Source organism: Hermetia illucens, chromosome 3, assembly GCF_905115235.1.
Source record: "Hermetia illucens chromosome 3, iHerIll2.2.curated.20191125, whole genome shotgun sequence".
NCBI lineage: Eukaryota > Metazoa > Arthropoda > Insecta > Diptera > Stratiomyidae > Hermetia > Hermetia illucens.
Window position 1 is genome coordinate 166624399 of NC_051851.1, and position 512231 is coordinate 167136629.

Sequence of the window (512231 nt, forward strand, 5' to 3'; positions counted from 1 at the left end):
AAAACGCAAATCAACTACATTCTAATAAGGCGCCGACATTCTACCACCGTTCCTGATTGCACAGCCGTTCCCTATGAGACCATCGCACGTTAACATTGGCCGTTGATTGTTGTCTTGCAATTCAAGCCACCGATAAAACAGGTTGACGAACACACTGACCTGTCGCCCATTAAATGTTGGCTATTTCGTGAGAAGAAAGAAGAAATGATCTCACTTACGCGATTACGAACCATTACGAATGTAGAAGAATCGTGGAACCAAATTAAAGACACGATTCACAAAGTGGCCTATGCACCCCTTGGGGCTACCTAGCCAGGTAAGTGGTTCATCTTCCGAGATAGTTGGTTTCGAAATGACGATGTTGAAATGAAGGTCCGTGAAAAGAATCGCAGGATATCGAACATTTATGTTGGGTTAATGACAAGAAGGATACTTTGCTTACCGACTGTCGAGCCGTGACAGATAGATGGAATATTTCGAGCCAATTTCAACTGAGAAATTTATTCATCCTCCACTTCCACAATCATCTCGGTGAGGAAGACGGGGCAGCAACTCTATCGGCCGAACCAAAACCAAGTGGCCAAGGAGATCCTCAATGATGGTGGCATCGGGAGACGCTGTATCACATTAGGTTGCCGGCCGTGATGAAGTAGGCGAATGCTCCAAAAGCCTTATTAGGCTGATCAGACCCGAGTCTGCACGGGACTCACCTGAAGCGGCAATAGGTCACGAAGCCTTACCAGGGGTATACTGGTACCATGGGAACCGGGATAGCCGCTAAATTCGTATAGTTCAGGAGAATTCCAATTGTATGTGCGTTCAGCTCGGTCGTCGCGGTTGTCCCCCTAATGAGAGCTTCATGGGGGTTGTGGTTACGTTCAAGTGAACAGAGATCTTCGGGCCTCGCCGTGGTATTGCATTTCAACACGGGAGCCATACTCCTTAGTTCCGTAGAGATTTAGGTAGGTGTTGCACCCACCGGTATGGATGCTGAGCCATAAACTGGATATAGACTGGTAGCGTTGTAGCTTGTCACAGCGGGGCTCTGATTGTGGTTACAAAATCAATCCATGTTTTAAGACGACCATGGGATTAAGTCTCCGAGACAGGTACCCACATAAACCATGGAGACAAGACTGTCAGCGCTACTGAAGCCACGGAAAAAATATAACACATGAAATCGAGGAAACCCACAGGACCTGACGATTCTGTATATGAGCTCTGGAAAGTGAAGAGCTGGGACCCAAAACGGTGGCTTAGTGAATTCTTCAGTCGAGTTATTGAGAAAGGTAAAGCACATCTGACTGTCAAAAAAAGCCACAGTTCCAATATGGAGAAGGAAAGGTAATCCAGCAGAATGTTTATATTAGCGTCCGATTCGGTTGCTTTCCCATGTCATGAAAATTTTTGAACACATTCTTGACAACCGTATTCGCGACATCGTTCAAATGATCTTGAAGCAGATCGAGTTTGTCAAGAACTGCGGAACTGTTGACGCAATACACACTGCGCGGTTATTCATGAAGAAACACCATGAGAAACATCGCCCTCTTTAGATTTCATTTCTGGATCAGGAGAATGTAACATGAACTCATCTGATATGCTCTACGATAACATTTAGTGCCAGAAGAACTCGTGCACTCTTGCTCTCCCACGACCCAAAAAGTAAAGTTTGAAGAGTGGCGGGTGTATCAAAACCACCGGACAAAGGCTGAAGAAACAGAAGATGTCTTGGAACTCCTAAGGTACCTACCACAATCGAATGGTAGGACGAGCAACTAGCTAGGCAGAGGAGTAAGGGGAAATGCTTTAAGTAGTTCTGTTCGGACGTAACTGCCCCCCACGCAAATTAGAGCCTAGTAGGGAAGTCCCTGGCTGCGATTGCTGCTTCAACCTATCTACTTACACTTACAAAAGCAGAAGGTCTATTATGTCGATGAAGGTCCCAAGGAGCATGTTGTCTCCGCAGGTTTTCCACAGAACTCTGCACTGGGCGGGTTACTTTGGAACCGCGCCTATTTCTGGCAGGCACGCTACAACCCTTCGCAACCAGTTGAAACCAAGGGGTTTTAGCGAGAGAACTCGCTTTGAGGTTATTCCGCCGCAGCGGGAAACTGACCGACGTCAAATTAGATGCGATGCTCACACTTCGTTTCAGCGCCTTTAACTCTTTGGAAAAAGATTGTGGAAGATCTAAGGAGACTGTCTTAGGCTTGTCTCCAACATCCAGTGTGAAAGCGAGCTTCCCACACACGAGAACCTTATAGAGGCCCTCGTGTAATGGCTGCAGCAGCTTCTAGGTGGCATAGCATAATAGTTCTTTAAGGACGCGGTGCGACTTCCCCTTAAGAGAATAGTATATGGCATCGGTACTCACCAGAACACGAGTGCAGACTTCGCACTCTCTAAGGGTATTTCCCATTGGATGCACGTGACGAGATGGCGTTCATCTCTCTTATCGAGGACCATGTCGCCGGAGAGTCGTGGGTTATCCCCGTACACCAGATCAGCAGGGTTGGCAGGAAACTCTTTGCGAACGGCTCTTTGGAACAGGTTGTTTTCCAAGCTCCTCGAAGGGAACAGATTCGGATTACATTCCCTGGACTATTGTTATTGCGGCTGCAACATCAAAATGCGGAATCCACTCTCGAAAGCGAACCTCAGCACATAATTGTGATGTAATGTCCTTTACAGGTATTGTCTGGGTTCCTCGCAGCAGATAAAGGAAGGTGAGCTGAAGATAATGAAATTTGTATTTGGAGTCCAACCGCAGACTCTGAAGAACTGCGAGCTGGACCGATTGCCGAAAACCACAGCGTCAGCGACTAGGTTGTCCGAAGTAAACTGGCTAATAAAGGTTAAGCGCCGAAAGTGATGAGGAACGCTTTGTCCATAAGTCAAAAGTTAGTGGTTTATGGTCCGTGAACAAGGTGAATAGCCACCCCCTAAAGGAAAATCGGAAGCATTTGATGCTGGCGCTCTTATTCCATTGACCAGGATTCAACTGCTTCCAGAAGACACTCAACGGCTATCAGCTTTGATTTACAATCAGACCAAAAACAATGCCTACTGCGATATCTGAGGCAAAGACAGCTACGATTTTTGAGGACGTTGGAATGGAAAGAGTGTTGTTGATCGAGCAGGTTGAAATTTTCCCTGACGACCTAAGAGAGGTTGTTGGGTCTATCAGGGACAAACGTTGCATACCCGCCAACAGTCCATAGTAACGTAGGAAGGAGGCGGAAGGACCAAGACTCCCGCCGGTGCCTGGCAGAAGGTTGCGCATAATAAGGGGGCCGTATACTGTTAGGTGACGTATTGCTATACAACGGAGTTCGATGTAGACAGCGTTGGGTGGCTACCCGACCGCCCATTCCGTGAGATAGATGTCGAAACTGCCTGCCTGTCGTCACGAACGCATAGCTTCAACGCCCACGGTAAAAGTGGCTATATTGACCGTAAGAGCAGTCATTTCCGCATTTTGACGCCAACTGTTCCCTGCGATACTTGAGTGATCACGAGCTGCCGTCGGGGTACGCTGGTACAAAGGCTTCAGGAACTCCATGCCAGCCTTTTCCCCACCACGACCACACAACCAGCAATAGTCTAAATTTTAAGAATAAGCAGCAATACACCACGCTCACCGCTTCTGGCAGTTAAAGTGCGAGATCCCACTATAAATCTCCTTGCGCCAAACTACGACGGTCACCTACTGAAACAGTAGAAAGGCCCATTGTCCCAACGGTAAAAGCGCATGAAAGTGACAAACGGAGTGACACCGTAGAGGCTAAGAGTCCTGGCGACCAAAAAGGAGACACGTCATCAAATTTGCGTTTGGGAAATCGGCTACGAGAAACGATGGTAAATTCCAAGCTACATGACACCCCTTTTTCCGGAAAAAAATATGGCGACCTCTCCAGGCGGAAATGTAAGTCATCTCACCCGAGAGGATGGACTTCATCCGAAAGACAAGAGTAGAGGAAGAAAGGCTACTCGAGAAGTGGGGTGATCGGAGTGGTCCTACGGAAAATGAAGGTTATTACCATCGTCCGGCAAAACATCTCCATGGATGTCAAAAATGGCATAATGGAGATGGAAGAACTGCTGGAACTTATTGCGAAACTCCTGGATGACAGCCGAATAGGAGCTGAGGAGAAACCATATTGCTAGTGCGACCTCTAATTGCGCAAAACGCAGTGTCTCAGCCCGACAGAGGAGGGAACAAAAAATCGTCAAAAGGAGGCGAGTGGAAAACTGTGAGGAACTGCCAACGAGAGCGTCGAAAACAGGAGAAAATTCAGCAACAACAACCTAAGTTGAATAGCGAAAGCAGGGGCTCCACAGTAGCAAAGTCGAAGTCGACTACGATGTCAGCGCCAAAGAAAAAAAAGACGGGGCAAATCACGATGAGAGACCATTCTCCATTAAGCTGAACGAGTCAACCCGGTTGACCCTCGGGGCTCAAACGTAAAGTTGCGCTGTACAACTCGGGTGCCGTACCCCTTAGTTGCGGCAGAGGTGTTAAATAGGCCTTGCATCCACTGGTATGAATGCTGAGCCTGCACTCAGTATAAAACAGTACCGCTGTGCCGCCATGGCGGGGCTCTGATTGTGGTCTTAAAATCAATCCGCATCCGAATAGGACCGTGGGATTATGCCTACACGGCAGGTACTCATGTTAAACCCACAGGACTATCATTAAGCTGAACGAAGCGAGATCTTTTGGGGAAGTTCTTCGAGAGGCCTGCAACAACCAAAGACACTGGAGTCGATGTTAAATCTATCCGGCGGACTCGAACTGGCGATATACTTGTAGACCTTGGGTCGAAGACTGAAAAGAAGAGTACGTTCTGCGAGACAGTCCAGAGATTTCTGTGTCCAGCCTAAAACCCATTCGCACCCTTGAAATACACCCCCAAATTAGGCTCCATCTGCCATAAGCCGATAAGCATATTTATCCCTAAATGTGGAACCAAGAAGACTAAACACAGGAAATTCATGCTCCGGCACTTTGTTCGAAATTGATTGGAGAGAAAAAATCATGGCGCATGTTCGAACTTTATGTTTATGGCTTGCCACATGCGGTGAGGAAACACACAAAAGAAAACCATCTAGGCACCATTCGAATGGTACTAGTTTGTATTTTATAAGTTGTAAAAATCCATATCAGTGCTACATAATAACTCCGGAGATAGAGGACGCTATTTTTCAAATATTTTGAATCATTCGCTAATAAAAAAAACACCCTTTCTATTTTTCTACAAAACAATTTTCCCAGTGTACTTCCAATTTGTTTATCTTCAAACTTATAATTTTACTAAATACTCTTTTCTTTTTTGATAATTTCCTTTTCCTTTTCCTTCTCCTTGTCTTTTTCTTTTTCTTTCTCCTTATCTTTTTCCTTTTCTTTTTTCACATCACTTGATGTAGTCGCTGTCTCGCCCAAGAACCAAGGATCTTCTTCAATTCCATCGATTGTTATCCGCACTTTTAAGGGTGCAATAATTTTTGTAATGAGATGTTTGCACATTGAACTAACAGAAGGATCACGCGGGAAAACCACTTTGTTTTGTACTTGCTGGAAGGAAGAAGCAGAAAATATTGGAGAAGTTAGTTTACCATGAAAATGGATGTGATGCTCATTGGTAGTTACTTTGACGAGGTGAGCATAGGTGGAGCCATCGAAAGGAAGCCGCCCGAAAACCATTGCGAAGAGAACTACTCCAGATGCCCAAATATCTGAATATTGTGGTTGGTATGGTATTCCTTTGAGGACCTCAGGGCTTGCGTAGGCATAGCTGCCACAGTAAGTTTCCGACAAGGGAATATTGGTCCCATTGGGTTTCATATTGCCACGAGCGAAACCGAAGTCTATTAATTTGATGTTGTAATTCTTATCGAAAAGCAGATTTTCACACTTTATATCCCTGAAAGAAAAACAAATCATTCCAATTGGTCATAAACTGGCCCAAATTACACGCAGCAGGTGGTTTCATCCCTCCACCTTTGGGAGAAAATTTCCCCCTCCTCCCAAAATCGCAGACTCCACCAAGTGGATGTTTAATATATTTCACGGCATACATATACAATGGCTGGTCTTATATGATCAGTATTTAATCAGTCCATCAAAAATGGGCTGATAAAACATCAGCTGATCAGATTGACGTGTTTAGTATAAACAAGACGACAAAAAACCATTTTTGTTGCATTTATTTGAAGGTCTTAATGATTCGGAAGTCATGCTTCGATTAATAACGCAATGACAGCTGCACTCACTCAACTTGTCATCAGTCCAGTCAAACTGTCAGATTTTATTTAAAAATTTAAATTTCCATCAATCATTGCCATACTTTAGACGATCAGTTTCCCATAATTTTGTCATTTTGATTGACACCAGACTGATAAAATACTGATGGCGTAAGACCAGCCCTACACTGTCAACTTCGTACCGAGACTAAACTGCTTCTGGTGTAACCACGCCTCATGTTCAATGGTTAGATAATTATGGATTGTGGATAACCAGATTGTAGTCCGATTGTATTGTGGGTCATTGAAATTCATTTGACTCACCTATGAACAACCCCTTGATTGTGGCAATAATCCAGGACAGCTATCAGTTGTCTGAAATACTTCCTCGCCCTGTTCTCATCTAAATAACCCTCTTTTCGAATTAGGTCCAACAGTGATCCATTTTCTGCAAACTGCATAATAATATATACTCTACGCGAGGTTAGTTCTTCGCTCTAATAAGGACATTATGGACCTCACCTGTGGGTTGTTTCTATACTTTGATAGTAGCGAATTAGGTTCTCATGTCGCAATCCCTTAACCACGTCTATTTCACGGGGCATAAATTTCTTTAAATACTCCGCAGGTGCCTTTACTTTTGATATGATCTTCACAGCTACCGGGCACTTGTATTCCTCCGAGTACGCGACCTTAACCTTGGCATAGGTCCCGGTACCGATTTGCTTTCCAATTGTGTAGCCATGGTCCTCGAGCACAGTTTTCTTTATAACTGCGGATGTTGTTACGGGCTTGGGTTTGACAGTGTCCTCGGACGCGGCCTTTTGTTTCTCGTCGGTATGCTGAGTGGCAGCTAGAAGGCGGAGATAGATACCTTACTCCCCCACATATACTGAGGTGAACTTGAAAAATATGGTCCTTTGGTACTTACGATCTATGGCGGGCGCTGGAGGTTGAGCAGCTGCATCCATTAAATTTGTACTAATTTGGTGGCCAATATTGGCAATGGAATGTTTTATAAATACCAGCGTAGATTCATGCAATCATTTTGTGTAAAAAGTTTGCATATCGAGATAAATTTGGTGCTTCTAATTTTTCAGTAGATTTTGAGATCAAACTGGTGTTTCCATTTGCGGGTCGGAAATAAATTCAATTCAGAATGAGTGCAATAAATACAAAAAATTTTTATGGAGCTTATAAGCAAATGACATGTGATAAAATATGAGCTGAAAGTCAGGAAAGCGGAAATCCAAGGTAACTGAGAGAAGTACTTTAGGTTAATTTTCTTTATATGTCCAAGGGAGTAAGATGCAGACAGAACATTATGGACGATGGCATCAATGTGGAGAGTAAGTTGACACTTTGTTACCCCAAATGGAAAGGTGGTCCTAAGGTGTACCAGGACTTGGCATGTTATTTTCGAAGGGACCTAATATAATAACCTACTAATTTTCAGCAGGACCAGGGAGGCAGGGTGTGTCTCCTATGGTCCTAACGCTCATTTTGGTTAGGTTGAGATAATCCTGCGTAGGCTTCGGTTCATATGGACACATAAACATCCTGGACTACTCTATTCCTGGTAGGATAGTTCCCTAAACTGTTCTTTCTCCTTCTTAAGTGTCATGACCGTGAAATCCTCCATAGTTCCTCAAAGAGGTGCTGGTAATTTTTGCCCCCTTATTTGTTAGCTCATCTACTGCTCCATTGCCTTCTATCTAAATACGCCCAGAACTCAGAGTATGAAGACCTTATAACACAGGCTGAACGCGTTCAGTTTAGGAAGGCAATCCCATACCTGGTTCCTATAGTTCCTTTGGAGGTGGGAGTGGACATCCCTATGGTTTTTAAACAAAGAATCCTGATCACGGATGCAAAGTATTTATTCCTTGATCTAAAAATTTGTGTACCTGCTCCTTCTGCTGTAGGGAACCCATCAGTATACCAAGTTATCATTTACTGGTTCAAACAGTAAATCTTGAACATACTCTCCCAGCCCACCTTCTTGCTTATTCGCGCCTCAAAATTAATGTTCACAAAGATACCGCCTGGAAAGAATGTCGATCTTTTGTTTTGTTTGTGAGTAGTGTAGGTGAATGCGTTTACAAACAGAGTGTTGGACTCCCACAGCAGTACGCTGTCGGACTACCAACTTAACACCTCCCTGTCATCAGAGAACTAGCCTGGAACCGTTTGACACACTACTTCGGGCTACCCCTCCCACTCTCCCGGCTTTGGGAGCCTTCAAGTCAGGGAATCCCTTTCAGCAACTGGAGGGGAGGAATGGAGTTTTTAGTTCAGGGAACCCCTTGCCATCCGATCCCTCCTATCTTTCACAAGAGAAAAGGGTGTGTCCAACGTCGTCCGCCACTCCATTGCAGAACACGCAATCAAGAGATCGTGCCGTCCCAATCCTGCGCAGGTAAGACTGAAAACCTCCATGCCCGCTTAGAATTTGGGTAAGGAACTAATCAGTCTCACCGTGCGTTCAGTTCAGCCATGGATCTAGATTGTCGATGAGCCACGCAGTCCATCTGCTTCCTGGCTCATTTTGCTAAAAGAGTTGCCACTCGGTAAGGGTGCGTTGACGTCTTTCATGGGCAAGCACCTCTCTTAAGTTTTCGCTCTTATGGCGATAGATGGCTTTGTGCTCCTTAGCAAGGAGGGCAAAAAGAGTTACTCCCGCGATCATCATCATGGCCGGTTTGGAAATACTGCGATAAGCAGACTCCACTTGCAAAGCTCCCTGTCTCTGCACTTGAACAAGGTGCTTACCATGCACCTTCTTGTCAAGAGCATCAGCCCATACCTCCGTGCCATAGAGCAGAACCGACTGCGTTGCTCCTAAAAGGAGACGTCTCCTAGTAGATACAGGACCCCCAACATTCGCCATTAGTTGACTCAAGGCCGCGACTCCAGCTGCAGCCCTGTCCGCTGCTGCTTTGATTTGCTCGAAGAAGCTCACCTTCGAGTCGAGCATTAAACCAAGGTATTTAACCACTGGTTTTGACTCTATAGTCAACTCGCCGGTCGATAAGGGACGCAGGGTCGGGATTCTCTTTCCGGTCAAGATAACTACTTCGGTTTTTTCAGTGACCTCCATAACAGCATCGACTGTCGATCTCCTGTTCTGAACCCAAACTGCCCTGGGGATAAGTCCCCGACAGCGCGAATCACTTCAGGGAGTCTATTCTTTGAGCTTCTCGAGCACTTTTCTAGCGGTCGATATGCAGGCGGGAGCTCCGGGTCTCCTTTTTCCCTTGCTGATCAACGCAAGTCTGGCCCCCTCCTAGCGACAAGGAAAAATGCCCTCCTTCAAGCAAGCGTTGATGCTTGATCAAGTCTGGCCGTTGGCGGAACGCCAGTTTGTAAACTTGCGCCGGGACGACATCAGGACCTGGTGAGAACCGCTTCTTCGAGCTCTCTCATTGCGAAAGGGGGACAATCCTCGACGCTTTCTGCGCTATTGACATCAACCCGTATAGGATGTCTGGGGAACAATGTCCGTAGAATGCGTTCCATCTGGTCGGTACTTAGTATGCATGGCTTCCGCAGAGTCCCCATTTACCGGGTGACAAGCTTATAGCCAAGTCCCCACGGGTCCTCATTCACCTCGTTGACAAGGTTCCACCAGCCGCCAGCTTTGCTTTTATTTATCGCGCTGCGGAGCCTCCTTTTGCTGATCTATATTGTGCCTTTATGACGCATGCCAGCTCGTGGGCGTGTAAACGTTGTGCCAAACGGCCGAGCTTGTGACACTCTCTCCGTAAGTCGGCAATTTCTGCTATCCACCAGTACATAGAAGGCTTGTCGCGGCTGGGGCCCCTCCGGGACATGTACGCCATCGTTATAAGCAGGTTCGTCACTGAATTTACACACTGAATTTGAACATGAAGTCGAACGTTGTCCCGAACCCAGGTGGCAGCGGTACCCGATAAGTCGAGGTGCCATGAAGCATTTACCCCCGCAGCAAACTGCGCTAGCAGCTGGTGAGCGGTTGCAATCCAGTGCATGTCAATTTGACTCGCATGTTACTGCGGATCATGTCATAAGCGCTCTAGCTCTTTCCGATTCCGCTCTAAAGATTTGACACCGTCCCCGATCCCACAGCGTGTGTGACGCTCTCACCAGACGCGCCACGATCCCTGCAGAGAAAGCAATTTTCGCATTCATTGCAGGTCTTCGCTTGGGGACCTATCTGGCCGCAACTTCGGCATGCTGTCCTCCTGCCCGGTACCTTGCAAATTGTTGACGTGTGTCCATAGCCCAGATCCCTGTAGCACTTGGTGGGAACTATTCGCATTCGTAACCTGCGTACTACCCATCCAATTTTGATTTTCCCGCTACTAAGGAATTTCCTCGCATATTGCGCTCCTTGCATTGGTTACGTCTGGACATTCATGCTTCATCGCCTTCCCCACTTCGACTTTTTCTATGAGGCAGTCAAGATTTCCGGATTTTTAGAGAGTACATACCCCTTCACAGAACGTACTCTTGCTAGTCGTCTTCGGGCCCAGTTCGATGAGGGCTCCGCCACCCCTCGTTTTCCGTATGGAAGACACCTCTGCTCCGTTGCCTTCGGGTTTCATCCTGTAGCGGAATGTCTTGCATTCCGTCGGCTTAATGAACAGAGCCGACGGTGTTTGATAAAGTCTCCTTCAGGCACGTCGTCCTCTTTCCGCTTTTTCCCAAGATCACTTTGCAGTGGGCCATCTGCGGTCCGTTTGATGCAAGCAGCGTTCTGAGCGGGGAGTGTAGTTGTTTCTGTTTTCCAATCATCTTCCGCTGTTCTCCATGTTTGCCTGTGGAAAGAGCTGCAACCCAATATTTTCTCCAGTTCCATAAGCCCGTTTTCGACGCCTTTGTGTAGTTGTTTCTGTTTTCCAATCATCTTCCGCTGTTCTCCATGTTTGCCTGTGGAAAGAGCTGCAACCCAATATTCCTTGATAAGCCTTTCCTCTTCGGCTCTAACTAAGACAGTCAACTGCTCTTCTACTCGGTTCGTGTTGGAAGCCACCTGGCCAGGACTAGCGATCCTGACTAGGTTTTTTTTCTGAAAAGAGGCACTACAAACTATTGGAATTGCTGCCCCCGCGCCGCTTGGTAAGGCTTCCTCTTTATTTGAACGTCCTGGTGTCACATTGGGTATGTTAGGTATGTGCAAGGGAGCGGACTGCAATAGTCAGGAAAGGGTGTAACCTCGGGGACACAGCCCCTGTCCCAGTTACCTGAAGCCTGACCTACACTTAGCTGATTCCGGAATTTACGAACAAATCAGCGCTCGCTCGGGCAACGCGGCCTACTAATACCGGTTCAATGCACACTACCCGACCAAGGTCCTGAAGGGGCTGATAAAGATCACAACTATAACCACCTTGGCAGAGCTCGGCTTACATCACCACATCGACGGCTCCGGGGACTCCCAGTGTGTCCCGATGTATATCGGTCATTCGCGGTTCGCTCTTCACCGAGACGCTTTCTTAAGGCTACTACCTAGGACGCAGGTACACTACCAGCTAAGGTGTCAGAACTACTTACTCGGGCACCTCGGACACGGATGGTAAGCAACCCATTAAAGGTCGCTGACGACCAAGGAAGCGTCTCATTATCTGCAATTCAAGATACCGCCTGGAAAAAATGTCGATCTTTTTTCGGTTTAGGCAGTTCTCGGTTCACTGTTTGCCCCGGACATTCGGAAGATTGTCCCTTCCATGAGCCTCACGCGAGTGCTCGCACGAGAAAAAAGCAAACGTTTTCTAGAAAGTACAATTTATTGTAAATATCCATGTGTGTGATTTTTGGACATTGCCCAGCTCGGGCTACCAGAATGTAAGCGGAGCGTCCGCTAAGGACGAATGATGAAAAGAGAAGAAGAAAAGCAAAGGAAACTGCACGCGGCTACTACATTTGCTCGCGTGGGCGCCGTAAAATCGCTGCAAATATGCTGACAAAGCACACATGGTTCGGCAGGGGTGCTACAAGTCATCAAAACGCTGCTGTTTTTAGTCAATGGTCGACAAATACAGCATCCATCGCGCGGATAGCTTTTTCGTATCCATGTAATATCCTGTAAAATGTGCTCCACTAAACGATTTCCGCATTTGTGGCCTTTTTTGGCTCCCAGAGCAAAGTGCGTCTTCGGAGCTTGTACGACCCATTTTAAATTCACAAAACCACCTTCAGCTTCAGTTATATCATTCTAAATACTAGGCAGGTAATAAGCCTACAACGGCAGGATAACAGCAAGACGAACATCACAAACCATAAGAAACTAGTAATCGAACCTGCGGCAACAAGGACTAAAGGTTGCCATTCCCCAAAATTATCGTATCGTATTCTCTTCTCTTTTTAAGAAGAAAAATTTGATGATATTAAAAATATTGAATTAGGAGTATGATCTGCTATTTTTATGGGTATTTTTCGTCGATTGTTTTTCAGTTCATACTCCTAATTTTATTGTAAAATTTATTCGTTAAAAATAAATTTGTTTTTTTTTTTCTTAAAAAGAATCATTCATTTCAATTCTATCAAAAATTCGAATTTTGCACTGCATTATCAGATACACGCTGTGCTGTGCTTCTCAAACTTCCCTATTTACATTCAAAACAATCAAACGTCAACACGACATTTCGAACAATTCGAAGAATTTACTCAGAAGTTTATGAAAATGGCCGCCGTCTAATCATGTCGTCCGTTTAAGAGTCTGTTGTTTGTTTTTCAGTTTCTGTGTGTGAAATTCCGTGAAAAATATGATTAAAACAATGGACAGTAATACGTTTTCGTACGCTACTATCTCCTCGCACGGTAGTGATGCATTTGTGATGCCAGGTGAGTGTTAAAATCGTCGTGGAAATTGGGTGCGCGATAGTGGTTTATTGGTGTTTGCCTGTCAGATGACAGTCGACAGGTTGTTTGGGTGTTGTTTACTAAGCGATTTGTTGAGCCAATTTACACCCTCGCATCTGCGGGCAAAATGATTCGTGCAATTCGTTGACTTAGATTCGATGCAAATTGGACAGGAAGCTCATCGCGGAGCCTATTGTATGGAAATGGTGTGTCCGCCGTTCATTCCAAGTGAGTGAAAGTGTTGTTGGGTTGGAGCGCTTGCAGCAAGTCGGTTGCTCGCCTCCTCTCCCGACACAGACCTGATGCTGCTCACGAGATGCTCGTGGACCTGAAATGTGTGTCAATCGCCTGAAATGCGAGCTGCATTAGCATTCTAAAGTGGCCCCAAATAGCAGGAGGAGAAACGTTCTTGACGCGCCAAAGTCTAGTGCTGTGTGCCCAAAACCCAACCGAAAACGTACAAAGCGGTACAATTGAGCATTTCCGGCAGTCCCCCGTGCATGTCGTGAATTAGTAATTGCAATGACGGTCGTGTGGCACGCAATGCCTCCACTGCCCTAGCCCAATTGCTTTGTTTCGTAATTCGCGCTAGTCCGACTCCAATTGCTTTGCTGTGCAGAAATAAGATCTCCCAATCCATCCGCGCTTGAGTAGTTCACTAACGAAAGACTGTGTTTTCTTGGTTTTGTTACAGATCTTACGCCCGAGCAGCAGAAACTTCTCATCGAGCTGCGGAAAAGAAAGCAAGAACTGCTATTGGAAATACAGGTGAGTCAACGATTCCTACTGTAAATCGCTTACTATTACGCTAATGCGCGAGATAACATGCTAAGCGGACCGTTGCGGTGGTCCGGAGCGCCAATGCCCAGTGGCACTATCGTCCGAGGCCAGTCATGACTGCGGTCCACCGAAACCCGTTCTTTTACGTATCAATTCACGAAGAATTCCACATCGTGCTGAGCCGTTCGCTTCGCCTCGAATTCAGGGAATAGCTGCTGGGTTTGCGTCAATTTTAAATTAAAATCGTGTTGCTCATCCGATTTCCCATCGAAATTCCCCTCGAGCAACGCAACTGGTTCTGGCAGCGAAGGACACACGAAGCGCCTCCTTTTCACTTTTGGCCCGAACCGTGTGGACAAGCGGATTATCCATTCAAATTTATGCTTTACCGATAACTTCGCTATTAACTCAGCGTCCGCTCGCCAGTGCCTGGTCTGATTGAATTCATCTGAAAGCTCGAGGCGATCGCTGGAATGCGCCGGGCCCATCTCCAATTCAATAAGCTAATTAGAAACAGATGAAACCGCGTCGAATTGTTTAAAAACTTTCGAAAAAGACCTGAGCCATAAATTACCCATTCTTTTACAAATAAATGGCCTCCTGCCAAATATTTGTATGCTTTTTCCATTTCATTAAAAACGTGTAAAATACGCGATAGCGTGCGGTGATGGGGCATCGTGGGCAAGCGATATGAGGTCCGGGGTCCGTGAATAATTGAGGGAATTGCCGAGATTTTTCTATTTTTGATTTTTCGATGAAATGTTTATTTATCGCTTCGAGAAAAAATTTGCATTTTGCAATTTCCACGCGTGAGATGTGAAGTAAACAAACAAAGGTGGAAATAGAATGAAGTCGACCAGGACCAGCGCTTTGGAATCGGAGTTGTGTGTAGGTGGTTGGAATTTTCACAGAAAAACGCAAATTATTCTTAGGCAATTGGCAGCAAAGTCACGAGAAATTCCGGAGTTAGAATGCACGATCTCTGAGGGTTTATGCCAATTAAAGTGTTTATTGGAGAGGTGAACCAATTGGGAGCTATGATTGGGTCGGGAAATGTGTTTTGCTCATGGTCGAAAAGGGGGACAACCAGAATGATGTGGCTATGTTATGGCAGATCCATAGCTTTTCCTTCAGTTAGAGTAAACGCAAAGTGAGTGAGTAGCTGCTCATGATGCTAGCACTTTATACATTTTTTGAATGTTTTGTGTGAAAAAATCTCATTTAATTCGGTTTACTGTCTTTTCTTTTTAGGTTTTGTGTAAACACAAAACCTTATTAAAATCGGTTTACTGTCTGTCCGTCACACGCATTTTTCTCGGAGACGGTTGTAGCGATTGACACTAAATTTGGTAGAAAGGTGGGAACTGTGAACGCTCACGCATACAGTGAATTACATCCTTTTACGTTGAATTTAAGGGGGGGGGGGGGGGTCCCCATACATGCAAAAGGGGGGGTGTAAATTTTTTTTTTATCAAATATAGTCATGTGGGGTATCAAATGAAAGGTCTCGGTTAGTACTTTTCGAAGCCGGTCTTAGTTTTGACATTTGGTGGAAAGGTGGGGAGTGCGGGGGATTGAAAGTGATCATTCTTTTAAGGGGGCCATTCTCAGAAACTACCAAGCCGAAAAATCTGAAAAAAATCAGGAGGCTGCCACTATATGGTGCCTGGGCTCCGAAATACCTTCCACAGTGATATCTGTACAAATAAAGTTAATAATAGTATATTACTATAATTTTTAATAATTGACTGCGAAACCCCCCTTAAGTTCATACTAGCACGACGAACAATATAGAGTATAACATAGAGCATGATCTTACCAAGTTTGGTGGAAATCGCACCATTACTATCAAAGTTATAATACGTCAAAGTTGTGGCTTCTTCGCAAATTCAAGACTAGGAATGTCAATATCATCCGAAAGTGGATATTCTCACATAATATATGGATATATTACGTGCTACGTACTAAGCAATACACAAAACCTTTCATACCTGAAGCGTCCAGTTTCCGGTTTCCCGACTTGTTTTGTGAATGTAAAGGAAACATTGTCCCTGAATTTTTCCCACTAAAACCACCATCGACCCTAACCCCCTCCCCCCATTTCCCATGGAACTGTGGCGGCACATCGGAGGCAAGAACTATCGACTGCATTGCCGGCAGTGAGAACGTCGGGGGTGTGATTTCACTCCTTTCCTTTCTTCTTTCTTCGCTTCGATCGTCTGGTTGCGCTTCGTTCACTAGCGACACATGTCTCATAAAGACGAAACCGCGGGAGGCGCGATCTCCTCCTGTGACAGGGGTCGCAAACAGGGGGCACTCTTTTGGCGGCGCAATCCGGCGGCATGGTTGGAGACTTAATTTGCGCTCGTATTGGGCTAGTTACGGACGTGTTGGAGGACGGCACCTACGACCGATTAAAGTTGCCGCTCATATGCCGGTTGCCGGTGAGTAAGGAAGCGAAGTTTAATCACTTGCTGAACGAGCTCACGCTGGGTGACTGTATCCCCATCCAGCTGCTTCGATAAATGAGGCAGCTGGCTGGGGATAAGGTCGACTCGGAGCTATTGAAAAAGCATTGAAAAAGTGGACAAAGTCCACGAGATGTACGCACCCCCCGTGGCCGCGGAAGTGTCTAGAGATACATGTCGGGAGGTAGAAGATCTCAAATCGATACAACATTTTATCTGCGCATAATCGTTCACCTGCGATTTGCATATTTGCAAGCAAATATTTTATTGATTCTCGGTTGCATTTTGTTTTCTGAATATGGCGTCCTATTCAATTTATGATATCTTAAGCGCGCAGTGTAACGAGCCTGAATCTGCACGCTCTAAGTTACGTTACCTTACGGCATCAAATGTCTAGGTATTCGTGCAGTATATTTGGAGATTCCAGCAAAGTTTGCCGACAACATATCCTATCGCTGCAACACATGCCACGGCTCCTCGCTGTCAGATGCGATACAGCTGCTTAGTAAACAGTCTGCGAGCTTGGCAGCCATTCAGCGTGCCGTTAAGGCTTCTACTTTGGTACCACAGTCGAATGAAGTCGCTCTACCGTCGGTATCAACTATATTTTTAACTGTTTCAACTTCTCCTTCTGCCAATGATAACTTAACCAAACCCAGCGATTTAACACAATCACTGAATTCCCTCAAAAACGTGAATCGCAACACTGGAGCAGTGCCAAAACCGCCATGATCTATTAATTCGTCGCTATTTGCGTGCTTCCGGCGGGTTAGGAATTCGTTCGACGAGACTTTGACTTCTGAAAAATCGCTTCCTACTGTAAATAACAGTGTAGCCTCAATATCTTCTCTGTCTGTGCACCAGGCCTCTCAATCTGAGTTGATTTCATCTGCAATGCCTCCCTACATCAGGGTTGCTTCAACTGGCTTTCCATCCCTGATTCAGCGGCGCCTATGCGATCAGATACGGGCCACCGAGCCTCCAATCGTGTCTCGCTCCATCGCGCCTTCAACGGGACAATATCCGCAGCCTCTGCAGCAGGTAACGAATCGGAGGACAGCCGCTCCATTTTTTGACATCGTTCCCGCCGCTGCTATATACCCTGGCATTTTCCCCATCCATACCAGCGGCTCCGGGCTAAACTTAGCGTCCCCACATAAACAGCTCTTTATCTCCAGGCTAATGCAACTTCTACGGACGATGTACTTTAGTACATCGCAAAGAGCTACGTTGGTTAACTTTCCCCTCTGTCCTGTGTCAAACTGATAAAAGATAACAACATCGGCCGGGCAATTGCGTCTTTCAAGGTCACTTACCCTCACGAATTTGACGTCCTCACAACCCTTCTTTCTGACCTGAAGGTGTATTCATCAAGCCGTACATGCGCCCCAATTCGCACCCTCGCCGAGCAATGTAACTGGATCCAATTTACTGTCCGTCTGTTTTCTCAGAATGTCAGTGCCATCTGTATCTCCGAGAGCTGGCTGGACGATGCCATTTTAAACTCTGAGCTTCCCAAGAGTACTCTACTTTCCGCCATGACAAGGACCGGGATGTATCTCGTAAGTCCACCGACGGTCCTAATTGCAATAAAAGATACACTCCCCGCCGAATTCATCTTCTCCTCCTCTGGCTTTTCTTTTGACTGTGTTGCTCTTTGTGTCTCCCCGCCCAACTTCCTCCCGGTCATTGTATCTTGTGTATACGTCCCTTGTGCTTGCGCTTCTCACCTGTGTTCGTTGATGCTACGCTTCTGACGTTTTCTCGGCCAGGTGCACTCCTGGCGTATTCATCAATCCATCAGACTCAACGGTAAGCGCCGCTCTTCACCAACGGGTGAACCAAACCGTTGAGCTTCTTCTCGAACCACTCAACCCAGCTCAACGTAACTACAGTGCCTATGATGTGAGGTACTCGCCGCACACCTCTCCATTAAATATTTCCGCTTCTCCCTTGAAGGCAGATCGTTCATCATGTTCACAGACCACAATCGCCTTACTTTCGTGCTTAAACAAAAACCCGACAAAGCGTCTCCCCACCAACTTCGGCAACTGAGTTTCATCATTCAGTTTACTTCCGAAAGCCAACACGTGTCTGGAGTAGATTTGGTGATGAGGATTGCCTCTGTGTTTTCCTCCGTAAATGTCAGACTAGAACTCTCAAGCCAACCCTAAACAGCACTGATCGCTTCGCATGAATATAACTCAGAATCTTCGAGATGCTGTACGACCACGACCAGTGATATGTTGTCGGCGTAACCAACCACCGTTACCAAGGGACCAACCTCCGTTCTTGTAGATAGCTATCGACAATACGAGCGAGTCTGACGGGAATTCCAATGTTTGCTATAATTGGCAGAATCGAATGCATTTCGTGGCCATGCAATATTTGCTGGTACCACCCTTTCCATGAATTGCATTTTTGACAAAGCCAGTAACCAATTTAATGACATCAATGGCTGATCTGGCACTACGGAATTCATACTGTCTATCTAAAATGCTTTCTTGGCTCTCGATAAGCCCCTATAAATCTATTGTAGATAACCCGTTCTACCATTTTCCTCAGTCTCCAGAAGACATGTGGGTCCGTAGGAAGATGGCTCACCTGGAGGTTTACCTGCTTTCGACAGAAATAACATCTGTCGCTTCCTTGCCGCAGAAAATATCGTCTCGAACATACACACAACAACTCGGCGAACATATCCGGTCTGGATTCCACGGCAAGCTTAGGGATCTTATTCGGAACTCCGTCCAAGGCCGGGGCTTTACTCTGTCTATTTTACCTCACAACTTCAGCAACTCCTCTCTGGTGACTGCTGGAAACGGCGTCACATTCAGAGGTCATTGGAAGCTGTCGGTACCCCTCTTTTGCTTGTAGAATAACCCTTGCATGATTTTCAGTAAGAGGATAGAGCACCGTGATCAGCGATAATGAACGGCATGTGAATCGTCCGATAAAGATTCTAAAGGCGCTATCCCACGAATTTAGGTCCGCCTGCAAGCATGACTCCTTAAAGCATTTCCTCTTGCTCCTTTGGATGGCAAGCTATCCGGATGTGATTGATACAAATCTCCTTTCCGAAATGTGTTTACATCATCTTCGTTGACCAGAACTGTATCCAAGTGCCAAAAGTCTCTGATAGGCTACGCTCCCTTGAACTTGTTTCTCTGCTATCCTATTCAAGGGCCTAAGCGTCCAAGCCACCGACAACCTTTGGATTTTGTCCCCTTGTGTCGAAAACAAGACTTTCAGGCATTTCGAAATTGAAATCAGTCAGTATGGTGGCGCGTAGCGGCTGTAAATATATATATCGCCTATTTTCGTGCACACAAAGCCACTGGCTGCCTGATTCACAGTACATTCGATGGTTTGTCGATCGCGCGCTCATATCGACGCTCCGCCAGTCGAATCATAGAGTTGTTATGGACATTATACATAATTATTCTCGCGCCGAAAAGGAAGTGTACTTATAGTCGTTGTAATATTGGAAGACAAGCAGTTTTTATATGCCAAAGGTGGTGTTTTGCAGCGAATTAAAGCACCATTCATTAAAGAATACTTCCCCAATCTATTCATTTTGGTGACTTTGGGGCTCCAATTTAATTGATTCCCCCACCATGCTTGACAGTAACATGTATGTCGCAAGCTTTAAACTCCATATTGGTTTTGTTTAGGCCGGACGACTATAGAAGTTCATTGCTTATAATACTCTGCGCTAAAGTGAAACTATCCGCCCATGAATGTCATGACATCTTTATCCAAAGTCGTATCATGTGTATGATGAATTGGACTACATTCACCGAAACCGCTACTTTATTTTTACGATTTTATCGAAATTTTGACCTATTTCACCAAGTACGACTGGCAGCTTCAACTTTTCGATCATTTTGTCATTCATAAAACGTGATATTGCCAAATATTAACTTCTTAAGATATAGAAAATATAGTGAACGGTAAAGGACCTTTCATTCGATCTCTTAAACTACGTCCTTGATCACTTTTGCAACATGAGGTTTAGGGTCATTGTGAAGCAGTACGGTTTAACTTTGTCGCCCTGGTCTTTTCAGCTAAACTACTTCCTTTACGTAGTGGAGCTGGGCAATTTATAACAGCTTGATGAACACCCTTTTTTTTTTTGCCAATTACCTCCCAGTGCAATATACCCTTCAGGTACCCCAAGCGCAAACCTTTCTTCTTTGGGTGGAGGTCCTATATGACTGTGAGCGTTGGCGTTTCTCCTGGAGCCATGCATTCTTTCCTTTGTTCACATCACGATACAAGAAATAGTGCGTGTTGCTCGGTGGCGAGCAAGATGCTGGGAGGTGATTTGAAAACGTATTTTTTCCTTTTCTTTGCTGAGATCGTGAAGGACCCATGATCCCATCCATGTTTTTCGGGAAATTCGCTATCTGTTTTGCGAACGTCCTCTTGATTTAAAAGTTTGAAAAGGAACGTCAATTTTAATAATAATAATAATAATCGTTGCCGCAACAATACATATTAGATCAGGGCCTTGACGTGTGCTAGAGCACTTCATTCAAGACCGTAACGGTACACTACAGTAGTACAATGTAGGAGGCAATGTGGACAGTATTACGCTCGCTCGAGATTATTACCCTGATTTGACTCAGGTACTCATTCACAGCTGAATCGACTGGTATCCGACGTCAAATCACTACACAAATCCCACTGCCACCAGTGAGATTTGAACCACGACCTTCCGTACTACAGTCTTGTGCTCTAACCAATCAGCTATCTGGAAAAAAGTCGATTTTACCGTTTTTAATTATCCAGCCTGATCCAAAGTATAAGTTGGAGCAGACCAAATGTAAAAAGAATCTTTTTTAAAGATGCAAATGAAGATATTACTGCGAGTAATTGAACAAGATCATGTGTACCACGTAGTATTAAGCTAACGAGCGACAACGACAATTTAGAGCAATACCGGAGGTAGAACGGTTTTTCGATTTGTCAGACAACTTTGTGAGGAAACCCTGTTTTTTGGCCCTTTGGAGGTGACGTCCCATGTAAAGCGTTCGGGGCTAACTGAAGGGTATTAAACCTCTACAGCGAGATTCAGATTGACAAGTATTCCGCTGTAATCCGAGGAGGATCTCTGATCAGATACTCTCTGGTCTCTGATCCTGAAAAATCAATTTTCAGTTAGTAGGGTGATATGAAGGACCTCCTCCCAGTCACCAAAAATCTCCGAGTTGGGGAAATTTGGTGTACTGTCTCTTTTACATATCGATAGGTTTGTGTCAAAGAGAGGCACACTTTTGTCGTTGATTTACAAATACCCAAAGAGTGTGTGTCTCGCATTGGCATCGCAGCCTCTCAACAGGTAGACTTTCCTCAATGCGATGGTAGACTTTACTTGTTATATAGTAAGTCTTTCGGTGGTGCTGATGGATCGTTACCCAGGTGAATCGATAAGATATACACGTTTTCCGCTTCCGATTGCTCCAATTTGACCACGAATATGCCGCTGGAATTCAAATTCGGACACAGAAAAAGATGCAGTTTCTTCGTGTCGAGGACCCATGCTCTAGCTCATTACTTACACGTTTATTGCAATGGAGTAGGTTCTTCATAAACTTTACACAGCAATCGGCAGCTTTCAGCGGCTTTTCTCTTCCAATTAATACAAAAAAAGTACAGCTTCCCGCAAATTCCATTTTGTTGGCTCACAATTTGACATATTTGAAGCACAAAAAAGTAAACAAAATGGCATATACTGCGATCTGAAGTATGATGATGACGCTTCGTCATGAAGTTGTCTCCAGTACAGTTTGACGATTTAGTAAGATGAAGTGGAGTTTATCTCATTTCCTCTAATTTTGTAGAAGTTAGACTGCTAGTATGGCCACACCAGTTGCAGAGGTTTCCTCCCGTCTTTGACATTCCCAGGCCAGTATTTCAGAGGATGTCCCTAAAAAGGTTTTGTATGGTCAACGAGGAAGAGAGAGGGAGGGAACCTCAGGGGCTGCGACTCAATCACGATCTGAGGCAAAAGAAACCATGATCGAGATTGTGATCCGTCTCGATCGCGGCGTTCAGGTCCGGAGACTTAGGTCTCCACGCGCGGTCGAACTGTTTTTTTTTTATTTTTCAGTTTTAGCTCACGTTCTAGTATTTTTTTCGTTAGGTCGTTGCGAATTCCTGCTGTCTAGAATTCCTTGTGTTATCTCATAATTCGGTAACAGTGACGTGTCAGGTATCAGTTTTGTCGTCTCTTCCTTCCTTTGCAAAGAACCCTAATGGCTCGCAACATGTTTGGTGCTTGCCCTATATATACTCTGGTCGCTGAACTGTCCTCCCTTAAGCAGCATGAACAACGATATTTTCAGATCAGCACTCCATTCTTTAAGGGTTTTAAACGGATTGATCTCTTGTCTGTTCTCTCACCCTTGGTAATATTCTGCATCAGAGGGAATTTGAAGTTTACAGCAGGATGCGATAAGGCTGCATTACATCGTCGATACTATTCCTATCTGTAATCGGTGATGTTCTTGCAGCTGCCTTTTCCAGAGGTCGTAGACGGTTTCAATAGACTATGATGTCTTTCATCGAACATCTTGACTAGGCTGCTGATATCTGTTTCTTTTCACCTCGAGTCTTGGGCCGTGGCCAAATGCCTCTGGACCTACAAATAAAACCAAGGTTCTTGGTCTGATGGTTCATTGCACCCTTCCTATCTATATTAATGTGTAAAGCGTTAAAAGCATTGATGATGTTGGTGGCGTTGTTTTTGTTGATGGTGGTACAAAACACGATGTTACTCTCTCTACTTAGTTACAAAACAGCACTCCTTCCACCTCCTTGTCTTAAATCTGGAACTGCAAATAACCCAACACCAGCATTATGTTCATGTTCTCCGCCTAAGTTCTTTCTGTGCTTTATAAGAACAGCACGTGTAAAGTGACTCCTATTATTACTTAAAAGCTGTAAGTCGTCGACAGCATATAAATCAGGCCTAACACCTTGGTACTCGGGCTCGACACAATCTCGAATGACAAATTGCACCGTCGTATAAGTCAGGTGCCGTGACACGGATTGATTAGAAGACAAGGATGGCAGTGAATAGGTCACATTGTAAGAAAATGCAACAATTCGATTACTCGCTATGTCATGCATTGGAATCCCCTATCCCAGAGTCGCTGACGAGTGGGTCACCTTAAAAGCACGCCACGTACAACAGTAGAGGATGAGTGCAGACTTCTCCGGAAGACCTTGATGGAAGTTGAAGTACATACACGATGGTCCGCGAGTTTGGTTGGCTTGCTATGACCTATTTAGGGGATAATGGCAATCATATATTGATCATCCTTCGAGGTTGAAAAGACGCTTCCCAACCCTTTATTTTTTTATTTTTCGAGGCTGTTCGTATCGGGGGAGATCCTGATAATCGAAAAGCTTTTCTTAAATGAGCTCATCTCTTGATCTTAGAGTGTCTTTAGAGTTGTGACATATCTGAACTGGAAAATAGTCGTTTATCTCAAAAATTATAAATTTTTAAATTGAGATTTTAGGAGGATCAGCCAACAAGATCGCCTCACATTCATACCAAATCTGTTGACATCTGAATGTGTTCCCATTCTTTGTTCATTAATTCAGCGTCTCTCTTATATACAACAAAGACTGCTTTATAAAATCTTTATTTTGATGACTTTATAGAAGCTCCTATCTCCTCCTCCCTGTTTTCGTCTCCATAGTTTCTATTCCATTAAAAGAAAGACGCAACGAGATATCACGAGTTGCAAAATATTCCCAGAGCGTCTTTAAAATTATTGCATATCTCGCCCTGAAGGAAAACTTGACAAACAATATGATTGATAGGAAATGCTGCTGTTGAATCTCTCTTCTGCAATTCGGAACACGGTCATCGTCCAAACTTGAAATATTTATTTATAAAATGGCTTGGACAAAGTACAGCGTGCATACGAACTGACCGGGAAGCTGGATTCAAAATTTTCCTATGAGCACCAAATATTTCTGGTTTTCAAAAATAAAGATGGGACTATTTTGCTGGTTCGTTCAAGAATGATGATCTGGTTCGCTGAGTTTACGTCTTGCAATGGATGTTCCATTACATTCCAATAGTGAATCATCGCCATGCTGACTGAAAGTATCTTTAAATTCACCTCATTTCCCGCCCATATATACATAGTCCACTTGACACTAAAGGCAACTTGTTAATGAATGGCATCGCAACGTGCGAAGAAAATGTATTCTCAACCGTAAATAACACCTGCCGCAAGCAACCTTAATCGAATAACTACAAACAGATGGAGATAACCCCTATTAAAAAGCGTCTGCTCCGTTCTCTCCCTCAAAGCCATCCATGTCAGGTAGCTTGAGCTAATTAATGCCCCTTACGCGGCTTCAATTACAAAACGGATCAACTTCTTAAGCACATATGTCACGCAATCGTCATTCCTCCTCAATCATCTGGAAATAAAAATTCCTGCAATAAACGCACACACATTTCAGGTCGAAAGCTTTTTAACTCCTTTGGACGCCCATGTAATGGTTCCTCATAATATCTCATAGCCAAGATATGGCCCGCGTGATCATCGTCCAAAATCAGAACATGAAATCACTTAAGCTAGAAGCGCTGGTATGGATGTTTACAATCAAATTTCGGATCCGTGGAGAATCTTCAGCTTCTCCAAAAATTAATGTAATAAAGACAATCCACCATTTGTGTAATCGACTTTATTTTTAACACGCTCAACTCTTTTTTCCCGCAATGGCGAGTGGAGTGGATGGGATGTGGTTCTGCTTGACGGGTCAGTCGTGCATGGAGTCCGCTACATTGAGGAAGATAGATGTAAATCTACTTACGAGACGTTGAACTCACAGCTTAATGTCTACGGAAAAATAACACCCCCAAAGCCTATAAATGTTTTCTGTATTGCAGATGGTGCTTCCTCGTTCCGGAACTGTAGCCGGGTAGTCACTCAAAATGTCCTAGTTTCGCTCTGTGCATCCTTCTTTCGCTTATCTACAATTTCATGGCTATCAGTCCCGACCGACACTTATTAGCTCCCATATGCTTAGCGTATTTAACGGCTGCCAATTAGCTTTATCGATTGCCAGGATATAGTGCTCATCTCCATAGTACGCCCCACGCCTGAAAGCCTTTCGAGCACTCGACCCACTTTACCTCGAGCCCGATAAAATATGAAACAAGAAGCAATAATTTTATAGCAAAATCAACAGAGCCTTATAAATATCGCGTGGACTGTAGACGCGATTCTCGGCCCGAATGGAATTGATGAATCGAATTAAGTATATGATATGGAATGACATCATATCACCTAGTTAAACTTAGATGTAAGCATCCAGACTTGTGAAATTTCTCTATTTCCCGACATCAAATCAACTACGGACCCCGCTAGAAGCCCCAACGGCAACCATACTTCTTTGCACTTGATGTGATTCCTTCAAGTCAACTCGATTGCTCCAATAATGGTTTAATATACGAACTGCGAAGCTAAGTTCCGACTTCTTTCAATTTAGAGGCGACAGCAACTGGTTGGTACCATTTGTACGACAATAATTGACGACAAGGTAAAGAAAATGCGAGACAATTCACATGGCTCGCTATTAATCCGATATAAAACGTTGCACTCTTTGTTGTTCTCGCAATACATGTTTTGCTCGGGGTTAAAAGCAAGTTGACAAAGAATTCTACCAGCTTTGCTTCCATTTCAATGGCCACATTACATTGAGTTTAGCTTCCACCTGCCGTTGATTATGGGGAGTATTCACAAGTTGCGTCTGAGGAGAGAAATGTTGTATGGTAAGATGGTTGTGTACCGTTGAGAGGAATGGAATGTTTGTTTGCTGTATGTCTTTATTCAGAGCTGACTACACTGAGCGATGAAAATAGGGAAGGGGCATTGTTTCAAGGAAAAACTTTATAAAAAGAAATACTTGGAAGTCAGCCACCCACTACAGAACTGTAGTCAGTACGAGGAACAAAGCCAGAGCGAAGGGGGACGCATTAATGAATAATTAATTTTCAACTGATATCGCTGTTTCCAGTGAACCGGAGTTGAAAGTAATCGGGTATTACCCTTCAAATGCCTAAATGGGACTAACAATGGAGGATCAATTCAATGAACTTGTGGCAACATTCTATAATAAAGAATTTAAGAGGTGGAGCTTACACAATATGTGTTCTTTGTATCAACCTTCCATGGCTGAAAAGATCTCAAGTGAATTGAAGGAACCGCTGGCTCTCAAGGTTATTTTAGTTTGGGTTAGTGGGGGAACCCGCAATTTCAAGCCCTCAACCCTTTTGTTAAGCCCTTTGTACTATCATTGGAGAAAGCCTATTCAATTGCCTCCGGCTTGCAGTGTTCGCAGGTTCTTGCGATTCTGAAAACATTCTCCAGAAACAGAGAGTGCCCAAACTTTTCGTTGAAGAAAACTTTACCGAGGTATCTTTGCCTGAGATCTGGAGAGACTGGGCAGCTGCATATATAATGCAGGGCCATCTCCTCCTTCTCTTCACATTCGCTCCACAACCCCAATTGCTTCCATGTGTTTTCCAAGAACTAGTGACCCTTTGAAAGCCCTACTACGATTTTCTTGTCCCACTTCCTAAGGGACAAGAAAAATGTCGCTTTAATGGCTCCGGACTCTTTCACAAAGATTTGCGCTTACCGGCAAGAGTTCCCATTTCTTCATTTGGCTGCATGAGTCCTTGCAATTTCACCTTTCCGAGTAGACTTGGCAGTGGATGGCCGGATGACAAAAAAATGGCTCTGACACTACCATTGTGTATTCAGACCCTTGGCAAATTAGGCTGTCAGCTTCCTCATTACCAGCGATGTTCCAATGCCCTGAGATCCATATCTGAAATCGTCGACCAAGTTTCAGCAGCAACTGTTTCAGCTCCACACCAATTGGCTTGATACGTCATTGTTGGCTAGTGCTGAGAACGTTGCCTGATTGCCTAAACAGATTCGAATGGTGCGACTCTGCCATTTTTGTCACAAACATTATCCAGCTGTCAATCTTCTTCTTTTTCTTCAGCCTTTGTCCTGTTCGCAAGCGGGGTCAGCTCGTCGTGATCTATCAAAAGCCTGATCTGGATGCAATTGCGAGACTTTCAAATCCCCATCCAACATATCAAGGCACCATTGTTTCGGCCTGCCTTTTGGTCGCTTACCATCGACATCGATGTTCAGACCAATTTTGCCAAGTGAATTCTCGTAAGCGTGAATTACGTGACCATACCATCGAAGACGCCTCTCTAGCAGTTTTTCAACGATCGGTGCAACTCCATATCGATCGCGGATATCCTCATTTCGGATGTGATCAAAACGTGTGACGCCACTAGTCCAACGTAACATCTTCGTCTCCATTACGGTAAGACGCCGTTCATTGTCTTTTATAGTCGGCCAACATTCAGAACCATAGTGAGCCACAGGACGGACAACATTGCGGTAAATTTTAGATTTGCTCAGTACAAAGCTAGAGTAGTACTGATGAAGGGAGTAAGTTGCTCCCGAAATATATATATACATAATAAATTAAAATTGTAGTTTGGAGTAAGCTACTGGTCTATCAATTTTTGTGGCAGAGACATTTCTTTTCAAGGACCTTCATTTCAACACCGTCGTTCCAAAGCCAAGTATCTCGGTTATGTATCGTTTACCTGGTTTGGTGACCCCGAGGGTTGCAAAGGTCGCTTTGTGGATCGCCAAGTAACGATTCTGCGAATAAAATGATCGTCACGTGGATTTTATAGCAATTTTTGGCGGGTCTCGACACGTCGTTGAACTTGGATTTCAGCCAACTCGTGAGCAACTTTTCGGCAACGCCTATTGACTATTCCAAGAGCGTGACGATGCTCCACGATTGCAATTTGTGGAATATCGAGACCACGTTCTCACCTTAAACTTCGCATATCCTTTTTTGTTGCTGCAGCTACACTGAAGTTTTGCTTCCAGTAATGGCGAACAAAACGTAAAGTTCTCTATAAGCCATCGTCATTCGTGATCGTATTTCGGGATGAATATTCTCGTCCTGAGTGATCAAGAAAATATAATGTTCTCCTCCTGCTCGTGATGTCCTACTTAGAGGTAATTTTCCGAGTTTGGGCCATGAATTCAATTTTCAACTCATTGACCAAGACTCTTACTTGTTGTTCCGATAGGGAAAGAAGATGGAGCTTACAATTGAGTTTTTACTCTTGGCGAAGTCAGTTCGAGTTGGTTCGTTTCGTCATGTACTCGTAGACTGCGCCCTTTCGCTATGCTCCTCATCGGAGAACTATAGGCATTGTCTTTCCCTTTCGTGCGATCATGATTATTAAAAGATTCCTTCGTTGATGGCTCTAAAGCCAAATTCCTTAAATGTGTTCTTTGTGACAAATATGACATCCAGTTCTCTGGCTCCTCGCTTTTCATCCTCGGTAAAAATCGTGTTTATTACTGTGCCGTTTCGTTCTTTTGAATTCGAAGATCCGAAGTCTTGCTTAAGGCGGCACGTAATTTCTGAAGGGAAAGGAAGGATAGCATTGTAGAAAGGACCAAGTTGTTCCTGAAATATCGGTGTTTGCGTACCAAAATAAACAAAAAGAAACTTCGTCTGATTATTTACATTTACTTCTGGGTGGGTTTCCTCTCAAAAATTACCGTACATTTCCAGCTGTTTGATCCATCTAATCTGACACTGAATCCTGGCTTCCTGGACGATTACGTCCGGGTAGTTCAACGTGAGTTTCCACGGTTTGGGCCTAACCCCACGGTCTTCTTAGGACACGCATTGATTTTGTTACCAGCCCCGCTGTGACATGCAACAACGGTACCAGTCTATCCTGAGTGCATGGTTCAGCATTCATAACCAAGTCTCTACCGAACTAAGGTAGACGGTATCCCAATTTTAAGTGCAACTCCACGCTTAAGGCCAGAAGTTCTCTTATCCGCGATGTGGACGTAATCACAACCCCCATGAAACTTTCACTAGGCGGCCAACCGCAAATAGTCGGAATGGGAACGCATGTCCTAGGAATTCTATTGAGACATAGGAGCTCGGAAGGCTATTCCGATTTTTATGGTACCAGATAGACTCTAGTGATACCTCGTGGCCGAACCCCTTCAGATGGGTCCCCGTGCAGACTCGGGCCTTCGCAACCAATGACACACTGTCAGTCAAGGACTAGACAATATCAATGATTTAAACATGCTTTCAAGTGCCTTGATCAAGTCTCTCATATTGATTCAGTGGTTGATGCGCCGGATAGGTTTTGCCTTGATTTGTATTCTACTGGTATTAGCTTATCACTTTTCAAATGTTCTTTACATTCCCCAATCAATTTCAAAGAGTTAGTAGTTCTCATACAGTCTCCGTCGCTATTGTTTTTCGAATTCATTCCAAAGCTTTTCCTTTACTGAAGCGACCATTCCAAATTACCGTCTTCAACCGAATTGAAAATTTGACGGATGAAGTTTTTTTGAATGGAGTAAAATACAGCTTTGCTCTTCATTATCAAGTCCCATGACAATCGCGATGCATTCGTATCCAAGTTCTGTTGCCAGGCCCACGTGATGCAATTTAAGAAATGTGCATTTGTCACCGCCGGCTTTAACAAATCAAATGCCTCTCCAATTTGGAATGTTACATATCTCTCTCCCTAGGCCAGTCAAAGATGAAGCGATCTCCGAGTACTCAAATGAATTGGCAGAAGTATCTAGTTAAGCCTAACCAGCGCTGTCTTAGTATTTGCATGTTCCAAATACTCGATTCTCAGGCTCCAAAAATTACGACTCATCATCATCATCGAGCGAGTTATGGTAACGTGGTCGTTACCGGTGAAAAAAATAAAGAAAAATACAACTTAATTTGAACTAAACCGATTTATTCGAGCATAGCTTTCGCTGGCTGATTGATTATAACAAGTTGCTGTACTTATATTCGATCTACTATTTATATTAAAATTATGCTTATGCAATAGCACGTGTTAAGCTAGGTAATACAAAGTGCAAATTCCGGAAAATGTGTAGTAAGCAATTGTTAAGTTCAATGAAATAACATTAATTGTATTTATGCAAGTAAGTAGTTTGAATTTAGGATGAATGTGCCGACGATGGCTAAACGTTAGGGTAATGATCCCGTAACTAGCGCGCAACCTCAAGTGGCCGATCTAGCTAGCTCCAAACATCCCGGTTTCGTGCGGCGAAGTCTAAACCGATTGCGCCATAATCCCGGCACCATCAATTCGATATTCCTAGCAGTAGCCTGGCGTCCTAGTCTACGTCGTCGTCCCTCGATCTGAAACAGGAAATGGTGGCTTATCCTTGTATTTGTCGGGCTGGATCATCTCCACCCATATAGATTAGAGGATTTGTCCACCGGAGATGCCCTGAAACCAAAAAGTAATACAATTTTTGAAATAGGTCAACTGTCAAAAAACTATACCTGATTTTTCAAATTATAAATATAAAAAAAATAAAAATAAATAATAATATAAATAAAAATAAATATAAATTCACTAGCTGGGCATATGTTCAGAATAGGAATTATCCAAGATGATACGTGTCCATCCTGTAATGAGGAAGCGGAATCCACGGCACATTTTCTATGTGAGTGCCCCGCTTACGGGCGCATCAGACATCAGATTTTTGGTGCTGATGTGCTTCAACTGCAGCGGATAGCGATACATGAACGGATCCAGGATATTTCGGTAGTCGGGGGAATCGAGTACAGTGGACCACTAAGGTCTGAGTGCTCAGAGGCTTTGGCTCTCCCCCACCTCAAAGACACACACACACATTCATCATCATTCCTGAGCCTTTCTTTCAATTCGAGGATCCGAAGTCTCGCTGAAGTCGGTATTTTACGCGATTTCTGAAGGGAAAGGAAGGATAGCACTGAAGAAGGGACCAAGTTGTTCCTGAAATATCGGTGTCAAAAAGAAACTGCGTCTTGTTATTTACATTTACTCTTGGAATGGTTTCCGTAGTGTACCCTTTCAAAAAATGGACCGCACAGACAGAGTGGTCAAGTGTCCGTTGCTTAAGTCGTTGCCGTTTGATTCAACCAATCCGAGACTGTATCCTGACTTCCTAAAAAGTTATGTCCGTGTGGTTTAGCGTGAGTCCTCCTCCACGATCTTCTTGGGCTACAGATTGATTTTGTGACCACAATCGGAGGACTATTCTGACAAGCAACAACGATACTAGTGTATACTGAATGCATGCATACAGCATTGATACTCGTGAATGCAAGACACACCCAAATCTCTACCGAACTAAGGAGCACGAGACCCGAGTTGTAAGCGAAACTCCACGCTTGAGGCTCAAAGGTCTTCTACCCACGATGTGGATGTAACCATAACCCCCATGAAAATCCTACTAGCGACCGAATCGCAAATAACCGAGAACACATGCTCCAGGAATTCTCCAGAGAGATATATGCTCGGAAGGCTATCTTGGTTCAGATAACCTTTGGTGAGGTTTTGTGTCCTAAGTCTCTTCAGATGAGTCCCCGTTCAGACTCGGGTCCAAGGCCTTGGAGTATTCGCATACTTCATCACAATCAGCATGTCCATGTGAGTTGAAATTAATGTCCATGTTTTTTTTACAGTTGGTATATAAGTTGAAAAAAGAACTAGGTTTTTTTCCTTTTCCTATAAATATTTTTATTTTTTCCCGCATACAATCGTTTCGGAAACCATGTGGCTCCTAATCTACCCTTAGGTACTAGCACTCAGGAAGGAGGCACGTGGTGTCCGAAACGATGGGTAGATTAGGTACTAGCACTGAGGAAGGAGGCACGTGGTCTCCGAAACGATTGTATGCGGGAAAAAATAAAAATATCTAAAGGATAAGGAAAAAGACCTAGTTCTTTTTAAGGTTTTGTGTAAACACAAAAAAATCGGTTTACCGTCTGTCTATCCGTCACACGCATTTTTCTCGGAGACGATTGACACCAAATTTGGTAGGAAGGTGGGAACTGTGAACGCTCACACATACAGTGAATTACATCATTTTACGTTGAATTTAAGGGGGGTGGGGTCCTCATACATGCAAAATGGTGGTGTAAAATTTTTTTTCACCAAATATAGTAATGTGGGGTATCAAATTAAAGGTCTTGGTTAGTACTTTTCCAAGCCGGTCTTAGTTTTGACATTTGCTGGAAAGGTGGGGAGTGCGGGGGTTGAGAATGATCATTTCTTTAAGGGGGCCATTCTCAGAAACTGCCAAACCGAAAAATCTGAAAAAAAAAATTAGGAGGCTGGCAATATATGATACCTGTGCTCCGAAATAACTTCCATACCAAAATCTGTTCAAATAAAGTTAACAATAGTATAAGGCCTACAAATAAGTTCTGTCGGTTTTCACAATAGATGGCGTAGCTTGTTTTTTATTCCATTGATCCACATTTCCAAACATTCATCGGAAAGCTACTGTCAATAGGCACAAACGTCAGTATAAATTATTTAATTGAAGTGTAAACAACAATACTTTTTTCATCAACGAAAATGGCCAATTTTGTACCAAATAATGTGTTTTTGCGGGGAGTTCTACTTCATTATTTCAATATGAAGAAAAAAGCAACCGGAAGTCATCGCATTTTGGTGGAAGTTTATGGTGACCATGCTCTATCTGAGCGAACGTGTCAGAGGTGGTTTGGACGGTTTAAAAGTGGCAATTTTGACTTGGAAGACGAAGAGTGCGCCGGACGGCCAACCATTTTTGAAGATGAAGAACTAGAGGCATTGCTCGACCAAGATCCATCGCAAATGCAAGAAGAACTTGGAAAAATACTTGGAGTCACTCAGCAAGCCATTTCCCACCGTTTAAAAGCAATAGGAATGATCCGGAAGGTCGGAAATTGGGTTCCGTATGAACTGAAGCCAAGAGACGTCGAACGCCGTTTTTTCACGTGCGAACAACTGCTCCAACGACAAGAAAGGAAGGGTTTTCTGCATCGAATAGTTACTGACGATGAAAAGTGGATCCATTACGATAATCCCAAGCGTCGGGCAACGTGGGGACACCGCGGCCATGCCTCATCATCGACGGCCAAAGCGAATATTCATGGTGAGAAGATCATGCTGTGCATATGGTGGGACCAGCTGGATGTGGTATACTATGAGCTGCTAAAATCGAACGAAACGGTCACGAGCAAACTCTACCGACATCAAATGATGCGTTTGAGCCGCGAACTCAAGAAAAAACGGCCGCAATACCAGCAAAGGCATGATAAAGTTATTTTGCAACATGACAATGCTCGTCCACATGTTGCACAGCCCGTTAAACCGTATCTAGAAACGTTGAAATGAGAAGTCCTACCCCACCCGCCGTACTCTCCAGACATTGCTCCTTCTGATTACTATTTGTTCCGGTCGATGCAGACAGAACTTATTTGTAGGCCTTATATATTACTATAATTTTTTGTAATTAGCTGGAAACCCCCCTTAAATGCATCCTAGCATGATGTAGATGTAGGCTATAATGTGGAGCATAATCTTGCCAAGTTTGGTCGCAATCGCACTATTACTAACAAAGTTATAATACGTCAAAGTTGTTGCTTCTTTGAAAATTGAAGACTATGAATGTCAATATCACCCGAAAGTGCATGCTCTCACATAATATATGAGTGTATTGTATGCTACGTACTAAGAAATACACAAAACCTTTCGTACCTGAAGCGTCCAGCTTCCGGTTTCCCGACTTGTTTCAACTTATGTCCATGTGAATACAACATTTCCCGGTGCCACCACGTTGAGGTTCTCCTCGGTCACTTGGTTTTGATTGGGACGACAGGGTTGCTACCCGTCCGCACCAGGTTTCTCCTGGACAATATTTTTTGTCGGGTATGCGCAGGAGACTCTTTTTTAGCCTTCCCCGTTTGTTGTTTCAATAATCAAACCACCAATGGTCACCGGATCACTTTTCCAACGCTCTTAAGTTCTATTGAGACTACTTCATTTGTGGTCTATTACCAATGACATCTGGCAACCGACTGTCACTCAAGTTACCTCACTGCATTCAATCGATTGTGATACTGACTACCGGACTAGACAATTTTGATGACTGAAACACGCTATTAAGTGCCTTGATCAAGTATCTTATTTTCATTGGCACTTCATCGATTCAGATAGTCTTCAAAGTCATTGAAGGCATTTTTTCTGCTCTTTAGTGTATTTAATCGTACATTTTCTCATGTCGCTCTCCTTCATTGTTTGCGAATACGAATAAAACCCCAGAAATTTTCTAATGAGCTCAAGTATGATATTATAGGGGAGCTAATAATTACCCAAGTCTCGCATAAATCGGTTAACTTCCTCAGCTTGTCACCCGTCCCCGGAGGATATAATATCAGTTAGTTAAATAAAACTTAATTCGAGAGAGAAGTCGACGCTCTTTTGGGCAAAATAAAAGAAAGAAATATCTACTACGCGGAGTATCTTTCTCATATGTCGATTGCGTGTGAGATTCGCGCTCAAGTAACAATCCACACAATGTCGTCCGGCAACAGCCCCAACATTCAGCTGAATATAGACCCGAGACCTAGCTAGTATGTAACTAGCTGCTTCAAGCTAAAAGCTAGCTGGCTCGACCAGATAGATTATTCGTAGATTTTGCTATTCGCGCGCGTGTTTCACAAGCGTTTTTGTTATTTTCAGTACGATTTTTAGTACGTATCAGTCGGGAATTGTTGATTCTGCTGCTGCAATAGCATCATCGTTGCGCATCGCGCGGACATTGTCCACTTTAGTTTCAATTTTCGCGATAATTTAATACAGATTGAATTGCATTAAATTAAATTGGGCGAAAATCAGGGTGGATTTCAAGTTTCGGTTCTAACACTTCCGCATTAGTTAATTATCGTTTGCGGGCACGTTCTAATGGAGATATGCTGATACGTGAAATATTATTGGAGTAAAGTGAGTGATGATGCATTATTTTATATAATGCAAGAAAAAATGTGTGTTTAGTGTAAATGTACCCTTGGCCACAAAGTACAGTGCAATTATAGACAAGTGTATGCATTTTTGTCCTCTGACCGAAGGCAAAAGATACATTGCAATGTGTCAATGGGAAAATATTTCAATTCTTGCTAAATGTGCAATTAGTGGCTTTTCACAATAACACGTTATAAATGCATAAAAGTGCTAACTACGCGTATTTATGTGTTGAGCGTTATTACCTGTGCAACGAATCACTTTCAGCAATTAATGGAATTCATGAAAAAATAGTGAAATTGCTCCCACCCCCGGTGCGCGATATCGCGACAATGATTCATGCCTGTTCAAACAAAAATAATGATAATTAATGTGAAATCGGCTAACATGTTTCAGTCTACAGTGGAGTAAATTATTAGCTCATCTTCGTCTATTTACCTTACCTTCCTCCATTTGTTCAAATGATATCGATATGATTCCGTGTGGTATTTAACCGAAAACTGTACAAAGTGTGCCTACTGTGGAATGAATAATGAATTAGAGTAAAATTGAATTGAATCGAATGAATAATCAATCGCACATGCTTGTTTCTATCCCAAAGTTAACTATAAATCATGATCCTCCATTTGTTTCGCTAATAAATATTTAGTGAATTGAAATTTATGTCGACGAAAATGGTAAAAATATCCAAACCCCTTCTATCTGTATCTGAATTTAAAATAATTTCCATTGCTTCAAAGAGAATTGTGATTAACATCACTTGCTGGTGTGTTTTTTGTGCCTCAGGCAATTCTATTATTGGATTCGTAATATTTGAAATATTCAAGTATAAAAAATTTTTTCCTGCGAATATCACATCAATTATATTTGCGTAACTGAAGATTTTTGATTACTTTCAATTGCGTCAAGTAGCAAAATTATAATTATTTAAAAAAAAAAAAATATGTCAATCAACCAACTCAGCTTTGAGTTGTGATGTAATTGTTTCATGATATTGATACTGAATCTGTTCAAAAATAAGTATGACCAGAAACCAACAAAACCAGTCAGAGGCTCAAGCTGAGAAACTTTGATCTCCGAAATTAAGCGCAAATTTTGGAAAAAAATTAACACTCACCGCATCAGATTGACCCGTGTCGAATTGAAAAATAAGTTATGAGTCCTCCTGATTAGACGAAATTTGGTCAATTTGTAATTAAAATGAACCTGATAACATTTGATTCGCCCAATAGCAAAACTTAGTCATTCAAATTCCTTATCACGGTAGAGGGTTATTCGTACAGGATCAAATCCTACTAACTGAGTTAGGTTGATAGAAACCTTAAGATTTTTTAAAATATTATTATAGAAGGGTACATTAAATTGTATTCTCTTCTTATATGTAAACCTATGTTCACCTTTGTTCATTACAGTCTTTGGTCTCTCTTATCTAAATCGTCAGGGCTCATTTCGACACTTCGTCTAAAGAATAGCTCACTTTCGATAGTCCTGCACTTCATGTCGCTCCTTAAATTTCATAAATATCTGACTCATAAAAGCACCAGGGTGATGCAAAAAACTTCTCTCAAGAGTTAAATTCCTTGCTTTATTTGCGGGTGTATCCTACATAAATGACTTCTCTCGGATAGTCCAGAGTCCCCGCAGTAAACTCCACTATTAAAGTTAAACTCACTTAGTTTCTGGTTGACAATCAGGCGAAAAAAGTGATTGACGGTTTCGTCCAGGGCAGAAGCAACTCATCAGACGCTGCCCCACCTCTGCCCTGGAAGGAGCGTGACCAGTACGGATGGTAATGGGTCGTTTATCTAAAATTCCAAACATGACACGAATGCGAATTATATCCAAGTGAAATCCGCCTTTATATTCAGACCGAAATTAGGCCGAAACGAAATGTTTAAATGTTTAACGATTGAGGAGTCCTAAGGCAACGTCTAATGAGTTGTCTCTACCATGGACCACATCGTCAATCATTTTTTCAAAAATTTGGGTATTTAGCTTAAAAAGGAGGGGTTTGTGGACCACATATATAGAGGAAAGTTTCCTCACAATCGGTCCGGTCCGACAACAACGGGGTGTAGACTTAGGACTCCCTCAATCTTAAAAAAAATTAGTTCAGGCGAAGTTACTAGCTCGTTCAGCCAGTCTACAGTTTTAAATCCCGACGGGGTGGGACGTAATCTGGTAGAGGTTTAGAAAGATACATATTATTTGCATGATCACTGGAAAGTTCGGAATTTCCTATTCAGCACTTACTTATTATTGTATTGCTCACTATTGACAAGTTCAATGCAAAATAATTCCTCCTGGCAAATTATTTCGGGACCACAGGTGTATGATTTCCAAGATTAATATTTCGAACCAATAGCTCTGTTTTCATATTGTCATTTGCGTCGTTAGTTATAGTATTTGTCAATGATCAGGGACTAGGTTGGGACGAAATTACCTTATGAATGAAATCAACCTATAAGGATTCATGCAAGTACACTTTCCAACTTTGCGGAAAAGGGCAACGTGTCTACAGCGCCAATGCAACTGAAATAAGTCGGTATGGTTCTTCGTACGAATGCTTCCAATTATGAATATATTCAACAAAAACTTAGTATCACCAACTTGAAATGATGTACAATCATCAGCTTTGCCTATTTAAGGTACTCTAGACGAACTGTTCATCACAACTCTTGCCTCTGCAGAATTGCTTCTTCCACTCCTTCGTAAAAGCTGCATATCTGATATCTTTTCTAGCAAACGGAAGGAATGAATTTAAGTCAAGATTCCGAAAAAAAGCAACACCCTTGAGTGTGACAGAGGGGTAATTACCTGCTTCCTGCCCAAAAATCATAAATAAAATTATCCTCAAACACATCAAAGGATAATTCGAAAACTTGATTGACAGGCTGGTTTCTCTGGACGCTCCTGCACAGACCACATTAACACGTGCTTCAGATCATCTTGGGACAGTGTTTAGATCTTCGCTTCACCCAATCTTCATCGATTCCGAGAAGGCTTTCGACAGCATCAACAGGAGATGTGTATGGAATGTTCTACGCAGAAGCAGTTTCAAGTCTCCGCTATCACCTGTTTGCGCCGTGTCATTGATCTAATTTGATCCGACAAAATTTCGAACAAACAACTGGGTCTGCTCACGGGCCAGGGATCGGTAGACTAGGTATGCTAGAATGTAGCAGTAGATAGGTCACGCTTTAAAAAAGGGGCAACAATTCCATTACTGGCTATGCTATACAGATTCCACATTCTCATAGTGGCAGACGAGCAAGTAGTTCTTGAAAAACTCTGCCCAAAATGATAGAGGAGGAGTGTATACTCCTCGGAAAGATCTGAAGAGACCTGAGGAAATATGCTTCACAGGCAACGATAGGGCGTAGGCGTGGTAGACGAACTATATCCAAATCTTCCACGACCAGATTCGGCAGTTCTATCAACATTTCCCAGTTTTCTTCAAATTTGTCTTTCTACATACTCAGAGCAGCGGGCGAGTAGGTCGCCCTAGAAACACCTGGTACCAAACAGCAGAGAAGGAATGTAGGTTTCTCGGGAAGACCTGGAGAAACTTGCGCCTAGCGTTGTAGACGCACTACCCCTTTTATGTGCTTATCTGCTTAACTATATTCAAAACTTCAAATCTTCCACATCCACATTTGGTAGTTCTAACAATATTTTTTCATCCCCATTTTCTTCTAATTTGTCTCCTACATTTTCCTTGTGTAGTTTTGTGTGTTGATAATTTGGTCGTCAATACTCAATGCAAATACCTCAGTAGCAAGTCCAATCTTCTGCATTGTCAATTATGGCCTGGCACGTCGGAGCATAATTTCCACTAGTTTTTCTGCATATTCTACCGGAAAAGACCTCCAAATTTTCCGAATTTGTCGAGAAAGTTGATCTAAATTACATGGCTTGCGTCTGCGAAGTTGCATTTTCATCAGAGCCCACACATTTTCCATGGGATTTGCATCCGGTGACTGAGATGGCCAATCTAAAGTGACAACTCCGTTTTGCGCCTTCCAGTCGCTACACGCTCGACTCTGATGTTTCGGATCGTTGTCCTCTTGAAGGATCCAGCTTTCATTTTTCTTGATATACCATTGCTTAGCAGATGGTAACAAAGCCTTTTGATATATTTTATTCATTTTTTCGACATTTAAATTCTCGGTAAATAAGAACAAAGTACCGAAACCTTTGTTTGAGAAGCACCCCCAAACATGGACCTTGACGGGGTGTTTAACAGTCCGTTGAAGCATCCTACTGGTGGAGGTTGTCCAGGCGTGTTTGATGCTCGGAAATGCCCAGAAGGAGGATTCATCAGAAAAAATTACGTTGCTTCAATCGCGGTCCAAGTTTTCCTTCGCCCATTCCATTCGTTTTTCAACGTGTTTTGCACTCAATATTGGTGTTTCCAAAGTACTGCGATATTTCAGTTTATTGGCAAGCAAGTGCCTGCGAATCGTTCCGTAAGATATGTCAACACCTTTTGCTTTCAATTTCACAGCAGCTCCACGTAAAGTCAAAGTTGGATCTTTCGAGAACAATGCGAGAATCTCTTTTTCGTCTTTTTTTGAGATTTTGCTTGCACTTCCGCGATCAGGAAAATCATCAACGTTACCTACCTTTTTATAGCGATTTATTCACTTGCTAACGAACTGCTTCGACTTTCCCATATATTTCGCAGCAGCAGTTTGCGTTAATTTGGGTCCTTTTTCATGCAAACATATAAAAATTGCCTCAAAGCGAGAGGCGTAAACAGCACTCATTTCGAAAAACCACTCAATTGAAGGCTAGATTTGACAGAGAGCTGACTTTTTACAAAAAGCATGAAGGACTGAGGTACCCTCTATGTCATAGAAAAAGAAACAGGACGCTCTGATTTTTTATCTACGTGCAACAGTGACCACGCTCTTATGTAACAGACTGTACATCTACCGGTTATTAACGCTCTTAAAAGACCAAAATTTAGTCAAAATGGGTGAGCATAAATTTCAGGCTTGTATAAGTACAAATAGAAAACCAATTCAAGGGGTAAGGCACATAAGATCAGCAGTACACTCAAGACGTACGCTACTACCGTGCGAGATGTTGGTTCCAGCAACGTGAAATTTTCAAGCAGATCTTCCAAAGTTGTCCAGTCACCGCTCGTAAAGAGCTGATATCTAATCGTCTAGTCACCATCGATAAAGAAACGATGCGTCATAGACCTCAATTTCATCCAAAATCAAGCAATCTGGATGCGGGAAAGGCCCTTAAACATGCACATTCAAAAATAAATCAAATATAAACGGGATTTGATTTAAAAAGAAAATGTCTACCAAAATACAGAGAATTGAGAACGTGTTTTTCATTAATCTCCTGTTTTAGAAATATATTTATTTCCAGAGAATTGGGAGGCTTTTGATTGCGGTATCATAAAATGAAGAGGGTCGGACAAATAACCAGTTGCTCAAAAAAGTGCAAGTTTGAATTGCAGTATGGATCTGGGAGGCTTTGGAGGCGAAAGGCATTTCAAATATTTTGACAATGTCTTTCAGAACAATAATCAAGCGTTATCACATCCGAAAAGCTTAAAGGGATAAGATGTTATCATTTGAGGACGTGCATGAAATGAATGGACAAACTACAACGCCTGTTGAAAAAATCAGGTAAAGCTCACGGTCGAGCCTTCGCTTCTCCTCTTTACGTTGCTTCTCACAGTTCAATTTCGACTTAATCGTGTGTTGGTGGACTCAAGTTTTTTTGGATATCTCCGTTTCAACATAGTTTCTCTTCTACAAACCATGTTAATAGTGCCTGACAAACCTAAGAACTATCTCACCTTCTGTTTCTATAGTTTTGTCGGCTCAATTATTACAAACTATCAGTCTTGGGTCTTCTACAAGAAAAACAGGCATAGTTTCTTCTGGGTCGTTTCAGGAAAATAGCTGGCAAGTCACCTAAAAAACAAAGGTTCCTCATCTCGAGTTTTTTATGCACATTTTGGTATTCGTTAGGAATGTTGCTTTAGCCCCACTTCGAAGGCAAGCGCATAATCTATGCAAATATCTTTCTGAAGCAACTCTAGAGACTGGTAGAAGTGGTCCGAGAAAAGCTGCTTAAACATCTTGGAAGTCTTGCTTCCACACAACCATGTCAAATTAGGTACGGCAAGGTGATGTGCCAGTTCCTGGAGCAGATTTATTTTACGAGGGTTTCATATTCGTCATAATTTAGTACTATCTGACTTCCACTTGTTCCGATCATTAAAACAACATTTACCCAAGAAAGAATCCGAATCCGCGAAAATGACTATTTACTCTTCGTCTTACTTAACTTGGCCATCCAGACACTGTATTCAGCTCCTCAATGCGTAGGGCAAAAACTACAATGCAGAAATTGCCAATTTTGAGTGCAAAGAATGTTACGCAGGGGCCCTAGGATCAAAAATTTCGGAAGCAAGTCTATATAATTGACGGTGCGGTCTTCGATTTGGTTGAGTATCAGCCACGCGCCCTGCCGTGGGGTATAGAATGCCGTAATATAATATAGAACTTCCCACATTTTGTGCAGAAGATTTTTACCTGGTGTTTGCCATCATTCATACGCTTGAAGCGAATTGTTTAAAATTTATTTTGAGTTTATACCAAAGAGATCCTTACTGAAGAAAGACTGACCCAAGACTTTTTTAAGGGTCTCATTTAAAGTAAGATTTTATGGTTTCGAACATTTTGTGCAGACCGAAATAGGTATTGATCAGAAAATGCGAGATTTGAGAATATGGCAGGTGTGGCGGTACCTTTCATCCAAACTATAAAAACTTCTAACAAATCACCGAACTCATGTGAAGTTGGTGTTTTCTTCGTGGGAAATCGAATCTTTTATATTGATCAATTCTGTTTTTTTTTTTTGCTAACAGCACACTTGAGAATGCTTCTCATGTTTTTTCTCTATACTAATCCTTTTAGCAATTAATGCAATGACTGTTTAGGGGTCCTTCCATACTGTCCTTAGGTCGGCGATGTTGGTCGGAACGTATTAGAGGTTGACTTTTAACCAAATTTCCAGTTTAGCTTTTGCTGCCAATCCTCATGACCTTCCCAATGCAAGGTTAGTTTTGGTGGTCGTACTTTGACGTTAAAATGTCCACTAAAATCACAAAGTTATTTGCCTTAATGCTACACAGGATTTTATCTAGGACTCTATTCGAATTATCTTTCTCATCTACCTTATAATTTCCTTGGATGTTACATTTTACGCATATTGTAGGTGAAGAAAATAATTCCAGTACTGCTAACTAATTTTGTGCAAAAACAGCTGTGCAATACCACGTAGGCGCAAAAAAATGCACTGCATCACATACCCGACACTAACACCAGACTTTATGGCCGGAATTTCTCCGCCGCAATTACCGTCGGCGGTCGAAGATGCGCAACAGTTTTTCTCCATCATAAAATTTCGAACAATTTGCTGAGAGTTGAATGTCCTGTATACAGTGTTCTTAATGCGCGGCATAATTAGACAACAATATTTGGATTGGAAAAAATAGTTCCTCGCCATGATATTCTATTTATGTGTTGAATTCAACGCATTTATTTCATCTCAAAGGTGCAAAATTACGCATCAATACAAACTAAGCACGATATTAGCAAGTCGTTGTTGATTAATCAATATTGATTTGTGTGAAGCCCCGTCCCCACTTCCTGAACACTGAAGACTATTTTGATAACTATTGCGACTAATCGCTGCACTAATCACGGTTCATTCAATGCTAATCAATAGATACCATTGGCCTAGATATACATATTACAACGAAATGGCTGAAATTTTTGAATAATTATATCACCTATCAAATTTGTTGAGGACAAGCTCTTTCGCAATAGAAATTAATATTTGATCCAAAATCTTGAAAAATAAAAAAAAAACTAACGTGATAACATTGAAAAGAAAAGTCTGGAGTGTTCCCTACTTTATGGGGGAGCGAAATATGTGTATTATCAATTGTTTTGGAGAAATCTCATCAATATCGAAAATAATAACCCCCTCAAGGTAGTAGGCTTGAGTAACGTTGAGTCAGATACTAATGCATAGTTCAATACTAACAGATTTCCGCGCAACTATCTATTCTACATGTGTACATCAATCTTAGCATATTCTAGTTACCAAACATCAAATTTATTTAAAAAAAAGTACTCGCACTAAAAGTGCCAGAAGTTTTTTTTATTTTACTTCCGTAAAAACTACTATTTACATGCTTAATTCTAGCTAAAGATACTTAAGATAGATAAGACAAACCGGGAGAATGTCTTACTATTCGGCGTTCCGATGTTCTGCATTTAGTCATAGGATGATTGGAGCAAGTGCTCCGTAACAGATGATGGGTCTTATCAGGGTCTTGGTAAGACCTATTTTTTTGCGGAAAAGAAAATAGGTCCTATTAACCGCGCTGCGTGTCTTACTGATAGTGAGCTCTTAGAGAATCAGTTTACCTTTAGCGCTAAGATCTATCTTTTCTGCGAAGAAGAAGGTATATCCTAACAACCACGCCGCGTGCCTTGATGATAGTGATCTCCAGGTGGGGATTAAACTTGAAAATTCATGAAATTTAACCCCCAAGTATTTGATTGTTTGTGATTTGCTTACTGTTGTGTTTCAGTTTTTGATTTTCAAGCGTTTAGTTTTCCTATGGATACTTCTAGAACCCAAATCTAGACTTCCGCCTAAAGGTACATAATTGCATTTACGCCTCATTTATTTAAATGCCCTAATCATTGGTATCGACCTCAAGAGTAGGAATGTCAGAAAACGTATAAAATAGGTCCTGAAATGGATTCTTGCGGTATTCCTGATGTTACGGGCAAGAGGTCGGAAAATTAATTTCTCACATTGACACAGCCGAGCCTATCCTCAAAAAAGGTAGTCGCAATTCCGATAAGCAGAGTTGGGAAAGTTTTCAACGGTTTGTATATGAGTTCGTTTACCCATACGCGGAGTCAAAGGCCTTTTCTACATCTAATGCGCAGACTACAAGCGGTTTCTTTTTGACATGAAATCTAGAGACCAGTGTCGTGGAGATAGCTCAGTGCATATTGTATTTCGTGTTTATAACGAAGTCCGAACTGATAGTGGGACGGGAATACTATTTTTGAGATTGCAGTACTGGGTTAGTCCAGTTGTCCAAATTCACTGAAGAAGTTTTCACAAGTTGGAAAGGAGATGGGGCTGAAATTTTTTAGTTTGGCAGAGGTGTCCTTTTTTCGGATCACAACGATTTTTACTACTTTCCAGGTAGATGGAAAATAGTCACTATTTTGGTGGTTTTTAAAAACTGCTAAAAGAAATTTCAGGGAAGGGGGAAGGGGAAATTCTAATATAATCTCGTCAGGTCCATCTGTTTTTATATCGTCTAGGAAATGGGACAAGACGATGAATTTTTGGGAGGCTCAGAAAAGGTTGCGAATCCACTGGTTTGACAGTTAGAGCTGGATCTTTTGAGGCAAAGAGGTGTCGAGTTGAGCTTCAAATCATTTCACAAGGACTTATGTTTTTCTTGCGTCACTGCAAACAGGTTCCCGTTCCTTAGTAAGAACGAAGTTGCGAGGCTTGTGTTTACCCGTCGGCCTATTTGCATACTAAAGCATATTAGGCTGGAGCTCTATGTCGCCTATTTCCCGCGGTAGCACTTTCTTACTACGATTTGCCGGAAAATTGTACTTAGACAATTAATCCGAGAATGCAAAGTTTTGTTTTTTTGCAAATAATTTTCTGAAAAGTCTGTTTGAGGTTCCTGCGTCATATTTGCCTGACTTTGATGTGTAACAATATATCATGAGACAGCGAGTTATATTCGTACTTATTGACTTTTATCAGCTTGGTATATCTGCATGTAGCAGCGTTAATGACGTCGGTAGCCAAATTGATAGCCTCGATAATTTATTTGTCCGATAAGTTGCAGGTTATGGCGGTTCAGGCTCGCTTTTGCAGTCCAGAAGATGAGGGACGCTGCCAGTTCAATTGGAAAATAGTACCTGGTGATTTCGTCATACTGCAAAAAGCAGTCAAGAATGGACTTGTTGCTCAGCCTTATCAGTCTATCTGGGAAAGTCATCTCAAGATTGGTGAGCGAACTGCGGATCCATTTCAGCTTACAAAAGCTGTTTCGTTCGAAATTACTCATCATTGGGTCAAAGCTCTTACTGTACAAGGCAATAATCATCTTAGCAAGAAAAATGTTGAACTCTTTGCGTTTGGAAGAAGAATCCTCCGAGGAATTGTTGGGCCCCTACGTGAGAATGAACGATTCCGTAGCCTACATCACTTCCAAATTTCTGAGCGATACCGTGGCTGTTTGGTCCACCTCAATAAGTTGATGTGGGCGGACGACGAAGTGATGATGATTAAGCCTGAAAAGTCTATGAGGGTAATATCTATGGTAGGAAAAGAAGACATGGCAGATCCTGTCTCAGATGGCTTTTAGGGATATCTAATTATTGAACCTCGACGAAAAAGCTGAATCTCATTAGTTCCTTACTAAAGCACATCTAAACCATATACCGGTTGTTGCGGCCCTGATGGTGATGATGATACTTTTTGAGGGGGTTTGACTGCTTTGTCGCTTCAGAGACGGTTTCTCGAAGGGACGTCGCCACCGAGAAGGAGATACATAGATTTTAACTAGAGATTGACCAAGACTCCCTAAGTCATCGCAAAGTTGTTGATTTTTACTTGAGATTGTCTAAGACTCCCTAGGTCATGAAAAGTTGTTCAGTTTCAAAATTGCACTGGAACTAGATGGAGGCTACCAGGATCCGTTTACCATCCATAGCTTTAACTATTGCTGCCACAGCAGAAGAAGTTTTTAGGTTATTAATGGCGATCTTCTCAAAATGATTACGGACTATACGCTTTCTTTTAGATTTTCTTAATTTTTTCAATGTTCGAGTTGTCCATGAACAAACACAAGCTCCCAACATCCTTTTCTGAGAGACATCCCTAAACGTGGACTCTCACGGCATGTTTTATAGTCCATCATCGGCTTCTGCAAGGTATACGGAAATTTCAAGTTATTTGCGAGCAAATGTCCATGAAGTGCCTTGTGCGGATCTTCAAATCTTTTTGAACAATTTGAGAGCACCTTCACCCAGAGACATTGATGAATTTTTCGAAAATAGGGCTCAAATCATTTTCGAAGGTTTTCTGTAAAACAAAACCTTATTAAAATCGCCTTTCCGTTCATTCGTCTGTCTGTCCGACCGTCCGTCCGTGATTGCGTTTGTCGGGTCATAGAGGCGTCGACCCTCGTTCACCAGGATGTCGATGGGGATCATGCCTGTAATCCTACAATATCCGCAGTGTACATAATCGATATAAGCGTGCAATCTTTTTTCTATTTGCTTCATGTTACAGTGCCGATGCCCAAACAGGAGCTGTATAAAGCAAAATCGAACTAACAACTCTGGAGATTTGAAGCCGACGGCTTTGTCTTGGGCCGCTTATGTTCGATAACATTTTCGGAAAATAACATTGTACCTCTGGATGATTTTGTTGCTAAACTTTCAGGATATGGTTTGAGCGCTTGTTGCAAGTGCATAGTTTGTTCGCCAATCCTAATCTTTATCGGCATTTGCTTCCTTCGACATCAACATTCGCGTCCTGCGAGCGTCAGGCTAGTGCCTTCTAGGTAGGATCTGATTTCCTAAATTCCTCATTTGTCAAAGCCTCGTTCTCCTTGATATCTTCTGCTACGATGACGGTCACCCCTTTGGGGGGCTGTAACCTCAACATTCGAACGTAGATTATTATCCACAGAAGAGGATTGAGGATCGATCCTTGTAGAATCCCACAGGTTATCCGATCTGTCCCAATCTTAACACAATCCAATCGGTCCATCCGTCGGTCAGACCTATTTTCTCAGAAACAAATCGCAGTTTGGTGCAAACTTTGAATCACATTTTTTTCACCGAATGTGAGGTATCAAATGAAAGTACTTTTCAAAACCAATATTAATTATGACATTAGTTGCAAAGTGGAGGAGTCCGGAGGTCCGAAATAACAATACAGAAACTACCTCTATATTCCCTCAAAGATTCATCTCACCTGTCACTTGACCCCGACAAAGAAGCAAGTATATTAATTATTTTCCAATTTCAGAAACCTAGATCCAGAGACTTCTGGAAAGCGTTAAGTCTCTAGGTAAAACACAACAAACGACTAGTTCTGGTGGTATACTACCAAGGATAGAACAGGAAACTATAAGGTGGAAAAGGAAAATTGAGGCTTAGGAACACTTCTGGGAAAACAGGCGTAAAACCTAAAACTTGAAGGACATGACTTGAACATGTAATTCAGAAATGTTAGGCCTGAATCTAGGAAATTTGGACCTGACGTTGGGCACCATTTAAAATGACTAAAAGGCTTGATGATGGTCAAAAAGTCATCTTTAATGACCCGAGGCGACCAAGAGAGAAGAGGTATCACCCAAAATCTAAATATACTGGCTAAATTGACCATGAAGGTAACCCCGCTCTCATAACAAGGGACATCCTTCAAAATAACGTCCTGAGGACGTCAAGGAAGCAGGAGGAACAATGTCGACGGTTTTGGGAGTAGCTTTTCCCTCTTGGTCGTCTTCGGCCACTGAGGATGGTCTTTTGACAATCATCAAGCGTTTTAGTCGTTACACATGTTTCTTATTAGTGTATTTTGTAGAAATTGACTAGAAACCCTCCTTAAATTTATCCTAGATTCAACATTGCATGTCTGACACGCTTAGACTGATCAAACTCTATGACCGAAGATTCCTTGCTTGCCTTCCGGGTTTTGGCAGCTTCCCATCGCGCTACCATTTCCTTATAAGCTGGATACCCGCGATAGCTTGCCCAAATTGGCCGTCGCAGTTGCAGCAATGCGGACTTTCCGTCGTGGATCTTTAGAATTCCCAAGTTGATGGCTCTTTTTGCACTTAACTTGTATGTACACTATCCAGAAATTCTGGACGATGTGCCCGTGTGTCTTTAGTTCCACTTTTTCAAAACACACATGGGGGCTAATATTTGATGTAAAAATTGAACCCGTGGTGCGAAATTCACACACTGATGTTCATCTAAAACATATGTCGACAAGTAGTAACGTATCTAGGTATTCAAAAAATCTAGAGACGTCAACAATGAAATCTTTTCTTCTAAAATATTTAATGTTCTTTTAGAAATAAACACAACGTTTTCAGGACCTAAGATGAATCAAAACAATGAAATCCATTCAAATTCCATCAACATCAAATATAAAAAGATAAATCCACGTCATTACTACTTAAATAACAATAATTTGTAAATTTCATTGACGTCTTTAAATCAAACAACTGAAAAAAATTATCACTTTGATCACCTGCTCTTTAAATTTCAAACAGTTGCTAATAAATCCTGACTGAACGTCACACGAGCCTACCTAGCTAGCGAAGTATTTTTCAGATAAAAGCTTCAATATGATTGAATGATTAGTTTATTTGTGCTAAAATCTAAACTTCACTGAGTTGCTTCGTAAGTTACTTTCTTATCTTATTATGAATTTAGCACGTCTGAGTCTGCTTTGTTGCATTGTACAAATTTTTACCGATTATTTCCCACTTTATAGGTAAAATCCGCCAAAAAAAGAGGGAAAGAAAGGTGGATTTGAATCTAATTGCAGTTTTATAAATGCATATCGAGATGCTTTCAATTTTCATGGATTGATATGTATTTATGCATTTTGTTTCCGTAATTTTTCTGCAGATCATTTTAGATTTGTAGAAAAAAAGATGAAAGAAAGCAAGTCGTGAAGATGACGGAAAATTTTATCATGTTTACCCAAAAAAGATACAATTAAGATTGATTTGGACTCATGGATTTATGAATCATTACGTGGCGTGTTTGGGAATGTACTAATCTGTTTGCTTTGAAATTTCATAATTTTACATAGTTCAAGTTATTTGTAAGAGCAATGAAAAAGGAATTATTTTAATTCATTTATCTTTCAATTTCTATGAATGAAATGTAATTTTATCTCGTCAATATTCGAATCATGCAGTTTATCATTATTGCTCAATTTTATGTTTTCCTTTTTACATTCGTGACTCATTTTTTTCAATAGTAAATACCGGTTACTCATGCTGGTCAATGAACAACCTTCGGAAGGTGAATTTTTTACTTCGATGTATTCAAATTCCATTCATTTAGTCGTCAGAGGTAGAGAAAAACTTGCAGTAAAAAAGATTGTTTATTTTATTAGTTATTTAGTTTGTTTCCTAATGGAAAGTAGACTTTTTGTATTTATGCTAAAAATTCCTCCACATCTACATAAAATCAGTTCTATCTGTAATAAAAATTACTATATTTCCGAGTTGTCACTATCTCAGAAGATGCCGAATTTTACCAAATACTAGTACTAAGTACCAGGCATTTAGGATCGGACGATCCTATCTACTTAAAAAAAAAGGGGTGATGGTAGCCGGTGGTAGGTCAATGGTCCCGCAAAATCGAGGACGTATGCAGAATGGTATATTTCTGCATGGTTTGAACCAAACTGTGTGAGAGTCCCAGGACATCAGGGGAAGCCGTGAGGGATTTAGGTACAATACCTGTAGCTGACAACATTATGGGAACTACAACCACCCGTTCGAGACGCCAAATTTCTTCGATTTTCCGAGTTAGTGGCTCATAGTTCACCTTCTTCTTCACATATTTTCGTTCAATGTTGCTATTATGGGAGATAGCAACATCAATAATAATCACGCGGAGCGACCCGTCTTGTCAATACATGCTGTAAGCAGAAGTACTGCTTGCGGCTCATATCGGTAAACCGGACATGTTCCCGTGACCAGCCCATGCTTGTATGCAAGGTTTTGATGAATGACCTTACATACAGCATTATGCCCGTTTGTGGATTGCACCGGTGCCATAACAGGTGCAGCCAGAAATGGGGTGGTCCAACGTCTCTAACACCGAACCACACATTCTGCATTGGTCGTTCTCCACCCTGTCTTTCATGATGTTGGGTGGCGACCACGCCGTCCTGAATGGCACACAGGAATCCCTCTGTCTCAGCAAAGAGCTCCCCAGCACACAGCCATCTGTTCAACAAATGTAAATCGACAAATGGCTGTCAAAGGCAATTCACGCGTTTAGCGTGCATTGCCTTCAACTTCCATTCATCGATCCGTTCTTGATCCGACTTCACCCCACTCAGAGGATTGAAAAATCGATCTTTCAAATTAAGTGGAGTCAGCCCACAGTCAGTCTTACAAACAGCCTTATGCAAGGGACTCGCCTGCTTCTTGCTGGAAAAATAAGCGCGCAGCGAGTCGACTTGGCGTTGATGTTGTGCCACGCACGTCAATCACGCCCCTACCTCCGATGTCACTAGGTTGGTTCATCCGCCCCATGGCAGAGTTTGGATGATGTATTCGAAATTTGGACATAGTAGTCCATATCGATGTTTTCCAGATCGGTTTTCTTCCACGGCAATATTCGGAATGCATAAGCCAGTGAAGGGAAAGCGAATACATTCAATGCGCTTATTTTATTCTTACCCGAAAGATGCGATTTTAGTCTTTACACGTCGCAGGAAGTCGGACAGCAGAGCATTTTTCAGATCACCAACTCGAACATGGGTTCCTTGCAGAATTCCTAAGTATTTGCAGAAGTCGGTGTCGGTCATAGCTTGGATGTGAAGGTCAATAATGCTACGTCCGGCACGCTACCTGTAATAACCTTTACGGAAGGCTCGAATTCGACACTTGTCTAATCCAAATATTACGGGTGAACATGTCTACTATTCGCAACAAACTTCTAAGGTGGGCAAAAGTACCAGCATACAGCTTGATGTCATCTAAGTTCATCAAGTGTGTCAGCTCACACTTAGCACGTAGGCCATATTGGATTGCGAAACCATGCATTCTAGCATCATTCAGTAGCCGTGAAAAGGAGTTCAGTGCCATACAAAACCAAAGGGGACTTAACGAATCCCCCTGGAAGATGACTCCGTATATGTATGGGCTCTGATGTATTGGCACTCTCAGATGAACCCACTGATAAAGTGGTATGCCACCCTTCCATGACTGTCCCCAAGAACTTTATTAGTTTCAGATCAAGGCAATACAGATGTAGGACATCGATTAGCGAGGCATGCGGTACGCTGTCAAAAGCCTTGGTATAATCGATATAGCAACTAGAGAGGTTTCTTTGGTCTCTAGTGGCTTGTCCTACAACTACCGAGTTGAGAATGAGTTGGTCTCTGCAACGCGTTGACCCAACTCGGCAGCCCTTCTACTCCTCGGGACAGAATGTTGTTGGTCTCGAGGTGTGTATTGACCCTTCCACTAATAATGGACGTTAGCAATTTGTAGAGGGTTGGTAAGCAAGTAATCCGTCCGTGTCCGCGTGGTTCTGCATCGTATCCTTATTAGGGACAAGGTAGGTAATTTATTGTGCCAACCGACTGTGTACGCTGGTCAATTTTTTATACCCGAAATTCTGCACCCGATCCAGACCAAGGCCCCTCGAGTTCTTCAAGCTGTTTATGGCTCGTCGAACTTTCTCTACAGTATTATTCTGTTAAGGGAAAGTCGCACCGCGTCCTTAAAGAAGTATTGTGCCCCTTCTTTTCAGTAACATCCGCAAAATTCATATCAGGCCTAGTGGCATATCGGGTGCCTTCGGCGGCGATTCACCTACCATGCTGGACGGGTAATCCCCAAAGCCTACTCCAATATTCTTTCGCTTCCGTCACCGAAAACTATACGGTCTGGACGCTCTATTGGGATTCGTTGAGTGATCTGAAAAAACTCTGCTGGCTCTTCGCGTAAGTTACATTCTCGATACGTCTGGAGTGACTTTCGCCATATCGTCGTAACAGACTTCATATGACAGAAAGTTTCTGCTTTAGTGTGTCCAGAATTTCAACTACGGGTGTCTCACTTGGGATGGCATAGTTCCGCTAAACCCTCTGCACTTTATTTTTCAGCCGTCTGCTGGCATTGCCAGTGTTGATCTGAATCAGTCTAGCAATGTCCTGCCTTAATGAGTCCCACCGATGTTCCAGACGAATTTTCCATGGTGGATCTCTTCGGTCACTCAAACCAATAACGCGAAAATAGATCTTCTAAGCGTGCAATTTGACAGCTGTAACTGCACCACAATACACAATTGCAGCAGCGACATATCAGCCGAGATGCAACCTCATCATTGATTTGAGATAGAATTCTCGGAGTCGCTGGAGATGCATATCGCCTGGTCTATGCAAAGGATTCATTTCCGGGAATTCTATACATGCTCTTTGGAATTCGTCTCGAACCTCAACGGAGACTTCAGCTGGACGGAAAAGTGCTTCGGCGAGTAATGAAACTATTGCCTGCAGTGCGGCGTGGTGTTGTTGATGCCGCCGCCTCTGCCCCCATCGACTCTTGGTCACCAGTCTCCGCGATGACCTTCAGCCGAACACGCTCCCTGATAATAGCCGGGGTTGTGTCGCAGCGAGTAATACAACTGCCAGGTGTGCTGATAGCTTCCTTAGTGAGTAATCTGCGAGACTGCAAACTTCCTGCACTTTCCTCACCTATCTCCTTTATTATTGAATTATTATTTACGTTTTTTTATACATTTGAGCTACTTTTTGGTATGAAATGATTCAAAGCAAGGAACACAGAGACCCATATCACGGTTTGCATACTCTCCAGCACACAGTCTTTTTTTCTTTCCTTCATTGAACACTATTAAGTGTTCGATGCAGTCGAATCTTATCCGATCAAGTACTGTTGATGAGAGTGATGCCCTCGAACCCGATAAGGCCCCAGGAGACTTCGCCGGCATTCCATATTTCGTCAAATAAATTTGAACCAAGATTTCTCCAAATTTCAATAATTTTCCAGGCACCCAGGCCTCCCAACCTATATACCATTTTGCAGCTCAGACCTTCCCCCGATAGTGGTGATTACGAATTAACCTCCTTTTCTCGAAATTCTCAATATTAACGGAGATATAAGCGTTTAAAGTTTTTCCCAAAATTCCTCCAAATTTCAGCAATTTTCCAGGCACCCAGGTCTCCCAACCTATATACCATTTTGCAGTTCAGACCCTCTCCCGATAGTAGTGATTACGAATTAACCTAAATTTCTCGAAATTCTCAATGTTAACGGAGATATAAGTTTTTTTGTTTTGTGCGCGGCGTATTTCCCGGATTCCTAGATTATCAAAGAAAACAATCGAAAAAAAGTTCATGTCTCGAAATTTTTCGTAATTTAGGTTTTTAAAGGCCAAGTCTCCGTCAATCCAATCCCTGTTACGAAAACTCTCCAATAACTCACGTACAGGATCTTGGTATTCTGGTTTCAATGGTAGCTGTCGGCTGTCGTCCACATAAATTATCGGCTAAACCACCGGTGTCTTCGTCTGCACTGTCTTCATTAATGAGGGCATTTGGGTTAGGTGGTGCTATGTACATCGGTGTTGATTTTTCACTAAAGGGGCAATATATTATTATTAATTTTATCTGTGCAGATATTGGGACGGGATGTATTTTGACGCCTAGATTTCGCATAGATGCATCGTTGTGATTTTTTTCAAACTTTTCGGTTGTATAGATTCTGAGAACGAGACTTGTTTCACTTTTTGAGGCACACATTTTGAACCCTTACTCCCATATGTTTCATCTAATATCAAAAATAAGACCAGTTTGAGAAAGTACTAACCGGGCCCTTTTATTTGATACCCCACGCGACCATATTCAGAATAAAAATTTCTCACCAAATTTCGTAACAATCGGTTCAGCCGTTTCTGAATTTCCTAGAAGGGGTTTTCCGTTACTCTCAGGTAACGCCCATCTTTGCAGGGTTAATTGAGAGAGAGTGAGAAAAGTTCAGAGAAAAACTTGCTGTAAAAAAGATTGTTTATTTTATCAGTTATTTAGTTTGTTTCCTAATGGGAAATAAAACTCTTTATATTTATCCTAAAAATGCCTCCATCTACATTAAATCAGTTCTACATCTACAATAAGAAAATTATAAGCATAAACAAAGTACCATATTTCCTCCAATCCTCCACAGTTCCTAAGCGTGATGATCTCAGTTTGCAAATTTTCATCTAATAATTTCACACCAGATGTTTTGTCTCACGCCATTTTCAACGATAAAATATAGTTTTCCGTTGAAATTAATCAACAGCGCCAATACTCCTCCCATCTGAGTAATAATAATTACAATAACGGAAAAAATATGTCCAATGGAAGAAAGAATCTATTCCCTAACGGACATAAAAGCAATTTTTAATAATTAATTACTTTGGACGCTAGAGAATTTCTGTGTATCCTAATCGATTCAGTGCCGTCATTGTTAGAGTCATCATCAGAATCATCATCTTGGCTAATGGCTACTAGACTAGAAAGAATTTCTAGCGCAAAAACTACTTGCTGGGCTTTGATTCATACATATGTCTTTCAGTTGTGCATGACTTTCTTTTGAACTAATTTACTATAATTTAATTTCAAGGTGAACACAAAAAGAAAGATACTTCCCTAGAGATGTTTTGATTTCTTAATTCATTTTTCATTTTGGTTTTCTTTTAATGTTTTTCCGCATAATTTCGCACGTCATTTGAGAGACAATGATGATCTGACAATTCTTTCTTTTCAACAGAAAATAATTCTGCCGAATTTTTTGAAAAAGTTATTAATTGATGATATCATTTTATTTTGGTATATTTTAGTAAGAAAAAATGTGTGTCACCTTTTTATTTAAATATTTCCTACAAGATAAATATTTAATTTGCAATAATGACATTGATCTGAAATTTGCAAGGCCAAGAGGATTATTTTTGGGACTTGATTGCTTATCTCATAAGGTAACGGCACTCAGATTAACTTTTCCAATCCTTAAATGGGAAGCGTTTTGATTTTTAATCGATTCAACAAAGTCCATTCTTAAAACACAGGAAATTCCAGTTTCAACAAGAAAAAAAAACTACGCATAAAACACACCCACGTTAACATATTTTTCCGTAGTGGGCTTTAAATCTATAACCTGAGAGGGTCAAACGCCCTCAGATTCACTACTAATTCATTGTATCTTAGTAACAAATTCTCCTTTTCCCGCCAATAGAATTAAATTTTAGAAATACTTTACCGAGTCAAATTTAGAAGCAAATATTCAAATGTGGAAGCAAATATTACACAACCTATGGTCGTAAATTAATCAACAAATCATAAAAGAAAAATTGTATAATTGTTTAAATTAATTTTTTTACTCTCCGTAGTACATTTTTTACGACTGACCAGAGTTTAAATAAATGAAAACTATGAATGCCTGTCATACGCTTCGTAATCAAAATTAAATCATTTATAATTTGTGGGAGTTTAGTTTTCATGATAGCATTGTTCTAGCATTTGCTGTAAATGGCCTTGTAATTGGTGGTTTTAAACTTTAATTGGGGGAAATAATGATTTGCTTCCTTACATGATTTATAGTTAGCCTTAGTAGCCGGTAAAATTCAGACAGAGTGTGGTGGAGCGGTATTATCAACAGCAGAACTAAACTGCCAAATAACCAATAATTGAGCCAAAAAATAAATCAGTCAGCCAACACCTAAATGCAGCCCTACTGCATTTTCACTAGACGTTAAAATATCATTTTCACCTAAAAATCCCATTTTGGTCGCGCAACTCCCATCGCGGTCGAAGATATGCAATGATTTTCCGTCATCATAAAATTTTGAAGTATTAAGTAGTTGAATCTCCTGTATATAGTTCAGATTTCAGTTCATATATAGATATTAAAGAAAAAGAAATACATGTGCGGTACAAAAAAATATATATGTATATATTGAAAGCTCAAGCGTGGCTAATAAAATATTTAACGCTATCCTACGGAAATATCCGCGTAGTCGCTGACATGACTTACACTGAAAAAGCGGTGAATGTCAATACTCATTTGACATAGCATATGCTTAAACTTGAATAATTTAGAACTTATAACTAAATAAACAGATAACACAAAACAACACAAAATAGTACTCAGAATTTTTAGGCACCGGACAGGATTGAGCGATGGGTTTAGACTAAAGCGCAGTCCTTTCTCGTTAGTAATAGCAACCCGAGAAAGGGTTACCTTTTCATCGATGTGGGCCTGTCTAAGAACAGTAACCAAAGGCGAGGGCGATGAAGAAGATTGTCGGATTGAGGAAGCATTGATTGTATAGCCTAATTGGTCGAAGGAGGGATCTTAATTCAGGGGAGAAGTCAATGTTTACAGAGATCTTATATGGTTTAGGCTAATTTATGTTGAGTGGCTTAATTTAGACTGGGTAAAATATAATGAAATGAATCTTCACCTGCGCGAGGATTGACTGCCGGAACATTAGCTCGATGCGGTTGGCCTCTGCAAAAGTTCGGGGAGGAACTTTGATAAAAGGAGAGGATAAAAGAGGGAAGGGATACGTGATAGTCGAGAAGAGAATTACTATCCAAAAGGAGGGCCAGCCTTGACATGTAGTACCTCTGCTCGCCTAACGAGGCGTTAGGTGTAGCAAGATTTTTTATCGGTGGATTAGAGTGGAACAGCAGCGAAGCGTTAGGGGGCTTCTGTTACGTTAGGTGACATGGTAACCCATGCTGGAAAACCATATGTCAGGATTATTCGAATTAGGGTTTTGGCGACAGGGAACAGGGCCCGGGATGAGAGGAGGTTTTTTACAGTAGCTGAGCCCTTACAAGCTTTAGCAATAGTTTATCTGACGTGAGGGTTGGATTTTGGATCTTGAAAGAGATTCCCAGATATCTAATGTTTGGTTTTGTCTTGAGAGTGTGGTTGGCAATGTGTAGATGAAGGCTTGTATCTCTAAGAGAATTAACGGTGAGGGCTCACCGGTTGGCCGGTTGAAATACGCCTATTGGTTAGGAATTTGATAGAGAGAGAGGCTAGTGAGCGCCAGGATGGTGTCGTCAGTGAAGAGTATCCCTCCTGATGCGGGAGAACCATTGAGCTGCCGTTGGCGTAGGGGATAAGTTTACGAGGGACATTTATAAGGTTCCATCTCAATCGACGAGGCTCCGCGTGCAAGTCTTATTCCTATTCCATCTGGAAGCATACCTCAAGCTCATCATTTCTTCTGTTCATCTCGGGGTTTATACGCTTCTAAATGAGGAAAGGTGAATGATAAACATAGGCATTTTAGCCACAGCCCCTAATTGTTCAATTCAAGTGGCAAGCGTTACTGGCTGGCTGCATTTTTTTGCTCTCGGGTATAGTTTTCTTTCGTCACGCTTGTGGTGGTCTATTGAGTTTGACGCGCTGGCACACCACGCTAAATAATGCTGGTATGAGAACACGATGAAATATCTTATCGGTTGGATTGATCCTTGCGCAGGGGTGACGACAACGATTAGTGTGAACTAAATTGGGTTTTAATATTAAGAACACGAACCCAGTGCTTCAAACACCAAAACAGCTGCCTATCTCAATTCGTATTTTGCATTTGAATAACAGACATGACAATGAACGTAATACAACAACTTTCACGAACTTTATGATTTTGATGATGTGAATTAAACAACTTTTAAAGACTTGACGATGGATTCAGGCTTAAGTTACATGACGAACTGGACGATATTGAGGCGCCTATACTAGGCCCGATCGCTTAATTCCGTCTCCACGGATCGCATCTACACTATTGTTGCGTAATGAGAGCTGGATTTTGATGACACACAGACGTCCTTGTCTATCAATATGTTCTTTTTCCGGGTGGAAGCCGCCACAGTCTCAACCCTACCTGCAGGTGTGCCTACATGCCTACACACATTTCAGAGTTATCACATCGGATTGATATTTGGACTCCATTCTCCAGTCTCCAGTCTGCCCAACAAATCGTGTAGACATCTTTTTCGTGATGCTGTTCGCCAACAGTTCAAAGGCTGGGATAACTTTAAATCGAAGTTTTGCATTTTCTTGCAGATGAAAATTCCTTATCTTAACACAGTTTGGTAGAATTGTTACGTCGTGGTCTGAAGACCCGACGTAGTGAGGCAACAAGCGAAGATTCAGAAAAAGTCCTTCAAGCTCACATTCTGAACAATCACACGGTTTATCCTGCTGTATCTGTAAAGGAGCTGAGCATGCAGTGCATCTCAGGAAATCCTCTATTCGAAAATCCAGTTTTTGGTGTGAGTCTGCACATTCAAGCCCTAATGTCCAAAATTTCACGTTACGGAACCCATCCCATACATCCGGGCGTTCTTGTTTCTGACGCACGTGACTGCGGGAGCATTAGGACAATGTCTTGACAGTAACTCTAAAAGTTACTATCTTAATGCGAGCCGACACTTGAACTTTAGCAAGCATGACTTCGACCCTATTTCTAAGAGGCATTAGAAAATATTGCCACTGCTTTTATATTTATAACTGCCTGATTTTACAACATTACTATGAGGAGGATTTCAGAAAAATGAGTTAAACGGGTGATGACATTGCAATTCGATACTCCTGCTATTGCAGTTGTTTTTTAAGACTCGATATCCCTTAGTCTGTCGAAATTCCTGGCAGTGGTCGAAAACAAAGAGCTCAGTGCATGCCGAAAATTGAGATGATTGCCATAGTTTCTATTGTTCCCATCGGAATCACATCAAACACCAAGGACCAAAACCGGGCCTGAGGTGAAAATTAGTGGATCCAACTTTCATGCCTTCTCTCAATGAAATCTCTACTTCGGGCGCCCGATAAAACTTCTGGTCCATCGTCAAACCTGCCCGAAACTAACTACCTACGTACAGGTGTAGTTGCACCCTTTTAATCATGACACGATGACAATATGCTTCTTGACTGTTCCCGTGGTAGTATCAATATGAGTGTTATAGTTACATCTCGTCACTTGTGCACGCTGATACAAATCACAGCCTTCAGCATATTCACGATAGCTTTCTTCAATCAACGGCTGACCACTTTTAGTTATAACCTTGACCATCTCGTTGGCAATGAATAAGCAATCTGACGAAGTGAAATACTGAAGGCTGTTCTTCTGAATGTATCGTGGGAATTGGCACCCTTGGTTCCACCTCTGGTAAGAACTCGAAGTATTAAAAACGATAAGTTGGTAGTAACATTCTTCATCCAAATAAAAATAAAACTAGGTAGCTTGCTCCTACTACAATATATTTGAATAGTTAGTAAATACGTATTTCGAAAGCTACTTACTTTCTTCCTCAGTACTTAAGCTTAAGGTGTCCGGATAGCTGAGTGGTTAGAGCGCAAGGCTGTCGTACGGAAGGTCGCGGTTCAAATCTCACTGGTGGCAGTGGAATTTGTATCGTAATTTGACGTCGGATACCAGTCGACTCAGCTGTGAATGAGTACCTGAGTCAAATCAGGGTAATAATCTCGGGCGAGCGCAATGCTGGCCACATTGCCTCCTAGTGTACCGTTACGGTCTTGAATGAAGTGCTCTAACACACTTCAAGGCCCTGATCCAACATGGATTGTTGCGCCAACGATTATTATTATTATTGTAGTAGGAGCAAGCTACCTAGTTTTATTTTTATTTAGAAGAACTACAAGCATCGGAACGATAACTATTCTTCATCCTTTGACGAGTTTTAGCGATGAAAATTTGGCCTTTCTAGCTAAAGATCACAATTGTCATGCGAGGCACTTTGTTGACTCTTGTTGTGACTCTTTCTTAGCATATCATCTAGGTGTTCTAAACGCAATCTCTAATGATAGAACAATCACGCCACAGAGATGGAAAATCTAGATGGATTGATTAGAGGGCAAAATTGGCAATGCATCAGTTAAAAGGGTAACAATTCGTTCCGAACAGGGTCACCAATTAAGCAGGCCTACAAAATATGTGAAGAAAATAAAGTTTCCTCACACCCCACCTTACATCAAACCTATCTAGTATAGAATATAATAATAAATTAACAAAGGCTATCGGTGCATTACGGAATAAGCTTGGATGTTAGGTAGATTAAGTTAGGTTTAACCCCGTCATACCTAATGTGAATCATCAGATAAAGGAGAGTTATACGAGCAGAAATACAAAGAGAAACTACATTAAACAAGAAAAGGACTAAAAAAATCCCACTAGATTGCATGGTTCTGTTAAATGTCATCAGGGATAAATAGAGACTGGAGTGTCGGTATGCTGGGTCGACCAAATGGATATTCCAAGATGTATTCAGGCTCTTCTCTACAAATTTTAATTATTATATTAGAGATTCAGATTTTTTGATAGGAAAATTCCTAAAAATGTTACGTTATATGAGTTTTCGCCAATGACCCTAGCCATTTCTCAAAAATAATAATTGATATTTTGCGTTTGTGGTATAGTGATTCCGGGAGATCCGCCATAATCGTAGTCCAATCAGATTTTCTCTGATCCAGCTCGAAAAGTCTATAAGGGCAATATTTATGGTAGAAAAGGGAGACGAATCAGACGCTGCCTGAGATGGAGCGATGGCGTAGGTCAGATCTTAGACAGCTTTTAGGGATATGGAATTGGTGGAACTAGGGGCAAAACCGAGATGTCTGTAGTTCCTTATTAAGGCAGGCGTAGATCGAATACCGGTTGTTGCGCCTTTGATGATGACAATTTTGCTCCCCCTAAATTCCGTAAAATAAACAGACAGATAAGCTAACATATAATCAGGTAGACCTATTGGAAAGAGGCTTCTTGATTTGGCGTTCTCCTGTAAAGGAGAATGAGAAATGAAGAGATCTTCTGTCAAAGAGAATGAGAAATGGATCCTACAAAGGTGAGAGAATAGGAGAAAGTCATCGTCAATCGACCTTACCGCATACTCGTCCACGTATGGACAAATAAAAGAATGTGAAAAAATGTGTGACTTCCCTCCAGAAAATCTTTTTTGAATCTACCAAATTTACAGTGGTTTTTGGTAAATGGCGCTCTATGTCAGTTGAAATGAAGTGATCTTACTGCTTCGTCTACCTACCATTGCTACCGATTACTGGTCTCAACTACTCTAAGGCTTACGGGTAACATACGGTAACTTTGTGTCAGCCTTGCAGGAAAGTAGGCTCTAGTCCATTGCTGCCAAAAGCATTGCGCATTGCGCATTGCTCTTTGTTCGCAAAAATGTCATTGCCCTATCTTTTTTCACTTCTTATCTATAGTACCTTACCTACCAATTAACTGATTGGAATACTAACGCATTTCTTCATTCAGACCGTGTCGGTCCAGTGTTCCAAGTGGTTGAAGTATACTATTGCATGTCAGCAATATGCTTAAGTATAAATTAGGTTACGAAAGAGAGTCTTGCGAATGTTGTCATTATTGCAACACCTGGTTCAGGCTTATTCCTGGAAAGATTACCAAATCACGATAGTACAGTGCCTCATGAAGTGGAAAGCTATTTCTCAGATCTCGATTACCTTATCTTTGTTAGAAAAAGAAGTTCCAACAAATTTTCTTTCATTATGTGATTTCGTGAAGATTTCGCCCCATCCAGAAACATGTGATTATAGGCTCACCACCACCTTGCCATTTTGATTTTTTCAGTTTATTTCTCAAGTTGATGGGGTCACAATGATCCCCAAGATTTTCCTGAACACAAAGGGTTCCTATATTTACCTTTGAAACTTTGATCGATTTGTTGAATTACCCAGTATACCTCTACGCTGCATTCGGGCCGAAAAAAGAATGCGATGTAAAAATGTACTTGTCGCGTCCTTCAAACCAATCCTCCATTGTACCCAGAAGGCTTACATTACTCATTTTCTAAACACATTACAATTTTTTTCTGTTTCTTACACTTGCCACTTCCGCCCACATTCCAATTGAATGCATCCACATGCATTCACCCAGGAATGCATTTGTGCAGAAGAACTTTGATGGTTCAATTGAGCTCACCATGCCCAGTGCAGCCAATGAAATACCTTTGGCTTCCAATTTTAATTCATCATCTTACAAAGTGGCAACATCATTACAATCACTTTGAAAAGACTTAATTGAATTAACAACTGTAACATACTTGAAACATGATCTTGCCCATCTCAATTATTTGGAGCAGAAATGATGAATGATGCCGCTCGTGTAATTGTTCAGATTTACATTGTGTTCAGTGTGTGAATTGGATACAAAGTAAGTTTTGTATCATTTAAACAAAAAAATTAGTCGAGATTGTTCATTATCTTTTGAATGCATTGTAATTTTGACAGGAATTGATTGCTACCTTTAGTACGGGATGATTTAGAAAAGGCATTCTCATTTGCTTGCTTGATTTTAGTGGGTCGGTTCAGTAGCTCCCTTTAATCTATTTATCCTCTGTGGAGTACTCCCCGCAGCGAAATATCGTAAAAGCTATTCAAATATTGGGATTCATAGTCATCGTTTTTTTCCCATATTTTCAATTCGTCTTACTATTTTGCCTGCTCGTCCGCTCCGTAGCCCCGAAAGTATTCAAAGTATGGCCGTAGGTTCGTTAAAAATGTAGAGCATTTCCCCGGTATTGAATTAGATTTAAAGCCTTTGGAAGAGTTATCTAAATAATGGTCATCCAGAAGCGAGATAAGAGATGGTTGTATTTTGAAATCAGTCCTACTGAGCAGCTCAAGCAAGCTCAAATACAGGTATTCACTATTTTCAAAGTAAGGAAGAATCTGACGTTTCCACTCAAGTACCTGGAGAGGTTCCCTCTGATACCGGCCAATGCAGCATATGCGCTTGGCTCATATTCTCATTTTTTTCCTCACCGCTTCAGGAATAGGGGAAGCTTGCTCTAAAGCTTCCGGGCTCGCAACAGTCAGTGATCATTGCCGTGTGACCTTTTCTGTTGTCTTCGTTTGGTCGAGTCTGTTTGAACCTTCTCTTTGGGTTTCTCTATATCTTCTCAGCCAGTTTCACATATTCCAGCTTCCAAACTCGTCAATTTCGTTGCAAATTGAAATGTCAGCTTTTCATCTTAATGTACATAAAACTTTCAAACTTAGTTTAATGTTGTAGAATGTCCTTTGGATTGTTCAAATCGTGGCACAGCAACAAATTCCATTTGTATTTGCAGCCATGGAAGTTCTTCGTAACTATCACAAAAAGCAGTTATGGTGTTCTCCCTTCCTTATTCGTCTTCCTGGAAAATTCTCTGCCATGATTAAAGGTTTGGATTTTAAGTCAACCAAATTGACCTGCTTTTATCTTCTTGAAAGACAAGCCAGGAAAAACAGAAGCAATATATTGGACGAATTCATTTTCTTCATTCCTGACGAACTCGTTTTCTTCATTCATTTTTCATCATTCCTTCATTCTTAACTATCGGTTCGCTCACAATATTTGACGAGTTTTCTCTCGGAACTTCATATTTCAGCCACTTTGTCTGTGCTAAGTCTTTCTCACGAGTATCTGTGTCTTACAAACACAAAAATGATCAAACTCCCCCGTTGTATGAAATATACATTTTTAGGATCAATGCAAATGATCCAGTTACGCTCCTGATACTTTTATGTCCTTATATTGTAGTTCTCTCATTTCATTTTGTTAGGGAATGCATATCATACTCTATTTAGATATTTACATGATTACTGTTCACCCCTTGGTGGGATATAGCTCGTCAACTACACTTACGCGCCATCGAATGCGGCCCACTGAAATGCGCTTTAATTGACCTCAAGACGTCCGCATTGGTCCTCCACTGTTCTGCGCGAAGTAATCTTTGGCCAACTCACTTGTCGACCGTCTTGGATTTTTGTTGTAGGGGATAGCCAGCAATGGAGTTGCCCCCGAAAATTCGATCACGCTTCCTGTAATAGGATAATTTCGCTGGCATTCTCTTTATCATAACCTGAAATAATACTTCAGTAGCTTCATTAGCAGTACCAAATCTCTTGCCAAGTCATAAATGTTTGATGACCTAAACTCTTGGTGGACAAATCATCCCTTGGTATCTGAAGAAAATCCTTTAAATGCACAATCTGGCTACTGGGAATTGGGGCGGGTAGCACTATAGGGAGGATGGGGCAGCGTTGGCCCTTAGTGTTTGGCTATGAACTCGCGGAATGGTAGTGCATTGTGACAAGGCGCATCGTCGTGATGGAGTTTCCAGGTAGCGGTTATGTCTTTTCTCACTCTGATGCCTCTTTTTTGGACTTTTTTTTCAGCACATTCAAGTAGTAGGCTGCTCATTGAAATTAATAATCTTACCCTTGCTTATATCAAATCATCATATTTTTAGGCAGGGAAATAACGAGGACGAGTTCGGTGTGAACTCCATTACTCCTAAAACCGTAAAGGTAGGCAGGTTGATTAATTTTTCAACTGTGTCTTTTTTTTTGTGGTCTCGCACTCTATAGATCTGTGGCCCATTACAGAGTATGCCGCTATTTTGAAAACAAATTCGAACTCAGTATCTGCTTGTATCCCGAGAAGATGCTTAAGGCTGCCCAAATCCAACCCATTGCACCAATTTTTTTCTTTGGCCAACGAGTTGCCTCTCCGTTTTAGAAGGCCCCTCCTGGTAGCCAAAGAACTTCTTAAATGAAAGGAAAGAAACTCCAAACCCCATCATTTGGTGGTTCAGAACCCGGATGCTGAAAATGGCCTCCACTCGATCTATAAGCAGTTGTGGAGCTATTCCCGCAACCTCTAATAAGATTCAGATTATTCTGGGGTCCTGCAACCAATGCTGCATTCCTATGTGGTGGGTCTGCCTGTGCGGTGGTTACTCCAGATGGGACGCAAATGTCACGTATTTCCTTGGATGTCAGTTCAGTTTTGGCGGCTGAACTTTTTGCCGTGCTTCAGGCCATCAAGATGGCTTTCAGGATGGGTGAGGAGAAGTATGCTATCATTACAGAACCTCTCCACATTTGTAGATTACTCGCCATCACATCACCTAGTGGGCAAAATACCTGCCCTCGTTTCTGACTCCCTTTTTAAGCCTTTGAAATTTCTATGGTGCCCTGCGCACGCGGGACATCCATTAAATGAACTCGACCCCTAAGACTCTGGGCTCTAGTCCCACAAATTTGATCGAATCCTCTCTTCTGCAAGCAATTTTTGGCGATATCACGTGTCGAAGGATCATATTTCTCTAACACTCACGCTTGCGTCTACCATAATTCAACCGGAGGCTACTCGTGAATGGTATAATAAGCTTTTTAACCTACAACAAATCTTTTTGAGTGGAAATCCTTGCATGATAGATGACCTGTTATATCTGAATGTAATTGTGCGGTGTTTCCAGCGATTAATTATTTGAAAAAAACACCGATATTTCGGGAATCACTTGTTCCCTTCGTGGGTGCTAAGATTATAATACATATAGTAACAGTTTCTTCGCGGCACGGCATTTCCTAGCACCCTCGTTCTTTTTTTACATTGATCTATCATTACCCCTTGGCGAAATGGTTAGTAGAGTTGCGGAGAAGTACCTGATTTACATGGTGTCAGATACCTTTAAACTACCGAGCAGTTTCTATGTATTCGTAACTTAAATATTATCAACTTAATAACGACTAAACGTTCATAACCCTAAAACATAAATAATTAATGCCTGTTACTTGTCCATTCTGTTCAGGTAGGCTTTGACACACTACTTATGTGTTTTTATGTGTGTCAACTAATTAAAAAAAATCGGCCATAAACGATAGTGTGTTTCTGGCAACATACGTTAAGTCCTGCCCTCGGTCCTATTGGTGTACTTCGTGGGTATTATCAGGTCCTGTTTGGACTGTTAACCTGACGGGTCCCGGAGGACAAACAAAAAATAACAGCTGTAATTATATTTCAAAAATTCATCCCATTTTCGCGAAATTTGGCAGTAATATAGTTTTTGACGTGAAGTAGCATTTTGGAAAGTTTGGTTGAAATCCTACTATTATCAACAAAGGTATAGTAGGTGAGAATTTGCCTCTTTCGCGTCAAATTATTACTCCTTTAAAGATAAAATGACAGTAGCATTTTATTGGGTATATTCAACGTATAAACTCTACGATTTATATATAAATGAAATCATTGTGTACCCAAACATTCTTACACAGAAAATCAACAAAACCTCGCCGAGCTTGGACATGGAGGTTTTCTCTTACTAATCTGGTGGGAATTTTGGGTCACTAAAGACATTAACTCAACTTTATGATTAGTTATAATAGACTAAAGGTGCGTCCCTAACAAGCCGATTTTCAATTAAATTTTCTTTTTGTGTTTGGAAAAGCTCGTCTCCGAGTAGAACATAAAAAAAAATGGTTCATAGTTCTGCCATAAAAATATCAGTTCAAAGAAGCCACACCTTCCAAATAACTGAGATAAATTTTCAGGCAGTGCAATAAAATATTTTTCCTTTACCGTGAACCCTTCACGTTCCAATATAAGGTCATGATCACTGTCCCATTAGGCGAAGCCATGATAATCGTATCATAAACGTCACTCACGCAGGTATAAGATACGCAGGTACAAGATACGCTAGATAATCTATCAGTTTCGTAGAGCGACGGATTAACGATGTGGCCTTTTTGGAAGATTTTGAACTGATTGGGAATCTCCCAAAAATGAAGGTAATAACATGAAGGTTTTATGAAGGTTATGCTTTGTTTTTGGATTGGATTTGAATTGTTTTCAAGAAAGGCCTCCGGTAAATGTATTGTAAAAACAATCTTCTCAGCTAATTCTGAAAATGGTATAAATTTGACCGAGTAAATATCTTAAGATGAAAGGATAATGAATAGTTGAGTTGGGTTTTTCTAGATTATTCAGTGCGCAAAGTCTTTAAAGATTTGGTTAGTCAAGCTTTCTATGAAATAAACAAGTCGGTAAACCGAAATTTCAGCGCGTCGGGTATGAAAGGTTTTGTTTGTTTCTTCTGTGAGTATATTTGAGTGCAAAACTATCTCATTTGTACGTAGCCCGTTATGTATATACATACAAATCAACCTCAAACACTGTGAGGCAGCGCAAGACCTTCTCTCGCAGACTCTCTGAGAAAGGAATCGAAGCTGCCATAATCAGCGAGCCTTATCGCAACAATAAGAGCGGTGCCTGGACAGTAGATAAAACTCGCAAGACGGCAATATTGGTGTGTGGAAATGAAGTCATTCAAAAAGTAATGGAGTTTCCAGAAGTTGGATTCGTCAGGGCAAAAATAGCTGGTATCTATATATATAGTTGCTATGCTCCACCAAGCGCGACGATAGCAGAATTTGAAGGAATGTTAGGCATACTAGTCTCGGATGCAAGAAGTCGAAATCCTAAGATCATAGCGGGTGGTTCCAACGCGTGGGCCGTGGATTGGGGCAGTCGCACTACGAATACCAGGAGCCGTATCCTCCTCGTGGTTTTCGCAGAGATAGACCTGGTGCTTGCCAATACGGGAAATGTTTCCACTTTTCGTGGGACAGGGTCGGGCTCAATAGTCGATCTGACATCTGTGAGTACCACATTGGCAAGGAAAATCGCATGGTTTGTCAGTGAGCATTATACTCACAGCGCCATATGGGCCATGCGGCGATGTGCGTCCCCGCGGAGCTGGAGACCAGGGCTGGTCCGTAAACAAGTTTGAAGAGGATGCATTCATAGAGATGCTATTGGGAGACCGAAATCCTAGTGGTGCGGTTACAGAAAAGGTAGAGCAAATGATGGGACGCATAACGAGAGCATGCCCAAGATACAGTCACAGATTACTTGTGGCCGGAGTGGTTCGCTCCACACTATTATACGCGGCACCAGTTTGGGAGGAAGCACTAGCTTATGAGAGTAATCGGAGAAGGGTAAATATGACTTACCGCTTAGGGTGTGCAGCGCCTTCAGAACAATATCAGGCGACGCAGCGTGTGTTATTCCGGAAATGATTTCGATAGACATTCTGGCAATTGAGACACGCTGCCTGTACGATAAAAGGAAAATGAATCCTCCTGAAAATGATGCAGAATACCGAACATGACATGGTGTTTACAGGAAGTATCTGCACCAATTCAGGCTGGATGATTCTCCCTTTTGTTCTGAATGTGGTTGCACACCTGAGAACCCGGAGCATGTTATGTTCCACTGTCCACGATTTTTCTCAGAGAGGAGGATTTTGGAAGACTCACCCAATGGGTGAGGGAAGCATACGATGCTATCATGTCCAGAAGGCGACTAATTGTGAATAGATAAGCCAACTACTGGTGGAATAACGAAATCGCAAGTTTTCGAGCTGCACATGGAGGATTTACCAGAGGCTTAGGGGAAAACCCAATAGCGATAGTCTAGAGGCAGCTACGTGACCCCCCCCCCCCCCACCGGGAGCTACGTGGCCGCTTAAGTCATTCAAAGGACTTTCTACTCCTTCGAATGACTTAAGCGGCCACGTAGTTGCCGGTGTGTCTTGATTCCAATAATTATACGACCATGGGTTGGGATCTACAAAGTGGTAAAGAAAACAATGCCTCCTGAAAGAGTGGCACGGAAATACGGGGAGGCAATCGGTAATCCAGCTTTCCGAATACATATTACCTTCAGTAACTGCGGAGGAGCTGCGGGAACCATGTAGTAGGATCGGTAACAACAAGGCTCTAGGTTTGGATGGCATCCCTTCCAGAACTTTGAACTTTTTCTTTAAGGAACCTTCGAGGCGTGCCTAAAAGACGAAATATTCCTTGCTCAGGGGAAAAAGCAAAAGCTGGTGTTGTTCCTCAAACTCAACAATGCGGCTAAAGATTTACCATCATATCGCCGGATCAGTCTGTTCGATACAATGAGAAAGATGATGGAGATTGCTATCCATCGTCGAAAGCGCCAATGACTTGACGAATCACCAGTATGCTTTTTGGCGCGCCCATTCTACGCTGGATTCAATAAACATGGTAGTGAATATGGCAAAAGGTGCGCTGGTTTCCGGCGACTGCTGAGTCGTGTTGGTATTGGATGTCAAAAACGTTTTCAACTCCGCCAACAGGAACCAAGTTGAGTGGTTCCGGATTAAAAATCCGGGTCGAAAATTAGCTTTCATTGAGGACTCTCTAGTATGGAACAGAGGAGGGCCCAGCGAGGGTAGCCCAGGGCTCGGTACTTGATCTCCTGTTGTGCAATGTTATGTAAAATGGGGTGCTGACTCTTCCCCCCAGGAAAGACTACCACCTGACGGTAGTTGTTACAGCAAAGCATTCCGAGGATGTATAGGTCTATGTGACGGAAACAGTCAGAGCGGTAAATTACTGGCTAGAAAGAACCGGACTGATCTTGGAGGATGAGAAAATGGAAGCGGTCCTAATAACAAACCATTGCCACACAAAGCCAGCTATCAAATATTTAGGGGTTATAACTAATACCAAACTGAGCTTTAGGGAACGTCTAGAGTATGCATGCCAAAAGGCAGCCAGTGCCACCGCGGTACTTGCGAAAATGTTGCCGAATATTGGCGGGCCGAAACACTGTTGGAGGTTGCTTGTAACCAGAGTGGTGCGATCTATTTTTCTTTGCGCGTCCCCTGTGTGGGCAGAAGCGCTTCGAAACTCTTAGAGACGAGAGCAGGTCAATTTGATTTACCGGCTAGTGACGTTGAGGGCTACAGTGTTTTTAGAACCATCTAAGATGAGTCAGTACTAATGGTCACGGCATGATCCTAGTTGACACTCCGGCGAGAAGAAATGAGTATACTGTACCATGCAAGACGTATGCAAAGGCATATGGAACTTAAGAATGCGGCTAGGTCGGAATTGAATGATTTCTGGCAATGCAGATAGGACGAGTCGCTCGACGCACAAGCTCATTCTCAACAATAGGGTTCAACTTGAGCGGAAACATGGGGAGACCAACAACATATTACCCGGTTCCTCACGGGACACGGTAGGTATTACAGGCAGTATCTCCACGACTTTGGTTGGATCATTCACCGAATTGTCCTAGATACGGTGGCATACCGGAAGATGCTGAGCATATGATATTCACTGCCTAAAGTTCGCAATAGATAGGAGGAATCTAAACTAAGCGTTGAGCAGGATCGTGAGCCTGGAGGATATATTTACGGAGATGCTAACGTCGAAGAAGAAGTGGTTCACGGTTTGATCTGCACTTGTAAAATACAAGAGAGAGGAGTTGCTTAAGGAAGGAAGAAAGAGGAAAGCAGATAGGTGCAGGAGGAAGAGTGCCTAAAGACAAAATCACTCTGCAAATAATACCTAAATGGTGGTTCCGCGGGGTTGATCCTGAGGAGACCGAGGGCATTAAACTGCAAATAAAACCTTAAAAAAATAAAAAAAATTTCCTGTTAATAAGAAGAACCAAATCAAGATGCCCTTCCTAAAGTAAAAAGACGTATCTATAAGCAATGAAAAATCTGGGTTATTGTCTTTTTAATGTCTTCCAAAAGGAAAAAGCCGATGATGCCACCATGCAGCATTTTTTTGCTAGTTTGGAATTGCTTCGATTATTCTTTCCAAACACGGTATTGCATGGATCTGAATACAAATGACAGCTATTTACATTCATGGCCTGACAGATAGGTTTGACAGAATGTTTTCAAGTCATACCATTCCTATGGAAAAAACCCTTTATATTCTAGCCCATTTTCCGTCTCAATGTATCGATTCCAAACACCTTGAAAACACCCATACCCGTAGCTTATCTATATTGAAGCGATTACTCAACATTGTTATCATACCAAGCAACATTCCAGGTATTCCAGCAACTCATTTATCGGTAATTGCTAAAATTTCTGATAAGCAATATCGAAGTGTTTTTGCCTTTGATCTCGGCAGTTTATGGCTTTAAACTTTACAAATACACGAGCTGGGTTGCTACACGAAATTTATTTTTAAATTCATTTCCACTAGAATATGAGGCTCCACATGCTGGTATGTAAAAAATTGTCAGCACCCCCAATTAATAATATTCAAGTCATGGCGGAATAGTATTTGATTTTTAAATTTAGCCAATATATAGCTTGGCTCCCAACACTGAGGGCTTCTTTCGCTGGTAATGGTGGAGTCTTGTTAGTGTCTATCAGCCGTGACCTCTGGATTATTTTGTGATTTCTCCCGACTGGTTAATTCATGATAGTTTCCTTTATCAAATATTTACATTATCGGCCATAAATTGTATACAGAAAGTATTGGGGAAGTATAGAGGAATATTGGAGCAGGCATGCTTTTATGTTAACGAGTCATGCCGGAAATTGGAAGTATTTCTTGGCCTAGTAATTTTGCATGACGATTCGTCTTGTAAAGATACTTGTATGTTCATATCCTTACCAGTTTACACTAGGGAAATGGAAACCAATAGCATGACCTATTTTGGCAAATAGCCATTGATGCGTCAGTAGAGTTTGGGGCCCAGCAGAAATCGCGTCCCCATCAATGCAAAAATGAATCAATTGTCCTCGATGTCTACAAGGGCGAAATCATAATACTACGACCGTTCCCCAAAATGTCCCTGGTCTCCCCTAAATCCTTCATTGAAACTATTTGCGTATGGGCCGCCACATTCAATAATTCGAATAGGAAATATCATATAATTTCTGTGTTCAAGATTTTTCATCTTTCATGTGTAATATGCAGAACGTAAGGCCTTTTGCGTAATACGAGGAATCTCTAATGTTTCCCACTTGCAAATTAATTAATTCGTCGCGACCTTATGAACAAGATATGTCTGCTTAGAGCATTCCTATAAATAAAAGATGAATGAGTAGTGACTGTGCTAGCGCAAAACAATATTGCCATTTGATGAATATCAATTATTCGAGTCGTTGGCAAGGTTTCTTTGTAAGGGAGAATACAAATTGCACAAGCATAACGGCTAAAAACGGTCAAATTCCTTGATATTGCTCGTTGCTATTATTGATAATAAAATAACATACATTCTTGGGAGTATATAAATATTGTGGGTTTATTACATGAGTTACTCGCTTAACTGATAAGGGTTTCCTTCCTGTGCGGCCCAACTGCTGGTCGAATTATCGCTAACTTGTTATCATCCAACAGAGCCCAACAAAACCAAACTACTCTTGATGGGAAATATAGAAAACGGACTTTGATAAAGCGTAATTCCATATCTTCCGCAAACCGGTTGAAGTGCCTTAAAAAATTACCATATACACTCCGGTCTTTAATATTTCGTCGTTGACGTCACTGTATTCTCGCATACCACATTCGCTTGACCAGTTTTTCATCAAAAATGCTCGGGGAATCTTGAAAAAAAATACACATTTTTGGTGATGACGTTATTTTCGCTACGAAAATATTTTCTACAAATACAAACAGTGAATTTGCAGAAAAGATTTTTTTCCACATTTAGTTTGTAAGTAGACCATTTATCGGACGTACTTATTAGACATCAATAATGAAGTGATTTTATATCAGCTCCATTGTTGCTAATTGGGGTCCAGAAAAATCAATTTGACTCTGTTATCTAATTGATAGTTTGAATGGCGGAGTAATGGTATCAGGGACGATTTTTTTGGAGCTCAACCATTGTTATCTGGTTGCTAACTAACCAAATGAGAAAAATATACACGATCACATGTTTCAGTGGTGAATTGTATGGTAAAAAACCAATTTGCAAAAACACACTAAATGATTTCGGGACCCGATATGAAGTAAGCTTGGAGAAATGATTCTCAAATCTCTATTTTAGTTAGAAACACTGCGATTGGTGAAACTAATCTTTTTGAGATTTTAAAAATTAGACCAATTTGACGTCCATATGATATGAAGATGCTCCTCCCCCAGGGGGCGGATCGTAGACAAACATGGGGATCCACCATCCTGAGTACAAGTAATCTTCCAGTGCCGGAGGACAGACTCAAATTTTGCCTGAAACGTAGCCTTATTGACTAGATTGGCTTAGCAAGTAAGAAGCTGTAAGAGTGGCCAATACCAAATTTGACACCAATTCTGATCGCTTGGCATGAGTGCACCTCAGTATCTTCAAGATGACTCGTTGCTATACCACTTTTGATATCATCAATATGCATGATCCCACAACCAGTAAATTCAATCTAATAGAAAGTTTCACGGGCAGGTACTGTTTAGTTCCCTTGCCAGGGTCTTCCAAAATCGTCATCTGTCAAATAGCTACTTACAAGTGGAAGAGAAATGAGAATACCAATAGAAGTCAAATATTTTTTGAACAATAAATGGATTGCGTGTACAGTAGAATCCCGATAATTCATATGCTCTAGGGACTGACAATATGGTACGAAATGTCGGGATTACAAATTATCGGGAAAATTAACTCTGAGGATCATCGCTTTCTTAAACTCGAAAACTGGAGACGCTTTCAACTTGGCCGTTACAGAAATTTGGATGGCCCCAATTGTTGCATAATGGGTTCCCTTCATCTCCAATTTAAACCTTAGAATAGCAAAGTAGTCTGGGGGACTCAAATCCGGAGAAAATTGGGAATGGCTCAACTGAGTTACACTTTTTTTAGTCAGAAACTGCTAAGCAACAGTGGCCGCATGTGGCCGGGCAGTATCGTGGAAGAAAAAGTTATGGTCTTTGCCTAATTATGGCCTCACACGTGCAATACGTTCCCATAAATGGCCCAAAATTTGTTTGTAAAACTCGACATTGACAGTCCGATCTTTCGGAACAAATTTTTCGTGAATGTTTCCTTTGTCATCGAAAAAAACTTCAACTTTTGAACCCGACTTTTTTTTAAAGGAATCTGCCGATTGGTTTCCGGGTCACAGGTGAAGCACTAACTCTCGTCACCCAAATCGAATTAAAAAATGTGGATCATTTCGAGTAGATATTCGTCGTGAGCGAGGCGTTGTTCCTTTGGTTCGCATTGTTTGCGGCACGCGAAGAATTTTCTCTTCTGCAAATCTGCACGCAATATGCGTTAAATGGTGGTTTTTGGTATCCCAATTTTCTCCTCTATCAACTTGCACGAATATCAACGATCGGCTTTCAAATTATCGTGTTTTCGTGGTCACTGATCGGCCACTCCTCTCTTCGTCTTCTATGTTCTCTCTACCGTCGATAAACGCGGCATACCGACAAAATGTTGTTGCACGAGACACACTTCTCGTATCGGTTCGTAAGCAACCTTTCTAACAAATGTCAAAACCGGCTTCGGAGAGTACTAACCGAGACATTTCATCTGATACTCCACACTACTATATTTGGTAAAAAAAAATTTACACTCTCCTTTTGCTTGTATGGGGATCCCCCCTTAAATTCGATGGAGAACGATGTGACTCACTGTATGCGTGAGCGTTCACAGTTCTCTCCTTCCCACCAAACTTGGGGTCAATCGCTATAATCGTTTCCGACAAAAATGCGTGCGACAGACAGACAGACATGCATATAGACAGACCGACAGACAGATAGCAACCCGATTTTAATAAGGTTTTATTTTACACAAAACCCTAAAAAGTAGACATTCTCGAGATGCTTTCATGTTTTTTTTTTTCTTTCGTTCCCTCTATAACCACAATCACGTTCAAAATTGAAATGACACCTTTATCAAAAGTAAGACGGTTTATACTCTATTATCCAACACCACAACTGCCACTCGAGGGTGATTTGCGACACCAAGATTTGCAACCAATTTCAGGTTTTTGTGATCCGACATTTCATTTGCAAAAACCTAATACTTTTTTACCTTTGTGGCTTTCCATTTGCATCCATCCTTTCGGAAGTTTTATCACGATGTCCGCTTCCAATTTTCTTTTGAATTCTATATCATTCTCATTTCGTCTTCCTTCCTCTTTTTCTCTCTCTTCTGTTTCTCTTTCCTTCTCTTTCTTTTTCTCGTTCTATTTCTTTTCATTTCCTCTCTCCCTCTCTTCTTTTTCTTCTTTCTCTCTATCTTTCCTTCCTTTTTCCCTCCCTCTTCCGTTCCTCGTTTTGTCTCTTCTTCTTTCCTTTTTCTCTCATTGTTCTTCTTTTCCAATTCCAATTCTCTTTCCCGCTCTACCTGCCTCTTTTTTTCTCTCTCTTCCTGCCTCTTTTTTTCTCTCTCTTCCTGCCTCTTTTTTTCTCTCTCTTCCTGCTTCTTTTTTTCTCTCTCTTCCTGCCTCTTTTTTTCTCTCTCTTTCTTTTTCTCTCTATTTCTTTTTCTCTCTCTCTCTCTCTCTTTTTCTCTCTCTCTTTCTCTCTTCTTTTTTTTCTTTCTCTTTTTCTCCCTTCTTTTTTTTTCTCTTTTCTTACCTCTTTCTCACTGTTTGCTCTCGTTCTTTTACTCCAATTTCCTTCTCCCTCTCTAGATCTCCTTTTTCTCTCCCCTTTTTCCCGCCTATATCTCTCTCTCCATCTACCTCCCTCATTTTTTCTCCTTTATCTTTTCTTCTCTTTCCTCTCTCCTTCCCTTTCTTCCTCCTCCTCCCCCCTCTCCTTTTCCATCATCTCTACCTTTCTCTTTCTTCTCTCTCTTTTCCTCTTGACTTTCCCTTTCTTCCACTATCCTATCTTGCTCTCTTTTCTTTTTCTTCCTCTCTTGCTCTCTCTTTTCCTCCCTCTTTCTCCCTCTTCCTCCCTTTCATTTCTCTATCTTTCCACCACACTCTTTCGCTCTCCTTCCACCGCTCACTTTCCCCCCTACTCTCTTTTTTTCACTCCTATCTCATTTCTTTCTCTCTGCTGCTTCCTCCTCGCTTATTCTCTTCTCTCCTTCCCACCTATCTATCTCTCCGTCTAGTTCCCCTTCTCTTTCTCCCTCTTCCTTTTCTTTTCTTCTCCCTTTTCCTCTCTCCTTCCTCCATTTCTTCCTCAATCCTTTTTCTCCTCTTCGATCTTCTCTACTTTTCTCTTTCTTCTCTTCCTATCACTCTTGCCTTCCCCTCTCTTTCTTCATCCTACTTTGCTTCTTTTTCTCGTCCTTCTTGCCCCCATCTCTCTTTTCCTCCACCTTCCTCCCTCTTCTTCTCTCTTCCTCTCTCTCTCCGTCCCCCTTTCTTCTCTCTACCTTCCTCTCTCCCTTTTCCCTCTCTCTTCCTCCCTCTCTCTCTTCTTCCCTCCCTCTCTCTATTCTTCCCTTCCTCTCTCTTCTTCTTTCTCTTCCTCTCTCTTCCTCCCTACCTCTATCTCTTCCTCCCTCCCTCTCTCTCTCTTCCTCCCTTTCTTCCTTCCTCCCTCCCTCCCTCTCTTCCTCCCTCCCTCCCTCTCTTCCTCCCTCCCTCCCTCCCTCTCTTCCTCCCTCCCTCCCTCTCTTCCTCCCTCCCTCCCTCTCTTCCTCCCTCCCTCTCTTCCTCCCTCCCTTCCTCTCTCCCCCTCTCTCTTCCTCCCTTCCTCCCTGCCTATCTTTCTACCTTCCTCCCTCCCTCCCTCTCTTCCTCCCTCCCTCTCTCTTCCTCCCTGCCTATCTCTCTTCCTTCCTCCCTCCCTCTCTTCCTCCCTGCCTATCTCTCTTCCTTCCTCCCTCCCTCTCTTCCTCCCTCCCTCCCTCTCTTCCTCCCTCCCTCTCTCTCTTCCTCCCTCCTCTCTCTCTTCCTCCCTCCTCTCTCTCTTCCTCCCTCCTCTCTCTCTTCCTCCCTCCTCTCTCTCTTTCTCCCTCCTCTCTCTTTTGCTCCCCCTTTCTCTTCTTCGATTGCAAGCCTCCTCTGCATCAATTTTAATCAACTTGCTGACCATCTTGCTGTTTCTGTTCACATTTTGACGATTTATTTGATCCTGTTCCCATGTGATTCTATCAAAATCTCTTCAGATAAATCTTACTGAATAAGAGTGGAAGCCCATGAAAGATAAGTTCGAACCACTTGGCAACGGGGACAATGCCACAAACGAACGATTTATGAATTAGTCTAAAAAGAAGTTTCCAAGCTAATGAGCTACTCTACCTTACGAATCCAACATGAGATTTTGTCTGAGAGGAAGTAGGAGGGTCTATAGATATCTCTCTACATATGGAACATACTTATTAACTCAACACTGAACAGACTAAGATGCAGTTGAAAATTGCGAACCAATTTTACTGCATGGCTAGCTAAAATCACGTGTATATGTCCACATATCGTATAAAAGATAAAGAAAAAAGATCCAAGATGACCTTGTCCTTCAACCGTTAAGCTTACGCCTTCTCCCCTAAAAATTTTTTAAACACCAGATTGAGCGAGATAAGTTATACTCATAACAAGAAAGATTGATTTTTTGTTGGGTAAGGTTATGTTATATTTATCCTAAGGTCGAATTTCATTGGTCAACTACCTGAAAACCATGTCAAAGATAAGGAGTTGACCATCATCCTGGAGTAAGCGACTAGTTTCATCTGAAAATGGGCGATTTTAGGGTTTGGAAGAGCTTACCAGTTTTGCGGTGAGGCTTATATTTTGGAAACCTATGGTTACCGCTTGCCCTGGGTTAGGAATTTGGTAGGAATGTTAAGATTTTAGTGATACAAAAAATCTTCAAAATCAAATCAAAAGCTACAAGATTTCAAGATACATTTGTTATTTGTTGTACAATCTGATAGCACCAGATATTTGGCATGTTAATAAAAGTTACGCTAACCTTTCCTTGGACTCACCCTGAAGCTATTGTTCTGAGACATTCATTTTGCATTCAGTTTTCTTGAAAAAGTGCTAGAATTACACAGAAAAGAATGTGCATATGTGCTTTCAGTTTGACTAGCTTTAAAGCTATGTTCAGACTTTGCATTCAGCTATGCCTTCGGGCATACTTAGGCCTGGAGCCCCTAGATGAGGTAGTTATTTTTGTAATATGCGGAATAAGTCTCCATATGTGAACCGGTGTAAGGTGCCAATTGGCTTTCTCTAATCTAGCTTCTAGTGTGAACGCACAGTTAGAACTAGAACACAAACATCTTTGTCCATTTTTATTTCTTTCAACAATAACAAGCAAATTTCAATGCAAACTTTCTGCTCACTGATTTCCTACTGTAAGACTTTGAGCTCAATTACCTTGAATATAAGACACGGCATGGGAGGGGGGAGCTACATATATGAAAAAAACATGATGCGGTGAACAAGACTTGAAATTCCAAAATCGTGAAAGTCTCAAATGTCTTTTGAATCTCAAATGGAAATGAATATATACGGATGCCCATAGGAGTACCGGGAGTACCATTTTGATATGCGATACACATGTGAAGTAAAAGCTGCTCGTATGTAATGCAGTTTCTTCACCTCTTCACATTTCGGACTTACTGGAATTATTCAGGCATTGTTTTCACGTTCGTCGATAGACTTCACCTATTCAGGTATTGTATATCGACCAGGCGTGAATATGACAAATACAATGAGAAAGGTGCAATGTTTATTGGTAACAAGATTAATGCAAGCAACTTACCCAACTAAGTAGGGATCGAATATCACTTTCTTGATTCGTATTCAATTGGCTTGATCCGCCGAGAAATATGGTAAAAAGATACTTCCCAACCTAAGCCGATAAATGGATTTGTGACTATCTTGTTCCGGGTCATTTAATAGTTCCAAATGAAGACGAACTCCTCATCGTCAATATCATCATCAATTTGCGAATAATTACCAATGCCTCTGTCATAAATGTATAATAACCGGAAAAGGGTTAGCGTCGACCAAACCGGAAAATAGCGCTCAATAAAACACAATTCTTTCTCCTTCTGGATATGCGTCTGGAAGTCCACAAATAGCTGCCAACAAAAAATAAATTGGAAGTGAATTCTTTGCATACTGAATCGATTCAATTTATTTATTAAAAGGTCATTGAATCGATTGATGACTTCCCCCCTAATGTAATGGTTGTGTTCTCTACCTACGCCATTTTTCGTGACTTAGTTTATTTTTTTCTCATTTAAGAGGATGTAAATCTAAATAATAAATTGTATAGTGAGGATTACAAGTAGCAGATATTTAGTGTACGAAGTGAGAACCACTTTGTGAGATCAGGTGCTAATATTGTCTTAAGACGTATGAAGCAAGCCAAGTCCAAGGCTGTTTACTTTTCATTTACGATTTTAGCTGGGTAAACACACTGATGGGAGGCTAGGTGATGTCACGGTATATTTTCGAATTAATCCGAATAATTGATGTTTGCATCAGGAACGAAACCATTTATGTGACGTATATAATATTGAGGCGGCAATCCACAAAGGAATCACCCTATCGTACGCTTCCCTTTCAAGATTTTGAATTGGAGAAGCATCTTTGTCGTAGGTTGTTTACTGAATTTGAAGCTCCCGCTTATTTTTTCATTAAAAGATAAATATATGTTTAGATATTTTGTTTTTAATGTATCATGGAATGTCTCTCGATTGGGTTCTTTACAAAAACTCGCAATCCGTAAGAACTCATCTTGGCTGACAATCCAGTGAGATATCCATTTTCGCCACTTGGTGCAGACTAGAAACTTTGGTTTGGTAATCCGTGGACCATCGACCAAAACAAGTGGTAGTCTAATGGGGGAATGTCTGGTCAATACACCGAGTATTCGTAGTGGTTCCTGGATCGCTTTCGCAACATGCGGCCTTGCATTATCGTCCTGGAAAATTACCTTGTCGTGTCTGTCCTTCCATTCTGGCCGTTTTTCTTGCAGTGCTGTCGGTAAAGATCTGTCGTAACCGTTTGACCAGGCTTCAAGACCTCGTGGTGGATCACTCCTTTCTGGTTCCACAAGATGCACAACGATGTTTTCTTACCGTAGATGTTCCTATTTGGCTGGAATGTTGATAGTTCGCATCGTAAAACCCATGACTTTTTGCGCTTCGGATTGTCGTTCGTCTTTCATACCTTCCAAGAAGAATTTCGCAGACTTGCAGATGTCTCCCAATGGCTCTCTCAGAGAATTCATGTCACATCAATTTCCCTTCTTTCTGAATTTTTCCCATGGCTTTTAGGCGGTATACAAAAGACGATCGATCGACTCCCAATGCATCAGTATGTGTGTGTGTGTGTGTATGGTGGGGGAGAAGCTACAGCTTCTGAGCACTCAGGCCGTGTTGGCCCATTGTACTCGCCTCCCCCGTCTAACGGAATATTCCGGATTCGTTAACGTATCGCAGGATTTCCGTTAGTGGATGTGATGCTATCTGTCGCAATTGGAGGACATCGGCACCAAAGATCTGATGCCTGATGCGTCCATAGGCGGAAATGAACATAGGAAATGCTCCGTGGATTCCGCTTCCTCATTACAGGAGGGACACGTATCATCTTCGGTAATTCCTATTCTGAACATATGCCCAGCTAGTGAATTATGGCCTGTCAGAATGCCCACAATACACATGCAAGTCTTCCTGCTTTTCGACAGGATAAACTTTGCGGTACGTATGTTGGGTTCTGGCAGGAAAAGTTTGGTGTGTCGAGCAGCATTTAAGCTCTGCCACCTGTCGTTATGGGAAACTTGTTCCCAGTTTTTGAAAACAGATTTAGCCAATGCTACTGATACCCCAATTACTGGCTCCGGTCCCGGCATAGGGGAGATTGACTCCTCTTTCGCTAAAGCGTCCGAGATTTCAATTCCCTCTATGCCACAGTGACCAGGTACCCAGAGTAGTTCCACCGTATTGAATCTAGACATAGAGTTTAAACGGTTTCTGCATTCCTGAACGATTTTCGAGGTGATCAAAGGACTGCTCAATGCCCTCAGTGCAGCTTGACTGTCACTGCAGATTGCGATGCGCCTGCCCTTCAACCGCTCGTCAATCACCCAGTTTGCCACCCTTAGGATCGCATAAACTTCGGCTTGAAAAACCGTTGCATATTGTTCCAAAGGAAAAGCCCACTTCTCGTTTTTATTCGAGAGGTAGACTCCGGCTCCAGAACCCTCTTCTGTTTTTGAGCCATCGGTGTAGAAGACTTCCGTATATCCCGCCACGCATTCCTCTGGGTCTTCCCAGTCCTCTCTACGCTTCAGGGTAACTACATATCTTCTACCAAACAGATGTATGGGGACACGAGAATCGGAAGGCATTGTAAGAACTGCATTTAGTCCTCCCAGTAACTCTTCCAATGCTCTGTGCCCCACACATCCGTTGTTTTCCCGTAGATCTAATCGAATTAGCCTATGAACTGCTCTCATTGCAGTGCTTTGAATAAATATATCCAGGGGCTGCAAATTGAGTAGTGCATTCAGAGCTGCGCCGGATGTCGTGCTCATGGCACCAGTGATACCCAGACAAACAGTTCTTTGCAGTGCGTCTAGTTTACGGTGAAAACCTTTTTGTCTCACCTTAACCCACCACACTACGCATGCATAAACGAACATCGGCCTAATGATGGCAACATATATCCACATTACCACATGAGGCCTGAGTCCCCATGTCGAGGCAAAGGTCCGTCTGCACAGCCCATAAGCTGTGAGAGCTCGTTTCATCTTTACCTCTACATGTTTGTTCCAAAGAAGTTTTTTATCTAGAGTGGCCCCCAGATATTTCACTTCTTCGGAGAGTTGAAGGGTAGTACCCCTCATCTCAGGGAGACAAAGTCCATCCAGTTTTCTCCTTTTTGTGAATAAAACCATTGTGGTTTTATTTGGATTAACTGACAAACCATGTCTAAGGCACCAGCTGTCTATCAAATCAACGGCACGCTGTATATTCCTACACACCGTTCCAAGATCCCGATCAACAGCAAGCACAGCCACGTCATCAGCATAAGCTTGAGCGTGTATTGGCAAATTTTGCAATTCGAATAGCAGCGAGTCGATCAGCATACTCCACAGAAGCGGCGAAAGCACACCTCCTTGGGGGCAGCCCTTCGTCGCTTCTGTAGTCAGGTAGCGATCGACCCCTACCTCAGAGCATAACAATCTTTGCATTAGCATAGCATGGATCCACTTAATTAAAGCATCATCAACACCATGCGCTCTGGCGGCATCACAAAGTTTTTGAAAAGGCGCACAGTCAAAAGCCCCTTCAATGTCCACGAACACCCCCATTGCGTACTCACCATTCAAAGTTGCATCCTCTATCTTTGTGACCAAAGAATGAAGAGCAGACTCACAGGACTTCCCACGTTGGTAAGCATGTTGGTTTTCACTAAGTGGGTGTGACCTAAGTGCGTTTCCACGAATGTGACGCTCCACCAGTCTCTGCAAACATTTCAGCAAGAATGAAGTCAAGCTGATCTGTCTGAATTTCTTTGGATTAGAATAATCACCTTTCCCAGGTTTCGGTATGAAAACTACCTTAACCTGTTACCAAGAAGAAGGCACGTAGCCCAGAGCAAGACATCCTCGAAAAATATTTCTTACAGGTCGCTCTAAATGCTCCATACCCTCCTTTAGCATTGCCGGATAGATGCCATCCATGCCAGGTGCTTTGAAATGTTCAAAGGACAGTATGGTAGCTCTCACCTTTTCATGGGTAACAACCGCTTTCGCAGTGTTCCAGTTCCCCTTGCAACGCTTGCGTGTTGAAGGGGTTGCAAGAACCGCCAACTCTCCCCCTACCAGTTCTCTCACCCGTTCTCCCGGGTGGTGTACTTCCAGGAGGGTCTGTACTGAGTCCAGTCTGGAGCTCGTGAAAGTACCGTCGGGTTTTCTAAGAGAATCCAACTTGGCCGACTCATCCCTTTTGAGGACTCTGCACAGCCTTGAAGTCTCCCTTTCGCCTGCCAGTTCCTCACAGTACGCTCTAAAGGAGTCTCGTTTCGAGCACCTCACGACCCTCTTATATTCACGTTGTGAGTTCCTGAAATTTAACCAGTCTTCCTCCTTGTTACTTTTGCAAGCACGATTTAGAAGTCGCCTGGTTGATGTCCTGAGTTTTTGCAGTTCTCAGTTCCACCAAGGAACCGTTTTCCCGCTTTGGCCTCGGAAAATAGGACAAACCTCTTCATAGCACTCTAAAAGTGTGCAGTTCAGAGTTTCCAATTCACGTTCCAGAACCAAAGAAATCCTTAGTCGCGTAAGGAACTGCACTTTATTGCCAAGAAATTCACTGAACTTTGTCCAATCCGTTTTCCTACGGTTTCGTTTTGGACTACAAACTGTTCGCCCGCAATAGTTACATTTAATTCTAGGTATCGGTGATCTGACAGTGAGACCTCGTCTAGCACTCGCCAGTGTGTAATCAACTCTAACAATTTTGGGGTACAGATTGTTAGGTCAATTACTTGGCTTCTTCTCGGTCCCACGAACGTAGGGGCGCACCCTACGTTTGCAGTCATAAGACCAGCTGAAGTGATGAAATCAAATAGCTTCTCTCCTCTTGGATTGCATTTGCTACTGCCCCACCAAATATGCTGAGCATTCGCATCGCAACCTATTAAGAGTTCGAGACCACTTGATTCTGCATACGCCACCAGATCCCTAAGTTCTTGCGTCGGTGAAGGATACAAAGAATCATAGGGTAAATAAGCGGAGGCAACTATGATGTTTTTCCTGTCGCCATTTATCTGGTATTGTATGATGACCGTAGCTAAGTCCTGGGAACAATATTGTCTCAGCATAGTTGCCTCTAACCGTCTTGACATCAGGACGCAAGCTCTCGGTCTTATGGATCTTTCGCCGTAGAAGATCCTAGCCCCCTTTACTGGTCCAATGCCACAGATTCTGTTAAATCGAACCCACGGTTCTTGCACCAGATATAGGGGCTATAGGGGAAATCCTGCAGCTTTGTCATTCTCGCTGCCAACAGGTAGGAGGGAGCTTTGGCATGCTGCAGGTTGATTTGACCAATCTTTATGTTTTTCGACATAAACTTAGTCTATTGTCGCTGACAGAAGAGTCTGGTGCGTCCAGTGTGGATCTTACCGGGGTTTCCAGTTTATTCCCACCTTCCGCCGGAGATTCCGCTTCCTTGTGTCCGATTTCTCTGGGCGTTACCGCGCCTAGTGGTACAGCCACGTCCATGTCCTCATTCCCAAGGTGCTTCATCTTCCTTCGCAGTGCTCTCTTCTGCCGTCGGCTTCGGGCCTTTCCAGGTTCACGGTGTCTGGACCGCTTGGATCCATTTCCACACACCGGCGTTAAACCAGTAGCGTCCACGTCACCAGCTTTCCGTTCTTCCGCTCTTCTTGGTAAGGATGAAGGAGAAGGTTCTGACAGGCAGAATTCAGCCGTAGTTGGATTTCCAGTTTCTCCCAATTTGAAAGTTTCCGTACTTTCCTTTCTGGCTAACTTCGCCGTAGGTACCAAGTGCAAACTTTCCACTGAGTCGGAAAGCATGCCTTCTACAGATTGATCTGTAGGCCAGTATGAATGTGGCGAGGCCTCCAAAATCCGCGCCTCGGCCGCGACATGATTGCTCACGGTCGCGGGTGGATTCGAAGTCTGTGACTTCTTACCACTTGGAGAGTTTAAATCCATCGTTTCCATATTCATATTTTTGGACACCCTTAGTGTAGTAGTAAACTACTACAGGCTCCCCCACCACGACAAGGTGGTGTCCGATGGGGAGAATGCATCAGTAAGCTGCTATTGTGTTTGACAGAAGTCTGCATTCAATACCGCTTACAATTTTGCCTCTTCAGTCGTCCATGGTCTTTGTCTTCTACACTGAACTCACCATCTTCCAACCGCTGAACCAAGGGCGAGGTAGGTGAAATGCATTTACGCACAAAGTGTGGGATTCCTGTCTCATCCATCACGTCCTTGCAATAAATGCAGCCGAGCGACCCTAAGTACCCATGTCCGCTGGGCAGCTGGGTTAGGTAATAGTCAACCTCACCGTTGTTTCGATTGAACCTCGGCCGCATGTTTTTTATGAGATGCACAGTCCATCTACCTTTCGCTTCTCTTACCCAAGATTGGCCTTGAGAAGTGGATATTCGGTGATGAATACTAGTTTGCGTTCCCACTTCTTACGGATGGAAGAATCCAAAAGTGACGCACGATATAGTGGATAAGCGAATAGCCTCAGATCCCGATCTCTGGACCAAGAACTCTGAGCGCGATCTTCTTATACCCAGTTAATTGTTAACTTGACTTTAAATTTTGGAGATGCCCCTGAAGGAGTCGATCGAACTGAATAGAGATTAAGAAATGTGTGACACCTTAAGGATATTATCAGTGAATAGTATTTTCCCTTTTCAAATCATTCTTTTAATTTCCCATGAAATGCTCACTGTAAATAATCTATACAGCACATTCCAATAAATATACATGGGATGATTTTGAAAAACAATGAGCAACGTAGAAGGCAAGCTTATCGGCCGATAAAAAGGCATATGTGTGCAATCCTTATATGACTTGATAACCAAAAGAAATTTATTAAAGTATTTTTATGCTATTCGTAAAAGTCATGTGGGAAAGTTCCTTAATCATCGTCGACGCCAAGGATTCGTCATATCTTTCTAAAACAAGGGATTGAAAGGGCAAAGAATAGCGGAAGTAAAAAAAGCAGAGCGTATTTTCTGAAATTTCGGAATGAAAAAGCTGAAAATAATTATAATGTGAACCCTCCATAAAAATACCCTTCAACCAAATCTAATAACAGTATATTATGATGAGTGGAAACTCTCCTCATGCATACACGAAGGTGGAAAATCTTGGAAAGATACGTCCGGCCAGCTTCGCTGCACAAATACCGAAGCTACAGCGGGCGGACCCACTAAAAATCAACCCCGGTCTCTGCAGTCCCAGCCCCGCGAGACCACCATTTAGGTATGATTTGTTGGTATTCGTCTTTCTCCTGCTTTCGGCTTTCCTTCTTTGTTCCTTCGGCAACTCCGCCTGTATTTACACGATTGCGGAGCAAACCGTAAGCCGGTTCTCATCGGACCTCATCCTCTCCGCAACTAACTGGCCATTCCAAATCTTGGGCAGTGAAACATTACATGCTGTGGATCTTCCGATATGCCACCGCATCTAGAACAGTTCGGAGAATCATTCAATCCAAAACGGTGCAGATAGTGTCTGTAGCAACCACCATATCCCGTGAGTATCTGGGTAATGTGGTAGTTGGTCTCCCCATGTTTCCGCTCAAGCCACACCCTAATGTTGGGAATGAGCCTGTGTGTCAACCGACCCTTCGTAGACTCGCACCATCTGCGTGCCAGAGATCATGCGACTCTGTCCTTGCCGCATTTCTACGCTCTGTGTGTCGGTCCATACATCTTGCATGGTACAATACGTTCATTTCTTTCGCCAGAGTATCAACAGGGACCATGCCTGCCTCCACCAATTCCGTTTCATCTGATGTGGTTCTAAAAGCACAGCAAACCCTCAAAGCCATCAGCCATGACAAATTGATCAAATGTAAGATTGTCTATACTCGTATTATCTGAAACCATCAGTGCCACTTGGGAGTCATTTGAGTCACCAAAATCGCAATCAATTTCGTGTCATTGTGAAATCCGGCATTTCATCTGTAACAACCTAATACTTTTCTGCCTTTGTGGGTTTTCATTTCACTTCTTTTAGATGTTTAACAACGACGTCCGCTTCATTTTTTTTTAAGTCCAAACTATTCACTTTTTATCTTCCTCCTTTTTTTCTCACTCTTCCTTTTCTCTTTCTCTCTCTTCCTTTTCTCTTTCCCTCTTTTCTCTTTCCCTCTCTCTTCCCTTTCTCTTTTCCTCTTCGTTCCCTCTCTTCCCTTTCTCTTCCCTCTCCCTTCCTTTCTTCGTTCTTCTCTCTTCTTTTTCTTCTTTCTTCTCCTATCCTTTTCTTCTTTCCTTCTCTCTTCCCTTTCTCTTTGCCTGTCTCTTCCCTTCTTCGTCCTTTCTCTTTTTCTTCTATTTTCCGCCCATTTTACCTCTTTTTCCAATTTCAATTCTCTTTCTCTCTCTCTCTTTTTTTCTCTGTCCTACTTAGTTTAATTTAGTTTACTGGGGGAAGCCGCAGCTCTGAGCACTCAGAAGCAGAATGTGTGCTGTCTTACTTTCTTTCTCTTTGTTTTTCTTCTTTTACCCTCCTTTCCTCCTCCCTCTCTACTTTTATCTTCATTCTGCCCTCTTTTTCTTTTCTCGCTTCCCGTTTCTTCCTGCCTATCTTTCTTTCCTCCCCCTCTACCCCTCGTTTTTTCCTCCTTCCTTTTTCTTCTTTCTCTTTCTCCCTCCTCCTCCCTCCCTCTCTTTGCCTATCTTCTCTTCTTTTCTCTCTTTCGCTCTTGCACTCCCCTCTCTATTATTATACTCCCTTGCTTCTTTTTCTCTCTCTTTTCTTCCCTTTCTCTCTGTTCCTCTTCCTTTGTTTCTCCCTCTCTCCTCCTTCCCCTTTCTTCCTCTCTCTCTCTTTCTCCTTCTATTCTTTCTGACTTTCTTCTTCCCCTTTCTTTCTTTCTCTTCCTCTTCCTCCCTCTTTCTTTCCCTTCCTCATCCTTCTTTCTTTCTCTCTCATTTTTTGTCTCTTCCTCCCCCTTTTTCTCTTTTTTCTTCCCCTTTTCTCTTCGTTCCTCTTTCTTTCTCCCCCCCCCCCTCCGTCTTTCTTTCTCTCCATTCCTCCCTCTTGTTTCTTTCTCTCGTCCTCTTCCTTTCTTCCTCTCTCTCTCTCCCTTCTCCCTCTCTCCCTCCCTCCCTTCCCTCTCTCCCTCCCTCCCTTCCCTCTCGCCTTCCCTCCCTCCCTTCCCTCTCTCTCTCCCTTCCTTCCTTCTCTCTCTCCCTCCCTTCCCTCTCTCCCTCCCCCCCCCTCTCTCTCTTTACGAATTTAGCCTAAAAGGAAATTTCCGGGCTGATGACCTAGTCTACCTTACGAACCCAACAAGGGGTTTTGTTTGAAAAGAGGTAGGAGAGCCTACAGATCTCTCTCTACATATGAGGTCTACTTATATACTCAACAATGAACAGATTAAAATGGATCTGAAAATTTGGAATGAAATTGACGGCGTGCTTCGCAAAAATCACGTCGACAAAAAGAAAAAGATCCAACCTGGTCTCGTCAGGCAGGCTTACGCTTCCCCGCAACATTTTTCCAAGTCCTGCGATGGCACTGGCTGCCTTTTTGCATGGATATTCCAGGTGTTCCCTAAAACTCAATTTGGTGTCAATCATTACCCCCAGGTATTTGATAGCTGGCTTTGATACGACCGTATATCCATCGACTTCCACTTTCACAGTGTTATTTTTCCTGCGATTGATTATTAAGACCGCTTGCGTTTTCGCGTCCTCCAAGATCAGCCCGGCTCTTTCTGACCAGGACTTTATTGCTCTTACTGTTTCCGTCGTAGACCACCACATATTCTGGGTATTTGGCTTTAAGAACTGCAGCTAGATCATTAGCAAAGCTAACAATCGTAGTTCCCTCTGGGACGGGAAGAGCAACCACCCGATCCTTGTGGTACCCCGGGTGCAACAATGTACTCTTTGAGGCCCTATCCTTCCCGTACCAGATACTCTCTCTATAAGAGATACTTTTCCACCAAATTCGGTAAATACCCGGGGACACCTATGTCAGTCAACGCCCCTTTGATTCTGTTTCAGTTGGCCGAGTTGATTACATCTTAGAAATGACATGTTTGACTTACTTTTCTCAATAACAAAAAGTCAATGGTCTGTCTGGCGACAAATTGTCTGCTCCATTTTGCTTTCTTTCATATTTTCATTATTTTTAAGAGTCATGTATCCATAAACGAACTTGAAATGGTGTCTACGGTCATAACTCACTCCAAAGATGATTTTCTTAAAAATATATTTGTATACCATACGCCAACGCATCCAGACTGAGGAAAAAAGATCTCCAAATCGGTTCTCAATTAGGAAATACTTGCTTTCCCAAAAAAGGTTGATATAAAGAGGGGTTTGAATATTTTTCAACGAATAGCGCAATACAACCCATAAAGCGATTGTTCTCGATTCATTTCAATTTTAGTAAGAAACTTCAACGTTTGTTGGAAGAAGATACATTTAAACATTCAATTCTTTCCATGAATAATTACAGTGCATTCTTATAAATCATAAACAGTTCAATTAGAGAGCTTGCCTGGAACGGGCCTGCTCTAAACAGATTGATTCATTTCAAAACAATAAGTGCCATAAAATATCCAATGATTGTGTTTTTCAACAAAGTGCCTACTTATGAAACACCAAAACTGAACAGAAACACATAAACAACAATAAATTATGTCTTCCTTCAAACATCAGAGACGTCCAAGTGTTTCGGATTGGTTCTCATCCCTGCGTAGACAGCCCAAGAGCAAAAAACTAGGATCTGCACCCAGCAAAGGATTGCAACGAAGCTGTATTGATTTATCTGGCTCAAACAGCACGTTCTACAATGATGTTTACGAATACAGCGACGATAAAAGTTTAATAAACACAAAAAATGTTCGTGATTTCTGTTCCCAATGCTGTTGCAAGACTACTTCATCGTCCGGCTCATCATCGCCCTCAGCATCACTTTCATCTGCCACAAGAAAGATTGATGATACAATGAAACTAATCCATCGCGATGAAAAGAATGAATTCAAAATTAAAACGGATCTTACAACAGATATTCAAATTTCTCAACTGCCACAGAATGATAGTGCGTTAATGTTTAAGAAGAGATCGGAATTCAAGAAAACCACCACAATGACGGTGACACGAACTACAATCCTGAAAAGGACGAATCGTGTTGGTTTGGTGTTTAATGAGAATGGTGAGCTTATTACGGATCTGGATACATTGCGGGCGAACAGTTTGAATTCGTTATTGGATGAGGATTCGTTTAGGCCACATAAATCATTTGATGGTGATTTTTTGTTCATCGATGATAGTTCATCGTGTCCTAGTGATATTAATGAAGATAGTGGGGGAAATAATGGTGATAAAGTTAGCAATAGTTGTAATAATAATAGTAGTAAAAATATTTGTCCAAAATGCTTCGGCAATTTGCAAATTTCACATGTGGATACTATGAATGCAAAAAGGATAAAGGTAAGAATAAGAATGAGTTTATTTTCCATTCTTTCTACTTTCCAGAATTTCATTGTTAAAGTAATTTTCTGAGAATATGAATATAAACGAGAGACGACACACTGAGGCTTAGTTTTGTCAACACCTTATGATATGGATAGGATAGGCATAGATTGATCTATTTTCTGGCCTACCACTTTCGGCACAATCCTGGGTCCTGCGCGGTCGACTCGTGCAAACTTACAACAATCAGTGAATTTAAACTTCTTCTTTCTTCAGACTTTGTCCCGTTTACAAGCGAGGTCGGCTGGTCGTGATCGGTTTCGCCATTTGGTTCTATTAAATGCCTCATCTGGATGCAATCGCGAAGTTTTTAAATCCCACCGTTATTTCGACCGGCCTTTTGGTCGCTTACCATCGATCTTCAGATTAATCTTGGCAAATGATTTCTCGTTACCTCGAATTACGTGGCCATACCATCGAAGACGCCTCTCTCACAGTTTTTCCACGATTGGTGGAACCTCATATCTCGGATATCCTCATTTTGGATGTGTTCAAAACGTGTCACTCCATTGGTCCAACGCAACATCTTCGTCTCCATTACCGCAGGACGCCATTCATTGTCTTTTATAGTCGGCCCACACTCAGAACTATAGAGAGCGGCAGACGGACTACATTGCAGTAAATTTTAGATTTGAGACGTGCGCTGATACGTCGATCACAAAGAACACCAGTTGTGGAACGCCACTTCATCCAGGTTGCGTTAAGGCATGAAGCAATTTCATAATGCAGTTTTCCATTGGCTGATCTAAGAGCATACTTCTGGGTATCGCATATCCCAATTTTCAGTTCTCGAAGTTGCTCAATTCCATGAAATTATTTTTCTTGCAGAAAGATTTTAATATGCAAATACTTTGGTGGAAGTTATATTAACGTTATTTATTTTATAATATAAATGTGTTAACTATAAAAGTTAAAAGAGGAACGAAGGCGGCTTACGGTTTCATATCAGAGCAGAGGCAATTCATCAGACGCTGCTTCACCTCTGCCCTGGGAGCAGGGTGATCGAAGCGATTCGTAAGTGTTATACGCTCCTTTTTATAATTCGCAAAATACAACATGGGGTCGAATTATATCGAACATAAATCCGTCCACACTTCAGACCAAAGCTTGCCCGGAACTAGACACCAAATTTGTTTAGGTAATAAGGAGTTATCTGCCCTGGTACGAAACCGTAAGCCGTCTTCGTTGCTCTTTCAATTTTTGAACTTTGGGTGTTACGCCCAAAGAGAGGGGTCCATAGACCAAAAAGAGTGGAAGGTCCCCATTTGATGCGGTCCGACATCCAGTAGATAGGGGCTTATGACTTCCCAATCCTTAAACAAAAATTCTGTAGAGTATCTTTTAGGCTCTTCCATTTCATCATTGTTTTCGTATATTTTCTATGTTTTTTGTTCACTCATTTGTATAGGGACAGTCTCTTCTTTCTCGGTATTTTCCCTGCATTTTACTTTCAGTGAGATTGGTTTTCAATATAGTTATCATCACATCTAATGCTATGCAAGTGACAAGCCCACAGCGACTGAGCAAGCGCAAAGACGATTGTGTCTGCGGTGTAACCGGGATTCAAATTCGGGGCACGAAATTATCAGCTTGCCGTTAAAATTACCCCGCCTTTTGTACTTTCACTTAAAACTAAACTTTATGTCAGTAGATGTAAATTGTTCTCTTGTTTTGAAGGTGACTTAAAAAATACCCAATTGAATTACGCTCAAGAGAAAAAAAACAATTGAAGAGCCCTTTAGAGTTAATATATCTATTCTGTATTTCAACTTATCTTTCCATACACATGATAACTCGCAGGCATGGAACTCTGCGTGAACTTTGCACTTTTTAAAAGGTTACACATTCTTATACAATTTGCTACTGGCTGATGACTTCCATGTTAATAAGATGGCGTTTGATTTTCCCAACAGTTTTTATGTCCAAATAACCAACGTTTGACCGTATGGTTTATCTAATTAGATGTACGCTATCAATCAATTGAAACCTAAATGGCTTTATGACAGACTATGTACTCGAACAATTGAGCCAGTGGAAGTAGAGAAAGCCCCAAACATCTCACCACTGCTATAGGGGTCGCAAAAATGCTGTTTCCTCACCATATGTCCGAGAAAGGTGTTGTTAGAACTCACCTTGGTATTTAGATCACCCATCAGTCTCAATGTCACCTTGAGAAAATCTCTCTTGGCCTGCATTCAAATTTCCACAACAAACCTTCTTCTCCTCTGCATCGAATGTCTCCGTTGGTGCGTAACATCAGTAGTCGCCTAATTTCTTCTCAGGTGTCGGCTTTTTCTGCCTTTGATTCATGCTTCGATATCAAATACGATATCCTCTTTGAGGAAAGTGGAGTCGCTTATTGCAAAGTTCAAGCCTTTATTGACAAGTGAGCTGTTCCTGCGTAAAGTGCTCGTTGACTCTCTGTTTGTCTTTTTTTTTTGACTGGGGGAAATCCATCATGGATACGCATCTGGAATCTAGGACACGCATGCCAGACTCTTACCGACGAAAGCCTCCCATATTTTCTTCACACTCTCCCCGCGGGACCACCGTTCCGGTATTGCTTCGCAGGGCTATTCAGTTCTTAACTGTTCACATTTAGACCGAACCTATAGAGGTAATTCTTGTACCCACCGTGTCCGGTTAAGAACTGAGTCAGATCATAACTCGTCTCATCGTAGTTCCGCATAGTCCACATACTTATGTCTGGAATAAGCCTGTGTGCCCACCGGCCATTCTCTGCCTGGTCCCATGCTGTTTGCCAAGCAACAAATGACTGCATACCCTCACTTTGCTTGTTTACGCTCGCTTCCTAATTCTCGTACAGACGACTTGCCTCATCGGTTAGAATATCTACCGGGATCATCCCCGCAATCACGCATGCCGCCTCATAAGATGTTCGGTAGGCGCAACATGTTCAAAGAGCGCTTAATCGATATGCAGCTTGAAGCTGTCTGCGATTTTCTCCGATTTTTATCGCCGACGCCCACACTGGTGCCGCGTATAAAAGTACAGAGCTGACGACTCGCGTTAAGAGTAATCACCGACTGTGCTTCGGGCCGCCTACATTTGGAAGCATCCTTGCCAGTGTTGAGCTGATAGTCGCCGTTTTCTGCCCAGTAAGCTTTAAGTGGAGTTTCAACTATGGCTGAGAGCTAACAACATGCGCCCTGATGCAAATGTCAACAGTTTTCTTTTCACCCCGCTTTGTAAAAAGCAACTCCGTCTTGTGTTCCGCAAGCTCCAGCCCGTGGTCTTTAAGCCAAGACTTGAACGCCCGTATAGTCTCGTTCGCATATATCTGTACTTCGTCGGAGTGATTGGATGTTATGACCACTCCAACGTCATCTGCAAATCCGACGACAACGGCTTGTTTAGCTACTGTAAGCCGTAAACTGCAATTATACATTCTGTTACATAAGAGCGTGGGCACTGTTACACGAAGATAAAAAATCAGAGCGTCTTGTTTCTTTTTCTGTGACATAGAGGGCACCTCAGTCCTTCATGCTTTTTGTAAAAAGTCAGCTCTCTGTCAAATTTAGTCTTCAATTGAGTGGTTTTTCGAAATGAGTGCTGTTTACGCTTCTCGCTTTGAGGCAATTTTTCTATGTTTGCATGAAAAAGGACCCAAATTAACGCAAACTGCTGCTGCGAAATATATGGGAAAGTCGAAGCAGTTCGTTAGCAAGTGGATAAATCGCTATAAAAAGGTCGGTAAGGTTGATGATTTTCCTGATCGCGGAAGTGCAAGCAAAGTTTCAAAAAAAGACGAAAAAGAGATTCTCGCATTGTTCTCGAAAGATCCAACTTTGACTTTACGTGGAGCTGCTGTGAAATTGAAAGCAAAAGGTGTTGACATATCTTACGGAACGATTCGCAGGTACTTGCTTGCCAATAAACTGAAATATCGCAGTACTTTGGAAAAACCAATGTTGAGTGCAAAACACGTTCAAAAACGAGTGGAATAGGCGAAGGAAAACTTGGACCGCGATTGGAGCAACACAATTTTTTCTGATGAATCCTCCTTCTGGGCATTTCCGAACATCAAACACGCCTGGACAACCTCCATCAGTAGGATGCTTCAACGGACTTTTAAACACCCCGTCAAGATCCATGTTTGGGGGTGCTTCTCAAACAAAGGTTTCGGTACTTTGTTCTTATTTACCGAGAATTTAAATGCCGAAAAAATGAATAAAATATATCAAAAGGCTTTGTTACCATCTGCTAAGCAATGGTATATCAAGAAAAATGAAAGCTGGATCCTTCAAGAGGACAACAATCCGAAACATCGGAGTCGAGCGTGTAGCGAGTGAAAGGCGCAAAACGAAGTTGTCACTTTAGATTGGCCATCTCAGTCACCGGATGCAAATCCCATAGAAAATGTGTGGGCTTTGATGAAAATGCAGCTTCGCAGACGCAAGCCATGTAATTTAGATAAACTTTCTCGACAAATTCGGAAAATTTGGAGGTCTTTTCGGGTAGAATATGCAGAAAAACTAGTGGAAAGTATGCCCCGACGGTGCCAGGCCATAATTGACAATACAGGAGATTGGACTTGCTACTAAGGTATTTGCATTGAGTATTGACGACCAAATTATCAATAAATTTGCGAATTTTCGAAAAATTAATTGTTGTTATTATTTAACAGTGACCACGCTCTTATGTAACAGACTGTACATTAAGTTCCCAAGCAGAGGGCCCAAAACCGACCCCTGCGAAACTCCTGCCGTTATTACATACACCTTCGACCTTTCGTCGGTATCATAAAGTAGCTTCCGCTGTCGGAAGTAATCGAAGATTATATTTAATAAATATTTTGGTGTTTGTGTCAAGGACCTTGCTTATTGTATTCAGAAGACAGATACGTCTATAGAATATTGGTTCACCTATCGGCTTACCTGTGTTCAGTATCAATACAAGCTTTTGTATACTCTGCGGGGAAGGACCTTTCTTTTAGGCATTCTGTGAATATCCGTGCGAACATGCTTGGTGCGATTCTCATTGCCAGTTTCAACGCCTTGTTGGGGATTCGATCAATGCCGGGGGCTGTGGCATCCCGGACCTTTTCACTCCATCCAAGATTTGGTTACTGGAGGTATGTCTTTGGCGCTCATTGGTATCATTGGGAAGATTGTTTCCGGATGTTGGGGGAACAATGTCGAAACTATCTCCCACAATAATCTAGGGCACATAATAGGAGGGGACCTTTTGCGTTTTATTGCCGACATAACGAACTTGTACGCTCCTCCCCATGGTTTTGAATCTGCCTCATCACAGGGTCGCTTGAAGTAATAATTTTTACTTTTCGTGATGGCCCATTGCAACTTTTTTCGTGTCTGTTTATATACGAGGTACCGTTGTTCATACTCTGGCATGTTTCTTCGGCGTTGACTCTGCCTTCTGGCCTTCAAGCATTCCGTACGACATTTCGCTGTTTCAGTGCTCCACTAGTAGTTAGGGTTGCGCTTCCAAGAGGATGCACGTCTTGGCATGGAGCGTCACATGCTTGGTATATCTGTTGGGACAGCTGCGATGCTTTTTCAACGGTCGTTCCAGTAAAATCAGTGTTCCACCGCAATACCTCCAGAAATGTATCCTCATCAAGTGCTCTTGATAACCAGCCGGTTTCTGCTTTCTTCAGGTGAGGGTTTACGGTTCTGGGTCCCTTATCAATAGTAATATATATCGCCTGGTGGTCGCTATGCGTGTATTCTTCGCTAACATGCCAATGTAGATGCTTGCAAAAGTAAGATTACAACGGAGCCTAGGTCTCCATGCCTGAAGGTGTTTACGCTTCCGATGTTAACCAGGGTAACGTTTAGGCAGGAGAAAACCTCAAGTAGGATTCTTCAACTTCCATTTGTTTTCTGGTGTCGCCACTCCATTGTCCAAGCGTTGAAGTCACCAGCAATCATTTGCGGGGTTGCGATTTTTGGCGTCTCTCGCCAGTCTATCTGGCATGTTGCAATACTCTGGTATTGTCATACTTGGGGCGGCATAACAGCTGTATATGTAGATGTCATCGATCTTAACCCTTACAAAATCGTGCTCGCAGTGCTTTATTGCTTGCTGTAAGGCTCGATTACCGCAAGCCCACATCGCAGCCTTTCCACTTACGTCTGCTTCCCAGACGCCGTGATGGAGGCTTTTGTATTGCTCGTAGACAATAGCAAGATCGATTTCCTCTTCATACACTTTCTCTGCTAGCAGGTCCTTGGCGGCTTGGCGGTGATTACGCTTGATGACTCTCAATTACGTAGGGTACTTAAAATTATCCTTTAGGCTGGACACCTGATGCTATCCGTTTGTGGTTTCAATCGCGATTTTTGGTTTCCCTGCATAGAAGGCTGTGAGGGTTTTTACTGCAGTCCTTCGCGAAATGATTTTCCTCTCCACATCTTCGGCATAGTTTAGATCTATCAATGGTGCTAGTGCAGTTCTTCGCCATATGTCCGAATCCGAGGCATTTAAAACACTTTTTTTCGTCTGTCTGTCTGTCACGCGCATTTTTCTCGGAGACTGTTGCAGCGATCGACACCAAATTTGGTAGAAAAATGGAAACTGTGAAATCTCACGCATACAGTGAGTTACATCCTTCTACGTCGAATCCAATGGGAGGTCCCCTTACATGCAAAAGGGGGGTGTAAATTTTTCACCAAATATAGTCGTATGGGGTATCAAAAGAAAGGTCTTGGTTAGTACTTTCCGAATCCGGTCTTAGTTTTGACATTTGTTGGAAATGTGGGGAGTCCAGGGGGTCGAAATTGATAATTTCTTTAACGGACCCATTCTGAGAAACTACCCAACCCACTTAAGTTCATCCTAGTAGTGATGTAGGCTATCATATAGGGCATGATCCTATCAAGTTTAGTGGGAATCGCACCATTACTAACCTTCGTAGCTGAAGCGTCCAACTTCTTGTTTCCCGATTTATTTGCACTTGACTATAGTACTTGCATTCACGGTCTTGAATGAAGTGCTCTAACACACTTCAAGGTCCTGATCCAATATGGATTGTTGCGCCAACGATTATTATTATTACTTGCATTCAACATTGCAGGGTTGTCCCGATAGCCATACTCATTTCCATATAGATATCCTCATATCATTCGCAACTTCTTGAGACTTTATTACAAGGCATTGTGTCGTTAAGTTAAATATTATTTTGGCTCATAAATTTTCCGGAAATTTTATAAGGCAAACCACACTCAGCAATTTTCCCGCAAAACATTGATAACATTTTTATCGTACACAACAACTGCTTTTTGCAGTAACGTTCCAATATTGCTAAATATATTCTTAAAACTTATCTAAATACACCGAGAAGTTGCCTTATCTATGGAGCTCATAATTTCTTGGAAACTTTTTTGCTACCCCAGAATAATTCAGTTGATTGTGAAGAGTATCCACTTCCCGAATGTGTTTCCCCCAAAATTGCTGTGACTCCAAACGGCCCATATCTGTTTATCTAGAGAATCCTTATATGTTAAAAGTACTTCCCATTTTCAAGCATGGAATTGACAAAAGGTTCAACCGAATAAACACTTGAGAGAAAACCAAGTGTTGGCGGTTCTTCAGAACTAGACAAATCGCCTCTATGATAACATCACATGCGTGTGCAGGAGACACTTTGGAAATCGATTATGATATAATAGGGATTTTGGAAAGCATTGAATCATTCCACTGTTGACGATGATCAATGATGATATATTTTTGTAAATAGTCCGATATCGGATTTGGAGAGATAGTGGAAGAAAGTTTGAGGAAATTAAAATTTAGAAATTGCAATGGGTCTATAAAAAAAGAGCGATTTCATGGTTATTTAATTTGTTGTGTTTTGGATATTTATTTTTCTTTATTCAGCGGTCTGCGGGTTAAAAATGGGCTTTCTTTTCCCTCAATATTTCCTAAACGCAAGACTATTAATCGTCAAGTATGATTAGTTGCAAAGGCAAATTGCTATGCTACGAAAGTTACTGGATGAATTTAAAGCTGCTATTACCAAACTATTGAGTTTTTCTTTTCATGATGCAATATAAAGTGCTTTATCATCTCCACTATGAAAATAATTGTAAAGCCCAATAGTCGTTCATTCCCGCTCAGATACGCTTCCCTGCCAAACAGCAACTGTGAAAGCATCGTTAAAAACCATTTGTAGTTTGAAGTTCGTCCGGAATAGCTCATTATTCATTTGGTACTTCGATTTAACAATAAACAAAATTTAGAGAGAGTACAAAAATTGCATTCAAAGCGCTTCTGTTGAACCACACGGTAGAGATAGTAACATCAATCTTCATCTCCTAATGGGGTAAACACTCGTGTCCATAGACCTTTCATTCCACCTGCTAATTTTGCAGATATTTTAATCTATTTCTTTCTCTTTTCTCTTACAGCAAATAAAAGATGAATTGTGTGAAGTTGTAAATGAAATGGAAGCCCTCGATTCACAAGATGACTGCAAACATTCCAACAAGGATAAACAAATGTCGATAGGACGTAAGAAATTTAATATGGATCCAAAGAAAGGTAAATATAATTTCGTAAAGTATCTTGTCGTTAGTTGATATGATACAGATGGGCCTGTCGTAGGCGCAAAAATAGTCTGCGCTGCTTTATTTTTTATCTCTCATTAGTGAAGCAAATGTTTAATTACCCAATCGAGGTTAATATGTGTGGCTTTGAAACGGAGTGAGCATGCAAAGTAGCAATTTCCTCTCGAAAAGACTAAATAACTAATGATTGTTGTGTAAAAATTTAACGTAACTTGCCTCAATGCTATTTCATTCGCCTCCAGCTCCATTCAACTTTTAATGAAGCGTTACGGGTTGTTTAACAGTGATCTAGTTCCATTCAGTGCCGTACACCTATTATCGTTTCAATGGCATCGTAAAACTATAGGAAATAGCTCTCTGAGCAACAATTCGACATTTGGTTTAGTTTAGTTTACTGGGGAGAGTCACAACTCCGAGCACTCAGGCCATTGTTAGGCCCATTGTACTATCCCCGTAAATCGCCTATTCAATGGCTTCCCGCCTATGGTGTTCGAAGGCTTTAGCGAATCTGAGAGCATTCTCCAGAGACAGAGAGTGTGCAGATTCTTCATTGAAGAAAACCTTGCCAAGGTGTCTTCGTCTGAGATCTGATGATGCCGGGCAATTGCATAAAAAGTCAGGGCCATTCACCTCCTGCTCCTCACATTGGCTGCACATAGCCGAAACCACTACCCCAATCTTTTCCATATGGTAGTTTAAGGAGCAGTGTCCCGTCAAAAGCCCTACTAGCATTGTCATGTCCCACTTCTTAAGGGACAACAAAAATGCCGCTCTAGTGGCCCTAGGCTCTTTCACATGGATTTTCGCCTGCCGGCAAGAGTCCAAACTTCTCCACTCGGTTGCGTGAATCCTTGCAATTTCACCCTTCAGAGTATACTTGAGAATAGATGGACGGATTCGAAGAGCTTGGTCTGGATCGACGCTCGGCGAGCCACTCTGTCAGCCTCCCCATTACCAGCGATGTTAGATTGCCCCGACACCCACATCAGGAATGTGTCGTTCAGTCGGCCAAGTTTCAACAGCACCTGATGACAACTCCTCACCAACTGGTTTCATATGTCGTTGCTGATAATGCCACCTGATTGTCGGAACAGATTCGAAAGGTGCGACCCCTCCAGTTTTGTCGCAGACATTCTTCTGCTGCCAGTTAAATTGCATGTTTCTCCGCTTACTAAATAAGAGGCCTCCGACGTTGGACATCAGTCATTCTAGCCGCAGCTTTGTCTGCGGTGTTGCGAATCTACTCGAAGGAACTCATCTTTGTATCTACCATGATGTCGAGGTATTTCACCGCCGTTTTCGACAAAACCATGGCTTCAACAATTTTAATAGGAAGGACCATAGGAACCCTCGTCTTGGTCAGGACAACGACTTCGATTCGAGTCGCATTACCGTCCGTAATGTACACCAAACATAACCATAACCATGTATGCGGTAACCAGTATCGCAACATCATCCGCGTATTCGACCAGATACGATTCATTAGGCATCTCGGGTCGTAGAAGGCTATTGTTCGATAGGTCCGGACCAAAGATAGATCCCTGGCCCGCCCCCGACGTGATCTTTATTTTACGCTGTATTTCCCAGGTCTCTGCACGGCTCTTTAAATAGTCCCTCAATATCCGTAAAAAGGTAGCCTGGAGTATGGAAACGATTTTCCAGCGCGTCAATCACCGCCTCACAGAATTGAGGGCGTGTTTCACACGTCACAAAGAACACCTCTCGCCGACGACTGTTCGCCTCAGTTGGTTTCCGTTGAACCACTTTCTCAGTCGCATTAGTTGTGGATCGCCCCGCTCTAAAACCATACTATGTAGGTTAGTAGTCTCCCGCATCACATATTGCGTCAGTTAGTCTTGACTTGTTAGGACTTTCAAGTTTCCCCTCTGTTTCCGAAAATACTGAGAGGACGATACGCTGATGGTGCCTCGGGGTTGCCTTTTCCCTTGCTTACCAGCATGAGCCCTTCAATCTTCCAGTGGGAGGCGAGGCCATCCGCTGTTAAACATGCTTATACTTTCATAAAAGTTTCAGCACTTCGCTGGAAGTACCATCCGGTACGACCCACGTACGTTTTTGTCCTTCATGGACATGATCGCTCCTCTAGTTCTTTAGTCTAGTATTTATAATGAAGAGTGGGCATTCCTCAGTACTCAACCACTCGTCGACAGCATCAGCGCGGATGGGGTGAGCAGGAAAAAGAGCCTACACGATTTTCCCCATTTTCATTGCTTCTATGGAACAAGATGATTGATGTGCACCGAGTTTTTTAGTAACTGGCCGAGACCCCATGACTCCATGTTAACGTCCTTGATGAGCTCCTGCCAGAAGCGGGCTTTTTGTCCATTGATTTCGCGGCGAAGTTCCATTTTCCCCTATATTCTGCGGATCTAAGGGTTATCTCATTTTGAGGTCTTGCACGTTGAGAAGTTTGCCAAAGTCTGAGGCAGTAGACTTGCAATTTCAGCCGTCCATCAGTACGCGTGATGGAGTTTCCTTTGGAAGCCGAAGCATTACAAGCTGCGGTGATAAGGCTCATTCTTGAATATGCTAACGATTCAGTGGTACCTCCTTCGTGTACGCCTGGGTCTTGTCGCTCGTTTACCCCTCATGAGAGAACCGCTTGGGTATGTAGACAACTTCCAAAGCTCTTCTTCATAGCGATGGTGATAGGTAATAAGTCGCAGAAGATGCGAACCTTTTCAATCTATAATAAGTGGAGTTCCAGCGGCGTGGTTTTTGCAATTGTGAAGGCAACATCGAACTTAGCCTGAGTTTCCCTTATGCTTTTTACATTGAGTCTGATCGGAAGACCATTTATTTGTTTCGACTTAAGTATTTCTGGGACTAAAGTTTCAAGCGTGTTGCACCGATAAATGCCACGCTTATTTCTTCTTTCTCTCCGGTAAATCTCAAAAACAAAACAAGACATGTTCTGGGTCCAAACAAAACTCTGGTCACATCCTTTGCGATCTAAATATATTCATATATTCATCTTTCTGAAATATATACCACCTCCTTCGGTAGGTAGTCGCTCTAAACCGTTGATCTCATTCTCTCGTGTGGCCGCCTTTCCACGCCCCGATGGTATCGAGCCTATATCCGTCGTTGGCTGCTTTCCGTTTCACCTCCAAGTGAATGGAGGGTAAATTTAGGATAACTTCAAGTGCCGCAGTCGGCGTAGTACTCATTGCTCCAGTAATACTTAGGCAACCAATTCTGTGAATCTGCGTTAGCATCATCTGTGAATCTATCGCATTCCTACAGCACCAGAGCAATCTGCAGGATTTCTGATATTCTTCCTGGATATAGTGCTTCCACGTTAACTTGGAGTCGAAATGTACTCCTAAGTACTTGACTGTTTGTGCCAGGTGGATTTAAGCCCCTGCTAAGGTGGGTAGCGTATAGCTGCCCCATTTGACGTTCTTAGTGAATATAACTAGCCCAGCCTTCCTAGCATTCATCGTGAGTCCATTGCGGAGGCACCAGCTGTGGATTTCATGCAGAGTTGCTGTCAAGCGGTCACATACTGTGTCCACAAACTTGCCGATAATTATTACGGCTAGGTCGTCTGCAAATGTTTGCGCGAAGACTTTTATGTCCTCCAGGAGCCACAGCAAAGCACCCATTACCAAGAGCCATAACAGTGAAGAGAGAACCTCTCCCTGTGGGCAGCCCCTGAGACATTCTGCTTCAATAAACTTCTGGCCGTCCGATATGTGGATTCGTCTCCACTCTAGCATGTGAAGGATCCAACTGATTAGCAGCGGTTCGATTCCATGCTGTCTTGCCGCGAATGAGGCATAATTGAAGGCACCATCGATGTACATGAATGCGCCCAAGACGTATTCTTTTTCGAACATCGCCTTTTCAATTTTTGCCGTAAGTTCATGAAGTGCTGTTTCCGTGGATTTGCCTTTCTGGTAGGCGTGTTTCCTATGGTGAAGTGGGCACTTAGGAATGTGTGTATCCCTTATGAACCGATCTATTAGTCTTTCTAGTCCTTTTAGCAGAAAGGACGTTAGACTGATCGGTCAGATGCTTTTTGCGTCTGTGTAGGTGGGTTTTCCTAATTTGGGAATGAATAACACCTTCACATCACGCCATTTAATTGGAATATAAGCGTGAGCTAGGCATGTGCATCCGGACCTGCAGACTTGTATCTATGGCACGAGTTAAATGCCCATTTTACTCCAGTCTCTCGGTTGAGAGAGGTCGAGATTAGATTTTGGATGCTGCCTGGGAAGTGCACTTCAAGCGAATGGTTTGCCGTTTCTTAGACGCTTTCTGTGTATCTCCCGTTCTGTAAACGTAAATAACCCAGTAGAAGCTTTGACGTACGTTCTTCGATCAGAATCCGCTTCAGCTTTGAGGTTGCCTCAAGAGAGTTAGTCTCTTCGCAATAGCATCGCCATGATGATCGTTTAGCCGATCTTATGCTCTTCTTTAGAGCCTTCTCTGCCTCTTTATAGCGATTCCAGCTAGCGCCTGAATCACACTTCAGAGCACGATTGAGGAGCATCCTTCTCTGTTTTGCCAAATCCGAGTTCCACCATGGTGTTTTACCCTTCTTTGGTATCTTGAGTGGACAGCTTTCTTCGAAAGCTTCTCTCATGCTAGTTGTGATCATCTGGGTTGTCTTCTCAATTCCAGCAATGGATTTGATGCGCTTCGCAGGGATCGTGACTCGGGCGCTCAATTCTATTTTACACATCACCCAATCTGTGTTCCGCGGATTCCGAAATGGAGTGGGTGGAGGTGGATCCATGCCCATTACGAAATCAATGCATCTGTGATTCGAGAGTGTGATATCGTTTGATACTCTCCGATCAGAGCCCCGATCTCAGGAGATGCCACCGTGATGTCAATGACCTCTCGCCTGACCACGTTGAAGAAAGTGGGTTCGTTACCCAAATTAGGGATCTGCAAATTAGTTCCTGCTAGATACTCCAGTAGCTCGATTCTCTTGCATTGATGTTCAAACTTCCCTAGCATCTGTGGTGAGCGTTGATATCACATCTTGCTATTACCCCCATGCCTCTACTTTTGGAATATTGGATAGCTCTGATGAATGTTCCACTGGGAACGTCTTCTGCGTCATAGGGAAAATATGCAGGTCACGATAGTATCTCGTTATCTCCCTGTTGACTTGATGTGGTGTCGCCATCACATAGGTCGCTAATCAAATTAGCCTGGAAGTCTTTTGAGACTACCATGCAGGAGCGGGGTCGATCACTTCCATTGGCATACAACAGATCAGCATATTGGAAGTTCAGGCCCCTGACTACCCCACCAACAACCCACGGTTCTTGTATGAGGTATATAAATGTCTTGTAGCTATTGATCCGACGACTGATAAGTGCAGTCGCCGCTTTACAATGCTGCAAATTTATTTGGGAAATGTGGCACCTCATTTACATTTCAGATGAAGATGCCGAGGGCTGCACGTCCTCTTCAATGGTTTTACGACCCGACACTTGTAGCTTGACGGTCCCTAGCCCATAGTAGAACCGACAGCCCGATTTTTCCCGAACCTTCTTAACATCGGGCGATAGTGAGAAAAGTTCCCGCCCTATTTTGCTGCCTAGCAACACCCAGTTGGAAGTGCTGAGGTTGTTCTGCACACCAAGTTGTTCCAGAACCCCAGCACCATGCCACTCTTCTTCTAGAAGCCAGAGGAAGCACTTTTTGATCGATGGAAGCTTAGAGACCCTTTTCAAGGTTAGTCGCGCACCCTCCCATACATCGTTGAGGGAGGAGCAGTACTGCCTGAGCCACTCGTTCGTATCTTCGTCGGCAAAGTTCAACCGCAACATTTTACGGTATACACCTACCGGCTCAAAGCAAAGCTTAATGCCTTGCGCGGATGCAGTCCTTACAGCTAGGAGGAGTTTCCTCCTAAGCTGTTCGCACTGCTCAGTATCGTAGCCGGATGGATTATAGTCGTCATACCGGACCCATCCATCGGCTTCGATAGCCTTGGCTGCAAATGAAGGCTTAGCCGTTGCGGGCCGAGCCCTGTTTGCTACCTTTTGTGTCGAAGAGTTAGGATCGTCCGATGATCGCTGCCGCTTCGGTTTCCCTTTAGCCGCAGGTTCCCCGAACGCTCCTTTCCCCTCAACCTTGGCACTGCTCTTGGTTTGTGCGGTGCCCGCAGACGGTTTGACAGAAGGCTATTTGCTGTCCGTGGACAGGTGCTTATCCATGGGCAAGACTTTAGCCTCAGCAAGTGGCGCCGATTGTAGCCTGGAGTCAGGAGTGCTGACAGAAGGGGCCTGTTTCGGCTCGTCCGTTAAGGACTGGGTCCCAATTTAAATGGTTCCCACCTGAGTAAGTGTAGAATTTAAGTCTAGACTCAGGTTCTCCATCGATGAGCTTAGGGTTGCCCCTTCACTCGGGGTTGGATTGTCACGATCGAGGTTTAATTGTGTTCGCTTAACAGGTTTATGTTTTTTTTTTTTCATAATTGGCTGCCATGGCCTCAGTTTTATGGGGGAAAGTAGGTCGATCTCAGCAGAGCCCCTTTTTGCCGAGACAAGGCTAGTTAAACTATGGATCGCCTAGTACCCAGAGTTCACCATTTACGGCCACATCTTAACCCCTGTGACCATTCATTCCTCGGCACGATTGTCACACCTTGGCTTGGGGTTTTGATTATCGCTTGGCTTCAGGTGTCACCTTCCGTTTCTTGGAGGATCTTCCTCCTTCTGTCGAGGAAGAACAAAAAACAATTCGACATAGTATAAAAACTTTCAGTCCAAAATGCATAGCAGCGAGCATGTGCTACACACGCGCCCATCTTCATATTAACTATCTAATAAACCTTATCGTTCAACCAATTCCATCACGTAGCTTATCTCATTAGCAAAATAAAGCTTAATTACATTTTTTTTGTTCTGAAAATCAATTGCAGGCATTGAATATCTCGTGGATAATCACCTCCTACGTATGGTACCGCAAGACATAGCACATTTTTTATATAAAGGCGAAGGCTTAAACAAAACAGCTATTGGTAAGTCCAAATCTCATAAAAAATTCTCAAACGCAACTGGTATAATCTGTTTCTTTTTTTCTCTCTATCTATCTTTAAACACAGGTGATTATCTCGGCGAAAAAAATGACTTTAATGAACAAGTACTCAAAGCTTTTGTAGAACTCCATGATTTTACGAATCTAATTCTAGTTCAGGCATTAAGGTAAGTATACGGTAGGCAATCAAGCTACCTTATTCAGCATTTTCACACACATAAAGCGTGGATTTAAAATAAATAGGTTTTTGTGTTGGATATTTTGTAATCTTTTCTTTTTTGTTATACTCCTTATTAGGCAATTTTTATGGTCATTTCGTTTGCCCGGTGAAGCACAAAAAATCGATCGTATGATGGAGTGTTTTGCACAACGCTATTGTCAACTTAATCCCGATATATTCACCAATACAGATACATGCTATGTACTTAGCTTTGCCATTATTATGCTGAACACATCGTTACATAATCCGTCGGTAAGTAGTGACGAGTTGACCATTTCACCTCCCTGTGTGCAATACTTGCACGACTTGCCAGAGATATCTTGAATTCAATAGCGCCTCATATAAAATTCTAGGCATACATGACGCTCAATTATTTAGTATTTTACATAAATTTGATTTTTGTTATGTTATCCAATCTGAATCGTGGAAAAAAAGATCCATTGTCATGTTTGTCTGTTCTATTTTTAAATTCTTGATGAATTCATAGAGTATTCAGCCAAGTCTAGAGTTAATTGCATTGGACAGAAGTAATTGTAGCATGAAGAAGGTGATTATTGTTGGGACGGGGCAAGTTATGTTATTCCATAGCCTTAAAACTTGTCCAATGTCGAACATTCACCTCACATCTAACTTTCTTGTCAACACTCTAAATTCCGGTCACCAATGTCGCATCCAAAAGCCTTTAATAGAATAGCTCGTGTTATTTTCCATCACATCCAACTTTAACCTAACCATTCAAGTCACTCTTCATTCATTTATATTTTATGTATCTTTTCACCCCAGGTCAAGGAGAAACCAACCGTTGAGCAATTCATATCAATGAATCGTGGCATCAATAATGGTGGTGATCTCCCTAGAGGTTTACTCGAATCTTTATATGAATCGATACGAACTGAACCGTTTAAAATACCACAAGATGATGGTAATGATCTAATGCACACGTTCTTTAATCCGGATAAAGAAGGATGGCTGTGGAAACAGGGCGGAAGGTAAGACACAATTGACCGTACTTTGCGCATTAGAATCAAACTTGTAATCCAAAATTCTCTTTCCAAATTTCAGATATAAATCATGGAAAAGACGGTGGTTCATACTCAATGATAATTGTTTATATTATTTTGAATATACAACAGACAAAGAGCCAAGAGGGATTATTCCATTAGAAAACATTTCGGTGAGTGATCAGTTTTTTTTTTCCTTCCAAAATCGGCTAAGTTCCATTTATCTCACGTCTACACTTGAATACATTCAAAATATGTCCCCATTCATAATGTCTACAGAATTAACCTAATCGTCTTATTTCCATTTGTTGTTTGCCATTATTATTTCCATCTACAAGAGAATTTTCATGTCTTCGAAATGTTCACATGTCGCGTGAATGCTAACAAAACTATTTTTAGTCACATGAAGATATATTCCATTTAATTTCAGCTAATAGATATCGCTAATATCTGATTGTTTGCATTTGCCAATAATAGATTAAATGTCGTTGCCAGAATAGATTTTGTATTTGCGGAAGAAATTGTTTTCGTTGTTAAGCGTGTCATTAGTGTCGCGGGTATCTATTTGTAGAGTCACCTTAAGCTTCCATGTAGATATTCCGTGTGTAATTTGGTCGAATGTCCTGTTGTTAAAATTACACATGCGTACCCAGAATTTGATCGTTTTTTAATAAGATTAAAAATTAGTGACTATTATCTTCACAAAAAATATTTTTTAATCAACTACTGGCTGGAAAATCATCTGGATAGCTTAGGGTTAGAAGATTTCGAAACGAAAGATTGTGACGGATTTATATCACAGGTCGCAACTGCAATGAAGACCTGGATCAAAACAGGGCATAACAGTCATTGACAGGCCACATTACCGCTACCGTATCAAAATAAAATAGTCTAAAACTATTATTATCAACGATTGATGGAAATTTCAATAGAATATTGAATCAGAAATTGATTCAAATTTCTAACCCACAAACTTCTGCGACTTCTACCCCCCTGACTGTTTGTTCCATTGAGATAACAAAACTTTATAGAAAGCTAATCCGGATAAATGGCTTAAATAATTTCTGGCTCTCAAGCTACATATTTTTGATGACTCTTAAAATCTCCGAATTCAGGTCAAAATTAATCTCACTGAGGTAGCACTCAAGCTGAAGCGACTGCCGCAGATAATTTTTTTGTTGGGGTGGGGTAGCTGAATGTGTTTACGAACAGGGGGGAGTCCAACACTTCCGCAACGGTACGTCGTCGCACTACCAACCAAACACCATCAGCAGAGAGCTATCCTGGAACCGTTTGTCACATTACATCGGACTAGTCCCAGACCTCACCCGCCTTGCGGAGTCTTCAAATCAGGAAATTCCTTTCATCAACGGGAGGGGAGAGGAGGAAAGAAACTGTCAATTCAAGGAAACCCCTTCTTTCGAACTCTGTCTTCTTTGCAACGAAAAGGATCCGAACTTAAAGGACAACACGGCTATCAGCGCTCCTCAGTATTTCCTCGACAATGTTGTCTGGAGAGAGACGCCCTATGTTTAAGTAGAGCTACTGACGAATCCCATCCCACTTTCCACAAGAAAAAAAAGTGTAATGGGTGTCGTCCACAACTCCATTGCATAACACACAACCCGAAAATCGTGCCTTCCAATCTTGTGCAGGTAAAACTGAAAACCTCCATGCCCACTTAAGAACTGGGTAAGCAAATAGTCAATTTTACCATGCTTCGAATTCAGCCACGCACCTAAGTTGTCAATGAGCCGCGCAGTCCATCTGCCTCTAATTTCATTTTGCCAAGACAGTTACCACTCATGTAGGGTGCGTTGCTGTTCTTCACGAGCAACCACTCCCTTGCGGTTGTATATGGCTTTACGCTCCTTAGCAAAAAGAACAATGGGGATTACTCCCGCGATCGCCATCACGGCCGGTTCCAGCGCAGAACGCAAACGCCACCCGCAAAGCACCCCGTCTCTGTATTTGCACGCGTCAGCCCATACCTTTGAACCCTAGAGTAGGACAGACTGCTTTGAATTTATCAGGAGACGTCGCCTGCTAAACGTAGGACCCCCAATATTTGTCATTAGCCTATTTAACGCCTCGGCGAAATCGGCGGCTATGTGCCTTCGCTCGTCGAACGGCATCCACGACTTGCATGAGAACCTCAACTGTGGATCTCCCTGCTCTAAAATTGAACTGGCGTGAAAATAAGTCTCCGGCAGGGCGTATCGCTTCAGCAAGTCTACTTCTGATGAACATTTTTCCAGCAGTGTCAAGTAAACAAATTGGACGGTATGAAGAAGGCAACTTAGGGTCGGCTTTCCCTTTGCTAAACAGCGCAAGCCTCGCCATCTTCTAACAAGAAGGGAAAGTGCCCTTTTGCAGGAAAGCATTGGAGGCGAGCAGTAGGTCTGGCCAATGTTGGAATAACAGTTTGTATCAATAGTACCAACATATACCCTTCGGGCAAAGATTTTCGGAGCTGGGCTGTGTACCTGGACCGAGAACTTTGAAATTTCCGCCTGGATGAATTCACGGGGTGAATCTGCTGTTTAATTGCGCGTATCTTCGATCCCAGCACCGCAAGTTGGCTTAACAATTGCTGAACTAGCTGCATTTTACATATTTCTGCTGTTGAAGGCGATGGTCTTTACATAGCTGACGTTGCGAAGCATGGTGTCGAAAGAAGAGTAGCGTCGACTTTGTCAGTTACGGTTTGTAATGGCTGGTCATCAACCGTCGCCATAATCAGGTGACGAGTAGATGGTAGGGGTCTTACCCATAGACTACGCATTAGCGGCTCAAGAACGTTGGTGTGCACCATTGCAGGCGGCGGAGGAATTGGGATGGTTTCTCGTCACCCATGGAAGTGTTCTCCATGTGCTGCCTTGTTTCTGCTCCTCGCTGGCACTCAACCGCTTTATTAATTTTTCACGTAAACGGCTATATGCGTTATCTGTCATCGATTCTAAAATTATGACGCGCACTTCGGTAGCATATCGCGGTGGGGGCACTGCTATGAGTTGGAAATATAACTGTTGTGGGTTTGTCATGTTACACGTCAGAAAGCTTGCCTTCACTATTTCGAACCAAATTTCGGGCTTTTGGGGATTGAAGTCCGGAAATCTTGGAACACAGTTTACCGCGGTCGGAGTCGAACTCGTGCCTGCAAGTGTGTTGCGTACTCTCGGTATTCTACAGGGTGCGTACGGTATTTGAGGACAACTTGAGAGTAAAACTAATTAGCTTTTAGTTTGAACGTGAATGAATTAAACTTGACGAATTTTTACACAACATTAACTTATTATATATCGATAAACTCATTCAATAAAATTTCCTCCTCGATCCGGGTCCGGAAACGATTGCATGCTTGAATCAAATGCTCCTCGTTCATATTGACCATAATGCTATTAATTGCAGCCTTCAGAGAAGAAATAGTGTTATGAGGATAGTTGTTGGTTTGACGCTCAACTACGTAATAATCCAGAGGATTAAGGTCTGGGGAACTAGGCGGTCATAAGTTCCGCGTTATGTGGTCATGGAAATTTTCAGCCATCCAATCTTGTGTCGCCATCGCTTCGTATGAAGGAGCAGAGTCTTGTTGAAAGATGTATGGGCTATCACCGCAAACACTATCAATCCAGGGTTTCAATACTGTCTCTAGAACCTCAATGTATGCAGCAGAATTCACTCGAAATCCTTGAGTGAAGAAGTGAGGTGGCATGACATGTCCTTTGTTGCTCTCAACAGCCAAAACCATAACAGTAGCTGGAAACTTCGTGTGCATGACAACAGGAACATCTGTACGATCGTAACAGAGCCATCTGTCATTTCTGCGGTTGGCATTTTGGTCTTGGTCAAATTTTTTTTCTTCAGAAAAAAACCATAACATCTCGCCCGCTTCAGGGTGTTTAATTTTGTTTAGAAGGCGTTTTGATCGGATAACTCGCTGTTCCCGTGTTTGCTTCGACATAAACTGCGCAAAACGTAGGATTTATACCGGAGATCTTCTTGGACAAGTGGACGGATAAGACGAGCAGAAATATTAAGCTCCCTCGCAAGGGTCCTCATTGATCTTGAAGGGTTCTCGTCAATGATCATTTGGACTTTTTGAATAAATTCTGCAGATCGGACAGTCAGAACGTCGTACGTGTTTTTTGCGTTTTGCAACAGATGCTGTATCGCCGCCTGATGCTTCCAATTCGCGGCGAACCTTATGAATGAATGAACGGGCGCACTTAAGAAAATTAGAGATTTCTAAATCGGTGTGATTTGCACATATTGCGACAATAACCGCATGTTTCTTAATTTCTTGAGTTAAATTGTCTGTCTTATCTGAAAAAGAGCATAAAGAAAAATAATGGTTTCGGGAAATTATAGCGACATATATGCATGTCCTCAAATACCGCACGCACCCTGCTTACCTCAAACCCAGCAATTCTCCTTTCGAGGAGTGGGTCACCACTTTGGGAATTACCAAGTGAGGTTGATAGCGAAAGTTGAATGAAAGTTGTGTTTATATATTTGATTTATTTATTTAAATTCAATATCCAATCCAGTTGTGATGTTTACAAAGTTAAAGCTGTAAGTAGACTGTCCCTTCTACCTAGTGACTGCTAGCAATTAGCAAATTTTTAGGGAGTCGATCACTTCGGTAGAAAAGAAAGGCAATTAAAAGTTCTAATTTCAAGCAAATGTCGAAAGTAGTTAACACTGCCATATTTCTATACTTGCCGGAAGAGCTATGATCTTTATTACCGGCTCTTGTGAGGATTTTCACATGCTCAGTTTTCTTCGGTGAAAACATTTTTTCCGTACGATCTGCTGGCATTCCATTGGTCCCGTCTTCTTTTACCAACTTTCTCTTCTTTCCTATCTTGGGAAGATCTCACCTACATTTTCCGGGTTTGAACGTTTTAGTCCTTTTGTGCTTTAATATTCTGGTGGATTTACAGGCTTCAATTATCCGCTGTCCCTATTCGCTCCCAACTTCTAAAAGTATTAGGTTGTTGCACATGAAATGGCCGATTTGGTACTAAAATTTGAAACGACTGTAAAGCTTACAAAAATTTATTTAATTAAGCAAAATAGGTGCCAGTCGATTCAAAACACTTCTCCCAGCGACATACAAGAGCATGTATGCCAGTTTCGTAGAAGTCCAATTTTCGGGTGTTGATAAACTCGTCAAAGGCATTTTTGATGACCTCTTCATTCCCAAATTATTTCTCCGCCAAAAAATGATCCAAATGCTTAAAAAAGTGGTAGTGGTTTGGCGAAAGGTCCGGGGAATATGGTGGATGAGGTAGAGTCTCCTACTGAAATTCGTTCAACTTTTGATATACATGAGGTCGTGCATTGTCGTGAAAGAGTATCACACCATCTCTGTTGATTAATCTCGGCGTTCAATATTCAATTTTTGGTGCATTTCCTCGAGTTGGGCACAATATTTCTGTGCATTTATCGTTTCTCCAAGTGCCAAAAAAAAATAGTGGATAAATTTATCTGTAGACCACCAAACAGTCACCATTACCTTCTTCGGATGGAGGCTTGGTTTCGGCAGATGCTTTGGTGGCTCATCAGCATCTAGCCACTGTGCTGATCGGTGACGATTGTGGTATAATATCCACTTTTCATCACACGTCACTATTCTGTGCAAAAAGGGATCGCTTCTATTGCCGGATAGTAAATAACTGCAAACTTTCATTCGAAGCACCATGTTTTGCTCCGTAAGAACATGTGGAGCATGTCGAGCTTTTTCACCTTTCCAAGTTGTTTCAAGTGCCGGGAAACTGTCGAATAATGTACGCCCAGTTGCTCTGCAATGTCTCTCATAGACTGACGTGTGTCGGATGCGACTAGCAAACGCAGCTCGTCGTTGTAAATCGATGGTCCTGAATGTCCAAGTGGCTCACTTTGACCGGAATTTTTCGAATCACCGCCGTGTGGTTTGTTCGCTTACTGTATCAGCTCCAAATGCGCTGTTAATGTTCCTGGTCGCCGCCGGTGCTTTATGACCGAGTTGGAACTCATACAGAAAAAGTATACGTTCTTGGCTCTTCCATCGATTTTTCCTTTTTATTCACTGTTATCACAACGATGGTCAAAACTGAAATGACTCCTTGATTGAAGGTAGGAGTATTTATACTTCATTATCCGATAGCAACAGCGCCAACTGGTGGGGGTTTGATACAGCATCGGTGGTTTTGATCGGTGATGGCTTCATAGTTTTCTTGAATTTCTTAGATTTAAGCCAAAATAGAACAGCGTTGTTTAGGATAGGATGAAAAAACTATGCTTTCTTGAAGTTGCCTTGGAATATAATCGAATCTAATATCTCCTTAACATTGATCTACAGGTACGAGAAATACACGACCGCAGTAAACCACATTGCTTTGAACTATATGCTTCTGGCGGAGCAGATATCATTAAAGCCTGTAAGACTGATTCAGAAGGAAAGGTAAGTTATTGAACGCCTAGAAGCACCTCGTCCCCCCGTCATTGACTAATCCTCTCTCCAAATCTTTGATATTTCTAAAAAAACAGGTAGTTGAAGGCAAACATACTGTGTATCGCATGTCAGCGGCTACCGAGGAGGATAAACAGGAGTGGATCAAACGATTGACCCAATCAATCAGCCACAATCCCTTCTATGACATTTTAGTACAAAGAAAGAAAAAAGCTTTAGCAAAGAGTTAGTATTAACTAAACATAGAAGACTAGGAAGCCATGTGAAAGATCAGAAACACCATCAAAATGCATGGAGACGCTATACATCATCCATATCCTCATGTGAATGTTAACAACATTCTGTCTAGAGCATCAGGCAATGCGCCGAATTAAAAATGAACAAACAAACGTGAACCGATTGCAACAAATCAACAACAACAAAGCTACTTGTAATTATTTATTTAGCACCGAAAGTATGTAATTGTTTAATGTTATTCAATTCTATATTTTGTCTTATTGTGATAAACATTATTTTTCTTCAAGTACTATTGATATTTTTTGTAGTATGTACACCATCTATGAGAGGATCTATTTGTATTTAATGCCTTAAGTGTTGTAAACTAGGTTAGAAATTCAATTATTACAAAACACAAGAAAATAGCTAAGAAATTTACAAAAAAGATCCACCACATCCTCTGGCGACTTTTCTCGTTGTCAGAATAGAAAAATCGAGACTATATAAATTTAGTCAGCCAAGAAGAAGGGAAAGATAAGAATAGAATAAATAAATAGAAATCAAAAATTGAAAATTGATTCAAATCAATGTACATACATTTTAGGGTATTTATTTCTTTACTTTTCAATGCGCGATAGTTTTAATGGTTTTGTATATTTGATTGAATCGCCGCCAGTCGTTGGTTGTTTACACAAATGGAGTTGTTTCAATTCAAAGAGAAAATATAGGAATAGAACACTTAGTTGTTATGAATAGGAAAAAAAGAGAAGAGGCTGAATAATTTTACTGAGTTTATACACGTTATTTGTTGACTATGTGTAAACGATCTAATAATAAACTCTTGTGCTTCACTGCTTTCTGTGTAGATCATTGCTCAAAATTATCGTATAACCGTCTATTTATCTATTTTCGATAGAAATCTAAATACATTTACGCTTCCAGATGAAGTCTCCTTCAATTGAATATAATCCTAATCTAAACATATTCGAAAATGTCTTCGTAATTGTGAAACATTGTGTGATGAATGATATCCATCTAAACTCAGTAATATTCTTCCGTGAGTACCCTGCATTGATGATATTGACTCAGCTACTTTAGTTGGCTTTACAATGCTAAACTCAAAAGCATCACTTTCCAAGATAACTTCATCAGAATCAGTCTCCTTACGGCTGCAGGTTCTTTAAAATGTAGTTTTTGCAACAAACGAGCACATTTTCCCTGCTTTCGTTGCGTCTGCACTTCATTGTTGAATTTTCTCAATGAATTCCAATCGCATAGAAAACAATGGAAAATGCGCATAAATAACATTTCATCCATTGCTTCAGGGCGTAATCAACAAAGGAACGCCAAATCTAAGCCTTACTAGTATTATCCTCTAAGCATATTGCCAACCATACAACAAACCGAAATACTCTCTTGGTATTCGTTTGGATACAAACAAACAATGCACATCAGCACGATTTAGTCTATCTTGGTGGCGACAGACATCCCAGCACAGTGACGCAGTTAATGCACCGCAATGCGATTTATTGTCTCCATTCTTGTATGTTTACATAATTAAAACAGAAATCGTGTTGAATATTTAAATAAAAACTCGCCTGTAACTATGTCACTGTGCACATGATATCTTTATATTCTGTACACACAAAGATAAACAATAAATTTTGCTGAATGAGAAACAAAAAACTGATAAGATAAAATATCAATAAGGAAAAAGTTGACCCGAGCAAGATAAGAATGCAATAAGTTTTTTTTTTGTTTCCCCCTTTTTGGTATATGATAAAATATGTAATATCGTAATATTTATTGTAAGATGGTAAGCGCATGTAAGCTTTTTTTGTAAAAAAGATTGATGACATTTAAATCTGAAGAAATATAAATTATACAAAATAAATTGCTTTTTTATTATCCCTCCCTCCCCCTTTTCCCGATGCTGTATGGGAGCCGTTCACGGGCTTATCGAGTCTTATCTTTTTGCTGCTGAAGACCCTAGCACGCGTCCTGGACATTCACTTAAGGACGATTATGGGGAGAACGCCTTTCTCTAAGTCCCAGCATGCCTACCTCAAAGGAAAATCCACAGAAACCGCCCTCCACGAGGTAATTGGCACGATTGAGCGGTCGCTGCAGTACAAGCAGTATACCCTTGCTGCCTTCTTGGATATAGAGCGAGCTTTCAACAACGTCAGTACCAACGCCATCAAGGAAGCCTTGACCGGTATTGGATTGGAGGGGTATCTCACGCATTGGATTATATCCATGCTGAGTACCAGGATAATCCAGTCCGATCTGGGAGGCAACCACTTGACCAGAGCTGTGAACAGAGGCACGCCCCAGGGTGGTGCCATCTCACCGGTGCTCTGGTTAATAGTAATGGACAAAATTTTACGTACATTGGACAGCAGTGGGGTGAAGGTGGTGGCGTATGCCGACGACTTGGTGATATTAGTATCAGGGATGTTTCTGTCCATTATGAGCGACATCATGGAAGGAGCGTTGCGAAAAGTGTGCCTGCGGGCTGCAAGATGCGGACTCACCATAAACCCAACCAAAACGCAACTGATGCTATTCACCACCAAGACAAGGATACCTGAATTCCATCTACCACGGCTGAATGAACAAAGATTGGTTCTTTCCTCTAATGTAAAGTATCTGGGTGTAATCCTGGATCCTAAGCTAAATTGGAGGTTGAACATAGAACTGAGTGTTAAGAAGGCCTGTATAGCTTTCTATGCCTGTAAGAGAACCTTTGCAAAGAAATGGGGTCTCCGGGCGAGGATGGTTCTCTGGATGTACACCGCTGTAGTGCGTCCGATATTGGAAGTCTGTCGATGGCTGGAGCGTGATTCGAGCCCCAAGCGTAACATAGCCATTCTGACCGACAGCCAAGCGGCCATCAAGGCCTTGTACTCAACGACGACATCTTCCCGGCTGGTGGGGCAGTGCAGAGACGCGCTCAACCATCTGGGCGGCACACTCAAGGTCACTCTCTTCTGGGTTCCCGGGCATAGGAACATAGAGGGGAATGAGCGGGCTGACGGATTGGCCAGTCCCTCGGCGAATACAGTCGGTCTTCCGCTGGCGGCTGTCGGGGGCCGAGTCTACTCGCACTACCTAGCAGCCGCGGACCTGAGATGGCGAAGGCTTACAAGCTGTGCCAAGTCAAGGAGAATTTGGCCCGCTTATAACATAGCCCGATCACTAGAGCTCCTGTGCCAGACGCGTGCAAATGCATTCAAGATTAAGGCGGTCTGCACGGGGCACTGGCCCATAGGGGACCATGCCGCTAGGCTCGGCTTACCCTAAAACTCGCATTGCCGAAGCTGCGGAGAAGGAAGGGAAACCGTGATGCACTTTCTCTGCGATTGCCCAGCTCTGGCTGAGTCAGGCTGCGGACACTGGGTAAACTATTCTTTGGAGACCTCAGAAAGATTTCTAGCTGTATGGTCGCTGAGCTGCTTTCCTTCGTGAATGCTACGGGCTGGCTCTGAAGATCCGAGCCGCGTGGACTCTACTTCCCTGCTCCCATAACAACGGTCACGGTCTTAGGAGTTTGTGGTATCAAAACGGCGCACCAAAGCACTAATTGGGCTCCTCGGAGCGGCCACTGCCTTATCTTTTTGCATAAATACCTTCAAAACCCAAACACAATGATGGGCGATACCGTGGTAAGAGAAAAATTCACATTTCAGCTGCTTGCATCCTTCACAATAAGTTGCTTTCAGTAAAGTAGCCTTAGACCAGACACTGACTGCGCCTGCTCAGGGGATTCCTTTGCAAAATTGATTAAACATCGGCAAGACAGATCTAATTACCCTCGTAAAACAGAGGCCACGGCAGCCATAAAATTTCTAAAAAAACACCAAAAGAAACCCGGAACAAGGGTTTTAGCCCTGTGTGAACGGGTAACAATCAGCTCATCGAAGAAGAACCTCAAGACTCAAGCCACATAAAAATCCTTGCGTATCTCGCGTCCCCGATGTCGTAGCGCGAAAAATCTTGGATTTTCTGAATCTAGGCCGTCTTCCCTTTCAAACGAGGCATCAGCCGCCGAAATCCGACAACTTCGCATTTTTCATCGTTTTACGACCCGGGGGTCGTGGAAATTTTCAATTTTGTAAGATTTCCCGCAAGTCGCACGGGCGCCCATTTTTTGCGATATCTCGCGTCCCCAATGTCGTAGCGTGAAAAATCTTCAATTTTCTGAATCTAGGCCGTTTTCCCTTTCAAACGGGGCATCAGTCGTCGAAATCCGACGACTTCGCATTTTTCGTCATTTTTACGACCCGGTGGTCGTGGAAATTTTCAAAGATTTCCTGCAAGTCACACGGGCGCCGATTTTTCGCGATATCTCGCGTGCCCGATGTCGTAGCGTGGTCAAAGGGTAGTATAAGTCCCAAGGCGAAACGTGGATGGGTACCCACGATGGAGCATAAAACCTAGGAAACGCCTGCTGAACCAACACCAACAGCTCTACTACCAAACCCTATCTCCACCTCCACGTGGTGACCGCTGGGAGCTCTTTCTTAACGAAAAGCTGCAGACGGAGAAGGATGAAGGCGAGTCTCCTGCGCCTAAAAACGGGACAAATTGTACCAATTGGTCCTCCATGTTGCGGGTTGGGTAGGGCTGACAACCCTACATGGAAAACAAATTGTTACGAAGCCACATCAGGAGCCTCGGACTGGACGAATTATACAACGACGAACCCGGCAACGAAAACGGAATAACGATTTGCGCATTTTCTCATGGAACGTGCGCTCCCTGTACAGAGATTAAGCTGATAAGCAGCTAGCCGATACCCTGTCCCAATATAGGGCTGATGTAACAGCGTTACAGGAGATGCGTTGGACAGGGACCGGTTTCCTGGAGAAGAGCCGCGACACCATATATTATAGTGGCCATCGAGTAAACCCTGTGCTCGGAGTAGGTTTCTTAGTCAGCCAAAAAATGAAACCTACTGTTATCGGCTTTGAAAACATAAGCGAACGGCTATGCACTCTGCGCTTGCGAGGCAAATTTAGAAATATAAGCCTCATTAACGTTCACGCCCCATCAGAGGAGACTGCAGAATCGGAGAAGGATACCTTCTACGAGGCAGTAGAACGAACCCTCGAAGCCTGTCCCAGATATGATATCAAAATCATACTTGGGGATTTTAACAGCCAAGTAGGGAAGGAGCCCGTATTCAGGCGATACGTTGGCTCCCATAGCTTACACGAAAAAACAAATGATAACGGACTGCGGACTATTCAATTAGCAGGGTCACACGAAATGGTTGTTGGAAGTACCTGGTTTGCGCGGAAAGCGGTCCACAAACATACGTGGGCCTCTCCAGACGGGACCACTTTCAACCAAATTGACCACATGTTGATCGAACGCCGCCATTTCTCAGCCTTGATGAATGTCAGAACATATAGGGGGGCCAATATAGACTGGGATCACTATCTCGTTGGCATGGTGCTCCGAGCTCGAATAACAATACCACCTAGAATCCCCTCTGACAATCAGATGAGAGTTAACACTGAAGCCATCCACAACACAGCCCTCCGCGACACCTATAAGAAGCAAATGGATGCCGCAATAAACGCAGTCAACAGAGGACCTGGAGATGAAGCATCAACAAATGATCTTCACAATTACCTGAAGAACGTTATCATGGATACGGCCACAAACATACTTGGCCCCAGCCGCAAAAGGAGTCGGAAGGGCTGGTTTGACGATGAATGTAAGCTAGCAACGAAACGGAAGAATGCCGCATACCGAGTATTGTTGCATTCTCAAAGAACGCGGGCACGCGCAGAGACTTATCACGAACTCCGTCGGGCGGAGAAGCGACTTCACAGACGGAAAAAGGAAGTCTGTGAACTAGAAAAGTACAGGGGGCAACCGCACCAGGCGCGGAAGTTTTACCAACAAGTCAGCAGGATGAAACCTTGTACACCTCGATGCTCCTCCTGCCGAGACAAAGAGAGAAATCTGATTTCCAACAGAATGAGCATATTAGAGCGATGAGTTGAGTACTTTGATGAGTTACTGAACAACCAGAACATCGGCGAGTTGGAGGTCCCGCCAACTGAAGACGACGGACAAATACTGCCACCACCAAGTTTAGGAGAAACAGTCCGTGCAATTCATCGGCTAAAAAATCATAAGTCGCCAGGAGCCGATGGAATTACAACCGAATTGGTTAAATACGGAGGCGACCAGTTACACCAAGTGGTTCATCAACTTGTGTTCAAGGTATGGGACAGCGAATCAATGCCTGACGATTGGCAACGAGGCATTATCTGTCTCATACATAAAAAGGGAGATATCACACAGTGCAGCAATTATAGAGGTATCACGTTGCTGAGTACCATCTATAAGATATTCTACGCTATCTTGCTAGGCCGGATAGCCCCATACGCCCAGAACATCTTTGGCCCATACCAAAGAGGCTTCACTCCAGGCAAATCAGCAACAGATCAGATTTTCTCTCTGCGGCAAGCGATGGAAAAACTGTTGGAATATGAACAGTTGCACCATCTATTCATCGACTTTAAAGCCGCCTATGATAGCATAGCCAGGGTAAAACTGTACACAGCCAAGAGAGAATTCGGTATCCCGACGAAATTAATAAGACTGACTAGGCTGACCCTGACCAATGTGTGAGGCCAGATAAAAGCAGCCGGATCACTCTCAAGACCATTCGACATCAAGAACGGTCTACGACAATGGGATGCCTTATCATGCGTCCTCTTTAACCTGGCCCCCGAGAAAGTGATCTGTGATGCTGATGTAAATGCAAGAGGCACGATCCTCTTTAAGTCCACCCAACTACTGGCCTATGCTGACGACGTACAAACTGCCTTCATCCAGATCGAGCAGGCGGTGATTAGCGCGAGATCTTGGGCTGCACATCATTGAAGGCAAGACAAAATATATGGTGGCAATGTCAGCACCGAAGACGAACCCACCAACATCAAACCGCACTGGTCAAACAGGAAGAATAAGGATAGGAGAATACAACTTTGAGACCGTTGACAATTTCTCCTATCTAGGGTCGAAAATCACAACCGATAACAGCTACGATAATGAAATCCGCGCACGGTTGTTGTCAGCGAACAGAGCCTATTTCAGCTTACTGTTCCGCTCGAAACGTCTCACCATAAAAAAAAGCTATTACTGTACAAGACTGTGATCTTGCCAGTCCTCATGTATTCCTCGGAGACTTGGGTTCTTAGCAAGAAGAATTGCGAACCTTTGATCGCGTTCAAGTGAAGAATACTCCGAAGAATTTTTGGCTCCCTACATGAGGATGGACGATTCCGTAGCTTACATAATGGCGAAATCTATGAGCGATACCATGACCGTCAGGTGGTGGATAAAACCCGGCTCAATATGTTATGGTGTATGGATGAAGATGATCCCACCCGGAAAGTCTTGTAAGGGCAATATTTATGGTAGAAAAAGAAGACGAGGCAGACCCTGCCTAAGATGGAGCGATGGCGTAGGCCAGGACGCCAGACAGCTTTTAGGGATATCGAATTGGTGGACCCCGGCGCAAAACTGGGATGTCTGAAGTTCCTTATTAAGGTAAACCTAGACCGGATACCGGTTGTTGCGTCGTTGATGATGACGATGTCGTAGCGTCAAAAATCTTGGATTTTCTGAATCTAGGTCGTCTCCCCTTTCAAACGAGGCATCGGTCGCGCCCGCCTCGCATCTTCCTTCTTTACGACGACTTCGAAAGAGATTTTTGTTCATGTTTGTAAGAAGCCAATGGGTGGACAATGCTATATATGATTTTCTTAATGCAAGGATCAAACTGAACTATGAGGATGATGAGTACTGATCCCCTTGCCCCCTTAAGCAGAGCATTCGCTGTCCTTCAGACAACTGTTGGTTTTCGACACTTCACATTGTCCCCGAACTAAATGGCAACTGGGGATCTTGTGACGATTGCAGACATCTAAATGCTCAGACGATTCCAGACCGGTATCCCTCATTCGACTCAACTACTACAACTAAATCCCTGTAGCTCTCGAAGGTAATCCAAAATTAATATGTACACCTTTCAGACCCTCAGAGTTCGCTAGGACGGCATTTGGATGCAGCGCAAGCATTTCAGACTCATCCAATTTGTGCTGAGTTCACCGTTGGCGCTCGATTGCAGGGCTAGTCCGAGGGGTGCCAAAAGGCGTGTTAAATCGTATTTTCCTGGGTAACTTTCAGTCGACTCCAATGCTCAAGCTTATTTTAGACAGTGGGTCATCGTCGGAGACGCTTCTGCCGCAGATATCCTCATTTCGGACATGATTATAGCGTGTTGCGATACTGATCCCAAGGAACATTACCGCGAAGAAAGTCATTCTTTTCCCAAAGCTCCAATGTAACAACGCAAAACACAATTATTAAACTTTGTCAAGTTTTTTATTTAATATAAATCGCTCATCTTACATTCAACACCTCCCTTAACGCTCTACTTTTCCTCTGGCTTGGTGAAGACAAACGTAAGATTGCATTTTCCGCAGTAGTGACGATCCTCGTGAGCGGCCATGAAAACGCCAGCACCGCAGTTCTCGCCGGGACATTCACGTCTCAAACGGTGAATCTTTCCATTCTCGTCGACCTGCCGAAACGAAAATTAAAGAGATTTGTTCATAGCCAACAGTCACCTTTCAATGTCAATCATCACAAGATCAAACAAGACTCAAGAACTCGTCCTTTGACCTCTTTCAAATTATGTTTTCAATGTACCTTGTAATACTTGAGGACGGCCAATTTGACCTTCTTCCTCTTGTGCTTGATTTTCTTTGGGGTTGAGTAATTCTTCTTCTTGCGCTTCTTGGCACCGCCACGAAGACGCAACACCAAGTGCAGGGTGGACTCTTTCTGGATATTGTAATCGGACAGAGTGCGTCCATCTTCCAATTGTTTGCCGGCGAAGATCAAACGTTGCTGGTCTGGAGGAATTCCCTCTTTGTCTTGGATCTTGGCTTTGACATTTTCGATAGTGTCCGAAGGCTCGACCTCAAGAGTGATGGTCTTGCCCGTGAGGGTCTTTACGAAAATCTGCATCGCTGCAATCTGTTCAGTTCACACGGGTGTGGCTGGAATGAGAAAGAAAATTGCAAAGTTCAACGCAGAGTTCGGAGGATGTAAAAATCGTAAATGGTTGCGACACGGTTTTTAGTGAAACGACGAAGGTTCTATTCCGCAAAAATCTTATTTATTAAAGTCCTTAAAAGTACAACATACATCGAAGCCACAATCACCCCAACTTAGACTAAGAGCACGGCATTTATCACGCCGTCGTTCTCCGGATTGTTCGTCACCTGCGCGTATTTACCCCACACGACTTTGCCGGTTTGTGTGACGAGACCCAGTTCTGAGATGTTTACTTCAATGACGGTACCCTTGGTGATCACTCCCAGGGAAGTGAACATGGGCGAGCTGGGATTCTTCTTCACGCCAATGATGGGCAGGTGGAATGTGGCCTTCAGCTCTGGGTGTGTAACGTGGGCCTTGTTGAACCGCAGACCCATAGGACGAATGAAACGTTCAAACTTCGGCGGTTTACGGGTGAAGTTCTCACCGACAAATGTGACTTTGGTGACCATACGTTTCCATGCCTTGCGTTTCGACTTTCCAGTCTTAAGGACTTTGAATACTTCTGCATCCGACTGTTGTCGTACTTTCGGAAGCGGGACATCCCATTTGCCGGCCTTCTCCTTGCGTTTTTGCTTGATCATGTTGGTGAGGACCTTAGCGCTGGATTGGATTCCACGCTCCAGCAGGTAGTGGGGCAGAGCACCCTCCTCGGCCTGTTGTTCTTGCTTCTTGACCTTCTTTTCCTCATGGGCCATGATGTTCTTCTTCATTTGGATCTTCTCCAGGCGCCGTTGTTTGTTGAAAAGTTTCGCCTTGATACCACGGAGTTTCTGCGCCTTGCGGGCGCGCTCCTTGGGCATACGCGCCTCCTTCTTGCGCTTCCGTTCCTCATAGTCGAGCCGGCGACCGTACAACTTGCGGTGCCTCTCAATATATTCGTTCTGCGGCATGTTGGGTCAGTGGGTGAGTCTGGTGTAGCCTAAAAAGAGAAAAAGACCGGCGTAACTATTTTTTGGAAAGAACAGGTTGTGCTTGTCGACGGGAGGGACGCATCTACTTCTCGGCCATCACGGCAATCCCTAACACCCTAACTACACTCCCCGAGCAAAACAACAGCCTGTGAACGCACACTTTCACTTACCTAGTCAATCAATAAAACACTTGAAAACCACAAATATTGATAGATCAATATATCCACGTGTTTAATTACTCAAAACTTGGAAATTGCCTCGGAACGTCACCGAAACACAAATGCCGCGACAACCAAGTTCTACATGTGCTTCAAGTTTTCACAACACTGAGGCTTTTCCGAGGAAAAATCCAATAAATCATTTACGGCCAATTGTGCAAACTGTGAAATTCCATCGAATTTCAATATATTCAAGTATTTTTCCAACTTAATTACACTAAAAATTGAAAATTTCCACAGAGGAAAATCGCACTCACCTATCACTCACACGATTGACATGTAAAAAGGAATGGTTTCCCTTCGTCTACCGGAAACAACGATTCTCGCAGAGGTGGTGCCAGGTTCAATGGCGGCAGTTACCGAACGCAGCCAAATGTCATGTATAAATCCTGATTTTTTAAACCAAAATGATGAATTCAACTTGCTTTTAAATACTGTAAATGATAAACAATATGCAAGGAAATAGCCAGGAATAATTTTCCTTCAAATGCACTCCATAAATTGCTTTGCAAATGTAATATTCTCAATAATATTCAAACTCTAAGAAAGTCCCATTATTTTTCAACTTTTTCAAGTTTCCATCCCTGAAAATATGTTCCAGCTGTCAGTATTTGACGTTTTACCCTATCAAGTTGGTAATTAAAGTGGCACGAATTTGTGAAATCGCTCCACTTGTTTGTAATTCTATAAACTTATCCAGATAATTTAGTTCAAACGCCAGAAATAGTGAAAATAACACTCATCCGTTAAATATTCGCACTAAAAGTTTGATGAAGGAATGCCTTTTGATCCTTTCCGCGGATCCTACGGACACCGTTGCCGCCGAAATGCCGTGTTGGTATTATGAAAAGAAAGATCTAAAGGTCACCCCCTCGATTTTGGATGGAATTTCCTACGAGACGGAACGGCGCTATCGTAAGGAAGGGGCCCGATTTATTATACAATGCGGCACAGCTATGAGTCTGGGCCATAACACCGTGGCGACGGGTGTTGTGTATTTTCATCGATTCTACATGTTTCATTCGTTTAAAACGTTTCCGCGATATGTGACCGCTTGTTGCTGTTTGTTTTTGGCCGGGAAAGTGGAGGAGACACCGAAAAAAGCGAAGGATATTATCAAGACCGCCAGGAGCTTATTGTCCGATGAGAAGTTCTTCTCGTTCGGGGACGATCCCAAGGAGGAGGTTATGACGTTGGAGAGGATTTTGTTGCAGACGATTAAGTTTGATTTGCAGGTGAGTGATTTTAGTGTTTATTTCAATGGGCTTGGAACCCTGTTGTTTACGAAAGAACTAGGACCACGTTAATTTAACAATCGCTTAGCTTCGCTCACTAGACATAAGACGTGACCCTAGTAGTTCGCGTGCAGAACTAGTAGCCAATTAGACAGTCACTATGGACTCCAGGATAACTGGATTACTGGAACAAGTGTCGAGCAAGACATAAAGATCTTTCTACAGGGCGAACAGAAACCAAGCCATGCCTTCGCTCAGTGACAAGTTTCTTTCAAAAGTTCACAGACCTCGCTCAGGGATTCACTCAATTGTGTTGTGTTGACTGTCCTCCACCTCCCGAGAAGTTGGTACTCGTATTTCCATGCAGTCGAATATTTCTGGAAGTTTTGCCTTTCTCATCTGTGTAGTGAGCAACACGGCCCAGAATATAATTGCCTCCATTATTGATCAGTGCATTCTCTTCCTGTCTTTTCAGTTTTTGGTTTCAACTCGTCAAAGGCGTTAAACTTGCCTTTCTCGTCAGTGGTGTAATGCTGCTGAAGCTATCAATGAAAACAATTGGTAGTCAGAGGGGGGAGGTTAACGGAGGAGAACGGATGAGACAACATTTCCAAGCCCAATGTATTAGGGTGTTGTCTCCCTTGACGTCTCTAAACGCCTATTTCGGCTTAGGTTCAATGAACGCATGGCTTAAACTGACGAGTTCGATAGCAGGGATCCGGGTTTCATTAACTGCTGGTACACCACTCCCCGCTGGTATCAACAAATGCACAGCAGTGCTTAGTGGCAAAGCTACTGGGTATTAGTGCTGATGTGGACGGCTTGTCGAGTTTAACTCACGATTTCTTGCACTTTGGACTATTAAAGAGTATTCACTTCTCGCCCCCAGTTACGATTCTTTGACTTTCTCTCAAGATAAAGAAGCAGTAACTCACACACGATTCGCCGTCCCGCCCACGGGTGGCATGTCTTCTTGCCGACTAAGTTCTTCGTTTGAAATAGGATCAGACCAATGTAGAGGTAGGTAGGTATCAGTGGCCGCTCTAAGGAGCCCAAATAGCGCTGTTATGTGCTTTTTTGATGTCACAAACTCCTAAGATCGTGACTGCTATTATGAGAGGGAGGTGCGAGAATCCAGCCTACCCGGATACACTGTATGTATTCGAGGAAACTCCTACACCGCCTCCTGTGTCATAATCTTGCTCTTGGAGGAAAACATCCCGGACACTAATATCGCCGCCATACCCCACCACCTCCAACCCGGTGTTCTCCAAAATTCGCCCATCATAATTATTCAGAGCACCGGAGAGATGCCAGGTGACGACAGAGGCATGCCTCTGTTCACAGCTCTGGTCAAGTGGTTGTCTCGTAGATCCGACTGGATTATCCTGGTTCTTAGCATGGATATTATCGTACGCGTCTCCAAGAGATAATCTCCACAAGCCACGGCCAATCCTTTCCTGCTGTTTCTGTAACATGACTGCCATTATGCCATCTGGACCCGGAGATTTATATGCGGGGAAGTTGTTTATAGCCCAGCCAATCTTATCCTCGGTAATTAACGATTTGATAGTCTCGCACGGCTGCGATGGATGCATACCCTCCAAGCAGTTCTCCTCGCTGGCGGGAAAGTGCATCTGAACTAGCAGCAGGAATAGGACAAATGGGGCAACAGCTCACAGCCAACGTCGGAAATAGTATTTTTGATGAAGGTATTTGAGTGGTTAGGGGCGTTGTCCTACTTCAAAATTACCTTAACGTCTGTCCGCGTCCTTTTCTATTTGTGTTCACTGAACGCATGGTTCAAGCTGATAAGTTCAATAGTGCCTAACTGTGACTGTCTTACCGGGTTTCACCAACTCTTGGTATACCAATCCCAACTGGTCCTACCAGATGCACAGCATCGCCTAGGCACCAAAGCAATTGAATCTTTGCGCTGATGTGAACGGCTCGTCAAGTTAAACTCACAATTTCTTGCCCTTCGGATTCTTGAAGAGGATCCATTTCCCGTCCCTAGGTACGATTCGATTGCAAAAACAACTTTCTCTCGAAGCAGAAAATCAACAGCTCATATACCGTTCTACGTCTCTACATCTACCTTTATGTTGTCAGGGAGCACCCACTCTCCTGCCTTGTAGGTCTTCCCTATGGCATGTAAATGGCCAGGCACAAAGAAAGTCTTGAGCCAGAGTTTTCAATCGGACTTATAAATCCCTGGATAACATGAAAGTCGAGAGTGGAAGGCGTGCTGAGGGTTAGAAAAAGGCAATTTTACTTTTATCATCCTTAAATGGATGATTAGGATATCCTTTAGGGTTTTCAATACAGTTGAAGTTAGAAGAAATTGATCTAAAGTCCTTTGTGGACTCGTAACCATTTATGAGCGCCATTGGTATGAGAATTACACGTGCAAGTATCTGGGTATATGGTACCCACCACATCACCAGATTTGCTGTTGGAGCCAAAAGATTTTAGTCGTCCTTTCGTGATTATCGACTCGATGTTCTCTGGCGGCTAAGATTGCCTGGCTTCCTCGTTTGCGGGGAAAATACACTTTCTCGCAATAAGTAGTTCGAGAATTTCCTACAAGATTCCATTCAAGTACCGTCCGATTTTTTAGAAAGGACGAGGATAGGTTCTTATGTTTTCAGTATTCCAGGCAGAACAAACTCTTGGCAGGCCTAAAGTTTCCTGGCATACTTCTTAAGACAGACCTCATTCACCTGCCAGTGTCCATATTGTAGCAGTAACTGAAGGTAAATAGACTAGAGGAATTTAAATTTTACTGGGTACAAACCAGATAGGAGTTCTGTAAAGTTTAATTCTAAGAATCTGATCAAATTTCTGTTAGTCAATTCTCCTACAATCTCTGAATGTTTTAGGAACCTCTATCACGAAATTTAAATTGAAGAATAACCAGCAGATCAGGTCAGGGACCATCGCGCATCTTATCAGATAAATTTATGTTTATAATAAATTCAAAAAGAGGTTAACCTCATCCGGATTTACTCACATTAACATCCCACCCTATCTACAGGTTGACCTTCGATGTGATTATATATGTCAAAGGTTTAACGATGGTTATACCGCTAAGTGAGGATCCAAAAAAGCATGCTAACTCTTCCAAACAGGTATAAAAATTCTAGGTCTACCCCGAACGATGTCTTTTGGAATGTAAAATAAATTGTTCTCTTTGTCTTGAAGCTCTTTTAGCAAATGTTTATGTTTCGGGAGACGAAAGATTTTGGACCTTGCGTTCCTAACTTTAACCTTTTTTTATAATCCACCTTTTCCCAATGCCTCCAGGCAATTTATGAGAAGTAGAGAAGGCAAACTCCTTTGGGGCTCCTCTTTCTTTACATCTAGCGTCCATAGGGTTCACAAGATTATAAAGCGGCAGACATTGGTCGAATTTGCCCCTTCAATGTGTATCTTCCACAGTTAAATTCTAGCAACAGGTCTCCCAGGATTCTCGTCATATGTGATTTACGTTCTCGTTGATCTTAGCGATGGATGTGCTATAAAATTCTCAGAACAAATCAACTAGGCTAGGAAATTCTTGATAACCCTTTTCGAAGGCTTTGTCCTTCACCTACCTGTAATTAACGATTGGTCAACTCGCTGAAAGCAAATTGTTGGATTATTTTCCTCTGGGATTGCCCGGTTTCCACAAATACCAAATTTTGCTTTTAGCACCCGTGATCAATCTTCTCATGAGATCTGTTACGCTTGGCAGCAGCGCGTTGGGCCTTCTGCTACGTCTACAAACTTTCGATTCACTAATAATCGCCTGGTGCTTATCGTCCTCCTTTTCATCTGGCTTACCGATCGTATCAGCCTCTTATTCTTTGTTACTTTATTCAGTATAAGGTTGCCTTTCTGCTATTTCTGAGAAAGACCCGGTCCCAGCTAGTAGGTTCCTTTATTGTGTTTATTTCCAGATGAATCCCGGTCGTTGACTGTTACGGTTCAGATGGTCTCCGCTGCGCTGAATGTTTGTCAGCCAAATGAGCCTACTGTCAGTCTAGGCCAAAACAGTGTTAGCCTGTAAGAGCACAATTTCCAAAAGCCACATAAAGTTGAAATGAATTGTCGTTACGTAGTTCAAACCAACATATTTTAGCTCGACAACAAGTCCCCTTCACGTCTAAGGAAGGCGTTATGTCTTTTTACAATGACGTGCAATTCGCCTTAAATTTATATGTTATCACCTTGAGTGAATAAGCTGCTACTGGCTTCCTTGTGTTCACGGATCAATTCCTCAATTCCGACGTGAGCAACGTATCTTTCTTAGAAAAAAGTTTCCATTGCCGAGAGGAGAGAAATCAGGCAAGTAAAGGAGATGGCAGGAGCTAGATCTCTTCGAGGAATTTGAAACTTTTTTAATAACGTGAGAAGTGAAAGATTGACTTGAGTTAAAATGTCATTGAATTAATTATGTATTCGCTATGATGCTTCCAGAATGGTATCGAGGGAAAAATTTTAATGTCGTTTTAACCTGACTACAAAATGGTCGTTCTCAACCAATTGCCACGTAGACCACGAATAGGCTGGGCTGGTAGAGTAACGCCAATAATTGAAACGAAGCGTTCATAATTTTGCAACATATTTCGAAGTTAACTGATAATCCGTGTCACAAACATCGAGAAAATGATACGTAAAAACGTAACGTAAACATCCCAAGAAAACTTTGGAATCGATAACGCCCTGGACAATGCCAATATGTCCGGCTTTGGGTTTATCTAGACCATAATTATTAGAATGAGCTGAAACTGCCGAAACACACAGAAGTTAGTCAATTTTCACTACACAGAATTGAATCCCTATTAAATTTCAAAGTAGATGAATGAGCGATGAAAACATCCTTCATGCAAAAACGGATTAATATTTAACCAACAAGTACACGCCCAATTGATTGATGAATTTTGACTAATTTCTAAAAGCCTATCTTGGCAGTAGCACTCATTCTATTTAAGTGGTAAATCCACCTCTCCAGTATACGATTATTATCACAAAGTCTCAAACATCCCAAAACATGACTTATGGAAATATCTACGCAATATTAACGTTTCTTTCCAAATAACCAAATATACTCACTTCATAAACTTTACTATTTTCAGGTGGAACACCCTTACAGCTTCCTCGTAAAATATGCAAAATGCTTCAAAGGTGATCAGGGTAAACTTCAAAAAATGGTTCAAATGGCTTGGAACTTCGTCAACGACTCACTCAGCACAACAGTATGTCTGCAATGGGAGCCAGAAATCATAGCTGTAGCTCTAATTCACTTAGCTAGCAAACTAAGCAAATTCACAGTAGTTGACTGGATCGGAAAACAGCCTCACCATTTGAGATGGTGGGACATGTTTGTCGCTGATGTCACTATGGAGATCCTTGAAGATATCTGTCATCAAGTGCTCGACCTATATCAACAATCCAACAACAATCACAACGATCCAGTCAGTCCGCCGCAACAACCATCGAGCAAAGCTAGTCCGCCAGCTAAGCGTGCAAACACCTCGCCTCAAACTACAAAGCAATCTCCTGTCGCTCCGCAGAATCCTCCTCCGAAGCCTCCACCCGAGGAGAAGGTGGAAGGCAATCCGATACAAAAGCTAGTGCCACCAGATCTTCGCTTTGTCTATCCGCCAACTGGTTACGGACCACCACCTTATGCGGCCCATGCAGCACCACCACATTTCTCAGGAATGCCTGTTGCTGGAGGTCCTGGAGCACCACCGCCGCCGCAACCACCTCCAATTTACGGTGGACAATATCCACCACCGCCACAAGTACCTCCTCACTATCCGCCGGCTTCAATGACAATGGGACATCTACCGCCTCCCGCGCACCATCCTCCATATTATGCACCCCCACCGCCAGGAGGCAGTCGGCCGTACTATCCTTCATAATGACTAAAAAACATGAACACGGGTGCAAGTTTCATCATCGAATGCATGAGTTATCGATAAATTGTTATTCTTCTTTTTTATTAGAGTTTCAAGCGAGCGGATTTGTTTTAGGGAAGATTTTTTTTGGAAATAAAAGGCTGTCGACTTTTAACAATGTGTCGTTTCTTTTTTATCCGATGTTAGATAAAAATTTCTAGCATATTACAAGAGGATGACGGTACCAATAATAATAATAATAATGGAGGAAGGGTTGTACATTGTAATTTTGTGTGTTATTTGCAAAATTGAGACTTGGATGTGTCTGATATTGCCAACCACGAATACACACATGTGCAGTTTCAACAAATTGCCGGTTTTCATCTTTAACAAAAACTAAAATCCATCAGGTCAGGTGGAACAAAAAGCAGAAACTCTTCTTTCAATGGACTTTTTATTGATTTTGAGAAAACTCGCGAAAATATCAGCAAAAAGTCTCCAGTGCTTTGGAAAGAAGACTTATTCCAGAGAAACGTATAACTATTGTTAAAGCAACATACCACTATGCAAGTGCAGGTAAAAAGGTAGGTAAAATCCCAAAGGAATTTCAAATAAAAATTACAGTTGATCCAGGGTATATTCTTTCAGTGTCAGTCATTTTCCATCCCACCAAACAGCTCTCCATAAAGATGGAGGCTTTCAAGAGACAATGTTTGGTCATTCACATGATTCAAATGATTAATCCTGGCCAAATAAATTTCGAGCTTGAAAGCAAGCACACGAAGCCAGACATAGTAATAACAGCAAGGCCAAGACACTGATCTGATGGGCGATCAGACCCCATCTATTCGCATCGAACAAATTTTTGATCGAGACATTCTTTCTACTAGCGGGTGCACTCGGCGCGATACCGCTCAATGTATTTACAGTGCTGAGTCTGACTCCCGCATTTTGTGTAAAACCTGACAGAAGTTAAGATTTGTTCCGCACCAATATTCTCACTAGGCATCCTGCTTCGGAACCCCAATGAAAGGCAACTGCATCAGGAAGGAAAGTAAGTCCAATTTGTGGAATATAGGCCATCCATATTGTTATTCTCTTCTTCCCTATTTAATTTTCCATGAGATAGTGCCTCAGTTCCCTTGTCATCACACTCAAAGCCGTGCAAGTGATAAGCTTGCAGCGGCGAGGTAGCACTAAAGTGAAAACAAATATCCAGAGCGACTCGAAATTCGAAACAGAGTCAACTAGATCAGTAGGCTGACGCTCTGCTAATGATGCGGACGTATATAACGAAATCAAGTCTCTCAGCTCTCAATCCCTATTCTGCGCCTTCACTCAGTAGTGCTGATCAAAACGTGGCTAAAGCTTATAAGAGACTTAAGATGGAAGAGAAGGGAGTAAAATTAGAGCAGTTACCAACTAAATTTATAACACCACAACAGTAAGAAACACAGCAGAAGTCGCGGAGAGATTGAAGGAGTGCCGTATACACCTCCCTTTGGCATGTATGGGGACACCCCCCCCCCCCTTAATCCCTACGTATAAGGATACCACTCAATGCATGTCTGGGCACAGTTCACAGTTCCCACCTTACCAAATTTCGTGTCAATCGGTGTAACGGTTTCCGAGAAATGTGCGTGTGACAGACAGACAGACTGATATTGAAACGACTTTAATAAGGTTTTGTTTTGCAAACAAAACCTTAAAAACTGAATTTAACTCAGTAAATAAGTTAACCACATTTAAACGATTCTGTACTGGTGAGCTACCTCAACTAGCTTTGTACTAATGAAGGGGGTAAGTCGCTCCCGAAGTATACATTTAAAACTAAAAATTGTAGTTTGGAGGAAGCTACCCCTTTTCTATCAAAAATCGATTTGTTATGGTAGTTTATTTCTCTTTCCCCGCGCGCACACTTTTGTGTGTTAATTGTTCGTGCACTCGGAAAGTGTAACTGTGGAGGTGGTCACGTTAAAGGAGAGCTGTCTTGCTCTTATCTCCCTACTTGTAAAGACTCAGAGCAAGCTACTGAGGGGGACATGAAGGGTTCAAACTCAAAGCGGCGGAAGCATGAGTACTTGAAACCAAACCAACCCCACGAAACAATAACTAAATAATGGTTCTATGGACACTGACTGAAGAGAACGTGGCATTTTTTAAAAGTGAATTGCGCGTGAACGCAGGCGGACGTGTCTTTCTAAGATATCTATGGCTACAGGCCCGAAGTCTGAGGCCATGCATCGATCACTTCACGCACGGTATGAAGCGGCATTTCTCGAGCTACACGCACGATACTGGCCTTCAAACTCTCCAAATCGGTGTAAGTTCGATCGCAGGCAGTCTCCTCTAACTTAGCCCAAGGGTTGGAGTCCAGAGGATTAGGAATATGTGCCGCTAACCACTGCTGAATAATCTTGGCTTTGTGAGGGGGACCGAGTCCTGCCTTGCAGCGAATAGAGGTTCACTCAATGACTCGACTACATCCTCCAACATCTTTTCGTACACACTCGCATTTGTTTTGACGCTGGCCTCGCAGAAATGAATATCAGTTACTTCGTGATATGAGATGCCCCACCATACCATGACAGAAGTCGATCTTTTTGCCTAACATGAAGAAATGGGTCGGGGGAAAAATTGTTTGCTCAAACAGTTGTTGAAAAATAAAGAAAAACATTTTTGAAAAAATTGAATCTTTATTTCTAGCACGCAATCCGCATTCACCAGAGTCACACTTACTGACAAACTTATCAGAATACAGCAGAACAGTGGGGCAGAAGGGTGAGGAGTGCTCCGTAGAGACCGATTTTATTTTGCTTAACTCCAGAATGTCCTGTTGGTATCACTGAAATTCCTGCTGAAATTGGAGCGAGCTAGCATTGTGCGGATTCTGGATACCGTCGTAGAGAAGCATGCGCACATTCTAGAATCCAATCATAAACCATTGACAAATGCAGAAGTGCGTAGCAGTCAGCAGCAGGTCAGTCCGACTTATTCCCCCTGGGGTACTCCAATATAATACCAAGAGAACTCTCCTCCTCATCATCTTTTTTATGGCAATGACCTTCTCCATTATAGCATGGTAGATCCCGATAATGTTGGCCACAAGTCTGCCTTCTAAGTTCATGCTTTAACGGCAATCTCACGTATCCCTCAATTGAGAATTAACTGAGAATCGTGATGAACATTTTTACGGGTTGTGAGTTTGGAACTTAGTGTAAGATCAAATTTCTGATCTCTTTTACATCTCTTCACTCATAGCAAGGAAATCGTAGTCATGAAGTCTTCAGATGTAGAGACGCTGATGTTCTACTGGGGTATCTACTCCTCCTCCCAATAATACCTGGGGTCACGAGTCATACAGACAGTGTGAAGCAGCCCTTCTGAAAGCGGTCGGGCACCCGGAATCTTTAAAACGGGTCGCTTTTGTATCGTTACCACCCCAATTATCCCACATTGTACTTTATGTGGGGCAAAGCACATCAGCCGCATCTACGCACCATCGCTGTCAATATGGAGACAATGTGGTTGTCATTCACCACCTGATAGGGTATAGCGCGTCAACCACACTTACGCGCGATTGTTCATGGTTTCCTGAAATGCCCTTTTGCTCCCCCCATGATTTCCTAAAACGCCCGCACTATTACTCTGCTATTCTTCGCCAGATGCCCGACCCACTCGTTGGACTCGCGGAGCATTTTCTTTGGCTTCATCACAATTGTGTATACTCGATCATTTTGTCGGTTGAATTTTTGCTCGATGGTAAAATTTTTTTCATCAGAAAATAGAATTTTGCGATATTTTTTACCGAGAAATCGTTGCAGAAGAGCAGCACGCCGAGTTTCCTTCAGTTTTGGCGTTAACATATGACTAACGCACCGCCGGTACGTACCGAGATCTTCTCGTAAAATAAGACTCATACTTCGAGTTGAAACGCCCATTTCCGCCGACATTCATTTCTGGTTGCGGAGAGGATTGCGACAAATACGCTCACGCACAGCATGCACGACATTCGGGCGACGTACGGAACGCGGACGCCCCTCCCGCAGCCTGTCAACCACATCAGCACATTATACCCAAGTATGGTCTGTCAGCGAACGTTTGTTGTCTCCCATCCGCTTGGTTGCCAAGTGAGCTGTTATCAGCGCGAATTACATGACAACACTATCAAAGATGCCTCCCCCTGTTTTTATTCCTTATCGAGGCAAAACCACATCGATTGAATCTGTGCTCATTTCAGACGTGGTCATAACGTACTGCGCTATGAATCCAACACAACAATTTCATCTCTATTAGTGCGAGGCGGCGTTTACTGTCTTTTATAGTCAGCCAGCAATAAAAAAAAATAGAAAGCAACAGTGCGAATGACACTCCTGTAGATTTGAATTTCAAATATTTGTTGATATGATGATGATGAAACGTCATAGCTTAACTACTAGATTAAAGTTGAACTCACCCTAAATGCTAACCCAGCTAACTCCAGATTAAAAGTAAGCATTTTTACGCAACAGAATGGGCATATTAAAGCGATGGGTTGAGTCCTTCGATGAGCTACTGAACAACCAGATCATCGGCGAATTGGAGGTCCCGCCAACTGAAAACGACGGACAAATACTGCACCACCAAGTATAGAAGAAACAGTCGTGCAATTCATCGGCTTAAAAACCATAAGTCGCCAGGAGCCGATGGAATTACAGCTGAATTAGTTAAATATGGAGGCGACCAGTTACACCGAGCGGTTCATCAACTTGTGCTCAAAATATGGGGCAGCGAACCCTGACGATTGGCAACGAGGTATTATCTGTCTCATACATAAAAAGGGGGATATCACTACCATCTGTAAGATATTCTCCTCTATCTTGCTGGGCCGGATAGCCCCATAGCCCCCCCATAGCCCCAGAACATCATTGGCCCATACCAAAGAGGCTTCACTCCAGGCAAATCTACAACAGATCAGATTTTCCCTCTGCATGAAGCGATGGAAAAACTGTCGGAATATGGACATCAGTTGCAGCATCTATTCATCGACTTTAAGGCCGCCTATGATAGCATACGGGTACGATTCTTTTTGAATCCACCCAACTACTCGCCTATGCTGACGATATCGACATCATGGGAAGAACCACCCGAGACGTACAAACTGCCTTCATCCAGATCGAGCAGGCGGCAAGAGATCTTGGGCTGCACATCAGTGAAGGAAAGACAAAGTATAGGGGTGGCAACGTCAGCACCGAAAACTAACCAACCAACAACATCAAACCGCACTGGTCGAACGGAAAGAATAAAGATAGGAGACTACAACTTTGAGACCGTTGATAATTTCTCCTATCTAGGGTTGTAAATCACAACCGATAACAGCTACGATGATGAAATCCGCGCAAGGTTGTTAGCAACCAACAGAGCCTATTTCAGCTTACAAAAAGCTCTTACTGTACAAGACAATGATATTGCCAGTCCTCATGTATTCCTCGTAGACTTGGGTCCTTAGCAAGAAAAATTGCGAACTCTTGGCCGCGTTTGAGAAAAAAGTCCTCCGAAGAATTTTCAGCCCCCCTACATGAGGATGGACCATTCCGTAGCCTACATAACGATGAAATCTATGAGCGATACCATGACCGTCAGGTTGTGGATAAAATCCGGCTCAATAGGTTACAGTGGGCGGGTCACTAAATTCGTATGGGTGAGGATGATCCAGCCCGGAGAGTCTATAAGGGCAATATCTATGGTAGAAAAAGAAGACGGGGCAGACCCTGCCTGAAATGGAGCCATGGCGTAGGTCAGGACGCCAGACAGCTTTTAGGGATATCGAATTGGTAGACCTCGGCGCAAAACCGGGATATCTGGAGTTCCTTATTAAGGCAGGCCCAGACCGGATACCGGTTGTTGCGCCGTTGATGACGATGATGAGTAATTTAACGACCGAAGCCTTCCTAACTGCTTTTAAAAGATTTACGGCGAGGCGTTGGTTATGTGCTGAGATCTACAGCGATTATGGTAACAATTTTGTTGGAGCCGATAATCAAATGGATAAGGAAATACAGCAGGCGATAATATCCGCGTCAGAGAAAGCCGCGACAATATTAGCAAAGGACAGGGGTAACCTGGCGATTTATCCCAGTCGCTATGCCACATTTTGGTGGATTGTGGGAGGCAGCTGTGAAATTGGCAAAACGACAGCTAGAATGCGTTTTCGATGAAGCACGATTGATACCAGTCTTCGAAGAATTTACAACAGTGTTGTGCTAAGTGGAAGCACGTTTAAATTCAGCTTTGACAACTGGTCATTTTTTGGTTCAGCGTCCATTGAAAGCCATACCAGAGGTCGACAGAACCCAACGCGAACTGTATGAAGGATAGCAGCAGATCAAGGCGTTACATAAGCTGTTCTGGAAGAGATGGACTCGGGAGTACCTGCACCACTTACAAACCCGAGCTAAATGGGACCAAGAGGCTCCCAAATTGAAGCTCGATCAAGTAGTTCTCATTAAGGAAAAAGAAATGTCGCCGACGAAATGGCCTCTGGCTCGCATCAACGCCATTTACTCTGGGAGCGAGGGAAAAATAAGAGCCGTCACAGTCCGATACCATGGATCACTGGACAACTAGGTTGACATCGTGAATCTATGCCCGTTGCCACTCCGTTGCCCTCCATGTAAGAGTAACGACAGGACCTCAACTGGAAAGCAAGTAGCAGCCAAAAGACGAGCCATTGTGACGTGCTGATGAGGCATCTAAATTTTAAATGCAAGATCGATAAGTTGCTCGAGCTCGCAACCCCCAAAAGAAGAAGGAGAGGTCTACTAGGCAAAGTACTAGCCCCAGTCTTTGGAGTTAACGAGGAGGTTTACAATGACATCGAGGACCTCCACCAAGGACAACTTATCATGTTGCAGTCGATGACCCAGCAGAACGTTTTGATAAACACGCGGGTAGAAGCTTACAACACCGCAGCATCTCATAGATTGAAAGAATTCGACCATAAATAATCAAATCAGTAAACAAAATGAACAGCTGGTTTGCCAAAACGGATGCGGGCAATCTGAATGTGCAGATTGTATCCACGTACTTGACAGTCGTGGATTACATCGACGAGTTAGAGAAGAAATATAGTCGAATCGTGTCCGCGTTCTACGAACACGGTGATTTATTGGGCCTCGTAGACAGAGATGCACTGACAATGATCACGGATATCGTGACCAATGAATTCCACAAGAACGAATGCCGGTACAAAAGGACGAAGAACAAAAAATGTCAATCCGATCCATCCAGATACTATATATATTTTTAGGATGCTAATTTGATGAGTACCAAAAAAAGGTTTTATCTACTTACCTTCTCATGTTTTTCCCTTGCATAATCGACTGGTCACCTGACAATGCTAGACCCAAAAATCAATCGCAATTGATTCTATTAAAATAAAATATATTAAAAATCGAAATGTATACGTACAATTATTGCTTCGCTTTTCTCATACAATATGTTCATATCTAGATACACAATATTTCATGCTTAACATTCTCTACGTAATGAATGTATCGTAATTTGTATGTATAATAATGCATATATAAAACAATACAAATATGTCTAAGGAGCAATGATCAGCACCAGTTCGTTTCATTCACTTCTTTTAGGACGTTATACTTTCCACTATCTAAAAAAGAAATATTTCACACCTGCATTAATTCCTAAGCGATGATAATTCCAGCGAAATTTCCTATAGAAAAGTGTGGAGTGCTCTCCTATTTATTAATTGTATGCAAAGATAATTATCATTAATTTTAAGGCACATGATATTTGAAGTGTTTTTAAAATTTTAGCTGCCTGAAACACGTTCTTCCTTACGAATCGAATTGAAATTCCTCATCTAAACACTAATCAGTTAAAAGTGATTTTTTTTTACTTTGTAAATAAATCGAAATCGCATTGGGGATGTCAGCATCGAGTAAACATCCCTAATATGTTTTTTTTTTATATTTTAATGGAGGGATTACTGCGTTCAGTTTTCGTTATAATCAATTAGTTGCGTTATTTATAATTTTCTTTCATTAAATGTTAAAAATAATGTTCGGCTTCGTGTATACGCACACAAAAACATTTGTGTAACTTAAAACAAATGGATTTGGCGTTAAACAATGGATATATCTAAATAGACCAATGGAAGTTCTCTAACAGAGCGTATTACGGGTTATCTAATGAGAATTATACAACTTTTTCCATTACTTTTCTCTTAGCAAAGATACAAATTAATTTACACTTTGATGTCTTTTAGATAAGACGAGTTCGTTTCAAATATGTAATCAGTAAGGCGTATATGAATTTGTACTGTGCCAGCGATGGGATAATATTATCGCGTTGATGTCTTAGTTGTCCAGTTACCCGTGGTATATCCAAATCCTGTAATGGAATAGATCAATTTAAGAGTCTAGGGAACCACTCAACTTTTAGAAATTCACCTCGTTATGATCTAATGTATAAAGCAGTAAATCGGCGAGTAATGTTACGCCCGATCGTCCGCCACCTTCGCTGCAATGAACCAAAACCGGTGGGTTGGTATTATGCCCGGGCGGTACTTCATTAATTGACGCCAATCGTACGGAACTCAGCTCCTCCAGAAAATCAAGGAAATGTCCAACGTCTCGGGGACAGTTTTGTTCTTTCCACTCGGAGTAGCTAAGATGCCAGACGGAGCGATACCTTCGCGACTGTACATGGTACAGCCTCAACTTGCTAGTAACACATCGATCAGTTGTTTGTGAGAATTCCTGGTAGACTTGAAACTGAAAATTCAAAATGGATTTTCCCATAAAGCATGAACATGAACGAATCATTAGCCAATAACTCACTTGTCCAAACTCAAGACATCGATTCGTTGTCGGTGGAATATACGTTAATTCTTCTGATAGCTGAACTATAAGATAAACGTCGGCCTCCCACACGCATTGCCAGAAAATGTTTGTGGTTAAACTATCATGCGGACTTTGAGCAATTATATAAAAGCGTTGCGTTGTTCCTACTGTTGCCTGATGGGGAGCAGAAACATATTAACATTAAACGAGTTCCATGACTAATTGTTATATTTCTTACAGTTATATGCGATGCATTCACGTATCCCATTCGATTGTCCATGGTTGGTGTTAATCGTACACGATTGTCATCATACGGCAGGAAGTTGGGATCAGAATTCTTCGTTTTATTCTCCTCGAGTAATGCACAATCGTAACGTGCACTTTGTCTTCTTTTCGGTATTCGTTCGAATTCCATGAATAGTTGCGAATCATTTAATTTTGAATCGAGAATTTGACACTGAAATGATTTAAATTGAACGTAATATCAAAGAAATTGAAGGTAGTGGGGTTTTCTATTTACAAAATGTAGAGCAGTTTGTAGAGGAAATTGGGTTTTTTTTGATCATGATTAATGGAGACACTTTCCAAGCTTTCGTCGAAGAGATAAGATTACTTCATCATCATTAAGACCTTATAAATGTGGGACATCGAACTTTATAGAAATGGGAACGTTCCACAGCAACACCATTGATAGGTGACTAACGAAACGTTATCGACTAGAGACATTTTTATTTTCCCAAAATAAACAAAACGCTGCTTATGTTTGAACCAGGCGGACTTTAAACAAGATCCCACGCTAGATACTGAACTGCCTGATTATATATGTATAAGACTGCACAATGGCTGAAGCAATATAAATGTGGATAAAGGGATAAATCTTTGAAAGATTTGCGCCGCATTGCACAGTCCAAAAGTCATCTTAGTGAACACGAAGAGTCTAAAAGTGGTTTTCGGAAGCTACAGGGATTTGGTGATATGCCTTGACTAAGTCCAAGGTCGAGAAAATTGAACAGTCTGCGATAGAGTGCGTAAAGTCGTGGGTGAGTGAAATGAGGTATCGGTCTGAAAGTGTTTGGGAGATTTAGACGTCTTTAATTGCCGCAAGGTTTCCATTTGCCATTGGATTTAGGGACCATATAAAGTGCTAAAACCAACAATTGTCTAAACGTGTGCTGCCCGATTTAAGAAGTTCTTCAAACTCTTTCTGCACAACTGCGAACTTCTGCGGGCACTTTTTTGAAAAGATAGGGAAGCCAGTAGTGTTGATGTGATGCTGAACATCATTTAACTTGCTCAGAGAGACTAGTGATGTTACGATATTTTTCAAGAAGTGTGCGAATTCGGAAAGTCCATAAGGTCTTCAAAAACAATGGAAAGAATGTTTGGCATGCAGGTTAAGGCTTCTTGGAGCAAATCAAAGGAGCAGTAGACAAGGCTGCAACTGGAGTCTCGGCCTTGAGTCGCTGACCACACTTTTTTCTCTTGTGAGAAGTGGAATGGCTTTCGTCAGTAGTTTTATGAAGACACAGGGGAAGCAGCGAGATGCGGAAGAGCGCTGCCAAATGGAGACGTCCTGCGCATTACGTTCAGGCACTTCTTGTTGGGAAGAAGGTTGAGCTCGACCAGTGTAGGTACCGAATAGCAAGGGACCTGCACTAGCAACTCCCTTCCTCCTCTCCCCTCCCGTTGGTGAAATGAATTTCTGACTTGAAGGTTCCCTAAACCGGAAAAGCGGGAGGGCTAGCCCGAAGTAATGTGTCAAACGGTTCCAAGCTAGTTCATTGACAATGAGGCAGTGTTTAGTTGGTATTCCGCCGGCGTAAAATTATGGAATTCCAACACTGTGCGTAAACGCATCCACCTACCCTACTCCGAAAAAAAATCAATATCTTTCAATATGCTGATGTTTTGCTATGGAAAGTTTGTTGCTACGGAAGATTGATGTCTGGACCTTTCGTACTCAGTGATAGAATCGGCATTTATGGATTTTTGCTGATTCTAGCAAACACAAAATTCAATAAAAATCGAGTCAAAGATAGGGAAAGGGCCTGTCTTAGTTCCCACACTAAACAGGTTGGTTCCCAGCTGACTTCAAGCCGATTTTGACCCTCTTTAGGGATAGAGTTCTGCTGGATTCATGCCTACTCTATGTTAGGAAAGGCGTAGCAACTCCAGTTGGCCCTGAGCCGAAGGTAGCAGTTATCCTTTCGTTCGATGGACCTCTTGAGCTTATCAGTTGGGGGTTCAGGATCATCATCATCATCAACGGCGCAACAACCGGTATCCGGTCTAGGCCTGCCTTATTAAGGCAGGAACTCCAGACATCCCGATATTGCGCCGAGGTCCACCAATTCGATATCCCTAAAAGCTGTCTGGCGTCCTGCCCTACGCCATCGCTCCATCTCAACCAGGGTCTGCCTCGTCTTCTTTTTCTATCATAGATATTGCCTTATAGACTTTCCGGGTGGGATCATACTCATCCATACGGATTAAGTGACCCGCCCACCGTAACCTATTGAGCCGGATTTTATCCACAACCAGACGGTCATGGTATCGCTCATAGATTTCGTCATTGTGTAGGCTACGGAATCGTCCATCCTCATGTAGGGGGCCAAAAATTCTTCGGAGGATTCTTCTCTCGAACGCGGCCAAGAGTTCGCAATTTTTCTTGCTAAGAACCCAAGTTTCCGAGGAATACATGAGGACTGGCAAAATCATTGTCTTGTACAGTAAGAGCTTTGACCCTATGGTGAGACGTTTCGAGCGGAACAGTCTTTGTAAGCTGAAATAGGCTCTGTTGGCTGACAACAACCGTGCGCGTGTGCTAGGATATTAGTTAGATTTTGGCTCGAAACCACAAATTGTACAAAGTAAGTAACCTAGGATTTCAGTTTTACTGTATATAATATAAAAAATTTACAAAGCACTATCTTCTACCTTACGCTCTTATTTTAATTGGTCTAGTAGTAGCCACAACGTACGGCGTAAAACCCAGATGAGATTGAGGGCTACCTGTCCAATATATAAGCTAGAGCAGCTAGCAAATCTTAAATGTACTGCTGCAGTTTGGGAAAGAGGTCTCAAGGTTCATGGTGGCAGTACCAACGTAACACTCATAATCTGAGCTTTTGCACAGTTGGATATTGTTTTGATCAACGAGGTGCTGTAAACAACTTTCGAAAAAGACAGTTTGGATAGGTCGTAGACCTAACCTTTGTCAGCTCTGTATTGGTGTGTTGATTGTGCTGGCCAGTCAGTGAGGGCTGCACCCACAGCGATCACCAGGCAATCCCCTTTGAACTATCAGTAACTATTGGTTGAATTGTAGACTGGCCAGCCTTCGATTAGCTTACCGTTGAGCTAGGCAAACGGCTCAGAAAAAAGTACTTAGAATCGACTAGGAACAAGTATGGCATGCCCATCCGGAATTCCACAAAACCTTCAGACTTGCATCAGGATGTTTTAAGGAGCACTGTTCGGAGACAATTGTAAAACCCGTAATTTGGCGATTCAGAGACGGTTTATCTTCGCACATCGCGTACCCTACCCCCTTGTTGAAAATTATTCAGGGTTTGCTTCCACAGCAAAAGCGTGTCTCTAGTGTGTGAAACTAGGAGCGAGCTGTTATAAATCCATGGTAGAAAAGGCAACAATAAAATGTGCACGTCCGAGAGGATATTTCCTGCAGCATGAAATCTGATGGCTTTCAGATCAATAGTATGAGTTCCGTAAAGCAACATCAACAATTGATGCCATGAAATTTGGCTAAAGATGCAATTCACTGAAAAAGTGTCTCAGCACTCACAACCTAATGGTCCATAATATTCGAGGTATACAGGCTAGTACCAGCAAATATTGCGTCTTGGGGACCCTGTATGTGTGGAGTGCATTCACTTCTGCTAATTGAAACGAAGTACGGAAATCGTTGACAACAATGGGCATTCCCGACTATCTGACAGGCTAATCTCTGTCTTCAAAAAGTGGTTGGAGAGAAGACAAGGTGAAATTTATCACCCAGTTTCTCAGGGGACATGGAAGACATCCCCAGTATCTATCTAGATTAAAATTATACACCTCACCTATCCGTTCAAGATTCGAGTAAGAAAGGAGGAACCTGGAGGAAAGTGTAGGAGTCTGGTAAGGGGAATATTCGGATGCCAAGAAGATAGGGATTCTATCAATTCCATGATCCATGATCTATTCAGGGTTACAAATTGCGCAAGGCAGACGAGACAAGAGAAGGGCGGTTACGGACACCCTGTATAAAAGAAAGGAGAAATAATTACAACTAATACCTCATGGCGGTACCACGGGACAAAGGATGGGGGGTCTGGTGTGGTTTAAGTTAATAAAGATTACATACACCAACTGCAACTGCCAACTGAAACAATAAAATATGCAAGGTTGCGAGTGGCATGTTTTCAGGCAGGAAGGCCATTACTTTGCTTAGGAGGAAAACGCAGTAGTGACGTTCGATAGTAAACTCCTGGCAGAAATCGGGGAAAACCACAGGACCTGACGACATCGTAACTGAGCTCTGAAAAGCGAAGAGCTGGGACCCAACAATGTTGCGCTGTGAATTCTTTATTCGGGTTATTCACGAAGGTAGAACACCATCTGACTGGCAAGAAAGTGCCACTGTTCCAATATGGAAAAATAAAGGTTGTCCAGCAGAATGTTCCAATTACCGTCCGATCCGGTTACTTTCCCATACCATAAAGATTTTTGAACGCATTCTCGACAACCGTATCGAAATCGCTGAAATAACGGATTTGTCAAGAACTGCGGAACTTCTGACGCAAATGAGGATATCCGCGATCGACATCCCCTGCAACTTAGGCACCTAAAACCAAAAAAAAGTGTTCAAATATTACACCATTTATTCATCAAGTTTAGTTGAATCCTTCACATGCTAGAGTGGAGAAAAATCCACGTATTGGTCGGCCAGGAGTCCATTGAGGCAGGTTCTTTCTCCGCTGTTATGGCTTTTGGTAGTGGATAACTTGCTGTGGCATGACAAAGAAGTCTTCGCGCAAGCATTTGCGGACGATCTATAATAATAATTATCGGCAAGTTTGCGGACACAATATGTGGCCGCTTGAATGCAATTCTGCATGAAATCCACATTTGGTGCCTCCGCAATGGACTCACGATGAATGCTAGGAAGACTGGACTAGTTATGTTCACTAAGAACGTCAGGTGGGGCAGCTATACGCTACCCATCTTAGCAGAGGCGGAAATCTAACTAGCACAAATAGTCAAGTATTTAGGAGTACATTTCGATTCCAAGTTAACGTGGAAGTACAATAGCCAGGAACAAATCCTGCAAATTGCTCTGGTGCTGGAATGCGATAAGTATGGAGACTTTCACCAAAACGGATACATTGGATGTACTATATATATCCATAATAAAACCCATTTTGATGTATGCATGCAGCGTCTGGTGGCCGAGACTGAACTTTGCTAACAGCAGGATGCTGCTAACGCAGATTCAGAGGCTTGGTTGACTAAGTATTACTGGGACACTTGAAGCTATCCTAAATCTACCCCCCATTCACTTGGAGGTGAAACGGAAAGCAGCCAACGACGCATATCGACTCGATACCATTGGAGCGTGGAAAGGCGGCCAATCATACGGTCATCCGTTTATCTGGAATTTCCTTGACCAACATCCGGTAGCTCTGATGCCAGCCGATCATATGGTTTCCAGGTTCGTCTTTGAAAAGACATACACTGTCGTAATCACCAAAAGAGAAGAACGGTCGATAAATGGCCATTAGTCTTTTCAATCCAATCCAATCTGTTCCGACAGTCGGGCACCATTATTAGAACTAAACAACAACGATATATCAAGCCAGTTGGTGTGGAGTTGTCGTCACATGCTGTTGGAACTTGGCCGACTGAACGAAACATTCCTGATGTGGGCGCCTCGGCACGCAAACATCGCTGGTAATAAGGAGGCTGACAGACTGGCTCGCCGAGGCTCTGGATCCACAATGGTGGGGCCAGAACCAGCTTTTGGAATCCAGCCATCCACTGTCAAGTCTACTCTGAAGGGTGAAATTGCAGCCGAGTGGAAACATTTAAACTCTTGTCGGCAGGCGAAAATCCTTGTGAAAGAACCTGGGGTCGCCAGAGCGGCATTTTTGTTGTCCCTTAAGAAGCGGGACATGAAAACCTTAGTAGGGCTTTTAACGGGACACTGCTCCTTAAACTATCATATGGAAAAGATTGGGGTGGTGATTTCGGCTATGTGGAGCCAATGTGAGGAGAAGGAGACAGCCCTGCACTTTTAAGCAGCTGCCCGGCCTCCTCAGATCTCAGACGAAGACACCTTGGTAAGGTTTTCTTCAACGAAGAATCTGTCAACTCTCTGCCTCTGGAGAATGTTCTTAGATTCGCTAAAGTCTGCAAACGTCGTAGGCGAGATGCCATTGAATAGGCGATTTACGGGGATAGTACAATGGGCCTGAGTGCTCAGAGCTACGGCTGCCCCAGTAAACTAAACTAAACTAAAAGAATATATAAAATATAAAATTGTTCGAAGGGTTTGTAAAGTAAATAAAGCTTGTAGGGAAAAAACGCTTAAAGTTATTGCAGCAACCTAGAAAGAGTGTACTCAGTACAACACTCATCACTCTGATGATAATGTCCTTCAGCACCTTACGTAATGTGATTTGAATAAATATTGCCGTAGAATACACGAGAGGGGGTTCTATCTTCGTCTCTGAAAAATTCTTATAGAAACCACTTACCAATTTGTCCTTACTAAACGTAGCTGATAGGGGTTGCAGTCTCGAAACTCCCGTTGACCATCTATGCCTCAAATTGACATCCTGTTTCGTTAATTCAACTTTCTCCTTATTCTTCGATTTTTCACGTCCAAGCGTAGCACTTTTCTGCTTATCCGTATTTTTCTTTCTACCTAAAATTCCCCAACGATTTTTTCGTTTCTCCTTCGTTGCAGCCGAAACGTTCGAATCATTAATGGAGAATGTTGTGGTAGTTGTGGAATTATGCGACATTGGTGTTGATGAAGAATTGAAAAATGATGTCGATGAGATGTGTGATGAATTATGATGAATTGGCTCGGATTGAAGTCTTATCGGCGGCTGATGATGCTGATGTTGGGGTTGTGTATGGGTTTGTTGCTGTTGATGGAGGGATGATGAGGACGGGGTTGATACTGCACGATCAGGAGGTTCCATTTGATCGCGTGTTAGATACGAGGAGCTACTAAGATTTTGAGTAAGGGTTGGTGGCACTGTACTGTGGCGCATTTCTCTTGGAGGTGCACTGATTTGATGAGTATCTGGGGTTGATATTTCAATTCGGGGATTGTGTTGTTGTTCATCCACATGACCGGTTGTATGGAGAATATTTTCATGCCTCATCCCACCCGGAGCCGACTGAATGCTTGACGTTCGATTTCGCATTTCATTGGACGGTTCAGGTTGCCAAGGGAGAGGTACATTTTCATAGATCGGTTCAATTGAGCCATTTTTCGTGGATCTTTGTAGGACCCCATTTGAATCTTGTAGATGATGTTGCTGCCGATACGGCTGATGATTTTTCATGGGCTGTCTTAGAGGCAATACAATAGATGGTTGTTCCTCAATCATATTCAAATTCTCAAAAGTTCCATGGGGTAGGTATGGTTGCGACTGTCCTATTTGATATGGATAGTGACCATATTGCGTGTTTAGAAACTGACGTGTTGAAACTAAATCTGGACTAGAACCTGATACATAAGCTCCACGATATCCTAGGAGCGTTCTATGGCTAGCTACCGCCAAGTCTGGCGTTGAAGTTGAACTCAGTCTATTTGCAGGATATGGGGGCGGAGGTTTGATCTTCATCATTTGCAGGCGTTGCGCTAAATCCAAATTTGTGTACATGTTAATATTCAGTTGTCCTAAGAGTGAAGTATTCGCTGTTTGAGTAACGTCAGGGTACTTATGCTGTAAAATTTGATTTCGCAATGCGTCAATCCTTCCGTTATTTAAATGATTAACATCCGGTTGACTCCCGGAGAATATTGGCCGATCATTGAGTATTCCAGTTGAAGGTGCTCGACGCGGCAGCTGGGAAGAATTCAAATGAATATCTGTCGAATTTGAAAGGTATTTTTGTTGAATTGCTGTTTCATAATCAGGTGCCGGTCGGTACTGGGGAAGCAAAGCTTTAAGTCTTTCACGTTCTTGACTATAGTTATTGTTGTTGCTTAGATCTAAACAAGATAAGCTCTGAAGACGGCTTCCATCGGCCTGGTCTAACAAGTAAGGATGGTTACAGTTTTGTGAGCCATATTCTTGTGGCACGGTTGTCCAACTCTGCCCTGAAGTTCTTATAAGCTGTTGTGTGGCCAAGGACATATTACTCGCTGCAGCACTTTGCATTCCTGATACTGGAGTTTCCGGGCAATACACATTCCTTTCGTCGATTAAATCCTCGCGGCTGTCATTAACTTCCTCTGGAACATTTTGAAAAAGATTCGGTTCACACACATCCGTTTGATTTTTCTCAAATTTCATATAGAAGGTGTGTTGAAGCACGCACAGTTTCCAGAAGTATCTTCCGCTTTCCGCATCAGGAAATGTGAAACTTACTGTGTTGTTGTTACATTCAATGTTGAAGGTTCTTTTCAAATTCACCACATTGTTGATTTCGTGCCAGGAATAGAAGCGAGTCCTATCTGGATAGGAGACTGCAATTCCACTTATAGCGATTCCTAGTTGAACTTGGTAGCTGTCACTGTCCCTGACCAGGAACTTTTCTTTTCCATATCCATCCAATTGTTGACAAGCTGCAATATAAAGCTCCTCTGCTGCACTTTGGGTAAGATTTTGCAGTCCAGGGTTTTGTTGTATGACCTCCTCGATCAAACGATCATGAATGACACCTTCATCGATCATACGTTTCGGAAATGGTAAAAGTGTTTTCAGATATTCTATTGTGTTCTTATCTTTTTGATATCCATCATATTCAGCTTGACGACAGTACAGTGCCAGGATGATTGCTTGTTTTATATCACACGATATTTTGCCCTCCTCTACGTCACTTTTCAATTGCAGGTAGTAGTAGTAACGAGACACTTCGTCATCTAGGAGTGTTACACCAGACGTTACGTAGTACATGACACGTAAGTGAAGTTTTGTCCCAACTGCATGTTTTTCCAGTTGACGATGAAGTGGGCGTTCTAGATCTATCCATCGTGTTTCGCCCTTGGTTCCCTTTACAATGTAACGAAGTCCAAAAAATTCGGGTTGATTGATTGTAAGACGTTGACATACGTTCTCCAAGCATTCCTGTCCGGTACTCTCGGAGCTTAAGGTGCAATCGACGGTCGTTGATGTATCTGAAAGTGAATAAAAGATCAGCAAAAAATCACGAACTAGTCAATCAAATAACTACAAATTAGCCCAAGAAAGTAGGTTTTTTTGTGGGAGATAGAGAATTTTCAGTCCTCGTCAATGACCTATGGACAGTAAATAATCTAGTTCACGTACCACCAAGCACATCTATCGAATACGACACCTTAACTGATCGATTCTCGGTACACATAGCCGCAACTGAATCTAGGCTTAGCTCAACAAGATACTTGGAGCCAGTTCAATATTATCAAACGGTTATACACCCAGCGTGAACCATCTATATCACTCTGAATTGCGTTCAAAGAAACAATACTAATTGCTAAACGTACGGCCATTCACGCAATAAAAATGATAGCGAGCCTATATCTCCAATGATTAACATTTCTCGCTGGCTTTGGATCAAGTTCTCCACGCGATAAGACTTCATAGTTAATTAGATGAGTCACTTTAATACGTAAGTCGAATAAAACACAAAAACTGGAGAATATTTAATTAAAGATGTGTAATTTTAGATAACACATTTTCTTTCGAATATGGTACACGATTGAGGCTAAAGAGGTGCAAGTATAATAATTTTTTCATTGCCTTACAATTAAATTTGAATTTCATTTTGTTTACTATCTGTGTTTGCTTTTATTGTTGCATAAAGTGACGGTGGATTGGATTGGAACGTGCAATTTGAACAACGACGTGTACTCTAAAGAAAAATTGTGTAATTATTGGCGACCTATGAGGTGATGATATTTACAAAATCACTGTAATATCGTCGTTCTTATCTGGTTTTGAAAATGAAACCATAAACATCCATTGCAATGGAATTTTAAGAAAGGAAGAGGGCAATCTTCATTCGGATTTGTGCAAACAACTCCAGCCGCCAGGTATATGTTGTTTTCAGAAGAGAAATTACATAATGCGGGTGATGTGACTGCCCTCAAGTGAATGCGTTAAGAATTGCACTACTTCAGAAGTTAATAACTTCTATTAGCTCCGCTTTTAGGTGGCACTATTCCCATTGAGCTGCTGCCATAATAAAAACAAAAATCTAGCTCACAAGCCATTCGTGCCAATGAACGGGTTCGTACAGTTACCAGTACCAGTAGATGTGTACCAAGTTCAATTGTTTAGAATCAAGTAATCTACTCCAATCAATTTCATGATTACTTATTTCTTTCATTTATTAAGTACACACCTATATGTAAGGCTCACTGTGTTCCGGAGTTATGAATGACCAGCATTTGCCAGTAAATAATTAGAGAAAAATAGAGTCAATGGACGTTCTTTGCGTCGTATCTTTTTAATTACCTTTGGTGCTGTCCGATTGCCGTGGTTAGGCAAAAGGGGATAAGGTAGCTTCACTCTACTCGTTAGTTTTAGGTAATGGTAATAACTGATAAAACCTAGAAATCTATAGAAGGTATGCCCTCAACTCCAATGGGAAGCTTGCATTTTGTGCCTATGGCGCAGTCAGCCAGAAAGGGGAGTACGTCAACTCTCATAAAGATAGAAACCTAAAACCGCCCAATCCGCAGCATTATTGCTTAAATCGTTAAGAAATCGGAGATACAAAGCTAGACAGATGGAAACTTCAGCCAATAAGGAGGGAGACTCCAAGCTAAATCTTGCCTGTTAGAACCTCCTTTTTGTCCCCTACTAGGAATAACAGAAGAAAGGGAAGCTAGTGATGTACACACAACTAACATAAACCGGTATATAAGAAAAGATCTATGCGGAGCGAACACTGTGAACCTGAAAAAGATCCCAGCCAACGGCAGAGAAACGGAGTGTGAAAGAAAGTGAACCATCTTGGGAATGAATATGTACGCGTTGCTGTACCACCAAGTTAGCAATGGCCAGAGAAATTGCACGCAAGGAAGCAGAACGTTCAGAGGTAAATGGGAAAAATTTGATAACCCCGATGAAACCCACAATGGACACAGCAATGTCCTTGACCGGCGGTAATACACACAAAAAAAATGAGAGACCAACATAACTACCACACATCTGTGGCCTTTACGGCTTTACGGCCTCTTTTCACGTTTTCGGCGGGGGACTAGGATTGTTGTATTGAGAGATTATAAACTCAATGAAGCTGATCCTTTCCACAAGAACTCTTAACACGAAAACAGGGCGGCAGTCTTAACTTCACCATTATGAGCACCGACAAGCATGAATTTTAATCAATATACCCGCCCCTCGAAGGACGTCAGAGAACATCATTCACATGTTTGAGGAATTTATTTCGGTCACTGGAGGATAAAATTTATGAATTCCAAGAAAAATAAATCCACATATGTGGAGGCTTTTAGCTTGGTGTATGAAATGGGCCAATAGAGTGTGAAAATGCTCAGGACCAATCACTGTATAATCGTGGTGCTAGGGTGAACTTAAGGAGGGTTTGCAGTCAATTACTAAAAATTATAGTAATATACTATTATTAACTTTATTTGAACAGATATCGATATGGAAGGCATTTCGGAGCCCAGACACCATATAGTAGCAGGCTCTTGATTTTTTTCAGATTTTTCGGTTGGGCAGTTTCTGAGAATTGCCCCCTTAAAGAAATGATCACTTTCAACCTCCCGCACTCCGCACCTTTCTAGCAAATGTCAAAACTAAGACCGGCTTCGAAAAGTACTAACCGAATTTGATACCCCACATGACTATATTTGATGAAAAAAAATGTACACCCCCCTTTTGCATGTACGAGGACCCCCTTAAATTCGACGTAAAAGGATGTAACTCACTGCATGTGTGAGGGTTCACAGTTCCCACCTTTCTACCAAATTTGGTGTCAATCGCTATAACCATCTCCGAGAAAAATGCGTGTGACGGACAGACAGACAGTAAACCGATTTTAATAAGGTTTTGCTTTGCAAATAAAACCTTAAAAAAGGCTTTCATTGACTTTCTGCTACCAGCCATAAACCTCACCTGGAAATTTCCAAAGTGGAGACCTCAAGTTCAAAAGGAAATTGCCACATTGAAGGCCAGCAGAAAAGCAGTGGCAACGAAAATGCCGAGAGCACGCAACACGCCTGCAGATGCGAGCACGACTGCGACCGCGGTAAACTGCGTTTCCATATTTCCGGACTTCAATCCCCAGTAGCCCGAAAATTGGTTCGAAATAGTGGAGATAAGCTTTGTGAGGCGTAACATAACAGACACAGATGATAGATAACTCATATGGTCGCTTACGCGATCAATTAATAAAGCGGTGGAGTGTCAGCTAAGAAGAGAAAACAAGGCATTGCAAGGAGAGCTCTTCCATGGGTGACAAGAAACCTTCCCATTTCCTTCACCGCCTGTAACATAGTTCTAGAACAGCTAAGGTAGTCTATGGGTAGGACGCCTATCATCTACTCTTCAACCGATTTGGGTGACGGTTGATGTCCAGCCACTAGAAACCGCAGCCGACTTAGTTGATAAGGTCCACGCCGCACTTCATTCGATACCATGCCTCGCGGGAGCAACGTCAGCTATACATACACCATCGCCTCCAGTAGCAGAAACACGCTTAACGCAACTAGTTCAGCAACTGTTAAGTGAACTCGCGGAGCTGCGATAAGAGATGCACGCAGTTAAACAGCAGATTCACTCCTGGAATTCATCCAGACGGAAATATCAACGTTTTGGGTCCAGCTCACATGCACAGCGCAGCTCCAAAAATCTTCACCCCGAGGGTTTATGTTAGTACCACTGGATTTTCAATTCCGAATCGATTAAATGCACGAAACCAAGTAATTGGACTTCGAAGAATGCAAATGGCCCCGTTTGATCCCATTTACGATGCCTGTCTATGTCCGACCGAAACACAAAAATACGGTTGCCTATATGTACAGACGCCGATATACGCATTTACCTGCGCTCCAGAAACGCAGGACCATATAAAAAAAGACGTTCCAAGGCAAACATGCAAAGCGGCAACCGCAAACTCCACAAAGATTATGTAACCAAGGAGTATAAGCAATGGCGTTAATACCTCAGCAACCAATTCAGCAAAGCCCAAGACAAAATGAATCCACAAACAAAAAGAAAACTCGATCACGAACCAACACCAGGAAACCATCGTCAGAATATACGCTCCTAGGAGGGACATACCAAAAACCGATCTGGCTACGGTTCAACAACCTACAGTGATAAACCAAACGAAATCCAACAGACGAGTTAGACTTACTGATTGTTACCAAACAACAATAACAACACCACAAATCCTCAGCTGGCGTCACGGCACGACTAGCTGAATTATCGTAATTTCCTTGCACTGGAATCACTGGCAGGGGAGTGCTCTGACGGTGCAAATTACTTCCAGACACTTGCCTAGAATTAGAACTTTTAATTACCTTTCTTTTCTACCGAAGTAAAAGAGATAATCTACTCACAGCTCTCACTTTATGAACACCAGAATGAGATGCAGGTCAGATGTTACATTTAAATAATTGGGTTCGCAGCCAATTACCAAAAATTATAATATTATAGATGTTTCGGTTGAATAGTTTCTGAGAATGGACCCGTTAAGGAAATGAACACTTTCGCCCCCCTGCACCACCTTTCCAATAAATGTGAAAGTTTATTGCTCTCCATTTGGTCCAGTCTGGCAGCACGTGTATGCGGACCTTGGGCTTTCCAATTGCTAAAACAAAAGTCAAAATTAAGACCGGCTTCGGAAAGTACTAACCGAGACCTTTCATTTGATACCCCATTTGACTATATTTGGTAGAAAAAAATTTACACCCTCCTTTGCATGTATGGTGACCCCCCTCTTAAATTTAAGTTACCACATTTCCACCAAATTTGATGTCAATCGCTTGAACCGTCTCCGAGAAAAATGCGTGTGACAGATAGACAGACAGACAGTAAACCGATTTTACTAAGGTTTTGTTTTACACAAAACCTTAAAAAAGGCTTTCATTGAAATTCTGCTACCAACCATCAACCTCACCTGTTAATTCCTAAAGGTTAATTAATGAGGACTTTCACGATGAGCTCTTCCATTTAGAATGGATGGGTAAGGTAACCTTAAAGTGGTTCCAGCAAACAATCCCAACCAAAATTGCAGAACAGAGTATGTGAAATCAATGCATCCGGCCCCCGAAGAAAGGCAGCCGATATCGTCCGCATGCTTGGTAAATAGAATCCGCACACTTCTGATACTGGAGGATAAGTTTATGGATGCCACGAAGGATAAATCCAAAAATGTGGGGACCTCAACCGCATCTTCGAACTGGACTAAATAAGTCTAGTACTCCATTTTTTCTGGAAAGATTGAAATTCAATCATCAGAAAACCGATCCCCGTCTTCAACTATTATACAAAAAAGCTTCTAAACAATAAATCTGCGAGTGGAGAATAGAACATTCATTGACAGAGCCCCCGTATGGAGCTCCCCACTGGTGACGACACTACAGAGTTAATCCTACCGGTTATAGCTTGGTCAAAGGGTAGAATAGGTCCCAGGGCGAAACGTGGATTGGTAACCACGAAGGAGCATAAAACCTGGGAAACGCCTGCTGAACCAACACCAACAGCTCTACTATCAGACCAGAGTATCTCCACCTCCACGTGGGGACCGCTGGAAGTTCTTTCTTAACGAAAAGCTGCAGACAAAGAAGGATGAAGGCGAGTCTCCCGCGCCTAAAAACGGGACAAATTGTACCAACTGGTCCTCCAGGTTGGGTTGGGCTGACAACTCTACACGAAAAACCGAAGTTACGAAGCCACTACAGGAACCTCGGACTGGATGGATTTTTCAACGACAAACCCGGCAACGAAAAGGAATAACGATTTGCGCATTTTCTCATGGAACGTGCACTTTTGGTTCAGCTCCGGAGAAAACAAGTAAATGCGTTTTATAATTCTCTCAGAAAAGAGTAATGTAATGATTCATTAGAACGGGGCACCTGAACAAATTGGAGATTGAAAACGTGATAGATAAACTTTGGTAATATTTATTTAAACCACAATAGCAATTTAGCAATAAACACAAAAATTTAACTTTTCAATAAGATTTATGAATTTGTATTTCAAATTGGATCTTTGCACCGATGTGATGTTTACGCCGCCGCGGTTGGAAACAGAAGAGACCGGCTTATTTCCATGCGGTCCTTACTGTCCCAACCAACGGCATTTTTCCACCGCTAATTCTCCACTCTCCTGGTGCGTTCTGAAAATGAGCGAGTGGAGAGTTCCGCGCCATCTACCCGTCCGCATCCGCAACATTCGAAATAAATTTCGAATGCTGCCGATCCTGCCGCGCCACATCACTCCGCCCCCAGACGAAACCTAGGGGGTTTCGGCGACGGATCCCGGAACTTCGTTCGCCGTTAATCCACAAAGCGGACACGACGCTGCTTCGGGGCGCACACGGGTTTCAGCCTGGACAAAGAGACCGCCCTTTTGTGACCACCGATCTCGAGCTGGAAGAAATGTTCTCCCCTCTCGAGAACGCGGTATGGGCCCTCATATGGAGGCTGCAGCGGCTTCCGGACGGCATCCGTCTTGATCAGCACGTGCGTGCATGTGTCCAGTTCCTTGAGCGAACAAGCAGGTATGGACGCGTGTCGAGTGGGTGGTGGCGCTTTGATGCGTCGGAGATTGTCCCTCAGCAGACGCACCAACCCCGACTCCGTGAGACCCGATCTCTTGTCGAAGACCGGATCGCTTGGGAGTCTTGGGTTCTCCCCGTATACCAGCTCCGCGGGGCTGGCAGCAAATTCCTCTCGGCGGGTTGTACGAAGGCCGAGTAGGACGAGGGGCAAGACTTGAGTCCAGAACGGATCGTCGCGTGCCATAATGGCGGCTTTCAGCGTCCGGTGCCAACGTTCCAGCATCCCATTGGATTGCGGGTGGTATGCCGTAGTCCGCTGGCGTTTAAAACCCAGGAGTTTGTCTAACTCCGAGAAAAGGATGGATTCAAATTGCATTCCCTGGTCAGTGATGACCACTGCAGGGACGCCAAAGCGAGGTATCCACTCTCGGCAGAGGGCTTCGGCACAAGATTGCGCCGTAATATCTTTCAGAGGTATTGCCTCAGGCCACCGCGTGAACCTGTCGATGATTGTGAGGCAATACTTGTAGCCGTACGAGTCTCGCAAAGGCCCTATTATGTCGAGGTGTATCGTGTGGAAACGCTTGATAGTGCGGGGGAATGAGCCCACTTCTTTCCTTACATGCCTGGAAACTTTACACTTTTGGCATGCGATGCACTCTCTGGCCCAGGAATTGATATCCTTGTTCATGGAGGGCCAGAAATATTTTCCGGTGACTAACCGGTTTGCTGTCCTGATGCCGGGATGCGCCAAGTCGTGAACTGCGTGGAACACTTCCTTGCGAAATGTGGCCGGAATGTATGGCCGAGGTCCCTTTTCCGAGTCTTCGCAGCAGAGCGAGAGGTTTGAGCCGAAGATGGACAACTCCCGAAATCTGTATTTGGGGTTGGACTTGAGGCTCTGAAGTGCTGCGTCATCCTCCTGCGCCTTGGCAATAGCCGAGAAATCGAGTGAGGCGGGACGTTAACCTCGGAGACACGAGACAAAGCGTCAGCAACTATGTTGTCCTTGCCGGACACGTGCTGGATGTCTGACGTAAACTGGCTTATGAAGCTCAGGTGTCGAAGCTGACGAGGGGACGCTTTGTCGGGCTTTTGTTTCAAAGCATACGTGAGAGGCTTATGGTCCGTGAACACTGTGAACGGCCTGCCTTCTAGGGAGAAACGGAAGTATTTGATGGACAAGTACGCGGCGAGCAGTTCGCGATCGTAGGTACTGTAGTTCCGTTGAGCGGGATTCAACTGTTTCGAGAAGAAGCTCAACGGCTGCCAAACTTGATCCACCTTTTGGTGAAGGGCAGCACCTACTGCGATGTCAGAGGCATCAACAAAAACGGCTAGGGGTGCATCTTGCTGAGGGAATGTCAAAAGTGTAGCATCAGCCAGTTGCTGTCGGGATTTATTGAACGCGCGGACAGCCTCTTCAGACCACACAATCTCTCGTGTGTCTTTTGTTTTGGGGCCAGACAAGTACGCGTTCAAAACGGACTGGTGATGGGCGGCCTTGGGCAGGAAACGACGGTAAAAGTTTAGCATGCCCAAGAACCTCCTCAACTCCCTCACTGTTTTTGGACGCGGGAAGCTTGTGATTGCTTGCACCTTGTCTGGGTCGGGCTGTATTCCTTCAGAGGAAATGGAGTGGCCGAGGAATCTCACCTGTTGTTGAAGGAATTTGCATTTCTCAACGTTTAGGACTAAACCGGCCTCAAGGAGACGTTGAAAAATGCACTCGAGATGGGCTAAGTGCTCAGACTCAGTGGAAGAAGCGACCAAAACATCATCCAAATAGACGAAACAGAAATCGAGGTTTCGCAGGACTGAGTGAATGAACCTTTGAAAGGTTTGCGCCGCATTGCACAATCCGAAAGTCATTCGGATGAACTCGAAGAGTCCAAAGGGTGTGCATATTGCCGTCTTTGGAATGTCTTCAGGAGCTACTGGGATTTGGTGGTATGCCTTGGCTAAGTCCAAGGTCGAAAAGATGCAGCAATTCGCGAGGTGATGCGCAAAGTCGTGGATGAGTGGAATCGGATATCGGTCAGGAACAGTCTGTGCGTTTAGCCTTCTGTAATCCCCACAGGGACGCCATTCGCCATTTGGCTTAGGGACCATATGTAAAGGGGAAGACCAACAGCTGTTTGAGGGCCTGCAGATACCCTGTTGAACAAGTTGTTCAAATTCTTTCCACGCGATAGCCAGTTTCTGGGGTGGTAGAGGACGCACCTTCGAGAAAATCGGGGAACCAGTAGTATTTATGTGGTGCTGCACATTGTGCTTCACTGGTTTCGAGAGACTACACTCGGTAGTAATCTGGCTGAACTTTTGGAGGAGTGTCCGAACACGAGAGTCGGTGATGTCTTCCAAAAGAACGGAAAGGTTATTGTCAGCGTGAGATACCATTTGGCCCGACGAATTAAGGTTGGTTGTGGGGTCTATAACATTTTCAGAACGCACCAGGGGAGTGGAGAATTAGCGGTGGAAAAATGCCGTTGGTTAAAACAGAAGAGACCGGCTTATTTCCATGCGGTCCTTACTGTCCCAACCAACGGCATTTTTCTACCGCTAATTCTCCCCTGGTGCGTTCTGAAAATGAGCGAGTGGAGAGTTCCGCGCCATCTACCCGTCCGCATCCGCAACATTCGAAATAAATTTCGAATGCTGCCGATCCTGCCGCGCCACACACTCCCTGTACAGAGATGGAGCTACCAAGCAGTTAGCCGATACCCTGTTACAATATAGGGCTGATATAACAGCTTTGCAGGAGATGCGCTGGACAGCGACCGGTTTCCTGGAGAAGAGTCACTACATTATAGTGGCCATCCAGTAAACCATGTGCTCGGAGTAGGTTTCTTAGCCAGCTAAAATATGAAACCTGCTGTTATCGGCTTTGGAAACATAAGCAAACGGCTATGCAATCTGAGCTCGCGAGGCAAATTTAGAAATATAAGCCTCATTAACGTTCACGACCCTACAGAAGAGACTGCAGGGTCGGCGAAGGATACCTTTTACGAGGCAGTAGACAGAACTCTCGAAGCCTGTCCCAGATATGATAACAAAATCATTCGGAAGGCCAGAGCCCGTATTCTTCTACTGTCCGAGATTAATGGACGAGAGGAGAAATCTAGATGAAGCATTGATACCGAAAAAATGTTTAAGGAAAATGCTAGCATCGCAGGAGGATTGGGATGCGATCAACTCAATGATCGCATCAATCCAGGGCAAACTGCAAAAGGTGGAGATTAGTCGAATAACAAAGACTGAATACACTAACCATAAAATTCCATTTCATGTATTGCTCCATGGTGTACTGAAACATCATTAGTATTGCACCCTGCCCTCTCCCAACATTCCGATTCTACGTTATTTGAATGCAAAACTGCACAAATTGTGTGGTGTTGAAAAGTATCCCACATGACAAATAGAATCTTACTCCATAATAGGAATAACAATCTCCATTCTGGTACCCAATCTTGGTGACTCCAAGTCGAACTGCTTCAAAGGTATGATTCACTTTACTGGAATCGCAATCATTACCTTCAAAGACGTCTATTCGTAGCATTGCAGAGTCTGCTTAATCATACCCTCTTTGCCGTCTGCGATTGTTTCCGCTTCTTCCTTTTTTTACTGTACACAATAAATTCGACCTTAAAGGCTATTGTCATGAAAAAAAATCGTCTCCAGATTCATTTGCGATAAAATACAAGAACCAGAATACAACACAATCAAAGAGCACTAATTATGTTATTGTGGAGCTGAGTGGAGATGAAAACGATGTGATGGATGGTTACGTCTGAAAGTGAAGGTCACTCACTACTCCACTCGATGGAAATCTACAGAAAAAACAGACGAAACATACATGTAGCCACATATCGCGGGACGAAAACATGCTTACACAGATTCCATGGAGAGCGATCTCAAGCGTTTATGCTAACGAACTTGGAGAACCATGAAATTCTTCCAATTCATCCTGGGCTGCCCCAAGCCTCCAAGTCTTCCATTTCGACTATTCGTAGGAAATATGCTTCGTAATTTCTTAATCAGAATTAAATGATCAGATAGGACAATAACGTTGAATGATATACTCGTGTTTGGAGTGAGTCACTTGTAAACGGCAACAATATTTGTTCGTCATATTATCTTACACGTTTCATCTTCAAATAGTTTGATAAGACAAATGATCTGCAGGTGGATATCAGTTGTTTACCTAGAGAATAGGTGATGGGGTGATGCGGTGCCGATCGAAAGTATATCCGGAAGCCGATTCTTCAGCAAAGCTACGACACTTTTATATTCTCTTTGAAAGATTTCTACTTAGTTGATTGCTGGTTAAGTAATATTCGACCACCCTCTCCAGGTAACGAGTTCTCCCCCGATTATTTTCAGCTGAATATTGTTATCAGTTGGCCCCAGTCGAGTTGATTCACGCTACGCCAGCCACTTTTAAGAAAGCATATGACGCTTTCTACCTTGGACGATTACTTTATATTGCTCCCAGCTCTTCTAATTTGTGCCTCAGATAAAAAAATCAAGCAAGGTGGAGTGAATAGTATATGAAGGTTGTCGCATACCATGCAATTATTCTCCGCGCTTAGGCGAGGCTGGGCGAGGCGAGGAATGAGTTTTATTAATCAGAATTCCTATTTGCCTATCTTATATGCGCATGATAATTTCAAGCTGCTTCTAGATCATATTTGTGAGCCGGTCGTCGTCATAAGCGACAATCGTAGAGGGAAAGACATGAATACAAAATGATTATTAGCATTTTTTTTTTTGTTTCAATTTAAAAGCTTCTCCTGTATTATTTCTTGCCGGGGTATGGCTTTGGCTTTGGCTTCGGGGGCGACATACCTGACTCTTGTTTGGCATATGTGTAATTGAGCGGGCGCTGGGACGGTCATGTCTCATGTCGTAGTGTTTACAATCGAATAGCGCTACCGCACCAGCAATGCTTTACCACTCACCCAGAGAATGATTGGCTATCCAATGAAGCATGGAAGTTAATACAGTGATACGGAATCTACTGGTAGCGAACATTTTCAAGAGCTAAAATCGTCGCGAATATCCGTTCCCTTATACCTGGATAAGTTCTTATCAATAATAGCCGGTTTGCGGTTTCGTCCAAGATAGAGGAAACTCATTCGACCCTGCTTCATCTCTGCCTTGAGAGTAGCGTGATCAAAAAAAAAATTACAAAGCGTTATCCGCCCCCTTCTGTTAGCCCAAAACATGGGTCTGACAACTAAAGCAATCGCCCAGACCCATCAAATGGATGGCGGACGCAGAACTCCCTTAATTCCTGAACAGAACTATTGTTATCAACATGATTTTTTTTAGATTTTTCGGTTGGGCAATTTCTGAGAATGGGTCCGTGAAAGAAATGATTACTATCGACACCCTGTACTCCCCACCTTTCCAACAAATGTCAAAACTAAAAAAGGCTTCGGAAAGTACTAACCGAGACCTTTCATTTGATACCCCACATGACTATATTTGATGAAAAAAAAAGTGATCCTTCACATTGCATGTATGATGGCCTCCCTTCCTCCTCCCACCCCCCTTTTACATTCGACGTAGAAAGATATAACTCACTGTATGCGTCAGCGTTCACAGTTCCCACCTTTCCACCAAATTTGGTGTCAATCGCTATAAATGCGTGTGACAGACAAACAGACAGACAGTAAAGCGATTTTAATAAGGTTTGTTTTTACACAAAACCTTAAAAACAACACAACGGGACCCAACCCTTGTCCCAGAAGAACATTCGAACTACGTCGCTGTATGGTTATGAAAGAAGACAAATTCCAATTAGGTAAACCGAAGTTGAATATCAAAACCATTAGTCGAAGTACCCTGTTTTCTTAGAACAATTAATGTCCGCTGACGTTTTGTCCAGAAGGCCACCGCTTTAAGTATGCTTCAGTTTCGAACGTCAACTCTGCTACACCCAACTGATCGATCAGATCTTATTCTGACTACAGATGTCTGCAAAGACATCACAGATGCGGCGCTGGAGTAGCTAGTTGATAGACTACGCCAACCAATTCGTGAATTACAGCGCATATAACAGGGAGCTGTTGGTAATTTACAATGCCGTGAAATTCTATAGATCCATGATCAATCAAAAACTAGAAAAAGTATCGTTGAGACAGCAGGAGTGATCAATTTTGTCAGCCAATTCTCAACGAAAATCCTGGATACCGGCACAACTTACGACTTATCTCATGACAAATTCAGTAAAAACACGGAAAATTTTCTTCGACGAAGAAATGGCAACAGCTCAACCAGCGACTGTATAGGATAACGGTCTGGAATAGTCTGAGCATTCAAACGTCTGTAATCGCCACATAGTCTCCATTCGTCGTTGGGCTTTGGGATCATGTGTACTGGAGGAGACCAGCAGCTATTTGGTGGACTGCAAATACTGTTCTAAAATTGTATCGAATTCTTTCTTAGCAACAGTGAATTTCTGGGGTGGTAAGGGACGCACCTTCGAGAAGATATGGGAGCCAGTAGTGCGGATGTGGCTGTGCATCATGCTAAGTTAGCTGCAAGAAACTAATTTCGGTAGTAACCTTGCGGTAAGTTTGAAGTAGCGCGCGAATGCGAGGGTCGGCTACTTCTTCAAAAATGATTGAAAGACTGACAGTACAGCAGGTGGTGAGTTTTCTTGAAGACCTGAGCGAGTTTACGGCGTCTATAAGAAACCTATTCTTCAGATCCACTAGCAACCCATAGTGGTTTTCAAAGTCCGCGCCTAATATAGGACTGCTGATGTCCCCTACAACAAAACGCCATGAAAACGTTCATCGAAGTCCTAGACTTAAGTCTATCTGCGTGTAACCATACGTGCGAATCGACGAAGAATTTGTTGCCGCGAGTTTTAACGGTTACGATATTAAGTTACTATGCTGAGATACGGGAAGAACCGAAACTTCAGCACCTGTATCGACCAGGTAGTTGCGCCGGCTCGAGGGGTCGTAGATTGTGAGACGACTTAATGTTGCATTTCGGGTAGCAGTGGCCAGAACTCCCAGTAAGTCTGATTTGTTTGGTGAGAAATTTTTTGCCTTTTCAGCGAACCAGCTTGCCCGCGGTATATGCTGGAGGTCCCGACGGCCTACTAACCGATCGCCCATTTCGAGAGACGGATCTAGACCTTGATCTGATCCTACTCCCCGAATGTAGAGCACTGACGGCCTCTGCCAACTCAAAGACGATATCTGTTAATGCTGCCACCATCTGCTGTAATTGAGCCACCAGGCCTAAACTGTCGCGGGACAACTCACCAACCATGGGTCGCACGTGGACCTCATGAATTTTATCCGCGATGACGGCTAACGTATCCAGCGACTTCAATTCCGCACATACCAAAATGGCCTGCGTGCTCTCCGGAAGCCTCCGCAGCCACAAAGACTGTAGCAGCTCGGTGCTGACTTTGTCACCACCCAATTGCTTCATTTCACGGTCACCTAGCGTTAGCTCTGTCAGTAACTGGTTAAGTTTAGCCGTCTCACTTACTGACAGGCGTTTTAAGAGCTGCCCCTTTAGTCGAGTACAAGAAGAATTCTCTTGGACGTCGAAGATAACCTCAACCGCCTCTACGCCCAAGCCGAGCAGCGCGTCATTGAAACGAACGGCATCCGCTGAGACGCCGGCCAAAGCAGATTCAGCCTCGAGTTGGAGAAAACAATCTTGCCGGGCTCCTACGCCAAAATGGCGACACCCATACGGCTACGGTAATTACCGCGGGACTTACCTCTATTCCAGAGGGCATCGTTTAGCGGAAGCGAACAACCCAAGAGAAAGAACGCACAGGTGGATCGAGCGGAGTTCGAGGTAGAGAAAAGCGAAGGAGGGGAGGAGAAGAAAAAATCTCATCCTGCTCACCCAGCACTCTTTCCATCGTTTTTGAAGACGTTGCCCACGCACGTATTGCAACTTCACATTGTTTTTTTTCTTAAGATGACAATAAATTTAACCAATTGGATAATAATAATAAATATGAAATCTGCGACCTGACTGCAGCCTTCGCCGGAATGGGCGGGGCGGGTAGTTCAGAAGATCTTCTGACAAGTGACTACGGCCCAGAGACTCGTCTGTCCAAAGACAAGGAGGCTGCAAACCAAAAGCCAGGAGCAGAAAAAAAGAGGAAACGAAGAAGGACTAGACCGTCGGCTCTGCTTATTAAGCTGACGGAAGGCAAGGCATTTGCAGAAGTCTTTAGTGAAATCCGCTACAGGATGAAAGCAGAAGACAACGGAGCAGAGGTGTCTTCCATATGGAAAACGAGGAGTGGCGGAGTCGTCGTCGAACTGTGTCCGAAGACGGCTAGCAAGAGTAAGTTCTTCGAAGCGGTCAAGGGGTTATTGAGGGAGAAGGCTCTTCTTTCCACCCTAAAGCCTATGTGCTCTTTAGAAATCCGGGATGTCGACTGCCTCTCAGAAAAAGTCGAAGTGGAGGAGGCGATAAAGCATGAATGTCCAGAGGTAACCAATGCCCGGATAGGTATCACCCCTGTAAATGATCGAAGCCAAAAACTCACCGTGGTAGAAGTCCCCGAGCAATATGCGAGGAAACTCCTTAGCAGCAGGAGAATCAAAATTGGATAGATAGTGTGCAAGGTACAAATGCGGATAGTCCCGACCCACCAAGTGCTACAGGGGTCTCAACTATGGACACACGTCAGCAACTTGCAAGAGACCGGACAGGCGCAGGTGTGCAATCGTGCACCAGTTGCTAGCACAGTGCGGAAGTAAATGCTGATCTAGTGCTAATTAGCGAGCAATCCCGAAACAGGGACCCGGCCTCATGGCATCTCGACTCATCGGGCACCGCTGCCATCTGTGTTCTGGACGACGTTCGACTTTGTGTTTTTGCCGAAGGTCGAGAGAATGGGTTTAAAGTTCGCGGCTGGCAAAACCTTGCACACGAGGTGAATGAGGACCCGTGGGGACTTGGCTATAAGCTTATCACCCGGAAAATCGGGACTCTGAAGAAGCCCTGCATACTAAGTATCGACCAAATGGACCGCATTGTACGGGCATTGCTCCCCAAACATCTTGTACGAGTTGATGTCAATAGTGCGGAAAGCGTTGAGGATTGCCCCCTTTTCACAATGAAAGAGCTTGAAGAAGCGGTTCTCATTATGAAAAACAAGAAGGCACCACGTCCTGATAGCATCCCGGCAGAAGTTTACAAACTGGTGTTCCTCCAACGGCCAGACTTGCTCCTTGTCGCTGGAAAGTGGCCAGACTCGCGCTGTTGTGTATGTTTAATACGGCTCGAGAAGCTCATCAGGAGTAGACTCGCTGAAGCGATCCGCGCTGCCGGGGACTTATCCCCAAGGCAGTTCGGGTTCAGAACAGGGAGATCCACAGTGGATGTTATTATGGAGGTCATAAAGGCAGTTCATCGAGCCGAAGCACACAGCCGCCGATCTCGATGGATAGTGCTTCTCGTAACGCTTGATGTCAGAAATGCCTTCAATTCCGTAAGGTAGGCAGATATGCTAAGCACATTAGAAAACTCATTCCACATGCCAAGCTATCTCTTGCGGATATTGAGGGATTATCTGAAATACCACTCCCTGCTCTATGAGACCCTAGAGGGTCAAAGGAAGATGGAAATCACGTCGAGAATAGCAGCACAGAGATCCATCCTAGGGCCGGACCTCTGGAACGCTTCCTACGATAGTCTGCTGACACTTGATATGCCCGAAGAGTCGCGTCTGGTCAGTTATGCAGATGACGTTGCGGCACTTGTTGCCGGACGCACTGGTGAACAGACGCAAAGCAGACTTTGCATATTGATGTGACGGGTAAGCGGATGGATGATTACTGACTTTGCGCCCCATATCGATCGGCAAGTTTACTATAGAGTCAAAACCAGTGGTTAAATACCTTGGTTTAATGCTCGACTCGAAGATGAGCTTCTTCAAGCAAATCAAAGCAACAGCGAACAGGGCTTAGGCTGGAATCGCGGCCTTGAGTCGACTAATGGCGAATGTTGGGGCCCTATATCTACTAGGAGACGTCTCTTTATGGGAGCAGCGCAATAGGTTCTGCTCTATGGCGCGGAGGTATGGACTGATGCCCTTAACAAGGAAGTGCATCCTAAGCGCCTTGCTCAAGTGCAGAGGCGGGGAGCTTTCCAAGTGGCGTCTGCTTGTCGCACTGCCTCCAAACCAATCGTGATGATGATCGCGGGAGTGATCCCCGTTGCCCTCTTTGCGAAGGAGCGCAAAGCTATCTTCCGCCGTAAGGACGAGAACTTAAGAGAGGTAGTTTCCCGTGAAGAACATCAACGCACCCTTACCGAGTGACAACTCTCTTGGCAAAATGAGCCAAGGGACTGTGCGGCTCATTGACAATTTAGGCCCGTGGCTAAACCGAACGCACGGTGAGATTGATTACTTCCTTATTCAACTTCTAAGCGAGCTTGAAGGTTTTCACTCTTATCTGCACAGGATTGGGAAAGCACGATCTCCTAATTGTGTGCTGTGTAATGGAGTAGCGGACGACGTTGAACTTAACCTTTTCTCTTGAGAAAGTCCCACTTCTCTTTCGCTTTCGTCAGCAGCTTTATGCCGATACAAGGGAACTCTCTCCAGACATTTTCAGAGAGATGCTGCGCGGGCTATTCTTATTATGAAGAAGATTGAACTCGACCGGCGGAGGAACCGGACATTTTGTGCGTAAACGCATTCACCTACCCTACTCCCCTCAAAAAAACTCAAATCTAAACAGACCGGCAAGCAAACCAAACAAATTTTGGTAGAGAACTTTCGCAGCTCTAAATTTGATTGCTTGGTGGTTCCCCTTGGTCTGCTCTAGAGAAGGCAACATAGTTTTGCTATAGATCTGCAGTAGCTGGGTCACCCAGGGAAAATTGAACCTGTGGAATTCACACCTTCTATCAAGAGGCAAAACATAATGCAAAAAAGTCAAAGATTATCCAAGGTGTTTGCAGACTGATTGTCTTCCAATTGGGACACAATCTCTTTTTCTAATAAGCCATGAACAGAGAACACCGACAGTGTATGGTAGACGCACGTGGATAGTTATGCAAAAAAGATTGAAATCATGAATTCGCTACTTTTTGTAAAGAAGCTTTGAATGAATTATGCATATGAGCGTAGGTTGACAAGCACAGATTTAGAAGCCAAATCTGCAGCCACCTATGCGAGCCAATACAGCATAGCAAATCATTCTCGCCTTGGAACTGTTGCTGCGGCTCGTCGATTATGACTACGAGGGTATCGCCATGAGACATATAGGCACATAGTTTTCATGTACATGGACCAAATATGGATATCACCTGGTGGCCGTGGTGGCCGCAGCACCCAATGTAGTTTTTTTCACTGCGAACAGCTCACCGAGAATGGAATTTCATAGAATGGGTGAACAGCGATAAGTGAGCTTCCAAGTTCATTAGCTGCACGATTTTCGGTGATATCGTGCTGATATGGGAATTCAATGCGACACTTACCCAGAAGGTGATGAATCGAAATGACGAAGAGACGTTTTGACGTTACATTGTAGTGACGAGACTTCTTCAGGAAATTAAAAGGCATTCTTTCGTCGGGGCACTGTTGCGCTCGTCACGTAATCTACACGGCTGCGGGGCACGTCGCGGCTACAGGTTGCGTTGGGTCTAGTCGAGGAACGGTGTCCAGCGCTGCATAGTAGTGCACTTCCTGCTCCTATTGCCAGCTCCAAAACTGGAAACTGCACCTAATGCAGGTGTGTCGACTGTCAAGGTTCCGTTGGAAGCGTATTGCGCCAGACTCTGGAGCACCCAGCGAATACACAAGGAAATCACTTGGTTGATTATTTATCCACTTTAAGGCCACCAAAGGATCACAAAACTGAACGCAACGATACGTTTGATGTTCCGCGCACAGGACACCCCCAAACTTCGATTCTTGTTTACGTAACAGAAGTCAACAACAAACCAACCCGCACAGTTCGCATGGATCTCAGCATTTAGTCATCCACCTACCGAAATGCAAAGCACCACGAAAATACAAAAAATGCGAAAACGTTCGCCCCTATCGTCGTTTTTGAGCCCAGAGCACACACACCTCACACACTCGATTCGCGCAAATTAGAACCTTTTCAATTGCTCACACAATTTCTCGTTGTTTTCCCAATAAAATCATCCACGCCCGAGTTCGTAACTAATTAGGGAGAGCGCGGAAAACACCTGGCTGCATAGTGAAGTAAGGACTTGCGGCGGGAACAACAGAAAATAATTGGAAAAACTGAAAAGAAACGCCGAGACAGAAACCCCTTCTGGTTGACACGGGAAAGTTGAAACGCGACAAAAACTTTTTTTTTCGGAAAATATGACAGACGGCGATGTGAATGTGTGTGTGGGTATGTCGGTCGTGTATTTACATATAGCAACGACACGGGTGCGGAAGATGCAGGTGCATTGCATTGCGATCGTAGTGCTCCTAGTTGTGGATAGGTGGCGAAGAGGTGAGTTTTGATGAGGCGGGAAGTGATATAAATTTTATTTTGACCGTAGATGGGGAGAAGAGGAAGATTGAAATTTTAGTGATTATTTCCAATACAGTTCAGTCATTTCAAATGGTAATCCATGCGTCTGTTGGTAGTATACAATTTACACGGGGAAAGCTCCAACCTCGCTAAAGAACTCCGGCGACTATACCTGTGATAACGGTAATATTTAACTTTGAACCCCATCCCCTCTCACACAAGTTCGGTTAAAAAATCGCGGCGGTCACTGCCTGGTTAAAGAAGTGGCGCTAAGGAAGACGGGGCGGCAATCCAAGGAGGAGAACATCCATAGTGGTAGCACCGGGAGACAATGTATCACATTAGTTGACTGGCCTTGATGCAGTAGGTGAATGCCCCTAAGGCATAATTAGGGCGCTCACACTCGAGTCTGCATGAGGACTCTGAATCTAAAGTGGTAAAAGTTCACGAGACCTTACCAAGGGTATACTGGTACCATGGGAACCGGAATAGACCCTGAATTCCAATACGGCTTGAGAATTCCTGTTGTATAATATGTGCATTCAGCTCAGATGTTGCGGTTGGCCCCCTAGTGGGAGTTTCATGGGAGTTGTGGTTGCGTTCAAGCGAAGGGAGACCTGTGAACCTCAAGCAGCTTCAACACGCATGCCGTACTCCATAGTTCCGTAGATATTTAGGTAGGTCTTGCATTCATCAATATGAATGCTGAGCCATGCACTCTGTATAAACTGGTACCGTTGTAGCTTGTCACAGCGGGGCTCTGTTTGTGGTTACAAAATCAATCCACGTCTTAAGAAGGCCGTGGGATTAAGTCCCCGAGATAAGTACCCACGTTAATCCACAGGTACGTAACTGGCCGGTTAAAGAATATGACGCTTGAAAAGGGGGGTGTTTGGTATTACCGTTGTAAACTTTGATTTGCCAACCGCACCCATGGAGGAGCAGATGGTAAAAAGAGTATTTAAGAGAAAGAAAAAAGTCCCTCACTGCTATTCGCACTACAATGATGTACAAGCAGGGTAAAGAGGGACCCACCAATCCTCACCCGTGCGAGTGCACATCACTGTGATAATTATCCTACCAACAAGCTTTAAATGATACGAAAACAGCCCTTTTCTGGGGCGCTATAACCTTCCAACGGGTCGCTTCGATTCTTCTATTATATTGTAAAAGGGGAGCTTTCTTTTCTTCCTGCATACCCTCTCCTCCCCTCCCTCTCCAGAGGTGGGAAAGGCAAATCAAAATATACCAGCATAATATCAAAATACTTCTCATTTGAAGTGTCATATCTTTTTAAGAGGGGAGACTACCGCGATTTTTAACGGAATTTGAGGGAGAGTTCGTGTCGGAGGGGTAGGCGACGAAGAATGCAGTTATACAAAGAGTGTTGGACTCCATGTTCAGCACGTCATCGAACGACCAACTAAACACCTCCCCATCGTCAGAGAGCTAGCCTGGAACCGTGTGTCACATTACTTCGGACTAATCCCCGAACTCTTCCGCCTTGCGAAGCCTTCAAATCAGCGAATTCCTTTCACCAACGAGAGGGGAGAGAAGGAAGGGAACCGTCAATTCAAGGAACCCCCTGCCATCCGGTTCCTCCACCGATCGAGCTCTATCTTCTTAGTAATGAGAAGGACACGAACGTAATGGACAACAGCGCTCCACCTGTCAGCACTCCTCAGCATTTCCTCGACAATGTTGTCTGGAGAGAGATCCCCTGTGTTTAAATAGAGTTGCTGACGAATTCCACAAGAAAAAAGTGTGTGTTGTCTACAATTCCGGAGATCGTGCCTTTTCAATCTTATGCAGGTAAGACTGAAAACCTCCATGCCCACTTAAGAACTGGGTAAGGAAATAGTCAGTCTCACTATGCTGCCGGTGCAGCCACGGGAATGGAGACCTTGCGGCGACTGCAGATGCCTGAATGATCAGACCATTGCAGACTGCTACCCTATACCACTCATCCACGATTTTGCGTCCACTATCGCAAACTGCCGTATTTTTCGACCTTGGAGTCAAGGCATACCATCAGATCTCTGTAAGTCCCGAAGACATTCCGAAAACGCCAATATGCACTCCTTTCGGACTCTTCGAGTTCGCTAGGATGACTTTTAGAGTGTGCAACGCTATGCAGACCTTTCAAAGATTCATCCACTTTGTGCTGTGAGACTTCAACTTCTGTCTCGTATATTTGGATAATGTTCTGGTTGCGTCTTCCTCTGAGTCCGAGCATTTAGAGTACCTCGAGTACATTTTTCAATATCTACTTAGGGCCGGTCTAATACTCAACGTTAAGAAATGTAAATTTCTACAATCGCAGTTGAGATTCTTCGGCCTAAAACCAGACCCAGTCAAGTTGCAAGCGATTTCGAGCTTCCCGCTTGCGAAAACTATTAAGGATTTGAGAAGGTTTTTGGGCATGTTAAACTTCTATCGTCGTTTCTTGCCTAAAGCGGTCCATCATCGATAGTAGATCCTCAACGCCTCCTAGCTAGGGCCGAAAACCAAAGACTCCCGCCAGGTATTTGAGACCCCTTAGCAACAGCTGTGGATGATGCACTTCTGGCATCCCCTCAGCTAGATGCATTCCTAGCAGTATTCGTTGATGCCGCAGACATTGCCGTAGATGCTGTTCTTCACCAAAAAGTGAATCAAATCCGGCAGCCGTTGAGCTACTTCTCCAAACAGCTGAATCCCTCTTAACCGAACTACAGCACCTGTGATCGCAATTAACTACTTCCGGCACTCCTTTGAAGGCAGACCGTTCATACACTCATTTTTCCTTTGAAACAAAAGCCCGACAAAGGTGCCCATCGATCATCCTGTTCTATGGAAGCAGCAAAAATGGAAGAAATCGTGCAGGCACTTTTTCTTGTCCACCACATCCGAACAGACGCTGTTGATGAAAGAGGGAGCACTGAGGAATGTCCACTCTTCATTGTAAAGGAACTAGAAGATGGGGTCCTGTCCATGAAGGACAAAAGACACCAGGACTGCATTGTATTCCCAGCGAAGTGTTGAAACTCTTACGTAAATACAAGTCGAAATTGCTAGTCAACGCATTCAACGCATGTTTGATATTGGGTGATCTTCCCTCCCGCTGGAAGGTTGCGAGACTTGTTCTGATAAACAATGGCAAAGGCGAGCTCAAGGCGCCGTCAGCGTAACGTCCGCTTATTATGTTGAGCACAGCGGGGAAGCTGCTTAAGACGCTCATCAAGCCACGACTGACTGACGCAATATGTGTTGCGAAAGACTATTCACCAACACAATATGGTGTTAGAACGGGACGATCCGGGATTGATGTCATTGAGAAGGTGGCCCAAGTGGTAAGACTGGATGAGGCACACAGTCGCCACTGGCAGCGAGTAACGTCAGAAACGCCTTCAATTCTGCGAGGTGGTGCGACATGCCCGAGGCACTCCAGGCTACCTATTGCAGATGTTGAGGGATTATATAAAGGACCGACCCCTACTTACCGAGACCCGGGAAGGACAGCGTCGAATAAAGGTGACTTCGGCTCAGGGACTTATCCATTGCCCGGACCTGGAACGGAGCACTTAATACGATAGCCTTCTACGACTCGAAATGTCTGATAAATCGCATCTGGTCGGCTACACGGGTGATGTTGCGGCACTGTTGAGCAAGCTTAGTGCACTTTGGGAATGCGGGATGCGGCGAGTAAGCAAATGGATGGCTGAGCATGGATTCTCCCTAGCTCTGGAGAAAACTGAAGTTGTTGTGCTGACCAAGGAGAAGGTTCCCACAGTCCTCCCTATTAAGGTGGGTGAATGTTTACGATTTGCCGGCTGATATCTAATGTTGGAGGTCCTTGAGTGCAATTCAGTCCGTTCTCCTTTACGGTTCCGAAGTATGGGCCGACTGCCTCACTAAGGAAATGCAGCGTAAGTACAAAGACGAGTTTCTCTGCGAGTTGTGTCCGCTTATCGTACCGTCTCGGAACCAGCTGTAATGGTGATCGTGGAAGTTATTCCGATCGCTCTCCGTGCTGCCGAGTGGAGACTTATATACCTCACAAAAAGGCGAGCGAAATAAGGAAACTGTTGCTTGTGAAGAGAAAATTCGTACTCTCCACGCATGGCAGCTCTTTAACCTGATACAATTTCGATCGAAGAGCTTTGTCAGCGCACCGACCAGATACCCATAGACGTGTTGATGAGAAGCGGGCAGTGGGTAGGTCACACATGAAGAAAGGGCCTTTGCCATTACTGCCTACACTACCCCAAGATGACCGACAAATGAGTCCCCCCAAAAACGCATGGCGCAGAAGAGTCGAGGACTAGTTCAAGCTTCTCGGGAGTCCTGGAGAAAATTGAAACACATTTCAGTAAATCGTCAACGATAGCGGGTATGCATGGTTAACGCGATGCGCTCCTTCCACGTTAAAAGCTTTGTTTTTCAATCACATATAACAATTCGCCCACCCCCTGCAAGCGATATCTGTCTCCCAGGGGGGAAACAATGTACACCACACAATGTTTGATCAGTAAATTATACACAAATTTACAAAACAAATTCTCATGTATTTCACATTTTTCCAACATTCTCAAATTTACGTCTTCGTTTCTATAAAATAATACAAAGTCTTTAAATTAATACGTTTTTCCAAGAAAAATCATTCTAAAATAATCTTCGCCTCTTTGCCATCAATAAACAACTTTTGTCCATTTTTCAGACAAAATTCTCGTTTTACATGAGCAAAGAGGAGGTCGGTGACAAGGAATATCTGCGAAAGGAAAAAAAGGGTCATGATTAGTGAGACTAGCAAACCCTAAATCCATTAAATGGGACTTACTTGTCCTGTGCAGAACCCTAATGTAATTCCAAAGTAGAAATTAGCATTTGCCGAGCCGGCATAAATCCACAAATGCCACAGCGTCGGCATGACTAGAACTGTTACCAAAAAGAAGCAGAACACGATGAAATTTTGAGCCATGACTGAAAGGACATCGGAGAAAAGTAATTATTTGAAGAATTATGATAAAATGCAGCACGAAGGAGTCAAACTTACACTTCCAACACTTCTTCCAAAGTGGCAGGAATGCCAAATAAAATGCGATATCACCAACGCACGGATATGATCGGAAAATGGCTATCAAAGCCAGCAAAATTGTCGCCAGCATCATTGGATCCTTGCGCAATTTTATCGACAGAGGAACTAAATATAAAATTGTCGCGTTCATTTGGAATGTAACTAAGAACATGGTGCGGAAATGCTCAAACATTTCAGTGAAAAAGTACCAGAATACGCCGATGTTAGGCTGCAAGTCGCGATAGTGGAATCTGGAAAGGAATTATTATTGAGTTTTTGGTGTTGTGGAAGGAAGAAATCTTTTGTGTTACATGAATCCCAATGTGCTGTCAAAGAAGCTCCAATTTCCGATCATAGAGTAATGCAGGAAACTTAGTATTCCGCACAAGGCCAGGAATGCATTAACGACTTTAATTGCCTTGGCTAGAGAATTTTCGCTAAACTGAAGGACAGCCGGTGCCAGCAGGACCACGGGATACATGCTGCGCATTGTTTCGATGGCAAGGAAAAGCATGCAAGGTGTTATTTGTTTTTTGGCGAGGAAGAAAAAGTACAAGGACAGGAAAAAGTTGCTGAAGACAGTTGTCGTCTGGGCCACACAGCTCGCCACGGAGAAAGGGTTGAATAAATAGGCCATCATTACGTAATGTGAGAGAGGTTCCACATCGTCTGTTTTTAGTTGAATATCCTCCGTATCAGGAGCGTATTTCGCCTTTCGAGCCTGATCCAACTAGAAGCAAAAATGGTGCTGTGAAGAGATTGAGTGTTAGATTGAGCTACTCTTACCTGACTCCTTAGCACCATCTTCGTCATTTCGTACAGGAAAAATGCAGTAAGTAAATCTAAAGCGATGAACAGGAACGGTAGGAGACATTCGCAATTGTTAAGGACCCATGAAAGTCCCAAAAGGATGGTGGGAACTTCGTGAACCAAATCGCCGCTGTACGGATTGATTCCATGTTTGTAAAGATATGCTCCTTCTTGGACTAGTTTTGGGGGAAAAGAACGATCAAATAAAGATCAAAACAAACAAAACTCCCCATACCTCTTTTGAATGAATTTAAGGGCGTTGAAATCTCAACTCGGTTACGAATAATTCGTGAAAACTTTGATATTATCAGAAAATATCGCAACACGGCAGCGAGAAAAAGATATAGAACTAACTTTTTTCTCATTGCGCTACTCTAAACTATGGATTCAATGGTGCGGAAAAGTAATTTCATGCAGCATTTGCGGATATTTAATAAATAAACTCAATGATTACTAATATTTGGATAAAATTGAATGTTCTTTGGTTATGTTTATGACAATATATGTCAAGTCAATGTTTTTGTGCTCCATGGCAGCACCAGTGAATCGAATGTGAACTGTTTACAGCGGATCAGTTCGTTGCACGGTTTTAAGGAATTATTCCCAATTGGGTTTTGATCAATTTCCAATTCGATTTTCATAGGTGAAAGATGGAAATTTAAAAAATAATATCAAAGTTTGACCATTTCCAAGTAAAAACAATTTATTGAAATATGATTTTGTGTTTTAACGAAAAAAAATAATATTTATATTTTATGTTAGAGGGACCGGCGTGGACGTTGAATCTGTAAAAATATACAGGCAAGTCTCTTTGTTCTTTTCATATAATTAAAAGTCAAAACCCTTCCTGGGTATTTAGGCAATATAGTTTTTACATTGAAATTATTCCCTGTCGCTCTCTATGGTTCTGAGTGTAGGCCGACTATAAAAGATAATGAACGGCGTCTTGCGGTTATGAAGATGAAGATGTTACGCTGAACTAGTGGCGTCACACGTTTAGATCACATCCGAAATGAGGATATCCGCGATCGTTATGGGGTTGCACCGATCGTGGAGAAGTTGCGAGAGAGGCGTCTATGGTCACGCAATTCGTACTAACGAGAATTCATTTGCCAAGATTGGTCTGAACATCGAAGCCGATGGTAAACGACCAAAAGGCGGGCCTAAACAACGGTGGCTTGATACGCTGGATGGGGATTTAAAAGCCTCGAGATTGCACCCAGATCAGGCATTCGATAGAGCCAAATGGCGAAACCGATCACGACGAGCCGACCCCGCTTGTGAACGGGACAAAGGCTGAAGAAAAAGAAGAGATTGAAATTATTCCCTGTTTCTGGGGCCCGACATAAGTAAAGAGCAATAAAAAGGGATAAACTCAAAAAGGAAACCGTTGGCATCGGTATGCAATGGACAAATACAAATTGACGCTAGAAAATATCCAATTAATTTCACATATCGCAAAGATCTAAATAAAACAGGTAATGACCCCGTTGTCGTTGGTTATACACTATGCAAAATTTGTATTCATACACCATAGACACGTGATCTGCGGAGATGAGCGGCCTCTAAATTGTCCCATCACGATTCTGGGAAATGAGCATGGACGCGTTATACGCTTTGGCGATGCATTGGGCCACATGGACACATGGACACCTCTTTCTGTGAAGACGCCTGCTTTATTAGGTTGGTCTAACCTCACCTCTAAGCTCATCCAGAGCTTTAGCAGACCAGCCTGACATCTTTCTCGGTCACGGCCCCAAGCATTGACGTCACCAGCAATCACCAGTGGCGCAGCAGGATTAACATCATTCGAAATTTATTTTATTTATTTATTATTTAGCAGAAGGGAGATGCGGTCCCTCTGTTTCCAAACAATGAGACTCCCTTACCGATGGCTCTCCACTGTCATGGCGAGTTCTAGAAAAGCCGAAGAGAGCAGCGGCGTCGTCATCCATCCGCTCGTATCGTTAATACTGCTGCGCCAGATCATTCCGCCCCTAGATGAAACCTAGGGGGTTTCAGCGAAAGAACCCGGAACTGCGTTCTCCATCACACCGCAAAGCGAACACGACATCGTTTTGTAGCGCCTACTGGCTTCAGCCTGGATAGGGAGGTCGCCTTTTTGTGTCCTCCGATCTTGAGCTGAAAGAAATGCTCTCCCCGCTCAAGAACACGGTACGGACTTTTACATGGAGGCTGCAGCGGCTTCCGGACGGCATCCGCCCTGACCAGGACGTGCGTGCATGTGTCCAATTCCTTGGGCGCACAGACGAGTGTCGGGTGGGAGGTGCGGCTTTGATGCGTCGAAGATTGTCTCTCAGCAGACACAGCAATCCCGACTCTGTGAGACCCGATCTTTTGTCGAAGACCGGATCACTTGGGAGCCTTGCGTTCTCCCCGTATACCAGCTCCGCGGGGCTGGCAGCAAATTCCTCTCGGCGGGTTGTTCGTAGGCCGAGTAGGACGAGAGGTAAGATTTGAGTCCAGGACGGATCGTCGCGTGCCATAATGGCGGCTTTCAGTGTCCGGTGCCAACGTTCTAGTATCCCATTGGATTGTGGGTGGTATGCCGGAGCCGGTGGTGTTTGAAACCCAAGAGTTTGCCTAACTCCGAGAAAAGGGTGGACTCAAATTGCATACTCTGGTCAGTGATGACCTTTGTAGGGACGCCAAAGCGAGGGATCTATTCTCTTTGTCTCTGTGGATAATTGTAAGGCAATACTTGTAACCATGCGAGTCTCGCAAAGGTGCCACTATGTCGAGGTGTATGGTGTGGAACCGCTTGATAGTGCGGGGGAATGAACTCACCTCTTTCCTTACATGCCTGGTGACTTTACACTTCTGGCGTGCGATGCACTCTCTGACCCAGGAGTTGACATTCTTGTTCATGACGGGCCAGAAGTATTTTTCGGTGACTAGCCGATTTGTTGTCCTGATGCCTGGATGCGCTAAGTCGTGAACCACGTGGAACAGTTCCTTGCGAAAGCTGGCCGGAATATATGGCCGGGGTCCCTTTTCGGAGTCTTCGCAGCAGAGAAAGAGGTTCGAGCCGAAGATGGGCAACTCCCGAAATTTGTATTTGAGGTCGGATTTGAGGCTCTGAAGTACTGCGTGATCCTCCTGCCGAGAAGTCGAGGGCGGCGGGGATGTTAACCTCGGAGACACGTGACAAAGCGTCAGCAACTATGTTGTCCTTGCCGAACACGTGCTGGATGTCCGACGTAAACTGCCTTATAAAGCGCAGGTGTCAAAGCTGACGTGGGGACGCTTTGTCAGGCTCTTGTTTTAAAGCATATGTGAGAGGCTTATGATCCGTGACCAGTGTGAGCGGCCTGCCAAGGGAGAAGCGGAAGTACTTCATGCTCAAGTATGCGGCGAGCAGTTCTCGATCGTAAGTGCTGTAGTTCCGTTGAGCGGGGTTTAACTGTTTGGAGAAGAAGCTCAACGGCTGCCAGACGTGATTCACCTTTTGGTGAAGAGTAGCACCTACTGCGATGTCAGAGGCATCAACGAAAATGGCTAGAGGTGCATCTTGTCGAGGAAATGCCAAGAGTGTAGCATCAGCCAGTTGTTGTTGGGATTTATCGAACGCGTGGACAGCCTCTTCAGACCACACAATCTCTCGTTGCTCACTGCTTCATTCAAATTGACCTTGAAGACTCACATTCTTCCTCCCATTCGGTTCATAATTCAATCCTTTCTCCGCCCCTCCCTGAAAAATTCCCTCCCCATTTTTGTTGCCGCTTTTGCAAACGTTTTTTGATAAAGGTTGGAATTTCAAATGCATCCCTAGAGAAGGAGAAGTGGAAAATCTGTTCTTTCCAGCCTTGCTAAAAACTCGAAAAGTGATGGCACCTTTGGTGAAATTTGAATTTTAACCTTACCCTCTCAGGGAGAGGGGATGGGGAGGTTATGTAGGAGAAAATGGAAGTTCCCTTTTTTCTAGCTCCGGTGGGGAATTACAGTAATGTATATGGTCCCTCAAAGTGGTGACACTTAATTGTGAATTCTACTCTCAGGGGGTGGTAAAGGTATTTAGAGAGAAGCCGAGGTGCTCTTCAAACATTGAAAAATTGCGGCAGTTACTTCTCCTTAAAAAGCTATGGGGCTTAAAAAGGGGCGTAGTATGATACCACAATAATAAAATTTGATTGAATTTACCAGCCCCACGACGGAGAAAGACGATGGGCCTTTATCGCTTCAAATCAACCGGACTAGATTTTCTAAGCATCAACTGAAGATGAAAAAGTAATTCGATAGATATAGTGCAAAATTTTAAACCAAACAAACCGGTCTGTATCCAATTACACAATGGCAAATGAATTCCGAGATTAGTTAGTTGTTTTGCTGGCAAACTAATTCTTGTCATCGAAGTTGAAAGTCATTTGTACGCTAGAGCTCTATACGGCACTTCCTATGCAATAAATAGTTCTAAGTTTACAGCTTTTGTCCATTCAGACTTCTAAGAACAGACCAATTTGAGGTAAAAGCGTGTGTAATTTACGGAAATGTAATTCTCTGATTACACAGAACAAGTGCAGGTCCCATATCGATTAGCTGACATCGAAGTAGGTAGCACCTACAGAGTTGGTATTATTTTTATGCTAAACTTCCAACCTTATACTTTTTACAAAATAAATAAAAATGATAAAAAAAGCATTGGGTGCTGTTCCTTTAATTAATTTAATTAATCCTCAGGAGCCTGACTCATAGACGGGCGTAATTTTCTAAACGAAATTGTGTAGGACCAGAGTACCACCGTAGCGTGTCATAACAAGAGCTAAAACTCTTGAATGGCAAAAGGGGTCACTTCCAGAAATTATTTCTTCGAACCAATACAAAAAGAGCGCAATTACAGAATTTCTTCAGCTTGATCTGTGTTCAGATAATTTCTTCATTTCAGGGGCGGATTTGGTGCCGTTTATGGATCAAACAGGAGCTCGATTAGCATCAATAACGCTAGCCATTGGATACGAAACAGAATTGTGAATATATAAAGGATGATTTGTTTATTTTCGATATTAGTTATATTAGTAACGTGAAAATATATTGATATTCGCATTATGACACGTACATATAATATTGTATTTTAGTACAGCATAGTTCGCTGAATTGAATCACATTCACACTCGAGTTTAGCTCCTATTGTAGCGGTTGCCGTCTCCGCGGCGTACATTGTCCTTATACTCATCAAATGCCCGTCTACGAGCCAAATATGTTTCATCATCAGCCTCTTCCAACTCATCTTGTTCTGCTCGTTCTTGCTCCACTTCCTCTTCTGTTTTCTCCCCAGTTACAGGTTTCATGTGAGCCGCTTTCTCCGGATCAGGGAAGATTCCTTCAGCCACGCGTTGATCATAAAACTCGCTTACCGTCATAACGGGCAAGCTTGGATAGCCCATGCCATAAACGGCCTTTTGCATTTCGTTTCGCGTAATGATAATTGGCTTCAGAGGCTCTGGTCGGTAATGGTGATGATGTCTATGATTATGCGACGAGTCATGTGAGTGAGATGGTGGACCTCCATTAAAACTATCTGAATTTTCAAGTTCTTCTGCACCACTCGATTTTCGCATTTCGAGAATTTGGAGTTCCATTTTTATGCTGTCTAGTTCGTCCTTTGTTTCGATTATGCTACTTTGAATGAGTTTCATGTAGAAATCGCGTTTGATTTCATCATCGACATTGTCACGTTCAATAGCGATTTTTAGCATTTTTAGTTGCTCTTCTAGCTCTTTCTTTTGGCGATACTTCTCGATTTTTGTGTTACGTTTGATTGCCATTTGCACAAGTTCCGCTTTTTCATCGCGCGGAGTCGAATTGAGTTCGGCTATTTCAGATTCTCGTTTAACGATTTCGTAATCTTCGCAACGTTTGATAAAATCTCTGAAATCACAAAAAGAATAATTCATTCGTGTCTGCAAGTTTGAAGGAAATCTATAAGTTCGCTAACCTGTAATAGACCTCTGCTACTTTTAGGCATTCCAAGCGATCACGTTTTTGAATCTTAGAAGTTAATTGGCCTAGGAAGAACGGCAGAAGTAGATACTTCAAGTTATCTGTTGCTATTTCTTCCGCTTGTTCATTTGTGCTGAACATGCCGATGATGCTGACTAGACGAGTGGAGTCTTCGAATAGGTGTATACATTTTTTCACGTCTTCCTGTGGTGAAGCATTAATGAACATCATTAAATTTAAATATCTAAATGACAAAAAACTTAGCCACGAGAAAAGTATATGCAAACAAAAGGCCAACCATCTGCCAGGATTGTTTTCATCATGGGAGGACCCCGACTTTATAGACAATGTAGTCACCGGTGACGAGATGCGGATGTTTGAGTATGACTCAGAGCAAGCGGCAGGGATCAGAATGGAAAACCCCTCTTATCCCTACGCCCCTTGAAGCACGAATCAGCAAATCCACATGAAGTTATTCACAGGGTTTGTACCACCTGGACAAACAATTAATGTAGTTTTTTAGGTGGAAGTCTTCACAAGAATACGAAAAAGGACTGTTCGTGTCCGCCCAGCTATCGCAAACAATTGGCAGCTGCACTGTGGCGACGCGCCGAACCACACCGCGTTTCGCGTTGTGGAATATGTTGCCAAGTTCAAGATGGCAACGTTACCTTTGCCCGCGCAACCTCGACTTTGCCCCGCCAGATTTTCCCCATTCCTGAAAATAAAAGCGACGCTCAAGGGAAAGCACCTGTTCAACAGGCCGTGACGAGGGAGCTAAACACAATTCTAGTTCGGGCTTTCCTGGATGTGTACGAAAACCAGAAAACAGTGTACCGTTGAGTTGTACGTAGGTCTATATCTCGAGGTATATACTAAAAAAATACAGGCTTTTTGAACATAGTTTGAGCCACATTTTACCGGCTCTGCACGCTGAATATCCCTAACTGGTAGGACGGAGTGCTCTTGCAAACCGCTTTGAAAGAGATTGATATATGAACTCTGCAATGGTGGTAATTAGTAGATCATACAGGATAATTGGTAGCTCACACTGAGGATTTCCGTCACATCATTGAAGAACTTAAGCGATTTGATGGTCGGATGATGAGGCTTGTTATTACCTCAGCTAACTGCACGATTCATTTCTTCGTATATGGCCCTCAGACAAGTCAACCAGACTTCGAGAAAGACCAGGACAACGTAAGAGTTCTGTATCGACTTGTGAATAACCGACAGCATCGCACACAAGTTGTCTAACACCTAACGGTACCTAACGGTACTTTAATTGCTCACAGTCGAACCGCGATGGAAAGATGGAGGGTATACTTCGAACAGATTGGATTTATTTACCACTTATCCCAACATTGTTCACATTTGGAACAATTCCACCTACCAGTGCCACAGAAATTGAAGAGACAATTGAATGGAATCGGGGAAAGCAACTGGATCTGATGGCTTCGCAGCTAAACTCTGGAAAGCGTAGAGCTCACAGTCAACATTCTGACTCAGTGAATTCTTCAGTCGCGTTCTTGATGAGTGTAGAACAGCATTTGACTGGAAAGGAAGTGCGACCATTCCAGTACGGAAAAAGAAATGCAGTTCAGTAAAATGTTCAAATCACCGCCATGGACTTTGTGGAATGTATTTTTGACAACTGCATTTGCGAGCTTCACCAAATTACCGTGAAGCAAGTTATGTTTGTCAAGAACTACGGAGCTACTGACGCAAATACACGCTGCGCGATTACTAATGGAAAAACACTAGGCCGGACAATCGGCCTCTATACATTGCATTCTGGGATCTAGAATGACGTTTGACCGTGCGTTACACCAACTCCTCTGATATGCATTGCGAGAAAGATGGAGGGAGTTATATTGCTGCTGCTGGGATATATTGCTCTACGTCGATCCGAAAATACCTACTGAACACTGTCATCCAGAATATCACTGTCAGTGACAGTGACCTGAAAATCGTTGAAAATCGTCCCAGTTTGTCAGATTGAAGCGTCTGAATTTGTACGGACGGGGGAGGTAGGGGAGAATTTTCTGTAAATGAATAGAGAGACTGAGGGCATGATGGTCAGATTGATTTGCCAGTGAGGAGCAGCTAGTGACAGTCTGAGAGCCGTCTAGGAAGGAGGACCCTCAAGGAAAAGTTGGTATTCCCGTATTAATGATATCCGCGCTAAAGAATGAGCCTAACTGGAACCAGTAAAAGAGAACTTTGCCCTTTTCAATTGTTAACTGAGTCGCCCCAAGTTGCATTCCTGGCGTTGATGTCAGGAGGAAAGCGTCAAAACTGGCCGCGATTTCCCAGAGTTCGGATAGAATGCGAGTGAGGTGGCGACCTGTACCACCCGGGAAGTAGAGAGAGCCGATTAGGACTCAAACAGGAATTTTGATGCAAGTGAATCAGATTGGATGGTATTTGCTTTTAGTTTCGATTTGACTAGGATGGCTGCGCCTCTGCCCGCGTCATTGCGGAATGTGATGTATCCGGGAACGTGTAGTTTAACATTGGGAATTTCCCCAAGTCCTGTTTGAACTGTGATGAGCGAAATCTTTGTCGTTTGAAATGACTGAATTAGTTATTGAGTGTGAGCACCTTAATTTTGATGGTTTAGCAAGGAAGGGGAATCGTAAGTACGCTTCAGGTTTATGTTCAGGGGGGGGGGGGGGGGGATAGAAGTCGGAGATTGTGTTCTAGGACATATTGAAAAAGGACCTGGCTTCCATGAAGAAGTCCCTGGAAATGGAAGAATGTAGGGGCGATGAAGGAGGATCTTGGGTCTTATTTAACCACTGGCAACTGCGGCGTAAGAAGGGGTCAATGAGAGAGTGGTGGTCCAGCTGGAACGAGGCAGAAGGTTAAGCGGAAAGTCTGTCTATGGCAGGAAGAACGGAACAGGGAGAGAGTGCGGTTCACTTTTAGCTCTCTCTTTACGTTGGATTAATTCCAAACTACGATGATATTTGAAGAAATTGGCATGTTGACCCAGTTGGCTACAGTTTACGGAATTTGGGGGCCCGCCGACACTTGATCGGTGTTGCCTTGGACAGTCGATTGTGGGGATACCTAGAGGCGCGTGGGCCCGCGAATTTGACACATCTGGGATTGTAGCTGTTATTTTTAAGAAACGTGTTCAAATTGTTAGCAGTTAAAGCAGCGAGTGACATCCCCCTTCCTGGGGTTCTCCCAGCTGATCCGCTGATATATCAGGGTTTTTAGTTTAGGGACTGCCTCAGAATTGAGAGTCGCTCTCGTTCTCTAAGCGGGTGTTCCGATTGAACATCTGTTCACATCACTGTTTTGCTAATGTATGCGTGGGGTGGTTTGTCCAAAGTATAGTTGCTGCATGTCGCAGAGGATCCACTCGATCCCATCAGCTTCCCCGTTACTATCCATCCCTACAATGTGTTCTGGAGCAACGTTAAGTTTTTCACCAGCCTAATGTGCTTAATGCACAAAAGCTGATGGTAATATGCTGCTCCTATTTGCATATCGATTCGTCTCGATTCATTGCATCTTATGTTCGACAATTTGATGTTTTTGGCATATTCCACGAAGACACATCAAAGCTCCGCGACAGTTGTGCAGCTCTTGATCTGTGTGCATCACTGTCCTTGGTAATTTCTTCTTGACGTCCTCTGCCTTGGTACTTCTGGTATCGAGCGCTCCCAGCGACTGGATACCATTTTCTAGGAATTGTAGGAACTCTGCTAGCGATTACAACTGTTTTGGGTTTTGCCAGCGACTGCTCGTACATTTTGAGGGTAGTTTTGTCCGATTTCTTCAACACGATATGCAGGAGTAGTGGATCCCAAGTGTCCACAGAAACGCCCAGACTCTTAAGACGATGAAGACATTCTTGTGTGGTGTCATATATAATCGTTGGCACAACAATTCATATTAGATCAGGGCCTTCATTCAAGACCGTAACGGTACACTACAGTATATTGTAGGAGACTGATTTGGACTGATTTGACTCAGGCACTCATTTACAGCTGAGTCGACTGGTATCCGACTGCCATCAGCGAGATTTGAACCGCGACCTTCCGTACGACAGCCTTGTGCTCTAACCACTCAGCTATCTGGACACTGTGGTGTCTTGCAGTGAATTTAGCGTTGCAGCAGATGTTGTATCTGATGACTGCGATGGTTTGCCCGGAATTTTGCTAAGAAAGGCTGACACTAAAAGTCGAGGATTATTGTACCGGTCAAGTATTAATTTCCAAGCTGCCGTCTAGTTCGAATCCGACAAAGCTAAATGCTGTATTAGACGTTCCGCTTCATCCCAGATTCATTTTCAGATGCCACGGGCCGGTTTGTGGACAGTAAATCGATTGTCTCTGCTATCACGATGAGCGTATGTTGTGGGCTTGCTGCTCTAGTTGGAGATGAGCATCAAAGTTTTATTCAATTGCCTCTGGATCATATGATGTGTTTCAAATAGTGTTATGTCAACCTGATCCCAATAGCGCTGTTCCTTGCAACTCGTAGTATTGCCGGGATTGTTCCTGCAGGAGTGCATTTTGAAGCACTCGTTTCAATGCAACCACCACTGACTGCTGTTGTCCGAGCTGATTTTAAAGCCCAGCTTCCCCGGGAGAGATAACTGCCGGCTGGGGGATCAATCGTTTTGTCTTTCGGCTGACGCTGTAGCTTTTGAATGTTTTCTGCAAATTTCGCTAAGTACTTTCGAAAGGCCTCCTTCATGTGGTGATAATACTAGGGATGGGATTGATTCTCCCCGAACTGCTTCCGTATTTCGCTGCCGCCTTGTTCGACCATCTCCCAGAGCTCAACTTTTGCTGCTTCTCAAGAAAATAATTCGGTGTTTTTCCATCCTCCTTGTAGTTGAAAATGAGCGACTAGACATTGGCCTGCATAGATTGCAAGTACCAAAAATGATGTGCTCGCAGATTTACATGCAGGTATCGCCGGTCATTGATTTCTGTGTATCTTACGTTTGCCCAAGTGTGTAAAACATTGGAGATATGGAGATCAACAAAGGCTTAAGTTGGTATCTTTGGCCTGTGACCACGGGGTGGAGAGCCTTGAGATGCGAATCGGCGTAACCTGTGCTAATTCTTTGATTTCCGTTGCCATGTCTTCAGAAGTTTATTCGTGAGGGGAGATTCCTCCGAGAATGAGGGTTGATCTCCTTTCCTACTTAATGGTGAAGGAATGGCTTGCTAATTTGTAAGAGTCTCTTGTGTTTGTTAAGACAATTGGACCGGACTTTAGACTTGTCGGCAGGCAGATTGTTAATCTCGTATTTTGCGGTTTTGTATATGTTCTTAATAACTAGGCCTAATGCTCTGGCAGTCAAGCCGTCCAGAATGAAAATGAATTTTACTTCTATCCTTAACTACCCGCGAGCTGGCCGAAACGGCTGACTTTGAAGGTCCGGGGCGTGTTCCTTGTCTATGTGGAGATGGTAACGATTTTTGTTTGCTGGCGCCTTGGTGTTCGAGATGCCCGTGTAGACCGACTTTCCTGAGGCTAGTTTGAATTCGTCTTGAAATTCGTGAATATAATTGATCGAAGAATTTACTTCATCATTTGGAGCGTCCAATACTGGTCGTCGTCAATGATGACGGGTTGGCAGTCTTCATTAATCATGTCTTCGCCCGTAACGGCCTTGGTCGTCGGATGAAGGTGTTGTGTGGTGTTTTTAGAAATGATCCGTCCATGGACTGCGATAGTGTATGCTGGTTCCGCGTTCTTTACACGCAGGAGTTTAGCGTCCCTTAAGTGAGGGTGGATTTCGTATTCGCGGAGGGGCCGGTTCCGATTTGATCCTGCTTTCAAGCAAAATAAGTGATCTAAATCTTCGCTGGTTTACCGTTAAAGCAGCTAAACAACTGAATATTCAGAAACTTTACAGTGAAGCAAAAGCACAATCCAAGCGCAGGCGCGACAAGCTTGCAGAATGAATCTTTCGCTTTGGCAGACACAAGCGAACTTGGATGACCCTAGACATGACAATGAAGATTGTTATTTTTGAGAAAATATTGAGGAGCAAGATCGGCCTGAAGTTGTTGAGATCATTTTGAGATTTATCCTCCTTAAGGATCGGAACCCGCCAGTTGTCGGGTGGATTTTTGTTGAGCCATTCTTCATTTAAGGCTTCCAGGAAAAGGGACTTGTTGGCTAGACAGCAGCGATGACAATCACCATAATGATTGGTGACAGATCGAAAATATATAATATTACATATTTGCAACATTCCCTTAATATTGTAAAAGTTACCCTGATTGAATTACAATTCAAGGTACGGCCAAGGGACTATGGACGCACTCCTCTATAAAACCGGGTCTCTTTCCCAGTATAGCATGCATAGGATAAGAGACATGCGATGGTTATCCCGACTACAATGGATGTTTTACACTTCTGATGACTTAAAGTAGCTTCAGTCCAAAAAGTAGCTCTCATTATCATGAAACTAGAAGATTCTCGAATCCTTTTCTTACTACGTGACGCCGGCATCGTACAGAGAAACAGAAGTTCGAGCTCAAATAAATGTTCCACTTACCTGAAATTCCTCACTGTTGAATGGCTTCGGGGATGTCTCAATACTTTTATACAGATCATATCCTTCACTAAATATTTCACTTAATTTCCCGTCAACAGTCAGTCCTTCTTCTGCACTAGCCATGATATTTCCTCTTCTGTTTATGTTTCAAATGAAGATATGAATGTCAAACTAATAAGAGATTCACGTGATAGGGTTGTCCACTTGATTCTAATTGGAGTTTTACAGATATTGTTAGTGATTTTATTCTATTACTTGTGATAAGGAAATAAGATCGATTACTGCATAAGAAAAGCTAAGCAATGAAATATTTATCTAGAATTCTTTTGTTTTATTTATAACCGAAGAATATTCTGGCACAAAATTTCCCCCTATTCACTGCAACGAATACCACCAAGTAATAACTGTCACCAAATCCCTACCGTTCCAATAAGATGATGCGAATTGTCAGTCAGTGCAATATAAGGCGGCTGACCTGTTTCCGTAGATATTTTCAGTTTTCTCCCGATTTAAGTCCCAATTCAAGCCGGATACACATAAAATTACCAAATCTTCAAAACCCCTTCCTCACAGAATCTTCTATATTTTGTAAGTATTTATAGTTGACCCTTAAACTCACCACAAAACAAATTGAATCTCTGTCCGCTCAGCTACTAGGTCGGCAACAACGAGAAGCCTCAGTAATAGTTTGTCTACGATGGTGTCTGGAGCGAAGTTCGAGTATCCAGAAGCGCGTAAAGATGAGACGATATTCGATGATTACCATGGGACAAAGGTGTGTTATCAAATCAAGATAGACCATTGACGTGACAATGCATTTTGTGTGATGATGTGAATTTGGTTAGGTTCCAGATGTTTACCGATGGCTCGAGGATCCCGACGCGCCGGAAACTCAGGCATATGTGGAGGAACAGAATAAAATAAGTCGACCGTATTTGGATGGATGCGACGAGTGGCAGAAGATTAATAAGAAGCTGACAAAGCTTTGGAATTATCCGAAATACTATGTTCCGGCACGTCATGGCGATCGATATTTTTTCTATAAAAATACGGGATTGCAGAATCAAAAGTAAGGCGCCTTCTTTCTAATTTCCTTATTGAACAGTTAGCCCCAATTGCGGTGTTTGTAAGTTCTAGCCAATAAAATTTTATTGTGAGTTGATCTGACTAGCTCCGTTACGTGGGCGCTGTCTAAACAATTGTTTCCGTCACCGCGACCCCATAGCATTATCATTTATCACCACAGACAATAAACACACTAGCCTGCAACATAATAAACTTTTATCTCCTTAGCTTTGATTGGTTCTAATTTAATTATGTTTCTAGCGTTCTCTACGAGCAAACAACATTGGACGCCGAGCCCACTGTGTTTCTCGACCCGAACACTCTATCCGCAGACGGGACCATTGCCTTAACACAAGCGTCATTCTCGGATGATGGGAAGTATTTCGCGTATGGGTTAAGTGAGAGTGGCTCGGATTGGATAAAGATCCGAGTACGGAATGTAGAGACGAAGGAGGACTATCCGGAGACGCTTAACAAAGTGAAATTCTCGTCGATAGCGTGGACAAAAGACAATAAGGGCTTCTTCTATGGAGTAAGTATGGGAGAAGGAGAGGACAGAAGGGGATAGTGTGATAAACTGTCACGAATTATCTTATATTTCATTTTAAGCTACTTTTATGGAATTGCTAGTGTAATTAGAGACATGGTGAAGAAATGACGGGGAGGGAATTACAACCTTCGCTGTGATAAGAAGTTGTAAATTTCCTTTGTTATCATGTTACCACCACTCATGGGAAATGATGTAAAACAAATGTGCATTGCAAAATGCGGTTAAATATTTGTAATTTTCCGATTACAATTTACGCTTTTTTTTGGTTTTACACAAATCGCTCAAATTTGATTCAATGAAAACAGCTCGTGGTTCATGCCGCCACATCACCCCGCCTCCAGTTGAAACCGTGCGGGTTCAGCGGAGTAAATCGACACCGTGATCTCGCCAATAGGGTTATTGAGCGAACCTGATGCTTCGCAGGCGTTTTTTATAGCGTCCGCTGTCTCCTCGAACGGTTTCAAACTCGACAAGGAGACCCATGTGGGCCTGCCTCGAACGTTGAGCTTAAACGGGTGCTCACTTCGCTACAGAACTCTAAAGGGGCCCTAGTATGATGGTTGCAACGGCCTACGAATAGCGTCCATCTGAATGAGGACTTGTGAGCAGATCTCGAGGTTCCTGGGGGTGTCGACGTCCGTTGTCGTGAAGGTGAAGGCGGCGGTAACTTCGAAACCGCGTTTCTGAGGAGATGCAGCATGCTGGAGTCGCCTAACCCTGCTCTGATATTCACCACAGGGTCGGCGGAGAGGTGCAAATTCTCTCTGTACACCATCTTCGCGGGCCTGGCCATGAACATCTTTCGGTGGGCTGTTCGAAGACCGAGGAGGATGAAAGGCAAGGACCGCGACCACGTCGGATCGTCGTGGGCCATTAAGGCCAACCATCCGATTGGACCGTGCATGGTATGTAGCAGTCTTGAGCCGTTTAAACCATGAAGCTTGCCTAATTCCGACAAAAGAATAGACTCAAACTGCATTCCTTGGTCCGTGATAATTATGGCTGGTACACCAAAGCGCGGGATCCACTCTTGATACAGGGCTTCAGCAAATGATTGTGCCGTAATGGCATTCAGAGATATTGCTTCAGGCCACCGCGTAAATCTGTCCATGATTGTGAAGCAATACTTCGAGTCTCGCAAAGGGCAAATGATGTCGAGATGGATGGCGTAGAAGCGATCTAGGGAATACGCCTACTTCCTTTCTTACGTGCTTGTTGACTTAGCACTTTTGGAATGCGATGCATCGTCCGGCTCAAAAGTTGACGTCCTTTTTCATGGATGGTCAGAAGTATTTTCCAGTGACTAACCGGTTGGTTGTCCTGATGCCTGGGTACGCAAGATTGTGTGTTGCGTTAAATACTTTCCTGCAAAAATCGGCCGGAATTAATGGCCCAGGTCGCTTGTTTGAAGTCTCGCAGAGTAAATAGGAGTTTGAGTTTGCCTTCTGGCTTTGAAGCTCTGCGTCGTCTTCCTGTGCCTCGGCGATTGCCGTATAATCAACCGCGGTGAGGAGTGTGAACTCTGAGACTCGAAACAAAGTGTCTGCAACAACATTGTCTTTTACCAGACACGTGTTGGGTATCAGAAGCAAACTGTCTAATAAAACCCAAGTGCCGAAGTTGGCGAGGGGACGCTTTGTCGGGCTTTTGTTTAAGTGCAAAAGTAAGGGACTTGTGGCCTGTGAACAAGGTGTACAGAATGCCCTCAAGGGGAAAACGGAAGTTTTTGATGGAGAGGTACACGACGAGTAGTGCACGAAGGTAGGCGCTGTAGTTACGTTGAGTTGAGTTCACCCTGTCGATGTATCTGAGGCATCGCCGAAGAAAGCTAGGGATGCATCTGTTCGAGGAAATACCAGTAGTATTGCATGAACAATCTGTTGTTTGACCGTCTCGAACAGCCCCACAAGACCATGAAACTTCGCGGGAATCTTTGGTTTTGGGCCCATTCAAATCAGCGCTTGGTAACGAACAGCCTTAGGCGACGCGGAACGACGATAAAGTTTAACATGCCCAAGAACCTTTGCAGATCCTTCACCGTGGTTGGGAGAGGAAAGTTCTTTTTCGCTTCAACTTTGTCTGGGTCAGATTGGATACTGTCAGGGGCAATCATATGGCCGAGAAGTTTCACCTACTTCTGTACGAATCTGCAATTTTTAATGTTTAGAATGAGTCCGGCCTCAAGGAGACGTTGGAAAATGCACTTAAGATGGTCCAAGTGCTCAGATTCGGAAGAAAAAGCGACGAAACCATCATCTATATATAAGAAACATAGTCTAAGTTTCGCAGGACAGAGAAGATACTACTAACTATTTTACAGAGAAGATGGTTCTCTAGGAAGTCTGTGCAGCGTCCTGGTGAGCCCCGAAGAATCCGATAGGTGTGCAGATAGCCGAATATCATCGGGAACGACAGGGATTTGATGATATGCCTTGGCTGGATCCAAGGTCGTAAAAACACGGCAGTTCGTAAGTGAGTCTGCAAAATCATGGATGAGTGGAATCGGGTATCGGTGGGGAATAGTCTGGGCTCCGCATGAACTCCATTCACCAGCTTAGGGACCAAATGAAGTGGAGAGGACCGACAGCTATTGGAAGGTCTGCAAATCCCCTGTTTCATTAAATCGTTGAACTCTTTCTTTGCAACAGCTAGCTTCTGGGGTGATAGAGGACGGACTCTTGAGAAGATTGAGGAGCTGGTAGTGTTGATGTGGTGCTGCACATCCTGCTTAACCGACTGAGAGAAACTACTTTCAGTAGTTATGTTGCGGTATTTTCCGACACCATATCAGAAGGCTGTCTGTTCAGATCACGTCGGGGTCACCACTTTGGATATTTTTCATTAAATAATGAATATTTTTTTACTAAAAATATATCAAACTTAACACTTCACAAAACTTCAATTTGGTCCCACACGCTACTTTTAAACACCAAATTAAAAGTGTTTGTATGGTCACTACCGCGCCGGCGGTCTAGCCGAGGGTGAGACTTTTTCCAGTCACTTGTCATGTTTCCTTCCAGCCTCCTGGGAGCTGTGTCGGCGGCCTTTCAATGCATCGACATACGCGAATTGCTCATTGCGCATGACGTCAGCATCTTATTTTGATACAGTAAATTCATGTGTTTGAGCTATTATAACTTTGACGCTAATAGCCGGATTTCCATGAAACTTGGCATACGTATGCGCAATACTGTCCTCTATGTTGATATTAAGATCCCTTCATTATCATGATCATTAACAGCGCAACAACCGGTATCCGGTCTAGGCCTGCCGAGGTCCACCAATTCGATATCCCTAAAAGCTGTCTGACGCCATCGCTCCATCTAAGGCAGGGTCTGCCTCGTCTTCTTTTTCTACCATAGATATTGCCCTTATAGACTTTCCGGGCTGGATCATCTTTATCCATACGGATTAAGTGACCTGCCCACCGTAATCTACGGTGCCGGATTTTATCCACAACCGACGGTCATGGTATCGCTCATAGATTTCGTCGTTATGTAAGCTACGGAATCGTCCATCCTCATGTAGGAATCAAAAATTCTTCGGAGGATTCTTCTCTCGAACGCGGCCAAGAGTTCGCAATTTTTCTTGCTAAGAACCCAAGTTTCCGAGGAATACATGAGTCTTGTACAGTAAGAGCTTTGATCCTATGGTGAGACGTTTCGAGCGGAACAGCTTTTGTAAGCTGAAATAGGCTCTGTTGGCTGCGAACAACCATCATCGTAGCTGTTATTGGTTGTGGTTTTCGACCCTAGATAGGAGAAATTATCAACGGTCTCAAAGTTGTAGTTTCCTATCTTTATTCTTTCCGTTTGACCAGTGCGGTTTGATGTTGTTGGTTGGTTGGTTTTCGGTGCTGACGTTGCCACCATATATTATGTTTTGCCTTCATTGATGTGCAGCCCAAGATCTCGCGCCGCCTGCTCGATCTGGATGAAGGCAGCTTGTACGTCGTTGGGTGGACTTAAAGAGGATCGTACCTCTTGCATTTATCTCATGGCCGTGTACGTTTTTACCCTGGCCCACACCTTGAGCACAAGTTGATGAACCACTTGGTGTAATTGGTCGCTTCCATATTTAACCAATTCGGCTGTAATTCCATCGGCTCCTGGTGACTTATGACTTTTAAGCCGATGAATTGTCCATCGTCTTCAGTTGGCGGGACCTCCAACTCGCCGATGTTCTGGTTGTTCAGTAGTTCATCAAAGTACTCAACCCATCGCTCGAATATGCCCATTCTATCGGAAATCAGATTTTCCTCTTTGTCTCGGCAAGATGAGCATCGAGGTGTGTAAGGCTTCATCCTGCTGGCTTGTTGGTAAAACTTGTACGCCTGGTGCAGTTGCTTCCTGTACTTTTCGAGTTGGTTCTCCCAGACTTCCTTTCTCCGTTTGCGAATTCGCTTCTCCGCTCACCGGAGTTCGTGATAAGTCTCCGCGCGTGCCCGCGTCTTTCGAGAATGCAACATTACACGGTATGGGACATTCTTCCGTTCCGTTGCTAGCTCACATTCATCGTCAAACCAGCCGTTCCGACTCTTTTTGCGGCTGGGGCCAAGTATGTTTTTGGCCGTATTTATGATATAGTTTTTCGGGTGATAGTGAAGATTATTTGTTGATGCTTCATTTCCAGGATATCTGTTAGCTGTGATAATTGCGGCATCCTTTCCCCCCTTATAGGTATTACGGAGGATTGTGGATGGCTTCAGTGTTAACTCTCAACTGATTGTCAGAGGGGATTCTGAGTGGTGTTGTTATTCGAGCTTTGAGCATCATACCAACGAGCTAGTGATCCGAGTCCCCCTGGCCCCCTTTATATATTCTGATATTCATCAAGGCTGAGAGGTGGCGGCGTTCGATTAGCACGTGGTCAATTTGGTTGAAAATGGTCCCGTCTGGAGGGGCCTACGTATGTTTGTGGGCCGCTTTCCGCGCAAACCAGGTACTTCCACATACACTTCGTCCTGTTGATTACGCCGGAAGAGCCCACAGTGCAGCCGCCCTCCAGTTGAACTGAATGCATCATCCACGTAGCGCCAAGTTTAACTCTAGACGTAGAAGGCATCGAGACGAGAATTTGAGATATTTTATCAAAAATGTTCATTAGCGATAAAGATGCCTATAAAATTCTCGCACGCAGTGTAAAAAAACATGAAATCTTCGCTCATTGCCTAAAGGAACAAATGGCGACCGCTCTGGTTTCGGATGCAAGAGGACGTTGGCCGATAATTATATCATAGGCGATTTTAATGCGTAGACTCTTAAATGGGGCAGCCGGACAATGAATGTGGGAGGATGAGTTCTGCTCGAATCATTCGCGAATGTTGGGACCTTATCCACTTCCAAAGGCAGACGCCTGGAACCTATAGTGGACCTGGCATACGTGAGCGCCATTTTAGTCAAAAGAGTTACTTGGCAAGTTAGTGAAGATTACATTCACGCTGATCACCAGGCATCTGTATGGAGATCAAGGACGAATTGACCTCCAAAAAGAGCTCTCACAGGGAGCCGGGTGGATTGCGGGGTTGGAGGGAGAACGTTATCTGTGGCGCTCGAGTAGAATGGACATAGGTGTGATCTATGGAAATTTGCCAATTAGCAAGCGTTTGTGTGAGATATGTCGATAAGGAACCTTATTAAGCGTAAGATGCGCGCTGTCATAAGTTTTTCTTCGCTGAAGGTAAAAGTAAAACATTGACGGAATTTTTTCTCAAGCATCAAAACTATTTTTGGTGTTATTAACCGAATGAACTCGTTCAATGGTGCCGTGAATTTAATAAAGGCGGAACGAATATTCATGGCGATCAGAGGTGTGGAAGAGCTATTAGTTGGTGCAAAATTTTTATTTTTTTTCCGTGATATTCACACTACTGGGTGTGTGTGTGTGTTTTTGATTGGGGGGGAGAAGTTGCAGCTTCTGAGCACTCAGGCCGTGTTGGCCCATTGTACTCGCCACCCTCGCCTAACGGAATATTCCGGATTTGTTAACGTATCGCAGGATTTCCGTTAGTAGATGTGATGCTACCCGTCGCAATTGGAGAACATCGGCACCAAAGATCTGATGCCTGATGCGTCCATAGGCGGGGCATTCACATAGGAAATGCTCCGTGGATTCCGGTTCCTCATTACAGGAGGGGCACGTATCATCTTGAGTAATTCCTATTTTGAACATATACCCAGCTAGTGAAATATGGCCTGTCAGAATGCCCAAAATACACCTGCAAGTCCTCCTGCTTTTCGACAGGATAAACTTTGCGGTACGTATGTTCGGTTCTGGCAGGAAAAGTTTGGTGTGTCGAGCAGCATTTAGGCTCTGTCATCTGTCATTATGGGAAGCTTGTTCCCAGTTTTTGAAAACAGACTTAGCCAATGTTACTGATTCTTCAATTGCTGGCTCCGGTCCCGGCATAGGGGAGATTGACCTCTCTTTCGCTAAACCGTCCGAGATTTCATTTCCCTCTACGCCACAGTGACCAGGTACCCAGAGTAGTTCCATCGTATTGACTCTAGACATAGAGTTCAAACGGTTTCTGCATTCCTGAACGATTTTCGAGGTGATCAAAGGACTGCTCAATTCCCTCAATGCAGCTTGATTGTCACTGCATAAACTTCGGCTTCAAAAACCGTTGCATATTGTCCCAAAGGAAAAGCCCATTTCTCGTTTTTATTCGAGAGGTAGACTCCGGCTCCAGAACCCTCTTCTGTTTTTGAGCCAACGGTGTAGAAGACTTCCGTATAACCCGCCACGCATTCCTCTGGGTCTTCCCAGTCCTCTCTACGCTTTAGGGTTACTTCATATGGGGACACGAAAATCGGAAGGCATTGTAAGAACTGGATTCAGTCCTCCCAGTAACTCTCTACTGGGACTGGGATCCGGAAAGTTGTGTGGAACATGGGTCCCAAATAACTAATATAACAGCAGTGACTGAATTAGATAGCTAACGCTTACGAATTCCTTGAGCAATTCGTATTGGAAGGTTAGGAATTTCTAAGTTTGATTCTAACTGAGGTGGAATGGGGGTCGCTTAATACACGAGGAAGCAACAACCTCAAACAACAAACAGAAAAATCAAGCACCCTTTCTGGACATGCCTGTTTTATCTGGCTTCTTGAAACTCCTCCATAAAAACACATTTGCCTTTGTATACCCACGGAATTGGTGTTAAGAACGTTGACCGCTAATCCATAAATTTCTTTGCGATGGGAGCAGCTAATAATAAATATTTCTCAATTTTCAGATGTATCCCGACCAAACTGGCAAAACTGATGGTTCTGAAACTAAATCAAATGAAAACCAAAAACTATTTTATCACGTAGTCGGCGATCCACAAGAAAAAGATGTTTTGGTTGCCGAATTTCCAGAGGAGCCAAATTGGCGAATGTATGCATTTCTATGAAGTTGTTCTCTCTAACTCAATTTTCACTGATAAAGAATCAATCTTTTAGTATGGGCGAAGTATCAGATTGCGGAAAGTACATCATTCTAAGTGTGGTGAAAGACTGTCGTGACAATATTGTATTCTATGCAAATTTGGAAGATAGTAAAAACGGCATTACAGGAAAACTTGATATTCATCCAGTTGTTAAGAAATTCGAAGCCGATTACGAAGTAAGTGATGATCACTTTATCCGTATCTAGCGAATGGTTTCATGTCTAATGTCGTTTCGATCCCTTTTCGTTAGTTTATAGCAAATAACGGGACCAGAGCAGTATTTCGTACAAATAAAGATGCCCCCAACTACCGTCTTATAGTGATTGATTTGGCCTCCCCAGCGGAGGAGAATTGGCAGACACTCGTGAAAGTAAGAGTTTTGGATACTTTTGTCTCTGTTATCAATTTATTAAAAAAAAAATGTTGTGCTTATATAAAAAATAGGAACATGAGACAGATGTGTTGGACTGGACCACATGCGCTCACCAGGATAAACTGATTCTCGGCTACATTCATGATGTCAAGGTGATTATCAAATGCTACGCAAATAATCCTTTATAATAGCTGTATTGATCAAAACATCGTTTTCAGAGCGTCATGCAAATCCATTCCCTAGAAACTGGTGAATTTATTCGAAGTCTACCCTTAGATATCGGCGCAGTCGATCGTATCAGCGCCGATCGAAAGTACTCAGAAATATTTTACAATTTCGTATCATTCTTGATTCCTGGATCAATTCATAAATTCGACATGACTGATCTTGATTCAGAGCCGCAACTGATACGAGAAGTTAAATTGAATTTAGATGGTTTCGATAAAGACAAATACGTAGTTGATCAGGTGTTCTACGAGAGCACAGATAACACGAAGATCCCAATGTTTATAATCCGAAAGAAATTGGATGGTCCCCTGAAACCACGCCCGTGTCTTTTATATGGCTATGGTGGCTTCAATATTAGTCTGCAGCCCTGCTTTAGTCTAACTGGTTTGATGTTTATCGATACATTTGATGGGGTGCTTGCCTTTCCAAATATTCGAGGCGGGGGCGAGTACGGAGAGAAATGGCATAACGCTGGACGGTTGCTGAACAAACAGAATGTATTCGAAGATTTTCAATCGGCTGCAAAGTTTTTGATAGACAACAGTTACACTGCAAAAAATAAACTTGTTATTCAAGGGGGTTCGAATGGCGGTTTACTAGTCGGAGCCTGCATCAATCAACGTCCTGATTTGTTTGGAGCGGCTGTCGCTCAAGTGGGGTAGGTCTTATCAATATTAGCCCTTTTATACCAGAGGAAAAATTGAGGAGGAGATTCTTAACGGTATAAAATTCCAGGGTAATGGATATGTTACGATTCCACAAGTTCACCATTGGACATGCATGGTGTTCAGACTACGGTAATCCGAGTGAAGAGCAGCACTTCAAGAATTTGTACAAATATTCACCACTTCATAATGTCCACACACCGCAAAACGGTAATGCGTACATAAAACCGTTGCTTATTGTTGTAGAAACTTAAAAAGGATTCTGTTTTTTTTTTGTGTAGAGAAAGAAGAATATCCAGCTACACTAATTTTGACCGCTGACCACGATGATCGGGTGAGTCCATTGCATTCGCTGAAGTTCGTCGCCGCACTTCATGATGCTGTACGAAAATCCACGTATCAAAAGAATCCAATATTACTACGAGTGTATAGCAAAGCTGGTCATGGTGCTGGAAAACCAACAACAAAGAAGGTAGGTTGGGTTGTTTGCTCAAATTTACATTTGTAAGGACAGTCCTTCTCAAGAGGGTTATTTGGAGTTCAACTCATCTGCAATGAGCACGAAACTCACCATTGTATTTGCATTTCTTATACCAACCTTTATCTCTATCTTTCAGATTGAGGAAGCCACAGATATTTTAACATTTTGCTTTAAATCTCTCGACGTTGATGTTGTGAATCTCTAAGCCAAATAAAGAAAACAGTTTTTTTGTACCCGACTTCGGATTTTTCGCGTGCCAGTTACTACAAATTTTCATTTTAAACAAATTGTTTTTTTTTTATTGTTACACTACCCATAGATATTAAATGAAATGCAAGATGCTTACGATTTTATACAGATACCTTCTAGTTATTCTAAAATAGTCATTGATTCGATTGTATTGTATTGATATTCTGTATTTATACAAATTCAAATATTGTCATTGAGGGGAGTAAATAAAAATGCGATGGTAATATTGAATTTTTACTTTTACTTATTGTTGTTTCTATAAATGTCGATCGTAAGGGTGTGTATGTGTGTCTGAGCTGGGGGGGAGGCAAAGCTTCTGAGCACTCTTCGTCTAACGGAATATCCCGGATTCGTTTATGTATCGCAGGACTCCGTCGATAATTTTATTGCGCCTTGATTATCGCAATAAATCATCCCATCTGATAGTCCTCTCAAGTAGGTAGGTAGGTATCAATGGCCGCTCCCATGAGCCCAATTAGCGCTTTGGTGCGCCGTTTTGATGCCACAAACTCCTAAGACCGTGACTGTTGTTATGGGAGCAGGGAAGCAGAGTCCAGCCGGCTCGGATCTTCAGAGCCAGCCCGTAGCATTCACGAAGGAAAGCAGCTCTCCCACTTTGCAGCTAGAAATCTCTCTGAGGTCTCCAAAGAATGGTTTATCCAGTGTCCGCAGCCTGACTCTAGCCAAAGCTGGGCAATAGCAGAGAAAGTCCATGAGGGTTTCCCTTCCTTCTCCGCAGCTTCGGCAATGCGAGTTGTAGGGTATGCCGAGCCTAGCGGCATAGTTCCCTATGGGCCAGTGGTCCGTGCAGATCGTCGTAATCTTGAATGCATTTGCACGCGTCTGGCACAGGAGATCTCGGGCTACGTTATAAGCGGGCCAAATTCTCCTTGACTTGGCACAGCTCGTAAACCTTCGCCATCTCAGGCCCACGGCTGCTAGGTAGTGCGAGTAGACTCCGCCCCCGATAGCCGCCAGCGGAACACCGACTGTATTCACCGAGGGACTGCCAAGAGCAGAGCCTTGGCCAATCCGTCAGCCCGCTCATTCCCCTCTATGTTCCTATGCCCGGGAACCCAGAGGAGAGTGACCTTCAGCGTGCCGCCCAGATGGTTAAGCGCGTCTCTGCACTGCCCCACCAGCCGGGAAGATGTCGTCATTGAGTACAAGGCCTTAATGGCCGTTTGGCTGTCGGTCAGAATGGCTATGTTACGCTTGGGGCTCGAATCACGCTCCAGCTATCGACAGACTTCCAATATCGCCAGTACTTCCGCCTGGAATACACTGACGAAACCTGGGAGACCATACGACTGGAATACACCGCGTGTATTCGAGAAATCCCCCGCGCCGACTCCATAGGCCATCTTTGATCCGTCCGTAAAGAATACCGTGTCATAGTCTTGCAACACGCCGCCGGTCTTCCACTTTGCCCTGGTTGGAAAGCTTAGGATCCAAGATTACACCCAGATACTTTACATTAGAGGAAAGAACCAATCTTTGTTCATTCAGCCGTGGTAGATGGAATTCAGGTATCCTTGTCTTGGTGGTGAATAGCATCAGTTGCGTTTTGGTTGGGTTTATGCTGAGTTCCCATCTTGCGGCCCACAGGCACACCTTTCGCAACACTCCTTCCATGATGTCGCTCATAATAGACGCAACCATCCCTGATACTGATAACACCAAGTCGTCGACATATGCCACCACCTTCACCCCGCTGGTGTCCAATGTACGTAAAATTTTGTACATTACTATTAACCAGAGCATCGGTAAGATGGCGCCACCCTGGGGCGTGCCTCTGTTCACAGTTCTGGTCAAGTGGTTGCCTCCCAGATCGGACTGGATTATCCTGGTACTCAGCATGGATATAATCCAATGCGTGAGATACCCCTCCAAATCCAATACCGGTCAAGGCTTCCTTGATGGTGTTGGTACTGACGTTGTTGAAAGCTCCCTCTATATCCAAGAAGGCAGCAAGGGTACACTGCTTGTACTGCAGCGACCGCTCAACCGTGCTAATTACCTCGTGGAGGGTGGTTTCTGAGGATTTTCCTTTGAGGTAGGCATGCTGGGACTTAGAGAAAGGCGTTCTCTCCATAATCGTCCTTAATTGAATGTCCAGGACGCGTTCTAGGGTATTCAGCACGAAAGAGGTCAGGCTGATTGGTCGGGAGTCCTTCGCGGACTCATGACCGCGCCTGCCCGCTTTCGGTATGAAAACCACTCGTGCGCGCCTCCAGGACTGCGGTACGTATCCTAAAGTGATGCAGCTCCGGTAAATCTCAACAAGCCACGGCACAACCCTTTCCTGCTGCTTCTGTAGCATGACTGGCATTATGCCATCTGGGCCTTGTATGCGGATTTGTATGCGGAGAAGCTGTTTATAGCCCAGCCGATCCTATCCTCGGTAATTACCGATTTGATAGTCTTGCACAGCTGGGGTTGCCGCAAACCCTCCAAGCACGGTTCTGACTCACAGTCCTCCTCGCTGGCGGGAAAGTGCGTTTGAACTAGCAGTTCCAAGGTTTCGCTAGAAAATTCCGTCCAGGAGCCTTCCGACTTTTTAAGGAAGGATGGGCTCTTATGTTCCTTGGACAGAATCTTACTGAGCCTCGCGGATTCACTAGTGCTTTCGTTGTTCTGACAATAGTCCAGCCAAGACCGCCTCTTGGCGGTCCTGATGGCCGACTTGTACTTCTTCAGGCAGTCCTTGTATGGCTGCCAGTATTTTTGCCTGTAGCAGATATTGAAGATGAGCACTCAGACCTTAGTAGTCCATTGTACTCGATTCCCCCGTCTAACGGAATATCACGGATTCGTTTATGTATCGCAGGACTCCGTCGATAATGTTATTGCGCCTTGATTATTGTAATAAATCATCCCATCTGATAGTCCTCTCAAGTACATAGACTCCTTCGTCGCCTCAGTTAGCGCCTTGTATTCTGCCTCTGCCGTTGATAACGCCACAGTTCTTTGGACTTACATGATCGCGGCTCCTCCTAGTGTGAATGCGTATTCTGTGTACGACTTCTGTGGAATCATTTCCCCAGTCTGCGTCGGCTTTTCTTGGATCCTCGTTGAGCTGGCTCAGCACGTTTACACTGTCCGCGATATCCGGTCTCGTCGTTATCGCTAAATACATTAGTGATCCCACTAGCTCTCGGTAGTGTGAATTCTTCAACGGTTTCGTCGGGTCTGTGTTTGCTTTCAACCTTGATTTTGGACTTGCTGGTGTATTCTGCGGTGTGCATGTAGTCATGTCGAATCTTTTCAGATGTTCTTCGACATATTTTCTTTGATTCAAGCTCACACCTCCGTTTTCTTGCTTGATTTCAATCCCAAGGCAATAATTCGCCTCACCTAAGTCCTTTATTTGGAACTATCGTTTTAGTCCCTTCTTCAGATCCTCGATCAACTCTTCGTTGTTCGACGTTACTAATAATTCATCCACGTGGACTGCCAACAATAAAATTCCTCGTCCATGTCGTCGTTGGAATAAACACGGGTCCGATATTGTGGTTTTAATCCAAATTTTCTGAGTACTGCGCTTAGTCGCTCGTACCACTTTTTCCCGGATTGTTTTAATACGTAAATCGCCTTACGTAGCCTGCACGCTTGATTTCCTTCTGCAAGGCTCTTCTGCATTTCCGCTGCGTTCGGTAGAATCGGCGAGTCTTTTCGCTCGCTGCGTATTATATCCAGAGCTTCTTTCAGCGTCGCTGGAACTTCCATGTATAGCTCTTCGTCGACTTCTCCATGGGGATATGCTGTTTCCATATCCATTTGGTGCAGTTTCGCTCCCATTCGAATTGACAATGCCGCAGCAACCTAGTGGTTTCCAGTTTTGCCACTGGTGCCAATGTCTCATTGTAGTCGAATCCAGATCTTTGCGTAAAGTTCCTGGCCACTATTCGCGCTTGATTTTTCCCTCGACATCTGTCTTATTTTTGAGTATCAATTTGGAACTTATTTTCTTCTGCTATAGCACGCTTCCATTGCTGCGACTCAGGTCCTTGAATCGCTTCTTCGACGTCAATATCCGCCATTAGAGCCATCTGTTCGTCGTCGTGTTCATCCAGGTGATGTATTTGGTTCGCTCACGCGTGTATCTGCCCTTGGACGTTTTTCTATAATTGGCACAAACGACGTCTCGAGCGGTCGTTTTGCTCCTGGAATTTCTTCTCCACTTTCTTGGTCGAAAACATCATTGTCGACGTCGCCATCGTGCTCTGAATGATCATCATACTGCGACAAACCTCCCCGACTTGAAGCACGGCTCGAAGCAACACTGGACGCACTGACGTATCTGTATAATTTTTTTGGTCGTCCGGGTTTCCCAGTCTTTAGTTTCCTGGGTCTTCCTTCCGCCCTGTTTTAGCAATTTCAGGTGGCAATCTTTGGGAGGACCAGCCAGAGGCAAACGTTTATGTCCGAGAACGAGCGAGCCGGGTAACCAAACCGGTGGAAGTATCGAAGGACGGTCGAAGGCAGAGGATTCCAAAAGTTTTAGTTTGTCGAGCAGTTTTATTGCCAGCGAGCAGAGTCCAAATTTGGATTAATTAATCATCAGTGAGGAATATTTTCAACGTGAGGTGCACAAAAACCACAACGATGAGCTGTAATCAACGCGGGAACATCGGTGAATAGAAAACTTCCTTTTTATACTAAAGGAAGGAGAAGGAAAATAGTTTTGTGCTGCAGAAACAAATAAAAAAAAAGTGCAATTAAAATCTTCAAGTGGTTCCCTGAAGTCGAAACCAGGCTGCGAGGAATAATGGGCCGAATCCTGCCAGTCATGGATTCATCTCTGAGCAGACCCACCAAGGGAATCTTCCTCCCTGGGGTCGGGCGTACCGTCCTCGACCCAGTCCACCTATCTCAGAAATCCCTGCGTTTAATGGCGATATCAGCCAGTACGAACCATTCCAAAGTCTGTTCAATTCAGTTTATGATGGGTCTGACATCCACTACGCGCAGCGTCTCATGATATTCGAAAGCAAGCTGAGAGGCGACGCGAAGCGAGTAATCGTCCATTTGGGGGTATGTGCAGAAAATTATTTACAAGCTTCGCCCTAGTCGAAAAGAAGATCCAATCATGAATAGATCATCCGCAAATAACACAAAAGAACGCAAGAACTCTAGGCAAAGCTTTGGATACGATGCGCTCCGTGTTTCAGAACCTGCACCAAAATGGGTTTCGAGCGGAGGAAGGAGTTCCTTTCATTCCATTTATACTAACAAGGAAATTGGACGCCTCGACTCGGAGAGAATTTGACTTATCTTTGCAGAATCCGAAACAGCCTGTCACCATCAATGAGATTGATCGATTCTTGGAGAATAGATATGTGGTGATAGCTCCTGGTTGGGATGGGGTGATTGGTGGATCCAATGCCGAAGATTCTAGCCACAAAAAGAAAGTCCAAAAAGAGGAAACGCTACTCGCGAAAGTGGATGGAGAAAAGAAAAAATGGACAAAATGCTTTCTGTGCATGGGAAAGCATAGCACTATTCAGTGTTCCAAACTTGTTGAGAGCGAAAACCGGAAATCCGCCCGGATGTTAGCAAAACGTCTTGCGCCAAGTTATTTCCTGCAGCATAGTTAGTTAGCTCAGTTTAGTGGGAGGAGCCGCAGCTCCAAACATTCAGACGTTTGCTTCTCGATTTCCTTGTTCAATGCCTCGTTTGAAAGGGGAGGCGACCCAGGTTAAAAAAATCCAACATTTTTCACGCTGCGACATGGAAAACGCGAGATATCGCGGAAAATCGGGGGCTCCTGTGACTTGCGGGAGACCCAAGAAAATTGAAAATTTCCACGACCCACGGATCGTCAAAATGACGAAAAATGCGAAGTCGTCGGATTTTGGCGACTGATGCCTCGTTTGAAAGGGGAGACGACCTGGATTCAGAAAATCCAAGATTTTTCACGCTACGACATCGGGGATGCGAGATATCGCGAAAAATCGGCGCCCGTGCGACTTGTGGGAAATCCAAGAAAATTGAAAATTTACACGACCCCCGGGTCGTAAAAATGACGAAAAACGCGAAGTCGGCGGATTTCCTCAGCTGATGCCTCGTTTGAAAGGGGAGACCGCCTAGATTCAGAAAATGCAAGATTTTTCACGCTACGACATCGGCAACGCGAGATCTCGCGAAAAATTGGCGCCCGTGCGACTTGTGGGAAATCTTAGAAAATTAAAAATTTCCACGACCCCCTGGACCTTAAAAAGGACGAAAAATGCGAAGTCATCGGATTTCGGCGGCTGATGCCTCGTTTGAAAGGGGAGACGACCTAGATTCAGAAAATCCAAGATTTTTCACGCTACCACATCGGGAACGCGAGATATCGAGAAAAATCGGCGCTCGCGCGTCTTTCGGGAAATCTTATAAAATTGAAAATTTCCATGACCCACGGATCATCAAAATTATGAAAAATGCGAAGTCGTCGGATTTCGGCGGCTGATGCCTCGTTTGAAAGAGACGGCCTAGATTCAGAAAATCCAAGATTTTTTACGCTACGACATCGGGAACCTGAGGGTATCGCGAAAAATCGGCGTCCGTGCAACTTTCGGGAAATTCAGAAAAATTGGAAAAATGCGAAGTTTTTGGATTTTCTTCAACCCCCCCCTAACCATAATTACATCTAATTTTCTAAAAGTCTCCATTTCGGGCTTCTGACAAAAGTTGCAAGTTCGTCTGAATCACTCCTTCTATGTTACGCCTGGATGTGTGTAAGATAATAGATCTTCTTAGGATGGTCCCCTTGTTCTCGTCAAGGTTCCGAGAGCTGACTGACAATCATAGACAACGAACGCTGCTTTGTGGTAATAGAGATGAAAATGTCGTGCTGGATCAGTGACACATTATCGCATGCCCGGTGAGGATGGATTGCTAGGCTAGATGGTGACTTGAGAGCTTCTCGACTCCGCCCAGACCAAGCCTACGATCGAGAAAATCATAAGAAAACGCTGACATTTTGAATATCAAATATTTTATATTTTGTCAACAAAGGTAAATACTATTCACAATCACTCATTTTATGAATATACTCTACTTGCTTCGATATATACATTTATTTATATTTTAAGTATGGGTTGAACATTTACGCTTGATTTTCCCGTCACCACTCGCTAAAACCTCATCTTCAATGTACACGTATTTTATTATAAATAAAAGTTTCAACAATAATGCGAAAGATAAATTCTTCTTTCTTTTTCTTGACTGACAATAATTTTTTAATGTTTTTTAAATGTATCTATTTCTCTAAAAACTATTATTAACCAAAAAATGATTTCTCAAATATCCGTCCTGGACTTAATAAAAGGCACATTAAATGCTATTGTTATAAGTTTTAGATAATATATTTATTGTTGTATTTAAAAAAGATACAATAGGAAAGAAAAGCGACAAATGCTTCAAATAGCGAGGAAGATTCATTTCAAACAAATCGAAAACACGCCTTGAATCTTTGGGTCTTTAATATACAAAATAACGAATAGAGGGGGGGGGGCGAACGGAAAGTAGTGGGAAGGGTTGTTCTTAGCCTAGTGGACTTTTGATTATCAATTATGCGTAGTAAAAATAGGAGCAGACTTTTCAGTTGCATTTTCTTTTAAGTACACAATCATATACAAATATTTCGGATGGGAGTACAAAACAGCACCACTGGGATCTTGACCCGGAACTTTTGGACATCCAAGAACCCCAGGAAGGTGATCTTATTCAAACGTGAAATTTCCATGTCTTTTTATTTTGTACGTTGCCTCTCAAAAAATGCAGAAAACTAGGTTCACCATGAAAATGATATGAATACTGTCAAAATCTTTTCAGCCAATCAGTCCGGGATGAATTGAGCCTTTTTTGCATTTTAGCTTTAATCTACATTTTTCGCTTCGTCACGGAATTTATGGCGAATCGAGTGTATCCTTAATGGTGGCAACGAATCCCTAAGATTCTTTAGTCTTTTACTCCTCTCATAGCGCTTTTGAGGTTGCTGCTGAACATCATCCCTACTCGCGAAGCTATCAGTGCTCTGACTGAGGAGGGTGGATTTCCTGAAATATCTAGGCATGGAGTAATCATCCACTTTCATAGCCTTCGCCATGTTCGCGGTTTGAATAGAATACAAACTCGTCGACTCCCTGTACTTTTCAATTGTAGGAGTGTCTTCATAGTTCTTCGGTAGGGTAGAATAGGATATCGATGGAATTTCAGGAGTCATACTTATCCTGCTAGATGTTTCCGATATGATGAAGATATCATTCTCACTAGCGGGTCGTATTGGGAAGTAAGGAACACTTTTAACGTTGCGAAGGTTGTTTTTGCTGAACAAGTCCGGCGCTTTCAGATGGTTGTTGCTACCGTTGGGATCAGCTGAAATCTTTTGGGGACGTAGTATCACCTCATCCTTGTCGCTGACACTGCTTGCATCCTCCTCGATTATTGCATGGAACTTTTGATTGGATAGTGATCGTCGAAGTTCTGATGGTGGCGAGTCTGGGGATATGGTGAAGCTTATTGGTTTTTTGTCAGCGGTTTCAGCTTGGTGTGTTGATGTTATTTCGGTGTCCCCTAGAATGGTCAAGGATAGCGTTAATTTGATAAGGCATTGACATTGTGGATTAGATGAATTTTGTACAATATATCGTGTATGCATATTAGCCAAGCTATTGAGTGGTTATTCCTTTTTGGTTAAAAGCATTGCTGAAGCAATATTGATTATAATTATTTTTAAGGACAATGAGATTATATCTAGACGAGGACAAGTTCGTAGAATTTTCATGCCTTAGCTATATTTATATAATGTGTTTATATATATATAGGTATTCGTGTAGTGAGTCATTCGGAGTTAAAAGAATTATGTTTTTGTTCCTATCAGCAGATATACAGATAAACAACTAAAAAACAAAGTTACGTAGCACAGAAAGACACTAAATATTCACATAAAGAATATATTAAATAATATATACAATTTTATAATAATATTCGCAGGAAATAAACGTCAACCACACCTACGCGCCATCGTTCATGGTTACCTGAAGTGCACTTCAGCTCCTCCATGACTTCCTGAGACGCCTGCATTCCTTCTCTACTGTTCTGCGCCAAGTGCCTGCTGAAACACCCGTCGGCTACTCTGGGAGAACCGATTGCATGGCGTAGCCAACAATGCTATTGTCACCCCCCCCCCCCCCCCCCCCCTAATGTGCAACTTCCACCTTCTGATTATATTGCGTGTGAGTGCCATGCCTGAGCGTGGATCAAGTCCTTCATTTGTGATTGTATCAGGCCAGCGTACTCTGATGATATGACGTAGGCAGGTGGTGACGAAGGCGTGGACTCTTCCAATCACAGTTGGGGTCACTTTTCATGTGTTACTCCTATATAGCAACACGTAAAGAATAGTCTCACCTTGATCTTGGTGTTGAGATAACTGCTTTTACCGATTTTAGACCAGGCAGCGAAAGCCGCTTTTGCGAAGAGACCAACTCTCTTAAGGCAACATCAAGGCTAAAGCGGATCCGTTTATAGAGTGGGAGGTACACAGAAAGCGATGGAGAAACGGCAAACCATTTGCTTGAAATGCACTTCCCACAGACAGATACAGCTCTCAACCGAAAGATTGGACTCTGGCATGCAAAGTAGTTTCATTGGAACAAGTGAAATGGGTTCGGATGGCATTATTTCTGATCTTGTAATAGAGGGAATGGATAGCCTGGGTCTATACATTCGGAATATATACCATGCTTGCCTAGCACACACTTATATTCCAATCAGCTGGCGTGATGTGAAGGCAATATTTATTCCCAACCCACCTACATAAATGCAAAAGGCTTCTGATAGCTTTCGATGGCACCTGGAGGACACAAAGGTCTTCGCACAAGCATTTGCGGACGGTCTAGCCGTAATAATTATCGGCAAGTTTTGAGACCGTTGACAATTTCTCCTATCTAGGGTCGAAAATCACAACCGATAACAACTACGATGATGAAATCTGCGCACGGTTGTTGTCAGCCAACAGAGCCTATTTCAGCTTACAAAGACTGTTCCGCTCGAAACGTCTCACCATAGGGTCAACGCTCTTACTGTACAAGACTATGATCTTGCCAGTCCTCATGTATTCCTCGGAAACTTGGGTTCTTAGCAAGAAAAATTGCGAACTCTTGGCCGCGTTCGAGAGAAGAATCCTCCGAAGAATTTTTGGCCCCCTACATGAGGATGGACGATTCCGCAGCCTACACAATGACGAAATCTATGAGCGATACCATGACCGTCCGGTTGTGGATAAAATCCGGCTCAATAGGTTACGGTGGGCGAGTCACTTAATCCGTATGGATGAGGATGATCCCACCCGGAAAGTCTATAAGGGCAATATCTATGGTAGAAAAAGAAGACGAGGCAGACCCTGGTTGAGATGGAGCGATGGCGTAGGTCAGGACGGCAGACAGCTTTTAGGGATATCGAATTGGTGGGCCTCGGCGCAAAACCGGGATGTCTGGAGTTCCTTATTAAGGCAGGCCTAGACCGGATACCGGTTGTTGCGCCGTTGATGATGAAGTTTGCGGGAGTCATAGTCGACGAAGCAGATGCCAACCATCTGCAATTCAATAGAAAACAATGTCTGTAGTCCTTCCTGGAATAACATCCCATTAGATAAATCCCCGACCTTCCTGGAATAATATCCCATTAGATAAATAATTCCCCGACCTTCCAGGAACATTATCACCATGGGTAATAAAAGTCTGAACCCATATAGTAATTAAGATCACAGGTCATAGGGAAACATGTTTTGTATAGTTTCCCTGTGTTAAAGATAAGAACCATGGGTCACAAGGAAATATGTGTTGTATATTTCCCTGTCGACTCATTAGTAAATAAGACATAGTATTTAAGGAGGTGTAGAAAACGGAGATCAGCAGTTCTTCGAGTACTACCAGAGCGTAAGCACTCTGGCCCTCGTGAATGAATAAAAAAAGTATAAAACAAATATCGTTTCATTTGTTAACCCATTTGTTAACTGTTATTTGTTAACTCGGGCACAGTATGTGACTGCCTGAATGCAACACTGCATGTAATCCACAGTTGGTGCCTCCATAATGGGCTCACGGTGAACGCTACGAAGACTGGACTAGTTATGTTCACTAGGAACGTCATCTTTACGCTACCCACCATCGGCGGAAATCCAGCTGGTACAAACAATGAAACATTTAGGAGTACGTATTGACTCCAAGTTAAAGTGGAAGTACCATATCCAGGAACAATATGTTACCATCTAGTGATTGAGACTGAACTTTGCTAACAGCAGGAAGCTGTTGACGCAGATTCAGAGGTTCGGTTGCCTATGTATTACTGGAGCAATGAGTAGTACGCCGACCGTGGCACTCGAAGCTATTCTAAATTTACCTCCAATCCGTTTGTAGGTGGAATGGAAAGCAGCTAAGGACGCATACAGGCTTGATACTATTGGCGCGTGGAAAAGCGACCAATCATACGGTCACGCATCCATCTGTAAATTTCTTGGCAAACATCAGGTAATTCTGATGCTCGCCGATCATATAGTCTCCAGATTTGTTTTTAAAAAGACATACTCCATTGTAATTACCAAAAGAGAAGAATGGTTGGTAAATGGCCACGATTTTTTTTGGCATTACAGAAGCAGACGGGTCAGCCATGGAAAAAGGGCGCAGGGATGTTCTCGGGAAATCCGATTATAGAACTGACTCGACCTCTCGGAAAAATGAGGACCATATCCTACGCGAAGATATAGGCCATTTTATTGGTTGCAGAAGAATGTTTGCAGCAAAAATGGAGGGGTCGCAAAATTCGAATCTGTTCCGACAGTCAGGCAGCATTATCAGCATTAAACAGCAGCGATATATCGAGCCAGTTGGTGTGGACTGGACGAAACATTCCTGATGTGGGTGTCAGGGCACTCAAAAATCGCTGAACGAAGCATTCCTGATGTGGGTGCCTGGGCACTCAAACATTGCTGGTAATGAATAAGTAAACAGACTTCGCCAAGGTTCTGGATCCAAAATGGTGGGGCCAGAACCAGCTTTTGGCATGTGACCATCTACTAACTAAGGCAGTGAAAGCGGATATAGCGCTCCAGTTCGGTGCCACTCTCGGCACAAACTGCGCTTCCTAGGTATATAAATTGTTCAACGCTTTCGACGCCTTGCCCATTAATGCAGGTAGGGAGAGTGCGATGGCCCGTCAGACTAGGTACCTTAGTTTCGATGGCATTTATCTTCAGTCCAGCTCTACTTTCCTCTCTTTCCAAATCCAGAAACATTTGCCAAAGTCCATGACCCAGTGGGAGAGCAAACAAATGTCAGATGTCTTTAAAGATGAAGAAGGCAATAATATCGGTGGCAAGATGCAACTAAGGCGGACTCCGCTTTTGACCTCAATATTTCCTGAGATTTTAACTCGATGCAGCACGTGACATTATTCGTCATTGTATGTCGTTCTGGAAATGGCTATTAATTTCTCTTTGCTCTGGAATCATTTTAAAATTGTTCGACATTGTCGCATACAGAAATGGGATACCAATATGGAACTACAAATAGTTTTGAAACAATTGTCACCACAGATATCATGTTATCTGGTTATGTTGCGTGTACGCAACGCGGTAGTTGACTAGTGGAAAGAATTCATTGCGGCGTTCCGCACCGGGCTGGTTCCAATTGAGCCTTTACCGGATACCATCCCCACATCCTCGAAGAGAGCGATCAGACCCGAGGGGGACTCATCTGTATGCTCATGCCACGAAGTGTTACCATGTGAGCCGGCATGGCATATGCTCGAGGAGAATTCCTGGAGGATGCGCCCTCGGCCCAATTATTTGCAGTTGGCTCCTTTGTGGGAGTTTCACGGCGGTTGTGGTTGTACCCAAAGCGGGGGCAGAGCCCCTTGTGTACTCAAGCCTGAAGTTGCGCTGTTCAACTCGGGAGCTATACCCCTTGAATGCTTGAGAGGTTTTAGATAAGCCTCACATTCACTGGTATGAATGCTGAGCCTGCACTGAGTATAAACCAGCAGCGTGGTGCTAATTAGGGCGGTGCTCTGATTGGGGTCTCCAAATCAATTCATGTCCGAAGGGGACCGTGCGATCATGCCTACACAGTAGGTATTCAGTACTTCCATGGTCACATTGCGCGATTATTTTCTGCCAGAGTAAAGAAACGACATTAACCAGGATCCAGCAACACCCTATACATCAACAACAATTCCTTTCCGTATAAGTAATTTTTGTTTAGGTTGATCGCGAAAAATATGGATTCTTGGAGATCGTTAACTCATCATTTTCTTTTATCCAAAACTTTTGTAACAGACTCTATTAAATATTTTACTTGCCAACCGACTATCCTATGTACTCGAGGTTGGAGATCAGATTTGATTTCCAGGGGCCTTATTGGAGGTAGCTCAAACCAAGAAGCTTCACCGAAGGTTATCTGGCAACGTAGGTACCAGCATAGCTTTCTGATTTTTCATGCTTCGAGAGAAATCTTAGAGGATATGGCTTTGGCTTGATTACTGGCGATTGAGCTCCTGAGGGAAAATGGTGGATGTGATTATGCTCATATTGCGGACAGTACTTAGCGAGGAGAGCATGTCAAAGACCACTTGAACAAAAGAGTGTCCTCTTACCGAAAAACGTACCGGTTTGACCAATTCCTAACATGCCATTGAGAGTTCTTAACATAGGTTGGAGTGTAAATAGGCTCGGCTCTAAAAGTAATATTCTGGGACTTACACTTTTTAGATTGTTGCTTCAGCTTTTCTACGCTGAAGGAGAAAATGGCAACCACCCGGTGGGCGGTCTTGAAGACTATGTACCGGTTGTTGGAAGCAAAGCATCTAAATGGATTTCACCATTTTGACAAGTGTGTTGGGATGGCTTTTTGTACGATATTAATTAGCAAAAAAACCAGAACAAGTCCATGATTGAGAGAGCCTCGTTTCTCAGATGTAGCATGTTTTATACATTTTCTAAGCAGGGTAATGTGAGAAGGGTCACAGGGGGGAAAACCGACCCCGAGGCAAAAATCATACCTTATACCTAGTAACTGCAGCATTTTGCTTTTTACCAGTTGATGTATCTACTGAAATTCGATATTTGCTATACTGAGGACATACTTTCTGAAGTCGGAAATTTGTTTGTAAATGGAATCTAAAATATTGAGGTTCTATCATAACTTCTAATTGGACCGAGAACTAAAAGGTAGGTGGACATGCACTTCGATAACGTTGCTCTTCACCCTCAGAATGCTTGCTTTCTTCAGATGAAGACTTTGGGTTTAGGCCAGATGAAATGGGAGTGTTCTTCTTCCTTATGTGGCACACTAAGTGGTGTTCCAATTTGATAAGTTTTCTAGAAGCCCCTTGTGATAATGCGCTTAGGCGAAGACGGCTTTACGGTTTCTTACCAGGGCAGAGGCAAATCGTCAGTCCCTCGTCATACTTGGGACCAAAGCTTGGCCAGAGCTAAACCTATTTTTTTAAGGATTACGGGGTCCTATGTCCGCACCCACTTGATGTCGGACCGGACCAAATGGTGAGCAACTTACTCTCTCTTTTTTTGATCCACGGACCCCTCGTTTAGGGCTTAGCGTCCAAACTTGAAAAATATTAGGCGAAGGCGGCTCTGACGGAACTCCTCCTTCATAGTTGTCAGAAGGATCTAGAAGCATAAGAAGTTCATATTCTTCTAAATTCTACACTCTCCAAGAATACTGGTCCGCGGTTCTGCACTTTCCGAAAGGATATACTTTCATCTGACTTTGTTTATGTTATTTTTTCAAAAACATTTAGAATTAAAAAAAAGCTTGCGCAAATTTCATCACACTTTTTTTATAACAGCACATTATTAGTAAGGAATAAATGCAGCATAAAATAATTTGATATTAACAAAGCATTCTCCATGCACATTACTTTCGTTTACAAATAAAATTCGAACTTTTCATGGCTTTAGTCAAAACAGAATTGAAAGGATTTTAATGTTAAAGATTTTTATGCTTCACTCTCATTGATGTCATCCCATGTATTGATCTCTAGAAAATAAATTAACCTCTTTATTATTCAATTTTTTAAACACATCATAAGCTTTTCTTGTTGTTGTTTCAGCGTTCTTCTTTTCTAAGAACAGTTACTGAGCAAAAGGGGTTAGAATGAGAGTAATGAAGGAGGTTGGTTTCCCTACAAGGATGAACTCATTTTTCGAATGAAAGGATAAAGAAACTATATTTATAGTTTCCAAACCATATTTATAGTCCACTTGATCTCGGACCGGACTAAATGGGGAGCAATTTACTCCCTCTTTTTTTGATTCATGAACCCTTCGTTTGGGCTTAGGACCCAAGCTTCAAAAAATAAAAAGCTAAGACGGTTTCATGGTTTCGTACCAGGGCACTCATTTGGTCCGGTCCGACGTCAAGTGGATCCCTCAATCCTCAAACAAAATAATTCAATTATGGCCAAGCTTTGGCCCAAAGTTTTGACGGATTTACGTTTAATATAATTCGTAGCCATGTCATCTTCTACGCTTCGGCCAAGCTGCTCCAAGGGCAGAGGTGAGGCAGCGTCTGACGAGTTGCCTTTGCCCTGGTACGAAACCGTGAAGCTGTCTTCGCTTTTTATTTCTCGTATTTATATTAGTTAGGGTTAGTTTATCAAGGGTGAAATTTCAATGCAATTTGTAATAAGAAATTGAGAAAGAATTCCATTTTTGTCTAAAAAATAGGCATCCTGAAAAGAAAGCTGGGCAATGCCTGACTTCGTAACAAAACGACGTCAATGAGCGGACAAACAGGTCCCTGGTCGAAGTTTCCGTTGGATGCAATCATGATCACAAACTACGTTAGGAATCGAAGCGTGACTGAAAACCTGGAGAACGGAATTCTCTACGGAGCATAGGTCAGAATTTTTAAAACTCTGACTGCTGAAAATTTTCAACATCCCCAATCTGTAGTGGCGAAGGGCAATCCGACCTGAAGGCTCTGAAGTGTTTTCGTCAACTACTTGGAAAATGGTAAGGCATACCGAATCTTGCCCACTCGGAAGCAAATAGAATCTACATTTTTGCGAATGTATAGTTCTTGGAAAATTTCGAAAGTATTAGAGATGCCTTCGTAGACCTTGTTGTCAAGAGCACTCAAAACAGAAAAGATTCTCCTCCCAGCAACAACATTCGTACAGCATCCTCGCACAAGGATGACAACGAACGGATGATTACTTTTCAGTCGGATGAGTACTTTTCACAGACAGTTTTGCTTGATTCGGAGACATCGTTTCCCCAATGTGATTTAGGTCCTGAAGCTGATGAATGGAAGAAAGCAGAGATTTCGAAGGTTGCCTCTAATGGCCGTCGAGAAACGGCTGACGGCTCCGAGAACGCCAAAATCATTATTGCCGAACTGTCCGTCCCCATAGGGTTAATGTATTTCTGGCGATGTCGCTTGTGTGTTTCGCCATCCTAGCTCAGTAGAAAAACGGATGCATTTGAAAGATTGATCGTGGATGCATATACTTAGTAAACATAATGTTGCGCGTATTTGTTTCCATCAAGCTTCCTATTTAGGAATTTTGAAGGAACATTTTAAAGCTTGCAATCAAGTGAACGCACACGAATGCACCGCATCACATACACGACGTCAGCCCTTATGCGCGGAATTATAGTCGCGCAACCGCCATCGCAGTCGAAGATGTGCAATGATTTTCCGTCGCCATACAATTTCAAAGAGTGCGCTAGGAGTTAAATTTCTTGTATATAACATAGTCTTCTTGATTTTGAGATACTTACTGTGGACTGCATTTTTAGGTCTGAGGCTTTAAAGAACAGAGTAAGCAATTCACGAATACCAGGATACAGACGGGGTAAGGTTTCGCGATCAGTTTCCACTTCAGATGAGTTCCCGTGCAGAATCGGGTCTGATCGCCCTAATAGGCTTTTGGACCATTCCTCTACTGCATCACGGACAGCAATCCAAAGCGAATACAGCATTTCCCGGTGCCACCACTTTGGAGGTTCTCCTCGCCCATTTGATTTTGGTTGGGCCAGCAGGGTTGCTGCCCCGTCTGCCTCACCGCTAGCCCAGAGCACCGGGAAAAGTGGTGAATAAACTAGCCCGTCTATCTATCTATTTATTTGCTACAGTCAGTTTACTCGGAAATGGTCAAATCTATTGACATGAAATTTGGTGAGAATGTATGATCATCCCTTTACATGCAAGGAGTAGAATAATTCTGGGTTGGATGTAAAGGAGGGGGTACACTTGTTCTTTTTTCAGAACATGATCATGTGGGATATCAAATAAAAAGGGTCGATTAGAAGTTTTTAAAACTGGCCTAATTTTTAATATTTGCTTAAGGACAAGGAAGTTAGGATTCGACATGTACATACCATAAATTGTAGCAGACAGATTGCAAAGGTTGTAACGAAGCAGAGAATACAACTCCAATTCAGAAAATTGCCAAAGAACATATTGGTTCTTACCTGGGAGAGTTACTTTCACTCTTTTAGGTATTAAAATTTTTGAACTTTTTATACATAGCTAACAATGCCAAGTGCCCTGTGCAACAAAATAATTAAGAACATGGTGGTAACCATCAGGGGGTATGCAATGAATCGCAAGAACAAGACGAGGGAAAATAGATGGTTGCATAGGCAACACAGGTAACACCCAATCACAAGTTGTGATGAGGATGATATATATTTGGGCAGGAGCTTAAGAAACAAGAGGGCGTGTTGCCCTTAATCCAATATGGGGATCTAGACAAGGTAGTTTCAACTACACGACCTACTGGAGATGTCTACTTTCAACTTCAAGAAGACGCAACTGTCCCAGCAAAGGCTTAGTATCAGTTACTGGACTCTCTTTGAAGAGATGCCTCAAGTATCTGCATGGGCACCTTGAAAGAGAATGTAGAAGTACTAATGATCAATCTGAGCCTTACACTGATGGAGTTCGAAGACACAATAGATAATCTGGTCTTGAATGCAGGAGGGCGAAGATCAAAGGACATTGTCGGTGATTACAATCATTTCTTAGGATAGGATCTTTACTGTATTCGAAAGGACAGCACCGTTGCCTAAAGCTACTACATCATTGTGGAGTAGACGTTGTTCTTGCCTGCTTGCCTGTCAGAATCTTCTCCTCCGCTTCTATCAGGAAAAGCGGAAGAAAGGAAAGCTGGTGATGTGGACGCAACTGGTCTAATTCCGGTAGGTGGAAACATATCTATGCAGCCCGTGAACCTGGGAGGGTTCCCAGACAACGACAACCGAAGGCATTGCGCAAGAAGGCGAAGTTTTTTGGGAATGAGGACTTGGACGTAGTTACACCATCAAGTGTGGCGATGTCCAGAGAAATCGGACGCAAGAAAGCGGTTGTTACCAATGAAAAAGCGAGAGATTCTACACTATCATTTGAAAACTTCAAAGGACCTGGCATGGATAGCATCTATCCATCGATGCTAAAGAAAGGTATGGAACATTTAGAGCGACTTCTAACCAAAAAATATTTTTCGTGGATGGCTTGCTCTGGACTACGTGCCTTCCTTTTGGCAGAAGGTCAACGCGGTCTTCATACCCTAAGCCTAGGAAAGATGACTATCCAATTTAAAGAACTTCAGGTAAATCAGTTTAACATCATTTTCTTTGAAATATCTAGAGAGACTGGTTGAGCGTCACATTCGTGAGAGGGCGTTGAGGTCGCATCCACTAAAGAAAACCAACATGGTTACCAACGTGGAAAGTCTTGTGTGTCTGCTCTACATTCTTTGGTTTCAAAGATAGAGGATGCAACTCTGAAGGGTGAGTACGCGATGGGGGTGCTCGTAGACATTGAAGGGGCTTTTGACTGTGCGCCCTTCCAAAAGCTCTGTGATGACGACAGAGAGCATGGTGTTGACGAAACTCTAATAAAGTGGATCTACGCTATGCTAACGCAGAGATTGTTGTGTGCTGAAGTGAAAACGGAAGCGACAACAGTCTACCCTGAAGGAGGGGTGCTATCGCCACTTCTGTGGAGTAGGCTGATCGACTCACTACTATGCGAATGAATCTGACAATACACGTTTAACCTTGTGCAGATGACGTGGCTGTGCTAGCTGTTGGTCGCGATCTCGAAACGGTGCTATACACCGTTATACACAACGAGGCGTTGATTCTTTCAGTAAATCCAAATAAAACCACAATGGTGTTATTTAAAAAAAGGAGGAAACTGAATGGTCTTTACCTTCCAGAGATGAAGGGTACAACCCTTCAACTCTCCGAAGAAGTGAAATATCTGGGAGTTATGCTAGACAGGAACCTTCTTTGGAGCAAACATGTAGAGGTAAAGATGAAACTAGCTCTCACAGCTTCTGGGCTGTGTAGGCGAACCTTTGCCTAGACATGGGGACTTAGGTCTCAGGTAGTAATGTGGATATATGTTGCTATCATTAGGCCGATGTTCACTTATGCATCCGTAGTGTGGTGGATTAAGGTGAAACAATAAAGTTTTCGCTGTAAACTAACCACACACTGCAAAGAATTGTGTGTTTGGGTATCACCGGTGCCATGAGCACGACATCCAGCTCTGCTTTTAATGCATTACTTAATTCGCAGCCATTGAATTTGCTTATTCAGAGCACTGCAATGAGAGCAGCTCATAGACTAATTCGATTAGATCTACGAGGAAACAATGGGTGTAGGAGCACAGAGAACTGGAAGAGTTGTTGGGAGAACTGAATCCAGTTTTGGCAATGCCTTCTGATTTTGGAATCCCCAGATACCTGTTAGGTAGAAACGAAGAGAAAACTGGGACGAACCAGAAGGACAGGGTTCTGGAGCAGGAATCTACCTCTCGAATAAAAACTAGAAGTGGGCTTTTCCCTTGGAACAATATACCACGTTCTTTTAGGTATATTCGATCCTAAGGCCGGCAACCTAGATGAGTGACGAGCAGTTGAAGGGCAGGCGCATCGCAATCTGTAACGATAGTCAATCTGCATTGAGGGCGTTAGGTAGTACTTTGATCACTTCAAAAAGCCTTCAGGAATGTAGAAATCGATTGAACTCTGTTTCTAGACTCAATACGGTGGAATTATTTTGGGTACCTGGTTACTGTGGTGCAGAAGGAAATGAAATCTTGGATGTCTTAGCAAAAGAGGCTTCAACTTCCCCCATGCCCGGACCAGAATCAGCAATTGGGGTGTCAGTAGCGTTGACTGATTCTGCTATCAAAAACTGGGAACTGCTAGACACACCAAGTTCGGTGTACCAAATTACCTGTATTTATCGACTGCTGTCTGACAGAAAGAAGGATCTAGTACACGGAGGACGGACCTATGAAGTGTGCTGTCTCCGCAGGTGTTCCACGTGGGCTCACTGTACACGTATAATTATGTATAATACTTAATGGTTTGGTAGCTGAGGGAGTTACGATAACGGATGTGTGAAGGTGTACTTCGGCATGATAGTGTATGTGGTTGCAAAATATCACGTGAATGTTCAGTTATACTTATCAGAAATAATTATTGCAATTATGGAGGATTGAAAATTATTGGACCGACATTCGCGGAGGAGAAAACAGGATCAATCATCACAAAGCGTGGTAAGAAAATATCTGCACACACCAGAGCTAGGAACCGTATTATCACTTCAAAAGCAATATGGAATATTTTCGAATGGAATATGGATGTTTTCGCTCTTGTAACCAGGTCTAGCATGACTTTGGAAAGAATGGTGCCGCATATCGGAGTCTGGCAATGTACTCGTAGGCCATAGACAGTGAGTGACCTTCACGTTGCTCTAATAAGTAGTACCAGTTTGGCAAGCTATGCTGCATATTACATACCGGGTGTATGGAAGAGCGTGGTTGCGACAGACGGCTTAAACCAGCAACTAATTACTTGGTACACTGGCGGATCCCTCACAGCAGAGGGAGCGGGTGCCGGTGTCATTGGTCCAAGGAAAATGTACTTTGAGCCAATGGGCAGGTACACTAGCATATTCCAGGCGGAAATTTACGCCATAGACAAATGTGCCTCCTTTAATCTGCAAAGGAACTACAGAGGGCAGAACATAGCTATCCTCACCGATAGCCAAGCAACGATCAAGGCACTTAGGTCCAACCAGGTGAACTCTAAACTGGTATGGGAATGCCTTGAGAGACTGAATACACTTGGCTCGTCCAACAAGGTCTGGATACTTTGGGTTCCAGGCCATGCTGGGTTGGAAGGCAATGAGGCAGTGGATGAACTAGCCAAGAAGGGAGCAGGGATGCCTTTACACGGGCCAGAACCCTTCTGTGGAATCGGAAACGGTTTCATGGCTATGAATCTAAGAAACGAAGAGAAACGGTTGAGGGAACTATATTGGGCGGGCCTACCAGGGATGGAGCAGTCCAGGGTGCTTATTGGGGGATACGAACCCATGCGTACAAAGGATTGCTTAAACCTCACCAAAAAGAACCTCCAAATCATAGTGGGAATTCTCACTGGTCATTGTCGGCTGAACTATCACCTAGGGAAGCTAGGGATATCTACAGACACTGCCTGCAGGTTCTGTGAGGAGGAGGACGAAACCTCTATACACGTCCTGGGACAGTGTCCGGCACTTGTGCAAAGTAGGTCGATACATCTGGAAGAACACTTAATACCAGATGCAAAACTGAAACATCTGGAAGTGGGGAACATACTAAAGTTCCTAACGGTTGCAGGCCTGCTTGAGATACTATGATCAACAGGTACACTATAACCAGTAAAAGGGGCACAATAGTTCTTCAAGGACGCGGTGCGACTTTCCCTTAACAGAATAATAATACATGCCGTGTCCCCGAAATAAGTGCTGTTTACAGAAGGTCCGAAGAGTGTGTTATGTATTCAAGACCGTCTTAGACGATGTGGCATACTTCAATGAGATCACCCGCCTCTAAGGTAGGGAGCACCGTTTTTCAGAACCATACGAGAAGTGAGCTAAAAGGAGGTATTACAAAGTAGTTGGGGCTAGGTAGGGGTCAACTGAAATCTCATCCAATTGCTTATAGGGATACCGAATACCAATACTGATATGTTAGTTCACCTAATTGTCTCAGCTATGATGGGGTTCTGAAAACCTGGAACACAATTTCTTTCACATTGCATTGGGTAGGACGATTGCGCCGGAAAATTTCAAGAAAATTGAAATTCAATTAATCACATTGGAGGGATGAAAATGTCTACCAATTTCTAAAAACAGACGGCTCAGAAAATTAAAAAAAAAATTAAACGGTTTGAAATAATTATGACTTATTTTTGCAGTTCCGCTTGTGTTATTTATTATTATTTATTATGCAAATACCGATATTTCGGGAACCACTTGTTCCCTTCATCAGTGTTGCAAGTCCTGCTGGAAACAAGTTAAAAAGCAAAAACAAGTCTTAATTATTTCAAATAATTTAATCATCAGAAATACTGCTAAATTACACTTAAATATTAAATGAACTTTTAGAGCTCGAATTTGGATAATACAAAAAAAAAAAAAATTTAATCCAGAAAAGAGTCAATATTTAGATAAAAAATATTAAAAAAAAAATGTTTTTATGACTCCAAAATGTGGTGAGTGGTTTTGGAAAAATAAATCAAGCAAAAGCATATTAATAATCATTTTATTCTATTTATTTCCATATGATTAGGAAATTTTGGTAATATTTTGTGATTTATTTCTAATAAGTAAAACACGTAGAATGATTACGTACAAGGTGACTTAGTTGTTTATATATGGGGGTTGGGTTTGGAAGCTTTTTCTCCTAAAAAAATAAGTTACGTAATGGATATACATATATGCTTTGCACAAACTGGTTCAAATTTTCACTTTTGAATTATAGAATAAAAATTACAATTAATTAGAAAAAAACATTGTTTCATAAATGAAGTAAGTAAAAAAATCAAAAGCGTTTTCAATCAAGGATGTCAGAAAAAGTAAGTTCGTATAACAAGCAGAGTATTTCTAAGCAAGTTAGTACCATTGTTTATTCATGACTTTCAAGTTCGAATTTTATTTTGATATTTACCATTCTTGGTTTTTATAATTTCACCATTTGAACAATCATCACAGTTGTTATTTTGCATATAGGGTTATCGACTGCATCATAGTTAGGTGGATAATATATGTTTATATTGCAATTTACAATGAAGAGAATATACTATTGTTAAACTAGCAAAATAACGAAGATCTAATTGTACTTTATAAGTAACTTAAATCTTAAAAGGAAGGAATGAGTGTCAACTGGACGTTGAAGATTGACTAATCAGAATGATGGCAGTTTCAAAATTGACTAAATATTTACAAATTATTGTTAATTAAAGAAAAAAACGCAAGGATTTTTGTACTCATCCATTAAAAATAGAACTCTTTACTTTTGCTAGTTTACAAAGTTTGTAAATCCTTTTCATGTTTGTTGCTATATACAAGTCATCTAAATGTTCTAGTTGGTATCAACTCACCTATGTGACTAGAGGGAAGAAATGTGAACAACATTAAACTGATTGATTGTTTGATTGATTGTTTTTTTGGTAAAATTTGGATCTAATTAAAGCGATGATCAGCAACAAAGCTCACAACATATGGTTTTTAGCCCAAAATACAAATCCCTACAGCCGCCATGCAATACTGTTGTGGTAGTTTGTGTGCGATTGTTTCCTTTTTGGTTTTGTATCTGTTTTGGAAACAACCCCAATCGTGTGTGACTAGTTCTACTTTGTAAGCTAAAATACTATTTATTAATAATAATGCCAATTATTATTACTTTTTGGTATTACATTGCTTTTGGCTACACGGTATCATCTGACTCGGCTTGGGGTCTAGTTTTTAATTCTTTGGCTTAGTTTGGATTTTTTTTAATGAGGTCTAAGTAGTAGCGTACGAACGAGCGGAACGAACGATGAAGAACGGTTGGAGGTTCTTTTGGTATTTTTTTTTTGGTTTTTTTTTTGGTAGATTTGTTAATTTTTACCTTCTAAACGTTTTATCAATTTTTCTTCATCTGTTTCTTTATCTTTTCCATGAATACCAGGTAAATAATTTTTCGTTGCATTCCGCGTCAATTTTGGTTGGTGTTCGTTGAATATTTGTGAGTTTGCGAACACGGCGAGAATTTCAGGTGCTAAAATTGGTACTGTCGTTTGGATTTCACGACGATAGTCGTCCTCGTGAATTTTCGAGCTGAAAATGGAGTGAGGTGAAGTGAAATTTACTTATCACTAAAGCCTAGCCAGTTACCAGTAAACGTACCTTAATACAGAAGGATTCCTATTTATCGGTTGATTACATATTGGCATATTATTGTTGTCGCTCGACTGAACACCGTTGACTGTTCCATTTTGTTTCTCAAAATACTCGTCTTCATCGGGGTTGTAGTTGGCTGATTTTTGGGAAAAAAATCAATGAAGACAGGGAGCTGATGATTTTTCGGAACTTACCAATACTCTCGTCATAGCAAAACCTTTCCTCGATGCAGGTCCAGTAGAGATCCTCCCAGCAACTATAAATAAAGGAGTTCGTTTAGAACTGAAGATTATGTAATATTATATACAATAAAAACTTTAGATAAATTAAGTTTGGGGGTTTCAGATAAGAGAGAGTTTTTTTGAATTGAGTCTATAACTTAATTCGTGCCGTTTGCTAAGAGATGGCGTAACTTGATTATTCCGAATTGGAAAGCTGCTGTCATTGTCCATTTTTTTCAGTATATGTCATTCATTTGAAGTGTAAACAACAATAATTTTTTTTTCACTCAAATATGTCGAACTTTGTACCTGGAAAAGCGTTTTTGAGGGCAGTTCTTCTTCAATACTTTAATATGAAGAAAACTGCTGCGAAAGTCATCGTATTTTTGTGAAAGTTTATGGTGAACATGCTCTAGCTGAGCGAACGTGCCGAAAAGTGGTTTGCACGAGTTAAAAGTGGTGATTTTGACTTGGAAGACGAAGACCGTCTTGGGTAGCCAAAAAAATTTGAAGTTGAAGAATTGGAAGCATTACTCGATGAAGATTGTTGCCAAACACAAGAAGAGCTTGCAAGATCTTTGGGAGTCACTCAAACAGCCATTTCAAAGAGAATATCACTCGACTCAAAGAACGAAGCCTACAGACATTATATCGAACGTGCAACCAGAACCAAAAAATAAAAGTATGACGAGCTACGGCGAATTTCGAATAGAATAATTAGACGTAATAAAAACGGAACTATTTTAACGAGCAGTTTCTGAACACTAATGAAAACCTGGCCAATAAAAACACCAGATAAGCATATAGGCTAGTGAATACGATTAAGAACGGTTATCAACCCAAAGACTAGCCTTTGCAAGGACAAAAATGGAAACATCATCAGCGTTGCCGACAGCATCATCGGTGGGCGTCCTATTTTTAAGAGCTTCTGAATCTGACACCTGGCGCCCCCATAACAGTAGCCAAAATCGATGGTGATATTGGTGATCCTGGCGCCACTACATATCCTCAGACAACAGACAAAAGTTGATCTCCCTGTATGGTTACTGAAATCAAACAAAGTGCTGGTCTCGAACGAGATTCCAGCTGTGCTGTTAAATTCCGATGGAACGGGTCTACTAAATGCGATACACCAACTACCGCTGCGAATATGGGAGGATGAGGAAATCCCAGACGACTGGCGCCGGTGCATCATCTGCCCCATCCACAAAAAGGGAGATTACGTTATGAAAACTACAGAGGCATTTCACTAGCCTGCTCGTCTTATAAAACAAGGGTGAAAATTCTGGAGAATAGAACAAGACCATACGCCGAACGACTCATTGGCGAGTACCAAGGCGGTTTCAGGGCGACCAGCTTTTTACCGTTAAACTAATCCTGTAAAAGTGCTGGGAATATAATATTGACGTCTACCAAATCTTTGTTGACTTCAAGCAGGCATACGACAGTATACATCGTGGAGTACTATACAGCATAAGACTGCAATTTGGTATACCAGTCATATTAGTTTAGTATGATTAACGGAGATAACTATGACCAACTCTGTCTCTGAGGTCAGGATCCAGAACAGGTTGATTAATCCTTTTGAAACAGGTACTGATTTGAAGCAGGGCGACGGATTGGTGCCGAAACTCTTCAACCTAGCACTCAAATACGCTATCCGAGCAATGGATACCAACACCAGCGGGAAGCTACTCATTAAGTCGACAGAATTGTTAGCGTACCTTGATGACATCAGCATCATTTCTCGAAAACTGACCGAAGCAGAGGAACTTCTGCATACTCTTGACTTTGCTGCGAAAAAAGTTGGACAACGCATCAATGAGGACAAAGCGAAAATAATGGTGCAATGAAGAAGTAGGACGCCAGTTCATTCGAGCATCAACGTAGGGAACCTCAACATCGAAAATTTGCCAAACACGTTCGAAAGGAAAGTTCTTCGGGAATTTTCGAAGCAGTTCGCGACAGTGATGGATGGCGCATCCGGTACAACCATGAGTTGTATGTACTGTACGATGAACTAGAAGTCTCGAAATTTGTTAAACTACGTCTTCAGTGGGTATGGTGTGTCCAACGAATAAGCAACGATCGCACGCCTACAAAGGTTATGAAAGGACGCCGACTACGAGAAGACTCCGAGGAAGACCGAGAGCACAGTGGGAGAGCAAAATATACGTCGAACAACTCCTAGCTTTCCAAGAGGAACGTGGTCAAGTGACCCAGATAATTGGAGCGCAACGATCCAGGAGGCCAGGACTCGACGTCCGGCTGTAGTGCGAAGATGATGATAATGATGAATTTAGGCTTTGAAAATAATTCAAAAAGGTTAGGATATTTGTTCTTTACTGTTAGGGTGATATTGTAGAGGGAAATGAACTGAAATGAAATGAACTTGAAAAGGTGTATCGCCTTAAAGAGATTTTTGTTTTTGTGATCATAGTGAAGTTTGAGCTTTACAGGCCTTTCCTCTATGTGTGGGGAGTGTATGCAGGCGGAAGAGGAAGGTTCCTTCTCTCTAACTCCATTGGAGTATTATAAAGGTCACCCCTTCCCCTCCTTCTTAAAAAGTTATGGACCTATAAACGGGTCTTTTTTTATATCAAAACGGTAGGGTTTAATTTTAATCCTAATCCTTATCCCGGAGATTATGGAGGGAAAAACGAAAGGATTTTTCTCTCCAGCTCCGATAAAAAGTCATAGCGATTGCTCTTTTTAAAAAGATATGGCGCTTAGTAAGGGAGTGAATTTTGATTTGAAAGTGGGTTCGATAGAGGGCTACTATCTTGCCTCTTCTTGCACCCGCGCAGCGATAATTACCTTCCCTCTTCAAGTCGTCACGACTTTTTAAGAGCGTGGCTGCTGTGATTTTTTAAGACGCTTGGGGAGAAATGTTCTCCTGCCTCTCTCTTCATATCTTCCGCAACCCCGAAGGAAGTAGGGTTTAAAATTAAACCCTACTATTTTGACATCAAAATAGTTCCAATGTGATGCAATATCACATACTTGGCGGGCCAAGAATGCCGCATTTTTTTAACAGGGATTGAGAGAAGGTGCTTTCCTTTTCTCTCTGCATACCCTTCCCATTCCTTCGCCTTCTACAATAAACCATTGTGATAGAAAGAAAACACTTTGAGGTGCCATACTTTTAAGGCGGGAGGGGTGATTGCCACGAGTCTCCATTAAAGTCGTCAAGATGGGGTGCTTCTCCTTCTTTGTTCATGACGCCTTAATTCCTTCCAGAGATGGTGTTGAAAATTCATATGGATATTGATGAAACCAATTTTTGGAAAGCATTCGGATCAGGGTTAACACAACTATGCTTTAATAACTGAAAATCGTGATTTAAATATTGCTGTTGACGGAGACGTTTGTATCGAGGCTAGATGTCAGATATTAGTTGATGCAACTGTGAATGAGTAAAATCAGGATTACAATTCCGGGTGAACGAAATGCTGAGTACATTGCCTACTAGTTAGTCTAGTCTAGGTCTAAGTTCGCCTAGAATTTGGGTAAACGAGACCTCATTGTCATGGCGGATTTTGTCAGATAGCTGTGGAAACGTCACGGTAAAATGATCTGGATACTCGAAAATTGATGAGAGTTGAAATCATTCATAGGGTTGTAATATCAAAAGGATCATCATCATCATCATCAACGGCGCAACAACCGGTATCCGGTCTAGGCCTGCCTTAATAAGGAACTCCAGACATCCCGGTTTTGCGTCGAGGTCCACCAATTCGATATCCCTAAAAGCTGTCTGGCGTCCTGACCTACGCCATCGCTCCATCTTAGGTAGAGTCTGCCTCGTATTCTTTTTCTTCTACCATAGATATTGCCCTTATAGACTTTCCGGGTGGGATCATCCTCATCCATACGGATTAAATGACCCGCCCACCGTAACCTATTGAGCCGGATTTTATCCACAACCGGATCGCTCATAGATTTCGTCATTGTGTAGGCTACGGAATCGTCCACCCTTATGTAGGAGGCCAAAAATTCTTCGGAGGATTCTTTTCTCGAACGCGGCCAAGAGTTCGCAATTTTTCTTGCTAAGAACCCAAGTTTCCGAGGAATACATGAGGACTGGTAAGATCATAGTCTTATACAGTAAGAGCTTTGACCCTATGGTGAGACGTTTCGAGCGGAACAGTCTTTGTAAGCTGAAATAGGCTCTGTTGGCTGACAACAACCGTGCGCGGATTTCATCATCGTAGCTGTTATCGGTTGTGATTTTCGACCTTAGATAGGAGAGTTATATTCTCTTATCCTTATTCTTCCCGTTTGACCAGTGCGGTTTGATGTTGTTGGTTCATTGGTTTTCGGTGCTGACGTTGCCACCATATATTTCGTCTTGCTCTCATTGATGTGCAGCCCAAGATCTGGCGTCAATCGCATCCTGCTCGATCTGAATGAAGGCAGTTTGCACGTCTTGGGTGGTTCTTCCCATGATGTCGATATCGTCAACATAGGCCAATAGTTGGGTGGATTTAAAGAGGATCGTACCACTTAAATTTACCTCAGCATCACAGATCACTTTCTCCAGGGCCAGGTTAAAGAGGACGCATGATAGGGCATCTCCTTGACGTATACCATTGTTGATGTCGAATGGTCTTGAGAGTGATCCTGCTGCTTTTGTCTGGCCTCGCACATTGGTCAAGGTCAGCCTAGTCAGTCTTATCAATTTCGTCGGGATACCGAATTCTCTTTTGGTCGTATATAGTTTTACCCTGGCTATGCTATCATAGGCGACCTTAAAATCGATGAAAAGATTATGCAACTGATGGCCATATCTGATTTGTTGCTGATTTGGCTTGAGTAAACTCTCTTTGGTGGTTCTGGACGTATGGGGCCATCCGACCAGCAAGAGACGAAGAAGATAGCGGAGAATATCTTACAGACGATACTCAGCAACATGATACGTCTATAATTGCTGCACTATAGATAGATATACGCCAGGATACTATGGCCGAGTTTCAGTGACTCTTCGCTGATTATTGCGTTTACTGAAGTTATTTTTCAAGTCTCTTATGGTTCTCACGATTCCAGCCTTGCTCAGGAATCATCCCTGAATAACAACGGAATAAATTCATGGGATTTCTTGCTTCTCTTGTTAGTGACCCCATTAATTCCTTTAATAGAGTGTTTTCAGATGCTCCGTCCCTATATATATGGTTGCCATAAATCCTTATGTGGTATAGTGCGTCAATCAAACCTACACACCATTGCTGTTAGTGTTGGCCCACCTCATCTTCCCAACTTTTCGAGAAGTTTGCACTCCTTGCTCACACAACTTCACTTACTCGAGGGGGGCGATCGGATCAAAGTCTTCAAGGGATTCATCTGAAAGAGGTTATCTGTTACCATTTCTGATTCTCTACGAAGTTTTGGTTTCTCTGCGACAAAAAAACTGAGTACCGACCTGTCAAGAGCGGGGAAGGGGCAAGAGGGGAACTGGGGTTGTTGAGTAGAACCCAGACTAGAGGTCCTTTAGCAGCGGTTATCGACACAATTTTTATCTCGGGCCGGCTTTTTCCTCTGTAAAACCCTGTAGACGGTACCGGTATTTACGTCAATTTTCAGAGGATTTTTCAAGATGTGTTTTTTTGGGTACGTTCTTGGTGATTAAAGAATCTTTCCTGAAACAAAATGAAACGAAGTCTTTGTGTTGAAACCTCCAGTCGGTATGAACTTGTGCCCCAAAGCTATAATGAAGTAGTTTAAGTTCGTAGTCCTTCGAGATTTTGTTTGGAAGATAATTTGCTGCAGCTAATATCGGGTATTCATTACTTATTCCCGTGTTTAAAGTGGCTTGAATTGCAATGTTACTATGGTCTTGAGGTTCATGGTGCTTTGTGCTTTGCTCCACTCGTACTCCTACGACTCCTCAAAATTCATCACACTACACCAAAGAATTGGTTTCCCACAAAAATGCGCCCCCAACAACGTTATGTTAATTCCTTGCGGGTCAGGAGTATAGGGCTGACATCGATAGAGGACGGAGCATGGAGGTCACGAGTCTTTTGACTTCATGCGTGGCCAATCCGGTATTATTTTTTGTTTTTTTAGTTCCGCGTTAGTCAAGTTTGGATCATGTCCCGCGATATCCTTTGCTTGTATTAAAAGTTCAGGTGAGACCCCATTTGAGAGATTGATGGACTAGCTGATAAAACGCAAGGCGTTTTGAGGATAGTATATCGTTTTGGGTACGCGGAAAAGTTCAAAGTTTTGTTTAGTTATAGTGTTAGGTCTGAAAAAGTGAAAAATTAGAATGTTGATTTGGGCGGATCATTGTGGTCATCGGGCGTGCCTCGCACATTACTTTCCTAGCGTGGAATGTGAAGAATTTTCAGAGTCGCTTGAAAAGGTATGTCGCTTTCAAAGTGAGCTTTTCTTATCATCACGGTAAAGAGAAGAAAAGAAAGGTCACCACCACAAATGGACCTTGTTTATCTCAAAACCATAAACCACTCCTGGAGGCTCTAAAGGGAAAAGCGGAAGGTTTTTTCACTTTAACTCAGATAAAAAGTCGTAGCGGTTGCTCCTCTTAAGAAGTTATGGCACTTAGGGGTATTTTGGTATCACCATAGTGAATTTCCATTTGCAGGGTACCTGGATAAGGGGTTACAATCTTCCCCCTTCTTACACTCGGGCGACGATGGTTGCCTTGACGTAAAAATGACGCTTTTTTCGAGGATCATTGCTTTTTCAGGAGCGATAACTGCCGAGGGCATTGGTGAAAACCAGTGCTAGCGAGAGGGAACTTTGCTCTTGCCCTTCGGGGTAAGGGAAGTGGGGTAGATGATTCCAAATTTACTATGATAATATCAAAATTCTTCTCTTTGGGGCGTTACAACTGCCGTAATTTTCCAACAGGTTTGGAGAGAAACGAGCTCCTGCCTCCTCGTCCATATTCTTTGCTACCACGACGGGAATAGGGTTTAAAATTGAACCTTACCATTTTGACATCAAAATTGCTCTAATTTGAGACAACACCACATACGGGCCGGGTAATCGCCGCAATTTATTTTAACGAGAATTCAAAAAAGGTACCTTTCGTCTTCTTCTGCATGCCCTCCCCATTCTTTCCCATTCGAAATAAACCATTATGATAGGAAGAGAACGCTTTGAGGTGCCATACCTTTAAGGGAAAGGAGTGACCGCCACGAGTTTCCATTGAAGTCGTGCTCGTCGTTCTTCCTCCATGACAACCTAATCCCTTCCAGAGATGGTGTTGAAAACGCAACCTTTACCAAGTGGATATTGATGAAACCATTTCTGAACATCATACGGATAGATTAAGGTTTAGACGACTATGCTTTAACAGCTGAAAATTGTGGTTTAAATCTTGTCGGTGACAGAGGCGTCTGTATCGAGACTGGATATCGATGCAACTGTGAATGAGTAAAATCAGGATTACAATTCCGGGTGAGCGAAATGTTGAGTACATTGCCTACTAGTTAGTCTAACCTCGCGGCCCAGTACCTGAGGTACCATGGCTAGGTCCGCCTAAAATTTGAGCAAGCGAGACCTAGTTGTCATGGCAGATATTGATGGATAGTTGTGGAAACGTTACGGTTAAGCGATCCATGTACTCGAAAATTGATGAGAATTGAAATCATCTATAGAGTTGCAATATCAAAAAGATATTTGCATAAAATATGGTCCTGTGACACCATGGTAGGGTGGGCACCCAAAAAACTGCACCTCCTCTATACCTGAGCCAAACAAAATATCTGATGAGGACCATCCCTTCCTAACTTTCTTTCTCCGAGTACCGTCGAACCATTATATTTTGTTTTCAGTTTAACATTTCGATCGCTATTTTCCACGGTTTTCCCGACATTAAAGATTTTTTTGTATCTATCTTGGTTTAAAGTGAAGTGTCCAAAGAACTCGACCCATCTTAACGAGCCTGATTGGCATGGAGGAATGTGAGCACATGTCGAGGCGGAACGCAGTGAAGCGGACTTGCATGGTGACCTTTGCCGTTTTGAATAGGTGTTAAAAGAGACAAAAAAAAATAATTATAAAAGTTTGGATGTTTTGAAGAACAGCTTAACCTAGCTGTTCTGTGTGAATTCTAGTCTTATTCATAGAATATTAAAATTAGAAAAGTAATAATGGTTTCTTGTTGGTGCTTGTCGAAGTATCTTAGACTCAAATATTGAGAACACTTAAAATTCCATTAGCCCTGTGTGGAATTGCCAAATCTCCCATCAGGCGCGTCCCTTCGTGCGGATAAGGTGGGAAGTAAACGCCCACCCGTGGATAAAAATTGGCTATGGGAAGAATACCCAGAAATAAAACCAAACATGGAGGCGCAGAAGAAGAATGAAGTTACGGTGCAGGGCTTCGGAAACCCAGTGCCGGCGGTTTTTGGGAGTGAGCAAGCGGGCTCCCGGCCGTCGATATCCAACGACCGCAGTGCCTCAGTAATGGGAACCTTGGCTACTGTGGTATCTAATGTTACAAGCGTACGGGAGGAACTTGAACTGGCTCCAGTGATGGATCCGTTCAGAAGGAGCTCGATTTTTCGCAGATCCCCTCCCACACGGGCACAAGCCTCCACGATCGCTACCCCCAGTGGGAAGCGTATAGCGGGAGTCTTCGATGAGGAAGAATCACTGACGCCGATTCACCCGAGCGATGTTTTGGGCAATGATCAGTCTGGAGTTGCCTTTACTGCCCTCGGTAAAAAGATCATGGAGCTGTGTAAGTTTATAAAGGAGCGCAGGAACATTCACCAAAATATAAGGGCCATGATAAGAGGCATCCGTTTGACGTACGGCAAGGCCCAGGATGAACGAGTAGGGAAGTCGCCCATTGGAAAAGTGAACCAGGCAACTCAAGTAACGCCGGTTCAAAACACAAAAGGGGAGAAACCGGGAAAGAGGCTGCGCGAGAAGCTGAATGACTCAACAGGCCAGCAAACCCCGAAAAGAAAAAAGGACTCAACTCCCAAAAAGGCGGAGTTCATGAAAAGTACGTCTGAAGCTACCAGTGAAAATACTGCAGTGGCTACCTCGAGAAAAGGGATCGAACCTTCAAAGGCGGATGCGGAAGCTTGGAGGAAGGTAGAACCGCGGAAAAGAAATTATCGGAGGAAGATTAGACCGGAGGTGATTTTCATTTCCAAACGAGGCGAAGGGTCATACGCCGACATTCTCAGGAAAGTGAAGGCAGACCCCGAACTCACCAATTTGGGAGACAACGTCAGCCGTATTAGACGATCGCAGAAGGGAGATCTTATGTTGGAACTTAAGAAATCCAAGGATGTAACCGCGGACAAATTCTTAAGCCAAATCGGGAAGACTTTAGGGCAGGAAGCCGATATAAGAGCTAGCAGGCCGGAGATCACTATAATCTGCAAAGATATAGATGAAATCACGACGAAGGAGGAGGTTCGCGAAGTTTTGGAGAAACAGTTCGATCTTGCCGGAATACAAGAGTCAGTGGTGAAAACGCTAAGGAAAGCCTATGGGGGAACACAAACCGCCATCATCAGCCTACCAGTGGAGAACGCACTCAAACTGTTAGCAGCAGGGAGAGTGAGAATAGGCTGGGTTATGTGTCGCCTTAGGGAACAGGTGGCGTTAAAACGGTGCTTTAGATGCCTTGGCTTTGGTCACATTGCGAAGTCATGCACTAACCCAAACGACAGGTCAAAGCAATGCAGGAGATGCGGAGTGGAAGGCCACATCAGCAAGGACTGCGGAGCTGACTCAAATTGTCTACTGTGCAAAGGAAAGGAGGGTGTGGACCATCGGCACATTGCGGGCAGCAGCAGATGAGGTTGATACAAATCAACCTCAACCACTGCGAGGCGGCGCAGGATCTACTCGCGCAAACCATCCGCGAGAAAAACATCGATGTGGCCATACTAAGTGAACCATACCGAAACCGCGGTGGTAGCGTTTGGGTCAAAGACCAAACGGGCCAAGCAGCGCTGTGGATTTGTGGAGAACAAGCCTTCCAGGAAATAATGGAGAACCCAGAGGAGGGCTTCATCAGAGCGAAGGTGAAGGGCATTCACATCTACAGCTGCTATGCTCTACCCAGCGCTACACTCGCCGAGTATGAGCGGATGCTTGCTGCTCTTGTTTTGGATGCAAGAGGACGTTGGCCGATCATAATAGGAGGCGATTTCAATGCGTGGGCTCTTGAATGGGGCAGCCGGGTAACTAATGTCAGGGGACGTGTTCTCCTCGAAGCATTCGCGGAGCTGGACGTGGTACTGGCGAATGTTGAGTCTTCGTACACTTTCCGGGGAAGGGGCCTGGGGTCTATAGTGGACCTGACATACGTGAGTGCCACTTTAGCCAGTAGAATCGCTTGGCATGTCAGTGAGGACTATACTCACAGCGACCACCAGGCAATCTGCATAGAGATCAAGGGCGGATCGAGCTCGAAAAAGAGTTTTCGCAGAATGCCGGGTGGTATGTTTGGCTGAACAGTGAAAGCTTTCGAGGGGGACACGTTTTCCGCGCTGTTCAAATCCGACATATCCCTGAATGGTACGGCTGGAGAGAAAGCCACCCAGATCACTCGTTGGGTGACGGAAGCATGCGATGCTACTATGCCCAGAAGGCGATTGCTCCCCAGTAGGCAACCCAACTACTGGTGGAACAACGAAATCGCTAGTTTGCGAGCCGCATGTTTTCGGGCAAGGAGGCTTTGCCAGAGGCTCAGGGGAAAACCCGGTGGCGACGATCGAGAGGAGGCACACAAGCAAAAAGAACTGCTTCAAACAGCTGTGCGACCATGCCGACATAAACCCTTGGGGCGAGGCTTACAGAGTGGTGATGAAAAGGCTGCGGAAATCACCCCAGGTGACCTGTCCGCGCCTCCTGAAACATATTGTTACCACTCTGTTCCCTCACCACGAAAATAGGGGAAGGCAAATTTGTGTCCAGCTAAATGACGGCATAATACCGCCTGTAACTGTGGAGGAGCTGCGGGAAATATATGGTAGGTTCGGTGACAACAAGGCCCCAGGGTTGGATGATATCCCCAACCGAGCTTTGAAACTGGCAGTGAAGACTAGGCCCGACCTTTTCGCCAACACCTTCGAGGTGTGCCTAAAAGAAGGAATATTCCCTGCCCAGTGGAAAAAGCAAAAGTTGGTGTTGCTTCCGAAGCCGGGCAAGCCACCTGGAAACCCAGCGTCGTACCGTCCTATCTGCCTGTTGGATACAATGGGGAAGATGATGGAGAGAGTCATCTACAACAGACTCCTGCCCATCGTCGAAGCCAGCAATGGTTTGTCGGAACGCCAGTTTGGTTTCCGACGCGCCCACTCTACGGTGGACGCAATTGGCATGGTGGTAAACCTGGCAAAAGGTGCATTGATTTCTGGCGGCTGCTGTGCCGTGGTGGCGTTGGATGTCAAAAACGCATTCAACTCGGCCAACTGGAATAGAATTAAACGGGCGTTGGCTGACATAGGTGTCCCCGGATACTTAGCGAATTTGGTGCGAAAGGTCGGTGGACACACAGGCTCATTCCCAACATTAGGGTGTGGCTTGAGCGAAAACATGGGGAGACCAACTACCACATTACCCAGTTCCTCATGGGACACGGTGGTTGCTACAGGCAGTATCTGCACCGCTTTTGGTTGGATGATTTTCCGAACTGTCCCAGATGCGATGGCATACCGGAGGATCCAGAGCATGTGATGTTTCACTGCCCACGATTTGCGATGGAGAAAAGGTGCTGGGCAGGAGCGGGACCCTGGAGAGCTTGGTTACTGAGATGCTGGAGTCCGAGGAGAAGTGGCTTGCGGTTGGCTCCGCAATCATCCAAATGCAGGAGGAGTTGCTGAAGGAACAAAGAAGGAGGACAGCTGCAAATAGAAGAAGGATGAGTGCCTAAGAGCAAACCTACCCCGCGAAGTAATACCTCAATGGTGGTCCCGCGGGGCTGGGGCTGGAGCGGCAGGATCTGCAGCATTCGAAATTTATTTCGGATGTTGCGGATGCGGACGGGTAGATGGCGCTGAACGTGGAAACTCTCCACTCACGCGTTTTCAGAACGCACCGGGGAAGTGGAGAGCCAGCGGTAAAAAAGTGCCGTTGGTTGGGACAGTAAGGACCGCATGGAAATAAGTCGGTCTCTTCTGTTCCCAACCGCGAGACAGATCACTTCAGCGCGAGTAATAGAAAAGTATTGTAAGAATTAAATAAAGTAAATCAAGTCAAATCTTTACAAGTCCAATCTTTTGATTTCTTTCAATCCGATCTCGACTTTTCTATTACGAAAATTCCCCGGGCATCTCACAAGAGCGAGCTTATCGTGAGAACAGTAAAGTTTCGATTCCGCCTCGTGAAGATTAGTTAAAGTGGTGACCCCGAAGAACAGCATCCTTGGGAACTCCAGCATCAGCGATCCCAAATAAATCGTTCCCACCAGTTACTCCGCAACAAACAACAAAGAAAGGATCGCAGTGTTTTCCCAAAATCTCGATCTTCAGCCCGGTGCGCGTAGCACATTCAACGGATTGGCACTTTTCTCGCCCGAAAACGAGTCTTGCTTTCGCTGCGTTGCTACAACGTCGGGGATAGTACGAAAACATTTCGCTCAGTCATCGCATCGCGAGCTAATCACCCAGCGCGCCCAAGTAGAGCCGAGCGCGCCCACGGCTCGAGCTGTCTAAGTGCCACCGGCGGACATTTTCGTCGCCCTTTCCTCGTTGCTCGGCCGGTCAAGTCAATCAACTGTCGAATTGCGGAACTGGGAACTCACAGGAAGGAAACGGCAGGTAGAGTCACGTAGCAGGGACAGGAGTAGCCGCGGCAACGATCAGCAGTAGCGACTGCTTATCGCATTCACGCCAGCCCGAGCCGGGAATCAACAGATCGGAGAGCTGTCCGGCCGTCATCCGCCCAACTTAAGCAGCAGCAGCAGCGGAGCCAACGCATTCCGGAACTCTTGCTTCCTTGCAGCCGAGCGGAAAATCGATAAATTTTCAATTGAAGAAGTGTTTGCGTATTCTCATCAGCCTTTGTCAAAATAATTGTTTGAAATTGAAATATTATTTAAAGAAAAAGTGACAATAAAATTAAAGCCGCTGCAAGAGACGGCGTTGAGGTGTTTCAAATCGCAAGTTCTCTGTTTTCCCGGTGTTTTTGGTCTGCGCTGGAGAGCGTCCGCTTCGGTCGTCGTTTTCTTTTTCTCGTTTCGTGCGTGCATTTGTGGGTGCGGCCTGCCGTGTCGGTGTAAATTTCACCGCGTTTCAGTATAAACTCACCGCGTCTGCATCACAATATCGTACTTCTCGTTAGGAAAAATGTCGTTTGAAAATAAAGACGCGGCAGGCCCATCGGACCCACAAGTGACCGCCCTCGCCGTACGCGTTCCTCCGTTTTGGCGTCGGAACCCCGAGCTGTGGTTCGTGCATTTGGAAGCACAGTTCCAAATGTCCGGTATCACATCGGACGCGACCCGTTTCAACTACGCGGTGGTCGGCCTGGACGAAGAGTCCATACTTCTGGTGTCCGACGTAGTGAAGTCGGCATCGTATGCTCAGCTCAAGAGCGAGTTGATCAGGCGCCTGTCGGCAAGCGAGTCGGCAAAATTAGACCACTTGCTGGCGGGTTTAACGTTGGGTGATCGAACTCCCAGCCAATTGCTTCGTGAAATGAGGCAATTGGGTGGGAGCAAGATCGGCGACGACCTGATCAAGTCGCTCTGGCTGCGTCGGCTCCCGGAGGGCACCCAGGCGATCCTAGCATGCGTCTCCGGTTCCTTGGAGGAACTAGCAGCAACGGCCGATCAAGTACAGGAGGTGTACGTTCGCCCAACCATAGCGGCCGTTCAACCACCGTCGGATGAGGTCGGCGACTTACGGCGCGAGATCGCGGCCTTAACTGCCAGCGTGGCCGAGATGCGGGCGACGTTGGACGCTCAGCGTTCGAGTGCCAGGCCGCGAGCTCGCTCACGGTCTGCCACACGAAAAGGGCGTTCGGGTAGCAGGTCGTCAAGACAGCCTGCGGACCAGGGTATTTGCTGGTATCATCGTAACTTCGGAGATAAAGCGACAAGATGTACGCTACCTTGCAAATTCGCGCCTACCACAAAAAACTAGGTCCGCGGGGGGTCTTGGCGACGGCCACCCAGAGCGCAGCGCCACGTCGCCTAACTATTTTCGACCCCCTCAGCAGGCGCAACTACCTCGTCGACACGGGTGCGGAGGTTTCGGTTCTTCCCGTACCCCAGCATCATCGACTATATCCACAACCCCTCAAACTGGCGGCAGCAAATTCATCCCGCATCAATACATACGGGTACAGGCAAGTGGACGTGAGTCTTGGCTTGCGTAGGACGTTTCCGTGGCGTTTCATCCTGGCGGATGTCAGCTTCCCCATATTAGGCGCAGACTTCTTGTGTCACTATGGGTTGCTGGTGGACTTGCAAAATAAGTCCCTTATAGACCCCACAACCAAACTAAATTCGTCGGGCCAAATGGTATCTCACGCTGACAATAACCTTTCCGTTCTTTTGGAAGACATCTCCGACTCTCGTGTTCGGACACTCCTCCAAAAGTTCAGCCAGATAACTACCGAGTGTAGTCTCTCGAAACCAGTAAAGCACAATGTGCAGCACCACATAAATACTACTGGTTCCCCGATTTTCTCAAAGGTGCGTCCTCTACCACCCCAGAAACTGGCTATCGCGCGGAAAGAATTTGAACAACTTGTTCAACAGGGTATCTGCAGGCCCTCAAACAGCTGTTGGTCTTCCCCTTTACATATGGTCCCTAAGCCAAATGGCGAATGGCGTCCCTGTGGGGATTACAGAAGGCTAAACGCACAGACTGTTCCTGACCGATATCCAATTCCACTCATCCACGACTTTGCGCATCACCTCGCGAATTGCCGCATCTTTTCGACCTTGGACTTAGCCAAGGCATACCACCAAATCCCAGTAGCTCCTGAAGACATTCCAAAGACGGCAATATGCACACCCTTTGGACTCTTCGAGTTCACCCGAATGACTTTCGGATTGTGCAATGCGGCGCAAACCTTTCAAAGGTTCATTCACTCAGTCCTGCGAAACCTCGATTTCTGTTTCGTCTATTTGGATGATGTTTTGGTCGCTTCTTCTACTGAGTCTGAGCACTTAGCCCATCTCGAGTGCATTTTTCAACGTCTCCTTGAGGCCGGTTTAGTCTTAAACGTTGAGAAGTGCAAATTCCTTCAAAAACAGGTGAGATTCCTCGGCCACTCCATTTCCTCTGAAGGAATACAGCCCGACCCAGACAAGGTGCAAGCAATAACAAGCTTCCCGCGTCCAAAAACAGTGAGGGAGTTGAGGAGGTTCTTGGGCATGCTAAACTTTTACCGTCGTTTCCTGCCCAAGGCCGCCCATCACCAGTCCGTTTTGAACGCGTACTTGTCTGGCCCCAAAACAAAAGACACGCGAGAGATTGTGTGGTCTGAAGAGGCTGTCTGCGCGTTCAATAAATCCAGACAGCAACTGGCTGATGCTACACTTTTGGCATTTCCTCATCAAGATGCACCCCTAGCCGTTTTTGTTGATGCCTCTGACATCGCAGTAGGTGCTGCCCTTCACCAAAAGGTGGACCAAGTTTGGCAGCCGTTGAGCTTCTTCTCGAAGCAGTTGAATCCCGCTCAACGGAACTACAGCACCTACGATCGCGAACTGCTCGCCGCATACCTGTCCATTAAATACTTCCGTTTCTCCCTAGAAGGCAGGCCGTTCACATTGTTCACGGACCATAAGCCTCTCACGTTCGCTTTGAAACAGAAGCCCGACAAAGCGTCCCCTCGTCAGCTTCGACACCTGAGCTTCATAAGCCAGTTCACGTCAGACATCCAGCACGTGTCCGGGAAGGACAACATTGTTGCTGACGCTTTGACTCGTGTCTCCGAAGTTAACATCCCCGCCTCACTCGATTTCTCGGCTATTGCCAAGGCGCAAGTGGATGACGCAGCACTTCAGAGCCTCAAGTCCAACCCCAAATACAAATTTCGGGAGTTGCCCATCTTCGGCTCAAACCTCTCGCTCTGCTGCGAAGACTCGGAAAAGGGACCTCGGCCATACATTCCGGCCACATTTCGCAAGGAAGTGTTCCACGCAGTTCACGACTTGGCGCATCCCGGCATCAGGACAACAAACCGGTTAGTCACCGGAAAATACTTCTGGCCCTCCATGAACAAGGATATCAATTCCTGGGCCAGAGAGTGCATCGCATGCCAGAAGTGTAAAGTCTCCAGGCATGTAAGGAAAGAAGTGGGCTCATTCCCCCGCACTACCAAGCGTTTCCACACAATACACCTCGACATAATAGGGCCTTTGCGAGACTCGCACGGTTACAAGTATTGCCTCACAATCATCGACAGGTTCACGCGGTGGCCTGAGGCAATACCTCTGAAAGACATTACGGCGCAATCTTGTGCCGAAGCCCTCTGCCGAGAGTGGATACCTCGCTTTGGCGTCCCTGCAGTGATCATCACTGACCAGGGAATGCAATTTGAGTCCACCCTTTTCTCCGAGTTAGGCAAACTCCTGGGTTTTAAACGCCAGCGGACTACTGCATACCACCCGCAGTCCAATGGGATGCTAGAACGTTGGCACCGGATGCTGAAAGCCGCCATTATGGCACGCGACGACCCGTCCTGGACTCAAGTCTTGCCTCTCGTCCTACTCGGCCTTCGAACAACCCGCCGAGAGGAATTTGCTGCCAGCCCCGCGGAGCTGGTTTACGGGGAGAACCCAAGACTCCCAAGCGATCCGGTCTTCGACAAGAGATCGGGTCTCACGGAGTCGGGGTTGGTGCGTCTGCTGAGGGACAATCTCCGTCGCATCAAAGCGCCACCACCCACTCGACACTCGTCCATACCTGCTTGTTCGCCCAAGGAACTGGACACATGCACGCACGTGCTGATCAGGACGGATGCCGTCCGGAAGCCGCTGCAGCCTCCATATGAGGGCCCGTACCGCGTTCTCGAGCGGGGAGAACATTTTTTCCAGCTCGAGATCGGTGGTCACAAAAAGGCGGTCTCTTTGTCCAGGCTGAAACCCGTGTGCGCCCCGAAGCAACGTCGTGTCCGCTTTGTGGATTAACGGCGAACGAAGTTCGGGGATCCGTCGCCGAAACCCCTAGGTTTCGTCTGGGGGCGGAGTGATGTGGCGCGGCAGGATCTGCAGCATTCGAAATTTATTTCGGATGTTGCGGATGCGGACGGGTAGATGGCGCTGAACGTGGAAACTCTCCACTCACGCGTTTTCAGAACGCACCGGGGAAGTGGAGAGCCAGCGGTAAAAAAGTGCCGTTGGTTGGGACAGTAAGGACCGCATGGAAATAAGTCGGTCTCTTCTGTTCCCAACCGCGAGACAGATCACTTCAGCGCGAGTAATAGAAAAGTATTGTAAGAATTAAATAAAGTAAATCAAGTCAAATCTTTACAAGTCCAATCTTTTGATTTCTTTCAATCCGATCTCGACTTTTCTATTACGAAAATTCCCCGGGCATCTCACAAGAGCGAGCTTATCGTGAGAACAGTAAAGTTTCGATTCCGCCTCGTGAAGATTAGTTAAAAGACCGGGGTGGTTTTTAGTGGGGGTGAATCCCCGTGTCTTTCTAAGATTTTCCACCTCCGTGTACGCACAAAAAAAAAAAAAAAATCCATTAGCACCTTAGATAAGCTCCTGAGAAAGTAACCATTCATTCAGCAAGACCAACCCCTTACTTCATAAATAGTCATTTTAAGTGACTATATGAAAAATGGAGGACCATTAGGTATGAAAAGCTGTGTGCATTTCATATGTAAGAATATTTTGGTACACTACCATTCCATCTGTAATGAATCACTGCAGTGTGATATTAACATCCTACGCCTTGGATTCTAGTGAAAATTGCACGAAACAGATAATTTTCACAAACCACAACTTGTAAATAATGGAAAGATTTGCACCAAAATTTCCAGTATCAGCTGAGCAACAAGGTTACGAACCTAAGAGCGAAATTCCTCAATTTAAAAACCTCATATTAAAACATCTTTCGAAAAAACGTGGAAACAAATAGATAAAAGCTAATGGTAATTTCAGAAATTAAAAGAAAAATATTTTAAATGAAATTTTCAGTTTATTTTCATAATCCATGAGGAGCATCCGAAATGCATTAACTTAATATACACCAAATAGAACTGCTGTGCGAAAATAAACTTTACTTGAATATCTTTTCTAAAAAAATCATGCTTGAAATTGAACTCCGCAATATTCGGGTTCAAATATTATATTTGCAAAGTAATCCATTCAATAACTGAAATTACATATAATAAGTAAAATATACAAGTTCATAAAAACACCAAACAGAACCTAAGAAATACGCAAAAGTTCCACTAAACCCGTATCCCGAATCTGATAAAAAGTATGAAGGTTTGTTTATGCAAATTTCCTTGTTTGAAGTTCGAGGTGTTCATTCCTTGAGTATATTTGATTAAATGGTTCTCATATGCAGTGTATAGGTCAAAAGTAAAAATACATACACACATTTATTGTTAATATAATGAAGTGGAAAGTTAAACAAAAAACTTGTGAATTTCATTTGCGATAGAATTTACAAGATTTCTGTACAGAATGGATATATAATTTAATTGTAACGCTGAATAATATTTATATAAATACATATTTATGTATAGTAAAATTCAAAAGAAATGTTTAAATTTAACAGATTCAGGTTTTCAAAGGTTCAGGGACCGATCAATCTTTTATCTATCCGAACTCTAATCGGAATTAATAATTACACAATTGAAATCAGAAACGGTGATTGACACTTTTATATTTCAACAAAGCGATGTTATGTATATTTCCATACTAGCGCACAATTAAATGCATTTTACCTAAGTTGGTTGGCTTAGCGAATATGGAAATATTATATTTTCGCACGTAATGTTCTGAAATTGTCGGATGTGCGTTGCCCTATTCCAATACAGTGACGTGTAGACAGGGCCTTTTTGTTGGGGAGCGCTGGAAGACAGATTTTTGATCGATTGTTCGAGGAGAGAAAGGCAGGTTGATTCTTCGTGTTAAGCGACCGTCTACCTGGAGAGATGAGGAACGTTTCAGACCGGAATGGGGATTCAGTTTTGGAAAGTTATAGTGAATTGAATTAGAAAACTGCTCCTTCCTTCTATAGTTATGGTGGCTCCAAATTCTTCGAAAAGGAGGAAAAGGACATTTATCATTTATTATCAATGCCCCTTTATCCGGAGATTTGCTAGGAATCATATATATGTACTGAAGGTTAGTTTATTAATTCTGTTAAACTTTGGTTGGAAGTGAGTTGAATCAAGTAATGAAGATATCCCAATAGATTACACCTAGTGAGAACCAAATACGTAAGTAATGCAGAAGTTAATCCGGGAATAAACTAGAAATCTGCTATAAATTGTATACTTAGATCTTAGCCATAAGGCAGAGAAACGACGGCGCGATGGTTGGGAAGCTAGAGCACTGGTCTCTTGTTGGCCTGGGTTCGGCACCCAGTCGTCGTGGATGTTTATGTTCATCTTGTATTTGGTGCTGTGAGCTTGCACATCAGTAACCATGGTACATCAGTAAGTGCGGTAATAATAAAACTGAGGCATAGTCCATACGGTGGTGTTCTATACTCCACTAAGTAGTCATCAGGAGATAAATAAACATTAACAATTATTTGATGATGTGATCTATCTTGCCCCTTGAATACGTTTTGGCGCTCGGTCCAAGTAAATCACACCGTCTTTAATTATAAAATGGCTACCGGATATGGATCCAACCTTTCCGGGGTTGTACCCTGCAAAGGCTTATTTCATTAAGGTTATAAATAAAGCTAACTCTGTGTTAGTTGACGACATCCATACAGACTAGGGATGCCGGATGTGGATCACCGCCCTTGGGTCAAGAGTTTTTCTGGTCCCATGCCCGGTGTTTGTTTTCCAATTTAGCACGGGATATTTTCCGTGGTGTCCGGATAGCTGAGCGGTTAGACGTACGGAAGATCGCGGTTCAAATCTCACTGGTGGTAGTGGAATTTGTATAGTGATTTGACGTTGATACCAGTCGTTTCAGCTGTGAATGAGCTACATGAGTCAAATCAGGGTAATAATCTCGGGCGAGTGCAATCCTGACCACATTGCCTCCTATATGATACTGTTATCCTGTAGAGTACCGTGACGATCTTCAAGGAAGTGCTCTAACACACTTCAAGGTGGTGATCCAATTGAATTGTTGCGCCAACGATTATTATTTCCGAGTTGTCACAATCTCGGCAGATGTCGGATTTGACCTTATACTAGCATGAAGTGCCAAGCATTTAGACTCGGGCGATTCTACCTACTTAAAAACGAAAGGAGCGCTGGTGATAGTGGCCGGTGGTAGATCAATGGGAGAATCCGTCGAGAATTTCTCGCAACGTCGAGAACGTATGCAGAATGGTATACTTCTGCATGGTTTCAACCAGACTGTGTTACAGTCTCAGGATATCAAGGGAAGCCGTGAGGGATTTAAGCGCAATCCCTGTAGCTGACAATATTAGGGGATCTGCAACCACCCGCTCGAGGCGCCAAATTTCTTTGATTTCCCGAACCAGTGGCTCATAGTTCTTCTTCTTCTCCACGTATTTCCATCCGTTCTTGCTATTATGGGGAATAGCAATATCAATAATATACGTGGGGCGACCCATCTTGGCATCTAACAGCACGTCAGGCTTATTTTGTGGAATGTGCCGATTAGTTAGAACTTGCCGGTCCCAATACATGCTGTAAGCAGAACTATTAAGTATTGCTTCCGGTTCATATCGGTAAACCGGACATGTTCCGGTAATCAACCCATGCTTGTATTCAAGGTTTTGATGGATCACGTTACATACAGTATTATGTCTGGTGATGAATTGCACGGGGGCCATAATAGTGCGGCCAGAAATGGGATGCTCCAACGTCTCTAACGCCGAATCACACATTCTGCAGTGATCGTTCTCCACCCGCTCTTTCATGATGAGCTTTTTATAAGTTCGGGTAGCGACCACGCTGTCCTGAATAGCACACATGAACCCCTCCATCTTAGCACATAGCTATCTGTTCGACAAATGCAAATCGACAAATGGCTGCCAAAGATAATTCACGTGTTTACCGTGCATTGCCTTCGACTTACATTAGGGTACTTATAGAAATCTGTCTCGGTCATAGCTTCGATGTGGAGGTCCCCAATGCTCTGTCCGGCATACGGGTCGTGATGACCTTTGCGGATGGCTTGGATTTGACACTTTCCTAATCCAAATTTCATCCGAATATCACGGCTGAACATGTCAACTATTCGTAACAGACTTTTAAGATGGTCATCAGTACCAGCATACAGCTTGATTAAGTACATCAAGTGTATCAATTCGGACTTAGCACGTAGGCCATACCTTGTTACAGAGGGCATGGTTCCTCTAGCATCATTCAGTAGGAAAAAAAGGGGGTTCAGTGCCATGCAAAACCAAAGGGGACTCAATGAATCCCCTGGGGGATGCCTCTCCGTATGTGGATGCGCTCTGAGGTATTGGCACACTCTGATGAAGGCACCCTTCCATGACTGTCGCCAAAAATTGGCATAGTGAGGAAGGGTGGAAATTTTTCCGGGCGACTGAAGATCTGATTTATGCTACGTGCTAATTGACTATGTACGCTGGTAAATTTCTTATACCAGAAATTCTGCACTCGATCCAGATCTGGGCCCTTACAGTTCTTCGAGCTGTTTATGGCTCGTCGAACTTCCTCTTCGGTAACATCCGCAAAATTCATGCAAGGCGTATTGAAATGGTGGGTGTCTTCGGCGGTGATCCACTCAGCACGTTCAGCATGCTGGGCGGATAACCCCCAAAGTCCACCCCAATACTCTTTCGCTTTCGTCACAGAAAACTGTACGGTCTGGACGTTTTGTTGGGATTCGTTGAGAGATCTGAAAAAACTCCGCTTGTTGGGCGCGTAAGTTGCATTCTGGACACATCTGGAGCGACTTTTGCCATACTATCTTAACCGACTGTATATGACAGAAAGTTTCTGCTTTATTGTGTCCAGAATCTCATCTACGGGTGTCTCACTGGGGATGGCATAGTTCCGGTGAACCCTCTGCACTTTCAGTCTAGCAATGTCCTGCCTTAGTGAGTCCCGCCGACGTTCCAGACGAATTTGCCATGGTGGAACTCTTCGGTCACTCAAACCAATAACGTGAAAGCGAATCTTCTGACCGTGCAATCTGACAACCACAATTGCACCACAATATGCAAGTGATTGCAGTTGCAGCAGCGCTATATCAGCCCACTGCCAAGATGCAAACTCATCATTGATTTGAGATAGAATTCCCGGAGTTGCTGGAGATAGATAGAGCCTGGAAATACCTGGTCTATGCAAAGGATCCATTTCTGAGAATTCTATACACGCTCTTTGGAATTCGTCTCGAACCTCAGCGAAAACTTCAGCCGCACGGTGGAGAAGAGTGCTTCGGCGAGTATCGAAACTGTTGCCTGCAGTGCGGCGTGGTGTTGTTGATGCCGCCGCCTCTGCCCACATCGACTCTCGGTCACCAGTTTCCGCGGTGACCTCAAGTCGACTACGCTCCCTTACGATGGCCGAGATTGTGTCGCTGTGAGTTATAAAGCGGTACTGGTCTGCGATTCGCTGCAGAGTCACGTGCGCGAATTGCGCGAAACGCTCGACGAATCTCTGGTGCAACAAGGGGCGGTAAGATACCCGTCCCCGGCGTTATTCCTCAGGGAATTCATAGCTGTGACGATTTTCCCAAATTCATTGCCTTCTCTGTGAATCCTGGACATAAATTTAAGTCTTGGTAGGGAGAGGTTCGGTATTCTCAACTCTGAAGGTTTTCCCCATCATCACCTTATATCCATTGAAACCCTTGCCCATCTTCTTGGGGCGGGTCTTTTTTTCTTCTCATAGAAATTAGCTGTTCCAATTCATTTTCATAATGACCACTGCATTATATTTCTCGGTCTATAAGCAGGTCACCGGTTGAAGAAACTTAGTCTCATATCTTTCAAGGTCATTTGCACGAAGTGTCTCCATTTTAGCACTTGTTCGCTATTTATGTAAGCTTTTAATTTTTTTTTGAATCATCCTTTTTTGCACCGCCATATAATGGGAAAAAATCCAAGAAATCAACACAGCAGTACTAATTTTAAATCAATTCACAGTCGTTTACAATTTCTCATTTTATAAAAAAAAAATATTGGAAAAAAAACTGCATTAATTCATGATAATTTGCTTTACAATTAACACGATATTCTTGTGAATTCACAACAAATAACTGCAAGTCATTATTTGCGTTTTTTCATCTAATTGGGTTCATATTATTTTTCTTTTGAATGTAGGCTGAAATATGTAAATCACGTTACTTATTATGCATAAAAGTGCTCTAACACACTTCAAGGCCTAGGTTCAAACTGGAAAGTTGCACTATCCAATATTAACTATTATTATGCATAAAATTCAATAATTGCAGGGCCATAAAATAAACAAAACAAATTAAATATATTTTCCTATCATATAACAAATAATGTGTACCGTGGTCGCTTTTATGTATATATTTTAACGTAGATTCCCTTCGATATAAATATTTGAGTTTTTTTTGGCAAGACGGTTCCACCTGGCAGCATCTCTTCGACAATGTTGTCTGGAAAGAGATTCCCTGTGTTTAAATAGAGCTGCTGACGAATCCCATCCCACCTTCCACAAGAAAAAAAAAATGTGATGGGTGTCGTCCACAACTCCATTGCAAAACACACAATCCGAAGATCGCGCCTTTCCCATCTTGTGCAGGTAAGACTGAACACCGCCATGCCCGCTTAAAAATTGGGTAAGGAAATAGTCAGTCTCACCATGCTTCCGATTCAGCCACGCACCTCCTTGCCAAGAACGTCAGCCTATACCTCTGCACCGTAGAGCAGGACAGACTGCGTTGAACTCATCAGGAGACGTCGCCTGTTAGACGTAGGACCCCCAAGGTTTGCCATTTGCCTACTTAAGGTCTAAACTCCAGCTGCAACCTTGTTCGCTGCTGCTTTGATTTCGTCAAAAAAGCTCATCTTTGAGCCAAGAGTCAGCCCGAGGTACTTACCGCTGGTTTTGACTGGATCATCGACTCTCCGAAGGATATGGGACACAGGGTCGGAGTTCTCTTTTTAGTCAGGATGACTACTTCGGTTTTTTCAAGTGCAAGGTTGAAACCATGAGTACTCATCCATCCGCCTACCAGTCGCATCAATATGCCGAGTCTGCTTTCCGCCTGTTCTACAGTGCGTCCAGCAACAAGTGCCGCGACATCATCTGCATAGCCGACCAGGCGCTACCCTTCTGGTAAGTCGAGTTTAAGTAGATTGTCATAGGTAGTGTTCCAGAGATCCGGCCCTAGGATGGATTCCTGTGCTACCCCCGAGACCTCCACCCTCCTCTGACCCTCTAGTGTTTTTTAGAGCAGGGAGCGGTTCCTCAGATAGTCCCTCAATATCCGTAAGAGATAGTTTGGCACGTGGAAAGTATTGTCTAGTGTGCCTAGAATGTCTTTCCATCTTACGGAATTAAAAGCGTTTCTGACGTCAAGCGTTACGAGGAGCAACACCCGTCGAGTTCGGCGGCTATGTGCCTCCGCTCGTCGAATGGTATCCACGACTCGTATGATAGCATCAACTGTGGATTTCCCTGCTCTAAAACCAAACTGCCGAGGAGATAAATTTCCAACAGCGCGTATCGCTTCAGTGAGTCTATTTCTGATGAGTTTTTCGAGCACTTTTCCAGCAGTGTTAAGCATGAAGACGCCTATGAAGACGCCAACTTGGGGTCGCCTTTCCCTTTGTGGATCAGCGCAAGCCTTGCCATCTTCCAATGAGCAGGGAACGTGCCCTTTTTCAGACAAGCGTTGAATGCGCCGAGCAGTAGGTCTGACCGGTGTTGGTAAACCAGTTTGTGTACCTATGCTCGAATACCATCGGGCCCTGGCGCCTTCTTGCTTTTCATAAAGAAGACTGCCTGTTTCAACTTTTTTATAGAGAAAAGTGGACAGTTCTCTGCGCTCTCCACGCTGACGTCATCATCCCATACGGGGTGCGCAGGGAATAGTGCCCTTACAATGCGGTCCATCTGCTCGGCTTTAAGTGAATCGGGTTTCCGCAGAGTCCCAATTTTTCAGGTTGCCAGTTTGTAACTGAATTCCCACGCGTTCCCATTCACCTCGTCGATCAGATCCTGCCAGCAGCAAGCTTTGCTCTGGTCTCCTCTTGGCTAATTTGTGCTCCGTCACTATGGTACATGCCTCCTCCCGGTCGCTTAGACATTGTGTTAAGCGGCGGAGCTTATGAAACTCCTTCCGGAGCTCTGCGATTTCCACTGTCCACCAATACATAGAAGGTTTGCTACGTCTTGATGCCCTCCTGGGCATGGAGGTTCCCCAGGCTATCGTTATCAGGTTCATAACTGAATGTACAACAGTGTCGGCTGCAATGCTTCCGCCCCCAGGAGTACCCTCCAGCGCATCAAGCCTCCGTCGAAAGTCCGGCATCGTCTCATTCGGCGTAAAATAGACACTAAAAAACGTTTTCGCTGAACACCGAATCCAGACAAAGTCGTCCCCGCGGCCTTGGGTAAGAACCTTAAGGAGGGAGCGGTACCTGATATGTCAGGATGCCATGAAGCTGGGTCTTTGTTTTGGTATTGCTCATTGATGAGTACTAAATCAGTTTAGGGTCTCCGCAACTCGTGAGCGGTTGCACTCTGGTGCAAATTGATTTGTAGGATGCGAATCATGTTTACCGCGTCCTAACTCTTTCCAATTCTGGTCTGAACACTGGACACCGCCCCGAGCCCGCAGTGTGCGCAACGTTCTCATGAGTCGCGCCACGGTCCCTGCATAGGACGCAGCTTTCCTTTTCATTGCAGGTGTTCGCTTTATGGCCTGCCTGACCGCATTTACGGCATGTTGTTTGTTGTCAGGTCCCCGACAAGTTATAAATGTGTGCCTATAATCCAAACATCTGCAGCACTTGATTGGGGCGGCTCGGATTCGTATCCTACACACTACCCAACCAATTCTTATTATCCCGCTGTTTAGAAGCTTCTTCGCGTATTGCTTGCAACTTCCACCACAGCGAGTTTTTGGCCTCAGGAGTTCGCAGAAGTGATACCAATCCGGGCATTGGTTACCTCCGGACATTCGTGTTTGATGGCTTCTTCTACCTCGTTCTTTTCTGTGAGGCAGTCGAGGTCTTGAATTTCTAGAGAACACGTGGTTCCAGGCTGGAAACCAAAGCTTTTTCTCCCAGAAGCCCCTTGACTGCTTCACAGATCGTAAATTTATTTATTGTCTTCGGGCCTAGTTCGACTAGGACTCCACCACCCTGCATTTTACGTATGGAAGACACTTCTGCTCCATTATCTTCGGGTTTAATCTTGTAACGAATTTCACTGAGGACTTCCAGAAAAGTCTTGCCTTCCGTCGGCTTAGTAAGCGGAGCTAGCAGTTTAGCCTTTCTTCGTATCCCCGCCTTTTCTTTTGGTGCTCCGTCTTTGGAGTCCGCCTTAACTTTAGGCAGGGGTTTTTCTGATGGTGCGACATGTTATTGTCTCTTGTTCCTCTTCGCCTTCTTCTTTTGAGCCCTGCAGAGTACCTGAGTGAAATCTCCTTCAGATGTATGGTCTAGCACACTTCAAGGTCTCGGTTTAAAGTGGTTGCACGATCATGCTCATGTTCAAATTGCATCATCGTGGTCGCTTTTATGCATATATTTTAACGTAGATTCCCTTTGATAAAAATATCTGAGTTGACTCTCATTGATAGGGCATTCACCGACGAATATCCAGTTCACCTATGAAAATTCAGATGCAATATTTCGTCTTCTATCTTAAACTATACATTATTTTACCTAACACTTAATTTGGTTTCTTGACTTACTTAACGACAAAATTAACTAATAATTATGTAATAAGTACTAACAAATAATCACGAGGCACTTCACCTCTCTTCTTGTGTCCATTTACTGTCATGGCTTAGCCCGGCCTAATTGATATTCAAATAAAACACCCAACAATCGTGCTCTAGAGATAAGTAACTAATATGAAAGTAAGCATATGGAGATTATCTGGAAAAGACTAATACACCGTGAATAATGGATTAGATTTGATAAAGTCAGACTCGTCTAATGCATATCTCTACAAATATGTGCATATATTATATATGCAAAAAGCGTCGTTTGTCGGTAACGAAATGCGTGAAGTTTATTTGATATATTGCAATGTGTAATTGTTGTTACCAATATTGAATATTCCCATAGAGAAGACATTTTATAAATCAATTTAAAATGACACGGTGCAGCTAAATTTAAGTATAAATAGAAAGGAGCAGTTGTAACTCATAACCCACAATAGATAAAAATTCTTCACAGTACAGCAAATACGCTGGCTTTCTCAAATGCATAGAATCAGTGCGTTACCAGATACTACTATCCAGATTCGTAGCATACTGATTCTCACCTGAATCGCCTCCTTTCTTTCACTTACCTCATGGCTACTACACAATCTCTAGTGTTCCTTAAAGTTCCATCTACAATCTTCACCTCCTCTTGTTCTTCATCAATGACCTTGGAGTTTACTTTGAGTCCTGCTACTCAAGGTCACTCCTACTTCCCAAATATGGCGGCGATAAGCTCTTTTTGATAAATACTATTATAATATCGACGGCTTGGCTTGAGGTTAAAGTTGTGGGACCGTTGGAAACCGTCTTCGGACGGGCCAAGAGTCTATAGGGCCGGGCTGAGAGTAGGTTTTTCCAACTGGCGAGGATCTGCTTGTCTGCTGGCCATGCGTTAGGGGCAAGTAGATTTGGCGGGGGGATGAGCCAAAGCAACAGCCCGGGGATCGTCCTCCCTGCACTGGACAAGGCATGAAGCTCAATATCATCTCCTACGACAAGATTCCCAGGAGACCGGTCGCACGCATCTGGTTGCCGAAGATCCGCATGGATAAAGACAAGCTCGTCCTGCACCTTCAAAACCCCAGAATTCCCATGGATGACTGGGTTGTTATCAAGGAGGTGGAACCCCAAACACACAGCCAAACTTTTCTTCTGCGTATAAACGGAGAGTGCCTGGAGGCACTGGAGAAGGTTGACTATAAAATGCGGTTTGGAGTCAGGAACCGCAAAGGTAAAGGTGTTCTGCTCTGCAAAATCGGACGACGACCTAGATTCAATCGACGCTGCCAACCAACTGGTGGAAGAGATGAGGATCGATGGTCCGACGGGGACACTTGACCAGAGGCATGCCCCAGGGTGGCGCCATCTCTCCGTTACTCTGGTTTATTAGACTCCATATTAAATACGTTGTAGCGTGCCGTGCCGTTAGGCAGCGAAGTCCTACGGCCACAGTAACATCCTAGATGAAGCACCTCGGAAAATCTGGGCATTCCCCATGGACTATGCCATACGCAAGCTGAACTTCACGAAAAACTTTGCAGGGCAAAGTGGAAAACCGGCGGCGTGTTGCATGGTTATAAGGTAGTATTCTTTACCGATGGACCAAAGATAATTTATGAAGTCGGCGCGGGGATTTCCTCGAATATACACAGTGTATCCGAGTCGTATGATGTCGAAGGTTTCGCCAGTGTATTCCAAGCGGAGGTACTGGCGACACTAGAAATCTGTCGATGGCTGGAGCACGATCCGAGCCCCAACCGTAACATAGTCATTGTGACTGACAGCCGAGCGGCCATCAATGCCTTGTACTCAGCGACGAAATCCCAAGGGCGGAGTCTTCTCGCACTACTCACACGCCTTAGATGGCGAAGGCTTACCAATTGTGTCAAGTCAAGGACGATTTGGCTCGCATATAACATAGCCCGATCATGAGAGCTCCTGTGCAGACGCCAGGCTCGGCATAACCTACAATTCGCACTGCCCAAGGTGTGGAGAAGTTGTAAATGTGTGCCCATAATCCAAACATCTGTAACATTTGATTGGGGCGGCCCGGATTCGTATCCTACACACTACCCAACCAATTCTTATTTTCACGCTGTTTAGAAGCTTTTTGCCTCGGGAGTTCGCAGAAGTGATACCAATTCGGGCAGCCAAGGTCTCTCTCTCGAAGAGCGAGAAACCGTCATGAACTTTCTTTACAATTGCCCAGCTCTAGCTAGAGTTAGGCTACGGACACTGGGTAAATCATGCTTTGGGGACCTCAGAGAGATTTCTAGCTGCAGGGTGGGAGTGCTGCTTTCCTTCGTAAATGCTACGGGCTGGCTCTGAAGATCCAAGCCCACTGGATTCTGCCTCCCTGTTTTCATAACAGCAGTCACGGTCTTAGAAGTTTGTGGCATCAAAACGACAGCGTTAATTGGGCTCCTCGAAGCGGCCACCGATACCTACCTACCTACCCATTATAATATCATTAGTGGTACTTTCAAAATGTCTGGGGTTTTTTTCGCCTTACCTGGGTTGCCGTTTACCCTTTTGTGGATATAGCGCTTTAAGCACACCAACGTACCATCACTCAGACGCGGGCACTACCCCTTTACTGTTCTGCGCTAAATGCACTCGTTGGCCATCTTGGGATTTCACTGCATGGCGTTGCTAACAATGCAGCTGTCGTCTCTCCTTAAAGTGTGACTTATTCACTGCCACTTTCGCCTTTCGATCATAGTATGTGTGAGTGCAGACTGGTGCGTCATCCAAGGGTCAAGGAAGGCTTGAAGCTGCCCTTGAAGCTTTCTATTGACAGTGGTAGCCACTTTCCACTTGCTACTTACATATAGTAGTTTAGTTTAGTTTAGTTAACTGAGGGGGAGCCGCAGCTCCGAGCACTCAGGCCATTATTAAGCCCATTGTACTATCCCCGTAAGTTACCTATTCAATGGCTTCCCGCCTACGGTGTTCGCAGGCTTTAGCGAATCTGAGAACATTCTCAAGAGGCAGAGAGTGTGCAGATTCTTCATTGATGAAAACCTTGCCAAGGTGTCTTCGTCTGAGATCTGAGGATGCCGGGCAGCTGCATAAAAAGTGCAGGGCTGTCTCCTCCTCCTCCTCACATTGGCTGCACACAGCCGAAACCACTACCCCAATCTTTTCCATATGGTAGTTTAAGGGGCAGTGTCCCGTCAAAAACCCTACTAGAGTTTTCATGTCCCACTTCTTAAGTGACAACAAAAATGCCGCTCTAGTGGCCCTAAGCTCCTTCACAAGGATTTTCGCTTGCCGGCAAGAGTCCAAATTTCTCCACTCGGTTGCGTGAATCCTTGCAATTTCACCCTTCAGAGTAGACTTGACAGTAGATAGTCGGATTCCAAGAGCTGGTTCTAGCCCCACCATTGTGGATCTAGACCCTCAACGAGCCAATCTGTCAGCCTCCTCATTACCGGCGATGTTAGAGTGCCCCGGCATCCACATCAGGAATGTTTCGTTCAGTCGGCCAAGTTTCAGCAGCACCTAATGACAACTCCACACCAACTTGCTTGATATGTTGTTGCCATTTAGTGCTGATAATGCCGCCCGACTGTCGGAACAGATTCGAATAGTGCGACCCCTCTATTTTTGTCGCAGACATTCTTCTGCTGCCAGTGAAATGGCATATATCTCCGCCTGGAATATGGTCGTTATTTTTCCGAGGGGTCGGGCCAGTTCTATAATCGGATTCTCCGAGAACGCCCCTGCACCCGATCCATCCTCCATGACTGACCCGTCGGTGAAGATTATTAGGTGTGTAATCACATATAGTAACAAAGAAAGAACACTAGCGCAGAACAGTATCAGCTTGACCCTGGTGTAGAGATAAGTGCATTTCCTGATTTTAGACAAGGCACCGAAGGCAAATCTCGCACCGTTCATGCATCGGGCAACATTCAGTTCAGTACCACTTTCGGCAGTAACCACCCTTCCTAGATATACAAATTAATCGCCGCCTCCGATGATGAGCTCACTGATGCGGATAGGGAGAGTACGATGACCTGAATATTTTTGGATTTTTGGATATTTCTGATTAAATTATAGATCGCTTGGGTTCAGCAGAGCAAACCGACTACGTGATCAAGCCAATGGGGTCACTGTGCGAATCTGACGCTTCGCGGGTGTTTTTTTGAAGTGACCGCTGGCTCGTCGAACGCTTTCAGCCTCGGCAAGGAAACCCACTTGGTCTTGAAAAGGTACTCCCCTCGCTCCAGAATTCTTAAGGGGCCCTCGTATGGTGGTTGAAGCGTCCTCCGTAAATATAGGGCATCCACAAAGTTTCTTCGTTCTTATTGTCTTTTCTCCATTTTGCTTTGCTTTTTTTAGTGAAACGGCGCTTCAATTGTATTATTCAACGTTGCGCGAGTGGGAAGCTTACAGTGATGAGGCAAACACAAAGCTGAGCACAAACATCCATGACAATCGGGGTTCGAAACCAGAGCAAAGAGATTAATAGGCTGGAGCTCTTCCCCCATCACCATTGCGCTGCATGACTACCAAGGGTGTATCATGAAACAATATTTTCTGGTCGGTGTGGTGGTAGATGTGAAGTCCAAGTAGCTGGAGATCGGATAATGTATATCAGCTCCATAATAACGCTCCACAATACACTACTTTAAAACATCTTCAGCAAGCTTACCAAGAAATAAATAAACAATAAACCCAAAAGGTTACCAAAACTGGTAAAATGTTGATGGACACAATGCTATACTCCAAGAAACATGAGGAAGTGTTCTATGACGGACGGACCAGTCAGGATGACACAGCCAGTTCATCTTATTTATGATATGATCAAAATAAGACATATATATTCCAAAAGAAAGCATTCAGTTGCAATGGACCAATTAGAATCTTGACCCTCACTATAGTTTCCACCCTCGACAGACGTCAACAGGTTTATTGGATAATCCCCTGGATACATAAATGCATATCATCTTTTACCACACCGTGATAATACCGTGATATACTCGTAATTCGCATTAATCCAGTTAATCTTCAGGATAAACACTAAACCTTTCTTAACAGTCCCCTTAATACCAAGTTTCACACTGAAAGCAACGCAAATAGAAATCTTATCGGGACCGTCTATCAGAATGTCATGTGGTCGACGCGACTATACAAGAGAATATCCGGCGAAAACAAACAGAACACATGACATTGTTAAGCATTTCGGAAACCAACGTCTATAATTTTTCATGGAACCACTCCCACAGAATTAATAACAATTCCTCTGTTGACTGCACCCCTCCCACTAAATCAATTGCACCAAATAAAAGTATGACTTGTTATTGTTTCACTCAGACATTACCCCCAATTAATTGTGGCACTTTTAGTGGTATCACGTATTATTAATTAAAACTCCAGCATTACAGTGAGTAATTAAAGAAGCCGATCTGGGACTGTTCTATGTGTAAAGGATTGTAAAGGTTCAAGTCCAAATAGTCCAAGGAATCCAATTATTAACTTAGGTACACATCACCATAGAGTCATTCGTTAAAATTCAACAAAAATTTAATAAAGGATATTAAAAAAAAGTACCTTTGACAACAGCGGCACATTATTATTCACTTCATAAATATTTGCGCAGGCACTGACATCCAGCACGATATGATTAATTCACTGATCAACCTTTTCACTACATGATATTCTCTCGTGGCTTGATATCACGGAAACTCTTTAATGAAACTGTTCGTATTTTCACACTTTTCCACCTGAAATGAATAAAAAAAGATTCTATCGTTATCGTCAAATTATCGATATCTTTTTTTCCGATATATCTATAGCACACGCTATTGCTTAAGAAACACATAATTACGTAAACCTGCAATCTAATGCGTAGGAAATGGTTCTATAATCTGACGGGAGACTGTATCTTATTTCTCAAAGAACAGGGAATTCACTAGCACAAGAGTATTCGTCGAGTGGAAAGGTGAATTCCAAGCTAATCAAATCAATTTTACGTTTAATCTCCTTCTGAAACTAATCATGATTATTTACAGCCAGATTAATTGATATCTTATCTTGATTCGAGAGCTAGTTTCGAGATATCTATGAAAATTATAACTACAGAGGCACTATCAAGATGCCCGATCGCAATTGTTAACTCTAGGAATGTTCTCAGAGTACTCACGGGTCCTAAGGCTCTAATTTGTATCTGCTGGAAAAGATCCCTCGTATGTACATAAGTCTTAATGAGCCCAGATACCGTCTTGATTATTTCACTTAACAACAGGTGAGTGAATAAAACTGTTGACATTGTTGTTTAGCAGCAATTGTTGTTATTTGTCTCTTGTTTGACAATTCCATTTAATCATATGACTTTAGAATTGGAAAGAAGGTAGCATAAATATAGTATTTTCATGGCATACGTGATCGAAGGAGGGTTCGGGATGCTTTAAAATGACACGGGTTTGACGACTTTCGATTAAGACAGAGTCCATCTTCTGAATAAGAAAATCTATCAATGGAAGTAAACTACAAAGTTCTTATAGTATAGTATAGTTCCCTTACAAGTTAACATCTGGGAGATATACAAAACCTCGAACTATTCCACTAAACTACTCGCAAGACAGGAACGTCGAAAAAACCCCGAAAAATCCAGTCTAAGTGCAACTGAACTCACGGGCGATACGTATTATTCTGCAAGTGGATTATGACTGAATAAGGTTTTTTGATCCTATCTTTCATGTGTAAAACCAAAACTTATTAGCATCAATTCACAGCTTCACGGTTGACATCTAACTATCTATATTAATAGAGTTTCTTAGGTCACTGAAAAGCTACGAAATTCCGTATAGACGCTATAGAAGAAAACAAAACGGAAACCGGAAGCTCAGCACTTCAGGTATTATATAGACTTTGTTTAAGGAATCGAGGGAATTGGACGAAACCGCAAGTTTTGTTTTCTGTGTGGACAGCTGGTTGAATCCTGTCTGTTAGAATCTTCTCCTTCACTTTTATCAGGAAGAGTGGAAGAACGGGAAGCTGGTGACGTGGACGCTACTGGTTTAACGCCGGTATGTGGAAATGAACCCAAGTGGCCTGCACATCGTGGACCTGTGAAGGCTCCAGGCAGTCGGCAGAAAAATTCACTGCGGAAGAAGGTGAAGAACCTGGCAAAGAGAACATGCGGTGGGCAACGCTTTATTGAACTCCGGACCAGGGTCTACATCCATGCATCCCGCGGGGATTAGAACCGGTGTGTCGGGAGGGGGTAAAATCACCGAGAGAAATCTTAACGAAGCTGGTTACCCCCATACGAATACGGACACAAGGGCGGGAAGGAAGTGGAAGTATGCGCAAGCTGCAGACCCATTTCTGATCGCTTTTTAAAAACTCATCTAGACCCGCGATGCAATACTTTATAGCAGTCCCGTGGGGAGATTGGAATGAGATGGAGGTGGTTTTAGTGAGTAAGAGGTAATTGCATGTTAGATGCCAGTAGTAGGAAAATAAAAAGTGAAGACGACTTTGCGGTTTCGTACCAGGGCAGCTGATGCCTCGCCTCTGCCCTGGAAGCAATGTGACCGAAGCCTGTGTCCTGATACGAAACCATAAAGACGTCTTCGCTTATTATTTTTTGAAGCTTGGGTGCCAAACTCAAAATGAGGAGTCCGTGGACTAAAAAAAGAGGAAGCTGCTGCTCATTTAGTCCGGTCCGAAATCAAGTGGATGCGGACTGAGGATTCCTCAATCCTTGAACAAATTATTTCATTAGTAGATTTTTAACCTTTTCATCTTCAACGATGAAAAAAAAACAGACGAACAGAAACAGGACGATTTTAATAAGGTTTTATTTTACACAAAGCCTTTAAAAAGCGGGAAAAAGAGTTTGATCGAAATTTGATTTAATAAGGATAAGATTGAAAAAATTAAGGAAATCGTGCTCGAAAATTGTCGTGTTGGCTCTGGCTCTCAACATCTCTTATGAGTTGATTTCATGCCTTATGATTGATGTTTCGGGTATTAAGCGTCTCGTCGCTAGGACCGCACAAGCAGATCTGCCCTTTTTGCAGAAAAATGTCGAAAAGAAGTCACAAAAGAGATGCTTGCCAACGTAACTAATAACCGTACATTCATTAAAAGACACTATTACTGGTGACGAAATGTGGGTTAATGAAACCAACGTCAAAACCGCCCAATAATCCAGCGAAAGAGACACCAAAAATTAGTCGAAACCAAAAAAAAGAAAAATTCGCTTAAGACCCTCCTGGCCGAGACCTTTAAAAATGGTATACAAATTTGTATTCATATGTTGTGGGAGGGGGGGAGGGGGAAGGGGTGGCCAGCGGATGATCAGATTGTATAAAAGGATTAATTTGGTCGGGGCAGAGCCTTGATCCGAGGGAATTATATTTCGCCCAGTAGTCGATCCTTCTCAGCACCAAACCACAAAGCTATTAGAGTCTTCTATAAAAGATTGCAGGAGTTAGAAAGGGATTCCAAGGATAAGCCGAAACCTGCAGCCCAATAGTGGCGTAGACGACCCAAGTGACACCTAATCATACTGTCGTCGAATTACGGTCAAATAGCAAAGTACGGGAAAAAGATGGGTTTCCTCTTTCTACAGGCAGCTCCGGAAATCGAAGTTAAAAGTTCAAATGGAGGAAAGCATTTGGCCCAAATGCCCACGTCGGCCAGGTAGCGAAACACAATGAGAACGAAAGCAGAAGGTGTTGGCGGCTGGGAAAATTCAGATTAATAGTTTGCCGTTTAAGATACATAAATCTCACTAAACCACCATATTACTAAAGAGCATAATAAAAACCCCCAAATGCATGTTTTGCTAGGGAAAGGAAAGACTAGACAACAGGCATATTGCCGGAAGTCTTAAATTTCCAGAATTTGAGGAGGTAAGCAATGAAAAAATGAAGTTTATTTAAATAAACCTCAATCATTGCAAGGCGGATCTGGATTTACTTGAGCAGATCAGTTACGCATCCCAAATGAAAATTGAAATTATAAATGAACCCTACAGAAACCCTGTCCGTGACGTAAAAGTCCCACATTCGACGGATGGAATGGCGATATGGTCATGTGGTCACCAAATTATGCAATATACCAGGAGTCAGTCGGCCAGTGGCTACGTCCCGCCTAGTCTCACATGGACTGAATTTGAAAACATCCTAGGCAATCTTGTTCTCACCAAAGCATGTGACACGTCTATGTTTAGAAGACCCACATTCTGCAGTGGAAGAATCAGCTGCTGGTGGAATGGTGAGCTATACAGGCTTCGTTCACCTTGCCACCGAATCAGACGAATCACTTAGAGGGTAATAGGTGGAACCCAAACCTGTAAAAACCTCAAGCTGACCATCCAGCGGAGCGAGAGGGAAAGTTTTAAGGAGTTTACTCGTAGTTGGATATGAACCCGTGTTAGAGTGCCTTTAGAATTGTGATGGGATAACTTAGAAATCGACCACTACTACTCTCTTGTTGAAAATCATCAGAAAAAATTGGTACTGACACCTTTCTCATCATCAACAGCGCAACAACCGGTATCCGGTCTAGGCCTGCCTAAATGAGGAACTCCAGACATCCCGGTTTTGCGCCGAGGTCCACCAATTCGATATCCCTAAAAGCTTTCTGGCGTCCTGACCTACGCCAGTGCTCCATCTTAGGCAGGGTCTGCCTCGTCTTCTTTTTCTACCATAGATATTGCTCTTATAGACTTTCCGGGCGGGATCATCCTCTTCCATACGGAATAAGTGGCCCGCCCACTGTAACCTATTGAGCCGGATTTTAGCCACAACCGATATAGATTTCGTCGTTATGTAGGCTACGGAATCGTCCATCCTCATGTAGGGGGCCAAAAATTCTTCGGAGGATTCTTCTCTCGAACGCGGCCAAGAGTTCGCAATTTTTCTTGCTACGAACCCAAGTTTCCGAGGAATACATGAGGACTGGCAAGATCATAGTCTTGTACAGTAAGAGCTTTGACCCTTTGGTGAGACGTTTCGAGCGGAACAGTTTTTGTTTTCTGAAATAGGCTCTGTTGGCTGACAATAACCGTGTGCGGATTTCACTATCGTAGCTGTTATCGGTTATGATTTTCGACCCTAGATAGGAGAAATTGTCAACGGTCTCAAAGTTGTATTCTCCTATCTTTATTCTTCCCGTTTGACCAGTGCGATTTCATGTTGTTGGTTGGTTGGTTTTCGGTGCTAACGTTGCCACCATATATTTTGTCTTGCCTTCATTGATGTGCAGCCCAAGATCTCGCGCCGCCTGCTCGATCTGGATAAAGGCAGTTTGTACGTCTCGGGTGGTTCTTTCCATTATGTCGATATCGTTAGCATAGGCCAGTAATTGGGTGGACGTAAAGAGGATCGTACCTCTTGCATTTACCTTAGCACCACGGATCACTTTCTCCAGGGCCAGGTTAAAGAGGGCGCATAATAAGATCCTGCGCATAATAGTGATCCTGCTGCTTTTATCTGGCTTCGCATATTGGTTAGGGTCAGCCTAGTCAGCCTTATCAACTTCCTCCGGATAACGAATTCTCTCATGGCCGTGTACGGCTTTACCCTGGCTATGCTATTATAGGCGGCAGAGAGAAAATCTGATCTGTTGCTGATTTGCCTGGAATGAAGCCTCTTTGGTATGGGTCAATGATTTTCTGGGCATATGGGGCTATCCGGCCTAGCAAGGTAGCGGAGAATATCTTATAGATGGTACTCAGCAACGTGATACCTCTATAATTGCTGCACTGTGTGATATGTCCCATTTTGTGTATGAGATAGATAATGCCTCGTTTCCAATCGTCAGGTATTGATTCGCTGTCCCATACCTTGAGCACAAGTTGATGAACCACTTGGTGTAACTGGTCACCTCCATATTTAACCAATCTGGCTGTAATTCCATTGGCTCCTGGCGACTTATGATTTTTAAGCCGATAAATTGCACGGACTGTTTCTCCCATACTTGGTAGTGGCAGTATTTGTCCGTCGTCTTCAGTTGGCGGGACCTCCAACTCGCCGATATTCTGGTTGTTCAGTAGCTCATCAAAGTACTCAACCCATCGCTCCAATATGCCCATTTTGTTGGAAATCAGATTTTCCTCTTTGTCTCGGCAGGATGAGCATCGAGGTGTGTAAGGCTTTATCCTGCTGACTTGTTGGTAAAACTTGCGCGCATGGTGCGGTTGCCCCCTGTATTTTTCCAGTTCAAAGATTTGTTGGTTCTCTCAGGCTTCTTTTTTCCGTCTGTGAAGTCGCTTCTCCGCTCGACGGAGTTCGTGATAAGTCTCTGTGCGTGTCGGCGTTCTTTGAGAATGCAACATTACTCGGTATGCAGCATTCTTCCGTTCCGTAGCTAGCTTACATTCATCGTCAAACCAGCCTTTTCGACTTTTTTTGCGGCTGCGGCCAAGTATTATATATTTGTGGCCGTATCAATGATAACGTTCTTCAGCACGTGGTCAATTTGGTTGAAAGTGGTCCCATCTGGGGAGGCCTGGGCCGCTTTCCGCGCAAACCAGATACTTCCAACAACCAGTTCTTCTGATCCTGCTAACTGAATAATCCGCGGTCCGTTATCATTGGCATACTGGCTCCCTACTTACTTGACTGTTGAAATCTCCGAGTGTGATTTTGATATCATGCTTGGGACAGGCTTCGAGGGTCCGCTCAACTACCTCGTAAAAGGTATCCTTCTCCGACTTTGCCTCGCAAACGCAGAGTGCATAGCCTTTCGCTTATATTTTCAAAGCCGATAACAGTAGGTTTCATTTTTTGGCTGACTAAGAAACCTACTCCGAGCACATGGTTTCCTGGATGGCCGCTATAATATATGGTGTAGCGGCTCTTCTCCATGAAACCGGTCCTTGTCCATCGCATCTCTTGCGCCGCTGTTACATCAGCCTTATATTGGGACAGGGTATTGGCTAGCTGCTCAGCAGCATTCGGTCTGTACAGGGACCGCACGCTATCTTGACTATCTAGCTGGACAGTGTAGCCCCACCCCCCTCTCTTCCTGAGGTCCTCAGATATCCCACACTGTCTCTGCCTTTTTCTTCAGAAGAACTGACTGCCGTTCAAGCCTCTGCCCTTGGTGCTGCCAATATCATTTATCAATGTGTACGCTGGTTGGCCCCTGAGACCCTCTCGGCTTTGCTACAGGGGTTTAGTCTCATTTGGTGCAATTTGATCCCACCGGAGGATTGGTCCATTATTTGGGTACTACCCATCCCTAAAGCTCTTAAGGATCCTGAACTTTTGACGAGTTACCGCCCTATCACCCTCATTAATGTGTTTGCCAAACTATTAAATTCGATGATCAAGCTTCGCATCAACAATTAAATTGATGAATAAAAAGTCCTGCCGGCCAATTGTTACGCCTACTCTGCAAGCAAAACTAATTCTGTTTGGATTAATGACGTTCTGTTTTACATCTCGATAGCTAAACAGAGAGGTCGGCAGATTCTGGCTGTGGTGCTGGATGTGAAGAATGCAGACGAGAAGGTGGATCTTGCGACCCTGTGTGACACAATGTCACGTTTTCGTTTTTCTGCGGAAATTGTTTAATGGGTGTCTAGGAAAATGTCCAATCGTCGCCTTCAAATAGGGCTGGACAGCGTTCAAGCTGGCAACGATATCCCCAAGGGGCAATCGGTGACAATAGGAACTCGGCCTCAAAATGTCTGCAAAGAGAGGTTAATCTCTTTGTTGATGAATCCCGTAGATTGGGCCTGCCAATAAACATAACCAAATCCCAATTTGTATCCTTTAAGCGAAACAGGGTCATACTCCTGCTCATTAAAGTTAATAATCACACGCTTGCTCATGTCAAGTCCATCACCTTGTTAGGCAGGGATATAACGAGGACTTGTTCGGTCAGATATAATTTGAACTCTATTATCCCGAAAACCTTAAAGGCCGGCAGGCTGATTGATTTCGCAACTGGTTTCTCTTGGGGCCTCACACCCCAGAAGGTCATCAATTTCTATAGATCGGTGGCAAGACCTATCTTAGAGTATGCAGCTACGTCCACTATAATCCGCCCAGATATTTCAAAAATAAGCTTCATTCTATATCTAATTGTATTCTGAGAAGATGCCTGGGGTTGGGCACAACCACCTCCTTGCACCAGCTTTGACCAAGGAGTCGCCGCTCAGAAGGTCCCCCTTGGCAACCAAAGAACTTCTCAAGCTAAAGGAAGGGAACCCTAAAGAGATCAATGGGTCTTTCCGGAGCATGTAGTTTCCAAAGAAGTTCCTGTGATTTCATATAAGGTTCAGGTCATCTTGTCTTATGATATGGAAGGAACCTGTGAAAGGCCCACGTGGCGGCTGCTTGTGTAGGTTGTCCGATGACCTTAAATCTAGAGGTTTTTAGGTCCTGATCTCTTAATAAAGTCTTAGGGTTTGGAAACATAGTTTTGGGCAAATGTAGCACTTGTAAAGTTAGGGAAACTAATGAACACATAAGCTTCTGGTATAAGGATTATACCATGTTTCGGGTAAAATATCGATGATGTAACATTTTTTTTAGCCTTCAGTAAATCCTGTTGAGTAGGGATCCATGCATGACTGATGACATTTTATATTTTTTATTGAAGCTAGAGTCAGGTTATGATATTTTTTCTTTTGTCCCGTGGCTCGGCATTTCCTGCAACATCCTTGCTGGTCCTTGGCTTTGATATATTTATGTCCCTCTGCGCTTCAGTGGTGAGTAGAGTCGTGGGTAACTTCCTTATGCACACTTTGTTGAATAAAGTTATATTATCGAGCAGCCTCCTTGCGTTTGTGCGTCAAGTTTTACTGGCCTTCTGATCTATTCTGGGCCTTTACAAATGGAGATTAAATGTCATCATTTTAACCTCATAAATGCAACAATGACTAAACACTCATAATTTTAAAGCATTATTGACTAAAATTGGAATACATCCTGTGTTCCTTATCTCACCGGCTGTACACTAAAACCTAAAATGAATCTTGGTCATTCATTCAACTGGATAAAGACTAAAACTGTTAACTTGCACCTTGAATTATTCTTATGAACTTTACGACCCCATTAACAATTAAAAGCTCATAATCCCAAAACATTAACGATTAATATTGACAAGCTTGCAACACGTGTCCAGTCTGTTCGGGCAGGCTCTGGCACTCATGTGTTTGCAAGTATATCGGCTAATCAAAAAAGAACATAGGCTAAGTGCCTGCCATCAGGCCTGTTGGTGTACTTCCTAGGTAGTACTAGGTTCTGTTTGGACTATTAGCCTGCCGGGACCAAAGGAACAAACAAAAGCAAACAACAACAACAAAAACAAGGTTTTGTGTCAAACAAAATTTTATTCAAATCGGTTTACTGTCTGTCTGTCTGCGTGTCCGCCCATCTGTCTATCACACCCACTTTTTCAGAAATGGTTGCTTCTGTTGAGGTGAAATCTGTTGGGAACTGTAATCCCCTTATGTTGAATTTAAGAAGAGTTCACATACAAGTAGAAGGGGGTTTAACATAATATAGTCACGTAGGTATCAAATCAGTTCTGACGTTTGATACAAAACGAGGATGTATGGGGGCTGGAAAACTATCATTTTTTTCACGGACTCATTCTCAGAAACCACCCAACCCAAAAATCTGGAAAAAATCGCAGGCTACTTTCCACACCGATACCTGTATAAATAGCAATGACAGTGAAAATACCTAGTCTTCCTTGCGTTCCATGGAATTAGTCAAACCAAATCTTTAGTCAGAACAGAATTCGACTCAAAATTCAATGGGCGCTGGCATTTCCTCTACACATCTTGTAACATCATTTCACCAACAACCCCTGCATGCCTATGCCCTTAAATATATTACAGAAGGTTATGTGAGAATGAAAATGAAAAAATGAAATTTCCCGCTAGTACTCATTATCTAATTTTATCCTCCTTTTTCCACTTAACAATCTATAATTCTGATCTTGTTAACAAATAAATTTAATTGAGTTTCACTTTCATCTTTTTGGTATTCTTGGCATGTAAACTAGAAATACTCAGTTCTGAAAGTGGATACCGATGTACATATGTATCTTTTGGTAGACAAATTCTTTCGCGTCTCTTTAACTATTTATAATTTAAGATAGATCTTAGGGGATAGCATGCAATGAACTAAGGAGTATTGTCGCATTCATTTCCCGTACCAATGGCCCTATGTAACCTAGCTGAGGAATTTTCTGGGTGCAGCACGAATTAATTAAATGTTTCTTCATATCTGCATATTCTTAAGATACTAACACCGTTTCGTCCAAGATATGTGTACACATGGACAGGTACCAAAAATGATTTGTTCTATTTCAAGTATAGAGTGCAGAAAACTGGCTTTAGCTTCGGAATCCACGCTGTAACGAGATCAATGGACTTTCATTGAATTTTCCGAATTCCTCGCTAGTAAAAAACATAAAATGTTGCTATGAACGGTCCCAAAGGAGATCTTTTAAGATGGATGCTGAGAATTAGCAATTAGTAGTACTACAGATTTTTATGAAAGGTTCGAACACGTTTGAAATGCACAACTGCATATCTTCAAAGCTTATACCATTTTTGTATTGGGATGCAACCCTCCATGCAAGTATTCACTTTCTTTTAACTCAATTTAGACATTTGTAAATAAATAAATTGAGCGTTACGATGTGGCCGTACAAACGCCCTCCTCATGACGTTAGCGTAATTGAAAGAAATTTCTTAACGAAGTTACTTTAATGGTCATTTGCCGTAAACGCTTTGTTATGACAATTTGATTGCAGGAAATAATCATTTAGTGTCACTATTATTTGTGGAATGTTGATGCAAATAGTTCTTCATGACTTACATTTAATTCTACATATTGTTGGATACATACATGTTCATATATGCATGCGTAGATGCATATAGTATTTCAGGACATCTGTGGGCTAATAATGGAATAAATCCGAAGTATCGATGGGTGCATATGAGTATGTCCCGTGAAAATGCAAAAGGCGATCAAAGCGAGCAGAGTAAAAAGGGCGTCAAGTGTAATCCGAGGAAGGTCTGTACTATAGACCTGAACGCACCATACTTTGTGGAATTCGAAAAGACGAAGAACTTGATAGGCCACAAAACCTTATTTGGATGCGCAATTTTTCGCCTGACACATGGTCCAATTAACTTTTACTTTGGCATTGCAAAACATTCTTGGAATTGAAGGGAAGCTGACGAGGATTCACGCCACCGTTTGCATCTGCCTCTCCACAATATTAACTCAACTTCGCAGCAGGTGTCTGTCAGCACTAAATGACAACGTGAAGTTGCCACTTCTCCCGAATCGAAGCCAAGCTCACACATTCAGGGCGATCGAAACTGCAGAAGAGAAAGCTAACGAAGAACACAAGCGAGTGACTGAAGAAAAATTCAATGAATGGCTGACAGGTAAAGCCGAACCACACGAACTGAATAGGCAAAATACCAAACACAACAAACGGCACCGAAGAAAGAAGAATCTTCTTTTACACAAAACCTTATTAGATTCGAGTCCATGTCTGTTTGTCCGTTCTTTTTTTTTTATGGATGGAGGTGGAAATCTTGCAAAGACAATGCCGCGCCAGGTTGCAGCAGTGTGTGGGATTCTCACCGACTAAAACCATCCCCCCTTTCTCTTTCTTTCCTTCCTCCTGGAACCGCCGGGGTGGACTGTGCTTTAAGCGACCAAATCTTCCGTTCTTCGCGTCCTCCTAGCGCGCTCTGCTTTTCCAAGTTCCTCCTGTATACTTTTGATTCCGGAGTTTACCGCACAACAGTTTCTCTCCGACTTCGGCATTTCCCTGACCACAGTAGATCTACTATAGGCAGTACCCTTACAAAAATGACCCCACTTGCAAATGTGCTTGCAGAAGCTTATCTGCACACATCAGAGACGCTAAACAAGGAAAAGGCATAATCTTCGTCAAATCGTATTGGTAAGAGAGAGATCGGTGAGCTTCTGCTATTCTGGTACTACGGCGTGCTCACCCATATAGCAAAAAGTTGTTTCACGTATTCACTTATACATAAGCAAAAACTTGCCAATCTCACCAATACATTGGCAAGTCCGGGCGGTATGTCAAACACAGCTGATCGGGTTTTCGGTACATCTCCCTCATGCTCAAGGGCAAAACAATTTGAAATCGTGTGTACTCGCACTGATTCCCCCCCTTGAGGGGCAAGGGGGAGTGAGGTAGCTGTCTAGTATCTAACTGTGTCCCCGACGATGCTCTGCGGGCTTAGGTTGATTTTCAGGGAGTCTTCCGGGCTCCTCTTCTCTGAGTGTGGACAATGCAACATAATATGCTCCGGGTCCTCAGGTGTGCAACCACATATAGGATAAAAGGGAGAATCATCCAGCCTGAATTGGTGCAGATACTTCCTGGAACCACCATGACTTGGTCAGATGGTAGTTCATCTCGCCATGTCGTCGCTGGATAGACTCCTCAATACGGCAAATCAAAGTGTGGGTCCAGCGACCCCTCTGCGACTCATCCCACTGTTGCTGCCACTTTTCTAGCGATTCTCGCCTTGCTGCCTTTCGGTATTCTGCATCCTTTTCAGGGTGAATTCGTTTTCCTTTTCTCGTACAGGCAATGTGTCTCACTTGCCATAATGTCTATAGGAATCATTCCCGAAATAATACACGCTGTTGCCTGATATTGTTCTGAAGACGCTGCACACCCTTAGGGCCACTAAACGGTAAGTCATATTTACCCTCCCCTGATTACCCTCACACGCTAGTACTTCCTTCCAAACTGGTGCCACGTATAATAGTGTGGAGCGAACCACTTCGGCCACAAGCAATCTGCGACTGCATCTTGGGCTTCCAATGTTAGGCATCATCCATGCTAATGATACGCTAGTATTTGCCAGTTTCTCACAGGCGTAGTCCAGGTGTCCCTTGAAATTGATTTTATCGTCAATCATCACCCCCAGTTATTTGATAATCGGTTTCGAAGTAATGATGTGACCAGTAACACGAATATTAACCGTATTCCTCTTCCTACGGTTGGTAATCAAGACTGCCTCTGTCTTTTATTCCGCAAGGTCACGTTGAACCATCTCCATCTTCGTTAGCATACGCTTCAACGTCTCCAGGTTATTTCACAACGACAACCACAGCTAGATCATCTGCGAAACCAATTATTGTGGCCTCCTTTGATACAGGAAAGACAAGGACCCCATTGTACATCACATTCCACAGAAGAGAACCCAACACTGAGCTCTGTGGTACTCCTGCGGTGTACTGCTTGGATCCCTCATCCGTGCCGTGCCAAAGTGTCCTCTCCGAGAGGTAACTTTCGAGGAGCTTAGTCAAATAACTAGGGACGCCCGTTTTAGTCAGCGAACTTTTATCCACTCGCAGCCAGCGGAATTGAACGCATTTTTGACCTCCAACATCACCACGCCCCAGCATTTATTAGACGACAACGCGTCTCGAGCCAGCTTCAAAACAAGGTCTACGGCGTCGATCGTTGAGTAGGCTTGTTGCAATCCAAATTGTCGCTCCGATAGTCCATCTTTATATTCACTTATAGGGAGCAGTCTATTGTAGATGGCCCTTTCGAGCATCTTTCCTGGGTGTTTACTCGGCTTCGGGAGCAACACCAGTTTTTGCCTCTTCCACTGATCGGGGACAACTCCTTCTACCATGCATGTTTCAAATACGCTGGGAAACCAGTTGGGTCTGGTCTTAACAGTGATTTTAAGAGGTCTATTGTGACCAGCATCCAGACCGGGCGCTTTGTTATAACCAATTCTCCGGCAAATTTGCCCAAGTTCCTCCTCAGTTACCGCAGGTATGGTGTAGACGTCCAATGGTTGCTTGTATTGTTTGTGCTCCCCTTTATTCGAGGAGAAGAGCGCCATTACGATATCGAGCAGAAGATGCGGACAGGTCAGTTGGGATATTCGCCCTCTCATCTTCTTCATAACCACCCCTGTATGCTGTTCCCCAGAGACTTTGGTTTGCCTCTGCGCAAAGTTCCTTGAAGCATTTTCGCTTGCTGTATAGTCCGTATAGCCTGCTTAGGCCTACCTCGAAGGTTAACATATACTTGCCGTTTATTGTCGAAATCTGGTCTTCCTCTAGATCGTTGGCAGATCCTTCTAGGTGGAAAACATGCATCCCGCAAGTCCGCGTCTTCATTCCACCAATAGTTTGAGCGCTTTTTTACGAGGATCCACCGCCTCGGAATAGCAGCGTCGCATGCTCTCGTTGTGCGTCCCATAATTTGCTTTTCTTCCCGCACCACCGGGATTGTGGTCTCCCAATACCATCTCTATGAATGCATCCTCTTGAAACTTTTTCACAGACCAATCCTGGTTGCCAGCCCCACGGGAACGCACATCGCCGCATGGCCCATATTCGAGCTGGAGGAAAATTGCCTGCTGGTCGTTATGAGTATAATGCTCACAGGCAAACCAATGCCATTCTTCTCGCCAATGAGGTACTTACACATATCAGATCGACTATTGAGCCCGACCCTGTTTCGCGAAAAGTGGGTGTTTTATACAAAACCTTAAAAGAGAACACCGCACGAGACTGCGCAGGACCATTTTCCTTCTCCTCCGCTTGCGCGTTTTTTCTCTTAGGTTGTTCACTTCCGCTAAGCGAAGTCCTCCGGAATAGAGTAAGTCCCGCAGTAACTACCGTGGCCGTACGGGTGCTGCCGTTTTAGTGTAGGAGCCCGGCAGCATAGTTCCTGCAGTTCGGGGCTCAATTCACTTTGGCCGGTGTTACAGCGGATGCCGTTCGTTTCAATTATTCGCTGGTTGGGCTGGACGAGGAGGGAGTTGAGCTTGTTTCCGACGTCCTCAAGGACTGCTCTTATAGGCAGTTAAAAGAAAAGCTCATAAAATGCCTGTCAGTGAGTGAGACGGCTAAAATTAACCACTTACTGACCGCGAACCAAGCCAGCTGCTGCGTGAAATGAAGCAATTGGGTGGTGACAAAGTCGGCCCCGAGCTGCTATAGTCTTTGTGTCTGCAGAGGCTTCCCGAAAGCCCGCAAGCCACCCTTTCATGCGAGGATTTGTGGTCTCTGGATTCGTTAGCCGTCATCGCGGACAAAGCCCCTGAGGTCCACGCGTGACCCATGGTTGGCGGGGTATCTCGCGACAACTCAAGCCAGATGGTTTAGCTGAAGTAGATGGTAGCAGCATTAACAGCCACCGTCTCTGAGTTGACAGAGGCCGTCGGTGCTTTGCGTCCAGGGAGTAGGACTAGATCAAGGTCTAGATCCACCTCCCGAAATGGGCGATCGATTAGTAAGTCGTCGGTATGGTACCATCGTAGGTTCGCTAAAAAAATTAAGAAATGTACCGGCTCCTGGAATTTTTCACCAAACAAATCAGACTTGCCGGGAATTCTAGCGACTCCTACCCTAAATGTAGAGCCACGTCTCCTCAAAATTTACGACCCCTTGAGTCAGCGCAACTACCTGAAGTTTCGGTTTTTCCCGTTTCCCGGCATCATAATTTAAAACCGCAATCTTTAAAACTTGCGGCAGCAAATTATTCATCGATCCGCACATATGGCTACAATCAGGTAGATTGGAGTTTAGGACTTCAACGAGCATTTTCTTGGCGCTTCATTATCGCGGACATCAGTATTCCCATTTGAGGCGCTGATTTCTTGTGTCACTATGAATTGCTGGTTGATATACATAATAGGTCCTCATTGACCCCACAACGTCCTTTAGGTAATCAGGAAAAATCTCATCCTGCTGACCGAGCACTCTTTCCATGCTGACGCACGTATTCGTGCATTTCTTCAAAAATAGCGCAATATCACTACCGAGCGTAGTCCATCTGAGCCCGTTAAGCATGGTGTTCAGCACCACATCAACACTGTTGGCTTTTTTTCTATAAGGTGCGTCCATTAGCACCGCAGAATCTCACAGTTGCCCGGAAAGAATTCTGATCTCGTCTTCCTCTGAATCCGAACATTGAGAACACCTTTTGTGTATTTTTCAACGTCTCCTTGAGCCCGGCCTAGTATTTAACGTTGAATAGTACAAATTTCTACAATCGCAGGTAAGATTCTTCAGCAACCTGATTACCCTTGAAGGCATCAAACCTAGCCCAGTCAAGGTACAAGCGATTTCGAGCTTCATGCTTCCGAAAACTGTTAAGGATCTGAGAAGGTTCTTGGGCATGTGAAACTTCTATCGTCGTTCCTTGCCCAAGGCCGCCCATCAATCATTAACGCCTTCTTGTTTTGCCGAAAACCAAAGCCTCCCGTCTGTTTTTGTGGTTCCTAGAGGCTGTCTAGGCACTTAGGACCACCAAGCAATAGCAGTGGATGCAACACTTCTGGCATTCCCTCAGCATGATGCAGCCCTAGTCGTATTCGTCGATACTTCAGATATTGCCGTAGGTGCTCCTCATCATCAAGTGAACCAAATTTGCCAGCTGTTGAGCTACTTTTCCAAAAAGCTGAATCCCGCTCAACGGAACTACAGCACCTATGATCGCAAGTTACTCGCCGCGTACCTTGCAATTAAATACTTCCGGTATTCCTTTGTAGGCAGGTCGTTCTTTTTTTGCCTTTCACTTTTGCTTTGAAACAAAAAGCCAACAAAGCGTCCCCTCGCCAACTTCAGCACTTGAGTTTATTAGCCAGTTCACTTCCGACATTCAACACCTGTCTGGAAAAGATAACGTGGCCGCTGATGTTTTGTCATGCGTTGCAGAGGTCAGATCCCTGTCACTGTCGATTTTCCGACAATTGCCGAGGCGCAAAAGGATGACGGAGTTCTTCAGAGCTTGAGGACCAACTCCATATACACATTTAGGGAGTTTCCCATCTTCGGTTCAACACCCAGTATACATTGCGAGACCTCAGACAAGGGGCTAAGGCTATTTAATAATAATAATAATCTTTGGCGCAACAATCCATATTGGATCAAGGCCTTGAAGTGTATTAGAGAACTTCATTCAGTGAGATTTGAACCATAATCTTTCGATACGATAGCCCAGCGCTTTAACCCCTTGAACTTCCCTGCTGAAACTTGAACGACGGAACGAAACATTCTAATGTAGGTGCCAGGGCACTCAAACATCGCTGGTAATGAGGAAACTGAAAGCCTGGCTCGCCAAGATTCAGAATCTACAATGGTGGATCCGGAACCAACTTTATGACTATATGACCATCTACTGTCAAGTCTACTCTGAAGAGTGTAATGACAAGGAATCACGCAGCCGAATGGAGGAATTTGAGCTTCTGCGGGCAGGTGAAATCATTTTTGTGAAGGAACCCGGGGCTACTAGAGCAGCATTTTTGTCCCTTAAGAAGTGGGAAATGAAAACCCTAGCAGAGATTTCAACGGGGCATTGCCCGTTGAGTTACCACATGAAAAAAATCGAAGTGGTGGTCTCGGCTATATGCATCCAATGCAGAAGAGACAGCACTGCACTTCGTATGCAGCTGCTTGGCCCCTTAGACCTCAGACGAAGATACCTTCCTAAGGTTTTCTTCAACGAAGAATCTGCCCATTCTCTGCCTCTCGAGAATGTTGTCAAATTAGCGTCAGCGAGAGGTCGATGAAGCAAAGGTCTGAGTGCTTGGAGTTGCGGCCCCCCCCCCCCCACTAAACTAAACTAACTAACTAGTCAGTGAGGTGGGAAGTTGCCTAATTTGAAGGCAAATTGATATTCTTTTTAGGCGGCATCCCGAATAATGATACCAAGGGATAACATGACAACGAGGTTTCGCTTCGATAAGAAGTTTGCAACGCGGTCGAGCAATAGGTAAAACTGGGAGAGCGTGGCATTGACATAGGGCTTGAACCAGCAACTGATTACTTGGCGGGTCCTTTATAGCAGAGGGAGCGGGCGCTGGAGTCATTGGGGGATACGAACCCAAGCGTTTAAACCTCATCAAGAACCTCCGGATCACAGTTGCAATACTCACTGGTCACTGTAGACTAAACTGTCACCTGGGTAAGCAAGGGATATCCACGGACACTGTCAGGCTCTGGGACAGTGTGCAAAGTTTTTCAGGCACCTGGGAGAATACTTCATACCAGATGCCAGGTTGAAACACTTGGAAGTAAGAACATAATGAAGTTTCTGTTGGTTGTAGGTTTAAACGACATACTATAGTTTATAGGTATACCATAACCAGTAAAGGACACAGCAGTTTTTTCAATATTTTTTAAATATTCCATGATATGGTTTTTTCCTAACGTAAATAGTATTCATATCCAATGGTTTCCTACTCTGCGAAAGATTATTTTTGTGCTTATTTCAACTATTCGCGATTATTTTATAAAAATAGAAATTATAAGTGATAACCCTTGGTTTCGGTTGTAGTGATTCATAACTTGTGATGAATCAATTAAAGCATTTTCGACAATTTTGTATAATGTGAGTTGACTTCTTTGCGATAATGGAATCCAAACTTAATAAATATCAAATGTAATGTAAAATATATATGTATTTATTGAATTATGCATAAATTTACGATTAACAATGATCGCTCTCACTTTCATATTGAGTTCTGTTCTTAAAAATAAACTGTCAGATACAAATCTCAACTAATTCCATTATAATTACTTTGACCTAAGATACTCTACCAATGAACCTTGTAAAGACGAAACGTTATTTATAATTCCAATTTGTATTCAAATGGCAAAGTCAGTAACCGACTTGCACAGTATATATATGTACATGAATGTATGGGCGTTAGTATACATGTGTAAAGAATTGTATGAAACATTTAATTGTTTTGATATTAAAAGTTGACTGAATATAGCTTCCAAGCTATCTTTAGGTTGTCATAAATCCACCTTGCTCATTCTTCACATGGCACTTGCCAATTTATTTGAAAAGAACAATAAGCAATCTAATGGGAAAGGTGTCGTCAACTTTTAATGGATGGTCTCCTTGCGAAGTTAAGCAATTCAAAATGAACAACAAATGATAAGTGCTATATCTACGACGGATATTCCACTATGCTTATTGTCTTTCTTTGTAGAATTTATAATAATCATCAACAGTGCATTGTTCAGTATCTTTTTTTTCAAAAATTTATGAGGTTCCCCATATTTATATTGCAGACATTCATACATACAAGGACATGATGGGGTAGAATTATTCGATGATAAAGACACTAAAAGTATTTTTAATCCATTATGATTGCGTCTTATCTTGAAAATTTTAATCTACAATTGTATCAAAGATTTGTTGAAGCAATAACAGCCTCGTTAAATGACAATACATTAACCCCAACTGAATTTATCTTAATTTTAGCTTGTTGTCTATGGAATTGCGCTTTCTTTAAATTTATTCCAGAACCTCAAAATGCCAAACAAAGTACTCTTATGTAAACAAAAGATTGAAGATATTTTTTCACCTAGAAAGGCTATGAAGTCTTGAGATATTATATTTGTTTCCATTCGAGATTATTCAGAAAACCACAACAATTTCGGGTTGTTGTTGTAGGTAGTCATCCAGTTGTTGAAATTAGGATTGCAAAGATCAAGCATTTCTGTAATATCTAACTAGAAATATTTACTGAACCCAGATTGCTTTCCGAGATAGATGGCGAGATATTCTAAACAAGAATTATATCAATCACAATCCATCTTTCATGTAAGCTCCACTATTCCACAAAAATATCTTTTATTTCCGATAATTTCAGATATTTTACTTGCAGAACTGGAAGCATATCAACGGACCTTCTTGAATCTGTTCTTAAATATAGCTCGATTAAATATTGTTTATAATCGAATCGTGCACTGTTCGTAAATTAAAATTTATATGTCAGTTGATTGGCAATTTATGCTTTTGATTCAAGATACTCGTGCGTAACTAAGATAAACATATTGAAGTTTATTGATATAATTTAAGGTGAATTGCATTGGAACTGTTTTAATATTTCAAGAAGAAAAGAGAATATTTCAAATTCGTTGTTAGCGAACAAATCTTTTTCTCCTGGATAAATACGTCTTGATTAAAAGTTATATCCTGATTTGAAATGTTAATGAACTAAACTAAGTCCTTGTTGGATAAGTCAATATTTGTAACACTTTCATTTTTACCTGGCATTTTAAAAGTAGTCAAAGTTTTATAATCTGTGCCATGGAAATCTATTTTAAATTCAGATACTTGTATTTTTACCTTTCCATGAATATTAGTAGATTCCCTACAAAATCTATTAGTTTCAATCGCTCATTTAAATTTGTGTAAATATAGTGTACATTTAACATGTTTTAAGTAGCGTCAAAACGTAATTAACTCTAAGATAAAAGCGAAAGATGAGACCTAAATCCTATTTTCTGCGTAACAAGATCACTTTCTAAGCAAAAATCGATCCCAAACGAGTAGTATGGGTCTTACAGTAACCAACAATGAAAGTTTGAGTAATACATGCTGATTAACTACTAACTCTCACCCTCAGCTTCGTGATGGTAGCCTTTGGTAATCGCAGACAGGAGAGGTTAAAGACGTCCTCCAAATTGAGTACTGTGCAACAGGTTGAAAAACTAGGGCCCTTATTTCAATAAAGTCTTTTTTCAGTGCTCCGACAGGAATTGTGGGATTGGTAGGAATCACCCCCTTTCCTCTCCCCTATGGTCAGGCTTACTCTTCCAAGGAAGCACATTACACGTAGAAACAATGACGTAACCCACTTGCTTTTTTTAAAATAAGAAGCTTGAACTGTCTTCAGAAAGAAAAAAATGTGTAGCAGGGGATAAAATAAGTTCGTTCAGATGTAGCCAACATTGAGATAACACACAGGACCGAAAAGATTTTTTGGAAGCAGACCCATCGACAGTGGTGGGAAGGACGACGGTGAGGCCCCGGGGCAGAAATAGAAAGACTAACAAAACTAAATGTACCATCAGATGCATTTTCAATGCAATGAAAAACTAGGCTCGCTGGGTGCCTCGACGACGGCTACCCGACTTTCTGCGCAGGCGTCGCTTCCTAATCGGCACAGACTCTGAGGTGTTGTTTCTCCCCGTAGCCCGTCTAAACACATTGATATCACATAACTTACACCTGAAACACCTTGAAGCAGTAGACCAAACTGGGAGAGCCTATCATTGACATATGGCTTGAACCAGAAACTGATTACTTGGATTTCTTAAAGCGGAGAGAGCAGGCAGGGTAAGCACACTAGGACAGTCCAGCGGAAATACACCATAGAAAAATGTGCCTCCTTCAACCCCCAAAGGAACTATAAGGGGCAGAACATTGCTAATTTGATCTCCAACCAAGCGGCGATCAAGGCACTTAGATCCAACCAGGTGAGCTCCAAACTGATATGAGGAACACGTTCGGCTCGCTAAATAAGGCGTGGGTAGTCTGGATTCCAGATCATGTTGGCTTAGAAGGCAGCGGACGAGCTTGCCCGGAAAGAAGCTGGGATGCTTCTACATGGATCAGAACCCTTTTGTAGAATTAGAAAAGGGTTCATGGCTACGGCATTGAAAAATGGAGAGGAATGGCTGAGGGAAGTATACGGGGCAAACCTACCAGGAATAGAGTAGTCTAGATTGCTCATGGGGATATATGAACCCAAGCGCTCAAGGGATTGTTTAAACCTCGCCAAAAAGAGTTTCCGGATCACAGTAATAATACTCACTGGTCATTTCCGACTAAACCTGGGAAAACTGGGGATATCTACGAAAGCTTCGTACATGTTCTGGAATGACCCGCCCACCGCAAACTGCTGAGCCGGATTTTATCCACAACCTGACGGTCATGGTATCTCATAGATTTTGTTGTTATGTAGGCTATGGAATCGTCCATTCTCATGTAGGGGGCCAAAGATTCTTCGGAGCATTCTTCTCTCGAACGCGGCCAAGAGTTCGCAGTTTTTTTGCTAAGAACCCAAGTCTTCGAGGAATACATAAGGACTGGCAAGATCATAGTCTTGTACAGTAAGAGCTTTGACCCTATGGTGAGACGTTTCGAGCGGAACAGCTTTTGTAAGCTGAAATAGGCTCTGTTGACTGCCATCAACCGTGCGCGGATTTCATCATCATAGCTGTTATTGGTTGTGATTTTCGACCTTAGATAGGAGAATTTTTCAACGGTCTCAAAGTTGTAGTCTCTTATCTTCATTGTTTTCGTTTGACCAGTGCGATTTGATGTTGTTGGTTGGTTGGTTTTTGGTGCTGACGTTGCCACCATATACTTCGTCTTGCCTTCATTAATGCGCAGCCCAAGATCTCGCGCCGCCTGGTCGATCTGGATGAAGGAAGACTGTACATCTCGGGTTGTTCTTCCCATGATGTCGATATCCTCAACGTAGGCCAGTAGTTGTGTGGACTTGAAGAGGATAGTGCCTCTCGCATTTATATCGGCATTGCAAATCAATTTCTCCAGGGCCAGGTTGAAGAGGACGCATGACAGGGCATCCCCTTGTGTTAGGCCGTTGTTGATATTGAATGGTCTCGAGAGTGATCCTGCTACTTTTATCTGGTCTCGCACATTGGTCAGAGTCAGCCTAGTCAGTCTTATCAATTTCGTCGGGATACCGAATTCTCTCATAGCCGTGTCCAGTTTTACATTCGCTATACTGTCATAGGCGGTTCTTACCAGGTTGTTCAATAAGTTTTGCGGTTCGATAACAAAAATCCAGTTTTATGGTTTGAAATAAACTTTATTATTCAGTATAGCCTCCGTGAATATCAATACACTTGTTCTAACCAGATTCCAATTTATGAATTCCATCACTGAAGTGAGAATCTGGAAGGGCTCAAAAATATGTTTCCGCAGCTGTTATGACCTCATAGTTTGATGAAAACCGCTTTCCACGTAAGTTTTTTTTTTGGTCTGAAAACAGATAGAAATTGCTAACAACCAAATCTGGTGAATACAGTGGATGCTCCACCAATTCGTACTTCAATTGATGAATTATAGCCATTGACAAAATGTTCTTGTGACATGGTGCACTGTCCTCTTGAAAAGGAATTTTTTTCTTCTGCAAACCTAATCTTTTTTCACGAATTCTTTCCTTCAACTTATCTGAAAGGTTACAATAATATTCAGAATTTATTGTTTTACCAGTTTGTAAGTAATCCACAAACAAACCTCCTTTCGCATCTCAAAAAACTGATGCTATCATCTTGTTGGCCGATTTCTGGATACAAACTCGTTTCGGAGCCAGAGAACCAGGTTCGCTCCACTCTTCGCTTCTTGTTTTGATTCAGGATCATGGTGATAGACCCAGGTCTCATCCATAGTAATGAATAGACCAACAAAATCCACTTTATTCTTTCGAAAATGTTCTAAATGTTGCTGAGAAAGTTGGCATTCGATTGTGTTTTTGGTCCATTGTTAGTGAATGCGGCACCCACTGTGCACACAGCTTTTTGAAACCCAATCCTTCAGTCAAAGTATTGCTTGCACTGCCCAATGAGATGCCTAGGGCTTCTACTAAATTTCTTTCAGTCACTCGATCGCTTTTAAAGCTTGTACGACCACGTTTTATTTCAGCAACCCTACTTTCTACTGTACTAATCGAAGGCGAAGAGTCCTTATATACTTTCAACACCCATTCATAAATTTCCTTTGCTTTTAAATCTCCCAAAAATAAAAATTCAATCACTGCACGATACTTGATTTTTTTCATTGTAAAAAAATACTGTGATCAGTCGATACTAAATGGCTTGTAAACAAAGAATGAATTGACAGATTGGAATGAAACTTCATATACCTTCATATAAAGGGTGTACCAACGTAACAAAAAAAATAGGCTAGTAGCAACGCTCTCTCTTATCGAACCGCAAAACTTATTGAACAGCTTAGTATTAAATTGGCTCTAACACATCCTGGAAAGGACTTCTTGGATTGGAAACACCACTCCCAAATGTATATCGATCTAGGAGGGCCCATTTCCAAGAGTTTTAAATAATCCGACGAATATAATCAATACATTAATCCCCTGAATCCCTTGTTGAAATGATACGTTTCGTGATATAGAGATGACCTGTTAAATTTTATCTAAACTAAAATTAAGTTTATCTAAATTTTACGCTAATAAAACAAACGTATTTAAGGTTTAACTAGACATCGATAAGTCTAAACATGCGTTATTTGGAATTATTAAATGCTCTAAAGACTATTGTAAGCTTTCTTATCATGTAAGGAACTATTAACGTAACTAATCCTGAACACACCTAACGAAAAATCTTCGCTTGAAAAATTATCTTCTTTCTTCATCGTCATTACATGTGGGTAGACAACCTATCTTCACTTATAATCATTGATAAGATTAAAAACAATGTCATTCGTTGTTTAACCGAAGTCTTGCCTTGTGCAGTGCCGCCTCTTAGTTCAGGTGGCAATAATTGCTACCTGTTTACAGCCTTCCGGAAAATATCAATGAAATCTGGAATTTCATAGTAAACACAGATTGAATGTAACACTGTTTACAAATTAGATGGCGGAAAGCAACAAAAAAAGATACTCTGTGCAAACTTTAGAATGTATACGTACAAGAGCGCACGTTTGCCTCACTAATCGCATATCTAGGAATTCTCTAACATCAACAAGATTCGTCTATCTTCGCAGACAATTTAGATGATGTCATCATGAATCCAATGGTCCCTGCTAGCTAACCTGGTGAATGTATAATAGATCTTATTCTTCGACGACGCCAAACACCCTGCGCTATGCTAATGAGCATGTCCAAGTATTTACCCGCAAGCGTGCAATCAATTTATTGCCAGTTTTATATAAAGTGCTTATCACGGCGGACTTTAGATTGAGTGGAATCAAGTGGAAAACATACCATGAGCCCATTGTGGAATGGGAAAAAGTTAGTACTCGTACTTGTACCGTATAATTGCGTTGTTTAATGTCTCTATTCATCAAGCAGGCTTGAGATAGGTTCACACTCTCTCCCCAGTCATCAGATTCGCTGAATTCACGTGATTGTCAAGGTGATCATCATTAGACCGTACGAGTGGTTCGAGGGGTTTAGATACTAGTGCCTGAGATACTGGCAACTTGCTATGTATTAACTATAAAACGTTCAGATATAAATGAAATTATGTGGTTTCAAGTTCCAAGGTATCCACATATTTCATCTAAAATAGCAAAAGAATTATAAAAGATAAATTTTTTTATAGTTCTGAGTACGTTCAACCACTTGATGTTAGCCAAGACCTAGTCCCTAGTCCGCTCGTACTTTAGCTTTTTTACTGAATCTCGTTAGCGTTTCAGACTGTATGTAGCCAGCTAGTTCTAGAGTTTATCTGTATCTGTTACTGTTTTTCGAAGTCCCATTTAGGAAAACCAGTTCTTTGCCGTTTCTTTAAAATTAATCGCCAATTTCTATATAATTTTATTCTCCTTTGCACGTTCTCCATCCCATTTGTCTACAAAGTATTCCAATTTTGAAAAAGTTGATTAAGAAAAACACGTATCTGCTGGTCTCTAGATATTCATAGATAATATACAAAAAAATTAATGAATATTGCATTTGAAAATCCATGGGAATCGGAGTTTCATTGAAACTTTGTTGCAAAATCAGGTTCTTTCCTCAATATAGAAAATTTATAATTAAATCTTATGTTTATATCCATATAAGGCGGTACTGATTGAAGTTAAGATATTTGCAAACTTGCGGCGCGTGGAATGTTGTCCTGCGCAATTTCTTGAAAGTAGAAGGGACGGGTTCATCCTAGACTCTTTAAGGAAAAATTATGTTTGGTATCACGTCTGCAATTAATGCGGTTTCGTATCAAGGGGTTATTGTCTTAAAGTTTGTTCTCCCACAAATATTTTTGAGTATGATCAATGATCCCTACATATGATGTGCCAATATCCCCTAAATGGGGCATAGCGTGCCATCTACACCGCCGCGCTATCGTTGCCGGTTGGGTGCTTCGGCTATCTCCAGCCTTTTCACGAGAAACCTATGCTCTGCAGCCCTTCTGTGAGACAAACCTTCGGGGTATTATTTAATACGTTCCAGGATAATTTTAGCTACCATTTTCGCGACGGCAAATATCTCTGCAATTATTGCACTCAAGACGGATGCCTTTCTTCAGAATCCTGAAGATCATCTCCTCTCCCACCCACTGGGAAAGATCTCGGATTCCAGTATTCACGGATGGAGAAGAAGAGAAGAAACGCTGCAGACACAGCACAAACAGCAAGGAATAGTTCTATCAAATCTTAACCCACCCTCAAGGTTAGTCAGCGATTCCTAACGAGTCACTTACAATACAGAGAGTATTTCTGACCACATATGTGGCAGGCATTATACCTGCGTCCTACCTTCGAAACAGTTCCTTGGTAAAGAGCGAGCGATATACCTCGGGCGGCCTGGTCTTCAGGTTAAAATTGCATAATTCGTCAAGTCCTCACACGACCTCCTCGTGGTGGCCGCTGGAAACCATCTTCGGATGGGCTAAGAGTATGTAGGGCTGGGCTGGGAGTAGGCTCATTCAACTGACGAGGATCTGCTTGTCTGCTGGTCATGTCTTAGGGGCAAGTAGATCTGCCGGGGAATAGACCGAAGCAACAACCCGGGGATGGTTCTCCCTGCACTGGAAAAGTTGCTAATAGGACCCCAAGCCAAGGTGGAACAGCACACGCCGGTCTTTGTTAAGGGAACTCTGAATATCTTGGGCACCTTCAGTTTCAAGTAAGACCCTTACACTGGTGGCCGGTCTAGTCAGGGACATTCTTCCCGGACTACCCGTGGGACCAAGACATGGACTCAATTTTAAAAATACAAAAAACGACGATAGAAGAAGAAGGGGTGATGCCAGGCGCATCATCGGAGGACGAGCTGCTGTCATCCAGCCAGGAGACAGTAGCCGTCGAGAGCAGTACACTACCTCGACGTCGGTTGATCCCTCAAAAGTGGAAACCAACAAGAACGTCAGTCGCCAGAAACCGACTAAGAAGCGAAGCTCAAGAGCCAGTATCAGAAGGCCACGCATTGTTTCTACTAAGAATAAGGAGGCCGGAACTGTCGACGGGCGGGATGAAAAAGACCTCGCTAAATACCAGGCGATTGTTGAGAAATACAATAACAAACGCCTGGCTTACGAGCAGAAGGCGAAGCCCAACGCTTTAAAACGCAATCGATCTCAAGACGAGGTCGAGCAAGATCACAAGCGGAGCAGAGTGGGCAAGAGCTCAAACGCTAAGCAAAATCCGAACAAAAGTGCACAGCAACAGTAAGCCGACGGGCCACAAACTGCTAAACCCTTCAGCGGCGTGGCCAAGAGGCACTTACGTGTGGCACTGGTGGATGGTAATTCTGCTAACGCAAACTAGTGCTGAAGTTGTGTACCCGTTTTGAGGCCAGGCTGTCGGGAATGGTCTTTGAGCATCTCCTGGACACCGAAATCAAACACGCGGGACTAATCTTCTGCTTTGATTCTTCTCAGGGTTCCATGTTATAGGTTGCGAGGACCAATTCTCTAGGAACTTTCTGAGTTCATGCCACGCTAAGATCAGCGACGCCTGGGAGGGTGTAAAACTCAATGTCATCCCTTACGATGAGATTCCCAAGAGACCGGTCGCTCGCATCTGGTTGCCGAAGAATCGCATGGATAAGGACAAGCTCGTCCAATTCGTGCGCCAGAATTCCTAAGGACGACTGGGTTGTTATCAAGGAGGAGGGACCCTAGACAAACAGCCATCCTTTTCTACTTCGTATAAACGAATAGTGCATGGAGGCACTGGAAACAGTCGACTATAAAGTGTGGTTCGGAGTCAGGAATGCAAAGGTAAAAGTATTTGACTCTACAAAACCGGACGACAACTTAGATCCAATCGATGCCGCCAACGAGCTGTTGGAAGAGATGACGATCGACGGTCGGACGGGGACTGACAAACCCCCCACGCAAGCAAATCATGCTGACGGTAACGCAGATTAATCTGCAGCACTTGAAGTGCGCCTCAGCTAGTCTGCTTGCCTTCCTCCTAGAGGAAGACATCGACATCGCACTAACACAAGAGCCCTGGGTCGGAGGCGACCGAACCGTCAAAATGCTCCAAAGCAAATATTATAATTTATTCTACAGCATAGGAGACGCTGATTAGGATAGACCTAGAGCATGTATTCGCGCGAGGAAGAGCCTTCACGCTTTTCCGTGTGCGGACTTGAGTTCCAGCGACCTAGTCATGGTCAAGCTGGAGCAGGCGGGGGCAGAGAACGTGTATATTTCCTAGGCTTACATGGCTTCCGACCGACCAGCTCCATCAGAAGAACTACAACATCTGACGAACACCATAGCAACAGAGAAGGCAAACATATTGATAAGCTGCGACGCCAATGCAAGGCATACGCTTTGGAACAGCTCGGAAATCAGCGACAAAGCTGAGCCATTGTTTGATTTTATTATTACTTCAAACCTATCGGTGTTTAACAGGGGTACACCAACCTTCCATTTCTCCAGCTCGGAGAACTGTGACGGTTGGGAGGAGGTCCTTGACATCACAAAAGTCACAAAAAGCGTGAAAAACGGGTTGATGGAGTTGGAGAAACTTTTGGATCTCGGAGGATGTGAAGAGCCACACGAAAAGCAGAAGCAACCGCTCTCCCTCGCTGAGAGTACTGTAACCGCCAAACGGATCGTATATAGTTTGCTACATAGCGAACTGGGGAAAAGCAAAAAGGAGAAGAGGCATATGACGGAGACTTCACCCAAGTAGTGTCTAGAACTCAAAAGAAGAAGGCGAAGAGGGACAAGTAGTAACAACACGCCACGTCGTTAGAAAAACCTCTGCCTAAAATTAAGGCAGGCACGAATGAAGTGGTACTCCATCAGGAAAAGGAAGGTGCACAGACGAAGAAAGGCTGGACCGCCAGCTCTGCTTATTAAGCCGACGGAAGACAAGACCTTTGCAGAAGTCCAAGCAAAATCCGTTATCTGGATTTGGATCAAGCTCGAAGATAGCGGAGCAGAAGTGCTTCTATTCGAAAAACGAAGGGTGGTGGAATCCTCGTCGAATTAAGCCCGAAGACAAGAGACAAAGGTATGTTCTATGAAGCGGTCAAGGGACAACTGAAAGAAACTAGAACCCACGGGCTCTTTGGAAATCTGTGATGTTGACTGTCTCACAGGAAATAACGAAGTAGATGAGGTCATCAAGATCGAATGTCCTGAGGTAATCAATGTCTCCATTGTTATCACCTCAGCGAATTTTTTAAGCCAAAAACTCACTGTGCTGGAAGTTCCTGAGTAGCATGCGAAGATATTTTTTTACGGCGATGAAATCTGAATTGGTTGGATACTATGTCGGATACGAATTTAGGCCGCCCCACTAGATGTTACAGATGTTTAGATTATGGGCACATGCCTATCGGCGTCCTGACAGGAGGTCAATATGTCGCAGATGCGGCCAAGTAGGTTATAAAGTGTGTATCTGCAACGAAAAGGAGAGGAAGGAGAAGATTCATGCGCAAGGCGGAAGGGTCGACTTTGTCTCGATTCGATGGTTAGGGGTATCTAGCAGTGTCTATCTAACACCGAATGAGACGATGCCGGACTTTCGACGCAGGCTTGATGCTCTGAAGGACGCTATCTTGGGCACGAAGAGGCGGATCCTGCTAGGGGGTGATTTCAATGCCAGGGCACTTGAATGGGACATGCCCCACTCCGACTCCAGAGAAAAATAAATTATCGAAATGGCGGCGAGAACGAGACTTGCATTTTTCAACAACGGATCCATCCCAAAATTCCGGTGCCCCAGCTGTGAAGGAAGCATTCCTCAAGTAACCTTTGCCTCGGAATTACTTTTGTCGCTACTTGATGGGTGGCAAGGTTTGGAAGACTTCTTGGCGAGCGACCATCAATACATCGCGTTTTAAGTGATTTCCTCAATCTCTTAGTATGCGCCACCGCACAGAAAGAGTATCGCTCTTTCTGTGCGTCCAACATCGCGAAAGTGAACACCATGAGATTTAAAATGCCTCTTGAAGCAAGTAGGGCCGCGTTGGAGGGCACTCCTGAGGGTGTTGGCGCTGTAGGTGACACTGTTGTAATTTCAGTTATGACCCTGGTAACGACAGTCTACAGAGCCCAGAAGGGCATTGAAAAGTGACAATCCTCCTATGTATTGGTAGGAAATTATCGAGCTCCGAAAAAATTGTCATAAATTCCGCCTCTTGACACAAGGTTTTACTGACCGGGAGAAGGCATGTACCACTATGACAGGGTACACATCAATCAAAAGGAGACTACGCAGCGCAATAAACAGAAGCAAAAGCTTGCTGCTCGCAAGACCTGTCCCATGAGTTGAATGGGGACCCGCGGGGACTCAGTTACAAGATGATAATCCAAAAAGTTTGTGATCTGCGGAACCCCTCTTCACTTTAGGTCGAACAGATGGACCGTATTGTTCAGGCACTATTCCCCCCACATCCCATACAGGTTGACAGCAGCGTGGATGCCGCCGAGGACTGCCCACTTTTCTTTATAAAAGAGTTGGTAGAGCCAGTCCTCTCTATGTGAAACAAGAAGGCACCAGGACCCGATGGTGTCCCAGCAGAAGTTTAGAAACTGGTACTCTAACATCGGCCAGACCTGCTTTCATTTGGTTCATTCAACATTTCTCGATGTAAGCTGCGAGGCTTGCGTTGAGCAACAAAGGGAAAGGCAATTTTGAGCTGCCGTTCATATACCGACTACTTTGTATACTGGACACGGCGGGAAAGTGCTCGTAAAGTTCATCACAAATAGACTCGCAGAAGTGAAACGTGCTGGCGGAGACTAATCCCCAAAGCAGTTTGGTTTTAGAGCACGGAGATCCACAGTGTATGCACAGTGTATGGTGGAGATCACGTCGTGGTTAACGCAAGAATTCATATCAGGACCGAGCCTCTGTAACGCTGAGATAGTGTGTTATGACCCGACATGCCAAAAAAGTTGTACTTGGTTGGTTATGCAGTTGCGACAATTGCCTCCGGACGCGCTACCGAACAGGCGCAACACAGACTTAGCATATTGATGCGATGGGTAAGCGGATGGATTACTGATTATGGTTTCAACCGTACACTGCAAAAAAACCGAAGTAGTTATACCGAATAAAAAGAGAATCCTGATTAAAAGAAAGACTATGCGTCCTTTGGTATCGTCGAACCGATAATCGAGTCAAAACCAACGATTAAATACCTTGGGCCATCGCTCAATTCAAAGATGAGCTTTTTCAAGCAAATAAAGTCAGCAGTGGACAAGGTTGCAGCTGGAGTTTTGGCCTTAAGGCGGCTAATGGCAAATACGTCTGCAAGCGAGGCCTTCTAATGAGTATAACGCAGGCTGTTCTGCTCTGCGAACCGGAGGTATGGGCTGATGCCCTTGGTTTACCTCCTTGCCCTCGTAAACGCCTTGCCCAAAGCAAAGACGGGAAAATTTTGCGACTGGGTTTGATCATCGCATTTTCTCTGAACCGGCTATGATGATGGTCGCGGGAGTGATCCCCGTTACCCTCCTTGCTAAGGAACATAAAGCCATCTACAGTTGCAAGGGAGAATACTGCCCGTGAAGACCGGCAGCGCACACCAATTGAGTGGCAACTCTCTAGGAAAATGAGTCAAGAGGCAGATGGATTGTGCGGTTTATCGCCGATTTAGATCCGTGGTTAAATCGAAAGCATAGTGAGATTGATTATTCCCTCACCCAACTTCTAAGTGGACATTGAGGTTTTCAGTCTTACTTGCACAGGATTGGGAATGCACGATCCCTAGATTACGTGTTCTGCAGTGAAGTGGTGGACGAAGCTAGTTACATCTTTTTCTTCTGTGGAAGCTGGGATGGGTTTCGTCCACTATTTTATGCAGACACAGAGATCTCTCCAGACAAGGTTGCCAGAGAGATGCTGAGAAGCGCTGGCAGCTGGACACGAGTGGCACATTGCATTCGGGTTCTTCTTGTTGCAAAGAAGATTGAGCTCGTTCGGTGAAGGGACCGGATGGCAGTTCCTTAGACTAAAAATTTTTCCTTCCTGTTGCCGAAGGAATTCCCTGACTCCTCCTTAAAGTAAGGGAGCAGGAGGAGTTGCCCGAAGAACCATATCAAACAGTTCCAGGCTAGTCTTCTGATTACTGAAAGGAGTTGGAGGTCCGATGGGTAAGTTGGTGATTCGATGGGTTATTTGGTAGTCCGACGGCGTTCCGTGGCGGGAGGTCAACACTCTGTGTGTAAACGCGTTCCTTACCCTACCCCCAAAAAAAAATATTAGTTTCCTTGGTCTCTGCAGGATAATCAGTACATCTTTATACTTATAATGAGCAGGAGTGGTCTTCCAAGCTGTCTTTTATATATTTTTTTTGTTTTTTGTATTTTTACAGTTGGCAGATCGATTTCTTTCTCCAGTTGTTCAACGGTTTTGATTGGATCATGTATCCAACCGGTTTCTCGAATATGCGTATGCATTTTGAATGCTGTACACTTTGTTTTTACCATTACTGAGCATCTCCTCCGAAGCTACATTAAGAGTGTCCAAAACAAGAATATGGAAGCTCCGGATTTCTACTCTACAAGTGATAAGAAGTCACAGAGTTCGATTTCAGCCGCGGCTATAGGCTTTTTATCACTACAAAATGCGGAGGAGTCATCAAATGTATGTCTCTCCTCCGAAAACTCTATGGAAGGCATGCTCTCCACCTCAATGGAAAGCTTGCACTAATGCAGTCAGTCAGAAACAAGAGTACTTCAATTCTTCTGATGAAGGGAACTGGAAACCATACTACGGTCTGGTCTGGTTCGCTTGCGGTACTATTGCTTAAATTGTCCGCAAAGTGGAAGAGCAAAGCTTGACAGAAGCAAATTCGGCCACTAAGGGAGGGGAGGGACTACTGATGTAATCCTGTCTGTTAGAACCTTCTTCTTCGCTCCTTTCAGGAAAAGTGCAAACTTCTTCAGTGATGAGGATGTAGCTGACGTAATACCAGTATATGAAAATGGATCCAGGCATTGTGAACCAGGGAAGGTTACCAGCCGACGGCAGAAGAAGGGGAATGAAAACAAGGGGACCAAATGTGACAGTGCCTAGAGAAATTGGACGCAAGGAAGCGGATCCCTTAGCAAAAAACTCGGGTCTTTAACCCAAAAAGTTCCTGCTCAAGTGGTCCAGCCCGTCATCAAGTTGGTACGGACTCAAGGCTTCCTGTGTCCTCAACAAAAAAATCACTTCGGCCTAGTTTACGTCTGAACATATGACGAATTTCACTTTAGTATAATTCGCACGTATGTTGGGTTTGCGATTATATATAAATGGAGCGATTATCACTTGTCGCCACTTTTGATCACGCTACTCTCAGAGGTGAGGCAGCGTCTGAAGAGTTGCCTTTGGCCTGGACGAAGTCGTCAGTCAACTGTTTTTTACGATATATTTACTTTATTTATTGTTGAAAACAACATGTTGCTTGTCGTAAATAGCAACTTAATGATAAGTTTACTCAAAACCAATAAGTTGAGTTAATGAAAAAGATTTCATGCTTTTGTTGCCCCCATTGTGTGGCGATAATTGCACCTAAATATTTTCAAAAAAAGCAAAGCATGTGCACCTTTTTACGTAATTTCCAGTGCATTACTGACGTAATAAATCAATAAAAGATACAAACAAATAGGTTTTAACGTCTACACTCATTTTTCAGAAAAACACTTTTCATTCTTGAGTTACATTTATCAATATCAATGAATATTTTCGATTAATGCCATCAACAACGAACTCACTAAATAGCGAGTACTTACTAATCGCCACAAGTATTTTGCGACCTTCACACTGAAAAAGATGTAAACTTTTCGTACACTTGAGTTACGATGAATAAATCGATCTAAAACTTTTTATAAACACGAAACATTGTATGCGATTTGCGTTCGCATTGATATAAAAAACCAATAAACATTTCAGTAGGATGTTAATAATAATAAAAAGAGCAGAAAGTCATAGTCGACAATCCATACTATATCCGTACAGGAATTTGTTGTTAAATATTGAACAAAATGAAGTCAGTTTGTTATTTAAGTGCAAATGTTCAATAATCTTTCTAATTTACGGTCGGAAAATTGGACTGTCTCAAGTTATTTAGACTGATTGACTTAGAAGTATTGAAGTAATCGTAAAAAGTACACTTTATTTGCGTGGTCGTACCTTATAGGAAATATATTACCCTCGTATCAGCGAAAAAATTTAAAAAGAAAAATCATTCTTAAATAGGTTCACAACTACAAAACCTTAAATATAGTTTATTGGTTTTTGCAGAACATTCGATTTGGATAAGAATTTATATGCTCGTTAATTGGTTAAGCTAAGGTACTCTCAAGCGTCCATCGTAGTAATGTGACTTGAACCTGCATTACATAGAAGATTCGTTTCGTGGGGCATTGCCTGACTTTGTATGATAGAAGAAAATCATTGCACATGTTCGACCTTCTTCGGTCACTTACGCGAGTTAGTGCCGTGTATATGATGCTGTACATTGGTGTGCGGCCACGTGGTTGCGAGATATGACTGTCAGTACGTGATTTCTCAGCGACAAGCCCTTTGGCTCCAACAACACATTTTCCGGCTTTCAATTCACCAAATGACTTAAATACTCGGCTGAGTATGCACTTTTTGTACTTAAAACCGACATTTTTGTCGGTATCAAGTGAAAGACCCTAATCACAGAGCAATGTGGACTATTTTTTAATCTTTCCTAAATCCCTAGCTTCGATTCACACCTCTGTATGCTAATTCTTAGCTTCCAGGATGGGCAAACATTTAAGTAACCATTCAACAACCTTTACAGACATTCTTTTCCATAGTCCCCTGCAGACCTATTAAAACTTAATTACTGACATTCTCCCTAGACTCATTACTTCACTCTGCACCCCATACCAATATCTGTGGCCAGCATCAAGTAAAAGATACGAGATATTAGGGAACACTGTGATGAGCGGCTTGGATTCGTATTCTTTTTAGACGGCATCCTGAATTACTGATACCAAGGGATAACATGACAACAAGATCTCACTTTGATCGGAAGTTTCAAATGAGATCGTGCCATTGATATACAGCTTAGACCAGCAACTGATTATCTGGTGCACCGACAGATCTCTTACGGCAGAAGGATCAGGCGCTAGGGTAAGCATACTGGATTATTTCAGGCGAAAATATACGCCATAGACAGATGTACTTCCTTCAACCTCGAAAGGAAATATTCTAACCGACAGCCAAGCAGCTATTGGTCAATTCCAAACTGGCATGGGGAAGCTGTAACAAGCCGAACACGCTCGGATCACTCAATAAAGTCTGGAAACTCTGGGTTCCAGGCCACATTGGGTCCGAAGGCAATGAGCCAGCGGACGAGCTGGGCGAGTACATCGACGCCGCTATACAGGCCAGAGCCATTTTGTAGGGTCGGTTTATAGCTACGACATTGAAAAATGGGGGAATTTTACTGGGCGAACTTACCAGGAATGGAAAGTCCAGGGTGCTCATGGGGGGATGCGAACTCATGCGCTTGGAAAATTGTTTAAACCCCACCAGAAGAGGTCCCGGTTTATAGTAGGAATACTCACTGATCATTGCAGGCTTAACTATCATCTGGGAAAGCTGACGATATCTATAGACACTGTCTGCAAATTCTCTGATGAAACCTCTCCACATTTTCTGGGACAGTGTCTGGCACTTGTGCAAAGTAGGGTCAGGCACATGGCAGAATACTTAATATTAGATGCCAAGTTGAAACACTGAAACGTAGAGAACATAATAAAGTTTCTGCCGGTTATAGGTTTAAACGACAAACCATAGTTTATAGGTATAATATGACCAATAACGGGTAAAAAAGTTCTATTAGGACGAAGTGCGGTTTTCTTCCATTGGTTTGCTTCCCAAAGTCTTCTAATTACAAAACGGAAACCCTTCGTCAATGCTTCAAAAAATACAAAAATAAAAGCTACTCTAAAAACACATTTTTGAATGCTTTTATTTTCAAATCAAGAACATTTAACCTTCTTCATAATAACCTTGTCCCTTGATTCCAAAAACTAGGAGCAGATTTTTTCACCCACATATACCCCAAATCCAAATTTTTAAAATCTTATCAACACAAATCACCGCTTGTAACTCTCTTGTACCCTATCCCTTCGTCATCCTATAAATTTTAAAAATTATCAGCGAATGGAGGTTTTACAATAACATCAATATATGCTTCTCATAAACCCTTATTTGGGACACCCTCCCTCCATCAGCCAAACTTTTACGTCATCGCTATCAGTTGCTGATTCCTCTTAGTTTAGTTTAGTTTAGTTAACTGGGGGGAGCCGCAGCTCCGAGCACTCAGGCCATTATTAGGCCCATTGTACTATCCCCGTAGTTGCCTATTCAATGGCTTCCCGCCTATGGTGTTCGCAGGCTTTAACGAAGCTGAGAACATTCTCTAGAGGCAGAGAGTGTGCAAATTCTTCATTGAAGAAAACCTTGCCAAGGTGTCTTCGTCTGAGATCTGAGGATGCCAGGCAGCTGCATAAAAAGTGCAGGGCCGTCTCCTCCTCCTCCTCACATTGGCTGCACACAGCCGAAACCACTACCCCAATCTTTTCCACATGGTAGTTTAAGGGGCAGTATCCCGTCAAAAGCCCTACTAGGGTTTTCATGTCCGACTTCTCAAGAGACAACAAAAATACCGCTCTAGTGGCCCTAGGCTCCTTCACAAGGATTTTCGCTTGCCGGCAAGAGTCCAAATTTTTCCACTCGGTTGCGTGAATTCTTGCAATTTCACCCTTCAGTAGATGGTCGGATTCCAAGAGCTGGTTCTGGCCTCACCATTGTGGATCCAGACCCTCGGCGAGCTAGTCTGTCAGCCTCCTCATTGCCGGCGATGTTAGAGTGCCCCGGCACCCACATCACGAATGTTTCGTTCAGTCGGCCAAGTTTCAGCAGCACCTGACGACAACTCCACACCAACTTGCTTGATATGTTGTTGCCATTTAGTGCTGATAATGCCGCCCGACTGTCGGAACAGATTCGAATGGTGCGACCCCTCCATTTTTGTCGCAGACATTCTTCTGCTGCCAATGAAATGGCATATATCTCCGCCTGGAATATGGTCGTCATTTTTCCGAGAGGTCGGGCCTGTTCTATAATCGGATTCTCCGAGAACACCCCTGCACTCGATCCATCCTCCATGACTGACCCGTCGGTGAAGATTATTAGGTCTGTAATCTGAAAAGACTCATGGCCACTTGTCGACCATTCTTCTCTTTCGGTGATTACGACAGTGTATGTCTTTTCAAAGACGAATCTGGAAACCATATGATCGGTCGGCATCAGGGCTACCGGATGTTTTTCAAGGAATTTCCAGATAGACGCATGCCCATTGGATTGGCCGCCTTTCCACGCCCCAATGGTATCGAGCCTATATGCGTCGTTGGCCGCTTTCCGTTTCACCTCCAAGTGAATTGAGGGTAAATTTAGGATAGCTTCAAGTGCCGCAGTCGGCGTAGTACCCATTGCTCCAGTAATACTTAGGCAACCAAGTCTCTGAATCTGCGTTAGCAGCTTCCTGCTGTTAGCAAAGTTCAGTCTTGGCCACCAGACGATGCATGCATACATCAAAATGGGTTTTATTATGGATGTATACATCCAGTATATCCGTTTAGGTGAAAGTCCCCAGGTCTTACCTATCGCATTCCTACGGCACCAGAGCAATCTGCAGGATTTCTGATATTGTTCCTGGATATGTTGCTTCCACGTTAACTTGGAGTCGAAATGTACTCCTAAGTACTTGACTGCTTGTGCCAGCTGGATTTCCGCCCCTGCTAAGGTGGGTAGCGTATAGCTACCCCACCTGACGTTCCTAGTGAACATAACTAGTCCAGTCTTCCTAGCGTTCACCGTGAGTCCATTGCGGAGGCACCAGCTGTGGATTACATGCAGAGTTGCATTCAAGCGGTCACATACTGATCTGATTCCTCTACTGTCCTGCGCTATGTAGCTCCTAAATGACCGACTCCCAGGGTAGTCAGGGATAATATCTTTAACTGTATGGCAGGGATAGTGTAAGGCTTAGCCCGCAAGGATGTTTCTCAATAAGCGACCAATGATCACCTTGTCTATATCCTATACCTATCATTAGCGTTCTTCACAACACCGTTGAAAGGCCACGACTACTTGCAAGCTCATTGATGATGCGATATACGGTAGCAAAATCGTTGTCATTTGAGTCAATTTTTGCTTCCTTAAATGGAGCAATGGTGGAATTCCAGAATCGCGGCGAGGATGAACGCATAAAAGCGGGCTCATTATCCCGGACACTGATTTCTGCCAATTCTAGTCTTTCATTGAATCAATACGAAGCAGCAACCCAAACCCTTCGGGCTTCTTCTTATCAAACTATCCCAAATCTCCTTTACTTAGCCGAGCAATCCCGGCAGTTCCTCTTGATGTTCAACATAACGGTATCCAATTATAGAAGTTAGGATCATTGAGTTGAAAATCAACTCTGTATTCTGTTAAAAACATGAGGGATTGTTCCTAACTAAACATAATCTCCAAATAGTACTCCTGTGTGAAACTAGATTACACTATTGATACAAACCTACCTTGCCAAATAAGAACCTGTCCGTACAGACAGGCACCATCCTAACCAATCTCTCTCATACCTTGTCGAAGCACTGTAATCCTGCTTTTACAAAAATTCTTGACAGCACAAATTTCCCTTCCCGCTTATACCCTTAACTATCGGCAGAGCAGTTTTCTACACCCACATATGCCCCAAATCCTCACTAATACCTGGTCGCCTCACTAAGTTAGATCTTACCGTGCTACGGGAGGCTACGGCACGGCGGACCTCCATACTGGAGGGAATCAAATGAGTACCCGTAATAAAATAAGAAAAACTACAGCCTACCCCGTACCGCACACAAACTGGTTAACCAGGCGGAGGTACATCTCCAAAATATTGAGAGTCAGATGATTACACCCAAGAAGGGAGAAGTTGGGACGTCAAGCAATGGATCCAAGGTCAATATTGGTATACTGCGAGGACAACAACCAACAAAGACCACTGCTCAAAAAGCAAACCCGGGCAGATCAGGAGCGAAAGCAGGAATCAGGAAGCCCGCCATTAGCTATGCTAGTGCGTTCAAGCACACTCGACTGGCCATACTGCCAAAAATGTTTCCCGATCAAATAGTCACTCGTGAGCAGCAGGAAACCATCGAAGACCTTGTCATCAGGCAGATGTGCAAAGGATAGACTTCGAAACTTGTACTCACCGGGATACGCTTTCGACCAGGTATACGCGACGGAAGACACTGCAGAGTGACTTAGGACTATAGTTCCTAAATTACCACGCTGGGAAGGAGCAGAACTGTCAACATGTGCTGGGGATGATATACCAGGAACACACATAGTGACAGTCTTTCTCCCAAAAGCCGCGACAATAGAGACGAAAGATCTCATGGACCTCCTAATAGCTCAGAATGAGGATCTCCATCCTAGGGATATCTAGGGACACTGCCTGCAGGTTCTCTGCGGAGTGTGATGAAAGCTTTATACACGCCCTGGAACAGTGTTCGGCACTTGGGCAAAGTAGGTAGAGGCGTCTGGGAGAACACTAAAACCAGATGCAAGGTTGAAAGATCTGGAAGTAGGGAATATACTAAAATTCCTAACGGTTATAGGCTTGCTTGAGATACTATGATTAATAGGTACGCTATAACCAGCAAAAGGGGCACAATAGTGCTTTAAGGACGCGGTGCGAATAATAATAATTCTTAACATAAGGAAACTCTAACACTAACCCAATTAAGATATTTCAATATGTCAATGATCTCATCGTCTCCATCACTACAAGGGAAATAGTACGCGAGTCTCATTTGAATTCATATTTAGATGAGCTCTACTGGTACTTCACCAAATGAAAATTAGCCCAAGTAAGCCCACAAAAGTGCCAAAAACAATTGTTCTTAAAGACTAAAAAGTATTATAGATGACACCGAAAATAGGTTCCGATACCGAAAGCTCTTCTTAAGAATCCATACGTCTCCCATCCCAACAGGAATCAAAACAAAAAGACTGCTAATCGTGCAGACCATACCGTGGGTACCAGATTTTTACGAAGCCTCCACAACACCGTTCATCGATACCTTCCTGTCCGGATACATGGTGGCGAGGAAGCAGAGGGAGCAACAACCCTGTCGGCTAAGTGAACACCAGATAGTCAAGGAGAATCTTCCAGTGATGGCATTGTATTAATACTGACCGACTGGCCGTGTTGCTGTAGGCTAATGCTCCAAGGCCTTGGGTGATCAAACCCGAGTTTACATAGGACTCATTTGTAGTGATTCCGGCCACGAAGCCTCACCAGAGGTTCTCTGGTACCATGAGAACCGGGACAGCCCTCCAAGACATGTGCCGTCCTAGGAGAACTCCTAGGGTATGTGTTTTCAGACCCGCTTGTGAGAGATTCAAGGGGTTCTGGTTGTCCCCATATCGCGATTGGAGCTCCATGTGAGCTCAAGCGTGACGTTGCGCTGTACAATTCGGATACCGTACTCATCCGTTGCCTTAGGTAGGTCGTGCGCCTGCACGAATGCTGGGCCTGCACTTAGTATAAACTGGTATCGTCGCGCCAACCACAGCGGGGCTCTGATTGTGGTCTTCAAATCAATCCGTGTCTGAACCGGGGGTTTAGGCCGACTCGGCGATTTGAACACCAAGCCTGGAATCTATATGAACTGGTCCTCTTCCCCCCTGAAACAGAAGAGTTCAGATTGTGGTTATGAAATCAATCCGGGGTACGAAGAGGAGAATAAAATACCTATATATTTTTTAACTCTGCAGTTATTATTCTATTAGAAGTTCCATATAACTGGTAGCTAACATAGGCAAGAAGTGTATCATTCATTAATTAAGATGCTCCCAAGAATTGGCCATACTTACAAAGGTAAAGTACTATATTGAAAGCTAGCTGATCCCTAAAATATCTGCTTCCAGCATGAATTCAAGTATTATAAACAATAATCCAAATAAGGCAATAAGAATTAAGAACCCCCTCAGCCAGACGTGGCGAGTCTGATCCAAACTCCATGTGTTAGCTATATTTAGGGAGCACAAATCGTGACATATGCATACCCGTGGATATATGTATATATATCCATGCACATATCCAAGTTCCATTAATGCAATTCTATTCCAAAGAGAATTTGCAATGGCATCACATAAACAAAATGCATGTAGGAGTCTGGCCGTGATATTGCCGCTACCGATCTTATGGTTTTTTTGGCCTATTTTTCCAACCTTGAATTGTTTTATTACTTTGGATTGAGAACGCTTGAGTTTATTGGTGGAAGGGATAAAGATTAAGTGCAATATAATTTAGATCAATATCATATGTTAAGTGACTCACACTCAGCATGTGGCACCAGGAAAAGCCGAAGAGCAGTAGTGGCAAGCAATATTGTTCTGGGAAGTGAGACAGTGGTTGACTGTTTTGATGTATCATCTCAAGTTACATATTCATGCACTTATAATGAATTTTCATTAGTTGCTGCCTAAACTTTCCTCAACGTTGAAAACAAAGTTTCCAACTTTTGGCAACACAAAAAAAACCCATATTGGCAATGAACTTAGATGACTAATAGAATAAATCTTTAGCTTTTTGCAGCTAGCGTCTTTACGAAGCTATGCTTCACCAGAAAAGTGTAAACAAATCTTTGCAGATTTGGAAGAAAAGATACATCCAATAAGAGGGTAAATTCTTAATTGGTAAATCAAAACTAATGTCCACTTTAGACAGTGCTAATTTCGTTAAAATAGGTTCCTCATGTAGGGATGAAACAAACCTAAATACCCAAAACCGTTCGAAAGTCTATGGAACAGTCTCTCACGACAAAGAAGGAATTATAATATTCCCACAGAAAAACTAAAATGAATTTCAGATAAAATCTTTTTTGATTTGAGGACTCCTGTTTCTCCTCCGCTTTCCCTCGACGATTTCCCACCTTGTCGTGGTGAGGAAGTTCAGTAAAGAGAGAGAGAGAGTAAAGATCCTCTATGGAACCAGAGGTGACCGCTGAAGCTAAGCGGTAATCAAAACCCCAAGCGAAGGTGTAACTACCATGCCGAGGGCTGAATGGTCACAGGGGTTTGTATGTGGACGGTGAACTCTCGGTACCAGGCAACCCCCAATAGCAAGTATCCCTCGGGGTCCACCGAGATCGACTTACTTTCCCTGGTAAAAATAAGGCCACAGCAGTCAATTATGAAAAAACAAAAAACCAACTACATCTCGATCGTGACGATGCAATGCAGAGTGAAAGAACAACCCTAAGCTCATCGATGGAGAACCTGAGTCCATACGCTTATTCTTCACTTACTCAAGTGGGAAACAATCCAATTAAGACCCACTCTTTTAGAGACGAGCCGAAGCAGGCCCTTTTGTCAGCACTCCTGACCTCGGGTTCCAATCGGTGCTACCTGCTGAGGCTAAAGTCTTGCCCACAAGCGAAAATTTCTCCTCGGATAGGAAATAGCTTTCGGGTCATCCGCCTCCGGCCGAATGGCCTTCAATTAAACCGCCTCCGTGCAAATCGCCTTTGGGCAAACCACAGGGCACCTGCGGCTAAGAGCAAACAGAAGCGGCAGCGGTTCTCAGACGATCCTAACTATTCGACACAAAACACAGCAAAAAGGGCTCGCCTGCATTTGCAGCCAAGACTATCGAAGCCGATGAATGGGTCTTGTATGACATCACCAATCTATCCGGTTACAATACCGAGCAGTGCGAACAGTTCAGGAGGAAACTTCTCCTAGCTTAAGGACTGCATCCTCGCAAGGCTATAAGCTTCGCTTTGAGTCAGTAGGTGTATACCGTAAAATGTTACGGATAAACTTTGCCGACAAAAACATGAATAAGTGGCTCAGGCAGTACTGTTCCTCTTTCAACGATGTGTGGAAGGGTGCGCGATTCACTCTGAAAAGGGTATGCCGCCGTTCATAAAATGTTTCCTCTGGCTTCTAGAAGAAGAGCGCAGTAGAAAAACTTGGTATCCATATCAACCTCAACACCTTCGATAGGCCGGGAATTTTCTTTACTATCGGTGTTCCTAAATAGGATATTAAGAAGGTTTGGGAACAAACAGATTACTGGGGTTGGGACTGTCACATTACAAGTTTCGACTCCTAAAACCATCGGGGAGAACGTGCAGCTGACGGCATCTTCATCTAAACCGTAAATGAGATGCCATATCCCTCACGTGCGGCTGCACTTATCAGTCGTGGGGTCAATAGCTGCATGACATGTATATACCTCATACAAGATCTGTGTGTTGTTGTTGGGGAAGTTAAGGGTTAAACTTCCGACATGTTGACCTGTTGTATACCAGTGGAAGTGATAGGCCCCGCTCTTGCATGGTGTTCTGAAAAGACCCTCATTTGTTCAACGGCCTATGTAATAGCGCACCACTACACTACAGTCAAACCAACCATAAAAAGTCACCAAGGATATAAGGAGATTTTATGGTACCCTGCATATTTTCCCTATGACACAGAAGAAGTTAACAGAGTGTAACATTCATCAGAGCTACTCAGTATGCGAAAAGTAAAGTCATGGGGTAATACCAGTATGTGATGTCTACACCCACTGCAAATGCTGGGCAAGTTCCAGCATTAACGCAGGAGGATCGAGACTATTAGAGTATTTGGTAGAAACCGATTTGCAGGTGGTCAAAGGGCAGTATAGGTCCCAGGGCGAAACGTGGATTGGTACCCACGATGGAGCATAAAACCTGGGAAACGCCTGCTGAACCAACACCAACAGTTCTACTAACAAAACCTATCTCCACCTCTACATGGTGATCGCTTGGAGCTCTTTCTTAACTGCAGGCGGAGAAGAATGAAGGCGAGTCTCCCGCGCCTAAAAATGGGACAAATTGTGTCAACTGGTTCTTCAGGTTGGGGGTTGGGTAGGGCTGACAACCCGACACGGAAAACAACCTGTTACGAAGTCACAACAGGAGCCTCGGACTGGACGGATAATACAACGACGAACCCGGCAACGACAAAAGAATAACGATTTGTGCATTTTCTCATGGAACGTGCGCTCCCTGTACAGAGATGAAGCTGCCAAGCAGTTAGCCGATACCCTGTTCCAATATAGAGCTGATGTAACAGTGTTACAGGAGATGCGTTGGACAGGGACCAGTTTCCTAGAGAAGAGTCACTAGACCATATATTATAGTGGCCACCCAATAAACCACGTGCTTGGAGTAGGTCTCTTAGTCAGCCAAAAAATTAAACTTGTTGTTATTGGCTTTGAAAACATAAGCGAAAGGCTATGCACTCTGCGTTTGCGAGGCAAATTTAAAAATATAAACCTCACTAACGTTCACGCCCCTACAAAGGAGACTGCAGACTCGGAGAAGCATACCTTCGACGAAGCAGTAGAACGAACCCTCGAAGCCTGTCCTAAGTATGATATCAAAATCATACTTGATGATATTGGAGCGACGGGTTGAGCATTTTGATGAACTGCTCAACAACCAAAATATCGGCGAGTTGGATGTCCCGCCAACTGAAGACGGCGAACAAATGCTGCCACCACAGCATATACTTTAAAGTCGCCTATGACACCATAGCCAAGGTAAAACTTTACACGGCCAGGATTCGGTATCCCGACGAAATTAATAAGATTAACTAGGCTGACCCTGACCAATGTGCAGGATCAGATAAAAGCAGCAGGATCACTCTCAAGACCATGCAACAATAGGAGGAAATAGGAGGAAATAGGAGGATCAGACGAACATCCTAAGTGGCCGAAAACGACCTAGAGGGCAGAGCGAAATTGACCCTAAAGGTTCGCCCGCAAAGATTGAAGCTCCATCAAAGTGCTCGGTCGACACGTGCTAGCCAACCTCGGGAATGTGGGGGAGGGGGGGAGTCCTTTGAGCGCTTTGATCCGTTTAACACAATGTTTCCACGCCCGGGAAGAGGCATGCGCCACAAAGGCAGAGTATAGATCAGGTAACAGGAGGCTCCGCAGCGCGATAAATAAAAGCAAAACTTGCGGTTGGCAGAATCTAGTCAAGTAGGTAAACGGGGATCCGTGTGGACTTGGTTATAAACTCACCCAAAAAATTGCGCTTCCGTGAAACACTGCATACTTAATACCGACCAGATAGACCGCATTGTACGGACATTATTCCCCAGACATCTCGTACGGGTTGATGACAACAGCGCGGGAGGCGTCGAGAACTGCCTGCCTTTCACTATGAAAGACCTCGAAGAGATAGCTTCACCATGAAAATAAGAAAGGGCCTGATGGTATCCCGGCGGAGGTATATAAACTGCTGCACACGTTCAACACTTGCCTGAAGGAGGGCATTTTTCCTTGTTGCTGGGAAGGGGAAAAGGCCGAGGCTCACGCTGATCAGCAGAGTGAAAAGAGATTCTGAGCTGACGTTTGCATACCGACTGCATCTGACACGTTTGGAAATTTGCTCGAAAAACTCATCGGGAGTAAACTCGCTGAAGAGATACGTGCTGCCAGGGACTTATCTTCAAGGCAGTTCGAGTTCAGAACAGCGAGATCCATGCTGTTATAGAGGTGGAACTAAGGTACGCAGCCGCCGATCTCGACGGATAGTGTTCCTTATAGAGCTTTATGTCAAAAATGGCTTGAATTCCGGAAGGTGAACAGTTATGTTAGGCACATTAGAAAACTTATTCCACGTGCCTAGCTATCACTTGCAGATATTGAAGGATTATCTGAGAGATCGGTCCTTATGAGACGCTAGAGGAACAGAGAAGGACGAAGATCACGTTGGGAATAGTACAGGCATTCATCCTAGAGTCGGACCTCTGGATGCATACGATAATCTCAATATACCAAAAGAATCAGGCCTGGTAGGTTATGCAGAAGACGTCGTTTTGATCAGACGCAAAGGCAATATCTACCAGAAGACGTCTTCTTATGGGAGAAACGCAATCTGTTCTGCTCTACAGCGCGGAGATATGAGCTGATGTCCTTGGCAAGGTGCATCGTAAGCGCAAAGGGCAGATGGACATTGCGGCTCATCGGCAATTTAAATCCGTGATTGAATTGAAAGCATAATGAGATTGACTATTTCCCTACCCAACTTCTCAGTGGGCATAGAGTTTTTCAATTTTACCTGCACAAGATTGGGAGGGTACGATCTCTTGATTGTGTGTTCTGCAATGGAGTGGTAGACGACACCGATCACACCTTTTTCTTTTGTGAAAGGTGGGATGGGTTTTATCAGCCACGTTCTACAGACAAAAGGGAGTTCTCTTCAGATAGTTTTCGGGGAGATACTAAGAAGCGCTGGTAGATTGAGCTCGACCGGTGGAGCGACCAGATTCCAAGCGGTTACTTTGACTAACAGCTCCCTTCCTTCTCTCCCCTCCCGTTGGTGAAGGAAATTCTCTGACTTGAAGACTCCGCTAGTTGGGAAGACTTGCCCAAAGTAATGTGTCAAATTAATCCAGGATAGTTATCTGATGACGGGGAAGTGTTTAGTTGGTAGTTTGACGACGTACTATGTGGACCTGACCAATATTGAAGAGAAATTTCTATGGGGTATTGGGGTTGGAAATAAAAACAACCAAATGCAGTTACCGATACCTTCTGGAGTCCGCTCATTGAGAATGCACAGAAGCAGTCTTAGAAGGAGGTAACCAAGGAAATATTAACCTCGATGTTTACATAGAGAAAATCGCAAAGAAACAGCAAAAGTCAGGTAGCAAATCAATCATAAACTGAATACAAATGTTTGTGGCTTATGCTAAGCTTCAGCTTGGATCTAGTTAGATAAACATCCACTTGTTATGGATTTACATAGCTAGGTAAGTTGTTTGTCAAACATGGATGGGCATTGGTTCTCAGGGTTACGATAGTTATCTTCCTATAACAAAGGCATGTGTGATTCGATATGGAGCATTGTACTTGGATTTGAATGGAATTCAGTCAATTAATGCATATATCCCGCATACATGCATCTTTTCTCAAGAAACAGAGTCATAGGGGCTGCGTATCTGATCACGAGCACAACAGAGACTATAATTTACCACTTCCACTCTTCATTGATATAAAATCATGTCATAATCGATTTAATTCAATAACTCTGACGTACCTTTAACAAACAACTCCAGGAAGCCCGTACACTCGTCGGTATGTAAATAGCCTTCTAGCCAAATTCTTCATGAATTATTCACCAAATTTAGAAGATCACTGAGCGCTACAACACAAAACACATCACGACGCGATGGAATTACGCGAAACTAACCGAGATTTGCTTCAGTAGTTCCACTCTAAGGTTGCAGACAAATTTGCCTCGGGCCAGCAATCACATGCATACGTTGAAACTTCGCCTTCACTTATCACGGGGACATGTGGACAAGTTGTCGCGATCACTAATCGATTGCGGGTATTCCACTAGATACTGACAGAAACCTTGCTCAAGCAGGTGAGTAACGACTATGGGCACCTGGCTTTTGAGAAAGTGAAAATACGACACTGAATTGCCAGCGAATCTAACTAGGGTTGACTCTTAATTGAGCCCGTTCCCGAACAGTCAAGATACAATTATGGATCTATCCAGGGCAGATGCATCCAGAACTTAGTCAAACCCGACTCAGAGGCATGCCACTAGTTACGTACACAGAAGATCACGTGATTTCATTGAAGGGTTTCTCCTGCGAGCGCGGTTATTAAGCTAAGACGCACATACCCGTTTTTTACGGGAAGACCGTACACAGATACTTTCCGAAACGATAGTCTGTTTTCGGCTGCAGAGGTAATCTTGCTAAACTCAGAGATAAGCCGCTATCGCGAAACAATAATAGACGCTTCGTCTTATCGCTCATACGACAATGATGTAATTTTCACTGTGAGATTTTATGCAGACAGAGGAGCTAGCCCCAAAGAGCTGAATTACACTGAACCTCCTCGTGCGACAAAATACCCCGCAATATGATTCCGATCCAAAACACTCCGCTCCGCAAGCTGGCCTGGCGATCACGCAATTCAGACAACATTAAGTGGTGGATCACCAATGCATCTCCGGATGACAAAAACAGAACCCGTTCAACATCAGTTCCCCATTAGATACTCGCACTCGGATAGTGGACGCTAGCGAACTAGACGAGCGGGTTCCTAGCCGATAGTCTGTACCACGGCATATGTAAGCACTTGCGCGATTATATCTACGGAGTAAGTTTATACTATTAGTAAGCGAATCCGCGACTACGTACGATAAGTGTAGAGCGTGTATGACTCTCAGTTCCAGCGCCTGAGGCACTCACTCTCCGTACGAAGATAATAGCTTGCACTGTGGCTATTGGAAAACTGGAGTGCTCGTAAATCTTTGGCTGTACATGGACGAAGCAAAAAATCTGTGGTCCCCTAATCTTGAGCGATAGTAGCAACAACAAGAGTGCAGGCTAATGTGAATTAACAGCCGGAGGAATTCGGAGGTGGGTTACAGTTTGGCGTAGTAGCATTGGTACAGATATTTTCTTTGAAAATGAAAGAGGATACCACACTAGAGCAAAATGTCTACAGGCTCGCTCTAGGGACTTTGACTTTTGGTAAATGGGAATACGTCCAGGGAAGAAAATTTATTATTCAATTCAGGAAAAGACTAAGGGTGCAGTGATTGAAATGGCCAGTACTAAAGGGTAGGCCATTTAATGTGGGCCCATCTGGCAACCCTGTAACTTTTGGCAGGAATGTCAGATTGACTAATGACATACCGCGTTTGAAGCGTGAGTCCAAGACAATTTATAGCATGGAGCTGAAATAATTCAGCTTTACATTCAAAATAAGCTCTAAATTTTGTTAACTCAACGTGCATTTCGTAAAAAAAAAATAAAGTGAAAAGTGCTCTATCTAAAAGCACTTTGAATCGTTTATACGCAAAATTTATTAACCACGATAGTCTCAGCAATACGAGTCACGCATTCAGACAACGTACAAGACGTTCCGATGAAAATATTGAAGCCGTACGAGCCAGTATTGAGGAGACTCCGAGAACATCGAGTTATCGCCGTTCCCAGGAGTTAGGCATTGAGAGAACCAGACTCAGACGCGTAATTCGTATTGATTTAAAAATGTTTCCATACAAAATTCAATTGGTACAAATATTAAAGCCAGCTGATTATCCGAAACGCCTTGATTATGCCAAATGGGCCGTCGAAATTGTTCGTAATGAACCAGACTTTTGGCGAAAAATCATCATGTCAGACGAGGCCCTATTTCAGTTAAATGGAGGCGTAAATAAGCAAAACTGTCGCTTCATGCTACCGAAAATCCTCAATTAATTAAAGAACAGCCTCTCTTCGATCAAAAAGTGACTCTGTGGTGTGGTGTTTGTGCGGAAATGGTCATCGGACCGTTCCTTTTCCAAAATGACGAAGGAGCCTCTGTTACCATCAATGGCGACCGTTATCGGGCCATGATTCGTGATTTTGTCATGCCAATCATCGAAGGAAATGGCATGGAAGGCTTCTGTTCTCAAGAGGGCGGAGCAACCCATTGTTCCCCCGAAGGTTGATATCAAAAAATGGTGATTTTCCATGGCCACCGAGGTCACCAGATTTGACGCCACCTTCTCGCCTATCTCAAATCCAAGGTGTACATCAACAATCCAATGAAACATTGGCCAAAACAATGCAAAACATTAAAAAGCGCATTTGGCCATCAAGGCCAAAGGCAAACATTTGAAAGATATCATTTTCAAAAAATAGCTGGAACAAATATTCTTGAACTAAAATAAATAATTTTCAATATGAATAGCAAAAAAGATGTTTTTTTTTCATGTTTTTTTCAGAAACAAATAGGCCCATATTAAACGGCCTATCCTGTATCAGGGAAGAAGCAAGTATCAGGCTCTAAGCAAGGAATCATCGATAAAGAATGCAAACGAAATATTTACAAAGTTCTTGTCCCTCAATCCCATCAACATTAGAACCACAAAGATAGGTGGTATCCCCGCCCCGTAAAATAGCTTTCTTTAAAGAAACGTATCCTCGCAACCTCGACGCCGTTATCCAACCTTCCTATTTCTTTTTGACTACAAAGGTTTTTCTGTCAACTTTACTAGAGGAACAAATCATGCCGCCCAGGCAGTCTTTTTTTTGTAAGGAGGTGGAAATCTTCAAAAAACTCTGGTCTGGACACGCTTCCACAACCCCTTCCCTGAATTGAATTTTCGGTCAAGGGTGGTTCACCTAGAGGTTTATCAGCCTTAGGCAGCAGTACCAGCTATAGGGAATATCCCCTCGGACATGCACGCTTCGAACAATTCAGCGAACATGTCTGGTCTGGATTAGCGAGCTTAAGGGCTCTGTTCGGTATGCCCGAAGCTTTGGTGTCACCTACTCTGCGGCAGACCTCCAACAGCTCGTCCGTGGCTACATCAGAAATTGGCGTCTCATTCAGCGATATCTGAAATGTTTCAGTGCCCCTCTTGTATTGCACGTGATCTGTGGGGATGACCGGACTCTCAACAGTCCCATCACAATTCTATAGGCGCTTCCTCACGGATTTACATCCCCTTTCGGGTAGAGCTGCTTAAAACATTCCCTCTTGGTCCCCTGAATGGCTAGCTTGAGGCTTTACGAGCTACCTTATAAACATGCCCTTTTGTCCTTCATCACTCCTACCAAGACCCTCTGAGCCTTTCGTCTGGCACGGTTGCAAGGTGATCGAAGGCTGGCCAATTCATTATTCCATCGGTAGTTGGATCTTTTACTGGGAAATGAGCACCTCCTTGGCATGGGCGCGTCACATGAATTGGCGATGTATTGTGAGGCATGGAAAGCTCTTTCGCTTCACTCCTCACTTCCCCACTCGAGGGCCCCAGTGTTGAAATCACCGACAATCACTTTTGGAATTCGTCTCCATGAATCGAGAACAAGGTTATCTAACATGTCTTTAAATTCAAACGGTTAGGGGCGTACCAGCTGTGCAGGTACACACTGCTTATTTTTGCTTAAACGTGATCACTGACCGACTGACTCATGTGGTATTGTAGGTCTCTGTAGGGTTCACTTATGATAGCAGTTTCCATCTGAGATTCGTAAGTGGATCGGCCAATGGCGATCAACGCCGCTGATGCATGCCCTCGCGAAGTGTCCAAACCTGAGGCACTTGAAACACCTCTTTTCCTGCTGACAATAATTTCTGCATTCCCTACACTGGTAGTCGCAACGTGGCCGTTTGAGTATAACCATAGGCTTTTCTCAAGCTTACGATGGTTTCTTCTTCCAGTTCCTCCAACTGAAATTGTTCTTTCAACGCAGGGCATATTTCTTCTCTGGATGTCACTTTGTCAAAATCCTTTCACTGTATGTAGATCTCATGCTTTTGGGTCCAGTCTGTGTCATTCTCCTCAAGCGAGTTCTTCACATGAATGCGAGAGCCTTCATCAACGGCACAACAACCGGTATCTGATCTAAGCCTGCCGTAATAAGGAGCACTCGGAGTTTGCCCCGAAGTCCACCAATTCGATATCCTTAAAAGTTGTCTGGCGTCCTGACCTAAGCCATCACTCAATCACAGGCAGGGTCTGCCTCATCTTCTTTTTCTACCATAGATATTGCGAAAGCCTTCGGTTTTGATTAAGCTGGATTTATTCAGCCAAAACAGGAGATCGCCTTTCTGGATCCTTCGGAACTCGCTGACATTTCTACCCAGATCCCTTAAATCGAGGTCAGATTTCACCTTTTTAGCATTTCGGCGTAGGATAAATTGCCCTTACTGGAGATAACAATTTCCTCGCACTTTTATTGAGGACCCTAAAGGCTCTCACCATGTTTTAAAAGCTTTGTGCACGTTGTGCTTGTCCTTGATGAATTCGAACGGCTCAACTATTTTTGCTCCAAGCTGCTTGAAAGGTAGTCCCTCCGGATTAGGGCTCTGTTCTCTATGATTCTTGGCCGGATTACTCCTTCTAAACGCACCCTCACCCGTAGCATTAAACGTGCTTTCCTGCACTTTATTTTTTTGCCGTATTTGGCATTGTTGGATATCGGAGAATTGAGGAGCTTCTCCTGAATGGGTCTGTTTCTTGGTCCCTGAATACCTTCTGTGGTTGTCCTTCTTCGACAAATGCGGTGGCTGTCGAAACCGTTTTAGTCGGGCAGCGATCTCCTTTCAACCCATCATTTTTTGCCTTCATTATTCGTGTTCTTGGCAACTAACTCTAAATCACTTGTAGCATTAGATGCCGTGGTGGGCAAGTTGTCCACTACCGAGGCACTGCGGTCGAGGGATACCGACGACTGGGAGCCCGCTTGCTCACTCTTAAAAGCCGCTGCACCGTAACTTTACTCCTCCTGAATTCGTCCATGTTTGTTTTATTTTCTGGGTGTCTTTTCCATAGCCATTTTGGTCCATCTGCCAGAGATGAGTAAACACTAGCCCATGCAGTCAAAAAAGAAAAGTACATGAACACATATTTACACATCAATAGGTATGCTACTACCCGCCACCTGGAGTCGCACCTGATGGGAGATCTGGCAACCCGACCCACTCAACAGCACAGCCAACAGTGAAGTTGACACTTTTTGGTAATGTATGGCCCTTGAACGCGCCCTAGACATCCATTTAAGGACGATTATGGAGAGAACGCCTTTCTATAAGTACCAGTATGCCTACCTTAAAGGGAAATCCACAGAAACCGCCCTCCACGAAGTAATTGGCACGGTTGAGCGGTAGCTGCACTACAAGCAGCATATTTTTTGTTGAAGATACAAGCAGTATACCCTAGCTGCCTTCAACAACGTTAGTATCAACGCCATCAAGGAAGCCTTGATCAGTATTGGATTGGAGGGGTATCTTACGCATTGGATTATATCCATGCCAAGTATCAGAATAATCCAGTCGAATCTGGGAGGCAACCACTTGACCAGAGCTGTGAACAGAGGCACGCCCCAGGGTGGTGGCATCTCTGCGGTGCTTTGGTTAATAGTAATTAGACAGAATGAAGGTGAAGGTGGTGACGTCTTGGTGATATTAGTATCAGGGATGTTTCCGTCCATTATGGGCGACATCATGGAAGGAGCGTTCGAAAGGTGTGCCTGTGGGCCGCAAGATATGGACTCAGCATAAACCCAACCAAAACGGAACTAATGCTATTCACCACCAAGCCAAGGATACCTGAATTCTACCTACCACGGCTGAAAGAACAAAGATTGGTTCTTTCCTCTAATATAAAGTATCTGGGTGTAATCCTGGATCCAAAGCTAAATTGGAGATTGAACACAGAGCTGAGGGTTAAGAAGGCCTGTATAGCCTCCTATGCCTGCAAGAGAACCTTTGCAAAGAAATGGAGTCTCCGGCCGAGGATGGTTCTCTGGATGTACACCGCTGTAGAGCGTCCGATCCTAACGTACGGCTCTATTGTATGGAGGCAGGCTTTCAGCAAAAAATACAATAGGAAGAAGCTTAATAGGATTCAAAGAACCACGTGTGCAGGTGCGAAAGGGGCTCCGCAATCCTGCCCGGCAGATGCTCTCAATGTACTCCTGCATCTCCTCCTCCTAGACCTCTACATTAAATACGTTGCAGCGCACAGTGCCGTCAGACTACGTGAGTCCGGATGCTGGGCAGCGAAGTCCTACGGGCACAACAACATTCTAGACGAAGCATCTCGGGAAATCTGGGCACTCCTCACGGACTATGCCACACGCAAGCTGGACTTCACGAGAAACGTTGCTGTGGACTTTTCAACCAGGGCAAAGTGGAACACCGGCGGCATGTTGCAAGGTTGTGATTCAGTGTTCTTTACCGATGGATCAAAGATGGCCTGTGGAGTCGGCGCGGGGGTTTTCTCGAATACACAAAGTCTATCCGAGTTGTATGGTCTCCCAGATTTCGCCAGTGTATTTCAAGCGGAAGTACTAGCGATATTGGAAGTTTGCCGATGGCTGGAGCAAGATTTGAGCCCCAAGCGTAACATAGCCATTCTGATCGACAGCCAAGCAGCCATCAAGGCCTTGTACTCAGCGATGACATCTTCCAGGTTGGTGGGGCAGTGCACAGACGCGCTCAACCGTCTGGGTGGCACCCTCCAGGTCACTCTCCTCCGGGTTCCCAGGCTGACGGATTGTCCAGGCGAGGCTCTGCTCTTGGCAGCCCTTCGGTAAATACAGTCGGTGTTTCGCTGGCGGCTGTCAGGGGCCGAGTCTACTCGCAATACCTCGCGGACCTTAGATGGCGAAGGCTTACGAGCTGTGCCAAGTCAAGGAGAATTTGGCCCGCTTATAACATAGCCCGATCACGAGAGCTCCTGTGCCAGACGCGTGCAAATGGATTCAAGATCACGGCGGTCTACACAGGGCACCGCCCCATAAGGGATCATGCCGCCAGGCTTGGCATACCCTACAATTTGCATTGCCGAAGCTGCGGGGAAAGAAGGGAAACCCTGGTGCACTTTCTCTGCGATTGCCATGCTCTGGCTAGAGTCAGGCTGCGGACACTGGGTAAACCATTCTTTGGGGACCTCAGAGAGATTTCTAGCTGCAGGGTGGGAGAGCTGCTTTCTTTCGTGAATGCTACGGGCTGGCTCTGAAGATTTGAGCCTGTCTCAGATGCTAACCACACACAAGCTCCCTATTCAAAATCCAATAACTTCTTCACGCTACTGTTCAAAGCTGAGGCATAACAAGGTAAAATTCATATCCACGACTATAGTACTAAGAACCACTCTCTCAGCACAGGTAGGTACACGCATAATTGTTCTTTACGTTCATTTCTCTCACCTGGTCAGCTTTTCGATGGAATGGAATGATTTTGGTTGCACTCAATGAAAACTAGTTTTGCCGTGCCATGCGTGCTGGTTTACCTTCCAGCGAAGAGAGTTTTGCGCGAATATGAATGTACGCAGCAAACACGTCCCTCGTTGTCAAACAGGTACGAGCATTGTAGTCCACATATTGCGGGGTCTCATGTGCGTGCGTACACGTATGATGTAGGAATATCTAAATATCAAACAACATCAGAGGCTGCTGCAAAAATTTCGCGTATGGCCCAGTAGAAGCAGATTCCTTCGATGCGGGGGGTACCCACTGTTTTTGAGGGCTGGAAGTGAACATACGCTGGCAATGAAACTTAGGGGTTAATTTCAGCTATATTTCGGCTTCAAAAGCACTGAGGCTCACTCATCATCATTATCCTGATTTATTGACTTGCAATTTATCATGGGTCCAGGAAAACCTGCTGCAGCATAATGTATCCCTTGCAGGATACATGCCAGGACCTTTTCCCAATTTGATCCCATAAATCTACTATTATGTATGAGTACCGATATAATACGCAATTGCATCCCCTTCAGATAACATTTTATTCAAGTTTTTTTCTGAGAAAACTCGATAGCGATCAGATTTTATTATGCAAGTTGTTGTATTGGTGAACTATGTAGATATTGCGACTTATCTCGAAAGCTAGAGCAGTGAGACTCCACCACCTGAACTTGGAGAACATATCGAGCTAGTCTACGATGGCAGCTTTCCTACGCTAGTTTCTGGGGCTTCCGATTGTAGCTTGTTTCTGGAACAAGATAAGGTAACATTCGTTATCTCAGAAACAGGAAAAAAGTTAATTTCGCCACTGAATACTTGTTCTTATCATTCATTGGGATTTCAAGAGAAAAGATTTTATCATGAACTTGCAAAATTAATATAATTTACTCATGGGAACATGTATTCAGATATTATTAAAAGATTGGATAAATATATTCGTACTATGCATGAAAGTCAGTAGATACATTTTTTTTGTTGAGGAGGTGGAAATCCTCAAAAGACACTGATCTAGCCCCACCAGTGTGCGGGATTTTTACTCACTAAAACCACCCCCGACTCCCTCCTTACATCATGGGGCGGAGTCAGCTCACTCTAGCTTAGTCACCTTTCTTCTATACGCGGCGTACGTGGCCGCGCTTTTCTCCTCTTCTCTTCCTTTCGCAGTTTATTTTAGATAGATGCGATCATGGAGTTCACCGCATTCCAATTCTCTCGTTGTACTACCATTTTCGGCACCCCATTTTCTGGTGCCAGCACCTCTCCTAGAGTCTCTTCTAGATTCCTCCTTTCTTCCACAAATCGCGGGCAGTGGAAGAATACATGCTCTGGGACCTCTGGAATTTCATCGCAATTTGGACAGTCGGGAGATATCTCCAGTTTAAACCTGAGCAGGTATTGGCGATATCTTCCGTGCCCCGTGAGAAACTGGGTGAGATTATAATTAATCTCACTGTGTCGTTTCTCCAACCACTCCTTGATGACAGGGATGAGTCTGTGAGTCCACCGACCCTTTCACGAGCGTTCCCACCGCTCTTGCCATCTATTTATGGATCTCTCCCTCTCAACGTTCTTCGTCTGCGATTTGGGAAAGATTAGCTTCGCATTGTATATGTTCGTCATCTCATCTGCCAAGATGTTAATCGGAAACATTCTCGAGATGACGAATGCTCTATCATCTGAGACAGGTAGAGCATACCCTTAGGGCTGTTCTTCTGTAGACTGCAATCAGCATCAACTGACATCGACAACGTCTCCCTCCAAACTGGGGTCACATAGAGCATGATTGAGATAACCACCCTGGCTATAAGCAACCTAGAGGTATGCCGTGGCCCTCCCACGTTTGGCATCATCCTTGCAACGATTTGTCACAAACATACTGTTTTTGTTGCCTATAACTGGTCTTCCTGGCTATTACCACTCCCAAGTATTTGATGGTCGGCTTGGAAGTGATGATATGATTTTCGATTCTAATCCAGGCGAAATTTCTCTTCCGGCGCTTAGTGATGAGAAACGCTTCCGTTTTTTTCCTCCGCAAATGTCAAACCAGAGCTCTCTAGCCAACTTTTAACAGCACTAAATGCTTCGTCTGAGTATAACTCAGCATCTTCGAGACGCTTTGCGACAACAACCAGCGTTATATCGTCAGCGTAACAAACCACCGTGGCTTCGTCCGAAAGGGGAAGGTTAAGTACATGGTTGTGCATGATGTTCCACAGTAGCGGGCCCAATACGGAACCTATGTGGGACGCCCGCGGAAACGACGTACTTCTGGGGACCGTCATCAGTGTCATACCAGAGCCTCCTTTCCTTTAAATAACTATCGATGATTGCAACGAGATAGGTGGGAATACCATCTTTCGCTAGGGATTTCCATATTCGATTCCAATTGGCCGAGTTGAATGTATTTCTCACATCCAAAGTCACCACCACACAATATTTGCTGGTACAACCCCTTCCGTGAATTGCATTTTCATCCCGTAACCATTTTGATGGCATCAATGGTTGATCTGGCTTTACGAAACTTGGCTCTCTACGACTGGGAGTAATCTATTATAAGTAACCCGCTCCAACATTTTCCCCATAGTGTCAAGAAGACATATGGGTCTATTGGAGGACGGTTCCCTTGACGGTTTGCCAGCCTTAGGCAGCAGTACCAGCTCCTGCCGCTTTCATGGTACAGGAAAGATACCCTCGGACATGCACGTTTTGAATAGCTCTGCGAACATATCTGGTCTACATTTAGCGGCAAGTTTGAGAGCCTTATTCGGCATGCCGTTCCGGGGCTTTGCCGTCAGGCGACAGCATAGGCATTCCGCTACAGATCTCCAGCAGCTCGTCCCTGGTGGAATCGGCGTCAGGTTCAGGGGTCGCTGGAAGGTGTCAGTACCCCCTTTTGCTGGAAAAATAACCCCTGGATTATTTTCAATAAGAGAATAGGGCACGTGATCTGTGGAGATGATCGACTTTTGAATCGTCCTGTCATGATTTTATAGGCGCTACCCCACGGATTTATGTCCGCTTCCAAACAGAGCTCTTTAAATCATTCTCTCTTACTCCGCTGGATGGCGAGCTTGAAGTTCTTCCGGACTTCCCTATAGGCATGCTCCTTTTGCCCTTGATCGACCCTACCTATTGCCTTCTGAGCCGTTCGTCTGGCTTTGTGGCAAATCGGTCGAAGGCTGGTAAGTTTACTATTCCACCAATAATTGGGTCTTTTGTTGAGGAATAAGCATCTCCTAGGTATCGACGCGTCACATGCTTTGGAGATGCTTTGTGTAACATGGGGAGCTCTATCCCTGAAGGTGCCTGTTTTGCTAGGCAGGTCTAGCCACACTTCCATGAATGTTTGCTCATCCATCGTTTTTTCAGGTCATCCTGGTCTTGTTTTGGATTTCGGCATCCGGGATGCGGGTCTCCTGCCTTGTGGTTCCGTCCTTAGTTCAAAGGTGATTGCCTGGTGGGTGCTGTACGTAAAGTCCTCACTAACTTGCCAGGATATGTCATGTGTTAGCACAGGGCTGGCAAAACTCAGATCTACAATTGAACCAGATCCCCCTTTCCGATAAGTGTTTACATCGCCTTCGTTGGCCAGAACTGCATCTAACTGGGCGAATACTTCTAATAAGCACCTCCCCTTGAGTTAGTCTCTTTGCTTTCCCTCGACGATTAAGTAAGGAAGATCCTCCAGGAAACAGGAGGTAACACCTGAAGCCAAGCTGTAATCAAAACCCCAAGCCAAGGTGCGACTACCGTGCCGAGGGCTGAATGGTCACAGGGGTTAATATGTGGCCGTAAACGGTGAACTCTAGGTACAGGCAACCCCCAGTTTCAACTAGCCTTGTCTCGGCAAAAAGGGCCTCCGCCGAGATTGACCTACTTTTCCCAATAAAACTGAGACTATGGCAGCCAATTATGAAAAAAACAAAAAAGAACAAAAGCAAAAACCTGTTAAACAAACAAATATATTAAACCTCGATCGTGACAATCCAACCCCGAGTGAAGAGACAACCCTAAGTTCATCGATGAAGAACCTGAGTCTAGACTCACTTACTCAGGTGGGAACCTATCTGATTGGGACCCAGTCCTTAACGGACGAGCCGAAGCAGGCCCCTCTTGTCAGCACTCCTGACCCCAGACCCCAATCGGCATCACCTGCTGAGATTAAAGTCTTGCCCATGGGTAAGCACCTGTCCACAGACAGCAAACAGCCTTCGGGCAAACCACCTCCGGGTAAACCGCCTTCGGAGCGACTCTTCTCCTGGAAACCGATCTTATCCTCGGTAATTACCGATTTGATAGTCTCGCACAGCTGGGGTGGCTGCAAATCCTCCAAGTAAGGTTCTGACTCACAGTTCTTGTCGTTGGCGGGAAAGTGCATTTGAACCAGCAGCTTCAAGGTTTCACCAGAAGATTCCGTTTAGGAGCCTTTCGAGTTTTTAAGAAAAGATGGGCTTTTATGTTCCTTGGACAGAATCTTACTGAGCCTTGCGGATTCACTGGTGTTTTCGATGTTCTGACAATAGTCCAACCAAGACCGCCTCTTGACGGTCCTGATGGCCGACTTGTACTTCTTCAGGCGGTCCTTGTATGGCTGCCAATATTTCTGCCTGTAGCTAGTGTGGAAGATTTCTCTGGTCAACTTCCTGGGGCTGGAAGGATGTACATTCTTTCACGGTGGCAGTGTTTTTTTGCTGTACTTAGGCGGTATCGAATGCCTTTTCCAGAGCCCCGACCTTTGACTCTCGTTAGTCTGTCATGCCAATCTTGCCAATTTTCGCACCGCAGAGTTTGTTGTTAATTACTTGACCAAACTTTCTCCAGTCGATCCTCTTGGGGTCTCTAAAGAGTTTGGAGACCTCTGTGGCGAGATATGAACTGTAAAGTATCCAACTGTGATCTGAGAAGGATCTCTGGTCAGACACTGTCCAGCCCTCCACCCTAAAAATCCCATTGTCGGTTATGAGGGTGATACCAAGGACCTCCTTCCAACCGTCACAGTTCTCCGAGCTGGGGAAATGGAAGGTTGGGGTATTGCCCCTGTTACACACAGATAGGTTTGAAGTAATAATAAAATCAAAGTATGACTCACCTCTCTCATTTATTTCTGAGCTGTCCCAAAGCGTATGTCTTGCATTTGCGTCGCAGCCTATCAACAGGTTGGCCTTCTTTGTTGCTACGCTTTTGTCAGATATTGTAGTTCTTCTAATGAAGCTGATCGGTCATGAGCCATGTAAGCCGGGACAATATACACGTTCTCTGCCCTCCTGCTCTAGCTTGACCACGATTAAGTCGCTGGAACTCAGGTCCGGACACAGAAAAGTGTGCAGACCCTTCCTAGCGAGAATATATGCTCTAGGTCTCTAGGCCCTGATCAGCGTCTCCTGTCCTTGGAATAAATTAAAATATTTGTCTTGGAGCCCTTTGATGGTTCGGTCGCCTCTGACCGAGGGCTCCTGTATTAGTGCGATGTCGATGTCTTCCTCCTGCGTTGCCCTAAGCATGATCTCCTTGCGTTGGGGGTTCGTCAGTCGCCGTCGTCATCTCCTCCAACAGCTCGTTTTCGGTGTCGATTGAATCTAGGTCGTCGTCGCAACACTTTACTTTTGCGTTCCTGACCCCGAACCGCACTTTATAGTTGACCTTTTCCAATGCCTCCAGGCACTCTTCGTTTATACGGAGTAGAAAAGGTGGGCTGATTGTCTGAGGTTCTTCCTCCTTGATAACAACTCAGTCGTCCATGGGAAACCTGGCTGTGTACTTTTCTTCAGATGTTGCTTAGCGTCTGAGCTTTTGCCCACTTTGCTTCGCTTGTGATCTTGCTCGACCTCGTCTTGAGGTCGATTGGGTTTCAGCGCGATGGGCTTCGCCTTCTGCTCGTCTCCCAGGCGTTTGCTATTGTATTCCTCAAAAACGACAGTACCGGGCTCCTTAATCTTAGCAATCTTGTTGAGAATATACATGGCCTTTTGTACTACTACTAAATACCAAGCTCCCCATTGGCAACGGCCAAGCCCTTGGTGCATGCTGTTCCACCTTGGATTGGGGTCCTATTAGCGTCTTCTCCAGTGCAGGGAGGACGATCTCCGGGCCGTTGCTCCGGTCCATCTCCCTGCCAGATCTACTTGCCCCTAGCACATGACCAGCAAACAAGCAGATCCTCGTCAGTAGGATGTCCCTACTCCCAACCCGGCCCTACACACTCTTGGCCCGTCCGAAGACGGTTTCCAGCGGCCACCACGAGGAGGTCGTGTGAGGACTTGCCGAGTTATGCAACGTTAACCTGATCAGACCAGGCAGCCTGGCCGATTCGAGACTATAAATTTGTACTTTTGGTAACGGCTATATTCGGGGAATTCCCGTTTTGCCGTGGCGGAAGCATGGTTGAAAATTCCGTTAATTATTAATAAATGCTATGATCAACTAAAAACAAGTGGACACTTTTCCTTCCAGAATATCTTACTGTAGCGGATGCTGCGAAAAATCCACCTTAATCAAGTAATAAACTATTTAACTTTAACGCGAAATATTATGACGTCATTGATACGAAATTTGCATTAGTACCATTTCCGTACCATCTATTGTCGACTAGAGGCGGATTGCAAAAGCTTAAGATGCCAACCATTAAATTTCCCGTCTATCATAGACATTCCCCCCATTGGGCGGCAATGCAGTTTCGATAGTAGCCGACAAAACCCAGAAGTAAATAAAAGAAACAAAGAAACGGTAAACGAGAACGAAACAAGCATTTTTGTAATCTGATTCCATCTTGGCAACGGACCGAATGATCGTTGTGCTGTGTCGAGTTGAGTTTTTCCCGTATTTATTCGTAACTAAACTGTGACTTCCAAGTTTTCCTATCAAGTTCGCGGCGGTGAAAGGTAATCAACGTATTTTCAACGCCGATCAAAGGAACATTTCGTGCTTTCTCTCGAAAATAAGGAAAAACCGTCAACAGGTACGTGGAGATCTTGCATTCCGCCTTATTTCATGGAGAAACTAAATTCCGTCTGGAGCGGTGAGATTGCATCTGAAATGTTGGAGTGTCCACGCTACAATTGCCGGATTTATGTGTAAAATCAATTAAAATGTTTTGAGCGAAGTGGAGATAACCTACAGACGCCAGCAGCCGGCGTTTTGCGCGCTTGCAAGCTCAGGGGTGCGGGGGTGCAGTTCCGTCCCCAAGTCGGTGATGGTCTCCACATGGCGCGGTTGCGCTGCCAGTTGTGTTGGAGCATTCAGTTCTGAATTGGATGAGATGATGATTTTGGATACGAATTGCTACGAGATGGGAATGCTTAATTACTTATAAATTATGTTTTGGACCGTGGCCTATGAGTGATGAATTTCTCAGCTTTTGAAGGGGCTGTGCGTAGAACCCCTTGGCTTCCGGTGCAAAAGCCTGAAGTTCCAGGATCCGAATATGTCGAACAATTCAAGGTCTCTTAAATGCATGCAAAACAATCGAGAACACTAGTTAAACGAGCGAACCCAAAGACGAACTAGACCCAAACAGCCAATTTTGCTATTCACCCTCGAATCCGCTAACTTCGCGGCTCCTCAGTAAGTCAAGATTTTCACTTTCAATTCCAGTTCTCCGTCTGTTTACGCTTTCATTCTTGACTCCCAACTGTTCGCCTCTGATTCATGACTGTGCGTTACAGGGATCCTCGCAGTTTTTGCTATCAATTTTTTTTTTGCTGATCGGTTGTTCGGTGGCGTCGTTTATTTGTTCATTTTTCAGAATTTTGATATTCAACCCCAAGATTAAGATACGCGAAAGTCAATAAGATACTTCAAAGTATGTTCGCTATGCCTTCCAAATGGGAGAAGTGTGTCTTATTGGAATCAATGCCGACGAAACGCGAATAAATAAACAATTCTAGGTTTGTAACCAGAGCACGTGTGCGTTATCTCTCCATGGCATAGTGCGGATATTGTTCAGACGAGAATATACGTTTGCATCTTCGAAACGAGTTTTTCCCTTCAATAGTGCTGACTTCACATAATGACTTTGACAGTGGCCTATGAATTCTTGAGAAAAGGACCTTAATCGTCCTCGGGATTCCCATATAACCATAACCAATCTCGAAAGAAAGAATACTTTCGTGATATCCGCTCTCCCGAGTTTGAAGTTGACTATCTGTACGCGAAGTTAACAATCTTGATTACTAACCAATTTATAGATATGTAGACAGTATCCTTTTCCTAACGTCGATGCTGATATTCTCGAGGAAGCAATTGAATAGATATACAAAGCGACGTAGGAATTTGCAGTCTTGCGAATGAATTGTTTGGCCTAAATCTTATGGAAATTGCACATTTGCAGGGCACTAACAGGAAAGAAAAGGGTGAGCTACTTTACATAACGATCAAGACAAACTGTTATAGCCACGCTTCCTTCAGTTTACATTTTCAAACCCGTGAACATTTTTCTTCCTCTTTAAACCCATCATTCACCTACAGTTAGGGTTGTCGGTTATGCCGGAAGAGTTGAATTGAATGCACCCTCACGTACCTGCAGGACGCAACATTATTAGTTCAACTCTGGACATGAAAGGAATTTGAGATATTTTTGTGTGTGAGCATTTATCAAAAATGTTCACCAGTGATAAAAAAGCCCATAAAATTCTCGTGTACATCCTAAACAAGAAGCTAGGTTAAGGTGGGCAGTGGACACTTTTAAACCACTGAAATTACCCGGTGACCAATTTGCCTACCATTGTTCATACTCAAAAAGGGTGGAGGTCATAGACAACTATATTAGAACTAACGTTCTAAAGCGTAATCCCCTACATCACTGTTAACACGCTTACCGGGCAGGACGGTCAACTGAAACTGCTGACAGAGGTACTACGGGATGCCATAGAAACAAAAGAAATAGCACTCTGTGCGTTTTTGGATATCGAAGGAGCATTCGACAACACATCGCACTCAGAGATGCAAGATGCCCTGAGCCGCAAAGGATTGGGAAACACCCTGGCATTCTGGATGGGCAAAATGCTAGAAAGCGGGCAAATAGAAGTACTAACAGGTACAAATTCTATTGTTATGAATGCTACTCAAGGTTGTCCACAGCGCGGGACAGGCGGAGGAAGGTGGGACTGCGGATCAATCTAGCCAAAACCATCATAGTACCATCCACTAGGAAACGTCAGCTGCATCATCTGAGAGCCATAAGGAAATGAGAAATAGAGGTCAAATATCTGGGAATTACCCTGGACAAAAAAATACTCTGAAAGATGCATGTCGGAAAGTTACATGGGCTCTAATGACTTGTAGGTCCATAGCAGGAAAAAATGGGGTTGCACCACGAAGATTCTACTTTGAATATACATTGCAATAGTAAGGCTAAAGATTACGTATGGGGCGGTAGTCTGGGCAGATAGAGCTGAATTCAGCAGGCAAGCCAGGGATTTACATAAGCTTCAAAAGTTGGCTTGTGTATCAATATAGCTATTTTCACCGATAGCCAAGCAGCGATCAAGGCACTTAAGTCCAACCAGGTGAACTCTAAAACTGGTGTGGGAATGTCTTGAGAGACTGAATACACTCGGCTCGTGCAACAAGGTCTGGATACTTTGGGTTCCAGGCCATATTGAATTAGAAGGCAACGAGGCAGCGGACGTATTAGCCAAGAAGGGAGCAGGGACGTCTTTACACGGGCCGCACTGAATAATAGTGGGAATTTTCACTGGTTACTGCCGGCTAAACTATCACCTAGGTGTTTCTATTATGTGTATCTATTATTTCCGTAACGTGTATACATCAGAGAACAAATTATTGAACGAAAATCTAATGTCATCCTTAGGTAGGTAGGTAGGTACCAGTGGTCGAGGACCCAATTAGCGCTGTGGTGCGCAGTTTTAATGCCACAAATTCGTAAGACCCTGACTGTTATGAAAACAGGGAGGCAGACTCTAGTCGTCTCGGATCTTCAGTAGCATTCACGAAAGAAAGCAGCTCTCCCACTCTGTAGCCAGAAATCTCTCTGAGGTCCCCAAAGAATGGTTTGCCCAGTGTCCGTAGTCTGACTCTAGCTAGAGTTGGACAATCGCAGAGAAAGTGCATCAAGGTTTATCTTCGTTCTCCGCAACTTCGGCAATGCGTATTGTAGGGAATGCCGAGCCTGGCGACATGATCCCCTATGAGCCAGTGCCCCGTGCAGACCGCCGTAATTTTGAAAGCATTTGCACGCGTCTGGCACAGGAGCTCTCGTGATCGGGCCATGTTACAAGCGGGCTAAATTCTTCTTGACTTGGCACAGTTCGTAAGCCTCCGCCACCTAAGGCCCGTGTCTGCTAGGTTGTGCGAGTAGACTCCGCCCCTGACAGGTGCCAGCGAAACACCGACTGTATTCACGGAAGGGCTGCCAAGAGCAGAACCTCGCCTGGCCAATCCGTCAGCCTACTCATTCCCCTCTATGTTGATATGCCCGGGTACCTAGAGGAGGGTGACCTTGAACGTGCCGCCCAGACGGCGCGTCTTTGCACTGCCCCACCAGCCTGGAAGCTGTCGTCACTGAGTGCAAGACCTTGATGGCTGCTTGACTGTCGGTCAGAATGACTAGTTACGCTTGGGGCTCGAATCTCGCTCCAGCCATCGACAGACTTCTAATAACGCCAGTACTTCCGCTTGGAATACATACGAAACCTGGGAGCCCATACGACTTGGGACACAGGGTGTATTCGAGAAAACCCCCGTGGCGATTCCACAGGCCATCTTTGATCCATCGGTAAAGAATACTGAGTCATAACCTTGCAACACATCGCCGGTCTTTCACTTTGCCCAGGTTGGAACGTCTACAGCAAAGTTTCTTGTGAAGTTCAGCTTGCGTGTGATATAGTCCGCGCGAAATGTCCAGATTTCCCAAGGTACTCCATCCAGGATGTTGCTGTGGCCGTAGGACTTCGCTGCCCAGCATCCAGACTCACGTAGTCTGCGGCCCTGCACGCTGCAATGTATTTAATGTGGAGGTCTAGGGGGAGTACATTGAGAGCATTTGCCGGGCAGGACTGTGGAGCCCCAGTAGCACCTGCACACGCGGTTCTTTGAATCCTATTAAGCTTCCTCCTATTGTAGTTTTTGCTCAAAGCCACCATACCATAGAGCAGTACGTTAGGATCGGACGCATTGCAGCGGTGTACATCCAGAGAACCATCCTCGGCCGTAAACCCCATTTCTTTGCAAAGGTTCTCTTGCATGCGTAGAAGGCTACACAGGCCCTCTTAATCCTCAGTTCTATGTTCAATCTTCAATTTAGCCTTCGATCGAAGATTACACCCAGATACTTTGTTCATTCAGCCGTGGTAGGTGGAATTGAGGTATCCTCGTCTTGGTGGTGAATAACATGAGTTCCGTTTTTGGTTGGGTTTATGCTGAGTTGGCATCTTGCGCCCCACAGGCACACCTTCGCAACGCTCCTTCAATGATGTCGCTCGTAATGGACGGAAAATCCCTGATATTAATATCACCAAGTCGACGGCATACACCACCACCTTCACCCCACTGCTGTCCATGTTCGTAAAATTCCGCCCATTATTATTAACCAGAGCATCGGAGATATGGCGCCATCCTGGGGCGTACTTCTGTCAAGTGGTTGCCTCCCAGATCCGACTGGATTATCCTGGTACTTAGCATGGATATAATTCAATGCGTAAGATTCTCCTCCAATCTAATTCTGGTCAAGGCTTCCTTGATAGCGTTGGTACTAACGTTGTTAAAAGCTCCCTCTATATCCAGGAAAGCAGCTGGAGTATACTGCTTGTACTGCAGTGAGCGGTCAACTGTGCCAATTATCTCGTGTAGGGCGATTTCCGCAGATTTTCCTTTGAGGGCATGCTGGGATTTAGAGAAGGGTGTTCTCTCCATAATCGTCCTTAAGTGAATGTTCAGGACGCACTCTAGGGTCTTCAGTACGAAAGAGGTCAGGCTGATTGGTCGAAAATCCTTCGCGGATTCATGACCGCGCCTGCCCGCTTTCGGTATGAAAGCCATTCGTGCATGTCTCCAGGAATGTGGTACGTATCCTAAAGAGATGCAGCTCCGGTAAATCTCAACAAGCTATGGCACAACCCTTTTCTGCTTCTGTAGCATGACTGGCAGTATGCCATCTGGGCCTGCAGATTTATATGCGGAGAAGCTGTTTATATCCCAGCCGATCTTATCCTCGGTAATTACCGGTTTGATAGTCTCACACAGCTGGGGTGGCCGCAACCCCTCCAAGCAAGATTCTGACTCACAGTCCTCTTCACTGGCAGGAAAGTGCGTTTGTACCAGGAGTTCCAAGGGTTCACTAGAAGATTCCGTCCAGGAGCCTTCCGACTTTTTAAGAAAGGATGGACTCTTATGTTCCTTGGACAGAATCCTACTGAGCCTCGTGGATTCACTGGTGCTTTCGATGTTCTGACAATAGTCCAACCAAGACCGCCTCTTGGTGGTCCTGATGGTCGACTAGTACTTCTTCAGGCAGTCCTTGTATGGCTGCCAGTATTTATGCCTGTAGCAGATTTCTCTGGATAGCTTCCTGAGGCTGGACAGATATTCATTCGACCACGATGGCAGTGTCTTTTTGCCTTACTTAGTAGGGTACGGGATTTTAAAGGCGGTATTGAATGCCTTTTCCAGAGCCTCGACCTTTGACTCCAATTCGTTTGTCGTGCCAATGTTACCAATTTGCGCACCGGTGAGATTGTTCTTAATTACTTGACCAAACTTCCTCCAGTCGATCCTCCTGGGGTCTCTGAAGGGTTTAGAGACCTCTGCGGAAAAGTGTCCAACTGTAATCTGAGAAGGATCTCTGGTCAGACACTGTCCAGTCATTTACTTTAATAATCCTATTGTCGGTTATTAGGGTGATATTAAGGACCTCCTCTCAACCGTCACAGTTCTCCGAGCTGAGGAAATGAAAGGTTGGTGTACTGGTGTACACATCGATAGGAATGACTTACCTCTCTCATTAATTTCCGAGCTGCCTTAAAGCGTATGCCTTGCATTGGCGTCACAGCTTATCAACAGGTTGGTCTTCTTTGTTGCTATCGTATTCGTCAGATATTATAGTTCTTCTAGCGGAGCTGATCGGGCGTGGGCCATGTAAGCTGAGGAAATATACGCGTTCACTGCCCCCGCCTGCTCCAGCCTGACCACGACTAAGCCGCTGAAACTCAGGTCCGGACAGAGAAAAGCGTGCAGACTCTTCCTCGGGAGAATACATGCTCTGCCTGTGCTGTGGAATAAATGAAAATATTTGCTTTGGATGGTTCGGTCGCCTACGAACCAGGGCTCTTGTATTAGTGCGATGTCGATTTCTTCCTCTAGGAGGAAGGCAACCAGACTAGCCGAGGAGCACTTCGAGTGCTACAGAGTGATCTGCGTTACCCTCAGCACTTTATAGTCGACCTTTTCCAGTGCCTCCAAGAACTCTTCGTTTATACCGAGAAGAAAAGTTTGGCTATTTGTCTGGAGTTCCTCCTCCTTAATAACAACCCAGTCGTCCATGGGATTCCTGGGATTTTGAATGCGCAGGAATTGGATAAGCTTGTGCTTATGCATGCGGATCTTCGGCAACCAGATGCGAGCGACACACGAATCGAGAAAGTCCCTAGAGAATTAGTTCTCGCAGGCTATAACGTGGAACCCACGGACCATCTGAGAGGAATCAAAGCAGGGGACGAATTCCGTGTCCGTGTCCAGGAGATGCTCAAAGATCATCACCGGCAACCTGGCCTCAACACTGGTCCACACCTTTGTTGCTAGTTTGTACTAGCAGAATTACCATCCGCCAGTGCCACACGTAAGTAGCTCTTGGCCACGTCGCTGAAGGGTTTCGCAGTTCGTGGCCCGTCGGCTGACTGTTGCTGGGCACTTTTATTCGGATATTGTTTAGCGTCTGAGCTCTTGCCCACTCTGCTCCGTTTGTAAATATTCCTCTTCCTCGTCTTGATATCGATTGTGTTTCAGAGCGATGGGCTTCGCCTTTTGCTCGTCTGCCAGGCGTTTGCTATTGTATTCCTCAACAATCGTCTGATATTTAGAGGTCTTTTTCTTCCCGCTCGTCGACAGTACTAGCCTCCTTATTCTTAGCAATCTTGCTGGGAATATGCATGGCCTTCTGGTACTGGCTCTTGAGCAGGACACCAGTGGATCTTCACTTCTTAGTCGGTTTCCGGTGATCGACGTTCTTGTCGGCTTTCACTTTCGAGGGATCCCCGGCGTCGAGGGCTTCGCGTTAGGAGTACTGGTACTTGCTACACCCAGTTTGATGATAGTGGATTCCAGGCTGGAAGCTACTAATTCGTCTGCCGCCGGGAGGTTCAGCACAGCGGTGCTACGGCTGGCATCGAGTGTACTGCTTTTGTCTCCTGGCTGAATGCCAGCAGCTCGCCTTTTGTTGATGCACTTGACATCATCCCGTCTTCTATCGTTATTTTTTGTATTTTTAAAATTGAGGCCATGTCTTGGACCGAAGAATGTCCCCCCCTGACTGGCCCGGCCACCAGGGTAAGAGTCTTATTTGAAACTGAAGGTACCTAAGGTATTCAGAGTTCACATATTAAAGACCAAGCACCCTACTGGCCACGCAGCTCCAGGCTCTGCGCCAACAAATTATTTTTTCCCTTCAAATAAGTTTTTTTTTCGCTTCTTAACAACGGCAAATAAATATTGAAAGATAAAGGAAAAGGAAGTTATTATAAATTTAGTTCTAACGACGTAATGTCGACCGGAATAAATGTGTTATCTATAGAAATCTTTTGTATAATCAAAACGTGCAGGCAAGCTGAAGATACATCTTTGTTCAGGTTTTGAAATGGATGAATCAATTATCAAAAAGGTAGAAGACACCAAAATCAATGCGACGGTCGTAATCATTGGTTATTTCTCATTAGATTTATTTCATGGATTTATTCCGCGGCTTCCATGTAGCGGCTACATAGGCCAACTACTGTTTTTCGAAGCTTGTTTAGATGGTTTGGAGTGTATACCTGAAATTAATCGATTTTTCCCTAGTTGCTACCTGACTGAATTATTTTATTCAAAACTTAAAATTTAGTACTAATATCTGTGATCGTTTTATTTTAGTAGATGGAAAGGAAAGGCGGCGAGAAATCCTAGAACTTTTTTTCCTCTCGTTTTGCTTTGGGTTGGGATTTTTTTTATCATTCGTGTTGTATCCGAGTGAATCGTTTGTATCTCAAACTCGAAGCAGATGAAATTTCGAAACGAGTTTTGTATATTCTCCCTTGGATGGACCGCAGAGTGTTCCACCTTGTAAGCATGAAGCGTTCGGTTCGATTCATGGCGCTGGAGAAGTTTTATTTTTTTATAATATGTCTTGATTTTTTTTTCATGTTTCGGATCCGTTTTAAATCTTGAGATTTAATAAAAAAATGAAATAAAGATTTATTACAGGTTGTGATGAACGTGACAGAAATTTGGAATTTGTTTTGACTACAGCCTTCCTCACTATAAATCGTACTAATTTCAGCCCCTAATCTGCGTCTTTAAATTCTATATTTTTCCATCTAGAATAGTTTACTTTGTGCATTTGATTTTACAACCATAATACTAAATTCGCAATGAAATATGAGCAATTTTATCGAACATGAAACATATTTGCCGAAGAAAGCAGAAACTAAGCTTTTATCTCTAATCTTTATGTGGGATGGAATTGCCTGTTGTGCTTATATTTTTCTTCAAATCTAGTTTCTAACATTACTTTTGCATATGCTTGGTTTGTATACCTAATTTGAACTTAGATAAGCTGCTATGCCTCATCGAATTCCTTCATGATGTCGAGGCAACTCAGGGAAACGTAGGTTTAAAAATAGAAACGCAAGCACGCAAAATCTATCTCGAATTAAGCACAGCAATGTATGGCAAATTTTCAGTGAATATAATTCATACCCATGTCGTGTTTTGGTGTGTTTAAAAGCGGACTGGTGACGGCGAGAAAGCATACTTACCTGGCGCAGGGGTTACCGTGATCATTAAGGCGGTTCCCCCGGAGCGAGGCTTGGCCATTGCACTTGGGTCGAGTTGACCTCCGCGATTATCCCTAATGCGGATAACTCGTGCGTGCAATTTTTGGTAGCCGGGAATGGCGTTCGCGCCGTCCCGACATAATTAATCCTAAACAAAAATTAGTTCTAAGAGAGTGAGGAGTTTTATAAAACTCGTATCTCTGTCGTTGCTTTCGGGGAGAGACTTATCATCTCTCTGTTGAAGCCGCAATGGTCGTTAGCTTTTAGAAACTGTTTTCCAGGTTTATCATAATACGGGCATCACAGTTATACTTTTTGCAGAAGTAAAATGGTGGAATTTACATTTTTAGGAGTTTCACAGAAAGGCTTGTTGCCTTGGGTTCGAATCTTGATTTTTAGTTGATGATTATATTACAAGTAATAGAGAAAAGTAGCTATTTCGAAATTTCAGTAATATATATATGTTGTTATTTATGCACCTGCAGTAGTATTTCCCGGTCAATACATAAAAAATAATGGAGCGGAAGAAGGTTTACAGTTTCGTACCAGGACAGAGGCAACTCGTCACACCCTTCCTTACCTTTTCCCTGGGAATAGCACAACCGAAGCGGTTCGCGGGTGTAATACGCTCCTTTTTATAATTCGCAAAACACACCATGAGTGTGAATTATATCGAAAGTAAATCCGTCCAAAGCTTAGCCGGTATATTATTATTAAATTTTATTGAAAGATATCGGAATGGGGAGTATTTTGAGGCTTGGATTTCATGTTTTTCTGTTAGGTAATTTGCAGAACTAAGTCCTGTCTCACTATCCAACACGGATACATTTGTAGTTCATAGTTCCTATATCTTTTTTTTAATCGATGTACCTGTTTGCCAGAAAGATGCATGCAATAGACAGCCAGGAAACAAATTTAAGTTTTAAGTTAAGTTTTACGAAAAATCTTAATCAAAACGAAATTTTCTAGATCTTCATATTACAATGAATTTATCTTAGCTACATTCTCCATTTAGGAAAAAGGATGCCATAACACCAACCGCTTTGCCCTAGGATTTTTCGTGTGGATATAATTCATACTCTTGTCGTGATTTCGAATGGATATAAGCTAAACTGTGACGGCGAGAAAGCATACTTACCTGGCACAGGGGTTACCGTGATCATTAAGGCGGTTCCCCCGGAGTGAGGCTTGGCCATTGCACCTGGGTTGAGTTGACCTCCGCGATTATCCCTAATGCGGATAACTCGTGTGTGCAATTTTTGGTAGCCGGGAATGGCGTTCGCGCCGTCCCGACATAAAAAGTCCTAAACAAAAGTTGGTTCGAAGAGAGAGATAGTTTTATAAGACTCTCTATCTCTGTCGTTGCTTTGATGGAGAAGACACGTGGGTTTCTTCCTTTCTAGGCCAAGGTGATGCCAGTATCGCTCTTCCTTCCGCTTTAGTAGTCGCTCTGGTAAAGCTACTTCAATCTAAATTGTTTCCTGTGGATTAGAGTAGATTGTCGTCTTTTGGATTCAGATATGAGCGTCCTTGTGCCTTGGGTTCGATTTTCAGTTATAATGTCGTAATGGCATTTATAGAGCGGTCGAATTTGCTTATTATAAATAATTGGGGATGGCATTGGTAGGAAACTGGGTATTTTTTGTGAATCTCTTTATCTGATTTCTGTTATTTGTTTTCTATAGTGAAACTGATGGACTTCTATGAGGCAATGAATAATAAGTCCAGGGCGCAATGTGGCACGCAGAAATGTTCGGAAAATCGAACTTGTGCGTTGAGTTATACACTGTCAAACAAATTGCGCAACGGGGCAATGCGAAACGTTGCGTTGTACAATTGCATTTCCCATACACTTAGTGAAATTTTGTTCAAACAAACAACAACGGTATGAGTAACATGCCACTAAAATGGTATTGCATCTATCTGTATTGTTATCGGGACGGGTAAGAGGGTAAGGCGATGGCCTGCCTTCTACATTGGGGCGATTAATTACTCTAGCAGTTTAGTTATGATTCGAAAATAGCCCTTTTTTGAGGTGCCGTAACTTTAAGAGAAGTGGAAAGAAAGGATATTTTTTTCCTTCTATATATCCTTTTTACACTCTTATTGTTCGGGAGTATGGTTGGCAAACCCAACTTTATCATGATGATATCAAAATACCCCCCATTAGACGGAGGGAATTTGAGCGAGAGGATATCCTTTATAACTACGGAAATAGGGCTCAAAATTAAATTATTTTAAGTCCAATACAACTCGCAACCTTGTCGTGTTTTTGCGATGATAAAAGGGAGCGTCTTTCCACCTATTCATCAACATAATCTCCTTCAAGGGTTATACAATCATTCCAACGCTTCTGTAACTTTTCAATGCCATGTTTGTAGAACGATTTGCCTTTTGACTCAAAATGAGCCTCAGTAGCAGCGATCACCTCCTCATTTGAGCGAAATCTTTTTCCCTGGAGCATCTTTTTGAGATCCGCAAAGAGCCAGCAGTCGCTGGGGGCCAGATCCGGCGAGTACGGAGGATGAGGAAGCAGTTGGAAGCCTAATTCGTTGAATTTGGTCATCGTTTTGATTGACTTGTGGCACGGTGCGTTGTCTTGATGAAAGATGACTTTCTTCTTCTTCATGTGTGGGCGTTTTTTTCGCTATTTCGGCCTTCAAACGATCCAATAACACCATGTAGTAGTCGCTATTGATGGTTTTTCCTTTTTCAAGGTAGTCAATAAAAATTATACCATTCGCATCCCAGAATACGGACGCCATCGCTTTGCCGGCCGACTGTTGTGTTTTTGGCCGCTTCGGGCGGCTTTTACCGGTCGTACGCCATTCAGCTGACTGCCGACTTGACTCCGGAGTGAAATGGTGAATCCATGTTTCGTCCACTGTCACATATCATCATCATCAACGGCGCAACAACCGGTATCCGGTCTAGGCCTGCCTTAATAAGGAACTTCAGACATCCCGGTTTTGCGCCGAGGTCCACCAATTCGATATCCCTAAAAGCTGTCTGGCGTCCTGGCCTACGCCATCGCTCCATCTTAGGCAGGGTCTGCCTCGTCTTCTTTTTCTACCATAGATATTGCCCTTATAGACTTTCCGGGTGGGATCATCTTCATCCATACGGATTAAAGTGACCCGCCCACCGTAACCTATTGAGCCGGATTTTATCCACAATCGGACGGTCATGGCATCGCTCATAGATTTCGTCATTGTGCAGGCTACGGAATCGTCCATCCTCATGTAGGGGGCCAAAAATTCTTCGGAGGATTTTTCTCTCGAACGCGACCAAGAGTTCGCAATTTTTCTTGCTAAGAACCCAAGTTTCCGAGGAATACATGAGGACTGGCAAGATCATAGTCTTGTACAGTAAGAGCTTTGACGCTATGGTGTCATTTCGAGCGAAACAGTTTTGTAAGCTGAAATAGGCTCTGTTGGCAGCCAACAATGGTGCGCGACTTTCATCGTCATAGCTGTTATCTGTTGTGATTTTCGACCCTAGATAGAAGAAATTTTCAACGGTCTGCAAGTTGTAGTCTCTTATCTTCATTGTTTTTGTTTGACTAGTGTGATTCGATGTCGTTCGTTCTTTTGGTTTTGGCGCTGACATTGCCACCATGTACTTAGTTTTGCCTTCATTATTGTGCCGCCCAAGATCTCGCGTCGCCTGCTCGATCTGGATGAAGGTAAACTGTACATCTCGGGTTGTTCTTCACATTATGTCGATATTGTCAGCGTAGGCTAGTAGTAGTTGGGTGGACTTGAAGAGGATGGTGCCTCTCGCATTTACATTGGCATCGCGAATCACTTTCTCCAGGGCTAGGTTGAAGAGGACGCATGTGATGAAATACTAATGTCATTCGACGTAAATGCGCTGTTCCCAAGTGTAGCGATGAAGGAAGCTCTACACTTGTTGGATCATGGCACAAGAAAATTCATCCGAATGGAGGAAGAAGGCTAAACTGTATAAGAAACTGGCTTTTATGTGCATCAGTGAATCCTATTCCTCCGGGGCAGAAATGGGCAATCCCCTCACCGCTGCTATGTGAGGTATTTATGGAGAACCTAAAAATGAACTAGAGGAAGCTTGTGCACTCCCGAGATTCTGGATCAGATACGTGGATGGTGTATTAGCAATTATCAAAAGGGAAGAAGCAGGAACAATTCTCGAGAAACTCAACCGGGCACACAGGAACATCGATTTCACCATGGAGATCGAAAATGGAAGAGGAGATATCGTTCCTAGACATAAAAATAATGCGGGAAAGAGGGGATTTTGAATTCGGCATCTACCGGAAACCGACCCAGCCACAACAAACCATCACATACACCTCAAATCACGATTTCCACCATGAGATAGCGGCAACTTTTTGATTCACAGAATAGGAAGAGAGAAGAAATAAAGAAACGAACTACATTCTGGAAACAGCAAAGAAAAACGGATACAACAGGAACCTCATCGTAAATCAGATAAAAGAAACTACGCCAGACCTCAAGATAGCAACTTTCAACACTCTTCGAGGAGGTGAACACAGAACCTAGGCAATGGATAACATTAACCTATTCGGGTCGGGCGCAGAACGTCAAAAGGCGGCTACATAAACGTGGATTCCGGGTTACCTCGAACAGTAGGCGATACCTTTTAGGATCCGGTTACAATCAGTCAAAGACAAAAAAGAGTACGAAAAAGGCGACATTTATAAGATTTCCTTCCCAGACTGCGGGCTAACAAAATGACTAGTTCACACCAGGGGAGGCCGAATCCGCTAAAAATAAGAATAACTCATACAGAAGGTCCGCGGTTGCTAGACACATAATAGAGCAGGGACACCATTTGTCGTTAGACAACGCCAACATCTTGAAGGAAGTGAGCAGCGAGAGTGTCCACATCTTGAAAATTCCCCCCGAAAAAAGGCTAAACACGGACAGAGGCAACAATTTTCCACCTTAGTGAAACTTTTAGGAAGGACTAGGAGAAGAATAGAAGCCTAATTAAGATACTATAATCACAGCAATTGTGCATTTTTTCAGAAGATAAAGCACTGAGGAAGGGGACAGTTGGTCCTCGAAATAGGTATTTGAATAAGTTAGATACTTCTAGCCAATAAAAAAGAAAAATATCTTCCAAGGCAAACTTTCATTTTAAGACTTTGGCTAGCAATTTGAATAAATATCATCTTTTCCACAAAAAGAACGCAAACATGCGACAGGTAGCGAGTCACCGATAACACGGTTCACATTGAAAATGCGATGTGCCAACTTCCGGAACTTCCCCATTCTCGCTCAGGTAAAAATATTTTTATTAGAAGTGTTTATACCATAATGAATTGCCACTGATAGTGAATGATCGGATTTCAACCAATCATAGATTAGTTACTATGCATATTTTTGAGTTTTGACCTCTAGTTGCACCACTGTGCAGGTGTCAGTTAATTTGTTTGGGTTTCATGCGACCCAAATGTGCCAATCCTCTTTTCTATTTATTTTTGTATGATATAACTTAAAAGTTTTTCTTTACATGTTGAAAGTAAAAGAACAATTTTACATTTTCATAAGAATAATACAAAAATAGACTAACACCACCAAGTTATCAGTTTCCTCCGTCTTGATTGACTTGCATGTCACAATGTGCACTTCTACCGCATCTTTTGCCCTAAGTTCGCAGGAAACAGCTGTTTTCTGTGATAAAGCAACGCAAAACAAATTTTAAAAAATGTTCCAAAACCTTGGACAATCCATACGGACTCAAAGGGTCTAAGGTTTTTAATATTGGGCTAAATACTCAATATTTTTTAGAAGGAAAAAACTACGACAGAATCAAGTAACTGCACTTGCTTTTTCATAAAACGAATTTATCGTTACTAGATTGAAATTTGAACACGATTCGTCATTATATTACAAAGGCACATCTTTCTCCGAGTTTTTTCTTGCTCCGGCGAGCGATACTATGAGTTGAACGCAACTGAATCCTCCATTCAGAAAAGTGTGAGCACATGCTACACGCCAAACTCGAAACATTTCTGTGTACTTCGCCATAGAATTATTTTCTGTGGATATAATTCATACCCATGTCGTGTTTTCGTGTGTTTAAAAGCGGACTGGCGACGGCGAGAAAGCATACTTACCTGGCGCAGGGGTTACCGTGATCATTAAGGCGGTTCCCCCGGAGCGAGGCTTGGCCATTGCACTTGGGTCGAGTTGACCTCCGCGATTATCCCTAATGCGGATAACTCGTGCGTGCAATTTTTGGTAGCCGGGAATGGCGTTCGCGCCGTCCCGACATAAATAATTCCTAAACAAAAATTTGTTTTAAGGGTAGTAGGCGGAGATCTAAAGGGTGCGTTTTATAATTCCCCTTTATTGTCTCTGTCGTTGCTTTGAGAGAGAGACACGTTGGTTTCTTCCTTTCTGAGCTCTCTGGCTAGGCCAAGAGTATGTCAGTAGTCGCTCCGATGAGGCTACTTCAATCTAAATTGTTGAATATTTAGGGGTATTGCTTCCTGTGGAGAGATTGTCGTCTTTTCGATTCATACATATATGGCTGAATCTTTATTTCCTGGTTTCGATTTCAGTTATAATGTAGTGGCATTTATAGAACGGTCAAATTTCCTTATAAATAATTGGGGATGGAAAATGAGATAAGGTTTATAATGGAAGGATTTTAGAAATTGCGGCATCTTTTTGAACAAGCACCATTTTTAAGGCTTTTTTTTTGCAAAACAAGACCTTATTAAAATCAGTTCAATGTCTGTCTTTTTGGCTGGGGGAAATCCATCATGGATACGCATGCCGGATTCTTACCGACTAAAACCTCCCATATTTTTTCCACACTCTCCCCGCGGGACCACCGTTTCGGTATTGCTTCGCGAGGCTGTTCAGTTCTCAGCTGTTCACTCTAAACGAGCTGCTACCGCTGCTTTTAGTTGCTGGCGGATCCGTTTCACCATTGCAACTGCCGCCTCCCATGCTGTATTTGATTGCACCATGTACCTTATCAGATTTTCCACCGTTAAACGGGTATTTAGCTCTGTTTCAAGCTTTTTTCTTGAGCTTTTGAATCGTGGGCAGGTGAAGAAAACGTGTTCTGCACTTTCGGCTGTACCTTCACAGGACAATCGGGCGATTTATCTAGGCCGAACCTATAGAGGTAACTCCTGCATTCACCGTGTCCGGTTAAGAACTGAGTCAGATCGTAACTCGTCTTACCGCCTGTGTGTCCACCGGCCATTCTCCGTCTGGTCCCATGCTGTTTGCCATGCAGCCAGTGACTGCAAACGCTCACTTTGCTTGTTTAGGCTTGCTTCCTGATTTTCGTGCAGACGACTTGCCTCATTGGTTAGAATATCCACCGGGATCATCCCCGCAATTACGCATGCTGCCTCATAAGATGTTGTTCGGTAGGTGCAACATGTTCGGAGAGCGCTTAATCGATATGTAGTTTGAAGCTGTCTACGATTTTCTTCGACGCCGACGCCCACACTGGTGCCGCGTATAAAAGTACAGAGTTGACGACTCGCGATAAGAGTAATCGTCGACTGTACTTCGGGCCGCTTACATTTGGAAAGCATTCTTGCCAGTGTTGAGCTGATTGTCGCCGCTTTCTGCCCAGTAAGCTATAAGTGAAGTTTAAAGCTCAGCTTGGAGTCGAATATTACTCCCAGATATTTCAGCGATGGCTGAGCGCTAACAACATGCGCCCCGATGCAAATTTTAATGGTTTTATGTTTCCGCCGCTTTGTAAAGAGCACCAACTCCGTCTTGTATTCGGTAAGCTCCAGCCCATGGTCTTTAAGCTTGACTTGATCGTCCATATAGTCTCGTTCGCATATATCTGTACTTCGTTGGGGTAATTGGATGTTATGACCACTTCAAAGTCATCTGCGAATCCGACGACAACGGCTCTGTTTGTCTGCTGTCCGTCTGTCTATACCCCGCACTTATCTCAGAAACGGCTGTACCGATTGACACGAAATTTGATGAGAAAGTGGGAACTGTGAACGTCCGGACATGCAGTGAGTGATATCCTTCTACGTTCAGACTGGAGGGGGGGGGGGGGGGTCCCCATACATGTGAGAGGAGGGTGTACAATTTTTTTTCACTGAATATAGTCATGTGGGGTATCAAATGAAAGGTGTCGATCAGTACTTTTCAAAGCTGGTCTTAGTTTTGAGAATTGTTAGACATGCGGGGAGTGGGAGGGGTGGAAAGTGATGATTTCTTTAACCACTCGAAAAATCTGAAAAAAAAAAATCATAAAGCTATTCGCTTTTCAGCCCAAAGTTACAGAGAAAGTACAGCTTTGAAAGAGTATTAAAATTCTTGATTTCCTTTTTATTCAAAAACAATACATTTTTCAATGACGTCCATCGCGTTTGGAGAAGGGCCCGTACCAAATTCGAGTTTAAAAATATTGTAAGCATATAGTAAATTTGAGTGGAGGTGGAGTATTAGTCTGGGGGTGTATGGCATCGCCTGATGTTGGGAAACTTGCTTTTATCGACCAAAATATGGACAGGACTGTTTATCATAATATTCTTAAGGAAATTTTAAAAGCTAGCGCTGGTCTCGGGTTTTATATAATATTTCTCACACTCTAAATACTCCATGCAGTCTCCCGACTTTGATCCTGTAGAACATTTATGGGATAATGTAGAAAAACTCCTTCGACAACACGAAATATTCAATAGGACATTCCGGTTTTGCGCCGAGGTCCACGAATTCGATATCCTAAAAGCTGTCTGGCGTCCTGAACTACGTCATCGCTCCATCTCAGGCAGGGTCTGCCTCGCCTTCTTTTTCTACCATAGATGTTGGCCTTATGGACTTTCCGGGCTGGATTATCCTCATCCATACGGATTAAGTGACCTGCCCAACGTAACTTATTGAGCCTGATTTTATCCACAACCTGACGGTCATCATATTGCTCATAGATTTCGTCATTATGTAGACTACGGAATCGTCGAATGATGACATTATTTGCCAAAAGTTAAATTCATCGACTAGCTACAGTTCCGAGGGAGAAGAACTGAACATATGAGCCCCCCATGCTTGCTTAACTCGACTAAGTTGAATTATTTGCACTGTCCAAAATTGTTGCCATACGGGACTCTATATCGTCCTGCCTGCAAACCTACCAAAAAGGCAATCTAAAAAAATAATTTCTTCACTTTCTTCTACACGTTATAGATTACTCATAATCCATCTTATGTATATGAAATTCTTTCGAAATGTAGTCGCGGTCTTTAATTTTTTATAATAATAATAATAATCGTTGGCGCAACAATCCATATTGGATCTAGGCCTTGAAGTGTGTTAGAGCACTTCATTCAAGACCGTAACGGTACACTACAGTATACTGTAGGAGGCAATGTGGTCAGCATTGCGCTCGCCCGAGATTATTACTCTGATTTGACTCAGGTACTCATTCACAGCTGAGTCGACTGGTATCCGATGTCAAATCACGATACAAATTCCACTGTCACCAGTGAGATTTGAACCGCGACCTTCCGCACGACAGCCTTGTGCTCTAACCACTCAGCTATCCGGATACCTTTAACCTTTACCTCTTTAATTTTTTACATTATTAAAAATGCTTGGAAATTAGAATTAGTCGAAACTACTTTTTAGAATTTCTAGAATTAGTCGAAACTACTTTTTTCTAATTTTCAGCAGCTTCTGTACAATAGTCCACTTCGAAGACAATTTTGTGAATCTATTGTTCTCCTTTTCCTCAGGGCTTTAAGTCGTTTCGGACCTTAGGTTCCTTCAATATTTGCCTCCAACTAGCTTCGTGCAGTGACCGCATTTCCAATTGCATATGCCTAATTCGGCGTCATCGTCGAGATTGTCTTCCTGTGTTTCCTTTGGTTTTCCGACTGGTTTTTTTTTCTGTCATTTTTCTCACATCGCATGGGAGTCTTTGTACTCGTAAGATGGTGGAGGCTGATTCCTGACTCCTGGCTCATCATAGCTTTCATAGGATTTGTTGTCGCACCTGGCGCTCTATTCATGTCCCGCGTGAACTGCCCCCAATATTATTCATAGGACCTTCCTTTCAATGTCACTTAGCATTTTTTATTGTTGCCTGATTTAAGGTCCACGCTTCGCTATCAAAACATATCACAGGTCTAATGATCATTTTGTAGAAGTACAGTTTTGCCGCTGTCGTTATAATTATTCACTATACAGTACTGACCTGTTATAGATCGCGGCCCAAAAGCCTTGATATATGCCAATCAGATTTTCATCGTAAAGTCTCAGTCTTTTCTTTAGACTTTGGGGAATACGTTGTATGAGTTCCATAGTAGCAAACCTCTTCTGTAATTTTCGCATACCAGTTTATTTTTTTTGCCGATTGGATGAGTGATGCTTTTACATTGGTCACCCGGTAGCTCCTCTTTACAGATTGGTTGAATCAGCATGTGGCTCTACTTTACCAAATAGCTGCTCCAACCTTTCAGGATTTCCAGCGGTGTGTTGTCAATGCTTGGTGTTTTGTTTGATTTCAGGTTTTTTATGGTACTATCCACCTCTGCTGTGGACCGGGAATCAACTCCAGAAATAGAGTGTTCACGTTCCAAAGAAAATCCCTCCATTACTGTTGATGACTTGGACGGTTTTATGAGTTTCGAGACGGATTTGTTGTTGTTTTAGGCTGTCTGAAATGAATCTGAATGTTTGGAAGGTGCCTCAACAAAGAAGTAAATGTGTTTTAACATTCACCAAGGGAACCCTAAAATTATAGTCTTTTTTGTTTGGGTTCCGAAACCAAGAGGGATTGATATATTAGGGACAGTCAGACATACTGTCTTCGTGATTGCAACCAAATATTCAACGCAAATCAGCCCCTTCTTTCGGACAAAAAAGTCAAAGTTCAACATAAAAATCTTTTAACTTTACACGGGAAAATATTTTTTGCTCGTCCGTAAAGGCCGGTATTTGGAGATTTACGGGAACAATTACAACCCGTGATGCCTGTTTGGTCGTTCTCAGTAATCCAGGATAATTACAGATCATAGTCAAGCCCTGTGTGAGTTATAGTATCCTGGTTAAGAGGGTATTTTCCTTCAATTTTATAAAAACTGCGTGACTGAAAGATTTACAATGGAACCATCTGACATTGAATCTTTGTTGTACTATTTTAAAAATTCTTCTATTTTGAAGATAGCGTTTGAAATATGAATTAATTATAATACATATGTTCAAAGTTTTTTTCAAAATCAATTTAATTTGTTGTCATTGCCTACATTTTGAATTTTAATAAACTCATTTTCAATAACAAAGATATCACCAAGATAATAGAAACAACCGGAAACAGAACGAAATCAAGTAATCTTTAATGAATATCAAACAACTGACGACAAAATTGCCAAGATTTGATTATAAAAATTCAGTTAAAATAAAAGTTCAGAACGAAACTTAATCTGAGTATCAAAAACTGAAGCAAAGATTGCGCATTTCTGATGATAACAATTACTTGATTTTATAGGTTGAATTCAGATTATGAGAACATAAAAAAGAAAAAAATCCATACGACTATAACTCACTGAGGAACTGGTCCTCGAAATATCGGTATATTACAAATAAAAATTCTTATTCAGCATTTCAGAGAAATTAAGTTTTTTTCATTTCGGCTTTTCTTACTAAAAATAAGCCGGACTAAATGGTATACATAACAATAGAATTCGCTATAATACAGTTTATTCAAATAGATTCCGTATTTCGGAAATCAGTTGTTCCCTCTTCCTGTGTTTATTTCCTTCCCTTGTTCCTGTTTTCAGCATCTATTTTTTCCTCTTCTCAGAAGGAAATAAACACTGAAGAAGGAAAGAACTGAATCCCGAAATACGGTATAATAGTGATAATTAATCTTTTATATTGCTTCATTGTTTCAATAATTATTTTTAATTTGATAATACATTCCGGTTGCTCGCGAAATATAAATTTCTGTTCAAATTTTCAAGTAACGCGCACGATTCGTCATTTGATTACAAATGTACATTCTCCTCGGAGTTTTTCCTCACTCCGACGAGCGATACTATGAGCTGAACGCAACTGAACCCTCAATTTAGAAAAGTGTGGGCATTTTCTACATGTCAAGTTCGAAACATTTCTGTGTGCTTCGCTATGAAATAATTTTCTGTGGATATAATTCATACCCATGTCGTGTTTTCGTGTGTTTAAAAGCGGACTGGCGACGGCGAGAAAGCATACTTACCTGGCGCAGGGGTTACCGTGATCATTAAGGCGGTTCCCCCGGAGCGAGGCTTGGCCATTGCACTTGGGTCGAGTTGACCTCCGCGATTATCCCTAATGCGGATAACTCGTGCGTGCAATTTTTGGTAGCCGGGAATGGCGTTCGCGCCGTCCCGACATAAATAATCCTAAACAAAAATTAGTTCTAGGAGAGAGTTTCGTAAAACTCTCTATCTCTGTCGTTGCTTTTGGGGAGAGACTTCTCATCATCTCTCCGTTGGAGCCGCAATGGTCGATAGCTTTTAGAAACTGCTGCACTCCAAGTTTATTATAATACAGGCTTCGCAATTGTACTTTTTGCAGAAGTTAAAACTGGTGGAATTTGCATTTTTAGGAGTTTCACAGAGGCTTGTTGCCTTGGGTTTCGAATCTTGATTTTTAGTCGATGATGATTATGTTACAAGTAATAGAGAAAAGTAGCTATTTGAAAGTTTCAGTAATATGTGTCAACTCTGCCCGTTAATTATGACGTCAGTATCTTGTCTTAAGATGTAAAATAAATTCGCATGAAAGTGAACTTTGTAGGCACTGCCAGAGTTGGTGCACAAATCTTTCCAATACTGTACATTATGCTGTTATTTATGCTACTGCAGTAGTATTCATAGGATGAATTTAGTTCAGTTTCCCGGTCAACATATAAAAAAAAAAAATATAAATGCAGCGGAAGAAGGTTTACGGTTTCGTACCAGGACAGAGGCAACTCGTCAGACGCTTCCTTACCTTTTCTCTGGGAATAAATTGCCTAACCGAAGCGGTTCGCGGGTATTATACGGTCCTTTTTATAATTCGCAAAATACAACACGGGTGCGAATTATATCGAAAGTAAATCCGCCCAAAGCTTGGCTGGAATACTATTATTAAGTTTAATTGAAAGATAATCGGAATCGGGCGCATTTCATGTTTTTCTGTTAGGTAGTTTCCAAAACTAAGTCTAAGTCCTGCCTCACTATCCCATTGGATACATTTGTAGAATTTCATAGTTGCTAAATCCTTTTTTTAAACGATGTACCTGTTTGTGATAAAGATGCATATAATAGAGAGCTAGCCAGGAAACAGATTTTAATAAGGTTTAGTTTTACACAAAATCTTAAAACGAAATTGTTTTAGATCTTCATATTACAATGAATTTATCTCAACTTCATTCTCTATTTAGGAAAAAGGATACGATAACAACCGTTGTCCTAGAATTTTTCACGTCGATATAATTCATACCCTTGTCGTGATTTCGAATAGATATAAGCTGGACTGTGACGGCGAGAAAGCATACTTACCTGGCACAGGGGTTACCGTGATCATTAAGGCGGTTCCCCCGGAGTGAGGCTTGGCCATTGCACTTGGGTTGAGTTGACCTCCGCGATTATCCCTAATGCGGATAACTCGTGTGTGCAATTTTTGATAGCCGGGAATGGCGTTCGCGCCGTCCCGACATAATTAATCCTAAACAAAAATTAGTCGTAGAGTAGTAGGCGGAGTTTTGAGATGAGCTTTGTAAATCCCTTGTATATTCTCTGTAAACAGAGTTTGAGAGGAGAGATTTGTGGTCATCTTTTTGCTTCATTAAATTTACTGAAGCTTAATAGTTGATAGCTTTTAGATATTGCATGATATTGATGCTGGTAATTATAATACATAAAGGTGTTATATTTTTTGAAAAATTAAACAGTTGATATTTGCACTCTTAAGTGTTGGTTGCAGGGGTCTATTATCGGGTCTATTCCTTGAATTTTAAGTCTATGGTTAGCTGAGTATGGTACAGTGAAGCCACTTTCTGCCTTCCAGATTTAAGGGAACAATTAGTATACATAATTCAAAGTATAATTGAAAAATCGTTATACAGTTCCATTTTATGGATATTTAATAACATGAGGGTAGGAGTAAATATTTTCTCATTTGCCTGCTCCCTCCTTGGCTGGTATCCGTCCATCTGAAATATTAGGTTGTTGCAAATGAAATGTCGGATTTTTCAATGAAGTGAAGTTAGTTATGATTTTAATGTTTAAAACTGCCGCAAGGTGACTCTGGTGGTATGGGATAATTGAGTATAAATAGTCGTTCGTTCGATCAAGGAGTCATTTCAGTTTCAATCGTCATTGAAGTTCCAAGTAAAACTCAAAGAAAAAAGCATGGAAGGGAGTCAAAAACGTCTACTTTTTCTATATGAATTTAAACTTGGTCACAACGCAGCGGAGGCAACCAGAAACATTTGCAGAGCATTTGGAACTGACGCAGCAAACGAACGAACGACACAGCGGTGGTTCGAAAAATTCCGATCAGGCGACATGACCCTCCAAAGTGAACCTCGTGGACACCCAGGACCATCGATCGACAACGACGAGTTGCGTTTGATAGTGGAATCTGATTCCCGATCATCGATTCGTGACATTGCAGAGAAAATAGGCGTACACTATTCGACAGTATCTCGGCACTTACAACAGCTCGGAAAGGTGAAGAAGCTTGATAAGTGGGTTCCGCATGAACTCAACGAGCAAAACATGGCGCTGCGAATGGAAATGTCCAGTTCTCTACTCAACCGCAACAGGAACAATCCCTTTTTGCGCAGAATAGTGACATGCGATGAAAAGTCGATATTGTACGACAACCGTCGCAGATCAGCGCAATGGCTAGATGCCGATCAGCCTCCACAACACATGCCAAAACCGAGCCTTCACCCGAAGAAGGTAATGGTAACTGTTTGGTGGTCTGCATCTGGAATTATTCATTATTCGTTTTTGGAGCGTGGTGAAACAATTAATGCAGAGAAATATTGTGCCCAACTTGATGAAATGCACGAGAAATTACGTGTTCAGCGGCCTAGATTGGTCAACAGAGATGGAGTGATACTGCTCCATGATAACGCCCGACCTCATGTTTCCAGAATGACGGTCCAAAAATTAAATGAATTACGATATGAGACTCTTCCTCATCCACCATATTCACCCGACCTCTCGCCAACCGACTACCACTTTTTTAAGCATTTGGATCACTTTTTGGCGGGGAAACAATTCAGCAATGAAGTAGCTGTCAAAAGTGCCTTTGAAGAATTTCTTAGCTCTAGAAACCCAGCCTTTAACGAAACTGGAATAAATGCCCTTGTATCTCGTTGGGAGAAGTGCATTGAAGCTGCTAGTTCTTATTTTGACTAATAAAATTAATTTTCATAAAAGTTATAGTTTTTTGAAATTTTACTCAAATATCCGACATTTCATTTGCAACAACCTAATAATTTAGATCAGTCATACTGATGTGGGAATAAGAGAAGAATATTTGGGGAAGGACAAAAACAAACTTGCATAAAATCAAAATAGAATTAATATTGGCATTTTTTTATTCCTTCTCTTTTAGAAAACTGAAGAGATTGAAACTTCAGTGGAGTTGACCTTAGTTGATTTGAGTCTACACAAATATTTTGTTTTAAGATGTGATTTGATTTTAAGTCTTGATGGTGGACTGCACTGGTCGAGGAATGATTAATTTGCTTCGTTTAATTTTATGCCTGACTTTCATACCTACATCATGTGATGCGGTTTTCGATTTTTATTAGTAGCACATCAAAACCCTAATGAATTATAAATCTAAGCCTTGATGTAGAAGTATGTATTTCAACTATGGTTAGAATGCAGTTTTCTAATGTTGATTGGCGGATTCAACGTAATAAAATGTTATTTTTAAAAGCCCCAGTAAAATAAGAGTTTTAGAGAGCTCAAGTCTCCCTAATCGATTATTACTCGACGTAGTATAGTCTCAAAAGTAAAATCCAAAAAAAAATATCGTTTACGAAAAATGATGCTTTAATAAATACCAAAGGCCTTGTCCCAGGATTTTTCATGTTGATATAATTCATATCCTTGCCGTGTTATCCTTTCCATATAAGCTGAGTTCTGGTGATGAGAAAGCATACTTACCTGGCATAGGGGTTACCGTGATCATTAAGGCGGTTCCCCCGGATCGAGGCTTGGCCATTGCACTTGGGTCGAGTTGACCTCCGCGATTATCCCTAATGCGGATAACTCGTGTGTGCAATTTTTGGTAGCCGGGAATGGCGTTCGCGCCGTCCCGACATAAATAATTCCTAAAAAAAATTAGAAGTTGTAGTACGATTTAATTTAGTTCTTGTTAAAATTCTCTGTAACGGGGACTAATTAATCTGCTGCCACTTAATTTTATTGCTAAATTTCAGGAGGAAGGATAAGAAGTGCATGACTATGCCGAGCGCGGTTGCAAATAATACTCACATTAACCCCCCACATTAATAAAAGATATAGTAAATAGTAAAACTGGGTTGATTCTGCAATTTCAGGAACAACTCTACGCTTTCCACCGCGGGTCTGGTATTTTCCCTCTACAGTCCTGACACTAACGTATCGTCGATACAATTTACAAGTCTAGAAGTCTTAGGTGGAAATATTGTCACTGATCCCAAAGCTATGCGGGTAAAGCGGAGGTTTCCAACTCATGATAGGACTCAATAATCAAACGTCGGTCCCTATAGCCAAACCAGTGCTATGTATGAATATTTCAAATAAAGACTATTTATGGAGTCCCCCCAAAATCGGGATATTCCACATACTTTCTTTCTTTATTTTTACACCAAACTTCGATCACCTTCAAAGTATATTCGCCATTGACAACAACGTACTTCCCGAACAATCCGCTCATTGTTCAAAACAGTTTAAATCAACTTATCGGAATGCTCTTTATGGCTTCTAGCGATTTTGGTTTTATCTCCTTCACAGTGGCAAAACGCTTTCTTCTTATGTCCCTTCTAAGTCTGCGGAACAAAAATAAATCACATTTATCTTATAACTACTCTCCCTCAATCTCTTTAAAACTTCCAGATATAACTTTTGGTTGACAACTTGACCCGGGAGAACGAACCCCGCGTGAACAACACCTGTGCAATCGAAGAAATAAATGAGCATTATCTTGATATTTAACTACACTTGGTGTCTTCGATTGGCTTGATTGTTCCTTTGTTTTGGAATGGTATCCACAGCCTAAAAATTCATCACCCTTTGGGGAAAAAATCAGGATCTTCTTTGGTTGACCTTACACAATCAATATTTTATCAGTCTGGCGTTATTCTGAATGACTAAATCATGGCAAACTGACGATTCTGAAGTCCACGTTCCCTTTGCTCGACTGTACGAAGGCAAGGGGTAAATTTGCCTGCAACCCTCATGTGTAAATCTTCCAACAAAGTCCCCTGATTTGGACTCCATGAAATTCCAGACATGGTTTGGCAAGCGTCTTCACGATCAATGCCATTGATTTCTTCGACATTGAGGAGTGTCCTGCACGGGGTTTCTCTTCAACTAGTATTCCTCCCGTTTCAAAACGTAAAAACCACTAGTAGACTCTTGTTATATTTAGGGCAGCATTCCTATAAGAAGTCTTAAACATTAACAATAGTTTTCGTGGGTGATTTCTCTCATAGGAAATTAAATTTCACAGTCGTGCCTTGCTCTCGACAATCTGGCACCACGTTTTCGGCGAATCAGAAAAAGTTGTTTTAGTAAAAAAAAAAACTATGACAGGCATATCGATGCACTCACAGCGAGACAATTTCGCACATTGACTTGGATGGCGGGACTGTAACGTAAACCTGATCCCTCCGCACCGCCGTCCTATTCCTATTACTTTTTGGTTCCCCCTTGTAGACAAGCTTCATTATTATTCTGCTTTCCCGCTAAGAGGATGAACAGGGTTCTCGTCAATTTTTGGAGCAAAGTATTTTTCTCCGAATGGAAAGGGCAATTGCTAGCGATGAATTTGCGTTTTTTAAGTGTTAGAATTATTGGTCCATTTTCCCTTGAAGAGGAAAATATTCTTTCGATCGACAGGAAGAAGTATTGTATTTATCTCACTTCTTTCTAGATCGAGGTTACTCTCGTATATATATTATTGGATTTCTCCATATACTTCATAAATTACCCAACCCCAAGCATTCTCAATTATGGTCCGAAGTGTGTGGAATAGCCCGCTGTATGCTCTTTGATTTTCTATAATATAAATGTTATTTTCGACCATTTTTCCAGATCACCAGTCCAATCCAAGAAAGAATTTCATTTATTTCATTCTTCTTGATTGTCCCTAACACATATCTATATATGTATGTACCATATCAAAAATGTCTGACGACTGGCAAAGAGACATTATCTGTCTCATACATAAAAAGGGAGCAGCAATTTTAGAGGTATCAAGTTGCTGAGTACCATTTATAAGATATTCTCCGCTATCTTGCTAGGCCGGATAGACCCATAGGCCCAGAACATCATTGGCCCATACCAAAGAGCCTTCACTCCAGACAAATCAGCAACAGATCAGATTTTCTCTATGCCGCAAGCGATGGAATATGGATACCAGTTGCACCATCTATTCATCAACTGTAAAGACGCCTATGATAGCATAGCCAGGGTAAACCTGTACACGGCCATGAGAGAATTCGGTATACCGAAGAAATTGATAAGACTGACTAGGTTGACCCTGACCAATGTGCGAGGTCAGATAAAAGCAGCAGGATCACTCTCAAGACCATTCGACATCAAGAAGGGGTCTACGACAAAGGGATGCCCTATCATGCGTCCTCTTTAATCTGTCCCTCGAGAAAGTGATCCGTGATGCTCAGGTAAGTGCAAGAGGTACGATCTGCTTTAAGACCACCCAACTACTGTCCTATGCTGACGATATCAACATCATGGGAAGAAGGACCCGAGACGTACAAACTGCCTTCATCCAGATCGAGCAGGCGGCGCGAAATCTTGGGCTGCATATCAATGAAAGCAAGACAAAGTATATGGCGGCAACGTCAGCACCAAAAACCAACCAACCAACAACATCAAACCGCTGATCAAACGGGAAGAATAAAGATGGGAGACTACAACTTTGAGACCGTTGATAATTTCTCCTATCTAGGGTCGAAAATCACAATCGATAACAGCTACGACGATGAAATCCGCGCACGATTGTTGGTAGCCAACAGAGCCTATTTCAGCTTCCAAAGACTGTTCCGCTCGAAACGTCTCACCATAGGATCAAAGCTCTTACTGTACAAGACTATGATCTTGTCAGTCCTTGTGTATTCCTCGGAGACTTGGGTTCTTAACAAGAAAAATTGCGAACTCTTGACCGCGTTCGAGAGAAGAATCCTTCCAAGAATTTTCGGCTCCCTACATGAGGATGGACGTTTCCGTAGTCTATATAACGACGACGTGTGGATGGGGATGGATTGCATTTATCTCACTTCTTTCTAGATTGAGGTTACCTACCTCTTTCCCGGTTTCGATAGCATATTTTTTCAATCTTTCTCGTATCATATTATTGGCCCTCTCCGTATACTTCATAAATTACCTAACCCCAAGCATTTTCAACCAACATTCGAAGTGTATAAAATGGCTCGCTGGGTGCACTTTGATTTTCTACAAATGTCTTTTCGACCTTTCCATCTTTTCGGATTACCTTTAAGTCGAGGAAAAAATTTCATCTAATTCAGTCTTTTTAATTGTCGCTAACACATCATTTATGGTATGTATGTACCTTATCCAATTTCCATTAATAATTCATACAGGACTGCCTCGGGTGGGTTGCCTATTGTTGTCCGGATGTCTTCTTTTTAGAACTGAAGTAGGACTCGTTCATGCATATTGTTGCTAGTGTTTGTATAATTTGGATTTCTTTCGGTTATCAGTAGAATTCTTACAGGTGTCAATCCATTCCTCAAAGCGATACAGGGCACAATTCATTAGCACGCTCGGGAGCATTGCTTTTATGCTATCGAAGGACACCATCATTTTATCATCTTGTAACCTTCCGGCAATGATAAATACTTCGATGAACTCCTCGGTTAAAGAAATTTCCGAAGGACGAAATTCCATTCAACCTAATTTTAGGATTGTCCCTCTTATATGTATTTATATGTTTTATTTCATATATTTTAAATAGAATAATATTGTCTTTTCTAATTCATGGCTTTCATCAACATGGATTTATCATCCCCGGATCCTTTTTTATTCCAAAAATCAAGGATTCGAGTACTATTTTCCACATGGAAATCTCATGTTTTCCCTAAGCAAAATTTTCCTTGAACAAAATTCATACCCAAGTCGTGTTATCCTTTGCATATAAGCTGAATCCCGATGACCAGAAAGCATACTTACCTGGCACAGGGGTTACCGTGATCATTAAGGCGGTTCCCCCGGAGTGAGGCTTGACCATTGCACCTGGGTTGAGTTGACCTCCGCGATTATCCCTAATGCGGATAACTCGTGTGTGCAATTTTTGGTAGCCGGGAATGGCGTTCGCGCCGTCCCGACATATATAATCCTTAAAGAAAATTTTAGAGCTTGTAGGAAAGCTTAATGTAGGGTTTTCGTTAGTAGCCTGCTAGAGGTCCTGTTGAATATTTCTGTAGCAGGGACTTGTATTAATTAATCTGCTTCAAGTTTTTCCGAATTACTACTGTTAAATTTTACGAGGAGAGATGGGACGTGCATTATTCATCCTAGCTGGGCTCTAAATATGTAATATCTACGTTAGTCATACATTCCTGCCCTTTAAACTGTTGTTGTGATTGATGTTTTCGCTTTTAGGTATATATCATACAATGGACTCACGTTGCCGTTTCAATACAAGCGCCGCATATAAGCTAATTTATAAAGCAAGTCGAAATCCAAATGTCCTCATGGCTTTTAAGGTTTGGTATCTAGGTCCCAAAATACTCGCCATATCGATACCTGTTTGGATAAAGTTAATAATAATATATTGCCATATTCATTTGGGTTTTTAGAAGTTGACTGGGGACCCCCACTTAAGCTTTATCCTAGAATCATCAAATTTTGCAGCAATGAATTCTATATCTACTATAGAGCATAATGCTACCTAGTTTGGTGGAGTTATAATAGGTCAAAGTTGTCACTTTATTGCAAATTCATTGCATTCTAAGATTTTGAATGTCAGTATCATACTAAAGTGAATGGTCTGACAAGCTAAATGCATAAACATTACGAGCTAGGTACAAATGGGACAAATGCCGACTCAAATATATTTGTATAAGCAACACACAAAACCTTTCATATCTGAAGCGTTTAGCTTCCGGTTTCCCGATTTGTTTATGTAAAGATTTTAGGGAGAAAGCGTTCGCAATATGAATCAATAATTAAGTTCATTGAGAGAGGGATTCTCCCCGGACCCGGAAGGGCGTGGAATAGAAAAATTTCAACAAAATTGTATTAATTTTGCAATTCTAGAATGTCCCGTATCATTCTCACCCCGGGTTTGGTGTTTTGCTTTCTGCCGCCCCACTAACGTATCACCGACTTTTTTAGAGTACAAAGATTGGTATCCAAAAAGTATGCACATCTGAACGACTTGGAGAAATATAGAAATTTCATTTTCAACAGGAGCGGACTGTTGTTGCTTAAGCCCGCCATCCACGTTCAGTTTAGCCTGTCAATTATGCCTGAAAACTCTGCATTTGACCGGCGGCCGTAATGTGGATGGGATGAAGTTGGTCTGTCAGTTTTGATTGCTCAAGCGACTGGTGATCGAATACAAAAAGATTTGGCCAATCGGCTAGACATGTTTGTTTAGGCTGTGAGCGAGGATTTCTTGTTTGTTTAGGATGTAAACGAGAATTTTATGGGCATCTTTATCGCTGGCGAACATTGTTGATAAATGCTCGTACGCTTTCCTCGTCCAGAGTTGAACTAAAAATAATTGCGGCTGCCGGTACGTGAATGGTGCTTTCAATTCAACTCGTGGCCCGGTGCATTGCGCGGCTCATCCGGCGAAACTGACAGGTCGGACTGAACGTGGGAAACACTGAACCGGTTGCCGTGGCATAGATAAGATTCAAATTGCTCGCTCGACGATGTCACCGCCTTGTCAGAATTCAAGTTTTAAACCATTATAATTAACAAATGAATGAATGCTTTTTTAATGAATATTGTAATTTGGCAGGTGAAAGTACTATTTCGGCGTAATTTTCTAATGCGGGGAAGACCGCTATAGCCGTACTTTGTATGAATATCTAGAATTATAGACATAGCAGATCAGTATGTCCTGGAAGGGTTGAGAGAAACCTCATACATGCAAAAGGGGTCATGTCAGTATTAAATGAAAACCCTCGATTAGTACTTTCCGAAGCCAGTCTTAATTTTGACATTTGTTGGGAAAATAAGGAGTGTGAGGGGGTCAAAAGTGAACATTTCTCTAACGGAACCATTCTCAGAAACTTCTAAACCGAAAAATCTGAAAAAAAACATGAAGCTGTCTCTATACGGTCTCCAGACCTCAAAATACTTCCCATATCGAAGTCTTCTCAGTTTTTTTTTTCGCTTTTTTTTAGGATTTTTTTGTGAAGAACTGGATAAAGGAACAGATTTAATTTTTGCACCATATATTTATCAATATCTTGAGCACGCGTAGTAATTTTTCCAGCTCGATAGCATAGTTCATTATTGAAATACAGAGCAACTTATACATCCATCTCCAATCTTTTTCATCACCCATCTCCACCTTTTTCTTCTGTCACGCTAGAGGGCGCTGTGATCATTGTAAAGAAAAAATGTGAATGGTATTTTAACGTGCACACCCCTAACCACAGTTCGCAAACTAGGATCATTAAAAAATATTGAAAACTAAATTTTTGGTGCCTTGTTAAGATTTTTTTTGTGAATTTTTTTGTTTTTTAACTACTGAATGGATCGTAATTATCCTAGTTTGTGGACCGTAGAAATATTTTCTGAATAAGTCCTGAAAATTTCAAAGAATTTCGTTGGATAGATAGGGGGCAGATGTATTGTTTAATATCTACTGCTGAAGGGCGAAGAATATAAATGGAAACCCAATAAATAAGTACTACAACACTATTCTCTGGTAAATATGTTTTCTTTCTCTTCTTTTGTGATTATAATGCGTTAAAAGGAACTAACTAACGTTAGGACTTTCTGGAAGCCAACTCAAAATATCAGTCCCTTAGCTTTGTAAGAATGTTAATACCTAAAAGTTCATGATTTTCTATATTACTACACTGGATAAGGTTAACTTATTTTTTTTAAAATCTATTAATTGATAGTAATATTGAACAATATAACTCCTATTTTCGCAGTAAGCACTGGGGCCTAATCGTGCTTGAAAATGAATTTCCGCGAACATACCATATCAACAATTGAAATGAAGTGATTTTTTGGCAGAATTGGTTTATAAATATTCCAATATATAATATAGTAATTATAAACCAAAATATGAATCCCTTAGCTTTCTAAGAATGTTAATACCTAAAAGTTCTGGATTTTTCTATATTACTTACTGGATAACCTATTTTTTAAATCTATTAATTGATGGTACTAATTAGCAATATAACTTACTATTGTCCCAGTAAGCGCTGGGGCCTAATTATGTTTGAAAATGAATTCATAATTTTCAACAATTGAAGCGAAACGATTTTTTGCTAGAATAGGTTTATAACTATTCTGAGTTGTGCTACTGTCTCCGAAGGCAAGGCTCCCCACACTCCGCCTTCTGAAACAATTTCGCACTATTACTATGCTATGGAGGCTACGCTTACCCTGACTGGAAAATTAAGATTTTTTAATAGAACTACAAGCAAAAAACACTAACCGGGTAGGTATCCCGCAATTGCAATTTCAATTTTATTTTGGGAATTATCTATCACTTCTACTTGGAAATGTAAAATGTCAGGAACTTTTCCATTGTGCGTTTCTTTGTCCGCTAGTGTGTGTGTCGAAGGACACGCCATTTTACCATTTTGTAACTTTCCGTTATTGTTCAATCTCTCAACGAATTCTCCGCTTATAAAAATTTAAAGGACGAAATTCACTGGAACCCAATTTTAAAAGGATACTTAAAGACCTGATTCTGCCTCTCTTATATGTATTTATATATGCTTCACTTCATATATGTTAAATTTAGTAATATTGTTTTTCCTAATTCATGGCTTTCATCAACATGGATTTATCATCTCCGAATCCTTTTTCCGAAAATCAAGGATTCAAGTACCATTTTCTACATTGAAATCTCATGTTTTCCCTAAGCAAAATTTTCCTTGAACAAAATTCATACCCTTGCCGTGTTATCCTTTGCATATAAGCTGAATCCTGTTGACGAGAAAGCATACTTACCTGGCACAGGGGTTACCGTGATCATTAAGGCGGTTCCCCCGGAGTGAGGCTTGGCCATTGCACTTGGGTTGAGTTGACCTCCGCGATTATCCCTAATGCGGATAACTCGTGTGTGCAATTTTTGATAGCCGGGAATGGCGTTCGCGCCGTCCCGACATATATAATCCTAAAAGAAAAATTTAGAACTTGTAGGAAAACTTAATGTAGGGTTTTCGTTAGAAGTCTGCTAGAGTTCCTGTTGAAAATTTCTGTATCGGGGACTGGTGTTGATTAATCTGCATCAAGTTTTTCCGGATTACAACTGTTAAATTTTACGAGGAGAGATGGAACGTGCATTACTCATCCTAGCTCGGCTTTAAATATGTAGTATCTACGTTAGTCATACATTCCTTCGTTCCTACCCTTTAAACTGTTGTTGTAATTGACATATCTTGCTCCCAAAATATAAATTGTATCTTGGTCCTAAAATAGAAATTGACTGGGGACTCCCCTTAGGTTTATCCTAGAATCATCAAGTTTTGCAGTAATGAAGGCTATATATACTATAGAGAATTATGCTACCTTGTTTGGTGGAGTTATAATAGATCAAAGTTGTCACTTTTGTGCAAATTCATTGCTCTCTCTATCATACTGAAGTAATTGGTCTGACAAGCTAAATGCACAAATATTACGAGCTAGGTACAAATGGGACAAATGCCCACTCAAATATATTTGTATAAGCAATACACAAAACCTTTCTTATCTGGAGCGTTTAGCTTCCAGTTTACCGACTTGTTTATGTAAAGATTTTAGGAAGAAGGTCCTCGCATTTTGAATCAATAATTAGGTTAATTAAGAGGGGGATTTTCCCCGGACCTGGAATTTCACTGGGGCGTGGAATAGAAAGTAACAAAATTGTATTAATTTTGCAATTTTAGAATGTCCCGTATAATTCTCACCCCGGGTTTGGTGTTTTTTTTTTGCTTTCTGCCGCCCCACTAACGTATCATCGACTTTTAGAATATAAAGTTTGGTATCCAAAAAGTATTCACATCTGAACGATTTTGAGAAATATAGAAACTTCATTTTCAACAGGAGTAGAGTGTTGTTGCTTAAGCCCGTCCACGTTCAGTTCGGCGTGTCAGTTACGTCTGAAGAGTCCGCATTTGAGCGGCGGTGGTAACGTGGATGGGATGTAGTTGATCTGTCCGGTTTGGCTGCCGGATTGGACATCGATGGCGAGCTTTAGTCGAGAATATTGTCGCTGGTGCCGAACTGTGCGGGTAGTGCTGAGATTTTGAACTCGTTGAAGTTCTCAATAATTAAACATCGGCTCCTCTAGCCGGATCAGTAGTTTGTGTGAATATCTCAGAGGAAGATCATTTAGGAATTGCGGCAAGCTTCATTATCGCTTTACTCATCCGCTAGAAAAATGGACGGATTTGACCTCGATTGCAAGAAAACAATTTTTTTTTGTATGAGATGGGGAAATGTATCCGATCAATTAGTGTTTCTTAAGTGTCAAAATCATTGATCTATTTTTCCTTGAAGAGGAGAATAATAATCTTCCGTACGACAAGAATTTAATAAATACAATGCTTAGAGGTTTTTGGTTTCAACAAGACAATATTCATCTTGTTTTTAAGACAATATCTGTCTCTGTCCGTCTGTCTGACACACGTACTTTTCTTAGAAACGGCTACACTGATTGACACGAAATTTGGTGGTCTGTCCGTCTGTCTGTCACACGTACTTTTCTTAGAAACGGTTATACTTATTGACACGAAATTTGGGAGGGTCCTCATATGCAAAAGGGTGGTGTACAATTACACAGAATATAGCCATCTTGGGTATCAAATGAAAGGTCCCGATTAGAACTTTCCAAAGCCAGTCTTAATTTTGACATTTGTTGGAAAGGTAGGGATTGTGGATGTCGAAAGTGATGATTTCTTTAACCGCCCCATTCTCAGAATTTACCAAACGAAAAAATCTAAAAATAAAAATCATGTAGCTGCCTCTGTACAGAGTCCAGCCCTCAAAATATTCTAGATGTGTTGTTTAATATCTACTGCCAAAGGGCGAGGAATATAAATGGAAACCCGATAAATAGATTTTACTAGACTATTCTCGGGGAAATATGTTTTCTTTCTCTTTTTGTGATTATAATGTGTTAAACGGAACTAACACAAAACAATTATTAATTAAATGGTGCCCCACTCATGGGTATAAGTTTTCTGCACAGTGTTGGCACCAATCTAATCAATGTTTTCAGGTATACATATTTTGATACAAGTACGAAGTATCGCGTTTCAAAGCTCTTAACTGATCTCCAACTGCATTCTACCTACGTGGTACTTCAAATAACTCCAAACACTTTCAATTGGATTCATGTTTAGGACCTTGTGGAGGACAGTCTCAAAAATTTTATTTCTATTTTTTTTTAAATCTATTAATTGGTAGTAATAATTAGCAATATAAGTTATTGTCTCAGTAAGCGCTGGGGCCTAATCGTGTTTGAAAACGGAGTGGCTAATTACTTCTCTTGACAAAGTTATTCTAACTCCCGACTCGACCTTTTTTGTGCCCAGGATCTCCCGTCTATCGATACTTTTACAGCAATCTTACTATTGTCAAGTGAGAACATGGCCTGCGTGCAATATCCGCGTAACTCACATTTTCATTGGTCAATGGGATTACGGCAGCTTTTTGTTCAGAACTCAGTCATTGTGTTTTACAAGGCAAAATCATCCGGTATTCACCACTCAATCAACATTACCAATACCAATACCATTACCATTCCCAATTAACAAAAAAAAACACTAAGCAGGCAGATATCCTGCAACTGCAGTTTAAATTTATTTTATTGTGGGAGTTACTCAACACTTCTATTTGGAAATGTAGAATTTCCAGTGTTTTTTGGCTGCTAGTGTATGTCGTCATTTTCTCATCTTATAACCTTCTGCCAATGTTCAATCTTTCGATGAATTCTTCGCTTAAAAGAATTTCTCAAGGACGAAATTCTCTGGAGCCTACTTTTAAAAGGATACTTAAAGGCCTAAATGTCCCCTCTTATATGTACATATTTATATATGTTTTGCCTCATATATATTAAATATACTGATTATTTTTCCTAATTGATGGCTTCCTTCAATATGTATTTATCATCCCCGAATCCCTTTTTTGAAAATCAAGGATTCAGGTACCATTTTCCACATTGAAATCTCATGTTTTCCTCAAGCAAAATTTTCCTTGAATAAAATGCATATCCTTGTCGTGTTATCCTTTGCATATAACCTGAGCCATGATGACGAGAAAGCATACTTACCTGGCACAGGGGTTACCGTGATCATTAAGGCGGTTCCCCCGGAGTGAGGATTGGCCATTGCACTTGGGTTGAGTTGACCTCCGCGATTATCCCTAATGCGGATAACTCGTGTGTGCAATTTTTGGTAGCCGGGAATGGCGTTCGCGCCGTCCCGACATAAATGGTCCTAAACAAACATTAGATTTAAGAAAAGTAGGTGGAAATTTAAAGGGAGTTTTCTAAATTCCTCTATTCTCTGAGAATAGTCCAGGGATTAGATATGATATTGGTGTGTTCCTATTCTATCAATTAGATGTGAGACAAAGCAATGGCCTCTGTCCAGTTCAACTTACTACATTACTGGAAGCTGAAGTCATGTCCAGAAAATCAAAAAAAGACAATTTTTCCAATGTTGAAAAAGATTTTTTATTATCAGTGATTGTTAGTCTGGTGAGGCTAAGACTCACTGAGAAAAGAGAATAACTAGTCCTGGAAGTTTTCAATATATGGTAGATACGAAATCTTTTTCAGTATCTCGGAAAAGTACTTCTATTTTGGTTTTCTATAACCCAGATACACTAGCAGAATCAGCCAAAGCCGCAAGTCACAAACTACATCTAACCAAGTAAGGACAGTTTTTACAGTCATGAAGTAATAGTCAAAAATCCCCAAGAGTCACTTATAAAAGCTAGGAAAATTGTTCCAGTTCCACTGCGGATTAGTTAGTATTTTTTACGTAAGGTAATGTGTCGGGAAAAAGTAGCTACATACTCTTAAAAATTGATATAAAAGAAAATTCAAAAACCGTTTCCTCTTACTTCACTAAAATTATTTATTAAAAGGCAAATATGTATATTTAGGCGACTACTTGTTGCCTTCTTCAGTGCTTAGGTTTGCAAGTTTTTGTTTAAAAATTGAGTTTAACTGAGTTTCTGTGGGCCTACTTTCTCTATTAATCGTACCTTTAATAATAGTTCTGTCGATAATAGCAAAATACTATCTGCTCCATTTAAACTAGAACGCTTTCGTCGTTCATTTAGGTATTTTCCTCATAGAGGAGTGAAAAAAGTGTAGAATTAGAAATTATTCCGCGGAAAAATTGGATAAAAATCATGACGCTCAAAATATATCCTTTCCCGTAATCGATTCCTTCTTAACACCTATGCAATAAATCATAATATAGGGTACGATATTGGAAAGTTCGGTGCAAATCCTATTATTAACAAAATTGATTACATCTTAACCTCCGTATAATAATATATTAAATAAAGTGGTGTCTGATATTAAAAACTGAGCAATATATCTAGAGCTTAATCCAATAAATAAAGTGAATGTGAAAGACAAAAAATTGATTTATTCGTTGAAGCTTCTTTACATTTTCATATCTGAGGAACCAAGGCCAAGATTGTTAATTCCGACTTGTGATTTTTGCAGGATAATTTTACAATTTACAATGCCTTTTTTGCTAGTTATTTCAACAATATCCTTGTAAATATATACTTTCTTATTTCCTATCTTTCATATAACGTCAATTTTTCATCGCTAAGAAGTCCTACTTCATTTTCCACATGAAATTTTCAGTCCTTTCCCTAAGGAAAATTTTCTGTGAATAAAATTCATATCCTTGTCGTGTTCTGTTGTGTTTAAAAGTTGGCTGGCAACGGTGAGAAAGCATACTTACCTGGCGTAGGGGTTACCGTGATCATTAAGGCGGTTCCCCCGGAGCGAGACTTGGCCATTGCACCTGGGTTGAGTTGACCTCCGCGATTATCCCTAATGCGGATAACTCGTGCGTGAAATTTTTGGTAGCCGGGAATGGCGTTCGCGCCGTCCCGACATAGATAATCCTTAAAAGAAATTAGATTTAAGTGTAGTTGGCCGGACCCCTCTTGTGTTTAATTTTGCATGTATGGAATTTAAATTTTGAAAGGGTCTACCGGCTTGGATTGAGGGATCAAGAGATTTTATGCGGATTTAATTGATTTATAATTGTGTGGGCGTTCTGTACCTTACATGCTACCTGTTGCTATAAAACTTTTTATTATGGAAAAAATACTGTCATTGTCGACCATTTCATGGTGCGATATCGGATTGTTTTATTTTATCAAGTTGCATGGTTTTTATCTCTCCGAAGGGTGGGGGAGATGAAAAATGCGGGCCCGCTCCCGTAGGTTCCTATGCTTATTCTCAACTGTACCCAATCCAGTTTAAAATTTATAAAAAGTAATTAGATAGCATTAATTAGGCAACGATTGCTTTGGGAAAAAAATGGTCCCGGCAGTGGCAGAAGTGGCTTTGGTCGTGTTAAGAGCGATTTTGTAAATTCCTTTAATGTTTTCTGATAAGTGTAGTGGTCGATGATTCTGAAGAAGGGATGAAGATAGCACAACTAATTGATTGATGATTGATTCGTTCTACTGAAGCAGCTTTGAAGCTGTTGTTCTTCTTCCTGTGATAAATCTCGATACATATGAAGGAACCATAGTGCCTGGATTGAGCTAGAGCCGAATAGGCAGTAGTAGTACATCAACGTTGTATTCATAGCACTTTTTCAATATGCAGTTGGTGGTTGGACGACCGGTCCTAAAACTGATTAGGTATTCTCGAATGATATTGTCATTATAACCGTTTTGCATTAAACCTTAGAAGCCGCTCAGATCTTATATATGATTTGGTGGATTCGACTAAAGAATACCTAACACATGGATCATTAAGTCCTGGGGCTAACACACATATCGCGCCGCGAATACCATACTATCATGTTTTTCAGGAGAACCAACTGTTAGAAAATACGTGTCGAAATTTCATGGCATTCGGTTTAGTAGTTCTTGAGATATTGGAGGCTAAGTGACGATAGATTTGTGTGTTAATCAAACACTGTTTTGTAATGGGAAAAGTACCGTTCAAGCTGAAAAAGGGTTGAAAAAGTGTTATGCAGAAAAGTGTCCGTCGAAAGTAATCAATTGCTGATGGTATACAAACTTCAGACGTTTTTGAACATCTATAGAAGACGCAGGGTGTGCAGGACACTCGATTGACGTGGTTGCGCCCGAAGTGCTAAAAATGGTTATGTCCGATCGTAGAGCGACGTTGGAGGACATAGATAAGATCCTGAAGATATCAAAGGGCACTACTGTCCAACATTGTGCATGACAATTTAGATATGAAAAAATGTTCTTTCCAGTGGGTTCTGCGTTTGTTCGCAGTGAAGCAAAAACGCGGGATAAAAAGGATTTTTTGCGCCGGTACATAACAATGGATGAAACGGGGATTTATCATTATACTCCAGGGTCAAAAAGAGCGTCAGTCGAATGGAGACGAAAGAGTGAAAGCGGGCTAGAGCAGGAAAGGCATCATATGGCAAAGAAAAAACCGCTGTCTAACCAGGACAATGCGCCGATTCAACTCAATGAAAACGAATTGCTCCCACACATAATTATTGGAGGCTGTCTGACTGCCCATTTGTCTGTCATAGCAATTTATTCGAGAAAGGATAAAGCTATTGTCACAAAATTTGGTGAATGTAGTCTGTGAAGTACTTTGTATGCAGTAGCGCGACATTGGGTTGAGTTGAAAGGGGGGTGGATATTATTTCCTCCAGGACATGATGTGGTACGGTGTTAAAAGAAAAGTCACGGTTTTGAAACTAATCCAAACTTTAGTATTGATTGAAAAGTAGACGAGTTAAAACTCAAAATGTACCCACCGAAAAGTGAAGCGGATCTCGTCCTCAGAAACAATCCCACTGAAAAATCTGGGAAAAGTCATAATGAGAACAGATTATCTATATTAAATCTAATCCTCAAAACGCATCCCATCTCGATAATCTGCTCCAATAAAATCAAAGAACAAGCCTGGAACCGTTTGTCTCATTACTCTGGGCTAGCTTCAAGTCAATAAATTCCTTTCACCAACGAGAGGGGGGCAGAAGAAGGGAACTGTTAGTTCAAGGAACATCTTGCCATCCGGCCCCAATACCGGTTGAGCTCTTTCTTTTTCGCAGCAAGAAAAACTGAAAATAGTTTGCAACCTGGGTTGATCTGTGACCGTTCCGCAACATCTTTCTGACAATATTTTCTGAAGAGAGTTTCCCTTTGAATAAACCTTTTACCGAATCCCACACCACCTTTCACGAAAAAGGTTGTAAAGTACAGTCAGGAGATCGCGCTTTCTCAAACTTGTGGAGGAAAGATATACCTCTTTCTCTTTGAAGCTGGGTAAGGCAAAGTAGTCTCGCCAATAAGTTGTCACTCATTTAGTTTATGTTGCCGTTTTTCATGAACAATTACCTCTCTTGAGTCAGCTCTCTTGTGCTTGTACATGGCTTTACTTTCGTTGGCAAGAATCACTCCCGCGATTACTATCACGGCTGGTTCAGAGATAGTAGGATAAGCAGACCCCATCCGCAAGGCTCTCTACAGTTGTGTAAGGCCGAAACTCCAGCTGCAGCATTGTCCGCTGCTGCTTTGATTGGCACGAAAAAGTTGATTTTTGAATTTACTTATCCGTGGGTTTTGACTCGATAAGGAAAGCAGAGTCGGAATTGTTTTTTTTAATCATTATGACAACTTCAGTTTTCTTCCAGCGTAAGTCCAAAAAATCATGGGGAGTCCATCCATTAGCTTACCCGACGCATCAAAATGCCAAGTCTGCTTTATTCCTGTTTAACAGTGCGTCCGATAACAAGCGAATCTCAATAAGGGTTTGTTATATTGTAAGGTTCGCATAAACCGATGTTTCGGAAACAGCTTGTTTCCTTTCTCAATGCTGAACGTAAAGCACTCCTTATACTTAAATAAATTTTTTATGTTATGTTGTTAAATTATTGAAGGCCTGCCTGGTAACGATCAGGAAATCTAACACGTCTGCCATATTTCGTTGAGTTTGCCACTTCAGGTTGTTGAACGGGAAATTGAACGATTTTTCGGATGTCTCTCTCGGGAGTGGGCGTTGTCACGGGGGCTTCCTGTTGTTGGTCCGAGATAGGGATCTCTTCGATATCGCCATCGCATAAGCAGGCTTGAGCCGATCGATAGATACTGTAACAATATATCCGGGAACTTCAACTTTAAAGAACTCGTACGGATGTTGGAGTATTTTCTTTGCACCATCGTTACGGAGGAAGACATGGCTTGTTGTTGCAAGGTCTTTGAATATGAAGATCTTTTTGCTATCATGTTGACTTCAGCTGACTGCACGTAACATTTGGAAACGCTGCCTCAAATCATTTTCAACATTAGACGGTTATACCTGCTTTTTGTTGAACTGTAAGTTGGAAAATTCGTTTGGGATGCGTAATGATAATAATAATAATAATCGTTGGCGCAACAATCCAATTGGATCAGGGCCTTGAGCGTGTGTTAGAGCACTTTATTCAAGACCGTAACGGCACACTACAGGATAGCCTGCAGGAGGCAATGTGGTCAGCTTACCCTGATTTGACTCAGGTACTCATTCGCAGCTGAGTCGACTGGTGTCCGACGGCAAATCACGATACAAATACCACCGCCACTAGTGAGATTTGAACCGTGACCTTCCGTACGATAACCTTGTGCTCTAATCACTCAGCTATCCGGGGGCGTAATGGCTCACCATTTTTGCTGCAGTTGTACCGAGGTCTTTCTTCCAAGCTGTGCGAATACCTAGTAGTACGACAGACCATGTTTCCGTCCGGCTATTGTAACGTCCCATTGCTGCTTTGCGCTGACGGTGAAAAAGCTCGACCATGTCACTAGCTGCCGGATTGTATACTGTATTTCTGATGTGGGGTGCATCGATCGGGTTGCTGAGTTCTTGAAATACCCTTGATTGAAACTGTCTGTTTTATGCCTAACTTGGAGATCTATGTGTCTTGCTCTGACAACTGTGATGGCTTCTTGATCGGGGATTGGTACTACTTCCGGCTCACGTTGGAAACGCTCCACCATGATCAGGCAATAGCGTTGTCTCTCGCAATATGGCATAACGATAAGATCCAGATGAACATTGTGGAATCTAGATAAAGGTCTCAACTGGTACATGCACATGACGAGTCACTTTTAATCGCGGACAAATATTGCAGCCACGCGCCCTAATTCCTGCAATCCGTTTTGACAGATGGGCAAACATACTCATGTTACCAGTTTAACGGTCGCGTTTGTTCCTGGGTGGGATAAGTAGTGTAAACTGACTGAAAACAGTTTTTCGGCATGGATGAATATTGTGAGGTCGAATTGTATCAGTAGATACATCACACCATACCTTGCAGCTGACCCCCAGAAACTGGAATTGCTTTAGTCAAAGCCCTGTGTTTCGTTGTAGCATTTAGCAGGCCTAGATCGGATACCGGTTGTTGCGCCGTTGATGATGATGATTTTGCACGAAAGTGTTTTATCGCTAGGTACATAGTCAGTAATTTCCGATCGAACTTTCTTGAAAAGAAAGCTAGCAACAATTAATCCACTGTTGGAGGATTGCTACAATCGCGAAGTCAGATGGGTCGCCCAAAATGGCCAAAGGCGGGTCAGATTTTGATTGTGCAAGCAGCGTCGCCTGTCCCAATGCGGTTTTGGAAACTTTAAAAGTTGCGGTAGATTCGCTGGTCCAGTTGATTGGTGAATTTCTTTTAGTTTCGCTGGGTGGTGCCTGTACTGGGCATGAACCTTCTGTAAAAATTCAACATACCCAAGAATACTGTAAGCCCCTTCACGTTGGTTGATTGCGGGTACGATTGGATCGCTTTGACTTTGATTGGCAAGCGACGTGTCTCCTCCTTTGAGACAAGGTATCCTCTCTCTAAACCTCTTAAAGCCCCGTCAATTAATTATTGGAACGTTTGCGCCGCATTCTGTAGACCGATTGTTATAAACGGAAATTCATATATCTTCTTCAGCTACCGGGATCTGGTTAAATCCTGTTATCAGGTCTATTGCTTAAAAGATAGTTTTACCATATAGCGTTTTGGCGAAATCTTGGAAGTTCCGAACCGGGTACTTGTCACCTGAAGTCCGAATGTTGAGTGTGTGATAATCTCCGCACGGTCTTCACTCGTTATTCTTTTAAGGCACCATATGTAAGGGTGCAACCCACAGACTATTTGCCGGGCGCACCAATCCTAGCTGAATCATGGTATTGAATTCTTTTTGTCGCGTTGTCCGGAGCCAATCGTCTGAGTTTTAACGCAATTGGTGATGCTAGCGTTATGACAATATGATGCTTAGTTCGGTGACAGGGAATTTCCACTTCCGACCAGATGAATTATTTCCGGAAACTCATGCCGAATATAGTCATCATCATTCAGTAATTGTTATGATGGTCGGGATTGTACATTCTGCCATCTCTCCTTGGCAGGTAAGGAGAGTTGATGAATCGCGAAGGCAACTCTTCTGAAGTCCTGTAGTCCGCAATGTGCTAAGAAATCTGCTCCAACCATGGGTTTAGAAACGTCCGCTATAACAAATCTTCATGAGAAATTTCGTCGAAGGGTTAGGTTAAGCTCGAACCGTACCTTTCTAAATAGTCCTTGGAATTTTGACCGTGGATAAATTCATATATCGGCACCTGTATCTATGAGGAACCGTGTTCTCGTATTTCTGTCGAACATATACAGGCGGTATTAAATCTCCAGTGATACCAGAAAATACCTTGGAAGCGAAAACTTTCGGATGAATTCGATCGAGAATGATAGCGTCGACGTTTACGTCCGGGCGAATTCTCGGATTGGACCTCCTGTTTGATCGTGTGTACGTTCGTTCGCAGCTCTGTAAGCTAACTTGATAATTGCTGGACTAGTTGTGTTAAAGTGGTTTCCGCTACTGTGTTGCGGAGATGTTTTTTCCGCGATACTTGCCGGGAGTGTGGAAGGTAGAGGTGTCAGTGTATAAGGTCACATATTAAGGAGGGCGACCATTGCATTGTTGGCTACGCCATGCAGTGGCATCCACTCTCTCAAGATGGCCGAAAAGTGGGTCGCCCAAAGGCACTTGGCGCAGAATAGTAGAGAAGGAGTGGAGGTAACCGCGAACACCACCATGGGGTAAATTGCAACCATATATTTTAAGGTTCGCATATAGATCTGAAAGACCCCTCAAGCCTAAGTTGGCAACAATTTAACTCTGTTTGTTTCGTAAGATTCGTGAAATTTCTTGGGATCATGTTGCTTTCATATTTGTCTCAGTAATTTGTGATTTGGAAATAAAAAATGAGATCTCATCTGATATAATACAGAAGAATTCCAACATTCTAGCTTTTTAAAATTTTACTGATTATTTGACGGGAAATAAGGGACCATTGTATTTGAAGTGAAGATATTTTGATGCTTAGATATCAACCTATTTTGCCTCTAACCGATACTACCCGAAGATCCCTTAATCGTTTGGATCATCGCTTACAAAAGCCTTCTTCAATGAGACCCAAGTGGTATTTCCTTCTGCAAAATAGAGCGAGTGTTAACAGTTGTAATTGTAGACTAGTGTCTACATATAGACAATCTAAAAAATTATCTACCTTCTGAATAATGTGAGGTAAATACATAACGTTCAAAACCAACTCCGCGCCACGAATTCGACCAAATATATCCATTACTCAACCGTTCCAATCAGACTCATATGTTGTTGCTTTAAGACCAGTTGAAAGCCGAAACCGACACCGACCACCTTTCGTTTCGTTCATGTTCGAGTCAGCTCCACACGGGAAGGCATTCTCGAAACGCCAAATATCAACGGGCGACTACAACAACAAATGCAATCTCCCGCGACAATTTGTTTGTGAAAAGAAATACTGTCTGGAAGTGTTGTGTACTAATCTCCGAAATGTTTTACTCTTCCTTAGTGATGGCAGACGAATGGGACGAAGATTACTCGGTAAGTTGAATAGTTTTCGGTTTGTTCCGTTCCCTGGTGAAATCATGTTGGTAAGTCGCGAATCAAGACTTTGCCGGCGCAGGTTTCCTTGTCGGCAAAAAGTTGTTCGCTTGTAGGTTAAGTTTTTGTTGTATCTGACCTTGCAAATTACCATATCGACATATTGTGTACACCGCAACCGCATGAGGTGTTTAATTCGCTGTTGCTATTGAATTGCTCTGAATGTTATACTTTCTTATAGTACGGGTCAAATGGGAAGTCTTTTGGTCGCGGAAACTACGTTCCAAACAGCACAACGGAGACTCAACAAAACGATGGTTGGGAAGAGGAAACGAACCAAGAAGAATCAGCTCCACAGGACAACGGGAGCCCAGACAATGGCAACCGCTGGAATCCAGGTGGCGGAAGTGGAGGTTACAGATCTGAAGGAGGAAGCGGCGGTAACAGATACGAGGGCGGTCGTGGGGGCCGTGGTCGAGGTGGAAGAGGAGGTAAGATTGCCCATCACTTCTTGATTAAATCTTTCAATTTCTTTAAGCAAAATTATTCTAATCACTTGCAGGCCGTGGAGGGAATAGAGGAGGTGGTTTCCGAAGAGATGACAACCGGGAGGGATACCAGCGGGACGGATACCAACGGGACGGACCTAGAAATGGGTACGGCGGTGATAATAATAAATTCGATGATAGCGACAACGGTAACGATGATTTATTAGATATGATTCGATTACGATTAAATGGTTTTCAATTTTAAGATCATAGAGGGTCTCGAGGAGGATTCCGCGGTGGTCGGGGCGGACGCGGCGGAGAAAGAGGCTCTGGCCGCGGTCGTGGCGGTGGCCGAGATGGAGAGAATGGCTTCGGAGGTGATCGTCGTTACGATCGTAATGGTGGCAGTGGGGACGGTGGAGATAATGGTGAAATGCATTTACTTGTAGCAAATTCGATAATCAATTTCAATCGGCGTTTTAAAATTTCAGATAAAATGACAAAAGATAAACCCCGTGAATTTTATATTCCACCTGATCCAACAGAAGATGAAAATGAAATTTTCAATACGGGCATTAGTAGCGGCATTAATTTTGATAAATATGATAAGATTCCAGTGAATGTAAGTAGATTGTTTGCAACGTTCATAAGCACTCTCTGTTATGAGTCAGCTATCACTGAACAATGGAGAGTAATGCAACTCGATTCATGATTAGTTTTTCTGTTTGTTATTTTTCAAAGCAGTCTAAGTTACTTTTAATGCAAGATAGAGCTCCTCAGTTCATATATGTGGCTGAACTGCTCTGGAAATAATGTCTGCCTGCAATTTTCTGATCCTTCGTTAATCAAAGCGTCCACTTTCAGGTGTCAGCTGGCGCTCCACCAGCTATTTCATCGTTCGAAGAGTCAGGATTAAGAAAATTTGTCTTAGACAACGTGAGAAAGTCAGGTTACATTCGACCAACACCAATTCAAAAGAATGCAATTCCTATTATAATGCAAAAGATGGATTTAATGGCTTGTGCTCAGACTGGTTCAGGCAAGACGGTAGGTCAATTTAAGACTATGAAGATCATTGCTAAATTGTACCGTCAAATTTATCTCGCAGGCTGCATTTCTTTTGCCAATAATTCATACGCTTTTAGAAGAAAACAAGGACTTAGTTATAGGAAAACCTCAGTGTTTTATTATTTCACCAACGAGAGAATTAGCAATTCAGGTAGGCTTGAATGTTTTATCTTTTATATAATAGTTCTGATTTCTGATTCATTCCCAGATATTTAACGAAGCCAGGAAATTTGCCTTAGGTTCTTACTTAAAGATTCAAGTAGTGTACGGTGGAACGGCGGTAAAACATCAAGGGAACAATATTGCTGTAAGAAACATAATTTGATATCATCACAAATTACCAATTTTTCCTATTATTCCCCATCAAAACAGAGAGGCAGTCATATTATTGTATGTACACCAGGAAGATTACTAGACTTTGTTGAAAAGGAAATGTTAAGTTTTGAGGATGTTCGTTTCATGGTATTGGATGAAGCAGATCGAATGTTGGATATGGGTTTCATGCCGGCTGTAGAAAAGGTTATGAACCACCCAACAATGGCATCGGTGGTTAGTTCTCGATTGTCTCTGAAAAGTGAACTTTCTTAATTATCGTATCCATTTAAGATTCAACGGCAGACTCTCATGTTTTCGGCTACTTTCCCAGAGGACATTCAACGATTGGCAGGACAATTTTTAAATAATTATGCTTTCTTAGCCATAGGTGTAGTTGGTGGTGCTTGTACTGATGTCGAGCAAACGTTCCATAAAGTTACCAGATTTGAGAAAAGGACAAAGCTTACGGTAAGTCGTCATAAATGAGTGTCAATGTCATAGAAACTTCTCGTTTTCATTGCCTTTTAAACCAAATGCGTGTCAATATCATTCTGACCTCATATTTATTGTCTTTTTGAAGCAAATTCTCGAGGATTGTGTCGGAGAGGGTGGTGTCATGGTTTTCGTCGAGACGAAACGAAATGCCGATTATCTTGCATCTTTATTGTCGGAAACAAAGTTTCCAACAACTTCAATTCATGGTGATCGTTTACAAAGAGAACGTGAAGAAGCATTGGCTGATTTTAAGAGTGGTAAAATGGTGATATTAATAGCAACTTCAGTGGCAGCAAGAGGTTTAGGTAAGTAAGATTAATTGCACCTTATGATCACAAAGTTCCCTAAACTTATTTGGAAAATTTCGTCCCCTTCGGAGTAATCTCAATTGATTGCAACGCACTTATTCAGTTTGGTCTGTCTATCAAGGTAACTTTGTATTCCATTGTCTCTACTACTACTGAGTCTGTGAGAAGAAACTGCAGAGACAAATCAGTTGAATTGGACGGAGTCTGGATGGCATTTGTTGCATGTTAAGTGAAAATTTCGCGGTTTATGCTACTATTGTGTGGCATGTCTTATCGTTGTGCAAAATAAGAGAGTTGGTTGCCCAAAAGTTCTTTCGTTTTATTGAATTGCTTCTTAAAAGCGTTTCATAACTCAAATAATACAATAATAAGTTGAGGAGTTTTTGTGTTAGCAAAGTACCAAGGAAAGTATTCATTTCAAAGTGCGGGCCTACTGGAACTGACTCGATGCGACAGTTTTCGGGTTTTAGTATAACAGTGGACAATGACAAAGTATTTTTTTAACATATAAAATATGCGTATTAAAATTCCAATTATTGTCCTGTTGGGAAATCGGTCATCTTTCGGTCGATGCTATCCGCTGATCGCCATGTCTACGTACAATATGTTGTGCATAAGAAGCAGAATCCGTCTAAATTTACCTTTTTTCATTGGTAGCACGTATTTATTGGAATTTTTCTTTGAATGGGTCTCTCCGCGAATGGAGGATGTTTTAATTCATGGGTTTGCATCAGTTTCGACCTCATTTTTCACATGCTATTATTCGGCCAACTGTATCCATATTGATGTTAATGTTTGCTGCAGTTGTAGTTTGGTGAACATATATGGGTAGGTAGGTAGGTATCAGTGGCCGCTCCGAGGAGCCCAATCAGTGCTTTGATGCGCCGTTTTGATGCCACAAACTCCTAAGACCCGCAGCCTGACTCTAGCCAGAGCTGGGCAATCGCAGAGAAAGTGCATGAGGGTTTCCCTTCCTTCTCCGCAGCTTCGGCAATGCGAGTTGTAGGGTATACCGAGCCTAGCGGCGTGGTGCCCTATGGGCCAGTACCCCGTGCGGACCGCCGTAATTTTGAATGCATTTGCTGCACGCGTCGGACACAGGAGCTCTCGTGATCGGACTATGTTATAAGCGGGCCAAATTCTCTTTGACTTGGCACAGCTTGTAAGCCTTCGCCATCTCAGGTCCGCGGCTGCTAGGTAGGCCGAGTAGACCCCGCCCCTGACAGCCGCCAGCGGAATACCGACTGTATTCGTCGAGGGACTGCCAAGAGCAAAGCCTTGCTTGGCCAATCCGTCAGCCCGCTCATTCCCCTCTATGTTCCTATGCCCGGGAACCCAGAGGAGAGTGACCTTGAGCGTGCCGCCCAGATGATTGAGCGCGTCTTTGCACTGCCCCACCAGCCGGGACGATGTCGTCGTTGAGCACAAGGCCTTGATGGCCGCTTGGCTGTCGGTCAGAATGGCTATGTTACGCTTGGGGCAATATCGCCAGTACTTCCGCCTGGAATACACTGGCGAAACCTGAGAGACCATAGGACTTGCATACACCGTGTGTATTCGAGAAAACCCCCGCGCCGACTCCATAGGCCATCTTTGAATCGTCCGTAAAGAATACTATGTCATAGTCTTGCAACACACCGCCAGTCTTCCACTTTGCCCTGGTTGGAAGGTCCACAGCAAAGTTTCTCGTGAAGTTCAGCTTGCGTGTGACATAGTCCGTGGGGGATACCCAGATTTCTCGAGGTATTTCATCTAGGATGTTGCTGTGGCCGTAGGACTTCGCTGTCCAGCCTCCGGACTCACGTAGTCTGACGGCACTGCAACATAGGTCAAACATTGTGCCCCAAAAAGTGTCTCAGGTCGCGTTCTCAAAACCTATCTAGCCGAAAAATATGAAAAAAATCCGTTCATAATCAATAAACGTTCAGCAAATAAAATGAACTGTTTTTTTTTGCCAAGCTTCTAAGACCGTATCCCGACAGTTGAGTGGTTAGAGCACACGGCTGTCGTACGACAGGTCGCGGTTCAAATCTCATAGGTGGCAGTGGAATTTGTATCGTGATTCGATGTCCGATACCAGTCGTCTCAGCTGTGAATGAGTACCTGAGTCAAATCAGGGTAATAATCTCGGGCGAGCGCCGTGAGTAACATCTGAAAAGAGAAGGACCAGATTGAGGTTTGATGGTTCCCTGTGGACTCCGCAAAAATGAGGGTTCTATCACTTCTCTATTTTAGGCCTTTGCATTTAGCTGCGGGAAATTAATATTATAAACGGCAGGGCTTCTTCAGTCGCCAGACGAAGTTGAAAGGGTCTTCTTGTTGTCACATATTTTCTGCTTCGGGTCGGTTGCGAGCTCCATTCGCGTTGGATGGATTGATGGATTGATGGAGTCGTAGCTTGACGGGATTTGCGCAGTAGAAGATAGTCAGCCGGTACTTCTGTTGGCTTGGTTAGGCCAGCAACGTGCTGTCTCACGTTCATAATGGGGAAAACTGTCGTCAGTATAGATTGCAGGAGTTTCACGGTGTCCCTAAGTTCGCGGATCGTTTTCGTCAGCAGCACGATTCGGTGATTCTCATTTTGCGTAGCACTTTTTCTTCAGCTTTTGTCCCGTTAAAAAGGGGGTCAGCTCGTCGTGATCGGTTTCGCTCTATCAAATGCCTTATCTTCATGCAATCTCGAGACTTTTAAATCCCTATCCAGCGTATCAAACCGCCGTTATTTCGGCTGCCCTTTTGGTCGTTTACCATCGACTTCGATGTTCAGACCAATCTTGGCAAGTGAATTCTCCTTAACGCGAGTTACGTGACCATACCATCGAAGACGCCTCTCTCGCAATTTTTTCATGGTCGGTGCAACCCCATAACGATCGCGGATATCCTCATTTCGGATGAATTCGAAATATGTCACGCCACTCGTCCAACGCAACATCTTCGCCGTTCATTGTCTTTTATAGTCGGCAAACACTCATAAAGAAAGAGTTGCATAAGGAAAGGATATATCGCGATCTTCGTTTGCTTAACCACAAAAGCGATTCATCTCGAGGTTGTAACCAGCCTCACGTCCAATGCTTTTGATGCAGCTTTGAGGCGAGTTGTAGCAAGAAGGGGGCCAGTTACATTTTTAGTAATAACGGTATGAATTTTGTGAGGGCGAGTAAGATCATCGCTAAATTCAAAGGAATGTTCACGAGTATTTGTCCTCCTGCTTCACATAATTTCGGAGTGTTATAGGAAGTGGGAACTAAGTCCGTCAACCACCCTTTGAAGCGGGCTAACAACACTGTTAAGGCAAATCGAAGAGTGTCTCAATTCCCGGCCATTACACCCATTGACAGACGTCCCCGATAATTTAGATGAGCTTACACCAGCACATTTTCTGACCAGGTCGTCGATGCTCACAGTTCCAGACGCAGAAGATCCTAAGGAGAAGGCGGGCTTGCGTGACAGGGGGGGGGGGGGATGCACCGTGAGTTTTGGGGCAAATGGTCACGTGAATATCTTGGACGACTTCAGCAGCGACCGAAGTAACATAAACATGAAAATATTGAGAAGGAGGATATCGTTCTTGTAAAACAAGATAATCTACCTCCAATAAAATGGGTTTTGGATCGCGTATTGTACACACACGCAGGTTCAGATGACATGACAAGAGTAGTCATTCTCAAAACTCGAGCCAAGGCCCCGATACAACGGTCCATTACGAAGATTTTATTGTTACCAGTCACGGGTGAACAAAACGGAAAACGAAGAGAGCGAGAGGACAGCAGACGAGAGGGCTTCGGATCTATAGGGAAATTTATTGGGGAAACGAAAATCGGGTTCAAGAAACGATCGTGCATTAAAACATACGAGGGTAAGGTAGACGCCCAAGTCAGGTCATTTCGAATAACTTGATATTTCTGGGTTTATTTACCTTTGTTTGCATTTGCCTTTGGAAATGAGTCAGATCAAGGGTTCAAGGTTGAAAGTTTGTAGGGGAGTGTAGGTATATACACAGTCTGTTTCCAAGTAAACAGGATTATTTCAATAGGGATAGTTATGGTGGCGCCATCTTGGTGTAGCTATAGGCGTTCAAAAGCTACATCTTTTCTCGACTTCCAGTAAAAATTTCATGACATTTGGTTCATTGGAAACAAGGTGATTGCGCCTCAAGGGACAGTATGTTTGCCTTGTTGGTACAAAAATGAACATTGAGCAAAGAGTCAATATTAAATTTTGTTTTGAACTCGGTAAAACGTTAACCGAAACGTTTCAATTGATGCAACGAGTTTATGGTGATGATTGTCTATCCCATGGAAGAGTTTTTGAGTGATATACGCGTTTTAAAAACGGCCATCAAGATATCAATGACGAGCCTCATGTTAGCCAGGCGAAATTTGTGATTACGCCGTCGTCATTGCGTTTTATGGAAATGGAATTGGGAATGTCCAAAGATTCGATTCATAGCATTGCGACCGGAAAATTGGGCTATTGGAAGGTTTGTTCTCACTTTGTGACCGCACAAACTCCCTGACGACCAAAAACTGCTCAGAATCCAACATTGTAAGGATACCGTTCAAGAGTCAAAAAAGGACAAAAACAAACAAGGGACAAAAAAAAGCATACGTTATGCTGACAGTCGGACCATTCAAAAGGTATGTACCGACATCACCCGAACTATGCATGTCAACGACCTAAAATTGTCATTTGAAAGGTTGTTAAGCAGAATGAGACTATTTTGAATAAAATAAAACAATTTTGCCGAAAAATTCATGTTCTTATTTTGAAAAAGTCCTATTTACTTTGAGACAGACTGTACTTTGACAAGCTGTTGACTGGACTGGACGCCGTAATAAAGAATTGGTTTTATTTTGAACATACACTGTTTGCCTAGGTGAACATAATCTCTCACCATACCTTTTGTGAGCACCTCCTCAAATACAGTTGAACAAGTACCATTCCTAAAATACACGATTTGCGACGGGCGCTGTTTTATATAGTGCACTATGTACAGCTTTTTTTGAAAATCTAAATCCAAAAATTCTATATTTGGCTACGAGCCTTTCTGCCCGAACTTGTACATAAGGGGTTGGTGACTCCAGTCTCTGATGCTCCTTCCTGCGGAAGGCTCGAGGATAGTTAGCAGTTTTTGTACTTGAACTGTTTTTTTAAGGTTTTGTGTAAAGCAAAACCTTATTAAAATCGATTCATTGTCTGCTTGTTTGTCTGTCACACGCACTTTTCTCCAAAACGGCTAAACCGATCCAAACGAAATTTGGTGAATAGATGGGAACTATGAAATCCCACGCATACAGCAGGTGACATAAATTTAAGTGAAGTTTTAAAGGGGGGGGGGGCTCCCCATACATGGAAAAAGGGGATTTACATTTTTTTTTCACCAGATATAGTTGTGTGGGGTATCAAATGAGGGGTCGCACTTACGTATTGATATCGGTTTTAACCCATACATGCAAAGGGGGGGATTCAAACAATTTTTTCACCGGATATAGTCGTATAGGGTATCAAATGAAAGGTCTCGATTAGTACTTTCCACAGCTGATATTAGTTTGTGGTTTGTGGTGCGCTTAGATGAAATCTAGGCCTCAAAATATGTCCCATTCCGATATCTGCTCAAATAAACTTAGAAATTTACTGAAACCATTACCATTGGCTGATAGCATTGACCCGAGATATTTAAATCGCTCAGTTCTGGGCAGGTTACTGCCATTGACAGAACTAAGCGATTTAAATACCTCGAGTCAATGCTATCAACGAATGAAGAACTGGGTTATGCCCTCACATAAAGAAACACAAAACCTTTTATACCTGAAGTGTCAAGCTTCCCGACTTGTTTTATAAAAAAATAATCCCTTCCATCGTAGGATTTTTTAGACAATTATCCAAATTTTAACATTCCCCAAGACTATTCCAAATTCTCATTGCATATTCGTCCCTTTTTTCCAGATATCAAACAAGTAGCACATGTGATCAACTACGATCTTCCAAAAAGCATTGACGAATATGTACATCGAATTGGACGTACGGGACGTGTTGGAAATTGTGGTAAAGCTACAAGCTTCTATGATCCGGATCAGGATGCAGCGATCGCGGGTGATTTGGTAAAAATTTTAAAACAGGCCAATCAACCCGTGCCCGACTTCTTCTTGTCAGTGAGTGGAAGCGGTGGTGGAGGAGGCGGAGGATTCCGCAGTAAATTCGGTGGCCGAGATGTACGACGTTCAAAGAATGTCGAGGTAAGAATTCAGGACTTTTTATAAGTATTGTATGTGTGTAATAATTCACTGTTTGTACTTTATCCGTTAGACAAATGAAAACTCAGGGTACGCCGCTGTGACTTCTGAACCAACGGCACAAGAACCAGAAGAAGAGTGGTAGACACGTAGACCTAGATTTACTAAACATAAAAAAATTAGCCTTTGTCTATGTTACAAATGTAGATTAGTCTCTGCATTTCACTTAGACGATAAGGAAGACAATGTGGTAAATTCTGAAACTTATCACATACCATTTGGATTACTCAAAACTAAAGAATGGCTTCAAGTCATATTTTTATCCGTTATCCTTTTTTACTATGAAGAAACTATTGCAAGTTTTCTACTTTGCCAGTTACTTTTTTTTTGTATATTTCGCTGTTAAACTTGCTAAAATATTACGTTTGATATAGAGCTATTTGCAACAATTGGAAATTGAATTTAGGACTAAGACTGTGTTGTCGACCGTGCAAAGAGCATGACATTGTAAATCATCAAGTTTCAAGGCGATCCTAGTAGAATCTCAGCTGCAGTTATTGTTTGAGGATAGGTTTACCACCTCATGCTTTTTGAATGTTCGACAGAAATTGAAGTTTGGATAAGATATTGGACCTGAATATTTTTATTTGGAATGAATTTTACCAATATATGAAGAGTAAATAAAACCAGGTACAAAGTTGATAGACGAGTGTCCTTTATTTGACCGAAGAATGAATGGTGCAAGCGTGTTGTTTTGTTTAAAGAAGATGGAAGTGAGGTTTCTGATTGTGGTTCATTTCCTGAAAGGGGTGAGTTAATACTCTAAATAATTTTAGATTTCAGAAGATTGTAGATTAGTCATTTTTCTTCCAGGACATTTGGCGGCAAAGTTGGTAAAGTCAAGCAGGTTGGAGGCAGTGGACTTTCGCTTAACGAAGCCGTGTTGCTCTTTCACTGTGCGGTGACTAAAGAGGGCAGGGGGACAGGATGAGAGGAAGGAAATGGGACGGTAATTCTCGGTGAGTGTACGATCGCCACTTTTGTGTATGGGGATGATGAGAGCCTCTTTCCATAAGTCGGGAAAATGAATGCTGAAAATAAGAGATAGGGGAAAAGAGATGGACTTACCAGTTTTGAGCAAAAAGAGGTTTGGAATACCATCCTAGCCAGGTCCGACATTGGCATCAAGTTTGCCAATGAGGTACCCGAAAAGGATAGGGGTAAGAAGGGGAATGGTAGGTGATGCAGGGCAGGCTACATCCTCTATCGGGAGGGATTCGATGGAAGGAGGGGGAACGTAGACTGAGGAAAAGTAGTGAGAGAGTAAATCACAAGATAGTTGGGGGGAGTTAGCAGAGGAGCCGGAGAATTTAGTGGACGGAGGGGATAGCTGAGCAGGACAATGTGAGACCAGAAAGATTCGAGGTTTCCGCGTGTTTTCCACACTGGTCAAATATTCTTTTTCTGGACTTACGTATTAAGGATTTGGCCGAGGATCGTAGATTTGAAAAAAAAAACTAAGTCAGCATAGTTTCTAGAAGACAGGAACTTCTTCCTTGCAGTCTGTTTTTGACGCAGTTTTTTGTGAACCAGACGAGGTAAGAGCGTAAGCACTTAGGAGAGGCGGGAACATAACAAGGAAGAAGATCAGATAAAATCGTATAGAAAGTGTTGAGTGCTTGGTCACACGTAAATGGAGAGAGGAGGGGGACCCAGTTAATTGCCCCCAGGGCTGAGTTCAGGCCTTCGAAGTTCGCCTTACGAAAGTTGAACTTGGTGATTTTCCTTTCCCTTTAAATTGATACCACCTAGTCTCAGGAGCCATCGTTGGTGCTGCGGGGATAACTCTTTTCCTTTATACTTCGCGTGTAAGAATTTTATTAATTGGTGATCAGTAAATAATATGAATTTGTTTCCGTAAAGGTAGGGCCTGAAGTAGTTCACTGCCCACATAATGGCCAAGAACTCCACGTCTGTGACCGAATAATTTATCTCATGCTTATTTAACGTTTTTGATGCGAAACACGCGGCATTAATCGCGTAATTAGAGGCGTCTGTTGTTAAATGGAATTACTTATCAAAATTCGGAAACTGAAGAAAATGTGGAGAACAAATTATGACTTTTGCTTCTTTTTTAAGGTATTTTATCATTGGTTGGGCTACTTTGGCATAGTCCCGAATAAACTGCCGGTATAGTCCTGTAAGACCTAAAAAGCTCTTAATTTGTTTCGTGGTTTTTGGTAGTTGTACGTTTTTAATGACCTCAATCTTCGCAGGATTAGGTTTAAACCATCCCTCGTAGCTATGTATCCTAAAAAGGTTATTTCGTGCTGCATGAAAGCACCTCCGTTACTGCTTCATTAAGCAGAGTAGGGCAAGAAATCGGTTGGGAGTGTTTGCCCTTGATTTTCGATATTACTGTTTTATGAGCGCCACCCCAGGCTTTCGTGTCAGCTTACTTGCACAGTCGCTTAAAGGATTCGCTTTTACTTTTTATTATGGCCACGAGCGTTTTTGTATTCTTCATGTAACTGCTCGTATCCAGATCGGTTTCTATTGCGCTGACTGCGCCTTCTGGCCTTGAGGCAGGCCTTGCAGCATTCTCCAATTTCAGAGTTCCACCAAAAGTTTGAAACTCGCTTCTGGGATACAACATACCTTGGCACCTGGTCACATGCTCACCGCAACTTTTCGGCGATCTGTAAAGCTTTATCTTCTGCGCTTCCTTCAAGCGCTGTATTTTGCTGCAGAACTTCTTCGAAAATCTCCTCGTCAAACTTATTAGCTGCCCACCTTTCAGCTCTCGCCCGAGACCATTTCATTCGTGTACCATGCATTATTTCAAAAATGATTGCCTGGTGGTCGCTATGCGTATATTCTTCACTGACATACCACTGGAGATCTCTAAAACATCAAAAGTGACATCTATCATGGACCTCATTTCTCTCTTTCGGAAAGTGTTCACGCATCCAGTGTCAGTAACTACAAGATTCAGACAAGCAAGAGCTTCGAGTAATATACGTCCTCTTGCGTGCGTTTCTCGGCTGCTCCATTTTTCACCCCTATGCGTTGAAATCGCCAGCCACTATCTTAGGGCTATGGTTGTTTGCATCCATTGCTAGCCTCTATACCAAAGAATGGAACTCCTCTCTCGTAAGGCTTGGAGCCGCAAAACAGCTGTAAATAGATATTGCGCCTATTTTTGCTCTAGTGAAGTCACTCCCGAGAATCTTCGTGGTTCCTTTTATGGCCCTATTTCCACATGTCCATATCGCTGCCTTTCCACTCTTATGCACGACCCAAACTCCACTGTTAAGGTTTTTGTACTGCTCGCAGACAATAGCAACGTCGATTTTGTTTTCCAACAATGGCTCAGGTTTAGCTGTAGGAACTTCATTTGCGAATAGTGTCGATCGCCTTCTTATACATCGGACATGTGCTACTGCCTGTGATATGGGCGCTGTCAATGTCGTTTATTTGCCTGCAGAACAGACAATTGGGATTTTCTTCGAGGACTTTTTCAATGTGGCTTTTTTTTCGCGTTTACGACACAGGTCGGACCTATCGTGAACGCTAGTACATTTTTTTCGCCACGTGCCCAAATTACAAACACCTGAAGCATCTTTTCAGAGTTGTCTAATCTCGTAGCCGGCAGACGACCCAGCCAATTCGAACGTTACTGGCAGTGATAGCCCTTTTGGCCGTTTCAAGTGTTAGACTTATGAACGTAGTTTGTTTTCCGCCATATGCCTTCTTTAGCCGTAGAATATCTCCCTCCTGGACCGACTGTATTGTGAGGCTGGGATCGTAGGGCTTGACAAATTTCTTCCTTCGTTGTAATCTCCTTCAAGTCTTTACACTCAATAACCACGCCATTTATACTGAGCTTCACTTCTCACCTCACCCGGTGGCATTTCGTTTTTTTTCTGCAATTCTTCTGACTTGTTTTCGCCTGGTTTAAATCCCAGCAATAGATCGCCTTTCTGCGTTCGCCCTATGCGCTTCGCACTTTCACCTAGCTCTATTAAGGAGGTGTCTGCTTTGACCTTGCGCAGAATATCAGCGTACGTAAGTTCACTTGTTTTTGTTATTATTAGTGCATCGGACCGGCTTTTCTTCTGCAGCGTTTTTTCGTTTTCCACCTTAGTGGAACCTTGATTGCAGTTACCATCTTTCGCCGTAGGGTCTGGTAGTCTTTCGTCAATTGCTGTGGAGGCGTTTTCTCCATTTTGCGTTTTTTGGCTGTGTTGAGGATATTCCGCTTCCCCATTAGACTCTCTCAGTCTTTTGCGGAGCTCCGGAGTTTCCTTTGTACCCAGTATACGCTGTGCATCCTTAATAGTGAAGGGGCTGCCCCTATATGGGAGTACTCTTGGCGTTGACTGCAGTGCTGTAGTTTCTCCCTGTTTCTTACCTTCACTATTTTCTTTTAGTCCCTCTCATACTTGAAGATACGCAGCTCTAATAGCACGTACCTGGTCTTTAATTGCGTGATGGACATTATGTCTGTCTGTCCATCACACGCCTTTTTCTCGGAGACGGTTGTAGCGATTGACACCAAATTCGGTAGAAAAGTAGGAACTGTGAACGCTCACGCATATAGTGAGTTACATGCAAAAGGGGGGTGTAAGTTGGATGGACGTTCCCTGAACAAATCTGGGGCCGTCAAGACCCTCCTTCAACAGTTTGAAATTTACAAATTAAGCATTATTGCAGTTCAGGAAACAAAATGGATTGGTAGCGAAAAAACGATATGAATTCGCATACAATTTTCAAAAGTGGCAAACCATCGGATCACAAGTAGTTTGGAGTTGGTTGCATTTACAGTGAGCAAGTAGCTCAAGCCATACGTGATTGGCTTCAAACCTGTCAACGAAAGGTTATGTGCGATTCGGATCAGAATTCGTTTTTTCAACCTGGCTCAATCTGGCTCATCAACGTGCACAAGATTTTCCTTTCGGTCCTTCCCATAATGAAATCGAAGCATATTCACAGAAATACGAAGCTCCGCGTATACAAAACCATCATACGACCAGTGCTATGCTAAAGGTGCGAAACCTGGACCCTAACCCAAGCCTCCGAAAATTTGCTAACCAGATTCGAAAAGAAAGCCCTTCGGCGAATTTTCGGAGCAACTCGCGACGGTGATGGATGGCGTATCCAGTGCAATCATGAGTTGTATGAACTGTACGATGAGCTAGAAGTCTCGAAATTCGTCAAACTACAACGCTTTCAGTGGGCAGGGCATGTTAAACGAATGAGAGATGGTCGCATACCTAAAAAGGCTATGAACAGACGACTGTCGACGTAGCGAAACTACGAAGAAGACCGAGAACACGGTGAGAGAACACAATATATATGGACGTCAAGCAACTACTGGGCTTCCAATATTGAGGGACGCCGTCACGTGATCGAGATAAGACAGCGATCCAGGGCTGAAGTCGGGCTGTAGTGCTACGATAATGATGATGAGGTAAAATCAAGTACGTTGAAGCCCAAGGCCCTCATCGCTCATAATAACCTTCAATGAAAAGTCGTCCTCCTCCTTCATTGAGATTCAGGATGGCTTGAGCGTAGGTTAGACGCGTTTGGTGGTCAACAGCTAACAGGTAATGCACTGTCTGCACTTTGTAGGGGAACCGACGGCTAATGCCCAATTGCGTGGCACGTCATTTGGTCGATGATCCGGGCTCCTCTTCTTGGATAACAACAGCAATATTCTCAGTAGAACAGCTGCTCCGGGGCCAGCCAACCTTGGAAGTATCTCGTGTTGTCCAAATCTCTTCAAGGCGAGTGGCCAAATGCCGCAGGGTTTGTCCTTTTGGTGTTGGATGGCCAGAAAATCTGCAATGAAATTCACGATGCACCAACCTAACCGACGAATTGTTACTCAAAAAAATGGGGGGTCGTTTTTATAAATAAATACTCCCATACTATTGGGAGGCTCATGTCCTCCGAAAGAAAAAAAATGTTAAAAAAATTTTGCTCTTTTGACAAAAAGTTCAAAAATAATAATTTGTTTTCAAATGGGGCAAACATGACGTTAAAAAAAATAATGCTACAAAACCTACTCATTCTGCCCTTTTTTTAAGGTTTTGTGTAAACACAAGACTTTATTAAAATTGGTTTACTGTGTCTGTCTGTCCGTCACAGGCTTTTTTCTCGGAGACGCTTATAGCAATTGACACCAAATTTGGTAGAAAGGTAGGAACTGTGAACGCTCACGCATACAGTGGGTTAAATCCTTTTACGTCGAATTTAAGGGGTGGTCCCCATACATGCAAAAGGGGGGTGTAAATTTTTTTTCATCAAATATGGTCATGTGAGGTATCAAATTAAAGGTCTCGCTTAGTACTTTTCGAAGCCGGTCTTAGTTTTGACATTTGTTGGAAAGGTGGGGAGTACAGGGGGTTGAAAGTGATCATTTCTTTAATGAACCCATTTTTAGAAAATACTCAACCGAAAAATCTGAAAAAAATCAGGAGGCTGCCACTATATGGTGCCTTCGAAGATTTGAAAATATACTCGACTGGACTCAACTTGATTCGGTGTTCCACCCAATTAAGGAAGACAGACTCGTTCGGTGTTTCAACCAATGAACATACTAACAGACACTTGACAAATGAACTTTACGTTGTTTTGGCTTGAGCAGGTGGCTCACCTGACCCGAGAGAATCGGAATCGGAATTAAGACACCATGTCTGCAGGAAATCTCGAGTTCCGTTGCAAGTCTGGGAATGAAGTTTTATTTTCATTCGTCAGCAAATTTGCAAACGTAACTTGCGTGCCTACCCCCATTGTTTTAGCGGTTGATTTCTTTCCAGCACAAGAAGCGAAACAAATCAAATGAAATCCCTCTTTTGAATGTAACGAATTCTCCTGTCAACGTCCTTGAGCTTCGTCAAGTTTACCCTCCACTTTCATAAGGGGAAGTACAACCGCGCGTATTGGGAAAAATCGATAACTGCTATCATATTTCGCCCCCACATATTCCATATGAGCTGTCAGTATGTTTAGTAAACTCGAATAGTAAAGGTCATGTTACCGACAATGTCGACATTTACTCCCCAGAAAACAGTAGTGACCATAAACCACAGAGTGTAAGATGTCTAGGAGAAATTCTAGTCCCGACTAGACACCATATAAATCGGGAAGAATTTAACAGATTTGCATTTGTGGTGCATTAACGAGAAAAGTTTACAACGAAGTTCACCAGTTCCAGTCTTTAAAGTGATGTATTTCGCCTTTCACCCTCTTGAGACGCGAATCATAGAAGTGATTCTGATTTCAACTGAGAATTAATTTAGTTAATTCGTTTGATGTCGATGGTTTGGTTTTGTGTGAATGAATACTTGTGCGCGAAATAAAGAAATAGTTTGTCCGAGGGAATAGAATGCGCCGTCAATGAGAGTAACTTTATGTAACAGCGGAATTCTTGTGTGCAACATTCGTTGTCCCCCCACATTCACTGGGAAGTGGTATTTCTGCAGTTCCGTTGAGAGATCAAAGTGGGTGATGATAATTGAAGTGCAGAAAAAGGAGGAAAGAGTATCAATAATCTGTTAAGTGATTGTGCACTCAATTAGCATTGTGGTGTTGTCTAGCTTGAACTCTTACGGTTAAATACGTAGCCCTCGTATTAGGCTTGATTTTATCCGGAGCCTAGATCCTGAAGAAGTTGGGAAAATGATAAATAAAAGTTCTGAGCTGCTATTCAGTAGCAGCGGTGGCGCTAGCTCTAGTGGTATTGGACTTGGCGGCGGCGACAGTGGAGGCGGTTGTGGATCTGAAGCAATTTCCTCAGACGATATTCATGAATCCGATGCCGGCAATGAAGATTTTGCCGACGATAATAATTTCGAGTCAAACCTACGCAGGCGAAAAGGAAAAATCATTTCATGTGCCAAGGAAACAATTGAGAACGGTAAGATGCTAAACATAGAATAAAATATGTAATTAATAGTCTACGCTACCCAATGACCCCCAATAATATCTTCAGTTGATAAATACGACCCCCAGAGGTGATGAAATGTTACGCAATAATTGTATGAAATGGAAAGCTTGACTGGTTTCTGAGAGATAGGGGTAGTGTTGTGTGCTGAAAATTGTATATGTCTAGAGTCTAGACTGCGGGGAGCCGCCGACCTATTCAGATTTTTGTTTGAAAGGGATTAGCTCTGCAGTAGGCGCAATCGTTTCTTGTAATCTGCTTGAATAGCTTTATTTATTACTCAAGGGGGAAAATCATCCAATGCAATCTCCGCCTTCTTTTCCACTATTACAGTTTATTTTGGGGGAATGCCGCATGAAAGTATATTTCTTGATTGCTTTTGAACGCCTCCTTTTGGTTTCAAAGGCTTTCTGACTTTTTGGGGGACATCATCCTAGCGGAAACAGATTTTCCTTTTCCAGAGAAGTGTGAGGCGAAGCAATATCGTAATTGCAGTCGATATTGGCTTAGTGAGTAGAAGCAGATAGGACTCTCTAGAATTCCTAGTTTTGTTGTTAAAAGAGAGCACCAAAAACATACAGGAGCCGATCCCCACACAAATGCTAATACAATCGATTAAAGCCTCGTCACTCTGCATAATTTCCAAATTTAAATGTTTCACTCGAGAACCCAGTCATTATCACGGTGGCGGCTGTTTTTTAAAACAACGATATTCATGGGGATGCTGTCAGCAGCATTCACCTTTGTAGCGGTCGTTATTTCCATAGGTTTGCTTCTCAATGGTAAAGTGGCATTTTCCGCCGTTATGGGAGGCACAATTCACAGACCTCGGGTAACAGTTGCGTGACGTCTTTGCATAAAAAGTACGATTATGCCTGGGCTCATTACAATAAAAGATTTTTATGACACTGTTCGTAATTCTCGAGAGACGACTCAAAAATTAACAGGGGATTGTTATCCTCGCTCTCCTGTTATCGTCACTCTCGTTTCAGAGCGCCGAGTGCTCAGGAGGAGTAAACGACCTTTGTGTTATTGTATCAAAGACCGCGTCCTTTTTCCTCCGCGGAGAGGCGGAGAAGAGAAGGGTACTTAGGTTGATTGTCGATGTAATATATGTTTGCCATTGCCGGGAAGAGGTGGCTGGCAACGTTTTCATTTGTTTTCTGGGTTTATTGTGAATCCTTGAGAATTTTGGTTAGTGTTACACGTCTTTGTAAGCAGCTGACTAAACGATGCATAAATTATTTGCGACATAACATCCATTGGCAGACTGGGACGATTAATGGGGTTGTTTAATTTGGGATTTCTCACATTTAGGTGGGCCTTGGTGACCGCAATTTGCTGCTGGAGTCGAGGTTGAAGGGATAATTTACAGGTAACAATTCTCTTGCCATATTTATAGTGTTGAGAATGAAAGCCGTTAAATAGGGAAAATTGTGGAAGGAGGAATGTCTGCAGGGCATCGTTATCATTTTAAAAGTTTCCATGTAACCATGAGAGCGTTGAGATTTATGTTTTCTAATTAAAATTGTGATTTTGGCAAGGAGGGGAATTCGTTGTGGAGATTAGATTAAACGGAGTTGGATGCTGTAGGGATCTTGAAAATTGGTTTGGTAATTAGGAAATGCAATTTGGATAATCTCGATTCTCGTTTCTGAGTCCATCGTAAACGGTCGGTTGTGTGCCGGTACTTGTTGCCAAGAAGATACTTAGCGCTCTAGAAGTATGTAACACCATTGCAAACAGGTCATAGGAATATGGGGAACGCAATTAAAATCTCCCGCTTTATTTCTGTGAAACATTCTGGCATGGACAAAAATAAGGAATATTCTACATTTCTCCATCATAAATGAAAATTGATTTATAATGCTTTTTAATAGCATAAGAACGCGTGAACAAATCAGTCGATGTTTCGGCTAACAAAAAAGGCGATAGCGTGTAGACTTTGCACCTTTGTTTATTAAATTAAAGTTAGCCTTTCTTCTGCCTCAACAAATTTCCGTATTAGTCTTTTTATAATATTATGTGTTGGGATTATTATTAATTGGGCTGCACATCAATGAAGGCAAGACAAAATATATGGTGGCAACGTCAGCACCGAAAACGAACCAGCCAACAACATCAAGCCGCACTGGTCAAACAGGAAGAATAATGATAGGAGAATACAACTTTGAGACCGTTGGTAATTTCCCCTATCTAGGGTCGAAAATCATAACCGATAACAGCTACGATGAGGAAATCCGCGTACGGTAGTTGTCAGCTAACAGAACATATTTCAGCTTACAAAAACTGTTCCGCTCGAAACGTTTCACCATAGGGTTAAAGCTCTTACTGTACAAGACAATGATCTTGCCAGTCCTTATGTATTCCTCGCAGACTTGGGTTCTTAGCAAGACGAATTGCGAACTCTTGGCCGCGTTCGAGAGAACAATCTTCCGAAGAATTTTTGGCACCCTACATGAGAATGGACGATTCCGTAGCCTACATAACGACGAAATCTATGAGCGATACCATGACCGTCCGGTTGTGGATAAAATCCGGCTCAATAGGTTACGGTGGGCGGGTCACTTAATCTGTATGGATGAGGATGATCCAGCCCGGAAAGTCTATAAGGGCAATATCTATGGTAGAAAAAGAAGACGAGACATACCCTGCCTAAGATGGAGCGATCGCGTAGGCCAGGACGCCAGACAGCTTTTAGGGATATCGAATTGGTGGACTTCGGTGCAAAACCGGGATGTCCGGAGTTCCTTATTAAGGCAGGCCTAGACCGGATACCGGTTGTTGCGCCGTTGATGATGATTATTATTAATTATTTTTCTCATTTTCTTATGTATCTTCAGTTGACATCTGATCCATGGTAGCGATTGGGTTTAGCATTCTTAGTTTATTTATGCACATGAAAATATTTTCTTGTTTTGGGGTAAGGTAGGTGAATGTATTTACGCACAGTGTTGGGCTCCCGCAAGGGTACATGATTGGATTACCAACTAAACAGCTCCCCATCGCCAGAGAGCTAGCCTGGAACTGTTGTCACATTACTTCAGGCTAGCCCTCGAACTATCCTGCCTTGCTGGGCCTTCAAATCAGGGAATTCCTTTCACCAACGGGAGGGAAGAGGAAGAAGGGTACTATCAGTTCAAGGAATCCCCTGCCATTCTCCGCCGGTCGAGCTTGCAACGAGAAAAACCCGAACTGAATGGGCAACACGGTTCCAGCTGTCAACGCTTGTCAGCATGTCGTCGACAATGTTGTCTGGAGGGAGATTTCCTGTGTTTAAACAGAGCTGCTGACGAATCCTATCTCCCCTCCACAAGAAACCGGAAGCTTGACGCTTCAGGTATAAAAGGTTTTGTGTGTTCTTATGTGAGGAGCATAACGCAGTTCTCCATTGGCCGATAATATTGACTGGAGATATTCAAATCGCTCAGTTCTGTTAGCGGCGGTGACCTGCCCAGAACTAAGCGATTTACATATCTAGGGTCAATGCTATTAGCCAATGGAGAACTGCTTAATGAAATTACTTCACGCATTAACGCAATCTGAATGAAGTAGCATTTCACAACCGGTGTTCTTTGGGATCGACGTATCAGCGAACGTCTCAAATCTAAAATTTACCGCAACGCCGTCCGCCTGTCGCTCTCTATGCCTAGGATGAACTTAAGGGGGGTTTTTCAGTCAATTTCAAGTTGGTAATATACTATTAGTAAATTTATTTGAGCAGATATCGGAATCGGACATATTTTGAGGCCTAGATTCACCTAAGCGCACTTTCCTGATTTTTTTCGGATTTTTCGGTTGGGTAATTTCCAAAAATGAGTCCTGTTTCACTTTAAGTGCGTACATTTTGACTCGTTACTCACGCACTTTGCAATTCGCGCCAAAACTAATGTCAGTTTCGGAAAATGCAAATCGAGACTTTTCATTTGAAACCCTACATGACTATATCCGGTGAAATTTTTTTTAAAATCCCCCCTTTGCATGTATGAGGAGCCCCCCTTTAAACTCCACCTAAATTTATATGACTTGCTGTATGCGTGGGATTTCATAGTACCCATCTGTCCACCAAATTTCGTTGGGATCGGTTTAGCCGTTTTGGAGAAAAGTGCGTGTGACAAACAGACAGTGAATCGATTTTAATAAGGTTTTGTTTTACACAAAACCTTAAAAACGTGTGATGGGCGTCGTCCACAACTCCATTGCAAAACACACAATGAGGGGATCGAGCCTTTCCAATTTTTTGCAGGTAAGACTGAAAACTTCCGAGCCCACTTAAGAACTGGGTAAGGAAATAGTCAGTCGCACCAAGCTTCCGATTCAGGTCAGTCGCACCAAGCTTCCGATTCAGTACGCACCTAAGTTGCCAATGAGCTGTGCAGTCCATCTGTTTCTAGTTTCACGTTGCCAACTTACCAGTCACTTAGGGTGCGTCGCGGTTCTTCACGAGCCTCCCTTGTCGCTTCTCCCTTGCGCTGGTATAAGCTTTACGCCTTAGCTCCTTGGCAACGGGAATCACTTCCGCGATCACCATCACGGCCGGTTCAGAGGCAGTGCGGTGCGCAGACACCACCTGCAAAGCTCCTCGTTTTGATACTTACGAGAGACGCTTACGATATACCTCCTTGCCAAGAGCGTCAGCCTATACTTATGTTCCGTAGTTGCTGCGTTGAAGTCATCAGGAGAGGTTGCCTGCTAGACACAGGACCCCCAATATTTGCTCTTCATCTACTTAATCTACTTAACTTAGTGTCCGGATAGCTCAGTGGTTAGAGCACTAAGCTGTCATACGGAAGGTCGCGGTTCAAATCTCACTGGTGGCAGTGGAATTTGCATCGTGATTTGATGTCGGATACCAGTCGACTCAGCTGTGAATGAGTACCTGAGTCAAATCAGGGTAATAATCTCGGGCGAGCGCAATGCTGACCACATTGCCTCCTACAGTCTACTGTAGTGTACCGTTACGGTCTTGAATGAAGTGCTCTAACACACTTCAAGGCCCTGATCCAATATGGATTGTTGCGCCAACGATTATTATTTCCGAGTTATCACAATCTCGGCAGATGCCGGATTTTACCTAATACTAGCACTAAGTGCCAAGCATTTAGGCTCGGACGATCCTACCTACTTAAAAACTAAAAGGGGCACTGGTGGTGGTGGCCGGTGGTAGGTCAGTGGGAGAATCCGTCGAGTACTTCCCGCAACATCGAGCACGTATGCAGAATGGTGTACTTCTGCATGGTTTGAACCAGACTGTGCGAAAGTCCCAGGACATCAAGGGAAGCCGTGAGGGATTTACGTACAATACCTGCAGTTGACAATATTATGGGAACTACAACCACCCGCTTGAGAGGCCAAATTTCTTTGATTTCCCGAGCCAGTGGCTCATAGTTCACCTTCTTCTCCACGTGTTCCGTTCGATGTTGCTGTTATAGGGGATAGCAACATCAATTATATATGCGGAGCGACCCGTCTTGTCAACTAACAGTACGTCAGGCTTGTTATGTGGAGTATGGCGATCAGTCAGATCTTGCCAGTCCCAATACATGTTGTAAGCAAAACTATCAAGTACTGCTTGCGGCTCATATCGGTAGACCGGACATATTCCCGTGAACAGTCCATGCTTGTATGTAAGATTTTGATGGATAACCTTACATACAGCATTATGCTTGGTAATGTATTGCACCGGTGCCATAACAGTGCAGCCAGAAATGAGATGGTCCAACATCTTTAACGCCGAACCACACATTTTGCATTGGTCATTCTCGACCCGTTCTTCCATGATGAACTTCTTATAAACTCGGGTGGCGACCACGCCGTCCTGAATGGCACACATGAACCCCCCCCCCCCCCCCCAATTCACGTGTTTATCGGGCTTTCGATTTCCATTCATCGATCCGCTCTTGGTCCCACTTCCCCCCGCTCAGAGGATTGAAAGATCGATCCTTCAAGTTAAGTGGCGTCAGTCCACAGTCTTTCTCACAGACAGCCGCATATAAGGGACTCGCCTGCTCTTTGCTGTAAAAATAAGCGCGCAGCGAGTTGACTTGGCAATGACGTTGTGCCGCCACGTCAACCACGCCTTTACCGCCGATGTCACGAGGCAAATTCATCCGCTCCACGGCAGACTTTGGATGATGCATTCGGAATTTGGGTATAGTAGTCCATATCCGCCGCTGGACGTTTTTCAGATCGGTCTTCGTCCTCGGCAATATTCCGAGTGCATAAACCAGTGAAGGGATAGCGTATATATTCAATGCCCTTTTCTTATTTTTCCCCGAGAGATGCGATTTCAGTACCAGCTTTACACGACGCAGGAATTCGGACAGCAGAGCATCTTTCAGATCACCAACTCCAGCATGAGTTCCTTGTAGAAGTCTGTCTCGGTTATAGCTTCGATGTGGAGATCACCAATGCTATGTCCGGCATGCGCCTCGTGATGACTTTTGCGAATGGTTTGGATTCGACACTTGTCTAATCGGAACTCCATCCGAATATCACGGCTGTCAATGTCTATTATTCGCAACAGACCAGCATACAACTTGATGTTAACTAAGTACATCAAGTGTGTTAGTTCGCACTTCGCACGTAAGCCGTACTTTATTGCAAAGTACCATGCAAAATCTCTCAACGAATCCCCCCGGAAGATGCCCCTTCGTATACGAATGGGCTCTGAGGTATTAGCACTCTCAGATATACGCACTGATAAGGTGGTATGCTTGGTACTTGAAGATATTTTTTTTAAGTTTTGTGTAATACAAAACCATATTGAAATCGATTCACTGTCTGTCTGTCACACGCTCTTTTCTCCAAGACGGCTAAACTGATCCGAATGAAATTTGATGAATAGATGGGAGCTATGAAATCCCACGCATGCAGCGAATGACACAAATTTAGCTGGAGTTTAAATGGGGGCTTCCCATACATGCAAAAGGTGATCTAAAAAAAATTTTCACTGGATATAGTCGTGTAGGGTATCAAACGAAAGGCATTGATTAGTACTTTCCGAAACTAACTTTAGTTTTGGCTAGAATTGCACAATGCGCGAGTACGGAGTCAAAATGTACACACTTAAAGTGAGACTGGACCCATTTTCGGAAACTACCTAACCCAAAAAATCCGAAAAGAATCAGGGTGGTGGGGAAAACCCCCCTTAAATTCATCCTAGGACTTCGTACCAGCATTGAGGAATTTCGTGCCAGCATAGAGGACAATATTTCGTATATACGTGCTAAATTTCATGGAAATCTGACCATCAACGACAAAGTTATAGCAGTTCAAACTTATCAATTTCCTGCGAATTTACCGCATCCTAAGCCATACAAATAAGATGCTGACGTCATAATTAACGAGAATAATTGACATTCGCATGAAATATTAAAATTCTTTTCATGAAGAATCTACTTCTCCCTAGTCCTTTTTTGTATCTGTTGTGGGTTAAATTCTTCCTATTTGCTAATAATATTAAAATCAGAGTCTGAAGCGTATGAGGTTGACTATTATCAATACACGGCCTTCCATCAACTGATTTATTTAAATCGCTTTCTAAAGACTAGGGGGCAATGGAATTTTTAACTAGCTGTCATGCACTCGTCGCTCCTCATATCTTCTTCTTTTTCTTCAGCCTTTGTCCCGTTCACAAGCGGGGTCGGTTCGTCGTGATCGGTTTTGCCAGTTTATTTTATCAAATGCCTGATCTGGCTGTAATCGCGAGGTTTTTAAATCCCCATCCAGCGTATCGAGCCACCGTTGTTTCGGCCGGCCTTTTGGTCGCTCACCATTGACTTCGATGTTCAGACCAATATTCGCAAGTGAATTCTTGTTAGTGCAAATTACATGACCATACCATCCAATACTCTCGCAATTTTTCCACGATCGGTGGAACCCCATATCGATCGCGGATATCCTCATTTCGAATGTGCTCGAAACGTGTCACGCCACTAGTCTAACGCCATATCTTCCTCTCCATTACCGGCAGACACCGTTCATTATATTTTGTAGCCGGCCAACACTCAGAACCATAGAGAGGGACTTGACGCGTGAAATTGCATTAAATTTTCGATTTGAGACGTTCGCTGATACGTCGATCACAAAAAACACCAGTTGTGGCATGCCACTTCATTCAGGTTCCGTTAATACGTGAAGCAATTTCATTACGCTGTTCTCCATTCGCTGATAGCATTGATCCGAGGAATTTAAATCGCTCAGTTGTGGGCAGGTTATTGCCGTTGACAGAACTGAGCGATTTAAATATCTCGAGTTAATGCTATCAGCCAATGGTGAACTGTGTTATGCTCTTCAAATAGGGAAACACAAAACTTTTTTGCACCTGAAGTGTCAAGTTTCCGGTTTCCCAATTTGTTAATAGTTTAAGAACGCGTAAGCGAATCAGTCGAGGTTTCAACTATCGTGATAGCGAGCAGTCATACTTGCTCCATTTTAAAACAAAGCATTCTGCCAAGTCTTGGGAGAAAAAAATTATCAAAATTGGTATATTGTCTGTCGGTACTTTTGAATTTTTTTTTTTTCGGAAGACGGCCTCCCAAAAGTAACGAATATTTACTGGCAACAACGATCCAACCTCCCCTTTTCCAATTTTCGTTTCGTCCATCAATTGTGATCGAAACCTGGCCTTCTATATTTCTCTCAATTTATATGGAATTTGCCTCACCTCAATTAACGGCACAATTGCATTACAATGTCTCCAGCATCCTTTTTCTTTCATCCGTGAATCTGTAAAAATCCAAGAAACAATGTTTTAGGCTTTCAGAATACCATCGCAGTGGGGACAATTAAGTGATATGTCCATTTTAAACCAGCAGCATCGTCCACGCCGCTTTCGGGACGAGGGGGAGGGGCGAGATTAAAGTTAGTTTTTCTCCTACTTTAGCAAATTTCCATATTAGCCATTTTGCAATGCTATATGCTGGGATTATTATTATTTCCGAGTCACAATCTCGGCAGATGCCGGATTTCACCTAACACTAGCACGAAGTGCCAAGCATTTAGGCTCGGATGATTCTACCTATTTAAAAAGTAAAGGGGCGCTGGTGGTGGTGGCCGGTGGTAGGTCCGTCGAGAACTCCCTGCAACATCGAGCACGTATTCAGAATGGTGTATTTCTGCATGGTTTGAATCAGATTGTGCGAGAATCCCAGGATATCAAGGGAAGCCGTGAGGGATTTAGGTACAATACCTGTAGCTAGCAATATTATGAGAACTGCAACCACCGGCTCTAGACGCCAAATTCCTTTGATTTCCCGAGCCAGTGTCAATCTAAACAAAACTGAATTTTCGATGACCGATCCCCATGAACCAGGCACAATCACTGTCAGCGACAGTGATCTGCCCAGAACTGAGTGATTTAAATACCTCGGGTTAACGATATCAAATTCTCATTGACAAATATAGCATTAAATCTATGAATGAAGATACCCATGCTGAGATCTATTTGGGATCATCAGAGCTCCTAAAAAAATGCTTGGCCGAGTTTTCCACCAGACCTCATACTCTTTTTCGCTGTCCAAAAACTAAAAAAAAACAACACTTTATAGCCTCCGTCAATCGAGGCGTGAGTGGCACTCTAAGCTAGAAGGTTCTCTAAGGTGTCAGCATTTTCCCGACCAGCGCAGGTCCTTGCATCTAAGTTGAGGCGAATATTGCGTATTCATGATGATTTAAGTTGAGCACGTCTTAGCCAGTTTAAGGGCGAGGAAAATTGAGGAGAAAATTTCCTTTGGAGGACCCCGGTAAAGCCAAGTACTCCTTTGATACGAAGATCCTTCGACACTAGGGTCCATACAGAGGATACTTAGATACGTGGCTGGCAAACACTTTTATGGGCTAAAAAAGAGGAATACTACAAAAAGACCGTGAATAAACTCGTAGACATCCTTAAGGGCCTGGAATTTATTCTGAAAGGAGTAATCCTCATGCAGTCGTGAAAACAACGAACATTTGTCATATCCTTCACTGAGGCCGGGTATTCACCAACGTTGGCAGGGAAGTTACTCATCCTAACGGATACCTGAAAGAGTTGCTTTTTTGTGGCCTGAGTCAAGTTTCGTTAGTTAACGATACGCAGGGGTTAACAAGTTAGCCGCTAACAATATTTTCATTTTCAGCCAAAGCATGTGAATATCCGACATCATTTCATTCGCTAAACACTGTGGACACTTAAGTATCCACCCATTGAAGACATGGCCGCTGATGTATTCAAGAAGGGCCTGTCTGAGACTAAATACAAGGAAGGTTCCGAAAAACTTGGACTTCACTATATTAAGGACATGAAAGTCCTGGGGGTTTAACGTGAGTACCTACCGTGTAGGCATAATTCCACGGTCCTCTTCGGACACGGATTAATTTGGAGACCATAATCAGAGCCCCCCCATGACTGGCACAGCGGTACTGGTTTATACTGAGTGCAGGCACTATATAAAGGACAGTGAAGCCCATGGTGTTTTACGTAGGCACCTGTCGTGAGACTTAATCCTACGGTCCTCTTAACACAGGGATTGATTTTGTGACCACAATCAGAGCCCCGCTGAGACAAGCAACAACGGTACCAGTCTATACCAAGTGCATGGCTTAGCATTCATACTGGTGGATGCAAGAATTACCTAAATCTCTACCGAACTATGGAGTACGGCACCCGTGTTGATACGCAACACCACGTCGAGGCCCGAAGGTTTCTTTTCGCTTGAGCACAACCACCATGAAACTCCCGCTAGGGGGGCCAACCGCAAATAACCGAGCTGCCCTCACATACAACAGGAGTTCACCCGAAGTATGTGAGTCCAGGGGCTTTCCCGGTTCCCATGGTACCAGTATACCCCTGGTAAGGTTTCGTGACCAATTTACCACTTCAGATGAGTCCCCGCGCAGACTCGGGTCTGATCGCCCTGATTAGGTCTTTGGAGCATTCGCCTACTGAATCACGGTCGGCAAACCAAAGTGATTACAGCGTCTCCCGGTGCCATCACTATGGAGGTTCTCCTCGACCACTTGGTTTTGGTTTGGCCGATAGGGTTCCTCACCGCCACCTCTGAGCACCTATCTAAAGGACAGTGAGAATTGAAGAAAACAATTTCCATTCCGCGGTATTCATCTTTAGTCCTCAATGTTCCAGCCTAACCTATACCGATGGCACGCGCCAATTTACTCCACCCTCCTAGGCATGGGTCAAACTTTCTTGGGTAAATTCAATTTTTTTTTCGAGAATGGCTGAGGAATTCGCGACCCTATGAACCAGAGTGATCGGTGATTTGTGCGGAATTAGGAGGAAGGGTCAAATTGTTCCTCAAAATTAGTACTGAGAACCACTCAATCGTCAAACCAAAAAGTTGACACCTACTCTTGCCTTATAGTTGTTGAGGCTAGTGCCACCCTTGCACTTTATAATAAAAGGAGAGGCGAGCCTGGGAGGCGTAGAAGGAGATGAGCCCGGGATGATGACAATTGTAATTTTCGATGCTGCAGTGGCACGCTGGAGGGGAAGTGCCTTGGTGCCGGTTCGCTGTCATGAGAACAATTTGTGGTGCTACTATGGTCGCCCTATTAATGAAGCATAAATGCTGGACCAGACTTTATACGAAGAGTCAGTTGGATTTTCACTAGCATTTGAAGTCTCACTGGAGACGTGTGGGGCCGGCAGGGATGGAGGGTTTGGTACTTGCAGTTAGAAACACCGTCTCCCGATGAAGTAGTAGAGAGGAGTTGTGTGTTAGAAGAGACTCTCAGTACATGCAGGATGAAAGGGACCGATTTATTCCTTCGACGGACGTGGGTGTTGACGTGCGAAGTTTAAGCCCTTGTTCATATATCTTCCTGGTCCGGAAGTCATCTTGTAAAAATTCATAAATGTCCTTCGGAATATTGTAATAATTTTTATTATACCTGGGGTTCCAATAGGTTGAATGAATTTGGTTCTTATTTAATTAAAATTGGGAAGCATATTCGTATCCCTATCGACTAAATAGCATTCACTGCAAAGGAAAGAAAATTAAATCCTAATCACATTTACGGGAAAGAGAAGGGTCAACATAGAAAGTGTGTGGATGAGTTATGCTTACCGTAGCACCGACCGACATTATTGTGAGAAAGAAATTTATAATCAAGCCTGAATAGTGTACCTACACATTTGTGCATGTAAAATGTAAACCAGGAACTATTAATCCACAATACAAAGCCCAGGTACGCTCTCCAAAATTATTTCCCATTGTTCGTTTATCAAATGTCGAGTACACAACTATCCTAGTGAACTAGACGGTAGAGCTCCCACAGACTTGTGCTGTTTTCCACCTCCATGGTGTACTCCTTTCCACCTATTTTTAGTAGGTTCCCTTCAAGCCTTTGTGGAAGGATAACTAACTAGAAACTATGGAACTACGGTGACTGTGGTCTGGGCGAGATGTTGAATAATTACATTAAATTACTTTCGTATTCACACAGTTGGAAATGAGTTGGTGTTGATGCATTTTACGAAACTTTACTTCAAATGATCGTTTTTCTTTATCCAGGAAGTTTGCTGGATTTTGTTGGGAGAACTAAGAGAATTGCAATTGGAGAAAATTTCGGGCGGAAGAGAGGTCGAATGCACTAGCTTGAAATAATGAGAGCTGATATGCATATAGGATTTTGGCCTCTTTTTTTCAAAGAGTGTATCTGATTTGGGAAGTAGAGTTTTTTATTTGTCGTTCGGAATGGGGTTTCCATTAGGTTCTCCCCACACTCATCTAACTTTGTCGGATATGTTTACCCGGCAAACATAAAACTTTTTAGCATTTCAAAGACAAAGTTCACTAGAGACGGACCGTTGTCCAAAGCATGCTCTTCTGGGGGATAAGTGAGGCCTGTGGCGATATGCAAAAGAAAAATATTAGTTTTTAACCTTGAACGGAAGGATATTCACAAAGCAATGAATCCTTTCTATATTTTCATAAAATACACATATAAAGCACTCAGCCAGGGTCAGCACTTTTCACCATTACAATTTGAGCAAATGGGAAGGGTTCGATTCATAGCTTTTTCAATATCGCATTTTTCAAGGATTACAAGGATTTCGAATAAACTCTGTAAGGATACTCCTTGTCTTGATTCTTTTCATGATATCATCCGTATATTTTTGTTTAGCTGGATTTTCGCATTGAATAGAAGCGCCGCTTTTGTTATTTGAACTGATAGGGAGGAAGGGTAGTAATATCTCTCATTCATGCGGAACCGTTTGGCCTTATTGTTTCCTATTTACAGTAGGCAGGATCCAATAGGATATAAAATGCCTTCCAATATTTTTTCTAGATACATAATTTTAATATTAATTTCTGTTGTGGTTGTTCCTTATTGGATGAAGTCTTTTAAGATCTTCTGGTCAACTCTCCATATTTGCTTGTTTTCCATATTTTAGAAAATAATTATTATAATAAAAATAGACAGCATAAATGAGAAATCCTTGTCAACAACGAACGAAAAAATAAGTCAAAGAAAAATTCACGCTCGGCTGGGCTTGAATATAAAAAGTCCTCAACGTACAACGTGTACCACAACTGAACAATGTGAATTATTCAAAGGATGTGATGTGAAGGAAAGCCTTCGCATATTAATCTTTAATACAAACAATTTTTGAGTTTTATTTTTTATCTCTTGAGCATACGTTTCTGCAATACGAAATTATGAAGCCGGAGCCCTTCCTAGAGCAAATTTGATACACAGAGGTAGCAGTGGTCTCCTGAAAGAGGGAGGGGTTATGAAGCTTACGAAAAATATGATTTGAAAAACTGCTGTGAGTCGTGGTAACATTGCTGCACTGATAAATTATGTGGGCGTCTTTCTCGTCCTCATAATTCTTTCGGCAATAGAGGACCAACGGAAAGAAAGCCTGCGTGAAATACAACAAAATTGCATGGACAACTTGGAGACTTTTTGATTAGTTTGTAATGTTCTCATATTCGCTAAAACCTGCGAGCACCGTATGCGGGAAGCTATTGAATAGGCAATTTACGGGGATAGTACAATGGGCCTAACAATGGCCTGAGTGCTCGGAGCTGCGACTTCCCCCAGTAAACTAAACAAACTAACTAACCAAGTAGAGAGTCCTTGAAAACACACCTAACCAGTAATAGGTAATTTCTTTATGGATGACGGAGTGTGCCAAACTCACCTAGCTTTTTGTGGGGTGGAGGCACAGTCTTTTCGAGGTCTCCACCACTTCTTCTTCAGCCTTTGTTTTCAAAATGAAGCTCGGTTCGTCTTGATTAGTTGCGCTGTTTTGCTCGATTATAGGCTTTATCTGGATGGAGTCGAGAGTCCCCCTTCCTGCATTCATATTTTGAGGTTTGATTGTTTCGAAATTCCTCTTTTTTTCCTCATTTGCACCAAACATCGATCAATTTTCAATTCGTTGACGGATAATCCAACAAGCTTGACCCGTCGTAGAAAATAGGATCGATCCTAAAAGGCACAAAACCCACCTAGCCTCTCATGAGGTTGAGACAAAAGCACACTCGGTTCGTCTTGATTGGTTGCACTATTTTACTCGATTATAGGCTTCGAGAGTCCCCCCTTCTGCATTCATATTTTGAGGTTTGATTGTTTCGAAATTCCTCTTTTTTTATTCTCCCTTGCACCGAACACATCTCACGACATCTCAAGCAATCGACCCAAGCCGTGAATCATTACAAATATATAGTGATTGATGCGACATTTGAAGAGGCGTTATGAAGATGCATATCTCTTCTCCAGGTCGGGTTAAAAAGGATACATGATAGGGCATCCACTTGTGTTAAAACGCTGTTGATTGTGAAACATGTCAAGAGAGATCCTGCTGTTTTTATTTGGCCTCGCACATGGGTCAGGGTCAGTCTAATCAGCTTTATCAATCTAGTCGGGATACCGAATTCTCTATTATACCCTTGAAGCTCATAAGAAGATGGTTCAATTGACGGCCATTATTATTATTCTGTTAAGGGAAAGTCGCACCGCGTCCTTGAAGAACTATTGTGCCCCTTTTACTGGTTATAGTGTACCTGTTGATCATAGTATCTCAAGCAGGCCTGTAACCGTTAGGAACTTTAGTATGTTCCCCACTGTATCGATCTACTTTGTGCCAAGTACAAGTGCCGGACACTGTCCCAGGACGTGCATAGAGGTTTCGTCTTCCTCCTCACAGAACCTGCAGGCAGTGTCCGTAGATATCCCTAGCTTCCCTAGGTGATAGTTCAGCCGACAATGACCAGTGAGAATTCCCACTATGATTCGGAGGTTCTTTTTGGTAAGGTTTAAGCAATCCTTTGTACGCATGGGTTCGTATCCCCCAATAAGCACCCTGGACTGCTCCATCCCTGGTAGGCCCGCCCAATATAGTTCCCTCAACCGTTTCTCTTCGTTCCTTAGATTCATAGCCATGAAACCGTTTCCGATTCCACAAAAGGGTTCTGGCCCATGTAAAGGCATCCCTGCTCCCTTCTTGGCTAGTTCATCCGCTACGTCATTGCCTTCCAACCCAGCATGGCCTGGAACCCAAAGTATCCAGACCTTGTTGGACGAGCCGAGTGTATTCAGTCTCTCAAAGCATTCCCAAACCAGTTTAGAGTTCACCTGGTTGGACCTAAGTGCCTTGATCACTGCTTGGCTATCGGTGAGAATAGTTATGTTCTGCCCCTGTAGTTCCTTTGCAGATTAAAGGAGGCACATTTGTCTATGGCGTAAATTTCCGCCTGGAATATGCTAGTGTACCTGCCCATTGCCTCAAAGTACATTTTCCTTGGACCAATGACACCGGCACCCGCTCCTTCTGCTGTGAGGGATCCGTCAGTGTACCAAGTAATCAGTTGCTGGTTTAAGCCGTATATCGCAGCCACGCTCTCCCAGTTTGCCTTGTTACTCCAACGTGTTTCAAACTTCCTATCGAAGTGAAACCTCGTTGTCATGTTGTCCCTCGGTATCAGTAATTCGGGATACCACCTAGAAAGGATATCAATCTTCCTTCGATTTAGGCAGCTCCCCGCCTCACTCATATTCCCGGCCATCCTGAATATTGATCTCCTTGCCTGCATTTGTATGTGCAGATGGAGAGGGGTTAATCCCAGAAGGACCTCCAGGGATGCCGTTGAGCATGTCCTCATTGCCCCACTGATACACACGCAAGCCAGGCTTTGGAGCTTATGTAATTCCCTGGCTTGTGTGCTGAGTTGGGTTCCTTCTGCCCAGATTACCGCTAAATAGGTAATCATTGGCCTTACTATTGCAGTATATATCCAAAGTAGTATCTTCGGGCTGCAACCCCATTTTTTTCCTGCTATGGATCTGCAAGTCATCAGAGCCCTCGTGGCTGTTCGACAAGTGTTTCCGACATGTGTCTTCCAGAGTAATTTTTGGTCTAGCGTGATTCCCAAATATTTGACCTCTGTTTCTCGTTTCACCTCCATATTATGTAATGTTATGGCTTTCAGGTGATCCAGCTTACGCCTCTTAGTGAATGGTACTATGGTGGTTTTGGTTGGGTTGATCCGCAGTCCCACCTTCCTGCACCAGGCACTAGTAACCCTTAATCCAGTTTGGATTCTATATCTTCATATTTGCCCCTACAGATTAGAACAATGTCGTCCGCGTAGCCCTGGACTTGTATTCCACGTCCAGGAGTTCATCCACTACCATACTCCACATCAGCGGCGATAGTACTCCACCCTGTGGACAGCCTTGAGTGGTGTTCATAATAATAGAATTTGTACCTGTTTGTACCTCTATTTGTCTGCTTTCTAGCATTTTGCCCATCCAGAGTGCCAGGGTGTTTTCCACTCCTTTGCGGCTCAGGGCATTCTGTATCTCTGTGTGCGATGTGTTGTCGAATGCTCCTTCGATATCCAAAAACGCGCACAGTACAATTTCTTTTGTTTCTATGGCGTCCCGTAGTACCTCTGTCAGCTGATACAGAGCAGTTTCAGTTGACCGTCCTGCCCGGTAAGCGTGTTGACAGTGATGTAGGGGATTACGCTTTAGAACGTTAGTTCTAATATAGTTGTCTATGACCTTCTCCACCGTTTTGAGTATGAACGATGTTAGGCAGATTGGTCTGAAAGATTTAGGGTGAAAAGGATCCTTTTTACCCGCTTTCGGAATAAAGACCACTTTTGCCCGTCTCCATGCCCTTGGTATGTAACCCAGTGCTATGCTCCCCCTTACCACCCTCAGAAGAGACTCTAAGATAATTCCTAGGCCTGTCTGGATAAGTGCTGGGAAAATGCCATCTACTCCGGAAGATTTCATTGGTTGAAAAGTTCCCACTGCCCATCTTAGTCTAGCTTCTGAGCATACCTCTTTTACTAGTTTCCAGCTCTCTTTCCTTCCCCTTTTATTCGTTGTTGGGGTGACGTTGACGGCCATATTACAACAGTTTTTGCATCGCTTTCTGCAATCTCTGTTGTCGATTTGCCTAGAATGAAATCTCTTTGGTATAGATCGATTATGTTCTTTGCGTATGTGGCTGCCCCGCCTATCAATACCTTTATAATTGCTCACTGTGTGATATTTCCTTGTTTTATGTAAGGGACAGATAATGCCTAAGATAAGTCATTAGGTATTGATTCGCTGTCGCCCCATCTTGAGCATAAGTTGATGAGCTGCTTGGTGTAGTTGTTCGCTTCCGTATTTAACTAGTATGATTCTTAAGCACAGATTATTTATTACATGCTTCGTGGTCGCAGAATTTGTCTGTCGTCTTCAGTTGGCGAGACCTTCAGCTTGCCGACAATCTGGTTGTCGAATTGTTCGTCAACATACTTAATTCATCGCTCCAAAATGGCAGTATACGATGGGAAATCTGACTTCCCTCTTTATCTCAACAGAATGAGCATCGAGGTCCGCTTCTCCCAAGCTTCCTTTTTCTGCTTGTGAAGTATTCTTCTTTCAGTTTGCTGCATTATCCCGTATGCAACGTTTATCTGTTCCGTTGCTAGCTTCTAATCATAGTTGAACCAGTCGTTCCATCTGGGACCAGACATCTGTGGCCGTATCAAAGATAATGTCCTTCAGGTGGTTGTCAAAATCATTCGTTGATGCTTCATCTCCAGGACATCTGTTAGCTGCCGTCAGTACAGGATCCATTCCCTTCTTGCAAGTGTTACGAAGGACTTTCTTATGGCTTCAGTGTCCACTATCACTGGATTGTCGGAAGGGATTCGAGGTGTCACTATTATTTGAGCCCGGAATACCATGCAAATTAGATAGGGACACTACTAGTTGAATAATCCTCAGTTTGTTGTCACTGGTAATACACGTACCGAGGTGTCCTCGTAACCACGGTGTCCTCCGTGGCGTGGCTTCGTATATGTAGTATTCCATGATGGGCTATCAGCCCTACTCAACGCCCACACTGAAGGATCAGTTAGTGCTATATTTCCCGTTTTTAGGCGCGAGAATTCGCCTTCATCCTTCTCCGTCTACAGTTGTACAATAGGGAAGAATTCCTAATCATCACCAAGTGGAGGTGGAAATAGTGTTTAGTAGTAGAGTTGGTGGGTCAGCAAACCTTTTTCAGGTTTTGTGTTCCATTGTGCGTACCAATCCACGCTGTCGCCCTGGGGCCTACACTATCCTTCGAAAATGGAAGTTAGTAAAGAAATAGAGCCAAGGACGACCATGCATAATGATACCTGCTCAAGTAAAGTTAGGAATGGTATATTATTATATTTTAAAAATTTACTGCAAACCCACTTCTATGTTCATCCTAGATTCCAAAAATTGCAATAATATAGGTTCCAATATGAAGCATCGTACGGGAAGTTTGATGGAAATCTTACTATTAATAACAAAGTTGTAATGGTCGAAGTGACCTCTTATCTTTCATGCTTGGCGCGGCGAGCTTCTGGTTTTCGACTTGTTTTATACTGTCGTTCTTTGTTTCGTCCTTTTTCCTTTAGCCTTTGCCCCGTCCACAAGGGGCATCGGCTCGTCGTGATCGATTGCGCTATGAATTGGGCGCAATTGCGAGGCTTTCAAATACCCATACAGCGTATCAGGCCTCCGTTGTTTCGGCTGGCTTTTTGGTCGCTTACCATCGGCTTCGATGTTCAGATCAATCTTGGCAAATGAATTCTTGTTAGCGCGAATTACGCTAGCCCGGTTCGCGGATGCAAGGATGCTGTTTGGAGATTTTAGTCTTAAAGACTCGGGCCTAACGATGAACCTGGGATGGAAGATTCAAGATGAATCTGATACATACCGTGGAAACCTACTTAGGCTCTCATCAGTTTGAGGCACTGCTTTTTTGGGGTCCCCGCTTCTCCTTCTTCAGCCTTTGCCCCATTTAAGAACGGGATCGACTCGTCTTGATCGGTTACGATATTTTGCTCGGTTGTAGGTATGATCTGGATAGAGTCGAGAGCCCCCACTCCCTAACTTGATGCTTCGAAGTTTGATTGTTGTTGCTTTTTTACGTCTTTTTTCCTTCGCTTGCACCGAGCATTAGTCAATTCACAATTCGTTGATGGATCATCAAATTTAGCCTGACTCGCCTGAGAAAACAGGACCGACTTTAAAAGGCACGGACCAAATATCATTGACCCGATCTTAATGCACCTCACTCAAGGTACGTCTTCTGTGAGCATTGATTCTTTGGCGGTTTTGTTGAAATTCTTCCGCTTGCTCCTTGGTTCAGTAGAAACCTACAATACGTCCACGTGTTCAATCATAACTCATAAACAAACCTATGTCGAATGACTGTGGGGACTAACTTACTTGATTAATTCAAGTAAATTCCATGAACCCGTCACGGATGCAATCGTCCGCTTCCTTGACCGAATAATTCCCAGTAATCCATGCATAGACCTTACCCGACTTAAGGAAGGCTCTCTGACCAATGCATTGTTTCTAGTTCATCAGTCTTCTAGCTCTCCCCTCCGTCTTTACACTCCACCCAGAACTACATTGACCCGATGTCTTAAATTTTCAATTCAAGGACCCCACAAAAAATTACAAAAAACTAGTAATGGAACTTCCAACAAGAAGCTTTCAATGTATAGAAAATTTTTTTAGTTCTGTTTTAAGTCCAGCAAATAAGTGAAATTTGTAAAACTAATCTTCATACTCAAATAAACGCGACATCTTAAGCAATCCGGCCAAGCCGTGATTCCACATGTGGGGTGGCATTATGAACGTGCAGGGAGCAAGCCTTTTAGAAGATTATGACACTGCTTGGTTTCGTCATAGAATTAACTTTCGTTATTCCTAAGCTATTTCGGGTCATAATTCGAAACGTCGGTTGCGTGGTCTCCAGAAGATGTGCAGGCTTTTGAGACCACTAAGGAGCAACTGGTAGACGCAGTGTTGGCATTTTCTCAACAAGATGCAGCTTAGTCCGCACAGATATCCACCAGAAGGTGAACCAAACTAAACCTAAGGCAGTTGAGTCCCACTGAACGGAGCTGTAATACTTACGATCGTAAGGGATTAGCCACATATCTGAGCATCAAATACTTTTGTTTTTCCTTTGAAGGCAAGCCATTCACATTTTTCACGAACCATAATCCTCTCACATTTTTCTTACAGCAAACGCCCGTCATAGGGTTCCCTCGCTAAGTTTGGCACCTGAGCTTCATAAACCAATTTACTTGGGACATTCAACATGTGTCCGGTAAAAACAATTTAGTGGCCGAAGCTTTGTCCTGGATCTTAGAGATCAACATCCTAAGTAGTCGATTTTTCGGCGATCGTTACGACCTAGAAGGATGTTGCAGTTCTTCAGAGCCTGCAGTCGTACTTCTTCCACCATCTCCTGCGAGGTCTCAGAAAAGGATTTAGGCCATATATTTTGGTTACTTTCTGTATGGAAGTATTTCGCTTAGTTCGCACTCCCGCATTCGAACAACGAGCTGGCTAGGAGCTAACAAATATTGGGCCAGAGAGTGCATCGCATGCCAGAAATGTCATGTGACTAGGCATATTAAGAAGTAAGTGTATTCCCGAGCTTCGACCCCATTTCGACGTTGTAGCCCCTTTGCGAGAATCGCACAGCTACAAGTATTGCTTCGCCATCCTTGATCGGTCTACGCGGAGGCCTTAGGCAATACCTCTGAAGGACATTACAGCACAGTCATGAGTGAGTTCTACGCTTTGGTGTGCCAACTGTAATAGTCGCAGACCAGGGAATGAAGTTCGAATCTGCTCTCTTTTCGGAGCTTGAAAAGTTTCACAGTCCAATGAGATGCTGGAACGTTGGCATTGAACGCTGAAGGCTGCTAAATATTAAGGTGCGCGATTCGTCTTGGTCGCAAGTCTTTCCTTTCGTTTTTCTTGGCCTCCGTGCAGCCGCCCGCGGAGAGTTTGTTGCCAGCCCTGCTGATCTGATGTACAAGGAGAACCTACGACTCCCCGTGACCTGGTCTTCGATAAGGGAGACGGTATTGGAGAGATTGGATTGCTTCCCCTACTATGGGAGGCTATTGAAGTCGCTTTCTCCATTTCATCATGTGGAGCTAGTGGTCAATACTCCTAGGAAGTTCAGAGTCACCACCCACGTCCTGGGGAGGACTGATGACACCCGTTACTATACGAGGGCCCTGTAAGATCCTCGAGTGTGGAGTGCACTCACTCAGACTGGACGTTGGGGCAAGCGCAAAATGGTCCCTTTAGACAGGGGCAGACGTCACTGGGAGGAAGACTGAGCGCTGCGTTCGTTTTGATTTCTGTCACTCAGCTTCCGTGGCTGAGTAACCAAGCTATGAGTTTTCTCGCTGAAACCATTTGGTTTTTGGTTTGAGTAGAGTGCTGTGCCGGAGTGATGCTCGATACTTTTTGCATCTCTCTGTCAGAGCTTTAAGCACGGCCGCGTACACGTCGAGAACCAGCAAGAAAAGAGCCCGGTTGGCCATGAAATCGGCCAGAAAATAGACTCAACGGAGTTGGTTCCAATTAACCGACGAGAGCGGGGTGTTTTTTAAGTAAAAAAACAATTCTTCTGAAAATTCAAATTTGTTAATAAAGGACCATTCTGTTAAAACGGACTGAAGGAGTACAGAAACACCTCTTGTTGCGTTCACTAAGCATTTCCCGCAATATCGAAAATAATGGTGTCACCCCACCACATCACATAATCATTCACAGCAATACAATTCCCATTTTCGTCAAAGAACATACACAGTTCAAGAGGTTTATGGAAAATTGAGAGCAATGAAAAGATAGTTTGAGCAAAGGGAATCTTTCCTATCTGTCTCCATGAAGGACTGTTACAGCTGCTTCCGTACATTTTTCCGATATCAGTTTCAAGTTTTCGTCAGACCTGAACATGAATTTTTGAAAGGATGTATGGAATTCTAGGACATCCATTCACTGTATAGATGGGGATACATCTTTATTATTCTCGGCAACTAGAGAAGATTCAAATTCAAATCGAAAACATTATGATATGCAATTGCGATTGCAGTCATATACATAATATGCAAGGGTCGTTATTCGTCGTCAAGGGTCATTGGTAAAAATGTCCATTTTCATGCAGTTCGTTCACGTTAAAAAATGTATTTTTGAAAATTCCTTAAAAATGAGGACATAAATAATTTTTACTATTTATTGCTCAGCTGCTTCATAGTTTAGATATCGATGGAAGAGAAATGAATAAAAGATTATAGGGGACTAATCAGGATTGTAATATCACTAATTTGTAATGACCCATTGGATTGATCGTTGTTCAAAGGACCATCCTGGTCGGCCAGAGGCCACCAAGAGGGGAGAGCTATCCCAAAAATTCAATAAGTTGGCAAAATTTATCGTGAAGGTCCGCCGACCCAAAATTGTTGTTGTTGTGTTTGCCTCTTTGCTAGCCAGGCTTGGGAATGTGAAGGTGGGGGTTCTTTCGACAGTCCAGTCCTGCGTTATTTAACAAAAACCTGACGTGTCCTTATACCGATGCATTGGTCCGCACTGGACCCTGGAGCTTATACGAATGAAAGTATAAAAATAATAGCCATAGTCGTCCCAAACCCGGTTGTGAAAGGAGGAGGGATGGATAGCTTCAGTCTGATTGGCTGTACGCCACTACAGCGTCTCAGGGGGTAGGTGAGGAAAGTGCAGGAACTTTGCAGTCTTGTTGATTTCTCACTGAGGAAGCTATCGCCACACCTGGCAGTTAGGTATAAAATGCAAACCCAAAAATGAGGAGAAGGAGAAATTTAGGATCCGGTACGGATAACCGGTGCCAGTCGTCTAACCTGGTGGCTGGGTCGGGCTCCCGTAATGGATGACACGGCGTCGAAACCGCTTATCCGGGGGCGGTTCAACGTCTAGACGCCTCGATGAGCCTGAGCATTGTTCCGCCTGCTGCAGCTGTTTCGCCACAATTTATGGGTATAACTTCAGCAGGTTTGTGTAGGCACCGGATGAAGTGGACTGAGGAAATGAACCTCTTTCGCATCCGCTGCTACTTTGAAATAACGGTGGGGGGAATACAATATCTTACCGTGAGACAGTGAGACACCCATAGTTGAAATTCTGGACACACTAAAGCAGAAACTTTCTGTTGCATGCAGTGGGTTACGACGGTATGGCGAAAGTCACTCCAGACGTATTCAGGATGCAACGTACGCGAGGAACCAGCCGAGTTTTTTCAGACCTCTCAACGAATCCCAACAGAGCTTCAGACAGTATAGTTTTCGGTGACGGCTTTGGGGGTTACCCGGTCAGCATGCTGAGGGGATCACAGCCGAAGGCACCCGTCATGTCACTACGCCAGGCATGAACTTTGAGGATGTTGCCGAAGAGGAGTTTCGACGGGCCATAAACAGGTGTGGAAAATTGTGTGCAAAATTTCTCTTATAAAAAATTTACCAGTGTACACAGTCGGTTGGCACCTTACTGAAATCAGGTCATTAGTCGACCGGAGGAATTTCCACCCTTCATCACTACGAGAATTACCTACTTTTTCCCAAAAAAAAAACACGGTGCAGGACTTCGCAGACACACCGATTACTTTCTTACCAACCTTATACAAATTCATAACGTCCATTATTAGTGGATTGGTTAATGCGCACCTCGAGACCAACAACATTCTGTGCGAGGAGCAGTCGGGTTGAGGGGTTGCAAACAGCAAATCATTATCGACTCGGTAGTTGTAGGACAAGCAACTAGAAGCCAAAAAAACCTCTTTAGTTGTTTATCACATTATGCCAAGGCTTTCCACAGCATACCGCATACCTGGCTTATCGATGTCCTAAGTCTGTATCGCATTGATCCGAAACTAATAAAGTTTTTGGTGACAGTCATGGAAGGGTGGCATGCCACCTTATCAGTGCATTCATCTGAGGGGGCCAATATCTCAGAGCCTATCCATATACGAAGAGGCAACTTCCAGGGGGAGTCATTGAGTCTCTTCTGGGTTTGCATGGCACTGAAGGACCTATAAAGCTAGTACTGAAATCGCATCTCTCGCGAATATTACCGTGAACGAAGACCGATCTGGAAAACATCCAGCGTCGGACTACGGACTACTATGTCCAAATTCCGAATCCATCAGCCAAACTCTGCCATGGGACGGATAAACCGGCAGGGAGGAGGCAGGGGTGTGCTGGACATAGCGGTACAACATCATTGCCCAGTCGACTCGCTTTGCGCTTATTTTTACAGCAAAGAGAAGGCGAGTCCCTTGCATGGGGCTATTTTAAGGCAGACTGTGAGTTGACTCCGCTTAATTTGAAGGATCGATCTTTCAATCCTCTGAGTCGAGTGAAGTCAGACTAAGAGCGGCTCAATGAATGGAAGTCGAAGACAATGCACGATAAACACGTGAATTGTCTTTGACAGCCATTTGTCGAGTCGCATTTGTCGGCTGTGCGCCAGGGAGCTCTTTGGTAAGACGGAGGGATTTACTCATGCGAATCAGGTTGTGGCTATCCCCCATAATAGCAACATTGGACATAAGTACGTGGAGAAGAAGGTGAACTATGAACTATTAGCTCGGGAAATAAAAAAAAATTTGGGGTCTCGAGAAAGTGGTGGTAGTTCCCATAATATTGTCAGCTACAGATATTGTATCACGACTTCCCTTGATATTCTGGGACTCTCACACAGTCTCGTTCAACCCAAGCCGAAATATACCACTCTGGTCCCCATTTCTAATGGGTTCTTATGTGTGTAATTTAGTGGTTAAGAAACAGTTGTTTTCGTGGTTATTAATTCATCCGAAGGAAAATGCCACAACGTTTAGCGAAGCTTCGGGTGGGTCTAGTGAGGTGCATGCACCCTGCTTCGATCTGCAGTCGATCCAGCGACAATCATAGGTTCATCCCCGGCTATTATGTCGCCAATGCAATGTAACACATACAACTTAGGCTTGGGATGGCCGCTCGGCGAACGGTCCTAAAACGCGGGGGATTTTCGCTCTCAACCAAACTTTTTTTTTCGGGCCAACCGTAATGGTGGTGCTATATCATTGCCGAAGTTCTATCTCTGTTTCTTGCCTAAGTCCAACGCTCTTTGAAGGTGTTTAGTGAATTCATCTAGCGCTCGTGTACAGAATTCTCGTTTGACCAAATTAAAACACGGAGATAAAATGACACCAAGCACCAACTAGGAGCAACAACTAAAACAACCCCCTTTCAAGTCAACTGACTTTCAGTTCACAATTGCCCAACGCCCCATTGGTTTTTTTGCCCAGACATCGAACTCAAAAACTGCCACGACTGTTCCATACTTTCTATATCTCGAACTGGCTTTATTACACCAACTAAATCCAACAGAATCAATTTGCAGGCATTTCGCTTTAGCCAGAAACAAGCGTTAGGAATGGATTTAATGATATGCAGCATGAACAAAGCTATGTGTAGGCAACAACAAAAGGTAAATGATCGGTTTTGGAACATTGATAAACTGGGACGTTAATATTTTTAAACATTTGAATGTATCTTTGGGTCTTGTCTTACCAGGCTGCTAAGTAATGTTACTGCTTTTTGTCCGTGCATATCCTCCTTTATTGTGTATGAAATCCAATTTGGTGAATAAGAAAAATTAAAGGAACTTCAAACAGATACATCCTCTTATATTCTCCAAACTTTGATAGAGGAATGCAATAGTACTTTCTAATTCAAGCCCTTCTGCCTTTTAATGGCTAAAGCGCACGCTTGGTATTTTGTTCCTGTACCATGTCTCGGAAAAGTTCACAAAAAAATCCAATTAATTGCAGACGATGTCTCCAAGCTTTCAATTTTAAATGGCAATCAATAATGTAATGTAGTGTCCCCTTTTAGGGTTGAAGTTTATCGTCCTTGACGCTCTAAAGGAATCTTTGATTTACCATATTGAAATGGGCATAATGGCTGTAAAAAGCGTTTGATGTATGTTGCCGAAAAGCGCTCTTTTTGTGTAAAAACCATATGAAAGTCGTTCATTCTCCATAAAGATGTAAACAGGAGGCATATACTGCTACATACCTGTAACTGGAAGTGCACATATTCGTTTACTAATGTGGTAATAAATCATGATGTGAAAGAGTGATATGCCTTGATATCTTCATATCCTCTCCACCGAAAATATAGGAAAAAATCAATCACCTTTCCTTGATAGCCGTTTTTATGAACGTGAATTCATACACGTAATCACGGATCCTAAAATTTACCGCAGCATTTTGTTTTACGACCAAACATTTTTCAATGGATCCTTGAAAGAAATTCATGAACAAGCCACAAACAACGTGAATAGGAACTAATGCATAAAATATCTAAAACGTTGTAGGCAAAAATAGCTGAAACAAGTTTTCATCATATCTGAGCTTCTGAATAATTCAGGATCCAAGATATTTTTATTTATTTCACTTCGTACATGCAGACTAGGTAGTACTCCGGCATTTTCGTGCAATCCACTATAAAAATGAATCTTTTTAGCTTAAATTTTGTTTTGTGTCCCAACAAATTTCAGGAGGATTCCGGAAAATCAATAGTTTTCTTTGACCTATTGTGAACTCAACGTAAATGGGGAAAAGCGTGTTCAATTTTTTTATTATCCCTTAGTCGGTCTTGCTCAATTACATATGCTTCTCACGAGCACGATAAGGGACTATGAAGGAGGTACTCAATCGAATTAATCAGTTGTGTTAGTTTGCGTGTAATATTTCCACCTCACGCAACCTTGGGATGATATATTTCCTCTTTAGGGCTTTGTAATGAATAAAATATTAAATGAAAACCTTTTTAGTTGTGACGATAATTGACAGTCCACTTATCGAATTTAAAAGTCTCGAATCCAAATAGCACTGTTTTGCGCCGTTCTGGTGTCACAACTCCGAAGACCATGACCATTGCAGTGGGTGCATCAAATGTGTGAAGCGTATTGGATTCTAAGCAACGCCTGCTCAGAGGGTCGAAAATTGTAAGGCAATGGTGAGTACTTTGCGTTCGTGAGGTAGATCTCCACTGCAGTCAAGGTCGAGGTCTGAAGCAGGGTAGTCGCACCCCAGGGCCCTCAGGGGACCAGACAATTTGTTGGTACCACCGTAAATGTGGAGATAAAGCAATTAAATGTACCACTGGATGAAATTTCAAGTAAAGCGCAGTACCACGTTGCCTTACAATTGTCGACCCTCTGAGCAGACATTGCTTTCTGGTCGACACGGGCACGGATACGTGAACGAACGTTTTCGTGGCGATTCGTTTTGGTGGCCATTAGCACCCACATTTTAGGCGCAGACTTCCTGTCTCACTATGGGTTGCTGGTGGACCTGTACAATGGACCTCTAATAGACCCAACAACCTCATAGAAGTCGTCAGGAAAAAATTTCCTCTGCGCAAATGACGGAAAGAGTCCATTGTTTTCGAGGACATTGCCGACCATCAAATTCGCGCACTTCTCCGAAAATATCGCAACATAGCTTCTGAAAATAGTTTCTCTCAGTCGCTTGAGGATGACATCAACACTACCAGCTCCCCGATCTTCCCAAAGTTGCGTCCCCTATCATCCCAGAAGCTAGCTGTTGCAAAGAAAGAGTTCGAAGATCTTATGAAACAGAGTATATGTACACCTTCCAATAGTTGTGGGTCATCTCCACTCCATATGGTTCCTAGGCTAAACGGCCAATGGAGGCCTTGCGGGGATTACAGATTTCTGAATGCTCAGACAATTCCCGACACTATTCCACTAGTCCATGATTTCGCGCATTACTTGACAAACTGCCGTGTTTTCGGGTCCTTCGAATTCACCAGGATGACCTTCAGCTTGTGCAATGCAGCGCAAACTTTTCATAGGTTCGCCCACTCTGTCCTACGAAACATAAACTTCTGTTTCGTCTTCATGGATGATGTTTTGGTCTCTTCTTCCTCAGAGTCTGAGCACTTGGACCATCTCGAGTGCATTCTTCAACGTGTCCTTCAGGTCGGACTTGCTCTTAACATTGGTAAGTGTAAGTTCCTAAGAAAACAGGTGAAATTGTGCCGGAACGAGCGACTTGCGTGTCGAACGCAAGCAAATGATAGGAATTTTCCGATGAAAATTCACCCGTAAATAATTGAAGTTTTGAAGAAAGGTTTAGCTCTCACGCCTATATCCAATCAACAAGCTGCGTCGCAATCACAGTCGAATTTGGCTAAGCTAATGCCAACAGCTTCTAAGATTCCACCCAACTGCACAAGCGCACCACCATTGCCGCAAATGTCGTTTGATAACAGCATGGCAAACGCGCGATGCCACGTGATTCAATCACACATTCGTCGGCCTGGACGAAGAATCGATAGGACTCGTCATCGAAGTTGTTGAGGAGTGTTCCTACTCGAAATTAAACGGCATTCTCATCAAGCGACTGTCGGTAAGTGAGTCAGCAATGATGAATCACTTGTTGACGGAGCTCATCCTTAAGCGACCACTCCCAGAGCCAACTGCTGCGTGAGATGAAGCAGTTGGACGAGGATAAGGTCGGGGGTGAGCTTCTGAAGTCGCTGTGGTTGCAACGACTTCCGAAAAGCATCCCTTTCAATTTGGCCTGTGTAGACTCTAGATCTTTAGAGATGTTAGCAAACACAGCTGACAAAATCCATGAGGTGCACGCCCGCCCGTGGTCAGTGAAGGGACGCGGGAAGCCACGGGCCAAATTGCTGAGCTCGCAGCTACCGTCTCTAAGGTGGCGGCAACAGTCGGGGCTTTGCGTTCGGGAGGTAGGTCCCGAACTCGTTCGCGCTTCTCCAACCGAAATGGGTAATCTTATTTATCTCTCCTATAATTAAAGTAAAGTAATCTTATTTATCCCATAAAACTCCTCGGCCACTCTATTACCCCTGATGGAATCAACCCAGACCCGGGCAAGGTGCAAGCCATTTCAAGCTTCCCGCTTCCCAAAACCGTGATGAATCTGCGAAGGTTTTTGGGTATGTTAAACTTCTATCATCAAGCGGCCAACGCTTCAAATACTTCCGTTTCTTCCTCGAGAGCAGACAATTCACAATGTTTATTGACCACAAGCCCCTCACGTTCACTTTCAAACAGAAGCCCAACAAACCATCCCCTCCCTTCGGCGACTGAGCTTCATCAGCCAGTTCACTTCTGATATTTAACACATGTCTGGCAAGGACAATGTGGTTACAGATGCTTTGTCACGTGTTTCTGAGGTCACAGTCTCCGACACAGTCGATTTTACGACAATCACTGAGGCACAGAAAGAAGACGCAGAATTTCAGAACCTAAGGACAAATCTTCGGTTCAAACTCTCACCTATTCTGACCTCGAAAAAAGGACCACGGCCATTCATTCCGGCCGCTTTTCGTAAGAAAGCATTTAACGCTGTCCACGATCCCGTATACTCAGGCATCCGGGCAACAAACTGGATAATAACAGGAAAATATTTCTGGTCCTCTGATCAAGGACATCAGTTCTTGGGCAGACAGTGCATCGCGTGTCAGAAGTGCAAAGTCACTCAGTATATAAGGAAAGAAGTAGGCGTATTTCCTCGGTCGACCAAACGTTTTCACACCATTCACCTCGACATTCCTAGCCCTTTGTGAAAATCGCACGAATTCATGTATTGCTTCACTATTATCGACAAATTTACGCGGTGGCCTGAAGCAATACCCCTGACTGATATTACTGCACAATCATGGGCTGAAGCCCTCTGTCGAGAGTAGATCGAGTAGCGTTTGGTGTACCAGCCGTAGTTATAATAGACCAGGGAATGCAGTTCTTTTCTCGGATTCAGGCCAGCTTCTTGGTTTGAAATGCCATAGGACAATTACGTACCACCCGTAGTCCAATGGGATTTTGGAGCGCTGGCACCGGACGCTGAAGGCCGCCTTAATGGCTCGCAAGGATCCATCTTCGTCACACACTTTCCCTTTCATCCTACTCGGCCTCCGAACAGCCCAACGGGAGGAATTCGCGAACAGCTCCGAGGAAATGGTGTACGGGGAAAACTTAAGAACACCCACGACCCTGTGTTCGACACCAGGTCGAGTTTAAGCAACGCTGGTAAGCTGCGCCTGCTTGGGAACGCGGTTTCGAAACTGTTACCACCCGGACCTACGCGACACTCGACTACCCGGTCAGTGCTATCAGAGATGTCGAGACGTGCTCCCAGATCTTCATCAGAGTGGATGCTGCTTAGAGTCCTCTGCAGGGATCATACGTGGGCTTCCTTCAAAATCCTGGAAATACGCTGGTCTCCCTAACGAGACTCAAGCCGTTTACGGGGCAACAGGTGGCACCGACAACACAACGCGACCGTTTCGCCAAGCACAGTTAAGTCGGAGTCACGTCGCGGGATTTCATCGCTAAATCCGCGCGGTTCCAGTTAGAGGCGGAGTAATATGGCCACACGTGTCTCACAGTGGGTGCATCAAATATGCGAACCGCTTCGAATAGGCATATCCAGTCTGGTGGCATAGCATGACATATTGACCAGTGCTCGATACGATGACGGTAAGACCCTTTAAGGATTTGCACAATTTCATCCGTTTATCGTAGGAAAGTAAAATCTTCTTCGATTTAGCATAGGTAGTGAGCGATTTGGAACTAGTAAGTAATGCGAGTAGATTCTACTAATTACGGAATCAGCGAGACACAGGCTGCCAGCGCAACGTATACTGCGTCTGTGGTGGGAGATGTCGTAGGGGGGGGGGGAGGGCTCGTTCCAACCTGTGTTCTTATGCACGGGAACCCAGAAGGGTGAGACTTTGAACAAATCGCATAAACTGTTCAATCCCTCTCTGTTCTGCTTCACTATCTTGAATCACCATTGGTTCTAAACAGATAGTGGCTGTGCTGTCTGTCAAAATAGTTACGCTTCGTTTAGGAGTCGGACAAACCTCCCATATCACCAGTATTTTCGTTTGAAAAACACTGGCCTATCCTGTAAGATCGGACTATATAGATGTGCTCTATGTATCCAGTAAAACTCGCGTTCGAATTCCATAACTCATTTCTAATCCGACGGTGAAAAATATGATGTCATAACCCAGAAACGTATCGCCAATCAATCAATCCTGGTCCCCATTTCGTGGTGAATACTCGTAGTATAAGATTAGTTCTGTTGAATTGATGGTTAATTCGTATCTTATGCTTCGCAGGTACTCTTTTCCAGAGTTCCCTCCAAAACCTCACTAATAAAGGTGGGGCAAATCCCTGATATCAATATAACTTCGTCGTTGGCATACGTGATCCCACTCCTGTGGAATTCCTTTAGGATATCATCCATGGCTATTAGCAGAAATGCTCTGCACAGGTACTATCCAATGTACTCTTCTTGTGGTTAGAGCCCCTTGAGTTTCTTTGGTAATAACCTTGTTGAATGTTCCTGGAAGGCAAAATTTTTTGTGGTATAATTACCTTGAGAAGAGCAATCTGCGTGGATTTCTTTTTTATTATGCATGGTAGGTGTTAGACACAGATTTCCCATAATCGTCCTTAAATAAATGACTAGGATACGCTCCGGTATTTTCAACACAAAGGAGGTAAGATTGTGTCCTTATGATACCTTCTGTACCCATTCTCTGGCATGTGCTAGTGTGCAATACCACTCCTGTAGGTCTTCTTCAGCTTCAGATTTATATGGTGAGACGCTATTTATTGTTCAGTTGATTCTATCCTTCGGGAGATCTTATCCGATTTTTTTCTGGCAATTGCGACTGCATGATCCCCAAACGGGGTTCCAGCACATACCCGTCCTCGTCTGTGGGGAAATGTATCTAACTTAGTAATTTCAAATCCTCGCCAGAAGAGTCAGTTCAATTCAGTTCATTCAGTATTTGGCCAGAATTTTGGTGTTTCTTCCAGATTCGGTGATACTTTCAATATTTTGACAATATTTCAGTGAGGATCTCTTCAGTCCTACTAGGGTCTTTGAATAATTTACATAAGTGGTCCTTTACCTGACTACGCCTAATTAAATCTGTTTGCAGCAAAGGCAGGCCCCTTCTGATCCTGTCGACCGGGACATGACTACCTCTAAATCAAGAGAGAGGAATATCCAACAATATCTATATGACGTCGGTCGAAATTGGGCGACATACAGGAAGACGCGACAACAATGCCGGTCGCTGACAAACGTAGAGCAGTTTCATGCCCTGCACTGTCAACGGAACGTCATAAAACAAAAGGGTATCATACATAGTACATGCGTCTCGTGATTGTGACTTCCAAGTATGGAAATGTCTTCCGGTATTTCAGATTCACTCTATTCAACTTGACAAGTAGTGGATGACGTAAGCAACATTGCAACAGCTTTTCCGTTGAGACCTCGACACTCACTTTAAGAGACCAAGCGTTAACGAAGCGAATCTGCTCGAGCTCAAGTCGACTATTCCCCTCAACATGAATGAGGAATTAAACTCACCCAACAGTTCATCCATCATCAGGTTTCAAATGAATGCGATAGATCCCTGCGGGCAGCCGCGCTCTACACTAACCCAGACACGCTCACTGATACTTTGGACCAATACTGGCAACCACACCCACTAAGTTTCGAGAACACAGTTGACCAATTTAGATAATCAGGTGCCCCTTTGAAATTGACGAAAATTCCAAGGACACAACAAAGCCTTTGACACACATTAAAACGTTGTCGGTGGCCCTGCCAGTTCGGAAATCATACTGCCGGTCAGATACCAGATGGGATGTTTTCACCCGCAGTCGCTGGACCGTAATCCTTTCCAGGACCTCGCCAAAGGCCGGAAGAAGAGATATGGCCCCATACGACCGACGATTACTCTTATTTTTTGGTGACAATCAGGAGCGCAACAGCTCTGGCAGTCTTCCAGAATGCAGAGAAATGTCCTTCACGTAATCAACAATCATAGAGACTCTGGATATGAGATGGAATGCCCCATGGATTATGTTATTAGGTGTTGTTCCTCGTACTGAAATTCTCTACTTCTCCCACTGCCTGAGATATCTAGGGTGCTACACAGCCATGAAGACAATAGTAGCTCTTCCTGTCTTCTCTTTCAAAAGGGCTTGGAATTGTCTAGGACGGAATTGTTTCCTTCCTCTTCGTATTGAAATCAATGAATTCTTCTGAAGTCCCACACTATTATATCTTTATTCGTGACTCGTCTGTATGATTAGCTTATAATCACCTCTTATAATAAGGAGACATGCACCTAAGGACATTTATTTCATTTATTTTAGTTAATGATTTTCGAGGATAGCTCCTAAGTCAGAAAAGCGACATCAATTTCAGCTTTCTCATGTGTCATTCAAATTATTTCCCAATTATACTTAATGAGGCCATGACGAAACCTCCCAGCGAAACCAAGCCCCACATTTTCAACTGGTTCAAATTAATTTTCGTGATGTCTGTTTGCGTACGCACGACAGTCTATTTCTTTCATCACTCGTCTTATAGTTTCTTGGTATCTCTGATAGTATTTATGACACTAACTGAATGAAACGGAATTTTCCTCGTCCTTGTTTGCGTCCTCAAATTACTATCCAGAATGAAGAAAAACATTAGATAAGATTCAATATAAAGCGACCAATGCACTAGTTGTGGAACGCACTAAAGCAATATCCCCAGGTTGTATTCCGTGTCCTTGTTCCCTCTAGCTTCCTCGCTTCCTGCAATGGCTGCTCCTTTCATTCGAAGTCTATCGTAAAATTCACCGAGAACTATGAAGAAAGATATCGAAATTACAATCGATGAAATGGAAGCGGCAAACCACCTACATAAAACCCATGGGTGAGCGCTGAAGGAGGAAAATGTTTATAACCAAGAAAAGGACTCTGTTTTTTTTGTTTACATCTATTGATTTTACAGAATTCGTGAACTTGCCAATTTGGATAACTTTTTGCTTTGTGGCTTTCAAGGCTTCGCTCGAATCTGGGATTTCTTTCGATGCCGGTACCAGGCTGTATTTAGAGATGATGTCCTGATTTTTTTTCCTTTCAATAATTGCACTCGACGGGATGCTATGCCTCTCGGTGGGAAATGCTGGAAACGTAACGATAAAGTTGTTAAATTGGAGTTGGTCTTGGATGTGACATTGGACTAAGCCAGGGGGCGGAACACAATAAAAGTCGATGGGAGAATTGTAGAAGTTCATGTCTACATAATTGGCTTTTGATTGGATGTGGAAATATCCGTTCTTTGTTGTAAAAGGGAATTGATGAATAGTTTTTGTGATGAATATGAATGGATCATGAATAGCCGGAATGATTTCGATTGAGTTTTTACTTCCGCGTTTTTGCTATTTGTCATTCAGAGCATAATTGCGTCTTCCAAATGTATTTCAAGCTTCGATTGCTTCAGAAAATAGTAGCCTAAAATGAAGAAGGGTGATGAGCCTAGTGGGCGCAGTAGAGCCTTGTCCTAAAATTGAAGGCTTGTGAAGAAAAAAAGACCAATCTTGGTACATATATGGTAACTTTTGTACATTTCTCTGTACATCTCATGCGCATTCAGTAGAAAAATTCGCATGACTGTAGTCTAGAAATCAGTAATTATTTCTTCCTCAAGTAACCTTGCCTTTTTTAGTTTTTGCGACTCCTCTCTTTAATAAGCAGTAACTCACCCTTTGTTAACGGCTTTCCCGGGATTCTTCCGCCTAAAATGCTTTTGAATATGGCCTAAGGAATCGACGTAAAATGTATACCAAAAACGTCTCTGTAACTCCTAGATGTGAAGCCATTGCTGGGTTGCCGGGACTTTTTCGCGCAATCTGTCACTCCATGGGGGTGACTTCTTTGAACAATGAATTGGGACTGGTGTGAAGACTTGCAAATCATGGCAATTTGTTCCCATATCCTTATATTCCAGACCCACCTTCTGATCCATCTTTTGGCGCTCTTCTGCAAGACGAGGATATAATACCTTCCCCGAACAATGACCGCTGTTTGTCTGTGGATCTGTTCAACTATTAGATCAGCCCTAATATTACGAGATGATTCTAGTCGAAAGCGTCTGCTGCTCACGTCCCCTAACGAGGATAATTCCAGCACATTCAGGTTGTCATACCTCTTTGACTGAATAAGCTCCTGAATTCCTATTTGTCCATTGTAGGCATTTGCAATGGTATTCATTAGGCGAAATAGACTGAGAAGCTTTAGCAGGAAACCCGACGCAGATGCTTTGTCAGCTTTGATTGCCACTACATGAATAAACGTCTGCAATTCTGTGTTAGCGAATGCAACAAGCGACAGTAGAAAACTGTTGCATAACCAGCACCCGATGCTTCACTGAACCATATGGGATCTATCCTCTCACCCCCGGAACCATGCCCAATCTAACGTGAGGTGCGGCCGCATTTCAACATTTTAGTAATGTCGGGACTTTCTCTAGCTAATCTCGGGATTGGTCGTTAATAGTGTGATCTTAGGACGTCGACTGACCGTCGAAAGAGCCGTGTTGTGCATTATGTTTGGGTTTTTCTTATTGCGAAGAAGATTGAGCTCGACCAGTGAAGAATTCAGATGGCTTTCAATTCTCTTTCTCCTCTCCCGTTGATGAAACGAATTCCCTGACTTAAAGACTCTCTGAGGCCGAAGAGCGGGAGGGCTAGTCCGGAGTAATGTACCAATAGGTCAAGTTAGCTCTTTAATGGCGAGGAACTGTTTAGTTGGTAGTCTGACTTTACCGCTGCGTGAGTCCAACCTGGCATGGGGTCAATGTATTTACCTACCCTGCCCACAAAAAAAATAATAGAGTTGTTCTAGTCACACCTGTTTTCCAATAACTGTTAAGTTTGTCATCATCAATCTCGTCACGACTCGGAGTAACCATCAAATCATGGAATTAAAAATAGAGGCGTCAATACTTTTGGTTGGGCTCCAATTAGTACTCAACAGAAAGAGATCTTTCTTGGGGTTATATTATAATATAAGCCAAGAATCCTGAGGTTCTTCTCTGCTTTCTCAAGCTCTAAATGGGACTCATTGTGGTATCTTCTGTCAATGTGCTGCAGAATTTTGTTCTTGCTGGATGCTCATTTTGTTAATGGAAGTTGACCTTTGCGTCTTTGTCATTTTACGGGTTTTGACTTGCGCATTCTGCACATTATGGGCGCTTTACAGTAAGCCATCCATATAAAAGTTCAATGGATTACTATGTACATCCGGAGCATTCGAGCACCTTGCCAAGGTGTGCAATCAAGCCCATAGTTCACGGTTTTTAAGAAAGATTTCTTAATTGGTTCCTAAATCATAGTTCTCTATTAGATCATAAACTTACTTTGATGATCTCAATAGAATCTGCCAAAATGTTTTAGTGATGCCACTAGAATGTGCATATTCAAACCAGTGTGTTCTTGTGACCGCGGGTGGATTATCTGATGCAAACTGGCACTCTCGAAGTTGGACTTGATACTTTAAATATATTCTGTATTTATATTGAAGTGGACTCTCACCAAATCAGACCCAGAAACGAGATATAGCACACTTCCACGCTATTTTGCACACTTGGAGCTTTTTCAAGACGTCTTTCATGTGCCTGAAATTCTGCCTTAAATGTGTTTGATTTTCGGTACCAAGTACTCTTGGCGCAATCCACTCGTCGGCCAATAACAGACAGTGGGTTCCACTGCATGGTGTATTCAGTCATGGTGTAGATTCCCCGGAATGCCCCTCCTCCGTACAGTGCGCCAGTTCAGGAGACGCGAAGGTTCAAACTCCGCTTAATATCTCAAAATGATCCATAGGGTGTTGATGTGGTCAATGCGGCAAGTTCCGGAGCAGAAAGTTGGAGAAATCGAGCATTCTGGGGGCTCTCGATACCGTTGTCGGGAAGCGTGCGCATATTCCAGAAACTAATCATAGCCCGTTTTCGATAACCGTGAATCCTCCTACACCGGGGGTCTCGATATTAGTCTGCCTCTTTTTTTACCAAAGCCTCTACCTCAGATGGAGCGATGGCATATACCAGACAGCTGTTGAGGATATCGAATTGGTGGACCTCGGCCCAAAATATTCGCCAGAATGCGCAATCCAACTTGTAGGTTACACTTTTCAGCATATATTTCTTAATGGATTCCTGATGCCTAATTCTTTATAAAATTCTAATCCTGATTCGATCCTTTAACCTCAATAGGGTCTGCCGAAACAGTGAGGCTACTAGAATGCACGTATTCAAACTGGCATATTCTTGGCAGGATGTCGAAGGTGTGTAATCCTACAGCCTCGGGTGGGTTATTTAATTTAAACTGTCTCCGTTGCGCAGATAGTTGCTAAAGTCGATAGGATCAGGTATTTTACGGCGATCGGTTGGCTAGTAGGTTGGCCGCTCGGTAATACATCGAGTTCATAGTTCGTCGATATGGTAGGAGGCGAGAGGAGAGTTTTACCTCTAAATGAGATCAGGCTGGAGCCCCAATACGTGTGTTTGACATTGAAGTTCCCAGCTATAATAAATGTTCTACCAAGCGAGTTGAAGAAGCTTACAAACTGTTCTGCAGAGATGATAATTCCCGAAGAGCAGTATACAGCAGAAATTTGTAACCGGATTCCCCCATTCTGCTATGCATATAGATGTGGCTTGGATATAGTTCTTAGCAAAATGTTCCATGACGTAATGCTTTACTCGACTTTTAATGAAGATTCCTGAACCTCTGTGACCTTTTCCATCAGGGTGCTTAGTATCTTAAAATTTGTAGCCGAGTATAATAAAATTATGTTTGTCGGTGAAATGAGTCTCTGATATAAGGAGGATGTCGATCCCACTGTTGACAAGGAATACTTGTAATTCCATTTTATGTTGGCTTATACCATTCGCATTCCAGTGGTAGAATGTAGCAGAGTTCATTTTTTTGCGAGAAGGGTTTGGAGAATCAGCGTCAGTGCTCGCATCATGTTTTGCATTGATGTCCTAAATTGGTTCATGCTTTGAATGAGTTATACCAATACCAATAAATATTCTAGATTAGTTGCTGATTCGGTGCGCTGCTTGAATTCGGGACGATTAAATTTCACAGAATCAGCATAAGACAAGCTCGACTGGGTTTAAGTATTTGGTGATTTGGTGTATTTGAACTCTTGACAATTAATACATTGTATAGGCCTCTTTCGTTTCATCGGTTCCTCAACTGTTATCATCATCATCATCAACGGTGCAACAACCGATATCCAGTCTAGGCCTGCCTTAATAAGAAACTCCAAACATCCCGGATTTTGCGCCGAGGTCCACCAATTCGATATCCCTAAAAGCTGTCTGGCGTCCTGACCTACGCCATCGCTCCATCTTAGGCAGGGTCTGCCTCGTGTTCATTTTCTACCATAGATATTGCCCTTATAGACTTTCCGGGTGGGATCATCCTCATCCATACGGATTAAGTCACCCGCCCACCGTAACCTATTGAGCCGGATTTTATCCACAACCGGACGGTCATGGTATCGCTCATAGATTTCGTCATTGTGTAGGCTACGGAATCGTCCATCCTCATGTAGGAGGGCAAAAAATCTTCGGAGGATTCTTCTCTCGAACGCGGCCAAGAATTCGCATTTCTTCTTGCTAAGAACCCAAGTTTTCGAGGAATACATGAGGACTAGCAAGATCATTGTCTTGTACAGTAAGAGCTTTGACCCTATGGTGAGGCGTTTCGAGCGGAACAGTCTTTGTAAGCTGAAATAGGCTCTGTTGGCTGATAACAACCGTGCGCGGATTTCATCATCGTAGTTGTTATCGGTTGTGATTTTCGACCCTAGATAGGAGAAATTGTCAACGGTCTCAAAGTTGTATTCTCCTATCCTTATTCTTCCTGTTTGACCAGTGCGGTTTGATGTTGGTTGGTTGGTCTTCGGTGCTGACATTGCCACCATATATGTTGTCTTGCCTTCATCGATGTGCAGCCCAAGATCTCGCCTCAATTGCCGCCTGCTCGATCTGGATGAAGGCAGTTTGTACGTCTCGGGTGGTTCTTCCCATGATGTCGATATCGTCAGCATAGGCCAGTCGTTGGGTGGACTTGAAGAGGATCGTACCTCTTGCATTTACCTCAGCATCCCGGATCACTTACTCGAGGGCCAGGTTAAAGAGGACGCATGATAGCGCATCTCCTTGTCGTAGACCGTTGTTGATGTCGAATGGTCTTGAGAGTGATCCTGCTGCTTTTATCTGGCCTCGCACATTGGTCAGGGTCAGCCTAGTCAGTCTTATTAATTTCGTCGGGATACCGAATTCTCTCATGGCCGCGTACAGTTTTACCCTGGCTATGCTATCATAGGCGGCTTTAAAGTCGATGAACAGATGGTGCAACTGTTGTTCATATTCCAACAGTTTTTCCATCGCTTGCCGCAGAGAGAAAATCTGATCTGTTGCTGATTTGCCTGGAGTGAAGCCTCTTTGGTATGGGCCAATGATGTTCTGGGCGTATGGGGCTATCCGGCCTAGCAAGATAGTGGAGAATATCTTATAGATGGTACTCAGCAACGTGATACCTCTATAATTGCTGCGCTGTGTGATATCTCCCTTTTTATGTATGGGACAGATAATGCCTGCCCATCTTTGCTAAGTTCCTTAAGTTCCGGCTCCAGCTCCACCTTAAATAGAAGCTGTGGTACTCAGAATCGATTCTTAATGTTATATACCGATTTATTCTGAGCGCTTCAGAGATTTAAGTCGGATCAACTTCGGGATTAATACCTTTAACTGCTACTACTATCCCTTTGCTACTTTTAAACTTCTGTCTGGACTTTTTTCGGGTGGTCTCCGCCGGAATTTTTTTGCGTTTTGGATAAAAATTCAATACTGCCCTTATTATTGGCTTTTCGATTGCCATCGGCGCTGGATGTCACCAAACTTTGGCTTTCCAAGCATTTCTCTTGGGTAGTTTGAATGTGTTCAATCCTGGTAGAGTTTTTCCACGTATCATTTTTAAGGTTTTGTGTAAACACAAAACCTTATTAAAATCGGTTTACTGTCTGTCTGTCTGTCTGTCTGTCTGTCCGTCTGTCTGTCTGTCTGTCTGTCTGTCTTTTTTTTTTTTTTTTTTTTTTTTTTATGGATGGAGGTGGAAATCTTAGAAAGACACTGCCGCGCCAGGTTGCAGCAGCGTGTGGGATTCTCACCCACTAAAACCACCCCCACTTTCTCCTTTTTCCTTCCCCGCGGGACCGCCGCAAAGCATTACTTCGCGGGGTGGACTGTGCTTTACGCGACCACGCCTTCCGTTCTTCGCGTCCTCCTTGCGCGCTCCGCTCTTGCCAGTTCTTCTTGTATTCGTTTGATGGCGGTGTTCACCGCACACCAGTTTTCCTCCGATTTCAACATTTCCCCGACGATGTTCTGCGGGCTTAGAGTGGTTTTCAGGGAGTCTTCCAGACTCCTCCTTTCTGAGAGAAATCGTGGACAGTGGAACATAACATGCTCCGGGTCCTCAGGTGTGCAACCACATTCAGGACACAAGGGAGAATCATCCAGCCTGAATTGGTGCAGGTACTTCCTGTAACCGCCATGTCCTGACAGGAATTGCGTCAGATGGTAGTTAATCTCACCGTGTCGTCGCTGGATCCACTCTTCAATACGGGGAATCAAAGTGTGGGTCCAGCGACCCCTCTGCGAGTCATCCCACCGTTTCTGCCACTTTTCCAGCGACTCTCGCCTTGCCGCCTTTCGGCGTTCTGCATCCTTTTCAAGAGGATTCATTTTCCTTGTCTCGTACAGGCAGCGTGTCTCACTTGCCAGAATGTCTATCGGGATCATTCCCGCAATAACACCCGCTGCCTCGCCTGATATTGTTCTGAAGGCGCTGCACACCCTTAGCGCCACTAAGCGGTAAGTCATATTTACTCTCCTACGATTACTCTCAGACGCTAATGCTTCCTCCCAAACTGGTGCCGCGTATAATAGTGTGGAGCGAACCACTCCGGCCACAAGTAATCTGCGACTATACCTTGGACCTCCAATGTTAGGCATCATCCGCGCTAATGATACGCTGGTATTTGCCGCTTTCTCACAGGCATAGTCCAGGTGTCCCCTGAAATTGATCTTAGCGTCAATCATCACCCCCAAGTATTTGATAACCGGCTTCGAAGTGATGACGTGACCACCAACGCGAATATTAATCGTATTCCTCTTCCTACGATTGGTAATCAAGACCGCCTCCGTCTTTTGTTCCGCAAGATCAAGCTGAACCATCTCCAGCCACGCTTTTATGGCGCTAATGGTTTCGTTAGCGTACATTTCGACGTCTTCAGGTTCTTTCGCGACGACAACCACAGCTAGATCATCTGCGAAACCGATTATCGTGGCCTCCTTTGGCACGGGAAGGACAAGGACCCCATTGTACATGACGTTCCACATGAGAGGACCCAACACTGAGCCCTGTGGTACTCCTGCGGTGACGGTGTACTGCTTGGATCCCTCATCCGTGTCGTACCAAAGTGTCCTCTCCGAAAGGTAACTGTTGAGGAGCTTAGTCAAGTAACTAGGGACACCCGTGTTAGCCAGTGAACTTTTTATCCACTCCCAGCTTGCGGAATTGAACGCATTTTTGATGTCCAATGTCACTACGGCACAGCATTTTTTAGACGACATCGCGTCTCGAGCCAGCTTCAAAACAACGTCTACGGCGTCGATCGTTGAGTGGGCTTGACGAAATCCAAATTGTCGCTCCGATAGTCCATCCTTGTATTCGATGATAGGGAGCAGTCTGTTGTAGATGACCCTTTCGAGCATCTTTCCTGCCGTGTCGATAAGGCAAATCGGTCGGTATGATGAAGGGTGTCCTGGATGTTTATTCGGCTTCGGGAGCAAAACTAGTTTTTGCCTCTTCCACCGATCGGGGAAAATTCCTTCTATCATGCATGTCTCAAACACGCTGATAAACCAGTCGGGTCTGGTCTTAACAGCGAGTTTAAGGGCTCTATTGGGAACAGCATCCAGACCGGGTGCTTTGTTATCACCAATTCTCCGGCAAATTTGCATAAGTTCCTCCTCAGTTACCGCAGGTATGGTGTAGACGTCGAGTGCTCGCTTGTGTTGTTTGCGCTCCCCTTTATCCGGGGGGAAGAGCACCGTCACGATATCGAGCAGAAGATGCGGACAGGTCAATTGTGGTGTTCGTCCTCTCATCTTCTTCATAACTATCCTGTACGCTGTTCCCCAGGGGCTTTGGTCTGCCTCTGTGCAAAGCTCCTTGAAGCATTCTCGCTTGCTGGTCCGTATAGCCTGCTTAAGCCTACCTCGAAGGTTCACATATGCTAGCCGTTTCTCGTCGAAGTCTGGTCTTGCTCTAGATCGTTGGCAGATCCTTCTAGCACGAAAACATGCATTCCGTAGCACCGCGATCTCTTCATTCCACCAATAGTTTGAGCGCCTTTTTGCGAGAACTCGTCGCCTCGGCATAGCAGCGTCGCATGCTCTTGTTATGCGTCCCATCATTTGCTCTACCTTTTCCGTAGCCGCACCACCGGGACATTGGCCTCCCAATAGCATCTCTATGAATGCATCCTCCTCAAGCCCTTTCACGGACCAGCCCCGGTTTCCAGCCTCACGGGGACACGCATCGACGCATGGCCCATATTCGATCTGGAGGAAAATCGCCTGGTGGTCGCTGTGAGTATAATGCTCACTGACAAACCATGTCATTCTCCTCGCCAATGTGGTACTCACATATGTCAGATCGACTATTGAGCCCGACCCTGTCCCACGAAAAGTGGAAGCGTTTCCCGTGTTGGCAAGCACCAAATCTAGCTCCGCGAAAGCCTCGAGCAGGATACGGCCCCTCTGTCTGTCTGTCTATCTGTCTGTCTGTCTGTCTGTCTGTCCGTCACACGCATTTTTCTCGGAGACGGTTATAGCGATTGACACCAAATTTGGTGGAAAGCTGGGAACTGTGAACGCTCACGCATACAGTGAATTACATCCTTTTACAACGAATTTAAGGGGGGGTCCCCATACATGCAAAAGGGGGGTGTAAATTTTTTTTTCATCAAATATAGTCATGTGGGGTATCAAATTAAAGGTCTCAGTCAGTACTTTTCGAAGCTGGTCTTAGTTTTCACATTTGTTGAAAAGGTGGGGAGTGCGGGTGGTTGAAAGTGACCATTCCTTTACGGGGGCCATTCTCAGAAACTACTAAACCGAAAAATCTGAAAAAAATCAGGAGGCTGCCACTATATGGTGCCTGGGCTCCGAAATACCTTCCACACTGATATCTGCATAAATAAAGTTAATAATAGTATATTACTATAATTTTTAGTAATTCGCTGCGGAACCCCCCTTAAATTCATGCTAGGACCACGAAATTTCGCAACAATATAGGGTATAACATAGAGCATGATCTTACCAAGTTTGGTGGAAATCGCACTATTACTAACAAAGTTATAATACGTCAAAGTTGTCGCTTCTTTGCAAATTCAAGACTATGAATGTCAATATCATCCGAAAGTGGATATTCCCACATAATATATGCATATATTACGTGCTACGTACTAAGAAATACACAAAACCTTTCGTACCTGAAGCGTCCAGCTTCCGGTTTCCCGACTTGTTAGAATATTACTCGCGTATATTTCCGATATCAGTAGTCTTATACTTCTTACTACCATTATTTATTCGAGTTTACCCATGAAAATATTAATGAAGCTTGATGAAAAGGGTCTCCCATTGCCACTTTTGATGTATATATGAAAAACCTATCCCAGAAGAGAGGTGATTTCACCTGGTGACATGATATCAAGATTTTTAATGCCACAAGCATGTTTCATAATAGTGGCGTTAAAAATCTTGATATCAGCTCGCTAGGTCGAAAATTCGAATTGCTGAAATGTTCTCCTCGGCCAGCAAGATGGACTATACCCCTTGAAGAGATTCAAGTCTGCCATGATTGGCTCAAAGAATAAGGTTTTTAGCCCTTAAAGGTTCTGAATTGTATATGATACCAGTAGGTCTTATCCGGTTCAATTACTTGAACGGGCGATCCCGCTTACTAGAGCACGGAAAATCTTTCCCAAAAGCTCTGTTGCAGGAAATGATCGGATCCTGCATCTAGGGCTATATCCTGCACTCTTAGCAGCTCGTCCCTTATATTCAGGTTTAGCCTCTATTAAAGCAGATGTGGGACGCTGAACAACGTTTTTCTACTCTGAAAGAGCCTATTGCCGTGTTTTCAATATTCTATCAAACTTACGCCGTTTGTGGAGGGGACTATGTTTGTTCGACCCACCCCGTCGTCTGATTGTGTAGTGTAAACTTGCCATTTTCGGACCCCCAGTGTATTGAATGGACAAATTGGTGGACACTGTTATGTAGAGCCATTTTTTCGGCTGGAGACGCTAGTGAGTGGTGCTAAGAAATACACGGATCCAAGGGATCTTTTGGAGACTATCTGCGCGACACTCAGATTGAATACTTTGAACATCATCCACTTCGCGAGTGTAAGCTCGTGGGAGGTTCCAGTGGAAGCTACCTCCCCAATCTGATGGAGACTTCAAACCTCTGTATTTATTTCATCGGTACATAACCAGTACCAGAGTGGCTGCGATTTTAATTACGAGGCGAATTCTGTTGGATTGCTCCTCGAGGAGATCCCCTCCTCCTCCTCACTAGCCCTCAATATACAACATAGACATGGGAATCAAGAGCTTTTAAACACGTGGCCTAAAATTATGTATAATAGATAACAAAAAATAGAAGTTTAAAAAAGACCATCAAAACCACAATACGGAAAACCACAGCTGTTTCCTCATCAAATTATATTTTTAGAATAGATATGAAAATAGATGACAAATCAATGATTCATATTGATTTTCAAGCATTCGTGAATATAAGAGTTTTTGAAATTAAATTATTCTCCTTCCCAATTGATGGTTTATTAATGGCGGATTCAATATATTATTAAATTGGTTTCTGGAAAATGCAAATATTTCCTGAACGAACCGTAAAACTCCAAAACCTATGAATAAAAACAAACCGGTCAAAATATTTAACTTTGTGCAATTCTTTTCAATTAAACAAGCCTTTCAGCTAAATTAACCCTTTCAATCATTCGAAAACTCCACTTAAGTCCATCTGATCCAATTTCGATAAAGCTATAAAGTGTAACAATTTAATGGTTTATTAATTCAGGACGTTGTTGAACAGAACGAAGAAAGAAGGGAGTTGATGGCAGCCATTGAAAATAGAATAGAAAGGACGGAAAGGTGATTTTAAAAAGAGCCAGATAATGATTGTAGCCTTGTCGTGTACTACACACTTGGGTCTTTTTATTGTTAATTACTTTTAGTGATAATTGGTTCTAGATATTTAGTGGATAAACTTTTCAAGGATATTTGGTAAATTGAATTGGTTGTAAGAGTTCTTGTCTAAATTGGTGGTAAATTTTATTAAAAGTTTGGACTTTTCTCACAAGTTTGAAATTTCCAGGGTTAACATTTGTTAGGTGAATTTCGATACACCGCAGTCAATGTTTTTTGGCACATTATTTTTAATGAATTTATTTCAACATCATCATCAACGGCGCAACAACTGGTATCCGGTCTAGGCCTGCCTTAATAAGGAACTCCAAACATCCCGGTTTTCCGCCGAGGTCCACCAATTCGATATCCCTAAAAGCTGTCTGGCGTCCTGACCTACGCCATCGCTCCATCTCAGGCAGGGTTTGTCTCATCTTCTTTTTCTACCATAGATATTGCCCTTATAGACTTTCCGGGCTGGATTATCCTCATTCATACGGATTGTTTCTCCTATACTTGGTGGTGGCATTATTTGTCCGTTGTTTTCAGTTGGCGGGACCTCCAACTCGCCGATGTTCTGGTTGTTCAGTAGTTCATCTCTCTCAGCAGGATGAGCATCGAGATGTATAAGGTTTCATCCTGCTGACTTGTTGGTAAAATTTGCGCGCCTGGTGCGGTTGCTTCCTGTATTTTCTAGTTCACAGACCTGTTGCTTCTCCCAGGTTTCCTTTTTCCGTCTGTGAAGTTGCTTCTCCGCTCGCCGGAGTTCGTGATAAGTCTTCGCGCGTGCGCACGTCCATTAAGAATGCACCATTACTCGCTATGCGGCATTCTTCGGTTCCGTTGCTAGCTTACATTCATCGTCAAACCAGCCGTTCCAACTCTTTGTGCGGCTGGGACCAAGTATGTTCGTGGCCATATTTATGATAACGTTTTTCAGGTGATTGTAAAGATAATTTATTTATGCTTCATCTCCAAGGCATCTGTTGACTGCGGTTTTTGCGGCATCCATTTCCCTCCTATAGGTGTTGCGGAGGGCTGTGTTGTGGATGGCTTCAATGTTAACTCTCACCTGATTGTCAGGGAAGATTCTGGTGGTGTTGTTATTCGAGCTGGAAGCACCATGCCAACTAGATAGTGATTCGAGTCTATATTGCCCTCCCCCTATATGTTCTAACATTCATCAAAGCTGAAAGATGCCGGCCAATTGGTTGAAAGTGGTCCCGTCTGGAGTGGCCCACGTATGTTTGTGGACCGCTTTCCGCGCAAACCAGGTACTTCCAACATCCATTTCGCGTGATACTGCTATCCCGGGGCTCCATCCCTACTTGGCTGTTCAAATCCCCAAGTATGATTTTGATATCTGGGACAGGCTACGAGGGTTCTTTCTACTTCCTCGTACAATGTATCCTTTTCCGACTCTGCAGTCTCCTCTGTAGGGGCGTGAACGTTAATGAGGCTTATATTTCTAGATTTGCCTCGCAAGCGCAGACTGCATAGCTGTCGCTATAATGTATGGTGTAGCGACTCTTCTCCAGGTCCCTGTCCAACGCATCTCCTGTAACGCTGTTACATCAGCCCTCAAAACAGGGTATCTGCTAATTGCTTGGCAGCTCCATTTCTGCATAGGGAGCGCACGTTCCATGAAAAAATGCTCAAATCGTTATTCCTTTGTCGTTGCCGGGTTCGTCGCTGTGTTATCCGTTCTGTCCGAGACTCCTGTTTTGGCTTCGTAACTTCGGTTTTCCGTGAAGGGTTATCAGCCCTACCCAACCCCCAGCCTGGAGGAGCAGTTGGTACAATTTGTCCCGTTTTTGGGTGCGGGAGAGTTGCCTTCATCCTTTTCCGTCTGCAATTTTTCGTTAAGAAAGAGCTCCCAACGTTCACCACATGTAGGGGGAGATAGGGTTTAGTCTATGGGTCTGTGTCGTCTTTACATGCAGCGAGTGGCGCCATTTTGTATTGACTTTAAAGAGGGTTCCCCATACATGCGAAAGGGGGGTTCACCTTGTTTTTCACAGAATATGGCCATGCGGGTCATCAAATGAAAGCGCTCGATTTGTACTTACCGAAACTGATCTTATTTCTGCTCAAAATGAAACAAGATGGACGTGTATGTATGTATACTTTCATGCACAGAGTAAAGTAGAAATGCGTGAATATGCGTTAGATCAATTTTCCGCACGATATTTATGTCTTTAATTTGTATGTACAAATGATTGTGGAAGAAGATAATTTATCCAAATGGTTATACTGATTGTACTCCGGTATATTGATACATGAAGTTCCGGTGGCTTAACGTGAGTATCTATATTTACCTCACCATCCTCTTCGGATGCAGATTAATTTGAGGACCTCAATTGGCGCCCGCAATCGCTAGCAAAGTGGCTTTGATTTATACTGAATGTGAGTTTCGTATTCATTCGAGTTGATGTAGGGCTGAACTAACACTTCTGCCCTCAATTTGTAAAGGGGTAAAGGGGGTAAACCCCACGCATTGAGCGGACGAGGAGCGCTACAGCAGTATGGGCATAAGTATAACCCTCATGAAGCTTCGTCAAGGGCGCCAATCGCAAATAACTAGACGGAAAACATATCCTCCAGGAATTGTTCTGAAGTATATTCTCTCAGAGAGCCATTCAGCATGGTACCAGATAGCATCCGGTAACGCTTCGTGGCAAGAGTCACTTCAGAGAATTCATTTGAAGTGTAGAGCCTACAGTATCTACACAAAATAATAAAGTCACTGTTATTGTTGGAGAACATCTCCGATTTTTTTACTAGGCCGATGTCTGTAGTGAGAGAGAGAGATAAAGAGAGAGACGTGTTCGCCATCTGGAAAAAAGGGCGTGATCCGAGTCTTTGCATTCGATGCGAAGTAGATTTGCGCTCCGGAGGCATCAGGGTCGCTTTCCCTTCAGTCCTGCTCTGGGCTGGGAATCCACAGGTGAGAATCTCATAGCTCTAGGTTTGTGGTGGTGGTTTGTTGTCGAACCATCGAGAAGAGGCCGCCTCAAGGTGGTTTTAGTCCATTGATAGGAAATATGCACGGTTGCAACTTGACGCTAATGGCGAAAGTAGAATCATTGTTCTGGCGAATGAATGTGTATGGACCCGTATAAGACTGGTCCAGCCTCCTTTGTATTGAGCTTACACGTTTGGAGTCATGTGAGCAAGTCTGAAAATCCTTGAAGATAAAAGGTTTTTGTCGTGCGGTATTCTTGGACGCTGAAATTAGCTTGGTAGTCTAGGCGAGGCGACATTAGTCTTCTATGAACGGTGAAGGAATCTAATTCTTGTAATCTGATGGAATGAAAATTTCGTCCCCTAATTGGAGTGCTGTTAAGAAAAGTATTTTGACCGGTGACACTTAGATGTTCTTCTTGAAGGCTATTCGAACACCGTGGCGGATTGGTGGCTATAGGTCGGGTCAAAACTCATGCGGGTTGGACATGAATTCTCAATCATGTCGCTGGACTGCGTTAGATATGGTTTCCTTCGAAATCAATTTGTGGTGAGGAACTTGGTGAGCCAGGTTATAAAGCGCATCGGAAACTATCCAACGTAATTCAGCTACTAGGAAGGGTATAACGTTTCCGGTCAAATTTCCGGATATGATAGACTTTCCGTCGCTGCCCAACCCTTTGAATGCCTGCTTGAAGTTTCCGATCAAGTGACGTATTTTTGGGTTGGTTGCCTGACCAGGCGGCGACAATTTCCGTGTAGAAAAAGTAGGAGTAGCATCGGTTCTAATATGCATGGGGGTCTCCTACCTCGTTGCCAGCATATGTCCATTTGGTACTGAAGACAGTAGCGCAGGTGACGAGCCTATCTCGGCGAGGCCTTGTCAGAGCGTTGTGAGGGAGTGGACGTTAGGGTCGACAGCCCCCTTTGTAGGCACTTTAGCGTTTCTTTCTAATCAACAGTTTTCTAGTCTAATCCCTTCGAGCCTCAGATGCTCAAAGATAGAAGAACCAGTTGTATGGATCTCATGATGCATTGGAAGGTACAGATCCAGAAACGGGACAGTTCTTCTGTCGTGACAAAGGTTGTCCTTGAATTCTAGTAGCAGGGAGGGTTATGATATTTGAGCTTCCTTAGTGGCATGATCTCTGTCTAAATATCTACATTGATGTACAAAGCGAGACGAATTGAACATACTCTTTCTTCGGATGTCAAATAGGAGGCCCTGTCAATTATCAAAGCATTGGCTGCATGGGTAGTGAGAGGCTGGCGTTTGTGTTCTATAATATTGATGACTTTGTAAGGAGGGAGATTACTAGGCTAGAGTCAATCAAGAACTTGATGCGAGTAGGTAGGTAGATATCAGTGGCCGCTCCGAGGAGCCCAATTAGCGCTTTGGTGCGCCGTTTTGAAACTCCTAAGACCGTGACTGTTATGGGAGCAGCGAGGCAGAGTCCAGCCGCCTCAGATATTCAGAGTCTGCCCCTAGCATTCACGAAAGAATGCAGCTCTCCCACGCTGCAGCTAGAAATCTCTCTGAGGTCCCCAAAGAATGGTTTACCCAGTGTCCGTAACTTGACTCTAGCCAGAACTGAGCAATCGCAGAGAAAGTGCATCAAGGTATTCCTTCGGAGCTTCGGCAATGCGAATTGTAGTGTATACCGAGCCTAGCGGCATGGTCCCCTATGGGGCAGTGCCCCGTGCAGACCGCCGTAATCTTGAATACATTTGCACGCGTCTGGCACAGGAGCTCTCGTGATCGGGCCATGTTATAAGCGGGCCAAATTCCCCTTGACTTGGCACAGCTTGTAAGCCTTCGCCATCTTAGGCCCGCGGCTGCTAGGTAGTACGAGTAGACTCGGCTCCCGACACTCTTCAGCGGAACACCGACTGTATTCGCCGAAGGACTGCCAAGAGCAGAGCCTCACCTGGCCAATCCGTCAGGCCGCTCATTCCCCTCTATGTTTATATGCCCGGGAACCCAGAGGAGAGTGACCTTGAACGTGCCGCCTAGATGGTTCAGCGCGCCTCTGCACTGCCCCATCAGCCGGGAAGATGTCGTCGCTGAGTACAAGGCTTTGATGGCCGCTTGGCTGTCGGCCAGAATGGCTATGTTACGCTTGGCCCAAATCTCGCTCCAGCCATCGACAGACTTCCAATATCGCCAGTACTTCCGCCTGGAATACAATGGCGAAACCTGGGAGACCATACGACTTGGATACACTTCACTTGCAAATCCCCGCGCCGGCTTCACAGGCCATCTTTGATCCGTCCGTAAAAAATACTGTGTCATAATCTCGCAACACGCCGCCGATCTTCCACTTGCCCTGGTTGGAAGATCCACAGCAAAGTTTCTCGTGAAGTTCAGTTTGCGTGTGGCATAGTCCATGGGGGATTTCCCGATTTCCCGAGGTATTTCATCTAGGATGTTGCTGTGGCCGTAGGACTTCGCTGCCCAGCATCCGGGCTCACGTAGTCTGACGGCACTGCACGCTGCAAGATATTTAATGTAACGGTCTAAGGGAGGAGATGCAGGAGTACATGGAGAGCATCTGCCGGGCAGGACTGCAGAGCCCCAGTAGCACCTACATACGCGGTTCTTTGAATCCTATTAAGTTTCATCCTATTGTATTTTTTCTTCAAAGCCTGCCATACAATAGAGCCGTACGTTAAAATCGGACGCACTACAGCGGTGTACATCCAGAGAACCATCCTCGGCCGGCGATCCCATTTCTTTGCAAAGGTTCTCTTTCAGGCATAAAAGGCTATACAGGCCTCCTTAACCCTCAGTTCTATGTTCAGTCTTCAATTTAGCTTTGGATCCAGGACTACTCTCAGATACTTTACATTAGAGGGAAGAATCAATCTTTGTTCATTCAGCCGTGGTAGATGGAATTTCCTGGAATCCTTGGCTTGGTGGTGAATAGCATCAGTTGCGTTTTGATGTGGGTACTTTGGCCGTAGACGTTTAGGTAGTTTTGCGAGGCAAAATCTGAATTATTTCCTGAACTTCAAGAGATAATAACATTGCAATATTCCAGAAGTGTCGTAAACTGGAACCAATCTGATACGCTCATGAGTTTATTTGTCAATTATGTCTTCTTTACTATAAAAATCCCCAGAGATAACAAGTGCAACAAAAATAAATTAAAATTCTTCTCTTTTCTCTCCTTTTCATAAATCATAAACTTTCAGAGATTGTTTTTCGTTGCGGTAATGACAGATCCCATCTTCAACGCTCTAAGTATCCAGAAATTCTTTTCCTCCCTCATTTCGCTTAATACACTTGGGTACGTGCACATATTTTCTCAGTGCAGAAATAATAATAATAAATTAGCGCATTTGTAGCTAAACGCATATCAGCCTTCACACTTATGAGCACGAGCGCCATTTTCTCCTTCATTAAATTCATCTCCCATGAAAAAGCCACTCAAGCAGTGAAAAGCTGCTTTTATCGATTGGGACTATATCTTGCCAGTGAATAACAACTGCTACGCCAAGCAAAAATATGGTTTTCATTTCGACTCCATTAAAAAAATGAGATTACATCCATGAAAAGAAAATTTTCCAGAAAGAAATAGAATTTTATCCAGAGAAAGGATTTCAAGTAGTGACGGTCGCCATTGGAAAAGTTGAGAGAGTTTGGATAAAAAAATCAGAGAGAATAGCGAAAACCTACAAAGTAGAAGAAAACCGATAATGATTTATTTTATTATGTACTGAGAAGGCAGAAGGCTTTCAAGTCATTCAGTTCCACCTTTTTTATTGAGGAAACCCTCGAATGGGTGAAGTGTTCATCATTCTGAACGTTACACTTTCACAGTGAATGAGTTTTGTAGTAATAGCAAGGTCAATTAGAATTAAGGACTACTTTTTGCAAGGATTCGATGTTGCGGGAGGTTTTTGGCGATGCTTCCTATTAAACTTTCATCCATAAAACCACCAGAGAAGTCAAGGATCCTAGGTTTTCTGTCTGACGAATAATGGCACTGGCGGATAAAATGGATTATTGATAGTTAGCTCCTCGTTAAGGGACTTAGGCTTTGATGGAATGTTGCCAATCATGTTGCGAAAGTAAATGCGGGCAAATAGTCTTGGATATGGGTACGAGTTGCGTTCATCCAGAAGGCTAGTTAAAAGTTAGGAGCTCATGGAGGACCTACACCTTGTAGCCTCATTTTCTTTATGCTGGTGTAGAGGCTCTGCACTTTGAAGCAGCCTAGCGGATTCACTCAAGCTCCACACCAAAGTACCATAGTGCAGCAACAACTCACCCGCCTGAGTAGCTCACCTATCTATTGGTATCAGGGTAGCAGCCACGGGGTCGGTGTATGTACCAGGCTGGTCAATCTGCAGTAAGCCGTCAAAAGAAAAAGAAGATAATCAAATTTATTAATCATCATCAACAGCGCAACAACCGGTATGCGATCTAGGCCTGCCTTAATGAGGAACTCCAGACATCCCAGTTTTGCGCCGAGATCCACTAATTCGATATCCCTAAAAGCTGTCTGGCGTCCTGACAGGACGCTTTAAAAAATCTCACCATTCAAGAAGTCTACAACTTCTCGGAGACTCCCTCAACTCTATTTGAAAAGGTTGGGCAGAAAACAGTATTCCAATTATTAAAACAAAAATATTTAAAATTAATTCGTACCAAAAGAAAATCAATTTAAATTTATGAACCTAGACAATATTTGCCGGGGAGATTCGTTAGAGGATATCAGAATACTCAGCTTCAATGTCGAAAAATCAGTTAAGGAGCGCAGAGCAGAAGGCAAGCATGTAATGAAAAATGCAATGCGAAGATTATTTCGAATACCCAAAATTGCCCCAGGTTCCGCATCCTGCTATTGACATTGGGGCATTGGGGCTCGAGTGGTTACGCGTCGGGGGTGATTTCCGCTTTGGTACAGATGCTGTTAAATTTCTCGCACAGGTCACGTTTTCCGCTGATGTGGGGCTCGGAGGATTCTTCGCTATCTCTATGTAAATTTGGCTAGTTTGCAATGTCATACTACAACAACACTTCGATAATAGGGGGACCCACCCGTCGGCTTGCACGAGGAGTCGACTGGACTCGTCGCCAACGTTCTGTAGGAGTGTTCCTCGAAATTAAAAGGCACCCTCATCAAGCGACTGTTGCTAAATGAGTCAGCAAAGCTGAATCCCTTACTGACGGAGCTCACCTTAGGCTACCGCTCCTCGAGTCAACTGCTGCGTGAGATGAAGCAGTTAGACGGGGGTACGGTCGGATTTGAGCTTCTGAAGTCGCTGAGGTTGCAATGACTTTCGGAAAGCACCCAGGTCATCGTGGTCTGTACGAACTCCATATCTTTAGAGGTGTTAGCAAACACTGCTCACAAAATCCACGAGGTGCATGCGCGCCCCGCGAAGTGTCGCGGGAAGCCACGGACCGAGTTGCTGAGCTTCATCAGACGGTGGCAACCCCCGCGCTACCGGCAACAGTAGGAACTTTGCGTTATTGAGGTAGGTCCCGAACCCGTTCGCGGTTCTCCAACGGAAATGGACGATCGGGCTCGTCGGGGACCTCAACGAGTCCTGCAATTTGCTTGTATCACCACATCTTTGCCGATAAAGCCAAGGAGTGTACCAGCCCGTGCACATCTTTAAGAAAGTAAACTCGTTGGGAGCTCCGGCGGCGACTACCCAGAATGCAGCTCCATGCCGCATAATAATATATGATCCCTTGAGCAAACGCTATTACCTGGTCCACACAGGCGCAGACGTCCAAGTTCTCCCGATATTGTGGAATCACAAATTGATTCCGTAAGAACTCCAACAAGCATACTTACGGCTGCAGGCAAGTAGACTTAAGACTAGGACTTCGACGAACGTTCTCATGGCGATTTCTTGTAGCGGATATCAGTAGTCCCATATTAGGCAAAGACTTTCGAATAGGTCTCTTCTATACCTCATATCCTCGGTCAGGTCTTCAGGACAATTTGCCACCTGCTCAACTGTCAGTTTTTTAGAAGAACTAGCCCATTCTCGCATTCGCGCGCTGCTTCAAAAATACAGCAACATAACTACCGAAAGTAGTCTATCATAGCCAGCTAAGCATAATGTGTAGCACTACATCTGAACTACTGGCTCTCTTATCTTCTCGAAGACGCGCCTATTACCAGAAGCTCGCTGTTGTCAATAAAGAATTTGATACACTTTTGAAGCAGGGTACTTGCAGACCATCAAATAGCTGCTCGTCCCAAAGTCCAACGACGAATGGAGACCACGTGGCGATTTCAGACGTCTGAATGCTCAGACCATTCTAGTTCGCTACCCCAAAGCGCTCACAATTTTGACCACAAATTCGTATTTTCACGACCTTGGAAATCTCCACACTCGCATTTGCATGTGAAAATAAAGAAGAGGCAATCCCATAAAATCCTTCAGAAATGCCGCCGGTCATGTTCTCATAGCCCCAGTGTTGCAAACACAAGCCAGTCTTTGCGTAACTGTATACTTCTTTCTTGAAAACCACGAATCTGCTGCTGGTACGTCTAGGGTTCATCAGCCAGTATTACTTCAATGTTATCTTTGAAAATAACCCTTGCAGTTACTGCAAATGCAGCTTTTGTATGATGAAGGTTTACTAGATATATTGTATTTTGTATACAGTCTAACCTGTAGTCCACCACCTAACCCTCACCATAGTATGCCATGCTGTCCGATACTGAATAGCGAAACGTTATGGGCAGAGCAACATATTGGCGTTAGTACCTACAGAGCGGGAGACCGCCCCAACTGGCGATACCACAAGAAGAGATAGTCTTACTGCATTTTCACTAAGAACTGCCAACTAGGAGTACGTAGAAGGTGCGGGGTCACATCCGATGTTTGCTCAGATTTCCTCTCCATCTGTGTGTTTTTCTCCCTGCTTTTCGTTGAGATTGGGCTCGAAGGATTCTTCGCTTTCTTCACGTAAATTTGGCTAGTTTGCAATGTCATACCATAACAACACTGCAGGTGCCTCCGGCATCTCTCTGTCCACAGTAGCGGTACGGGTGCCACCATTTGGACGACATAGTTCGAAGACCTGGTTCCTCTAATTGGAGACGCAGTTCGCGCTCGCGGGCATCCCTACTGATGCCACGCGCTTTAATCACCCGCTCGTCGGCTTGGACGAGGAGTCGATTGGACTCGTCACCGACGTTCTGTAGGAGTGTCCCTACTCAAAATTAAAGGGCACCCTCATCAAGCAACTGTCGCTAAGTCAGTCAACAAAGCTAAATCTCTTACTGATGAGCAGACCATCAAATAGCTGCTCGTCCCAAAGTCCAACGACGAATGGAGACCACATGGCGATTTCAGACGTCTGAATTGTTCTTCCATTTGGTACACCAGGCTATATGCGGTATGGGGTTCCGTTTATCAAGAAATCCGCCGTGCCATAACTTCCACTAGCTCGTTAAGGTCAGTTTTACTCACTAATGCGACCAGGTGTCAGTGGAGTTTCGTTGGAATCCAGTCAGTTATTTGCCACCGAAATTTAAGGGCGGGTCGCTTAACTTCATTTTTTTAGAGGTATTTTTCGACTTCACTTTGTAGAAGGCGTAATTATCATTACGCATTAAGGACCTTGGTAGGCGTGAGGTTTGGTTCTCATAGAGTTATATATTTGCTTTGGGCGCAACAGTCTAACCTGCACTCCACCGCTTAACCCTCACCATAGTATACCATGTTGTCTGATGCTGAATAGCGAAACGTTATAGATAGAGCAAAATGTTGACATTAGTACCCGAACTGGCGGTACCACAAGAGGAGGTAATCTTACTGAAAGTTTCTCGAAGAACTGCCAACCAGGCGTATGTAGAAGATTTCAAGATGGATTGCGGGGTCGCAGACAAATCGCCTCGAATTTTATTTTATTATTTTGCCCATTTTCCGAGGAGATTGGAATGGTCGTAGATTTGATTCGGAACTAGATATCCGTTGGCAAGTGCTGCGCATTGGTGACATCAGATGTCAAGAATGTCTTGGGCCAACCCGGGATGGATTAAAGACACTTTGTCTAAGCTAAGTTTCCCAGTTTTCTAGGAGGAGCAAGTAAGTGGCTTAACTTATGCTTAAAATTATGGAAGGAAACATAACCAAAGGACCCATGCTGCAGGCTTTTTTGAGAATCGGCAGTCTCAGGATTGGGAAGTGAAAGCAAATGTCGAACTCCGTGAAGGGGACTTAAAAAATGTTCGCGCTACATGTACTACAAGAGGCGATGCGGAAAATAATATGATAGTTGGCAGAGCAGTCCATCAGATAATTAGATGAAAGGTTACACATATTAAGGAAGATGCGGAGTTGCTGCAGGGAAGGGAAATGGAGTTTGCGGAGCCGTGACAGATAGTCCATCCGGGAAGGTTCCTTTTGGAGAAAAGGGTCCGCGTGAATTCACGTTGTACAGCTTCAAGAGCGCGACAGTCACGGTTGCGGAAGGGGGACCAGATTACACGGCAATATTCGAGAAAATTTTAAGAAGGGCTGGATTAAGGTGAAGTTGGATGAGGGACGTAGGATGAAACCAGACATGCTGGAAGCTCGATTGATGATGTCAATGAACTGGGAACTGAAACCAAGTTTGTCATCGAATGTTACACTCAGGTCTTGAAAGAAGGCCAGTAGTGAAAAGGGGTTGTCCGCAAGGGTGTTGGAGAGCGAATAGCATATCCAGTAGCATTTGCTAACATTCAGTATCAGCTTGCCAACCAAGCTCCAATGGACCGAAGTATCGAGGTTTGGCTGCGAGAGACCAGAGGTAAATTATTTAAGGTCATGTACGTAAAACAAACACGAGGCCATTGATAAAAAAAAACAGGAATAATGCGGGACCAAGTACAGAGCCTTGGGGAACTTCAGAGGAAGGAAGGAAGGAATGGGATCAGCAACCATGAATAAACTCTGAATCTGCAGGAACGGTTCGGGAGGTAGGAGGAAAGGCAATAAATGGTTGATGTGGGGGGGGGGCGAGTTGAGTAGAGAGAGTTTGGAGAGGAGAATGTTGTTAACTATATCAAAGGCTTTGGCGAAATCGATATAAATAGTGTGAACCTTGGGGGGGGGGGGGGGGATTTGGGGGAATACGAGAGAAGAAAAGAGAGATGAGAAGGTAATTTGCGGTCTTCGCTTTTGAGAATAGAGTTCATAAAGGCTTCTTTCCAGGAATGAGGAAAATGGCATTCTTCGAAGCTTTTGTTTAAAATTACCCACAGAGGGAGCGAAATGTGTTATTTACGGTTAACAAGGAAAACGTTAGGAAGTTCGTCGGGACTAGGTCCGACATTAGTGTCAAGATTACTAATGAGGAACTCAAATCAGGAAGGCATGAGGAGAGGAATGGCAAGAGATTCGGAGCAGGAAGGAGTAAGCACCAAAGATTGTGGGGAGTTGGAACTCGAGTCCACTAAGTTCATGCAAAGAGGGAAAGATTGGGTGGGGTTACGGGAATAGCGAGTCTGGGACCAAAACGGTTTCAAGTTACCGATGGCCAGGGCAGCCTCGACGTTCAGTAAGTATCTCTTATGCGCTTTTTTAATCACCGACTTTGCAGGGGAAGGCATAGCCTTGAAATGAGCAAGGTCGGCGTCTTTTTTAGAATCCCGAAGCTTCTTCCATAATGCATATTTTAGGCGGATGTTACTGAAGATCTCCGTTGTGAACGAAATTGGGTAAGGACAAAGACAGGTAGGAGAAGGAGAGGGGCCTAACAAGAGAGGAGATCAGATAGGATATTGTAAAAAGTGCTAAGAGGTTGATCACACAATGTGTGAAAAAATATGTGATCCCAGTAAATTTTAATTTAGCGGCAGTCACCTCTCCTAGAGGCGTCTCTGGTCATCGTCATTAACGGCGCAACAACCGGTATCCAGTCTAGGCCTGCCTTAACAAGGAAGCGTCTCTGGTAGTAGATGGAAAATAAACCGAAAAAAACACGCCCATAATAGCGAGAGCATGTGGTGTGGAACGTCATACTTGCTTTTGCGTCAAAGGAAGACACGTTGTTTGGTTTGAAGATGATCGAGGGGTGGTTGTAGTTGAATGTGAGAACTATATTCAAGTGAAACTTTATGGTGATAAATCATGGTTACGAATGACGAAATTGGATCCGCTGGATGAAAAGACAAAAGCGATCCTCATTATTAATCGGAGGTTTTTGATTACGAGGTCATCTTAAAATCGATCATTAAACACCTGAGGGTAATAAACGATGTCAAGGTGATTTTTAAGGAACATTTACACTACGTCAACAAAGGCTAGTTCATCTCTAGCGAGGATGATACCTAGTATTGCGGGACTCAAATATAGTCGCCACTGGCTCCTTATCGCAAAGGGGTGAAATTCATTCAGCTCTACACGGTTCCTGCATAGACTGGAGGACAATGATATGAACGAAAGGAGGGCGAATTCGGTATATCGTCAGATCGCAGCGAGGGTTGGCAGCACGTATAGAAGGGCATTAGGTGGGTGTGACAACGCGGAGGATCTTCTGGTGAACAAGCGCACTCGCAAAGGAGGACGAATCCGTACGAGGGGATTGAGACCAGGGAATCGTATACACCATTTTGTAACCAGGAAAATTCCAGACTCTAGCGAGGGTGCAACCGCGCTAATTAAGCCTTCATAAGCGTTTTGCTGAACAACCACATAAACCAAATCAGCTATAATTTTAGTGAATATTTGAAATACTGTTAAAAAATGAAAGAAAACCCACCTATATATCATGCATACCGCCAATCATCCCTTATTTTTTCGTTGATATATCACAAAAATCACAAAAATATATTTATTTTTCGGTCCCAGTTAGTATGTATCTTACGCACCAAATCTGCGAGGATATCATATATTCTGATATTCAATTTCAAATGACGAAATAAATCAGAAAATATTTCCTTTGGCCTTCATTGCGATTTCAGCCGTATATGTAAATTATTGGGCTGCACACCTTTCTGTGTATCGGAAAAGCCTTGCTTTTCCGTACCTCCGAAACGCAAGGGAACCCAGCTGTTTGCTATATATTTGTGCGTATATGAAAACATAATATTATTATGATTTATCCTTTTCCCAACCGAAATTTTCCGATTCATTCCAATCATCTAATTTTTCTTGGCGGAAAACCCACTGAGTACGCAACTTTTTTCCGCTTACTAAAGAAAATGTTTCCATTGCCCAACGCAACAATGTTACAGGCGAATTGACGCAATTTATATGATACATCCGAGTATCCTGGAAAGTGGCTATGTGTTTGCGCACCATTTCGTCTCTTCGATAAAATGTTAGTATGTAAAGAAATTGGATTTTATGTTTGCCTCGAGGAATCCTATATAGTTGTCCTTGAAGGACTCGAGTAAATTGCTTAAATTTGTGGTTGCGATACACTTGAAAAGGCTGTTTTATGATGGCACGATAAAAGAGATAAAGTGCTCTTATCTCCCCGTTATTTAGTGTAGTGAATGGATATTTAAAGGGTGAAGTTGAAAAGGGTCTTTATGGTTGAATGGACAGAGTTTTGCTGTCTTCCTTGGAATTTAATGAGTTGGAATCGCTGCAAGGCGAATTGCGAGATGTTTTCCTGTTTTCAGCGCTGGCAATCTATTGCTCGGAACGAAATTAAGGAAGTCCGCTTCAGTTATTTTTAGAAAGCACAGAGGGATGTTATGTCTCGGTATCAAATGTAAAACCTCTTCTAAAAGGGAAGCGTTAGCGAGATTTTCCGATAATTTATTCTAAAAAAAAGATTTGAAAAATGGTTGCAAGTTAAGAATCTGCATCTCATTGTCTGGTCTTTCCAGAGAACCGTATCCACCGTCGAGATTAAGATTAAAGTGCATGTCATCTATCATAATCTGGAGTGTGTTCTAGTGATCCTTCTCCCATGTCTTGAATGAAAAAGGACCTCCACATTCCCTCCTGCAACTTACGACAGTCGATATAGAGTAATATGCATACATTGCTCTAGTAAGTGGGTACAGCTATGACTTTCGTCCCTCCTTTTACAGCTCGCTCAATGTCTCCAAGAGGACCATCTCGAGTATATCCTGTTGCCTCATTCTTTATTCATGCTTGCTTTTCTTAACCCTCAAGTGTACAAAACCTCCACATTGGTACTTCATATTCATACACTTGCACACAAAAGCCAGCAAATCCAGTTCCAGAAAACAAAGCCCCCAAAGAAAGAAATTGTAAAAATAAAGCAACAAAACGTAAAATTCCTTTCCAAGCTTTAAGTCTCACTAACCTCATATCCTTTCTCACCCCTTTGTGCTCATCTCAATAGTGTTGAAAGTGTAGTTGCTTGATGGCACCGCTGGAAAATGATACTCAGGGTTGCTATCAGATGGTATGGAGATTTATGGAGGCACACATACTTTCTGAATAGACCGTGGTGGAGAGAGTAATTATAAATGGAGGTTAGGAAAATATTCCTTGCACAATTAAGAATTTCAGACATTGTTAGCGGAGGGGGTGGGCGCGGAATGGTTGAGTGAAGTTAGGGTAGTATGGAAAGTGTAAACAGTTTTTTTTGTCAAGATTTTACTACAGAAGCGCTTTCAAAGTGCTTAAAGTTATATTTTTACTGCTCTTGATGTAAACTACAATTAGAGTAGGTTACTTGCATGGATGAACTCATTTGGCAACTGCCATTGAAGTCGTTTCAAAGTTTTGGGGATGCTCAACAACATTTACTACAAGGATCGAAAATTATCCCTGCATAACATCTTTGTTGCAATATGTATGATATAATACTGAGGTTATTTTATCTTCACTTTTCCTCTTTTTCCCATTGAATATCGAACTACTGGCTCCCTTCTTCCTCTTCTATAGCCTGGCAAGTGATTTCGTCCTCTAACTAGCGAATTCAAGCAGAGTGCGACTCACTTTTCCTAAAGGATTTTTGTTTTTTGATTCAATATCTGTCTGTTATTCTGCCTTTCCAAAGGAGAGAATTTTCAAAAGACATTGGTATATATGTTACCAGCGTGTGGGTGACACTTCATTCCTTAACTGTTGCCCTTTTCACATCCCTTTACACCCTTTTTATATCACGGGGTGGACATAGCTTTATTTATCTGCCCCTTCACCAAGCTACATGAAATCGGTCCCACCATGTGATCAACTGCAAGGACTTCTTCTTAGGCTTTCCGGCGCCACAGTCCTTCCAAATGTCTTCTCCAGATGCTTCCTTTTTTCTGTGAATTTAGGACAATAAAATCCACCGTCGCAACCTGGACAGTTAAGCGAACTATCCGGTTTAAATCTGTTCAAGTATTCGCCATGCCTCATAGTTTGTTAGTTTAGTTTACCGCAACTCCGAGCATTCAGGCCATTGTTAGGCCCATTGTACTATCCTCATTTACACTGATTTCGTTAAAGCTTTCGACACTGTAAATCACAAGATACTTCTATCCAAACTCTCGTCTCTAAGCGTTCCCATACCACTTGTTTTATGGCTTACCTCTTACCTTTCCAACCGATCCTGCCGCGTATCTATTGACGGGTGCACTTCCCGCTCCTTCTCCCCCTCCTCTGGCGTCCCGCAGGGATCTATTCTGGGCCCTTTGTTGTTTTCATTTTGTATTAACGACCTTCCCTCCGTCCCTCCTCCTTACTTGTCTCTGTTTGCTATATGCAGACGACCTTAATCTGTTTTCCGTTATATCGTCTCCTATGGACTGTGTTTCCTTTCGATCTACACTAGACACTCTGGTTCGTCGGTGCTCGACTAATGGTTTAGCGCTAAAAGTCAGCAAGTGTCACTCTATGTGCGACTCCCTAAAATCCTCACTTCCTTCTCCTACTCTCTTAACGGACATTCCTTATCCTGCTGAAATTGCACTAAGACCTCGGAGTCACTTTCGATAATAAGTTCCGCTTTGACACCCAAGTTACTAATCGAGCAGCGAAATTGTCAGGCTTTATACTTCGTTTTTCCCCTGATTTTGGCTCCATCCGACGCTCCTTAGTTCTCTTCAATTCCCTTGTGAGGAATACCCTCGAGTACGGCTCGCCCTCTTCCTTTTACTTTTGTACTTTAAGCAGGATAAGATTATTGCTTTTTTCTCCCCCTGAGGACAATAAGTAATTGGAGTTTACTCCGTTGTCCGTTAAATTAAATAAATAAATAAATAAATCCCCGTAAATCTATTCGATACTCCGGCCTATTCGATGGCTTCCCGCCTATGGCGTTCGCAGGTTTTAGCGAATATGAGAACATTCTCCAGAGGGAGAGAGTGTGAAGATTCTTCATTGAAAAAAAACCTTACCAAGATGTCTTCGTCTGAGATCTGAGGAGGCCTGCCAGCTGCATATAAAGTGCAGGGCCGCCTTTTCCTCCTCCTCACATTGACGGCACATAGCCGAAACCACCACCCTAATCTTTTCCATATGGTACTTTAAGGAACAGTGTCCTGTTAAAAACCCTACTAGGGTTTTCATGTCCAACTTCTTAAGGGAGAAAAAAGATGCCGCTTTGGCGACCCCAGGTTCTTTCACAATAATTTTGGCCTGCCGGCAAGAGTTCAAATCTCTCCACTCGGCTGCGTGAGTCCTTTCAATTTCACCCTTCAGAGTAGACTTAATATGGTGGCCGAATACCATAAGCTGGTTCTGGTCCCACTATTGTGAATCCAGACCCTCACGAGCCAGTCTGTCAGCTTCCTCATTACAAGCGATGTTTGAGTGCCCTGGTATCTACATTAGGAATGTTTCGTTCAGTCGGTCAAGTTTCAGCAGCACCTGATGGCAACTTCACACCAACTGACTTAATATGTCGTTGCTATTTAGTGCTGATATTGCTGCCCGACTGTCGGAACAGATTCGAATGGTACGACCCCTCCATTTTTTGTCGCAGACATTCTTCTGCAGCCAATGAAATAGGATATATCCCCGCATGGAATATGCTCGTCATTTTTTCCGAAAAGTCGGGTCAGTTCCATAATTGGATTCCCAAAGACCAGTCGGTGAAGATTATTAAGTCTGTAATCAATGTAGGTATCAGCGACCGCTCCGAGGAGGCCAATTAGCGCTGTGGTGCACCGCTTTCATGCCATAAATTTGTAAGACCGTGATTGCTGTTATGAGAGCAGAAGGGCAGAGTCTAGTATCCGTAGCCTGACTCTAGCTAGAGCTGGGCAACCGCAGAGAAAGTGCAATGCGAATTGTAGGGTATGTCGAGCCTGGCGGCACGGTCCCCTATGGGACAGTGCCCCTTGCAGACCGCTGTAATTTTGAATGCATTTGCTCGCGTCTGGCACAGGAGCTCTCCTGATCGGGCTATATTATATGCGGGTCAAATTCTCCTCGTCTTGGCACAGCGCGTAAGCCTTCGCTATCTGAGGTTTGCGGCTGCTAGGTAGTGCGATTAGACTCCGCCCCTGACAGCCGCCAGCGAAACACAGACTGTATTCACCGAAAGGCTGCCAAGAGCAGAGCCTCGCCTGGCCAATCCGTCAGCCCGTTCATTCGCCTCTCGGTTCCTACGCCCGGGAACCCAGAGGAGGGTGACCTTGAACGTGCCGTCCAGACGGTTCAGCGCGTCTCTGAATTGACCCACCAGCCTGGAAGATGTCGTCGCTGAGTACAAGGCCTTGATAGCCGCTTGGCTGTCGGTAAGAATGGCTATGTTACGCTTGGGGCTCGAATCTCGCACCAGTCATCGACAGACATCCAATATCGCCAGTACTTCCACTTGGAATACATTGGCGAAAGCTAGGAGACAATACGACTTGGATACACTGTGTGTATTCGAGAAAACGCCCCGCGCCGACTCCACAGGCCATCCTTGATCCATCGGTAAAGACTACTGAGTCATAACCTTTTAACATGCCGCCGGTCTTCCAATTTGCCTTGGTTGGAAAGTCCACAGCAAATTTCTCGTGAAGTTCAGCTGGTGAGTGGCATAGTCCGTGGGGAATGCCCAGATTTCCTGAGATACTTCGTCTAGGATGTTGCTGTGACCGCAGGACGTCACTGCCAAGCATCCGAACTCACGTAGTCTGACGGCACTGCACGCTGCAACGTATTTAATGTGAAGTTCTGGGGGGAGGAGATGCAGGAGTACATTGAGAGCATCTGTCGGGCAGGATTGCAGAGCCCCAGTAGCACTTGCACACGCGGTTCTTTGAATCCTATTAAGCTTCATCCTATTGTGTTTTTTGCTCAAAGCCTGCCACCTTACAATAGAACAGTACGTTAGGATCGGACGCACTACAGCGGTGTACATCCAGAGAATCATCTTCGGTCGGTGACCCTATTTCCTTGCAAAGGTTCTCTTGCAGGTATAGAAAGTTATACAGGCCTTTTTAATACTCAGTTTTATGTTCAATCTCCAATTTAGCTTGGGATCCAGGCCCAGCCGATCTCATCCTCATTAATTACCGATTTGATAGACTCGCACAGCTGGGGTGGCCACAAACCCTCCAAGCAAGGTTCTGACTTACAGTCCTCCTCGCTGGCAGGAAAGTGCGCTTGAACCAGCCTTCCGACTTTTTAAGAAAGGATAGGCTCTTATGTTCCTTGGACAGAATCTTACTGAGCCTCGCGGATTCATTGGCGTTTTCGATGTTCTGACAATATTTCAACCAAGACCGCCTCTTGGCGGTCCTCATGGCCGAATGTACATCTTCAGGCAGTCCTTGTATGGCTGCCAATATTTATGCCTGTAGCAGATGTTGATGATTTCTTTGATGAGCTTCCTGAGGCTAGAGAGATCTTCATTCCACCACGGTGGTAGTGTCTTTTTGCTGTACTTAGTAGGGCACGAGATTTTAAAGGAGGTATCGAATGCCTTTTCCAGAGCCCCGACTTTTGATTCCAGTTGCATTGGCGTTGCAGCCTATCAATAGGTTGGCTTTCTTTGTTGCTACGGTGTTCGTTAGATGTTGTAGTTCTTCTGGCTGAGCTGATCGGTCGTGAGCCATGTAAGCCGAGGAAATATACAAGTTCTCTGCCCCCACCTGCTCCAGCTTGAGCATGACTAGGCCTGTATAATATTTGCTTTGGAGCCCTTTGATGGTTCGGTCGCCTCCGACCCAGGGCTCCTGTATTCGTGCGATGTCTTCCGCTAGGAGGGACACAAGCAGATTAGCCTAGGCGCTGCAGTGCTGCAGATTTATCTGCATTACTCTCAGCATGATCTGCTGCGTGGAGGGTTCGTCAGACCCGGTCGGACTGTCGATCGTTATCTCCTCCAGCAGCTCGTTGGAGGCGTCGATTGGATGTAGGTCGTCGTCCGGTTTTGTAGAGCGGAACACTTTGACTTTTGCACTCCTGACTCCGAACCACACTTTATAGTCGACCTTTTCCAGTGCTTCCAAGCACTCTTCGGAGTGGAAAAGGTTGGCTGTTTGTCTGGGCTTCCTTCTCCTTGATAACAACCCAGCCGCCCATGCGAATCCTGGTGTTTTGAAGGCGCGGGATTTGGACGAGCTTGTCCTTATTCATGCGTATCTTCGGCAACCAGATGTGAGCGACGGGTTTCATGGGAATCTCGTCGTAAGGGATGACATTGAGCTTTACGCCCTCCCAAGGCTCGCTGATCTCAGAGTTCGCAAACATCCATTGACTACGCAGCCCTCGGCGTATGCTGTTCCACCTGGCTTGGGATCCTATTAGCATCTTCTCCAATGCAGGAAGGACGATCGCCAGGCTGTTGCTTTGCCTCGTGAAAGTGCCAATATTCCAGATAATATGTTTAAGTACTGCCTCCAATGAAATCATAAATACTCACCTCAGAACTATCAATAGAAATGAAAATACATCCCTCTAACTTTCACCAAACATTGTGGTTGTTGTGTTAAATAATAGAATTTGCCTCCCTAAAATATGTTTCCCAAATGTCCGAAAGAGAATGAAATTTTATATTATCCTCCGCAATTTGAATTTAGTGACTTTTGTTTTCATTTTGGAGGCCGAAATATCTTACACCTCATTTATTATTTAGTTTGAAAATGTCCCAAACGTAACATTTGCTCTTCCATCTTATCTCTATTAATATGTACAATGTGTACTGCGTACAAATAAGGAAATGGAGTCGGTGAAAATGGATAGTGTGAAGGTATTCGTGACATGCCTCCTATTTGCTGAATAGTCCCCCTTTGACCTGGTATTATTTTGATAAGGGTTAAAACGGAATAGGACCTTGGTATTTGGTGTGGCACTTGTTGAGTTTTGGAAAAGATAATTAATAGCGAAAATAAATCAGATCATAATAAATCAAAAATCCTGCAATTCAGGATTGTTTTTCCGACTCCTTAATTGCTATGCGGATTGGTTAGAGAAAAAAGTGCTTTCATACTTTTTGACTGCATTCACCAAAAACCAGAATAACAATGCACCATCAACCAGGTCATTACCATATATAAAAACAGCTCCTTCTCCAACTGGACTCTCCAATTCAGGATCGCTTCCCGATTATATCCGAATGGGTCCCTTTTGGTAATCTCCGTGATTCTTCATCAAGGCATCGTTCCTTTTCCCCAAGAAGATCCTTAGAAAAATTTTAACGCTCTTCGATTTGGGTGACCTTTTCGACTGCCTGGAGCCAAGCATTATGCCCATAGATTTGAGCTCCTTCCTTGGTTTGTGTTCTCCAGTACTTGAATCTCAACCTCTCACGATATGTGCCGATTCGTCTGAAGAAAAATTTTAGTGTTTTCCTTGAATTTTAGACTTCTACCCATGACCGAGCGTAGCCTGGTTTAGCTTTTTCCTAGCGTCCTCCGAATTGTGGGCAAATATTACGACCCAGCATCGACGGCAAAATTTTCCTAAATTTATGAAAAGTAGCGAAAATTGACCGTGAGGATTGACAGGATCTAAGTATACTTCAACTTCTGTCAACACGGGCTTGCTTATCTCTGTGCAAACCAGGATCGGCAATGTTGCTATGGCTCTTTGGATACTTGCCATTTCCTAATCCGAAAGTGCAGCAATGAAAGATATCTTATCTTGCCTGTAGAGCTCCAATAGCGTGGAAGAGCGGAAACTATTCACGTCGTCTAACACTCATGGTGGTGCTCAATTCGTCCTAACCTTAACGTACGCTTCGGGAGAAGTGCTTGCAGGCACCACTTCAGAGGTGAAAGCGTCAGTGCTAACCGTTGTGAAACTTGCTTCCATGTCATTGATGTTGAGATTGTCCAAGTCTTCTTACATTTGATCCTATAATAGTTTGGGGCAAGCACGAATCGCAATGGTATTTCATACCGAGGTGGTCAATTGGTCAGAGACCCCTTCCTCAATTGGAGAGTTAAGACCCCGTAATCTTTAAGCAAAAAATTCAGCTTTGCTTCTATAGAGAAAAGATTCGAATGGGGCCTAGTTGGGAAGCAACCGCGGAGACTGATGTCATCTTTACCTGGTAAACCAAAAACAAAGCTTAAATCCGGAGTGAATGGAACTCATCGAGAATTTTTTTTTCTTCAGCCTTTATCCCGTTCACAAGCGGGGTCGGCTCGTCGTGATCGGCTTCGCCATTTGGCTCTATCGAATGCCTGATCTGGGTGCAATCTCGAGGCTTTCAAATCCCCATCCAGCGTATCAAGCCACCGTTGCTTAGGTCTGCCTTTTGGTCGTTTACCATCGACTTCGATGTTCAGACCAATCTTTTTTTTTTCGTGTATTCCAGATGGTGATAAAATATTCATGACACATCTATGTTCATTAGCACTCATTTCGTGGCCAATATGGGATCTTTGTTAATTTTAACTTCCACTGAGGCGAAGGCCGTATTGTCAGCGCAAGATTTCGTATTGTGCAATCATCATGTTAAGTGATGTTTGTTTTGGGGAGTGGATTGAGTGAATGCATTTAACACATTACTTCGGGCTAGCCCTTCTGTTCTCCCGACTTGGAGAGTCTTCAAGTCAGGGAATTTCTTTCACTAACGAAAGAAGATAGAAGGATAAAAGGAGTTGTTAGTTCAAGGACTCCCTTGCCCTCTGGTCGCTCCACCGGTCGAGCTCAATTCCCTTCTTAACAAGAAAAAACCGAAAGTCTAACAGCGCTTCTCAGCATTTCCCGGATAACGATGTGTGGAGAGAGCATCCCTGTATCTGCATAAAGTTGCTGACAAAAACTATCTCACCTTTTACCAGTCAAAAAAAAAAAATGTGTTTGGTGTCGTCCGCCACTCCATTGCAGACCACAGACACAATGAGGAGATCGTGGGTTCCCAATCTTGTGCGCCTCGATCCCCAATTAGAAGGAAATAATCAAGCTCACCATGCTTTTGGTTCAGCTACGGATCAAAATTGTCGAAGGGGCGCGCAATACATTTTCATGTTGGCTGTTTGCCAAAATAGATTCCCACTCGGTAAGTGTGCGTTGATGTTCGTCACGGGCAACCGCTCTTAAATCTTCGCTCTTACGGCTATAGATGGCTTTACGTTCTTTAGGAACTAGGGTAGCGTTGACTATGCAGGGCCCCCAACATTTGCAACTGGCCGACTCAAGGCCGAGATTCCAGTTGCAGCCCTTCAGACTATCGTAAGAAGCACTCCAGATGTCCTAGGCCCTAGGATAAACCTCTGTGCTACTTCCTCTGGACCGTCTCATAGAATAGGGAGTGGTCTTTCAGATAATCCTCCCGTATCCTCAAGAGGTAGCTTGGCACGTAGAATGAGTTTTCTAATGTACCTAGTATATCTCTCCATCCTATAGAATTGAGGGCATTTTTTACATCAAACCTTTTGAAGAGCGCTATGCGTCGAGATTCGCGGCTGTATGCCTCGGCAACGGCATCCAATACAGCAACTACCGTGGATCTCCCTGGTCTGAACCCCAATTACCTTGTGGATAAGTCAACCCCATCCCCGCCTTTTATTGTGAAGAGAGGGCCGTCCTCGACGCCTGCCGCGCTGTTGACATCAACCCGCACGGTATATCTGGGGAACAACGCTGGTACAATGGGAAACTAGTCGGCACTTAGTATGCAGGTTTCCGTAGAGCTCCGATTTTCCACGTGACAAGACCAACTTATATGAAATTGTTGGGAGTAGACGGTGAGTGCCTGCCATGTAGGCATACTCTTATGGTCCTCTTCGGCCATTGATTAGGCGATTATAACCAGAGCTCCGCCGTGACCAGCACCGTGATACTGGTTTTTACTGAGTGCAGGCTTAGCATTCATTCCAGTAGATGGAAGGCCTATTTAACACTTCTACCTCTGAGGAGTACGGCATACCAGTTTCACAGCGCAACTCCAAGTTTGTGTCAACAAAGAGATCCGGCTTCAATATGAGCTCAACTACAATCACCGTAAAACCCACACAATGGGGCCACCTACGAGTAACTGGGTGAGAAAACATCCTCAAGGAATTCTTCTGGAGTATATACTCCAAAGGGCCATTTCGGTTCCCATGGTGCCAGGTAACCTCTGATAAGGCTTCGTGGCAAGAACCACTTCAGATGAGATTCTTGCAGACTGGTGGAAATCCGTTGTTTTTCCAAATATACACAGGTTGGAGAACGTGTGCCGGGTACTACTAGTATTTTTTTAAAAACAAAAATGTTGGTTTAAGGTCATGTTTGGAAAGCAGGGAGTCCTCCTTCCCCGTTCGTCTCTGGTGTGCTCACCGATGATGCACCTGTAGTCACATAACACAAGTTGGAAAAGAGGTAAATAAACGGTTACCTCCTTCATCTCAGGAAGCCATTCTACCAATGAAATACTCGTTAGTGTACTACGAGTATGTATTTTATTGAATCGCCTTAAGTGCGATATGACTGCGATATTGGTAACAATTTCCAGGACTAAGCAAACTTCATTGGCGCCACATTTTCATGTCCAGGGTGAAAAACACGTCACAAAGATATGGCACTGCTGCATTTTGTTGCGCGATATATCGTTTTAAGGCATTTGAAGCTGCTTATGCGACACAATTTTTGTCAATAGCTCCGCGTCAAACTTAACACAGACGCAATTTAAACGCATGTCATTTATGTTGAAGGCTCCGGGTGCCTTCGGGTAAGCTTTTATACAACCATTGGCTACCAATGGTTCAATAGTAAGAGCTAACTACCTCTAGTAACAAATATTAGCTCTAGAAAACCTTGATGTGCAAATAGGGTACATCACTGAGCAGAACACATACTTGATTGGAAGTCCTCGGAACCCAGCATTGCCGCTGCATGATACAACCCTGTAATCATTTTGCAAGCAACATGCGCAAATATGGCCTTATTTTATAGTCAGCCACTCTATAGTCAAATTTAAGGTACCTCGAGCACGCAAGGAACAGATCATATGATAGCCCTGCAGCTAAACCACTTAATACAGATTAGATCTGCCGATGTCACCCTATGTGGTGACTGAACATGTTAGTCTCCTTTTGAACCTTTTAACAATGGTATATCATCGGCGAGATTTTTCATGTGTACCTGTAGTATTAACTCATTTGCGCTTATAAAGTAATACGGTGATACAAAGAGAGAGCTCGCTCTCATTTCTTAGGCAGCCACAAGACCATACTCAGGTTCTCCGCCACTTTCTTCTTCTTCACTCAACAGCAACCTCGCTCCCGGGTTTAGTGGTTAACCTTGTGCAATTTTTCGGCAATGCTAAAGCACTGCCGCATTAGCATCTTTCAGTGAAACCTATCTATTGCGGCCTTTTGCGGCCACTGAAAATAACTCCACTGGCCTTTGGATAACTGACGATGCACTAGAAACACTAGTTAGGACCAACTGATCGCTCTAAGCAGCTGATATTCCCTCAGATTTATTGATTAGATTATTGAACTATGTGGAAGTCCTGCAGTACTCAAGCGCACTGCTGAAGTTTCTATTGAGATGACTTGCTGTTTGTTATAGCGTGACTTGTTAGCACTGATGAAGGGAACAAGTGGTTCCCGAAATATCGCTATTTGTGGCACTTTCGAGAGCAGTTCACAGCTTTCCATCTTGTCTTCCTTGTGTGGACACTCTTTTCTGCCAACCTATTCTAGGATGACCCTATTGGCCATCTATCCGATCACCTCCCTTTTTCAGCAGAGTTCTACTAGTTTGGTTTCTTCAATGTAGGATCAAATGGTCCCCGAAATACGATATATCGACTCAAATTGTCTGAACGAATTTTTCCTTATTGAAAAATACATAAAGGATTGATGTCAACCAGTATCCTGACAGCATCCTAACCCATCATGTTGCCTTACAAAAAACTTTCCTTCAACAAATCATTCCGGAATTAAAGGAAACTATATTCCTCAATAAATTCCTAATAACAAATTGACTTTCACTTTATTGTCAACGACGAGTAATTCAGCTCCAGCACGTATTAATCTTGAAACTTTTTGTCAGTTCTCCTTTGTTGCTCTCAAACTTTCTGATGGAACTCTCTCCCCGCGGAATTTATGTCACTGATGTTGCGTGTTCTGGTTTGGAAAATTCTTCCTTTCGTGAGATTTATACACAGAGTGGCATTCTTGGTAAGGAATAATGTCGTAAATTCCTTGAATGAGGGATGGGTGACGGAAGCAGCTTCATTAGGTTCTATGTATATTAGTTGGAATATCCTTTGTTTATTAGACGGGTAATGTACAGCATAAATGAGCGCAAATATTGGGCTGTCGTATATCCTTTCATAATTATAAAGGCAAATATACGTTCGTCTCAGGCTTCAGGAGTGAGTGGTTCAGATGGAAACATACAATTAATTTGTCATTGTGTAATATCACTTTTTATTAGAGGTGGATTCTTAGGATGCCTTCAGTGGTGTTTGGTAATAATTTGTATTTGTTCCTTCTTTTGTCATGCAATCCTTCAATTTGGTTCATCTTGTTCGCAAGCCTTGGAGCCTATCATGGATTAGTGACTGTGGCTAATCGGGAGCTTGATGTTTGTTTTCGTAAATTTTATTATTAAAATTAATTCCACTTCTTAATCAAATTCAACTTTAGTGTTGTAAGTGTGGGAAATGTTTCGGGCTTTGACCGGAGAAAAATTGGATAATCTTAGGAGCTATAAATATCTCCAGTGTGATAAATGAAGATTGTTGATGTTTATGTTATTAGCTTCATGTTCGTTTTATCTTGAGATAGGCTGGGAAATGTCGTCAGGAATTTTGAGCTCATTTCCGCATTAATGTTTTGGAAAATCGAGCTTTATGTACATTTTATCGATTTCATCTAATTGACCTGAAATATCGTTACAATTTGGTGGAGATTCTTGATCGAAAAACAATTTTCGCTGTCAAAAATTGTTTTTAGATCTCTTAGTCAACTCGTTTTCGACTTGCATGCATGCGACACGCAAGCTGTTTGCTCCGCTACAATACTCCACCCCCAGCTAAAACAAAAGGAAGGTTTCAAGCGAGGAACCAGACGAGTTGCTCCCTCAACTCGGCTGCCGCAATTCAAAGTGGACGTGTCGCGATTGGCTGTTCGGAGGCCAAAAAGAACAAGTGGCGGGACTTGCGACCAAGAAGGGTCTTATTGGGCAATTATAGCGGCCTTCAGCGTCCTTTCCCACCTTTCGAGCATACCGTTAGACTACGGGTGGTAAGCGGTTGTCAGGTGGCGTTTAAATCCGTGGAGTTTGCCCAATTCTTCGAAAAAGGAGGACTCAAACTGCATTCCCTCCCTGGTCTTTGATTATAATTCCGGCACACCAAAGCGTGGAATCAGAGCGAGCCTTGCAAAGGGCCAATGATGTCGAAGTGGTTTGTGTGGAAACGCTTGGTGAACCAAGGGAACACTCCTACCTCTTTCCTCACATGCTTTGTTGGTTTGCACTTATGGCATGCGATGCAATGTCTGGCCTGGCAGTATATACTGGATGGTGACTCGAAGATAGGAAACTCCCTAAATACCTCCGGTCCTCAAGCTCTGAAGAACTGCTTCGTCCTTCTGCGCCTCGGAGGTTGCCAGCAAATCGACGGTGGCGGAGATCTTGACCTCCGCTACACGTGACAAAGCGTCAGCAGCAAAAGTGAACTGGCAGCTAAAGCTCAAATGCCGAAGTTGACGAGGGGACGCTTTCCCGGACTTTTGTTTTAAAGCAAAAGTGAGTGGCTTATGGTTCGTGAATAATGTGAACGGCCCGCCTTCAGAAGAACACCGGAAATATTCAATTGCAAGGTATGCGGCGAGTAACTCACGATCATAAGTGCTCTAGTTCCGTTGAGTGTGATTGAACTGTTTGGAGAAGAACCCTCTGGGAACCACATAATCAGACAGGAGTCTTTGATTTTGCCCAGACAAGAAGGCGTTAGTAAGGAACTCCAGGTACCTCGGTTTTGCGCCGAGGTCCACCAATTCGATATCCCTACAAGTTGTCTGGCGTCCTCACCTACGCCATCGCACCATCTCGGACAGGGTCTACCTCGTTTTCTTTTTTTTTCATAGATATTTTCCTTATAGACTTGCCGGGCTGGATCGTCCTCATCCATACGGATTAAGTGACCCGCCTACCGTAACCTATTGAGCCGGATTTTAATCAGAACTGGACGGTCGTGGTATCGCTCATAGATTTCGCTGTTATGTAGGCTACGAATCGTGCGTGTAGGGGGCCAAAAATTCTTCTTGGTGTAGTTGGCCGCTTCCATATTTAACCAATTCAGCAGTAATGCCATCGGCTCCTGGCGACTTATGATTTTTAGGCGGAATTGGACAGACTGTTTCTTCTACACTTGGTGGTGGCAGTATTTGTCCGTCGTCTTCAGTTGGCGGAAACTCCAAATCGCCTAGGCGCCATATTTTCAGATTTTTCGGTTTAATAGTTTTTGAGAACGGGTCTGTAAAAGAAATGATCACTTTCCACCCCCCCCCCCCCCTTTTCCCACTTGCTTCGAGTGTCAAAAATTATGGCAACTTTGGAAACTGCTAATCGAGACGTATCATTTGATACCCCACATCGCATCACTAACAAACTTTACACCCATCTTCTGTATGTATTAGCCCGCTCAGGCCAGGGTATAATCAATGAGCGAGGTTAATGTATCATATTATAATTTAGTAGGGCGTAAGGTGGCACATAGTTAACCTCAATAATTCACGACATTGCTGGGGAAGCTTTCCTTCGAAGCAAGTGGTTACAATGTTAAAGTAATAGCCGTGTTAGCACAGAAACTAATCCAAGAGAATGCAAATATTTTCACGGTTGAATGTGGTACTTATGAACTCTGGAGGAGTAAACACTTTTCGGAGAGGAGAATTAAAATCGATAGTAGACCTTACCTTCGTAAATGATGTGCTAGTCACGGATCTGCAGTGATCATCAGGCAACCATCTTCCAAACCTCTGATAGGCATAATATAAAGCCAACAAACATAGCAATAATGAGCAGGGAACCAGAAAATTCAATACGGAAATGTTCAAGGGAGGACTGGGAGACACTTTATTATCGGGAATTTAGAAATGGAGGTATGTCGCAAGGGACATTCCCAACCCACAAAAAACCGATCTGAGCTCTCTCTAGCAATTACTTGTCCTAATTTACTGCAGAAAATAGTGAACACTTGCTTCTCAGAAGTTGTATACCATACGAGCCTTCCGGCAGTGTATGTAAATGCCGACGAAGTTCCTGTAGTGAAGGGAGAAAAGAAACTTATTGAAAACAAGAATCCCGAATATCGCCCTAAAATGTGACCTATTTGAACGTTCTCCTCGCCTTTACCTTTATCAAGATTGGTCTCTTTCTTCGGAAACTTGACGATAATCTTTTTCCTTAACTCATTTGGGAAAATTTCGGATTCCCAGGATTTACTAGTAAGTAGTTCTGCAGAAACTGCAGGAGTTGAAGGTTACATCTTTGCGGGAAGACCGGGAAACCCACCGGCTTTACCACGCTTGTGTACATACATGAGTGACATGATATTACTTCTAAAGAGGTTTCGTTGATACGGTGATTTATGATTTCATCAACGACATCAACGGTGGAGTGCATTTGCCTGACATGAAAGCCTGGTATGTCAAGCAGCATTACCTACCACTATGGGAGGTTGTTAATAGCAGTCATAAATCAGTGCTACTGAGACTCCAATTGCTGATTCTGGACCTTTCTTGAGAGAATCCTCTTTTGTTGAGGCTTTTGAGATTTCCTTTCCCTTTGCAGTACAGTGAACAGAGTAGCATTGCCGTATTGAATCTAGAAATTGAATTCAATCAATCGTCTCTGAACCATTTTTAACCAAAGTTTGGCCGGAGCTAGGCAATTTTTGTTTAGGGATTGAAGAGTCCTAAGTTCACATCCTCTTCATGCCGGACCGGACGAAATGAAGAGCAACTTGCACCTACTCTTCATGGTCCACAGATTCCTCATTTGGATTCGGTCGCGCTGCTCCTAGGGCAGAGGTGAGACAGCGTCTGATGAGTTGCCTCTACCCTGGTACGGAACCGTAGCCTTCTGCGTCCTTCTTTTAATTTTTTAATATTTATTTGCAGAAACAGCCATTTCTCTCTCTCCCACTTTTTTACAAGTTCGGTTTTCGAAAAGAGTCCAACTTGACCTTTTAAGCCTCTTCAAAGCACCTTAAAAGTGTGCGATTCAGAGTTTCCAATAGATTTTCTATCGTCGAAAAAGAGTCCTTAGTTGCTTAGGGAGCTGTGATTTATTGTGAAGAAATTCATTGGACTTTGTCCAATCTGTTTTTCTAGGATTTCGTCTTTGTATTACAATATGTTCGCCTGCAATTATGAAATTAAATTCTAAGTCACGGCGATCTTAGGGTAGGACTTCGTTATTCATCATTTTCTAACCATTTCTAGCAACTTGGAAGTACAATTGTTATGTCAATTACTTCACTTCTTCTTGGAAGAGTATCCCATTTTCGCGGTCATGAGACCAGTCGAAGTGATAAAATCAAATAACTTCTGTCCTCTAGGATTGCATTTGCTACTATCTTAGCAAATATGTTGAGTGTTCCTATCACAACAACCAGATCCCTTAGTTTTTGCGTTGGCGGAGAACACAAAAATTATACGTTAAGTAAACAGCGACAACCATGATGTTGTTCACTTTGCCAATAACTTGGTATTGTAAGATAACTGCAACTAGGACCTGGAGACAGAATACCCTCGGCATAGTTTCCTTTAACGATATTGATATCATGATGCTGGTTCTCGGTCCTGCGGTTCTCCCGTCGAAGAAGATTCTAGCCCCGTTTACTGGAGCAATACTACAGATTTGGTTAAACCTATCCCATGAATGTTGTATCAAAAATATATAAGAGCAGTCCTGTAACTTTCCCAGCTTTACTACCAGTAGATAGCTGCTGCAGGTTAATTTCAGTAACTTTCATTTTTGTAAATAAGTCTAGTTAAATGTGAAAACCGCCTCAAACTGAAGAGTTTACTGCCTCCAGTGTGGGTTACCACAAGGTCACCAGTTTATTCTAACCTTCCGCTGAAACTTCCTCGTTGGCTGGGAGCCTTCCCAGGACTATCGTGTGAGGGCTAAATGCATACGTTTTCACATACCGGTATTAGATCAATTACCTTCACAGTGCCAGCTTTGCTTTTTTTTCTGCTAGGCAAAATTCAGTCTACAGTTACATCATTGCCGCTAAAGTTTCCCTCTGCTAAGCCTTCCTCTTTCATTTGCTGGAAAAATTTGGCCCAGATAGACCGGTTGTGCTTCCAGTTCCTCTTATCATAAGATTCGCTGTACCATTCTGCACTGCGGTACGAACGGTCCTAAGAAGTGGAAACCATGCTTTTTCACAGATTTTTTCGTAGGGAAGATGGTGTGGTTAGACCTCCCAAATCCGTGTCTCAGTTGCGATTTGACTGCTCAAATTTGCTAGTGAATTCAAAGACGGTTAACCCTTAACACTGTAAGAGTTTAAAGCTGTTGCTTTTATCTTCATGTGTTGAATACTTTTAGTGTACTAGAGGACTCCTCACCACAACAAGGTGTTGTCCCACGGGAGAGATATCCGGGTTACATAGTGTGCAAAAATGGATATTTGAAAATTTTGTGGAATATCCTGAGTGAAAATTAGTACCCTCCATTCATTCCGGACACCCAAAGTGGTTTCGGGCCAGGGAAGAACCCCTTTCCCTGTCTCTTTCGTCAAGTCTGAATAGTACCATTATGGAAGACGTGATTCGTAAAAATCACAGAGACAAGAAAGGAGTTATATGGATTTTAGTACAATTTACGCCAACAGATACTTGCATAATTTTTTAGTGCTAAAGTTTTAATTCATTCCACCATGGTGGGTATGACTCCTATTAAACCAAATGTATCAATCTTCAACATAATTTTTCGCGTTTTCCTTCCGAACCATACAACAACAAAAAAAAAAAACAGATTAAGGACATACACAGGACGAGTACCGACAGTATGTTGAATCTTCCCTTAAACTATTGATAGATAAGAAAGGACACATATAAAAAGCCCCAGGCAGAAATCTCATCATCAAATACTTTGCCAGATGGACAGATGCCACCACATAGTCACGTCTGCTGATCCTTTTCCTTCTTTCCAATTTCACTCTTGCTATGTAAAAGCATTCCTAAGACTAGCGAAGATAACTCCTATCAAGTTGCCTTCCACATCCATCCTTTGCCATCCTAGAATTTTGACTTGCGGTGAAAAATGATGTTGTGTATGAGTAAAAATAATCTGAGATTTTCGCTTGGTCAGGATGTACTTTTCCAGCGGTTTACTGTGCAGGATCTTTGATATATGAGCATGTCCATGCCGGGATAGTTGCCAAGGTGGCAGGTGTTTTGTTATAGTTCTTTTTAATATCGTGGAAACTGTGTGGAGATTTTCTGATGATTTGGCCGGAAAATATATAGTTTTTCAAAAGGACGAAATCTGTCGTGCTTGTCGGAAGTGTATTGTTGACTAATGTAATTAATTTGGGAAGAGTGGTTGCACGGTTACTCATTGGGAAAAATGTTGATAGTTTAGGGCGCAGGAAGATTAATGATTGTTTGTAAAATGAAGGTCAGCCTGTTATATTGGCCAAGGAATCTAATTTCAGTAGGTGATAGGGACATCAAGAAGGAAATTGTTTGCTTTTGTTGAAGACAATCGATCTGGAAATTTATGTACATATATTTTCTCCCTCATTTCAGCTTCCAGACAACTTCGAAGGCGTGTTCCATACGCCGGACACCTGATGACACCGAGACGCTTATGGCTCAATAAAATTCCTACACAATGTGATGTCGTAATTGAGTTTCCAGGTGCGTGGTATCCTTAGATTATAACCTTCATTCCTAGAATAGCTTGAAGAGGGCAAGATAGTTAAGATAATTAAACAAGATGGTTCTGTTATGATGAACTTTATTACAGACGAATTCATCTAATTCTTCAATTTTTTTCTTTTTTCTTAACTAGAAGACGCGCCAGATGAGGCTCTCCGATGGCTTCTGGCCCGAATACGTCTACAACCGCCGGCCGGACTTGGTCTTATAGCACAAGTTAAATCACACGAAAGTACAAAACGAACTGCTTTTTATATAAGTGCTCCAACAAATATGTAAGTATCCTTCTTCCTTACAGACTTGAAAGTGTCAGTTGATTTTTAGGGTTTAATTGAAAATATGGAGCTGCATTTACAAAAAAAAATGTACAATATTCCTCCTAATCAGTCTTGAAAAGTTATGTCACCTAGCTAGTCACCATAATCCTACATATGTTTATAAAGTTCTCCCCCCGCAATATTTTCGCCTTCCTAACCGCGGGGCGTTCTTCATTTATTTATTTATTTAATTAACGGACAACAAACAGAAAGAATTCCAATTAATTATTGTCCTCAGGAGGAGGAGAGAGCAAAAAACTTATCCTACGTTTAAAACTACTTAAAGTAGGGAAGTTAAAAGGACCAAGCTGTTTTGCATTATAATTTCGGCAAAGCCTGGGAATCGGGGAATGAAAATAGACTTCGAGCTCCGCGAAAGGCACGTTGAAAATATCTGCGTTACGTGTGTTATAAGACGCAGGACGGCAGGTGATCTCGTCAGCGGCGGAGCAGTCCATCAGGCCCGAGGAAAGTTTAAAGAATGTGCATAGATCCAGATAGGATCTACGCTGTTGTAGGAAGGGAAGGTTTAGAAAGCGGAGGCGGGAGGGGTAATCCACACGAGGGAAGCTTTTCTTAAAGAAGAGAGAACGGGTGAATTTACGTTGTACATTTTCAAGGGCAAGACAATCACAGTTACGAGTGGGTGACCAGATCACGGAGCAATACTCGAGGGTATTCCTCACAAGGGAATTGAAGAGAGCTGAGGAGGGTTGGATGGAGTCAAAATCAGAGGAGGAGCGAAGAATAAAGCCTGACAATTTTGCTGCTCGATTGATGACATCGAGGCAATGGGTGTCAAAGCGGAGCTTATTGTCGAAAGTGACTCCGAGGTCTTGAGTGGAATTTAAGCAGGATAAGGAATGTCCGTTAAGCGAGTAGGAGAAAGATGTGGGTGAGGATTTTAGGGAGTAGCACATAGAGTGACACTTTCTGACGTTTAGCGCTAAACCATTAGTCGAGCACCAACGAACCAGAGTGTCCAGGTTATTCTGAAGGGAAACACAGTCCATAGGCGACGATATAGCGGAAAACAGCTTAAGGTCGTCTGCATAGAGCAAACAGGGACAAGTAAGGAGAAAAATAAAAATAGCAAAGGACCCAGAATAGACCCCCGTGGGACGCCAGAAGAGGGGGAGAAGGAGCGGGAAGTACAGCCGTCAAAAGAGACGCGGCAGGATCGGTTGGAAAGGTAAGAGGCAAGCTATAAAACAAGTGGTATGGGAACGTTTAGGGACGAGAGTTTGGATAGAAGTATCTTGTGATTTACAGTGTCGAAGGCTTTCGCGAAGTCAGTATAAATGGTATGCACTTCTTGCGGTGAATTTAGACATTTGGCGACAAAGTTGGTAAAGTCAAGCAGGTTGGAGGCAGTGGACCTACGTTTAACGAAGCCGTATTGTTCTTTCACTATGTGTTGGCCAAAGTGGGCGGACAACCAGTCGCTGACATATTTTTCCAGGATTTTGGAACAGGAGGAGAGGAGGGAAATGGGACGGTAATTCTCGGCAAACGAACGATCGCCACTTTTGTGAATGGGGATAATGAGAGCCTCTTTCCACAAGCTGGGAAAATGATTCTCTTCAAGGCTTTTGTTGAAAATAAGAGGTAGGGGAAGGGATATGGACTTACCAGTTTTGATCAAAAAGAGGTTTGGAAGACCATCGTAGCCAGGTCCGACCTTGGCATCAAGTTCGCCAATGAGGTATTCGACAAGGATAGGAGTAAGAAGGGGAATGGTAGGCGATGCGGGGCAGGCTACATCTACTATCGGGAGGGATTCGGAGGAAGGTGGAGGAACATAGACTGACGAAAAGTAGCGGCAGAGTAAATCACAAGATCATTGGGGGGAGTTAGCAGAGAAGCCAGAGAATTTAATGGACGGAGGGGATAACTGGGCGGGGCAGCGGGAATTGCGAATGTGGGACCAGAAAGGTTTCAGATTTCCGCGCTTTAGTGAGTCTTCCACGCTGGACAAATATTTGTGTCTGGACTTACGTATTAAAGATTTGACCGAGGAACAAAGGGATTTGAAAAAAACTAAGTCAACAACGTTTCTAGAAGACAGGAACTTCTTTCTCGCAGTCTGTTTTTGACGTAGTTTTTTGTGAATTTCAGTGGTGAACCAGACGGGGTAAGAGCGTAAGCACTTAGGAGAGGAGGGAACATAACAAGGAAGAAGATCAGATAATATGGTATAGAAAGTGTTGAGTGCTTGATCACATGTAAATGGAGAGAGCATGGGGACCCAGTTGATTGACGCCAGGGCTGAGTTCAGACCTTCGAAGTTCGCCTTAAGAAAGTTGAACTTGGTAGGCTTGCGAACGACAGGAGAGTGGAGTCGGGATATCTGAACATCGAACTCGAGAGCAGGATGATGGGCGTCAGGGGCAACGTAAGACGGAGCATGAAGGGATTGGGAAAGATAACGTACAGGAAGGTTAGAGAGCACAAGGTCAAGAGTGCGATCTAATTGGTTTCTAGAAAAGTTAAATTGGAGGGCCCCACAGGTGTACATGAAAGTGGATAGAGGAAGGGAAGGGTGGGGCGAGTTATTAGGGAGGGAGGGAAGGCCAGGTGTAACGGGCCAGGAGAGCATAGGAAGATTAAAGTCACCACAGAGGATGAAAGGAAGTGAGGGAAACAAAACGGTTAGGGTCTCTGATAATCTGTCGAAGAAATCCTCGTACAGAGAAGGCGGGCTTAGGCAGGGAAAATATACTCACGATATGATAAAGGGACATACGTTTGGTGGAAGGACACGTATGGTAACAGAATCGTAGGAGGAGGAGGAGGAGGAGGAAAAGATGATTTCGGCACGGAGAGGGGACTTAACAGCTACCGGGGCACCTCCGCCAGTTGTCTTGCCAAGCGCAACGCAGTCTCTGTCAAAACGAAACACAGAGTAACCTTCGAGGAGCTCAAAATCTAAAATCCTGTCATCCAGCCAGGTTTCAAAAATGCAGATGACATGATGTTGGAATGTTAAGGCAGACAGTTTGAAATCCGACAGCTTGGTCCTTAGACCCCTTACATTTTGATAAAACAGCGTATAGTTATTGGTATCATTCAAGTTCGGCGAGGCAGGCGGGCGGGCCGGAAATTTTCACGAATCTTAGACCTCTGATAAGGCTTAACGAAGACCCCCTGTGGCCAAAAGGAGGATTAGACGATAGCATCGAAGTCATGGGGATATGTGACTTTGAAGGAAGCTGTCACTCGGTCAGGAGAGCCATCCTTCGTCAGCTTCACACAGGAAAGAGGTGACAAAGTTGAGTTGCTTTTGCTTCTAATATAGGCCAGAATTTCGTCGGGCGTAGTGGAGTACGCTAGCCTTGACACGAACAGCTGTTTCGGTGGCGAGGCGACGTTCAATTGGGGGCCGCTCGGACGACATGAGGTCGGAAGGGCCTGCGGTTCAGCGGTGGCGGGCGTCGATGATACACAGGAGGAAGCGTGCGGTGGTGCTAATGTAGCGACTGTAGGATAAACGCCAGAACTTCGTTGCGCATCCGATGTTGCGTAGGGAACTTGTCCCTCGGATGGAGGATTTTTCAGTAGGCTAGCGGACGTCATCGGGTTGATACCATCTTCAGGCCTCACTGAGGCCGAGGACAACTGGTCCTCTGAATATCGGTGTATGACAAATAGGCCCATTTCCTTCCTGACGTCTGATATGCTAACCTTTTGCTGCTCCATGCCTTTTGATGCAGGGGCTTAGTTGTTGGTGTCCTTCTCAGTAGGTAAATGATAAGCTTGGCTCCATTGCTTGACTTAGCAACTTCTTCCTGTTTTGTGTAGTCACCTGGTTGTCAGTATTGCGGAGAAGTGCCTCTGTTGATGCACGAGTTTGTGTGCTGTATGGGGTCCCGATTATTTGTTTTGTGTGAAATTAAACCTTATTAAAATCGATTCAATGTCTGTCTGCTCGTCTGTCCGTCTGTCTGTGCGTCTGTCACACAAGATTTATTCCGAAATGGCTGGAGCTATCGTCACGAAATTTGGAGAAAATATGCGGTCTTTGAACTGCTAGACGTTCAACGAGGCGCATCATTTTGTGTTGAATTTAAGGGGGGCTCCCCATATATGTAAAAGGGGAGGAGGTAACATTTTTTTTCACATAATATGGTCAGGTCGGGTATCAAATTAGCGGGTTCGATTAGTACTTTTCGAAAATGATTTCCTATATTGAGTGAAACATAGTTGAGTGAGGACTCAAAATATGTGCTCCAAAAAGTGAAATGAGTCTTACAAGGTGTATAATAGAACCAAGCTTAAAACTATTCAAACAACCAAGAGCGCAAATGCTACTGGGACTCACCGGTTCTACCTGGCAGACGCTGTAGACGCTGTAGCGTGCAGTTCTATCATTTCTAGCACTGAGGGCCCATGGCCATAGTAACATCCTTGACGAAGCACCCTGGGAAATCTGGGCATTCCCTACGGATTAAGCCACACATCAGCTGAGCTTCACGAGGAATTTCGCTGTGGAGTTTCCAGCCAAAGCAGCGTGGAGGACTGATGACCTGTTGCAAGGTTATGACACAGTATTCTTCACCTACGTATCAAAGATGGTCCATGGAGTTGGTGCGGGATCTTTTCGGTTCCAGTGTAGCCGAGTCATACGATCTCTCAGAATTCGCTAGCGCATCTCAGGTGGAAGTACCGGCGATACTGGACGCCGATCAGTCGTTAGAGCATGATCCTAGCCACAGATGTTACATAGCTATTCTGACCGACAGCCAAGCAGCTATTAAGGCTTTGTACTTAGTGGTGAGGTCCCTCATGGTGGTGAGACAATGCAGGGACGCGCTGGACAGTCTCGGTGGAAGGCTTTAAGTCACTGGCTCTTGGGCTCCCGGTGATAGGAACATAGATTGGATCACTTCCCACTTCTCGGTAAACGCACTATGAAACTTTTTCCATTCTTATGAATCTTTCAGCCTCTACAAAGCTGCCGAAGAAGCACGACTTCCGAAGCGATTGCGATCCGATCTAGGTGGTGCCTTACGTGAATTCACAACACGTGAAAGTCATTGTTTTTTACAAATGAAAAATGAAGATGGATGCACAACGTTATTTACATCACAAGAAAGACAGTGGTTAGTTTTACAAGTACTGCAAGGTTTACGGGCTGGCAAAAGTGATATTGGAGCGCTACAGGGGAAAGCCAGCGTTGAAGAAGGACAAAGTATAGGTAAGTTACTAATGGAGGAAGCAAAAGGTCCTTTTTGTTGGCAAATTTGATTAGTGGGCTAAATTCATATTATCCTTTTGTTTGACAGTGGCAGCTTGGCAAGAATCCGGCCTTATTCTACAAATCTTTCCACTCCACGAAACAAGTGCTTTAACGAGGTTACAAATGAGTTGGGTGAAAAAGGTGTTTGCACCGCAACCTCTAGGTAGATAACTCTGAACGATCATCCTTTTTTCAATTTATGGACTATTAACTGTTCTCAATTTTTTGTATTCCAGACGATATAGCCGAATATTTCGGCGTCAAAGTTGCCCTTTACTTCGCCTGGCTTGGCCACTACACATGTGCTCTGGGAGTTCCTGCTGTGTTTGGAACGATCCTTTGGCTAGCACTTTGGGGTCGTGGTCAGACAGCTCAGGACATGGGTCATGTTCTCTTCTCACTTTTCAATGTAGCCTGGGCCTCGCTCTACTTGGAAGCATGGCGTCGATACTCGGTGGAACTTGCCTTCCGATGGGGTACCCTTTCAACGCCTCCGGAACTCTTGGAACCACCCCGACCTCTGTACAAAGTAAATTTCCGAGTTTCAATTTTTTCTTAAGGAATTTATTTTCATCTTTTTAAGTTCTACTTATTTTGAGAACAGGGTCCGCTGGTGGAGAGCAGTGTGACGGGACGTCTGGAACCTAAGGAGGCACCGGCATGGAAGCGTCGAGCATTTCGATACTTTGTCAGCTTCCCCATCATTGGATTGTGTTTAGTGTTGGTATTTGTTGTAATGTTTCTCATGTTGCAACTGCAGGTTAGTGATTGTTGTCTAATAGTTTGTTAGCAAACAGCTTAAAGTTGTAGACGCGGCTTAACGTTCTAGTGTTACAGTAACCACTCTAGCTGAAACAGTTCCATTGAATTCTTGTTCGCATAGAGAGATAGCAACAGATACGCATTTGTTAATAATACAAAACGCTTTTAAATTCAATTTAGACAAATTAGATAAAATTACTTAACATACAATTTACTGAACATTGCATACTAACATCATTCAATTGGCTTTATTTTTGCACAAACGTTCTTTTGCAGGATTGGCTCGATTTTTATATACCCGACCGAGGAGTTTTAACTTGCATGTGCGATTTTAATAAGGTTTTGTTGAATTTCAGTTATCTTTTTCTCATTTTGCTATACATACATAAAAATCCCATGAATACATTAGTTCTGCACAAAGCACTAGATATTGTTTGACTCGCTAGGGTATTACCCAAAGCCTGTATTTGCATTTCGGTGGTACGTGAGTGTCTGCGAAATTAAGGACATTCTTCAGCCTTTAAAGCTACCGGTTACGAAATTACCATCGATTGCTGTCTTTTTGCCTTAAAGTCCTTGAATTCCAAATAAGGTTCGCCTGCCCCCAATAATATAGCACGAACGGCGATGAAAAGTGTACCTTTCAGGCAGGGTCGAAAAACACTCGGAAGTTATCCGGGAAATCGTGTTAGGTATATACATATGTGTTTGCAGGTAACAAACAATTTCGACTGGCAGAATGTGCTCAAGATTGAGGAAATTCCATAGGAAGGGACTCATTGAATGTTCTCGCCAAAGCATTCCAGAGGGGGACGAAAAATTAGAGCGAAATGAACACAATGAATATGTCTGTGCTCCCCCCTTTGGTCTTGAAGGATATGTCCTCCTCCCTCCCTTTACCAAAGTTATGTTTGCAACTCAACTCCTTTTTCAAATTCGTGACGTTCGAACTTGAAATTGCCAAGGTTACGAAACTTCTCCCCTTCATAGTCTTCCCGATGAGTGTTGAAAACGCCAGGTCTAAAAATACTCTGAAGGGGGAGTTCAGGACCTTAATATTTTCGCCGATTACCGCGCTTATCTCATACGTATTCAAACCGAGGGGGTTTCGTTTTGATCCTAATGCCTTACGTCTATTTCCACTTGAAGGTAAACCATTGTCATCATCTCTTATTCGACATAGTCTAATATCGATTAAGAGAAGGCAAGGCAATTTCATATGAGCGTATACGGCACCATTCCCAGCGCCATTCTCATGATATGCTTTCTACGTAACGCTTTCAATATCCTTTTTCGGTCTTATTATTGTATTATGGGAAGTGTTTTTGTATCGGCGATTGCATTACGTCTCTTCTATTTTTGGGAGCTTTGTTCGTATCACTTTAATTGAATTCGATCCCTGGATTGTAGAAGAACCTCGTGCCACTTGTATTGTTTGGGCACCTGACGTGCTAGGTTCATCTTATTGGCCACTTATTTGTCCTGTACTTGGACTGAATTTAATAAAGCCTACGGTAAATAATCGATTTACTCAACAGCCATGTGTGGGATTAGTGGATTGTTACCGTTGACAGGGAGTTCGTGAGATTTTCCTTTCAATTATGTATCTCGCAGGATAATGCGATGAATATCTGATGTAATATCATTTTGCTAGGATGTAAGGGATGATTGTAGACGAGGTCGAGGAATCCTGTTGCTTAGTGATAAGCAATATGAAGTTTCATAACAATGCTGTAAAGATAGATGAATTTTGATGAGGTTTCAAAATGAAGTGGGACTAGTGACTCTCGGTAGTAAGATGAGAACTTCTCAACTGGTGTTGCGTCATTTAGCTGTAAGGAGACTGTAAATGTAAATTCATGCATAAACCATACTCGGCTTTTATTCTTCTATCTATTTTATCCTACTAGCTTCCATTGTCTCATAATTAGTTAGAACCTACTAAAACACTTACTGCCCGTAGCCCTGTACCGGAAATTTAGTAATAAAATAAAAATGACTTAATTTTTAGGTAAAATTAATTTTATCTCCTTCAAAATAACATCCATCTGAGATAACACACGTGCGCCAGCGTTTCACTCACTCGTCCATGCACGTCTGGTCAAACAAGCCAGGCAGATACAAATGAAGCATTGTCGAATTGACAGATATGCCACTGGTGTTACCAGCTTAAAATAAACGGTTCTGTCAAACGTAATTCGCTTGAATTGAAAATTCTCGGTACTTTTTGATCCTAATGTAAATCAGTTGAAATATGAAATAGTAGATCTAAGATTTACCTTTAAAGCGATTGCCGTAAAAGAAGTGCTTACATAGGCCAATTTCTGCCTTCAATCCGGTCACGCCAAGTTTACTCTAACAATAAAGATACATGCAGATTTCCCTGCAACATAAGAATACTCAGAATTTGGTCGATGCGCGGCGAGCTGGCCCAAACCCAGATTGACGCCAAGGAAGGTTTTGCTGTGTGTTTGATGGGATTGGAAGGGAATCATCCACTATGAGCTGCTCAACTATGGCCAGACCCTCAATTCGGTCCTCTACTGTGAGCAACTCGACCGTTTGAAGCGGCCAGAAATGGTCAATAGGAATGATGTTGTCTTCCAAAAGGGCAACGCTCGGCCTCAAACATCTTTGATGACCCGTCAGAAGCTTCGGGAGCTCGGATGGGATGTCCTATCGTACCCACCGTATAGTTCGGACCTGGCACCATTGGATGGATGGATTACCATCTCGTCCGGTCCATGCAAAACGCTCTTGGTGCTACTAAGTTGCCCTCAAAAGAGGCTTGCGAAAACTGGCTGTCTGAGTTTTTTGCAAATAAGGAGGGGTTGTATAAGGAGGGATGATGAAATTGCCTTCTAAATGGCAGCAAGTTTGCGAACCAAACGGCGCATATTTGACCTAAATCGGATAATTCTAAGTATAAAAAACATAAAACGTCAAATTTCGATCACAAATAGGACCACCCAATGTTAGTTAGTTTTATTTATAATGTCAAATGCTAGCTCAGAGCCTCGGAGAACATGTGATCTCATTCTAAAGGAAACTGAAATATAGAGAAATCTCGGAGGATGCATTCCTTTTACTCTCTTCTTGTTAACATCGAGGGATAGTTCAAAGTTTGTTAATCGCTGCAAAAGGGATCGATTTCTAACCACCTAAGGATTGCGCGGCATGAGATAAGGATATGTTAACAGAAGGGGTTACCGCTGCCAAAGGCAGGTCTCGGTTCTAGTCTTTGCTTCCGGCGCGTAACTGGGACCGATGTTGAAGACGCCATGGCCACTCGCCCTCCAGTGTCGGTTGCTAGTTGCGGATAGAAAGAGACTCACGGGTTGTGGGAGACAGCTTCACAAATCCCTGGAAAAGAATGTTTCTGGTTGCGATATGCCTGAATGTTAGTGTATGCTTAGTAGCCTGTGTGAAGCGACGCAGGGCTTCTTCCACAAACGACGAAGGATTCGGCCTTTTATATTCCGACAAAGAGAAAAGTTCACCTGGAGTTTGGACCGCCGTTCCAAATAGTACCTCGGCTGATGAAGCTTAAAGGTCCTCTTTAAAAGTTGTTCAGAGGCCGAAGAGGACTGTGAGTAGCAGCTCCAAGGGATGTTATGATTGCACATGAGTGTGGCCTTGAGCGTTCGATAGAAGCGTTCAATCACGTTCTTCGGCTGCGGGTGATATAGTGTTTTTTTTAGTGTCGGGATGGCTCAAGTGGTTAGAGCGCTGGACTGTCGTAGCGGAAGGTCGCGGTTCAAAATCTCACTGGTGACAGAGAGATTTGTTATCGTGACTGGATGTCGGATACCAGTAGACTCAGCAATTTGAAGATCCTGATCCAATTGGATTGGCGCGCCAACGGTTATTATTATAGTGTTGTTCGCATCCGCTTGGTACCAAGGAGCTTGGTCAGCTCGGTAAAAAGCGCTGATTACTTGGTCGTTAGTCTGATGAATCGCAAGGAACGTTGGCATGGCCGAAATTGTTGAGGCCATCGAACGACATCTTTTCGTATGCCCTCCAGATGTACATTTGTAGACATATGCTCTCACGTTTAGGCGTTCGAGGTTGTGGATCATATCAAAAACTTTCATACGCAAGGAGGCTACCAGGTAAGGCCTAACGCTTCAGGTGAAAGAGTCGCACAGAATGCGGAGGCCGTCGATGTCAAATCGTTGCAATACCTGCCAAGTAGACGATATATTTCCACGTCGCACGCTTGAGCTTCGGCGATTGAATAGCACTGAATGAGGAGGGGACAACGATAGCGCGAACGGGCCGCTGCTACCTAGTTGTCCGTTGAACTTGAAAGTTACCTGTCGCGTTTTTTGCTGTTTCGAAAGGGGCGTCTAAGTCTTGAGAAATCCTTTAAGCAGCTTGTTCAGTGGAGCACTAGCAGCCCTCCGAGTGCGACGATAGATATTGAGCATTTCAAGAGTCGACAAAGTTCGGCGGTTGCCTTTAGCCTTGTAAGGTCCTCGATAGCTTAGAGCTTGTGCGAAGAAGGCCCCTCTAAAGAGATGGTGCAGTCGAGGTATTTCACTTTATTCCTGCCCAAGACACAATTGTCCGGATTGATACCTAATCGCGTGAGAGACAGAGTGAAACAAAGCGATCGCAGATGTCGAATGAGTTGATGGTGGTCATATGAAGTCGTGAATACATTGTCCAAGTGGCCACGCACGAACGGACAGATCTTGAAGGAGATATTCCATAGTGCGCTGAAGCGATGACCGCATTAATTCACAGAGACCGCCTGGTGGAGCGGTAAAAAATCCGAGCGCCCATTGTGGTATTCTCTTAGTTCACTACAAGGATCGGGAGCGAAATGGCTGTGCATACAAGCGATGCACTGTGGAGAACAGATATCCTTGAACTATTCTAGAAGAGCCGTGAGCTCTCCCGAAAGTGCAGCAACTTTCAAAATGGTGGAGACGCTGTGAATGGAAGTAGCTTTCACGTTGCCATACGCGGTAAGCCCAGTCAAAGAATCCTGTAACTTTTTACCTTTACCCAATAACCGAATTGCACGGCTGTGGCTTAAAAAGTAGAGAAATGATCGAACCTGAGTCGATCAGGTGTTTGTGGGGATGTGTTGCGGTCGGGTACATGCAGGCAGTTTTCTGCAGAAATAGTTGCGCCAGCCTCCATCGCCTGAGTTGCTGCTATTAAAGGAGCAAGGTGATATCAAGAGGGGTCGGATGGAAATCTAGGGTAGCTCCTTGCTCGACTAACTCTCCTCTGTCTCGAGCGTTCTCACTATTGCTTGTCGATGGCTGGGGCAGCGGTTTGGCTTTCTATTGATTGGTCATAAATGTCAGCTTGGCGATGCTGAGCCGAAGTGCTGTTAATTAATTTGCTGCTGATGCTCTAGAGGACTTGATTTGGGCATGAAGGGGCGGATCTTGGCTGAAGATGCCTTCAGTGCCAGAGTGCTTGAATGGAGAATATCTTTTACAGACTCCAGTGGAAAACGGATCCTGACAATCAAGACGATAACCACGTCAATGTTTCAAGCTGCGAAGGAGGGATTCTCAATGAAACCTTCGTTTTGGAATCAATGGTGTCGTCGGTGGACAGTTCTAGACGACTCCGAGGCGAACGACCATCAATACATCGTATTCGAAGTGGTTGACGCTATATCTCGGCGTACAACAACCCGGTGCACTCCCTGCGTATGGAACGTTGCTGAAATTTGTCTAAGATTCAGGAACAGGCAGAGCCATTTTGGAGGGCATTTCAGGGGTTGACTTCGCAACGCGATGAACGAGTGCCAAGCCCGCCGCTGGTTGAACCAAACGAAGTTGTTTGGGATTTCGGCCGGATTGGCGATAATAATGTAGACGGCGCCGAAGATTTCTCACGATTTGCCATGAAGAAACTGGAGGACGGAATCTCTCCTACAAAAAATAACGAAATGCCCGGAGGAGATATATAAACCTGCGCTCTACCATCGACTGCTGCTCGGAGCATTCAGCGCTTACTTTACGGGGACATTTTTCTTCGGCTGGAAGGGGTTAAGGTTCGCGCCAAAAAGCATAGAAAGGGGAGATTATGAGCTATCACCTGCATGTGGAAGACTCTGCATGCTTGACACAGTCGCGCAAATGCTCCAAAAGTCCATGAATCAGTGCGTGCTGCCCAAGTTAGTTCGATTTTAAAGCAGGGGGATCCCCAGTGGACGCTTTCATGGAGGTTGCGGATGCTGTTCATCAAGCTGGCTTGATTTGACTTCAATGAGGTGGTGACCATCATAAGACGGAATTTATGAAATTTCGCCAATTCCGTGAGAGACTGCTCTTTGCTCTATGAGACGCTGGAGGGCCAGAGGAGGATGGAGATCACATTGGGGGGTAGCACAGGGGTCCATCTTCAGGCCAGGGCTCTGGTACGCATCCTATGGTTGCATGCTAGTGCTGGACATGAAAGGAGAGTTATGTCTGGTCCGTTATGCAGATGATATAGCAGGGTTTGTTGAGCAGGCACAAAGGAGACGGATAAGCCAAAGATTTCAGCCTTACTCTGGGAAAAACCGAAGTTCATCTTAACACATCTTAACTATGATAAAAAGGAAATCCTGACCGTGCGTCACATGCCAATCGGCGAGTTGATTATATAGTCAATCCCCAACACTTAAGTACCTTAGATCGCAACTAAACTGTAACATGAGCTTTTTCGAGCAAATCAAATCAGTATAACAAGGTCTGACAAGATTAGGAAGACACCATTCCCTGATTTAGTGCTCTGCAATGGGATGGTGGTATACGACGCCGATCCCATCTTTTTTCTTGTGGTAGGTGGATGGGATTCGTTAGAAACTTTACACAGATATAGTAGGGCTCCCCCCGGGTCAAATTTGTCGGAAAGATGCTGAAGCAAGCTGATATATGAGGTCAGACCAAAAAATTCCAGGACTTTCCACCTTAACGTTGATAGTTCGTTTTTTAATGGGAACTTTCCTGAGTAATCTCCGTTTTGGTTTGTTGCTCTAATCTTCCCCAAACTGATTGTCCAGCTGTTTTAATGACGTCTGTATTTCGTGTTCCGCGTTTTTTGTCATTGACGTAGAGGAGGAGCAACGTCTTTGCTTGAAATTTTGCGTTAAATGAGGCAAATCGTTCACGGGAACTTTTCAAATGCTGCAGCCTTGGGTGATGAACTGATAAGTCGTTCATTGTGTCACGAGTGGTTTAATCGGTCCAAGGAAGGCAAAACATCAGAATTGGAGATGAGAAGGGTTACAGCCAAGTTCATTCCACGACTGATGACAAAGGATCAGAAAACGCATCACCTAGAAGTTTGTCAGCACCTCTTGGAAATGGTCAATGCTAATGGAAACTATTTGAAAACCATCATTACATGTAACGAGTCTTGGGTTCATGGCTACGACGTGGAAACCAGTCATCCCAGTGGAAGTCAAACAATCCACCAAGACCAAAAAAAGCTCGCCAGCTGAGATCAACCATTAAAGTGATGCTCACTATTTTCTTCGAATCAAAGGGTGTCATCCATCATGAATTCCTCCCACAAGGTGAGACAATCAATCGTTATTGAAACCTTTAAACCCTGAGAACTGTACGCCAAAAGACTCGTCGGAAGAGGCTAGCATTCAGGGCAACAGGCCAACAACTTTCAGCCATAAACAGGTTTTTTTCACCACGAAAACGGCCTTGTCACACCGCGCTCCCTATTCGTGAGTTTTTTTGCCAAAAACTCGATGACAACCCTTCTCCATCCCCCATATTTTCCTGACTTGGCTCCGTGTGACTTCTGGCTGTTCCCAAAACTGAAGTACCTAATGAAAGGACAGCGGTTTCAGACGATAGAGGAGATTAAGGAAAAAATGCTGGAACCACTGAACGACATCCATGAAACAGAGTTTTCCAGATGCACTCGCACCCAAAGGAAGTATTATGAAGGGGATCAATTAGAACAATTGTAAATATTTGTTATAAAGACTTATTGATAAGGTCCTGGAACTTTATGCTGCCTAAAACGTTCGGGTTCTTGTTCTTACGAAGAAGGTGGTAAGGGTTCTTTGAACTGACAACTTCCTCCCTCCTTTCTCTTACCTTTGATAAAAGTAATTCCCTGACTTGAGGCTCCCTAAGGCGAGAGAACATTAGGGATCACTAGAAGTAATATATCACGCCCTCTGATAACGGGGAGTTGTTGAAGAAAAAAACAGTACTTTCTAATTTCTGAAATCAATCAGAACCTAACGTAAACGTGGCCAATATAAATCCCTTCAAGACTGATACTACTGAAATTAACTATTAATTTGCATCATTCATCAGCCTCAATCAAGTTAATGGTTATCGTTACCTCTTCAAGTTCTTTGGTACCTTTCAGTAACTTTCTCTCATTATTTCGAAATACTCTCAGAACAGAACTTCGTCACCTTTCAGACATATCACCTGGCACAATATCCTCCTCATCCCAACTATAAGGGAAGAAAATCTGATCCTTAACCAAAATCCGATTAACCATGGAATTGATTCAATTGGTCCTATCCCTATGGCACTTGACTAAATCCTGTGGCTTAGTTTCGAGTAGCTGAAAGTGAGTGATGCGTTAGAGTAGGTAATTCAATTATCCTTCAAGTAAGAGTTGAGCATATTCCCCCGACCCCTTTGCCATTGGTAATTCCACTACCACCATTCGCCCGCATAGGTTAGTTTGAGCAAGCATTTAGCTACTATTATCACAATGTGTCCCACTAGAGTGCTATGTTGGAAAGTATCACGTTACTTGACGGTAAAGTTTCTTGTTTCATAGACACACCACCCAAATCCTTGTGTATGTACATATAAATATCTAAATGTCCTATATATATGCTACCCTTTAGTGGTTATCACTCTTGTAAATAATCAACCCCAAATTTTTATTTTGCTTATTTTTGCCGACCGAACGCCACTCCGTATATATTTGTCCATAAAACAGGATTGGTGGGACGAAAAATTGCCAGAGGGGGGTGTAATCAGCTGCCTAAGTGTAATACCGAAAGTTCTACTGGCAGGAGCCATTACATTAATGGACGAAGCATACTATAAACTGGCTGTTTGGCTAAACGACAAAGGTAAGTGCCCTCAGTGAACGCTACACACATCAAAGGGTGCGGCGTCTGAATGGGTGGAAAGGTCAGCACTTATTCCTCTCCTGATTCCTCTAGAGAACTATCGACTGCAATCGAAGTATGAGAACCATCTAATAGCGAAAGTCGCCCTGTTTCAATTTGTTAACTCGTTCCTGTCGTTATTCTACATAGCGTTCTATTTACGGGATCAGGAGAAGCTGAAGGAGGTAATGCAATAGAGTGTTCATAGGCATGACTTATTCACTGGTTCAAGGATTTCCTATAGCAATTAGCCGGATTATTAATTTCACGACAAATTATCGGTAACCTGCGGGAGTCAGCACTACCATACGTCGTGGAGCAATGGCGCTTGGCAAAGTTGAGCTTCAAGATGTGGGGAGCGTTGAGTCCTACACAGGAGACACAAGCAGCCCTTGGGACGGCGGCGAATAATTCAACGGAGTCAGTAGACCAGCCAAGTAGCGGACCAAATCCGAAGAGGAGTATTGGCCAGGCAGAAATTGAGAGTTCATTATATAAGGTGGGTTGGTTATCAATTATTATTTATTGCCCTGCTCTGCTGCTAATGTGAAAAGTTAGCAACAAGCAGTTAGGGTTGACTGATTTTTGGATTCAACCAATTTAACTGATTCCTACAAAGTTTGTTTTACTTCCTTTTTCCTGAAGGAAACTATTAATAGCTCTCCCACTTTTCCTTACAGTACGACGGAACCTTTTCCGACCACCTTGAAATGCTCGTCCAAATGGGATATGTTGTCCTATTTTCGGCAGCATTTCCTTTGGCCGGACTATGTGCTCTGGCCAACAATTTGCTGGAAATTCGCTCGGATGCATTCAAATTGGCACATGTCCATCAACGACCCTTCGGGCAACGAGTCGCGAATATTGGAACATGGCAGAATGCATTGAGTATATTGAGTTTGGCTGCAGTAATCGTTAATTGTGCCCTAATAGGACTGTCGGGACAAGTATCCAGATTATGGCCGGGACTGACAACCACACAAACAATAATTCTAATTGTTGCATTGGAGGTATGGACAGATTTGATGTGAAATTGCATGTTACAATTTTTGAATCTTTATCCGTTATCAATAGATACATATCCATCTTTTGTTCTGCATTTTCAGCATGTTATGCTAGGACTCCGCTCAGCATTAACGTGGCTCCTTCCTGAACTCCCATCATGGCTAGCGGCCGAAATTGCTCGGGCTGAACACTGTCGTCGTGAAATGCAATGTAAAGGGCCATCGCCCCGAGCAACACCCCCTTCACCACCGTCTACGACATCGATGTCGCAACAGGAGCAAATGACTCCAGATATTGCGACAACAAACGATCAATCAATAGAAAGCCAATTAGCCGAGGACATAATTTATGAACCAGGAAGTCCGGCCCTTGGAAGTCCTTTGTTGCAACAACACTTCGATGATCTTTCATTGCAACGGAGTAGTATAGAGGCTGAAGTTAATATAAAAGAGGATAAAGACGTATCACCAGATTCTCCACCGTCACAGGTAAGTAGATGGATTTGCTTTGATTTTACAATCAATGATTTCATCATGAGGACATAGTTCTTTTGAACTACCAAGAAAGCTTTGACATCAATCAATAATATAATGCGACTGCGAAATTAAATTTCCATTTAAAAGGCGGTGTGCCAACTGATGGCGGTGGGGAGTCCATTAGAGTCGTAGAAAGTTTGAAAAAGCTACATAAATCGAGATAGGTTCTGCTATGTTGTAGGAAAGGAGGTTAAAAGAGGGTAATTAGAACGGGAAATCCCCTACGGAGAAGCCTTTTTAAGGTTTTGTTTGCAAAACAAAACCTTATTAAAATCGCTTCAATGTCTGTCTGTCTGTCCGTCTGTCCGTCTGTCGTTTTCTGTTTTTTTTGCCCGATGGATGCTCCTGCCACACGGTTATGTGGGACTCTTACCCACTAAAATCACCTCCTTCTCCTTCCACTCTCCCCGCGGGACTCCCATTTGGTATTACGTCGCGGGGCTGTATCAGAATTTATTCTGTGCTCATGTTAATATTCGTGTTGCTCTAGCGTTCATTATTTCGGATGACTTCTTCCTGCCTAAGCTTCTTTGCGATGGCTGCAATCACTTTTTCGACTTCGGTCCATATCCTCTTGCCTTTCACCATAAGTTGCATGATATTTTCGGGTGTAAAGTGCCCCCCGGTTGTAGCTTCTAATGTAGCCCTTTGGGCTTCGAATCTGGGGCAGTGAAAAGACATGCGTCCTCTGGAATATCTGGACACTTTGGGTAATATGGCGAATCATCACGCCCAAATCGATACAGATATGCTCGATAGCCTCCGTGTCCGCTCAAGAATTGAGTTAGGTCGAAACCTACTTCGCCGTGAGATCACTCGATCCATTTCCAGATATCCCATATGATTTTCTGAGTCCAACGGCCTTTTTCTGACTCGTCCCACTTCTCTTGCCATTCCGCGACAGTTTCAGCTCGTGCGAACTGTCGCCGACGGGCAGGAGATTCTCCGGTGAGGTACGTTCGATCGTAAAGTCGTTTTATTTTTTTCGCCATGATTTCAACCGCGACCATTCCTGCTATCACGCAAGCTGCTTCATTGGATATTGTTCTGTAAGCGCAACATGTTCGGAGTACACTTATGCGACACCCAGCTCCAATCTTTCTCTTATTTACTATATTTTCCAGTGCATCTGACCATACTGGGGTTGCATGCAGTAGGATCGAACTGATCCCCTTCGAAATAAGGAGTCGACGGCTCGGCCTTGGGCCATCTATATTTGGTGGCATTCTCGCAACCAGCGCTCCGATGTTATATGCCTTGGTTGCTGCACCCTCCACATGCAATCTGAAATTTAACCTCTGGTCAATCATTACACCTAAGTACTTAAGTGCAGACTTGGAATGAATTGTTTGCGTTTCAACTTTAATCTTCATGGAAGTGCACTTTCTCCGCTTGGTAATAAGTACTACTTCCGTCTTATGCCTCCGAATCATAGTGGGAATTCTCACTGGTCATTGTCGGTAGGGAAGCTAGGGATATCTACGGGCACTGCCTGCAGGTTCTGTGAGGAGGAGGACGAAACCTCTATGCATGTCCTGGGACAGTGTCCGGCACTTGTGCAAAGTAGGTTGATATATCTGGGAGAACACTTAATACCAGATGCAAAGCTGAAACTTCTGGAAGTGGGGAACATACTAAAGTTCCTAACGGTTACAGGCCTGCTTGAGATACTATGATCAACAGGTACACTATAACCAGTAAAAGGGGCACAATAGTTCTTCAAGGACGCGGTGCGACTTTCCCTTAACAGGATAATAATAATAGGTCCGTCTTATGTTCTGCGAGCTGCAGACCAGCATTCTCTAACCAGGATTCTCGACAGTTTGACTTCTTCGAGAAGGCGTGCAACAACCGTCACACCAATATCGTCTGCGAATCCAATGGAGGCCACACCAGTAGGAAGATTTAGGGTCAGTACCTCGTTATACATAATAATCCACAAGAGTGGCCCTAGGACAGACCCTTGTGGAACTCCGCATGTCGTATATTATAGTTTTATTCTGTCATCTGATTCGCAGCACAGAATCCTATGGATTAGGAAGTCGGCAACGATACGCACAAGGTACTTCGCCACGCCTAAGTTGATTAAGGACTCAAGTATCTTGCTCCATCTAGCGGAATTGAAGGCATTCTTCACATCAAGTGTAATCACTGCACAACATTTGCCCTCGTCAAGTGCGGTCTTAGCTGTCTTAGCTACTAGGACAAGTGCATCGGTTGTGCTACATGAGACTGGTTAAGAAAGCAAGGACTTAGGAGACGAGAGGACGTAAGAAGGAAGGACATAGAAAAGAACGCTCTAAAGGATGCTGAGTGCTTTGTGGCACGTTAATGGAAAGGGATCCCGCTGATTATCGTCAGGGCTGTGTTTCGGCCTTTGAAATTCGCCTTTCGAAAGTTAAACTAGGTAGACTAGCCCCCCCCCCCCCCCCCCCCAAATATGTATCAAATCTATACATGCGGCCTCAACATGTAAACTCAATTTGTATCAGATTGATACATATGTTTTGTACGTGTTAAGTGATTTCTAAAGAGCATAGGAAGGTTAAAGTCCACACAGAAAAGGAAGAAAGGAGAACAATATGGTTAAGACTTCCGATAATTCGTATAGGTCAGGGGATCTGAGTTAGGGGAAATAAACGCAGAATATAATAAAAGAACATGCGTTCCACGGAATTACTATCTTAAACTACCCCTATTTATATCGTGACTTTTTAGCTCTACTAATTGCGTTATAATTAATTTTCTAAGCCTACCCATGTTTCCCCCCCCCCCCTAATCACGTTATAATTAATTTGCCGATCCTACCCATATTTCTCCCTACTTTTTGTTCTTTATTACCTGTTGCATACCTTTTTTACCGGAGTCGTTGCAAAGTTTCCTTCATCGTGATTTAAGGTTACCTGCCTCCCTTCTTTGATGATATATATGCTTTCCACTGCATCTAAAAGGTGGGGTTTCTGCACCCGCTTTATAACATCCACATTGTCCATGGTAAAGGCATGTCCTTTTTGCACCAAATGCCTTGCAACCATTGAATTGATGTTTCGAGGGTCCTCGCTTTTTATTTGTTGTACTCTCTTATGAGTTCCAACACATGCAGCGGAAAGCATATATATCATCAAAGAAGGGAGGCAGGTAACCTTAAATCACGATGAAGGAAACTGTGCAACGACCCTGGTAAAAAAGGTAACGGTAAACCTATAGCAACGCAGAGAACGATACCAGCAACTTCGCACCACACATTTTTCCAAAAAATGGCTGCCTATAATTGCATGATCCACGGACTGATCACATACCCTTTTTCAGAATACGGTTTCAATAAGGAACGACAGTATATTATTAACACCGCTATTAAGAATAGGTATAACCCTCAGACTATTAAGAAATTGATTAGAAGGAAGGAATAGGCATGCTTATACAACGGGGATCTACCGAATAACGTGCAACGACTGAAATAAAATATACATAGGACAAACTAAACGCCTGATAACGAACACATCAAAGAAATGGTAAGTAGTGTTCGGAAACAAAAGTCGTGCACAAGATCATCAGTGGCAGCGCGCATAGTCCAGAAAGCCCGTATCGAAAACACTTTCCTGCCCCGTTAAAAGGCTAAAGTCTTCACTAAAGTTCAGAACGAATTTTAAAGAGCGCAACTTCATGGAGCTTTAAGACGACAAGGCCAGCAGATTCCTTTGGATATTTCTGGTTTGAGTGACAGAAAATATCTACCATGGTAAGCTCGTTCATCGGACGTCAGCGACATCGGCGCAATCAGTCGGTTGAAAAATAAAGTGCAGAAGATTTGCCGAGCCTATGCCATCCCTATGAAATACCCGTAGTTGAAATTTTGCTTACACTGAAATATAATCTTTCTGTTGTATGCAATCGATTGTGACAGTATGAAGGAGGACAATCCAGACCTGTTCAGGATGCAAAGTACGTAAGGAACCAAGGGTTTTTTTTAGATCACTCAAGACAATGCAGTTTTTGGTGCCGAAAGTAAAAAAATAACGATGTGGACCTTGGTGTTTACCCACCTAGCATGCTGATCATATTGGATTTACAACCTGAGAAGGCACTCGCCATTTTCCTGCCTATATATTCCGAGGGTGTTACCGATGAGAAAACTTGATGAACCGTAAATAACTCGAAGAACTTGACGGGCCCTGGTCTAGATCGCATGCCGATTTTCTGGTACAAGAAGTTCTTTAGTATTCACTGTTGGTTGGCATATAGTGTAAATCAGATTACCCGACCGAAGGAGTTTCCACCCGTTCTTACTACAAAGTTCTAAAAAGGACCACGTGCAGGAACCCACAGATACTAGAGCGATTTCGCGCTTGCCCCTCTACAATATGTCCAGTGTTAGTGAAAGAATCAATACGAACTTCCAGAGTCTTGCCTTGGCAATTGTAAGACAAGCAATTGGAGGCGAAAGAAATTTGATCAGATGCTATATCTATTACGTCAAGGCCTTTGATATCGTCACGGCTAATAGATGTCCTTACACCTCGATGTTCATCTTGCCGAGACAAAGAGGGAAATCTGATTTCCGACAGAATGGGCATATTAGAGCGATGGGTTGAGTATTTTGATGAGCTACTGAACAACCAGAACATCGGCAAGTTGGAGGTCCCGACAACTGAAGACGACGGACAAATACTGCCACCACCAAGTTTAGGAGAAATAGTCCGTGCAATTCATCGGCTAAAAAATCATAAGTCGCTAGGAGCCGATGGAATTACAGCCAAATTGGTTACCAGTTACACCAAGTGGTTCATCAACTTGTGCTCAAGGTATGGGACAGCGAATCAATGCCTGACGATTGGCAACGAGGCATTATCTGTCTCATACATAAAAAAGGAGATATCACAGAGTGCAGCAATTATAGAGGTATCACGTTGCTGAGTATCATCTATAAGATATTCTCCGCTATCTTGCTAGGTCGGATAGCCCCATACGCCCAGAACATCATTGGCCCATACCAAAAAGGTTTCACTCCAGACAAATCAGCAACAGATCAGATTTTCTCTGTGCGGCAAGCGATGGAAAAACTGTTGGAATATGGACAAACTGCACACGGCCATGAGAGAATTTGGTACCCCGATGAAAGTTAAAAGGCTGAATAGGCTGGCCCTTACCAATGTGCGAGGCCAGATAAAAGCAGCAGGATCACTCTCAAGACCATTCGACATCAACAATGGTCTACGACAAGGGGATGTCCTATCATGCGTCCTCTTTAACCTGGTCCTCGAGGAAGTGATCCGTGATGCTGAGGTAAATGCAAGAGGTACGACCCTCTTCAAGTCCACCCAACTACTGGCCTATGCTGACGATATCGACATCATGGGAAAAACCACCCGAGACGTACAAACTGCCTTCATCCAGATCGAGCAGGCGGCAATTGAGGCGAGATCTTGGGCTGCACATCAATGAAGGCAAGACAAAGTATATGGTGGCAACGTCAGTACTGAGAACCAACCAACCAACAACATCAAAGCGCACTGGTCAAATAGGAAGAATACGGGTAGGAGAATACAACTTTGAGACCGTTGATAATTTCTCCTATCTAGGTTCGAAAATCACAACCGATAACAGCTACGATGATGAAATCTGCGCACGGTTGTTGTCAGCCAACAGAGCCTATTTCATCTTACAGATACTGTTCCGCTCGAAACGTCTCACCATAGGGTTAAAGCTCTTACTGTACAAGACTATGATCTTGCCAGTCCTCATGTATTCCTCGGAAACTTAGGTTTTTAGCAAGAAGAATTGCGAACTCTTTGCTGCGTTCGAGAGAAGAAACCTCCGAAGAATTTTTGGCCCCCTTCATGAGGATGGACGATTCCGTAGCCTACACAATGACGAAATCTATGAACAATACCATGACCGTCCGGTTATTCATAAAATCTGGCTCAATAGGTTACGGTGGGCGGGTCATTTAATTCGTATAGATGAGGACGATCCAGCCCGGAAAGTCTATAAGATCAATATCTATGGTAGAAAAAGAAGAGGAGGCAGACCCTGCCTACGATGGAGCGATGGCGTAGGTCAGGACGCCAGACAGCTTTTAGGGATATCGAATTGGTGGACCTCGGCGGAAAACCGGGATGTCTGGAGTTCCTTATTGAGGCAGGCCTAGACCGAATACCGGTTGTTGCGCCGTTGATGATGATGATATTTCGAGGGTGTTACCGATGAGGAGAATCGGCGAACCGTAAATATCTCGAAAAACTTGAGGGGCCCTGGTCTAGATTGCATACGGCTTTTCTGGTACAAGAAGTTCTTTAGTATTTACTGTGGGTTGGCATGTAGTGTAAATCAGATGATTACCCGACCGAAGGAGTTTCCACCCATTCTTACTACAGAGTCCTAAAAAGGAGACCGTACAGGAACCCACAGATACTAGAGCGATTTCGCGCTTGCCAATCCTCTACAATATGTCCTGTATTAGTGGAAGAATCAATACGAACTTCCAGAGTCTTGCCGTGGCAATTGTAAGACAAGCAACTAGAGGCGAAAGAAATTTGATCAGTTACTATATCCAAAGTTGCTATGTCAAAGCCTTTGATACCGTCCTGGCTAATCAATGTCTTATGTCTGTATCGTATTGATCCGAAACTAGTAAAGCTTTGGTGACAGTATATCCTAATTTTGACTTTATATTTTCTAAAATTGACCTATTTCAAATGGCCAATATAGTATATTTAGTATATTTAGATGTGTCTATATCTATTGCTCTTGACAGATAGAGAAATTAGTGGTAATTGATAGTATTGGCATTATTATTATAACATTCGTTATGAATGGAGAACCCAAAGTCCCAACATAAGTTGAGCACTCGAATTGATGAAATCATTGAAAGTGTTTCAGTAATTTAATTAAACTTATTTTTGTAAATAACAACATAAGATGTAGCTTAAATTACCTTTTTTGAAACCTTTATCAAATAAGTTGGAACGAATACAAACAATCTAATATTGGTGATAGCTTGAAGTTGTACCTTTCAATGTCTTCCTGTATTCATTCCAACTCTGACAATCTTATAAAATTTTCTCAAATATGGTTTAATTCCTCAATATATTAAATAATTTTTAATGTAATATACTATTTTCTTTCTATTTTATTCCAATTTATATTGTAGATCAGTACAGTATCAGTAAGACCCGTTCATGAAACAACACAATCACTAGCACCATCGTCAAATGTTGGTGTTTCCATGCAAAACCTTCCACTAGAAATTCCACCGTATTCTGGGTATGATTGTACTCAAATAATAATAATTTTGTGTACAAGTTAAATAGAAAAATACCAAATACAATAATTAATTACTTTCCAATTGCATAATACTTTTAATACTTTTTTCTACTAACTTACAACGCCTTTTACATTACAACCAATTTATCAATTTGAAATTTTTCAAATCTTATTTCTGCATAAAATTTAAAGATTGTTTGACACATTTTCAAATCTATTCAGAATTTTGAATTAGTTATGGTTTTTTTTTTCTATTTTTCTATTTCAATATTTCTATTTCTCTTCTTCCAAGTTTGGCTACAAAATTTTAAAATATTTTTTGGTTGTTGATTGGAATTTTGTAATGACAGACTTTGAGTTTGCAAGCATTGATACATAGTTCTTTGCAAAAATTATTATTAAAAATGTTAGAATTTTGATAATAATTGCTAGAAATGATGGAATGGGATTATCTGCTAATTAGAATTTATACTTGGTCTATGAGGCTGGAGGTTCGAAGCAACTGGCTTAGTTAACAAATAATTATGCTATCAGCTTTTGTGATTCATTCAATCAATCAATTGTATCTGAGCCCTGAGTAATCATTTCTAGCTAAACACAAAGTAGATTACAATATACAATACAAAAAACTCGTACAAATGCACACTCCCTCCAAAATCCCACACTACAAACTTATTCAAAACAAAACCCATGAAGATAGATGAAAGAAAAAAAAAAGATACTTTCATATAAAGAAAAGCTGATATACCTATTTTAGCGCATGTAAAAGTTGCAAGCAGAAAATGAAAATACCAGTAATACCTTCATTCCGAGGACATTCAGTCAGAAATCTTAGCTCAAATGCTAATTTGCACGCTTTTTCCGGGTAATTTGATATTAAAAAAAAAACAAACATTTTGATGTTGTCTCCATAATTTAAATGTTTTTATTTAAAGATTTATTTGAAAGTTTTGTACGACTTCCAGTATTGCATTTTTGAATGGTATTTATTAGAATGCTTCGAATCAAATTCAAATTAGCATGCATATAACGAATTTATAACATTTTTCTTCCTTTTTTCATATTATCTAAATGTGTAACAATTTAAAATAAAATACAAATTGGCACGCAAATTTAAATGTTAGTCATATTAAATCTTTTTGAGAGATGAATTCCGTAAGATTTTATTAAATATAATTTTTTTTCTGTGCATGGATAGGGCTTCATCAAGTGCAATGGCCCTATCGCAATCGATAAAGGGAATGCACATACCAGAAATACCACCGTTTCGTAAGAAATCCTACGATGAACCGCCAACTGTATCCAGTCCAAGTTCAAGTGATATTGTAAAAAAGATACGAAAGAACTCATCACCGCCAAAAATTTTCGAAATTCCACCATATAAACCGAGAAAATCCACCGAGTGGACACCGCAACCTAGTCACGTAAGTAAATTAGTAATCGTAGTATTCAGTATTTAAAAGTAATCCTTGCACTATTGATTGGCAAATAAGTGAGAGAGTTGTGAATATAATAGAATAATTCACAGAAATTTTTTGCCAAAAATAATTGATATCAACAAATAGATATGTATATATGTGTGATTGATATTTGAGATAATAGACCCTGACCTTAGTGCCGTAAACCTGTGTTTGGAAGATATGTCTTTTCACTGTTAATACGACATTTACAAAGATACAGTCAAATGCCTATGACCGGATCTGGATTCGATTTCGGGGCCATGTATCAAGTGGTTAACACTCAACCAACTTTGACTACGCACAGTCAAAAGGTTTATATCCTTCGTTCTTATTAAGGTTTTGTTGTCTGTCTGTCCGTCTGTCCATCTGTTTGTCTTTCGTTTTGTCGTTGGAAGGTGGAAAAGTTCAAGACCAACCACTGGCTCCTATCATACAGTTATGTAAAACTTTTACTCACTAAAACCACCTCCTTCTCTTTCACTTACCCCGCGGGGCTGTTATTTCGGTATTACCTCGCAGAGAGGATCAGTTACGAATTGCGGCTCGTGTCTTTATTTATTACTTTCTTCCCCTTCTTCAGCAAATTGTGCATCGCCTTCACTAATTTTCCCACCGTCCTGCAAGTCTTTCCAGAGGCTGGCATGTGTTCCACCGTATTCTCGGGTGACAACAGTGCCCTGGAGTCAATTTCCACCTCCGACCTGTGTGCGGGGAACCTCAGGCAATTAAAAACAATATGCTCCTCATCGTCTGGAATCATCACACATGTCGGGCAATATGGAGAGTCACGCCCAAAACGATAAAGGTATGCACGGTACCTTCCGTGTCCGCTTAAGAATTAAGTTAGGTCATAGCTAACTTCACCGTGTCTTCGTTTGATCTAGTTTGAGACATAAGGGATAATCCTCCGAGTCCAGCCTCCTTTAGGTGAATTATACCACCTTTTCGACACTCCAAAATAACTTCACTTCCTACTGATTGTCTATAATATGTATAGGACTCGCCAATTGCATAGGTTGGGTCATAGAGGTGTCGCCCCTCATTCGCTAAGACGTCGATGGGGTCCACTTCGAGATAGGGAGCCGACGACTTTACTTACATTCTGTAGCATTTTTGCCAACGATGTTACAACTCCGGATATCTTTGTTTCAAAATTTTCTGGATGCGGCTTAAATTTCAGTTTTTGATCAATCATGGCTCTTAGGTATTTAGGCGTTGGTTGTGAATGTATGATGTGATCGCCAATCCTGATCTTTATCGACGTTTGCTTTCCTCGCTTGGTGATCAAAACTACCTCGGTTTTATGCTCTGCGAGCACCAGATCAGCGTATTGCAGCCAAGATCTGATTTCGAAAATTGCCTCGTTTGTGAGGAATTCGATCTCCTTAATATCTGGGAGCACGATAGCCACTCCAATACCGTCTGCGAAACCAATGGCTGTCACTTCTCTGGGCATTCATTGATGGCGGGCCAGACCAACTCAATAGAAGGGAGCGAACCACATCTGCTAAACCACTTCGGTCACACTGCTCCCAGAGCAGATGCAGCGTCTGTTGAATTGCCTCTGCCCTAGATGGAACGTTAGTTGTCTTTCAAAAACCGTCATGCATTATTGTCCACAGGAGAGGACCAATTTATGTGTAACCCGTCAGTTTATTCTACCCGTCTTAGATCCATCGTCTGTGTCGTAACACAATAGTCGCTCCCAGAGGAATTTTATGACTGTGCACACCATGTATTTGGGAGTGCCTAATTTGTCTATAGCCGCAATTTTGCAGTATTGAAGGCATTCTTCACATCGTGAGTAACTATCGCGCAAGACTTATTGGTCCTTTGCAATTTTCATCACCGTACTGAGCGCAGTGACTATTATGTCCTGGTGGTTTAACGTGAGTGCTTGTCATGTTGACTTAATTCCACAGTCTTCTTAAGACACGGATTGACTTTGTGACCACAATCAGAACGCCGCAGAGATTAGCAACAACGATACCAGTATATACTGAGTGCATGGCTCAGTTTATTCATATTCGTAGTTTATTCACATTGTTAGATGCAAGACTTTAAGTAGGTCTTTACCAAGCTTTAAAGTACGGCAGCTTTGATGAAACACCACGTTTGAGGCTCGATGAAACTCCCACTAGGAAGTCAATCGCTATAACGGAGCTGAACGCACATGAGAAAGAAATTCCTCTGCGACTTGTGAATTCAGGGGCTATCTCGGCTCTCTTGTATCAGTATACCCCTGTTAAGGTATCGTGATCTAAGGCCAGATGAGTCCCCGTGCAGATTCGGGTCTCGTCGCCCTGATTAGGTGTTTGAAACACTTGCCTACTGCATCACGGCTAGTAAACCATCGTGAGTGCAGCGTTTCCCGGTGCCACCATATAGAGGTGCTCCTCGGCGAGTTTGGTTTGACTGAAAGGGTTGCTGTCCGGTCTTCTTCACCGCCCTCTCAGAGCCTTTCTGAATCTGAACTGCCTATCTGAGAGACCACTCTACCTTTCTGTGATCGGTACAAGCCTATTGAAAATTACTCGTTCGAATAGTTTGGCGCATATAAGCATATAAGATGAAGGATCACCCAAAAGTTTATTTGGCTTCGGGATTAGCACAAACTTCTGTTTCCTCCGTTTTTTCGGTAAAATCCCTTCTTTGAAGGATATCGTAAATGTTTATGATATGTGCAGCAAATCAAGGTTGGTTATCGGTGGTGAGCGCTTACCGTGGATTGACGGCATGTGTGCCTTGTATGCACCTCCTCATGGGTTGGAGTCCACCTTTTTGGATGGCCTCTTGAACTGTTCAGTTTCACTTCTAGAGATGACTGCTTGCAGTTCTTTCCTTACCTCGGTCATTTGGTTGTACAATTCTTCAGACTCTGGTCGGTTCCTGCTATTTTGGCTGTATCTCCTTGCTTTAAAGTAAACTTTGCGAAGTTCTTCAATTTCGGCATTCCACCAGCTGGGCTATCGTTTCTTGCTTTCTGTATCCTTTCAACAACCTGCGTCAATTTTCTTCCTGCATTTCCCATCGGCATCGTCTCCTGCAATAGTATTTTTTCAAACGTTTGCTTACCAAGTTTCTTGTATGTCCAAACCACTGCTACAGCTTTCTTAATATGTGTTTCTCCTGTTCTAAGTTCCGTCTGGTAGGTGATGCCCTGATGGTTACTGTGTGTGTACTGCTGGCTCACCTGCCATTGGAGATCCCTAGATACTGTGTCGCTGACCACCCCAAGGTCTATCATTGATCCCCTCCAAAATGGCTAAACCGATTCGAACGCAATTTGGTGGACTGATGCGAGCTATGAAACCCCACAGATACAGTCAGTGACATAAATTTAGGTGGAGTTTAAAACGGGGCTCCCAAAATTTTTCACCGTATATAATCATAAGTAAGTACTTTCCGAAGCTGATTTAATTTTTTGACATAAAAAGCAAAGTGTGCGAGTAAAGAACTAAAATGTGCAAACTTAAAGTGCGTATACTCATTGATACAAGCACATTTTCCTTAAACCAATGACCACGGCGCCGGCTTTCTCTGCTGTGAGGGATCTGTCAGTGTACCAAGTAATCAGTTACTAGTTTAAGCCGTATGTCACAGCTACGTTCACCTACTTTTGCCATCTTACTCCAACGTGGCTCAAACTTTTTATCGAAATGAAACCAAGTTGTAATGTTATCCTTTGGTATGAATAATTCGGGGTACCGAACACGAATCTTTAGACAGGAGAGCGTAACCATGGACCTGTATTCCAGTATTTGTTAACTCGTCCAGGAGTTTGTCTGCTACCACACTCCACATAGGGGTTGATAGTACCCCATAGGACCTTGAGTAGTATTTATGACATCTCGCATCTCGAACGCTCGTTGGATGTCCAAAAACGCAAACAATACTACTAACTACAATTTCCTTCGTTTCTGTAGCGTCCCGTAATGCATCCTTTCGCTGATATAGCGCAGTTGACCCTCTTGTCCAGTAGGCATACTGGCATGGATGTAGAGGATTGCGTATTAGAACATTAGTTCTAACAAAATCGCCTATGACCATCTCCACCGTCTTAAGTACGAACGACGTCAGGCAAATTGGTCAGAAAGATTTAGGGCGAAAAATATCCTTTTTACCCACTTTCGGAATAAAGACCACTCCACTCCACTTCCATGCCCTTGGTATATACCACAAGGCGATGCTGCCGTTGATCACCCTTAGAAGATACTCTAAGATGATTTCTAGGCCTCTCTGTAGTAATGCTGGAAGATGCCATCTACTCCGGATGATTTCTGTGGTTCAAAATTTCCCACTGCCGACTATATTCTAGCTTCCAAGCATCTCCTGTTTTGCCAGTTTCCAGTTTCCTTTCTTCGCCTTTTGTTCATTATTGGGGTGTCAAGCAGAATGTTGTTGCCTTCCGGCGTGGGGTAGGGCCCCGAGAAACGAGTTCTAAGAAGCAGATGAACTCTGTTCTCTTCATTCTCGATAAATGTCCCATATTCCTTCTTTAAGCAGACCCTGCGGAAAATGGAGCCATGGCGTAGGTCAGCACGCCAGACAGCGTTTAGGGATATCGAATTGGTGGACCTCGGCGCAAAACCGAGATGTCTGGAGTTCCTTATTAAGGCAGACCTAAATTGGATACCGGTTGTTGCGCCGTTGATGATAATGAAACAGACAGAAGATATTGCCTTGTCTTTGGCTATACCTTTGCTTTTGCTGAAGGAGGGTGTCGGATGAGCCGTCTATATCGGATCACAGAATAATCAAATTCAACATTGAAAGCAGCAGGAGAGCAGGCGGAACTCCTATGCAGCGCACCTGAGCAACAACATGGCTCATCTACAAAGGAGCGTTGATATCAAAAGCGAACTACAACTGGAAATAGTGGCGGATGGCATCAACAAAGTTGTCATTTACACATATGAGACCAGCTGTCCGGCTAAGGCAATTAAGCCATGAAGGATTGTAGCCTGGTGGAACAAAAACCTAGCCAGAAAGAGAACAGAAGTCCGAAAACTCTTTAACTGGATAAAACAAACCGAAGACTGGCCGAGGTTCAAAAATGTACTGACTGCAAATAGCAACGCGATCAGGGAAGCAAAGTTGAACAGCTTCGGGGAATTCTGTGAATTATAATACATCAGCCGCAGTAGCGCGAAGATCGTTGAATAAGTCAGATCTTACAGCCAACTGTTCATTTTGCTGGCATACTTTCGAGTTCATCAATTTAACCACGATAAATTCCATTTTGGTTGGAATTGGTGGACCTCGGCGGGAAACCGGGGTGCCTGGAGTTCCCTACTAAGGGATTTCTAGACCAGATAGCGATTGATAATGATGAAATTCCATTTTCGCTAGGTGGTTCAATTACCAAAAATGTCAGGCGATGACGGCTTTACGGTTTCTTACCAGGGCGGAGGCAAATCGTTAGACGCTGCTTCACCTCTGCCCTGGGAGCGGCGTGACCGAAGCGGCTCGCAGATATTGAGTGCTGCTTCGGTCACGCTGCTCCCAGGGCAGAGGTGAAGCAGCGTCTGGCGATTTGCTTCTGCCTTGGTAAGAAACCGTAAAGCCGTCATCGCCTGACATTTTTGTAAAGTTTGGGTGCTAAGCCCTAAACGAGGGGTCCGTGGACCAAAAAAAGTGGGAGTATGTTGCTTCCCATTTGGTCCGGTCAGGCATTAAGTTGATGCGGACTTAGGATCCCAGAATTCTTAAAAAAATAGGTTCACTTAGCATTCGAATCTTTTTATTGAGGATCATAGTTAAGAGTGGCTTTTCCTCATAAGTTGCTAATATTCGTAGAAGGGGCGTTTTTTCTCAATATTTAGGATAGGATGTGACGAGTTAATGGAACAGAATTTATTTTTATTTTCGGTTGATGATACACTATTTACTCCCTTCAAATGGGACCAGTAGTTCTTCTAGCTTCAATATCGTTATCATTACCATGTTAGCAAGGCGCCAGTATAAGGAGGGACAAATTCATTATCTCTTGAGTCAACTTTTTGAAAAAAAATTGGGTATTGGCCAACTCAAAAACAGTGGAAGAGAGCATCTTTCCAATTAGCCGGTCTTCAAGTGGTCCAGAATCAGGACACCCTTAACCTCTTAAGAAACTTTTGCTCGTCGCAAAAGCGGGCATATGTTAAAATTTCAAACGAATGGTTCGAGGATATGAGGCTGGTCCAAACCACCTCAATAAAAACGACTTCATTAAACGAAGTACTGAATCCCTGAAATATTGGTTTAAACCTGAATTTTCAGATCTAGTTCCAATTCGCAAAAAGATCACGACCCTCTTTTTCTGATGTCCAGCTGAACTGATTGTCCGCATTTTGATGAAGTACTTAGGCAGACGTGATTATCTGACAAAACTGACTGAAACTGTGGGGTCGCATAAACTAGCACATATCAACCTGGGTTTTAAAACCAAAACATATCTAGATCAGGCCCTAACGTTGGTTCACGGGTGTGGTTAACGCGTTATGCCCACAAAGGGCTTCCTGTAGGAAAAAATTGGAACTGGAGATTTATTGTAAATCAAAATTATTTAAAAAATCCTTTATTGCTTGCGACTCATTACTTAACAAGTCGACTGAACTTTCCTTTGTGATGAGCATAGTTAAGGACCCATTGATAGCTAGTTCAGCCTCATTATTGTTGAGAAGTTTATAATGGTCCCTCGTAACGAATATAATCACTCGTTGTCCTGCAAGGGCAATTCCTGGTTCATCGCTTGGCCTTGATGGTTAAGTGTAATTACCTTGGACGCAAATCCTTAAGCGACCAACACTATATAAGAGTTCTGATGAAGGACAGTTGGTTCCCGAAATACAGTATATGCGATTTTCAACAACACGATTTTAACCAATAAAAGGAAATACTTTCTTCAACTCGTTTATTATTTTGACCAACGAAATTGTTAGCTGGGTGACGACAGCAGTTTTGCCGATTCCTTAGAGGTGAACTGAGTAATTTCCTTGCAAAGTTTTGTGGGACTTTTACCATTTTCAACACTGTTGAATTTGGTATTTACTTTCACCGTTTTGGATTAATCTATTTCCTTAATGAATCTGCAATGCTTCTTAGGTTGAGTTAGGGTACTCTCATTCGTCACTGTGACACTCTTTGAAACGCATCCCCCCGCAATCGGCGAAAGGGTTTTTAGTTAGAGGAGTTATTCTGGTTCGAACAAATTGAAGCCTAAAACAAAATTATTCTCTATTCTTCGTAATATTTCATTCTTGGTCCGGTCTTTCTGTTGCTGACGAATCTCTAAAGATAATTTTGTTTATTTCAAACTTTGCAATACAGGGTGAATATAATGCCAATCTATTACCGACCCATGGTCCTGAATGGATGAAAAGACTGAAGGGTGCAGATTCATCTACAATTCATAGAAGCATTGACTGTATTGCATCAAAGGTAAATAGCAATGTGTAAAAAGTGTTCATGTTAAATGTCTATTCGCGGATGGCTACTAGAAGAAGATACTCAGATAAGATAACATCAAAATTTTCCATTTAAATTGTCTAATAAGTTCCAGGAGTTTCGGCTTATCGGCGGGAAGGACGTCATCAGATAAATTAAGATTCTTCTGTAGCCATTTTAATGCGATTGTAAAGATTGTAAACTTCTTTGTTGTGTTCTGTAAATAAGTTCGTTGTTGATGTTGAATGCTTTCTTTATTCGGTTAATTATGTTAAATGTTAAAAATGATGAAATATCTTGAGGAAAAGTATACACTTATACACATTATGCTAATATATACATTCCATTGCTTACCATGTGGCGGGGGTCGTGGAGATCCTGCCCGTAAAACATTATCATTCATTCATTTGCCAGCTTCAAAAATCGATCTAATGAGCAAAGTTATAACTTTGTGAAAGGTCAATGGGTGTTGATGCTTTTCTGAGGTGTCCATTGTATAGTAGTTAGTGCAGAGAGACATGCCCAAAAGTGTATGTTTCTCAAAGCTTTAAATTCCAATTATAATTACAAAATATATGTAAAAGACGAAGAACCAGCCGACTAACCACAATTACCACTAATCCCCATCTGAATCAAACCATTTACGTATGTGTTGTTGTTTTTCACATGTGCACCACCATCACAACCGCGTGCTACACACACGTAAATCTGCATAAAAAAAAACTCTAATTCACCAATAAAAACTGTGCATAAAACCAACCACAATCAACGCACAACAAATTAGGAATTAGCAAGCAATTCAGAACCAGATATTTTAAAGCCCGCCCCATCGTGGAGCAACGTTGCCACCACCAGTACCGCCATCACAACCAAAGCGGAGCCCAGTTCGAGTGGATCAACATCTTCATCGGCCCAGAAGTCCCCCACAACCGATGACGAAGCCAAAGGTAGGAGATCTTAGTTGTTCAGATAAAAGATGCTTACCATGCTATGCTCACCTGTGTTACCTTTGAATTTCCATTCTTAGCTGCAGAGCTGGCCGCCAAGAAGTCACGACTGAAGCAGTCGCTGGTGAAACGTGCCCGATCAGTGGCTATATTTTCGCTGAAGCTGAAGGAGAGACGACAGAAAGAAGCCGAGAAAGTAGCCGCGATGGCTGTTGAACATGCTAAGGTAAGATAAAAGATACTATGGAAAGTAGTTTTAGGCAAATGTAACAATCTTTTATATCGACTTCAGATATTATCTGTAATTTTTTTCGAATTTGAGCTGCGATTCCTATGTAATATCTGCAGTGGCAAGTGGTTCGTAGTGAATACCACCTTGGGAAGTCAAAGAAGTAGACAATACTGCGATAGAGCTTGAGAATATTCAGTTTGATCACTTGTCTGAAACGAGTGCATTTAGTCGAAGTTAAATTGTTCTATTCGAAGAAGGGGTGAGGATTCTTTGTAAGCAGATTATTATCTTGTAGCCTCCTCCTTCTTCTGTAGCCTTTGTCACTTTCAAAGCGAAATCCGTACGAGATGGCTAAGTTATTGTATGTCCTATCAAAGTTCATTTCTGCAAAAATTCCAGTTCTAGTATTTAGTCGAAGGAGATAATCCACTAGGTGCACCTGATCGGGTCGTTCTTGAGGGTTTTTTAATCCTTAGGTGGTATGACCTCATCCTCAGTTTACTTCATTTCAGGGTTTCGGCTGTTTTAATCCGCTAAATATCCTGTAGTATCAATTTGCTATGCCTGTAGGCCCCTGCTGCATCCAATCGAATGCTTTCTTGCTTGAGCGCCCAGCCTCGCAATAATTTTCAGAGATGTGGCTTTGTTGATTCCAAATGCAGGCACTTTTTTTTGGGAGTAGGGTAGGTGAATGTTGGACTCCCGCAACAGCATGCTGTCGGACTACCAACTAAACACCTCCTTGTCATCAGAGAACTAGCCTGGAACCGTTTGACACATTACTTCGGGTTAGCCCTCCCGTTCTCGCGGCTTCGGGAGCCTTCAAGTCAGGAAATTCCTTTCACCAACGGGAGAGGAGGAGAGGAAGGGAGTTGTTGTTAGTTCAGGGAACCCCTTACCGCCCGAGTTCAACCTTCTTCGCAATAAGAAAAGCCCGAACCTAATGCGCAATACGATTCCAGCTGCCAGTGCTCTTCAGCATCTCTTTGACAATGTTGCCTAGAGAGAGCTTCCCTGAGTCTGCATAAAGCTGCAGACGAAAGCCGTCCCACCTCTCGCAAGAGAAAAAAGTGTGTTCAGCGTCGTCCGCCACTCGATTACAGAACACACAATGAGGAGATCACGTCTTCCCGATCCTGTACAGGCAAGACTGAAAATCTCCATGCCCACTTAGAAGTTGGGTGAGGAAGTGATCAATCTCACCGTGCGTTCTGTTCAACCACGGGTCTAACTTGTCGATGAACCGCGCATTCCATCTGCCCCTTGGCTCACTTTGCCAAGAAAGTTGCCACTCGATAAGGATGCGTTGACGTTCTTCATGGACAACATCACACATCACATCATTCCCGCGATCACCATTACAGCCGGTTCGGAGACGGTGCGATAAGCAAACACCACTCGCAAAGCTGCCCGCCTCTATACTTTAGCTAGGCGTTTCCGATGCGCCTCCTTGTCAAGGGCATCAGCCCATACCTCCGCACCATAGAGGAGAACCGACTGTGTTGCTCCCATAAGAAGACGTCTCCTAGTACATATAGGGCCCCCAACATTCGCCATTAACAAACTCAAGGCCGGAACTTTTGCGTCACCATCATCTAGATTCTAGCACGTTTATCTGGATCTTATCATTATGCCTTATTGCGAGGGGCAACGCTATTGCCTGACCATGATAGACCGTTTGTCATGTTGGCCGGAAGTAGCATCAATCCCCGATCAAGAAGTCGTCACAGAGCGTTCCTTGACATATGGATCTCCAGGTTCGGCATACCACTTCGGATAATCACAGATAAAAGAAGACAGTTTGAATCGAGGTTGTTTCAAGAACTCAGCAACTTGATCGATGCAACTCACATTAGAACTACATATTCAAAGACCTGGCAACAACAAGCGATGTCTTCATCTGTAACGATGGTCCAAAGAAAATACCCCGACATCCAGTGAGGGGTGATCAGTAGAACGGATAAGTTCTTTAAAATTGAAGTGGCCGGACTTGCCATTACAGCATCCATTGATCAGCTCAAGCCTGCTTACGCGATGGTCGACAATATCGAAGAGAAACCGATCTAGGACCAATAACAGGAAGCTTCCGTGGCAATGCCTACTCCCCAGAGAGACAGCCGAAAAGTCGTTCCAGTTCAACTACCTGAAGTGGCAAACCCGACGAAATCTGGCAGACAGATTAGATTTCCTGATCGTTAAAATGCATGACACCATGTTTATGACAACATCGTAACTAACATTCCACCAGACCATCACTGAAGCTCGTTGAACTCTTACTACTAGTTTTAAAGCTTCTTTTGACAATCGCGCATAAACTCTGCCATTTTGCTTATTAAGTGACTCTTCTATGGTGAACATTTTTTCTTTAGAAAAGGGGAATCGTTTGCTTGTTGCCTGCGTACTCTTGCAAAAGCCTTTTACCACCCTATTTTGTATTAAACCCTCTGTCAACTTTTATGATTTGCTGTGTCCTTACAGTAGGCGAATCCTCCAAAGAATTTTTGGTTCCCTACAGGAGGATAGACGTGAACAAAATCGGTCTCAAAAACCTGCTGTGGGCGAGTCAGCAATTTGTATGGATGAGGATGATTCAGCCCGGAAAGTCTATAGGGGCAACATCTACGGTGGAGGAGAAAGTTAGTGACCCCAAAATGAGGTTATTTTGATGTTACGAGAGAATAGAGAGAATATTGGACGAAAACCGCTTTGGGGGAAAATATGTGTGACGTCAATTTGAATCGCAGTAATGACAATCAGCCAAGACATCAAAATCAAACAAGTCGGAATACCGGAAGCTCGCGCTTCGGGTATAAAGGTTTTGTGTTCATCTTATCTAAGAAATTGCAACGCACATTTTTCTATCCGTATACAGCTACAAAACTACGAGACATATGTACATATTACAGCCGTAGATGTTACACTCACCCTAAACAAACAAATTGCCTATTTTCGAATACTGTACACATATAGGCACGTATATAAATTGATCGTACCCATATTTCCGATTTACTTCTTATATCTATCTGAATTAGGCACTACCCGCAAAGTCCATTAGCACGCATATACTATTATATATACCTACATATACACATGTCTCGTTGGAATAATTGATATTCATATATAAATGACTAAAAAACTAAAACAAAATAATCCTTTTCCACCCAATTCATACGAACTTACTTCGTTATGGTATTGACGAGTTAATATGTGATGATGACGTCATGCAGGTTGAAGAGGGCACGAAATTCACGAAAAATTGTAAAGTTTTACCCCCTATAACTTTGTTAATAATAGTTGGATTTTCTTCAAACTTGACCAAACTGTGCATTATGTTCTTCGTTATACGCATACTAAATTTTGTACTTCTGGGATGAACATAAGGGGGGTGCCGGGTAAATTTCTAAAATGTGGAAATATACTATTATTAACTTTATTTGTACAGATATCGGAACCGGATATATTTTGAGGCCTAGATTTCGTAGAGATGCACTACTGCGATTTTTTTCAGATTTTTCGGTTGGATAGGTTCTGAGAACGAGACCTGTTACACTTTTTGATGGTCATATTTTGAGCCCTCACTCCACTATGTTTCACCCAATATCAAATATTGAACCAGTTTCAAAAAGTACTAATTGAGACCTTTCATTTGATACCCCACATGGCCGCATTTTATGAAAAAAAATGTTGCACCCTCTTTTCACATGTATGGGGAGCCCCCCTTAAACTTAACACAAAATGGTGTCAGTCGCTGCATGTAAAGGGAACGGTAGATCACATACTCCTACCAATTTTCGTGACAATCGGTCCACCGGTTTCCGAATAAATCGGCTGTGACAGACAGACAGACAGACAGACAGACAGACAGACAGACAGACAGACAGACAGACAGACAGACAGACAGACAGACGGACAGACAGACATCGAATCGATTCTAATAAGGTTTTGTGTTTACACAAAACCTTAAAAAACAGTGGGGCAAATATTTAGTTAGGATAATTGTTAACAGATGACTCTTGATGATCTTGTCAAAGGTTCAAAGTAGTTTTGTGAAGTACGGTTGTATAATTTGGTGTAAAATAAACGCTTATATTAAAGTTATAGAACGGGATTTGCTTAGTGCTACGCAATCTAGTGATACGAGCCTACGTGAAGTAAGTAACGTAACAAGTGATGAGTCGACCTAGAGCAAGATCGTAACAATATGAAGGGAGCCACAGCAAGTCTTTTTCTTCGATTGGGGAAAGTGGCAACGGAGTATAGAGCAGGACTTCCCTCTTTCCCTTGTACTCCTTCGGGGCACCTTAGTTTGATCGCGACACGCCGCTATATCTAAGTATCTCCTTTGGAGGAACCATAAGCTTTCAATCAATTTTTTAACAAAGACTGTTTCTCGTGAATACCTGCCCTCCTCGCTTCATCCAGGTGAAAATAGAAAATTTAACCATTCACCATAACAATTTGAAAAATCACTTCAGTCGTTAATTTTTAAAGATTGGCAGGAGTTTTCATCGGTTTTGTGGATAACTTTTACAGAAATAATAAAAAAAACTAAAATAATGAGAAACATGAAACCAAGGGAATCCATACGATTGACACCCACAATCCCTTGGATGAGATACATTTTGACATACTCTAAAAGATATAAATCACTTTCTACTTAATAATTTCTATAAATTCCAGAAACCTCCAATACACCGCCGTTGTACAAAAGATATGAAATCAACTTCGATAAACGGTTACAAGAAAAGGCAAATTTTTAAGAAAACTATGGGCGTCAAGGTAATACCAAGGATATTTTCACTACGTTGCTAAATAAAACCAACTGCCATGTCCTTGCACAAAATAAACTCCACTTTGAATTTTGTGTACTCAATGCAGAAATTGTTACGTTTAATGTTTGTGGCACTGTTTTTTTTTGTGGTTTTAAAATCAGATGGAAAGTTACTGCACCTGTTACGTTCCAAAACAGTTGAACGAGTGTTTACTAGTTTATTGTGGTCCTTGAAGCTGTTGGAATTTGGTTGTTGTGTTTACTTGAAAAGAACCTACTACCATAAACTTGACATACCTAATCATTAGAGGATATTTTGTCAGGTTAATAGAAGCCTCAGGTAAAAGTTAGGATAGAGTCACTTTTTCCAAATGGCGAAACGGATCACGACGAGCCGACGCCACTTGTGAACGGGACAAAGGCTGAAGAAAAAGAAGAAGAACGATAGCATTATCGAAATCGATAAGAAGCAGCTTTCGCGGTCTTGTCTAAAATAGTTATGTTAACACCAGTATCAAGTTGAGGCTGTTCTGTGCTAGTGTTTTTTCTGTTTCTATATGGGAGTAGCACATGGGAAGTTACCCCCACTGTTATCCAAATGCCCCAAGCGCTCGTCATCACCTTGCGCCGTATCATGGGAATACCCTGGCCTGATACTATAATACTACAAATGATGAATTTTATTTGCTCACAAACCTGGCATCCGTACGCAATGTGATCAGGAAGCGGAAATGGCAGTGGATAGATCACACATTAAGGAGAAGCAGCAATTGCATTGTCGGTTACGCCATGCAGTGAAGCCCACTCTCAGAAGGTGGCCGACGGATGGATCGCTCCAAGAGCACTTGGAGCAGAACAATCCTTCTCTATTGTTCAGGCAGTATCAGAAAGTTGTGAGGGGAGCTGAAGCGCAGGTAACCGCGAATGTTGGAGGTAGGTGTGGTCAATGTGCTACACCCCTCCAAAGGGTAAATGGCAAACATATCTATAAACCCGTTGATATGAGCATATTCCTTTCAATGAACTTTGCATCCGCAGCAGTAAATACAATTAGAAGATCTCTTAACGAGACCAATTTTATTTACTGGATTGGTAAACGATGATTAATTTTCTGTATTTCAACATCCTGTTGAGCTATTTTTAATTGTGAACTAGCATGGAATGTTCGGCCCGGTATTGTCTAATTCATTGTTAGGTCAATTTCAGCACTATTTCAAGATTTTATATCTAAACCATTATATTTCGTTTAAAGATTGAGGTGTCCTAAGTCCGCAACCAGTTGATGTCGGACCGGACCAGGTGGGGAGCAACTTGATCCCTCTTTCTTTTTGGTCCACGGACCCCTCGTTTTGAACTTAGCACCCCCGTAAAGCCCCGATTTTCCGCGTCATAAGCTTTTTGCCAAGCCCCCACGGGTGTTCATTCACCTCTTGACCAGGCTCTGCCAGCCGCGAGCTATGCTTTTATTTATCGCGCTGCGGAGTCTCCTTTTTGATGATCTATACTCTGACTTTATGGCGCATTGTAACAGAGACTTCAACTCAAAAGTGACGATGTCGAACATTTATCGCGAATTCGTTGTTTAAAACTTCGAGCCGGGTTCTCGCCGTCATTTCCAGAATTCATTCCCACCTGGAGTCTAGCTGGGGCATCCTCCATTTAAGGGCCCTAGCATGAAAATCACCACCTACCAGGATCCGTCCCTCTGTGGCAAGCCCGGCGTCCTCCAGAGCATCACGCCGGCTTCGAAGGTTTGGTATTGTCTCATATGGCGTCAGATTAATGCTAAAAAACATTTTCCCTAAACACCGAATCCAGACAAAGCCTCCCTCGACCTTGGGGAAGAACGCCAAGTCGAACGTCGTCCCGAACCCAGATGGCAAGGGTACTCGATAAGTCGAGGTGCCATGAAGCCGGATCCCTGTTCCGATATTGCTTGCTGATTAGAACTACATCAGCCCTTACCTCCACAGCCAACTGCGCTAGCAGCTTGTAAGCAGTTGCACCCCGGTGTATGTTAATTTGTAGAATGCGGATTTAGTTTCGCCCTTAAGATTGAACACCGTCCCGAACCCGCGGTGTGTGCGATGCTGTCACGCAACGCGCGGCGGTCGCTTCGCTATCACCTGACCGCATCTCCAGCATACTGTGCTCCTGTGCGGTCCCTTGCAAATTACTGACGTGTGTCCACAGTTCAGACACCTATATCCGCGTTCGTCCCCTGCATACTACCATCCAATTTTGAGAAGTTTCTTCGCATAGGTTTAGGAATAATAGAGGGGTGCTATGTTTACGCCTACCATTCTATACGAGGGATTGATCTCCTCTCTTGAGCCCTCAACTAGTGTAATGAACCCACTTTTTTCAAAATGACCAAACGGGAAGTCATCGACATTGCACAGACATTTACCATAAAGTAACCCAGATGATCACAACCAGTACGAAGGAAGCTTTCAAAGAGGGCTGGTTTTTAGTAGGGAGAGGCACTCTTCAATCCAGGCTTGAAGCCTGGTTTAAATGTTGGCTGAAATCATTAAAAAGAGGCTGAGAAGAACATAAGGTTGGCTATAACATCTTTGTAAAGTCGCTTTTGTAAAAAGCTCAATTCGGTCGCGCATCCTCGAGATTAAAGCTGATCCTTGTTAAAGAACGTAGCATTTACAGAACGGAAGGTAAAAGGAAGTGATGTGAAAACGACAAACTATCTGCTTGAAGTGTACTTTCTAGGCATCTAAAATCAGAATTCAAGGCCGGTAACCATATGCACCGCTTTGTCCAGACACTGGAGCTTATTTCAGCTTTAAATCGTTCCATCGATCCATAGATAAAAAAAAAGATATCCGAAAAGATATATACATCACATAGGGTATGCCGAGTGCCGGACCTTGAGAAACTGCGCTCGCTACTAAATATTTTCCTGGGCTTATATATCGGCGTCATTGAGGAGTTGAGTCTTTGTGGGCACATCCAGTTGATTTTAGTGATCCTGGGAGTTGAACGTGAGGGCAAACTCGGGTCTGATCGCCCTCCTCGAGTATGTGGGAGGGTACTCCCCAACAGGTTGACTGGAATCAGGTCAGTGCGGAGAACCGCAGCTAAACCTTTCCACCACTGAATTGACGCTCTGTGAACCGTGAAATCCCATGTCGTCTAGATTACGGAAATCACAGTACGCTGGACAGACACAGAAAACATGAAACCAGTGTTCAGAGTGTGCTACACACAGAACACAATCTGACTGAAGGTTCCGCGAAAAGGGAAACTCATTCAAGCTACCATGCTCCGTCAGGAGAAAGCCTATTTCAAGCCCAAAGTCCACGATAGAACTTCCTCTGGCAGGCACAATTTTAACATACCCGTATGTCATCCTACCTTTCCCACATTTGTTCCAACTAAACTGCTACTTAAATATCGCACTCTTGGCTAACAATTTTTGAGCGGTCTTAACCGTCGAAACCGTGCGACACACAGAAGGACACGCAAACAACGCTACCCGCTAACAAGCGGACGGGCCGGGGTCCTGTAGAGAAATGGGCAAGGGTTCTTGACGTATGGACGGCGCCAGGACACAAGTAAGTTAGTTCGAGCAAAATAAATACGTGTCTGCACGTTAAATGGTGGCACCCTAAATGGAAAGATCCAGGAACTCGCAAAAGCCGCGATGGTGTGGTGCCAAAAGCTGCGACATAGAACGCGAACACGGTAAAAATGGCTATAAACTTCTCTATTTTGATAACTCCCACACTCAATATGGTGTTGACATTGCCATCTCAGAGGGTTTCCGCGCTCTCCTTAAAGAACTTGAACGATTTGATGATTGGCTGATGAAGCTCACCATTATATCGGCTGATCGCCCTATTCACTTCTTCACCGGGTGGGCACCACAAACAGGTCGATCTTCTCGATGAAAAGACTTGTCACGTGCCTGCTGATGATTATATCATCATTGCTGGCGACCTTAATGATTAGGTGGGTGAAAAGGTAGACGGTAACAGGTGCCATGGGGGATAGGTGTTTGGAGCGGGCAATGAGGATGGCGATCTATAATCGATTTTGCGGACACCTATGACCTTGTACTTATGAATACATGGTTCATCAAGCGATTGTTTCATCTTACTACATTTTATGGTGGAAACAGTAAAACACAAATCGTCTATATTCTCGTAAGATAAGAATTTGTTCATCCTCCACTTCCACAATCAATGCCGGAACTACTGACGCAATATACACTGCGTGGTTACTCATGGAGAATCACGGTGAGAAACATCGCCCCCTTTACATTGCATTTCTGGATCAAGAGAAACCGTTTGACCGTGTGCCACACGAATTCATCTGGTATGCTTTACGACAACACTTAGTACCAGAAGAACTCGTGCGCTGGGTTCAATTGGTCGTGCAGGTGTATCAAAACCATTTCGAGTCTCTGTTGATGTTCATCAAGGAAGCTCCCTCTCACCACTCCTCTTTGTTCTAGTTATGGACACTGTCACATGGGAAATCGAATGTTGGCCGAATATAAAAGACAATGAACGACGTCTTGCGGTAATGAAGACGAAGATGTTGCGTTGGACCAAGGGCGTGAAACGTTTTGATCACATCCCAAATAAGGATATACGCGATCGATATGGGGTTGCACCGATCTTGGAAAAATTGTGAAAGAGGCGCCTTCGATGGTATGGTCAGGTAATTTGCGCTAACCAGAATTCACTTGCCAAAATTGGTCTGAACATCGACCGGAAGGCGGGCGAAACAACGTTAGCTTCATATGCTGGTTAGGGAATTTGAAAGCCTCGCGATTACATCCAGATCGGGCATTTGATAGAGCCAAATGGCGAAACCGATTACGACGACCCGACCACACTTGTGAACGGGACAAAGGCTGAAGAAAAAGAAGAAGAATGATATCGATTGGTATCAAATCTTGACAGTTTTATTTCAATAGAAGATGTAAGGCCCGATTGAACATTAGAATCGATTGGAAGAGTGTGGTCAGAACATAAAACCTAAATCATCAAAGGACTCATATTTAAATAAGTACTCTCCATACTGGTATAATAATGCCTTAATAAATTTAATGTTCGGGCCTCTACAATAAGATCTGGCTGCTCTTGGTTCAGGACCAAATTGGGTCCGAGACCAGTGAGACAGCAGACGTACTAGGGGAAAATGGGATAGAAGCGTCTCTCGAAGAGTTTTTTTGTGAAATAGGGGGGGACTAGTAAAGAGCCTGAAGGAGGGTAAAAACTGGGGGAAGGGGAATCATAAAAGGAGGACTCAACTTTTAAATTTAGCTACCAAAAATATGTACTTGCTCGTGCTGTTTATGTTTGATTTAAGCACTTAAACTGAGAAAGCAACCCGACGTCCGATACGAATTTGACTTGTTTACGAACGCAGATCCGAAAACCATAACCATTTAACCTCAATATCTCACAAAGCGCACCAAAATTGTTTAATCTATAATAAAATTTTATGGTATCTTTTTTCTACCAACGAGTTAATTTCAGATGTTCTAACTTTAATTATTTCTAATGCAACATGATTAAACTATAGAGATTTATTTTATTTTTTTATTTTTTATTCAGGCTATATCACGTGTCCCACCGCCCGGAGGTGAACTATCCGTAATACCGATCGAGAAACTAATTCAAGTCGAAGATGTGATAAATGCGAAACCTTCACATGGCTCAGGAACCTTGTAAATAAATTTCTGTACTATTAATAATTATATTTAAAATTAGAATAAGATAATAATTAAGACACCATAAAATTAGCAGATTGAAAAGTAAAGATCGATAGAAATCCATAGTCAGATTTTAGAGTAAAATCGATCTAGATAACTACATAGTTTTCATTGTTGCCTGTTGCAAATGTATTTATTTATTTACTTATTGTTATTATACAATTGAAGCAGTTTGAAAACGTACATAAGTCGCTGTATCAAGTAGAGTCAGTTTTTATAGAAATTTCCTATTCAAGATTTTTTAGATATTTTTTTTCTGTAACTGATTGTTTATAGATATTCGTTCCTACGTTTGATTTAGACATACCAACGTTCAATTTCCATGATTTGAAAGAATTCATAAAGTGGTATATAATACAAAACACGGGTCTCCAGTGATATTTTAAATATTTTTTTTTATTTAAAACTTGAAATTTCCACCCAGAATAAAGCATTAAAAAAAGATCATTAATTGTATTTTTGGAAACCTATGTTTTGCAAAATAAGTAGCTTTTTTTAGGCAATACAATTATTCCTTAATTTAATTGATAAGTTTATGAATTAACTAATCAAATTATGAATTCATTTTTAATATATTCCTCTGTAGAGGAGCTTATTTTCTAGACTCTCCTTCTAGCTATGAATGTTTTTATATTTTGCAAGCAATTTTAATCAAAAAACTATCCTATAGCTTCTTGTATCTTATTATAATTCAAAAGGGTCATTGCACACCATTTGAGTATAGTAACATTTTAAGCACTTCACATTTCTGCCCATGCTCCAGAACTCTAGAACATTTTTTATGCAAATTTCAAGGTATTCATGACAATAATTGGACCTAAAAGTCTTTATTAGAACATTTGGAGAGTCTTTGAACTTGATTAATGACGGGTAGGTACCGCAGGTCAGTGAAGTGGTCATAAATCATGGTGCATTTTAAAGTACATCATGAAACCATCCAAGACCAACTAATTCTGGAAAACCAACTGATGCTGCAAAAAAGTCCTTAAATTTTGAGTTTTTCGCAAGTGCTTTAATCTTTAGAATTGTCAATTAGATTGTTATTAGAGCTAATTCAGACAATTTCTATTCATGTTTTAATAATATTAGTTGCCTGAAAATAACACCAAATATTCTGTAACTCTCATGCCTTCTTGGTAGGTCAAATGGTATTAACTCATCCTGATCAATGAGATTATTTAAGTTAATCTATCTAATCTACTCTTATAGTGGTAAACTCATATGATTGAAGCTACTTCGTTTGGTTAAGTCTAATATAGATACATAATCAAAAGAGTATTTTTTTGCTTAGAATCCTGTAGTTGTTGTCTAAAATATTGCACCATTGTAACATAAAAAGGTGATTGATTCGTGCCAGGGGAACATAGGTCGGGTAATCAGGCTAAGAAATTTATTACAAATACGTACTTCGCTTAACTAAATATTCAATTTTTTTGTGCTTTTTATTGATATTTGTTGATTTTGTAAGGAACCTTCAAAATCGAATTGACCAAATGTCGACGAATAAGGACCAGCGCTAGGACAGACTCACCACCATCTCTAAAATTAAAGTCTTGTATTACTTTTATTTTATAGTACTCATCCATCTGCAAAGATTTCCTTACCTTTTAAATACTTTACTTCATTTATGCTTACCCGAAACTCTACATCATGGGGAACCACCGCTCCGAGCACTAAGGCTCTCCCCTAAAATTGTTTATTTAACAGGCTCCTGCCTGGAGCATTCACTGACTTTTGCAAATCTGAAAACATCTTCCCGAGATAGAGGGTGCGCAGATTCTTCAGAAAACCGCGGTATGTTCATTTGAAATCTGAGGAGGCCAGGCACTGGCACATAAAGGACGGGTTCGTCTTTTCCTCTTCCTCACATTGGTTACATATGTATAGTCGGGACCACCGCCCTAGGTTTTTTGGTTTTCTTAAAAACAAAATCTTATTAAAATCGGTTTACTGTCTGTCTGTTCGTATGTGTTTTTTTTAAGGAGGTGGAAATCTTCAAAAGGCTCTGCCTGGGCACGCCAGAATGTGAGATTTTTACCACCTAAAAACACCTCCGCAAAACCAACATTAGGTATTACATCACGGGGCGGAGTCAGCTCGCTCTAACTTCTTTACTTTTTTTCTCTAAGCGGCGTACGTAACCGCGCTTTTTTCCTTTCCTCTGCTTTTCGCAGTTTGTTCTGATATATGCGATCATGAAGTTGATCAAAATCCAATCTTTCTCACATATTGCCATTCTCGGCATCACATTTTCTGGTACCCACACTTCTCCTAGAGACTCCTCTAGGTTCCTCCTTTCTTCTACAAACCAGTGGAAGAATACAAGCTCTGGGTCCTCTCCATTAGAGGTTGGACAATTGGTTGAACTGTCTAGCTTAAACCTGTGCAGGCACTGACGATATCCTCCATGCTCTACAAAAAACTTGGGAAGATCCTTGATGGTAGGAATCCGCCTGTGAGTCCACTGACTCCTTCCCTAGCGTCCCCAATGCTCTTGTCATCTATTAACAAATGTCTCCCTTTCGGTGTATTTCGTCTGCGATAAGGAAGAGATTGGTTTCTCATTGTATACGCCCGTCATCTAATCTGACGAGATGTCAATCGCATCATTTCCAAGATGACGAACGCTACATCATCTGAGACAGTCTTGAAGGCAGAACACACCCTTAGAACCGTCCTCCTGTAGACTGCACTCAGTTTATGAACGTTAACTGAAATCTACAACACCTCTCCCCAAACTGGGGTCGCATAGAGCATGTATAATGAAGTATATGGATAGGGAAAATTACCCGCATGATCTCGGGTCTCAAGCTACGACACAGGGTTTCTGACAGTTCAGCCTCCTTGGGCGATTGCTGGAGTCTAGACAGCAAACTTCGGATGTTCTTGTAAAATTCCGCGAAGGGTTCTTGGTCTTTTTGGGTCAGCTTTGGATCCGCTCTCAGGGATCAATGTCTGGCAAACGATCCCGAATTTGGTCCCGGAGGGCGCCCTGCAGATCTAGGCACTGAGTGTATGTGTTGCCTTGTCGATATTTCCATTATCAGTCCGCCACTTCTCCGGTAAATAGTAAGTAGGCGTATTCCAACAACAGAAAAAAATTCCCTTGCAGAGTCGAATACGCTAAGGATTCGACCCTGAGAAGGAATTTATTTATTGGTAGAGATCCCTTGGACCAGTCATATCTTAAGCCCCGAAAGTTCAAGATATGATATATTTTATCCGGAGACCTTATGCAACGCACACGTCCTGACTGGGAGAGTTAAAGCGGATAATCGCGACGAAAGTGAAACAGGAGCTGGGGGTGATCAATCCTCGTAGGGTTTTTAGGCGTGGAAGAGCGCTTTTCCCCGTCCGGCACCTCCTTGACACACAGACTCAGCCTAGATATTAACTTGGCTTCTAGATACGACACCGAAGGTGATTCCGGCATCACATCATATATGGGCCGTCGTGTTAGAAGTTCCCCGTTGGGTGCCGTCTGTCGGGGGATAGGCGGAGTCTTCGAGGGTGGCCAAAGTCCAACGGTGTTTCGTTCGCGCCCCCTGATGATGGGTTTTCGTCCAACCCACTGCTCCTCGCTCATTTCCATTAAATTCAGGATTGCCTACGTTCCCAGAAATTTTGATTCAAGCAAATATATTTAAAAAAAAAAAAACCCGTAACTCAATCAAAACTCGATCAGAGAAAAAAATGAAATAAATCAAATTGAGACTCAGAAGTCAAAAGGGCAAAAAAAAACTATTGCCTCTCTCTCCCTAAATTGTCAACTCCTTTTCTCGACTCCCACAAAACACTCGCATGACCAATTGCCATACCAATCTCAGGAAATTAGTTTCACCTGTGTGCAGAAAAATGTCCGCCCACGGTGCTTGTCAACATCGCAGAGAATGAAATAATAAAACCAACAAAAGGGATCGCGAGAATTCGATCTTCTTCGCTTAGAGTCAGAAATCAAGGAGAGGATGATTCGTTGAGGACGGAACGCCACAGTATGTAGCCGACTGCCTCCATATTCCATTAAGGATTCATCTCACCCGTCACTTAATCCCTACGAAGAAGAAAAATTAGTTAATTTTTCAAGCCGCTTCATAGAAAGGTAGGAAAGAACACTCCTCAGAAGCTCCGATGCTAATAGCTTGCAACATATAGCCGCAAAGGCCCGTAAATCCAGAGACTTCTGGGATGCGGACCTCCCTTCTTCTTGTTTTGGCAAAAGGATTGCGATTATTTTGAACAAGAGTCGCGGGCATGTGACTTGGAATGATTTTTGTCCACGAATCTTATTCATTACAGCAGCGCCCCACGGGTTCGTATTTGCTTCAAGGCACAACTGCTTGTAGTAATCCCTCTTAAGGCTACTTCGAAAATCGCGGTATTCTTTCTTCGACTGCTAATGTTCTGGCTTCCATCTTGTCCTTTGGCAAAGCCTCCTCGCTCACAAACACCACCTGCAACTTCCCGGTCATCTACTCTCGCTCTCCCGTTGCACAACATGCATCGTGGATCTGCCTTCTTCATCCTTTTAATGGCACTGTCTTCTAGGTTAAATTGTTCCCTTAACGCAGCACAGATATCCTCTGGTGATGTGACCTCGCCTAGGCCTTTGCACTCGGTCACTATTTGTTGCTTCCAAGCTTTCTCGTCTGCTTGCTCACCTGGCAGCGAAAGGCATCCACTTTGTTTAGTTCCCGCAACAGATCCTCCTTTTGGGTACACCTGATTTGGCTCACACAGGTCTGTCAGTTTCGAATGTCGGCGTAGGACATTTCTCCTTGCTCCACTTTTTGCCGCCCACCTTTGTTCATTCTTCGGGTTTACGAGCTGTGGTCTGTTCCCCTTTTCTCACAGTTGGACCCTTAATCGAAGAACTACCCGGAACTTTCGCCGACGTAGCTTTCTTTGGCGAAAGGGGCTTTTTACTTCTTGGCTGCTTGTTGGGCATCAAGGGATTATTCCATCCCTAATCGGTTTGCCTCTTACCTATCTTACGTTGAGGTGGCGTCACTTGCGTCTCCGTGTGACGTTGCCACATGACGCTTCGGCGTTTTTCTCCACCACCCCCTAATATAAGACAAATTAATACCTCGCAACAGAGCCCTGATATTTTGGTGGATATTTCGCCTCTCTTTATAGAACTCACAACTTCCACGATCGCATTTCACAGCATCGATGGTTATGTCACTCAGGGGACTCTCCAAGATCCTCTCCGAGTCACTCGACGAATCTCGATTGCTTAGGGGTAAAGTTGGCTTCAGTGGTGACCTCCCAAGTTTGAGCTTTGTCAAAAAGGATCCAGTGTAGATCTCATTTCGTTTCCACTAACATTTCTTGTAGCATTAGTTGCCAAAGTAGCCAAGTTTCCCACTACTGAAGCCCTGCGGTCGTTGGATATCGACGGCTGGGAGCCCGCTTGTCCACTCCCAAAAACCGCCGGTACTGGGTTTCCGAAGTCCTGCACCGTAAAAAAAACTACCCTTCTCGTCCTCCATATTTAGTTTGAGTTCTGGGTGTCCTTGCCATAGCCAATTTTTGTTCACGGGTGGGCGTTTACTTCCCATTGATAATTGATAATATAGGAACAACGAATTTAGGTAAGGTTTTATTTAATTTTATTCTTTAGGTTTAATTTAAGTTTTAGTAATGGCAGTACAAATGCAACTGTTTGATTTGATATTTTTTCTTTTATCCACTAACATTCAATTCGTTCATCCTCTCTAGATTCATTGTATTATTGAATCAGACTTCTGTTGAGAAATGGTACCATAAAAGTGTTACTTATATACAATTATGTAAAATAAAATTCGTAGGACGCACTGAGAAATAGTAAAATATAAAGCAGTGTTCTTATACCAACAATGAATCATAAACCACCAGAAATCCATATTTTCTATTTAACATTAATTGCTTGAGATAAGTTTAGGAAGATCATGTTGAGTTATTTAGTATTTAGCATGATTTCAAATGTTTTTCCCCAGATAGAATCAGTGATGATAGTTTAGTTTAGATTAGATTAAAATAATAACGAAATTCATTAAATATCATAAATATAAAGAGCTTCACGGAGTAAGAAAGTATTACGAAGACGCATACGAAACTGTTCAGTCCATAAAATATACATAACGCAACATGTGACGATAAATTCATTCGCGAGCCAAAAGAAAAAAGAAAAGATAAATATCCTGTCCATATCTGTGTATAAAATTTTCGTACTGAAATTTAGAAGACTATATAAAATAAAACGAAAAACTTTCCATACAAAGAATTAATAGCATCACAAAAACACAACGCACATATGAGATACATATGCACACAAACAATAAAAGACAATTACAACCATCAAATTAATACTATAAATAAACCATAAATGAAAACTTTGGGGAAAATCTTAAAAACTCAAAATTGACACCAAAAACCAGTTTCAAGTTACAATTGTTAACACAATTACAGATTCGAAACCCAAAATAGTAAACCGAAAGACAAAAAAAAAGATTCTTCTGCTCAAATCCAACTACAAAACAATTTATTTATGATATAAAGGAAACTTTTATGGTCTTGTCAACTACGATATTCACCGGCAAAGAATAAATCAAATATCAAACTATCTAAATGAACTAAAGTACTAAATAGTCGGAAAACCAAGTGAAGCGAGAAAACAATAGACTAGAAACCATTCAAGAACAACCACTTTTAATATTTATTTATTTTAATCAAAAAAGAGTAGCAGTAACACCTTGAAACTTAGGCCATAGGGTGTAGTGTAATAAAATGTAACACTGCTATTAATCAAACGAATGATACTGAAAGAAAAATTAAAAAAATCCACAACTACACACAACTAAAAGAAAAAAAAGATAAAATTATATTAAAATAAGGGGAAAACCATGTTGAATTGTATGTAAGAAGATTTGAAACGATACAATGGTGATTTTTATTATAACTACTACTAATATTAGTGAATATGTCAAAGAAAAAATATCTCCAAAAAAACAAGGAAAACTGAACGACATAAGCCATTTAAGACAGATTGATAACAATAATTATGATGGGTATTACAAGTTTGTGACGTAATACATACATAATTGCGTTTTTAGAATGTTGAATTTTATATTGTTTTTTGAATGTGGTCAAGCTTATTAAAAATTGTGTCTAGATAATTTTATTAGTGTAATTTTTGAAATAATTCAATTATTATACAGTAAAATATAACTTATTCCAAGTGTATTTAGAAAGGTAAGTAAGGGATAAAAATCAAATAAAAAATTGTAAAAAAAAATATTATTTGGAAATAAAAAGGATAGTTTTTATCGAAAAAGTATTTAGAAGAAACATGGAAACGACAATTCTCCACTAAAAACTATTAATAATTAAATTGATTGTTAATCCTGCCGACCCCGCTTCTGAACGGAAGAAAGGCTAGGGAAGAAGAAGAAGTCCTGACTTTTCGGAATAATTACTTTATTTTTTATTGATATATTTCTGACGAGATTTAATAATAATCGTTGGCACAACAATCCATATTGGATCAGGGCCTTGAAGTGTGTTAGAGCACTTCATTCAAGACCGTAACGGTACACTACAGTAGACTGTAGGAGGCAATGTGGTCAGCATTGCGCTCGCCCGAGATTATTACCCTGATTTGACTCAGGTACTCATTCACAGCTGAGTCGACTGGTATCCGACGTCAAATCACGATACAAATCCCACTGTCGCCAGCGAGATTTGAACCGCGACCTTCCGTACGACAGCCTTGTGCTCTAACCACTCAGCTATCCGGAGACGAGATTTAGCATAGATTTTATTTTTGTATAAAACACAACACGCGGAATATTCTTTATTCTAGGTCATGTCTTTGCCTTTAAGACTTTGTGTAAAAGAAATCTGTCTATCCGTCTACCTGTCTGACACACCCAATTTATTCGGAAGCGACTGAGATATTGTCATGAAATCGAGTAGTGTAGTGAAACACTGCCTATGTTATGAGTCGAATCTTTCTGTATTTAGTTTAAGGGGGCTTCTGCATTGCCTACTACAGTGAACCAATCGGATTGTTGTGCCAATAATTATTACTATTATCAGAAAATACCCTTAAATTTATCCTAGAAGCGCAGAACTTTGCGCATTTACCGTAAACAGTCGAGCACGTGCAATGATTTTTTCCTACCATATAATTTCGAAGAATGCATTGTGTCTAGTCTGCATTGAGGGCATACTTTAACCTCCTCCCTCATTCGCGAATCTCAGACAATGGAACATAACATGCTTTACCCTCCTTCTCCGGTGAAGACAGTGCACCTCATTCGCTATAAGCTCCAACGGAGCCCCGCGATAACACATACTGCCTCACCGAATACTGTTCCATATTCACTACATATCCTCAGCACAACTGGCCGATATGTGGAGCTTTTCTTTCCCTGGTTCACTGGGTTATCCAGTGCGCACGGCCAGACAGGAGGCGCGAATAGCAGGATAGATTTCACCATCCCTGCGATAAGCAGCCGGTGACTATATTTTGGCCCTCCAATATTAGGCATCATCTTCGCTAGAGACGAGCTAGCCTTTACTGCCTTTCCGCGCGCGTAATTCAGGTGCCCTTTGAAGGTCAACTAGGGATCGATCATTATCCTCCAGGTATCTAATGATCGATTTGGAAACGGCCTTGTGATTACCAACCCGGATTTCGACAGTGTTGTTTTTCCTGCGATTGGTAATAGGGAACGCCTTCGTCTTATCATCTGCCATGTCCAGTTTTACTATTTGAAGTTAAACTTTAATGGGATGAATTATTTCACTTCCATACGGTTCAACATCCTGGAGCTATTTCGCAACTACTACTACCATCAGATCGTCTGTAAAACCAATCAATGTTGCCACCTTTCCTACGCGAAGGTCGAACACAGGGACCACAGTATAGAACCTTCGGGAACACCTGCTGTCACAATATATTCCTTCGTACCTTCCTTCGATTATCCGAGCTAAGTAACCACGGACACTCAGTTTAACCAGGGTACCCTTACTCCAACCTCAGCTGGCCGAGTTAAAGGCATTCCTGACATCCAGCGTCACCACCGCGCAGTACTAACTAGTGGCTAATATCTCCCGAGTCAGATAGATCCACAACTGTGGCTATTACATTGGCAGTAGGTCATGCCCTGCGAAACCCATACTGCCGCTCCGGTAGACCACCCGCTAGCTTGACGGAAGGAAGCAGCCTGTTGGGCATTACCATCTCCAACATTTTCCCCATAGTGTCTAAAAGACATGTAGGGCAATTTAAAGAGGGTGCGCTAGGTGGTTTTTGGGGCTTCTGTAGCAGAATCAACCTCGGCCTTTTCCACTGGGTTGGAAACATTTTTTCCTCCATGCACGATTCAAATGTGCTTATGAACTATGCTGGCCTGATTTTAGCAGCCAACTTCAAGGCTTTGTTCAGAATCTCATCAAATCCCGGAGCTTTATTATTCCCAATTCGTCCACAAATCTCTAGTAGTTCCTCCCCGGTCATCCCGGGGATTGTGGAGACGTCCTGTTGCACCGCTGCCTGAGGCCGAATTTCTTCCTGTTGGGGAAAAGGATTACAAAAGTCGCGGGCACGGCATTCGTGGTGATTTTTGTCCACGAATCTTGTTCATTACAACCTTGTAAGCAGCCCTCCACGGGCGCCTCAATATACAACTGCTTGTAGCAATTCCACTTACATTCCCATATAAGCTTCTTAAAGCTACTCGTAGATCGCAGTATTCTTTTTCCGACTGCCGGTGTTCTGGCTCCCCGCTGGTCCTTTGGCAAAACCTTCTCGCTCGCAAACCGTGTGCTCTCAACAGCACAATTTCTTGGTTCCAAAAGTAATTTGGTTTCCTTCTGTGGAGGAACTTTGGTCGTGGCATTGTAGAGTTGCATGCCTCACTTACTCGCTGACATAGCTGACTTACTTTTCCTAGGGCCGCTCCCTTCGTGCTATGACCTCCTTCTATCGATGCCAGGAAAGTTCTTCCTCGAAAGCTCCAGTGGACCACCCAACAGGATAGTTGGGGGTCCTGGTTTTTCCACGTTGAAATTGCCGGCAACGAATTTTGGGGCTGTCGTCTCTAACGTCCAACACCTAGCCGTCTAGCATCTCCTCATATTGCGCTAGATATGGACACCGTTGACTTCTGCCGCTACAAAAACGGCTCCCCCTGCCATTGTCTCTTGAATTGCTTGCCGTTCACATCCCCATATCACAGCATTTTCAGAGAAGCCTTTCACCCACGTAGCACTACTATAATTTCGGTAAGCTTCATAGATTTCCGCCATGTCCACATCTGACTCTCGAATGGTTTGCGACAGTAAGTCTTGAGCTGCCCCGTAGTGGTTGAGATTAATTTTTATCAACCTCATTTAACCTCACGATTCAACTCCCTCCTGTATGTCGAGCACCTGCCACCACCTGCAACGTGCCGGTCGTCCACTCTCTTTTTCCTTTTGAACAACATGCATCACGGATCTCCAGTGCAGTCTTTGATAAGATGACCCTCATCTCCACACTTCCTGTACTTTCTCGACCTATCGTGCTTACTAGTACATGCTGCTGTAAAGTGACCGAAATCGAGGCATCTGAAATATCTCTTGAGAAATATTTGCTCCCCAATTCGGCACACGACCCAGCCTCTCTTCACCTTCCGCGTGGTTATCAGTTTAATCCCTGGATCAACCAGCAAGCTAGTGATTGCGGCCTGTGTACCTCTCTCGCTTTTTCTATTCCGCTAAGGTTGAATTGTTCTTTCAGTGCAGCACAG

At 43.2% G+C, this 512231-nt stretch overlaps 12 protein-coding genes, 2 long non-coding RNA genes and 10 other non-coding genes across 31 annotated transcripts; 16 read left to right on the forward strand and 8 right to left on the reverse strand.

The window, feature by feature from the left end:
• Positions 1-5254: 5254 nt before the first annotated feature.
• On the reverse strand, positions 5255-7487 carry LOC119651797 (testis-specific serine/threonine-protein kinase 3-like). Of its 2 annotated transcripts, none has more exons than XM_038055580.1 (5): positions 7178-7487; positions 6769-7120; positions 6571-6720; positions 5654-5927; positions 5255-5578 (listed from the first exon to the last, which is right to left on the reverse strand). In XM_038055580.1, the coding sequence occupies exons 1-5, from the start codon at positions 7215-7217 to the stop codon at positions 5318-5320; spliced, it is 1077 nt and encodes a 358-aa protein (XP_037911508.1). In that variant the 5' UTR covers positions 7218-7487; the 3' UTR covers positions 5255-5317. The 2 variants fall into 2 exon arrangements, with proteins under 2 accessions (XP_037911508.1, XP_037911509.1); XM_038055581.1 differs by having other exon boundaries at positions 6769-7099; positions 7178-7486.
• A 5399-nt stretch (positions 7488-12886) lies between these two features.
• LOC119650848 (cytohesin-1) lies at positions 12887-115267 on the forward strand. Of its 3 annotated transcripts, none has more exons than XM_038053994.1 (10): positions 12887-13071; positions 13784-13857; positions 98292-98424; positions 105364-105462; positions 105547-105646; positions 105777-105951; positions 106483-106688; positions 106762-106873; positions 113047-113148; positions 113235-113387. In XM_038053994.1, the coding sequence occupies exons 1-10, from the start codon at positions 12993-12995 to the stop codon at positions 113385-113387; spliced, it is 1233 nt and encodes a 410-aa protein (XP_037909922.1). In that variant the 5' UTR covers positions 12887-12992. The 3 variants fall into 3 exon arrangements, with proteins under 3 accessions (XP_037909922.1, XP_037909923.1, XP_037909921.1); XM_038053995.1 differs by lacking the exon at positions 12887-13071 and adding an exon at positions 13117-13317; XM_038053993.1 differs by lacking the exons at positions 12887-13071; positions 13784-13857 and adding exons at positions 34806-35253; positions 88880-89856 and having other exon boundaries at positions 113235-115267.
• Positions 30196-34364, reverse strand: LOC119650849. The gene is made up of 2 exons (XR_005249380.1): positions 34309-34364; positions 30196-30720 (listed from the first exon to the last, which is right to left on the reverse strand). It is a non-coding gene; the product is annotated as an uncharacterized LOC119650849 (long non-coding RNA).
• Positions 115268-121769: 6502 nt separating the features above from the next.
• LOC119650658 (ubiquitin-40S ribosomal protein S27a) lies at positions 121770-124050 on the reverse strand. Its single transcript, XM_038053593.1, has 3 exons — positions 123916-124050; positions 122116-122468; positions 121770-121987 (listed from the first exon to the last, which is right to left on the reverse strand). Exons 2-3 carry the CDS (start codon positions 122434-122436, stop codon positions 121838-121840), a joined length of 471 nt encoding a protein of 156 aa, XP_037909521.1. The 5' UTR covers positions 122437-122468; positions 123916-124050; the 3' UTR covers positions 121770-121837.
• LOC119650656 (ribosome biogenesis protein NSA2 homolog) lies at positions 122566-124050 on the reverse strand. Of its 2 annotated transcripts, none has more exons than XM_038053591.1 (2): positions 123916-124050; positions 122566-123448 (listed from the first exon to the last, which is right to left on the reverse strand). In XM_038053591.1, the coding sequence occupies exon 2, from the start codon at positions 123417-123419 to the stop codon at positions 122640-122642; it is 780 nt and encodes a 259-aa protein (XP_037909519.1). In that variant the 5' UTR covers positions 123420-123448; positions 123916-124050; the 3' UTR covers positions 122566-122639. The 2 variants fall into 2 exon arrangements, with proteins under 2 accessions (XP_037909519.1, XP_037909520.1); XM_038053592.1 differs by lacking the exon at positions 123916-124050 and adding an exon at positions 123611-123875.
• Positions 124051-124258: 208 nt separating this feature from the next.
• On the forward strand, positions 124259-130956 carry LOC119650655 (cyclin-K). The gene is made up of 2 exons (XM_038053590.1): positions 124259-124893; positions 130014-130956. The coding sequence occupies exons 1-2, from the start codon at positions 124429-124431 to the stop codon at positions 130803-130805; spliced, it is 1257 nt and encodes a 418-aa protein (XP_037909518.1). The 5' UTR covers positions 124259-124428; the 3' UTR covers positions 130806-130956.
• Positions 130957-138189: 7233 nt separating this feature from the next.
• Positions 138190-167858, reverse strand: LOC119651567 (tyrosine-protein phosphatase non-receptor type 21). Of its 2 annotated transcripts, none has more exons than XM_038055201.1 (6): positions 167033-167858; positions 146383-148985; positions 139866-140084; positions 139625-139801; positions 139235-139558; positions 138190-139175 (listed from the first exon to the last, which is right to left on the reverse strand). In XM_038055201.1, exons 1-6 carry the CDS (start codon positions 167115-167117, stop codon positions 139047-139049), a joined length of 3537 nt encoding a protein of 1178 aa, XP_037911129.1. In that variant the 5' UTR covers positions 167118-167858; the 3' UTR covers positions 138190-139046. The 2 variants fall into 2 exon arrangements, with proteins under 2 accessions (XP_037911129.1, XP_037911130.1); XM_038055202.1 differs by lacking the exon at positions 167033-167858 and adding an exon at positions 149137-149302.
• Positions 167859-172574: 4716 nt separating this feature from the next.
• LOC119651570 (phosphatidylinositol glycan anchor biosynthesis class U protein) lies at positions 172575-174424 on the reverse strand. The gene is made up of 6 exons (XM_038055204.1): positions 174150-174424; positions 173891-174090; positions 173416-173834; positions 173084-173355; positions 172868-173010; positions 172575-172798 (listed from the first exon to the last, which is right to left on the reverse strand). Exons 1-6 carry the CDS (start codon positions 174277-174279, stop codon positions 172688-172690), a joined length of 1275 nt encoding a protein of 424 aa, XP_037911132.1. The 5' UTR covers positions 174280-174424; the 3' UTR covers positions 172575-172687.
• Positions 174425-178904: 4480 nt separating this feature from the next.
• LOC119651571 (immunoglobulin-binding protein 1) lies at positions 178905-186685 on the reverse strand. The gene is made up of 3 exons (XM_038055205.1): positions 186411-186685; positions 179868-180076; positions 178905-179800 (listed from the first exon to the last, which is right to left on the reverse strand). Exons 1-3 carry the CDS (start codon positions 186531-186533, stop codon positions 179050-179052), a joined length of 1083 nt encoding a protein of 360 aa, XP_037911133.1. The 5' UTR covers positions 186534-186685; the 3' UTR covers positions 178905-179049.
• A 141-nt stretch (positions 186686-186826) lies between these two features.
• Positions 186827-197684, forward strand: LOC119651568 (prolyl endopeptidase). Its single transcript, XM_038055203.1, has 12 exons — positions 186827-186998; positions 187061-187185; positions 187256-187479; positions 187737-188007; positions 195263-195405; positions 195471-195633; positions 195708-195827; positions 195902-195982; positions 196049-196716; positions 196794-196933; positions 197005-197195; positions 197341-197684. The coding sequence occupies exons 1-12, from the start codon at positions 186845-186847 to the stop codon at positions 197407-197409; spliced, it is 2349 nt and encodes a 782-aa protein (XP_037911131.1). The 5' UTR covers positions 186827-186844; the 3' UTR covers positions 197410-197684.
• A 7004-nt stretch (positions 197685-204688) lies between these two features.
• LOC119650699 lies at positions 204689-302137 on the reverse strand. 2 transcript variants are annotated; one of them, XM_038053685.1, is made up of 6 exons: positions 300935-302137; positions 254439-254611; positions 221892-221953; positions 221704-221833; positions 221426-221634; positions 204689-206018 (listed from the first exon to the last, which is right to left on the reverse strand). In XM_038053685.1, the coding sequence occupies exons 2-6, from the start codon at positions 254456-254458 to the stop codon at positions 205321-205323; spliced, it is 1119 nt and encodes a 372-aa protein (XP_037909613.1). In that variant the 5' UTR covers positions 254459-254611; positions 300935-302137; the 3' UTR covers positions 204689-205320. The 2 variants fall into 2 exon arrangements, with proteins under 2 accessions (XP_037909613.1, XP_037909614.1); XM_038053686.1 differs by lacking the exon at positions 300935-302137 and adding an exon at positions 254716-254737.
• On the forward strand, positions 234046-234994 carry LOC119650700. Its single transcript, XR_005249353.1, has 2 exons — positions 234046-234085; positions 234198-234994. It is a non-coding gene; the product is annotated as an uncharacterized LOC119650700 (long non-coding RNA).
• Positions 302138-324557: 22420 nt separating the features above from the next.
• On the forward strand, positions 324558-324721 carry LOC119653274. Its single transcript, XR_005249671.1, has one exon. It is a non-coding gene; the product is annotated as a U1 spliceosomal RNA (small nuclear RNA).
• Positions 324722-325713: 992 nt separating this feature from the next.
• LOC119653277 lies at positions 325714-325877 on the forward strand. Its single transcript, XR_005249673.1, has one exon. It is a non-coding gene; the product is annotated as a U1 spliceosomal RNA (small nuclear RNA).
• A 4822-nt stretch (positions 325878-330699) lies between these two features.
• On the forward strand, positions 330700-330863 carry LOC119653286. Its single transcript, XR_005249681.1, has one exon. It is a non-coding gene; the product is annotated as a U1 spliceosomal RNA (small nuclear RNA).
• Positions 330864-336791: 5928 nt separating this feature from the next.
• Positions 336792-336955, forward strand: LOC119653288. Its single transcript, XR_005249683.1, has one exon. It is a non-coding gene; the product is annotated as a U1 spliceosomal RNA (small nuclear RNA).
• A 1145-nt stretch (positions 336956-338100) lies between these two features.
• On the forward strand, positions 338101-338264 carry LOC119653290. Its single transcript, XR_005249685.1, has one exon. It is a non-coding gene; the product is annotated as a U1 spliceosomal RNA (small nuclear RNA).
• Positions 338265-340731: 2467 nt separating this feature from the next.
• On the forward strand, positions 340732-340895 carry LOC119653280. Its single transcript, XR_005249676.1, has one exon. It is a non-coding gene; the product is annotated as a U1 spliceosomal RNA (small nuclear RNA).
• A 4087-nt stretch (positions 340896-344982) lies between these two features.
• On the forward strand, positions 344983-345146 carry LOC119653278. Its single transcript, XR_005249674.1, has one exon. It is a non-coding gene; the product is annotated as a U1 spliceosomal RNA (small nuclear RNA).
• A 3820-nt stretch (positions 345147-348966) lies between these two features.
• LOC119653275 lies at positions 348967-349130 on the forward strand. Its single transcript, XR_005249672.1, has one exon. It is a non-coding gene; the product is annotated as a U1 spliceosomal RNA (small nuclear RNA).
• A 3140-nt stretch (positions 349131-352270) lies between these two features.
• Positions 352271-352434, forward strand: LOC119653289. The gene has a single exon (XR_005249684.1). It is a non-coding gene; the product is annotated as a U1 spliceosomal RNA (small nuclear RNA).
• Positions 352435-353930: 1496 nt separating this feature from the next.
• On the forward strand, positions 353931-354094 carry LOC119653279. Its single transcript, XR_005249675.1, has one exon. It is a non-coding gene; the product is annotated as a U1 spliceosomal RNA (small nuclear RNA).
• Positions 354095-360876: 6782 nt separating this feature from the next.
• LOC119651734 (ATP-dependent RNA helicase vasa) lies at positions 360877-370708 on the forward strand. The gene is made up of 13 exons (XM_038055462.1): positions 360877-361097; positions 361339-361588; positions 361660-361794; positions 361852-362013; positions 362077-362207; positions 362450-362632; positions 362694-362804; positions 362862-362960; positions 363026-363202; positions 363260-363436; positions 363549-363768; positions 369718-370007; positions 370078-370708. The coding sequence occupies exons 1-13, from the start codon at positions 361047-361049 to the stop codon at positions 370147-370149; spliced, it is 2058 nt and encodes a 685-aa protein (XP_037911390.1). The 5' UTR covers positions 360877-361046; the 3' UTR covers positions 370150-370708.
• Positions 370709-377031: 6323 nt separating this feature from the next.
• On the forward strand, positions 377032-508436 carry LOC119651722 (anoctamin-8). Of its 2 annotated transcripts, XM_038055444.1 has the most exons (20): positions 377032-377928; positions 456498-456608; positions 456763-456904; positions 461890-462143; positions 462232-462348; positions 462422-462714; positions 462790-462945; positions 463224-463286; positions 471894-472029; positions 472123-472253; positions 472313-472567; positions 472749-473078; positions 473175-473561; positions 480760-480872; positions 481630-481737; positions 482071-482296; positions 489644-489754; positions 490545-490707; positions 490788-490933; positions 501296-508436. In XM_038055444.1, the coding sequence occupies exons 1-20, from the start codon at positions 377691-377693 to the stop codon at positions 501410-501412; spliced, it is 3597 nt and encodes a 1198-aa protein (XP_037911372.1). In that variant the 5' UTR covers positions 377032-377690; the 3' UTR covers positions 501413-508436. The 2 variants fall into 2 exon arrangements, with proteins under 2 accessions (XP_037911372.1, XP_037911373.1); XM_038055445.1 differs by lacking the exon at positions 463224-463286.
• The last annotated feature ends 3795 nt before the right edge of the window (positions 508437-512231 follow it).

Bases quoted from the DNA above. Each gene is read 5' to 3' on its own strand.
- LOC119651797 (XM_038055580.1), bottom strand. From the start codon at position 7,217: ATGGATGCAGCTGCTCAACCTCCAGCGCCCGCCATAGATC. The intron at 6,721-6,768 runs GTGAGGTCCATA...AACCTCGCGTAG, and splicing joins AGTATAGAAACAACCCACAG to AGTATATATTATTATGCAGT. The intron at 5,928-6,570 runs GTGAGTCAAATG...TTTTTCTTTCAG, and splicing joins AATCAAGGGGTTGTTCATAG to GGATATAAAGTGTGAAAATC.
- LOC119650848 (XM_038053993.1), top strand. From the start codon at position 89,062: ATGTCTTCCTTCAAACATCAGAGACGTCCAAGTGTTTCGGATTGGTTC. The intron at 89,857-98,291 runs GTAAGAATAAGA...TTTCTCTTACAG, and splicing joins TGAATGCAAAAAGGATAAAG to CAAATAAAAGATGAATTGTG. The intron at 105,463-105,546 runs GTAAGTCCAAAT...CTTTAAACACAG, and splicing joins CTTAAACAAAACAGCTATTG to GTGATTATCTCGGCGAAAAA.
- LOC119650658 (XM_038053593.1), bottom strand. From the start codon at position 122,436: ATGCAGATTTTCGTAAAGACCCTCACGGGCAAGACCATCACTCTTGAG. The intron at 121,988-122,115 runs GTACATTGAAAA...TCGTTTCGGCAG, and splicing joins CCGTCCTCAAGTATTACAAG to GTCGACGAGAATGGAAAGAT.
- LOC119650656 (XM_038053591.1), bottom strand. From the start codon at position 123,419: ATGCCGCAGAACGAATATATTGAGAGGCACCGCAAGTTGTACGGTCGC.
- LOC119650655 (XM_038053590.1), top strand. From the start codon at position 124,429: ATGAAGGAATGCCTTTTGATCCTTTCCGCGGATCCTACGGACACCGTT. The intron at 124,894-130,013 runs GTGAGTGATTTT...TACTATTTTCAG, and splicing joins CGATTAAGTTTGATTTGCAG to GTGGAACACCCTTACAGCTT.
- LOC119651567 (XM_038055201.1), bottom strand. From the start codon at position 167,117: ATGCCTTTTAATTTCCTGAAGAAGTCTCGTCACTACAATGTAACGTCA. The intron at 148,986-167,032 runs GTAAGTGTCGCA...ATTCACTTTCAG, and splicing joins TTCGATTCATCACCTTCTGG to ATACATCAACGACCGTCGAT. The intron at 140,085-146,382 runs GTAAGTGGTTTC...AAATCATTTCAG, and splicing joins CGTTTAGTAAGGACAAATTG to TGTCAAATTCTCGATTCAAA.
- LOC119651570 (XM_038055204.1), bottom strand. From the start codon at position 174,279: ATGAGAAAAAAGTTAGTTCTATATCTTTTTCTCGCTGCCGTGTTGCGA. The intron at 173,356-173,415 runs GTAACACAAAAG...ATTCCTTTCCAG, and splicing joins GACAGCACATTGGGATTCAT to ATTCCACTATCGCGACTTGC. The intron at 173,011-173,083 runs GTAAGTTTGACT...ATGTCCTTTCAG, and splicing joins TTGGAAGAAGTGTTGGAAGT to TCATGGCTCAAAATTTCATC.
- LOC119651571 (XM_038055205.1), bottom strand. From the start codon at position 186,533: ATGGCTAGTGCAGAAGAAGGACTGACTGTTGACGGGAAATTAAGTGAA. The intron at 180,077-186,410 runs GTAAGTGGAACA...GCTTCACCACAG, and splicing joins TCAACAGTGAGGAATTTCAG to GAAGACGTGAAAAAATGTAT. The intron at 179,801-179,867 runs GTTAGCGAACTT...TTGTGATTTCAG, and splicing joins GTAGCAGAGGTCTATTACAG to AGATTTTATCAAACGTTGCG.
- LOC119651568 (XM_038055203.1), top strand. From the start codon at position 186,845: ATGATGCGAATTGTCAGTCAGTGCAATATAAGGCGGCTGACCTGTTTC. The intron at 186,999-187,060 runs GTAAGTATTTAT...CTGTCCGCTCAG, and splicing joins CACAGAATCTTCTATATTTT to CTACTAGGTCGGCAACAACG. The intron at 187,186-187,255 runs GTGTGTTATCAA...GAATTTGGTTAG, and splicing joins ATGATTACCATGGGACAAAG to GTTCCAGATGTTTACCGATG.
- LOC119650699 (XM_038053685.1), bottom strand. From the start codon at position 254,458: ATGTGCCGCTGTTGTCAAAG. The intron at 221,834-221,891 runs GTAAGTTCCGAA...CCCAAAAATCAG, and splicing joins TTGCTATGACGAGAGTATTG to CCAACTACAACCCCGATGAA. The intron at 221,635-221,703 runs GTACGTTTACTG...CTCCATTTTCAG, and splicing joins AGGAATCCTTCTGTATTAAG to CTCGAAAATTCACGAGGACG.
- LOC119651734 (XM_038055462.1), top strand. From the start codon at position 361,047: ATGTTTTACTCTTCCTTAGTGATGGCAGACGAATGGGACGAAGATTAC. The intron at 361,589-361,659 runs GTAAGATTGCCC...AATCACTTGCAG, and splicing joins TGGTCGAGGTGGAAGAGGAG to GCCGTGGAGGGAATAGAGGA. The intron at 362,633-362,693 runs GTAGGTCAATTT...TTTATCTCGCAG, and splicing joins AGACTGGTTCAGGCAAGACG to GCTGCATTTCTTTTGCCAAT.
- LOC119651722 (XM_038055444.1), top strand. From the start codon at position 377,691: ATGATAAATAAAAGTTCTGAGCTGCTATTCAGTAGCAGCGGTGGCGCT. The intron at 377,929-456,497 runs GTAAGATGCTAA...CCCTCATTTCAG, and splicing joins CAAGGAAACAATTGAGAACG to CTTCCAGACAACTTCGAAGG. The intron at 462,946-463,223 runs GTTAGTGATTGT...GTTCTTTTGCAG, and splicing joins TTCTCATGTTGCAACTGCAG to GATTGGCTCGATTTTTATAT.